Source organism: Rhinolophus sinicus, chromosome 7 (genome assembly GCF_057876585.1).
Source record: "Rhinolophus sinicus isolate RSI-liver-muscle chromosome 7, RSI-T2T, whole genome shotgun sequence".
Lineage (NCBI taxonomy): Eukaryota > Metazoa > Chordata > Mammalia > Chiroptera > Rhinolophidae > Rhinolophus > Rhinolophus sinicus.
The window spans coordinates 18991718-19545076 of NC_142507.1; the positions used below are offsets into that span (position 1 = coordinate 18991718).

General features: G+C 37.5%; 3 protein-coding genes and 2 pseudogenes across 7 annotated transcripts; 3 read left to right on the forward strand and 2 right to left on the reverse strand.

Moving 5' to 3' along the window:
- The first annotated feature begins 7457 nt into the window (after nt 1-7457).
- On the forward strand, nt 7458-302540 carry TOX (thymocyte selection associated high mobility group box). Of its 3 annotated transcripts, XM_074318657.2 has the most exons (10): nt 7458-7806; nt 116256-116297; nt 155625-155690; nt 174064-174306; nt 251656-251937; nt 268946-269176; nt 280588-280668; nt 293027-293413; nt 299902-300053; nt 300416-302540. In XM_074318657.2, the coding sequence occupies exons 1-10, from the start codon at nt 7705-7707 to the stop codon at nt 300450-300452; spliced, it is 1623 nt and encodes a 540-aa protein (XP_074174758.1). In that variant the 5' UTR covers nt 7458-7704; the 3' UTR covers nt 300453-302540. The 3 variants fall into 3 exon arrangements, with proteins under 3 accessions (XP_074174758.1, XP_019612515.1, XP_074174759.1); XM_019756956.3 differs by lacking the exon at nt 116256-116297; XM_074318658.2 differs by lacking the exons at nt 116256-116297; nt 155625-155690.
- Nucleotides 302541-303733: 1193 nt separating this feature from the next.
- On the reverse strand, nt 303734-303814 carry LOC148757641 (U4 spliceosomal RNA; annotated as a pseudogene).
- Nucleotides 303815-374386: 70572 nt separating this feature from the next.
- LOC141568488 (small ribosomal subunit protein eS6 pseudogene) lies at nt 374387-375135 on the forward strand (annotated as a pseudogene).
- A 53834-nt stretch (nt 375136-428969) lies between these two features.
- On the forward strand, nt 428970-483838 carry NSMAF (neutral sphingomyelinase activation associated factor). 2 transcript variants are annotated; one of them, XM_019756949.3, is made up of 31 exons: nt 428970-429521; nt 443954-444043; nt 448778-448856; nt 448950-449017; nt 449097-449133; nt 451595-451645; nt 454662-454733; nt 455035-455082; nt 455186-455238; nt 459946-460075; nt 461719-461790; nt 463414-463522; nt 465541-465717; nt 467075-467154; nt 467689-467779; nt 467878-467941; nt 468763-468814; nt 469014-469134; nt 469528-469659; nt 470387-470429; nt 470726-470889; nt 472362-472470; nt 474231-474289; nt 477360-477427; nt 478454-478521; nt 478951-479074; nt 479994-480077; nt 481038-481188; nt 481623-481725; nt 481853-481962; nt 483168-483838. In XM_019756949.3, the coding sequence occupies exons 1-31, from the start codon at nt 429463-429465 to the stop codon at nt 483260-483262; spliced, it is 2763 nt and encodes a 920-aa protein (XP_019612508.1). In that variant the 5' UTR covers nt 428970-429462; the 3' UTR covers nt 483263-483838. The 2 variants fall into 2 exon arrangements, with proteins under 2 accessions (XP_019612508.1, XP_074175075.1); XM_074318974.2 differs by lacking the exon at nt 451595-451645 and having other exon boundaries at nt 429243-429521; nt 454699-454733.
- Nucleotides 483839-484444: 606 nt separating this feature from the next.
- Nucleotides 484445-517792, reverse strand: SDCBP (syndecan binding protein). Of its 2 annotated transcripts, none has more exons than XM_019756951.3 (9): nt 517651-517792; nt 503467-503532; nt 498421-498499; nt 496604-496713; nt 491207-491365; nt 489150-489325; nt 487557-487728; nt 486680-486771; nt 484445-485614 (listed from the first exon to the last, which is right to left on the reverse strand). In XM_019756951.3, exons 2-9 carry the CDS (start codon nt 503515-503517, stop codon nt 485560-485562), a joined length of 894 nt encoding a protein of 297 aa, XP_019612510.1. In that variant the 5' UTR covers nt 503518-503532; nt 517651-517792; the 3' UTR covers nt 484445-485559. The 2 variants fall into 2 exon arrangements, with proteins under 2 accessions (XP_019612510.1, XP_019612509.1); XM_019756950.3 differs by having other exon boundaries at nt 491207-491368.
- Between the last annotated feature and the right edge of the window lie 35567 nt (nt 517793-553359).

A 553359-nucleotide genomic window follows, 5' to 3' on the forward strand; every position in this document is an offset into this window, starting at 1 on the left:
TGAGGGGAGGAGGCACAACAACAACTCACATGTACCGTATTGGGTCCTTAATACATGGTTTCCTTAATTAAAAGTGATATTCAGCTATAATAATAGCAGCACAGAGAATATAATACTATTGTAACTCTTTCCCAGCCTGTCTTAATGAAATGGAAGCATTTACATATTATGACATCTTGAATCTCCACCAGTAGCTGCCTAAATTAACTCTTTCTGAAACCAAGGAAAAACATACTAAGTTGTCTTCTTTCAATGCACACTTTTTAAAGAATTGATATATAGGGGCCATCAGTTCCATTTCAAGAGATTCTGTCCCCTTCTCTCTAGGAGCTTATAACCAGTATCAAACACAGACGGAGGTATTGGACTGCCATCAGGAACAAAATGAAAACATTAAAGCAATACATGGATAGACAGGTAATTGCATTATGTAAAGGTCAAGCATAAGTGCATTTATACTGGAAGGAAGAAGTGAGTATCTACCTAATCAGGGCAGAGAGCAGGAACTACGTGTGGAACCTGGGCAGATTGAGAGGGAAGAGTCGCTTTACCTAATCAATGCTGGGAGATTTCCTGGGAGTAGGAATTTACAGCGACTGTCAGCCTGAATGGGAGCTGAAGAGTCTGTTTTAAGAAGGTGTGGAATTAGTGACGTAAAGGCTACACATTAGAATATGCTAAAGCAGGAGGATGCTTTTTCTTTCCTGTTTGGCTCTGTGATCATCCTAAAAGCCTATCCCCATCATGTGAGAGTATTCTTTTACAAAGTAACATTAATGTATTAAATATTTTAATTCTTATTTTGTACCATATCTTAAATTTTGCCTGCAAAATCAGCTGTGTGCTATTGTTTTTTTTTGTTTTTTTTGTAACCAAATTCCTTGACATGGTCAGGAATAATAAGATCTAATATATACCAGGGATGCCAAAAAAATGTATACACATAACTTGTATTCATCTTTTGTTATCAGTATATATTGAGTATTACAATTTTAATTACAGTTTTTCCTTTTTTAAAATGTGTATACATTTTTTTTGACCTCCTCCTTATATAAAAAAAGCATTTTTAGACTTCAAAGAACTACAAGATACATCTTGGTTCATTATCATCTTAGGCTATCCAAAATTTATGGGCCTGTAAACCCTTTAGATAACTAGAGCTAAGTTCAAACCCTTCACCTACTAAATCTTTTTTATATATAAAGAAGGCATATGTCAAGAACAGGAGGGGTATCAATGGGTGCTTGGGTAACCTGACAAATGTGCATTGGGTGCAGAGATTTTAAAATCAGTCCTATGGAGAGCCCACACTCTCCTTCGGCACTACATTCAAAATCACTGGGGGAAATTCTTTCCATGTGTGACTAAATCTCAGTGCTCTAGTATTACATCCAATTCCTCATGTCCCAACTTCAGTGGAGGTGCTCTCTCCTTGTTTATGAAAGAACTCTTGAAATACACAATTTGAAGATATTACATTGCCTCTCAGTATTGTCCTCTCTAGACAAGTCCTTTCATCTTTCTGAAAGTTCTTATTTTCCAATCCTTTAATCATCTCTGTGGTAAAAAATGAAGCTCTGGACGTAGGCGCTGACTTGTGTAAGTCCTATGAGTTATGTTTTTGCCACCCAAGTGTTACCTTTCCTGTTTCAATTGAAGTGTTGCTGTTGACTCATCCTATCTTTTTGAAAAACAACAATAATAAAACATAGCTATGAACACAGTTCAAAATAAGACATGAAGTGTACAAGTAAACCAGAATTATCTTTTCTTTGTATTACTCTGGTTCCCTTTTGGGCCCCATTTATCGGGAAAGTATGAGCCTTGATTATCCCTTTTCTCCAAAATAGCATTTACCAAGGCAGGAATATTAACTCTGGTAAGCAAAATGATTGTTCCTTTCATCTCATCATTTCCACACCTTCTCACCTTCCAATTGACTTTTTATAGAATATTAGTTTGCATTAAAAAATCCATTTAATTGCATTGGAAAAACACTTCACTGCCACACTCCAGGCCGATACCATGTTGCAGCTGCTCCTATTTAAGGGATAATTGTAGCCTCACTCTCCTACAAGGAACTAATTCCGATTTTGAAAGGATTTGTCCTCACAGTTTATCCTGATGAGAGAGGACTGGATTATTGCCGTGTAAAATAGCTGAATAGTCCTATTATAGCTATTATGGCACAAATGTTGTATATTGTTGAAGATCAAAGTACTGTACCACACTCAATGGTGAGATGAACAAGCATGGCACACTTCCCATATTATGTAAAAAATACTGCATTTTATGAGTCATTTAGTGCCATGTGAGGTATCTGTGGACCCTATATCATTTTCTTCAAACTTTCTTCATCATTCTGAAATCCTTTATTTTCTGGTTGAAAGACTTACAATCTAGTCATTTCTCACTAGTCTCCCCAGGAAATAAACTTCAGTACTCTGTGTTCTCCCATCACATTATGTATTGCATATCATTCTGTTTTCCATTTAAATTACTTCAGAAAATATTAAATAACTTTGGACAACAGTACATTCCAAGTGGTAAATTGAGAAAATGTAAACGTTTCTCATCAAGACCATTAATGATGTTTTCCGAACCTTTCAAATGTGTAGGCATCAGTGTTCGTTAGGTTCTAAGGAAACAAACATAGTTATTTCACCCCCATGACCTTGTCAGGAAGGTAAACCTGTAAACACATGCATAAAAAGATGCCTTATAATATAAGGTGGTCCATATGAGGCGTCAAATGAATGGAATTTTAAAAGAATGACGCCTTCTTTTATAGGAGAAATTGAGGCATCAGCTATTACTCGAAAGCATATACCTAAGAGGAGGGCAGTGAAGGACCGAATGTGAACTTAGTTATAAAATACGGCTGCTTTGATTTTAGTTTTAATATTTGGCATTTCAAAATAAATCCCTCTATAAGATATTTCATTCTCATAGTCAGTATATGGAGGACTTCTACCTTTAAAGGAAAACTAGCTCCAAAATCTAACCAAAAACGCCCCTTAAGAAGTGCCTTTTTTTAAAAAATGATTTTTATAAGACTTTCATCAATCATGGATAGGATTAACTGTCTAGGGGATATTTTCCCTAAAGTAATGCACTCTGTATGTAATTTGGAGGCATTATTACAAGATATAGGACTAACCTACATAGTACAAAGAATCAGTAAACACAAAATGTGGTCAATGAAAACAACTGCAAATTTGAAAACACAACAATTATGAATCTATAATTAAAATGAAGATGGGTAATGTTGAGGGAACAAAATCAAAAGCTAAGTGTGGTTTGTAATTATTGGTTAGGGTTTCCAATGTAATTTGTAGAACTAAATGAGACAGTGAAATTAAATGTAAAGACATTAGGAACGGGTCTAGGATATAGTAGGTATTTCATAAATCGTAGCTATCGCTATTATTACATCAATACCGGTCAGGAGGTGTTTTGTTCATGATACACTTTTTCTGGTAATCAGAGTTTATAAAGTTCCTGGTGGAGGTGACCAAATTGTAATCTGGACCTATACAACAATTATTTCATGTTTAGTTAGGGGAACTGAGTAAATTGTGACATTCAGTGTCTCACGGGCCATGCAGACGACAGAATCTGGGAGTGGTAGCCTCAAAGTCCCCTCATGCGAGCCAACACAAAATATCAGTCCAGCCAGTAAATTTTATTTACTAAAATTTCCTGCTTTTAACATTCCCTTTGTGCCCAGCTTATCTTTCCTTCTAAACCAGTGGTTCTCAATTTTTCCTGAAAGTTAAAACCACTGGAGAGCTTTAAAAAAATTCCTGTGCCCTGACCCTAACCCTGGATGAATTGAATCAAAATCTGTGGGGGCCGAGGCCAGATATGAGTATTTTTCAGAGCTTTTAGGGTGAGTCCACCCACCAGACAAGGTTGGAAATACTGCTCTGGAAAACTAGAAACTCATCTAAAGCAGAAACTGTTTTAAGTCTTGTTTTTATATATCAATCTATACACAACACATAGCATAATGCTTTGCCCTGCTAATCTGTCTTTGTTGAATAATGCAAATGAATAAATGAACAAATAAATGAATAACCTTAGCCCTGATGTAGTTGAATGTCCTAGAAATTGAAAAGTAATATAACGCCACTCTACTATTTTATCTTCCAAATTAATAAGCTTTACTCAGAGGTGTTGCTAATCAACCTCCCCCAAGTTTTCTTGGTAGTACACCCATTCAATATATGCTAGGCCTTGGGTAGAGCATTATAAATAGAGTATTTTTTCAGATTACACTGAAATGGCCTTTATGGTCTATTTTCTACATATGAGTGATTGGACTTAGAGCTTTATTATATATATATATATATATATATATATATATATATATATATATATATATATATATATATATATATATTTATGTATCAACAGCTCACATTCTCATCTAAGTTGGGAAAACTCAATCCTCCTCCTGTGTGTTTCCTTTGCACTCACACTATTATACACTCACAACACTTCTGATACCAGACAGACATGTAGGGCTTTTCTCCACATCAAGCAATTCTGTGACACCAGCTGTGTGTCCTGCAATTTAACTCAATTCTGACACAGTCTACCTGGAAAGAGCATCAGATCCCACAGGTTAAGGGCTCAGAAACACAAGATTGTCCCCACCCCTATGCCCACTTCAGACCCCAATCACAAATCCATGTTGTTACCTGTGCTTCCCACCAACTGGCTTTAAATCAGTTCCCCATGACTTCTTCCTCAGGTTTGATTAATTGGCCAGAGAAGCTCACAGAACTCAGGAAAACAGTTTACTTTTTACTAATTTATTATAAAAGGATACAGATAAGTATCCAGAAAAAAACAGATGTGTAGGGCAAGGTACATAGGAAGGGGCACTGAGCGTCCATGCCCTCTCCAGGACCATCATTCTCCCAGCAACTGGACACCAACCCAGAAGCTCTCTGAACCCTGTACTTTTGGGACTTCTATGGAGACTTCATCAAGTAGGCATGGTCAATCATTAACTCCATTTTCATCCCTACCCCTCATTGCCCTTCATGGTCTACTCTCCATGTAAGAGTGATTGGAGTTAACAGCTTTTTAAATCAACAGCTCACATCCCCACCCATCACACCATGCCATACACAAACATGTCACTTTAATTCTAAGCACTGTACATGGAAGAAACCAGGCCCTTGATTAGGTAGAGGAATACCTAGCTCCCAGGCGTTTGGATTTTCCTTCAAGACAGAGGAAAGCGGTAAGTCTGTGGAGCTAAGTGGAGACATCATTATCTTCCCCCAGGTGTCAAGGTGTTGATAATGATATTGTATCTGCCCTGAATCATTTCATCTTTCTCTTGTTCACAGGGCCATCAATTTGAAAGCAACGATGAATCCTAAGGACGTTTTTTAAAAATCATATTCTGATGTAAAATGTTAGTAATAAATGCTAGATCGATGACAGAAATTTAAGCTTAGAAATATTTAATTTAAACCTAAGAGTTTTAATCGTGGAAGGAAATATGTGTATAGGCACATTGTAGCATCTACACTTGAAATTTTGAACATTGATGTTACAAACCACAAAACATTTAAATTTTATTATAAAGACCTTTATTCAGAGGGAGAATGTGTTTTGTTTCTTATTTTTATTTTGTGCCTTGAAATATCTGTAAAAATGGAGGTTCTTCTGAATCCAGTGGAGAGGATTTTTTTTTTCTTACTGCTCTCTCTCCCTACACTAGTCTCCACCATGTCAATCTTGAGATAGGAAGAAAGCTAGATTTTTGCTACTTACAGAAAAGTGAAGAAAGAAAACAATGGCTGAAGAGAAAAATGATGTAAGGAGTACAAAGCAATGCTTAACAAAAGATTCCTAAGGGAGCCATGTTTAGATGCCCAATCATGTTAACTTGATTATTAATTATACTATTTTTATAGATTTTCCTCCATATCTCCCTGCTTGTAAGTGACTGATGCTCTCAATTGCAGAGGAAGCAACACAGCTGTGGGAAAGTTGCAGAGCAGTTGGTAATTAATGTGAACTAGAAGGTTGTGCAGGGTGGCAAAATGTTATTAGTATCCTCATAGCGCCAGAAACAAGTGCAACAGGTGAAGTGCTTCCGGCTCCTTTGTAGGGTCTTGGGCCCTAGTGCGCGGGGCTGCTCGCTCCTGGGAAAGTAAATATTACCCACTCCGGCTTCGACTTTCCACCAAGGACAGAGCCACGGAAATAAATCTGTTGGACAGCGTCCAAGATGTTCCAAACTTTTCCAACCACTAGGAGACATGAAGTTCCAAGTTTCCGGGTTTGAGAGGTAAGACGGGAAAATACGATGGACGATTTCCTCATCCCACTTACCAACCTGAGAAATGGGGAGACTGATTCAGGTCTTCGGTAGACCTCCAGGAACATTACTGGGCTTCCAACTATTAAGACAAGAATCCCATAAGGGGCAACTAGCAAGCCCACGTGTTTGCCCTCTAGCCCGATCCTGTGTGCCGATCACTGTTCCTTATTACCCTTTGAATAAACCCTGTGTGGTCTTTTGCGAGTTCTTAAGGCAGCTTTCGCCTCTGCAGCGCTTCAGTTGGGGACAGATCGCCGGAAAGTGAGGGCAGGAGGTGGGAGCAAGCAACAGAAGTGGGGCAACTCTTACAGCCCATCCACACCCTGAGGTCTGTTCGGGTCCCTGGGACAGTAGCCCACTCACAGCGCACAGAGAATTCGCGCTCCCTGCGGGCTACGGGCCCCCAGGAGCAGCGCTGCGCGGAGCAGTCACCTCCCCAGGGACTGGGAGTAGGAATGGGGGCGCAGAGACCCGGTGCGGACAGCCGCTGAGAGGGCGGTGGGAGAGGGGTGGGGTAAAGGAGGGCCCGGGGGCGGGTCTGAGGGGCGGGGTGCGCCACAGCGCCCCCTTGCTGTGCGCTCCCCACCCTGCCCCGCAGCCGCCGGTGATTCAGGTTCCCCAGCCCCTTTGTGTGCGACGCGCCGGCCCGGAGGAACGCGGCTAGGGCACAGCGGAGGCTCCCCGGGGTCCTGCCTCCTTGTCCCGGCCCGGCCGCCCTTTTCTCCTGCCTCTCTGCTCCTCCCTCCTCCAGCCCCCAGCCGGAGCAGCAGCCATTGGGCCGCAAACAGCCCGCGTCCTGCGGCGCACCGTACCCCGCCCGGCCCGGGGCTCTCACCCCTCCTCCCGCCCTGTGCCCCTCTTTATTCCTCCCCCCATCCCAGGCCTCCAAGGTGGAGAAAATAAACTAAAAGCAGAGCAACTCAGAGACTCCAATAAAACGCCCAGTACCTAGAGCCCGAGCGCGAGCGCGAGTGCCGGGCGGCGAGGGGCGCGGGAGGCGGGGATGGGGAGGGCGGGCGGGGGGACAATGAGCGCATGAAGTTACCTGCCCGGCGGCGGCGGCGGCGGCGGCGGCGGTGGAGGGGCCGGGAGGCGGCGGCGGAGCAGGCTGCGCGCTCGGCGCCGACGGGTGCGCGCCGCGGCTTGGGGGAGAGTTGAGCGCTTTTCCCCCCTCTTTTTTTTTCTTATTTTTTTTTTCTCCTCTTCTTAAACAAACCACAAACGGATGTGAGGGAAGGAAGGTGTTTCTTTTACTCCTGAGTCCAGACACCTCTCTCTGTTCCGTCTAAGCTTGTTTTGCTGAACACTTTTTTTAAAAAAGGAAAAGAAAAGGAGTTGCTTGATGTGAGAGTGAAATGGACGTAAGATTTTATCCACCTCCAGCCCAGCCCGCCGCTGCGCCCGACGCTCCCTGTCTGGGACCTTCTCCCTGCCTGGACCCCTACTATTGCAACAAGGTGAACGCTCTGCTTTTGTTTCCACGGTGTTCTCCCTGCTTGATCCCGGGAGGGGGGCGGCGGCGGCCCGGTCAGCTCGGCAGCCGGGCCGGTCGGCTAGGGCCGGTCCCGGACGCGCTCGGCTCGCAGCCTGCTGCAGCCCTGCGTGCGCTTGGGTAGCAAATATTGTGGAGAGGTTCCCGGGGTTTGCCAAACACCGCGATTGTGCGGAAAGTGACACGATTTGCTCGGGTTCTTTCCTTCCTGCTGTTCGCGACTAAGGATCCCTGCCTAGGCTTGCCGGGGGGCGTTTAAAAAAAAAAAGGAGAAAACCACGGAATACTTTGGGGGTGTGTCTGGGGTCCGAGAACGGAGGCAGAGAGTGAGAGGATTCAGTTTATTTTCCAGTTTCCCCTTCTCCCTTCCTCCCTCCCTCTCGCGGGCAGCGGGGGCTCGTGGCACCGCTTTCCTGAGCGGGATTAGTTGCCAGGGGAGCAGCAGGGAGTCGGGGTGCAGGGACCCGGGAGACGCCTCCGACCCCTGCCGGGAAAAATTGCTCCACCAGTGTTTTGTTTTACCAAACCCGTTTGGACAGCGGAGCCGGGTGTTCGGATGCCGGTCTGCCGGCCGAGGCGCAGCGGGGAAGCCGGGTCTGGGGGACAGCTCCCGCTAAGGGGTTGCGCGCGGAAATTGCAAGTTTGTTGGAAGCCGGGCGAGCGAGTCGCGTTCACGTCCAAAGCTCCCGCACTCGGCTCGGGGCTGGAGCAGAGTCCCAGGCTGAGTTGTACCCACAGCCCCATGACCCCAGGTGGCAAGGCCGCAGGGGACCGTGGGTGGGGGCGCTTGCCGGAGCTACTGCATAGCTCCACTTGTCCCAAGGATAGGGCAGTCAAGGGCTGCTTAAGGAGGGGTTTACTCTCGGGGCTTCTGGAACTCTCAGCACCGAAAGGGAGGACGCGCGGGGACCGGCCTTCTTAGAGCAGCTGTAGGGCCACGGCCATTCCCGCTTTGGGGTGATGGGACGAGTCTAAGCTGTTCAGCCGGGTGGCCGTCGGCGGGGAGAATTGAGTTCTCTGAAACGCCGGGCGAGCGGTTTTGACGCCCAGCTCCCTCTTGGTGGTAAACCTGCCTGATACAGCCCCTGCAAGTAGTTCCATGTCGGCCCCTCAGTGAGTTCCTCTGGATAAATCTTTGGGACACCTAACATTTGCCGGTGGCGAGTCATCATCAAGCAGCTTTTTACATGATACAGAGGTATTTAGTGCGCTGCGTCCCAAGCCCCGGGGCTCTCCACCACGCTACCCACGCGCGCCCCGAGACTTGGTCAGTCGGGACACACACACACACACACACACACACACACACACACAGCAGTTAGTTAAGCGAACCACAGATATCACTCCTTGGAGAAGCTCCTCGATGCTGCGCACAGTGAGACTCAGTGGCAGGGATGTGTGTGCCGATGCTGTTTAGGCAAGTTCGAAAAGAGGGAAATCTAATCTTGGGCAAGGCAGAAAGGCTTTTCATCATACAAGGGAGACCTTCAGCTGGGGCAAGTTGGAAGGCGCGGGTAACTTTGGCAAGAGAAGTTTGTGTGCTTAAGTTTCATTCTTAGTTGGTAACATAGTCCTTTTTCCCCCCTAAAATCTGTTTTGCCTTTATAAGCAAGTATTTTGTGTTTGTAACATTTTATTTTGCTTATAACACTATTACTGATAGTAATAAAGTAGCAGATCTATCTTGGATAGTAAAGACATACATATTCTGTGGTAGTAACAGAACCAAAAGGTCAGAATCATTTTGGCAGTAAATCTGGACACATCTCATTAAATTTATCAGTGATTTTAGGCTCCCAAAAGAAGGTAATGACTTGGATACAGGTTTCACTTGTCATTCTTGTGATAGTAGGGTCAGATTTAATTTCAAAGTTAAATGCTTTGGAAAATCAAGAATTACTTCAATATATTAAATCATGTTCCAATTAAGTGCTTAAATAATTTTAGTGGGTTGTGCTGTGAATTGAATAAATTAATTGAGAAAGTCTTCAGAATTTATTTACCAGCAGCTCACTGAAGTTCCTTTTAAGTCACCCGGTGTATGAAGAGCAAACTGTTCTTTTTAAATGCAAATTAGCTAACCCTTTCTATAGACTAGTTGCAAGTCTTCTATTTAACTTATCCAGGGAATAATGGATTTTTAAAGATGTAAAGTCATAAGATGTAATTCTCATAGTAGGAAGAGATTTCATGGAAATGTTTCTCCCAGGATGGCTTCTCCTGCTCTTTTCTGTGTACCAATCCATCAAGAACATTTGTCACTGAGCCCTGATTATATTAAATGTCCTGAGTAAGTTTTCTAGGCCCCAGAAAGCCCAAGCACTAGAATTTCCAACTCCGTCATGATTACCATTGGTACAAAATTTCTGTCCAGCTCCATATTTTTAATTGTTTCAAATGTAGTCAACTACCATTCATTTTTGCAATGACTCAAGAGGATTTGCAGGGATATGAGATATGAGCAGAAGTTTGGGAAAGGTGGAATAAGAAATCTGTATGTACATTTAGTAAAAACAAGTTGTAGCAGACTTCCTTAAAAGAGACAAGATTGCAATGTAAACCTTGACTCTTTCAGAGGTGCAATGAATGTATAGTTTATTGCAAGAAACAGTCACTTTGTCAGGTTATTTGTTTTTAATAGGGTGATAAGATCATAAATTACTAATTATCTTTATTTTAAAACTGTCAACACGTTGCTAGTTAAAGTTGGTGTGCTAAATCCCAGAGGACCCAGTATCATGCAGTTGTACCTCGAGTTTTCCCAATGCCATTTTTTCAATGTCAGAGGAGACCCTAATGGAAAAAATGAATATCCTCTTCCTTAAGCTTTTCTAAACTCAAATGTGGTGGTTTCACTCTGCTGACACTTTCTAGCATTGGTCCTCTATAGATTGCCAAAACACCACTTACATTTGTCAGTTAATAGTCTCCGTAAGAAGAATTTGGGGGCAGCAGTTTAATCTAGAATGCTGTATTGTAAAAGCACATTACATTAGGAACACATTACTGTGCATACTGGCCTCCATTTTCAAATAGCCCATTGCGGGAGAAAAGTAAGAACAATGCAAATGATGTTAGTTGTGGCAACTGTGTGAGGCATCTCTTATACAAACAGCCACAACCCATGGCATGTTTCTGTATATAGGTCAGCCTGTGAAATGCAGTATAGCTCATAGACTGGACACGAGCATGTAGGCTGGACGATACAGTCTTCACCTCTTGCAACTTAAAGCGTGGTTATATTTCACACATTGAGAGATGGGTACCACTGTCAAGTTTCATCTAATTAAGACTATTTTAAGTAACATTGTATCCCTTAATTGAACTGAATGTTACCAAAAGAAATTGGATTACAGGAGCTCACAATTGGACTTCAGTAGTAAAATATAGTCACATTTTTGTTCTAGTTTAGGATGTCAGAACATCAGTTTAAATATATGCCTACAGGGTAATAACAGTTCCTTTCAGTTTCTTAGTGCACTGTCATTTCTGAAGATTGTTTTCACTGTTTTTATGCTAAATTGGGACAAAGGAATGGCACTTTTTCATTTTTACAATGATGTGATGTGTTCAGTTATTGCTCAGTATCTGCCCACGTAGTAATACAATTATGTTATGACATGGCTAATGACAGGGAAGCTGACCTCTGCCAGCAGTGGGAGAGGAAATAATGGTCTTCACTGTTCTCGGTGGTTGCTTTTGTGGAATATCAGGTCCTGAATCTTTCTTTGGTTGATTTAGACACAGGGAAGTCCAAAACACAACCCATGCTTAAGACTGGATGTATACAGAGTAAAGAATAATGGGCATTTGGAATATTGATTGGGCTTTTGTCATTGAAATGAGGTAGGACAGTGTATCATCTTTTCATGTAAACATCTGAGGAAGGACTTACTTGTGATGACCTCTGCACTAAAATGTCAGGGCTAACATTAGACATCTGATAACTTTTGAGAAAAACAAGATTGATTAATCATCTCTGCAAAATCTCTTTGGAGTGTATGTCCTATTTAGAGCATTGTGTAGTGTACTTTCATGTGGCAAAACTCATCACATCTAAAATACAGGATTTGCAAGTACATTTGGATGGAGTCATTATTTTTACTTTAATTAATAAATGTAGGGAAAAAGGAGGAGGTGGGGGAGGAAGGGGAGGGTTATAAGCAATTTAGAGCATCGTGCTTGATAGGTTCCCTATCTACCTCCATAACTTCTAGGACTTTGGGAAATTCATAGTTGATAAGTTGGACATCATTAGTATAATCAAAACTCCCCTGGGATCTTTCATAAGTGTTCAGGTCTTTAAATATGTTTTAACTAAATGTATAGGTAAGAAAGAGCATAAACCAAGCAATCGTAGTTTTGGCCACTAAATCAGATATCATACAAAAACCTCAAATATAGCTATCTTGACTTTGTGGTATATTTCAGCATCGCAAATTCCAATTTTAAATGTCTATGCCAAAATTATAGTAATGAACTTTGGAGAGATCTAATGTTCTTCACAGCATGGTTTAATATTCTCAGAGTTTTAGCGTATATTGTAAAAGTTACTGAATGATGCTGTTAAGGAACACTTTGATATTTTGCTTAGAAAAATTAAACTGATATCTAAATATTATCTAATTGACTGCTTATTACAGAGTTATTTTTAAATTTAATTTTATTTCGTTTTTTAATGATGTGCTTGCAAGGGGCTTAAGAACAGAGGAAAGCAGGAAGGCTCTTGAACCAGGGAGAAGCAGGGAAAGTCCCAAATCTAACAGTGGCTTTTTTGGTACCTGAACTTGGTATCAAATGTTGGTTTTTGTGTGGGGTACTATTTCTTGTAGTCATACTTTTGTGTCATGGGCTCAATTCAAGAGAGGGATACCTTAGGGAACTGGAGAAAAATCTTATTTAGCTATGAAGGATAATTTATTCTAGTGCTTTCCAATATTTGGTTAGGATACTAGAAAGTTGCAAAGACCCTGGGGCTATTTCTCAAGGACTGGTGATCTTCCCTGTCTTGATGGAAGCCTGCCCTCAACTGTAGGCTTATCTGTGCCTGGTGCGTCTTCCTTCCCTCCTCAAACACCCGCAATGGAACAAGCCTTCCCCTTGCTTTTCCCCTTTCCAATCTTAATCTGAACTGGGAAGTCTGTACTTTCTAATCTGAACTCCCCTCCCTCTCCTTAGGTACTTGACTCACCATTGTGTTTATCTTGGCTGGCACGCTCCCTTTTCTGCTCACCATCAATTGTTATCATAATCGTGTTAACATATCTGTTCTTCTTCCTGTACCTGACCTTATATCTGGTTGAGGACGTTGGGATCTGGTAGTCCTCAGGCCCAGACCCACTTTGGAAAAATCCTGAATTAGGCTGTTCTCCTTTCCCCCACTCCCCCATCTGAAGGAATGACGTAGGGTCGTACAATAACAGATCAAGAAAACATAGATATGCTGCGGAGAGGAAAAATAACTATGGCAGATATTTAAGCTCTCATAATTTCCTCCCCTCCCACCACATTTTACATACAATGTATTTAGAGCTTGGAAACAGCTCCCCTTTATCAATGGGAAATCTTTATTTAGGTACTAAAATCGTGTGAAAGCGGGACTGTGATCTCCTGATCTTTAGTTGACATACAGTAAGTTAGGTGCGTTGCACTTACAGTAAGTAAATGGGTTGGCATGCCTCTGTGTTTTCATCAGAATGTGCATAGATGACTAAAATGGGAATAGTGGAGATGCAGAACTTATTTCATTAATCAAATTTGGATAAGTTGTTATCTTACATTTTAGCTATCTGAATGAATTTCAAGGGTTCTGGGAAGTCATAACGTAGAATACTTATATCTCAATAAAGATAAAGTGTAATTATCATGACTTGATTAAATGCTATTAATTACATTTTTAAAATATTATCAATTGTTTAAAATAAAACTTATATTGCATACAATCAGATTCAAGAATCCAAAATTTATGACTTGAGGAGAAAACAAGATTGTAGTAAACCATAGTTAACAAATACTGTGGCCCCAAGAGTTGTAACTGTAATTCTTCCTTGTAAGAAGCTTCTGTGTTCTTCCATGTAGAACTATAGTTCTGGACTGCGAGAAGTATTCCATCTAAATGTCTGAATACTGCCTTGTTTGTTTCAATTGGATTTAAACAAAATTTAAATATGGGAATGTTTACTTTTACCAATTTTAAAGATACTTTCTTTCCTTTACTGCCACTTTGGTATTAAAGGTATATTTTTAATGGATCCTTTTCTTTGAAGGTGCACTGTTCAGAGTCAGGTATCTGTGGTCTCCATTGGTTGATAGGACCAGCAGGAGATAGTGAACTGTGTTAAGTGAACTGTTGGTTAGGAACTACAACTCCAAGATGTTACAGCTAACATCTGCCCTAATGAATTCGAGACTTTTTTATTTTAAGCCATATATGCTAAGTTTCATCCCGAAGAACAAATTGCTCATTAAAAACAGTTGAGTTATAAACCGCTTAGAAATGTGGTTTATAATGGAAGTGCCAACAGACTGTTAATTATAGCAGTTCTTCCATAATACTTTGAGATATGGAATTCACATTAACCTGAATGAGCTTTTCCTGGTTATAACATGTTTCTCCCTAAAACATTCACTTGAAAATGGGGACATGATACTACATTGTGCTTGGATGTTGATGTTGAAAAGACCAGAGGGAGGACAATGCCAGAAAGAAACCCTCTCCTCTTTTCCTGACAGGACGTACCATGTTTCCCCAGACCTCTTTAGCTTGAGCTATGGCAAGTTTGTCTTACTTGGTTAATGATTTTAAAGTTAACTGTCAAAAAACTATCTTTAGATTCCTATTTTACTCATGAAAAACCATTATTGATAAGTATTTATGGTACCAAACGTCATGAAATGAGTGTCACTATCAGTACTTTTTCTGTTTGTCCATTTTTCCCTTTGGGGTTTTAAATGGTTCTGCTTTATACAGGTATTTATTGTTTTTTATTCCTGAGTTATGTGCTTTTATGAAACTTTCTTGAAAAGACTCCTAATTAAACTAAGGCCGTGGTTGGTTGATAAGAAGCGTTCCTGGTGGCCAAGAAAATATAAAGTGTTTGAGTTGCTATGTAGACTTACAAATTATACATGTCTGACCCACAATAATGACAATGTCAGCTTCTGCATAAAATACCTTTCAATTAAATCTTTGAGCCCCTATCTAGGGGTGACTTAGTCAGAAAAATGTGTGTGTGTGTGTGTGTGTGTGTGTGTGTGTGTAGACGGCGCAGTTCTGTTTATGTATTTCTCATGGTCCTGGATATATTTCTGGATATATTCTCATAAATGCATGAGAATTTATTATTATAAATGGCAGAATCTGTCAATGTGTACAACAACAGCGAAAGAAATCATACTGACTAGTAGGAATACCTCATTACCACTTTTTTGAAAGAAACTTAGCTATATTTCACAAGAGAAGATGCTTTTCACAATACTAGGGCTTGAATTGGGCATATTATAACCTAATAAGACCAAAGAACTAGATATTTCTGAGGAAAACCATAGGACTCTGAAGAAAAGACTCTGTTTTGTTAAAGATTTGAGATAAAAACTGAGGGCCCTTAAACCTGTGTTGACTTACTCGCTAGGCAAAATAAATATAACTGAAAGGATAGGATTCCCTCCTCATTCTTTTGAGAAGCCTGACTTCCTTCTATGTCTGATAAAAGTTCCGACACTAAAACCTTAATCCACCTGTGTCCCAATATTCTATGTATCCACTAGAGAAAATAATTTCTATTTGTATCAAGGAAGCCTTATGAGAATTAAGGAGTCAACAGAGGTAGATTATTTTGAAATCCTGTGGTGAAAGATGTTCAAAAATTCAAACAATGGTAGACCTTAGAAAAATACTGTATTTTCAGCCCATTTCTTCTATTTCTGCTACCCGAGTGGAATAAATGTGTTTTCCAAAGAGGTAGACTTGTGATTCTTTCAGCAAGGGAGTGAAAGGGATAACCTTTCTAGAAGGTCAAAGGTGAGCTTGGGAAAATGGGGTATGTGTAGGTACAGTCTGTAATCTCCCTCCCTCAGATATTGATAAGCCCCCCCAGGGGGCCTCTTTTTCCCTCTCCACATTGAGAGCCAGTGCACCTAATGAGAGAGGCTACTGATGGGAGCTGTTGCCTGTTTTGCAGTGGAAGAAGATAAAATAAAAGTTGAGAATATCTGCTCCAGAGGGAAATGCCTTCTTGGTCCTGACTTTGGGGAAGCAAGCTTGCCCCTCTGTACTTCCCTCTGATATATGGGTCAGAGATGCGAAGCACAACGTGCAAGATTAATTAAGGAACGAACCAACTGGGGCTAAAACATAGTCCAGTTACATTGAAAGTGTATCTGTGCACCACCTGATTTCCTTAAGTCTGTTAACAATTAAATGGTTAATTTAAAAAATGATGGGTAAAGTGTTATACGCATTGGCATCTTTATACCATTGTAAAACCCAGTTCTTCTTTTCGATGCCAATATTCCTCAGCCTAAAATGCCAGTAACAATTGTATAAAGAGAAATGTTAATAATAAAGAAGCAGGATAACCTTTCAACAAAAAGTATATTTTATTATTTGGCAGATGCAGTCATGAACATTAATCATAGGAACTTGCAGATAGTAGAAGCTTAATATCAAAGCTAATGATTTATTTTATGTTAATGACTTTCTGCCAGGGCATAAAAGACTGTTCATAATGGACTCTGCGCTATGTTCAGTTACTAAGGCTAATGGGATAATCTTTTCTCTCCCCAAATTAAGCTTTTTTGAAATAAATTATGCTGTTATTTTTCAAGGTAACTCTCAAAAATTTACTGCAAAACTAATCTTTTAAGAACTGCTTAGGAAATCAAGAGGAAAAAAAATTCCAAAGCAGCTTTTCTAGTTCATGAACAGTTTTACTTAATTAGAGAGAGAAAGTTTGCATGTATGCTAATATCCCTGAACTTGGAATGCCAATTCATTTTAACGTCAGCCTTTAGTGACCGCTCAGTCTGCCTTTTAAGATGCAGCTTCTGTACCTACGTCCCACAATACAACATGTTTTCGTCAATTACTAGACAATAATGAGCTGAATGGTAGTAAAACATTGAGTTGTTCACTGGGAAGTTTTAAGAATCATGTTTACAATTAGTTTTAAGCAACATTATATTTCAATAAGAGATAATTTGCCTACTAAAGTTCACATAATGTGCTAATCTTGTCTAGTGGTTAATAAAGGCCTCCTACCTCACTCCCCTGATGGCTATAAAAGGCTATTATATTCATGGCAGCAGTTCAGGTACAGCTGCTGTGTGTTAATAATGTATCATTGTCCCACTAATCAACACACCAAAGGTCAGCACCCTTCCGCACCTAAACCACGTATTCTCTTTCCAAAATATTTATTAACACCTTAAAAGCATATCTGTTCATTTTCCTTAGCCTCAGAGTCAGTTAATGCCACTCCAAGCTACTCGTGTGATATTTTGTAATCTAAGTCACGGAGGAGATGAATGTATATCCCAACTAATTTTCTCCCCTACACATGTTTCCATTTCCACAGTCGTTGACTGAATTAGTGTAGGGCTGTTATAGCCATGAACCCCTTTGTAATTAAGTAGGTGCGTTCCAAAGTGAAAATGTTTTCAGATTTTGCATGTTACTGAAGGAGACATTTGGAAGAAACACAACTTTTCAATAACCAGAATCATTTAAAGTAAACAGAGCGGATCGGGAAATGGGAAGTGATATTTAAAATCCAAACAGACAGCAATTGGTGTTAGTTTATAAACCTGATACAGTAGTGAAATATTATTTGCTTAATTGTTCTTTTGGCATAGAAAAGCAGTAATAGTAAAAGCTTCTTGTACCATATTTTCTGCACACAAAGAACATATTCACGTGGGATTTCTATTTTGCTAGAAAATCGTGCAAATCAATAAGCCAGCACTTATCTGCATTAAAATTAGGTGGACAATTTATAGGCATAGTGATAGTGTAGTTCTCTTGACACCCTTGGTCAGTGTTTAAGATAATCCTTGTTTTTGTGTCCTCAGAGAGAAGGCAAAGTGTTAAGTGAACAAGATCTCATTTTCTCATCTTGTGTTATTCTCTTCTGTTTTCTGTTACTCATTTTGATAACCTTGTCTGCGTGTGTGTCTTCTTCCTTTATGATCTGAGAACCTTAAATGTTTGAAGAGAAGAAAAAGAAATGAAACTCAACTGTGTTTCCATCATCAAGAGAAATGCAAAAGGCAAACTAGTGGGAGGAGCTTCTATTTGTGCAGCAAATAACGTACAATGGTACATTTGTCATGCTTTAAATATATAATGCCTACAATAAAATATGTACAGGCGCTGTTGTGATCTACGAAGTCCCTGGCTCCAGTGCCATTGTTTGTAGTCTCTATGGTTGTCATACATTGTTCTTTGCACATCATACTCTCACAGCAGAATTTGACACAATTTCTAGCTTTCAGCCCTGTACCGTTTTCACTGCACAATATACATGAGTTTGACAGGGTGTGTTGAGGAAAACTCTGGCAAGCAATTGATATTTTGAAGTGGCAAGCGTTTCAGCAGCTGCCTGCTTGTGAAAAAGGAATGATAAGATATACTGTATTGTTAGTTTCAGGGAAAGCATTCAGGTTTAAGCTCTGTAAAAATGTACACATTATTCGTCAGTGGTGAAGCAAATCTTTTATGTTTTTTAGAGCTTAGCTCTCTGGCTGATGTGAACTAGAATGACATTGGTCAGTAAATGAATAGGAGTGCTTTGAATTTGAACTGCTGCCAATTTTGCACCAACAAAGGAACTGACAAAAGAAAGATTTTATGTGAAATGCAAAGCACACGCAATGTTTTGGGGGCGGGGAAAGGGAAGAAGAGAGAGTGAGAGAGAGAAGAGAGAGAGAAACCCACAGAGAGCATATTCTGCAACACACACTTGCAAGGATACCACATAGTTAAAACACATCCATTTTTCATGGCTCATCAGCTACAACCTAAGCTGTTTTATCTAATGTTCTTTAAAAACCTGTTGTATACACATAGGCTTTTAGAAGATGTTCATATGGAATTTAGAGTGTTTTTCTAAATATCACACTGTGCCCTGAAGGCCTGTTGGCAGAATGTCAGAGTTGCCCACTGCTGGAGTCCCCAGCTCTCTCTCTCTCTGGTAGTGGGAAATTGTAGTTTAATCAGTTATGGCACTTTCAGTGTGTAACGTTCATTAGCAAGGCAATTTGTCATGACTGCTAATGGTCAGAATGCATCTGCTCTCTCAGTTACAGAGCATGATAAGGAAGAAGACAAATATTTCAATATCTGATAGTATTAACTTGTTTCAAATTTGTAATCCAAGGTTAGTTGCTCAAAACAGACACAGCAGCAGATTAACAAGCCTCCTATATTCAATTTTACTGGGCCTTGCTTTTAAGGATTTATGGCTTTAAAGCACACTAATGTGCTATTATGAAGGGCACAGTCTTTGATTAGATGTTCAACAGAAACTAAGTTATGAGCAGAGTACCTTCTTGGTTCATGTGGAAAGAATTTATGTGCATAATATTTTCTGTGGAGCTCCATAAATTGAAAGGTTTGATGCATGCAAGATTTCTGACATGCTAAGTATTCTTTCTACGATTAAAAAGTCACTTTCCCATTGGTTTATAAACTGGTCAGTCACTTTTCAAGTGAGATTAGAGCCCCGATTTATTTTACAAGTTTTAAAATCCTAGTGAAAAACTTCAGAATTAATTAGAGATGTCACGTTTCCTCCCAGTAAACTGCTTTATAAGATCATTGTTCATTGTTCTAAAGGGGAAAAGTTATAAAGATTCGCTCAGATGAAAAGGCTAGAATTTTTTATATATCTCATATTTTCTAGATATTACATCACATAGCTTGCCATACAAAATCTTTCTGACACATTTTCATTTTTAATGAAAGGCCCCCAAATTCAGAGCATAATGATTTCTTAGAAACTGAACCCAACCTTGGTAAAAAATACGTTCTTGCTAGTAACAAAAGCTGTTACTGTTTAAGTTCCTGTTGAGCGGTTAGTTGGTACGCTTCGCTGAATGTTGTCAAAAAGGCTTTCCTCATGATTGACAACCCGGCAGGAATGTGAATGGAGATTTTAATTGCGTATCATGTGTGCATATCAGAGTGAGTGAATTCATGACTCCGCTTAGCTCCATATCTCTGCAGGTCAGCCGTGCCAAAAAAATGCTCTTTTATGTGCAATTTTTCCAAAAAGAGAAAGGTGTATGTGTACTGAAGTCATTCGTTATTCATTTCTGAAGTGAAACACTTGTGTTCCCTTAGCCTTGGAGTTTGAAAGTGGAACAAAAATCCATTTTGAGATTTCTTTCTTTTACTCTTTGCACTTATACTTGGATGATGTAAATTCTTTTCAGTTACAAGTTAGGAAAAGTCTGCCAGAACATATATTTCTTATGGCACTTGTTATATGAAGTGTGTTTATCTTTCTTTTTCTTTTTTTCCCTAAAGAGTACTTTGAAAAGAAAGAAAAAAAATATAAGCCAGCGGAAAAAACTGACTGAGGTCAATTGCCTTTCTATAACCTGCAATGTTTAGGAAAGGTCTGGGGGTGGGAATGTAGAAAAGAAAGGACATATTTCTGAGATGTGGAAGGTTCATAAAATTCTATCTGAATTTTGGTTAAAATTTTTACCTGAATTTTGGTTAAAAATACAGTGCTTATTGTAAAATGACGTTAATAAATATATGAGTGTACATTTCTTGGAAAAATGACTCCTCTGCTGAAAACTTAAAGGTCACAGATTAATTTCTGCTACCACTTCTTGGCCAAGATGCAACGATGGTGATATACTATTTATCTTATTCAGATGTCTAAACCCAGTACATGTCAAATTTTCAAAGTAAGGTAAAACTTACTTTGTAAGGTAACTTTGGCTACAATAACCCCAGACTGGTTGAGAACTTTTTAATGTAAAAAAAAAAAAATTGTAATGAGTATGCTATGTATAGTTTTTCATTTGATGTGATGTGAAAATTTGGCACTTGGGTTGTAAATTTAGCATATAGCTACTTTTCTATGTCATTTTGAATAGGTGAGAAAAAGATTAGTGCCAAGGTCATTTAAAACATAACGAGAGTAATAAGTAGGGTGATGCTGAAACGATGGTGACTTTATAGCTTTTAGGATATCCCACCAGACCTAACTTTGTTCTGGGCTCTAATATGTTATCTCAACACGTTTTAGAACATAACCAATTGTGGGCTGATGCTTCAGCCCTTAATTTGGTACGCAGTTCAGAGTGATTTCTATATGAAGGCACTACTGTACCTTTAAAATGCTAAAGAAGAAAAATCTATTTTATTCCAAAAATTTAGCTTTATGTATGAGGTGACATTTTTCTAATGTTATGGAAGACTATTTTGTACTTTATACTGAGAGCTCAAGCAAGGAAAAATCTATTTACAAAATGAAAAAAAGTGCTCAGCTGAATGCATTTCACTTTTAAAGATGATATTCTGGTAATGAACTTTATCAAGCAGAGAACATTTCAGTAAAAGTATTAAAGTAGTTCCTATTTCAGTTGACTCACTTAAGGCTGTGTCACTGTTTCCATTATAACTTCTTATTTTCAGGTAGCTCTAATGCAGTCCCCATATAAATATTTGCACAGGGATGAAATGAAAATATTTTAGCTTAAGAAGTAGAGTTTTTTATTTGGAATGCACTTCTAAAGAAGCTTTGGGCTTTGTTAGTTAATAAGGCACATTTAATTCATTTTTAGAAATTGAAAGCATTTACTGAACACCAATTTACTGAACACTGCATGCAAAGCCCTATGTTGAGTGTTATGGGCTGGATGGGGGTTGGGGTGTGTGAGAGAAACAGAGATGAGTGAACTGTGGACCCTGCCTCCACATGGCTAATCAAGAGAGGAATACAAATAACCATAACACAGCTGTGGTATAATTGATGTGATATTAAGACTGTGATCAAAGTACTATGGGAAATAGAAGGAGAAGTAATGAATTGAAGTGGGAGAATCCAGGTTGCTTCCTGGAGGAAATGGCATTTCAGTTGGCCTTAAAAATCGGGTAACAGGGAGGGGGGAAGTTAGTCCTGTTTTTTGAGTTATTTTTCAGACTTCCTACCTTTTTTCAGAATCACTTGGGGCAACTTAAAAAAAGAAGCAATACATACAGTAAGACTAATGATAGTTGTAGTAACGCAGGATGTTATAGCCAGGAAACTGAGACACGTGTGTCTTAGTGTATTATCACCCTAATTAAACATTAGGTTTGACTCTAGTTTTCTCACAGTCAAAGCCAAAATGGAAACAGATAGAGTGACGGAATTATGATATCTGAGAGACATATGATGACTAATTATTCATGAGTAAAACATTTTTTTTCTAGTAAAAGACTGCAAAAGTCATAAAATGAGGAAATAATGTGGTGGTGAGATATCGTGGGCTATCTGAGAAATAATCTGAGGTGGTGCCTGAAGTATCTGTAGTGAGAAACACGACATAATAAAGAAGGAGGGGCTCACTGGAAGGGAAGAAAAACTCAAGAGAGAACCAGGAACAGCTTAGGAACAAAGAGAATGCAAACATCAGGCCTGTGTTTTAGGAAGGTAACCTTGCCATTGCAGAGCACAGGTTTGGGGGAGTTGGGGTGGGATTCAAATTGCTTATTGTAAGGATCAGCCCTAATAAGAATGTACCAGAGAAGACTACCTGGGGGAATTCCGTGATAAAGTGAATGGTTGGGTATTTGTTTTTCAAGAACTTCTCAAATGATAAACTTTTAGAGGTTTTACGCTTCAGCCAGAAGGTTGCACTATATTAAAATCTAACTTCTTAAAGCACACTAGAGTGTTGTTGTCTACCTGAAAATTTTGTTTTTAATTGATAAGCCCAGTCATTAGCAATGAATATTAATGTTTTGTGTATAGTCTTAGAAGTACACCTGCTGAGTTAACGTCCAAAATTATTAGTAATTGTTTTCCTGAAATTTCTTACTCAGTGATAAATACACATAGATTATTAGTAAATTAGGGGAATATATTAAAGTGTCCAAACACATTTACAAATGTTTATCAGCAGTTTGGGAGGTATTTCACAATCTTTAGATATCCTCATAGCAACAGTCCTCAAATTTTTCTACGAAAGTGCCTTAATGAATTTACCCCCCAGGGGCTGCAGGAGAAGCCCAGAAGTGCCTCTGCAATTTACATAGGTCCCAGAAGTCTGATGTTTCATCTTTAAGAAATATGTGGATTTTATATAATATTTTATAACACATCCATGTCTGTTTTAATAAAATTTGATACTTTAAATCACTGACAATTGAGGCAACTCTATGTTCTAGGAAGATAGTTGACGAATTCTAGAGTTCTACTGCCTTGGCATATTATTTTGCTTTTACGGGTATGAGTTTGACAGACATGAACACACATAATGGTCTTTTGTCTTTATTGTTAAGAAATAGATTGGAGACCTTGCAGAAATTTAGTTAGGTCATCTCTTCCACAGAGAATGGAACATTTTGTTCATTCTTATTCTTTCCCTGACTTTCACAAATTCCGTATTTTTGATCAGAAAGAATTTCATGGTATGTAAATTATATCTCAATAAAGATGCTATAAAAAGAAAAACAAAACCTCATGGACTCTTAGATGCATTAACAAAAGTACAGAGTCCATAATAAATATGGTGAAAAGGACACACATTTGGAGTCAGAAGGCCTGGGTTCAAGCTGTGACTCTCGCACTTACTGGTATGATTTTGGTCAACAAAATGTAACAATTGTGAGGCCTTTTTCCCCCTATATTTTTCTATATTAAGATCAAAGTACTTGATCTTAGTCTAAAATGGGAGACTAAGTAGCTAGGGCTCAATAATTACTGATGCCGTGCATGTAGTGACATTATGCTTAAAGAAAGAGAGTGGCGAAGAGGGAGGAAGTCAACCATCCAATGTGAAGATGGAAGAGAAAAATCTCATAGTTACTGACAAAATCTGAAGATGCTCTGTCATAGAAGAAGGTAGCCAAGAGTAGAACGATTTTGGTAAGCGTCAGCCTATAACCTAACCTGAAAAGAATTTGGAAAATCCAAGAAAAGGAAAGGATCATGAAGAAACTGAGTAATTACGGTGATGGTTTGAAGATGAGGTAGGAGCAGGTACAGGACAGAACAAAATGTTCCAGTTAGATTACGCCCTCCCTCTGACCTTCCTTCTATAACTTCCTCCCTTCTTTCCACCACAGCGGACATAATTTGTAAGATGATTGACATTATTTTCTAGATATCTTTAAACTTATTTTCTTAGATGACCTTTTACTAGTGCTTTCCTACCTACGTACTCACCTGCCTACAATGGGCTTCTGTTTCTGGGCAGCCATTTTCACCTACTTCTCCATCATCATTAGCACACACTTCAGTGGACTGAACTCTCTTGGAAAAGTAGTTCTAGGTATGCAGGACGGGATGGATAGATTTTAGGTGTGGGTATGCAAGGTTTCCTAACAAATGGCAATCTACTCGATGTCTATAGCACACCATTAAATAAGGGTTGGTTTGTTTTTCCTCTATCTCATTTAAGACTTAACCCCTTTTTTGAAATGAATTCTTTGTAAACAGACAGTCTTGAGTAAATAATGGATGTTCCCTTCAATGGCAAAAACGTGTTTTGTTCTAGAAATGCCATTAAGGCAGATGAGCATTTTAGATTTTTCCTTTACCAAATCAAGGAGCTTTTCCCATATATAACAACTTTTGAAGTTTCATCTGAAATAGCAGGCCAGGATGAACTACATATATATCTGAAGTTTACATATATTTATTCACAAGGTCCCATAAAAATGGAACACAAATTAATGGAAGAGATAGCAGATTCCTTATATTTGATTCCATAGAAGATTTCTCCTTGGGTTTTGGAGTCCATGTCACAGGGTTGTTATAGATCCCACTTCCAGCAGCGTGACATTTGCAAATATTTGTTAATTTATTCATGAAATATTTTCTGAGCAGTTAACTATGCACCAGAAACTGTGTTAAGTGGTAGGGATAGAAAAAGGAAAAAAAAAAAAAAATGTGCACACTTACAGAGGTAATAATCTTAGATGTGATATAAATAATCTTATTAATAGAAGATGGGTGAACTGAGACTCAAACGGACAACTTTAATATTTTACCTAAATGCTATTAATAATAAGCTTTGAATATCCCTGTGTTCTTTCATGCGTTTACCTTCTCTGCTCGTTTTCCTTTTTTTTTAGTCTAGATGATATGGCTGAGAATAGAAGCAGCATTCCTTGCGCTTTCTCAAGTCTTGCTGTAAGAGCAACTGATAGCCTATGGGATACGGTAACTTGGTAACTTAAGCCAATAGTGATTGTTTATAAAGTAGCCAAAGGAATGAATTTTTAAAAATTGAAACTCTAATCGTGCAAATATTTAAATCTTTGGAAATTTGAACTAAATTTCATTTAAAAATAAAGAATGAGGATTATGTTCAAATTTTTAAAATGTTTTAATGGGCTGAAATCAGTTGCTTAATATTCATTCAATGCCATTTTTATATTTGAAGTTGTTCATAAGTTCAGAATATTTTTAAATGACAAAATGATCAATGTTCATTTTGTTCAGGTTCACCATGATGGATTTTAAAAGGTAAACATCACTGTGCATTTAAAAATTATTTTTCTGACAAATACTGCATGTTCTGGGACACAGTCGTTGTGGAAATTGCTTACAAAATAATTCCGTGAATCTCATATTTTCTTACCATCTCATTCCCTACCCTAATATGGTATGGAACCAGACTGCAATTACATTTTCACAATTACTTTATTATATGGGTTGAAATATACTCCTGAATCTCTTATTACCTTTTCCATACACCATTTGCACAGACCTGCTGATGGCTGTCAGCGGTGCTTCCTCGGGACAATCAGCCATTCTTAGCGGGTTGTGTTTAAATTCAGAACACCACAAATAGAAAGTACCTCTCTCTCCTTGCTGATGAATTTTTAATGTTCAAGCATTTATAATAATTCAAAGGACTTTATTGTAACAGCTTGTGGAATTAGGCGTGTGTGTTCTAGGATGTTGGATATTTATTTGTGATCTTTGTCAAAGAGAAAGAAAATGAAAACAACACAATATTAATAATGTGTATTTGTGTCTGTAGCAACCTGAGCATTATGTTACCCAATGTTAGAGCTCCTTTTCCCTGAAAGAGGTTGTTTAAGATTTTCTACTTCAAATAATTCACTCAAAAGCTCTTTTCTCCATAATTGCATTTTGTGGGGTGGGGGGAGAGACAACTTCACTCCATATCTTTAAATGGAAACTGGAATGCCGTATATTCAAATATGGAATACATTTACATTTAACAACAAAATCAAGAAACCTTTCTTTTACGTTATATAGAGAAATATTCTCCTTTTTAAAAAAGCCAGTTCTTAGGGTCTTTGAGAGTCTTCCAAAAAGAGATTTGGTTGACTCTGAGAACCATCTGGTACAGTCTGTTACCCTCTTTAATGATTTTTTTTTCTTTACCATTTTATTTCACTCCCAAACCTACTTACATCAGCATAACTACATATTAGGCCATCTCATAACGTTTTGACATTTAAAATATATATGATAGAAACTAGTTAAAATATAATCACCTTATGTGTTTCCTGCTGTCAAATGCCAACATAGATGATTTCTTCCCCCATTTGAAAAATTAGACAAATTTGAGCCAAAAGCTAATACCCTACAGGTATGTGTATCCATATAAATCTGTAATGTCAAATGTTCAGGAATATTCAGATGATTGCTTAAATTTTATCAATACACTTTTTGAAACAAAATAATTGTTAATTTATTTAGCACTAAACAATTTGGTGTCTGTATTCCAGGTAACCTCTGACAATATTTTTGACTATCAGTAATGACAATGAAATCAACTAATTAAATGGTCATTTTTGCAGCACACTGTGTTAGAAAGAAGACGGAAATGGAATCCCAAGATTTAAATGCTAATTGTAGAACTAACAACAAGATGTGGGACAAGAAGTTACATGCTTCTCCTCTTTTCCCTAAAACAAGGCGCTCGATCACCTCTAAAATTTTTCTCTGCCCAAAGATTCAGGGGTATCCATTGATTTGTTAAATGGTAAATTCTATAATTCAAAGAGGTCCTGAGGGTAAAAGCCACCGGAGTTATTACAGACATCAAATTTAAAAATCTAATAGTGTCGATTTATGACACACCTCCAGGATCCACAATAACTCTATTAGTTTAATGACAAAAAGGCACCGCAAAGTAGGTTTCCAAAGTACAAAACTAGAGCAGATGGTGAACACGATTTTAACCAGTTCCATCTTAGCATCTTAATAGAAAATGTCACTTTTCAAAACTGAGCTATACCTGAACCATTTTAGCTGGATGGCAACTTGAGTTTATTAAAGTGTCAAGTGATAAAATGTTTGTTTTCTCCACTATTTCAATGTTCCGTTGACCCCTGAACATGTTGGTTAGGGGCGCTGACCCCCGCCCAGTCGAAAATCCACATGTAACTTTTGACTCCCCCAAAGCTTAACTACTAGTAGCCTACTGTTGACCAGAAATCTTACCAATAACATAAACAGTCAATTAACACGTATTTTGTATATAATAATTCTTACAATAAAGTAAGATAGAGAAAATAAATGTTATTAAGAAAACCATAAGGAAGAAAAGATATGTTTAGAGTACTGTCCGTATTTATTGGGGAAAAAGAACATCCACGTGTAAGTGGACCAGCATAGTTCAAACCAATGGTATTCAAGAGTTAGCTGTACTAGTAGGGCAAGTCATGACTCATAAGTTAGGAAAGGAGTTGCCAAATCAGAAGTCATTAAGGATGGGCAACCGAGGTCTCAGGGCGTTGGACAGAACCCAGGGGGTTTAGCTCAGCCTGAAAGAGTGAGCCAAACATCCACATTCAAACGTTTCGATGAACTAAAGCAGTTTCCTGCCCCACTCAGGTTTATTATCATCAGTATTAAGATTCTTATATTGTAACAAATTCTAGTGTTGCTGTTTCACAGAACTTGAAAAGCTCTATTTTAGGTGGAGAGTGTGCAGGCTTTCTAAACGGGCCAGCCTTCTATCAGTCTATCTCACAAATATGACATCAGCAGGGTACAAGGAGGCAGAGTTCCTGGCTTCATGAAGTTTGGGGTTTGGGAAAAAAGAGTTTATACTTGAAAAATAAAACATTTAGAGAGAATAGCATGAAAGAGAAAATATATTCTTCACACCAGATTTTCAGTCAGTCGCTCTTGACCTTTCTGGCTCACATGGTTACAAGCAAATATTCTAGAATTTCTGACACTGTACTTCAAGGAATTAATAGGTCAATGCCTTAAAAACCAAGTTTCAGAAAATTGAAAAAGGAATTTTCCACATCCTCTGTGCCATTGAACCTGGCTGTGGGCACTCTCTCAGGTACCCCTAAAGTCACGTATTGTGATATTCCAGTCGCTGCTCTTTTTCTTTGACTTTGGCTCACTTCTTGCTCCTACACCCTCTAATTTAGCTGCATTTGTGCTTGCTGCGTCACGTGACCTGTTCTCATCAGTGTTCTCCCTGACCAAGTAGAGCTATAAGTAATTTATCTCAGTTAAGGCAAAGCTAAATTTTCCACTTTGACCAAAATCTAGATACCCACCATGAAGAAACCGACAAACTGGTTTAACAACCACTAGTTGAAGTGGTACCAAAGATAAGCTTTACAAGACACGTGGAAGCAAATTATTAAAATCATATGTTCATGAAACATAATGTTTACATATTTGAAAACTTTTAATTAGTTTATTTTCAATTCTTCAAGAAAGCACCAGAGGCTTTCTATGCCAACCCATGCGGCTATCCTGTCAAGGCCACAGCAGAAATTGAGTGCTGTCGAGTCATTTGAATTGTCTACATGGATTTTTCCAGCAGCTCTGGTGTAGAATGGGCTCAAATAAGAGAGCATCCCAGGCATGGAGTTCCTTAGAGGGATCAGAGAATAGGCAAGTTTCTTCTCTGTGCTTCAGTTTTCTCATGTGCGAAGTGGAAACAATTATACTGTTTCCTTTATAGGGTTCTAAATGATAGAAAGTGTGTAAAACACCAACCGGACTGCCTGCACCAGAGTGTTCGGTAAACATTAGCTGCTGTTGATGCTGCCTCTTCTGATACACTCACTCTGGCTGCGTACAGATGGCCAGAAGACCTCGTGCTATACATAAACTACAACACTTCTGAAACTCATTAACTAGGCATCTTTGGAGGCCCTTAGACTGAAGTTAAAGCAAGCCGGTGGCATTGTTATAAGATCATACCAGTGCAGTCACATACCTGTTAAGGTTATCATCTTGGTCCAATGGTCAGAACCGTCCCAGAGATGGTATAACATTAGGGACACCTAATCTGAAGGTGCCAACAGGCCTCTGGAGCCTCAGGTGCTCCCCCACATGTAGCTCTGGGCACCTTCAGTCTTGGTCGAGTCTCAAAACAAAAGCTGATGCATCGGCTACAGTTGGCCACAGTGAAAACGTGCATCTCACCTGGAATTGCTCTCTAGCCTCATTCCCTTACACACTTGCTAGATGAATTTTTCACATTAATAAACTGACACTTTAGGCCCCAAGAGAGGTCAGATAAAAAAGTTTCAACCCAGGATGCCTCTAGACTTATGCACAGCACACAGCATTGGAACACAGGATGGCGAGAACAGGCGGCCTTTCACTGGGAGAAATGATGGCAGGCTACCAGCAACGCACTTCACCTGGTTCTTAGCTATGCTTGCCCTGAGATTGCTCTTGGAGGTGGTTACAGTTCCGTAAGAGTCAACAGAAAGTCTTTCCTCCTGTGAATCTCTTTATTTTCTCTAGAATTACCAGAAATTAAATGATAACCATTGTCTGCGAAGCAGGAGCCAAATTATCTTTGCTATGGATTTTGGAGTTTTAGTCCTTTAACTGAAATAGACTCATCATTTGTGTGTGTGTGTGTGTGTGTGTGTGTGTGTGTGTGTGTGTGTGACAGAGTTTGAAGAAATCTGGGTAATCTAGGTTTTATAGAATGCAGTTTCACACCTATGTATTCCATAAAACATGAGAGGAGCTCACTTCCAAATTGAAGTTTCGCACCCTCTGTATTTGTTATGACTTTTAGCTCTGGCCTGAAGTTAGTAAAAAGTGAACTGACGAAGTGCAAAGAAGTTGAGATGGGTTAGTAATTACCTGCATATTAACGATTGAATGAAAGCTCTTCAAACCACTAATATTAGGCATGCTAAAGGGTGGTAGAAAATTAAACTAATTAGAGTCATTTTTAAAATCATGTTGGTCCATTTTACCAGGTGATAATATGACTGGAAAGAGACATTACTATTCAATTTGTACTTTTATAGTAATTGATAATGAGATTATCCTTTAATTGGCATTGCCCCTCATGATTTTCAAGACAATTATGCATACATTTGAAACATATAGCAACACTTTGGGGTGGGGAGTGTGATGTTTTGATCTCTATTTTATAGTAAATGGAACTGATTCAAAGCATTTAGGTGAATTATTTAAAATCCTGTGGCTATTAAATGACAGAATAGGGATGTGCTAAATGAGTGAGCTGATAGAAATACATCTCCACATATCTCTTCTACAATCCATCATTTCTGCTGAGTTCTTGAATCAAAGAGATAACCAGCATGCCTGCCTAAACATTCAAATCATTGGCTCAGTGAGACCGCCCAAAGATATGTTAATCTATTTCACCTTATAGGAGTCTTGTTTTCAAGGAATGTGTAAGAATCTGCTTCTCTTTTGTTATTTTTAATAGGACTTTTTTTGCAGGGTATTCTTTAGAGAATTAAATGCACATAATGTCAACACTGACAATGCAAGAAAGCTTCTTGAAGTGAATATTAGAAATCTTACGTGTAATTTTTTTAATGTGTTGGAATGTGGACAGTATCTATCTCTGAAATTTTTATGGAAAACCAAAAAATGACTTTTAAAGCAAATGTTTTCTTTACATTTTCTAATTGCAAGGTCAAATTCTGTCTTAAAATGGGTGACCGCAATTAATTCAACCAAAATTAACAAAACTACAGAAAAGACGATAATGATTAGGTATAATTCCTGCCCTCAGGCACTTAGAACATTATGGGCTGTATAAGACATTTGTATCATGACAATATAAGTTGGTAGTGTTAAAAAATGCAGAGATTAGTAATATTTGAATAGTATCGATTAGGAAAATAAATCATTATCTAGTCTTCCCGTGTACCATTATACTGGGATACAGTGTAGCAGTGGGCTTTTCTTTTTTTCTACTACCAAATATAGTGACATCAGTAAGACAAAGTCTTTTTGAATGTCCTTTCTGTAGAAACCAGGAGGAAAGGTGACTAAAAAATATGTCTCCCTTATAGAGTTGTCGGTGAAAATGTATATCTCCTTCGGGACTTAGATAACTTTAAAGAATACTGCTCATTCTTCAGAAATGTCGAGGTACAGTCTGTGTATTTACTTCCCTGTTTTACACTGCTTCAGAAATCTTTCTTCACTGTGACACATGCAAATTATTGGTTCGTCTTTTTTTAAAAATTCGAATTACAAAGTCTTTCAAACCCAATTATTATCACTTATCATAATAATTAAAAATCCCATTATTATTGTAAGTGTTTCAAACCCGATAATTATGTAATAATTGCAATACTTATTATTGTATTTATTATATTTCAAATTCTATGAAAGTAAATAAAAAGCCAAAACATTCCCACTTTACCCTGCAATTCTACCTCCAGAAATAACCATTGCTAATAGTTTAGTGTGTATCTTCCCATTGTTTTTATTTTTATTGAAGTATAAATATTTACATTATTAGAGATACATTTAATACGATGAGTATTACAGAATCTGTAAAACATGTAATTTTTTGCCAAATTGGAATCATGCTCTGTTGTATTACGTTTTGTTTTGCTAATCATAATTTTTAGTAAATAATTTATCATCACTGTTTTGATATTTTGATGTTATAAGTGAAGATTTGTCTTCCTTATTGTGACAGGCTGAGAGGTAAATGTAAATGATGTGACATTCTCTGTAGGAAGCTTTGTTATTGGCACGTACCAACAGACCAATAAAAGTTGACCAAGTCTGTAATTGATTCCTCTGGAGTTACTTTAAAAAGGTTGAATTATTAAGGAAAAAAATTAGGATATGTAGCTTAGACACTCATGTTACCAAATAACTTTACTATTTAATTAAAACCGTATGCAGAAGCAAGAATGTATTTTTAAACAAACAGGTCCTAGTTGCAAGTGAAAGCAAGAGGAAAAGTTTATCTTACAAGAGAAAGAAAAGACTTCATGTACATTTTCTAAATAGGTATTTCCCCATTACGAAGTTGTAGAGATAGCTATCAATATTTAATTATTTTACCAGGCTTAACGGATATATTTACTGAAGTAACAACATTGACAAGTATTAGCTCAAAAGCTTTTCTAGCAACTGAATATTTCAAAAAAAGTAATGCCCTCAGCACTTAAGGTATGTCTAGTTATAACAAAGTACATAGTAATAATCTTTCAATGGGTGTTAATTGAGACTTACCACCTTTGCTTGATTCTATTGGGAATTAAAATAAGAATAAGACACAGTTCGTTCAAGGACTTTAAGTTCTATAAATGCTTTCACCTACATTATTTCTTAGCAACTATGATGAGAAGGGAAACTATTACAGAGAGATAACTAGCAGCCAGTTAGTGATCAAGCCAGAATCAGAGGGAGGCTGTTACCTCAGAGCCTACAGAGGAAGGACGGAAGTTTCAACTGTAGAAGTTCTCCCATGATCCCAGCCTATGCCTTTGGAGAAAGTACTCATAGATCTTCTGACTTTTCTTGCTCAGCTCAGATGTAACCTCAGATTCCACTTCTAGATGCAGTGCCTGCTCACTGGTGTTTGTATCCAGCTGGTTACCTGTTTGTCAGTCCTGTCCAATACTCTTTCCACTACGCCTTGTTGCTTCTCAAGAACACAAAGTTTATGTCAGAGTAACAAACATTTCTAACGCACTTATTCTGTTCTAGGCATGGAGAATTAAAGGTACATAGGATGTGGTCACTGTATAGAAAAGCTCGTAGGGCAGGGAGACAGACAAATACGTAATTAAACAAGATACTGTAGACTGTGCTAAAGTAGAACAATGCACAGGGAGGACAAAGGGAGGCCCTAATCCAGTTTCTTCAAAGAAGTCTTCCTGGAGGAGCTGCTAGAAATAAAATAATCAACAAGAATTAGCCAAGTGAAAGGGGGAAAGGACAAGCATAAGCCAACGTGTGGGTGTGAATCTTCCTGAGCCTTTGGGGAGCTGCTTGCAGATTGATTTTGCTAGAACAAAAGTGATGGGAGCTGGGGTTGGGCTCTGCCCCTCCACTTCCACCTCCTGTGGGTTATATGAAAGAGCTTGGCATTTATTTGTTGATGTTTATATGAAGCAATTTAAAGGTTTTATTGAGGTAGTGACCTATCAGGTACACATTTTAGAGAGATTACTCTGGCTTCAGTGTAGTGAATGGATTTTTAGGAACAGGGTGGAGAGCAGGCATACCAATTAGGAATCCATTAGACTGAGAGTTTTCCAACTTTTTTTTTTTTTTTTTTTTTAGCAGCAAAAATGCAAATCTTACACTGAAAGTAAGTACAGGAGATAGAAAAAGAGGAATCCTAGGGCTTGTTGGAACAAATTTTGAAAACCATTGATCTAGATGAAGGTGAAGGGGGAAGAATTAAGTGGCAGCATTGATCTATCATGGCAGAGATCAATGGAAAGATTTGTGATGTATACAGGAGGGAGAATCAGATGTGGATGAATGGTTGGATGCCAGTAACTGAGAAAGAAAATCATTTCCAACATGATAACCTATTGATTGATACCATGTACTTGGCATGTACAAAAATCCGTGCTGAGTACTCTACACGAATGGTGTAGTTCTTATAACAGCCCTCTAAGAGAGATGCTATCATTAACCCCAATTTACAGATGAGGAAACTAAAATCGAGATCTGTCTGTTTGTATTACCCAACACGAGCATATTGGGAATGAAGAATAATAGACCAAGAATGGAGTCGTAGGGCAGCCCAAGTTTTAAGTGATGAATGGAGGAAGAGATAGCCAAAAAGAAAGAACTATCAGAACCAGGATAGAGTAATGTCATAGAAGCCAAGAGAATACACAGTTCTAGGGAGTGTGTCATCAATAGTGAATATGAAATAAGATAAAGACTGAGAAATGGCCGCAGAATTTGCCAATATGAACATCATCAGTGACTTGATGAATATAGTTTTAATGGAGTGCTGAGTTTCGAAGTCAAATAACGATGGACTGAGGAATGAGAGGAATTGAGTCTATCCAAACCTGCTGTATGGATGGCTCATCAATACGTTAACCTGAGAAAGTAAGGAAAGAGAGCAGTAGTTGGGGGAGACAGAGAGCCAGAGTGGTTATTTTTGGATAGGAGAGACTTGAGCACATAGTCATGCACCACTTAGTGATGGGGACACATTCTGAGAAATGTGTCGTTAGGCGATTTCATTGTTGTGGGATGATGATACTATCAAAAAGCTCTTAGATCTAGGCAAAACTTAAAAAATTACAGAGTAATTAGTATGCTGAAAATAATTTCACTTCGGTTACCTACGGCAGGATTTTCCAAATTATTGACTGGGAATAGGAGTATTTTGTGAAATGTTCAATAGGTCCTCCAGAGAGCAAAGTTTTCCTAGGTCAAAAAAATTATTTAAAACATTGCATACATTCTCCTTTTTGAGACTCTATATTTTAGCTTAAGAAAGCCTCCAAGAAGTCCAGCTGGATTGTCATTTGTTTAACTTTGTATAACACAATAGAACACACTTGGGAAAAGATGATTTTGTATTTGGCCATAGTGCAGTGCACCCGACCACGTTAGTGGCCAGCAGGTTGAGACTGGTGGGACTCCTGTCTGATGAGCCATCACTAGAGAATGCTGGTGATAAAGGCTTCCATTCCCAGAGTTGATGGCAGTATTTGCCCACAGAATTTATGGTCAGTGCTTTTTATTAAGGAAGGCTGGTCTTGTTTCCCTGAGGCTCTTACATGCCACCAAAGAGTGAGTGAGTCCCATGGTAGTCACTGAATCTGAGAAGTCACTTCCAGCAGGCATTGCTGTTATACAGGGGCTACTTGAGGGACTTGCAGTAACTCTAACTGACTCACACCCAGATTGTTGTAGAGTTGAAAGAGGTCACTATGATGGTCCCACATTCAAATGAGCTCAAGACGTGACCCAAATGTGAGAAAGCACACAAGACGTGACAGAAAGAGAATGGCAGTATCATACACCCTAGCCCTGTATGCTATTTCCTGTGTGTTTGCTGTGTCTACGGTTAGCATTTAGGCTCGCTTAGAATTAGAAGGCTTTTTGCAAAGTGAGTTCAAAGAAGGTAAGCTTTATTAAGATCTCAATTCCCAATTGGCTACGAAATAAGTCCTTTTATCTTAAATAAACTTGGATGCTGACACATTCTGCCGTCCATTTAGGTTTAAGTATTTCATTTCACTAACTGTAAATATTAAAACCAGTATTACTTTTAGTTAATAGGAGGCTATTGGTGCGATCTATAACTCATGGCTAATAGGCACCTGCTAAAAACTGTAGTCATGTCACTGTGCAGGGTACCCAAATGTCATTAGTTTGTTGTGATTTGTAAGCAGTGATGCATTGTCTGTGAATGCTCCAGCTTTTCTTACACCACAGCTACCTCATTTGCCAAATATGGGAGTGATCCTTTGTTCATGTTAATTGAAAATGACATCCTTATTCATCATACGCAATTTTTTTAGTCATTAAAATTCTGTCCAAAGCCTATCCAACTGAGGGGAACGGCTGAGTAATACCCAGGGCTTGTTAAGCTATTGTTTTCGGCCTTCTCTTTTATCCTTCTGACATGAACAGAAACAGGAACTCTGATGTCCAAACTTTGCCTTTGATTCTGCACCCAAACTGTAATGCAAGAGCAATTATACTCATGATCTAGAAACATTTTTGGCCCAATTTATCCAGAAAATGTCTAGAGTCTTTTATTTCTCTTGAAGATTCAAAGACTGATTATATTCCCATTGGAACTATAAATTTTATGATAAATTTTCCTTTACCTGGTTACCTACATCTCATAAGTGTACCATGGAGCTCCTTACTCTCTAGTGCACTTGATTAAGATAGTGAGCTGAAATGGACTTTTGAAAGTAACAAAGTACCTTTAGAAATAAGTCTGGGTCTAAATTATACCGCTAATCATCACCTGAATTAAGAGACAGCCATAGGCTGTATCTGTTTAATGTCTTATTCTTTCTTTGTGACCTTCTGAAAGTAGTAAAAATCACATTAAAACAATTTATATTACATGTCAAAAATGTGTTTTATTTTTTTATATAATAAAGGTTTTCATCCCGTTGATTAAATTTATGTTTATATTTGACACTTTCTTGAGGTACATAAATTCACATGACAGTGAAAGTCCACATACCCACAGTACCCAGGGCCAGGTTGAGTTGAATTTGGACACATGACATAAATAAAAGTGGTTTTATGTTTCACCTTCATCTGGTAGGTGAGCACTCCACCTTTTCTTGTGAAACATAATCGGTTGTGACATGGCAAAATTAGATCCTGGCTATTTATTATCTTCTGAAATCAAACCCCATAACTGGGAAAGCATGTGGTAGGTCTGCTGGGGCAGCTTGCATGCAGAGAGGAAAGGGGGAGCTTTTCAGTTTTATAAGCTCAAGGTGATTTTCTCCAACATCTCAAGCATTTTAATTAATTACCCTGAAAGATTGAGTAAATTATTATTTGAATACTTTATGGCATTACATGTTAACATTTCAAGGACAAAGTGCTGTACTTTGCTTTTCAACAATACCTCATCTGTCAGAATATATCTCTGAAATTTATGTATTGCTGCAGAGTAAAGGGGGGACAGACCTGGCGTCCTATGAGTTATTAGGAGACACCAGAATCAAATGTGATCTATCCTACAACAAAAGAAATACTTATCGATATCTCATTTCCAGTTAGAAATTAACAATGAAATAGATTAGCTGCATTTTCTCACAACATGTTAAATAAAATTGGCTTTCTTTGATGAAGTTCTTCTGATTTAAAAAAAAATTTTTAACCCTTGGCAAAGATGAAAGGCTAAGCAAATACCATCAAAACAAAACAAATTTCACGAAAATTTTGGGTTTTGGGTATGACAGCTTCACCCTGGATACCATGCTTCATAAAGTTTGTTGTAAGAGCTGTGCTCTTATGTTTATGCTTATAGATAAAAGGTATTTCAGCTTGGATATAAAAGTCTTTATATATATATGCATATATATATATATATATATATATATATATATATATATATATATATATATATGGCATTCTTCAGCTTGCAGAAAGCCTTCATGCTGAGTTTGACAAAGTCTGCTAAATGTAAAAAGTGCATAATATGTCATAGGCTCTTTAGTTGATTTTTGTAACCAATAACAAGCTTCTCTCTGCAGATATAATCTTTCTTTTCTCCGTAAGGGCACTCAACCTTTTACTAACTTCATCCACCATCAGTAGATTAGATTAAGTCCCCATTTACTGCATCATATTAATATTTTCAGTGGCACACTAATCCAAGAAATAAATGTGTCAGTTTCTATGGCTACATTGTAATGGGCATAGCCATCAGTGAGTGCCGTAAGGCCACATAAAAGACTTAATGTACAGATTGAACAGAAGCACATTATTTATTATGAATCTATCAAGCCGAGAAATTTAGCAATATCATTTTTTAGATTTGCTCATTTGACCTGGGCCAATTTGCCTGACTGATAATATTGAATATTTAGTATAACAATGTTTTTGCAGTTTTAAGGATAAAGTATTTCAGACTAATTTGATCCAGAGCAGTTTGTTGAACTGAATGATTTTATGTCCCTGAAATGTAATTGATACTTCTTTTTTCAGTTTTAGTGACTTAAAATTTAAGTGGGACTAATGCATAGGGCCCTTTATAATTCCAAGGAGGGAAGTCTAGTATTTAGCAAAACAGTAACAGAGAGAGAGATGGAAACAAACCTATTTGGCCTGATTCTGTCATCTGGGATGAACAGGTGGGGAGAGGTAAGAACAGGGATGGAGTTGGGGAGTGGAAGGATGTGCTTCCTACAGCCCCCCCATACCCCAAGAAGCAAGCAAGCTTTTATTCTCTATGAGCTTTGGTGGGATGGTTTGATTCACTCTGAAAATTTGTAACAAGAGACTCAGAGGAAGGAAGGTTTGTAGAGAAAAAAAAGCCTCTCTGATTCTTTCTCCCAAACTTCACACCCTCTCCTTCCTTTTTTACAATGAGAAAAATGGGATCATTTGGTTAAAGACAAGAGACCCTCTCCCAACACAAAGCCTGCTACCCACTTCAGTATATTTACATTTAAACCAAAAGTGAAATTGAAAATGACAATTTCAAATTGGTTATTTGGCATCCTACAATTTTTAAGAAATCAAACATGTTTGACTGGATTCAATTTTTCTTAAAAGTGAATGTAAACAAACTAATTTAGAGGTCGAATGCGGACTCTCACTGGTGGCTAAAATTACTGGAATATGACTATTTTTGATTGATTGATTCATTCATTGAATTGTGCACATAAAAATCGAGGGGATGACTTTCCTTAAAGTTTGGTAGCAGAATATCTCTCATGACAAAGGCTGTCTTGGTCCATGCTATATAGTGCAGTATCTGGAGGAGTCTGAAATTTTTTAGGCAGGTGTGTGGGGCCCACTTGTGATCATCCATTTTTGTAATTTTTTGATTGCTTTGTTTTCTTATTACTTGGCACCGATTTATCATTTAAACAGATGTAAAATCTGGAGTTACTTCTAGAGTATTCATTGCATATCTGATTACATTTATACTTGGCATCACATTTGAAAAGTATATTTCAGTATGGGGTTTGAGTAGAGAATATTTAAAATTTGTGTATACTTTACGGTGTACGAAAAATCTGTTAAATGACAAAATTATTTTTTCTAATATTACTTTATACTTCCTAAAAAAGCTAATAACACTGTAGATTGTAACACTGACAAGAACTGACATTCTTAGGGTTTCACATGTCAATAAAACAGCGTAAGGAGTCAGTGGGAAGGAAAAAGAGACTTTGCAGAGCATATTAGTGCCTTTAACCGAACCCTCCCAATCGATCGAAGTCTTAAACTTTATGTTCTGGAAAAGTCCATTTCCAGTAAGTCAAAATAACTCTCATGACAACATTTCATTGGCATCAATACCAAGGGGAAGTAAAAGATTTTAATAGTAGGCAGCTTAAAGCTGAGAACAGATAGAAAGTTGTTACCTAAGAATCAGTTTAAAATAAAATGTCTGCATGAATTGGTATCCTATAAGAGAACATTACCTGTCCCTCCATTAAAATGTGGCTATTTTCCAGCCCAACATTAACACAATCATCCTCTCATTTTTCTAAGAAGTGAATAAGGGCTTTGTTCTTAAAGAAACACATATCTCTATCTTTCCTTTGTCTTTATACTATTTGGTTTATATTTTGAGAATACAAACGTAATACTTTAAGACTTTCAGAATTCAAGTACAAGATACCTGAAAGTTCTACTTTAAAATAAATATATACTTTTATAAACCTAATGAATACAATAAATATTTTAGTAAGAGCATTCTGTGGGCTAGTCATATTGAAAGTTATTTAAGTCTGTGAGTATAAGAAATGTTTCCTACCACAAAATTTCTTTATGGCATGAGCTTTTAAAAGGTTACATGTACTGTATACCCAAAACATTATAGTATTGTTTTCATAAAAGCCTTCATATAGCAACAAGTGTCTTCTGTATTAACAAATTTCAATTTTCAATTGAAGTTAGAAATAGCAGTTTGTTTTCTATTCTGCTACTGGGGATTGTTTGTGAATTTAGACAGAATAAATGCAAATATATTCTTGCAGCAGAAAATGCAAAAGGAAATTGCTATAGCGTGTTGCCCTCTTGGTTTCTAAAAGAGAGAGTTATCGTTTCTCTCTCCCATGGTCATTAATAATGACAGATGTACATGGTGCAGAGTTCACCTGCATTATTGTCAGTAACGGGGCTGGCAAGAGAATATTTATTACAAGAGGAGGAGGGACAAAGAGACATGATGTTGAAACAGAAGACAAGAGCAGAGTTCAACTGTTTTTTTTTTCCTATTGAAATAAAATATCATCATTCCCTAAGCTTTCTTAATAGCATTTATTTCAAAGCACTCATATTGCAAATATATTTCATCTCCATAAACGTTCCTTGTAGTGTTGACTTAAAAACAGAAATGATCAGGCACTCATTTTAATTTTATTTTTCCAGTAAACCTGTCTAATAACCAAATATATTGGAATGACTCTTAAAATATTACTTGAATTATTGAGAGTTGGACTGTTTGATTGTTAAGGTCCACCCCCCGCACCCCCCTGTGATATACGAAACTGAAGAGGATTTAAAAATAGAGACAGAGAACATTTAAATAGTGATTTGAAATTTTGCTTATATAGATGTTATAATAAGATGTAAGTTCTATGAGGAAGAGTTTACAACGTATATTCATGTAGCCTCTGCTTGCTTCTCTCCCTTTCAATTCCTTCTTTCCTCTGTCCCTCCCCCACCCCCATCCCTTTCAAATTTTAGCCTATTAAGACAACTATACTTGGAATTCCTTTCCTAAGTTAGTCTGTTGATTGTCCATTGAGGTACAAAGGAAAGCCTGTCCTTGGAGTCAGGTTTTCTCTGCCTACCCACACTCCCCCACCCCCGTCTGCAGCAGTGGAAGTCCAGAAATAGCCTCTTCAGTGGAAATCTCTGACTGACTGAATTCTTTACAAAAATGTTGAAGGGGGTTGGGTAGGGAGAAATGAAATTAGATGAATGTGAGGTTCTTTTCCTCCCTAATTTCAGAATAAAGGAAGGGAACGGATGAGGGACACATTAATTTATAGAGAAATAACACAAATCCACAAGTGTGGAGGCACACAAATGAAGATATACTGAGAGAAAACTTCAAAGCCATTTTATCCCTTAGCTGACAAAAGTCTCAACATTATTCTTAAGGACAATTATATTTGTAATGAAGATACAGTCTAGGTCTAGGGTATGGCATATGGTAGGTGTACCATAAATTTTAGCTTCCTTTTTCCTTTAAGGAAAAATCCGTATCTTGTTCATTTTCCTATCCCTTTAACAATGAGCATCGTGCTCACACCCAGAGGGCATTAAATAAACGTGTTTAATGTATGTGGGACATAGGCATTAATTAATTAATTTTAATTGAAATTCATGTCCATGAATATATTTTAAGACACTAATAGCTGGGTAAGCATACTGTTTGCCAGCAAACCACCAGTGTTGATTGTAAGTAGATTTCACAGTGCTAGGTGACTGAGGAAACCTCTCATCTCATGGCTTCAAGGACCTCGTACATAGGGTTTGGATAAGCTGACCCACTGAAAAATGATGCTTTCAATTCACTGATTCTCTGTGGAAGACACTCTTCTAAAGCAGACTTTTAAGGCATTAATGGTTCTCCTCCAGTTAAAAAAAAAAATGAATACAAACCTTTTCCAAATTAAAACCAGACCAAACAAATAACAAGTGTTACAAAGTAAAATTACTGATATACAAAAATCAGTAGTTACGGGCCTATCAAATGGTATTAACAAAAGTAAGGCAAGATTAGAACTCTACTAAAATGATGCTGCAGTTTTAAAAAACTCTTCTCAGATAAGTCAGAATGAATTAAATCACTGCTTTAGTTGACTGGAAACATTCAGATCAGAGAACCAAATTAAAACAGATCTCATTGATTATTATGGCTCAAGATAAAATAATTTTATTTTTTCTCCCCTTTATAAATACTTAATGATCCAATTTAAATTATGGGAAAATGGAACGGCATACATACACATTTTTTTTTGGTTGAAGGTATAGTATTACAATAGCCGTGGAAAGTCTGCCATGCAGTATTCGCTTTTTTCAAATAACTCCCATTGTCAGTTATCTATGGCTTTTTAAAACAGGATGGAGTTACCTGCTATCCCTTTGCCTTAATTTTATCCACTCCTTCACCGTTGCTTTGAACATGATGCCAAAGGAAGCTAGTGCTTCATTCTGCCTGACAAGTCACAGTTATTAGAGCTTTCCCAAGTAACATGATCAATACCTTCAGAGGTGTTTTATTCTACTTTTCTTAGACGTCACGTAAAGACACTTTTTCAAGTGCTGCTTCTCAGAGGTCCTGAATGATGCTCTGAACATACAATCAGAATGTGAAACTTAAAGCCACCATAGACGCATTGAGTGCCTCTTCTGTTGCACAGTAACCGAAATATAGGAAGCCTTAAGCAAATGAGTGGGTATTGCTTAGGGAATTGCAGGAATCTTGCGTAGGAGCCATACCTAAATTTTTGCTCTCTCTCAACGCGTTTGTGCTGTGATCCTGAATTAATATGAAAACTCCGTTTCTATACAAAATCAAATTCCTCCCATTTGAAAACCTTCCACAGCATGTAAAGATGTATAATTTCCACCAACCCACAGGTGAACTCCGACCAATGGGTAGGGCTGCCATCCTAGACTCTGTGAGGAAGACTGATGCCTGGCAGAGGTTCCCCTAGGACTGCAGAGATGAGATGGTGGCTGCTTAAGGCCCTTGCTTGTCGTCCCTGTTCTGTCAGAGTTCATAAACTGGCCCATGAAACTCTACCTTTCCCCAAGCTTGGGATATAGCACAAGTAGAATTAGGCTTTATGATTCTTCTTATGTTTAACATTTGTCTTACCATGAATTAGGGGGCCTAAATGATTGTTCCATATAAAGAGTTGACAGACTTTCAACTGCCTCTGTTCTTTATAGTTCAATAAATAAATTTCCTTTTTTAACAGCACATTTTCTACATCATAGCCTTTAGCAAACAAGCAAGAATCAATAAGTATTGAACTTCATTCAGTATCAACTATGTAAATAAAATGTCAATTGTTCAGGCTCTTAGTCTGGAAAAGTCTTAGTGTTTCATCAAGGCGATCTTGAAATTTCGACTCCCACCAAAAGGGACTATGTGCAGTAGCAGTTTTCTGTGCCAGAATAACAGCAAGTCCATGCTTACATATATCCTGCATGTTTTGGGGAGCCCTATAAGAGGGATGTCAGAGACCCGGGACCAGAGCAGCGAGACACCCATTCTTGGGTCCCAAGCACTGTGCTTCCGGTCATATCCCGTTTTTAGAAATAAATAGCCGTGTTCCTACAGACTTTATGGTGAAGAATTGAAGGAGGCACTTTAAACTTTCATGAGTTCTAAACAACAGGTGAAATAGTTCTGTAGAAGCTTACAATGGAAATGGGGAGCTAGACTCACAGCACAGACACTGGGCATCTGAAACCATGTCAGGAAATAGTGTGTTCGTTGGCAGAACAGAGATATTCAAAGCAAAGATTCAGATCTGTTACTCCCATGGTTATGGGCTTTGAAATACTACAGGGGGACATTTACAATGTCAGGGAAAGTGGTCATCCTTAGGCTGTTCACTCCAGACCACAGCTGCCTTCTGCAGTCAGCGGGGTTCTGATGTCATGGGCCTGAATTCTGCCAGGAACACAGGCCCTGCGGGACCTCTGTGAGCCCAGCCCATTCTAACTCTTTCTGCCTCCTATTAATATTTGCTAGGTAAAATGAGACAATACTTAACTGGCTTTTGGATTGCTGTGCGGATTAAATTACAAGATAATATATGTGAAATTACTTCGTAAAGTGCAACACAAATGCTATCCTCGTATTGTGACTTACAGTGTCATAGTTGTTGTTTTTTTATTAGACTGTGTTTTCCCTAACTTTAAGTATTTGGAGAGACCATATAAGACAAAACTAAAGAAGAGTATAGGGCAGAATATAATTAAATGGGGAGCTGGCATATGGGATGCTAAAAAGATTTGACCTATGATACCTAAGGGAAAGAGTATCTTTCTGAATAGCAATATTGTTTTCACTTAAAACCTACATGAGAGATTATTTATTTATAACAATTAACTACCCTAATAGCAAAAAATTACCAGCATGAAAAATAACCATTATAGTGATCACACTGTGTATTTTTACCCCTCTGAGGAATAGAGATTTCCAAGTAGGAAGAGGCCAAAAGCATATATGTTTAGTTTAATATGATATCAAAGTTATCTATTTTACATTATTAAGAATTCTTGTTTAGAAAGTAAGTAGTTATGTTTGATTTGACTCCAGTTTCCCTAGTGTGAAAATTCTTGTTCAGCATTATAGGCAAAGCCAGAGTTAAGAAGCACCGTTCAGACAAAGACCCTCCCACATTCTCTTCCTTGTCTCTGATATTTCCCTGTAGTGAGAAGCTCCTCTATCATTGGCTAGTTTGTCTTAGTTCACTTTGCTGAATGACTGTGATTTTCACTTCTTTAGTAGCGTTTCCTAATTAACCCCTTGCAGTGTGACTTTCTCTTCAACCCTCTTACTAGTATGCTTGCTCAGAGACAAACATTGAATTCTTCCAGCTAAGTCGGTTTTATCCTTACTGGCTTCTCTTGGATATGTGTTGTACAGTGGAGGCCTCTCTCCTTGAAAGATTCTTCTCACTTGGTTACAGTACCTCACTCTCTCTGCCTTCCTGAGCTCTTCAACCTACTTCTCTCTCCCCTTTACATGGACCCTTCGTGACCCCTTCATAATGGGTAAGCCATTTAACTTGACTCTTGTTGAAGAAAAAATTATTCGGCAATTTATCAAAATTATAAGGAAGACTGTATTCAAGGATATTGCAGTAGGTGTTGTCAAGACTGTTGCAGTAGGGGAGAAAGATCAGGCTCAACTCTGAATATAAGAATAAGTAGGGATTTATAGTCAAGGAGCTAGTTTGGAGGAGAGATTGGTGGATGGAAAATTATTAAGGGTAATTACTAACGGTAGGGAAAATTCTTTCTAAACTGACCTAACAGGATTCTTGCTGGAGGCACGCCATGGGGATCAGATATTAAGGGTGGGATGGTGGGGAAGGAGGAATTTGATCAGATATTGAGGGTGGGGGGATTCTGTCTAAACTGGCTTGGCAGCATTCTTGCTAAAAGTGAGCAGTGCAAGGATAGACACGGAAGCCTGAGATTGAGGCATAGTTGAGAATAGGGCTTGGAGGACTGACTCAGGGTTGGCTGAGGAAAGTCTGTCAAATGCTGCCTTCTCTCTTTGCCCTTACCACTCTAGTGGGCACATCTCTTGTCATGATTTTAGCTCTGACCCTGCTGACTAAAAGACTAACATCACTAGACTGCAACTCCTGTGATTATTTGGTTTCATATTTACAGATGTTTTCAGGCCAGCATTTCTAGTCAAACTTATCAACTGTCTCCCTTTCACCATTTTTGCCGTTATCATCTTTGTTCTTCTGGTCCTTCAAGGTGGAAATCTGGAACTCTTCTTTGACTGCAACATTTGCTTCCTCATATCAATAAATATTGTCAGTTTGTCTTCTGGGATTATGCTTGAATTCCTATTTTCACCAGTGCCATCTCACGGCTGTGTCACCATGAGAGCCTTTATCTGCTGTCTCTGTTTTCAGTTCTGCTTTCTCGTAATAGACCAATGGAGAGTGTGATCTTCCTTTGCCACAATTTAGTTTTCTCAGTCCTCTAGTGGCTGCTTACTTTCTCTTACATGAAACCTTAAACCTTAAGTGGACTTCTCGTGACGTTAGCCCTCTGTTTCCAAGGGCCTGGAACTCGTGCTCTCCGTGCATTGGACTTTGTTGTGTCTCAGTCTTTTCCATGCCACTCTCTCACCTCAAATGCTCAAGCTTAAGCCACGTTCTTTGTTTCCTACGAAGCACAGTCAAGGGCCACCTCTTCCTTCTAAACTCTTCCTGCTCCCAGTTCACCTTGATTTTTCTCTAATTTCAATCTCTAGAACATTCAGAAGCAGTCAACTATATTTTAGTCCTTAATCTTACACAATTTTAAAACTATATTTCATTATCACTTTATCATTTTTGTGAATAAATAATGTCTCAACAATGAGGTTCAGCTCTTAGGGGCCAGGCATTTTTCATCTAGATCTATCTGGATATCTTGCAGGATACATGGTAGATAAACGTTAATTCAATATTTATTGCTTGACTGATGACCAGTTTTCTTACTAGGAAGGTGTTTCACTCTTCACCTGCTGCTTTTTCTCTGTTTGACAAATATTTAATAATTTGTTAAGAAATGCAAATGTAGGAAGTACAGCTTCTAGTTATCAATATATGAGGTGTGATCATAAAATATGGTGAATGTTTAATTTTTAAAAAAAATTATTACAGTAAAATACACATTGCCATTACTCCCTCTCAAAATACTCCCCTTCACTTCGAATACACTTATCCCATCATTCTTGCCACTTTCTGAAGCAGTTCTGGAAGTCTTCTTTTGTGAGTATCTTTATTTGTGCTGTCGTGGCTGCCTAGATGTCCTGAACTGATTCAAAGCATTTACCTTTCATGGTCATTTTGATTTTGGGGAAGAGCCAGAAGTCATACAATGCCAGATCTGGTGAATAAGGTGGATGAGGACACACTGTAATGTCTTTATTTGACAGAAATCGCTGTACCAGAAGTGATGTGTGACATGGAGCTGTTTTCGTATTTCTTATACACCCACTCTATGAGCACTTAGATAGCAATATTGGCAGAGAACACAAGTTCTTTGCCTCTCTTCAATTGAAATTTCATAGATATTTGTTCAGAGAACTGATATATATGGCATGTTTGCAGAAGGATTTATTGTGAGAGAAATTAGGAATTGAGAGGTGAAATAACTTGCCCCAAATTACCTATTTCTATGGCGGTGATTATTTTCATGGATTGAAGTGGAGAATTAAAATTATTATCCAGACAACTCAAGCTTTAAAAGAAAAACAAAATATATAAATATCAAAAAGAAAAGAAAAGAAAAACAAAACATAAATATCAAAAAGAAATATTAAAAAGAAAAGCGAGAACAGTGGCAAAATAGGAGAATGTTTTATGAACTTTGAAAATTAATGCTTTATCTTTGCATAATAACATCTACAAGCCACTTTGGACCCATGTTATCTAGGTCAGGGGTCTGGAAGGAAGTGCCAGGTCACAACTCGGGGGTATATCTTGGGGCCTTCTGGAGGGCAGAGGGCAAACAGTGTATATTATACTATGTCATTTCTGGATGGAACACTTAATATTGTTTAAGTCAGGTCTTCCAAATCTGTCCATGGGAAGACTCTTCTTGATTTTCATTAAATAGATTTATAGAGACCATGCACATTCTTCTCTAGCTCAGAGATCTGTGTTTAGTTTTTTGGGATACTTTCCAGGGATAATGTCTTAAGGACTCAAATTTTATGATAGAAAAACTAAAATAAAAAATATTCTATCTGTGCTGACTACAAAATAAATTGCTCCCTGAATACTATAGCTAAGATCCCCACACCCCTTCCAACCCCAATAGCTATTTGGTTTCAAACAATATATTTAGTGTGGTTTTGCTCAATAAACTTTTGGATATCTGCTGTTGCTGTTGTTGTTTTTATTCATTTTTTGAGGTTTTCCTGATGGTTTCTAGAGCCTGTAAAGGGATATTTAATAATATGCAGAGGTTATAATTCACAGCATCTAACAAAGTTCATGTAATGCTGATCTGAGATTTTTCTAATCTAGTCTAAGACCATAAGAAAAGCATGCATAGAGGTTTGCATGTTCCCAGGTAGGATCAGTTAAGTGGGATTTTTGTTAGTTTTTGAATCTTTAGTTTAGACATTCAACTCCATTTTATCATTGCATAGGTATAAGAAACCCATAAAAAAAGTGCATGCAGTGGGCCTTAACTTTTCATTTAACTTAAACTTTTTAACTGTTTGGAAGAGAACCAAAATGTGGGAGAATCATGTATTTGTGATATTATTTGTAAATAGCTTCCCTGTCATATATTTGGTGTAAATTAGATTAATTACTTTTAGTCAAAATTACAAATACAAATATTGGGGTATGAAAACAATTTTTAATACTGCCGAGCAATATAAAAAATATTTTTTTGAAATTTCAGTGAAAATATAAATAAAAAATGAAATTATTACCATCTCATATGTATTGTAAATAATAGATTTTGCGCTATTAAAAGTATGATTAGACTTATGGCACTTGAAATAGGTGTAATATAATAAATGGAAGAATTAGAAATACTATAACTGATAAATGACATGCATTCTTGGTCATGCTTCCCAATATAAGGCATTACAACTGCAAAAGATAGTCTCATGATCTAAAAAGATTCTCTGTAGTTTCAAATTTTCTATGATACGCTATGTGGCTGTGTTCAGAGCAGATGCAAACGAATTCTTTAATTAATTACAATGGAACTTGCTGATTATTAGCATAATTTGCTTATTTCCCTAAAAATATTAATTAAAAAAATGTCCTCTACATAAGGCAGTTTATTCAGCTCTTATTCTTGAATAGGAACATTTCCCACATCATTGGGATATGATGACACCACCGATCTACTGCAATCCAGCAGTGGCAAAACACCAGTGATAAAAAAAAGAAATTCAGCCGTGTTTCTACATACTGGGCAATATACATGTAGACACGATTGCAAAAATATCTTTTTTTTTTCTTTTTCTGCCTGTGCCTATGTCAGAATGTCTTGGTGATCAGGAAGGATACAGTAAAAACTAGCATGCTTACATTGGTTAAAAATGTAGAAGTGTTATTTGTTTTTTGGTTAGCATGTTCATGTATTTGTTTATATAGTCACAAATTAAAAAAACAAACAACCATATACAATGGGTTTTAACTCATACAGCATTTGCCTAAACACCTATAATGTGTAATCTGCTGGTCCCTGGGGAGGTTGAGGGAAAAGGAGGGAGAAGACAAGAAAATCAGAAGAGGCTCAGGACTTTAAAGAACTGAAAAGGCTCTCCTTGATCTAATTTTAAGTTTATATTTATTTCTTTATTTTACTTTTGATCGGTTGGTAAAATTATAGCAGTATTCTATAATACTCTTTCCAAAGGGAAAACATGAAGACTTAAGAAAATAGAACAGAAAATTTAGAACAATTTAGAATTTCTTTAAATTCCTGATTTATTTAGTTTTAACTTCTTTGGCCATAGCTCTAAGTGGCTGGATCACAGAATGACGGAGCCCGTATTTGGACTGCTCAATGAGCGGATATAGGTCAATATCCAAAAGAATGTCTATGCCATAAATCCTCATAGCCGCCTCTGGTCAAAACCAGCTTACCTAGATGAAGTGCACAGGCAATTGTTCCGGTTTCTTTTCAATTTCACTTTTCTGGACACAACCGTGATTTAACACTTCAAGGCACTGTAACCAAAAAAAGTATATGGAAGTTTGGCTATCTCATAATTCTAAAATTAGTGTGTTTTAATTTTTCTGCAATTCTTTCTCCAGAAATTCTTTTATTTTTAAATGTAATACTCCTTGAAATTAAAACATAGCTATGACCAGAATTTGATAATTGAGCTGTTAATTAATACAGGAGCATTTTCTTTTCTGGGGATTAATATCTAAGGGGGGAAACTATCCTGAGTGAAAAGCATTCCATACGAAGCTTTGTAAACTTGTTCAGTTTCTAAGACGTAAGTAGTTGGCTAGTGCTTTCTGGCATGTAAAAAACATGGCAAGTGTGTCAACACAAGTGTGAACTGAATTTTGGCATTCTGAGACTTTCCTTCTACTCCAACTCCTCTCCCCACCCCCAGTTCCCCTCCAATCCCCACTCTTCCTCATTCCCTCCTGCTTTTTAAATGGAATCTCAGTGAGCCAGACACTAAACTTGCCTTACACATGATACCCTCCCTGTGTCTGTGGACTTTTCATGATTATTGTAGATGTAAGAACAAAAGCAAAAAATATTTCCACCAAACTGTAGTTTCTAATGTAGCCAGTAATCATTCTCTTCTGTAGATGCAACCCCTATCTGAAAAATCAGAAGCACTATGTTTTCTCATTTTGAAAGATATTTCTAGCTTTATCTGTGATTAATATTCTGTACCTTACAGGGATTTTTTTAAAAAAAATTACTTTTGTTTAGGATACAATCATGTGATAGTATTAGTCACCTCTCCCACCCCCTTAATGGACATTTTTACCTCTTTTTCAAACTTGCTATCCCATTTACCTCATCATTTTCAGAAGATGACCTTGAAATGTACTTCAGGAGAAAATAGAGATCTCTAAGTGAACAAATATTTCCTTTTAGTCATCCCCTCGAAAAACCTGTCCGTAGCCACTATTCATCCTTTCTTGATGCCCTTTCTTGATCCATCTTTGTCCTCTGTCTTCATCTTGAGTGTCCCTGTGTTCTGAACATGCTCATGTCTCTTCCATCTTGAAAATACACATGTTTGAACCCAAGCTGCTCTTAAGCTTTTGATTTTGTCTTCACCATGTTTCCTGGAAAATAAGACCTAGCCAGACCATCAGCTCTAATGCATCTTTTGAAGCAAAAATTAATATAAGACTTGGTATATTATATTATATTATATTATATTATATTATATTATATTATATTATATTATATTATATTATATTATATTATATTATATACCAGGTCTTATATTATATAAGACTGGATCTTATATTAATTTTTGCTCCAAAGACACATTATTGCTGATGGTCCAGCTAGGTCTTATTTTCGGGGAAACACGATATCTGCAACCAAGCTCGTTGAAAGGTCAGTCTACTTATGTTACACACTATCTTCACCTGTTCTGACTGCATCGCCCTGCACGTTTCTCAGGGCCTTATCAGTCTTAAAGGTCAATATGATCTCCACACTGCCAAATCCACTGGACACTTTAACAAATTTTTCTTTTCAGTATCTGACTCACTGTAAAATATATTCTATTTTTTCTTGTATTTTTTTGGCTTTCTTCCCATGTTCCTCCTCTTCTGTGGCTCTCTTAGATTAATAAGCTAGTGCTTCTTAATTCACTGAAAATTGTGGTCTGTTTTGGAGATGTCTCGGGTTGAAGTGTGCTGAGCTTGCGAATGGTGATTAAGAGCTGTGTTATAACTGCTAGCATTCCACAGGGCTCATCTTTGAACTTCCTTTCAATAAACATGATTTTCTAGGGTGATTGATCCCAAACAAATGGCTTCAATCACGATCCATAAACTGATGTCTTATATCTTCAATGGATTTCTCAACTCAGTTCTAAATCTTTATTTTCATTTGCCATTCAGGCATCTATAATTAAATATTCTACATCTTAAAATCAAAAGGTTCAAACATAGCACCTTTACTCCCAATCCTGCTTGTTTCTTTGCTCTGATCTCTAAGTGGAGAGTTGTACCAATGGCCAGGTCACCCAAGCCAATACCCTAGGAGGGACTGATTCTAGACTGTTCTCTTTATTATCCTCTACGTCCAATGGGTTGCTAATAACTTTCTGTTCTTAAACTCATTCTTTCTCCTATTCATCACCCCCATTTCCTTTGCTGTTTCCTCTCCCTGAGGTTAGCCCTCATCACTTCTCACTGGATCATTTAAATAGCTATACTTCTTCCCAGAAAAAAAATGTAGGACAAATGTTTATAGTGTCAGATATGCAAATTAAATAGGTAAAATAAAGTCTTCAGTTTTTAAAACTTGTGCCCACAATTTTAATCTGGGGTAGAGTTTTTAATAAAAGATAAGTGTTTCTGTGTTTTTTGTAAGGGAAGGAACCTGATCCTGGAAGAATTCCTAACTCCACCATTTACAAAGAACAGCTTTCAGCCATCCACACTGTAGAAACTTCAGTTTTTCACAATGAATTTGGAAGGAGGGAATATGTTTAGAAGTAATAATGTGCTGTGTTTATGATTGTTGAAGTTTTAAATTGGAACATTAGCTCAGCTACATCTGTAAGAGTGCTTTTTTTCTTTTCCACAGATGAAGAGGAATTCCAGATAATTTGGTTTTCTATGCTTAGGTTAGAAAATGATAGCATACCAAAAACCCTTTTTTATCTGCGTTTGCAGTGAAATTAAGAGGAACTAAGGGGGTCTGCAGAAAAGGCACAAGTTCAACTCAGTATTTCTTGAAACCTCTTCACCTCCACCCCAATGTCTATTAATATTTCCAGGCACATTAGTGATCTGTGGAGCAGAGTTTACATAATATTTGTGTGTTTGCCAATTTGGGTTCGATTCTATGAAATGTAGTGCATTATTTTTATTAACACTAATTTTTATTGCATTTTCGTCATAATGAGCTTTTGGCCATAATGAGTTTGACCTGAAAACTTGTAAGTTGAGAATAACGGACAGTGAGCAAGGAACTTAACTAGCAAATTAGACTCTTAGGGAGAATTTTTGTTTGTTTTTTCCTAATAGTAGCTGGAGCCTCTGAGTTGAAATGGCCTTCATACTATGTTCAATTCAACATTACACAGAGCAGAAAAGTAATAGATTGTTACTGAAAGAATTTGTTACCGAAAGAATTTGGGGGAACTTTTGCAATGCAAAGAATTTGTAAGATTTGTTTAATTGAGCTGCAAGACATATAATTTGAGAGGGAATGGCAGGCAATCCATAATTAGTAAAGAATAGGAGTTTTATTATGTAAGTCATCATGGCAAATATTCAGTATTATGAGATTTAACTTGTATTTGTTACTTTATTTTTGTACTGCAACTAGTTAAGATTGTAAGAATTTAATATGGTATTAATCTGTTCTCAAAAAGCAACTGTTGTATGATTGTTTCATTGGTTTGTGCTTTGATTTGACCTGATAATGGAGAAGGGTCACCTCACTGGTGTCCCTTTTGTACAAGCGTAGCAAACTTCCTACTTTAAGCATGACAAATTTGCTCATAAATTATCCATCAGCACATGCATGAAACTATTGTAAGTCCTTTTCTGAGTGGTAGAAACTTTATTTGGCACAGCTATGTCACATAATATTTTTCACTCTTTACAAGACCAGCATTCAGCAATATCCAAGAAGAAAGGGTGGGTCCATGTTCCCCATGGTTTGGTATACTTTCCCTCCTCATTTAAATGTTCCTTCTTTTTCCTGTGTAACTTCCATGACTAGAGTTGATCACTTGACTAAGTCTATTGCCTTTTGTCTATTTAGAGGACTTCAGCATTCAAAAAATTTTTTTTCATGGAAAATTTTTCTCTCACTCAAGCTGTCATTGGTAAATCATGGAAACATTTTATTCACTCATTGATTTTGTCAGTACGTGAGACTTAGCCTGAATATTTGACATTTTATATTTCTCTCCAGAACATGAACTTTGGTTCTCATGTAGACTTTTAGAAGGAAGTTAAATAGGAGTGAAAGAAACTGAAACTTAGATGGGAATGGAATTTTGTTTCTACATAACCATATAGAGGGTACACCATTTTCCTTCTGTCATCTATGACGGTATAAATGTTTGGCTCTGGGACAGAGTTGTGCAGTGGAAAGCCACTGAGTCCTAAAACTAGTCCTTCTAGCTAGCTAAATGGCTAAGAACAAGTCATTGAACTTTTCTGGACTCAGTGTCCTCATTTGTAAAAGAGGAGGTCTTATTATGATATCTTTAATTTGATTGAAACTAATATTCTAGGATTCTAATATGCAAGTGTGGGAGAGGAACACATTTACCTCTGCCCTTCTAAGCTCTTTTGGCTCATCTAATAATTAAATCAACATGAGACAGATTAACAAGAGAAAATAACCAAATGTAATTGGTTGTGTATGTATGGGAACCCCCACATACAGGAGAGAACCAGAGACCCCACATACAGGAGAAGTTCCAGGACAGAAAGGGAAAGTGAGGTCTACTTGGTTGGCATCCTGAACAAAGGATGAGGTGAGGTGCCTGGGGCTTCAGAGGGGAGGAAGGTCATTGCAGGATGATAAGAAGAGCAGATGTTCAGTAATTGGAAGTTTGCCTGCCCTATAGATAGGTCATAAAAATTTATTTCTGGTGATAACTCTTATGGTGATAACTCTTATTATGGGCAAGGCCCCAAATTTAGATTCTTCTAGGTAGTTAAAGGAGGAATAGAAGTTTCTCCTGTGCCCTCAGGGTTTCAATTGCCTTCAGCTCAAAATAATTCACATGCCAAAATGGCACATCTTAGGGAGGCCTGTTCTGAACCCCTTCACAAGTAATAAAAATATGATATGAAACTTGTACTAAGTTACTTCCTCTAAAAATCATAAAAAACAAAACTTGCTATCTACTATGTATTAACTTTATATGGCAACAGAGGATAATAATGGTTTCTGAATCACTGAAAACCAACAAACTAATGTGCAACTGTAATCCAAGTTAGTCATAACAATCACATTACTCCTTTGCCCATTTTAAGTTACTGTGATTATTTTTTGCTAGCTCTTTGGGAGAAATGGGTTGTTGTTGTTTTTTAATTATGAAAATGTTATTTCAGTAAATGTAATTTAATTAAAATAAGAATTTCTGCCAAATGTTTTAAATAAATACAGTATTCTTTTACTAGTATGAAAGGAGTTACTATTTGCTGTCTCATTTCCTCACTAATATGCTGGCCTGTTTCGCTTGAACCTGAGCTTGTGGAAGTTTATTCTTAACCAAAGCAGTTTTTTTTTCATGTAAGTAGGTTAAAAATGTGAATTAGGCTGCCTCAGGGTGCTTTTTTTTTCCTTCGCTTTTTAAAAGCCCCCTCAAGAGGGCCCCTTTTAGAAACCTAGAATCATATGTTTTGAAGATTGATCCAAATTAACATTAGAATGGTTCTTTTATTTTTAAAAATTATAGACTATTTAAAATATGCTGAATTGACATGGATTAAGCTAAAACTGAATAAGAGAAGTAACATTTCTTGTTTTATTCCACCTTTGCATTGAAAAAACTGAAATCAGAGAGAAAATGTAGAGTATGTTAAGGTACAATTTTTGTCCTCAAAATACAAGAGGAAATATATTTGTATAAAAGGTACACATTAATGTAGTTCATTTTCTTGTAACTTTACATACATTGGAATTGTGTAAGTAGACCATGAGTTTATATATGTTTTGACTTCTGAGAAGCTTTATTTTTAAAGAAATATTACATTAATAAATTCCTAGAATTACATTTTAAAATTATCTTGTTGATAGAACTGCCTGCACTTGATGAAAAATATTAATGTCTTTTGTAAATTGTATAGCATTTTTTTTCCATAGTTAAGACATGCAAACATTTTAATTTGTTGGAGAAGACTGAACCATTAAATATGAGTAAAATTGCTTAAACTGATTTTTTTAAACATGCTGGAAAACCAGAGGACTACAAATTATGCTCTGGCTATAATGCAGGACTATACAATAAACTAGGTCCCTAAAGTTCTCAAAAGAATGACAAAGAAGGCATGATTTCCAGACACGTGCATTATATATGCTAATAGCTTTGCAATGAAAAAGGTTTATATCCTTGTAATAGAGGAAACATTTATTTTTAGCATTTCAGGCCATTGGGAACATAGTAATTACAACAGGCACTAATGTCTGTCTCCTTTTTATTCTTGCTTTCAACCTCCTCCCGGTCCAAGCACTGGAAGAATCCCAGTGGAATTAGTCAAAGGAATTTAAACCTATGTCATTTCCAACGTCTTTTATTTTCTCTATAGTACATTTAACACAGCATTGATTCTCAAGGAATGTGTATAGCATAGCTGATGTACATATATCATCACAGCAAAAGGAATTAAGAATGTTTTTCTTTACTTACATATGTCTACAGACATTTCCATTTATTTGATTTACAGTGATGATTTTCAGAAACACAAAACTGGAATACTCTTTTATAGTTGAGATTAAGTCTAAAACTATACTGTCTGTAAAAATCTGTATCCGTAGTCACGTAATCCCATTATTAGCTAGAAGAGTTTGGCCAATGTTCAATTCTTTGAACAAAATAAATTTGCAAATTGTATTGCTAGATGAGAAACAAAACCAAGCAGTTACTAGCACTTAATATAAAGTGTTTATAATATTTACCTGTATAGATTCAGTTAGCAAGCAATACCCACCCCCAACCCCACACATCACATGTACAGGAATGGGTAGTTGCAATGTTGATTTGAGATCCAAATTCTTAATCCTTAATTTTTAAGTAGTTTTACTGAGAATGAATAGGATTTTAGTAGCTAGCACCCTATAATTAATATGAGCTAAAAAAAAAAAGTGCATTTTAAGGCCAAAAAAATGAATTTTCTGAAGAGTTTCTGCAAACTTATTTTTACTCAGGCAAAAATAAAAAAGTATAGAATAAATTCATAAATTTCTTTTCTTTATTATGAAGGATTCGTATGGTTATATTTTCCTGTTAAAGGTATCAAATCATTCAGAGAACTTAATCTACAGAGGGTGCCCAAAAAATGTATACATATTTTAAGAAATGGAAAAATTATTAAAATTGTAATACTCAATATATACCGATAACAAAAGATGAATACAAGTCAAATGTATAAATTTTTTTGCACCCCCAGTATATTATCAGGGGGGAAAAATAGCTGACTTTCAATAGCCTTAAAGCTTGATAATAGATCTGAGTTTATTTTACACTATAAATTCACCTCTCTCTCTCTCTCTCTCTCTCTCTGTCACTCTGTCTCACACACACACACACACACACACACACACACACACACGCACACGCACACATACTTTGCCTTTTGGAGATAATTTGTATAGATTGGGTAATTGTTAAGGCAGTAAGAATGTATATAGGTGGCCTTGATGTCACTAGTAAGGAGTAAAGGTCTGCTGAATTTTATGGTATTTCAACCACTGTCACTGGGGAGCAAGTATAAAGCAACACCTGTTCTTGGATTTCTTTTTTAAATGGAGAAGATGACCCATCTGCCATATCCCTTTAAAGCTGTCTGCTTAGAACAGGTAATGCTCATGATGCAAAAGAGCCATTCTGGTAAATACACTGCTATAAAAGCTTTAAGTAGAAACTGAATTCTCCCTGATTCTTTCTCATACTGCCTCCAAATTCAATTTTATTTAATTATCCAGTTAAATTTTCTCTATTTATAAAATTATTATGCTTTCTTGGGTAATCACCCTGCTCCCCTCATGTTGATATTTGCTCTGAGCTAATTTATTTGGGCGTGTTCTCCTATCTACCTGGCAGGATTGCATTCACTCTTCCAGTCTCCTTTAAGTATTTACTCTCAGGAAGGCTACCCCGTCCTCTGGAAAGTTAGGGCCTCCTTCTTTTCAACTCATGCCCCCCGTTGGCCATTACAGTACTTATCCCTCTGCTTTGCAGCTATTTGTCTTATCTTCTTGACTTGAATTCCTAAGGCTAGACATCTTGGTCCTATCCATCCTAAATTCCCCAGTTCTAGCAAGGGACTTGGTGAGTGGTAAGTACAAAATAAATAGTTACGGCAACCCAAAAGATCTGTGGTCATGTGAGTGAAGACAGAAGAAGACTGGCAGAGAGAGAGAGAGGAGAATAAATTGATCTGGAAGAAGAAAAGACACATTACTCTGAGGGTAATGTTTTCTGGGGTTGGTGACATAATGAAGATTCCACAAATGCTGTAGTGAGGGCCTCTTCTAGATGTGGTTAGTTTCTGAAAACTAAATATTCCTCAAAACAAGATTTTGAATTTGTAAAATCTGAATGAAAATAAATTAATAAAATTAAAAAAAAAAAAATACAAGTGGGAACAACTGAAGAGCCGAGAAGGATGATGGAGGCGTGATGCTAATTAGCTCTGCCCCTCTGGCTCTCCAGGCTTGGGCAGCAGACTAGCTTGTGCTTTTCTCTAGCTCCGCCTTCCTGCTGCATGGTATTGTCCAAGAGGTATAATTGCAGATCCTCTGGGTTTCTGATTATCTAGATCGCTTTATGTAGGAAAGTGTTAAATGGTGCAATGATCAAATGTTAAGGAACCAGCTTTATTCAAGGACTTGCTCTCCTCTTATCAGATCACTTGGCCACTAACTATGAAACTGGGTAAGAATCTTAACGGCCATGTGGGAGTTTTGCTGGTAGCGAGGGACTATGGGACAGGGGAAAAGAGGGGATTTTTACCAAATAAACATTTAAAAATTTTTATTTAAAAATTGTGGTAGAGGAAATTACAGATGATGGAGACCATCAAAGAGAGGAAATGCCAGGTAATTACTAAACCTTTACTGCACATTATCTTTAGAAATACTGGGCTGGATCTCTATGCACAGGGGGTGAACTGGTTCATGGCATTGCTAGTCATCATTTTTTTATTTAGATGCCTTTTCTCTAAACAATCAGTATCAATTGCTTTGGTTGTATTTGTTGTTGGTGTTCCACATTGATAATATAGAAGCTGAAGCATTGCCATTCATAATACCTTGATCCAGTCATCAAATGACACATTTTGATGTGTACACACACACACACACACACACACACACACAGTCAAATACAGATTTGATTTGCAATTTTGAAAAAACTTTTGTTTTCATCATCTGTCATCTATTTTGCCATTGTCATTTTTACCGTATAATCTTCTTGGTAATCTCCTGTAATCCTTGCTGACTCATTTTTTTCTCGGTAAATAGAAAAAGATGGAGCTTTACGGTAGATTTTGAGTGGGGAGTGACAAAAGGAAAGGACATTCAGCGCAAAAAATTCCATTACGTTTTTCAATTAATTTTTTCCCCCAACAGCAGAGTTGTTCTCCAGCTAATCTTGGTCGGTGAGGAGTGGTTTAATTTTAGATCCTTAGAATAAAATATGAAAGGCATTAAATAACAAGGTGCAGGTTGCCTTGGCAGAGGATTGGTCAGCATTCTGCATCAGAATTACATGTCCTTTACCTACCCATTAAAAGCTTTGTGATATTTACAAGTTATAGTCAATCTCTCTGAGTCCTGGTTTCCTCATTGTGGCATGGACAGTGGTATTACCTAATTTATGATGTTGCTGAGAATGGAATGAGGTAACATACAAAGATTGCTCCGAAAATATTACTGGCATCCAACAAATATTTTCTATTGCTATTATTATGTTATTATCATATAAATAGATAATACCAAGAATAGTAGTGAGATTGGGATTCAGAAGGATAAGAACAAAGGGAAGAGTTGGGATAAGTAAATCTATTGAGATAGATTTGATTAATCCACAGACAAAGACAGAGATACATGAGGATACAAATTTTTGCCTTGACAAAATTAAACACTCTATTGTAAATTGTATAAAAGGACTTGAAATGCTACTTGAAAACAAGCTGAATGAAAAGGTAGTAGCATCCTAAAGAAATGGGAAATAGTTACACAATTTTAGAATTTTATCAAAGAATGAATGCTTATTTTTATTTGTCTCTGATTATGGAAAAAAATGACTATTCTCGATCCAGGGAAAAAAGATAAACACACATTAAGCAGATACCTATTTACTACAAAAATCTAGATGATTTTCCTTCTAAAAGGTTTTTTACTACCTAACATAAAGGGTGGAAATAAGAATTCAATCACTTCCCAACACTGTAATGTGAACTATTTTCTCGATGTTCTCTACTCATTTCTGGCTACAATAATGAGAGTTCTTTTGAAACAGTGCCACAAAGCAGCACTAAATATGTGCTCTCCCACACACTGCATATAAAGGAAATAAAGTAGAGAACAATTTCACTGTTTGCCAAGGTCAACTTTTCTGTTTTTCAAAGAGTAATGTGCTTTCCTTGAAAAATAATGTAATCCTTTCTGCATTGAAATATGGGCCTCCTGATATGGAAATCTTTCTCGAATAATAAAATAAATCCATGTTATCTAATTTGACAGTAGACTACTGTATGGAGATTTAAGAAACAATATTAGTATTAATTTGTTTAAAGGAGATACATTTATTGCTAGGTTTTGTGTGTGTGTTTTTTTGTTTTTTTTTCCCCTTTTCCATTCTCTGTCTTTACTAACTAGGTAGTATTACTTCATAAAATATTTTTTAAAACAGTAAAATGCTTTCTTCTTGTTTTTACCTTTCAGTTAAATTTTCTCTCCATATCTGGAACCAGGAGTCTGTGGGGGCTCACCTGATCTTTAGTACAACATCAAAGATAGCCTCACTTTCTCAGTCTTTTAGAAAGGAAACCTGTATGTACACTTATTTAATTTTATTTTAATTTTGGTGACATGAGGGACGATGTGTACAAAGATACCATGCTTTTTAAGTTCTCTTCTTTTTACGCTCTAGAAAACAATTACTTAGAGCAAACTTGTTCTTACTTTCCTTTCACCCATATTCTTCTGTTTAAAACAGCTGTACCTCCTCCCCTCTACAAACAAACAGAAAAGCTGCCAGTGCACCAAAACCTATATAAGTTCAAATCCTCTTTGGCCAGATTCCTCTTGCTACTCCTAAAAGTACTTAACCTTCTTGCCTCTTATGTTCTAGAAAAACCCATTCTTGTCCTCACCTTGCTCGGAAGTTGGCTGTCGGGGTGTGCTTGTTGGACTGCAGAGCTGAGCTGGTTGTCTTCCTCCAGACCCTGAGCTCTCTGTTTAATTTCTGTATCAGGGGAAACGCTGACCCTTTTAAATGACATTTAAGGGAACAGCCTGTGTTTTGTTTGTTAATGTCCAACCAACAGAGAAAAGGCTGTGGATATAGGAGGCTCTTCCTAGTAGTAGCTATGAAGAGTTACACTTGGGGAATAGCAGCAGGGAGCTTTCTGACCTGCTTCCTGAGACTGGGGGTTCAGGCTCTCCGTCTTGGAGTGCACACACAGCACATCACCACCCACGAGGAGGTGGCCAACATGACATGTAAGGATTTATAGCTGTGGTCTCACAGTCAGGTGCTCCTATCGCTGCTTCATCGTTATCTGGGACTTGTCACGTGATTATAAAGCGTGACGCCATCTTTCTTTCTAAACCTTGTGTCTCCAAAAAGAACAAGGCGGAAAGGCAATTATCAAAGTGCCTCCCTCCAGCAGCGCTGCAGGTGGATCCTGCTCCTGCTGCCCAGTGGCGAAGTCTGACCTCAGCTCCCTGCTGCTCCCCTTGGGGCCCCACTGGCTCATTCTGGGCCACTTGAAGTAACCTCATACCATCTTCCCTCCTGGTCTATGTCATTTTGAATATGTAGTTCTGAAAAATATACTTCATTCTTTCCCCCTAGAGCCAACCTCTGTCCCAAATCCAGCTCTCCCAAAAAACCACCATCAGTCAATCTAGGGGAGGTGGGCGGCTCTGGCTTCAAAATGCTGGTGACACTTTCAGCAGCACAGGAGAATTCTTCTCCTTAGCAAACCTTTATGTAGGTAGAACTCCGTTGAAATGAGATGATATGCTTAGTTGCTTAATTCACTTTTCCCTCAGGTCTCTAAATAATATGTAAATCAGTGTCTGAAAGAACTTTTAAAACAGCCCAGTGAAATTTATCTCATATCTGCCGAAATGATTCTCACGAGCCCACCACCCCATCTGCCCAGACGAGGGACTCACCTGTCTGTGGTCCACATTCTATGGCACCCTCTGGATGTTTCCAAGTAATATTCGAAGCAATTGTTCTGCTGTTGACCCTTGAGGATTAGGAGCTTTTGGACGGCTGCAACTTGAACTCTTTGTGTCTACTAAAGGCACCTTTTAGTACTTAAAGGAATAATTTGCTGTAATAATCACTGTTACTAAAAAAGAATCTTTGCTGATATTGATGGCAAATAATGAGGTACTTTAAACTTCTTAAACTTTACATGATTTAAGGTTTTTGAAGATCTTTATAAAATAGCTGATTATTAAAATAATGCAGGATACCGAAAACTTGTGGAAAGCATGGAAAATTGAAGCTACAAAAATATTTCATTCTGCCACTCGGCATGCATTTTCTTGCCATTGATTTACAAATTGTTCTTTTTTGTGGACTGGAGAGAGAGAGAGAGAGAGAGAGAGAGAGAGAGAGAGAGGAGAAAGAGAAAGAGAAAGAGAAAGAGACAGAAAGGAGAGACTACACTGTTTAGTTCTATGCAGGAAGACTGCAGTTACAAGGATAGGCTCAGGAGTAAGACAATGTTATATTAGGTAAGTTATTTAATATCTTGAAGCCTCGGGTGTTTGTTGTGAGGGTTAAATGAAATACTAAGAACTAATGTTTATTGGATGTTTCTAGTGTCCCAGACATTGATCTAAAAATTTTTCACATAATAACTCCTTTCACTTTTCTCAACAAACCCATGAGATGTGTGTGACATTTTGCCTTTCATTGTATATAAATCCTTCTTATAAAGGGCTTAGTGTATAGTATTAGAGGTATAGTAAATGCTAGCTATTTGTGCATGATGTTTTTGTTTGCAAGATGTAGATAGGAATAGGAAGTTTTATAACATGCTTTTAATTTATGTTTAAACATTTTCCATAATGAAAATTTATTTAAATATAAACTTACTAGATAATGTCTTCAAATAAAAATTAAAGGACATCTTTCACACTCTTCTGCTAGGAATTAAATTTAGATTCTTACGTTAATAAAGGCTAGGGATGGCTTTTCATATATTATCTGTTGTTGAAAATCAGCTCACGGTTTTTTAGACGTGTCATGACCTTAGCAGCTCTTCTCAGGTAGTTAGTTAAAATGGAGAGATTTAACTTGTTGCAAATAAAGACTTGTTGATTCTCCTATTCCTAGAATTCCAGGTGGGATTCTAGAGTATGTACAGTTGGTTTCTGTATCAGACACTTCCTAAATAGGTGTAACATGACCTTCTAGTTAATCTAACATATGGGGTCGGACGATTAACTTCATGAACTCATCCTAGAAAAAGTGCCACATACTTCATTGCTGAATATCACTACGGTCACCTTCAAAGTACTCCCCTGGGGAAGCTATGCACTGACGCCAGTGCCTAGTCCACCCTTCAAAGCAATTTTGGAACTCTTTCTGGAATGGCCGTCAGATCTGTTGTCGTATTACCCTTGATGTCCTGAATGTCATCAAAATGTCTTCCTTTCAATATTTCCTTTATTTTGGGGTAAAGAAAGAAGTCACTGGGGGCCAGATCAGGTGAGTAGGGAGGGTGTTCCAACACAGTTATTTGTTTACTGGCTAAAAACTCCCTCACAGACGGGGCCATGAGAGCTGGTGTATTGTGGTGATGCAAGAGCAAAAGTTCAGGTCGTCTAACTTTTTCACGTAGCCTTTTCAGCACTTTCAAATAGTAAAGTTGGTTAACTGTTTGTCTAGGTGGTACAAATTCATAATGAAAAATCCCTCTGATATGAAAAATGTTTAGCAACATCACTGCAACAAGTTCATGAACTTAATTGTCAGTGGGAATTTCTGCATTAGTGGGCATATCTTTCATGTAATGAATGACAAATGACAGCAATTTTTTTCTTGGAGTTTTATAAGATATAATTCAGTCCTTTAATACGGAAAAGTTACCAGTGTTCACGGATTCTGTTTTTCACCTCAGAGGTTGGGGGGTTGGTGATTAACTACAGTCCTAGGGACATTGCAAAGAAAGCCCCTAACAATTCTCAAATATTTTACTAAGGGGCCATCTTATTAGTTTCATTGTAGTGCTATCAGTATAATTCTCGGGGCTCAGGATTTTGAAAAACTTTCAGTGAGAACTTTAAAAATTCTTTATTTTTACTAATTTTTATAGGATGTTAAGCAAAATGTTTTGGTCTCTTTGGCAAAAGAAATGCTTCTGAACAGTGTCCAATATCATAGTGTTACTTGGCAGTTACTTTAAGTAAAATTATTTTAGGACTTCTAAGGGGTAACAAACTTTTGCATAGTGTTGCCAAGTTCTTTCTAAGAGGGTGTCTAGAGAGCACTGCTCTCATATCCTGAGATGTCTTCCTGTTTCCCGTGTGGACTGGTTAGGGTTGCAGGATGGGACAGACGGGACTTGAAGATTAGACAGTCCTGATAAAGTCAGCAAGTGCTCAGAAGACAGACCCAGTTGCTGGTTTGGGAAAGAAACTCAGACCTTTAAAGAGATTCTTGTGTTATGCTTAGAAAGACCCTCCTCACTTGGAAATTAAAGTATTTTTCACTTTATGTTCACTCTAAAATATTTAATCCAGTAATGATTTGTTTTTGACTAAGGTATGAGGTAGGAACCCAACATTTTCCCCTAATGGCACCTTTGTCTTGTATTCAGTTTCCCATACAGAGTGGGATGGATTTCTAGACTTTGTCTTTGGTTCGGTCCATGTAGGCCCAAATGTGTGCTCATCACACTGTGTGGAGGCCGCACTTGATCCTCATTATCAGCCCTGGCCTCCTGGCTGCAGCCTTCCTTGTTCCCTGGAACCCTATAGTAGACTCATGCTAACAGGATAAACACAGGCACAGCGCACAGTTGGGCCCAGTTCTTTATTTACAAGCTCAGACATCAGAAAATGGCTTGGTTGATGGGAGCAGGTAGAGAACAGCCCTCCTCTGGTTTGCCTCAAGCAGAGTAATAAGCTCATCTGGTCCCTGCATGCTGCTATTGATCCAAGGGTGAGGCTCCCATTGGTTTACAGCAGTGCTTGTCCCCTGGGGCCTGTTTGCAGCTGATCGGAGCATGACTCCCCTTTGAGATCACAGCAAGTCTAGCCTTTGTATCAACTCTAGGAGTACACAAAGTCAGTCAGCAACTGGTAGTAATGTCAGCTCACTAGGGCTGGTGCAGTCGGAGAAAGGTCCCTGGAAAACCATACGTTACAATGAAGCAGGTTAGATTTTTCTTTTCTTCGTGCTTCTTCTTCTTCTCGTCCTCCTCCTCCTCCTTTCTTTTCACTCTCTGAGCTTGTGGTGGCGAGGGGTACATGGTAGAGAACATCTCTGTAATTTATGAAAGAATGTACATTTAGAGAAATGTATTTGGTTTGTGGCGAAGAAACTTCCTTTTTCAAAGTTATAACGGGCTAGTGTTTAATATAATTCTCAGAACTATGTTGGGGTTTTTTTGTTTAGTGTTGTTATTCCTGGAAAAGTTGCTAAACATATTTCCGAAACAATATATTTGTCTCTGTCAGTTTTAATACCAAACCCCAAAACTTTCTACCCTTTTAATTACTGATTCCTGACATTATTTAAATTACGTTATGCAAATCATAGAAACCATTTCCAGTGAACTTAACTACTGTAAGGATAGATGGGCAGGATAAAAGGAAACAGTTTCTGACCTGACATACGGGAACACTGGACAAGGTTTTAAAATTATCACATAGTTAAAAATGTTTTCTTGTTTTCTTTCTGCCAGAGGAAAGAGAGAGTATACAGAGATGGAGAGGATTCCTCTGTACTCAGGCCTATTTATAAACTGTTTATAACAGAATTAATTATAGTTTAAATTATGTATGGGTATTATAATGTAAGGACTTCATGAATAATTAAAATAGATTGCTAATACGCATATGTGCTTTAAAATGCTGCAGAGTTTTGTTAGATTATTTTGGTCATTCATTATCACATTTTGAGCCATGAATACTGACCAGATTAACTTTCAAGTTAGTTAAAGTGCTTCAACTAATGGCTCTTTCACCGTTCTCTAATATTTTTTTCTAATATGACAAAAATTAATCCGAGACTCCAGATGCAAAATTGGGAAACCATGTTTAATAAAAGTATGCATGATTTTTTTAAATACATATTACACATATATAATATATAATATACAGAGGGTGCCAAAAATTTGTATACACATTTTAAGAAAGGAAAACTGTATTAGAATTGTAATACTCAATATATACCAAAAGCAAAAGATGAATACAAGTCACATTTGACTTCTGCAATTATAAGAGGTGCTCAAAGTGGTTACCATCAGCATCCAGACACTTCTGATTACGGTGAAATATTGCTTGAGCAACGCTGACCAAAGTGTTCCACTTGTATACATTTTTTTGGCACCTCTGGTGTGTGTGTGTGTGTGTGTGTGTGTGTGTGTGTGTATTCCTTTAGACTTGAGAAAATTGTTTTCACTTTACTTAAAGTAGGCAAGAGTATTGCTTGGTCTTAAATAATTAAAATTGTAGGAAAAGTGACATTAAAACATTATGAGAGAATCCCCTTTTTATTTTACTTTTAAATTGAAATAGATGAGGTATTTGAATTATCTCCAGACCAATGATAAGGCCCCAGATCCTTAAACAGTGTCCATGTGTTTTCAGTACCGCTTACACATTGATCCATAAGGGAAGCAGTGCCCGTTGAGCAATAACTCTTACTCTAAAGCCATTTGAAATATATGACACTTAAAGAAAAATGGTATAAAAATGTCAGTACAGAACAGACCATGTTATAAAGACTGCATTTCTGGATATAAGACAACTGAATTATTAGTCTTATAAAAGGAATGAAACAACAGTCAAGATTATGTTTTATGTTTTTTCTAGTTGAGGCAGACCAATATATTTCCCAGACAAACCTGGGGGACACTAGAGGCAGTGCGGTGGAAAGAGGGTTGCTTTGCCGCAGAATGTGGGCAAACACAAACCATGTGTTCTGTTGATATTTTCACTAGGGATTTTAAGTCATTATTGTTTTATGGGAAATAACATTTTTTCTCATTGTAACATATTAAAAGATAGAAAGGGAGAGGGGATTTCTGTGATTTTTTTTTTTCCCGTCAAAAGAACAAGTGTTAGGGTGTTTTTATTTTAGTGCTTAATGGCTTAGTCAATGAGAATATATGTTTGCACATTAAAAAAAAAAAACACACTTTTGAACAAAATGTTTTATCACTGAACCAAACATGGTTTATTTGATGGTATATATGATTTCCCTTCATCCAAGAAATGTCAAGGACAGCCTCTGAAAGTATAATCATCATTAGTTTTATTGTCATGTGAATTGCAAAGAAGTATTTAGACTTACGTAAGTTTTGAGCTCTTTGTAACTATATTCTTCATCATTCAGGCTCAGATTTTGGTCCTGTATAAATGACATGGCAGTAGGGCACATTTGAAAATTTTTATTTTAGAGCTTCTAGATATCAGACCTTTTTCTAAGAACTTTGCAAATGTTAACTCATTTAAACCTCATGGCCCCTTTGTGATGTATATTACCAATCTTCTGAGGAATGTACTAATATGTCATGTCAACCCTATGAGGTACATACTGATATTATCAGAAAAAACTGAAGAACAGAGATGTGTGATTTGCCCAGCGTCACCCAGCTGGTGAGTGGCAGAACAGGGGTTCAAAAGTAGATGGACTAATTGGGATTGTAATAGCGACGTACAGTGTCAGATGGATAATAGACTTGTTGGGGCTATCACTTGGTGAGGGTTGTAAATATCTAATAACTATGTTTTTCTTGTACATACACCTGAAACTAATTTTTAAAAAAGTAGCTGGACTATGTTGTCTTTAGTAAAAACATAACAGCAGATATGAATATTCCAAATAAGACCGCTGCTGGTGGAGCACTGTATTCTGGTAAATGAGAAACTGGGATTTTTGTTGTTAAGAATAGTCAATTAAAATTCATGCTTGAATTAATTCTGAAAATTAAATCTCTGAATTATTGATGCTATACCATTTTAGCTGTAGGTTATTATAAAATTCAGTAGAGAAGGTAAATGCTTATTTATTCTTTAAAATAAATAAGCATGAATAATGTGATTTCTCACTACATTACATGTGACATTTGATTTCATTTAAATGATTTATTCCATAGTCTAGAATCTCACTGCATGCTTTGCAAATGCACTAAATATTCATTGAAAAATGACTTTAGTAAATTGCGAGTCAATATGTGTGGATACACACTTGGCATGATTATAAGTTTAATTGTAAGAAAACACTTATACATATAAAATAATGTTACAATGATATTTTCATGTGTTTCTGCTGCATATTTAAAAGATAACATCCTCTCATCTATATAAAAGTATGTAGTGTAAAATTGTTATGAAATGATTCATCAGACATTCAGATTTCACCACAGTTTTCTTTGTAGATTTAATATTATGTCAGATTAATATCCCTTAGTTTTATTTTTTATTCACATATAAATTATCAACAGGATTATGATTCTAAAGGAAATACAAAGTAGCAAAACACAAGTCTGGGCACACGCCAGCTCATAGGAAAACGGATTTAGGACTGTTCAGATACACTCATTATATTGATTCACTAAATAGAGCTAATCACCTTCTCCATGTAATTTTGCAATAGAGACAAACCTGAAGTCAGTGTAAAGTTGGGAGTTTAAATATCAATTTAACTTCTTTTATCATCTGTATTATTTTATGACTTCAACGAGAAATCTAAACATTCAGTTTCTTCCAACAAGAATTTTTAAAGCATCTACTAGAGATACGGATTGTTTACAACAGTTTTTAGAATGCAAAATAGATTTTCTTTATTTGTTTTCAAAGACTCAGGTTGACTAGAGACACTTAGATTTATCAGGAAGAGTTGTACAATTTTTAATGAATATGCAAATTGTATGTGTTTTAAAACTTATAGGTTCTATTTGTATCCTAATGATACTAAAACCTCTGTAGCTATCTGAGCTCTCTAATGTAACCACAAAGTTTTTATGGATTGTTTTAGAGTTATTCATTGTCCTCAATATTTTCTTAAACCCATCTACTGCTTTCTTACATATCAACTAAAGAAAACTACATCCTCATCAGACAGTAGAAAATCTGTTCCTTTACAAAAGGAACCAAATTGTCCCATTCTCTTCAGTATAATACCCCCAGTAAGTAGTACAAAGGGTTATTTTGTAGATTACAAATGCCATCTACATGTTGATGTCAAATATTAGAGATGTATCATCAGCAACCCTTCGTTTGTACTTGAAGTCATTTAAAAGCATCCTGACTGCTGATAATTTTATACCATAAACCAATAAGAATATATATATATATATATATATATATATATATATATATATATATATGTATACACACACACACACACACACACACATATATTCATTTTAATGTTTGTATGACCAGTTTCTAGTATGGCGTCTCTCATATAAGAGACTCCCATAAATATTTGATGATGAATGATTGATCTTTAAAGCAAAGAATGATTTAGTACCTTTATCAGGAATAATGTAAAGAAATATGGAAATATTGGTGATATATGGCAGAACACAACACACAGAAAGCAACTGAGCTTTTCCAGTTTTGTTCTTTTAGACATTCAACAGCAAAAACAAAAACAATTCAAGCTGTCAAATTGAAGGTATAAAGGATAAAAAATACTTATCATGCAACAAATGTTAGGTGACGCAAATGTAGAATCCAGAAGATCAACTTCAGCTTCTTGACTGAAACACAGATGTTTTAGAACGTACTCAGGCTTTTATATTAATACAAAGAATTAGGTTGAAATGACAGCATGGGCTTTTCCTCTTTATGTTAGTGCTTTAAAATGTACAGTGGAGTTAAATTATGGCAGGGAAAAAATCTTAACTGTAGATGATGTAATTCTTATTTTACTTCATTCATTAATCTGATGGTTCTTTAAGTACTGGATCAAGGAAATAAAGTGTTGAGCATTGAGAGGATGGCATTTGTAGGTGGTTCACTCTCTGATGTATAATTTCTAATATTTGGGTAGTCTTGTGTCATTCATGTGACACGTTCACAAACACTATCTATGCCAGTTCCAGAAGGGAGACTAAAGCCTAGCCTGACATTCTCACTCCAAGTCCAATTCTTCCATCAACTCAGAGTGTTGCTTCATTTTATCTCTTTCCTCGTACACTTGTGTTAATTGCATTATATACACTTTACAGGAGGACATAAGCTACAATAAATTGTCACAAAATATGAAATTCTAAACTCTCCTATATTTAGCACAAGCTTCGAAGAGTTCAGGGTGAGTAAATGCACAAGGGAACGGGCTACTGCAAAGCAACCTCACTTGAAAAGAATCTGGGGATCGATACCAGGCTTATGAAATCGTCCATTCAGTCACCCCCTGGATGTGTTTTATTGCTTTGATTACTGTGACTATATAATACAAGAACATATACTTCTTTGCTTTTACTTTTCAAAGCCTGCTTAGTATAGAAACCCCCGCCACTCTACTCTGCTGTCTTCTTTGACTACATTCCACAAGAGAGGCGAACTTTCTAAATACTCATATTTCAAACAGATTCACTTTCTTTTGGGAAACTATAAAACACTCTGTGATCCATAGAAGTGGTTTAACTCAGGAGTTCATAAAGATATCAGTAGCCAGCAGAAATGCTCCTCTACCTGCGTGTTTGAAAACCATTGTTTGAAATCCTATTGAAATCTTTTTACAAGGGATTTAAAATAATTTATAGAGCAGGAAAACAGAGCTGGGGATTTTCACCATATTGCTGTTTTCACTCAGCTGAATGATTGCTTAGCTATTGGTCTGCTTTGGTTATCTTGTTCCGTGAAGGAATTTCCTCCCCTCCCCCATATAGTTTCTAATACTTAATACTTTGTTATATTGTAGATATAATCATTAGCACATAGGATTTAATCAATATTAAAAGTTGAAAACAATTCGGAGTTTCAAGTCTTTTCAGCCTAATATGCTGATTTAAAAGTAGTATCGTTTTCTCTAGTTTATTTAGAATAATAGGAGATAAAACCTTAGAGTTTTTGTCGTCCATTGAGGAGGGGAGCTCATTGATCAGCTACTTAATTGCCTTTGATTTTCTGAGTGACCACATAATTGCCAAGAGAAGCCTGAGTAACATTTGTTAGCAGTTGATTTATTAATTAACTGTTCTATGGTCCCTAAGTTGAAACAGCAAATTGACTTATACTATGGACTTACACAGTTAAGATGCTTAGAGCATGTCTGTTCTCTTATATCACCTGCTGATTTGTTTTTCATTTTTTATTACCTGACCAAGTAATAATTAATAAGTTAATTTGCTTATAACTCATTGAAAATGAGTCAGTGGAATAGATTTCCAAATTAGCTAAAAAGAGCTTATGACTAATTTTGTTTAGGTCCTTGAACAAGATAAAATGTTTTAAAAATGTTTTTATTTCTTTGAAATAACTATATTCCATATATTAATGTCTATTATGCATATGCATACTTATATAAACATAAGTAGTAGTAAGTTACAAGACACAAATGCAAATTATTTTTAATGGAGGATGTTACTTAAATGTTTAAACGTCTTTGGGGAAAAATCAGTAATAAGTTCCATTTTTTTTTTTTTTTTTGGTTTGATTTATTCATGATAGTATAAAAAAATGAAGACACGTCTGTGAGAAAGCTCCTTTCTTTACCAGCTCTTTAGGGGAGGGTGTATTAACTTGATGTCAGAAAACCAGAAATTTTGCTCTATTATTTATAAATTCTGTGGGTTTTTTTGGTGCATTCCCTAACTTCCCGGTGTTTCAGTGTTTTAATCAGTAAAATGGGAAATATCTACAGTGTTCAGATGGTGAACTTGTATGAAACTGTCTGTGAGCTGTAGATTCAGGAGGGTCCCTGAAGAAACAGACAAGGAGTGTTTGCTAGAGACTATGGAACAGGTGGGTTAGTTCAACTATTTTCTGGCTATTGCTACTGATGATGGCGAAGAACAGAATTTGCCAGTTTCCGTTAGAACTGTAACCTGCAGTCTAAAGATACTTTCTTTGGGCCAAAAGAGAAGGTTTTAAAATGCAGGCTGGCTTTGAGAACACTTTCTTATTCTGAGATTTTGAGTAGCGCTGACTGCAGTCTTTGGGACAACATTCATTTGACCTTGTGGACAGAAGGTAATAGAACTCATTTACTCTGAGGAAAATTGTGATTTTTCTGTAAAGATTTACTTCAGATTTTATCGTGAAGTTACATTACTATAATAACCATGGCTGTTAACAATTATATACTATTGAATTCATTTCTATTCTGAGTATCAGGTCCAAATTCCGGCTGCATTTTTAAAATCCATGTGTCACTGAATTGCAAAAACTCTCTGTTATAGGCATAGTTCTCTTTTATTCATAACGCTAAGATGGAAATTCTGAATAAAACTTTGTCATTAAATTGCTACAATTACTTTTCTGATAACTTAATTAATATTGTTTATCATTTTAGTCTATGATATTTTGAAATTAGTTTGTGTAAATGGTTTTGTCTTTTTTGGGCTCTTTCTTTAAAATTCTCTGTACTGTCTGTCTCTAGGGGCTTCGTTTGCATCACAGTTCTGTTTTATTCTAGGTTAATTATGGAATTATTCAATATAAACTAACATGTTAAAAGACTGCATTTAATTAATTTGCACAGTGAGTGTATGGATGTATCGTTGCCAGCAGTGAGGAGAAATACAGGAAAGATGGATCCTCTTTCCTTCTCTCTCTTTCTCCATGAACACATTCGTCCTGTAGCCTGGCCTATGTCATGGGACAGGGGATTTTGCCAGGGAGGAGCCATGAAACACGTACTGTGCCGTGGGCAATTTTAGAAGCATGATACTGGGGTATGGAGGATGATCTGTTTACTTCAACTCAGGCTCAGAGGAGTCCTTTCCAATGGAAAGATGCTGTCTGTTCCTTCAGTGCCTCCATTGCTCCCTGTTTCTAAATTTTGAACCTTTGGCAATCTTGACTTTCATTCACATCGTGGTGATTACTTAGTTCTCTGAAATTGCAGCTCCCTTGTAAGACCCTCAGGACTGAAAGTGTTGATGCAGCTTGAGCACTGGGGGAATTTGCCTGTCTTGAAATAAATAATGAATAGCAGAGTTGTTTGTTGTTGTTTTTTTTTTAATCCCTGTTAAATATTTAATTTATAAAAGCTTCTGCAGTGCCATTATTAATTTTTAGTTGAATGTTTAAAATTTTTCATATTCCATGTATATTGAATGTAAACTGTCCTGGGATATAAATATGAGATATGTGTTATTGTTGTCAAATGAATGATTGAATGAAATCATGCAACATGAAGAGTAAAAATCATCAGATAGGGGCACGTTTCTGTAACTGTTATAGTTTCTTAAAACTTGGTACCCACAGATTGTAGACAGTGGCCCTTCAGCCCGGATAATAGCAGTCACCATTGGGTGCAAACATAGGCATGAGTTGTGCTTGCCAAGAAAGTGAGAGATGTGCCAGCTTCACCCAGGGTGTATTGAGTGACTTTGTTGGTAGTACAGCTGGAGCCCTGTTTTACTTCTAACTTTCTGTTAAAATCTCTCTGATACAAGGGCAAAAAAAGCCCTTCAAATATTTTGGTCTCATTCCATCATAGCCATAGGTTCTCTGCCAGCAATTTTTTTTTTTTTTTTTTAGTTCTATATTAGTCAGCTTCTACTAAATCATTATTTAATCCTTTCCTGATTTAGAAGAGATCGGTAGTTTTTTCCAGGCAAGAGAGAGGTAGAATGGAGCGCAAGACCCCAGGAATGGTGCTTATCTGATTTGGATGTTTTTTGAACACTCATTCTGTCTTGCCTCGCGTGAGAAAAACTGATCGGGACTCATTTTAACTTGAGTGACTGTGGAGGGACCAAAAGCTCTCTAGAATTCATAGTGACCTTGCTGTATCTTACAAACTTAACTACTATGCATCTAGACTGTGTCATTATTCAAATAGCAACCATGAGTAAGAAATGGAATCCTGGCTATTAAACATCAAACATGGATTCCTTTCCATCTGAACAGCAGAATTATTTTTGCACCAGTTACAAGCCTTGCCTATGAATTATTTAAAAAATAAAATCTTGAGCTCCCAGGCATTTTTGAAAAATCTTTTATTACCACCATTACATAAACATAGAAAAGAACAGCTGTGTACTATCAAAGGTGAAGTTCTCTTTCATATTTTAAAAGAAACAGTGCATTTGTTTCTAAATATAGCTTATTGAAACAATAACTAAGAAAAAAGTAAGTGTCTGTAGGTAATTAAGAATTAAAAATTAAGAAAGGAATCATGTGAAAGTAGCAAAGAAAACATAAATAGTTGAAAAGGGAATGAAATTGTGTAGGAAAAAATAAGCCTGATTTTTACACACACACAAAAGGCTGGAAAATAACTTTTTAAAATCCCATCATTCTATAATTTTAAGACAATTCTGTATAATTTAAGATAAATCCAAAGGTAGATGTGGACCATTTTTGCTTAGAGGAATGATACATAGGGTTAAATGGACTGATGACCTAAGTTTCCTATGCCATTCCACAACTAATATTTAATTTAAAATGAATTTTTGAAAGCAGCAAGACATGTGGCTGGCCCGTTATTCATGCATACTATTAATCTGTTAGTTTCTCATTTTATGCTTTCTTGTGTTTGATGTTTGATAAGGAATCAATGTATAATATATTTTTCCCCATAAAGAGGACATTTAAGTGAGTAACACCACTCATTCTTAAAATACATACTCCAACTTTTGTCTCGTCTTTACACATATATGAGGAGGAAGTGTGTTTTGAAAGAATTCCCACGTAGAACTTTAAAACTCTATTATGACTCAATAAAAAGAGAAATTTAGATCTTTTTAATCATCTAAGTGAAAGAAAAATATATACCTAGAGAAATAAGCTAACTTACTTTAAATCATAAAAAAGTATTTTACAGAAAACTATCTAAAATGCTCTGAATATAAAATGTTACAAATATCCTGTTATCTCCACCATGGTTTCAGATGCACCATTATGGCCTGTGGAATATGGACAGAGGGAACTCACCCTCTGCAGTCAGTGAGGGACAGGTGGGAAATCATGTTTTTGAAGAAGGGTGCACTTGTAGTTGCAAGTTACCACAGTCAACTTTCACCTCTGCCAAATGTGTGATTGGCTTAAGCTACTTATATTTTCAAATCTGTTAATTATTCTGAGTTTTGGCAGAGCTGTTGCTTCACACAGTGCTGGTGGCTGTCGTCCACCTTTTTTTTTTTTTAAATGAGTTCCATGAAAGGGAAATTGGAATTATTTTTTTTCCTTCTGAAGCTTTTAATGATACCACCATAATTTTCTGAATTCAAAACAGTTTCACAGTTTTATTGTGGAATGGGTGCTAACCTCCCAGCATAATCTGTGGTTTTTAAATGCTATACCAAAACTGGCTCAGGGAAATAGCTACGGATGGAGGATTTGATAGGTTCCAAAGAAAAAAGGGAACAGAAAAAAGGAAGAGTAGATTTTGTGGTTGCAAGACTTATGGTTTAGGTGCCCCTTGGGATTGAATGCAGCCCGAAGACAGGAAGTGTCCATTCATAAGTCTTGGGCCCTTTCTACTGTATTTGGTATCAAAATTTAAATGAATTCAGGGCTGAATGCCAGCATCAATCAGTTCCACATGTTTGATCAAATCTCCATTCTTGCCGACATAGTCCTTTAAAAAAAAAGCATACTTAAGTGGGGGATGCTAGAACTATTTCAGGAAACACCTCAGTATGGCATTCCTGGTTAGTGGAGGAAAGTCATAAAGTTGGTTCCATTCTCTATCATGACTATAATTGCAGGAATTTATAGGTCCAAATAAGTTATATCTCCTTTAACACTACACAATTAATCCAAAAGTATTGCCATTATTTGAAACAAGTTAGGGACATCTCTTCTATAATTTTTTTAAAAAATTTTTAAAATTATTGGGGTGACAATTGTTAGTAAAATTACATAGATTTCAGGTGTACAATTCTGTATTATATCATCTATAAATCCCATTGTGTGTCACCACCCAGAGTCAGTTCTCCTTCCATCACCATATATTTAATCCCCCTTACCCTCATCTCCCACCCCCCACCCCCCTTACCCTCTGGTATAATTTTCTATAGAAAAAGAATTTATAAGCTAGGAAATTAATGTATGACGTATGATCAAAAAGTACAGTGAATGTTTAAATTTTAAAAAATTATCACAGTAAAAGACACATTGCCATTAACCCCCTCAGAATACTCCCCTTCGCTTCGAGTACACTTATCTCATCATTCTTCCCACTTTCTGAAGCAGTTCTGGAAGTCCTCTTTTGTGTCTTTAGTTGCACTGTCATGGCTGCCTCAATGTCCTGAATCATTTTGATTTTTGGGAAAGATCCAGAAGTCGCACGGTGTCAGATCCAGTGAATAAGGTGGATGGGGACACACTGTAATGTATTTATTTGACAGAAATCACTGTACCATAGATGTGTGACACAGACCATTTCCATTGTGATCACAAAATACAGTGAATGCTGTTGCCAAGTGTCATCCAATGGAAAGGCAGGGATCTTCAATACGGGAAGCAGTACATCGAACCTTAGTAACAGTCTATGACAAGTTTCAGATTGTTTGATATAGTCAGTGGGGTGTGAGCTATGGTTGAGAGGTGTGTTTTAAAGTGTGCTGTAAATCATCCTCCATCATGACAATGCAACGTGTCACACATCACTTCTGGTATGGCAATTTCTGCCCAATAAAAACTATGTGTGTCCTCATCCACGTTATTCACTGGATCTGGCACCATGTGATTTCTGGTTCTTCCCCAAAGTCAAAATGAGCATGAGAGGTAAACGTTTTGAATCAGTTCAGAACATCGAGCCAGCCACGACAGCACAACTGAAAATACTCATGAAAGAGGACTTCCAGAACTGCTTCAGAAAGTGTCAAGAATGGTGGGATAAGTGTGTTCAAAGTGAGGGGGAGTATTCTGAGGGAGATTAATGGCAATGTGTCTTTTACTGTAATAATTTTTTTTTAATTCAAACATTCACCATAGTGTTCGATCACACCGCATATATAAATTAATTTAGTTATTTAGTTAGATTTTATAGTCTGTTACCGAACAGATTAACTATTTTAGTCATTAAGTGTAGGTCTGATTTTTTTCTATAGCTCATTATGAAAATGTTCAAACATACAGCAAAGTTGAAAGGTTTTAAAATAAAACTAGATTCCACCATAACATTTTGCTATACTTGCTCTAATACATAGCTGATTGACTTTTTGCTAGTTTCTACAAATTTAATTTACCCTAAAAGTAAAGTGTTCCCACTAACACACACACACCCCACATAAGGGAAGGTAGGTAATTCCAAAACAGGAGTTTTGAAATAAAGATAGACCCTTTAGAATATTATCAGGATAACTTCAGTAATTCCAAAAGGACTAGTTAATATTTATGGTTAAGTTCTGGTATATTTGCTTAAAAATTAGTCATGATATTTTAGAGTCAAACCTCATTTATGGCTTTAGCTATATGATGACTTTACTCTAAGATTAGATCTAGGCCAGATCTAGACATCTATAAGCACATGGAAGTAAATTGAAAGCTACATAATAAAAAGTAGGTATGTGGACTTGAAAATCAGTAAAGATGAATTTATTCATATCTGTTATGTGATAATTTTGATTTCCCCATACTTTCCATAACAATAAAAATGCAACTAGTTCTTACAGGGAAGTAAATTGTTTTCAGTTGTTCCTCCCTTGTTAACATTATGGATTAATACCGGGGTGCCAAAAAAATGTACACATTTTAAGAGATGCTATCTATGTATTACTTACAGAATTGAATTGAATTGCGGTAGCGATGTGTCGTATGACGTTTGCTCAAAAGATAGAGTTAATCAAATAAATGATAGTGTCATTCGTTGTATTACAGTTTTAATGTATTTTTTCCTTTCTTAAAATGTGTATACATTTTTTTGGCACCCTCTGTATACGAAAGTGATATCTGACATAAGCAGAGAATATTTATCTTGAAAATGCTAGTTTCCTCTGGCTTTAAAATTCTTTGATTCAATAAGCTCTGAAATGTCTTTACGATTTTTGTATCAAGTGTTCATATTTGAAGGATGGATGTGGAGATGAATGATAGGAAATGATGTTTGGTTGACCAACTTCCAATCCTTGGCAGGTGCTACTTTGGGGTCCTTGACCTGTAATACAAACACCCATAAATATCAAATTCCTGAAATCTTGGATTTGTTGGGTTCCTTTACTCAACAAATTAGCGATCAGAACCCTTTAATACTTGGACGTGATTTGGATTTTACTGGAAATCCTTTTTACTCCAGTGCAAGTATTCCTGTCTGAAGGAAGCACTCTATGTAGAAATGAAAACTTGAAAGAATTTTCCTTACAGTGACATTTGATCTGGCAATGTGTTAAGGAATTCTACGGCCACATCAATGCAAGAAAAACATAAATGCCTCTGAAGGATTATAAATAAACAGATTAAGAGAAAATTTTAGAATTGTAAACATAAGAGAGACCTTAGAGAGACTATTCAGTTCAGTCCCCTCATTTTGCATGTAAGATGATGGTGGATTACTCAGTGAGGTCAGCAGTTAGTGTTCATTTCATTGACTTGCCAAAATTCATTCATGTAATAAAGAGCCAGAACTAAGACAAGAACACAAGACTCTTACCTTCCATACTTAACTGTTTTTCTACAAAATCTCAAATATTCCTAAGATAGGCTTTGGGGCTGTTATTTACGACTGAAGACACTGGACCACAGAGATTAAGTAATTTGCTCAAGTTTGGACAGTGAGTGAGTTGCCAAGGTGCGATTTGGTTCAGGCTGGTTGGTTCTAGAGAACACACTTCTAATCACAAAGTAGAATTGCTATGATATGCTTGGAGGCAGAAAGGAGCTTTGTGCCTCACTGGAGTTGAGGAAAGACATAAGAGGTTGATTAAATAATGAGTACACATGTTCAAGGGAAGAACAGATAAAGGGTATCCTAGGTATGCAACACAGACTCCTGGAAGTGCCTTGTGAGTCTGGGAACACTGATGTCTCTAAAGTGAGGGTGAGGTGGGGGAGTGAGAGAAGGTACTGAAGCCGCACAATTTGGCTCAGATGGTGAGGGCTAACTATGCCGTATTATAAAATTTGAGATCAACCCAGTGGTCAAGAAGAAAGGAAGGAAAACAATATGCATTTAATACTTACTTATATTAGGTGCTTTAAAGTTTCACACACACACACACACACACACTCACATTCACACTCACACTCGCTCTATCTGTCTTAGGAGGCACTCCAAGTGGATGGTCAAAGGTCTCATTGCCAGCAAGTGATCAGATGGAACTGGATTGTGACCAGTCCCATCTGATGCTAAAACTTGTTTTGATCTTACTAGGTTGCCAGGGGTCAATGGAAGTTTTGAAGCAAGGTGTGGACCGATCACATAAGTTTAGTTTTCAGCAATGCCAGCAGAATCGGGGAGGGTGGGCCACTGAGTGGGAAGGCAGGGGTCTGGGTGACCAGCAGTGGCTGTCCCAGACAGAGGCAGCAAAATCTTTTCCTCAGGCGGGCAGTGAGGCACCAAAGGCAGTTCTGATGTGAGATTCTTTCTAAACCACCTTCTGACTTTACAATCAAAGAATGCTCTGTTGTCTGATCATGCTGTGCTAATGTGGCCTATGTGACTTAGCAGCAGGGGACAATTAGGTCTAGAGCATTTCAGCGGTTTGCCAGGGCGTGATGTTGATCCCTAGGTGAACAATTTTCGGTCATGTTGACAGTTGTACACTCAAACGGTTTGTTTATTTAAATAACGATTAGTGCTTTTTGCACAGAATATCAGCACTCAGATTAATGTTTGTTGAGCTTGACAAATGGCCCATCACTAGTGGGTGGAGGTTCATGCTGCACCTACTATGAGAGGCTTCAATCTTCGGTTGCTGCTGCTGGTCTAAGATGGGACAGAACATCCAAATTGTTTGAGGTAGAAGGAAACTGATGCTTCTCAGTGTCTAGTTATGACTACATTATTTTTCACATATGAATTTCTGTTAAAGAATATTCTAATTATTATGTTATGTTCTTTTTCATAGTCCCTTTAATGGGTATAAAATAACGTGAGTAAATCAGAATAAAGTATTAATTATAAAGCGTTAATTCAATAAATAATGTGTTGTTTCTCTTTTGAGAATGTAAATTTTAAAAAATTTATTTGCATCAGCTGTCCTCTCTGTCCAAAATCTGAAGGTAAATACATAAAGGCATTATAAGTTTTTGCTGAATATATTTTTCTGAAGGGAAAAAACAAACCCTTTACAGCAATTTACAGAAATGTTTTAGATTCTTTAGTTTTTAGCCTAAAGGGAAAATTAGTGGGATGCCAGAATGAGGTAGTTAGGGTAATGATAAGAGAGAAATGAGAAAAAAATGGACAATGGAAGGACATTATCCCGTTAGAAAGATAATGAGAGGGAATAAGAAATAAAAGAGGGGAGCATTAATGAAAATGAGCAAGACAATGCATTGTGTATAGGGAAATAATGAGAATATGAACCAAAATCCTAAAATCCTTTCTCCTTTAGCTCTATGTTTATGCTTTACCATATAGGGAATATAGATAAACTGTTGAATAGTAAGCAACCCAAAGCAACTATGGTAAGCAAAAAAGAAAGAAAAAAAAGTATAAAAAAGTATAACAATAGTTTTTCTGACTACAGGAACAATCTTTTTGATGCATTAGAAGACAGTTTGGAAAATATTTGATAATTGTTGATTTCAGTCATGACAAGTATGTGAACAATACAATTTCCATTCATATCAAATCCATTTGATTGAGGTTGGTTGGGTTTGACATTCTTTGCTTAACCAAGCTTGCTCAGACTTTTTTAGATATGTCCTGCTAATGAATGATTGATGTGGATTGACATAATGTAGGATTACCATAGTGCAGTTCTTGAGTGATTTCAGTGTATTTGGGGAATATTGTTTTAATTTGAAAGCAGGAAAGGGAGGTCAGAGGTCAGTTAGCCCAACTGTCATTTCATAGATGAAGAAAATAAAATCCTAGAGAAACTAAGTGCCTTTGCCTAAGGCCCAAAGCTTGTTAGGAGCAGCCTAGGAATTATTCACATTCCCCCAGTCCAGTGAGATTTCATCACACCACCCCGCTCCAGGATCTCTGGGCAATGGAGAAATACATGAAAATTCAGAAACGACTCTTTCCGTTTGGCTGCCATTTTGCAAGTCAACTTACTGGCTTCAAAATAAAGCAAACCCAAGAGAAAAGGTGTAAATTTTTTTCAAATGAACAAATCAAAACTGCCCATGAAGGGAGAGGTGTGTGATGTGGGCAAAGTACACCAGCTTAAGAGCCAAGAGTCCTGTTTCAAAGGTCTCTGCTAATTAATGAGTTTGGGCAGATAGCAAATAGCTTCACTTTTGGGAGGAGCAGGTTCTTTTAGTGATAAGAGGCAGAGGCTATATCTGATGAATCACAAATTTCTTTCAGCTTTAAAATTCGAATGCAATACTGTGGGTGCCAATGATAATCTGAACTTTTTAAGGACGCTTGTGTTGTGGTTCACGTCATATCGCAATGAGGGAAAATAAGAGTGTAATCTCTCTGAAATAGCTACTGTTATTAAAAAAAAATGATACTATGGGCTGAAAATCTCAGATGAAATGTGAGAAAAATGTTGATAATTCAGTCCTGCAAAAGGGAGGTAATAGATAAGCAACAAACAAATTTTTGATTGTAAAAAACAAAACAAACCAAAAAAACTAACTAACCTTGTTGTTGCTGTTTAATTATCATCTACCTTCTTGGTCTTACATAGACATTTATCTGACTGACATGAAAGTTTAGAAAATTTCCACCTCAACTTTGTGTTCAGACAGCCATAGATTGTGAAAGGAACTTAAATTGTTCTTTGTTTGAGCAAAATATGTTAACCATTATGCCAGAATGAAATTTAATATTTTAAAGGCTTTTGTTAAAATAAATTGCCTGAATTTACTATTATAACTATGAAAGATGCTTAAAGCAGATACACATAAAAACAACACCAAGCAATTCGTTTTGGATATCTAATGTAGCAATTAATTGGTATCACTGTAAGGAAATTCTCTCTAAGTGAAGTCTTAAAACTCAAACGTCATAGACCACTAGGCACTCTCTAAAACTGTCCTGGAACCTTCATATTTTATGATTGTTTTATGTAATGTTACTATTTCATGATATTTATTTAACACTAAGGCAGAATAAATGAACACACAAATTTGCTGTGTCTTCGGAATCTTAAGAAAGGAAATAATAGCATGTTAGAATAAAACTCAAAGAAGAAAAAATTTAACAGAAAATTCTTAACAAAGAACATGAAGAAAGAGGGAGAAAGACAACATTACTTTATTTTTACTGTTATAAGCACAGAATTATGAGTACTATAACATAAGCTTATTTCCCCCAAAATAAGACGTAGCTGGACAGTCAGCTCTAATGTGTCTTTTGGGATAAAAATTAATATAAGACCCAGTCTTATTTTACTATAATATAAGACTGGGTATAATATAATATAAATAGTATAATATAATATAATATAATATAATATAATATAATATAATATAAAACTGGATCTTATATTAATTTTTGTTCCAAAAAATGCATTAGAGCTGATTGTCCAGCTAGGTCTTATTTTTGGGAAAACACGGTAATTCACAGGAAGAAAGTGAGAGTAAATAGATTGACAATCTGAGTCTAAGTGGAACTTTACCAAGACCTTTAAAAGGGCAAGAACTAGGAGGGGGCAGTTTTTTAGAAACAAAACTAAAAATACACAAAGTAAGAAATACTATGCATTCATGAAAAATAGAAAAAGGAATATGTGAACATTCACTAATGTGTGAAAAAGCATGTGCTTATGCAGTGAGAGAGAGGGCCAAGATATAGAAGGAAAAGTAAACAGAGTGTGAAAATGTTGGAACTCCTGGTAGTAGTAGTGCCTTCACTATTCTGTGATCACAAAACCACACTGTAGGATAGTTCTGGCGGGTGGGAGATGACTGGGTGAGAACTGCACTACCTAACCATTGGCACCTCTTGACAGGTATCACAGGTTACATAGAGATTGCCTGATATTGTTGTAAAAGGATTGTTGTTTTTGAGAACTCTTCATAAAGAGGAGAAACACGTGAAGACTCAGAAACAACACGCAAAGGGCCTATATTTTGTAAACTATAGAAAGATGACCCAGGCCAAAATAAAGCAGTCAATTTCATTTGGATCTTATCAGGACAAGTAACATTAAACATCTTCGCGTGTGCAGGCACGCACACACGCATACACACACACACACACACACACACACACACACACACACCAGATTTATGAAGAATATATCACTAATATACCAATTTTAATACCAGTAATGAAAGGGAATGTAGCAATTTCATCCTACTTGTATACATACTAATAGCCAGCATAGAAAAAGGAGAGTGAATGTACTTTAGCTTTATTCATGGAGTAATAATATTTTCATTAATACTTTAGGAAAGAGCTTCACTACTAAACATAGATAAACTGCTGGGTAGAGGGTTTAGACATAAGGTGTTTTTAGGATTTCCAAAAATTGTACTCTCCAGCAAGACCAACACGTCCCTGAAATTATTAAACATTCAAATAACAAATTTCTGTAAGGTGCAGGATGAGGTACAATGGGATAAAGTGTTACTGTCCTGGGCAGGATGAGGCCCTATGTACTGGGAGAGGCCTCACTCTCTAGGCTTCTCTCTGCTCCTTAAAATGTGGCCTCAGCCCTCCTCTGGCAAATGATGTAACTTCCAAGAGGGATGGGCTGTTTGTGGACTCAGTGCTTTTGGATAATGCATTCCTTTTCCCACACCCCACTCCTTTCATATAATTGTCTAATTCATAGTTAAAAATCCAACTCAAAGAGCACTTCCTCCTGAAAGCTTTCTTAATACCCTTCTCCTACCACCGAAGTGGTATTTCTTCTACACATTTCTTTTCCTGAGTTTCTGGAACACTCTGAACAGAACTGCTGTGAGCACAATGTCACGGGACAATGAGGGGCAAAGACTGGAGCTGGGGCTTGGGCCAGCAGGCCAGTCTGACCTCTCACTAGCTGTGTGACCAAGGGGAGTTGTGTGACTGAGTTCCTACCTCTGGGCCATTCATTCCTCTGTAAAATGAGGATCATAGTAATAGCCTCCTGGGGTGGTTATAATGCTGAAATGAGTTCACATGCTTAAAGCAGTTAGAGCAGTTTTGCTGGCTGCCACCCAGGAAACCCTATGAGTGTGAGCCATCGTCAGCATCCTGATTTGCATCGTCATTTTCCGTCGTCATTATTGTTATTATGATTACTTGTCACTCACACCGTGCTATATTGCTGATGTCAGGAAAGAGATCTCCTGTCATGCCATTTTATGCTTTGTATCTTCAGTATTGAGCACTCATGGCACATAATGTTTCCCATTGAATGTATTGTCAAGTAAGTGAGTAAATGATAGAAAAGAGACTGGCTGTGTATCAGCTCTGGGAGATTATATGCCAGCAATGGAATGCATGGCTTTTGTTTGTTTGTTTAAGTAAATAACGTATAGGAATGGAAGTTAAATATAATCCTGGAATTACCGTTTTACTGGAGACACCATAACTGTTATTAAGTTGTTGGTTCTCATTTTCAATTTTGCATACCTTGTTCAGCGATAAATATCTATTTTTTATTAAATTAAGGATGTGGGCTAATTTTAATGGACTGTGCTAACTTGTTAGTTTTCACAGAGTCTGACAGAAAAAGAAGAAATGGGCAACAAGTAGAGAATGTGTAATGAATGTTCAGAAGTGTGTGCTAGGATATACACAAAAATGCCCACAGTGGTTGTCTGTCCAGGAGGTTCGGGGTGGGAGGAATGTGTATTTTACTGTATATTTTTTAGTGCTGTTTGACAGGGTTAACGTAGTCATCTATTACTTTGTCAGTGAAAATCTAGTTAGACAAATATTTAATTATTCAGGGCTAAAGTAGGCTAATCAAGGATACTGCAGCCTTCTCTGAAATGATATTTATAAGCGTGGGTGATTGGGGAGGGAACAGTTGGTAGTGAGGATACAATCTTTCTTCTGTCTGCTGTCACCTCCCCATTGGACTTCCTCCTGGTTCCCCCGCGCACCTTGCTCTAGTCCCTCTTCTCTCTACTTACTAATTGTGACACTTTGAGCTGATTCTTAACTTTTTTGTCTCAAGTTGCTCATTTATAAAATGGAAAATATATAATGGTTCCTACCTCATAGATTTGTGTGGGGGGAAAAAATGAGTTCATGTTTGGAAGCCCACTGAATAATGTTTAGCACATAATGAGTGTATATATGGATTTGTTGTTATAACTATTATCACCTTTTCTTTCTCTAATTTGCTATTTTCTTCTCCTGCTCTAAAAATCCCAGTGTGAAATGGGTTGACAGTGAACTGGTGCAGTAAAGGTGGGATGCTGATTAGAAAGTCGTCTTTAGATTTGCTTGGGTTTGGGTGCGGGGAACTCTTTGGTCTTCACCTTCCACCCGCAGCAGTGGACCTGTCATCTTAGATGATGGTGTCAAACTGACCAACAGAACCAAGCCGTTCTGCTTTAGTTTTTCAGGGGATGGGAGGCTGTGGAAAGCGTCGGTTTCATGTTTAAGACATTTTAAGCGTTATGTGTTGCTCGTCACAGGGGTTGAGAAGGTGGGGCTGAGGAAGAGCAGACACACCTGCTGAAGTGGGACTGGACGCATAACCTCATTGCCTCGCTCCCGCGTCAGAGTTTGCATCTTGGCAGCAGTTTGTGTAGTAATTATAGTAGAGATTACTTTAAAATAGGATTGGCATAGATTTCAATCTTATCTGGTAACAGTTAACTTATTAATGATCGTTTTGGCCTGTTGGCAGCCGTTCTGTCTTTAAACTGTGAGACAGATACAATCTCTCAAGATGCAAGGTTAAGTAATTGGATGGGATACCATGAAGAACTCCTGGGCATTACGGAAAGTGTTTTCAAGAATTTGGCCTCTGTCAGTCAGACTGGAACCACAGTTCAAGCGGAGGGCTGGAAGGTCCCTTTGTAGATGGCACACATACTCCTATGTGCAAATCAAAATCTTAGCTACTTTGAGATTTTTGTTTGGATATATTTTCTTTCAGTGTGCTTCCCTGAGGGTTCTAATGACTTTCCATCTGAAAAGGCAGAGCAGCTAAGAAATTACTATATAGAAATCTATATTGACGTGGCCTAATCTGCTGAGATCATAGGGGCAACCTCACCCTGTTCTCCTAGCTACCAGAAAATACGTCCTGTACAATAGGTATTTCACGAGGCTAGCCAATCTGCTTTGAACACAAATGGTTTTCATCCACTGATATGGTGGAGGAACTGGACATATAATTATGACTTGCCCCAATTGTGTAATACCGTTTTTCTCTACAGTAGATTCTCCTTCTAATTCATAGCATAGAAGACTTTTACATGTCTGGGATACATTCCAGCTGATACCTCCGTTTTTGCAATAGTGGTAACGGGGCATAGATAGTTCGTGTTTTTAATTGTGGTAAAATACACATAACATAAAATTTATCATTTGAACCATTTTTAAGTGTACAGTTCAGTTGGCATAAGTACATTCACATTGTTGTGCAACTGTCACCACCATCCATCTCCAGAACTTTTTCACCATCCGTAACTGAAACTCTGTATCCATTAAATAGCTCCCCTTTGTTCCCTCCACCAGCCCCTTGTAACCATGATGGATAGTTCATTTTTAGCAAGTGTTTTTTACCAAGTACCTACAATGTGCTGGGAACACTAGCCTGGTGATAGAAATATGGCTCAGATGTGATCTATGCTCTCAAGGATCTCATAGGAGGAGAATCCAACAATTTCGGGGCCATGATTTCAATCCTATACAGACTCACTATAGGACATGCCCAGAAACTTAGAGCAAAAGGGGCTGGCGAAGACTTGGAGATCAGGAGTGCCTTCTTAGTAGAGACATCCAGACTGAATCTTTGGGATATTATTTACCTCATAGGATTTTTGTGAACTTTAAATGAAATAATGTTACCTAAGCACCTAACACAATGCCTGGCACTCATTGAGCAATCAAAAGTATTAGCTTTCATTATTATTAAAGTAAGTGTAGAAATTAGCTAGAGGGAAAGGCATAAGGAAGAGATGTAATCAGAGGTAAATGGCATAAGCAAAAAGGATTGGAGGTATTAGACTGCATGCTCTGCTACGGGAACTAAAAGGAAATAACCATTGCAAAAGCTAAAAGGAATATTCATAGTCAGTAATAATAGTAAATGATTTAAATAGTATTTTGGTGGGTTGATTTTACTATGTCACAACTCCACTTATAAAATTAATAGCAGTAAGAGCTATAGATTGTAAACTGTTCCTTCACTAGTATTTCTGTCTCAGAAGGAGACGCCCAATATCCTCAAAGTCATCTGTGATACCACGCTTTCTCTCCCTCACCCCCATATTTGCATCTATTTCTCTCCACTACCGATATCCCCATTCTAGCTAGACCATGAGGATAATTCACCTGGACTGCTGCAGAAGTTTCCTAGCTGGTCTCCTTGGTTTTCTTCTACCATCCCCTTTCCACATAGATGATAAGAGAGAAAACATAAATCAGGTTATGTCATGTTTGCATACAATCTTTCAGTTTATTCCCATTGCACTTAAGGGGAGAAAATCCAATTTCTTGTTATGAACTCAAGGCCATGCATTTTTCCAGCCCTTGTCCATCTCTGTAACCTCATTTTGGATTTTTCTTTATTTTGTTTATTTTTAATGTTTCTCACACTAGCTAAGCTTATTTCTGACTCATGGTTGCCACCGACCTGCTCTCTCAGGCTGGCAGTCTTCCTGGAAGCTGGCTTGTTGTCATTTAATTCTTTGCCTAAATGTCACCTGCTTAGAGTCCTTCCTTCACCACTCAATCCAAAATGTCCCCACCATTCCATATCTATCCTTAACACATAGCTTTGCACTTTTCATAGATCTGTCTGATTGGAAATTATTGCATTTGTTTACCTCTTGAATTGTCTCTCTCTCCCCACTAGAACTTAAACTCCTCGACAGGAGAGATACACAACATTTTTTGTTCACTAATTTGTACGCAATGATTAGAAAAGTGACTGGAACATGGTATGTGCTCAGTAGTTATTTGCCAAATGAGCCCATGAATCTTATTAAAATCAGTACGTGGTTGACGTGCCCAGTCTATGTAAAAAACACAGCCCTGGGATGAGAAATGTGCAGATCTTGTCCCAAAAGTTTTCAAATTCAACAAAGTCACAAACACATAAACTATTTCAACATGCAGTTAATTTAGACACATGAAATATCAGAACTCTAGCTATGTTTTTTTATTATCATTATTAATTTTCTATAGTGCCTCAATCTAACAGCCTTTCTCCAATCTAGTTACTCTCTTTATTGTACTTTTTTCATACCTATGGCCTCTCTTGCTCTTTCTGTCCAGCCTAATTGGAATGTGTTTCCCACCCTTGGGGTGGGGGTGGGGGTCCATAAATGGAGGATTGCCTGTACTTCTTTGCATTCCCAATGATTTCTTCTTTGCCTATGGTAAACACATCTTAGGCACTCAGTTGGTACCTTTATTGATTGACTGATACTTAATATGAATTTAATATTGTACATCAAATGTTTGATTGTGTCTCTACAATGAAATTCTGACCATGCTTTTGATATAGTGACCCAGCATATGGAGCTGCTTTATAACGAAAATGAGGGGGAGATTCTGATTCTTATTTAAAACATACACAGATAATGCCTACTTTTTCAAAAGTTAACAGAGGAAATCCTTGTGACCATAGTGTAAACATTGTAAATAAGCAATCTGTTATCAATCATGTTTTATTACCATTGGAACATGTTGAGTGCTTTGATAATGACCTTGGGAGCCAATAGCCTCCGTAGCCTAGACGTAACCAAGGAACACTAGACCAGCTCAAAGCCTAAAACATTGACCTTCAACCTGCCTGGAAGCAGATGGAACACTGTGGACACCTGGCCGTGTGTAAATGTTAACCTGTTTACTCTGTGACGTTAGAAGCAGCAAACCAACAGCGTCTGCTTATGTTTTTCCATTTCATAGAGCTTCGGTGGCTTTTGTTAAGAAAAGTTCTTCAAATATTAAACAAAAGGCTGGGAAACATTGGATTCATTAGAAATGTAAAACTTATTACCGTTGCTCTAGCAGCAACTGCGCAGCATGTTTAACAAAAGTAACATTGACAAACATGACTTATTTCTGTGGTTGTCAACATTTAATTAAACAGGGCCCCTACATCTTAAGATGTCACTGTTTTGTATATGTGCAATAAAAGGTTCAAATTAAAATACTGTACAATTAGTTTGCATAGAAAAATGACTTTTGCAGACCTCTACAATAGTCAGTTTAGAGAAATAAGCATTTTGTGTTTAAATTGTGCTCCTTAGTATTTTAAACAGATGGCAATGGCTTTCCTCTTGATTATAACTTTGAGGCATGCTTTACTAAATGGAATCAGCGGGGTTCATTAAGGTCCCATTTGATGTATCAGTATTATAAAAATACCATGTTAATTATCCTCAAACGTTGCAAGTTACCTCCATTTTCCTGCAATCAGAAGATGAGAGAAACCCTGTGAAGCAAATTAGTCCTAATTGAAAGAGGACTGATTAATATTTAAATAAGGCATTGTGTGAGGGATTCTGCCATGAGAAAAATAGGCTGAACATCTGAATTAATTGCATAGCAGGTTAAATTAAATTTCATATAATGGGTTGGAAGATGAGTTGGCACAGTGCTTTAGCAGTGAGCACAATGGCTGAAATACCAGTCTTTTCTTTCACTCTTGGCTGAATTCCATCGAGGTCCTTGTAGCCATTACCTCTTTGTTGTCTCTCTTTCAATGCAAACAAAGGTACTAACAGAAAATTGCTACCACATTTTAAAAAATGTTAATCCTTTTTGGGAGACAGCACCTGTCTACATTTTCTCCATTTCTCTTCCACCTTGGCTGTAAAATTGGGAAACATTAGTATCTTTTTCCTTGCCAGGTTTAATGAGGATTGATGTCATAAAATGCTAATGGCTAGAATATAGTTAGAATTGTGCTATTAGTGGGTTATCACTGTCTGACATTTTCACTGCACTGGAGCATGCATGTGGAGCCTGTTTAAAGTGATTGGGTTACTTAAGGGTCCCTGTTAGGGATATTTAATCCAACATAAATTACTTATGCACTTTGTTAGTGTTCAAAGAAAGAGTGTCACGTTGTACATGCTGGCAGTTTTCCAGTCAAGAGCTGTTAATTACTGTACAGCGAGTGAATATATTTTGCAGCAATGGAAGTCGTGGGGGTGGGGGGAACTATATCTATATTCCATCTACCTAAAAATGAATAGATAAGAGTGTATAGGAAAAGAAATAGACTCCAGTCATTTTGCCCTTAGGAATTATAGTGCCATTTGTTTTCATTTTGAAAATAAAAACAAATGACACTATGATTCCCTCGGGGAAAAGTACTTTAGTTATAAAGCATTCCTGCCCCCAAACAAGCAATTATCTATTAGTATGCTGTTAACAACTCAATAAATTTTCCAAATCCTTAATTCAGAATTTTACAACTTTGTGAAACTCAAGGTTTATGTAGATAATTATTTGCTAATCAAGCCAAAAACTGCAACAATGATAAAAACAATTTTAAAAAAATTTATGGTTATCATTTTACAAGCTTTGACACATCGGAAACTACCTTTTGAATGGAACTTCAAAGGATCCTGAAGACTTTGTTTATATTAATAGCATTTATGAAATCTGCTATTGTTTAAAAACCTAAGTGTAAAAAAGAAAAGTTCTTTCAAAAGATCTAATTTTTTCCCCTTGACTGCCATTGCAGCCAAATAAAGGAGACCACTGGTATTATTTAGTGAAGTGTTCATAGGTAATATACGTATTAGATGTCCTCAATACTATTCATTTGCTGAAATAGCCAGAAGCAAAAATCATGAAATGTTGGTAAACAATCCATTTTTGTGTCTAAGAAGATACAAAAATGTATAGTTTGCAAGCCTTTGTAAAATAACCCTTCTTCCTGAATTGTAGCTATGGACAAAGAATGCTTCATTTTTGTAGTTCTTATTATAGCCATCAGTTTTAAATTAAGAGTTAGAAATATGCCTAGCATATTTATAAACTCTTTTAAAAAGAAAGAAAAAAAAAACACCCTTCATTTTCTAAGTGAAGAATGATAAGTGATACCACTGGGTCAAACATATGCTGTTGTTTTAATAACAGAAATAAAAATATTTTGATTAGCAATATTAAAAGGAATTTCTTATTAAGGGGAGCCCATTGCTATTTCATTCAAACTTGAATAAATCTATACAGTTAATTCTAATGCTTAGTAGATCATCTATTAATGAAGTCATGCTTCGAAAGCTCTCAAAGATGTTGCTGCTTTGAGCAGAGTTGAAAGACCTGATGGTGGGGAGTTGATGTCTAATAATTCACATGGAATAGCAGTGAAATATGAAGCCTTCCTAAATTTAACTGGCGAACATGCACGTGAACAGAGAGCAGTAAGTCATAGTTATGCAAGGGATCTATTACCAAGTTCAAATATATAGAAGTCTCTATCCATCTCTTGATGAGGATCATATGTGTATGGGTAACTCCTCATAAGGCTAAGGGGAGTTCACCAGAAATCTCCTTTGTGTTCTTCTGGGCAATGGACCAATCTCCTGAGTGTATTGTGAGTGATGAGACATTTCAATGAAGTCCATAAAAAATCAGATTGAGCAAAGGTAATAATTCCTTCATAATTGGCTTAATGATGAGAGGGAACATGGAAAGATATAAATCTGTGCAAGAAATCAAGAATGTTTTAGAAAGGTACTTAGACTCAAAACAGTCGGTGCTGTCAAACAGAAAGGTGGTTTTAAAAAGAAACCATTTCCATACTATGCATTGTCTTTAAGTCATTGAAAAAGTAAAACAAACTTGTTCCTATTACATAAAGACACATTGCATGTGACTAACAGAAACAAAGGCAATAAACTGCAAAAATGTCTGCAAATCTCAAAGATCCCACTTTTGGATCTGAAGTAGAATTGAAGGATGATTCCATGGTCTGTGAGTCTAACATCTCTTAGATACATAGCTATATCTGCATACTGGAGTGAGACCAAAAATAAAGAGGTGCAAAGGTACAAAGAACTAGCCAGTGGAGTTGAGGTAATCATGAAAGCCTTCATAATTTTCCAGCCCCATTTTCCAACCCTCTTCTCAAGCCTCCTGGCCTAATCATAGGAACATTGTTTTTATATGTTTGTTTTGTTTTTACAGCAATTCTGTAGCTGTAGTAAATTGTCCCAGGTTCTCATGGATATTTTGCATTCAAATATTTGGTCCTTTTGCAACAAGGGAGGCAGACAACTTACATTTGTTCACTATTGGAACTTAAGTGAAGTATATTTCTTTCTGGCAACTTGAAACTTTCAGGAGTGAAATGATAGAATCATTCCATCCAGTACAGGGTATCTGAATGTCACTCAAATGGCAAGTGCTGTTAATCACATTTCTCAGTGTGCAAGGGTTACAGGCTTATAGGGCTGACAATAATAGTGGATTCTAGATCTTGTAAGCTTTCTCATCCAAACCCAGATTGCTAAAGGAAAATGGCTCATTTATCAGATTAAAGAAGACCTTGCAGGATCTATAGCCTGACGCTGTGCAGTACATATACATGTAGGCTAGAAAAGTGGTCAGTGGAATTTCCACCCCTTTCCTTTTTTTGTTGCTTTTGAAAAAAGTGAGGTACTTGCATTCATGGCTTGCTGCGGCTCAATCTTCTATTGCTTTTCTTACACATGCCTCTCAGGCTTTCCTGCTGGTCCATGACTTTGCTGAGCACTAAAACCAAGCTCTCTAACGTAACATACTCTGAAGTAAGCCATCACAATGACATAGAACCATGGACTATGCTAGAAAAAAGGACAAATTGAGAGTATATGCAGGTATCGTACAACTTCAATTAGTGATTCATGTGAGGTCATTTAGCATGTTGAAGAATGACGGAATGAATAAATAAATAAATACAATTAAGTGAAACAAATCTAAAATTCAGTGATAGCCTTGAATGAGTGAGGATCGTATGTATAACATTTTGTCTCATTTTTTTCACTCTTGAAACTTACACCATGATAGAGTTGTAATCTTGAATGCCTATACCACTCTTGTGCCACATCTATCATAACCAATTCTATTCTATTCAGTCAACATTTTTGAGCACCTGTTCCATGCCTGGAACTCTGCTACTCATAGAGGTAAAACTAGAGGCAGATCCCTGTCTTTGAAGAGATGGGTGGAAGGGTTGGGGGGTAGTCATATGAACACGAGATGCTACTACAGTGCAGGAATAATGGTGAATATGAAGCACGAGGAGAATGCAGATAGTCCTACCTGAGGGAGAGAGTGGGACTGCTGGTGAGAGATCACATCTGAGCTGGGCCTGGAAGAAGGAGATCACCAGGCGGATTGAGAGACATTCAGGGGAGGGCAGGAGAGCATGAGCAAGGGTGTGGGGAAGTGTATTGGATATTCACTGCAAGAGCAATTGAATTCGTGTGTTTAAAATGTACCAGCATTTATAAGATTAGAATAGCTGTAGAGTAGGCTAGAAGGTAGGCTGGGATTGTGTCATGAAGGTCTTGTGTGCCTAGCTAGGAAATGTAAACTGTGCTGCCTTATTTGTGTATGAGTGTTACGTCTCTGATTGGATCGTGGTGAGAGTTCAGGGGTGGGGATTGGGCCTCAGTCGTCTTAGGCTGGATATACAGTAGGTGATTAATGATGATCTAGTGAATTAAATTAAACACATAGCTGGTGATTTTATTGACTGGATAATATCACTATTCGTTTTTTGTTTTTGATAACCCCCCTACACACACACACACGCACACACACACACACACACACACACACACACACACAAATGAAATCTCACTTAAGCAATAGTATAAAGTAAATGGAATCAGGTAGTTTCATCCTGGGAGAGATCTTCACGATCATCTGGCCAAAATGCTAATCTTACAGATAGATACTGAGTGACTTGCCCAAAGCTGTAATACCAGGGACCGGCAGGGCTGGGTCCTGGGTCCTCCAAGTCCAAGCCAAGTGTATTTTCCCCTCTATCACGTATTGAATTTTTTTGAAATATCACTAGGAATTATATTGTTTAAAATTTTTTGAACTGTCACTAAAAATCATGTTGCTGAAACTTCTTGCCACTAGTAGTATCTTTTAATATCAAAGACTATGAAGATAAAATCCTATCTTTGTGTCTGTGCAATTTCAGAATGGTAGTAGTCTGCTGATAGAACTTAAAATATAACGGAATTTCAATGGCTACTATCATTTTCTGCTAATATAGTTCATATGAAAAAACACTTTAATATTATCTTTAGTAGTCCCATTAATTAAAACCTTGGTCAAATTTGACTTGTTTTGAAATATGTAGGCACTTCAATATTTTTATTTTGAAAACATAATGTGTCTTTGGACATGTTGTTGTTACTCTAGATTGCATGGAATAATAACACCCCCATTTTGCTAGAGCTTAAACATGGTTATTTTTGAGGGGAGTAATAACATTAAACACATACATAGAAGTTAGTTTTCAAACAGTAGCCGCCAGAAGAGATATAATCAAGATTAACTGAAACTCATATTCTATACACGATCGAGCTGGTTTGGTGATAAGATTTCCTAGACTACTGCATTTAGAAGCAGCAAATTATGAAAAGGGATGTTGGTTACTGGTGTCAGGCCTATAGCTGACAACAAAAATGTGACAACCTGCTAGGTATGTAGGATCCTGAAAAACTTTTAAAACTACCGTCTCCTAAGAACTTAAGAAGCATAAAGACTTATAGCCATTTATACAACACCAAGCACATATTTAGTAGCCCCTGAGAATATCATCTTTTTATGGCAGATTCTAGTAATTTATGTTCCAATAAGCATTCTGATTTATCAAGAAAAAACACCATGCTAAGTAAGCTTTTTAATACAGTGGTGATTACATACCATGTTTCCCCAAAAATAAGACCTAGCCGGAAAATCAGCTCTAATGCATCTTTTGGAGCAAAAATTAATATAAGACCTGGTCTTATATATATTATATTATATATATTATATTATATTATATTATATTATATTATATTATAGCCGGTATTATATTATATTATACCCAGTATTATATTATATTGTATTAATATATGTTATATTACATTATATTATATATTACATTATATTACATTATATTACATTACATTACATTACATTACATTACATTACATTATATTATATTATATTATATTATATTATACTGGGTCTTATAGTAAAATAAAGCCGGGTCTTATATTAATTTTTGCTCCAAAAGACACATCAGAGCTGATTGTCCGGCTAGGTCTTATTTTTGGGGAAACACAGTAGTTCGTTTTAGAAGTATTTACAACCAAAACTGTCAAAATGCTTTAAAACATAGGTTCTTTCTGAGTTAATAGTGAAAGACAGCTATCCAGACATCTTATCTCTTAATATCAATTAGCATTTACTCAATGGTTCTCGTACATCAGATGCTGTGTTAACTAAGAGGTATGGGTCTTCCGCTCAAGAGGTTTGTAACTCTGTGGAAGAGACCCTAAGGGGTACAGAAGAGCAAGGCAGACAAAGGCCACTCCCCAGCAGTTTCCGGACAGCTGTTCATCTTTTTCCTTTTTTCATTGTTATTGCTTATTCGTTTCATTATCTATTGTGATCTAAAATATTCTCTTGATGAGAGCAAAAACTATAAACTCTTTTCTTTCATATGCACGATGTGGGATTCGCTCCGATTTTCCCACAACTTAGCTGGAAGATAGTAGTTCCATGAGTTCAAACACGCTTCATTTATTTATTTGTTTTTCAAGCCCAAGCTCTTGTGATCAACAGAATGGCCATCATCACTTTACAGTGTGATGCTTTATTGCAAGGAGGATACCCCGTTTATTGAGTACAACACATTCCATATTATTCAATATTATTATTCCTGTTATATGGTTGAAGAAAGTAAGATGCAGAGAAGCTAATAAGTTGGGTTTGGTGTTTAGCAATAGTCTTTAAGCCAAGAAAATAAATCTTAGTGACCTTATGGACTGGTATTATGACAGTCAGAACTTCTCACCTGTGAAAATATAATAGGGTCCTTTATTTGGAATGTATTGGAAAGAGCCATGGACTGGATGAGGTCTGTGACTAAGTGGTGGTGGGACTTTGAGTAAATCCCTTAACTTCCTTGGGTGGATTTCTCCAACTATAAAATTAAAGGACTGACTAGATGAGACACTCAAGTATTTTTTAATCTGTTACTTGATTCTCAAATATTAAACACCAGAGTCACAGCGTCCCGTTAAAATGATTTATATTGGCAACATCTATTCAGGTAGTCTCATATGAAATATGAAGGATTCCCACCACACTGATAAGATTATGGATTATCACAGTATAGGTAAGGCATTAACTGTGTACTGAACAAGTTTCATAAATTATTCTCAAAATGGTATAAAATGCATTGGATACACAGAAGCTAATCTATGGGCTCAAAAGTTTTCTCAAAGGCCTTCCATTTCTCAGCCAGATGGGATCTCAAAGCACGTTTACCCAATATCATTAGGGTGAACTTCAAAAATGGCAGAGTGCAGTCTACACCACTGAGATTTTCATAATTTACACGTAATTGTCAGTGAAAAGAGTTTGAGCTCGTAATAGTAACCAGTTTCCCATCCTTTGGGAATGGTGTGCATGCTTTTCATAAATGCTTTTCACCGTCCCCCTCTGACTACTAGAGTAGCCAAGGTCTTAATTCCAAACCCCACCGCGAGCTGGGCTTTGCTGTCAGGCCTCAGGCAGTGTCCTTCTGGGCAAGTGAGGCAACAGTCAAGGCCACTGCAAGCAGTCCTCATGCTTGCTGACCCTTCACACCTAACCCTGATGGCTCACCTATTTACTTCTACTTTGTGAGTCATTAGTCATCCTTTTTAAATCCCATGCTAGTGATCTGCTTCCACGTAGACTCTTAGCTGATGCCTTCACTCACCATGTGTTTACCATTTGCTGTATTTCAAGAAGCAGAAATAGTTTGGGGAAAAGCAAATCAATCACCACGCACACTGAAACACAACCTTACACAATTTGGAAACCCATATGGAAGTGATGCAATGTAAAGAAAAAAGCAATGACTGAGGAGTTGGATGCAACAGTGACTTTGCTGTTACTGGCCATGTGAAATTAGGGAAGATATATAACTTCTCTCATTTCTGCGTTTGTGAATGGGGTCTAGAAAGCCAACTCCATATAGTTGTGTGGATTAAAGGACTGTATGTAAAGCCAAAGCATAGTACCTGTGGTGTAGAGTCTTTTGTTGGATTTTTTTATATTGATCTGCCCCCTCCATTAGTGAGATCACTGTGGGTGACAATTGAAAATGGCTAAGTTTCAGGACTGGGAACATACCAATGAAATTCACTAAACTTGCTAAACTTAAGTTTAACTCTGATTCACTGTATGATTAGAGTTTGTAAGTCATAGTTAAAATATTCAGTCTAATTTAGTTAGAGAATCTAAATTGATATAATGATGGCTCATAAACACCTTCTCCATTTAATCTGGGATGCAACTTAAATTTCCTAATTAATAATGGTGAAGCTTCAGAGGGTGGATAAGTGACACATAGCTTCTGTAATGATCCCTTAGAAGATGTGAATTACTTTGTAACAGAAAATAACATGTTACATATCCATTCCATACAGAGTGACTAGATGATGATTTTGGTGATTTTTCTCCTTCCTCTTCTACAATGGAGCCATAGGGAATGTTGTAGCACTTATCACCTAATAAAATTTAATGGAAAGTTTGAGGAAAAGTTAAGAAAAAGATAGTATTAACCCAAGTGTGATGGTTGGAATTTTAATCATGATTTTGACTCTCTGAATATATTTGAAAGAAAATGAAAATAACAGACCAGTATATGGTAATTATTAAGAGCTGCCTGGGACAGAGTCACCCTGTTTTAAATAACTATTTCATTATTTGAGAAAACCAATCTATTTTTGTACTTTGGACATCTTCCAAATTATAGTTCCCATAGAGACCTTTCTCTCTGGTAGGATGATCACCTACTCAGTTAAGAAACTGTCTCAGATACATTTTTCTTCACTGGTAGAAAACCTATTATTGCCTGGCAAGATTTCAGAAGTGACCTTTCTTTGCTGACAACAGATGGCAGTGTTTTCAGGGACAATAGCTGTGTATTAGCTACCAAGGAATCTTACACTCCATTTCTCTCTGGAACCACCCGCCCTCCATCAGGAGCTATTACGCACAGGACCACTTTGACTTCACAGTGTTTTTTTTTGTTGTTGTTGTTGTTTTGTTTTTGTTTTGTTTTTTTTAATTTATTTTTTAAGTTTATTGGGATGACAATTGTTAGTAAAATTACATAGATTTCAGGTGTACAATTCTGTATTACATCATCTATAAATCCCATTGTGTGTTCACCACCCAGAGTCAGTTCTCCTTCCATCACCATATATTTGATCCCCCTTACCCTCATCTCCCACCCCCCACCCCCCTTACTTCACAGTTTTTTAACAGACAGAAAAAAGAAAGAAAGAAATCTTCAGGATGAATCATTCCTGTTGCAAGACTTTAGATATATTTTCTGTTGTTACATTTGTTCAGAGAAATTAAAGTTAATAAATTTACTCTTTTCTTTTAATAAAAGGAAACTGCCTTTGTATAGAGGAATAATTAATGCCACCTAAACCATATCCTACAAATATGTCTTTAAAGTAGAGTGGATAATTATCAAAAGTATTATGAAGGATATGGTCACACTTTCAGATGAAACTTAAAGAGAAATTGTAAGACATTAGATGATGGAACTAGTCGATGCCTTTTCATGTGTTTGGCATTTTAGGGATTTTCAGGAACTATATCTTTAATACTCTGTCATATTAATTTAACACATATTTATGCATCTCAACTGGGGGCATGGCATGGAAGCCATGTAGAAACATTGACTCACAGCTGGGCCAAGAAAGTCGAGAGAGTTTACATAGGCAGAGAGGAAAAAGAAAGCAGGAAGGAACACACAAGTCTTATGAGGGAGGTGGAAGTCCTGGAATGACAAACAGTTCAGCTTGTCCCAGGTGAAATATAAGGAAAAAGGATTGGAAAATGGGGTGGTACCAAATTGTGAAGGTCCTTGAATGGGACACACAGCTTTTACATTAAGAGCAAAAATTGTGTGTCCTTTCCTATAAATGAAAATTTGAGCGGAAGCCCATAGTTTAGGAACGAAATAAGCCATTGCTCTTGAAAGCTAGTCCTTGAAGCGCCTTTGCAGAACTCTTAGCACTGTCTTGTGAGCTAAGGGTAAAAACTACCACTTAGAAATGACTCATAGGTAAGATATGCATTCATTCATTTATTCAATCACTTTACAAAGTGAGTGCCTACTATGTGCCATGCAGTTGTTTTGTAAGTGTATTTGTTTAATTTTGAAACTTGCAGAGAGAAATATGACACATTGCTGAGATACAGCCAAGGTTCATTAAAAGAATATTTTGCAAAGCAAGTCAACTTATAAGTATTAGATAACCAAATTGTAGGACATTAAATACACTGATTATTTAGTAAAATGATAATCTATAATGATTCCAGAGCAGAAAAACATATATTGTGCATACTCTCATTCTATTTTATGTAGTCAAACACACACACACACACACCATAAGAGTGTGTACATGCATCAGTTGATCTAAACAATTGTATGTATGTGAAAAGACAAGAGTAACCAAATTAAATTACAATCTTTTTTTACATAAAAACATTTTCTTAATATTTTTTCAATTGAGACACAAATGAAAATTTCATTTTTGGTTCGGCGATCATTTTTGTATTCTCTTCAACTTTCAACAGTAGTTCATGTCTGCTGTGTGAAAAGTAGAATGACTGTCCTATTTCTGTCTATTTCCATTATGCTACTGGTTCTCTGCTGCATTCTTTTCCCCTCTGTGCCTGGTGGGACATTAAAAGTTCTATAATTATTTTCAAAAGATCAGGGTTGTAGAGTTTTTTGTTCCACTTAGATGTTTGCTAATAACCTTGCTTTAGTGCTGAGACTAAAACAATCTTGTTTAACAATGCATGTTTAAAACATGATACCTTGAAGAATACTGTGGTTATTGATCTATTGTATATCCTTTTTCTAGATTATGTAATTATCTCACAGTTTTACAAACCATACTATAATGTTTAAATTTTGAGTATTAAAGAAAGCAAGTGAATTTTGAATGTTGGAGAAAGCAAGAAAGGCATTACCTATGACAAATAAGGGGGAAAACACAGAACTTTCTGGTCCACAGTTGCTGAGCTCACCCTGGGGAAACCACGGTAAGCCTCCATTCAGACTAGGTTCTGGACTCCCTTGGCAGGACTAAAGTCATTCAGGGCTACCTTTGAAGTGAAGAGTTGGGAAAAGCACCTGGAATATACGGATTTAGAATCCTTTTCATGACTCAGAACCCTTGGGAAATCTTGCAATAAGGTAGCTCATTGACCTTCCTTTAAACTGGCAGTTCCCAATTTATTAAACCTATTTAAGTGTAACCTACAATCGTACTGTGGAACCCACTTTAGGGAATGCTAGTCTAGAATTTTCCTGATTCTAAAATTAAACATGAGGTCCCTCTGAATCACTAAACCCAAAGGCCAGGGCACCAAGTAGGGGGACGGACAGGGGGAGCAATTCCTCAGCACTTTCCTAATTCCCTGATGCCAATCGCACACCCACTTTGGCCACAGGATAGTTCCTTTCTTACCTGGTCCCTTGTCCACAGAATGATCAAGCCTGCTTCCCTGAGAAGTTGCTGTGAAACTACCATAATATGCCATCAGATATAAAATAAAACTTAATTTCCTTCCATTTTTACCGTTTCAATGGTTGAAGATATTTTGTTGAACAGTGTGGCATTATGAATCCACTCAGTCTTTGCTTGACACTTATGGCCCTAAATTAAAATCAAAATTAGATTTTTCTTAAGATAAAAAAAAGACTTATGACAATAGGGAGTACAAAACAGTGCTTTGTATTTATCGTTTGCCATTGTGGTTGTTGGTACAGTGGAGAACATACACTCTCTCTTTCTCTTTTTGACTTGAACACATAAAGGTAAGCAGTTGAGAGAGACGGAAACCAACTGTTTTTCCATTCACCTTATTATTGAGCTGTGGTTTTAGAACTTCCGTTTTGTTATCAAAAGATCTGAGCTAAAGCTTCAGTTAAGCAGGGACAAAGAGTTAACATTTAAAAGTGTAGGAAAATAGCTCTAAACACCTGTTCTGAGATTGTAATGCAATATTCAGAATAATATTACCTGGTAAATTAGTTTAAAACTGGTGTGAAAGAAACATATCTTATTATATATATATATAGTGTATCGTGTACTTAATCTCAATGTTCTTATTTAGTCCTTTGACTTCCTTTTAAAGAACATGTTTCTTCTGAGATATCCAGCACCTAACAGGTGTCTAATAATGGAATGTCTATGGAAATTATCTCAAGTTGTCCTCAGCAAAGGACAAACGAGTCATTAACTACTAGTTTAAAACAGACCTCCAAGCTTTATAATTAACCAGCGAGATACACTTGTTAGTTACCCTGTCTCCCCTCGGGGGTGATGGGGTGCCTCAGGGAGCATTTTGAAAAATATCGGAGGGAGCGGAGAGTTAGTGAAAATCTCTGAGGCCTGATGCTATTTAAAGAAAGAGGAAGAAAAGGAAGGAAGGAAGGAAGGAAGGAAGGAAGGAAGGAAGGAAGGAAGGAAGGAAGGAAATCAAATCAAAGCACAATTTACATAGTCATGGCATCTTTCAAATTTCATGTAAACATGGAATATGAGAGATATTGGAGAAAGCTGAAGGCGTTAGTGAAAATTTCTCAGATGCATAATGCTACTTAAAGAAAAGAAGAAGGAAGGGAAGGGAGGAAGGAAGGAAGGAAGGAAGGAAGGAAGGAAGGAAGGAAGGAAGGAAGGAAGGAAATCAAATCAAAGCACAATTTACATAGTCATGGCATCTTTCAAATTTCATGTAAACATGGAATATGAGAGATATTGGAGAAAGCTGAAGGCGTTAGTGAAAATTTCTCAGATGCATAATGCTACTTAAAGAAAAGAAGAAGGAAGGGAAGGGAGGAAGGAAGGAAGGAAGGAAGGAAGGAAGGAAGGAAGGAAGGAAGGAAGGAAGGAAGGAAGAGAAGAAGGAGGAGGACAGGAGGAAGAGAGGGAGGGATGGAGGGAGGGAGAAAGGGAGGTAGGGAAAAAAGGAGAGAAAGACAGAGAGGAAAAAGAAAATCAAGGCATGATTTCCGTAGGATTGGCCTCTCCAAATTTCATTTAAACACGGAATTCCTAAGCAACAAGACAACGCCAAGCGGCATATGTTTATTACAGCCGACTAAAGGTTTCCTTGCAGAATGTAATAATCCCAGCCCTGTAATTGCTTGGTGAAAGCTGGGCTACTGTCAGTAGCAGCCTGGTGGAGGCATCATGCCTCCCAGAGGTGAAATGTGGACTCTTCAAGGAGGAAGGACGCCTCCCATGCCAGTGGAAGTGTCTATGGCTGTGAACAGTAAAGAAGCAATACAGACATCTTCAGCCAAGAGTTATTAACCTTCATGCTAGACGAGGTGATAGATAATATTTGGATTGGGAGCATGAACCGAAAGCTCTGCCAGACTCACACGCTACAAAGCTATAAAAGTCATAAGTAGAGATATTTTATTGAAAACTCAGAATCTTAGACAAGTAAAGCAAATGGGTAGGAATCATACAGTAAAAAATAATTTATTCATATACACATAGCTTATTTTGTCACATAAGCTTAAATGGCCTTTTCCTCTGCAGCTAGTTTGGATTCAGTTGAATACAATAAATGTCTTCTGACAGTGCCTGCGTTTTGCTTTGTGATTGTAAGCAAATGCTGAAAGCTAACCAGTGCATTCCTGGTATAGAAACGTGATCTCTGTTGCTTGAGTTGATGTGATAAATAGCAGTTTTACATGTTAATATTTATTTAAAGATGCAATTGCGACTATTATGAGCATAAGTGCATATAGGACCATCTATTGACATTCATTTTTCAGTTGAGCCACAGTTATCATCAGTGGTCTTTCTGGAAATAGGCATTTGATACTTGAATATGTTTAATGCAGTGTATACTAAGTATGCTTTACTGTATTTATGAGTTGCAATTTTAAATTGGAAAAATTAAATTGATATCTTTAAAAAATGGATTGCTCTAGTTTAGGGGGAAAGTGAGTTATGTAAGTGAAGTTACTGCATAAAATAAATGGTTTATTTTGCCCTGGTTATTACAAAAAAAAAACCACAAAACACAAAAAACCCTGACTTTGTTATTTATAACCTGCAATAATTGAACCCGTGATGTTTGTCTTTGAATTCTTGTGTATACCCTGGCATCCAGTAATTCTTTGCACATAGTAGGGGCTTAACTATTGATTATGAGAAGCAATATATTTCAAGAAGAGGAGACCAATTTAGTGATTGAATTCCACTAAAAATTGAAGTCTTATAAATATGGATTTCTTTAAACTAATTTGTTATTTAGGTCATCAATATTAAATAGTCTGAAAATGGGCTGTTAAGAGATTACCTTTTAAGAGCATAAAACTGAAAGCTGAAAAGAAAAAAAAAAAGAAGTTGTACCCAAGTATTTTCTGTATTATCTTTAATGCTAACATTTAAAGAATGGAAGCAATAGAACAATCTCAAATGACTAAACCATTAAAGCTTAGCTTCACCATGAAAAAATTTGCATGTCCTAGTACTTCTTTGAGCCACCTAACCACTGTATGTGTTACATTAAAAGAGTTGATTTTTTATTGTCTTCCTAGCTTTCATTTCACATTTTTGCAATCATTTTTATACTGTTTGTTTTTATTTCAGGGTTAGTCAGCTATTTATTTCATTAGTATTGAGCAAAGCAAACCAATAGATAAAGAACTGTCTTTTTTTATCTATGTCTTCTATAATCATTTCTTTTTTAAGTAATACATTTACATTTTATAATCGTAATCATGAAATTGCAAATGAAATCAGTTCTAGAAAGATTAATTCAGTCGTGCTCACAGCTGTGAAGATTGTGGAAATAAATATCATTTTGCAATAATGTATTCTTGACAAAGGGCATAACAAAAGAATGATTTCTATTCAGAGATAGTGGGTATATTTATTTTGCATGTTGGGGGAGGGGCATTCAGCTCTAGCTTTTCGACCCTGACCTAGTTTTGTAGCTGCTTATTATTCAGCTATATGTTTGAGAAATCTCTGTAATTTAATTTGGCATCCTCTTCTGCATGTCTGCACCTAGCAGTAGGGGCTCATGATATTAGCAGTGTCCTGTGCTGAATCGTATTTATTTTAAAATATCCTAATGCACTCATAACTCAGAAAGAAAGTGTTAATTGTTACCAGGGAACTGCCTGATTACAGGCTTGCTGTCCCGTCCAGGGCCCTGCCATAATTAGTAACCACTGTTGACATTTAGATTTAAATTGAATTTTCTTCTAATTAAACCCAGAGGGGGTTGATCCTCTCAGATGTACAGGTTAATAAAATTAGTCAGAAACTGTTAAACAGTAAGCTGAATTCTCCAAGAGAGCTGTCCCAACGTATTGTTAAGAATTCTGTAATTAATATTAAAGGCATTCATTAAACTTGAATTGTCTTTTTTGTGGTTGGACTTGCATATGGTTTTGTAGCAGTTATTTCTTTAATTAGACCTGTTTCCTTTGATAACTGCAGAATTACTAATTTCTCTGGTGTTTGTAAATTTAGACTTATAAACACCATTCCCCCATTCCATTCTGCTATGCATAATTCACACCACCATTATTCTAGGGGTACCCAATGAATAATAATCAATGCTAAAAATAAATACAGTAGTGGAATGAAATTTTGATACTCCAGATGACTCTTAACTGCTCTCAATTTGTCACTGTCCTTGCAATAAAGATGTTTAGGCTTTGAGCAGGTCATCAGCATTTCTCTCAGTATATTTTTCTATCTCCTCTTCACAAGTTTTAACAAAACAGTGGCTTGAATTTGGATTGCTTTGTCTGGTGATAGGAAGTGTTTCCAGTTCCAGCTACCATGTAGATACCACATATCAACATAGGCTTGATTCCTCCTCCCTTCCAGAGACTTGGGGAATTAAAAACAATCTCAACTCTCAGTATGAAAATAGATGACAGGAAATTTTCAAATGACCAGTGATGAAAGAGAAAATGAATTTGGCGATGTTACAAGGAGGCGTGCCATATTAACCTTTTGATAGCATCTAGATTTAAAGGAACTTTTGTGAAGCAAAGTTTTAGCTACTCTTATCATTTTTTTCTGAACTCATTTATTAATTTCTTATATACCCCACAGAATAATTACGTATTGTCAACTTCACCATTGTATAAAAGTCTTGTTTTCAATATACAATAATAATTTTATACATTAATAATAAATAGCACTCTCTAAGTATGCTGAATAACTACGGTTTCTTTTCTAAAACAATGACAATTTCCTTCCTCTCTCTACCACCCCTATCATAAAACCATGTAGCTCACGGCACGACTCACTTTGGGATAATGGGTTTTAGAAAAAGATTCCTACAGGACTTGGCAAGGTGTTTTAATATTATACTAACTCTCAGAAGAGAGGCACAGTTATTTTATAAAATGCTTCTTAACTTTCTAATGAAAAGTAAACAGAAGGAAAAAACATGACTTCATTTTTCTTGCTCAATCTGCTTAACTAAATTGAATTAAATAAAAAAGTGTGTCTAGTCACAGTTAAGTTCAGATGGGAAAAACTAAGGGCAGAATGTGCTCAGCACATGAATAGTTATGCCTCATGCAAGCCTATCTGAGAGTTAGAATTTAAGACTTACAGAATTTAAGATTATGGAATGATTTCTTGAACAAAATCTGAAACTTCCTAATTACGGCTTATGGCCGGAGTCCATTGTGTATTTGATAGTAGGCCCGCATGACAAAGTCCAACACTGGCTATTGCTAACAGTTCTGTTAGACTCTAAACTCCAGGAAGGGAACATCGTCCTGCGAGCAGGGGGTATACTATCCACATAAAGAAGAGCAAGTCTATGGTATGGGATAATCTCACCTCATGGCCGGCCAGATATCCTAGAATTGAGAAAATATTGCTCTACCCACAGTTGCATGAAGGAATATGTAACCATGAGCTGTTAGTTGTAAGCTTCAAGCACCAACAGGAATAGGTTGCCGGCATATTACAAAGGCCTGTATGTCATGGTATTAACCACAAGTTTAATTTATTCATCACCAGAGTATTTCCTGACTCAGTTTATTTTAGGGTATGTTTTAACCTGTGGGAACAGATGTGGGTACAGCAGGAGCACGCTGCCTGGGAAAGAGAGGTCTCTGCTGGTTTCTGCCTGCCAGCTGAGCGCACGGACTAGTCATTTCACTCTCTGTGTCTCCATTTCCTTCTGTATGATGCTGAGAGACAGTAAGCTCCCTTACGTCCCTATGATTCAATCGTTTTTGAGTTCAAATAGAAAGTGAGGTATTTGCAAAAAGATAATTCTTTAAAAAATGGGCTTTGACCATGATTGCTATTTTATTAATGAAAGATAAAATTAATATGAATTAATTTCCTAATTTTATTCCATTAGTCATACTTCCAGGACTCTTTTCCAGAATGAAAACAATATCCTGATTCTGGCTTTAGATGGGATATTAATTAGTTTTCCAAGAAAAAATGTTATTCCATGGGAGGTCTGTGCTTTGAGTTGGAAGCTTCTTGTCAGCCCAGGTCAAGTTCTCATGGGTGCCTGTCCGTTTGTGGGGGGGTGAAGGACAACATCTCTTAAATCACGTACCTTAAATATCCCACTACCTTGCCCAGTTCCTTCTCCCTAATGCCCCCTTCCAATATTTCCAGTATGCCCCAAATTTATTGCTGAAATGCTCATTCCATCAGTTACCCCCATCCCTTCCCCAAACATAGGATCCAACTCTGGTTCTAAACTACTAATAATCAAAGGTTCACCCATTGTCGTTAATCCAAATGTCAGATTGGTTATTGGTTTAATTCACCATTAAATTCCTAATCTTTAGAGTAGGATTGTAGGTCATTTATGCATTTATCCTGTAGCTACACTAAAGAAACAAAAGGCTGATTGCATTTTGTTGAGAAGAGGCCAGGGTCACAGGGAGGAGGAAGGTCCAGTGACACCAAGGTGGCTTTGCTTGATTCAGGAATGATTCAAACTTTTTATAATCAGGCCACATTGGAATTGAGTTCCTTCCCCCTTAAATTTGTGTGTCAAACCTCACCTTGACATTTAATGAATTCCTCTTGTAGCTTTTTTGTCCCCACCATATGCAGAGAATGTGTTTCTTTAAGGAGCAGTATTGGGTTGCATGTTGAATCTCTGTTTACAAGAGAAAGCAGGTACTGTAGGACCCAGAGCAGAGGTGGCAGGAGAGAAGGTAAGGTGTTTGAGTTATTATGTGCCAGGCAACAGGATAAGAGCTTTCACATGTAATCTCACATAATCTTCAAGTAAACCCAAAAGAGAGGTGGCATCATCATCGTCGTCCTCGTCGTAGCAATTAGGAAATTGATAAGAGATGAGGGGAGAGTTTAAATACCTTGATCAAAGTTTCAGAAAATGAGTGAAAGGGGTATTTACCCTGCAGCCCAAAGTTAGCCTAGTTTGAAAGAAAAATGTGATGAACAAATACAGAGATTTCAGGACACTTGAAAAAGATTTTACTGAGTTTTGCCAACGGAGACTGCCACATCTAGAAAGCTTAAGCTCTAAAAAAACAAAAAGCAAAATAATAACAACAAAAAAACATAAACAAAAATCCTTCTTTCTCCCTTCCTTAGAGCTTTTCAGTTAGAGAGAGAGCTCGTGCCTGGGGTGGTAGTTCCTGCTGGGTGACTCAAAGTTGTTTTCAGCAGACTTTCCTGGTTGAGGCTGCTTCTTGGGGAGTAGGGATTCCACAGGAAAAGCTGCTCATTGTGCTGAGGAGATAGAATAGAAATAAATAGGATTTCCTCCAAGAGAAAGAGTTTTTGATGGATTGAAATCACATTGGTGGCAGGCTAATCCTTGGTCTCTTTGTTATATTGGCTTTTGTTAAATAATGTCCACTTACTACCTGCATCTTTATGTTCTTTAGATAAATTATGTGTAATTGTCCATCCTGACATGTTCCATGAGCCAAGTGAAAAGAGATCTAAAATACAATATATCTGAAATTAGCTTCATGGTTTTCCATGAGTGCTTTCTTTATCCAGGCAACTTCTTTTCCTAGAGGTGCTGGCTTTATTTCATTTCAGAAAGCAGTAATGAGAACACCCTTTCTTACTATAACGACTGTTAAGATTATGATTCAGTTATGCAAATTGGCACACATTCCAGCCACCTGGACTTTACCAGGAGTCCAACGGAGATGACATGCACAATGATCCTTAGTCAAAACCCCTAATGATCCTTTCACTTAACTCCCATTTGTTTTTTAATAGGCGTTGTAACAGCGGATGGGGATGATAGCATAGGCTCATGATAAAGCATTGTTAAATACATTATTATGGTTGATCTTTACAGTAACGCTATGTGGTCGGCATTATTATCCCAGTTGTGTTGAAGAGGGCGGTGAGGACCCAGAGTCAGAAAAGTCAAATGGGTTTCATAGTCTCACACACTTGTCAGCTGGGATCACAGTCCTATCAAAACTCATTGCACTGTAGTGGAATCCAGTGTGACTATGGTGGGTTATTGTAAATAAAACCTTGGCAAATTTTGCATTTCAATTTTGGTTGACCTCTTCATTCTTAAAATTATATGCAATATTTTAATATCATCTTGTCAACAGCTCGTACTTCAACTGCCTTTTCCAATTTTTAAATTCTTCCTTGACAGTCTCTTTATAAAATGTAATAATAATGGTCATGATAATTGCTAACGTTCGTGATGTGCTTTTTATGTATAAGGCAACTTACTAAGTGTTGTATTTGTACTATGACATTTAATATTTGCAATAATATTTTGATTAATTACCATCTTATCTATGAGAAAACTTAGGCTTTCAGATTTTAAGTAACGAGCCCAAGTTTTCATGATTACTTAAGTGGAAGAACTCAAAAGTAAACCCAGGCCAAGCTCTAGAGCCAATACTCATAAATTCTACAGGATTTTGTAACTTAGCGATAAACTTAGAGATCATTTTTAAAGTCAAGAGTATAATTTTGATGGAAGTTCTGTACCTCCCCAATCTTCCAATTCAAACAAAACTCCAAATTTAAAGGAAACTTCCAATTCTTCTTCCATGTTTATTCCAAACTGGATTACAAATCACTGACAGCTGGTTGGATGTTCTAATAATATTTCATTTGCATATTTCTTGATTATTTCACATCTCACCTTGCTATTGCAATGTTGCAGGTGAGATTAAATGGCAGCAGAAGCTACAGCACTAGGAGTTGCTCACTTTTTATTTGATGACTCTGAAATAGTGACCCAAGCTTGTGGTGGAAAAGAGAGGGGTCTAAAAGAAAATCCTCTACCTTATGGAGGAGTGAAGAAAAAGAAACAAGTAGAGTGTGGAAGAGAGAAAGGGATGGAAAAGAAAAGAGATCGGAGAACCAGGAGAATACAAGATGGGACACGAGAATGGATGTTCCTGGGGGGTTGTACTCATTAAGAAAGAAAGAATAAGGAAAAGAAGGAAGGAAAGAATGAATGAAGAAAGGAAGGAGGAAGAGAAGGAGGAAGGAAGAAAGGAAAGAACTAAAGAACAGAGGAAGAGAGAGGGAGGGAGGGAACAAGGAGGGGGAGAAAGGAAGGAAGGAAAGAGAGAAGAGAGGAAGGAAGGAAGGGAGAAAGAAAGAGGAAGGGAGGGAGGGAAGAAAAACAAAACAAAATTTAAGCCAAAAGAAAGAACTGGAGTGTATTATCCCCTGAAATCTTCCTGATTCCATTCCTCCCTTTGTGCTCCCTAACAAAAAGCATTGTTTATAGCTTTAAACCAAGTTAACTGAATATTTGTAATGTATCAAATTCTGTTAAGATATTAACTTATTGATGGCCACATTTGAGGCCATTCTTATAGTTTGACAGGGTGATTTGTCCATGAGTTTTCCAGGGGAAAATGTCACCCAACAGCCACCATGAGAAATTTTCCTGCCTTGAGGAGGCCATCACACTGAGAGACTTCTCTTTGAATGTTTCGTTCCCATTGAACTCTGCAGGACTTATGACTGATCACTAAATCTCATGTGATTTCTAGTGCAATGACTCTTGGTCAGCAGAAATGTGTTTGTGTATAGAAGGACCTGCCTTCAGATGAAGGAGAGGTAACCTTGACGTGGTCTGCCATGGGGGCCACTCTCCTTTCAAGGCTCAGGGAAGGCTTAGCAGGTAATAACAAACGGGCAGCCCCACAGCCTCTCTGATGGGGCATGGTTTGAGTGAGCACAGATTTTTTTTTTCCCCTTATTAAAAGGTAGGTACATTCAGTGGAACTCCCACTGTTTCTTATTTATCCATTAATAATCTTGTCACACAAGCAGAAATTTACACCTGTACGGTTTCAAGATATTTCATTCTACCAATAAATTAGCCTCAAAATATGGGTAATTAAGATAACTTGTAAATCTGGATATAGCATAATCCTCTCATTCAAACAAATGCACAAATAATTTAACCAGTCTTTTACCAGTTGACCTGAGAAAATGAAAACCACTCCAATTAAAGCTGTTTTCATTTGGCAAAAGACACTGAGAAGAGTAAGAAGAAATAATTTAATCTATAAAAATGAAAAAAAAAGTGTAATATGCTTTCTTTATTTTGAATGTCCAAAGAATCATGAATTCAAATTTAAGTTCACTGGAAGTGAAGCAGGTAAAATATAAGCATGGAAAAAGTCATGCCAAATTTAAAGTAACTAGGGTCTTCTTAAAAAAGAAATCTTTTCTCACAGGATATCCGTGCTATAATGGAGAACGTTCCAATTTCTTAGACAAACTTCCCAAGAGGCTATTATCCCATATGTCAGCATTGTTATTACCCATATAGTTTAATATCTTTTGATAATATTTAAATAACATCAGTATATGATGCAATTTCATGGACAGAATGATTAATCAAGTTTGCCAAAAATTTTTTATTTATTATCTATTTTTTTATATTTGCACAGTATTCCAGAAAGAATTGGAGGAGATTCCATTGTTTATGCATCAATAGATTTCCTTCCTTCTGAAACTGTGTTTTAGTAGTAAATAAGTTACATTAATCAGATATCATTATTGAAATCGAGTTCATTGATTTCTATCCCCAACTGAACATTTCAGATCCCTGAAACATAGGTCCTTAGTTTATACACTTTCGGGTGTTCTGTTCTTAAGCTCTAGTAACCAGCATACAGCTGCCATGTGCTACATAAAAAGTTAGACATACTGCCTTCTCCTGAAAAGTTCATACACTGCTGTTTATTTGTACTACTTCTCTTTTTCTCTAGCAATTTTAGACACATTTCCAGTAGGTTAAATTAATTTTTCAAGAAAGTACTTCATTGAACTGTATCAAATGACAGCATATAATAAAAAAGGTTGAATAATTGAAAAAAAGATTAGGACAACTCCATACTTTCCAGCAGAGCAGTGGTGATTACAGCTCTGAGAACACTTGGGAAGTAGTGGTTTGTTCTGTGGGCACCGGGAGAATGCATGGGGCTGGCAAACGCACGACTGTCAGGCACAGGGTGGTTTTCTAAGGGCCTTTTCGCTTTTCTGAACCTTCTAGTCCAGGAGGTTGCGGCCCAGTTCCAATATAATTCAGTCCATCAGCAAATGTGTATTCAGCATTATGCCTAATGAAAGTGAACAAAAAGAAATCTGTGCATTCTGGATTTACTAGTAAGGAGACTTCATGGAGGAACTGGCACTTAAGCTTTGGAAGACCCAGCTAAAATACCTGCAATTATATGGAGTTTTCTTTTCTCCAAGAGTTATTTTTTTTTTTTATCTGGAGTTCTATACACAAAAGGATCATGTTCATTCTAAATTTTAGTTAACTTATTACAATTAATTATTTAAAATTAGTGTCTCAAGAAGTACGTAAAAGCCAGTGGAGTACCTGTGGCTTAAGTTAAATATTATGTTTAAAGAAGGTTGCTGGTATTAAGTCAATATTTAATGAATGTTACTAGAGGGTGACATACACATTAAGTCCTTTGGGAGAAATATAAAGAATAGGAAAGAAGTGACACCTGTACTTGATAAGTTTGCGATCTAGCAGTCCTTTACAATGGGGATCAAATTACAGGACTCAGATTAAAAAGATATGAGCATATACCTAATTACACCTTTTTCTCTTCCTCACCTCTCCTTTCCTTCAAAACGTCCATCACAATAACAAAGCAATTACTTTTCCAATGGAGGACGTACATCCATCAGGGCAGAGGATTGCAGGATTGCTTTATTAACAAAAGCCAGTATAGGACCTAGTGAGTTGTGTGAAACAACGTCCGATTTTTCTGAAACTATTTCTTTTCTTCTTTCTCAGGAATCTCGTAGTGTATATTCCCACATATGTGTGTAAAGCCTAGCAGCTTAGGAGTTATATGTGAAATGTTTTCTTTCATTAAATAAAAGCAGCCCAGACACCATCTAAAACATGAATGCTCAGAGACTGTTTGATTCCTGACAAATGAAAGTGGAATGCATTGCCTGCTTATTAGAACATTAGAAGGTCTGGAATCCATGCAAAATGTCTCTTAAGCAACAGCATATGACAGGGAGTGCTTTAGACAATAACTGTATGTACATTTGGCAAACTGAGGCATGGAGGGCAGCCAAAGGCTGTGCCTATAATGGTCTGACAAGCACACACCCTGGGGTGTGCTGCTTTCCTAATAAAAAGATTTGTGAAAGAAAATGCATCAGAACTGCTAAACTAATAGCTTTAAATCCACCCAGGACAGCAGTTTCCTTTCAACATTAGCCAAGGGGCTGGTGGATACCACGAGATTGGGCTTTGAGCTTCACTGCAGTACTGTGGAGAGAAATAAAAGACACTGTGTTTCAATTCCAGGAAGGTTGTCAGTGACCAATCTCTGTCATTCTAGAAACCAGCTTGATTAGCAGGTCTTTCCTCATTATTTTACGCTCATTATTTTAAAAATTCATTGAAATTTGGTGATGTATAACTGTTTTGCAGCAAATTCTACTGTAAAACTATTTAGCTATATTTTACTGTGATAATTCTTATTTTTCCAGTTTGTTAATGTTATTATTTAAGAAGTACAAAAATGTGATAAAATCCTAATTAACTTGTATAGGACCCCATTTGCCAGCAATTGTTATGAATTTATAGAAAGTATTATCTTCCTTTTAGCTCTATTCAATATGTTTAAACACATGGTACTTAGGTTGTAATACTTACTGTAATCATTTTCATTATAGAATTTTTAATAACCACTTACGCTATTTTCATGTTAAGATTACACAAAGTGCATTTCTAAAAGTATTTAAATATTAGCATTATTTAACAACTAAAATCAAAATATAATCACACATATTCCAGGTGTAGGCTACTATGTTGGTTTTCTTTCAATGCTGGAATAAGTGAACAAACATTGCTATTTAATATATCCACAAAAAGTGTTCTGTTTTATTATACCAACATTGACTGTAATAAAAAAAAAACCTAGCATTAATAATAATAGTTTTTACTATTTACTCTGTTGTCTAGCCTATATTTCAAGCACTGTATTAGGTATTTACATTGTCTCACTTAATCTTTAAAACTGCCCCTAAAAGATAGGAATCTATATCCCATTTTTTTTCAGGTGAATTACCTGATTCCCATAGAGGTTAAATAATTTGCTTGAATTTTCATAGTTAATAAGTGGTGGAACTAGGAATCTTATACAAAGACCATGCACTTTCCGGTCTTATTTTAAGCCTAATAAAAATTTCTTTTTTCCATTGAATTATAGGTCTTTATTATAATGCATACAAGTGTTAATGACTCTATTTTATTTAAAATATGTTTCATGTATGGATTAGTCCCATATGTTAGCCCTTAGAATGATGACTAGAAGCTTGACATACTTAACCAACCCCCGAAATTGAGATAGTGTGTTGTGGATATTACTAAAAGTCACCTCAATGGGGAAAAAGATAAAGCTATAGAAAATTGCAATTGACTGGAATCAAACTACACTAGTTGCTTACAATTGATTGTGTGTTATTCAACCACAAAGATAAATTAGAACACAGACTACTGCAATAGAAAAGTGGTTTAGATGTCACAGAGACAGTATGACTATTTTTATCTCTCAGTTATAAACCATAGCTTACAGTGGCTGAAATGACATTGAACTGTTTTTCTCTTTGATGATTTACAGCCTGTATAGTGCATTTGTAAGAGCAGATGTCACATTTTATGTATTTGAAAGTGTCAACTCTGCTGACTTATGTCTGAAGATTCTGTTCTTGAATCAATAGAATGTAGTGATTTCCATTTCTTAAAAGTGATTTCCCCAACATCATAAAAAACACATAGTGACGATTGGTCATTATAATGCTGCAGTTAAACTCTTATTTTTGGTCTTGTATTTTACATACATCATACTGTTGATCATTATTTTGTGAAATCTGATTTGAATGAACAAGGAAGCTTCTAGTGAGCCAACGATGTTTGTGCTTAAACAAATTAAAAAATGTTTGCATTTCATCCCAGACATGGCTGTCCAAAGTCTAAGATGGATTGAGCAAAGGAAAATGCATCAGGGTTTTCATAATAAAAAATTATTCCCGGAAAGTCCACATATCCTTTATTCATCCCATATTTCAAATTGATTTTCATTTTACCATTTAGGGTGCAGTTACTGGTAGTCCCATCTTTTAAAAAGTCAAATTTGCATTTAAATAGAAACTGTTTCAATCATTTAACATCCGAAAACCCGAACATTTTATTCATTCATTTTTTTAATCTTTTTTCTGCCTTTCACTGTTGAAAAAAATCTTGTGTTGTACTTTTCCATAATGGTCATGAATTCTGAACTAACGACTGTAAGCGCCCTCTTCCTCTTGCCACTCATTAAATCCCATTGCTAATAGATCTTTGGACATAGTTCAGGCTCAGGTAAGAAGAGAGTAAAAGTAGGATATAAAAAACTTCATAGCTGACAAGTCATGGTAGCACAATATTTTCTTCAATTAGATCTGGAAAAAAAACACATTACAATGAATATAACTTATAGATAAATATAGTGACCAAATAGAAAAAAAGGCATTGAAAATAATAACCATGCAAATTGTTATTTTTTTTAAATATTGAAATCATAGAATAATTTTTTGTTACCTAGTAACTCATAGTAACTAATAGTGTAATGTAACTACAGAGGGTGCCAAAAAAATGTATACACATTTTAAGAAATGAAAAAACTATTACAATTGTAAACTCAATATATACCAATAATGAAAGATGAATATAAGTCATGTGTATACATTTTTTTGGCACCCCGGTATTTTCATGAAAAAGTGTAAATGTGTAAAAATATTTTGAAGGTTAGTTTGATTTTTATTTAAAATGTATCAGAGCCATTTATTCTTTAGAGAAGATGAAAGCACAGGTCAGTTTTATGAAAATGTAATTAGCTCAGAAGCCTCAAATTAAAAATTCGAAAACACAATAAAACACAGGCTTACATGTGAGGAAATGGAAACTTTCTTGTCAGCATTTGTAGACATCTATGTAATTCTCCCCATTCATTTGAGACACCATTTCCAACAATTTAAGAACATCAAGAAATGGCTTTAGTTGACTTTAACTTATAGTGCATTCATTCTGCCACAAAACAACTTAATGTTCATGACTGATGCATTCCCGGTAAGAAAGACTATTTCATAATATTTATCTTACTGCTTATTTACTGTCTTTTTACTTATAAAACAAAAGAAAAGCACTATAATTTTCATTCAACTGGTAATATGTACATATTAAATGGTTAGAAGATATTTTAAAATATTGACAGTTCATTTTATTATATGCCTGCATTCTTAAATAAAATATTTTAGTATTTTAAATTGTACCATTGTCAAGGTCCTTGATAATGGAGAGATATTTTCACTGATAAAGGGAAAGTTGTCATAAGTAACTATTCATAAGACAGTAATTCCACTATGAGCATTTTATGACTTATTTTTCCTGGTCTCTTTTGATTAGGGGTGTGTGTGTGTGTGTGTGTGTGTGTGTGTGTGTGTGTGTGTCTATGTGTCTGTGTGTTTGCAACTAACAGTACAACATATACCATTTTGTCATCTGATTGACCTTACAACTATTTCAAAAAAAAGCAGACCAAAGTTACTGAAAAGAATAGTACTTTTTAATCTTTTGTTTTGTTTTGTTTTGTTCTATTAACAGATGCCTGTCTCTGGAGGTCCATATTTTTATCTTCAGACTCAGGTCTGTCATTAAAACTCACAACTGCAGTTTGTTTGCATCCTTGTATGATCACATAACTGAGTAAGGCACAAAATACCTTGTTCTCAATTTTGCTCACTCCTGTCAATTCAAGTCCCATCATAACTGACGAGTGATAGCAGTGAGTTGCTAGAGTCACTTTTCCCATCATTAGATGTTTGCCGGTTTCTGCATGCAGTTTTTTAGGGTCGGGGTGGGAGGTATGTGTTAGGAGAAGCGAGAGAAACTGAACCACAAATATCTAGCATTACTTAAATCAAGAAAACTATTAGTATAGAATTAGGACAGGGAAGACAAACAACTGTCAGGTGGTTCTTGCTATTTCTTTGATGTATGAGCAGCACAGTCTACATCTGAAAGGTTGTAATCTTGAAACTCAGTCTGAACTTAGGGAACCTGGGAGAGTCCTTTATGCCACATGGGAGGTGAATAATTGAGACAGATAAAGCATCATCTTAGTTCTCGCAGATGTTTAGCCAACTCATTTCTTGGAGACTATTACAGAGATTGCTATTGTGTCAGACTACAATAATTACCAATTGTACTAAGCTTGCTGTCATAATTCTATTACAAGCCCATATTCTCTTTCTAGGTTAGAGAGTCTAGATAGATTAGTGGGAAAAGAGAGAGAAAGACACACCCAAATGAGATAAGAAAGCATTTTTAAATTTCATAATTGAATTGCCTGGTTTAAATTTAATTTCTTGAATTATTTCAGTGTTTACCTCTGTGTGCCAAATTTTTACTATGAGAGTTGTGATATGTGACAAAAAGAAAATTTCCTTTGCAGTGGAGTTTTCATCTCTTTAATGTGTTTAAGTGTGTGTTTCTGATTACTGATATAATTTTGGTATACAAATGTCAAAACGTTACAAAAAGTTCTCTCTCTCACTTTCTATATATTGCTATACTAAAAGGATCAAGGCAACACTGATCTAGAGCAAGTTATCTACTAAGTAACGATGCTGAGTAATTTCAATTAAGTGAATTATACAGACCTCTAGAGGAATTGAAAGATTCTCCAGCTGAACTGAGTACTGCAGGTCCTCAAATAACATTGTTTTAGTTCAACGTTGTTTTGTTATAATGTCAACGAGGGAAAAACAATCTATTTCTGGCGGGACCACTGTCTGTGTGGAGTTCGCACGTTCTCCCCATGTCTGTGTGGCTTTTCTCTGGGTCCTCCCATTTCCTCTCACATCCCAAAGATGTGCAGGTGAGGTGAATGGGGTGTCTACATCATCCCAGTCTGAGTGAGTGTGGGTGGGTATGAGGCCCTGAGTTGGAACGGCGTCCTGTCCAGGGTGGGTCCCGCCTGGCACCCTGAGCTGCCCAGAGAAGTTCTGGCCACTATCACCCTGAACTAGAATAATCGGGGGAGAAAATAATGATGCTACTTGTTTTGGTTCATCTTTCTTAAATGTCGGTATAACTCACATTTATTTCAGTGTTTAATATTAAAAGTATTTTTGGTTTTTATTTAGAAGTTTGGCGATGTTTTTGTGATTAGAAATATGCTGTAGGAACTTAAGTCGTGTTTCTGTCAGTTGGCCTATGGTAACACTGGTTTCATTATATATCGTTTTGCTTCAAGTCAAAGTTTCCAAGAACCTGTTGATGACGTTAAGTGAGGACTTGCCATATGTCTAAACAAGAAATTCCGTTATTACAGGTTGATCTAAAAGGTACTTAGAATGTAAAACTTTGGCTCAGTTATAAATCCAGTGGATAAGACAATATCTAATTGCATTTTCTATAGCATTCAGCTCATTTTTCCCAATGAACTTTAAATAATATTCATGTAGCCTCTAGCTCCTCCTTTGTACACGCTGGGTATTCCCATAGTGTCTTCACTATAATTACTTTATTATTTCTACAGTGTATCACCATAGACGCAATTTTCCTTTCTTATCACTTTCTCTTTAATATCACTTCTCCCTTGCTGCCAATCAATTTGATTTAGCTTTATTTTATAACCCCCTCAGCTATTATCTGTAAGAACTGAATATACACATCCATTCTTTTCATTTCCTCCAAAGGATTTCCTACTCTTTTACCCTCTCTATCTTTTTAGATCAAATTCTTCCTCCTGTAAAGACATGACATATTTTTAAAGGGTACTCAATTGTGTGTGTGTGTGTGTGTGTGTGTACGCTATATATTTTAACTAAGTGTCCAGATTCCCAATTTCCCTTGGTCTTCCTGTCTTGATTTTCAGGCTTGCAGAATTACAAAGAAAAATACTTTTACATTATTTTAAGTTTTAAATCTGACTTTAAAAACCAAATCCAGCCCATCTTGTGTCTACTATGCAAGTTCCTATGTTGATCATACAAAATGGCTTGGCTGTCTCTTCTTTCACTCATGAAGTGAGAGAAACTCATTCAAGTTAATAAATCTAATTTTCGCTAGAAATCCCCCAGAGTCACATTGTGAGTCTGACTTGATAGCTCCCCGTACCTCTTTCTAAAAGAAAAAAGATATCACCACACCATTACCTCTCTGGTGCTCTCGCCTCCAGTGATGTGCTCTGCCTTTCTGTCCATGTCTTTCTCACACATGGACAAGGAGAGCCCTGCTGCAGACACTCATGAATCTCTCTCCTTCAGATGTGTCCTCTGTACTAGCAGTCTCATCTCGAAGTGATCAATTCTCAGCGTATTGATTTTATATTTTATATCAAGATATGTCCTAGGTAGTCACCAACCCTGCGATTCTACATCTTTGTTTCTTTCCCCTTCAGGGTCTACAGTATTTCCACAATAGTCTTGACAACAATTTCAATTCCTAACTTTTAGTTTCCAGAAACTTGGTCAACTTTACTTCTTAGTTTCTTTTCTTTTCTCTTTTGACTTGCCATACCACGCAGGGACTTAACTTCCTTTTTCTAGCCGTAATGCTATAATTTCTTATCACTTCCTGAAATTATATAATGATGTTCCCATAATTGAACATTCAACTTTTATTTGTTTTAGGACTTCTTTATCAGATTCATTTTTAATGAAGTAGCCACTGTCTTGTCTTTAAATCAGTTATTTTCAGTCATGTCACTAATCTCAAAAGCAAAAATATTTTGTTCTCCGTTTATGCTAGCCTGGTTATCAATGAGAGTTGCAGAAATTCTCCACAACAATATGAATTTAGCTTCTTTTCAGTTATTGGAAAGGCTCAGCTGCTCATGGAAACTCATGTCACCAAAACAAATGTTTTAATTTTAAAGCAAACATTTTTATTATAAACATGATGCCAAAGAAAACATTTGGTAGCAAAAGGAAGCAACAGATTGAACTGAATTAATAAAATAAATTAGTAACTGGTGATTTTGGAGTGTTCTCTGTTGGAAACATTCAGAGGATTTAGAAAATTCACCTAATTTCTTGTACTCAGGCTGTTTGAGATCAAGGTCAACCTTTGGACTTCCATATTCAAAATAGGAAAACTTTCTGAATTGATTATTCAGTTAACTAAATCTTTACAAAAGCAGTGAACTTTGATTATATGTTCCTAATTATTGTTTGGGGACCAGATATACCTTTTAGGATGCTACTTATTAATAACTAAAACATTTTTCAAATCTTACCATATATTTTTATTGAGTCAATGGTAATCCTCTTATATTAAATTATTTTGTATATGTTCACCATTGATTATCTGACATTAACATGACCATGATATTGTATCTGATAGTATAGTCTGAGCATTTATGTAATATGAATGGCCTAAGAATAAGCAATTTCCAAATTTGTAATTCCATTCTAAATTATACACACACACACACACACACACACACACACACACACAATGTAAACTTTATTCAAGGTCAAAAGTAAGAAATTATTACTAAAATTTTGATGATCTAATGTTGGCTATGACTCTGGACTTTTATTTTTAAGATACTCCACATGCTCAGTTTGATCTTGTCAAAAAATGATCTGCAAACACAGCACTTAAGTGGAACACAGCAATAACTAACTAACTCATTGACTCAGATGTCTTTCTGCACTTGGCAGGCTGATGAATGTAGTTGTTCCGGTTGGATGGGATGGGAATCTGTGACTCTGAAGCTTTAAGGCCTGTCTTCCAAAGTGAAAGACTCCTCAACCTCCTCAACAACCTCCTCGTTCCCAAACAGAAATGCACTTAAATTGGGTCCAAAGGTTGTTCAACCTGAACTGTTGGTTCATGTCTTACTCCACGGGTCTCCAGCCTGGCTTTAGTCTTGCTTCTTTCTTCTAAGTTTCTCGCCTCTCAACAATAACTTTGAAAGCAGCCCTCCATTTGTTACAATTCTCATCAAATCTGCTCGTGGATACCTACCTTATTTCATGGATTCCTGCAGCTTTCACATTTCTACCTGTGGATATTTGAGGGGAAAGGCTGTGACTCTTTCAGGCTTATTTTGCATTGGACATAGTCTTACCTTTGTATTTTTATAAGACCTCTTTCAGAGTATGCTACAGAGGGGTCAGTCAGTCTGGTTCTGGTTATTAGTCTGAAGATGTGTGTTTTATATAGTGGTACATTTCTAAAAATACTTAGGTAGGAAATCAACCACCACAGCTATGCGAGTTTGAAAGAGAGCTCTAGGTGTCCATGGCGGAGGCTGAAATGGGGACTGTCATTGCCTAACTAAACATTTAGCTTTCTGCTAATTCCACCCAATCACCTCCTCAACTCAAACTCAAATACTGTTGTCTTTTCCAAAGAAATTGGTATGACTATTTTATTGTTGTTTTTATTAAGCCAAGAACAGTTTTCTAAGGTAGTAAATATAGCTGTATATTTTGCGTATCACATTTTTCTCAAGTAGGGGCTCACTGTTATAATTCAGTACAAAAGTATCAAAAATATCAAGGTACAGAAAAAGGAAGGGGACTCTCTAGTATTAAAATGTCACTAAGAAGTAAATTAAAGTTATAGGAAAGGGGCTTGACCTAGTTAATTTTTTTCCTTCATTATTAAATTACCTTTACCTATTTACTTCTTTGTTACAACCTACCTTTATCCAGAAAGGACTTAAGAAAAGGCAAATGTTTATAATCTAATCTGTGTGCAGGATTGGAACCTTGATGATTCTGAGACGAGCACTGGATACTCCTCAGAAATAAAACTCTGGGAAGGAAGACCCTTGAAATTGAACTTAGAAATTAGACTTGGCTCCAGCCAGATCTGTCCCAGTCACACGCCACACTCTCAATCTCTGCTTAGCTTCCTAGTGTGGGAAAACATTGTGAGGCCTTGTTGTAAAAACTAATTAAACAATATATATAGAAAACTTGAACCCTGAAATATGTATTACACATGCAAAGCATTTTCAGGGAAGAGCACATTTCTTTACATTCTCCAGGACTGAACGGAAAGTGGAAATATGCTTGTCAGAAAGAGTAAAACTGCTATAAAAATTACAATGTTCAAACTGGACGAGGAATAGATTTCCATATTTATTGAGTAAGGGGAGAACAGGCCCAGTAACGGAGGGAATACCAACTAGATGAAATGTGGCATCTGGGACAAGTAAATTAAAATGATTCCCTGCCCCAGGAAAAACCCACTAAAAACAACTGCTTTTTACTCTATCTCATTACTGAGTGAATCACCTCGGTTTTGAAATGGCACAAAGTAATCGAAATGATATTTTACTTGTTGGTAAGGATTCATTCAAGCAAGTGCATCAGTCACTGAGTTACAAATGCTGAAGTATATTTTTCATGATGGAAAAGATGACCAGCATAGAAAGAGATGGGTCTAATTGCTCTCCTCCAATTCACCATATTTTTATAACATAAAATGAACACAATTTATTTTTCTATGTTGGAGGTAATCACTTTTGAGTGTATTTCTAGTTTGCTAGTTTAAATCATGCGTTCTCAGTCATATGCGTTATCTAGAGGAGTGGCGAGGACTTGATAAACAGTACCTATGTACACTATGTATTTTGATATAATTATATAAATTTTAAGTAATATATAATTTGATATAAAATGTAAGTAATATTCACTGTGTCATTAAAATGAAAGAAGATGACTATTTTTGCAATCTTTATTTTGATTTTTATGGCACTGTAGTTCATCAAATATTTGCAGTTAACTCTCTTAAGAGTAAAATCAAAAGAAATTTGTGATCCATAAACAGAAACTTGGAATACTCATTTTGTCTTTGGGAAATTGAAATTTTGTCTTTGGGAAACAAATCCCTAGCCTCTGTATTATAAAGAAGCTACTTTTTGGTATTTTGCTTATGAAATAAAAAAGAAAAATCACATTAGGAGATAAATTGGGATTTGTAATAAATGCTGTACTCTTAGATCTATACTTATTATCATAGCAATTTGAAATCCTCAAGTGAAGTTTAAATAAAGTTAGTGGTAGGTGCTATTGATGGTGATGATATTGATGACGAAAGATTTAAACATTTAAATAAGTTTTGTTTATTAAGTTGAATATACATTAAAAAGGACATGTTCTCTGCCACTGAAATGCTCATGGTCTGGTAGCACAGACAGTTATGCAAAGAGTGTATTGAATCTTACTGTGACGTACACAGAGATGTAAGGATGTACGACACATGGAGGGGATAGTGATATGTGAGGAAGAAGTTGATTGAAATGACCAGAAAGTAATAAAAGTCTATCAGCTCTTGCAGTCTTCAGGGCAGTGGGCCACCTTCTGATACCCAGGTCAGCTTGGTGGCTCTTCTAGAGTATTTTGTCACCTGTACGGAAATGAAAGTCAGATCAAAAGGGGAGAGAAGCCAGGTCATCTCTGAAAGATTAGGAAATATTTTAGAACTTTTGTTTGATTTAATATATGTTTTCAATTGTATGGTCTTACCGTACATGCATCCTCTTAGCTCTGTAACACAATTTTACCATAGACTTTCTGCCATTGGGTGTATTTAGAGCTTAGCAGTAGGGAATTATTATGGCAGTCATGCCAGGAGAAAAAAATTCAGCATTCTAGACAACAGCACTTTTCTAGGAGGGACTTCAAGTTCCCAAGAACCCTAGGGAATTTTGTCTTTTCTAAAATTAAAACAAACAAACAAAAAACCTTGTTATTTTTAAAGCTACAGTCTAAATAGAGATATATTAGACTGGTGCAAAAGTAATTGCGGTTTAAAAGGTTAAAAACAATAGTAAAAACCGCAATTACTTGTGCACCAACCTAATATAACTTTACTGATTTTTTTTTCCTTAATGGAAATGTGTGTGTGTGTGTTTGTTCTTTTCATTCCCTCTTTATGCAAATTTGAATGGCTTCATCTGTATTTCCTTCATCGCAACACAGAGCGATTATTTCTCTGAGTTCTCTCAGGCACTGCCATATCCCTCTATTGAGTCTCCACTGAAAATGCAGACTTTTCTATACTAAAGTCTATACATTACTGAAAAATTAGAAGTTCACATATGTCTTCAAAGAAGGCCATTTCCAGTTATCCACTCTCTTGCTTTCTGGTTATTCTAAATTTGGCTTAGGTCTCTAGAAACTCCTGATACTGACAAGAAATGTTGTGGATCTAGGTTACAATAGGCTGTGTTCTATTTTTTAAAAATTTCCATAGGTAAAACATTTCACAAAGTCTATACTTAGATCATATAGTACGCTACCATGGCAACTGGTCACCCAGCCAAGTGGGAGGCTGATCTAGGTATTCTAAAATGTGGTAAGAGACTTTTCCCCTTAGGTCATCAGAGAAGATTCTAGAATTTCCCAGAAGGACTATTACAAATAAATTGAGAATGCAAATTATACGAAAAGACAAAATCAATGACTCAAGAGTAAAGGTCTGTGATCGTAGATTTAGAGGAATATATTCAGGTTAGCCCTCCCTGCCTGCCCTTGACCCGGTCCAGCAGCTTGAACATTGAATGGCACGACTGAAATGAAATGCTCGGTCAGCCCAGAATCCCATCTTGGTCTTACCTCTGGGTCTTATTACTATTTTAATTTCCTCTCAGAAGAAACTCTGGCCTCACCGTGTCTTAAACGCATTCATTATCTTTCCTTGGAAAGTTTCGCTGTTTCTGCACCTGAGGATGAGAAAGACATTTTCCCATCTGGCCCAACAATTCCTAGCTTGGGCTTTAGAACATTCGGTGCTTACTTGACAGGTTCCTCCTTCCACTGTTCCTGGTGGAACTTCATTAATATTCATCAAAGTCAGTGGCCCTCTTAAAGAAGCTGTAACCATAAATATCCCTTGGCTACACACCTCCATCTCCCCTGAATGAAATCTATCCTTACATAAAACAGACTATTTGTTATGAAAGTGTAGCTTCAAGACAATGACCCTAGACTTCTCATATACAGATATTCTGGATTCCTCCTTGCTAGTAAGTCCTTCACTGTTCTGTCAACCCCTAGAGCCAAATTGGTGACTCTTCCTGGTTCAGGTTCCAGACTATCGTCTGAGTTCCTGCAGTCTGTGTTGGTTGCCCCCCTAATTCTCCGCCCACCTACAGAACAGAGGTGCCAGGCTTTCCCTGAGCCCAATGACCAGCTGAGCCTTTCCTGACGGTGACCCATGTTCTCCCACTCTCCCTGTTCTCTCACTTCTTTTTCTTAACTTGGGTGTCTGGGGACAGCCTAGTCTAACTTCCATTGTTGGAATCTTACATCATGAAAATTTCTTACATATGCAACAATAAAGTTAACAAATAAACACAGTCATGCATAGAGAAAGATAATCTCTTTACAGTTTTATCCCCCTCATCTCCAAACTTGAATTTGTAGGTAAAGGAGAATGGAGGTGAAAAACATTGAGCCAATTTAACAGTGATGAGAGTTCTATTTAGTTGGCTTCAAAAAAGCTGAGTAACAAAATAAATAAGTCATGGAGATGTAATATACCCTATAGGGAATACAGTCAATAATATTGTAATAACTTTGTACAGTGACAGATGGTTACTAGACTTATCGTGCCGATCACTTCATAAGATATATAGGTATCGAGTCACTGTGTCGTACACCTGAAACTAATGTGATGTTGTATGAAAACTAAACTTTAAAAAAAATAGAGAGGAAAACAGAAGTTGAGTAATGCCTACTTCTAAGAATACTGCTTTTGCTTAGCAAAGAGTCCTTTGCAGTTTCTATAAGATGATTGATTGGAATGTGGATGTTTTCTTTTATGCGAGCACGTGACCACTATTCTCTATAGGAGGCTGATACTAAAGATTCTTTCAGTAAGTTCAGAAGATGACAGAGTATTATCGACCATGAATCCATGCAGAAGAAATGAGGAGTCTGCTATCCAATGCAAAAAATAATGTCGGGCACCTAAAATGTGCACGTGCTTTTAAAAGTAGGAATTTATTCTGAAATATCTAGATATGAATATATTGTATACTGCTGAAACAGACAGACATCCTGTGCCAATAGAAGGAAGAGAAAAATCTGTACAGTATTATGGTATTTTCCTTTTTGAAAGCACTGATGTATTTCTACCTGCAGGGAACACTCGCGTGTACTGACCAAAACATAGAGAAAAAAATTATGTGGCTGCATCCTGGCTGTCAGTCAACCCCTAAGCAGCTCCGCCAACAGAATTCTTTTAGACTTGGGCCTCTGTGTTTGAACTTCTTTCTTGGTTGCCTATGCTTGCCACCCTTCGCCTTGCTTTCATTCCATTTCAGAAAATAACTATTTTTACATAAACTACAAAGTTACAGCCAGCAGCATGTGTAGCAGAGACAGATAGCCTGCAGTTGCCCAGGGACTTCTCATTTTATCTTCGCACAGACCCAGCATGGCCTGCCAGGTACAACTAGTGTAACGAGGACTCCAGCGTCTCCATCATGCCAGCAGCCCAGCCAATGCCAAGATCCGTGCGTTGATACGCTGGGGCTGCTTGACAGCCCAGGGAGGTTCTGTAAATCATGCTGCTCCCATTGATTACGGTCTGAGAAAGTATTAACCCTCCTTATGACCCCAAGATGTACTTTCTCCACAAGTGTGTGTTTGCAACATCAGTGCATTACCAGATGAATTCCTTGCTAGAGATAAAATGGTCTCACAAAATGAGGACATTTGGAGCAAATCTGAGTATTGCCTAGCATGTTTCTTTGGGACAATTTCTAAAGTCACAAATCTCATTTACGTTTTATATTACTAGTGCAGAGAGTAAAAGCCTGTTGCAGAAGATACACTTTTTAACTAGACATTGATAGCCCCCCAAAAATGGTAAGGACAGAAGTGAGCAGGTCTTAAAAAGTGATTGGGTTGATATCCTTAGTGACAATTGCCACACACACACACACACACACACACACACACACCAGAACTTATTGTCGTTTTTTCTTTTAATTTTTCTATTCTACCTTTGGGGTTTCTATAGATACTCTTGGGTTCTCCTAAATAGCACCATCACTTTGGAAAATCAGACTTCCTCTAATTCTTGAAGAAGCACATGATTCACTGTCTTTTCTAGCTTGAAGGCCAATGCTTAATTGTGTTGTTAGTCGTATCCTAAATGAGCAATTCTCTTCAGCTTCATTAAATAGGATAATTTGGATGGCACAATTATCAGCCATTTTTCTCAGAATCACAATTCATGTTTGTCAGCGTGTTGTCCTGGTTGTCTTTTCCCACCATGGGATGGGACCGCAGGGCATCACCTTCTCACACAATCTATAGTGTGACCAGGTCAGCTCTGCAACCCGCCGTCTACGCTTCATCCTCGCAGCACACTTCCTTTCTGCCTCAGTTTTCCTTATCTGTCAAATCTCACCTGATTCTTGTGGGGCTTATAAGAACTGTGAATACAGGTAAAGCACTCAGAAAAATGCTCCATTTTGTAAGTGTTCAATAAATGTTAGATTAAAAGCAAAATGAAAGTCGTGAATAAAGGAATTGTCTTTGAGGGCCTAAGGGGAAAAGCATTTTTTTACCCTATAGGATATTTCCAAGGGATACATTTAGGTTAACTGTGGTCCACACTTCAGAGGGTATGGGTGGAAGATGGGAGGGTGTCCCAAGTTCCCGGGCTGGTCAGTTCCAAGCCCGCTCTGCTGGGTTACAGGCTCACCTACTGACCAATACAGAAACGCTTTTGACAAGGCATTTGTGAAAAAGTGTAGCTTTAGCAATTGGCAGCAAGTACATACAAGCTTGCATTTGCTGGGATGTTCCGGAAGGCTCTTCTGGCCCAGCCCTCCCCCATGTCTGCTGGTCCACATTACTTTTGCATCGTAGAGCTGTGACATTGACAGTGGAAACTGATGGTGACTTCAGTGTCCTTCAAATAGGGTTTGTAGAAGCAATCTTAGTGTGAAAGGAGAGGAGTGCTTTCTCCTCTAAGTTGCTTTTTATTGCAGTTTACAGAAACCAACTCTAGCTAGCTGAAGCAACAACAAAAATTTAGGAGGATACTGGAGTGTTTCATGGAATCCAGGAAGTGAAAAACTGAGTCTGGGAAGGACAACAGAATGTTGAGCCCACCAAAACATGGTTAAAAGTATAGTCTCTGGAACCAAACCTCGTCGGAGTTCGTATCCCAGCCCTTCAGCTTGCTAACTGTGTGATCACAGACGAGTTATCTACCCACTCTTTGCCTCCGTTTCCCCTGTCTGAAAAACGGAGATAATAATAATTAAAAGAGGTAGTATCTGAAAGGACTCGGGATATTGGGACACAGTAAGTGTTGCATGAGGGCTGGTCAAGTTAAAACCATGGACATTCATCCCCCCCCCCCCCCACACACACACACCCCACCATGGAGCTCTGACATTGCTGGGACTCAGCTCTGAGAACTTTGTGTCTCTGGAGTGAATCTGATTGGCCCAGCCTATGTCTGACCTCAAATCTGGTTCATGAAATGTGGATAGGGCTCCTGTATGTTGACCCTTCTCCTTGGGCTGGGGTCAAAGAGGAGTCTGTCCAGAATGGGGACTTTGGTATGAGGCCTCTAGCCATGACATGCTTGCACCCTTCAGAGTTCAAAAGGAAGAGAGATCATAAAATATTTTATTTGAAAATAATTTACATTAATAACTAACACATTGTCAAATAGTGCTAATGGAAATACGCTTACTTTTTTCTGTAGAAATATCAAGTGTCCTACAACCCTAATATTTGAAGAGCTTAATGAGATGCAAGTGGAATAGCATATGTTCTTTTGTTAACACCAAAGGAGAAAACAATTACTCAAGCAGCCATTTAGCTCATAGTTGATGGGAATGAAACACTAGAGGCAAAATATGTAAAACTGCTGATACACACACACACACACACACACACACACAGTTGACCCTTGAATAACATGGGTTGAACTGTGTGGGTCCACTTATATTCAGATCTTTTTTAATAAATATTCAGTCAGCCCTCTATATCCCAGGGTTTTGCATCCTCAGAGTCAGTTGACCATGGATCAAAAACAGTATTTTCAATCCGTTGTTGGGAATCTATGGATACCGAGGGCTGACTGTATGCATTAATCTGCACCATTTTATATAAAGGACTTGAGCATCCACAGATGTTGGTATCCACGTGGATCCTGGAACCAATACCCCGCAGATACCAAGGGATGAATGTAGATAAGTTTTTGGGGAATCAAAAGTTATACACGGATTTTTGACTGTGTAGGTGGCCAGTGCCCCAACCTCTGCATTGTCCAAGTGTCAACTGTATACCAAATATTGGTGATGTCATTGCACAGAGGGATGCTCCCTTGTCTCATGGATACCCTGCACCTCAGTACCCATGTGATCCCTCTGGAGACACAGGCTTACGCTGAGAAGGGCAGTTTATTATACCATTCACTAAGCTTAGCTGAAATAGTTTATAGTCTAAGGTTTTACAAGAGTGCATTGACCTCTGCTAGGCTATCAGAGAAGAACAATATGATTATTTCTATCTTATGTATAAAAAAATCTGGTGAACCAGTGAAGACATAAATGACTCCCTCCCATCTTGGCAGTTTGACCCACCTTTACATCTTCCTCTAGGTTTCAGAGTTGTAGTGGAGGCCCACACAGCTGACCATTGGGAGGCCATTGGCACAGCTCCAGGCCTGTACACCACTGGTCCAAGGAGTTTGGAAGCAGCATATAATAACACCCCTCACCTCAGCTTGGAGATTCCCAGTGCATATAGGCATATTAAAGACTGAGAAGTCCTGTAGTAAGCTTTTCTCCTTTTTCATTTTTTTAAAAATCGTTTTCCCAGCCTTTTCCAAACTTGTTGGTCCACTGAACCTATTTTTACAGAATAACTCCTAACGTCCAAAAGACTTAGTTTTGTGAGACATAGTTTGAGAATTGCCCATGGGGATTAACAACTATGTTAATCCACACCTTTAAATCTGTCCTAGTTTCATCATGACAGCTCAGGGGTTGGCATACTTTTCTTATAAAGGGCTGGATAGTAAATATTTTTGGTTTTGCAGGTCAGACATTCTATGTCACAATCGACTATTGGAATATCCTACAAAAGCAACCACAGCAATACATAAATACATGAGTATGGCTGTGTGCGACAAAACTTTATTTATAAAAATAAGTGGCAGGCCAGATTTGGCCCATGAATGTAGTTTATGGAACCCTGACTTAGATGAATGAATCCATTATTCAAAACCTACTTCTATTCACAAAAACCTGCGTTTCTTTGGTAGCTTTCCACTCATGCTTTTGAGTTTTCATAGTTATCTCATTTCTTTATAGTTGCCTCATTTCAGGCTTTGCAATGATGAAATTGACACTTTAGTTCATCATTCAAAGTTCCAGATCACTGTTCATCCAACGTATACCTTTTAGATAGTGTCTCTTCATCTAGACTTTGCGTGTATCTGCTGTTATTAATCACACTGCATAGTGGTAATGAACCCATCTAAGACCTGGGGATTCAGAAGGCCTGAGTTGGGATTCCTGCATCACTTCTGACTTGTTCTGTGCTTTGTTTGGGCCAGGTTCTCTTCGATGAGCCTAAATTCCCATATCTTTAATAGGAAGAGCTTCAGTATAGAGCAGAGGTCTCCACTGACCCTTGGGGGTAAGGGAACTACCCAGAGTGTGCATGACTTCAGGAATGTAGATTTGCCTTCCTTTCTGCCAGCCTCACTTACGTTAACCTCACATCCACCATCCTCACTTCTGGTGTCTCTGGTAATGTGAACGTGGCGCTGAACTGACCGAGACCCTGCTGGTTAAAGATACTTGCCAGAGTTCCCCACAGTAGCTAAACACAAGCCACCTACTTCATCACTTCATCAGGCACAGACTTGGAGGCTTAGCTGTCAGGGATAATTCTGACTCTACATGTCATTTACCTTAAAACGAATTTAGAACCAAATACCAATGCCACACCCCCCACCTCAGATTTTGAAAAACCCTTCTAGAATAAGTACATCAATTAATTTTACTATTTTCCCTTGTTTTTGCATTTCAGTGGTTTACAATGCAACCTCACAATGAGTATTCTTCCTATCTGTAGTATAGAAAAGAGGCAAAATATGGGCATTTAACAAATACAAATTGAACTCTGAGTCTTGACTAAAAACCAAAAAGGTGAAAAGGGTTCACGTCCCAGGGCACCATTCCTCTGAGTACGACAGTGTCTGTCGTCCTGCATTTCCCCCTGTCCTTTGACCCCCTTCACGATGGTGAGACAAGTGGCGGGTGTGATGACATTCTGCTTCAGCGTTGGGCTTAGATGCAAGTGCCCCATTGGGCCTGGTTCTCAGATGATACGAGTGTCTGGAACACTGGGGAAAGTGTGACACAAACTTAATATTAGGGATTTTTCCAGGGTCAGTTGACTATCCCAACTTCAGAACCTAACTCCACAGAGAACGAAACTCTTCTGGACTTCTAGCCTGTCCACAATTTCTCCAAAACATGCGCAAACATATTGATGTCAGCTCTAGGCTGCTTAAAGAGGCAATGAAATTCAGAGTCAAGGCTCCTCAATTAAGCTCCATTTACCTTTACATTATAACAGCCAGGCCTTACTTCACAGCAGGATGACCTAGGAACAAAGCCTGAAGGCTATGGGCAAGTTAGGCGGTGTCACTACTTCTCTCTTTTTTATTCAGCTCTTTTTCTGTCTTAATATGTCTTTTCTTTTTGTACTCAAGGCAGTGAGTGAGTGTATCATTTACCGGCTAATAAGTCGTCTGACAAGATAGCCACTTTGTACCTAATTGTTCAGTTTATTTATGTATTATTGATGAGCCCAGACTTGAATTCTGCTTCCCTTGGAGTCTACTTGATAAATCTCTTGGCTAATCCTAAAACGTTGAATTACTTGCTGGAGCAGAATACATGACATTGCTTTTACTTTGTATTCCTAAAGTCCCTGGATATACATTTCAATATCTGTGTTTAACAGTAAGAAATAAAATAAGATACATAATTCAAATTGTTCTTTGAAATTTAAAAATAGAAGGTATAAAACGCATTCATCAAATCATTTTCTGACTCGAGGCGTATACGGTCTCCATTGCTTAAAGTTACATTGAACTGTAGGAACTAAATCCCAAACTATAATCTCACATGCTTTACTGTGGTTTCAGTTGCAACCAATGGAATTGCACACCAGCAAATGAGAGTGAGGATTGGGAATCTATATTCTATTTCTAAATCCTGTGGTGGTTTTCACTGGACACCATAGCTGAGACACCAGGGCCCAGCTCTGAACGCCATGAAGATTTTCCTGCTCTTTCCGATCCTCTGATTAGCAGAGCCACTTCCCTTAAGTGTCCTCTCTGTCCCGTGTTTCTCCATCAGTAACTTTAAGTGATGGCACTTAAGTACTATGTTTAAGCAGAGTAGTGAGGGTTTTTAAATGAGCTTATTGAAGTGCATTGAGATTAGACCATGCCATTTGATGTTATAAAGATTAGTATTTGACCAATAATCAGAGCACTGAAATTATAGATCAACATATGTGAGAATTTTTTTGTCCCTTACAAGATTTATAGCTATTGATGAATCATCAGATGTCCCTTTGTGCTCTCAGGTCCCTCTGTACTCACAAGCAGAAGAAATGGAGGTTTTAAAAATGGGAGGGCTTCTTGCAACCTTCAAACATGTTCGTTCCTCGTAAAACCCAAAGGGTTAGGGATCATTTCACAAGGCCCTAGGTAGGATGTATTCACCAATCTGCAGAAAAACAAGAGAGCATATGTTCATTTGATCTCTTAACTACAGAACCAAACAACTTCTCGAAAATGTATACCTATCCCGCCTTTATTATACATTTTGATGCTTTGTTCATCAAGGCGATTTTTTAGCTGTCTTTTAAAACTTGTGGTAATACACATATAACATGAAATTTGCCACCCTAATCACTTTTAGATGTACATTCACATTACTGTACAACTAAGCTCTAGAACTTTCTTGTCTTCCTAAACTGAAAATCTGTATCCATTAAACAACTACTTCCCATGTCCCCCTTACTGCAGCCCCTGGTAACCACCATTCTACTTTCTGTTTCTGTGAGCTTGATTGCTTTAGGCACCTCATATAAGTGGAATCATGCAGTATTTGTCCTTTTGTCATTAGTTTATTTCACTTAGCATAACGTCTTCAAGGTTCATCCATATTGTAGGTGGTATCAGAATTTCCTTCCTTTTCAAGGTTGAATAATATTCCATTGTATGTATATACCACATTTTGTTTATTCATTCATCTATAGGTGACACTTGGGTTGCTTCCACCTTTTGGCTATTGTGAATAACGCTTCTGTGAACTTGGGTACAAATATCTATTCCAGTCCTTGCTTTCAATCCTTTGGGTATGTACCCAGAAATGGAATTGCTAAATCATGTGGTAATTCATGTGTTTAATTTTCTGAGGAACTGTTAGATTGTTTTCTACGGTAGCTGTGCCATTTTCCATTTCCACCAGCAGTGCACAAGTTTTCTAATTTCTCCACATCCTTGCCAACACTTGTTATGTTCTGTTTTTCTTTGTTTTTAATACAATAGTCATCCAAATGGGTGTGAAGTGCTATCTAATTGTGGTTTTGATGTGCGTTTCTCTGATGATTCATAATGTTGAGCATCTTTTCATGTGCTTACTGGTCATTTGCATGATCTTTTTGAAGAACTGTCTATTCAAGTCCTTTGCCTAATTTGTTTTTAAACAGGGTTGTTTGTTTTTTGTTATTAAGTTGTAGGAGTTCTTTATATATTTTGGGATATTAACCCCTTATCAAATATATGACTTACAAATATTTTCTTCCATCCTGTGGGTTGCCTTTCACCCTGATTATGTCCTCTACTGCACAGAAGTTTTAAATTTTGATGTAGTCCAGCTTATCTATTTCTGTTGTTGCCTGTGCTTTTGCTGTTACACCCAAGACATCATTGCCAAATCTAATGTCATCATCATAGTTTTTGGGCATTCATATTTATTTTTTAAAACTATTATATTAAAAGATCACCTAACCTTGACTACTCAGTACTTTGGCCCTCCTTTAAGTTTTTTTTTTTTTTTTTTTTTCTTTCATGAGGCAGACTGGCCTCACCTTAGCACCAGCCCTACATTTCAGGGACACATATGCAATGAAGCAGTCATTCATCGCTAGTGAAGGGAATTTTTCCACTGACGGGCGAAATTACTTCCATGTGCACTTTGCAAACAGATCCAAGTGGAGAATTTCTGAAATGTATTCACTGCATGTGATCTGGAATGTAGCATTGGGCTTATTCAGTACTTTTTACAGATGAATCTCTATGGGAGAAATGGATGGTGATTATTTCACTGGAGAATAAACTCAAAAGCATACTTTGAAGAAAGAAGAAAGGGGCACTGAAAAAAAATATCACCAGAATGGATTTGGCTTTTCAAGGTGGAAGGCTTAACTATTTCTATTCATTTGACATTATTTTTATGACAGTCTACATCTTTTTAGTGACTGATTTTAACCACTATCCTTGATGTATATAGAACTAGTGATATAATGATTTCCCTTCTACAAATGCAGAAGTTGAGACTCAGAAACTTTGTCTACTTATTCAAAGTTTGTGACATTTAAGAGATAGAAAATAGATTGAAGCCTAGAACTTTTTATTCTCTTTGTGCCAATGGATCTCAAATAATGGTTCCTGGGTCAACAGTATCAGCATCATCCGAGAATTTGTTAGACACTCCAGTTCTCAGTCCCCTTTCCTGACCTACTGACTTGAAAACTAGGGGTGGGGGGTGGGGGGTGGTCCAGTAGCCTGTGTTTTAAAAAGCCCTGGAGGGAATTCTGTCACATGACATGTATAGGAACTGCTACTCTGCTGTGGTGTGTCCACAACCTCTGTTCTCAATGAGCTTACAAGCTGGTATTAGGTTGGTGCAAAAGTGCAGTTTAAAAAGTTAAAAATAATTGCAAAACCACAATTGGTTTTGCACCAACCTAATAGATAAAATAAGACGCATATATAGATGTTTCAGGTAGACTGTGATACCAGTGTAAGAAGAAAAGTAATGGAGAGTTTTCCAATTCACGGGATGAATAAATACCACTCAGGTTCGAAGATCAGGGAAGGCTATAAAAGAAGAATGGTGGAGTCTGGATATTTGGAAATGAAGGATGACATTCCAAACAGAGGAACTGCATGAGTAAATGCAGCTAGGAGGAGAATGGTGAACTCAGAGGGCATATGGAGCAGCTTAGTTTGGCAGTGGTTGCAGCTTCACTGAGCTGAGAGCAGATGGCAGAGAGCTTCGGATATCAAAATAAGAAGACTTCATTTTATTCAATTGGCGGTAAGAAGCCAGGGCATATTTTGAGCAGGGAAGAACTATGTTCAAAGCTGTAATTTATGAAATTATTCTCAGAATTCTATTGGCTGGATTGCGTTCAGAGAAACCTGGGGATAGAAGACCAGTTAGAAGAGTGTGACAAAAGTCTAGAAAACAGGTGATAAGGACATATGAGGTCAGACAATTAAGTTTGTGAACTCATCCTAGAAAAAGTGCTACATAACTCATTGCTGAATATCTCTACAATCACCTTCGAAGTGCTCCCCTTGGGAAGCTATGCACCGATGCCAGAGCCTAGCCCACCCTTCAGAGCAATTTTGGAACTCTTTCTGGAATGGCCATCAGAGCTGTCCTATTATGCTTGATATCCTGAATGTCATCAAAATGTCTTCCTTTCAATATTTCCTTTACCTTCGGGTAAAGAAAGAAGTCATTGGGGGCCAGATCAGGTGAGTAGGGAGGGTGTTCCAATACCGTTATTTGTTTACTGGCTAAAAACTCCCTCACAGACAGTGCCGTGTGAGCTGGTGCATTGTCGTGATGCAAGAGGCATGAATTGTTGGCCAAAAGTTCAGGTCGTCTAACTTTTTCATGCAGCCTTTTTAGCACTTCCAAATAGTAAACTTGGTTAACTGTTTGTCCACTTAGCACACATTCATAATGAATAATCCCCCGATATCAAAAAAGGTTAGCAACATCATTGCCACAAGTTCACGAGCCTAATTGTCAAACCTCATAGATTAGGATTGAAGCAGTGAGAGTGGGTATTTCAGATCTATAATCTGCAGAACTTAATACCATGTTTCCCCCAAAATAAGATCAGATCTTATATTAATTTTTGCTCCAAAAGACACATTAGGGCTTATGTTCAGGGAATGTCATCCTGAAAAATCATGCTGGGGCTTATTTTCCAGTTAGGTCTTATTTTCGAGGAAACACGGTATGTAGGAGAGAGAAGTATCCAAAAAAAATTATGAATTCAGTGACTCAGGAGCCTGAGACATGTCATTAATAAAAATAGAGGAACAGTTTTAGAAGGAAGAAGAATTGAGCCTTGAACATAGTCAATTTGGAATTCTGACAGGTTTCTTTGATGAAGATGGCCAGCAGGGAGTAAAAATGAAAAGATGGATGTAGGCAGAGGTATCATTCCTGAAAAAATATTTGAGAATCAATACATTTTCTGTAGAAATGAGCTCATTCCTGAGAAGAGGATTCAGGGAGCCATTTTGAGAGGTGGCACTCAGGGATCAGGAAAGGGAGTGGGGGCAGAGAAAAGGCTTTGGGGGAGACCAACATGAAAATTAAAGACTGAGAAATCCAAGAGAGAAGTACTGGTTGTCAGTTCTAGATGAGGAAAGAGAATGAGAAACAGTGTAAGGAGTGAAGATGCCAGCACAAAACTTCAAGGGGTCAAGAGACGAGAGTAGGTGGTTGGAAAAGGCATGCAGCAAATGTACCAAGTTATTTTGAGAAGTTTTGTGATAATGGGAAGGAGAGAGATAAATTAATAACTTAAGGGAGTAGTTGAGTATAGGGAAGAATCATTGGTTGGTTGTTGGGTTTTATTTTAAAAAATAAAAAAGAATGTGAGCCTTTTTGCAGGCAGAGGGATGATAAAAGATGAGAAATAGCTGATTGGACAAATTACCAGAGGAGGATATAGTTGAGAGTGTAAGGGGAAGCCTATTCTTGAGAAGGGAGAAAAAGAAACCAAAAAGAAAGAACAAAGAAAAAATGTGGTGCAAGCACAAGTTTGGAGATAAGAGGGGAATTGAGGCAGCGTATTCAGGTAGTTTTCCTGTACAGTAAGAGTCAAGGCCATTGTTGGAGAGAGGTCATCAGGAATTGAATATTTAAGGATAAAGAGAAAACTTGGGATAGGCACGGTGGGGAATGTGATGGAAACTCAATGAGAGTTCTCGCCTACATCCATCTTTTCATTTTTACTTCCTGCTCGTCATCTTTATCAAAGAAACCGGTCAGAATCCCAAATTGACTATGGTTAAGGTTCAACTCTTTTTGCCTTCTAAAACTGTTCCTCTATTTTTATTAATGGCACTTCTCAGACTCCTGAATCACTGAATCTCATAACTTAAATATCTTGAGAATACTTCTCTCTTTTACATACTAAGTCCTGCAGATGATAGATCTGAAATACCCATTCCCACTGCTTCAACTCTAATCTATCTCTGTATCATCTGCTGTCCAGACTATTGCCGTACGCTTCTACGTAACTGGTCTTCTATCCCCAGGTTTCTCTCAAAGCTATCCATCCAATGTAATTCTGAAAGTAATTCCTCAGTTGCAGCTTTGAATATGGTTCTCCCTTGGTCAAAAAAGGCTGAGCTGATTAGTGCCTTGTTCAGATTGGAAAACACAATTGCATACTGGAATTAATCAATACAACTCCATGACTATCTCTAACAATATCATGTGGCTTTGAAGCAGGGACTAAGAAAGCAAGACAGTGGGATTTCCTCAGAATTGGGGAAGTACAAGGCAGGCACCGGAAAAGAAAACAAAAGACAAAGATGTAAAACAGGGTAGTAGATAGAGCTTCTTTGAAATGATCAGTGATGAAATGTAGTCTGCATCTTCTTGGAGTCAAACAAAGACTAGAGTGAGGTGACATTATTAAAGGTCATGAAAGAACAGCTAGAAGATTCAGAAGTTAAAAAATGGCAGAAGTGAGTGCAGGGGGAAGAAGTTGTAGTCAGAGCGAGGAATTTTATAACTTGGTATCTATAGAGGGCAGTCCTGTATGATAAGTTCACATTACTCCGAGTACCTACAGAAAGTTGAAGTGCAGTCACTAATTGAAAGTGTAATAACAACAAAAAAAGTGAAGGAAATTTGTGAAAAGGTTAGCGACGGGATATTGAAATCAGGAAAGGTAATGAATAACAAGAAAAGGAAGATAGGACATTGTTCTCGAAAATGGTAGATGACGATTGGGACAGAGAAAATGTGGGGTAAGGAGATACTGTAGACTCCAAAAGAGGACAAGTTGAACATGGCAGTGGAGGGATGCTCTGGAAGGAACCTATTCTAACCTCTACTTCTTGCCCTGTGAGATGAGGGCGTGGAAAGGATTATCAGCATCGGGAAGTGGAAGACGCTTCAGAGCATGTTCAAGATTTTTTTTTTTTCTAAATTAGGAAACAGTGAGTAGATTTGAAGAGGGGCTCATCCAGATTGATTGAATCACATCAGCAACTGTGAGTCCTGAGGGCAGGGACCACCTTATCTTGGTCTTTTTTTCACTCTGCCTTCTAGGAATATGTCTGGAGTTTAGGGGTGGTAGCATAATAAATACTGGATTAATGAGTGAATCAGCGAATAAACTTTTTAAGTCAGTCAATGAGGTAAGGAGAGTGAGACAATAACAAGAATATTGTTAATTTGTACCCCCTTTTAAGAAAAAGTTTACAGGAAACAGAAGGTTTAAGAGTAAGCACAAGACACATTCTAAATAGAAGAGTAATTCTTAGGCTTTTTTCAAAGTTCAGCTCCTAATGTAATGCTGGACAAATTTCTAATAGTAACTTGTGGGTTCTTGGAGGACTGACTGAGAAGCAGCTCAAAGGAGACAACTGATGAGCTGCTCTACTCCTGTATTAAAGAGTTCATACAATAGGATCGAGAAGAGAGGAGACAGGCTCTAGCTCCATCATGTTTTCTTTTTTCCTTCCCCGTTACTTCTCATTTCTTACTCTGAGACTTTATAGCTGAGGAGCCTAACGCTATTGAGTTAATAAGGCCAGACAGTCTTTTTTTAAACAACAGCTTTATTGAGGTGTCATTTACTTTCCATGAAATTCCTCTGTGTTAACTGGACAAGGAAATAATTTTTATTATATTCACAGAATTGTACAACCATCTGCAAAATCCAGTTTGAGGATATTTCTTTATCATCCCTAAAAGGTCTTTCATGGGTTGGACTAATCTTAATGAGTTTAATGTAAGGGTAACAGCGACATTTATTCAGCGCTTACCAGGATCTGAGTTCTGTTTTAAGCAGTTTATATGCACTGACTCATTTAATTTTTATAATGACCCATGAGATAGGCACTTTTGTTTCCCCATTTCACAGACAGAAAAACTGAGACATTACCCACAGAGAGTAATAGTTAAAGCCAGCATTCGAACTCAAGCACGCTAGCTGCAAAGCTGTTAATCTTAGCTACCATGCCGTATTGCTTTTTAATGTATACTGGTCATTTGAGAAGCAGGACGGAAATAGCAACAACTATCTATGTTCTTTCTCTGTTTAACTTTATATCATCAGTATGGAGTGAGAAATCCAGCTTTAATGCAAAAATATCCATACATTTCCATACATTTCCCTTAAGTAGCTGATACTGGAACTACTGAAAAATTATGAATAATTTTATATGGAACACAATGAAGTTTGAGTTTTGGCAGTTATCTGGTTAACAAATTAGATCATTGGAGCAAAGAAATTGTATCTGGCGGTTTGAAATATCTGGAATGGCTATCCACGTTCATCAAATTAATAGGATAATTGCCAGTTCTCTACTCTACTTTGTCTGTGTCAACATAGCCTAAAACACAAATGGAAGTTTTTGCCCAGATGATATAAATTTAGTCACTTGCAAACATTCCTGGTCACTAACCTAGAAAGACTGGGGATAGTTGGAAATGTTCCCAGAAATTCAGTTTCAGTATGCAACAGCACAAGAAATACAATGGTAGTATTGCCTCTTTATGAAATCAACTACTGACATTTTAATCCATGTAAAATTCTGTATCTACTTACAGATATTTCTGGAAAGATATCATGTCAAATGAGCAGAGCATTAAATAGGCATATCATTTTCCATAACCCTTCCCTAATGTTAATTTAAGAAAAATCCAATTAATACTAAGTGTGGTGAAGACACCAGTAGGAGCTTAGACTAGGGGCTTTATTTTTAGCAACAGCACTTTTCTGAGTTAGAGAGAGGCAGTGCTGGCTGAACAGAATCCTCCTAAGTTTGTAGAGACAATTTTTTAAAAAGTCACCAATGTAGCTCTTTTTCTGTAGACTACCGTGGTGGGCACATGCCATTATTCATTTGTCAAAACCTTTAGAATGTCCAACACCAAGAGTGAATGCTAATGTAAACTATGGGCTTTGGGTGATAATGACATGTCACTGTAGGCTCATGGATTGTAACAAATGCACCGCTGCGATGTGCCTGGTCAGTAATGGGGGAGGTTGTGCCCATGTGGAGTCAGAGGAGATATGAGAACTCTCTGTACTTTGCACTCAATTTTTCTGTGAATATAAAACTGCCCTAAAAAAGTTTATTAATTTTTTAAAAGTCTCAGCAATATGCTATTTTAAAAAGCAAATCTGTACTTTTCTGTCTAGGAATGAATAGTGTCTAAACACTTATAAACATTAGGTAGTTTGTTTCCGCTAAGATTATCAGAGCCCTTTATATGCACATTCCTGCGTCATTCATTAAAATTACTTAGCTAGATTGAAAGGTGCGTCCCAGCAGTACAGAGTGTCCACCATTTCAAGGTGTGGAGGAGAGCCCAGACCAACTTCTCCCAGAGTTCTGCCTTATATAGATTTTTGTTTCTGAACACTTCTAATTTGCTATGTTTTCATTCCTTTCAGAGGAGTGTGGCCTTAGGCTCCCCTTTCCCACTTCCACTTCTCCACTGGGAATATCCAGGACTTTGTGAATTGCCTGGGGGTATCTTGAATCCCATGCAGACTTCCCTTAGCTGCTCTGTACATTCCTGAGAAATTTCCCTTGATGCTCAACTGCCACTTTCGATGTGAATGAAACACATAACATTATTAACCAATTAAGTCACGATTGAGAAGATAAGCTTGCTGCCTAAAAAATATGGAGTAATTCCAAATTCAGAGTATTTATTAGTTAGTTTTAAATTTGTTGCTTTTGCTCTTTTAGAAGATAACTCAGTCATAGACTCCCCTTCCTTAGAAAAATCAAAGAGATGACTTTATATTTTTATAAAATATAAAAATATTTTAGGAGATAGGGTTTGATAAATAGTGTCCACCCCTTCTCCCCAATATTATATATGCACATTACATATATCTATATCTATATCTATATTTATCTCAAAGAACAATATATATGTCTGCTTGATAGCCAGGAAGACTCCTTGAAAAATAATGGGTACTGTGAATTAGATATAACTGCCTTCTGTTGCTATAAAAAATTTTTCTTTTAAGATAGATAACATCATGTGGAAATATTTACTGCCCTAAGAACTGCGTGAAACACAGTGGTGCAATTCCAATTCCATTTATAAAATTAATACTGTCATCTACTCAGAATACTAATGGTTTTAATGAAGATGCAGCATCTTGCAAACAAATAATTAGTTTTGCGCATGAAAGGATAAATAGAATCCTAATTAACAAATCGCTAATTTTTCTTACAGCTTTTAGGTTTTAACCATGACAAGTGGCAGATTTTATGTGTAGTTTGAAGAATTTATTTTGTTGTTCTGTAATTAGCCAGAATAATTGTAACTTCAAAGTTTATGTAATACAGTGTGTGTTTATGATCTCATCTCTCATCCCATAGTTTGTCATGAAAATGACCGAAACCTCACACTGGACCCATAGGCCAGGCTTTCTCAACAGCAGCACTGTTGACAAGGGGGCTGGATAATTCTTTTCTATGGGAGCTGTCCTGGGCCTCATGGGATATACAGGAGCATCCCTGGCCTCCACCCACTAGATGCCAGTATCACTCCTCAGTCGTGATAATCAGAAGTGGAGGGGGGCAGATGGCCCCCGGTTGAAAACCACTTCTGTAGAAGATGTGGATTGTATTGTATAGCCATCATGATATTATTAAATAGAATGAGCAAAGCTATGACCAAGCAATTGAAAAACCAAAACCAAACTCAAATTTTGAATTCAAAAAAGTCCAAGAAAATGCTTATAACCATCTAAATAATGGAATTGCTTGAACTATGTGGTTAATGTAGTTGGCATTACAGAAATTCTCATTAAGTCAGCTTCACACCTTTAAGAATGTTTGACTAAAGAAGTCTTAAGTGACTGCTAATGAGTAAAATAGAAAGAGGAGTTCTGGAGAAAATAGCAAATGCATGAAGCCTCCTGCGCTTTCCTTTAAAAATGCATATCCACAAATACTTTGCTTTTCAACAATCTCACGGTGTGAAAATTCATTGTTTAAAAGGTACAGTTTACAATCTACATAAAGGTTACAAAGTACAGGTTTTGAAAAAATACATTAACTTTTGGAACCACTAATACAAATGGATTATTACAAATACAGTTTCATTGCCTGAAAATGGGATGCAGTGGGGGTATCGTAAAATATAGATTTTAAATATCAGATGCTGGATAGTTTCCTGTCATGTGTCTAAAGAGCTTTTTTGCCGAAATTATATGGACTGGTGAATAGGCACTATAATATAACTTTCAGAGGAAGTCATATTCGCTGTGAAGGAAAGGCAACATCGTTCTGCTTTTAAAATAAAAACCCATCTTAGATAATTTAGTCTTGCTCTAATGTTTAGTTTCTATCCTATTCTACTTCAATACATGTTTAAATTATTTGTTTCAAGTTTAATCTCTCATGTTACATTGAAGGATTTCTGAATTCAAAACTCATTAGATATATTTAAAACATGTACATTCTGCTCAGAACTATTCAGAAAGCATTTTAACCAAAAAGAAAAAAAAATCCTGAAACCACTTAATCTAACGTTAATATTAATTTATTTAATGGCTATAAAAACATATTATGCAAGAAATTTTATAGCAAATAGGAAATGTAGAAAAGATATTGATAATGTAATATTTGTTACAGCAAGTGAAATAACAGGTTACAGAGCAGTAGAGATTTCATAATTTCTTTGATGTGAGCATTATAAGGACCATTAAGTGATTACTGAAATAGTTTAAGTATCTATGGTTACCTAAGGTTATGCAATTGTTGAACTAGAATAATAATTGTTATATACTACCATAAAATACAATGAAGAGTTGTTATCTTAGGGATAATATAATGCATAAAGCTAATAAGCTATAGCAAATAAAATGCTATAGAAGACCTATATCATCCTATATTATACTCCTATATATTTCAGTATTGCATTGCATTTTTTATGCCCAAACTGTCGGAAATCTTCATTTTATGCCAATAAATTTGCTTGAAGCAATTTTAGTGAATGTGACATGGTGTAGTTTACTGTGGCTGGGTAATATTTTTCTCTATGAGGTAAGAGAAGAGTTCAATAGTGTTTTCCATTTTCAGACAACTTCCACTGTAGTTTTGTGTAGCAGTTTTTGATATTGTACCATAGCTACTCCCCTATATAATCTAAAATAACTTAAATATTAGCCAAATAAAAAACATTTCAGGAGAAAAATATTTTGTATACACTCTTAGTAAATGAATATATACATAGTTAAAGAACGTGTGTACACGCATATTTACATGCATATACATACACCTGGTGCTCTACAAACTGTCCATTTATTTGGTGATCACACTGTTATTTTCGTTTGCCCATTCCATTGCTTTTCGCTTATCGAATATTTAAGGTGGGATCCTGCATTTACATGTAGAGTAATAAAAAATAATGTCTACATAGCATTTTCCGTATAAAAGACTTTCTCACAGGCTAATTTAAGGCGCTTTGAGACTGATTCTTTCCACTACTTTCTGCCTATCATTTTTTCCAATTAATAATGGAAACAGTCAAATAAACTTACCATGAGGGGGAAGTACCATAGTTTCCAGAATGTAGCACAGGGTTTATACGTTTAGTGCTTCACAATTTACAAATGCTTTCCCATATCTCATGTGAATCTGAAATAATTGCATGAAGTAAGTACTTTCATTTCCAAGACCAGTCTGCTAGGAAGTGTCAGAATCAGGCCTCCTACCTGAGTCACTTTTTCAAACTCACTCCGTGATGGGCTCTCTCCTAAATTCTGCCCTATTCTGCCATGCCTACAAGGAAACAAGAGGCCTGAATTACTTACAAGCCCCATGGGAAGAAGAGGAATGAATTACGATGTTTGCCAATCCAGTTGGCTTTTCATTAGCATGCTGGTATAGATTTGGAGGTGATTCAGAGAGCAAATGTTCACTAGCAGCTTGACGTCAGCATGAAAAAATAAACCAGCTTGATCTGGAGCAGCACAGGTACAATCTGCTTACTGAACCTGGACTTGTCTACTTGGTACCATGAAGCTTTTAGCTGTTCTCTAAGTTCTCATAGAATGAACTTCTTTTCAAATTACTTAAACTAAAGTGACTGAAGAAAATTTGGTCCCTGTAAAATAGGAAGAAACGGAAAACTGGAGTGTGATCTGTTTTATGGAAGCTTTTGTCCAGTTCCCCTGGAGGATCAGTAGTTTTCATGGACGGAAATTGATGTGGAAATGAAAGCACGTGGAATAAATGTTACTGCAGAATAATGAAATGGTGCTATATCTGCAATGCATTTAGTTCTCATAGTATTGCATGGAATTTATTGAATCATTTATTTAATGTTATTTAGTAAATAATAAGTTCTAGGCATATGCTGAGTGCTGGCGATAGGAAAATAAACAGGAAAATCCCCACCTTAAAAGTGCTAATCGTCCAATGTAGGAGAGACGTAGTGAAACAATGACAGTACAAAGAGCTGTAGGCTGCAACAAACACCAGCTGCCAGAGAGAACTTGCAGAGGCACAGAGAAGGGACCCTAAATCATCAGTGATGTCAGGCAAGGCTTACCTTCTGGTGGGAAGAGTCTCCTTGGCTGGACAGTCCAAGTTTACGCCTGGTGTTCAACCATAATTAGCAATACCACCTCCTTCCCCTCTAAGAAGTGCTCCATTCCATGATCATCTTATTACTAGGAAATAGGGAAGGAAGTAACAGGGAGTAAGAGGTAGAAAGGTTTTCCAGTTAGAGGAGATAATGAGAAGGAATCAAGGCAGGGATTTGAGGGGCTATATGTAAACCATTAAGCAAGGATGAAATGCAGGGTGACGAGATGCAGACAGGAGTGATGTTAAAAATACTTAACATTGGCATGGCACTGGCCATTTAGAGTAGACACCAGCCATAAACAAGTGGTGCTGCTGTTCACATCATAAGGGCCTCGTGTTCTAAGGAAGTTGAAATTTACCTTGAAAACCTTAGGGAGCATTGAAGGATTTTAAGCAGTGGAGGATGAGAGGAAGATTAGTTTGATGTACTCAGGTTAACTTGGTCTAGGTCATCGAGCAGTAAAGAGAAAGGTAAGGGACTTGTTTGGAGTATCTACTAGACATGTGCATTGTGCTAGGCACTTCCCATGCAGGTCTGGCCCTCATGACAATCCTGTGATGGGGCCATGGAAGCTCACAGAGGCTGTATCTCCCCAAGGTCCACAACTATTGAGTGGCAGAGATGGTTCTCAAACCCTACTGTAGGTTATTCAACTCTGTTTTCCCTCTAACATACTTTCTGCATCCCTCAAGGACTGCTGTGGTCCAGTTGGAGTGGACTGTGGAAGTACCCATTATCATTAAGTGGGGATTGTCACTAAAATAGTAGAATGAAGTTGGTTGTCATGGTAGTCATTGAATTGGTCGTGATGTTCACTAATTCTACAGTTACTTTGGGATATCTAAGACTCGCTTGTTGATTGGTCCTCTTTTTTGCAAGGGTCTTGTTTCCCTCTAGCAGATCTTATTAGGTCCTTTCTTGCCACCAGGCAGACCTGGAATTAATGCTCTACTCTACCCCCTCCAAATGACTTAATTCTTTAAGACTCAGTCTCCATATTGGTAAAAGGACACGAATACTGTTTGCCTCACAATTTAAGGATTAAATTGAGTGAGCATATGTGTACCAAGCACACAGTAAATATTCAATAAATGTTAGTTGCCATCACTGAAAATGTGGCCTGGCACACAGTAGGTGCAAAGTAAGCATTTGTTGAATGAATGAATGAATGTTTACTACATTTTAATCTGTAAATGTGTTGTTTACCATTGAATTTTGATGTACCAGCAAGACCATGCTAGATGGTTCACCCCTGATAGTACCATGTGGTAGTGATATTTTCTTCTCTCAATTTTTCAGCAAAATAGCCCCCCATGGTGCCATTCCAGAAAGTAAAACAGAGGAAACTAATCACCCCTCACCATGCAGTATAAATAAGGCTTTGAGTAGAAGCAGGCATGTTGTTTCCAGCAACAAGACTTCCACTTTCAGCTCCAATGTGTTTCTGGCAACACATGCTGCTATGAAAAGGACATTGTCACAAAGAAGGGTAAAGTATTTGGGAGAATACTAACTCCACCCCATGAAAAGTCAAATGGAAGTGGGAGAATGATCTAGGGAGATTCGTTAGAATTTTTGCTCCATCTTTTGGAGCAAAAATTAATATAAGACCCAGTATTACATTACATTATATCATATCGTATCATATATCATTATATTATATTATATTATATTATATTATATTATATTATATTATATTATATTATATTATACCCGGTCTAATATTATAGTAAAATAAGACTGGGCATTATATTATATTATATTATATTATATTATATTATATTATATTATATTATATTATATTATATTATAGATCCGGTCTTATAGTAAAATAAGACTGGGTCTTATATCAATTTTTGCTCCAAAAGACACATTAGAGCTGATTGTCTGGCTAAGTCTTATTTTCAGGGAAACATGGTATAAACAAGGAGATAATAAAGAAGAAACTTTGGAATTGAAACTCTGTAAATATGTGTAATGACTATGCTTTAAGAAGGGGACATCTTATACATGAGGCCTTAAGCTAAAGCAAGGAAAATTATGCCATAATCATCATAAAAATGTGGATAAGTCAGGAGGGAAAACCACATGAAATCACAGTTAAATATCAATGGAGAGTAGGCAAAAATAGATACAACTATATAGTGTTTGAGGATGTTAAGAAAAGTAAAAAATTGTATACTTCTTTTGGTTTAACAAATGGATTGTGTGACTTTTCATGTTTCTTAAAACGAAAGGTACATGACCACAGAGCTTTGTTTCCTTTCACAATGGACAAACCCATACTCAGTGACTTGAAGGATTTTTTTCCCCCTGCTATTTAATCCAGTTCTTTAAAATGTCATTATGTTTTAATTTAGAAAACGAACTATCTGGAACCTGAAAAAAATTAATGTCAAAGAACCTTTGTATTTCTAAATGGTCAGGTTTATCCTGAATATACCAAAATATATTTCAACACCTGTCCTACCATTGGGAGGTTTTAATTACCGAAAGTCTATTCCTGTAACATTATTGTTATATTTAGTCACGATGTTATTTTCTGAGTAATAATAATAAGGAAGTGAGAATCTCCATCTTAATAACTCTGTACCTTCCTATTTGTATTTCCATTTGATACTACCACTTTTAATCTAAAAAACTATTCAAAATTGTCCTCAAATCTTTTTTTTTTTTTTTTAAAAAAAGGTTTTTATCCCCTTCAATTGTCATCTAACCAGTCTAACTTCTTTGTTAATCTTTTTTATACGTCTGTCATTCAAGTCTCATAACCTTTTCGGTGTTCTGAACTCTTGCTAGTCTCTTCCTTTTTCCTTGCTTTGAGGTTCCCAGAACAGAACATGCTCTTCCAAACGAGACATGTGTAGAAAAATATTGTCATCTTTTTCTCTACATGTCAGATACTAAAATATGTTCACTGTGCTTAAAAGGGAATACTAACAATAAAAAAGCCAGCCCCCAAAAAGTAATGACTTTCATACTTTTCATTCCACATCTAGGTAGGATTTAGGTACTGTAGTAAATGAGGTGAGGGCTGATCTGATGTGGAAATAAGTGAGCTTAGGTAAGGATTGCCAGCAAGTTTGAACGTTCTTCTCCAATTGTGCTCCTACTAGATGGATTCAGAAAAATCTGTCTTAAAACACGACAAGTCAGAGGAATGTTCTGAACTAATTATCTGAAACTACTCAGAGTTTCAACCATACAGTATAGTTTTACAGCTTTACAATTTATAGAAGCTCAAATTACTTGGGAATTCATTTCAAAAATAAGGCTCCAGTGTGGAATCAGAAATCATTGCTCCTGATTTTGCAATATCAGACACTTTGTGGAGGCCTTTTAGTAAAAACCACAGGTAGATGTCATGCATGTTTTGATTTGGTTAAACTTATTTCCATTAAATTCTCCAGAGTGAATTTGGAGTGATAGTTAAAACTTTCTCCACACATTCTTTTCTTTCTTGAATAATGCACACTGAAACTGAATTGCTTTGTGCTAAAATTTTAGGGTTAATGAAGTTTTCTAGAAACTTGCTTTTTTTTACTTGAGACTGCAGTGATGTTTTTGTGATATAGGGAAACCCTAGTTCTTCTATTTATTACTGTTTCATGAGTTTGTTTCCATGTTTGCACAGGAATTTAAAATAGATTAATGATTCTTAAAAATAATATAATGAAGGCAGGAAAAAAGACGGGGTGAGTTTAGTGTAGCAGTGCAGTTAAGAGCACGGTCACTTACTGTGTGCCTTGTGCACTGTCTTAGTCCCAGTTCCCCAGAAAGCGGTGCCTGAGGTGAAAGTTCACTGTCTACTCTGGGAGGGCAACCCCAAAAAAACAAGAGTGAGGGAAATAGAAAGTGAGACAGGGAGGCAGGGAGAGCAAAACGGAAGATGCACGTTTCCATGATGCCACAGCTTTGCAACCAATCATCACGGGTCGCTGTGAGGGACTTGCCTAAAGAGGCCACAGGGAACGCTGTGAGCCAGTCCTCTCCACTGGGCCATATTTCCTTAGCATCCTCAGGATATGTTATCCAGCCCTTCTGCACAGACTCTGAGGGAGGCAGAACCTCTTTGGCTCTGGACCAGGTGCAGAGCTTCTTGATGTAAGGCTTGGGGCACTGTAGCTGTGGCAGCAGACGGAGTGTGTCTGGGGCTTCATGACCATGGGCATGGTGTCAGCCATTCTGAGAGGCAAAGGCCAGTGGCCAAGGCCTGAGGATCAGGCAGGCTGAGCAGACCTGGGGAACATGTGATTGGATCCATCTCAGACAAGTTACCTAATTCCTTTGTGTCTCACTTTTGTCATTTGTAAAATGTGAGTAGTAACAGTCACTGTATTACAAATTGTAAAACAATTAAATGCCTTCATATAGTTAATGCAACTAGAATGTGCCTGCGAAAGCTGAAGCTGGTCTCAACCATGGTAGCAACATTATCTTAAGTGTGGAGCCTATAAGGGCACTACTTAAAAGAATACAGTGTTCATTTGAGTTAATAAGTTTGGTGTGTTTGTTTAAAAACAAACAAACATTGAATTGCAGCCATACGCTTAGCAGCAGGAGGAAAATGCCGCTATGACTCTCTTCGAGTCATGCCTTTGAGTCTGGGTGTAGGACAGCATTTACGCGTACAGATTCAAGTTATATACATAGCATTATTTTGAAAATTTCAGTTCTCAAAGTTAACAAAGGAAATGTGATATACAATTACAATTCTTCCGCAAATAAATACATCACTGGCACAAAAATGAGAACATAAATTCACTTCAAACGGAGTCCAGTTTCTAAAGTTGTGCGTACAATCTAATTGTGGGTACCGTAGTATTCTCTCTCTCCCCCTCCAGTGGCCAAGTCTTCCAAACAGCCGTGCTATGCCCAGGTCATATTTCCTCTCCATGCCATTCAGATCTGCAGCAGAGTGTTTACCACTCGAGTTCAAGTGACAGGAGCTCGAGTGAGAGGAGTTTCTCTTTCCTAATTCAGCTCTGTGTGCTCCCAGGTTGTAACACACATGCACTCAAAGCACTAATAAAGTAACTCTGCTTTCTGTTCCGTGGGTGTTGATAGCCTGTGCGTGGCTGGTCTCCTTTCCTTGCAGTGCTAGCTGCTCTTCTGGCCCACTGTGCTCAGCGCAGGTTTCATTCAGCCTGGCTCGGCGTGGAGGCAGACTGCCTCACATAGACTATCTTGCGTGAACACTTTCAGCCTTGAAACTGGAAGGCAAATAAGCACATATTCCCTCTCCAGTGCCTCCTGAACTTTCCTTTGTGAATGGGAGGTCGTGTAGTAAGTGTAGGAGTGTGCTTTGCTCAGTTTTTATTGGCTACATGTTACTATGTGAGTGAGCAGCCATGTAATAGCTATGTTCATGCACACGTTATCACCCTTCCCATTATGCTTAGAGCTTTCAAAATGCCTGACTGTACATGAAACAGCATAAGTCTTTGACTTCATTGACCAAACTTGTTCTTTCCTCCATTACACACACACACACACACACACACACACACACACACACGCACAAAGATGACTTGTAGTCTTATATTAGCCAAGGAATACAAAAACGAATATTTTATTTTGAGGATATTACCTCTCTTATGATGATTTATTATAAGGCATCTTCTAAGACATGTCAAATTAACTCCCTTTATAAACATTTCCATTTTTAACTCTTTAAAAAAAAAAAATCAAAGTATCAAATATTCCTTCAGAAAACACCCAGAAATGTAAGGTTTCCCTTTTATAGGCAGCACAATGTGGTACTGTTTCATGAGTTCCATGAGGTCTCCCCCTACCCCGCCCTCCTCCAGCAGCAGTTTTCTGGTTTTCTTCTAATGGTTTCCCTAAAAAGATCCCATTTCCTGTACCAGTGCTAATGATTGATTTACATTTCACATTCTATCTTTGATTTTTCTTGTGTTAGTGGTTTCGGTAGCCTAATATTGCCCGTTTTTGCGCATCATTCACTGTGTTCAGACAGTGTTGGATGTCTGCTTTCAGTTTTTAAATAGAAGAAATAATAACCACCTAGTTTGAAAAGCTCTTTGGGATTATGGGTTTGGTTAATATCCTCTAAAAACAATTTCAAAAAATTGTAGTAGAAGATTATAAATGACTTTTTATGTGATTGCATCCCCTGGTGCTTTGAAATAAAAACACAATAAAGAGTATAAAAGCACTTGGTCAGAAAGGCTAATCCTGAGCTGAGGCCATTTACATTTAGATTTAAATAAGTCAGACTATTTCTTCTTTCAAACTTTGTTTCACAGTTTTAAATGGGGACTGCTTGGAATTTAAAAGTCCCGGTATTTTGAATATATTTTGAAAAGTTAGAATGCCTAAATTCTTGTCTTTTAAGAATAATAACTGTGATAAACATAAGGAGTAAGGAATTGTCATTAGTAATTTTTAGTGAAACAATGTATTGCAACAGTGATTAATAAGGGTCATCTAATATGTGGTCCGAGTGAAGTGAGGTGGGGTCATTGGTGTAATAAGCAAGTGCTGTGCCTTCCGGAAGGTGGGGGTATGTAAACAAGCCATGTACAAACAGTCATAGAGTGTGATCCCCACTTTTTGTAAGTGATGGAGTATAAAACAGTCTGACAACTCTTCTAGAAATCCAGACCTTGATTCTATGCTCAGATGGGCCACGTGACCAATAAAAAGTCTTTTTCTTCAATCATAACGTGAAGGGTACAGATATGATGCCTTCAGGGACTTTTCCAAGACCTAAATTCTAGGTCTCTATTGCACTATGATTCAAAGGACAAGTAGACATACGCCCATGACACAGGATGTGTTCTAAGAATGTTGAGATCCCTGGAACCAGCTGCTGGACAGGGTGCGATGGGGTGGAGCTGTGACAAGCACAGTGATGACATTAACTTGACAGGGTCTGTGTGGGGGAGCAGTGGGGGCCCATGAGATCTTGGCTGATTTCTCTCCCTGAGTCCAAGGGTTTGTCCAACTGCAAGGGGAATGGCTGGGCCTGTCTGACACATGTACATGTTTTTGTTTGTTAACTCAAAATTCTTCATAAAAAGGGCATACACTCATTTATAGCCACGTTTCTTGATTCTTGGCCAATCTATATGTTTGTTAATTAAATAAAAACCTTGAGGAAGAAGTTGATCCAGTATTTGAGTAATGGTGTCCTGGCAATTTCTGTACATTTTTTTTTTTCTTTTTAAGGCTTCTGCTCTTACAGCAACCAGTTAAATATACTGTAAGACTTTCAGTTGACCCCTTTAAAAAGCCTTCAAACCTTTCTCTAAAAAGCTGATTATTCTTCTTTTTCTCAAGTCACTGCTCTCTCTAGGAAGGTAATCTATTTAGATAACAAATATCATTTAAGTTTTGTTAATTAGATATTCCTTGAGGACTGTGTATGTGCTGACCCTAAGCTACAGAAGCACTAAAGACACCTAAGATGTGTATTACGTCCTCTGGTAGCTCACAGCCCTTTGGAATTAGCCCCCTAACAGCAAAACCTGCCTGGAACCAGTGAGCTGTCTTCTACAGGAGCTCAGAGGCTGGAGACAGCCCAGCCCTGACTAAGAGAAGCTGAAGGGTGTAAGGAGAATTTCAACAAGTAAAAGGGAACGACACCTTCTGAACGAAGAGGTGTGACTGCATGTGGGATGCACTGGGGCACGGAGAGTGGGCTCTGTGAGGCCAGAGACTCTCAGAGCAAAATCAGCATGGCTTCTGCTCCCCTAGAAAGCAAGCAGTAGCATGAAATATATGTCATCTCTTCACGTGTTTCTACATCGTATGTCCTCCAGAAAGAAGATTTTGGAAGAGTCATGAATATCTTGATAGTAATCGAAGTAACCACCTGTATTAGCTAACGTTCACTAGAGAAACAGAACCAACAGGATGCATCTATGCATAGAAAGAGATTTATTGTAAGGAATTGTCTCATGCAATTATGGAGGCGGAGAAGTCCCAAGATGTGTAGTTGGGAAGTTGGAGACTCAGGAGAACTAATGGTATAGTTCTAGTACAAAAGCTGGCAGGCTTGCAACCTAATAAGAGCTGATGTTTCCATTTGAGTCTGAAGGCAGGAAAAGACTAATATCCCAGTTCAACAGTCAACTGGAGGTGTTCCCCTCTTACTCTCAGGAAGATCAGCCTTATTGTTCTAGTCAAACCTTCAACTGATTGGATGAGGCCCACCTATTTTAGGGAGGGCAATCTGCTTTACTCAGTCTACTAATTCAAATGTTAATTTTATCCAAAAAATATCCTCCCAGACACACCCAGAATAATATTTGACCAATATCTGGGCACCCTATGGCCCAGTCAAGTTGACAAATAAAATTAACTCTCACACCACCTCTCAGTCTTGTAAGGCTTAATTATAAAGCATTCGGGGACGTTTCACCAACCTGATTACTAACTTGACAGCTCACCAAGACTCATGATTTTTTGGAAGTGTTACAATATTGTAGACATTCTGGACAATATGTTCTGGTGGTTAAGTGCGTATGCTAGAAAGCCAGTATGCTTGGCTTTGAATCCCAGCCCTGCTTCTTAAGAGCTGTGTAACACTGAGTATCTAACTTAAATTCTCTGTGCCTTTTTATCTGTATTTGTAAAATGTAGGTAATAATAATACCTAACTCTTTGTTGTTCTGAAGATTAAATCAGTTCATACACACCAGTTAATGTACAGATACCAGTAGGTGATGGGGACATAAAATGTACTCAATAAAAATTCCTATAGCTATGTACTATCATTGTAAAATGCTGTTTCAGCCTTGGCTCAGTGTTATTTGAGCATTGGTACTTTCTGAGGAAAGAGTCCTTACCAAGAGCAGTTAAAACTGAATATGCCCAATTAGCATACACTTTGGATAGTTTAAAACCAAAACTCCAAAGCCTTCGCTGGCTTCAGAACGACACCAGATTTAGAAAATGAGTTAGAGAAGATGAAATAGAAAGTAGCACATTTATAGAATATGCACAGGCAGTGGAGTGTTTGATTCACTTCACTACTTCTGTTCAATTTAGTTTGTTACAGTCAGAGAAACTGTCCATATTTTAAATGGTTCTTTGGCATCTTAACATTAAAAACATTTGCAAACAAACCAACAGTGGGTGGGGGTGGAGAAATGCTAATTGATGCTCTTTGTTGGGTTTTGAGTTGTCAGGCATAACGGGCGGGCGGGCTGGCAGGCGAATTGATTGGGGCTGGGATTGTCTTGGGTTGAAGGTGTTCACCTGGCTGATGGAAAGGCAACCTTGGGTAAGTCACTTGGATTCAGGGCTCTTGAGCCAGATGACAAAGCAACCACCTGTGCAGCTAGTCTTTTGTAAGTGTGCTATTTCTGATTTGTCCTAAGAACCACACCATTCAATAAGTGATTCCATGTCTGTTTAGATAAGTTTGTTCACAAACTTATATGAAATATATTTGCAGGGTGATGTGTGAGGAAATTCTTCGGTTCTTTGAACCTAACCTCGTGAGTGCTTCAGTGTCCTTTGGGAGGTCTTGACTTGCAGATTCTGTATATGTGAATCTTCAGGGCACCCACTGTTGCTGACTACAGTTCAGAAGCTTTGGTGTGTTCCCTACTGTGTGTACAACCGTCTTATGCTAGCACCTCATAGGTGATGCAATGTGCTGTCAATAACACAATTTTTTTTCTCTGTTTTTTGATGGCATATAAAGTATATCCATATTACTGTGTACTTGCACCTCCCCCAATAATACTATTCTGTCTTGAGAAGGAATTTTTCAGATTTTCAAGTTCCCATGTCTGAAATTAGTCTGGCAACGAAATTATATTCCGACTCAGCTCTTTGAAGCCCGCTGTATTAGTCCATTTGATTATTTCCTTGGGAAAGTTCTCCCTCTAAGTAAAACAGGAATGCCTTACCCTTTTATCAAGTGACTAAAGATAGTTGAGGATTAAGTCTGAATGGAGTGATTACTGCTTTCAAAAACCCAAATAATGGAAAGTATGTTGTTATTGTTGTTATTGCTTGAACTATCCCATGGTTCCTTGGTTGTGAATTTCCTCCTCCCATCTTCTTCCTAACTTGTAAATCTGTGTATAAATTTCTATGCATTTGTAACACTTACATTAATTTCAGGTATTTGAAAAACTTCAGTGAGGAAAATTGAATCATCAAGTCCATATACTTTTATTATTATTCACTGTTATCACCATTCTTAGCCATGGATGTAGTGGCACGTGCTCTTTCAAATATTATTGTAAAGTTAAAAAATTTTAATCATAAGGCTGTTATGATGAAGCCAGTTTTAGTCTATTATGAAAACGCCGCACTTTTTCATTTTTGAGAGCTAACCTCAGAATGCATTGAGCTGTGCCTTAGTCTATTTTCCATTATCCTCCCCCCCCCCCAGAAATCATGCCATGCAGTTAATACTTCATTACAACCGAACTGCAATATGTATACATGGTATGCAAAATGAGCCATTTTGTTTTAAAACAGATTGCAGATGAAAGGAAACCATTCATTTCTTGCTTGCTTGCTGTAATTACGAGAGTACTAATTACTCCGAATCACTGACATCCAGGGTCAAGAAGGATGACAACAGAAACATCAAAGCTGTGGCTCACTTGCTGTGACAGATTTTCCGTATTCCCAACCACAGTATTTTTTTTTACGGCTACTCTTTTCCAATTTGATAGTGGAAAACAAAACAAAACACACACACACACACACACACACAAAAAAAAAAAAAAAAAAACAACAACAAAAAAAAAACACAGGAAAAAACAACACCAAACCTGCACACAGTCAAGATTGCTGAATGTTTACTATTATTTCATTCGCAGTTTGACGGTGAGAACATGTATATGAGCATGACAGAGCCGAGCCAGGACTATGTGCCAGCCAGCCAGGTGGGTTAATTAATCTTCTCTGCCTTGTTTCAAATTGTAATTAAACAAATTCAAAGAGTTGCATTGCAAATGAGTAGCACTATCAGTAACTGCTGCAATCAGGAATAATCATAATTTATAAACAAAGCATTTAAGCCTTGTTTCCAGTTAATGAGATAGAGCTGATAAAACACCAAAGTTGGCATTTGTTGAAAGATACTACCTTGTTTCCCCTCCAGAACAGCAAGCAGCTGTTTTGCCAGCATGATCTTTCCTAAACAGTTGTTTTACCTTTAGGAAATAAAGTCTTTACAGGTGCAGGTTATTTGTGCTTCTGACTATAGATAAGTTAATCATTTTAAGCTACACATGTCACAAATAGCTTTAATTATCAACTGTTGGGGCAGTTTTCAATAAAATGTTATATTTATAGCCAAAATCACTATGTGGCTGCTTTCAGAATCTACTGGGTGGGTAGCTTACAAGCCCAAATGCATGATATGATTGAAACCTTTCAAGGGCATGTTTGTATCCATTTCACTGGGAATGGTTGACAAGGTATTTAATCATGAGAGGTGACAACAGAAGTCCAATGAAAATGTAAATGGTTACATTTATAAAAGTAAATGCTTGGCTATTTATTTTTAGATACTTAAGACCAGGCCCTTTCATCCAGGGAGGGCATTTAAAGAAAAATTATATCTGCCCTAGGGTGCCAGTATAACATAATATGTAAGAACATTGTAAGTAAAAATAAATGAATGAATGAATGAAAGTGATGGTGAGTTCATAGGAGCATTTTGTGGACTTAAACATTTTTTTCTAGAAGAGTATAAAACCATGGTAGCTTGGAGTTTCATGTAACAGTAAGTATGGTGGAAATTCTAATGTAGTGCTGTAATGTTCAATGCCTACATAGTCTCCCAAATAGATTTGATAGCTGGGGGGGGGTGGGGGGTGGATAGGAGGATTAGAAAACCTCTATGTTTTTCATGGTGCTTGTCATTGAATTAAATCTAATGTATATGTTAGGGGTACACTTTCTAGGGCTTTGAAATTTCTCTAAGAACAAAATGTCTGGTGCTTAACTCAAAACAGAGGCAGGCCTGCCTCTCTATGAACTTTGCATTTACAAGTTATGATCACTGCCTTCTCTGGCAGACATTCTAGAAACCACACTATATTGTTCAGAGGAGAAGGTCATCGTGAAGTTCAAAGATCCGGACTACATTTCCTTCCATTCAAATTGAGTTGATCACAGACAGAATACCTTTGGAAGGCTGAGCTTTGCATTTAGGATTCTTACTGAACTCAATTCATTCAGCTAAGTAGCCTCCCAGATCCATAGGTGGTTCTGAATAGGACTGTTTGATTAAAAAATGAAAAATGTTACTATTAATTTTCTTCTAACCATCAATCCCAAAACTGTACTGACAAGTTTAGTATTACTATTAGATTAGAGCAACCCAGTATCATCTCTTTGGTGCCTTTAGGGTTTTGAAGTGTAAGGGCTAATTGAATTTGTTTGAAACAGTAGAAACACAAACTCAATAAATGATTGCTGTTATAAAGCAGCTGCTCCCTTTCAGAGAATCACTATGTCCGTCTTAAAGACCTTTGGATAAAGGGTTAGACATTCAAAGCATATATATATATATATATATATATATATATATATATATATATATATATATAATGATATATCATAACAGCTTGGCTTCTTAGATTTTCAAATTCAAGTACAACAGATAATATTAAGCCCTGACTAAAATCAAACAACTAACATTATTTTTCTTAATATTTCAGTCAGGAGTTACTAAAAATGTTTCAAATACCAGTGATAATTTGTGAAGAAGTAATGAGCTCCAAATACTTTGTCTTTGTAAAAATATGGCAGGTTTGTGTTCCAGAATCAAACTATTTTTTAATAATGTAGCATATATTAAAATGTGTTTAGAATGTTTAAGAATTAGACTAATGGAAGATAATGTATACTCTTGGGGGAAATAAACCACAAATTACATAAATTGAATGACCTTAGCTAAATTTCACATTTAACATTCCTTTTGTTTACTGTAATACAATGTGTTCAAGAACTCATTACCTGGTATTCTTTTAGGGAATTTTAATCAATTTACTCCTTTCAGCAACCATAAATAAGATTTTAGTCACCCTGCAGGGGGAAAAAAAAAGTGTTGTTCCTTTTCCGACATAACATCAAACATCTGCATAGTTTAGTAATCCAAGACAACTTGCCTCATAGCATCACTCAACAATTATAATTCCTGTTCAATTTTCAAATCAGTACATGCTTTGGGACTTATAGACTAAGTTGCTAAGTAGGAACATATGGTGCACTACTGCTCCTGTGATGTTGCTGCAAGCAAATAGCATAATTCTAAACTTGAAATGATTTTTATAGAAAGCCAATGCTGGAACGGCTCCAGAAATGGAAGTACACTGTAAAAATTAATGATATTCTTTTAGACAGTCCCACAGGGCTCTTTGGCGCTATCTACTGCATGCATTCTAGACCTCTTAAGTGGGTGTATACAAATCCTTAAAATTTTTTTGCATATAATTTTATAATTGATAGGCAGCTTTTAAATTGAATATACCACTTCATAATAAGCCTGACAACTATGTAATAAAAACCCATGACATTTCCACTTCTCTCTGGCTCCATTCTTGGAATATTGGCTATTTTCTCCTTTAATAACTAAAGTGTGCTGGTCACTCACTACTTTAAAAACCACTTAAATTTTTCTTACCCTGGATAGAATTTGAACCACGCAATGCAAGATTTCTTTGTGTGTTTCCAGACCCTGGCTAAGGGGACCGATGTTGCTTGATACGTCATGAAATCACAGGTTCGCTCCTGTATAGATTGTGGGACAGTCTGAGTGGGCTAATAAAAGGAAAGCCAGGCTGAGGAGTGGCCAACAGTCCGTCATAAACTCATTCCTTTCTCATTCTTAACCTATCATGTTTGATTGACCAGTGTGCCAGAGTACACAATGAGGCAGAGAAGAATGGCCTTTCCACCGGAGCTCAGACCCTTCTCCACAATCTCCCAGGCCCACTCACATTCACGTGCCGAAAGGGGTAAATTAATTAAAACTCAAGCCCCTTTCTCCAGGCCCTAGCATTATAGTACCTTCCACAGTTCATTATCTGTGATTGTACTCAAGACATAAATGTGTATTTGAATTACATATATCAAAGGAAACAGAAGAGGAGGCTGGTTGTCTTGATCAGAAATTTCTATGGCACTAAGGTTATTTATTTTTAGTTTTGAACATATACCATTACTTTTTCTCATTCTTTCTTCTATGGCATTTCCCAGAATATTGTTTTCCATGGCTGCTTGTTTGTTCCAAGCTTTCCACCCACATGGGCAACATTTTTCACAGGTTCTCTGACACAGAAACTCCTCTCATGCATGCCTCACTTGGAGTACTGTGTGAAAACTGTGTGAAAGGACTGGGTTTTATTTTTGTTTTTTGTTTTTTTTGTTTTTTATATATACTATAATCACATGGTATGGGGATCAGAAGATTTTTCTGTGTCAAGTAATGGAGAAGCTTTGGTTACTTGACAACCGTATTTTCAATAAGTCAGTTCCTCCTTGACCTTAGACTTTATTCCACTAGACCATTTCCTTCTGTTTGGTTCCCATCCCTACCCCCTTGCTTCCTTTATTTCTTCCTTCCTTCCCTTCCTCCATCCTTCTTACTTTTCTTTCTTCCTCCTCCTTTCCATGAACAGTTATCCTTTAAGCATGAGCTAATTTTTGTTGTTAATTCTGGACATCATAATAAACTCTAAATATTAAATGACCTGAGATCCTATTTTAAATTATTTTCATGCTGTGGTCAGGTTTCTTTCTCTGCTTCTTTTCTCTTCCCCCACTGAAATTGTCTCTTACGTGGGCCCTCAAATATCAAGATTGAAAAATAACCATGATAAAATAAAGCAATATTATTTTTTCCTAGAATCTTACAACTAAGCATTTGACATACATTTCACACCATACATTTTGAATAAAAAAATCTGAAGAGCATCTATATATCTAGGGCAGTTCTTTCATGTTAGTTTCAGATTTGATTTTTAACTTCACTGAACACCTGTCCCTGACAGCAGCTTAGACTCAACATATCAGTTCATCAAATCGAAATTCATCACCTTCAAACTACTCCCTCACCCCCTAAACATCTCTTTTTCCTATATTGCCTATAGTCATTTGAGTTAGCACCACCTACCCAGTCACCCAAGACAGAGCCGTGGAGGCTCCCTAATCACTCAGCCCTGAGTTAATCTCAGGGAGTGTAGATTCTATTATACTTTTTTGCATAAGTTTTGAATCCGTCTCCTCTACATAATTACTGCCTGGGCTTCATGGTTTCTCATTCTGGTGTCTCATCTCATTTCCATCTTTCCATTTCTCCTCTCACTGTTGCTGTTCCTTACTCACACACCTCCGTGACTCTCTAGCTTGTGCAGGTCTGAGTTATCGAGGCACATATTTGCCCCTCTGTGGCACATAGCATCTAGAATTGGTACCCATTTCACTGTCTTGCCCAACTGACTGTGAGCTCTTGTTTCTTTCTGGATCTCCTGTGCCTAGAATTATGTGTATGCAACATTTTTTGTTGAGAGATGAATAAGCGAATTAAAATATTTTGTGTATATTTCCTCGTCACATTAATTCTTTGAGTCTTCTAACTTGCAGTGATTTTTCAGCCCTGCATTGTAGACATTTAGTAGCGCCCCTCCATCTGGTGTTAGCATCTCAACACATTAACAAAAGGCACCAGCACTCCCACCTCCTCAGAGAATCAATCATTTCAAGTGCAGGACTCAAAGAATTAATGTGATAATAAACTAGATAATAATATATAATTATTCTTACAATAATACTGTAGTGCTGTTTGTCATCAGCACTACAGTGGCAGTGGAATCAAGAGGACTCTCCAAGTTCCTTTTTATACAATATTTTCTTAAATCTATTCGAATTATGATGTTTTGAGATTTGCAAACATAGCAATAATTTATATATATATATATACACATATATGTATATATGTGTATATATATATATATATCTGGAACCTAACTAGATTCCTTTAAATATATATATATACATACATATATATACATATATATATATACACATACATATATATACATATATATATACAGATAAACACTAATTCTCATCACCTCCTTTCACACTTGAGTGCTACTTTTTTATTTTTTGCTGAAGATTTTATTAGGCGCAGGAGAACAGTGTGTTTTTCCAGGACCCCTCAGCTCCAAGTCCAATCGCGTTTTCAATCTTAGTTGCAGGGGGTGCAGCCCACCATCCCATGCAGGAATTGAACAGGCAACCTTGTTGTTAAGAGCTTGCACTCTAACCAACTGAGCTATCCGGCCACTCTATATCTATATTTTTAATTATATATTTTCCTAATGAGAAAATTCTCTAAGCTAAATGTAAATGAGATATAACAACACGGCCTTGGAAGTAAAATTTAAAGAGCTTTTTTGAGAAAAAAAATTCTTCACTATGGGCCATAAAATTTCCATGATCATGACATAAATTTGAACTATAATTAGACCAATTACTTTCAGATTGGTTCCTTTTGGCAGAAATTTCAGGAGTAAAGTCAACTTGACTTTTTGACCATTGACCCAATAAAATGGCAAAGCTGCCGTGCTTTGAGTAATCTAGTTAGTCCAACAAAGTCTGGCATCTTAACAAGCTCAAACTAGTTACTCAAACCAGTCTTCAGTGTAGCATTCAAATGATTACTCTGCGCTGTCCCAGAGGTATTCATTACAGACAAAATTGCTCTTGTTTCCTTGCATACAAGCTGAGTTTTCAATGGGAAATGAAAGGATGCCTGGAAAAATAGGCCACCTAATTAAGTTAAACTACTCTAGCATTTGGCTTGACATCTTCATTACTCAAAATTAAAAAGATGCTTCACTTGAGCACACAAGTTACTATTGTTTATGTTGTTTTCCTCCTAAATTGGCTTCTTACATGGAAGTCTGTTTTTCAGAATTATATCTTGAAATAGCTCACATATTTCTTACAGTTTATAAGAATGTCTTAATAGCTGTATGGATACTGAATATGGGCTCCATACAAATATATATCTTAGGACTGTTGAGAGTCAAACATACATCAGTTTTTCTGTATATTTTCTTGATTATTTACATATTGGTGTGGTTGAACGTTAGATGATTCTTTACCCACCCAGTCTTTATGTATGATTATTATTACTATTATTGCTATTATTATTATTATTATTTTAGTTGGGCATTGACTGTTAACTATAAATGATCATTTACATGAGAAATATGAAATCCTCAAAAAAAAATTTAAGAGTAGATCGTGAAATTTAAACTGAAATTCATTTGTCCAGTAGAGTGTTTTACATCAACCTCTCTAACGGGGCTATTTCAGGGACATTTTAAAACATAAACATATGTAGAGCACACCATCTCCTGAATGCCAGTTCCCACTCATTGACACTAATGAGGCTGCTGACAGGTTAAATGTTGTGTATCATATACATTTCCAAGCTGTGGGATTTGTAAATATAACTAATTTTTTATTTCAGAGAATGAATGTTTGTTACTGAGTATGCTTGAGAATTTTATTATAATTGTCAAATAGTACGCTTTTCAAGCATTAGGGAAATGAATTTCAGTGATAAAAATTATGAAAATATCTGAATGGAATAGCGCTGGTGGTGAAAACAGAGTCTCAAAGCATCAAGCTCCATGTGGAGGATCCTTTGCTCGGTGGGCGACTGTCAAGTGACACCAAGACCCTTAGGCACTGGGAAGAGATGTCCTGACTCTAGTACACAGCCTGACCCATTATATTGTACAGTCACATTTCATGCATTTTCAAAACAGCCCTTTGGCTTGTTTAAAATGGTACTTTGAAGATAGTTTTACTTCAGCATGTGAATTTATGAAAAACTAAGTAATCCTTCCCGTTAAAATTTGCAATGTATATAACATGATAGATTTTTTTTTTCTGGTGCTTATTATAATCAACCTGTCACTAAAAAATTTTACAAAATGAATATGATGTTTAAGTTAAGAGTAGTAATATGTTGAATAATGTCATCTGTCTCTGACAGCTCCATTTCCAAGACACTTAAGGACTGTACGAAACACCCCCCAAAATTTTAGTGTGCCAATATATCAAGAAGAAGTGATTTTGCCCATTTTTAGTATAAGAACACTGAGGCCTCGAAAAGCTGAGGTTGTTTTCCACCCAGCCGTATCTCTTCTAAGACCTCCTTCATAGCCTCATCTGCCACCCCAAACACCTTTAAGACAGTGTCAAGTTTCCCTTTGCAGTTTCAGTTCCTCGCTTTTGGAGCCGATTTAGCTAGACTTCCCAGAAACACAAAGAGGGTTTCAGTTTAACCTTCATCTATATCCATATTATTTATTTCTTTCTCCTGTGTTTTTTCTGATCTATGTTATTTCACAATTTGGATATAAAGATTTATTACCATAACCCTAATGGTTTGAAAGTAATTGGCTGTCTTGGAAAATATCCTCCATATATTCCTTGTTGTTTATAAGTTACGATAATTGATCCTTTTGCTAGTGAAGTCAAACAAGTGACTTCTGAGTTCTAAAATCAAATTATACAAGTGGAATAGCCTGGTCTGAAACTCACAAGGGCTCTGATAGTCATGCTTTGAGGCCAATAAGAAGGCTTTCCTGTATGCGACGGGGCCTCCCAGCATTTCAGGAGAAGGCCCTCCCTCAAGAAGACCTAAGCCTATTGTGAGTTGTTATTTTCTGAACTCACAAAGTGCAATGGTCTTGAAGGGATGGGGGTTTGGTCAGGAAATAGGGTTGTGGGTGTAGGGCAGGGCCAGCAGCCTTATATAGAAGTTACCAGTAGGAGCAGCATGGACTTGGGTACTGTGAGTACCCAGCTGTTTATTTCTTATGATCTAACTTCAGTTAAACGTCTTGCTTGTCCACAGGGTGGTAAGTTTTAATAGGAAGGTTCTGCTTGGCTGGAAGTTTAGGTTAGCACTCCCCTACCCATAATGTAATCAATGAATTATATCCATAATAATAATAGTAACTGTCAGCTGGCAGCTACTTGTATCTGACAAGGAACTAAGCAAAGGCTTTGCATACATTATCTCACTTAATCCTTACAATAATTCAGCAAGGATGAGGGAGGTAGAGTGATGGGCCAAATATCAAAAATTGTAAATATCAGAGCTAGGATTCTGGCCAGGGAGGGCCTAACGCCCAAGTCTGACTCCATCCTTTGTCGGTGAGGCTTCATTTTATTTTAGAACTTTTAAGTCAAACGTTGATGTACTAACCTCCATTCTTGTTAATACTGAGATGACTGCAGTGTGTTATATGTGTAGGAATACTCTGAAAACAGTAGGTTAAACCAAATGAAATTGCAGACATTTGACTATCTTTTACCTACAAAAGCAATAATTTTGTATCTGTTCAAACACACCGAAAAGCTGTACAAGGTCAAGTGTTTATTTGCTATCCTTGGCTTCTTTTGTCCAGAGTGGTGAATCCTTCCTTCCCCTCTTTTCCAGCCTTTTCCATACCTTTACCACCACTGCTGTCCCATGTCCTCTGTATTCTCACTACTTTTCTTGCCCCAGAAGGTAACAAAATACAGGAGGTCTTTCCACAGAGGATGCCTCACCCTTCCCACCGCTCTTCCCCAGGGATCCCACTTCTGGGTAACTAACTGAAGGATGAGGGGTTTTATCTCCATCAAACTGAGGGAATTGTCTCCAATTGAGTTTTTCTTCCATGTCCCCATCGTTAGCCCTACATCAACGTAAGCTTTCTTTGTAGCAAAGACTAGGAAGTGAAATGATCCTCAAACATCTAGGGATCCGCTTGCAGTCGTTTCCTGGTAAATGATCCAAAGAGTAGGTATTGCATGTCAAAGTACAATGAGTAGAAACAGGAAGCTCTCTGTCCTTTTTCTGGCCCCCTTGATTGAGGGAGGAGCCAGTTCAAGAGCCCAAGCCATCTGCTTAGCTCTTCTCCTCGGCTAATCTGGCATTTTAGTGAATAATGTGTGTTTACATATCCAGCATTTATTTTACTGATTTCTACACAGCAGGCGAAAATGAAAAGAATGGCCATAAACACATCTAGCATGTAGTTTTAAGTTTACGTATCAAATATGTACATGTAAAAATAGGCCAACACTGAATGTTCAGCTCTGTGCTGGCTGCCTGCATATACTTTAGCAAATAAAACCTGACCATAAACAAAAATCAATTTAACTCAGGTTTTAAAAAATTCGTTAAAGCTGGAAGGCTGTACCTATTTTTAAATGTTATATTAAAACCCAAAACATTTTATTCAATTTTTAAATGAAAAAAATCATTGTAATGATGCTATGGGTTTCCCCTCTGCCCAGCTAGTTCTCTAAATACAGTCAAATCATTTAACCTCTTTGGGGCTCACTTTTCTCATCTGTAAAGTGGGAGCATAGTTTCTGAGTTCTCTTGAGTGAGTATTCTGTGATTCCAGTTCAGCAAAAATATAGAACTCTAGAATACTATCTTAAGGAAAAACACGCATAAGGTTATTTATTACGGTGTGCTTTGTAACAGAGAAAATTCAGAAACACCCTAAATGTTTGGTAATAGGAAACCAATGGAATAAATTATAGAACATACACACAACAATATAATATACAGCCATTTAGGCAATGATGTAGATGATATTAATTGGCATGGAAAATTATTCATGATCCATTTTAAGTGACCAGATTAAATTATATGATACTATAATAATACTGTAGCTAACATTTACTGATTCTCTTATGAGCCACTATATTACTCAAATTTATTTACATTGCCACATTTAATCCTGATGTGCCCTTAATGAATTGAATACTATTACCATCCCCATTTTACAGATTTGGAAACTGAGGCTTAGAGGAATTAAGTTACTACATATACTAAGAGATGAATTGAGATTTGCATGTAGCATTTCTAGCTCCAAAATCAGAACTCTATGATCTGAATTTTGTTATTAAAAACAAAAACAGAAGCCCAAAACAAAATAGCCAGTGGGGACTAAAAAAATCTTGGAGATACACGTTTTAATAGTGTGGTGTTTTGGGTTTGGTTTTGTTTCTGGATGGTTGGATTAAGGGTTTTTTTTAATGCGTATTTTGTTTTTTCTTCTGGTTAACGTGGATTATAAAATGAAGCAAAAAAATGTAGCACTAAATCTCAGAACGTATGAACTCAATGTGATAGTTGAAAACATCTGGAAAACTAAAAAAAGTATAAGCTGCACTTATACGAAAAATTGTGTACTAAGCAATTAAATTTAAACGTTTTAATTATCCGCTTTAAACAATGAATACGGAATGATGACCTATTACCGGAAGAACATCCTTGGGCCCCCACCAGGGTTTCAGAAGTAGCTGCTCCACTTCAGTCTGCTCTCCCTAATCATTCATGTGTGGGTTGTGGGTTGTGGGGGGAGTACATTATTTCTTTCCCAGAAGTGTTTGTTTGTTTGTTTGTTTGTTTGTTTTTTTGTTTGTTTTTAGCCAAAAGGGAGGCCCTTATGACAACTGCATACAACACTTGGTTTTAAAATGTCACCTAAAAATACAGCTCGGAGACTCACGTAGGTCCCCAAACAATAGTGAGAAAAAACAAATGTCTTCTCCATTTTAGTATCATTAATGGATTATGGCAGGAGAAATGCCTATATGTAAATGTAAGGACTTTTCTGGAAGTCCCTGGAGAGGTGGCCCTGGCACAGGCGTGATTCACAAAAAAGTGTTGGACTGCCCTGCCCTACCCACCTCTGATAAGAGAGTGCTTGGCTCGCCGTCCCAGGACCCCTGAATCCTCAGAGCTTCAGCCTGTTAACCCCACTTAAGCACTCCAAGATCACCCAACCTTGGCCCTAGGAAGAGCCAATGCAGCATTCTCGGGGGTGGCCTCAAGTTCACCCTGTCTTCTGGTGTCATTTGGGCTTTGCTCACAGGTTTTTCAGTTATGAAAAACCATCATCCAATAAAAACCAGACCCAGTTGAGGCTTGTGTTGGGTCCAGTACCTCAAAGTTTGTTTTGATTGGTGGACCCAATCTTGCCTTTTGAAGTTTTCTTAAAGATTGAAGACCTGACCTTGCTGTTGAACCTCCTTGCTGCGTTGTCTGGACTTGCTCATTTGTCAGTTTTGTGGTCCTCCCTTGAGCACTTATGGTATCTCAGCAGAAGTGTCTGATCTTCAGGCCCTGTTATCAGGGTAATTCTGCTTATAATGCTCCCTTCATCATCATAGCTTCAAATAATTTCTCTTTCATTTACACTCTGATATTACTAAGCCTGACACTTTAAACATGATCTTTATTGCAGCCTAAGTACTTATATCGCTTCTAATTCACTTTCGTTACAACAATCTGCTTCTTATAATTCTTTGTATCTCAAATCATACTTTGCAGGATGCCTTACACATAGTAGGTACACAAGAAATGCTCCTATGGCAAATGAAGCACTCATTGCCTTTTACTCAACACAGGTTACAAAAATTAATGAGCACAAATAAAATAAATGTGCTTTCTACCAAAAATTGCATTTTGATAACTGTTGCTTGAAAAATTAGTACATTGTGTGTTTTTAAATGAAGATGATTTATTGCTATTGTCTAACATGTGAAGAAAGACAAAAAAATTGTTTGCAGGATCATTGGCTTGAGCCATCAATGGCACTGTTGGACAATTCTTGCTGAGTGTTAAGATGATTTATGTAACAGACCGAAGCTTTCCACAGTAATACATTATAGTCTCAAGCTATCAGCCCTTGTTCACGCAGAGACAAAAGAATCTGAAAAATACCTACTTCTGAAGGTCTTCTCAAAAGAAATAAGAGATAATGTTGATGCTCTTTAAACTCTTGCGAGAGAAATCACCATTACATGCAGCATCTTCACTTCTGAAAACATACAGAGGAAGTTTATGATTTTTCTAGTGAACTCCTCAGTTTACTCTGATTTCCATTTCGTTAGTTGAATCATGCAGTGACAATTTTCAATAATAAAAGACGAAGCATGTTTAAACATTAGCGTATTTCTATCAAGAACTTTCAGGAATTATGTTACAGATTAAAAATTAAGGCATTCTGTATATGTTTGATGGCAGTGCTATTTATTTATCTCCCAAATAAAGAGCTCTATGAGAAACATATTTTACAATGTTATAACCATAGCCATATTTTTAGTATATGCATGATTTCATGAAGCCATCATATAATTTAAAGATATGTACAAGATGATATTTTTTGAATTCTTCTGAGTTATGAGACTTCTTGTCACCGAAGATTGAGTGCCCTGTGTAATGATTGCAATATGTGGACAGTGACCCACAAATGCAAGGCCCCTCTGGTGGAGAAACTAGATTTTAAAAAGAGAAGAAGAGGCAAAGGCCAGAAGAGATTTCCCATTGTTTGTTCCTGGTTAGCATATATTAACACTCTATCTAGACAGTATGAAAACATGAATTCTCCATAGTCCAAAGAAAAACCAGCCTAATTAACATCCCACTTCCAGATGTAATAATGTAGAAAAAGAATGAAAAATAAGGACAAGCTGGAGCAAAAGGAAATGTGGGTTGCAGAAGAAGGAAATAATGTAAACAGGATACCCAGGTCATGGAATATGCAAAACAATATGATTAAAAAGGAATGTGAGTATGTAATTAAATGGATAGGGAATGAGATCTTCCAGAAATCAGGTGAGGAATTTGCTTTCCTTTTGCACTGAAATGGAGAGGCTGGGGAAGGTTGGACATGCAGAAGGACAATGGCTGGGAAAGCTTGCAAACAGATCAAGTCAAAACAGATCAGGATGGATCCTCTGTTACTTTCCTAACCCTGTCTCTTGATTTTAGTCTGACAAACGATCCATCTGACTAGCAATGTGACCTCCTTGCCAAGAATCTCCCAGGGAAGACAGCTTTCTATGGACACAAGACAGTAGGTTAGAAAGTATAGCTTTTGTAGCAAACTTAGATACTGAAATCCCAGTTCACAAAGCCATTTGCCTTTTGCCTGGCTCAATAGGAGTGGAACTGTTGGAAACTGAACAGCCTGGGTTGCAGGTCTGGCAGCACCATTCCCTGAACAAGAAGAGTTGTGGTACTTTGCACATGAAGTCATTATCATCTGCTCTTCAGCGTCCTTTGCCTGTTTACAATTTTCTACTATTTTTTTAATTCTTTAATTTCAAAAATGCAATTCAATCCCTTTAAAATAAAGGAGAAATGTTAGCTATTTATGGGAAGTAATTATATGAATATATTATGTATGAATGGGGCTACACTGTGCTTCAACATGAGGTCTGATCAACAACAAGTATACTGACATTCCTTTGTAACAGTGCCTAAATTCTCTCCCATAATGTCCATGGTGGTTTGTTTTCTTTCATTTAACAATAACCGAAGCAATGTTAAAGCTGCCATTTATCAAGAACTTTCTTTGTGGCAGACATAGTATTAGGCTTTTTACCTCGCTTATGTTTTTGCTTTCAATGCTCATAAGAACCCCATGAAGCAGGTTTTGAAACTGAGGCCCACAGGACTAAGAAACTTGCCCCAGAATTCATTACGATACGTGCTGCGAAAACCTGGACGCAGTCCCTTTCTCCTGGACACCAGGGCCTCGATTCCTTCCAACATGCTCTGTGGCCATTCTCATCAATCACGGAAGAGTCCTCTCACCTGGACCAGAATCTGTCGTCTTCTCATCAGAGGAAGATGTAGCACTTTATCAGCTCAATGTGTAAATTCCAATGGTCAGATTTTAAGAACATGACTTGAAATAGTCACGGAGTCTTTTATTTAGAACTATAAAATTACCCTCTTGAGGATGATGAGAAGCTCACATATGTTTCAGAATTAGCCAAGTTTCACGATAGTACAGCCCACCTAATCCACATGACCCAGAGCTCCCACTCCTGGCCACACAGGTACGTGCAGTGTACGGCATATCCCAGCACCAGTACTGTGATGAGACCTCCTGTGTCTGGGACCAGTGATTACGTTCAGGTTAGGGAGAATCTGGTTATGTAGCAATAATATACTTTTAAGTTCTTTGAACCATTTGGCTCTGCAGCCTGGCTATGGTTTAGAGCGAATTACTTTGCATGCTTCTTTATTTCCAATTTACCTTTCTTTAACATGATAAAGATCCAAGATAAAATTTAAAGTATTGGCTAGAATGTCATACCTCTATCCCTAAATACTGTCTCTCTATTTGTATAGACGATGATCATTGTTAACTTTTATCATTCCTTTGGAAGGAGGAAAGCTGTAGGGCTCAGACTGCTGATAAAAGTCTGATCTCTAGGCTGGGATGGGTAAAAGGCACTAGAAAGTGTGATAAGGAAGATATCAGCTTGAAGGTCCCTGGCTATTCTCCTCCAGCATTCTACACCAGAACCCAGACCTATCGGTCTGCAGAGGGCATGGGATTGACTCCGTGGTGGTCACCAACTCAGGTTAAAAAGAAAGCATAGTCCCAAGTCTCGTGAGGCTCTGCAAGGGTGTTAGGAAGGATCAAATGATCTTTGGTCCCAAGACAGTTGGAGAATCAAAGAACCTTTAAACTCCTGGCCTCGCTGAGACTTGAAGAAAGAAAATAAGCCCAAGTCATAAAAGGACCCTGAGTCAGTTGACAAGTACAGCAGGTCCATGTGTCACCCAAGGATGGCCTCACTCAGCCCCTCATCTTCTGTGATCAGAGTTCTGTGATCAGAGTAACCCGCCCCCCCATGCCCTCTATGCCCACTTGTCTAATTAGGCCCTTGCTGATATCCGGGCATGGGACATCAGACCTGCTGTCCCCGAATGACCCTGACGTGGAACCCAGGCTTCCACCAGGTCCTTACTTGATGTGCTACCTTAAGTGGGGACTAGGTTCCAGCAACTTCTGAGTGTCGAGGGGCCCTGAAGCCACCCTTACAAATGCTCTGGGACCTCGGTATCACTATGAGATAGTAAATACAAGCCACTTTGGGATGGTAAATGCAAGCCACTTCAGAGGAACTGGTCAGCAGCCATCGAGGGACACCACACAGCCCTGCCCCAGCCTTTCTTAGGCTGCCTAAGCCTTTATATCTCTACCAGCGTATGTTTGGCTTCCCGACATGCTCAGAGATGAACGTTATGAAGCACATTGTCACCTGGCCAGTGCAGTCTTGGGAATACAGGATATGTATTCAAGCCCATGCAATAACAGTGGTGTATTCACAAACTTCATGCCTTGGAAGAGTTATTTTAGCATTCATTCATTCACGCCTGTAAGCATTTATTCCGTTATTCATTTGGTAATTCTTTAAACAAACTTGTACACTGATTCTAACCAGGCAGCTTCATGTGAAATAAGGGAAAATATTGAATCGTACCCTATTTCAATACATCCCCCCCAACTGTAAATTGTTTCTAATATATAACTTACGATTATTAAGTCAAATTTATTCTTATTAACTTTAAAAAAAATCAAAATAAAGGTGTCTATGTCATGTCACAGATATCAATGTTGAGGAATTAGTATTTAGTCTGGCACTGAAGTTTTTGTAAGTTCTGTGATATTTTGACATTTTATTCAATTGCCATGATACTTTTATATGACATCAATTACACTGTAATAGGCTCATGGTGAATAATGTAAAGAACAGAAACAACCAAGTAACCTTCCGTTGTTAAAATTCTTGATCCACATAACTACCCATTACCGGTTAAGTTGTGGAATCTGTGGTTTTGGTGTATAAGTGCATGGATCAAATAACGTTAATGTGTAATTACATGAAAATAAACCATGTAGCTTAGTTAAATTATAGTACAATTGTTATCAGTGAATGTAAAGTGATACCAATTAAACCTTCCTTAGAACACCACAAATTATGATTTAACTACTGAAGAAATTCTAGAATGTAAAGTTGTAGTATACCACAAGTAGAATATCCCTAGGTGTGTTCAGAGGCTTAATGGCATTTATAAAGTTAAAAACATCTTTTTCGTTTATCACTGGCATTAATTACACCTTATTCAGAAATAATTCAAACAGACACCAGTTAACTTCTTGAAAGGTACACATCAATGAGTTCAGACTTTGAAATGTTGACAAAAAAAGACAAAGTATGATTTCTTGTGCTGGATTAATAGAGTAAATATTTTATTTTAGTGGGGTGGGCATTGGGGTGGAATTTGGGACAAAGAAAGACCTGATATTAATGTTAATACTAATTCTTAAATTATGAAATTTTGTTCATCAGAAACAGTTGGGTATTGGCAACTTTGTATCATTCCACCTAATAAAATAGTAGCAATTGAAATACTTATGTAAATATCACAGCAATAAAATTGCCTTCCTCCTTCATATATTCATGACTCATATGTACTGAGCTGATTGTTTACCAGCTGAGTACAAGTTATTTAACTTCTGAGTCTCAATTTTCTCTTCAGGAAATCAGGGTAATAATAGCTACACAAAGGATTATTGTGAGGATTAAATGAAGACACGTAGTCAAAGAAGGCAATACAGTGCTTTACTTGAAATCAACATTAATAAACAGGCTTTCTCTCTCACCCAGTTCCCCACTTCACATCTTTTATGCTTCTTCCTATATGAATACTTACCAGAAACTGGTGGTTTAGGTCTGTAAGACTCAAGGTTTAAAATATATGAGACATGTGAGAATTTAATCAAACTTTAATTTTAACACAGAGCACTAATGTATTTTTCACACAAGAGATATATACTGTAAGCAGAAAGATTTGGTAACTGATGATTGAACTTTTAGAGCTGGTGTTATATTTTTTAGCCGAACTTTAGATATTTAAGAAAAATGATCTGACGATGAATCAAATATTTCCTTCATTTACCCCCAGTCTCTAACCTACACGTGCCTGTATGTGACCAGGTCTCGATTCCAGATGTTCCAAGTAGCTCTTCATTTCATCATGTCTTCTGACAGCACCTAAACAAATATATCAAAAGTTGTACAACATTTAGCAAGTGCAACTTGAAGATTTTCTTTCTGTTAGACAAACAGACGCCATCTGGAAAAAATAACCCCAGGCACTTGGACGCAGGAGCATGAAGCTTATTGGCTGAACACCCAATGAATACCTTACACTACTTTCTTTGGCTCTACCCTCTGCCTGCTCATTTCAAATCTTGCACACTTCAGCAGGCGCTGTGCTGTTAGACAAGTGAGGCCTTGTTCCCCGCGCACTCAAACACTACGAAGACTCGCTTAATTTGAAAGACAGGCTTTGCAAGAATTATCTGGACCAAAATTATTTCCTTTCACACTAGGATCCCTGCTCTATAAAGGACTTCTCAATATCACTGTGTCTTGATATTAATTGATAACAATATTTTATTAATACTATTCAATTCCTCTTTATACCTTTAATATTTACCATGTTCTGTTTTTAAACAGGAGTTTCCTCATATAATCTTTCCTTCCTTCTTTACTCCCACACTTCTTTTATCTAAAGCTACTTTCTGAAAAAAAAAGTTGCACATGTTACATATTTTACTGATTGACTTTTATTCCTAAATTAGTGTAATAAAAATATTACTGTTATTTTGCCTTTCAAAACTGACTTAACTGAGTTTAAATGACTGTGATATTATTTATCAAAACTAAATATTAATTTTAGGGAAAATTCAAATAAATATAAGTAATCAGAAGTCAAGGAAGCAATCTTTATTATTTCAATGATATAATCTTTGTGATAAAAATAGCTTTTAATGATTTTTTTTCATATATCAAACTTTCTATGCAACTGCACTTATGCAACATGCTTAAGTTATTTCTCTACTAATTACTTTCCTTTTGTCGGTTGTGAGCATATAGCTTTTCGAAACCCAAAAACAAATTGCCCTAGTACTTGTGGAATTCATTTTATTACATCTCATGATCTGAGCAGTAGGGAGTCCTATGAAACATGTTTGATCAAACATTAATTTTATACATTGCCTTCCTTCCCCACAATTCTTATGAAAAAAAAAAGTATTCAGCTAGATTAACTCTGGAAAATTTTAATGGGACTCTTGAAATCTGTTTGAGCTCAGCTTCTTGGAAAAATGAAACTGCCTAATGGAAGCACTCTTTGTATGAGAGATGGATATGCCTTAGAGAGGATTTCTTCCCTGCATAATAGTGAAATTGCCGCAGGATAATCTAAGTGTTTGAAACGTCTTTTACAAATCCATAATGCTGATTGTAATAATATCTGAAGGGGTCATGTGTGTTTGTTCATGAGAAGGAAGAAGGAGATAATAATTTGCAATCATATCACTATTGTTTTTGCAGTCCTACCCTGGTCCAAGCTTGGAAAGTGAAGACTTTAACATTCCACCAATCACTCCTCCTTCCCTTCCTGACCACTCGCTGGTGCATCTGAATGAAGTCGAAACTGGTTACCACTCTCTGTGTCACCCAATGAACCATAATGGCCTGCTACCATTTCATCCACAAAACATGGACCTACCTGAAATCACTGTCTCCAATATGCTGGGACAAGAGGGAGCATTGCTTACTAACTCCATTTCTGTGGTAAGAACCTGCTTACGTATTTGTAGTGGGGAATGAGAGATGGGACCTAGTGAGGGCAAGGTCTAATTTAATGGAAGAAGCTTTAAATTGTAGTAACACCGCATTCTGAAACTTGGAATAAGTTTTTAGCCATGGAAAATGTTTAGGGTCCTATAAAACCCTAAAGCAATTTTCCATGTTATATATTTAAGTCTAGGCAAAATCAATTAAGTACATGTTTGATCACTCATATTTGACTGTCCTCTCATGGAGTTAAACTGCCTTACTAGCTTTCAGATAAAAAGTTATCTTAAAAGGTGCCACTTCTCGCCTAGTTCAGGGTTCCTCACCACAAGCGAGACCCCCACATATTCTGAAGAGGAACCGCTGTGAAACTTGGTTTCTACCCTATTTTCCATTCTCAAATTCCACACATTTACATGATAGGCAAGCAAGGAAACAATTTTCATTTTTATTTTGAAGGTGTAATTCTGATGTTCAAAATTTATCCCCATTAACATATTTCAGTCTATTGGAACTGTCGTCGCTCAGAGTCTTCTAATATCCTACACTTCTCAAATTTAGTGGGAATGTGTATCACCAAGAAAACTAGCAAATATTAAATTCCCAGCCACAACCCAGGGAGTCCAGGGGTCTGTATTTTTAATGAGAACTCCATGCTTGAGAAACGCGGACTTATCATAAAATCTTTCCTTCTGATTTTCATGTCATCTAAAAACTTAATTTCTCCATCTATATCTAAAGTAGTGAAAAATATTTTCAGTAGCATATGGCTAAGGGCAGAGCTTTTTACCATGTCATAAAACTCTCTCCCAGGTTAACAGGGACTTTGAATTAGCACTCTTTGGTTTCCGTTGTTCAATCACTTAACACTCCAACTCCATTTTCATTTTCGTAAGTCACTAAACAGTGCCATCAAGTTCACAATGAACAAATTGGTTAACTTGTTCATAGTATGTTGTTTCTGATAGGAAAGCATTTCGTATTATCACTTATCTAACTCATTTGGGGATGTATCTCTAAAGTTAATGACTTCACAAGAAGTTTTTTCTGTCAATCATGAACATAAGTGGGGGGTAGAACTAGTGTCAGAAGAAACCCCGCAGTAGATTTTCTAGGGAATGAAGCCCAGAGACTAATGTCAGGATAATGTACAGATTCTCCTCAGAACTGCGGCTAGCTGGGTGACCAAGAGGAAAGCAGGTTCCTGGTACTAGCAGGGGGAGAACTGTCAGCACTGTTGCCCCAGTATTTTATATTATATTCCACCTGTATAAATTTATCCTAAGAGTATTAACTATGACTTCATAAAGTGGAACATGAATTTTTAAACACACATACTCAATGTGTAAATCTGAATAACGTATTACATGTCAAAGTAGTCACCTTGAAAATCACAGCCTATTCTTCTTTGGGCTAAGACTTTAGACCCAGTTCATGAAGCAATAAGACCTCCAAGGTCAGGCCTTATAGGCGCCCCCATTCACTAAAAAGGAGAGGAAGTGTGCATTTACACGGTGTGTAAAATACCAGTCTTGTCTGCTATGTTCCCTCCCCATAATGGGAATGGGTTGGACCATAGGAAGAATAACAAGATATTCAAGTATATAGTTTAGGTTCCCCAATTTTTTCCTTTATATAATTGCCTTTTTAGCATTCCTAGGACCCACTCAATACACCAGTTGCTCTTTAAGAGATGCTTGTGCAACTTCCGTAAATATGCATGTGGGATTTTCCCAGATTTCCTATCCATGGCTATCACTTCATTCCCAAATGGTGCTCAGGATAGAACCTAGCTGTGAAACATGCCATTTTCTAGCCCCTTCCTCCCTGTACTTTCTTCTAACCTCTCAGGAGCTATGGCTCATCCAAATTTCTTTATGCTTTCCCCACCCAACCGACTGTCAAAAACCAAACATGGATATTTTCCCTTTGCATTGGATTTCCCTTGGAACTTTTAAAGCTTTCCAAGGCAGAGGGGCCCCAAGTGGCCTACACTGAGGGAAAGAAGCTCTAATTTGCCATTCTGGTTCTTGGCAAGGTGAATCTAGCACAGTTTTTGACAGGTTGGCGAGCCTTCCCAATTCCTCTCAAACCACGTTCTGAGGTAGGCATCTATTTTATCTACTCACAGTGCTGGTCTTGTCATTTTACGCTGTAGATAAAAAGCTACTCCAACAAATAATGCCCATCCTGGTGAGGCTTTGAATAAGCTTCAGCGCTGTCCAATAGAACTTTCTGTGATGATGGCTTTTCTGTTACCCATAGTGTCCAGTAACAGTAGTCATTGGCTACTGTAAATGCCGCTGGTGTGAATGAGAGACTAAGTTGATTTTATTGCATTTTTATTATTTTATGTTTAAAGTAGCCACATGTATCTAGTGGCTACTGTATTGGACAGCATAAGTCTAGTTAATGGTGTTGATTCTAACATTAAATCTCTATTAACCCCATTTTTTAAGCCAGAATGGTCTTGGAGAAAGTAGATTTGGAGATTAAATTTATTGTGAAACAGGGTCCTGTTTCAAGACTTGGATCTCGGCTGGATTCCAAGCACCAGAGTTTGATACACTATAGAGTTGCAATAGAAATCTAACAAAGTTGGAAGGGTCAGCTATACGGGAGTCTCCTCATTCCTTTGACTTGTTATGTTTCTACAATGCCATTCATCAGTGTGTACATTTTAAACACTTGCCATGGTGTAAATGATACAAAGGGCTCAAATGATTGATAAGACATGGTCACTGTCCTTTAGGAGCTTATATATTACAGGGGGTAAAACAAAAACATGAATCAGTAGGAAAGAAACAATTAGAGTGAAACACAAAGCAATTAGACCAAGCGAAACGCTCAAGTCAGTATTACTGGCCATGAACCCAATAGGAATTTCAAGTTGTAAGAGATTATAGTAATCTGGTTTGGGTAGTTTATAAAATTTGGTGGAAAAGGTTGGACTGCAGTCAGGGCTCGGAAGATGGTTTTGATTTTGACAAACAATGAGGAAAGAAAAGGTATATTGGAGAGCAATTGAAAAGCAGTTTGAATATTTTAAATTAAGAGATTTGACCAAAGGCTTCAACAACCAACCAAAGGACTGTGGACTTGATATGATGGATTCTGAACAATCATTGGCTGTTTTTACTCAACGCAAAAACATTAAGACAGCAGTGTTGTAGGAAATTTCTTCTGGCACCTCCCTGGATGGATAGCAGTGGTAAGAAACTGGAGGTGTAGAAAGTCTGAGTAGTCTGTTGTCATAACTTGGGCAAAGGGTGTTGAGGAAATACACAAGGTGGTGACAGTGAGAATAGAAAGATGGGCTGCTAAGCTGTTTTCACATCATCCCCAATTATATGGATCGGAAGATGAACAACGCTTCACATCACCATGTTTTACATTTAAAAAGCACTAAGGGATTACTTTCTTTAAAAGGAAATTTACGACTCTAAAATAGTCTCTTCACGCTTCTTTGTAAAAACTGGCTAAAACTCTTTCCTTAGCAACTTGCTCATGTCTAATGCGATGACAAAATTTAACAAACTACTGATTGGCCTGCCAATTGTTGAAATATATATATGAATAGTACACAATGTAGGTCATCGATGCTGATATAGACAAGGAAATTATGGCTACAGAAATCAGCATGTAAAAGCTGCCCACCTAGAAATGACATTGCTCTTTCTGAGTTCTTTCAAAATCACCTATAATAGGGGAATAACTAACAAAAGCTAGCACTTGTAGATTCTAAATAATGAACTTGCTCTAAATTTTAAAATTCTGTGAGTATAAGCCACCGTAGGTAGATTTATATATAGGCTCAACTCTTTCCAATTTTATTTTCCAAAAGCTCTTCAATGTTATTAAAGCTATCTTTTGCTGTTAGGATGACACTTGCATTTTTGTGTTAGTGTTTTCACATGATGGAATTTTAGAATTTGAATGGATCAAAAAGGTGAAAGTATTTTAGTTTTCATTTAGGTGTTATATATATTTTAGAAGTTATTGTAATGCTTAATATATATGCATCATCATACACATATATTATATATGTTACTATTTTATACAATATAAATTATTAGGTTGGTGCAAAAGTAAATGTGATTTAAAAGGGTAAAAATAGGGGCCGGTCCGGTGGCTCAGGCAGTTAGAGCTCCGTGCTCCTAACTCCGAACGCTGCCGCTTCAATTCCCAAATGGGCCAGTGGGCTCTCAACCACAAGGTTGCCAGTTCAATTCCTCGAGTCCCACAAGGGATGGTGGGCTGTGCCCCTGCAACTAGAAAACGGCAACTGGACCTGGAGCTGAGCTGCGCCCTCCACAACTAAGATTGAAAGGACAACTTGACTTGGAAAAAAGTCCTGGAAGTACACACTGTTCCCCAATAAAGTCCTGTTCCCCTTCCCCAATAAAATCTTTAAAAAAAAAAAAAGGTGAAAATAATTGCAAAAACCACCATTACTTTTGTACCAACCTAATAATATAATATGCAATCTTTTTTGAGATTTTATTTTAAAGATAAATTTTCTTGTCTCTTATGTCCAATGAATGGCAATATGACTGATACAATTTCACTGATTCAGTATTTCCTACAAATGTCTAATATATTAGATATAAAAATTTAGTCCATTAGAAATCAATATCTGAATGAATATTATTCTCCCAATTTTAAAAATGGAAAATAGAGGGTCAGAATGGTTAAGTGACTTGCTCAGTGGCTCAGGCAGTAAATACCCCAGCTTCCTTATCTTAAAAACAAGGATAATAATAGTCTTTACCTTATAGGGTTAAATGAATATTTAAGAATTGTTTAGTGGTTGGCACATTGCAAGCATTATATAAGTTTGTTAAATAAAATAGGAAAAGCAAGCTTATATTACTGTTCTGGAGAAGTTAAAATGCATGAGAGAGAGATGGTTTTCCACAAGAGTTATTTATACTTTAATCCTTAATCTTCTTCACTTCTGTCAAAAAAAAAGAAAAAAAAAGACAGCAAAAAGCCTACCAAAGAAGTCTTTACTTTTTATTGAGTGTCCTTGTAAACCATTGTAATTAAAATCAACATCTTCGGCCCAGATGGCCTTAGTTCATATTCTGGAACTGCCACTATATAACCTTTCTGTTCCTCAGTTTCCTTATCTATAAAATGGGTATAATATGATATTTAATCCCATACTATTGTGATCCTTAAAGTAGTTAATATCTGTAAAGTAGTGTCGTTATGCAGTAGGTACTATATATATTCAGTAGGAATCCCTTTCTGATAAAAAATTCACCAGGGTAGAATATCTAGATTGCCTTCTAAAATTTGCCATCACAGGTTGAAAAACACAGGTTGAAATTTCTTCCTTCCCAAATTTCCCCCACTTCCTTTTTGTATATTTTTGCCTGTGTCATTTTATGTTACAGTAGTAGTCAGTCAGGATTCCTGCAACAAGTTAGATTTCTGGCACTTTAAAAAGATTCCATTTTCTTCATGTCCCTATTTTCCAAGACCAGGCTATAAAACAAGGTAGACTTTCTATTAGTATACACTGTCGAATAAGTGCCAATTAGCTCTGATACTCTAGGTCCAAGTTAAACAGCCATTCATGACCCAATGTGCAAAAGTTCCATTTTCTCAAAATTCTCCTGAGTTATTTTGATAGTGGGTAATTGATCAGAGAGTGGAATCTGATTAGAAGAACCCTGGAATGAGAGTCTATCGTGCTAGCCATGGGCAATTCATTGCACCCCGCCTGTCACCAGTGGTGGTGGGGGGTTAGGCTAGATGAGGGGCTCCAAATTGAACTTCTTGGAGTCCGAGCGAACCAGGAATCAGCCAGAGGGGCTGTGTTCTTACTGGTCTCACTTGTTCACATTTGTTATAAAAGTTCCCTTGGACAAAGGATTCTGATCCCCAAGAAGATGGAAAACCACAAGAGTAGTTGATCTCTGAGATCCTTCCCAGGGCTAGCATTTTGCTACGATTCATTCTCCATTGACCAAACAACTGTGATCCAGAGTCACAACTCACAACTGTGATCCAGAGTCACAACTCACTCAGCTTGTCACTTTAGTTATTTAGTAATTTTTTCCTACCGTCACTTTAGCTTTCTCAGTATTTTACCTGTACCTCCAACGCCCAATCAGTTATTAAGATATTTGAATCTATAGAACAGAACATTTTGGGGGGGTAGAAAATGTTATTCTGCCATTAAGAAGAAAATGACATCGCTTTGTGAGAATGGGCTGTGTTTTCAGGTTAAAAAGAAACTATAGAACCATTTTGGGAGAAAGGTGGAATAAGAAAATGTCCGTATTAAGTATTCATGGTTTCAGAAAAATCCTTTGATTCCTACAAACCCAAATCGAGAGCCTCTCCTTTTTCTCTGCACTATGGTACATTCACTGCTGGGTTAATCATGGATTGGTGGAAGGCAAAATACAACCTTGTATAAAGTCATCCAAGCCTCACTGCCTGGCGATCGCTTGTTCTTTGTGCAGTCAACAGAAGCTCTTTCATACAAAGAAAAACCGTGCAAAGTTTTAGAATGGCCTCGCAGAAAGGATGCATTTAGGACCTGGGCTTTTTGTAGAGTGTGGTTCCTAATGACACATTATAGAAAATTTACAATGAAAAAAGCAACAAAGGAGATTTCGATTTATTTGAATGCTTCAAATTTCCAGTTCTGGAGTTTAAAATGGAAAAAAGATGTTAAAAGCAATAAAATTGGGGGGTCTATTTCCCAAATGCCTTATTTTTCCAGGCAACAAAAGCAAGCTTAATGTATGTACTCAGATTTATTGTCATTTTTAGCATTCAGTCATGGCACACTTTGCATTCAAAGGCCACTGTACAACTGTTTTGACAACCAACCATCACTTCAGTAGGTAGAGTGCAAGAACACAACACTGAAGCTGGAGTGTTCCTTTGGGTCTATAGGGAGTGCTGTTCCATCAAGGAAGTCAAATGTATTAGAGCAGCATGAATTTCTAATATGTTACCATTATGGAAAGGACCACTGGCATATTGAATAATGTAGCTTTCAAAGCCAAGCAGAAAATGTGATTACAGACAATTTGATTGCTATTTTTAAAATAAATATTTTCAAAATCTTGAGATATTTTATTTCATGTAATGCACAAAGTATGTAGCAGTGGACTAGAGCTAAATATCTTTCAGGACATGGTGATGATGTCAGCCCCTTTTAGATATAGAATAATAGATGCTTTCGTTTAAACTGGAATGGATGTCACAGTGGTTTGTTTCTTTTAAAAAATGGGGGGGAAGCAATAAAAAGAAATGATTTTGCCCATTTTGACAGAAGAAGAAAGAGGGAGAATAATTATTTAGCATTATGCCACAATTCATCAAATGTTTAGCAATTGCAGCCTGTTTTGTGTGTGTTTTTTTCCCCCACAAATTATCCTTTTTTGAATATGGCAGCACATGAGAGCAATGTATTAAACCACTTTAGTACTGTGAAAACATTGGGCTGGTTTTTTTGTTCTTATTTTTGACCATATATAATAAAAGTGTGTGGTTTGGGTTGGGTTTTTTTAATGTCAAATTCCTAATAAGGCCAAAAATAAGCGTTGTTTGTGGTTAGTTATAAAGCTCTACTTAAGCCCTTTCTTTGCTCAAAACACACGACTTTGAATGTGGTATTGATAAGCAGTTCAATGGACTCAGTATGTTAATGATTTGGGACTATCTTTTAGTGCTGTAATAAAATATTTTTCCAAACCAGAGTTCTCCTTAATAGTGTTCAGGAAAGGAGCCAATTTAAAAATAACACTTTTCCTTTCTTATGCCAAGTAAGAAAACTCAAGATTCACTTTGTATATAGGGCTTGTTGTACTTTTGATTCAGCCCTGGAGTTCATATGGATGTGGGCCTCACCCATGCATGGAAGAAGTTAAAAAGCTATAAAACCAGTTATATAATATACTATAAGCAAACTCTGGGAGTTATTCATTCCAGTCTCTTAATTCCAGGCAGGAGTAAACTTAAACCATTTAAGATATGTGGTTTTCTATCTAAGAGCCAAGATTCCACAACTTTCCTTGGTAGCCTGTTTGTGTTTAATTAACCTTGTAACATTAAGTTAAATTGCAGTAAGAGATTTAGATTTCTTCCAGGAAGTTCCTTATTAAAGTTAAACTAAAATCTCTTACTGCAATTTCAGCCTACTTTGTCTGCTTCAGACGTCTGAATGCTTGGAGAACAGTTGATTCAAAATTTGACATTAAGTCAATCCTACAGTTGTGTTTTACCTGGCCCAAATAACCCCAATTCTTTTCATCTTTCCTCAAAGGTCATATTTTTCAACTTTTAAATCAAATTAACTTTTCTTTTTTTTTTTAAATTTGTGATCTTAAGGAATGAGGGCCACAATGAGAAGCCGAGCTCCAAGTAGAGCCTGAGGTTACAGATTAATTTCTGAATTTTTCAAATAATTCTCCATCCCCTCATGGACGTTTTATGATAGGTTCTTTTTAATAGCATCATTGATTGCTGACATATTTAATTTTTGACCCATCGATCATGCCCACAGTGTGTTCCTTGCTGTACCGGTATTTAGCCAGCAGTTTCCCATCTTGTTTCTGTGTAACTCATTTCACATCCTAAAGGCACACATCTGGGAAGGCCATCATGGGGTTATTCTTCAAGTCATCTTTTTTTCTGCTGGGGTGTCCATTATTTAAATAGTCCTTAGCAAACAAAGAGAGAGAAGAAAAATAGAGTTATGGACTCATAATTGTCCTTGGACAAACATTCTAACTAGGCCCATAACTCAGACTCCCCAGGCCCTGGCAGTGAGGTTTGTCACTAGCTATAACCTCCAAACTGTTAATAAAATGTTTCCTGAAGTGTTGAGGGGGAGTTTGGGAAACGCAGCACAGAACCTGTGTGAAAAGGAGTTGGGAGTGGGAAGAATAAACAGCAAGTTAGAACAGAAGCCTGTTCAGTAGAGAAATCGTGTTCCTGAGCGCTCCGTCTGACTGAACGCAGCCCTCGCCTGGCCCTTTCTCCAACTGCATGCTCATTGCTTGCTTCTCCTCCTCATTTCAGGTCCAGCAATTGTGCCATCCTCACCCCTCTACTATAAATAATAATGATAACACTTCGTGTATCAAGTCCTGACTATAAATCAGGCCTTGAGCCAAGCACTTCACACCTGTCATTCTTGCTTCCTCTTTCCTTCCGTGCCTTTTGGCATTAATTCAAGACACGCCCTTCCATGGAAATGAAACTTCCTTGTTCCCTGTCACTGCCTGGTAAGCTTTTTACAAAAAAAGAGGACCTAAGCACCCTGAGAGCTTATTTGGTTTCAGCGTTGATACTTTATATGGAAATGATTGACAACCATGTTAGAAGTAGTGCACGGCACATAGTAGGACCTCAATAACAATTTCCGATGGAATAGATGAACTCTTTTGTCCCCATTGAAACCCTTGTATTTTCCCCAGACAGTACAAGACCAATAATTGCTTTTAATGCTACACTTCTAGGCAGTTGTGCAGTCTTCTAAAATGATACAAATATTCCGGTTTCTAAAAACATATAATGTCATGTGTCACAGGGTCTAAATTAGCCTGCTATAATACTTTCAATAGAGCTAAATGAATTTGGATCCTAAGCTTACATCTAATATTGTAGCCATAATACTTAACTTCTAATTATTTCTAACCTATGCCACTATTAAATTGATATGTATGGCAATTAATTACAATGCATAGTGGATCTTTTTGCGATGCATACTTTTATTTTCTGAGTAGAGCTATTCTTATAGAGAAAAATTATAAGTAAAATTACTAGACTTCTAAAGAAACATATTTCTGTCCAGTCTCCTAAAACCTTGAGGGCAGAATGAGCAATGTGGAGAATTAATGTCTATTAAACACTGGCCCACATGACCAGTGTCGATTTTTTGTATTATTACAAAATGATTCAATCTTTGACTTGCTGTTTGTTTGATTTGTGCAAATAGATTATTAACATTAAAATGCTTCGTTATAAACCCATTTAGTTATGGAGTCATAGGAGAATTAGCCGAAAATGCTTTTCAGGAGAACAATGAGGCAGTCTCACTTCAAGATACCACTTCCTTCATTATTCATTAACTATTCTTATCTAGAGCATACGGGAACATTTTAAGAGCAGGGCTTTTTTTTCGTTTTTTTTTTCCATTTCAGTTTTTTCCAGTTTGAAAGTTCTGGGTTCTCTATATAGACAAGCATTACCTCCAGGAACATAATGTTTGTCTTTTTATATTAGCCATTTATATACTTTTCTCTGCCAAAAGCGACACACACTCCATTGGAGAAAAGGCATGAAGTACTTCAGGGTCTTTGACCATTTGGTACAGTTGTTAAAATATTCTATTCAACATTCTTGTTTTGGATCATTTAAAATATCACAAATGCCATAATCATCCAGAGAACAGGTCTTTTTTTTTTCCTTCACCTAATAAATATATTTAGCGTTTTGATAAATATGTAACAGAATTGATAGTTGAATTTCTCTGAATTTAATGGGATGTACAAATTCCTCAGGGAAATCTAAGCACTATCTGACAAAACAAGGATTAAACTCCTTTTTGCAACTCAGGATAGTAATTCTATTTTTGATAGGCAAGAAATTTCCTCAAAATGTGTTACATTTGAAAAGTATTATTAAAAGTATTATATTCTTTAACATGTAAGGAGTTTTTAAATTAAAATCTTGTTTGCCTTTAACAAAATATTATTCAACACCCCCCAAAATATTACACTATTAAAATTTTTCATATTTGTATGACTTGAATATTTAATCACATTCTCTGCTAACCAGCAGACATAAATAATGGTTTACCAAATTGCAATAAGACCATATTTCATATGTTGTGAAACTTGAAAATGCTCTGGAAGAAACATAAGCTCCTCTTCAATTTTTAAGATGGTAGGTTTATAAAGGTTATATTATGGCAACTATCAAAAGACAAGCAAAACTATCAGCATTTAAAAGCATTTCCTTTCTATTGTGAGGTACACATATAGCTTTTGAACAATTAACAGGAATAGGAAGCTAGTGTGACGGTTATTCACATAGAATAAAACTATGCTATTCACATCTATATTTATGTACCCCTCTGTCTGTCTTTCTACATGAACCTATGCAGCTACAGATTCATGCGTTGATGGTGTTTGTGTGTCTGGAACTCTTACCTCATTGTGAGAGTATCAGTGGCCAATACAGGCCATTCCCCCACCAAACAGATGCAAATTGGCACCTTTGGTTAACAGCTCCTGGGTTACCTGGGGTACTTTCTTGTTTCAGTGGTTGGTTGGTCTTTCCCCCAAAGCTGCCCCATTTCTAATTAGAGCAGCAGGTGAGGCTAGCCCGCCTTTCCCAGCAAATAGCAGACACTCTGCATTCTCTGAAGCTGAGCTTCACTGTACATTATACCCCACTCCTCACACATTTTTGGAGTGCCTTCACTGTGCCTCCGTTCTGCTGGGTGTTATGTGTAGTGAATGTTAGAATCCAGGAGCTGACAGTTCACTTGGGAAGATGAGGGTAACATATATGAAACATGTGGAAAATGTGAGACCACATGAGATCGAGTTTTCAAATATGGTACCGTCCTTCAGTTGTCCCAGGAGTGTGGTAGTCATCTACAGAAACCAACCAATGGCATCGGGGTCGTGAGAAGCAGTGTGAGTGGTCTGTACGCTGCCCGGTTCTGGGGTGAAGTAGCCTGGAGTTGGACCCTGCCCAGCCCCTCACTGGCTGCATGTGACTGTGGGCAAGTGACTTCACCTCTCTGTGCCTCACTTTCTCACCTCTCCCCTCTCTCTTTGATGATAAGGATTGAATAGGTCTGTGCATCTGAGGCCCTCAAGCAGAACCAGACATGTACTTCGTGTCAGCTGTATTGTTACCCACTGAAGCCCCACAGCTGCTTGTCTGGGTTTTCCTTACACTATCTGTCATTCCTTTTCTAGGTACTAGTGTTCATGTTCCATGGAACGTCCTAAGAACGACCATGCGGCATTTATCAGACACCTGCTCTTGCCAGGTCCCGGGCACACATAGCTTATACATAGTTCCCTCTTTAGTCCCCACAGTCATGCCAGGAGAGGATGATGTAATCCATATCTTACCCAATGGGGACAGAGTACTCAAAAGCAGGTTACACAGGTGGACAACTGGTAGGTGGCGAAGCAGGCAGACTGTGGTACTTGTCACCTTGCATTTCTGGTGAGTCAGGGGCTATGCCTCACACTCAGTGAGGGCTCTAAAACTTTTCGTAGAAAGCCTTAATTGAATCGATTGTCCCCTACTTCTCTCCTATGGAGTGTGTCTGAAGGGCTTGGTGCGATCACTGCTCACGCTGGCCATGCCAGCCCAGACAACATTTACAATTCTGCCTTTTTTTAAAAACAAAATAAACACACTTTACTTTTACATTGCTGAAATAATAATAACCAGATAGAGTGAGTAGAGGAAAAGACAGATCATATAGTTCAGTGAAAAAATCATGAGCTTGGAATTCTGCAGGGTGACTAACAAATTACTTGATCTCTCTGACTCAGTTTCCTTGACTGTAAGAGAAAAAATAATGATATGACAATGATAGTATTTGCATCACTCTGTGGTTGTGGAGGTTAAGTGAGATACCAGATTAATATTTCCAGTACTTAATAGTTTAAGTACGTTCTCTAGTTATTGTTTTGAATAAATTAGCATTCTAGCTAATAAAAAAATGTTAGCTATTTGCCAAAAAATCCAATAATTTAAATTATTAACTCTTCCGCATGAAAGATGGTGCTACCTCCTGAGGTAGCAACAGGCTGTACTAACAGACAAGGATTTGTGTGTCTCTGCCTTATGACCAGGAGGTGGGTTATCTGCCTTTGCCATGAATCAGCCAACCTCAAGATATTCTTACCTCTCCACCATTAATACACAAAATTTATTTTTAAAAGTCCAAAGATATTTAAATTACTTTATAAATAAAAGGAGGGAAAATTCTAGGCTGCTAGCCAAGGATAGCAGATCTGAAATGAGCTAGAAATGTTTCCTTCCTGAGGTAACCCAGGCAACTTCTCTTTACTAAGTTCCTGCTATTTTTCGTGATGTGTTCATATCAATTTTTCTCTAAGTAAAAATTTGAATATTCTGTGTGATGGGGAATTAACAGATGAAAACCAAAGAAATAGACAGTGAACTGTGAATACACTTCAACCAAGTTTTCTTCATTCCTGTCCAAAATGATAAATTAATGTGATCAGGGTCACAAAAGCAGCTTGACGGGCCAAGTCCCAAATGAGCGTGTGATCCTCTCAGGTTCTCTCTCTGATATACCCCAGAGTGCAAATTAGAGGGCTGCTCCATGAAGAGCAGTGGGGCCAGAGTGTGACTCTCAAAGCCGCCCATGTCAGTGACCTCCTTCTTCTCAGCCAGCCTATGGAATGTGCCAGCCCCTGAAAACAGGGCCATGGAGAGCCCCTCATGGAGCCAGATGCTGGCAGGAAAGTTATTCTACATATTTTACAGCAAAGGCTGTGCTTAGTTACCTTAGGGGAGGAGCTATAGGGTTTGAACATGTCAGCACTTAGTGAGATTTTCAAAGTGATTCACAACCTGAGGTAACCCAGGCACCTGACTGCCTGAGTGTGATCTCCCAAACAGGATCTGGGCTAGGAGGATCTACCAGGGCACTAAGTGGACCGAGGTGCGGGCATGGATAGTCCAGCCCGTCTCCATAGCTATAGGGGAGGGTCACCTCATCTCTGCCTATTTGGAAGATTCAATGCACAGTAAAATGACACCTCGTGTTAGGTGGCATAAACTATGGAAAAACAGTCCCTTAAACATGTTATAGCAAAGAGCTGCTTCTCAGAGTACAAGGTAATTTAAAAGATATAGTGAAAAATGCTGGTATATTTCATTGGCACGATGGAAGGATGTGCCAATATTGAAATTGCGGATGCCTGTGGGCAGAGAATGCCCAACTTTGAGTCCAAAGTTCCCATTATTACGCAGTGATTAGAAAGAGGGACCCTTCCTAGTGGCAGGACCTGACATGAACTACGTCAGCTGTTTCCCCATTTGTGAAATGGAGATAGTGGTTAGCACGTCGTGTTTCCTCTTGTCGTCATGAGGATTAAATGCGATAGTACAGGTAAGCCAGTCATCGTAGGGAGGTCCTCATACAAAGTAAGTTATAACCAGGTGATCAATGCTGGTTTCTCTTCAGTGTACCCTAATATTGCACTTTTATTATCTCGTGGGAGCTTTTATAAAAACAATCCACATTTTATATTGTTTGTTACTGATAAAATTTGCAACGTAGTGCTTTCTTATCTGTGTTCATTTAAAATTTTGACCTTTTTGAATTAAAAAGGTAATTGATTCTAATTGTCTGAGGCTTAAAAGCATGGTTACCAAATGGAGAGTTTGGGTGAATCTTAAATTCTTATCAAACTTGCCATTGAAAACTTTGGTGTGAAGGGTGAAAGATACAGCTGGTGCAAGTGGCAGGGGCTGTGGCTGTGGCTGAGGCACCGCCATGTGTAAAATCCGGAGGATGCTTCCTGCCAGTAAAGAGCTCAACAGCCAGGGAGGGGGCGAGCTCAACTGTGTCTCACATGTTCTCGCCTCATCTATAATGATCATACAAGATGAAATTTTAAAATGTGAAATTATCCCAAAAAACACAAAGTGAACAGAAAAGAAATGACTACAATAAACTTTCCAGCAGAGAGGCCAGAAAAAGAAGAAAGTAGGAATTAACTCTCCTGGGGCCATCTAACAAAATGTTGGAAAAAAAATATATTACTAATGAGAAAATATCAAATATCTGTTGGGAGATAAACTCCGAATCGTGGGTGACAAAAGGGTTTCCTCAGGCACCTCCATGACAACTTTATGATGCATAAAGTAGCGGATTCTCCTTATTACAGTTTATTGGATAAGCACGTCCATGAATACAGGCCTGCACTCTGCCCGGGAGGGAAGAATCTGGTCCAAGTTGTGAAGAAGATGCTACTCAGGCATAAAATGTCTAAGATGAGAAAGTGATTAGGGTTATGTCCACGAGAGAGCAAACAAATGTGTTGACAGGAATAAACTTGGTAATGGGTTCTTTGCCTTGAGAATGTTCAAATGAGTGTTCAAGACAGTTATCCTGTTGACAGTTATCAGGGAGTTTCATTTCATACACTGCCTGCTTCTGCTTAGTATAAAAATACAGAGGTGAGAACAACTCTAACACTGTAGACTTTGGAAATGCCTCCTTCTTACATCTTTTGCAACTTCATATGTCAGTGGAAAATCATAGAACTACAATACCAAAAATGCATATTTACCTAACAAAGCAAGACGTTTACGGTACTAAGGTCTTTAAAAGTCTGTAACTCATCATTCTGCATTCCATTTCCTATTTGCAGACAGAGCTCAAATTTCTGCAGTGCTAAGTGCCTTTCTCTTTTGATTGGATTCTGTTTCAGAAGATTCTTACCTTAGAGCTTCATGGCAGATTCCAAAATGGAACCTCAGTTGTCTTCCCTTTTTTACATTCATATACTAAGGCCTTGAATCTTAGAATAATTAGGGGTATCGGGCTCTACTATATGTAGGATTACCACATAATCTGTCATTCAAATCAGTACAGTTTGAGAGTGAAGCAGATAACTAACAATGATTAGGCCTAAAACTGGGACACTGTGAATATTGATGGAGAGGATGCAAACATTTTATGGGAATAGTTCCTGCCCTCAAGCGTCTAGTGACAAAAGTGAGGTATGTGTTTAAAAAGTCATGCAATGTTTCAAAACATGGTACTTACTATACCAGAGTTATAAAATGACATGAAGAATTGGGGAAAGCTACTTAATAGAGGTAGCATTTGAACAGGATCTCAAGAAATGATTGATTATTGACAGGCAGGATTGGAGACATTTTTGGAGTGAGGGAGTTTCACTGAGTCTGCGTTACATGAGTTGAATCATTGTCCAACCCAGATGCTCAACCCAAAAGCCTGGGGTTCATTCTTGGTTCATCTTTTGCCCTCACTCCAAATATCCTGTTTATGAGCAAGTCTTGACTGAATTGCCTCCAAAATATATTTGGAATCTACCTACATAGTTTTCTTATTCACTGCTCCCCCCATAGTCCAAAGTGCCGTCTTCTACTGGATGATAGTAACAGTATCCTAACTGGCCGCCTCGCCTAACTCGTAATACATTCTCCACACAAGAGTCAATGAATAGAATAGTCATACTATTCCGCCTCTAACTGAGCTGCAGTCACAATAGTGTTCTGTCACCCACCTCCCACCCAATGACCTTTGCACTGTTAAGGATACTCTTGCCCCTGATCTTCACATTCAGATCCCAGCTCAAATGTCACTGCTCTGAAATGATGGTCTAAACTGGCACTGCCCCCACCACTCACTCCCCATCACATCACCCTGTTTTATCAAATGAGTTAACACTGTAAAGTACACATGGGAAGAAATGAATAAAGATTAGCATTATAACTGTCTGAGAGATCTAGTTCATTTTGCTAGTTGATTATTTGCCTCCCCCTGCCTCTCACTTTGTAAGAGGTGGAAACCTTAGCTGTCTAATTCCTGCTCTATCCCACGCATCTAGAAGAGCTGCACGGTAGGCACTCATTTGGTAGTCGTCTAATAAATGCATATATATCCAGTATTGTGTCTGATAGATTAAAGAAATTGAAGACTCTAAGAGAGTTCAAACTTCCTATCTTAATATAACAGGGATTCCATACAAGCAGGTGGAAGAGTTTGGTATGTGTATGTGTGCACACATGCACACACACATACTATATAAATACATACACTTTAGTTGTGTAAACTTATGATTTAAATGTCTTTTATATCATATCTGTGCCTTCCTCTCTTGCCCTGCTCTCTTAAACTTCAATCCCGAGAACCTCAAGTTCGTAAAATCAGGACAGTCCCAAGAGAGCACACAGAAATGATTAGAACCCCAGGGAGATGATGTATATAAGCCATATGAATTATTCCATTGGTAATTTACATCGTTATAACTCCTCCATTTAGGAATATCCTAAACTAAGGGCAGCTATTGTTCCCTGCTCAAATGCCTTAGATGGTGTCAAGCCACAGCATTCTCTAATCCAACAGAAAAGGGAAATTAGGGATCAAGAGACTGACTCAGAATTCTTCTTCCTACACCAAGTTATCTGATTATAGTCCCCCAAAATGATAAAATCGGGGGGGCTAGATAATACAGCGTCATAATAATGAAAGTTGTGTGGTTGATTGGATTTACAACATCCTTTTGCAGGATGATCATTAAGACAAAAAGGTATCTAGTAAAATGGCTTTGAAAACTGAAAACGTAACTTCTTTCAGATTTAAAGAGTCCGAGAGGTATTTAGGAGATACTTTAATGACATAATTTTGAAAAATGGTTATAAAAATTTCAGGTTAAAAGGTTTTGAGGTGAAATCTGGTAGACTGGCAAATGATTTGCGTTAAGTATTTGCAAAATGTACAGAGAGGGTCAGAAAAGAGGTTGGAAACTTATCTTTTCCTTCCCAACTTCTGCCTCCAGCTATCTAGTATGGAAAAGAATGCTTATCACATTAATGCTTAGCTCTCATTTTGGAGTTATTAGAGATGTTGAGAGTATAACTGAGAGACTCGTAAGCCAATTTATCTGGGTCTTAACACCAAATGTATTGCTGCCTATAAGAGATTCACTTCAGATTGAAAGACACACACAGACTGAAAGTAAAGGGATGGAGAAAGATATTTCATGAAAATGAAAATGAAAAAAAAAGAGGCTATACTTATACTAGACAAAATAGACTTCAAAACAAAGCCTATAACAAGAGACAAGTAATCCAACTTCTAGGTAATTATCCAAAGAAGCCCAAAACTCTACTTCAAGGTGACGAATGAATCCATATGTTCATTGCAGTATTATTTACAATGGCCAAAATGTGGAGGCAACCTGGGTGTCCATCAACTAATGTTCTTTTTGATAATATTTTTAACTATAGGTAACAATTTTGGCTTTTGAAAACTGTCATATAGATTTATGTCTTAAAGAATTGTTTATGAAATTTAGACCTGTTCATTTCTACCTAGGTTGGACTATCAACTGGATATTGTTTGAAGTTGTTTATAGACACTTAGGTGATTTGATTCTTTTTTCATTCTTACTATTAATAGATTAGTAATTAAAGTTCAAAAATAACCATTTGTTGTATTACTAATAATCTATGAATAATTTTTTAAATGTTAAATATAGCTTGCACACCTTTAAGAGATGGTGGGAGATCTTCAGCCCCCAGGCCGAATTTCCTTTTGACATTTTGCTTGGTGTGACCCTCATGAATGGCACTACATGGGTCCTCTTTCCTTTCTTGACTCCTTGTCATATACAAGGCTGAATGTGCCCTAATAAATGACTGGACACTTAATGCGATGAATCAGTCCGTGTGTCACCCCTCATGAGTCACAGATGGATTTTTAGAGAAATTTCACAATCTTATCTCAAAGGAATGATTAATGGGCTGGGAGTATCAGATATTTTTAAAATATATAGCTTTTTTTTTTAGTCCTAACAAGCATATATTGAGCTCTCCCACTGTGCCCAGAACTATTATAAATGCCAAGGAAATAACTTCTCACAGAGAAGTTATTATCTAGCTTACTATCTAGATCAGGAATTCTGAACCTTGGCACCACTGACATTTCGGGCTGAATAATCCTTTGTTGGGGAGAGGGATGCTGTCCTTTGTATTGTAGAATGTTAGCAGTAGCCCTGACCTCTACTCACTAGATGCCTCTAGCACCCCAAACCCTCTAGTTGTGACAACTAAAAACTCCAGGCATTGCCAAATGACTTCTGAGGGGAAACTGCTACTGAAGTGAGAACCACGCCCTAACTAGATAATTTCTATAAATGTGGAATGGGCAAATGATGAGAGATTCACACAGGCCTTCTCTTAAAAAGACACTGCAAGAGCAAATGAAGATTCTATCTATTTGCCTTGTCAGTCTTACAGAAACAATCAAAGATTTGGAGAGTTGAGCTGGAAATTACATGAATCACTAGGCAAAGTCGTTCCTTTTCCAACTCAATCAGATTACTTGTTAGAGGTGTTCCGGCTTCCCTAGGTTTATACAGCTACCAAGGCAGGACAAGGCCAACCTCTCCCGACTGTCTTCAGGTTCTTCCCCTCATACTTCATTGCTTCTGGATAAAGGAGACATTGATATTGACAGCACAGAGCTTAGAACTATGACCTTCACCGTTTTCCTTGGGTAACCACTTTGACAAACACCATTTACCCCAGTTTCCATGACTTAGTCAACTGCAGACAGAGGCCAGGTGGACTGCCTGTCACGTATAATTCTCTCCACTCCATTGAGCACACTTTCAGCGTTCTCTCTCCATCTCTTGTCATTCCAGGAACCAGGACATGATTTATATTGTTCTCAAAAAAAAATGACAGTGAAATTTAACTTTGAGCAAAATTCAGTGATACTTAAATTCTAACAAAAAATTTTAATTGTTCTTTTGGGGAGAGCATCTAAAAATTTGGCAATTAATATTTTTCACTTTTAAGTAGATCTTTGTAAAACATCCTCATATTTTAAAATATCACTAATAAAAACAGTAACAGTCAACATTTGTGTTAAGCATCTACTAGCTTCAAGGCAGAATGCTACCCTTGTAAAAAAAATATGTAAATTAACAAGACACATACTAAGGAAGTGATGCATCGTAAGTCATACTAAAGCAATAGTTAGGAGAGGACTTTACCTTGACACTATAGTTAAAGCACTAAGAATGTGAAGAAAAGAAGAGAAAGTGGGAAACAAGCATTAGTCCAAAGTATATGATTTGATATGCCAGGCAACATGCTAGGCACTGTATAAACACTGTCATGTAGTCCTATAATTTGAAATGGGTATTATTTCCCAAATTTACAACAACAACAGCAACAAAATATAGTGGGAACAATACAAGCAGAGGCACATATGAAGGAAAGCCACAACAAACAAACAAAAATATTCAATGTCATTATATCATAAAATGGGCAAAGGAGAGAAATGGCACATAAAGTGAAAGTATCTCAGATAATTCCTAGCAAAGAACCACGTCCCACCAAACATCAATTGAATGGATGTCAATGAAAGAATGAATATTAGATTGAGGCCAGTTCAGAGACCCTTGAATGTGAAGCGATGCATTTGAACTTTGTTAGTCAGTGAGAACAGACTGAGGATTTGTAATCAAAGGAGCCCTGATTAGAGTCGCACAGTTTATCATTCTTTTCCTGAGTCACTCTGTGGGTTTCGTATATGGACAGAGACTTCTGCCATAACGTTAAGACATGACTGAAGTACATTGAGAAGGGCCAAGGTTATAATCATCATGGACGGAAAGGAGAGGGTATGTTCATTTGGTACAAATGGGATCATGGCGATAAAGAAAAAGAGAAATGTGTGTTCCTGTGTCATGTGCCCCACTGGGGCTAGACGGGTAAATTCATTCTTCAGCCTTGGGCTGTCTCAGAGTGCCTCTCACAGATGGGCAGCATCAGCGTCACCTGGGAATTTGTTAACAAGGTAAATTCTTGGTCCCTACCCCATACCTTCTGAAACTCTGGTTGTTGGGTTAGGCATCTGTCTTTTAATGAGACCTCCACGTCTTCTGTTGCATGCTGAAGTTTGAGAACCACTGTTCTAGAATAACTTAGTTTGAAACCAGGAAATGCAGTTGTTTCTTCCCAGAAAGAAAAACAAGAAAATCTAGCCATCCTAACTTAAAAAAAAGAGAGAGAAAGAAAGAAAAAGGTAATCATTGCCTTAAAAATACACAAAGAATCATAGGCAGAGTTTGAACTTTTTAGTTCAATATCTAAGCTAATAATAGCTAATAACAAGAATTAAATCCAGTCTTCTGTTTCCTTATGTCTGGAAGAGGGTAAAACCGTCTATTTGAAAACTTTATTAAAAAAAACACAACAGGATAAAGTTCTATAAACAGAAGGAATTATAACAAAACCAAGTCCATTTCAAAGATACTTTCTGGAAGACCAAAATTCCATTATAATTTTAGCTCAAGTCTGTGACTAGCTGCAGTGGTAGCAAGGGAGTTAAACTGAAAAGTAATTGAACTTGCGTATTATATATTCTTTTTTTCTGCTCAGAAATGACTTGATCATCTTCCACTGCAGTTCAAAATGATCACTTCAGTTCAGCCATGTCAGCATTTAATCAATGCTGAGCAATACATAACTTTCAATGGAGGCTTATCTGTGGTATAATACTGTACGTAATTGTGCATTTTATGAATTTAACTTTTAAATTATCAAAATAGAGTGAATTTTGTAAGAAAAAGTGCACATATTCTCAATATGTATGTACACATATATGTGTATAATAAATAAGAGAAGTAAGCATAAAATTCAAATAAAATTTAGAGTATAACTAAATATCTTTTATTTTATTTATATATTTCCATTCTGCTTCAAAGTATTGTTATTGAAATGTCTGGACATTTCTAATGATCTCTCTAGATACATGTCCAAGATATTAAATTGAATAACTACACTTGTCCTAAATTGAGAGTGACCCATTTAAAACAGTCTCTGTTTAACACTTTCAAAGGAAACTGCTTAAAATGGGTCATCCTGTATTAAACCATGAAATAAACTCCCAAGGGAATTTGGAAGACTACCAAGAGGTTGTGTAATTTGACAGTGAAAAGGAAAAAGACTACAAAACGCATTATAGGAAATAATGCTTCTTTGAAGAAAAAAATGAGAAAAAACTGGGAAATATTTTACCAACCAATTAAATATAGATCTATTTTTAGGAAAAAATGTGTCTTTTGTTGTCCGAGAGGCATGTGCTGCTGGTCCTAAGATCATTTGACCATGATTGTGTTTATTTGTAACTATTCTTTGGATCTCCTTGATAAACACCAGCAATAGCGTCAGACTAGAGCTAGGACCCAGGGTAGGGGACACAGATAGCTAAACGATAAGAATACAAATAAGTCTTCTTCAGGCCTATTTCTTCCCGATAGAATTTATAGGCCTCTGCTGTTAAGGAAACAGACCCTTTAAATGTGTTTGTAATACATTTTGATCAATCAAATCATGCTCATCAAAATTGTATTCCAGAAGAAAGAAGTAAGTTCCCAAATATCTGATTTGTATTGTCACAACATCCTCAAACAAAATGTGAGTGACCTATTAGATATACTCGTCAGAAAGTATCCACTGCATAAAGAGCCAGCTGGACATTGAAACCTCAGTTGTTGTTTTTTCTGTTTACACAGGATCCAGTAAACATCTCCCCCCTCTTGAACAGGCTACCCTTAAAATTTTAACTCTAGTAGTTCCCAAACTTTACATTCTAATTTCAAACATTTATCAAATTCCTCCAACCTTACAATAGTGGAACTTTCAAGATCCACTGATTTAAAATAATATATATCATCCAAAGGATTCAGTAATGCTATTAAATTAATTTGTATTTTATGACTCTCAAAAGCATCTGTTCAGACTTGGAAAATCTTGGTCAAATACATGTATACATTTATATGGGTTCCTTCACTGTTGCAATAACCCCAGAAAACCCTAATTTGAATTTGGGTATTACTGCATCAAAGTGTGGGACAATAAAGGGAATTTAACATGATGCTGAAATGGTCCCTAAGGCTGGGGTCAGTTCTCCCACCGCCTCTACCTCGTATTACCTGTCAGAAACAAGATCTGCTTTCTCATGAACACTGTGGAAACTTGAGATCTGAAAGAGATTAAGAGACATATTCAGTGCTTCTCAAATTTTAATGTGTATGGAAATCATTGAGAACTGTTAAAATGTAAATTCTGATTCTGCAGGTTTGGGGTGGGGCCTAAGCTTCTAGTCCAGCATCCACAGTTTGAATAGCAGGAAGAATTATGTTGTCAAGCTTAAGTATTCCTCAGTAGGCAAATGCTTGGGCCCCACCCCTAAGCCATTTGATCTCATTCTTCTGGGGTGGGGTCCAAAGATTAATCTTTTTTCAAAACATCCCAGGCGATTTCTGTGCAACCAGGGTTAAAAACTGCAAAGCTACAGTTGTTCTATGTTCTCTGAAATTCGTTAATCTCCAAACCTGCTAGTTCTTAAAAAGAGAACATAACCAATGTCATCCTATTAAAAAGAAACTCTAGAAGACAAAATGATGAAAAGGGAGAGAAAGCTGTAGACAATTTTCAACTGTGTATGAAAAAAAACAAAAAAACACCACTTTCTATAAAACAGAACTGCCGATGCCTTGAGCAGACTGCTTGAGGCTGAAGTAAGTCATTTTTGTCCTTAAGAGACAGGTTGAGGCAAAAGGACTCTCCATCAGGAAATGATAAACAAGATGCTTGGATTAATTCACTCGCAAATATATACTGAGTGTCTTCTGTGTTGCAGCCACTGTGCTAAGCGTAGGACTTGCAATGATGCTGTAGTTCTTGCCTCTAATGTCGGATAGCAAACCATACAGATACATAGCATATTCTGATCATTACTTTGGAGGCAGTATAAACAAACTGTATAAACAACATGGAAGTTGCTTATGCATCTGCTGGCAGTATTCAGGAATGGCTTTCAAGAGACTTTCCAAGCTGAAGTTTGTAGTATTTGGAGTAGTGAAACCCAGATGAACAAGGCAGGCTTTCGAGGCCGGGAAAACAGAATAATCAAAGGAAGGTGCAGAAGAGTCAGAGTGGCATGTATGGGAAACGGGAGGTCGGTGTCGGAGTGTAAGGTACATGGGGGACAGGAGGCCAGCCAGGTGGGCAGGGATCCCATCATAGAGGCCTTTGTGCCGTGTGTAGATTGTATGTGGGTTATGTGTAAAAGGTTGGAAATGATAACCTCCTGATTTCCCATTAATATGATTTCTGTACAGTTCTACCATGAGGGTTTTTAAAGATCATGTCATTGTCTCATGTTTAACAAATTACAGTTCCTCTTCCCAGTTCTGAAGTTCAGATCTTCCTCTATATTTGAAGATACTGAGTATGTTTGAGATTCGATGAATTGAATTTATATTACTTACCTCATATAAGCTTTCCCTATAAGAAACTGGGCATCTACTTGTGCCCTCCAGAAGTTGCCGTGGTTTTATTCTAAATTCTTACTGATTATACTAACTTGAACTAGACCAGTGGTCGTTAGAGAACATCATCAAAGCTGGACTAGAGGGTGGGATATGAGAAGGGTCCAATTCAGCCTCTTGTCCTAAACTATCCTATGTGCTGCCTCTGTGCTCTGTGCCTGCAAACCACATCCCTGGCACTCCTTTAAATGAATTCACTGTCTCTTGGATAAGATTTTAGTTGATGCTCATAATTATGAATCCCAGAATGGGCAGAATATTAAGCATTATCATTCATGAACACCATAAATATGAAATCAGCAAGTCTTTCACCTAAGTGAGCCCTAAAAGGACAAGAGCGAAAACATGTCTGATTTGATGGATATTCAGTGTTTGGGACATTTCTATGGGGTGCATGGCAAAGTGAATGACCCCAAAAAGAATGAAGCCACTGAGTGCCTGGGAAGTAGGTGGGCAGAGGAAACACTAAGAGGGTTGAGGAAAAGGGGGGGCGCAGATCTCAGAGGAAAGAGATCCCAGTTGACCAGTCTTTCCCTCATGGTTTCCATCAGCTTGTTCCTACTTGTATCTGTAGAGGAGCCCTAGGCCTTGAATGTCAGAATATAGTTATGAAAAGAGACTTAGATTTTCATTGCTGCACACTAAAGCAATTTCACGATATCCAAGACAGTCACAAACAGAGTTGCCAGAACAGCCAAAAACTGTTGGGTTTTTTCTTTTTCATAATCTCGTGCCAGGAGAGAGAGGGACATAAGCAAATATTTTTATATTTTGAAAAGGATGTTTTATTTTATAACATCTTGAAGGAAAGAAAGCAAACAAGCCTGGCTAATGCCTTTTAAAAAAAGAGAATATGTTTTTCCTAGTTAACGACAAAGATTTCACTGAGATGGAGAAAAAAATGGAGCGTTTATAAAAATGTTGATGCAGATATAATTAGATCCATTTAGGACCAAAAGTTTTATGCAGAAACTGACAGAAGGATACACAATAATTATAGTTTCCTGACAAGCTGAATAGAGTTTTCTTTTTTTATCTTATGGTTTTAGAAAACCAAACTGTAAATAAATATGCAGTTTGACAGATTGTAATTGCGATCAGCAAGGCGTCTTCTCATTTAATCAGATGGTGTTATTAAAATGGGGTTACAATTAACCATTTTATAATGTGACGTAGAATTCCATTAAAATTCTCAGCAAACAGCAATTTACATCTGATGTTTCAGCATCCTTTTCTATTTGCAGAAATGTTATTGGCTGTGACCTTCCACTGGATGGGTCTCTGTTTTTATTTTTTTTTATTTTTTCTTCTTACTTTGATAAATGATATTGAGCAGCCACTTTGTTTTCCTCCTTGCACAACTAAGATATTAGTTTTTCATGTTCTTGAATTATTGTGACCCTTACCAGACAAGTACTGGACCAAACAGAAGGTTTAAGAAAACATGTTTCCTTGATAGGAAATTCATTGTCTCTGTTTTTATTATAGTCATTCCCATCAACTTCAAATTAATATTGAACTTACAGTTAAATTTGTTTCAGCAAAAGATTAATAGGAAGCTTGTGCAAAGTGTAAATATCAGTTAATATTTTATATTCCCTGGAAAAGTACATCCTTAAACAAAGAATGAAAAGGTGTGAAATTGAATTTGACAGTAATTAAAAGGAAAATGGCCTCAAAATGCTGGCAGGGCGAAATTATGTGATGCTTAACTCTTCTTGTTCAGAGTCTTTGGCATGATTGTGACAAAACATCGCCTGAGCTTCATAAAGTACATTTGGAAATGTGACTAAACATTGCCATAGGATCAAAATCAGATGATTGGATAATGGGACATAATGGAAAAGGGAATCCAAAGTGTAACTCTATGCTTTCGACAGTCCAAAGAAATGATGCAGGTCGTGGTACACATTGTGAACTGTAACGGTGCAATCACTGACAGTCTATCTCCACACAAAGCATAAAACTTGGGTTGATTTATAGAACAAGAAGAAAATTCAGCAAAACCTGAGTAGGAAGCCTTCTCAGCCTAGTAGTGTTAACTGAAAAATGCCCACCTGTACATCTTATCCACCCAAGAAGACCGAGTTTACTAACAATGACCTTGGTCACCCTCTGACAGCATAAGTATTACAGGTATTTTCCATTTTCAAAACAAAGCAAAACGTCTCTAGTAAACTGTAATGAAATATTTTTACCCAAAGGACACCTTTCAAGTTAGAAAAGTTTCCAATGGGAAACTTTGCCTGTGTATAGAAGTGAGATTTTTCAAGGTGAAAATTTTTTAGAAAATGGATCATTTGACTAATAAATATAATTGTTCTCCTGTGATAGTGTAATAAAGTAATTTAAAATTATTCAGTGACCAATTATCTAATTTTACAAAGCAGAGACATTGTGTTTCTCACTCATGTGCTGCCTCACTTCTAGCCTCTTGATTAGCGTCATGTTGCTTATCACTGGGCCCCACTTTAACAGGATGAAAAGGGTTTGAAGGTCAAACCTGTCCATTCTGTTAGAGCTGTGAAGTGACTTGTTGATATTGAGTCAACTCCCTCCCCATTTTACAGTGGGGAAAGTCCCAGTTCTGGGAAGTTAAATGGTTATGCAGCGAATTCATGGAAAAACAAAAATGAGGGCAAAGTGCTGACCCTGGGCCTTGTCCCATTCCCCGTATAATGTGCTCTGTCCATCCAGTCAGGTTTGTGATTTTATTGGTATTTGTTCATCAATAAATACTTATCGAGCTCCTACCATGTACCAGGCAAGTTGAAGTCACAGCGAGCGTGTGGAAACTCTGAGCACAATGCATTACCAGCCAATGCAATGTGAGAAGAGAAAAAGACAGTGGGGTCGTCACCATGGTTAGACCTGTGCTACCACAGAGGGGGGGGGGGGGAGAGAGAGAGAGAGAGAGAGAGAGAGAGAGAGAGAGAGAGAGAGGTGATTGTTGGAGGATAGCTATGTCTGTGAGCCGGGGGGGGGGGGGGGGGGGGGGGGAGAGAGAGACGGGGGGGGGGGGGGGGGGAGAGGGAGGGAGAGAGAGAGAGAGAGAGAGGTGATTGTTGGAGGATGGCTATGTCTGTGAGCCTGCCAGGAATCTGGTGGTAGAACTTGTCATGTTGTTGCAATAAAATGCCAGCAAATGTTGTTTTCCAGGGGCTGCCAGAACTCAACCACAGGTGGAAATGGTTCTTCAATCCCCAATAAACTGTTAAAGTCGAGTGAAATAATAAATACAAAAGTGCTTCTTTGTAACCTGAAAAAAACCCTAAATAATCTAAAAGCGAATATTTATTGTACCCCTTCCTTGGGACTAGCACTAGACTCTGTTACTTAGCTGCACATTTAGCAGTAAACAGACACAGACATATGAAACACACGTACAAAAAATTCACACTTAGCAATGTGAAAGAATTTTGTAAATTGTTACTGTGTAGCATTTTGTCAATCCAGAATTTTAGTATTTGTCTCAGCAAAACCATTCAAATCAGTGTATTTAAGTATTTTTCTCATTGGAACACACCATACATATCTTTATAAAATATAATCTGAGTAAGTTCTGTTTCCTAAACAAATATTCTCACTTAATTGCTAAAATAAGATTTTGGTATTATTTGTATGGTTTGTTTTGATACTACTTGCTCATCTACCCTCTCTAACCAGGAATATGAGATTCCATTTTATTAGAAATATATATAAAACACAATAGCATAGTGAAATGAGCCCTGGGTGGTCAGGCCTAGGTCCAGGGTTAAGAGTTCTGGATCTGATATCATATATTTGTATAACTTTGAGCCATCCATTAATTAAATATCTCTAAGTCCACATAATAGGCCCTGGATATATGTTAACTCATTAGCAATTCAGTTTTCTCCCATAAAGGAAGGATGCAAAACTAGATGGCCCCTGAGGTTTCTTCCGTTTCAAAAATTCTATATTTACTGGGTACCCCAATGTAGTGAGACTTTTAGTAATGTAAATATTAGCCAATATTCAAAAAGATCCCTTATTAAACTTGGAAAGCAAAGATGAATAGTCACAGAATTGATTGAAAACCCACCTGAGCCCAATTCTAAATACCACTGGTGAGGGGTGCAGCAGCTGTTTAGCAGTGCAGAAAAAGCTGCATCTGAATTTTGGATTAGAAGTGAAAAATACCTTATCCATTGAAACTACACAGGGACTTTAGATAGGATGTAATTACGCAATTGGAATTTGTCCAGAAGCTTTTGACAAACCCGCCTCCTTCTACACGAAGTACATTTACCATGGGATTTTTAATGATCGTGTATGATCAAGACCCTCAATTTTAACACCCCATCTGAAACAAGAGTCCACTACACATTTGTAATATAGTAAATTCCCTTACCACCCATCTTGGAACATTTGTTTAATACAATTGGGGTTCCAAAAGCACCAGTTCTTAAAAAAGTGTGTCTTTCCCTAGGGTCTCTACTCTCACTCTGACTTAATTCTGCAATTCTTAATTTCTGTGATCAGTGCCTGGATGGACCATATGAATCCTACTTGCTCAGTTAGTGCTTTTCATAAAAGTTTAAGCTGCATTCAAAGGCATATATATTATAAGGTAAACAGTATTCTTTTTTTAAAATTTAGGACAGCTACTTTCATTTTCATGCTTCAGGCTGGGCCTCCAGCCAGCAGTTAGTAGGAGCAGAGGGTAGTACAAAGTCATTTTAAAGCTTTGTAACAGGGGTGACACTTACCAAAAACTAGTAGAGCTGGCATTATTCTACACAAGAGGATACTGAGTAGAGTTCATAGCTATGAAAAGATTGCTGGATGTTTCAAACACTAACAAAGGATATTCAGCATTTTTTTTTTTTTAGGTGTAAGGATGAAATGAGGAAGAAACAAAGAGCCACATTTTACTGTGAAGTGGTAGATGTAATTCATGCAGCTATCAAAAGGAAAATGAATTTGAATAATCCAAATGGCCAGAGGACAGAAAACGTTATATCCTATTTTTGACAAAATAATATGATCAACTAGCTCATCTTTCTAGACAATATGTAAGATGTATCTTTATAATAAAAGTTCACTGACGCAAAATGAAACCTGACACAATACCCACATTATAGATTTGGGGAAGCCTCCAGCTTTGACATTGTTTTCTCAGCCTTGGTTTGAGTCCCAAACTCGGTGCTTCTCTCCCACCAAGACCCATTTTCCAGAGATTCTGAGTCAGTGGGTTTGGGTGAGACAGATTCTTTTATAGGAACCCCTTACAACTGTCACCAATTAAGAACCGCTGGTTTGGATCGACATGTAGATGATGGATTGAATTGTTCATTTTTCATTTATTCATGAAGATAGAGGCATGCTTGGATTTTTTTTTTTTTCCAATCCAGAAATTGATGGTGACCAGTAAGGAAATGAAATAAGAGTGAAAAGTGACATCTATCAGAACAATGCTGTTATTTTTTCATTGAAAGAAATATATACCTCATGTTAAGGAAAAAAGAGGGGAAAAAAGTAGACTCATTCTAACAGTAATTGCCCTGGGTTGAAACCCTACATTTATTTTTTAATGCAGTAAGATGAATCTATATATAAAAATATTGAGATAAGTTACTAGTATTAGAAAAATTAAAATAATGCTTGGAATTAAACCAAAAATAGTATGCTGTACAATAAATATAACTACATTAATATATATTTTTCATTTGACAACGTGAAAAGTGTACAAAGTATACTCCCACTTCTATTCAATAAAACTTGGACACATGAATATCACTAGCATATGTATACCTGTTTATGAAGTTGGCCGGGATTGTCTTAAAGCTTGCAGTATACTCTATTGTTGTATTTTCACGTTTCAATTTGTATGTACCACATATTTATAAACCATCCTGATCAAGCTTGAACCAGCTTGATTACTTTTGATTTGTGCTGTAAGATTTCTTCATTCTTACTGGAAGTTTCAAGACATTTTACTCTAAACCTATTCTTTTTTTCTTTAGATTTATTTACTACCTTTAGAAGTAGAAAAGTCCAATTTCAATCATGTTTGAAATAACTCATTTTAGACAAGTACGTGCTGCTCTGCTTACAAAACATATATGAGTGGAATATGCAATTACTACAACTCAGTTTCCTGCCACAGAAACATTTCAGCATTATAGCATTACAGAAATAGAATGACATGCATAATGAAAGATTTCAAGATTCACCCAAGGCATTTATTCTCTTCACCTTAATGTTCTCAGCAGTAGCAGAGTATCCATTAAAAGGTACTATGAATTATGGTTGCCTAGCAACTGGAAGGAGCTTGTAACAGCACCAAAGAATGAAATGGCTGGTTGATAAAATGAATTTTCTCTGAGCATTAGCCTGTTGAAACTGCCTTTTCTTGTGGAACATAAAGTGCATTTATTTGTCTCATGCATTTTTTATTAGAAAATTATTTGAGTTCCAGGGACTTGAATCGTTTTGCTACAGGAGATATTTGATTTTAATGTGTTGTACTAAAATAAGTAATAAAAGACACTTTCTTCAAAGCAAAGTCACCAAACAATCCTATGAGGAGTTTTGAAGGAAGACATAAAATATTTGATAAGCTATTCCATTACGGGTTCTAATTAAGAATGGCCTTAGATAAAACTCAAAATTCTACTGGTCCCGTAAAGGTGTAAGGTTAAAATAGCGCATTATTCTTGGTTATATGAATTATAGAAACATTCTGTTGACAGTGAAATGCAAGAGAAGAATGGGTTTTTTAAATCTTACTCTTTGCTATTTCTTTCTAAAAACTCATTTCAACAAAGGTGTAAATATTTACCAAAAACTCTACCAATTATACATTATCTTTAGTTTAAATAATTTTATTGGTTTAAACATCCTCATCTTAGTATGCTGTTTCCACTTAGAGAAATATACATATTTCACTCTCAATCCTGGGCTTTCCTTATTTGCAATGATTAAATTATGGTCTATATAGTATTGCCTTGCAAGTCTCTTGCCCCAAGAAATACACTCAGATGACATGAATAGATGATGTCAGCAGCTTACTAAAAGTACATATTTGAAATTGTTATATTGTATGAGCATTTTTTCAATTTAAAGTAAATCAGATCTTCTGCTTAGTTTCATAGAAACTGTAAACAACCAAAAATTGAGGAAACAGTTAAAAACAGCTTAGAACAGAAACTATTAAAATGGGAGCTCATACACTCAGTTTATGATTTTCTTTTTTCTATTCATTTTCTATATTTCTAAATTAAGTATACATCTAGAATATTTCATATATTTATCTTGCTGTGCAAAATATATCACAAGTATTCATCTACTTATGTATGGATGGAAATTGTATTACTTAAATGCCAAGCATTACATTTTTAATAGCCATTTTGTGTAATATATCGCTTCTGACTGTTCAGTACATGGTTTATTTTTTTGATAACATAATCTCTAGTTGAAAAAAGAGTTACGTTGGGCCAGTGTTTATTCCACTGGCAAATAGTAGATACTTCTTTGTTCTTAAGTACCTATTCAATTCAAGCCCCAGAGCAAGATAGTTACAAGAGGGAGGGTCAAATGGAAATATGATCATTGTAAATGCAAAGAATTTTATACAGAATAATTAATTACCCATATACCTAGCAACATAAGGACCATCTCTTAAAATGACCATCTTGGCACAATCTTTATCCAACTGGAAAACAGCATTGAAAATATATTTGTTGAGACAGACTTGTGATTTCAGCCTTAACACTCATTTGATAGTGTTTTCTCTGGAGCCTGAATTTTCCAACTAATAGCCTCAAATCTTCATTTCAGTATGAGTATTTGGCTTATGTTATTCCTTTAACTAAAATTAGGGTAGTGGTAGTTCCCTCTTCATAAATTCCATAATTTCCAGTTTGCTCATTTTCAAAGTGAAGTTCACATTTGAGTGCTCTATCACAATTGTGTGTGAAACTCAGATATCGTTTTGTTTGAACAAGTCTCAAAGCACTTATCAAAAGAGAGAGAATTAATATCTTTTCAAAAGACTGGTGTCTAAAGCCCAGATTCTCACCAAAAATTGAAAAATGAGAGTGTCTCCCTATATTGAATATTAGTATTTTTCCTAAAATGATTGTCTGTGAGGTGTGGTTTTTTTTTTTCCCTGATAGAGAATAGAGGCTTATACTTGTTAACCAGTTAGTGGGAGGTAATGATTGTGTTAGCCTGTACCTTACAGCTCTTTATAGCTTACAAAGAACTTTCCGTTACTGATCTCATTAGATTTTTGCAACCACTTTCTGATATAAATAGGACAGGATCTGTCGTTAGAAAAGGCAGAGTTTACTGCAAAGAGCACAAGACTTGCAGTGATGGGACCAGTGTTCAGCTCAGGGCCACCCCTTGATTGTGTCTCCTTGGCCAAGTCACCAGGCCCCTCAGAGCCTCGCTTTGCTTTAAAGGGAATGATATTTCCTTCCTCAAAGAGTTAACTTCAAAATTAAATGTATGTAAGCACCAAGCATGTAATAAATGCTGAATAAATGAGAATAGAATCTGAATCTTAATAATCAATTTGCAACATTGAGCCTTAGAGGATGCAACTGGCTTCCCAAGGTCAGACAGCTATAAAGGCGTGGGTGGGTTTGAACACCTCTAACTCCTACTTGGTGTGCTAGCAGATTCCACCCCTACAGTTTCCATTGCAAAGGAATCATGTGAAAATCTAGGTTGGGAGGCAGAGGAATAACTTGGACTCAAGCAAAATGTGAGCACAGATGATTCTGTTATTCACTAGGTGAGCTCAAATGCTGTGTTTATCCCCCTGAACCAGAACAGAAACCTTTCTCTTGAGCCCACTGCTTGCATCTCTTGAAACTTTGGGCACAATACTCTGGTACTAGATCCCGTATACTTCATAACTTCACACTTAGAAACAATATGACTTGCTTTCCAAAATCTGAAGTTTTGTAGAATAAATTTCTCTTTAATTTTTAATGCATTAACAGTTACATTGCGAGAATTAATTATAACCTATTGAGACTAAAATATATGTTGTTCAGCATCACTAACAATAAAAGAATACAGCATTGTGAAGGGAGAGCCTTCTTTTTATAGATGTACATGAGTAATCAAACATATGAATAAATCAAACATTAGCCACTGCAATATTTTTCAAAGGTGTAAATTGAAATTCCAGAGAGAGCTTGACTGATTTGATTAACAATGAATTTAATACAGCGGAATCCCACTTGAACATAAAACTATTACACTCATAATAAGCCTATGTAGTTATTGAGAGAGCCAAAGAGAAACGCTTTCTGATATTTGCATAGAATTATGAGATACATTCTGTGTGTGTTTACTATGTGCTTACTAGCTGAAGGATTTTTAATGGAGAAAGGTGCCTGAAAATATTTGTATGTTTGTATCAGATTTATTCTCAAAATGTTATGATATTGGTATAGTTTAAGACCCTACTATTAGTTTATCTTGTGATTATGGGAAATCCATATTAAATTTAAAATAAATATTTACCACAAAAAAATCTTTAATTTAAAAATGTTTTCTCCATAGAATCAATCAGGAGCTAGCCACTTTTTTGACAGATTGCCAAGCCACTAGTAAAATTAAAAGAAAAAAAAAAAAATTGTAGAAATATTCAGGGTAAGAGGGCTAACGGGATTTATCATTCATGAAAATTATATTCATAGCTCAACCACAGTTGTTACTGACTCACGTATGTAGGATGTGTTAATAATAATAATAAAAAAAGAGACTTCTATTTAAATGAAATCCCACTTCTACCGCCATCTATGAAAAAGTGGCAGAATCTAACATTTTAGTCTTGGAATGACTATAGCCTCATGAATATTCCATCACTGACAGTTGCCAGGATCTTCAAATAAGCAACAACAGAAGGTCAAAAAGAAGCAGAGAACACATTACTGAGTTTTAGTTGACATTACAGTTCGATAAATAAATTTTGAGCAATAAATTTTTCCATACAATGGGTTCCTATCATGCCTGTGGTTGACATGCATTTATGATATATAGCTGATGCCCTTCTGGATGTGCCCTAAAGCCCCGTCTATACAGAATAGTGTTTTTCTGACATGTTAATTAATTCTGTAGTGTCCAGGAATTCTACCTCCAAATTCCTGAATTCGGCCATCCACATAGGAAAGTCATAGCAAGAGGAAGTTGAACATTAATTTAAAATAAAATAAACATATTTATAGTGTATGATATAAGGCGTAATTAGTAAAAATGGTGATCATAGTCTAGGAAGAGCAGGGGGCAATTTCATGTAGGTGAATTTTGCTTCTAGAACTTTATCTCTAGAAAGATATTTTATAACTTTGGATATAAATGACCTAATATTTCAATCCATCACTGGTGATACTAGAAGGCTGGTAACAATTATTAGGAATATGTTTTATAAATATCTCCAGGGTACAAGAATTACAGAATTTCAGAGCTCTAATCTAGGAAAAAAAATGTCACAGTCTGACAAAAGAAAGACCAAATGTTTTATTTGCTTTTCTGCTACTTGAGGCAGAATCCAAATCTCATCCCTAATTCGGGAATGTGTTGCAGCAATAAATCTCAGTATTTCTTCCTGTGTAATGCAGAAGTAAATAACGGGTTTCTTATAAAAGTTGTCATAGTTGTCATGTGGTCCATGCTGGGTAATCGTACTAAGCCCAGCCTCTGATACAGACAAAAATACTGAAATGGCAGTACTTACACTAAACAAGGATTTTAGAAAATGTTGGGATAAGATGGTATTCTGAAGGCCAGTTCAAGGAAAGTGACATCATCACCGGAAGCTCATCAGCCAAGCCATTTTCCCCATGGTTGGGTGTGACACCTCCTCTTACCATGTTGTTTGTGTCCTACTGCATCCAGGGCTCTGTCACTTGAGACTTTTGGTGAGCAGGCCTGGGCCTGACATAGCCAAACACAGGAAGCAGTGACATTTAGTGAATCAAAATTACGTAAACATTAGAATCTTACTAATACTGCCCCCCAAAAAAAATTAAAAAGAAGGAATAAAAAGTCTAACATTTTTTAGTGCTCCATCCAATTCCTTTTGAGGATAATCTGGATGTATAACAAATCACTCCTCAGTGACTCAGTGACTTATAAATCACCTACTATGGGTCAGGCTCTAGAAGCCTTATAGGTGCATCACAGTATTTAATTTTCCCAGGATCCCTCTGAGGTAGGTACTGAATCCCTGTTTTTGTGGAGAGAGAAACTAAGGCTCAGAGGAGTGAAATAAAGCAAAAATTGTCTCTCCAACAGTCTTAGAGCTATGCCAGCCGTAAGTATTTGCTATGTTACAAAGAAAAAGTGAAATGGTAACAGCTTCCTGTGTAGAATAATTGCGGAATAGAAGCCTATGGGTGTGACCCACAGAGTGAAGCAGATTCTCATAATTTCCAAATCAGGCAAAATTCATTTAAATAAGATTTTGGTTTAAAGTACACACACGAAGAACAAAACGCTCTAACTGCTAAGCTTCATACCCAGGATTATTAGGAGTTGAGGGGTAAGAACTAATTTACTGAATCACAAATGTGCCTTAGGACTTACTGCCTCTCCCACGTTCTTTCCTATTCTTTTGTACAGCTTTTTTGTGTGTTGACTTCTACATATTTACACAAAAATAGTATAATAAATGTTTCATATATTTATGTACAATCTTATACATTAAAAACTATAATATTTTTGTTTATGGAGATAGACTTTATCAAGTCCTTTTTTGTTTTTTAAGCTTCCCAAAGGCCAATCATATTTTAAAACTAGGAACAAGATTGCTCATCTGGAATCTAATAAGACTGAAAGTACTCTGAATCCTAAAATAACCAGAATTTTTTTTTTTTAATTGGGGAACAGTGTGTACTTCCAGGACTTTTTTCCAAGTCAAGTTGTTGTCCTTCAATCTCAGTTATAGAGGGTGCCATTCAGCTTCAAGTTGTTGTCCTTTCAGTCTTAGTTGTGGAGGGCACAGCTCAGCTCCAGGTCCAGCTGCCATTGCTAGTTGCATGGGGCGCAGTCCACCATCCCTTGTGGGAGTCGAGGAATTGAACCGGCAACCTTGTGGTTGAGAGGACGCGCTTCAACCAATTGAGCCATCCGGGAGCTCAGCGGCAGCTCAGCTCAAGGTGCTGTGTTCAGTCTTAGTTGCAGGGGGCACTACCCATCATCCCTTGTGGGACTCGAGGAATTGAACTGGCAACCTTGTGGTTGAGAGCCCACTGGCCCATGTGGGAATCGAACCGGCAGCCTTTGGAGTTAGGAGCATGGAGCGCTAACCACCTGAGCCACCGGGCCGTCCCCCAGAATTTTTTATACTGTACATATTAGGATAGATAAACTATTAGTAAACAAGCCAATATTAGTTATTCTTTTAAGAATGCATTATTATATCAACACTGACATTAATTTAGTTCATTCTTTTTTAAAATCAATATCAATAAAATTGGACAAGCCCCAGCCAGATGTGAAGCCAGAATACTTGTGTTTAAAGCTCAGCTTAACTTCTTATTCACCTTGGATGACACATAATTTCAAGGAGCCTTTATTAATTAATCTTCAAAGTGGGAATAATATAACTAAATCCCACAATATTTCTGAAGTACCTGCACAGATCACTGAAGCGACGTTGGAAATCGGTTAAGATTCACTGAGTCCCCTCTGACCAGTTAGCTTGTGGCATGGCAAGGTTTTCAGCTGTCAAAGAAACTTCGAATTATGTCTACCATACTATTATTTCAAAGCACACAATTGCATTTTAGTAATTGAGCCATTCTTGCAAATCAAGTTTTCAAAAAGCTAAAGAGCAACCTGTATTACTCTAATAAATACAATTTGTATTCAGTTAAAAAGTGACCCTTATCTTACATGAAAATAGTGCATTAGTTTGTAAAGGGAAAGTCAATGTCTTCCCATCTGCTAACTAAGATGGCTGTCATTTTTACCTGTTAACAAAGAAGCAGTGCATATTTTGAATTTGCAACTTCATACATTTATACTTAATTTTTTTTTCATTCCTATAGCTTGTACATTTGCACCTTAAACAATTTCAAGGTAGAGCCTAATGTTCAGTTGTCTCTTGAAGTAAAAAGTTTGAAAGCTTTTGTTACTTTCTGCCAGGTAAAACAGACTTAGTCGTATAATAATTGCACTGCACATGTGGAAGATTTAAGAAAGAATTTATATAAACATGCGTTGAAAATAGTTATGTGCTATATCACCTGTTTTAAAGAGACTTTGAAAATACTATTTCTAAGAAGTATGCTACATGTTACTTAGGGCCAATGCAATAGTGAATGTCGCCTGGAAATGGGCAATATGGAGAATTGGCATTAATTTCAGAAAATAGATAAAAATAGATCATGTCTTTGGGGGGAAAAGAGAAATATTTTCTTCTAGCCAGCCAAAGATGAAAATGAAATTGTTGAGAATTCAGTATTTATATTGAGAATCCCAGTATTTATAGCAGAGAGAGAGAGACAGAGAGAGACAGAGAGAGACAGAGAGAGAGACAGAGAGATTCAGGGCAATTTGAACCTTAAGTCATGATACCTGTGCAAAATTATAACTTTACAAAATTACTAAGACAGAAAGCAGTTAGATTTCTGACTGAAATGACAGTTGGAGCACTTATACTTTTATTTGACCTGAAGTATATAATGTTGGACCAACAAATTCATCTGCTTCTAGTTACTTCTATGACTAGGTAATTACATAGTTGTGTAACATTTTATGTTATGGTTGTTTACATCTTTACTATCCTTATGTTTAGTCCCCACAATTGCTCCAACTCTCCTGAGCAATAGGGAGCCCCAGCTTAAATTTCAATAAATTGGGGAGCTGGGACATTCAGGGACTTGCCCAAGGTCACAGAGAATTAATGCAGGAATGAGGCTGAAAACAATGAGAAGCTGATTCCCTATCTAGTGCTCCTCCAAAGACCACCCTAGGGGAGCAATACAATCTGTACATTTAGCTAAGAACTGACCTGTGCAGGCTGCATCTGAATCAAATTTCAAAGTTTTGTGTGATTTTGTGTATCTCTCCATTAACTCAGTAGTTTAAATACTGCAGAAGCAGAGTTCTTGTGGCCATGGGACACTTTTAAGGGAGCCCAAAACCATGTGCATTCCTTTTTCGTCTGTTTTAGCCACAGTATAGGTGACATCCTTCATGTAACTATAATCCAAATAGATTTCAATTATCAGGGCACTTCAAGTTCAGATTTGTTTATTTTAACCACTACAGTGCCCACTAGAAAAATGCAACAGACTACAAGTCACCAGCAAAAGCAGTTTTATTGTAAGTGAAGAAGATATCTTTTAATCTCTCTCTGTCTGTTTCTTTCTGCCTCTCTATCTCTTTCTCTCAGTCTCCTTACATCTGCCTCATTCAGAACTTTCTACATCTTGGAATTGAACCCATCATGTATGGATGCCTCACTTTGGCTAAGGCATGTCATAAAAATGAAGAAACAATAAGAACTCAAATGTTAGACTATGTAATGGCTTTCAGCAGAGTGTCTCATATAGAGAAAGTGGAGCAAAGCAATTATAGCAACAACAGTTAAATTATTGAGATTTCTGAAAAGCGTGATGAGTAAGCGCTTTAGAAATTGTTCCCACCCAGGCACGGAGCTTTTTTGTTTTTCCTTCTCACACATTATCAGTCTCACTGTCTAATTCCATCTATGGTACACTATGAATACAGATGCTTTGGAAAGTGTGCTGGGTGGCAGAAACTGATATCCTGAGACGACTAACATGTAAATAAAAACGATAGCTAGCCACAGCTCATTGTGGGATTCTATTTGCCAAAAACACGGGGCTTGGACACTTCCCAGGGCAAAGCCTGTTAGCGCAGAAAAGCAGCACTGCACATCTCACATGCAAAAAGTAGAGTTGCTCCTATGTTTAAAGTCATGTTCAAATGACCCACCATCTCTCTAAGCCCCCAGCGTCTCAGTTCAACAACAGAGCTTAACTTCCACTTTGTGAAGAAATCATATTCGTGTAACAAAAACATTTTCAACTTCTCTCTTTCCCATCCTAAGTGCACTGTCTCTGCCCATTTCCTTTTCCTACGCAAACTGCAGGATGCAGTGGTCAGGAGTGAGGGTGGCAGACTGCTTGGGTGGGAACCCCTCACCATTCACCACTGTTCTAGCCAGGGAGGTTTCCACAACTCTCCTTGCCTTCCTTGCTTTTCTCAAAATTACATATTACATAGGGCTGAGTATATAAAGCACACAGCACGGCATCTTCTTCCTCCTTCTTTATTTTTCTTCTTAGATTAACATGTCTGAATTGTTATATGTCAGTTATAGCTCAAGAAATCTGGAGAAAGAACCAATGTGTCTAAGTGTATGCTTGATCCTCCAATGTTCTTTATTTTTAAATATTGAGTCTTACATTGGGCAGTCCTCCTGCTACCTACAAATGTGTTTAGGTCTCTTCTTTTCTTAAAAGACAAATAACGACTGTTAAAGACTGCTATTTATTCAAGCATTGGCCCCATTTCTCCCCTCTTCCTCTTCACCACCCTAAATCTCAGAGGTGAACTATAGTTCCCCTTCTACAAGTTGTTTGAGACCATCAGGCTCACTTTTCTCCCATCATGGCCTCAGTTTGCTCGCCTGTGAAATGTGAGGAAGAGAAAAGAGGAAGAGAGGATCTTGGAGATCAGTGTGTTTAAGGGAACACACACATTCATCTCTCACATTCTGTCCTGCTTGGATGTGATTCTACGACTCCCTGCTTTGTCACCGACCCCATCTCTTCTGCTAGTCTTAAATGTGAACACCCTCCAAAGTTCTGCTTCTCTGTGTCTGCACTCCTGTGATCTCAACCAGCCCCACAGTTTCCACCACCACCCCATTCAGGGGATTGACACATCTATGTCTCCCACGCGACTCTCATTTTCAACCTTTAATTCCATGACTTCAGATGCCTGGTGAACACCCCTCCAGGGTTTTCTGCTAACACCTCAAATTTAACAATTTCCTCATTACACCTGGTTCCTCCTGCTAACTTCACCCATGCCACTACTGTTCTCCTGCTTACCAAGATCTGAAACCTTACAATCATCGTTTTCCACTCAGTGGTCTCCAAAGCCTATTTTTGTCTTTGCAGTATCTTTCACATTATTACTTCCTGTACATTCCCAGCACCAGCACTGAACATAAGAGGTTTATAACTATTCCGAGCAAGAGAAAGTGTGAGGTTACCTCTTGTTTGGACTAATGTTGTTAATGTTGTAAAGTGTTTGTTTTCCTTCCATTCCTACATGCACAAATTACCAGAATAATTCCTTTAAGATAGAGGTTGATTGTATTATTTTAGTGCTCAGAAATCTTTGATGAATCCCCCATTGCTCATTAAATAAAAGACATACTCCTTGGACAGAGATGCCCTTATGTGCTTTGTACGCACTAGAGACAGCTGTATGGTGGCCCTGTCCTCCTTGGTGTTATGACACGATGTCCCTCTCTTCCTTATGGTCTTATATCAACTATTGCCCACATCATATTACAGCCTTATTTCTCTTTATTTCTCAACGCGTTCCCTATATATCCAAAACAATTAAGCACTGGCATTTTATGAACGCCTCCTAAGCTTTCCTGCCCACCTGAAATTAATTCTTGGAAAGTTCTACTTTCCCAACCTCTGCTTACAAAAATTCTACCCATGCTTCACAATTCAGTCCTAAATGCTCTTGGGTCTATCTCCTCCCACTGTACTCTTGTCACATTGGGGACGCCTCCAGTGACTTTGTACCTCATTGTTGGTGTGTGCTTTAGGTCATCTTCTATACTGTAAGCTCTCTGAAGATGAGAGCTACAATAGATTCCTCTTTGAATTCTCCCCAATGTAGAGTGCCAACCATATTTTGTACAGAACAAATCATATTTATTGAATGAATTGATGCATTACCAAATGTATCTTATTTTTAATGAGTCCAAAAAAGATGATTATCAAAATGTGGACCTGAAATGTTTTATAAAATGTGCAAGATGATTATACCTCACTTCTCTGATTTTCTACCAATATAATTTTTAAAAAATATTTTTCTATTTTCACACCCACCCTTTGGTGGTGAATAATACATATCCATCTGGGAAAGTGTGAGTCATATGTCATAACATATACAGCCTCCAAGATTTTTAGGCTGGAAGCCTTGTTTTTATAATGTTGTTAAGAGATTACTTTAGTCATAGTTTGAATTCTGAACTCTTGGCAACTAATAATGTACCTTTAGTTGATTTTGAAATACACACTTAGCAATATTAATCGAAGTGAATGCAAGAAATCTGAGCATTGAAATTTTACTGTGACAGTTCTTTTGGAAACAGCACTTCACTTCTTAAACCATGACTTCCATTAGATAAGCTCCCTCTTAAGATGTAAAATCTTATTTCAAAAATATTGACAAGAGATCCATCTATTGCTGATGATTTCCTTTTCATAGTGTTATTGTCAATTCTTATTGTTGTTTTTTTAACCTTTGTTTTTAAATGTAATTGTTTGAATTAGAAATACATTCTCATGATTTAATACCAGGAAGTATCCCTTCTTATTTCTCCATCTTCCCATTTCCACCATCACCACCAAAATAGGTAACCACTATTTTTTCTGTCTCCTTCTAGAGTTTATAGATTCCTATTCTTCCCCTCACTTTTTCATTTTTACAATAGATGACATACAGCTCCACTCCTTTCTTTTTTCACTTGGAGATCTTCTACATGAGTGCATGGCAGCTTCATTCTTTTTTATCTTTGCATAGTGTTCGATTGCGTAGGTACTTCATAATTTGATTAACAAATCTCCTATTGCAAGGTATTTTGTTTTCAATTTTTTGCTATTGCAGATGATGCACGAATAAAGGGTTTTGTACAGATATTTTGTATAGCTGCAAGTGCAATGGAATTTCTGGATTAAAAAAATGTACATGCATTTGTAATTTTAATAAATATGCCAAATTGAATCTATATGTGTTGTACCAATTTAGATTGTCATTATCTAGATATGGGAGTGTCTGCTTCCCTTAGATTTATCAAAATTTTGGATTTCGGTCAATCTGATAACTGAAAAATATTAAGTATATTTTTCATATAATTAAAAGCCATTCATTTTTTTTTTTTTTTCTGTAACAGTCTTTTAGAACTTATCATGATTTGAGATAGGCGATATGGATACAATTTAATTCTTTTTAGTTGGCTCACCAGTTACCTCAGTATCGTGTATTAAATAAGCAATCTATCTTTAATTCACTGGTTTGAGATGTCCCTTTTATTATATAGTAAATTCAACTATGTAGTTGAGTCTATTTCCAGATTTTCTATTAGTCACTCTATTCCCATACTAATATTCTATTGTGATTTTTCCCAGTGTTTCAATATGTTTTAATATATTTTAGTATCTATTACTTCTAATTCACTTAATTGCTCTTTCTGGCTATTTCTTTAATTTTCGTATTTGTGCTTTAGGAAAACTTGCCCAACCCTATATATAAAAAAAAACCCTAATAGTTTTTATTAGTATCACACAATGTCTAGAAACTGACTTATAGAAAATCAATATCTGAATGATATTGAGTCCTTTTCTTTTGTGGCCTTCAGTAGTGTTCTAAAGTTTTCTTTTTACATATCTTGCACCTTTGTTAAACTAATAATTCATGCTGTTACTATAAAAGGGACATTTTCTCCTATTTTCTATCTGGTTGGACACTTTTTCAAACATTTTAAAAATGAAATATATCATATCAGAACCTATAAAGTATAACTGTGTTCATAGGAAAAATTTTAGCCTTAAATACTTATGTCAGTAGCATATAAAATGTATTCAAATGAAATGAATAAGTTATGCTTAAAAGATATGTAAGAAAAGAAACTATAAAATAAATTTAAGGAAAGCAAAAGAATATAAAGAGAATAAAATAGAGTGTGGACTTTTCAAGATGGTGGATTAGCAACAGTGTAATACACAAAAAGAGAAAGAAAGAAAATAGCAAATAGAATGCAGAAAAACAGTAGAACTGAGAAATAAAACTGAAATTCCAGTTTTTGAAAAAAAACAGTAAAATAGTTTGGTTGAAGAAAAGAGTAAAGCACAAAATATGTAACATAAACATAGAATTATGAGAATTAAGAGAATAAGAGATTACTTTGTTAAGTTCTTTGTAAATTAGCTTGAAACATTTGGAAAATGTAATTCATAAATAACTGATCACAGAAAAGATACAATATCAAAATATACTGATATGAAAAGAAGAAAATGAGAATATTACCCCCGTGCCCCACTTCCCAATGAAAATGGCAACATGTCTACATTGTGTAAATGGTTTTAGAGAGTAATTCTAACATATTTAAAGCTGGTAAATTCTGTTCCAAAGCCTAGCAGGAGGATGGAGGGGGTGGGAATTACAACTTTTTTTTTTTAATCTTGTGTACAATATTGATACCAAAACTTGACACTTGACAGGACTTGTGCGTGCGCGCGTGCGCGCGCGCGCGCGCACACACACACACACACACACACACACACACACACACACAGAGACCAACCTCATTAATGAATTTCAACACAAAAGCCTAACTGAAATATTAACGAACAGAAATCAGGAGAAAGAATACATCTTAACCAAATAAGGTTTATTCCAGGGATGCAAGAGTGGCTCAATATTAGGAAATGCATTCATTTCAATAAATTACATAATAATAGGGAATAGTCAGTGGAATTAATTGTAACAGTGATGTACGATGTATACGATGTTAGTGGGGTAGTAGACTTGGGGAGGTTATCGCTTTGTCAGGGGTGTAAATGTCTAATCATTATGTTGGTTTGTACACCTGAAACTAATATAAAAAATAAAGTGGAAAAAATAAATAAAATAATAAATTATATGATAAATCCACAGCAGTAATAGACAATATTCAACACCCATTCTTGATTTTTAAAACTTAATAAAATAGGACTCAGTGGATACTTCCTTCATGTGATGGAATACATTATCTCAGCATAAAAAGGTGGCTTATGTCTACAGGAAAATCAGTCTCATCAGAACCCAAGCCATTACTGTAAAAAATGAGACAAGGATGCCCCATAACAACTACCTTTAAAACCATGAAAGTGCTGGTGAATATAATTAAACAAAAGGAATAAATTAAAAATATAAATATTGGGGGAAAACAAGGTAAAACTCTTCTTACTTGCAGATGATTTTATCATGTACTTGGAAAACTCAAGAAAATCTATTGTAAACCTATTACAAACAATAAGGGAATTCAAATATAAAGTAATGTAACGAGATTAATACTTTTCACACATAATTATTACTCTTAACATTGTCTGAAGAATATTGACTTTTCATTGCCTTTTCAGCTGTTTATCAAGTCATTATTTTTAACTGCCAAATTTGTGGATTTTAATTTGACCACAGGTAGAATCTGTGCTCTCTCTGTCATTGATTTTGACTTCCTATTTTTCATTTATGAGGAAACCTACTTCACACACAGATATGCACAGTCCATAGGTAGCCCGGGTGGTAAGGCATCTGATTTCCCCTGATGTAGCAACACTTTCAATTATTGTCATTTACAAAAGAAAATAGTAGATTTAGGAAACAATTTGATAAAATAATAAGAGTTAGTTGTAATTTAAATGAAACTTTATGGCACTCTTGCCTACGATAGTTTTCCATAATATCTGGTGCTTTCATGAGTGAGAGTGTTAAGAATGAAGCTGTGTGGGGTGACAAGCTAGCGATGTCAGCATGATGCTCAGTGAAGACTGAGTCCATTCGAGAATAACTGGATAGAAACATAACCGTGTAAGAAACTTGCTCCCTCCTGAAACCTTTTGGGGCTGTACCTGTTTAGACTAGACAATAACACTCAATTGGTAGGATGTACTTTGGGACATCAGGAACAAATTGTACTGGTACACATGTGTACTAATGTGTGAAAACACTAAAACCTCAACATGCAATTATATTCCATGTCTCCATCTCAAGAGTATGTTACAGATGGAGTCAGATTTAATAGCCCAACAAAACCCATGCTGTTGCAAATGCCCTACTCTAGGTAATCACTTCGAATGTTTCAGAATATATTACATGTGCATTAATGGAGTGACAGCAACTTGTGCAGGGTCAATATTCTAAGGCCTCATTAAAATAACAGACTTTGGGGATTGAATATAATAATTAACTTCTGACAATCCACACAGCAAACACACCAGACTATCCAGCAGGACTCCAGAGCAGGATGGCTCTTATTAACCATGGGCTTGAGCAGTCTTTTTCATGAAGTGACAACAATAAGTCATGGAAACAGCCAAGAACAGGTGATAAGTGAATCTGAATTGAAACCATGTTGAGGTACTATTTGGCATTCGCAGGGCATACTGGCATTTTTTTGCACTAACATAGTAAAATTCTTTAGGTAGCCAAATACATTATTATTCCCATTTGAACAGCCTCATTTTGTGAAAACAACATTCAATAGCCAGTGTGACTAGAGAAAGATGATATAGCAAGAGGTGAGTTTCACACATAGTTTAAAGCTACCCCTAAAAGAGATCGTTTGGACAAAAACACACTTGTAGGTTTTCAGCCAGAAGTAGCAACAGGTAAGTTTCCATATGACTACTATAATCAAAGAAAATTATGTTAGGTGCTGTATTTAAAAAGGATAGTAGTAGCCATGAAATGACTCCTTTTGCTATGTTCCCCAACAAACACAGGAACAATGGAAGACACAATTATATTTTTCATTAAGTCTGCACCCAAACTAAACCAATAGATGCCAATCCATCTAGAACCCATTTCTCTCTTGTAATGTTGAGTGACCCTTACTATCAGAAAGCCCATGCTGTTTTCCAAAAAAGATTAATATGGTTTTAACTTGAGTTTATTCCTGTCCTTTCTCTGGAGGACAAATAGTACCTACCAATACATTAACACTTTTGAGAGCATTATAGGAATACTAAAGACACATTGTTACATCGGTTTGGAAATAAACATTTCAGCCCATGTTCAGCTTTGAATCACTCCATTACAGTTAGTTCAAAATGTTGAATGCTTGAGAATGTACTTACTGTACATATTATTATGCATGCAAATAATCTTAAGGGAATAATTGCAACCAGACATGCACTAAGCATTACTTGGTAAAGCTAAAAGAAATTTAATTAGCACAGGTCACAATGAACCTTTATAGAATAAACGAAGAAAAAGAAAATTTTTAAAGCCTTTGTAAGACAGTAATAGCTCACGGCAGGACTAAGGTTGTGCTGAATTAAAACTTGGTTTTTAAATAAACAAGAAACAACCTTGGGTTTTGTAGTACTGGTGTTGGTGTTACTGTCTAATTACTCGAAGCCATCACAATTTCAGTGGAAGCACCAGAGAGCCTTCTTGTGTCTGCGAAGGGTTTTGACAGTCTATTGTAATGCATTTCAACCAACGTATAAATCATTTTGCAGAGACTAATGATTTATTACCGCTGTAATGAACTTCACAGGCATCAATACATTAGTATCCACTTTGAAAAGAAACTTGTCAGGTCCCATTGCAACGATGATCAGTTTACTATTGTTATTAATGACCCTGATCAGCTCTCTGGATCTATGAATAACCTTTTTAGATGACAGAGGTCCTCCATTTGGGGGGAAATCAATGCATATGTAAAATAAAAGTATATGCTATTCTTTTTCCAATCCCTTTATCAATGCCAGAGATAGTTGTCAGCTGTCAAAACTTAAAGCTTCAAAATTATTTTAAAATCTACCCATTCAACCTTATTTAGAAAGCAGTGAATACATCCTAAAAGGATATTGTCATTATAATTGCTTGTCTCTATGTTACTAAATTATGGTGTTTTCTTTCTTTCTATGTGAAGCCTCAGCTGGACCCTGGTGGTTTGACTAAAATAGAAATTACCATGTTAGGACTTTTTTTTTTTCTTTTAATGTTCAGTGATGTCAGACATTTGACCTGTGAGGCTTTTAAAAGTGACCTTGTTGCTTCTTTCCATTCATTAAACTACAACCTTTGCTCTCTTGTCATAAAAGATAAATGAAGATTCACACAATCTTTGTTTAAAAGAAGATTTATTGTTTACATTAATGTAGATTAAGTGGAAAGATACCAATTATTTTTCAAGTCAATCTGATGTCTTCTTTGAGACTTCAATTTATGGCCTGTTTATTATTATTTCTGTATACTCAGTGGAAATTTTTCAAAAAGTCACATCCAAATGGACAATTTTCATGGAAACCCCACATTCCATACTTTTTCTACTTAACCAGATAAACAAGTTCTAAAATATGATGTTTTTCAATAAGTGATTAAAATTGGGTTTTAAAATGGAGTTTTTATTCTACAAGGTAGTCACAGTGACTAATTTCTATATGGGATTAAAACTTTGCAGAAAAATTTTGAAAGCGGAGTGATTATTTGTAAATTTAGAAAATAAATTTTAAGAAGGAAACCAAAATAAAGTTTCACTGTAGTAAAACTTTCTAAACACTTTAATCATTGGCCACACAAAAAACAAAATAAGTCATTTTCAATGCAAAATTTTTAGGGTTTTAATGGGCCACACAGAGAGAATAGAATGGAATAAAATAGAATTTTTTAAAATGTTGATTTAAAAGGAAACAAATAGGTCTTGTAATGAAAGTTCTTTATTTTCCTGGTGAGAAAACTGAGGCCAGATAAAGTCCAAGGTATGACTTTCTGTCACAGGATCAGGCCTACAGCTGGGTGTTCATGTGTTGACCAGCCTATGGGGACTTCAGACGGGAAACTTAATTTCTGCTCTTGTAACCCCGGAGCCTAGCAGTGTGCCTGTCTCAGCGTAGGTGCCCCGTGACTGCTGAGCAAGCCATTAGGACGCAGACTGTCGAGAAGATGGAATAAAAGAAAGAAAGACATAGAACAGGTGGTTCCAATGTGTGACTGTAGAGCCTCTTCTGCTTCTTGGTCTGCCATTTAAAGCTTTATCTAATGGTTTGCCTTTATACTGATTTTATTTAGAAATGGATATTTGCAAGAGAAACGTTGTTTTTGTGTACCTTCAAGAGTGGAATCTCCAAGTTGGGTGAATACTTCATGAATCTTAGATCCTGTCAATAATTGAAGCTTGCGTAGGACACTTAGAGTTGATAGTACCATCATCGGATTAACACTCTCCCTCTTGAAGGAACATATTCTGCATCTCCCTCCTCTATTTGACAAGCTTCTGCATTGAAACTTGAGGTGTTAGGAGCTGACTTCTTTGCATGGTAGCCCGTTCCAATACCATGCAGTCTGTTGTTAAAAGGTCATTTTAATGTTGAACTTAAACAAACCCTTTTTAAAAGTTTTTCAAAAATGTAGTGACGTTGGCTGACTGTTCTTAGAGGAAATGGGTCAGTTTCTAGTGAAACCAGCCTGACTGCATGGACACGGGTTCCTTCAAAGACCTAGAGGATTAAAGAGCAAAGCAGGGGCCAGCCTCAGTGAACCTAATTTTGTCAAGTTCTCTTAAGTAAACTAGAGCTACTATGAAATCAGAGTTACAGCTACAAAAGTTATAACCACCAGGAAATGACTCTCAAACACTATTTAAAATTGTTTCTTTTTCTACTGTCCAGTTTAACAGTAGTTGCATGTGCAATGAAAGGTAAAGGCCATACAAAGCAAGGCATAGAATGGGTGGCAAGTTCAGGAAACAAAGATTTCCAACAAGGGGTATGAGTTTTGACAGTCTTCTTATTCCATACTTATGCTATCTTAATGGCATTGTGTTAGAAAACAAGATGGTTATTTTCTCAACCAGTCATGGTCCGCCAGACATACATGCTCTGTGGCATCATGAAATGGCTACTGGACTGGGAAAGCTGGGTTCTAGTCACAGTTTCTCAATTACGTGACCCTCCAGCAAGTGACTGCACCTCTCTGAGTATTGATTTCTTCCTCTGAAAAAAGAATCATGCCTTCCCTATCTGCCTTTCAGGGTAAAGATGGAAATGATTCATAATCAAATTGGATAATAATGACCATGGGACCCTTAGCTTGTCCTGATATTGTGGCCTGGTGTACATGTTATTTTTCCCGAACTAGAGTATAAACTCTACGCCTCCGAGCCAGGGCTTCTCACAAGCCCATGTGAGGACGGGTGCTAGTTTATCCTGATGGTCTCACTGCTCCTCACAAAAATGAGAAAACATATGAATTGTTTCACAGATCAAAATTTATTTTCTTTACAGGGCAATTCTTTATTTAGGGAATGTCCTTCTAATTTCATTACTGTTAAAATGTCCTCTCTTTTATGAAATGGTGATAATGAGATCATAATCATATTTCATATTTGCCCCGTACTCATTTAACATTAAAAGTTGGTAGATCTTTGTCATTTCCTTCACTTTGAAAACACTTTGTTGGTGGTGAAATCCTAAAGTTGGGGTTTCTCAGTTCTACATCTTTATAGCTCAACTCTCCCTGCTCCCACCCCAACCCTGCCCCCAGGTCCAGCACAATGCTTCCTGTACAAGAGGCCCACAATAATTATTTGTTGACTAAATTAATCAGTTGGTGATGCATTTCCTTTAGAGGCTAGCTGGTATATTAGTCATGTTTTGAGGTAACTGCGCATGGATACCTTCAATATATGCAACCGAAGTGATAATAAAAAGTAAGGCTCTCACTGTAAATCCAGTTGCTTCTTCTTAAATAACACTACATGAAAGCATATATAACTTAGATGAATAGCATAGAAATTTTATTTGTAATAAGATCCAAAGATAATCTCAGGTACATGTAAGTACTTTTTCAGCTCATTGTTTTGCTATGAGCTCCCTAAATATCCCAGGCACATTTACAGCCCTATTCTGCTCATTCTGCTTTGACATGTTTAGCTTTTTGAGTCTTATTCTAGCAGAAAGCGAATGCCTGCATTTCCTAAATAATCCATCCAGTCTCCACTAAGAGGAAAGTCAGCTGTGGCCTTTCTGGTCTGTTCTCATGATTATTCGCAAAATAAAGGTACAAAAATAAAGTCTTAAATGTATGAAAACTGTCTCAAACTAATGGCTATAATAATAATAGTCATCCTTTGTTAAGATTTTAATATATGCCAAATCTTTTGCACATATTATTTAATTCTCACAGCTCTGAGAGGTTGGGTTTTATTATCCCCCATCTTACATTTTAAAAACTTTGAACTCCAGAGATATTAAATAACCTGCCCTTACTTTTATGCTTAGTCATTACCTCCCTCTGCAAGGCCATTGATCGTCCTTTTTCGTCCCTGGACTCTGACTTCCAGGCAGACAGAAGTAACTTGCACACAGCTCTCTTCCCCTGTTTTCAGGGATGCCTGTTTCTTCCTGTCCACACCTCCCAGGCCCCAGGAATAATTCTCATTCTAGACCAGTAGCTGTGTAAGCTGCTCTAGTTCTCTTCAGAAATGAATTTCCTGAAGGAACAGTCTTTCTTTTTCAATGTTACAAGATAGATTCAGTTTTAAAAAGACACTGAAGATATTAAAGCATAACCATTTATTTTATGCTGTTTCTTACAAGACAGAGAGTAAAAAAGAGAAGTGTCAGAAATAGGTTGCCTGGGTGTCTAGATGACATACAATGTGTGGGTGGTACTATCAGAAAAAAATTTATTAGGGATAAAATAACTATAATATGTGTCCTGAGATTTGTCATAGAAAGTTGATCCAACTGAGCCTAATTTGCTTTGCAGTTTTGGTCAACTACAAACCTAAAGTTTTGTTTCATTTTGTGTATCTGTACAATGGAATATTACTCGGGCATAAAAAATAATGAAATCTTACCATTTGCGACAACATGGATGGACCTAGAGGGTATTATGCTAAGTGAAATAAGTCAGACTGAGAAAGACAAATACCATATGACCTCACTTAAATGTGCAATCTAAAATAAATTTTAAAATGAACAACAGCAAAAAGACAGAAACAGACTCAGAAATATAGAGAGCAAACTGATGGTTGCCAGATGGGAGGGGGTTGGAAGTCTGGGTGAAAAAGGTGAAGGTATTAAGAAGTACAAATTGGTAGTTACAAAGTAGTCATGGGATGTAAAGTACAGCATAGTAAATATAGTCAATAATATTATGACAACTATGTATGGTACCAGGTGGGTACTGAACTTATTAGGGGGACCACTTCATAAGTTATATAAATGTCTAACCACTATGCTGTATACCTGAGACTAATATAATATTGAATGTCAATTGTAATTTAAAAAATAAAAATTAAAAATGAATGCTTTGTTACAAGCCAGTCCCTTGATTTTTTCAGGGAACATAAAAAATCCATTTCCCAAAGCACTGGTCAACCACAATGAAGAATTTATTAGACAGCTAGATTACATGGTTGATCACTCTTGGGGCATATATTTTTTTTTTTTTTATAATAAAATGTATTTGTTTTATGCAATAACAATGATTAAAACTATATTGCTTTATAGACTTTCATTTCACACAATTAGGTGATTCTTTTTGGTCTTTAAGAATTAGAGTTTTCTTGAAATGTGGTAATGTTCATTTGAAGAAAATTAATGTTTATTCTGTTAGGAGAACATTTGATTTTTACTTAAAATTCTGAAAACTTGAGTGTGATTTCTAAATTATATGCACTAGTTGACATTTCATTTTAACCAAAATGGCGAAACTATCTAAAATAAATTACCATAGAAACATAGAAGTTCTTAGCTATTGTGCCAATTGTCTAATATGATTTCTGTACCAAATATCAAAGCATCATCAATTCTATAGAATTCTAATTGGAGGCCTTTGCACATGAATGTAGCTCTTAATGAAAATGATATTGTATTCATTTTCCTTTTCTTGCATTTACCCAGACACAATTATTATGTGAGGATCTATCTACTGGCAAAAACTATAATATTTTCAACTAATGCCTTTACAAAAAGTCGATTTCCTTTCCAGCCATAAGAGAGCTAGAAGCTACAGAAAGACACTGGCAATGTTACAGGACCCAAAGAAGGGACAGAACAATAGAGTTCTTGTCAAAGACAAACCAAGCTATGTTAGATCAAGAACATGTGGCTGTCGTGTCGTTGCTGTGAAATAGAATTTGATTGATGATTTCTCTATTTTCAAATGACATGCTATATCCCAACATTCATCTGAGGATTAAGTGATTAATTATTTCAGAGCAAATTTAAAAAGAAAAATGAGTAAACGCTACTGATTTTAAAGATGATTAAAAAGAAAGATGGTAGACATAAGATTACAAAATTTCTCTGACTCTCAAAAGATTTCTTCAGGGATTTTACCAAAGGATGTTACAGAGTGTATTCTCTACAGAAAGTCGTTTGGCCATGGCCGTCCACCCTCCTCCCTGTTCTTTTGATGGTAGTAGGAGCCTAGGGAGGGCAAAGGAGATTCTAGATTTTTTTCTCTTCCCCCCAAGAACACTTCTCTGCTTCTACCTTCCTATAAAGAAGGGGGAAAAACTGTTAGTCAAGGTGGGATAAATTGAAAGTGGATTGCATTGCTAGTGGTGACTTTTAGATCTGAATTCTTCTGAAATCCAGGAGTGAATCTGCAGGCACCATGGTTGCTGGAATCTTTTGGTTACCTGGCCCATCAGCATTTGATTCTCCTGCTTCCTGCTTGGAAATAGAGTAGGGATAACTTAAACAGCACCTTTGTCATTCTCATTACCCTGAGAAAGCAGAACAAAATAGCCAGAGCAGGCAAAGCCAGCTGGAACATGCCTGCAACTTGGTTTTTTTCACCATGGAGGCTATCCCCAAATATCCATTTACTTCTGCAATGAAACAGAGGCTCTTGCTGGGATTTAAAAAAAAGTTTGATAGGCCTGCACGTTTTAGTACACTGCACGACTTTATATTTGCTTGGGGTGACAGACATGTATTTTCTTTCCGCCTGAAGAGACTGTTTTGTGAAGTACAAGTTAAAAGAGACTGACTCTAACCTAGAGGATGTCCTTTCAATACTTGATTACATGCACGTTGGGTGGTGTGAGCTTTATTGGATTATGTGCAGGGCTGTGATCCCACGTACCGTGTATGCAAAGAGCAGGCGAGCTTGGAGGGTTGTTGAAAAGCTCGTTGATTCTGTTTCACAAAACTGGAAAAGTGAACATGTTTACTATAACCAGGGTGTACCACTGTGACATTAATAAAGGTTAGGGAAGGTTGTGCTAGAGCACACCTTCCTTCTACACGACTACGAGGAACATTGATGCCTTGCTTTGCTTTTCTTATTTGATGCATTTATTATATTAAACTGCATGTCACTGTTCCGTTGCTGTTTTTTAATTTATAAAAGGCCACGTAATTGTTTACGTGGTTATAGAAGAATTATTTGAAAATAACATATAATGCTGCTATAGTCCATCTAGATACATCATTGCAATAATTAATAAAAAGGGAGACATGGAAAATCGTTTCGTAATGAAAAACACAATTGTGAAATTCGTTTCCAGCTTCGGCTTCTTTTGTAAACTGAGATCTCAGAAACTAGGACATAAATCATTCTTGATGCAATCCTTCAGCCAAAATACAGTCTTCATAAATATTTTAGCAGCATTTGTGATGCTTTTAATTCTACATCATTTCACGTTAGTTCACTTCTAAGTTAAATTATTAATGTGTCTCTTTCTAAAAGTTGAAAATATAATATACTGAAGAGACTTTAGTAACTGGGATTCAGAATATTCTCTGAGTGTCTGAAAGTATATTGTTTGTGTTTATTTGCATTTCTAGAAGAAAAATAGCGGGCAAAATTGTGACTGTCCCCTTTCACCCAACAGAGTGCTGGGCCTGAAACAGGAAATAAAATGTTCAAAACACATGTTTTTATTCCAGCCTTTGACGTGTCCCTCTTTTCTGCTCTTTAAATACCTAGAGCCTTCATGCTACGTGCTGGTTGTACTAGCTGGGCATCTCCTCAGGAAAGTGCCCCATGACCTCCTCTACTTCAGAATCACACTTGCTCAGTGCAACGGGGCACATAAACTCTAAGAGGGAAGTAATCAGATTAAAGTAATTCAAACAGTAACGCGAATGGTTGTAGTTGGCTACATATATGTATATTTACTGTTGCCCCCTTTTTCCACTATTTTAAAAGAGAAAAAATGTTCATTCAAATGAGTGGTTATCTAAAGATGCGTTTTACCTAAGGTACTTTGAGTCTGGGGACCATTTCTTGACTACCCCAAATCATAACACATTCTGTTCTGCACAACAATACCCAAGATTGGCCTGACTCAACAACCTGACTCTCAGGATGAAATTCAGGCTGATAGAAATATATAAGTGTACAATTTCTATCGTATATTGTTAAATAAATATCTGTATTTTCATTGTGTGGATACATCATCTAACAGAATCTTCTCTTTTTTAAAAAAAAAGTAAAAAAACAAACTGTATATTAATATATGTGTTTTGTAAAAATGTTTATGTTTATGAAAGATATATCTCTTCACCTAGTTTATTAATCAAATATTATCACCTGACAGATAAATGAGGCATTGTTGGAAGCTTTATTAAATATCTTGGGTTAAGTACACAAAGAAAAAAATAATCTAGAAGAATTTGAGATCCAGTTCTGTCTTAAGTATCAGACATTGTCTTAATTACAATCCATGATACTGACTTAAAGCTGTTCATTCATTATTTTGTAATTAATACAATATACATATGCTGAGCTACAATCCCAAAACAGGAAACCTCGGGAATCATCTGGTCACACTGTGTATTTTAGAGAACTAACACTGAACCCCAGAGACGATTCATGATTGCCAGTGTGGCTGACCTAGAGTTGAATCCAACTCTTCTGATCCTTCCAGAATGTCTGCCAGGACATAAGCCACACCTGCTGCCCACTCCTTTTTTTCTCATTGCATACAAAACCAAAGAATGTCGCCAAAAATATTAGGTTGGTGCAAAAGTAATCGCGGTTTTTGTAATTATTTTTAAGCTTTTAAACTGCGATTACTTTTGCACCAACCTAATATTAACCAGAAGAATTTGGGTTTTAGTTATTCTAATGCACCGCCATGAGACTGTAAGTCATAGTCTTTTTAATTTATTAATGTTCTGTTTTTTGTTGTCTTACTATTCTAAGAGAAAATCTCTTTCCTGGGTCTACGTTATCATGGAGGCTGGCCTGGAAAAAAAAAAATCTCTGAACTCAGGGATTCATCCTTGAGAAACTTAATGGCAAAAAGACGATGCAAAATGTTAATGAGCTACTCTATGCGAGTGCATTCCTCTCTTGGTGGACAATCCGTGTAATACCTTTATCCTTGAGAACTTTAAATGACATAAGAAGAGTTTCTAAGGAAGATAAATTCTTAACTCAGCAGAATCTACAAAATGCATGCTTGTTCACCATGTTAGGAAATACTATCTCTATTTTCACAAAAAGATAAATGTCCCAAAAAAGTAAAAGATCTCCTTAGTAAGCTTCCCACATGTGACATAGAAGCAGTGTCCGAAGTCACTGCCAAAAAGGTCTCGTACTTAGTCACAAACACTAAAAAGTACTATTGAAAGACACTGTGAACTGTGATTTTTACTCAAAGGCCTTCTGTGAGCTCACTGCCTCCTGGAACAAATGAATTAGGAATCCCCCTCTTGAGTATTTAGATAGAGCCTTCAGGATGAAAAAGACAGACACAATCAACGAAGTTCTCCGTGAAACAAAGATTTCAGCCTCCTCGTATTGGACACCCTACATGTTTTTGCATCCCTTTGCAACATTCTTTTCTACTCCTAAACATCCTTCATGGCATAATATCTGTGTTTTAAAGTGGATTAAGATTAATTTTGCCTTTAACATTTTTGCAATATTTATTGCAATTTTTAGGCGTCCTTTGGGAATTGAGTCTAATACAAATAGACTTTCTTCTCTCAATAAATAGCTCATGATTCTTATCCTTGGCTCTGATTTTCTAATCTTGGCTAAGAAATGCCTCAAGTAGACGAATGTAGAAGCCAGCATTACCTTACTGCTCGCAAAGTCTTAGGAAGCCAAAGTGTTCTTGGGAACACATATATTTCTACCACTGTCTACCCACACATGCTCAAAACACTGCTCACACTTTGCCTTCTCCAAAACAAAATAAAAATTCCAACATTTTGAAAAGGCACTTCTGTACTTCTATGGAAACTAAAAAATTTCCCTGAAGAAAAATTTAATCCCAAAGTTTTAAAAATCCACCAGGGGAAAACAAAATCACGGATGGACTTGTTAACACACACCCAGCACTTAGAAATGTGGTAGAATGGATGCCAGGCACAGACGGATGAAGTCCCTCACAGTAGACTCACTAGCCAGGTAAAGGGAACACCCGGAAGTTTGTTTGCCTTCAGTGTGATTAATGATGGGGCCCAGCTCCTATCACACCTGGCCAACAATAGGCCTTCATCTATCATGGTGAGAAAAGCTTCCTGGAATTCAGGTTGTGTTTCCCTTTCAGATGGGACAATTCACTGAGGAAATCTCTGGTCTCTGCCTTTCAACAGATTATAGAGGAGAACTATCCAATATTCGTGGAAGCTCTGGCAGCTAGACAGTTAAATAGTCTCCACTATGGGCAAAGACCAAAGGTAGTCAGATACTCTGCTGATATACTAGTATTTTCCACAGTTGTTCAGTAGAAGGTTAGCACGTTCCATTGGAATGATTCCTTCAGATGCCAGCCCGTGAGCCCTTAACGAGTGACAAAAATCCAGTGCTTACACTCTCAGCCTCACTCTGATTCATGCATGTGACAGTGTAGTTTGCAAAGAACTTTTTAAATACATAATTAAATTTTTTAGAATATAGTAAGGAAGATCAGGACACAGTAGTTACTTGGTTAAAAAAAATCAGTTAAGCCTGTAAGTGTCCAGTCATTTTGGGGTAGGACCAATGCTCTGTCATAATGTTGTGTCCATGACTGCAGCCCTGTGTGGTCTTTGTAGTATGAACAACAGCCATAAAACTCCATCTGTGAACATTTTCTCTTTAAACTTCTTTAAACTGGTGCAAGAAGTTAAAGATTCTTATGAGACAATCCAAAAGAATATTCTTTATAGATTTTTACAATATTTTTATAATCTTTTACAACATCATTATGTCATAATTATGCAAGTTTTTAAGTAGCATATCTTTATTGTCTCTCTAGAGCATTATATTTAATTTATATAGAAACTCTTCTTTTTGCATGCATGCAGTTTTAATCAATTTATAAGCTATATAAGTTGCAATCGCATTAATAAGTACTAATGGGTATAAACAGGTTTGGGAACTAATATAGCTGGTTCTTGGTTAGCTTATAGCTTAACTCGTGGGAATAAAACTGGGCGAGTGCCATTCTCATCAGATCATAACAAGGATTCATATTCAATATTACTTATCACTGTTGATGTTAACCTTGGTCACCTTTCTGAAGTACTGTTTGTCAAGTTTCTCCCCTGTAAAGTTGCTCTTTTTTTCTTCTCTCTTTCCATACTGTTCTCTGAAAGAAAGGCTAATGTGCAGCCCATATTTATGCAGTGGGGAGTTATGTTCCCATCCTTGAAGGTGGGTATTTACATAAATTATTTGAAATTCTTCTGCATTAGAGACTCGTCTATTCTCTCCCATTTATTTATTCATATACTTGTTCTCAATCATTTATTTTTTTAGTATGGACTCATGGGTTTTTATTTTTATACTTTGGGTGACAATCCAATACTATTTTATCTGTCTGTCTGTCTGTCTGTCTGTCTGTCTGTCTGTCTATCTATCTATCTATCATCTATCTATCATATATCTATCATCTACCTCAAATTGTTCCAGCTTTGGCCACTGGGATCTCTTTTGGTTGGCTCTTGTATCCCTCTGGCAAACATCCATTGTATGTATGTGTGTGTGTGTGTACATGTGTGTGTGTACGTGTGTATTTTGTATTTTGTTTGCTCTTGTATTTTGAACACTCTCTTACTTTCTGCCACTACAAGATACTCCAGGCTCATCTTGTATATTTTCTGCTCCTGTCCTAGAACCAGGAGCCCTGGTTCCTCTTACTGGAGAATGGTATCAGAAACTAAGACCTGGGTTCTACTTGTGCTCATTGCTACTAGGGTTTCATTGTTTCTAGAACCTGTCAGCTGACAAAGAAGTGGGATATATGAATGAATACTAACCCTATATATATACATGTCTGTAAAGACTTCTATTTATATGTAACCATCTGCATCATTAAGCTAAACATTAGTTCATACTGATGCCTTCATCTCTAATGCATTGCCACGTAGCCTTCTGCCCTTGCGTTATCTGTAACCTTCCACAGCAGTGGGAAACCTGGCCTCCACCATCCACTATCCATTTACTTCATTGTTCCATTCAAGGAAACATACATAGTGTTATCAAAATTGCTAACTCATACTCCTGTGGGAGTCAGCTTTATCAGGTAGGATACAGTGCTTATTCACAGTTCCTTTTACCTTCAGTTTTACAGACTCTACTCGTTTCCAGTCACTTAGGTCAGCTACTTATTACCCATCTCCTTAAATGAGATTATTCCATACATTTGCAATACATTAAGATTCTTTGGTCACATTCTGCATTCCATCTGGGGATTCCTCAACTTCCTAAATAATATTATTTTAATTTGCATACATCAAAGTTTACTTTTTGTGCAGTAAAGTTCTCTGGGTTTTGACAAATGCTTAATGTGTTTTATTCACCATTATAGTATCATACAGAATAGTTTCACGACCCTCAAACATTCCCTTTGTTTTATCTGTTTAACCACCTCTTCCCCCGAATACCTGGCAGTCAATGTTTACCTTCTCTCTGGTTTTGCCTTTTCCAGAATGTCATATAACTGGAATTATACATACTTGTAGATTTTCCTGACTGACTTCTTTCACTTAACAAAATGCATTTAAGATTCATCCATGCTTTCTCATGGCTTGATAGCTCATTTCATTTTATCACTAAATAATATTCCACTATACGGATGTACTAGAGTTTGTTTATCCATTCACCTATTGAAGGACTTTTTGGCAATTATGAATAAATCTGCTATAAACATTTGTGTGCAGGTTCTTGGTTGAACATAATTTTTTAAATCAGTTGGGTAAATACCTAGAAGTGTGATTGCTAAATTGTATGTTTGGTAAGAAACTGTCAAATTGACTTCCATAGTAGCTGTATCATTTTAATTCACAGCTATACTGAATGAAAGATCTTGTACATTTTTTCTTTGCATATGGATGTCCAATTGTTCCAGCATCATTTGTTGAAAAAACTATATTTCTCCACTGAATTGCCTTTGGTCTTTTCCCACAGAATAGTGACTATATTTGTGTGGGTGTATTTCTGGTCTCTCTCTTCTCTTCCATTGATCCATGTGTCTATTCTTTTGCCAATATCATGCTGTCTTTATTACTGTAGCTTTATAGTTAATCTTAAAATCAGGCAGTGTGAGTCCTCAAACATTGTGCTTCTTCTTAAGTACTGTGATAGCTATTCTAGGTCCTTTGCCTTTCCACATAAACTTCAGAACCACTTTGTCGATAGCTATGAAATAGCTTGCTGAGATTTGATTGGGATTATGTGAAATCTATAGATCAAGTTGAGAAGAACTGATAACTGAACAATATTGAATCTTCTAATCCAGGAACACAAATGTGTCTCCATTTTCTTAAATCATCAGGGTTTTGTAGTCTTCTGTGTTTAGGGCCTGTACGTGTGTTTTACATTAATGTCTAAATATTTCATTTTTAGACTGCTATTATAAATAACATTTTTAAAACTTCAAATTCTAATTTTTTACTGCTGGTATGTAGGAAAGCACTGTATCCTGTATACTTATTATACTTGCTTATTGTTGCCAATAGTTTGTTGTTGTTGTTATTGGTGATTCTTTGGGATTTTCTCCACAGACAATCATGTCACCTGCAAATTGAGACAGTTGTATTTCTTTCTTTCCAAGATGTACAATCTTTTATTTCCATTTATTGTCTTAATGCATTAGCTAGGGCTTCCAATACGATGTTGGATAGGAGTGGTGAGAGAGGACATCTTACCTGGTTTCTGATCTTAGGGGGAAAACACCCAGTTTCTCACTATTAAGTATGTTAGCTGTGAAATTTTGTAGATTTTTAAAAATGAAGTGGAGGATGTTTTCGACTACTATTAGTTTGCTACGGGTTTTTAGCATGAATGGGTTTGCATTTTGTCATGTTCTTTTTCTGCATCTATTGATATGATCTTCCTTCTTTAGCCTGTTGATGTGCTGGATTAGATGGATAAATTTTCTGATGTTGAACTAGCCTTGCATACCTAGAATAAATTCTATTTTTTGTGGTATATTTCTTTTTATACATTGTTAGATTCAATTTGTTAATACTTTATTGAGGATTTTTGTATTTGTGTTCATGAGAGCTATTGGTCTGTAGTTTTCTTGCAGTGTTTTCATTTGGTTTTGGTACTAAGGTAATTCTTGTCTTGTGGCATGAGTTAGGAAGTGTTTCCTCTGCTTCTAACTTCTGGAGCATTGTGGAGAATTGGTATGATTTCTTTCTTAAATGTTGGATAGAAATAATCTGAGTCTGGTGACTTTTTTGGGGAAGATTGTTAATTATTGATTAGTTATTTAATAGATATAGGATTATTTTGATTATTTTTTTATATGAGTTTTGGTAGTTTTTGAATTTTAAGGAATTGTTCCATTTCATCTAAATTGTCAAATTTGTGAACATAGCATTTTCTGTAGTTTTCCTTTGTTCTCCTTTTCATGTGCTTGGGCTCAGCAGTGATAACTACTCCTTCATTTATGACATTGGTCATTTGTGTCCTCTCTTTTTTTGTTGGTTAGCCTATCTAGCAGTTTATCAGGTTTCCTAATCCCTTGGAGAAACAGCTTTTGTCTTTGTTGATCTTTTCTATTATTTTTTGTTGTCAAGTTAATTGATTTTTTCCTTTAATTTTAATTATTTCTTTTCTTCTGCTATGTTTAAAATTAAATTCATCTTCCTTCTCTAATTTCCTAAGACAAAATCTTAGGTTATTGATTTCTTATTTTCTAATATATGCATTTAATGGTATAAATTTTCCTCTAAGCACTGCTTTTACTGCATCCCACAAACTTTATTAAGTTGTAATTTTATTTTCACTAAGTTCTTTCCTAAGTTATTAATATGTTAAGGAATTGTAAATAACTAATTTTAAGTACCTTAGAAAGAGGGTGCCCTAGATTCTGAAAAATTTTGAAGACCAAGAATCATGGTTTATTCCCACATTAGCCAATGAACTCTGTCATGTTGGCAGATAGGGGCCCCTCCATTCCTTAACACCTGTTAATTAATAATAACCTGTACCTACAAAACAGAATTTTCTCCTAGGTCCAGCCCATGGAAAAGCCAGATCAAAGTATCCCATTGTCAGTTGGTAATTCCGTACCATAAGCTTTTGCCATGAAAGTTAGCAAAAGAATCCACAATAGTAGACAGAACTCTCTTGGGAAAGTTGGTCTGCAAATGGGTCTGCGGTAGAGTCGCTACTGCACAATTCTCTTCCTTGAGCCTGGTTCTCAGGACCGAGTAATCTAGAAACACACTGATTAGTATCTGACCATTCAAACTTGGGTTCATGTACCAGCCACATTGGTACTATCTGGGAGCTTGTGAGAAATGCGGAATCTTAGGCTCCTCCCAGGACACCCTGAATCCTAACCACACTTTAGAAACAGCCCCATGGGACTCACATGCATGTTAAAGTTTGCAGAGCCCTGTCCTGGATAATTCTAGATGGTGACTGTGCTATGAAAAAGATGCCTGGGATGGGAAGGCTGGCTTTCCTCTTGTGGGTTTGTCAAGACAAGTCTCTCTGCGAAGGCTGCCCTTAAAAGACCAAAGCAGAGAGAGCCTTGTTCATGCTGACTCCTCCCCTTTAGTTCCTCCAACCCCCAACCCCCATTTCCTCCTCCCCCCACCACCACCAAATCCTAGGCAGCACGTGCTTGTGTATCACACCTAGTGAGCATCCAATACAAGTTCTGGGGGTGGGAGACGCAAGAGACACAAGCCCAAATATAGCTATCTCCCTGTTTTATTTTAAAAGGAAAACATTAATACATAAATATTTATAGTCTTCAACTAAAATAACCCTGGCCTGTGAAAGGGGAAATAAAATGTAATGCAGTTTTTCAAAAGATTCTGACTCCTGTCTTTTCCAAGAGCATTTTTTTCCTTCAGAAAATAAATTGTAACTGGAAAATTCTATTAGCTTTTATAAATGTATATGCAGAAAAATGATCAGATGGTTTTAAATTTAAAAACTGCAGGGTAGATATCTTTTTCTTGTTCCTTTATAATAGGCTCTAGACTTTAATGGTGTGAGTTTTTCTCTTTTCTTTCAGTTGATCAATGTAACCGAGACTTTGCCAATTTATTGGAGTTGTCATCTGGTGGTCATATAATTATGCTAGAGATATTAAATATGTTTTAGAGACAAAATTGTAAATACAATACAGAGGAACCGTGAAGTTATTTCCATATCATTAAACTACATTTTACCCATAAGCAAAGTGCATTTTTCATAACTTGCAAGAAATACCTTGCCTTGCAGTAGCACACATTTAACATTCTTTTAAAAGCCGTTCAATCTCACATTGCAGTTTGGATTATTTTATTATTAGGGAATAAGGGGACAGTAAGTTGCAAGTATCAATGTATATAACTGACCAATTAGTAAGATTCAAATTCTATTCTAAATGGCCATTCTTCCAATTAATATTTTTTGGGGGTCGCAGGCTATAATTTTGGGGGAAAAAATATACCCAAGTTAAGATTGCCCCATGGCATTTTTTAGGAAAAAAGTAGAAGACATAAATGTTTTTTTGTCCAAAAATAAATCCTACTCAACAGCTTTTCCTATCAGTTACATTGTTGCAATTACATTTTAGTAATAAATAATGCTCCCATTTTTCTTCTGGTGGCATTGAAATGTTTGGGGTTCATCAGCTTAGTAATTATGCAAATCCTAAAATAATTCATCATTTCCAATGTCCAGAACTTTGCTCTGTTAGGCTCTTTTTGAACCAATGCTTGATGAATATGTCAGTCAGCGTAACTCCTCATACAACAATCTCTGTAAACTCTTTTATAATACACGATTGTATTGTTTAAACAGTTCTGTTAGTATATGGATTTAGCCTTAAAATAGGCTTTTAGGGTTTATCTAAGATACAGCAGTTCTTATTGTCAAAAAAGTCAATGCTATTACTAAAATTTAGGGCATAAGGTAATAAAATAATAAATTAAGTATTCTAATTTAAAAATAAATTCCCCGGGCAGATGAAAATCTCTATTAACAAGAGTCCAACCAAGCCAATTTCTCAGCTGACTGGTACCTTATTTTATTTTACCTTTCTTTCCTTTTTGGCCCTTTGAAGATCAGAAATGCATTCACTAGCAAGGGCATGCCTACAGATCAGCTAATGGTTCATACTCCACAGTTACAATACTGCAGAATGATTACTGAGAAGAAAATTCATGCTCTTGAAATACTTCAAGATGTGCTATAAAAAGAATATATGTATTACATTTCATTTTGAATCAGGTATTTAACTGGAGCAGAAGGGTGGGCTAGGTATTCTAGAATGATCTTCAGCAAGAATTAAAATAAACAACAACAACAAATACCAAGACACTAAATTAAAGTCAAATTTAAAAGGACACCTGCTTTCCTGGGAATTTTTAGACATTTTACTGAAATCATGTTACCCAGATTACGGGCATGATTATTTACAGCTACTGCTAATTTCATTGAATTCTAATTAGAAGATATCACTCTGTCAGGACAGGGGCCACGTCAGAATCATTATAATCAACACATGTATTCATCACCCTCCTGTGGATGGACCCTTGGTAGACCATTTTTAAAGCTCACGATGGGACCTCCTTTACTTTGCTTCAAGGTCAACAGCTCCCCAGTGTCTGAGCCATCCACCACTTCTTCAGAGAGAACAGGTGGGAGAGATGCCAGTTCATGATTAAGCAGGTGGCAAAAGTTGTCCTCATCAAAAATTGAAAGTAATGTGTAGAAAGCTCTGCTTTTCTGTTAAAAGTTACTGATGCCAGCTCTCATAAACACATCAAACATCCATTTAGTCTTTTCCTGTAAAGGGAAACATTTTGTTAAGCAAATTATGTCCACTCAATGCTTAGTCCCTACAAAGTCTGTTTTTGAACTCCTCACGCTTTCTCTTTTTGTCTCAGAGGGTTACAAAGATTTCATATAATTAATCCAGGAACCCAACCCAGGACCACAGTAAGATTTATGTGTCTCCATCTCCTCTTGCAGAGTATTTTGTATTTCTTTTTTCCTTTGGATAACATGTTTCATTAACAAGTGAATGGCACTGATTGACAAGTGGAGCAATGCAAAGAAAGGTTTTGATCAAAATGTTTGAGTCAGTTGTTCCATGAAAGCGTAATTTATGTGGCAACATTCTTAGTGACTGAAATGAATGTTGTAAAGATACAGATAAAAATGACTACTGTTGGTATGCCCATAAACATTTTTTAGGACCCAATGAGAAAACAAAAGTTATTTTTGAAACATTAGGCCCATATTTGTGGACTGATAAAATGATCTTTCTGCTAATAGGACCTCAAATGTTAGTGTGTTTTATTGGTTTCTTTCAGTTAGAACAACTTGGTACTACAGAATATATTCTGACATATCGTCTTGAAACTACAGACTATGTCTCTAACCGTCTTAAGATTTAGAAGATGAAATACTTATCTTCTAAAATCAAATTGCTAATTCCCAAACGGAAGTCAAGTGATCAGATTGCACTTAGTCATATTTTGAAAGAATCTGATTTGATTGTATATTGAATTTTTAAGGTTTAAAATTATTCTTTACCTTAGTGGAAAAGCCACATAACTATTTTATTTTTGTTCAATTTTGTTTCACATTGTCTTAGGCAAATCATTATTTTTATGAAAACTTAGCCCGTATAGTGACCATCCAATTATCATGTAGTGTCCAGTGATAATCATATTGCCTTATTTCCATTGGTCAAATGTCTTGCTAAAAGAAAAATCATTCTTAATTCTCAGTGATGCTCACGGCAGTTTCAGTGCCATGCAGACAGATTCCTCGTTGCAGCATTATTTGCACATTTCAGTCCTATCTGTGAGCCGTTAGTCCCTTGCTCAGGAGTCACACTCCTTCCTCTGCAATTCTGTAGTGGTGTGTTTTCAGTTACAGGAATTAATCCTCTCTGACTTGTATATAAAATATCTTCCTACTCTGTGAACTCTTCAAGCACAGGGATAGTCTTTATCTGTCTTTTTTCCCTAAGACCTTTCAGAGTACCAAGCACAGAGTAAGTGTTCAATAAAATGTTTCTAATTGAATTTCCTACCCAAGGAATCAGTGCATTAAATTCAGTCATTCTAAGTTCTGGCCTCATCTTCCCAAGCAAGTTTTTCCAACCATCCTTTGTTAAAAGAACTTCTAAAAGCATCAAATCATACATGGGGTCGATAGCAGGGGCATTGTGATTACTATATAGGCTTTGAGGTTAGGCCGCCTGCAACAAATTCCAGCTGGTCCACTTGTTAAGTAACTGAAGCATTCTTTCTCTAGGCCTTTGGCTCTTCCTGGGTATGATGGTCTCAGTTGGTTATTGTGAGGGTTAAACTAGGCAATGCATATAAACTTCTTAGTACTGTGCTTGATATAAAAGGTGGGACCAATAAGTAGTAGAACTTTTAATAAGAAAACTTAAGATCACAAATACCAAAGGCTAGCTAGTACTGAGCTGTTGAGGAGACTGATCCATAGACAATTACCTGCTTGTTAAGTATAGACCAGTTCAAATGGACTGTGCTAAGTGTAGTTTCCTAGAGAAACAGATTTGAAATGTGAAAGGTATATGTGCTATTTGTAATAATCAATACCCGAATGTGTTTTAGGTCCTCATCAGACAGGGTTATAATCATGCAGAATTATGATTTTTCTTTTACTCTTTAGACAATTATTATCTAATTTCAACATATATTTGGTAGATGTTAAATTGTAAATGATAGATAATATAAATTCTTAACTTTAGTTCTTCAAAGTTAGCCATTATTAAAAACCAATTATTGATTAAGTGAATCTGTGTTAGTGGAAATTGAAAGATCAAAAAAATTGAAGATATTTGTCCAAATTAAAATTAGGACATGTAGCTTAAATATTCTAAATTAACATGTGTGCTTCTATAATAATAATCTTATTATCACCAAGTCACAGGATAGAGTTTTAATTATGACCTTTCTATCAGTAGAAGCCATGTATTTGGGATTAAAAACCTACTGCTTTAACTAGTCTAGTTAAAAACTATGGCTTGATACATTCTGGGCTTCAACTTTTATAAAAACCAGAGAACACTTCTAATAACACTTTTCTAATTTCATGGTTCAATGCACAGTCAGTAAAGATTTAAATAATTCAGAAAGAAAGCCTATTCTCTTTCTTTATTAGAAGTTTGAGTCAGGCAAATTCTTTGACATTTAATAGGTTTTTAACCCTTTTAATAACTTTTTATAATGAAATTTATTGGCCGTTGTTTTAAAGAAAGGGTTATTATATTAGCATGAGCAGCAGTCAGTAGTTTATACGATTGGTTTTGAGACCTTGACCTTATACGACTTGAAGTGTATAAGAGCATAAATGAGTGAACAATGTTAATAGTAACTAAATTAGTTATATCCAGAAATATAGAGAGTATATATAATTACATTCATCCCATTATCTAACATGCTATAAAATTTTTTCAGACAAATATTTGAGTCTTTTAATTGTTTTAAAGAAGCTTAAGGTCACTTACAGAGTCAGACACTTTAAAGGAACTGAAAGACATTGTAATTTTCCTAGACTGATTTTACCAAGCTATTAATATACTCAATAGAAGAAGATTCCCAGCCTTTTCCTATCTTAGTTTCATGCTATTTTAATGGTTTATAATATATTATTAAAAGGATTATTGGAAGATTTCCATAATGAAATACTAATTTAAAATTGTACTTTGCTTCAAGTCCCCAATAAGTTGGGTGCATACAAATATTCTGCACAGGGAAGCTATCTGGCCGAGGCAGAATATAAGGTTTTAATTTTGCTTCTTGAGATGTACTTTTAAGTGAATGTCATGTGTAGCTAATGATTTAAGAGCCTCTAAATGAACTCAAATATCATTTTTCTGAACTGATGTTAAGAAGTCAATATTCCACTTGACATCTCCACTTTAACTAGCATCCCATTAACATTCCAGTAGAAAGTACGCGATTCAGTTAAATTTTCAAGTTTAAATATAGTATAAAGAATCATTTTAGCTGACTTGTAGGATGCCAGAAATATACAGAGCTAGTTCATGTAGGTAAACCACAACTCCCATAGGGCATGTCTCATAGCATTTCCCAATTTTCTCATTACCTATCCTTCCAATCCATTCTTTTTGTTTCAATGCACACAATCCTTTGAAAATGTTCCGAAAATAAGGCACATTATTCAATCCCTTCCCTGGGCACATCAAAGCAGAAGAGATGTGAACAGACATTAGCATGTTTGAATACACTTTAATATAAGATTATAGCCCTGAACAAAGCACTGCCTACCCTTTGTAGTGCAGATGCAAAAGACGTGATCTATACGAAAAAAGGGCTTTGCTGACCCTAATCACAGTAAACCCAGAGCAGACTCTTAGACTCCTATTACCAGAGGTGTAGAGTCTTGTAAAAATGGCTAATGCAGATGTTTTGGGAACCAGAGGGTGTACCAGAGGGTCCACCAAACCTTTTTAAATAAGACAGGGCTCTTATTTCGCGAGCCTTCGCGTTCTGCCATTAATTGGAACTATGAGAGATGCTCCATGTCAGTTAACAGTTGAGTTTGCCTGTTGCACATTTTTGTGTTTCCTTCATTGGAGCTGGACAGAGGAGCCCTTTCAAGGCTACACTGAAGCACAGTGTCAAGCTTGGTAATATTGATGTTGATAGCTTAACAATAACAGCAGGAGACATACAGTGTTGGCATGAAGCCATCAGAAATGGGTGCCTCAGTGTGAGTAAAAGATGTCCTTCCAACTGTGTGACAAAAAGGCATAATTACAACCCCTAACCTCCTGGCCCTCATTGTGAACCAAAGGAGAGATTATATGTAGAGAGTTGATGGAAGAGAGTCAGTGCTATACGATGAACTGGAACACCTTTTTATGTATTACTTTTTTTTTTTCTTTTGAACTTTGTATATACCAGTTAGTCTATTAGCCTTGATCAGGGCGCTATTAAAATCCAGGTTATAAATTCAACCATTTTCTGGACTATACACTTTCTCACAGTGAAACCCGGTGCTCTGTGACAAGCTGCCCAGCTTATCCCAGGGAAGGTCTCCACAAATACAAGCTTTTGGCTACCAGAATGTTTGGTCACAATTACATCAGTGGCTCTCTATGAACTAGAACTAGTCAGGGAGAGAGGTGAACTACTCAGCACGATAACAAAGGAGACAGCATCTTCCACAAAAGGTAATGCATATGAGCAACAGCCACAAAAATAAGGTTACATTTGACAAAGCATCTTCTGCGTCTGGATCCTAGTCAATCTTTACGATAGAACTTTAAAGCAAGCATTTCAGGTCAGTACACGTCTCTCATATTTGTCTCCTTAAAACTTATCACTGTCAAACAAACTACCTCAAATACTCATTTATCATATGATCTATTTCCCCCACTAGAAAGTGAGCTGCATAAAGGTGGGGATTTTAGTGTGCTTGGTCGCAGTGTTTTGTCTGGGACCAGCAGCAGTGCCTGGAACAGAGTAGGCACTCAACAAATATTTATTGTTGAAAATTGTTATCATTGTTTGCAGAGGTTGGAGAGTACGACAACTCGTTAGAAACAGAGGCAGCCTGTTGATGTCATGAGCAGGATTCCCTCCACTATAACACACTACCTCCCATCTAGAAAAAGGAATCAAAGAAAATAGTGTAAAATTGCTTTTTCAGTTATATATGTAAAAATGAGTCCAGATGCATACATCAGGGCAACCAAGATGCCTCTTTCTAGGGGATGTTACAGAAATAGAAGTCGAGTCCTGTCAAGGAGGGCCAGCACCTGGCAAGGACACTGAGGACATTGGGAGTTTGGATTTCCTCCCTCCCTCTGTGGCTTTCTGATATTCAATGTCTGATCTTTGGTTCACCCCTGGGAGAGTATATAAAATTTTAATTAATTAAACTAAAATTGGCTAAATGATCTTTAGCCAGTGTAATTTTTAGAGGTGAGTTTTAGAACTATCAATGACATTTTCCTCTAACACATCCAATCGCTTGAGTAGTAAGGGCCTCATTCATGGGAAAGGCCACAACAAAAGGAGAGACCATGGTTTGAAGGAGGAAGATGGTCAGGAGTTAGGGAAGTTCCTGTGAGTATAAGCGTTTTTTGAGGTGGTTTTTTCTGAGTGAGTTTTTTGAGGTGGTTTTAATCTTCTCCAAGGATGGTGGTTCTAGAGAGTGCTACATCCTTCCATTTGGCAAACATCTAATGAATTGTGCTCCTGAGTTCTTGCGTTCCTGTAATAATTAATGTTACAGTGACTATTTACTCTAACTAAACTACAAATATTCCATTTTAGTGTATTGTAAAGAAATTTGAGCCCTATGTGTTCATATTGTCTTTTGGAAGAAAAGTAGTTTCCAAATGTTAAATCAAAAACAGTTTTTGCCTTGGGAACTTCACAGTTGAAACCAAGTTATCATGACCCAATGATAAAAATGCATGTTCATGAAAAGGTTTAGTCTTCCTTTGAGCCTTCTTTTTCCTAATCTTTAAAAAATATATCATGTGCTTTGCATATGTATTTTTTAGACTTCCCCTCTTTTGGCATCAATTATCAGACTTCAATATCAGAATTCTAATAGCAAAAATGTTGAAGTTTATTTAAAGTACACATTTTAAAATAATAAATAGATCACAGAAGGAGCTCACGTAGAAACAATTTATTTAATTTGTTTGGACAACAAATAATTTAGCTCCCTCTTGGAAATACATTTAGGAAAATAATAAATAAAATTTGATAATTAAATTTACCCATGCATTTGTGCTGGTATATACATTTACATATTAATTGAATTCCTGGCAAAAACTATGTAATCAAATTGGGGACTTAAGTAATATCAACATTTACATTCTTCTCATAGACTCTTAGAGTGCATTATTCCTAAGAAAAATGGGACTGCTTAGCCTTCCTGGCCTGCTTAATCACGCAAGCCTGGATGGACTACCAAAAGCAAGGCTCAGAAGTCTTTATTTAGATGCTAAGGACGGTGTGTGTTTGATAGTGTATATAAAAGGGACCAAGAGTATGCACGTGTCACAGCCTAAGCCAACAGTCTCCCCCTAGCCCTGGGGAAAGCACTCAAACAGCAAAGGGTGTCAAATACTGACAGACAGGGGTAAATGGAAGGGCTTCAGAGATTCCTCACGTTCTCTTGTTCCTGCTGAAACTGGCAAACTTCCAGGCCTCGCCTGCAAAGACCACAGAAGCAGCAGCTGGTGAGCCACATTAGCAAATAAGGCCTCAGGCCTCCCCATGTTCCAAGCTCTGTTCACCAACTGCCATTCACTCAAACAGCTGGATCAGAGCGAGCCAAGATGTCGTTAGGGTTTTATGTGTACAACTGTTTTGATATGGATTGTCTGCTAGAGGCAGAGATAATGATAGCTTTCAAGGCTCGCATGTCTGACTGGGAAGGATGCTGGTATTTGAAGAAAAGCAAACAGACTTGGGAAAGATTATGACACACACCGTAGAAAACACTGAAACACAAGCCTTCAGTTGCTCTGGTGCCATTCAAGTGAGCAATTTTAACACTGTCCGCTGATACAACGAATGTTGTTCCAAGGATTTTTATTTATTTATTTATTTATCTGGTATTACAGTTACACCAAAATGTTACTCATTTTTTAAAAATAATCCGTGATGAGCAAGCTGGGTACTTTTTTTTTTTTTTTTTTGCCTTTTCAAAGGAAAATAAAGGGCAAACACATGCTGAAACATGTATCAGATGGTGTGCCTGGAGTTTCCCACGTGAGGGCTATCCTCAACTTGGAATTCTTTTCGCTATAGATAATTGGGCAAAGGGGAGAATGGAACATGGCATTAGCATCGAGCCATGACCTGGATTACAAGGCAGGTCATGAAGGAGAATATATGATATCTGCTTTGGTTTCCTAATTGATTTTAACTGAACTTCTGATTTCCATTAACTGGAATAAATTTTGAAGGAACTCAAATGAAATCTTCTCTTCGTCATCATAATCCCCCTTCATTATTTTAATTGACATTTTTAGTTCCCATCATTATAGAACAATATCAGTCCTCAATTACAATCTGTAAAATTTAAGGAAACAGTTCTGATTTTCAAAAAAGAAAGAAAGAAAATAAAATCTAGTACCTATTTTCAATGGGTTGTGTTTCCCCAATGGGGAGATACATATACAGAGCCATTCAAAACTAAAATGCAAATGACATGCAGGACTTTTGACTGAGATAAAATGAAATTCACTGGGCTGGAAATCAACAAACTGAGAAATACACATGTGAGAATGTACCTTTGAGACATTTGAGTCCTGAGAATTTAGCAAATGTACTTCCCCCAAAAATCAAAGATATGTAATACGATATATGTGAAGCCAATGCCATCAATCCTAATAACACATGGCCTACACATCTATTCAGTATAACTCAAGAAATATGTGTTTAGTAACTACTATGTGCCAAGATCTGTGCTAGATAGTAGGGCTACGATGGTCAACAAAATAGTCTATCACTGCTTTTTTGAGTTTATGTCTGTTAGGGCATATCAGTTAAGATTAGATCCAGCTGCGTGTAATAGAAAAGTCATAATAACAATGACTCTAAGAAAGATAGGCATGTACTTCCCTTTCACATTAAAGATTCCCACAGTAAGTATATAGTCCAGGGCAATCAGACACTCAAGCACCTTCTTTCTTGTGCCGCCAATGTCCTAAGGATAATGCCTCTTGGCCCAGGGTGTTTTCCCGAGCTTTCATCATCACTCCTACATTTTTGCCAACAGAAAAGAACAAAGGGAGGTGAGCCCTTTCCTTTAGGGAGATTTCTTAGAAATACCACACAACACTTTCACTTACATTTCATTAGCCAAAACAGGGCCACGTGGCCATACAGAGCTGCAAAGCAAGCTAGGAAGTGCCCTCTGTTAACTAGTTTCTTGGCTAGACAGCTAAATTCCGGAGGTCTGTTCCTCAGGACAAAAGTATAATGAATGTTAGAGGGTCCAGCTTGAAGTTTCTGCCACAAAGGGAAACAGACATTATTCAAATTTTGTTTTTATCTTGTGACTAATGCTACACGAAGTTCACAAGAAAAAAGAAAAAAAACATCAAATTAGTTGCAGTTACTTTATACATGTAGCATTTTTTTTCTTCATTTTATGTACTGACACAGCAAATATTTTTTGAATACTTGAAATACCTAATTTAATTAGCTGTGTACTAATCAAGATGATTGTCTAGAACGTACGTACACATTAGACTGAGAAATTTATAAGTGGTGTCCCCAGTGTGAGGGATATAAATGATAAATGTCTAAGTATTACTTTGTTTTGTGCACCTGAAACTAATAAAAAGTAAAAAAAGAACACCAACAATGAAAAAAAGTGGTGTCCCACAAAGAAAGTATAAACAAAATGTTCTGGCAGTTCAGAATTAAAAGGTTCTTGAAGCTCTGTAGATGAGCTGACTTTTGAACTTAACTTTAAAATATATTTAAGGTTTGGGTATGTAAATATTGTAATGGCATCATGGAATTGTGAAAAGAACACAAATATGTAAAAGAAGCATGTTTCATTTCTGCTTTAATCTCTATTGACAGAGAGATAGGAGATCATTTAACCTCTCCTGTTCTCAATGAACGTGTACAGAACAGTCATTCCTATAGAGCTGCCGCAAATGGAAATTATAAGACTCAGTAGGTAAAAGCAGTATGGAAACCACAAATCACTGAGCAAAGTATAGTTTCTTTTAACTGATTTTTAAAATGTAATACAGCAAATGCTCAGAAAATGAATGCAAAAAAGAACAGCATAGACAAAGACACATGTTCAAGCGGGAGAGACACAGGCAAAGAACATAAATTAATTGGGTTTGGCTGAACAATAAAGTATGTGAAGAATAGTTATAGGGAATAAGGTTTATTTGGAACCTTTAATGGCATGCTGAAGAGATTGGATTCAATTTGGTAGACAGATATCCTTGGGAAGTTTTTGAGCCCGTAGCTCATGAAGATTAATTTTTCAGTACTCTTCAGGGTAGATGTGAAGAGATCCTTTTTAGTTAAGTAGCTATTGCAAGTGAAGAAGTAATGAAGGCCTGAAATACATGAGTGGGTGTGGGGATGAAAGAAAGGGCAGGAGGAAGGGGTATTTCAAAGTAGAATCAATGGGACTCACAAGAGTTTGACAAAAAAGAACAGAATCAAAAATTCTATAATATTTTGAGTAGAGATGACACAGGGAGGATCAAGGTGTCATCAACAGAAATAGGACACATAGCACAAAATACGTTTGAGAGTGAAAACTTGGTTCATGTTTCTAGCAGGCTTGATGTTTAAGTAGTGGTGACGTCTAATGGACCTTTGCAGAGTTTAGACCTGGAGTGTAGGTCAGAAATGTATGTTTTAATTTAGAACATTCCCCATTAACAAAACCATGATGACTTTTAGCTGGGTAGAAGAAATGTGACTCAGAGACAGAATGTTAGGGAATCTTTTGGGGTGGAGGTTATAGGAGAAAGAGACATTAATACAGGGGTCAAGAAGAATCAGAGAAAATAGCACTTGTCAGTAAGCATGACTTAAGTGAATTAGTCACGATAAGTTAAAATATTGGGGATATTTCTTAACTAGCGAAATAGGAAATAATAGTTTGTAAGTTGAGGTTTCGTTTTTGATAGCAATCAATATCTTACTAGAAGGAAGCCAATAATCAAAACATTTGCTTACCTTCATGAGCTAACTAATCATTCTTTTTTTGTCAGTAACCAGACTCCACCCAGTTTGATTTTCCCCATATTACCAGTTAGGCAGTGATTAATACTGCACGAACTCCTGTGAAAGCAAGACAAAATGGAGAATCTCCTTCAGAAATGTCACCACGGGTGTTAAGATTTGACTATTTTTAAGTGCATCTGGGAGCTAAGAGAGGCATATGCTCTCTAATTTGTTCTTGCACCCTCCAGATAGGAAAATTGTTCTTTGATTTAGTGTTAAAGCTGCTGTCTGTTTGGCCTAACACTACTGGTGACATGATATTTTGAACTAATGAATCTTGAAAAAGAGGTACCCTGTTGAGTACTTCATTGTCCCTACCCAAATTGATTTTTTAGCCCTCTTCAGCCGTGCCCACCTCTTCCTACTAATACTACAAAGGTGACAATACAAATTTTAGCACTCAGAGATCTACCCACAACTCTAATTAACATGAGAAAACAATAAAAAAGATTACAAAATGGTGAAAGAGATACGTTCTATAAAATGAGATTGCTTTAGACTTTTGAAGACTCTTGGTTGTAGTCATAAATCTGGAAATTGTATGTAAGTCAATTTAAAAATCATCCTCTGCAATAGCATGTTAAGACCATGATATTTCTGAAAAAGTGAGATAAAGAAGTGAGCTCCAAATGGATAAGTTACAAACTGCTCATACTTTGTGCCTGGGGATTTATGTGAAGGAGAAATAAAGATATCAATTAGCTAAGTACTTTTGGAAAGATAATTTAAAGTATGCCTTTGTTAGTAAACATTTTTAATTTACAGAACTATGTAAATGTGTCTTTCCACAAACATGTATGTTTAATCATGCATGTGAGTGCTTTATTTGGTGCATTTGGAGAGGGCACTGCCTCGTGTAAGACAGGACATCCATCACTCTGTGCCCACAATGAGAGAGCTGTTCTACATGCTAAGAGTCAGAAAAACACACTAGGACTTCAGGACATTAGAGAGTAGGCCTGAAAATTTTAGTACATACGGCCTCTTCTGTGTATTTTCAAAAGTCGGTCCTAATTTTTACGGTACCGTCTGTCAGTGACACAATTTTAAGAATATCTGCGAAAGCTAGTATAATTTCCTATGGAAGATCAGATTATAGAAGTTACGGGAACAGCAAAAAAGGAACAAAAACTGTTTTGGTGAATGTGACTGAAGGCAACATGAATGGACTAGATAAAACAATCCATTTGAGTAGATAACATTTGACAAGGTGTTTTGGATTAGGTTTAATTAACTATAAACTCTCTCTGGGATACATAAAATGTTGAATCACCTGCTTAATACAGTAGGAAGTATCAAAGAATTGAGAGATGTAGATTTTAACTCCTATTTTGTGGTTTGGGGATGTCATTTAACCTCTGTAGGCTTTATTCATTAATTTATTCATTTATATTTATTTATATACTACAGACATTCAACAAGCTAGTACTATGGCCTGCCCCTAAGTTTACTCTTCTATAGACTGAGAAAATGTCACTAAGGGTGGTTGAAGCCCTAACATGTATCATTGAATAGTAATAACTGCTTAATGAGGGACTTCATAAAAAAGGAGAACTGTGAGCTACTTTTGAAAGATTGGAGGAATGCAGTTTAAATTATGGACAAAAGTGTTGATTTGCACCAGGAAAGCAGCAGGTACAAAACTATGGGCCAGCATAAGCCCTCACCAAAAAGAGCCAGATTCTAGGATGCCTACAACTGAATTGGAAGATGAAGCAGCAGTAAGAGCTGGATGGAAGGGTCTGAAGGGGTGAGATTGACTAATAGGAGACCTTATTGTGGAGAAGGTAAACCTAACACACAGAGCATAGGCAGACACTTGCTCAGTCACAGCTTCAATTTCAGATGGAACTGACAAGGTTAGTAAAATGACTAGAGAACATTGGTAGAAAATGATTTTATTACCAAAAGAAAAAATAAAGCGTATGACTAAATTACTTAATTGACCTTTGCAGTCTTTCCATGTCATTATAACATTTGCAGGCAGATAATTACAAGGCATTCTGATAACCACGTGGATTTTTTTTTTTTAACAAAACCAAGAAAAGTAACATTATTACTTTTATTTTTTTAAGTTATAAGATGTAACTTTAACAGCATATCCCTTCACTGTCTTTTTTCTTTCCATTTTTTCTTTTCTCCCTCTCTTGTTTTATAAACCAAGAACTCCATGAAATCTCCAAGCCCCTTCAGAGTGAAAAAACTGAGCTGCTTCTATAAGCACCACCATATTCCCCATTATTTTAAGCTTGAAAATGCCAAAGAAACATTAAGTGAAATCCACCATACTCCTCTGTACAGCACATTTGACCTCTAGATATGTTAAGAGCTTCATCCTCCAATGCTTTTAATTCTAATCCTTGCAGAGATGAAATTCATTGCTTGAATTACAAGAGTGAGTCTCATTAAGGCTAAAAAGCGGTGACCCAGATAACATAATGGATTAATAGAGTGACCTTGCAACTTTAGAGCTACACTTTCAAATCTGACTGTGCAGTCAAATCATTTCAATAGTCAATTAATCAATTTGTTAATACCAGCCTGTAAGTTTTCTGAGGCTAGAAGTTAGTAGATCATTTTGGCCAACACTAGCCAGTTAAACTCAGAACCACAGCACACTTAAATCCTAGAACCTTTCTTAAAGAATCAGAATAAAAGAAATAGGGTTTCACGAACTGCTATGAATGCTGTAATCACTAATAATTATGTAATCTGACACTGTAATAAGCATCAATATTTTGAAACTTATACCATAAATATCTATTAATGATAAATGTTTACATTTCATTAGTGAAAGACTGTAAATATAATTAATCAGCTCTTGAGTAATGAAATGTGATATTGATTGAATTCTCAAATTCTATTCTTTTAGTAACAGCACCGTTATGTACTGTTAGAATTATTCTCCAAAGAGAAGGGTGAGGGAGGGGTGGAAATGTGTATAGTTCAGCAGGACATCCCACCGAATTTTTGAAGTCTAAGGAATATTTTTTAAAAACTTTTCCAGAGACATTTGTGAAAAATTATTCCAACCCAATTTTTTTTTTATACAGATGCAAGATATACGGAACCCAGATGGAACTCAGTATAGCTCCCATCCTCAGATGGCAGCCATGAGACCGAGGGGTCAGCCTGCAGACATCAGGCAGCAGCCAGGAATGATGCAGCATGGCCAGCTGACCACCATCAATCAGTCCCAGCTAAGTGCTCAGCTGGGCTTGAATATGGCAGGAAGCAGTGTCCCCCACAACTCACCGTCTCCACCGGGAAGCAAGTCTGCAACGCCTTCTCCATCTAGCTCAGTGCATGAAGATGAAGGTGATGATACCTCCAAGGTAGGACTATGCTGCTTTTAGGACATGTAGAAAGGCTTGTTGCCTAAAAAAAAGTGTGCTTTGGCACCTTCCTTGACCTGCGGTGGATGCAAATTTATATCATCCAAATTAAGAAACACCATTGGGGAGGATGTATTATTTTAATGAAGCCTGAGGTTATAAACTGAATGAATTGAATCACCTGCTTGTCCAATCACATTTTTAAGTCCCTAATAAATCCTTTAAATACAGATGTATTAACCATAAAAGTAAGTTGCACCCACAAAATATAGGGTCTGTGTAATGAGTAAGGGAGACGTCTCGTAGGACTTAATACCCAAAACCAAGCTGAATTCACCACTCATTCAAAAAGATCAATTTCAATTTAAACATTTTATTTTAAGAAGGCGACATCCCAGGGATACAACGATAGATGTCTTTGTGTGTGCGTGCACGCGTGTGTGCACGCACACGCTATGGTTAGATGAAACCTTTGAGATCAACTAACCCAACCATTTCGTATTGAGGATGAGAAAAATAAGGGGCAGGGATATTAGATGACTCCTTTCCAGAAGCAAAAGCCTGGCTGTTTCATTGCTTACATTTTGTTAACCCCATGCCAGTATGTTTTTCTGACTGCCTTTGTCACATTATCTATATAAGAAGATGGGTCTTAAATATCCTTAGATTGGAAAATCAGCTGCAGAGGGTAGTTAGTTCTGCAAAGTGTTCAAGGCAGCTTTTTTAGATGACTACACCAAAACAAAGGGCATTCTCACTCAAAAACCCAAAATTATCTCGTTATTGCCTTACTTATCAGCCAGGTATCTTCCATATTTGTTCCAGGGAGAAAGATTCTTAGTCTGAGTTACTATGAAAAACACTTACATTTACATGAGTACTTCTAATTCCCCCTCTTTTTGTAAAATATTACTAATGAATTGTCACTGTGACAGTCCTTTGATTCTTTTCACTTCTGTGAGCATTTTGTTTTGGGGAAATAAAACTTGTCAACATGCTACCGAAGGCAACACTGTGAGATTCTGATCTACTATACATGGTTATCCCATAGCTACACAAATTTTTTAAAGATCCAGATAAATAGTGATTCATAGATTTATTTAGCCTGTCAACAAAGACAAGGCTGCTGTATTGAATATATTTCATTATTTTTAGTATTCTTGATGCTCCGGCGCTTGGAGCCTTAATTTTGGAAAGCTGCCATTCCCAGCACTAACTAATTCCTACAGATATTGAATGACTGCCCTGTGAGCACCTTTGATAAATAACCAACCAATCCAGAGTCCACACTCCCGACCATCTCCTTTCCCAAACCCTTGTACACCGAGCCGATAATTCTCCTGCCCTAAATCACCCCAGGACCAGGTACAGAACTAGTAGGGATCACCTCTATAACCCACAGCCCACTGAAATTGTTCAAACTACCCAATCCTAAACTTACTCAGCATACCTACCTTGCCTCTCCCATTTCTTCCCCCAAAACCCCAGTAAAGACTGTGGTGCATGTTCTGCCTTCTTCCCACTATGCCTCCTGCAAGACCCTGCATGGCAGGCAGTGCACCCTGTTTTTAAATATCTGTGAGTATAAACTTCTTCTTTCATGACAGTCATTTCCATGTCTGTTGTCTTACCATCCCCAGTACATTTTAGAATAGCTACACAACTAAACATCATCGCCCATGCTGTCTCCCTCATGGTGTCTCCCTGTTGACGGTGAGCCAATCTCTCATGGGGTAAGGTAAAAAGACAGGATGAGACTAATTGATATTACATAAATAGTGTATTGGGCTAGTGTAAGCCTGACCTTTAGCTGATCATTTATAGGGCAAAATAATTTTCTTAAGAAAATGTGTATGATTCTAATGGTATCCAATAGCCAATGGGTACCTGGACCTAAATGTGCACATCAAGAATTCTTTGTGGCCAGTGATTTAGATATTGGATTATGCATGGATAATTTAAGTTAATTTCCTAAATATAGATGATATGTATTATATTGCAATGGGAAAGTTATATTCTACTCATAGTAAAGATTTTTCATGCATCTGGCTTGTATCTTTATAAGTATTCATTATTGGAATTTCAGGAAATTAATGCAAAATTAGTAGCATCTTCTGACAGTAAAGTTTATGCAGGATTATTCTTACTTACAATAGCATTTGCCACACTCTTCAATTTATACGAGTAGAAGACTGAGTAGAAACCAGAAATTCATAGAATTAACATTCACAGATTCTGTCATTTGTTATTGACCCATGAGATCCATATCTTATAATTTTGCTGAGGTATGGATTTGTATGTTATGAGCTTCCAGGCTGGTGTGAAAGTATGCCGGTGAATAACCTACCCAACCGCTCAACATCCACATCTCAAAATATTAATAATTTATAGCTCACTATTAATGACTGTGTAAGCATTGTATAGTAGAACTTATATTCTATAGTGGTATATTCTTGAATGAGTTCTATATGAAGGCTTAGGGATGAACTTTTCAAGAATGCCCTCATCCAAATGGCTTTTGTGTATACAAACATTCTCAAGTTCATGTTTAGTTTAAGTGTATTTTCCATCTCAAGAAAATCCACCCTCCCATTCCAACTCTATACACTTTTCTTCACCTTTTTGCTAATTCAAAATCCTCCTACCCATTTATTCAAGTTATATTTATTAAATGGCTAAAAAAAGTCCTCTGATAAAAATGCTCAAGCATTCTTCATCACAGTTAAAGATTAAGCTGCGATTTCTCTTTTATATGTGAGCAGGATTTATGTGGAGTGTTGTACTGCAACCTCTCCAGTTAAATGTGAAATAGCATTAAGTCAAAAGGATCATTTAAATCATTTCTAGCAAGTGAATTAAAAAAAGAATATTTAGTCTTGCACCAGAAAAAGAAGTCTTTAAAGCGTCCCTCTTAAAACACTTTGTGCTCTCTTAAGCAATTACATATTAATTCCAATTTATCTAATGGAACAATTAAATGAAATGTTTGTTTTAACAGAGAAATACTGTAAATACATCAGTAAACTAAATTATCACCTTATAAACACTATCCATGGTTCTGATTGCTATGGAGCTGTGTTGACAGCCTAAAGTCATAAACTAGACATACAGCAAAACATCAAAGAAATATACACTTGGGTAGCTTGTGGTTCTAAGCCTGTAATCCAGTACTTGTAATACAACAGACACTCTAACACACTTAAAGTATCTGGTATTACAACCATATTTTTAGCACAGTTTCCCTTTAAGGGAATTACAGGCTAAGAATCACAATTTATATTTTTCTATTCTTTTACTTTCAACTTTTCTGCTTAGAGCATCCTTAAGTTTCATAAGTGTCTCTTGTAAATGGCATATGGTTAGATAATCTCTTACTTTTAAATGAAACTGACTTCACTTACATTAACACAAGTACTAAAATATTTGGGTTTATTTCTCCATTTAAGTTTGTTGCTTTCTATTTCTCGAACATATGTTCTATGTTTCTCTTTCCCTTTCTTACTCTCTTTAAGATTGTTTTTATTTTTTTCATTCCATAATTTCCCATTTTAAGATTGGAAATTTTATACTCTTTCTGTTCATTTAGTAGCTACCCCTGACACACAAATGCATAGAAGTCTACCTCTGATCAATATCTTTACCCATCTTATATTAACTTTGATTCCAAACACCATCCTTCCAATTTATACTGGAGCAGTTATTGCTGTTGTTTATTTTAACTATAATGTAATTAGATTCAGTAATTTAATAAACAAACTTCATGAAACACTATTTTTATTATTTTTAGTCTTTTTTCCTTTAGATTTATTCATATTATTTTATCAATCCTTTAATTTTTTCTTTTTTGAGGATCTGTTGGGAACATAGTTACCCTGAAAAGTACTTTTCACTGGGTATAGAATTTTAGGGTGACAGTGATTCTATTCTATTATTATGAAGATATTATATTACTCCATTGAATCCTGATTTTTCATTATTGCTTTTTGATAATTCTCCTGCATCACTGTCTTTCCTTTGAAAGGACACTGCCTTTACTCTTTGACTAGTTTTAAGATGTCCCCTTGCCTTTGGTGTCCTTCAGCTTCAATGTAATGTGTGTGAGTTTCTTTAAATTTATCCTGAATTTAAATATTTCTATTTTTAATCGGTTCTGGGAAATTTTCAGCCATTATTGGATACTTCCTCTACCCCATTCTTGCTTCCTTCTCATTCTGTAATTCTGATAGGATATATGCTAGACTTTTTCCTACCTTCCCTGACTCTTTTCTTTCATATTTTCCATTTCCTTACTCCTCTGTATTACATTCTGATTAATATTTTATATCAACTTCACAATTCATAATTCATTTTTCAGCAATAGCTAATCTGAAACTAAAGCTCATCTATTGAAGCTTTAATTTCAGTTATTTTATATTTCTACATTTATTTGGTTCTTTCTCAACTCTGTTTGGACTTTTCTTTAGTTGTTTGCTCTTGATCCATGTACTCAGTCTCTTTTGTTCCTTTAAGCATTTGCTAATTCCAATATAGGAAGTTTTGGGGGGTATGATTTACTGTCTGTTTTTGCTGGGGTTCTTGGTTTTCATGCTTTGTTTCTTTTTGCTTTTGGAATTCTGATATGATGAGAAATTTATAAGAATTTCTTTTAGGTCTGATTTGAAAGTGGATTCCTCTAAAGATGATTTGTGTTTGCTTCTGCCAAACATCTTGGACCATTACAATCTAGAACAACTCTTGCCTTGCAGTTTTTCTAATGACCCAGGTAGTATGCATTCAGAGTATAAATCCTTTAAAATGCTGGCTTCTGTTTGTGAACTGTCACAAAATATTTTCTCCCTCTCCATTCAGTATCGTATTTGCAGGTGCTTGGAAGGCACATGTAAGAGAAGTCATTTTATTCCACCCTTTTTCTGCGAATCTAATTCTTCTCCATTCTGACTTTATTAGGAGCCCTCTTGCTAAACATCCCACTTTGGGTCAGCAATGGGCTTTGTCCTCCATATACGATGCCTTTGACTCAGCTTTACCAGGTTCAGCAACTATCTTCAAGATGAAAGTTGGTTTCAGTACTTTGCTTACTTCTCTGCATTCCTGCTTTCACCTAATTTTTGCCTTTAAGAGTTTCTTATTAATTTGCTATTTCCTCAATGCATGTGTTTTGCCATTCTGAAAAGAAAGAGACGGTTTGTTTTTGTTTGTGTATTTGCTTTTTCTTAAAGCAAATAGGACAAGTCACTAGAGCAATAATTATATAATCTTCTAGAAAAGTACTTTTTATTTACCACTGTTCTAAAAGCAAGAGGATTCCTGGAATCAAGTAAAAATGATAAGCAGACAGGTTTCTATAAACATTAAGTGAGATCAAGCAGTGTTAGAACCAAATGTCAAGTCACACTATCTAGCAGTAGGACAGAATATTTAAAATTGGGACTTCAAAGTCTGGCGTTTTCCACATTGAACTGTGTTTTTTACGCAATTGTTTCACACTCTGTGTACTATAATATGTATGGTACTTTTAAAGAATTCCTTATGCCCTAGCAATTGAAAAAATATATATATATATATATTCCTCATTTATCAAAAATAAAGCATCCCATTGGTTAAAGTTTAGCATAACAGAGTAGTTCTGGGGAAAATAATAAAATTTAGTCAAACAGCCAGTTAGTACTCGATTCCAAATACTTGTTTCTAAAACTTAATTAAGTAATTAAATTACACTCGGATAGTATTTTCAAAGTATATGTGTTCTTAGATGATTCATACCCTAGGTAATTTTACGTAGGTGATCATACCCACTGTATTTGATGAATTCATGAAATAAAAATAAAGTGAGGGTAAACATAGGCACCTGGCATTTTATCCAGTGGGACAGTATCTCAACAGCTGGTGCATTCTTTTAAGGCAGGAAAACCCTTCAATCCAAATATCAAGAAGTAAACATAAAAGCCCAGACAGGTAAATTTAGAAAAAACTAAGTGAATTCAAAATATATCATAAATATAACTAGTAGTAAATGTATATAATCACAGTCAACTGTTTTCCTCACTTTAAAGTGATTTTTTCCAGATAGTAGCCCAAATTTCTAATCTTACATAAGGCTACTGAGTGTCTTTGCTAAACTCATCCTAAAACAATACTCAGCTATGTTTGGCAGAATCAAGGACCTTTAACAATGAATTTGCTTTACAAACTATGAGAAAAACACAATGCCGCACACTTGTGAATCATTTCAAAAGTATAGCATTTCATATGTTATTTTTGTAATGATGTTTTGAGTCATTGAATGTACTGTTATTATCAATGATAATAATAAACCCGATAGTAAAAATGAAAGAAATATTACAACCTAGCCAATTTCATGGTAACTAGATGACTTACTTTCCATACTTATTTGAAATTATTCTCATAAGGGGAATTTAGATGGCATTGTTTAGAAAGAAAAGAGAGAATGAATTTAAGTAGCAAAATTTTTCACCCACAGAAACAGTACCATCACAGAAAGTGCTGTGGTATGTCCTGTTTCTATGGTGAAGATTTTATAATATTTGCTTTTTATGATAAGAGTTATAAGTGGGGTTCTATGTTGTTTGTTCAGCCTATTATGCAGATGGTGCTTGATTAAAATCTATTTTAAACTACAGCGATTACTGCAAGATAGTGTGCATTAAACAGCTCTCCCAGCTCCATTACAGGCTGTGGGACTACGGCAGTTTATTTTAAATGTGCTCACAGACATTTCTAAGTTCTCCAGGGACATTTCAATATCAGTGATTCTCTTTCCTTGAGAGTCTTAACTCCTGTACTCTGTATTCTTAAGAAGCATTACCTAAGCAACACCATTAACACATGCTTTTTTAAAGTGAAAAATTATTGTTTTCTTGTGATAAATAAGTTAAATACATCACTGTAATTAAGCAATAAGACAGGAGAGGAGGTGTATTACTAGAAGCCTAAGGACACCTCCAGGGGTTTTAGAAATAAATTTATGTTTATGAGTGAGTTACATAAAGCCCACGTACCTGTATAAAGCTTATGTGAGAGTAATATATTTTATGTATTTGTATATGTGTTTATATTCTCATTAATGCTTTAATTGAATGTGAAATAAGTCTGTGGGTGATCAGGATTACAGTTTGGGCCTCAACTCAGCAATGTTCTTAGTTGCTGTGATTTTCATACAACTTTTATATGTGTTCCAAATGTCCTTCACCTTGTAATTCTAAGCCTTTGCCCAGTGCTACAGAAAAAGAAAGGAGTGATGATCCACTGTGTGTAAGACACCCTAGTGATGCTGTGAGGATGGAAAGGTTCACGGGACCTGGTCCTTACTTTCAATGTGCTTGTCATCGTGGGGAATGGATATTTCTGCATTACATGGTTTCTTCTCTATTGTAAAGATTATGATGTTGGAATTAAATTTAACTCTCTAGTCTTAGAACCCTAGTAACTTTAAAAATATTGTGCTCTAGAACAATGCCCAGTACACAATGCCACACTGTCCAGTACAGTAGCCACCAGTCATGTATGATTATGTACATTTAAACCCAACTAATTAAAATTAAATAGATAAAAAATTCAGCGGCATTAGCCAAATGTGCTCTATAGCCACATGTGGCCAGTGGCTACTCTTTCAAACAGTGCAGAGAACATTTCCATCTTTCCAGAAAATTCTATGAGACAGTGATGCTCTAAACTGTGGGGAGCCATGGTTGCAGTTAACTTGAAAGCCTTAACAGAATGGCTCAGTTTATACTTAACCTATTTCCTCCCACTGAAGCAATTGTCTCTGCCTGCATCTGGAGAGAGCTTGCATGCTGCTCAGGAATGTGGTGGGAGTGGCCAGTTCCCAGAACAGAAGGCTGATGCCTATCAGGGCTATTGATAAGATAATTACATTTGGGAGTTTCAGTGAATTTTGTGTCTCCTGTGTTAAAGTTAAAGTTTTACTGTTAACTAGGTAATGCATTTTTGTACTTGTTAAACTGCACGTCCACAGAAGGTATAAATTCTGGGGACAGAATAAACTCAGCGTCTCCAGGAACACTGGGGTCCGCGATCGCCATCATCAAAGTGTGAGTGCCTTTTTTCATTCCCACTCCCCTTGTCAGGAACCGTTCGACTCGTGGCGGCTGGCCCGCTGCAAGTGGCGCCCGACGTGGGGCTGGATATAGGGGTAATAGTGAGGAACACCGTGTGGCAAGGGCCCAGCTCATTGGAGCTAATCAGTGGATGCACGGTGAGCAAGGCACTGTCCCCTCGGTCGAATGAGTGTGTGAGTGAGTGATAGCTCCACGACTTTGTGTTACGGAGCTTGATTGGGTCCTAACCTGCGGTTCCGGTTCTGTCATATGGCATAACGGCGACTGGGCTTTACAACCCACCTGGCCGGGGGATTTATACCGGCGCGCCTCTAGCTAAGACGGATTTGGCCCCGCAAGGGACACGGCCAGAAGGACACCTGAGTGTTTTTCTTTGTTTGAAAGAAGGGCCGAGTTAGGGAAAAAGGATGGGTCACGCCAGCAGCAAGGACCTGTATGTTAGAGGACTTAAAAAGTTGCTTACCGCCCGTGGCAGTCGGGTGAGCAGAGAACAGTTAGACAAGTTTTATAAAAATTGCAAAAAAAAGGTGAAAAAACAGTTACAAGATTATTATGCTGCCCATGGACTTAAACAAAAGGGCTGCAAGCTAGAGAAAGTAAAACAAGCTGAAAACGAAAAAATTCTCCCTTCTGCCGCTTCTGCCGCTTCTCCGGCAGAGAGAGAGAAGGAGGGAGGGGGCGCAAAGTTGTTAGAGGGAGTTCTTAAAGTTAACAAAGAGCCTGTTTATCAGAAAACTCCGGTCGAGCACCGGGAAGATTTAAACCCTCAGGATCAGGAAAAATTAGAAGATAAAGCAGCCAAATATGATAGGGACAAAAACTCTCCTTTAGTGGCTATGGCTCAAGGAGACAAGCAGCCTGCAGGCACTGCATTCTCTTTTGCAGATCAGCTAAAAAAGATTCAGGGACAGCTGATTGAGCTTAAAGTTGCTGTGGACAGAGAAAATTGTCCTCGGAGTCCCCAGATTCCTTTTAGAGATCAATAAAATCCTCGGGGTAAAGATCCCCCCACAGTTAATCCCTCTGCACCACCTCCTGAGGAGCCCCGTAGGTGGGAACCTCCGCTGCAGTCTTTGGTTTGGGAAATGCCTGCTGAGCCTTCGCCAGGTTATGTTAAGCCAGGATCGGACTCTGTTGTACGATCCCCTCTTCAAATGGCTTGTGAAGAAGCTCACAAGCAAGGGGAGTCCACAGAGCATTTTGGAATATATCCTATCTTTGAAAGGCTCGGCAGACAGGGCCTTTATTAAAATCTCAATCAAAATAAAAGCCTAGATTACAACTAAATTCTCCTCCAAGTGTAGTTGCAGGGCTGGATCCACAGCCTGAGGCTCCTGTTTTAGCACCTGTGACAATCAGACAATTATCAGGTGTAAAAGATCAAAGGTCCCCCCTACAAAAGATTTTACAAGCTGCTAGTACAGGAGCAACTTTAAAAGGGACACATTGCTTCCTCTAATTCCACTGAAATTCTCCCATTTTTGTTATTAAGAAAAAATCTGGTCAGTGGAGATTATTATAAGATTTACAAAAAGTTAATAAAACCATAAAATTAATGGGAGCTTTGTAGACAGGCTTGCCCTGTCCTACAGCCATACCAAAAAACACATATAAAATTGTTTTGGACTTAAAAAGATTGTTTTTATACTATACCTTTAAATCCTGATGACTGCCCTAGATTTGCTTTCAATGTTCCTTCTGTTAATTTACAAAAACCTTTTAAGAGATATCATTGGCTAGTGCTACCTCAGGGTATGGCTAATAGCCCTACATTATGTCAAAAATTTGTATCAGCTACAATAAAACCTACCCGAAGGGCATTTTCAGATATTTACATCATCCACTACATGGATGACATACTTCATGCCCACTCTTGTGAACCAAAGTTGCTTGCTGCTTTTGCTCATTTACAAAAAAAGCTCCACAATTATGGGCTAGTTCTAGCCCCAAAAAAAATTCAACAAGTGCCTCCTTACTCTTATCTGAGATATTGTTTAATGCCTCAAGCCATTGTGCCTCAAAAAATACAAATCTGGCGAGATTGTTTAAAAACATTAAATTATTTCCAAAAGCTACTGGGAGACATTAACTGGATTAGACCTCAGTTGCAGTTGACAACTGGTAAATTACAACCTTTGTTTAAAATATTACGTGGGAAAGCTGATCCTGCTTCTCCCTGCGAGATAACACGGGGAAGAGGCTTTGCTTGTATTTCTCCAGGTCTGGAAAAAAAAACCTTTGTAAATTCCTGGTCGGTGTTAAACCATACCATGAGCGACAGCCCACAGAAGAAAAGACATCTATAGATACCCATCCACGCCCCTAGGGTGTGAAAAAGCTCTCACTTTCCACAGCTGCAAAAGGACTTTCCACTTCAGACCCTGTTAAATGGATAAAGACTTTGGGTAGAGGGTTTGCTGGAGGTATTGCTATTCTGTTTATTGTTCTGTTTGTTTTACATAGTCCTCAGATGTGGACAAATAGCCCTCCGACAGGCTGTAAATAAAATAACTACACGTTCTGTGTTTCTCATGCTTCAAAAAAATAAAAAAGGGGGAGATGTAGTCACACAACAGCCTAGCCGACTGTCCCCCCCATGTCTTTCCTTAAGGAAAGAAGAGCCTGTAAGACTGGCTTTTTAGGACTTTGCTTATCTTTATGTTTTACACCTCATGTCTCTCTGTCTGGTCCCCAAAAGATGGTTTGCAGCCAAAGACGGGTAAGATATCTCAAGGGAGATACAACCTAAGCCAGGCAAAACCGAGTGGGGACCCCCAATGAGCTGCCTTAAAAAAATATGGGAAGAGGCCTTGCCTCCCCTTCCCCCTGCCTGGGAAAAGCCACTGCTGTCTCTGGCTTTCCTCAAAGGAGATCGGTAGCCAATGACGGGTAATGATCAGTAAGCGTTTTTACAACCTAAGACAGGAGTCGATCGCTTTGATGATCGATATCCAATGACGGGTAAGTGAAAATGTCTGTACTGACCACCTAAGCCAGACACGATCTCAAAAATATAAAATAAAAAAGGGGGAGATGTGGGGAGCCATGGTTGCAGTTAACTTGAAAGCCTTAACAGAATGGCTCAGTTTATACTTAACCTATTTCCTCCCACTGAAGCAATTGTCTCTGCCTGCATCTGGAGAGAGCTTGCATGCTGCTCAGGAATGTGGTGGGAGTGGCCAGTTCCCAGAACAGAAGGCTGATGCCTATCAGGGCTATTGATAAGATAATTACATTTGGGAGTTTCAGTGAATTTTGTGTCTCCTGTGTTAAAGTTAAAGTTTTACTGTTAACTAGGTAATGCATTTTTGTACTTGTTAAACTGCACGTCCACAGAAGGTATAAATTCTGGGGACAGAATAAACTCAGCGTCTCCAGGAACACTGGGGTCCGCGATCGCCATCATCAAAGTGTGAGTGCCTTTTTTCATTCCCACTCCCCTTGTCAGGAACCGTTCGACTCGTGGCGGCTGGCCCGTCTTTCAAACAGTGCAGAGAACATTTCCATCTTTCCAGAAAATTCTATGAGACAGTGATGCTCTAAACTTTATAAGTCAGGTCCTCTTAGAAAATTAGGTCATGAAATTATAAATTTTCATCCATCTAAGAAAGAATTCAGGATCCAGACAATACTCAAAATCAAGGTCCAGACATATTACAAATCCATTTAGCTAATTTTTCCACCACAATCATATGCATCATCACTGTGTTCATTCCAAATAGTCGGTGGTCAAAAAAGCCAGATATCTTTTATTATGCAATCTGTTACTGGCATGTAAGTGGATCCAAATTACAGCGACATTTCTTTCTTCAGGGAGGCTTTGCATATGAACAACAACCATGTATTTTTCAAATATGTAATGAGACTACCTCTAGAAAGCAGGCCTTACACAAATCCACTTTAAATAGGCCTTAAAAAATCTAAAAAGAGCAGCTTATTCCTATACCCTACCAAACACAAGAAAAATTTAAAATAAGACCCCCATAGATCAGGAGGGAATGCCCAGTGGTCAAGTGGCAGACAGCCCATGTATAGCACCGCCCATGCCCTTCAATACATCAGACACCAAACCACAACGGGAAGTTTTCCATGATAGTGTGTCCTAACATGGAAGCAAAGATATCGTACAAACCAAGAGGTCTTTATACAAGGAACATTGAGCAATATAATAAACGAGTCCCTTCAAAGCATATTTTATTTTTTAAAAAAAATAGAGATCTTTCATATGTAGTTTTCGCTTTTTCCTCCTACATCAGCCTTTCATGAAAGGCAGGGCATTATCTTAAATCATACTTCATTTCAATGAGGGCAATTCTAGAAGTGGTCAGAATATTATGATCCAAAAATATAGTTTTAGTAATCTTGTTTGATTACAGAAGGAAAGACTGTGAATCTTGAGAAATGAGTATTTTATGTGTATCCTTTAGATTGTTCCTCTCTGATAGGCCAGTTTTCTTGCATGACAGATAATTCAGAGATTCACATGAGTCCTTAAAAGGAAGGCATATCAATATGGTCTTGCTTTCAGACACAGCAAAGACAAAGCTGATGTAATATTATGAGACTGGCTGCTAGTCTGGCCGGAATGAGAGATAATACCAGCTTCACAGGGTAGTGCCTCTCAGGTACTCCATCAGAGACACACTTGAAACTCCAGAGCGATGCTCCATGACATATAAATGGTATCTCCTGAGCCTTGGGAATGTGGAGGCAGAAGTCATGAAATGCTTTGCTCTGCTAAATGAAACTGAGATTGAGCAAGACTGTGTCTGGCTAACCCTACAGGAGAAGCCAAGAATATCGGAAAAGCCTCCAAAAAATGAATTGAATCAACTGGTTGCACGGAATTATTTAGTTTCCTATAAGGTTGCTTACATTGCCTCTGAATGATCATTTGTGGTTTTCATACATTTGATACCTAGAGCTTCTTACTGGCAATTACATGTTCTCCTGCTCCCTCATGTCATCCCTAGAAAGTAGGGTCACGTTGTCTTCTACTACAAGACAGTAACTGCCCTCCTTTCTATTACTGCTGGGCATCACACATCCAATAGATGTACAACTTGCACCATACTGTCCAAATACCTACCTAAAAAAGAAAGAAGCATGAAGATCCACAGTTCAAACACGATTTTGGACAATGGAGGAGGGAAGTTTTAAATAATGTGGAGAAATCTTTTAATAATCACATTCACATTGCCTCATAGGAAACTTATCTCTATGAATGACATTTGATTATTTTCCAAAAAGATTGCTATAATCTGCAAGTACGGAGATTTCAATGTGTCAGATCATTATGTTTTTAATTAAAATTTAAAATGAGTCCAGGTAAATGTTCCATATGAATAAGCATTCATTTCCTTATACTTTTCTCTTTGTTTCTAAATATCTCCTATCCTTGATGAAATATGATCTCCAATATTATGATCACTGCATTTTTAGTTTTCTTCATTATAGACTTTCTTGACTCCTTTTTATTTTTCTTCTTAATATTTTATTATTGTGAATATAGGAATGACCGTGTTTACAAAACTTAGAACTTTCAAATATATAAAGAAGAAAATCCTAAAGACTCAGCCTTTAACCCAGAGAAATTACTATTAACATGTCAAATACTTGTAAAAAACCTATCCATGTTTTCTTCTTTCCACATATTTGCTTATTGTCCTAAAATACTCAGGTAAATTAGTGAGGCTTGAGATGCTATAACACAAACCAACTATGCTTTGATTCATTCATTCTTTGAATTGTATTATTATTTTGTTATTATTTTTATTACTATTAGAACAAATGATAAGCATTTACTGTGTGTTGGGAACCATGATAAGTGCTAGTCATCAAAACCAGATGTGGTCGTGCGTGCCCTCATGGTGCTTACACTATAGGACTGAAGATCTAACTACATAAATTATTATATAATTACAAATTTGAAGGGAAATGGAAGCCTTAGAAGAGAGGGCACTCACCGTGAAAAATCAAGTCAGAGGAGTCGAAGAAGTCCATTGGATTTAGCAACGTGGCCCTTGGTGACCTTATTGAGAGCTTAATGATAGAAGGCACACGGAAGTGAGTTGCAGAGGCTGCATACATTCAGCGGGGATAACCACTTGGAGGAGTTTGGTTGTGAAGAGAAGAAAGATATGGCTATAGGTAGCCTTGGGGCTCAGGGAAAGTTAGCTTGTTAGTTTTTTTTTTGTTTTTTTTAATTAAATTTATTGGGGTGACAATTGTTAGTAAAATTACATAGATTTCAGGTGTACAATTCTGTATTACATCATCTATAAATCCCATTGTGTGTTCATCACCCAGAGTCAGTTCTCTTTCCATCACCATATATTCGATCCCCCTTACCCTCATCTCCCACCCCCCACCCCCCACCCCCCTTACCCTCTGGCAACCGCCAAACCATTGTCTGTGTCTATGAGTTTCTGTTTCTCATTTGTTTGTCTTGTTCTTTTGTTGCTTGTTAGTTTTGTCTCTTAAGTATTTAAATGCCAGTTGGAGGAGTAGAGGTAAGGATGTGACTGAGGCCCTTATTTCCTAGGCGTTCTGATTTAACCCTTGTAAAGACAACCTGGATATCAGGATAGTCTTTAAAAGTTTCCCAGGTGATTCTAATTGCAGCCATATTGAGAATCACTGTTATAGGTCATAGTTGCCTACATGTTTTATTTAGAGCTATTATACTAGTTTGCCCACTATCAACTCAGTCCCAACATGCTTGTCCACTGACAGATTTACGTTGGGACCAACCATTTCACAGCCTCACCTCTCAGATCTATCTATCGGGGGGAGTCATCTTCTAGTGTTAATCTACGTTAGCTTGTCAGCTCAGTTCAGAGCATCCTGTCTCCATGGAGTTTGATCTGATTCAGTAGTCAGCTGTAAATGATAATCTTTCAAAAAAGACAAAGAATCCCCTTATCTTTTTTTCCTCTCTCTTTTTGGTTCTTGGGCATATCTTTTAAACTGTGACCATATGGCATCACAAACGTGTATTAAGGTCATTTCTTTCTATTCATTCAGTGAATTTTTTTGAAGTTTCTACCACATCATAGTTAACATTTGAATAGCATTTAAAGTTTTTAAAAATCATATAATATCACATATACCATCTCAGTAATCACAAAATGACACTGTAACTGGTTTGCAGAACAAATGAAGGAGGCCCAGAGAAGTTACGTAATTTGCCCAAGATTACACAACTAAAAATAGTAAAGGAGGGCATGAGTCTAGATCCTCTGACATCATATCCAATGGCCTCTCAGGATTTCATGCTTCCCCTCCAACAGTAGCTGTTATTTTACACAAATTACTCTGCCTAGCAATTTATCTGAATAAATTATACATTACATTATGTTTGCAGAGAAGAAAGAAGCAACAGCAACCACAACAATAGAAGGTGAGGGTGCAGAATTTCCCATGATAATGGTGGTTCTATCAGGAGATAATGTATGTGGGCCTTTATATTGGTGGGAGAGGCGTGTGGAAAGAGGATTTCTTCAGACAGCACTACTTGATATTCATGTGGAGACATATAATTTTAGAGCTAGAAAGAAATACTAGCAAAAATTTTATAGAGATAGATGAAGTCACCTCACGTATAATTAGTTAATATCAGTTATTATTCAAATGCATATGTCTTAAATACATTGTGTGTTTTTTCATTTGCATCAGAATAATAGTTAAAATTATCCAAATAGTCATACTCGAGAATAATGGGAGAAAATAGAATCTATTTTTAAATTGAATGTAAAGCTGTTCTAGAAATATCTAGATTTTAGGATCTAGTTTCCAGGAATTTTTTTGCCAATATGGGAGCCACTAGCTACATGTAGCTATTTAAATTTGAAGCAATTAAAATTAAATAAAATGTAAACTGTTGTTTTCATGTTAGCTGCATTTCACATGCTCACTGGTTACATGTGGCTCGTGGCTACCATCCTAGAACTGTACAGATTATTGAACTTCACCATCATGTATAGCGCTCCATTGGACAGCACGGATCCAGGGTCCAGATTATGCCATTCTCTATACCATGAGCATTGCTGGGTTTTCCCAGAAGCATTCTGTGGACCTAAGTGCAACATCAAAAGCCATTCAACTTTATTTATTGGACATGTTGCCCACCATGGTTTAAAAAACGCTAACTGAAATAAGTCACACAGAAAAAGTCCAAAACCATATGACCTCACTCATACGTGGGATATAAAAATGAAAGCAACAAAGAAACAAGGAAACAAATAAACAAACAAAAACTCATAGACACAGACACTAGTTTAGTGGTTACCAGAGTGTAAGAGGGGGGAGGGGGGAGAGGAGACGGTAGAAGAATATGGTGGTGGAGGGAAAATTGACTCTGTGTGATGAGCACAAAATGTGATATATAGATGATGTATTATAGAAATGTACACTTGAAACCTGTATAATTTTACTAACCACTGTCACCCCAATAAATTTCATTTTAAAATAATTGGGAAGAAAAGGATAAACTTCCCGGAAAAAAGCAAGTTAGATTGTTCATACAGTACGGTTACTGCTAAAGGAATTTGCAGCTGTCACAGTGACAATGCTGCTTGACATTCAGCTTCCCGAATGAGAAAACCAAAAAGTAAAGAGAGTTAAGGGATAATATTTAATAGTGTAATAATATTATAAGGAGTTAATGATATTATTTGAAAGCTATATAAGTTAGACAGAAGAGGGATGAATTTGACAACTATGTGAAATGTGAAGTTTTATCTGAAAACCAGCAACCACAGCAAAACCAAGTGTCCCGTTGGAATGTCTGTGTTTGTGTGATGTGTATGGATGAGTGTATCTGTGTAAGTCTCAAAGGAGAACAACAATATGATTTTTCCCCAAATTTTCTTAGTTCATATATAATTCCGATTTTATTTTTATTTCAGATCAATGGCGGAGAGAAGCGGCCTGCCTCTGACATGGGGAAAAAACCGAAAACCCCTAAAAAGAAGAAGAAGAAGGACCCCAATGAGCCCCAGAAGCCTGTGTCTGCCTATGCGTTGTTCTTTCGTGATACTCAGGCCGCCATCAAGGGCCAAAATCCAAATGCTACCTTCGGTGAAGTCTCTAAAATTGTGGCTTCAATGTGGGATGGTTTAGGAGAAGAACAAAAACAGGTAAGAAAAGATGCAAAATGGAGTTGGAATCACCATGATTTGATTGTTTACACTGTAAAGAAATGACTTGTGAGGACTTTGGGTGCATTCTTCAAATATTGGAACTAAAGCTGAGAATGAACCCCATCCGAACCAGGCTTCAAGAGACTGTCAGAGAATTGTATACCCCTTTATTGCTCCTCTATAAATAATAGGTAGTTCTTTTGTTTCAGAGATTGTATACGTAGTTACTTTTGGAAGGACTTTTACATATCCCAGCCAGGATTACATCATGCCTTAATGTTGGCAATGTAATCATAAAGGCTAAAAAAATACTAAAAGTATTTTGAAAACTGTCCACACCTCTCTTCAGCACTTACTATTTACTCTTTTGTCACCAAAACCCTCTTTGCTCTTCGCTAAATGAACCTCAAATTTAAGGATTTCTGCCCTTAGCCATTCCCTAAAGACTACCAGGCTGTTATTCAATCCCACACACACCATATTCTGCGCTGTGTTAAATGAGACCAGATGCCTGCTTATTTCCTTCTCTTGCCGATTACCGTGATGTGACAGGACCATTCTTAGGGACAGCCACACATGACACTTTTGCATCTCAGCCCAAATGGGCTTAAGGAGCCCAGAATGTCTTACGGAGGATGGAAATCATGGAGAGAGAGCAAGAATTCAGTACGAAGATCTTTCTAAACCAGGAACTAGATTGCCACTGTCACCATCTAGAATTTCATTGTCACAAAGAGCAAATTACATAAGTATTATCATTAATGTATCATTAAAATGATTATGTAGATGTAACTTTAGCTGCAGCAGAATACTGAATTATATTAATGATGTATTAGTTTCATATTTGAAACTTTTACCTCTCCTTATCAGGCCCAGGGCAGTATGTAAAGAACAGAAAATCTCAAATTATATACATCCAGAAGTACCTGTATGTTTGAATATAGATAAACATCTATAATGTATAGAGTGTTTTATACTTTTAAGAACACTTTCACTTGATTTATCTCATTTGTTCTGCTCAATACTTGTAGCTACTGCTATCCAAATTTTGCAGATTATGAAATGGGACCAGATAGTTAAATTCATTTGCTTATTCATTCAACAAATATTTGTTGAGCCTTTACTGTGTGCCTCAGGCACTGTTCTAGACACTGGGGATATAGCAGAAAACAAGACAAGAGTCCCCATTATGTTGAATGATCTGTCTAAGATTACATGGCTGGTACAGAGAATTACTATGATTAGAACTTACCATTCAACTTACATTTCATTTCTCACAGAACTCTACAAAATCAATTATAGTTGTAATGATAAAAACCAGTTGCTAAAGAAACATGGAACCTGCCCACCCCCTTCTTTCCAACCCCCTTTTTCTGTAAGCCAAAGCTGTCTTTGACAATTAGAAATCTCTATGTGTCTTTATTTCGCCCTTTTCAAGATTGCCAGCCCCAGGAAATGGCTTCCTAGGAAAGCACAAGCCCACCACGTGGAGCACTATGTCACAAGAGTCATCTTCATGGATGCAAAACCTGTCCCTGAAACCTTCTCTGAGCACTCAATTAAATAGCCACCTCACCATTAAGAGAGGAGTTGATACTGTGTTTTGTGATTCTGTTGAAAACCTAACATACCATAGTTGTTTCAGGATTTTTGAACGGGTTTCAATCCTAACTCAGATCAATTTGCTCTCATAGACCCAAACCTGAGGTGTGGTTCCCAACTGAGGTTGGCCATTCAGAGTGCAACTGGACAGTGACATCATTCCTCCACCCAGTAGAGCATTGCTGAATGCAAAACTCAGGGCACACCAGGAATCCCAACCCCACCCCTCTTCTCTGGATTTTGTGACCGTGATGCCTCCCTGCTTGACCCATGGTGTCATACTCCAGGGCATACCTCTCTGCCTGGATAATCGCTGTGTGTATTCTTAGATAGGCACCAGGCTTCGATGCTATCAACTCTCTTGCTCTGTGAGATGCGATTTCCCAGAGATGTCCAGAAAGTGACTGCATCCTTCGGGCTTGTGTGCAGCAACTCCTGCTCATCAGAGGACATACACAGTTCCCGTCTGCATCTCAGCCTCTCTCCCCCAACCCATACTGAGCAGCTGAGCTGGGAGCGTTGTTCCAAGCCTCACCTGTGCTCCCTTAGCTTCTATGTCAAAAGTTTTATTGCAAGAAGCATCACTTGCCTGTACTACTAGCCATCTGACTTTTCCTTACTTATCTTCCTGACCCCAGGTACCTTTTCCTAATTATTTCCCACATTCACTAGAGGAACTCACGTGGTTTGAAGAACAGTGGTTTTAAAGGGTGGAGGTCTACAAAGGCCTTCCCTAGCCCATGGTTGGTCCTCTACAATATCAACATAAAAAGTCAGTACTTGAACCCATGTTTATGGTGGAAAAGTATGATGTTCTTATGATGAATTTAGGTAGTTCCTCAAGGCAGCAAATATAAATCTGCAGGCTCTTCCTACTAATTCTATTATAATAAGGCCTTTTATTTTTATGATAGCCAGAGGGGAACATAAAGATAATATTCCACATTCTTTCTTTTTATTTTGCCATATAAGGTATTTACAGACCTAAAGAATATGAGATTCACTATTCTCAATTGTCTTGTTAAAAAGGGTATTATTCCCATTTTCCCACTCTGTCTTTCAGAGTTGGGGCTGAGTCTTTCTCATGGAGATATGATCACAACTGTGATGTAATATTTAAGATTTTTTTAATTGCATATACGCGATGACAAAATGTTTTCCTCTTTGTCTTCTGAATTATATCCCCAGTTTAATAAGTAACTTGTAATGAGTCTACCTATGGGCTCTCTCTTAATGAAAATAGTTGGGGGTTTTCTAGAGAATTTGCTTCATAAAGGATGAAGTTCTATAGCAGTTGACCCTCCAGAACTCATTGGGTATTATAAAGCAATTTCATAATCAAAATCTATTTGTTAAAAAAAAAAAAAAGTATGGTTTATGACACACATAGGACGCAGCTCCATCCCAGGGACAAGCAGACAGCAGGTCCGACGTATGACATCAGATGCTGTGCTTACCCAAGGGAGCGCATTGCATGAGAGGAGCTCCGCTCTGCGGCTACGCGGCAGTCCTCGAACTGCCCGCAAGAACTGCCCGCAAAGGGAGCATGCCCGCCTGGAGTGCACATTTGGGCACCAAGAGAATTTCAGCAAAATATCCCAAAGTGTTATTATGGAGTCTTACCACCTGTTCTTTCCCTTTATGTTGACTCATTGTGCCAACATAAGGAATTATCTGTCTCAAACTTAAATTAATTGTATTTTATTCTCATTTAATATTCAAATTGGGGTACACACATACTGCTATGTATTTTTAAAGGAATGGTGCTAGAGCAGATTAGAGGCAGACCATGAAACTTCAAAATTTAGGGCAAATGTGCGTGTTACAGAACAGCCGCACGTGATACAATTGGCACTGTGGGCGCAGCTGGTTTGAGTCGAAGGCTAGGGTTTCATGCATCACAATTGTTCAAAACTCCTGTTGTCATAAGAGCCCACAATTACGAACAGCTACAAAGATAAACACAAACTGGGAAACATGGACAAAATTATTGATGACTTATTGAGGGCTCCAAAAATTACAATATTATTTAAGGAAAAGCAGCTATTAGTGAGATTACAATCGGATGTTTTCTTACCAGCCAGAGGTAACATGACTAATACAGCTGCTGTACGTTTATATCACGTGGTTCCTCATTGTGGAGTATAGGTGAGAATAAGAAGTCACTGCAGAAGGGCAGATCTTTATTTTCAGAATCTATGGTGTGTGAGAAACTATATGTACTTTGGTTTCTGTGAAGACTCTCTCAAAGAAGAAAAATCAAAAGGAAGCTGCAGGAAGCGATAAAAATCCTCCAGGAACACAAAGCCTCCCTTATGCATCATTCCTATCAAAGCCACTGAACAAGCTTCACATATCAGAGATCTCTCCATTTTAATACTTTGGGAAATGGTGCTGAATCTGGAATTGTGTTTGGGATTCCAACCGGAGGTTTTAACTGCTAATGAATCGTAAGACAATGGAGAGCCCATTTCAGAAGCATACTAAGTTGTTTAAAAGGCACCAGATGGAGAAAAGGAAATAAAACATAAGTATCGTTGTCATGTTGGTCTTTTCTACTTATCTTTCACTGACTAGAACCTACAGAGAGAGAAAAATAACGTAACAATATCACGCCCTTTATATTAGTACTCCTCGGAGGTTCAGTAATCCTCAACACCTTTTTTATGAGGTTCCAGCTAAATTTCCTGTCTATCCCCAGTATTTCTGAATTCTCTGATTCTGGTCATCGAAGCTAGGATCTGGGTCCACAGTGACAATAGAGAACAAATCCAGCCCTACTGAATTACAGACTGTGTCCAGCTTTAAAGCAGAAGGGATTGATCCAAATAGCTATCAAGGGTCTTGGGTCCTTTCTAGCCACGGAAAGTCAGCTCTTAAGTGGAAAAGGAAAGTCACCTTAAATCAGAACCAGATGTAAATTACTAAATGAACCTTAAGTTTCTAATTGGAGACACAGTTGGGCTGTAATACGTTTAGCAAATTACAAACAAAATGTTCTTGTTTACATTTCATTAAATGGCTTTAAAGCTCCAGCCAAAGAACTAAATAAACATGCTGTTAGGCTAAAAATGGAGTGGAAGGCCTGTTCAGAATTTGGTGTAGTCAGGAGAAACCACAGCCCACGGGGGCCCACAGAGTGTATTTTTGTAAATGCTAGCCATGTTGTGGAGGGAAGAGGAGAGTAGATTTACCTCGAGATCCAAGCCTAATGAGCAGATATCACTTGCAGGGAAAGTGTTTGAATACAGTAACATACGCCTTCTTTCAGGATGCATAATTCATATCCAAGGGTATTAGCCATAGCAGTTGAGCTCAATAGCAACACCTCATTATTTTATCCCTCAGTATTTATTCCTATGTTTGACGCCTCATGAAATTACTGTTAATGTGTTTATATAAGGGGAGATCTGACACAAGTGGGAAGAATGTAATTTCCTACTCATTCTTTCCCGCTGCTGTGTCCTCTTCCCCTGGTAGAAGTGGCAAGTGTAAATAGTTAATTTGCTTCAATTATGAGCCTGTCCTGCTAAATTAGAAGCAGCAGGGATATGAAGAGCCAGAATTATACTTATGAGGCAGCTGACAAATCCTCTGAGCCCACGGAATCAAATCATTTACTCCTCATTGGTGCTCAAACACCCACTACATAAATGCTGCTAGGGTTTTTCTTTTCCTCCGTTAGCTTATGATAAAATTTGGATTTTATGTCAATAATACTTAAGGTTAACTAAGATCCTGTTGCACTATAACATTCACACATATGTTTATCTTGGCTATTTCCTTATAAACAGCATGCATTTTCTGAGTTTTTTTAAAACTAGGAAAAAAGGGTATGTAAAACAGTTGTTCATTTTATAAACTGTAAAATGAAAGAAAAGTTTATATTCATAAAAATTTGAAACTGAGCAATTAGAATGATGTAGGGACAGAGTCCCAAAGAGTAGTTTCCAGGCTCTCGGCCTCACATGGAAAGGTGCTGGCTCGAATAGTAGATGGCCATCAGCTGTAACTAGTTAGCCATCAGCTGCAACCGGTTAGCCATTAGCCACTAATATAACTGCCGTGGCTACGCTGGCAAGAGAGTTGGTTGGTTGATTGGCACAGAAGCGGAGGGCGGATTGCGCATCGTGTGGAGCCTGCTTCCTGTGTCTCCAATCCAGCCACCAGTGAGAATATAGTGGTATGAGCTCCCTATTTGTGGTTCTGTTGGTGTTCCTTTTTGGCCTCACTATATCCTGCGTTCTTGAGCAGAGAGCAGGACCAGAGACCCTGCATGACAAATGATAACATAGAATGTTGATCATATTTATTTCTAAAATGCAGGTGTGTATACACATATAATGGTTGGTACATAATAGAGATTACTGCATGCAGAGATAAACACATGTAGTACACATATAGAAATATCCTATGCTCATAAACAGTGGGAGCAGACATTTCACTTGAAAGTTTCCATGATAAAAAAAAAATTATAAATTAAAAAAATAAAATTAGAATAAAAAAAAAAAGTTTTCCATGACATTGGTAGGGAGACAATTAAACAAAATATTCATTCAAGTCAGTTGTGCTTTATGTATCATTGGTAAAAAATGTTTGAGGTGGTTGTCTTGTATATCTGTGTATCAAATCCTCTATTTCTATTGATGTTTATTTTAATGTAGAAAATGCAATTTAGTACTTTCTCATGAGCATTTATGCTTATACTGACTCACAGAAGGAAAAATCTGAGACTAGGGACCATATCCTCAATCACTAATATTTCCTGAGCACCTACTATGTACCATGCACTGCCCTGTATGCGAGGGCTTCAGCTACAAACAAAAGAGAGCAGGCCCCTGCATTGTATGTCTGAGAGAGGCACCTAGGAAGTTCTCGGCTAGGAGGAGCCATTGGGTAAACAAAAGTGGAACTTTGATCAATTTGATTCACACCATGGTCTGCCATGCTTGCTGTAAGATACTGTGTAAAAAACTACCCAGTCTAGTTTGTGTTTTCTTATCTGTAAAGTGGGACAATCAGTACCATTGCAACATTCTTGTTGGAAGAATTACACAATATATATAAAGTGCTGAACATAAAAAAAATACACCTAACAGAGGCATATTTTTAATGCCTTTTTTAATTCTATATCTTTAGGGCCTCACACCACAGAGGGCACCTATTAGACACTCATTATTTGTAACTGTAATTGGATAACATCACACTTGCCCCAGTCATCCTCATTTAATAAATGAACAAATATATTTTGTACCCATTTTTCAGACAAGGAGCTTCCTTCTGATACCTACCATTCCAGAAAAAATACACACCATTATTGTATAGGCCTTTTAGATGGATTCAGATTGTCCCTGAAAAAAATCAATAAGATTTTTCTCACATTCTATAATATTTTCAGTCCTCTGAATACTACTTTTTATAGTCCTTTGAGTTCTGGAATGTTTAAGAAAATGCTGAGCAAGTTACACAAGATGGAAATTTAACTGCATTTCAGGAACAAGTTCTATATAAAATATAGATGCACTTTCTCTCACAGTTCTAAATAATAACAGCATTGAAAGAAGTTGCAAACATTAATTTCTAAATGATATGTCAGGGAATTGTTAAATTGTTATTCCTTATACCTAACTGTATTTCTAAGCATTTTCTATAAATATGAACTTGTAGTGGGAAAAGAAAACTACATTTGAAGTCAGCCCCCTCCCCCCCCACCACCAAAATGTCTTTTCGCTTTTTTTAAATAGTGTTTGAATAGCATCTAGAATTGGAAGACTTATATATTTTTTCTTATTATTACTGTAAAGGCTTGGTTGAAATAAACTATGACTAGAGACTAACTAAGGGCCTGAGCAGAAAAGAAGGAAGGAAGAAGGAATTAAATGGTATTTATAAAAGTTTGCTTTTTTGTATGAATTGAATGGTTTGTTTGGGGAAAGAGCAGAAAGTGAAAGAGTAAAATGACAGATTGTATTAGAATTTTTTTATTTGAGTTTATTATATTCATAGATATTGAACTGCTGATTTCAATTAGGGATTATTAGCTTATAAAAAACATGTGTACATGCTGGTATTTAGAGCATTTCAAAAATGATTCAGTAAATCACTAGATTACACGAACAGGATATGGATTCTGTAGAATTGCTATTTGATGTCTCTCTACGTATGTTTTAGTTTAGCCATTATATATGTTTTAGTTTAACCACTGAGATGCAATCCTTAGATAGGATATGGTAGCTTTCTTAGAATAACAAACCACAGCATATAAGTAAGTTAGGACAGGATAAATTCAAAAGTGTTTGGATGAGCTGGGGAAAATGATAAATGATGTATTATGATTTTTAAATCCCCATCTGGCCAACTTTGCACTTTATTTCAAACAGCTGTAGACCATTTGGAAGCCATTTTGTAGCTCAACTGAGTACTAATATTTACTGTATGAATCACATATCTTTAAAATATTTGTCTTTCCCTGAGAGAGAGACTGTTTCTTTCCCAAACTTAACTTTGACATAAATCAGACCCATCCTCCTTGATCATTGCCATGGGATGCTCATTGCCAAAAGCAGTCAGCATCATCTTTGGTTTCTGCAAGTAGAAGACTTTCTCCATCCATGAATAGAAGCTTTGAAACATTTTTGAGGAACTTTTTACTGGTGATTTTTAAATATCTGTTGTAAAGTAAGAATTTCCTCTATTTCATTTATATGTGGAATTCTTACATATTTTTACCATTCTCTCATGCATTTGAGGTCTCTCTTTAGGCATTTCCAACAAACATAGAGTTTTTAAAAAAGCATCCTTGTAAAATTTAAGAAGGTAACATCAGATAGACATACAGGGTGTATAATATTGGAACCATTAGGTAGTTCTCAAAGGTGGAGGTCCCAAATTACTGTTGGAGAAACTGCCTCAGATTTTAATTCCAATCTGGGCTACCCCTTTAAACACAAAGACAGAAATAGACCTCCTGAAATTACTGCCCTTTGAATCCTCCCTCTGAAAATCTGCAGCTATTAAGGAAAGAGTGGATCCATCAATCCACATAATGTAACGTGATGAGTTTATCCTTTTTTAAAGTGGTATTTAGGCACTTGTAGAATGATCCCACGTAGCCAATCATCGATAGCCAATAGGGAGCCATTTATAGAAAACAGGGCATTCTGAATGCTAGTCAGGCATTCCGTAACAGCATCGATCCCCGAGTAAAACCAGGGGGCACATATTCAGCCTGAAATACATTGTTAGCTACCTTTCTTTTGTGGTTGTTAGTCAACAAATTTGAGGAAAGTTAACACTTAGTGCGATATTAACTCCCGGGAGCTCAACAAAGTGATAGCCCCGTAGTGACACTTGCTGTTCCAGTGGAAACCAAATGCAAGAAAGATGGTAGATACTACAATCAGGCCATCTGGTAACACTGTCTTATCTGCTGCTACTTAGAAAGTGATGCTTTGGGCAATGCTGTGGACCAAAGAGCGTTATATTTACCTTTGGAAGGTAAGCGAACTCCACCGAGTTAACTGCCTGGGGGATCACTTGGAGTAGCATGTTAATAAAAACACAATAGAAGTGCTTGGAGCATACAAATACATACTACCATCAAAGATATACAGTATTTACTAAATATTTGCTTCAGAGTCCTGAATAGGATTACTGTGTGGGAGAAAAATCCTCTTGAAATATTTTTAAGGTATTAAAAGTAAATGTAAACATTGCCAGTTTATAATGTCATTAATTATAAATTATGTCTTAGAGAAGCGGTTGAAGGGAAAGCTAGAAACAGAAATCTCTCAAGAAAAAAAACAAATCAATAAAAAGCAGGAGAGCTCGATGTTTCTGACAGTGGCAGAACCAAGGCATATAATATACATGAATCATATTATTCAAAGGCATTTGCTGTATGCTAGCATTTATTTGTTTTCACGGGCGAATTTCCAAAAAAGAATCTGAATTTGACTTTCAATAAAAGGGTCAGTAAATTTAGAATACTCTTGTACTTAAAGCAAAGGATGTATGGGCTTTTACAAAAACATAAACAAAAACCTTTAAGTTTCTTTAGTTTCATATTTAGTAAAGGTGGTGCAATGATTATATGATAATATTGTGTGACTTCTTAATTGCCTTATTATAATTGCCTTTCATTATATCAAAATGCTAAATATAAAAGTCTAGACTGAAGCCCTCCCTAAAAGGGGAGAACAATTAGCACACTCATTTCATAGGGTCTTTTATAATTCGGTTGACAAGGTTAGTCATTTGTTTACCTTAAGTAAAATGTTCTGCTGTAATTAAAATATTCATGAGTAAATAATACTTCTCTCATCTTGAATTTCACAGCTGGGGACAGGGCTCAGCAAGCTACCTTCAGCAGTAGAAACCATAAATTGACCTCTGCTGCCGACGTTGGCAGATAGTTGGTCTTTAGACATAATTTATATTGAACTATTCTGACTAATTCCAAAGCCACTTTTCAGTACTGATCTGTGTCTGTTTTTGAGCTCAGTATTATACAATATTAGCCAAGCCTCATTCCCTGCTGTAAAATTCAAGATGTGGGAAATTTAAAATAGTGGTGTTGATGAAAACACACTTGCATTACACAGTAAATGGTGAAAAAATATTTTATTCTTTAAGACTGATTTTGAAAGATTATCAAAAAAAGACTCTAAAGGCTTGAAAGAATCAACATAATGGTAGCAGACAAACATGTGTGTTCACTTTGCTAATCTTTCATTTTCAACTCTAATGACTCCTTTCTGTTTAACTTATTGATGTGACCTTTAGCATAGCAGCAAGTCATTTTTCAGTACTTTTGCTCAATTTAGAATGATTTTACTTTTATTTTCAAGATGATTCCCTCTGAAAAATGAAAACTTCTGTAAACTGAAATTCATTTTAGAACATTTTTACCTTTTCACAATGAGGTGTCCACAGATCCATGTCATCCAGTGTTTTCGTTGGAAAGGACATGACCAGAGCAGGCTGCAAGGCTTGGCATGCATGCAGCCTTCAGCCATTCAGGGGCCCCATCCCGCTCCCAAATGTATCTTTTACTGCCATTGCCAATTCCTGAGACTTTGAAGAAAGAACTTCAAGGCGGAAAATTTTAAAATAGTGATGAACCTGCCAACTGCATGACCACTCCTTTGATTTACTTATTGAACATAATTGTTTATCTTTGAGTTTCATCTTTGTTTTGATATTTAGCATGGAACATATATACCAGAATTTGAATGTACTGTAGTATCATCTGCCCTTTATATAAATGTGAATGGTTTCTTTACTCCTGTGTGTTTTCCCTGGGAGCCTCCGTCAATACTATCTTTCCAAGCCAACTATGTCCATTCTCAAAGTAAACAGATAAATCCTTTCATATGTTTTATGTAGAATGGGAATCTTACTATTGTTAATCTTCTTCTCATCTAGCCTATTCCCATACTTCTTTTAAAAAATTCTGTTTCAGGGCTGGCCGTTCAGGGGTGGCTGGTTGCCTCTGTTGGTTAGAGCGTCGCGCTGGTAGCACCACGGTTGCCTGTTCGATCCCTGCTTGGGCCACTGTGAGCTGCGCCCCCCTAAAAAAAAAGAAAGAAAGAAAAAAAAAAAAACCACTCCAAAAAATCTGTTTCAGTAAGAGTCGATCTTCAGGAAGATATTATATTTGTGTGTGTAAGTGTGTGTGTGTGTGTGTGCGTGTGTGTGTGTGTGCGCACAACAAGAATACTTACATGCAACTATCATTCTGCATTATACCTCTCTGGAAACAAAAGTAGATGTACTTTCTAATTTAAGATTCTTTGTTGTTACAGGTCTATAAAAAGAAAACGGAGGCTGCAAAAAAGGAGTACCTGAAGCAACTAGCTGCATACAGAGCCAGCCTTGTATCCAAGGTAACATGCAATTGTGTGGTATTGTGACAGATTGTGGCCGTCTTATTGCAGACTATGATGGTCATTTGAAAGCATAAAAGATCACTTTAGCATTTCAGCACAATCTCCTTTGTTGAAAAAAGAAAAAGTAAATCCTAAACAATGTTCTATGTTATGGAAATATTTGCTCATACCTAAAAGACTGAAGCAGTGTCCTCTGGGCCTTATGTGAAATATTATATACCTGTGGATTATTGGTTTTGTGGATTCATCACAGCTCATTCTTAATCCTGAGCCAACTTTCTATTTCTCCATATCCCACTCTTCAATTGCCTCCTCCCCCACACCCTGTCCCATTCACCTTGGCTAAGGAGATGCCAACTAGCAAATTCTAGCCTCATTAGAGCATCATTAGGATATAAACCTGCCTCCTTACCTCCCTCCAAAAATTGCATTATGCAGTTGAAAATGAAAACACAATTTTAAAATATGTAATGCTTTAGAGTATCTTAAACACTAGTCCTTTCTGTTGTAAATATTCAAGAGGTGACTGGTCTCAAGTTGTTAAAGATATATTTATCTTTACAGATTTCTCAGGGAGGTAACCTCAGAGAGACAGAGCTGAATGTATAAGCTCTTGACACTATGTCATCTCAAGTCCAAATCTGGCTGTTACTTGGCTCAGTGTGACTTGGAGCTCTGGACTTCATTCCATCCACCCACTAAGAATACTCTCTCTTTTATCCACAAATATCCATTGCCCTTCTAACAACTCCAAAGTAATTATATACACTAGTTTCATAGTGGAAAATATATACTGAATATACTGATGCACAAAAAGAATACAAAAATGCAACTGCATAGGAAATTTCAGTATGCTCGTGGTCTAATGCAACTTTATGTTCCACTGCTAAGGTATGACATGGTGGGAATACTTAATATTTATTATTCAACCTTAAAATTTCTAGCTCTCCTATACTAGCTCATTATGGATCTCCCACTTTCTAATTTATCTAACTCCTTTTAAAGCTATTTATATTTTCTGTAGATACCATCTCACATTTCTGTACATTTATAGAATCCATAGAATGTGTGTAAAATTATAGCAAAAAAAAAAAAAGCTACAAAATATTAGACCCATCCAGCTATTGGGCAATAGTCACATTGCTATTATTCAGATTAATATGCCCAAAATGTGAGGGGGAATTTAAAAAAAAATGAATAAGATTTCATCCAAGATAAATTTCTTTTTGAGCATTTTAAATAGAGTTTTAGTCAAAGCATTTTACATATGAGAAAATCAGTACATAAAGGTTCAATCCCAATACAAAGAGTTCTGGTTAATGCTATGCAGATTGCCAGAATGCCATAATACTGACTAAGCCTTTACTTTCAAACCAAGTGTCTTCAGATTTGCTCTTAGCTGCAACTTTTCTTACTATTCACTCTCAGAGTTGCAACCCTCAGTATACAGCAATTTGTATAAATGCCGCGGATTGCCATTTCTACATTTAAAAAACCAAGCACTTTTTTTATAGCTTACTCTGACGGTTTTCTTCTCTTTGGCAGTAGGAATTTTGCTGGAACTGTTGAATGTCTATTTTTGTACAACTATCTATTGTGTATATACAAACTGAAGAAAAGTTACAAACACCCTCCCCAGGTTAGAAAGATACAATATCCCTCTGATGTTGTACGTGAGTGGATATTTGCAGTATAGCCCTGCATGCACATACAGAAAACTTACCAGCCTACCCTCCCATTATACGTGGAAATGTGTAAAAATCCATTTCTTTTCCTTTTTTTTTTTCTTGTGTGTCTGTTCTGACATGTACAGTACTTGGTTTTTCTTTCCTTCCTTCCTTCTTTCTTTCCTTCCTTCCTTCCTTCCTTCCTTTCTTTTCTTTCTTTTTTTCTTTCTCTTTCTCTTTTTCACCCACCCCTCATTCCCTTCCCCTTTGGCAACCATCAACTTGTTCTCTTTATCTATGGATCTGTTTCTGTTTTATTTTGTTTTGTTTATGCAATTGTTTTTTTAATCCCACATATAAATGAAATCAAAGAAACCATTTGTTTTCCATTTTAAATTATAACAACAAAAGTAATAACCATTCATATTTACACATACAGTTTTTCTGTTATACTTTTTTTAGTATGTTGTAAACTATTTCCCTATACTCAGAGATCTAAAGGTGCAATCCTAAAATACTGCATGGTGATAATAAGAGTTACAATTTCAGGTAACCACAGTGCACCAGCCAAACTCCAATGTTTCCCATTCACTTGCTCACGTATTCATTCGGTAGACATCCCTAGGTGTTTGTTCTGTGCCAAGCACTGTGTCGGGCTCAGAGGACACAGTGAAGAACAGACAGGCGCATCCCCTGCACTTAGAGCGCTTTCCCTTTCATCCAGGAGACCAATAGTGAAAACAGAAACTAATAAATGACCGAGACCTTCGAGAATCTAAGCATTCTGAAGGACACAAAGCGAGGGATCTGATAGGGTGGACTGCACTGTCCTCTTTGAAGAGGTAACACTGGAGTTGAGCACCAAAGAAGGATGGGAATTTGCAGGACACAGAGCCAATCAGGCAATACCGAAGCAAGTGCAATGACCTGGGGGACAAAAATGTCTCCTTAACTGAGAAGAGGGCAATGTGGCTGGAGCTGAGTGAACCGAGGAAGCATGGTTTGAAATAAAGCTGGGAAGACGGGCAGGGGTCAAATCATGAAGGACTTGCACGACATTGAAAGGAGCTGGGGTTTATTCCCAGTACAAAGGGAAGCCACTGATTGCGTTTCAGGAGGGGATGGCGTGATCGGATGTAGGTTTTTAAAAGATCACTTTATGTGAATGAGTTCCTTCAGTCCCCACACCTTCTCCGTCTAAGTTGGCTTGATTATCAACATTTCACTACAGAGGAAATGTATCACATAGGTTACCAGTGCCCCGGGCCGAAGCTGACCTGTGCCACTCTCAGTCCCTCTGCTGGGATGCACCTGCCACTCAGGGACTGTAGAGTGTGCGAGCCCCGCTTCTTTAAAACAACCTCTGCCCCACAAGTCATGGCAGAGCATTGACACTCTCTTCTAAGGTCGCTTAGAAGGTCAATGAAATACTCTCTTGGCCAAAGCACCATGTCCATTTCCCTAAGTTCTTGCTGGCAACATTGATTTACTCCTCCAACGTGACATATTTTGGTACTTATTTTCTATCTATGCAAAGGCATTCGTTTCACAAAATAAGGCTGTGCATTCCTAGGCCAATAGCTCTGCCCTCGCTAATCTACAGACACGTCGAGTCTGCTGCTTCTCGCTGCTTCTACTCCAGGCCGTACTTTGCATCCTGCTCAGGGCTGTAGGACACCTGTTGCGTGTCGGGCACAGGGCTAGGTGCTGAGAGCAGAACAGATGAATACAGCAGATCAAAGGAAAATGTTTCATGACACTTGAAAGGTCTGCAACTATAGTCTAAAATTAGCTGCTTCTTACGGAACATAATCAAAAATAGAAACAGCCAGTGAACACGGGCTCCACCTATGAAACTAAGTCGCAGGATTAACAATGTTCCTCTCCTTTCAGTATTTTATATTATGTTTTAGTTTAAATTGACTATATTCCAGCTAATCCAGCAAATTCATTAACATGACTACAAGCCTGAATAAAATAGAAATCTACCACAAATTAAAAAGCTCACTTGTGGCAAATGAATATTCTAACCGTCATACTTCAAAGTGACAATACAGACACATTCTTAGCAGGACCCTAAATTTTTACCAATAAGAACACAAATACAAATAGTATCTTGGTATGGAGTAGTTCCCACATGTCACACAACAGTGCTAGGCATTTTACATATATTCCTACTCAGCATCCTACAAAGTAAGATTTAGCTCCATTTTCTAGACAGTCTCTAGACAGAGAGAGTAAATGACTTGTCCGCAGTCAGGAGAGACTGGCAGTGGCAGTGAGGACCCAGACTCCTCATTGTCTTGTTCCAGAGCTTATAGGTTGGTTTTTTCTATCCTGAGTGGTTGTCAAATATTTACATCTTTAGAACTACAACCTCTTATTCTCCCCAATAAAATTCTATGCCAGCTCTTACACATTAGACAGCTAAAAGTAAAGCTGCCCTGGCTTAAATGAGACTGGTGGTAGAAGGCTGCCCACTCTCACCTTCCCAGCCCCCCACCACCAGAGGCCGGTGAGAGACCATCAGAGGAATCCAGGGCCTACAGAATGTTTAGAAAGCAGGGCTCTGTACCATGTGCTTCCAGCTGCGCAGGTGCTTCACTTGGTCACATGGAGCCAGTGACAGACCCAGCCAGTGTTAGACCTGCTCCATGACAGACCCACCCAGCCACCTGCCACCCTCTGCTGCACAAACACATGGGAATTGAAGGATGCATGAAAGGGAGCACAGAGTGCTGCAAACACAACACTGGTCAGATCCTGGAATAATTTATTTAGTTGTGGGCTCTATGAGTATGATTCAAAGAGGGAAGTTGGAGAGATTTCAGAGGGAAAAGTCATGAAAGCAACTGAAATTATGATGAGTGAAATAAGTCAGACAGAGAAAAACAAATACCATATGATCTCACTTATACATGGAATCTAAAGAACAAAATATACGAACAAACAAAACAGAGACAAACTCATAGATACAGAGAACATTTTGATGGTTGCCAGATGGAAGGAGGTTGGGGGAATAGGTGAAAAAGCTGAAGAGATTAAGAAGTATGAATTTGGGGCCGGCCCGGTGGCTCAGGCAGTTGGAGGCTCCATGCTCCTAACTCCGAAGGCTGCCGGCTGGATTCCCACATGGGCCAGTGGGCTCTCAACCACAGGGTTGCCGGTTCAACTCCTCGAGTCCCGCAAGGGATGGTGGGCTGTGCCCCCTGCAACTAGCAACAGTAACTGGACCTGGAGCTGAGCTGTGCCCTCCACAATTAAAACTGAAAGGACAACAACTTGACTTGGGAAAAAAAAAATCCTGGAAGTACACACTGTTCCCCAATAAAGTCCTGTTCCCCTTCCCCAATAAAATAAAAACAACAACAACAACAAAAAACTACTAGTCACTTTAAAAGAAAAACACATGGTGCATTTAAATTAAAAAAAAGAAGTATGAATTTCCAGTTATAAAGTAGTCATGGAGATGTAAAGTACAGCATAGGGAATATAGTCAATAATATGGTAATAACTATGTATGGTGTCAGATGGGTACTAGAGTTACCAGGGTGATCACTTTGTAGTTATATAAATGTCTAATCATTACACTATATACCTGAAAATAATATTTTATGTCAACTGTAATTAAAAATTAAAAAAAGAATTTAAACAAGTGACTGAAAGATGAAGGGTAGAGGGTAGTAGCTGAGAGGAGAGAATTTGAAATTACTAAGCCTGAAAAACACAGACTTAGGCACGCTCGAGCCTATGATGATGGGTGTAGACGTGGGACCGTGATTACTTGTGCTCCTTTTCTCTGACTTTAGACCAAAAAAGAGATGCCATTTCAAACTAGAGAAATTTAATCTGAACAGTGGGCATTACTAAACTCTTGAATTGTTTGGGTAAACAATTTCTTTCCATAGAGAATTTTAAAAGCGGGTAGCAAAAGTTTATAAATAAGGTCTGGAGAAGATTGCTAGGGTGTCTCCAACCTCTGTGCTTCCATAGGGACATGTCACGAGACCTCTAAAGTACCCCCAGTATCCACCGAGAGAGTCTCAGAGGGCGGCAAAGTCTACAGGCACTGGGGGCAAGTGGGTCTGGGTTCAAATTCCAGGTTTCCCACTTACTGGCTGCGTGTCTTCGTGCAAGTTAGTCAACTGTTTTCAGTCTCAATTTATTCATGTGTTAAACAGAGAAGATAATAGGACCTACTTCGTTGGGTTTCCATGAGCATAAAATAAGAAACTCTTTATAAGCTGCATGATTGGGTATCCTGAACACAGGAAGCACTTCATAAATACCAGCTATTTATTATTATAATTAATTTATGTTTAATATTATTGGTAGTTGTGCAAAGAACTAGGAAAAGTTTGTGCATGATTGAAAAATTTAGCTGGCTCATATTTTCAATTTGTCTGCAAGGGTGCTTTGATACAAAGAAATTTTTAAAGTGACATTCAAGTGAGAAAAATTTGCTTCAGGATACATTCTTTCATAAGAAATGATCTAGATATTTTTAAAAATCATCTACACGGGTTTCTTAATTGAAATGGTCTTTATGAGTCTTCAGTCAGAAGAGACTAAGAATAGTCTGAGGGCCCAGAATATATGCTATTATGAAGGGTAGGGCTTCCTGGCTGGAACAATTTTACATGCTATTTAAGACCACTTTGGGTTGGGCTATTAGGTAAAGCTTAAGGTTATATAGTTTTTCCATAGACTCAGGAATTCCTAGACATGGGTCTCAATTATTATGTTGAGAACAATGTATAACTTTAAAGCAATTGGAACTAGTTTCATTTTACCACATAGACCAGAATTTATATTCCCAAAATGAGTGTTGCATTCAAAGTAGTCACCTTGGGAAGCTACAAACTTATTTTATTATTGCTCCCAGATTCAAAAGATTCTTGAAACTCCTCTTTTAGAATTGTAGTCAGGAAAAGTTTATGAGCCACTTTAGAAAATCAATCTTGTTACATTGTTTTCACACCTCATTCTTCTCCCCAAACATCACCCAGATATAACCCAAGACTTGGCTTCAAGTGACTATTAGCTGTTTCCAAAAATCAAAATCACCATCAAAAGACAAAGGGTTGTCTGAGGATATATAAAACAGTGTCCCACAGGCTCTGAAGAGAATTCCAGTAGGGAACGTTCCAACTATTCCAAGTAAAAGCAGCATTCTTGAGAGAAGTGTACAGCTTCCCAGAAGTACCAGCCTGGAGGGAGACAACCTGTGGGTGAATCTGTTCTGGTATGTTAAACAACGCTAATCAGATTCATGACTTAAAGGTCACACATCAGATATGAGATTTTGTTTCTACCTTGAGCTGACGTGCCAAAATTTACAGAAGACAATGGAAGCTGTGCTTTTAATGTGCAGTATAGGGCAATATTGAATTAAATTGGAAAAGTTCTCTGTTGCCATGACCAATAGTAAAGAATCACAATGCTCAGTTCAATTAATGTACAGTAAATTCAAAACAAAAGAAATGATTTCTTCTTACAGGATGGAGTACTTTATAGAATTCATGCCATGGAAGGCTATTGAGACAAATACTGAGTCTGAATTTGAAAATGGGATGGACCATTTTATGACTGTTAACATAAAATTTGCAGCTCTATAAGCCCAGATTGTGATTTAAAGATAATAAAATCTCATGCTTCAGGGTGTAAGTTAATCACCTGCAAAGACCAGAAAGGATTTTCCTTTCAGAAGTAAACGCACAATTGAGTCAGAGCATAAATTTTGTTTAATTTCCAATGCATCGAGTATTGGTCAGTGCTGAAAACAAGAGTCAAATTAGATGGGCGATTAATCTGATTTGGTTCAGTAACCCCTATATTGTTGCTTCCACTGAATTTTATGTCTTGTGTTTATACTTTGCTATTTCAAATAACAATTGCTTTGTGAATCTTTCATTTTTATAGCACTTATCATCCCAGAATGGGGGCATTTATACACTCTGCAATACTACCTTCATTATACAAAGTAAATGGGATCGAAACTATCTTGGATAATCGACAACTTAGTTAATAAGAAGTATCTTACGGTTTATACAGTTGTAACCCTTGTGGAAGAGTCTACTGAGAAGACCCAAAAGTCTCTCTTACCACATACACACACCCATTTTCTTATAGAAAACATCTTTCGGAATCAGGGGTCTGAAATCAAACAGGAAGTAGAACTTATTCAGAAACCAATAGTAAGAACACATTTCTCACATGAAAATGTCTGATTCCAGGGTTGATTTTCAGTGGTGTGTATTCAGTGCTAAGTCATATTTGTCAGGTGACCAACACAAAGCACACACTACTAAAGAGAAGTGGTCGATGTGTTTAAAAATAGACACAAATTTATTTAGGATGTATGAGAAAATAATTCTAATTTATGGATGGAAGGTATAGAAATCTTCGTATACAACAGTTGTTTGCAAAATTGTAGCCTTGCTTTCATAGTTTAATTGGACAAAAATGACAGTAAATTAAATTTATGATTTATTCATATTCCCATTCAATCAGATTTTGAATTCATGGCACTTTGCTATGGAAAATGAACTTATTCTCCCTAGCCTCCAAAATGATAAAATAGCTCTATAATTAATAGACGGCCTGTTGTCTTAGTCTGATTAAGAATTAATCAGAAATGGAGGTAGAAGCAGGATTTTTTCCCTGTGTAAATGAGTGGACCTTTACATAAGGATACAAATTCTCAAAATATGGGTAGCATATAGGAATCTTCCCTGTACCCACCCAAGATCCAGGAAGGAAGGAAGGGCTCAGTACCAAATCAAAGGATAGAGCTGATGGTTATAATTTCTCATCACTTCTGGAAGGGTGTGGCTCATGCTGAGAGCAGAGCAGAGAGCGGAGAAGATCAGTCTCACATTCTGTGGGTTTTCAGAGACTTCAGATCTTTCTTCACCCCCTGGGAAGAGGAATGGTATGTTTTGTCAGGAGTCCCAGCACAGGCAACTGTGGCTGCATGGAGTGTTATTGTTCAGGAACAGTCACTCAGCCATTCAGCAAACATGTTTTTGTTCTCTATGTACTTGGCGCCGTGCCAGATGCAGGGAACAGAGATTCAAGTCACTGTCACAATAAAAGATTATTTATTTGATGATGCAGGACATGACTGTGAAGAGAGAATACAGGGAGAAAATCTCTCTTGCAGTACCTGCCATGGACATTCACATGGCTAGACACGTTATTTATCTTGTCATATTCAACATTTTGGAAAGTAAAGAAGAAACCAGTAACGTCCCAAAATTCTATGTCCCTCAATGTTAAAAATTATATCTCAAGTGTTGTCTAAATCATTATTTTTAGAAATCTATTCAATTCATTTACCTATAGTCCTTCTAGAGACTAAAAGTTTCTGCTATTTCAAAGTAGGTTTAGCATTCCTGACCATTACATGCTTTAGTCTGGAGATAATAAATAACAAATAAATGGCTGAATAGATAAAATGTTTTGAGGTTAATTAGCAGGAGAAAAGAGAGTTTTTACAAGGTTGACACTAAAGTATCTCAAATTAGGTTGTAATCTCTTTCCATGTATCTATAAGTCTATATTTCTATCTCTACATCTGTCTATATAATGGACCACAGGGTGTTGTTTAAAAAGTGGAATTCAGGAGAATTTGGTTCATTATTTATTTTAAATTCATCATTGAGGAAAACATATCCGTACCTTAGCCTTTCTATGCTGTAACTGGGAAGCTACCAACTTCCTAATTCCTTCAGGAAATTGTGTCACCATCCTGCGCCTGAAATATGGAATTCACTATGTGGATAGTATTCCAGAAAACATGAAACAATGGATTATTTTAATATTACACCTTGATGTATGTAATTGAAATATGTATTTTGAAACAAAAATTAGTTTATTTCAGGAAAGAAATATGACTATTTAAGTAGAAATGTATGTTCTATTTGCCATTTTAAATGTGTATGTGTGCATGTGTGTGTGATTTATTAATTCTTCTGCACCAGTGTTTTCCATCGAAGACTGTTGCCCTGAACTGGTTCATTGAGAAAAAGATATTTGTGGTTCTCACTTGTAGATTCATAATACACATTAGCACACTGAAGATTCTGGGAACTCCTGCTGCTAAGGCACCCTCGTAATGTTATGTGGCCCAGTGCTGTTTCTACACATATTTTATCATGGAACCTGGGTGGTTGTTTTTTTTAAGGCATTTATTTTTCCACAAACTCCATTTAATATAAACAATTTTGAAACTGTGTATGTCAGGGGGCGAAGCAGGTGTTGTACCTGGAACTTCCTGCCAGGACTGGCTCCCGACCCATGTCGCCAGCCCTGCTGCTTGCTAAGCATCTGTACTCACTAGGATTAGTCCTTTCTATTCTAGGTGTAGCATAAGTGTACTTCTTTAAGTTTGTTTAATTTCAATAGATATATTTATTTAATTACATTGTTGTAATTCCTGGGATGATTATATGATCATGTATGAACATGTCATATGTACCTCTGTGCAGTTGTTTACATACACACAGGTGCATATACAAGTTCAGGCTACATATCTACTGCTCTCTATCATATCACTGGATAATGAGGCAATTATTGACTACAGAAATTAAAAAATGAAAACATTTTATAATTACATGTATTTCATAGTTTTAATAGTATGGGAAATGTGAGTGATTTTTCTTCTATGTGGATTAAAAACAGCTATAAAGCAAAAACTAAAGCTGTACTAACATATATTAGATTTTATAGCTATCTGGTCATTGTGTAATTGTTTCTTTCCTGTATGACAGTGACACAGTCTGTGACTAAATATGAATTTCGCCCTTCTGCAGTAGACTAAAAGGGAATGCAAACACAGTGAAAAAACACTTTCCCAGATGACTTAAACACACAGACACACAATAAACACATAATCTTCTTGGCATATATGGAATGACTTGAGGCATATCACTACAGAACATGTTATTCTGCTGTAGAACTAGTCACTGTTTACACAGACTGAATTAACCTGTTTGACCTTTTCCTTGAATTGTTCGCTATCCTGCACACCAACAATAAGAATTTTTAAATAGAAGGAAAAAAAATTGGGCTTAATTTTTTTCAATTGAAAGCAGCTTTTGAGTACTACATTTAATGAAGCTCTTTTGGTCTAAAGCCTCCTCTTAAAAATTTTTGTGAACAATTTTTCACATTTTTAATGATAATACAGACGACAGAGTCAGAATGTCCATTCCTCTTTTGGATGGCTATATCAGCACTGACACAGAGAAAAATTAGGTTGAGAGGATTCCTTGGAGGGGCCTGAATTCTTTGGGTACGCCTGACTATATACTCTGCGTGGGGTACTCAGTCTCATAGTAACCCAGATTTCCATGGTTTGACATAGTTTTACAGATTGCAGTTCCATCCTATCTATAGAGAACGTGGGATAGTGTCCATGTAACCAGCTTACCCTCCTCGAATCAACACATACCTCCAGCATCATTCCTATTGTGGTTTTCATTTAATTTTCCTACATTGTTGGGAAAAAATGAGTTGCATGGCTAGCAATGTTGTAGGCTGACTTGTGACATGATGTTCCTACGTTGAGTTTCATGTCGTCATGTGTGATGAACCAGTTTTCCTGACGTGCCTGTCAGTTGCTGACAGAGAAGGAGGAACTCAGGAAGACCTTGCAGTGCTGAGAGGAACAGGAAACTCATTCTGACTTATAAACTGAATAAGCATGACATCGAGGTCACAGAATAAGGGCATATATGCATCCTCAGGACCTTGTTTTGACAAAGTGACTTTTTTCTCCAGAGGGACATTTTAGCATTTTCTTTCTCTAGCTGGTTTCACTTTTCACCATTTGTTTTATCAGCCTCTTCCTCTCAAGAAAAGTAGGAGGTAGGTTCATGCCCCAAAAGAAATGTGTCAGGGTTAATTCTTCATTCTTTTCAGCTTTCACTGATGTGCCTCGTTTGTAAGTCAATTAAAAGATTATTAGGAAATGGCCACATGAAGGTATGAAAAAATTAGGGCAAAATTATATTCATTTATGATGGAATTTAAAATTTCTGAGAGAGATTATTTTTATCCAGTTCATTATGGCGGACAATTCATCACCAACTTTTTTAAAAATCAAGATGAGTTCAATGGTTACTTTGAAGATATAGTAATATGGTTTTATATGACTTCAGAAAGGTATTTTAGAACTCTTTGCTTCCATATCCATTTCCATCAACCAGCTTTGATTTCTTTGTGCAAATATCTAGGCCAAAGCTCTTTGAGAAGACAAAAAGGAAAAATATTTAAAAATTAAAAAAAAGACTAAACATATAATCAATAGAACTCCAACACTGAATTACTTTCAAAGTGAGCTACACATGTATTTCCTGTTAGGGCAGCGGTGGCATCCATCCCACCTGGATCTTTTCTTCTTTATTTGGATGATGAGAAAAGTCGCCAAGTTATTTAGGCAAAGAAAAAAAATGTCATCATAGATTGTTTTAGATTCCCTAAAAGAGATAGAGTAAGCTCAGTCTTGCATCAGTCACCTTACAAATAATAGTGGCAGAGTTCTTAGATAAGAGAGCAGAAAATAGGAATGGGTGTTGATTCACAAGGAAGTTCATGAGTAAACTCACCGAGCATCTTGCTAATAGAAGGCAACACTACGTGTGTCAGTCTCTTAACTCTGCTCTTGTTTGTTTCCTCAACAGAGCTACAGTGAACCTGTTGATGTTAAAACATCTCAGCCTCCTCAGCTGATCACTTCAAAGCCGTCAGTGTTCCATGGGCCCAGCCAGGCCCACTCAGCTCTGTACCTAAGTTCCCACTATCACCAACAACCAGGAATGAATCCTCACCTAACTGCCATGCACCCCAGTCTCCCCAGGAGCATAGCCCCCAAGCCGAATAACCAAATGCCAGTGACTGTCTCTATAGCAAACATGGCCGTGTCCCCCCCTCCTCCCCTCCAGATCAGTCCACCTCTTCACCAGCATCTCAACATGCAGCAACACCAGCCACTCACCATGCAGCAGCCCCTTGGGAACCAGCTCCCCATGCAGGTCCAGTCTGCCTTACACTCACCCACCATGCAACAGGTATGTGCTCGCGTTCTGGACTCCTCTTCAGAAGTGCTGGTGGTCTGTTCATCCAGCAAAGGAGTGGGAGATGTACTTTCTGCTCTTCTATTTAAATGGAGGGTATATTAAAGATACTCAACAAGTATCTGCTCTCTGAAAAATATAATTTACAAGTGGAGAGTTTGAGAAGCATTATATGATCACAGCAATTGATAGCTGCTGCTTTCATAACCGTTGGTTTCCTTCCCATGATATCGCTTTTGCTTCACCTTTCTAATCACCCTTGATTTCTACTTGCATAAAAAGTACATTTGTTATTTTGAGATGCCAACTGCTACTGAAGATCTCTTTGGGATTGCAAACTCTGTATAATTTTTTTTTTAAATATTGTTCAGATAGGAGAAAGTCCTCATCGGTGTGCCTGTTGAGTGCAAGAATTGCTGCAAAATGAAATCAGCTCACTGTTTCTGGTTAGAAGTATCAATGGATACAACCTTAAAAGTCCTAAGAAATGAAAAATTTAACCAGAGTTTTATTTTTAAATGGGTACCTAGCTTCTGCGTAGATTAGAAAACACAGAGGTTTGGAAGGCTCCCCTGACTACTCCTCAAGTATTGAAACCATTTGTGTGCAATCTCAGCTTAACTTTTCTTTGAAATCAAGATTTCCTTTTAGATTTTAGTTTTATTTTAAAATTTGAAAATGAGAAGCAAATGGTATAAACGAAATGCAAAACAAAAATCCTTAAAAACTTGTTTTAAAAAATAGATTAAGATAAAACCTACAAATAATATCAAATTTATTTTTCACTGTTATATTCCAACTACTCTGCTGTTTCCAGAGCTATAATTAAATATGCAAACATAGCCTTCCTATAGAATTGATTTCTAGGCCCTTGTGGAATTTGAGTCTATAGTTGAACTAGGGTGGGGTAGAGAGGAGGCAGAAAGAGGAATTAAATACAGGTAGTCCCAAATCTGTTTTTATTATTTAATTATAGACAGGATTTCTAGGACCTGACCATAGCAAACCTTAATGTATTTTCTTACCTTATCCTTAATTTCAGAAAATTGATAATGCAGGTGCTAGCACTATCTTTGTTTTACAAGTGAGGTAACTGGATTAGCAGAGTTGAGTAATGTGCCCATAAGGTCAGAGCTGGAATTCAAACCCAGGTCTATTCAGAAATCAGAGCCTGGATTCTTAAGTGCTAGGCCTGTGGCCTCTCACTCTTAATCATTGTTGTCGACGATTACCAATTTCACATTAAAAACCTGTCTCTCATGAGAATTTGGAGGGTCCTAAGTCCTAGTTAGTTCTAAGATTAACATGGTTATGGAGAGCATAACTGGAGTCTTCCTTGGTCCCAAAGCCAAGGATATTCATAAAGCTCTGACAACTTCCTTAGTTATGTTCAACAAACTATTGTTGACTCACTAGGGAAGAAGACTCAGGGAAAGCCACCTTCCACCCCTTGCGTCATCCGCAGCAGTTTGCAGTGACCACCAAGTGATATTCATAGGGTCCAGTTTCCACTGACACCCATCAGACATCATTCACAATAAAAGGGACAGTCGTAGGTGTTTAATGAACAATTAGTGTTTGCATGAAGAATCAATAGTTTGAGGGGTCATATGTATGGGTTGACTCCTGCCTAAGGGGGCTGCCTGGCCAAGCACCCATGTTTTGCTCACAATGCTGTAGAGCGAGGCTGTTGCTTTTTGGAGGAAAGCATATGGAAGGCACAGTCCCTTCAACAAGTTCAAGACTAGAGCTGTGTCCAAAGAAGACACCTTTTTTCTATTTTATCCACTCAGGGACAGTTCCTTTTTCTATTTATACGAACACCTTAGATGAGTTGGTTGTAACCCTGAAAAGTTTTCAACATTTCAGAATTACATAAGGCCACGTGTGAAAACTCAAGAGGTCTGTCTTTCCATATAGAATCTGGACTGGATAGGAAAAAAATAGAACAGATTACATTGGACAAGTTATTCATCAATTTTTAAGTCAGTTCTATTAGTGTGTCTCAAAAAGTGTTCTTACCAAGATAGTAGGGCCTGATTTCAAGTTACATTAATAATAGAAGACAAAATGGCATGGACCCAAAGTGGAGAGTAAATAACTGAAAGACCACAGCGACTAAAATCACTTTTAACCATGCCAACAAAACAATTGTTGAATGGACAAATGAACAAATTAGCGAGGTTTTCAAAATGAGTAGTAAAAGTGTTTAAATATGAGAAGAAATTAGAGGGTAGTTTGTAGAATCTCAATTCCCTAGCAGTTTGTTTGTTTTATATTTTATGCTTTATCCTTGGAAGTTTTTAAAAATTTTATTTATCCTGAAAAGATTAATAGAACCCCTAACATGTGCCAGACTTTGTCTAGGCTCTGGAAATGGAACAATAAATGAGAACAGGTAATGAGAGAGCTCATATCAGTGTTGGAGGGGTAGCAGATGGTAATAAGGTAAACAGATAAATTATTAAGTTGCCATGGAAAAAATAAGACAAGAGACAAACTGCAGGGCGCGTGAAGGGATGGCCAAGTCTTTAGCTGGAATGAGTCAGGAAGGCCCTTTCAAGGGCAGGCACAGACACCTGGAGGGTAAGACAAGTAGTCAGCCTTTAAAACTGGAAGGTGGGAAGGGTCTGTGGGGAATATCAGGAGAGCAGCAGCAAGGAAAAGAGGCTCCTGGCTGGAAGGACACGTTGAAGAGGAGTGGGACTGGCCCAGGACGTGGAAAGGAGGCCAGTGAGGAGCCTGGTGAATAAAAGGAGAGTGATGGAGGGTGAGGTCAGATTCACAGGCAGGTAACTGGAGTAAGATCCTCCAGGTAGAAGGACTGGCAGCCCCAACAAGTTGAAAATCTGAAAATGAGAATCAAAGAGTCAATCATCCCTTGATGACACTCAGCTTATTACACTCACAACAGTGTGTCAAGGCCAATATTCAAGTTATCGAAGTTGGCTTTCAGCCTGTGGTAGCAGAGATAAAATTACACCTGCCTGATTCCTCACCAAACACCTTTATCCTGAGGATGTCTGCTTCCTAGGTATAGGGGCCATGTTCACATATTCAAACACCCAAAAAAGAAAAAGAGAGAAAGAGAAAGTTAATGGCTACCATATTTTTCAAATAATGTCTCATATGTCAGTATTACTTTAGCTATTTTCTTATCCTTTTGAAAATGAATGTATCCTACAAAAATGTGTAGAGCACCAAGAATAATAGTTTCATTTTTTTTCTTGAATAATATTTTATATACTAAACCCATGGACACTTTTTGGTCCAGTTTTCTTCCTTTTTTTCTGTTCACTATATTGTCGAATGAGGTCAAGAGAGAAAAAAATCATTAATATCTGTCAACTTCCTTTATAACCTTAAGAAAATAATCTTTGTATGATATCACACAGACAGATTTTCAATTTCCTTGTGTAATAAACAGCTGCTTTAGGATTTGGGTGTAATTTAAAGGTTTAAAAAAATCACATTGAGATTGATGAATAAATCAGTTGTGAAGACAAAACATTGATGCCTGTTGAAAATACCTCTCCAGACAGACAGGAAATGAAATTAGTTCCCAGGAAAGTGTGGATATGAGGATCACTGTTTGGTTGTGCTACAGGCTTTTAAGGACTTGCTATGGTGGCACAACAAAACTGCTAGGGCTACAGAAATCTAATTAAAGAGCAAATGTCCCTTCTGACATCAAATTAATCTTTATCATGTTTCCTATTTTTATTTCAATCTGGCACCAGAAAAATGAAATGTTAAATTCCAGGCATGCTACAAAACAGTTGGTGATTTTTCTCCTGAGCATTAAAATGCGAAATATTCAGTCTTGTTTAATTACACTACTAAGCAAACATTTTTAAAAAATTTATATCATCATTATTTTTTCATATTTACATCAATAACAAAAATGTGCTTAGTTCTAGGTTCACCTCAGCATCGTTTTATATAGTGTTGAGAAGATTGTTTCTTTTCTTAAAATGGAAGCAAGTGAAATAAATTTAGTTCAGGTTTTGCGTGTATTTTTCTTGGTCTTTGGTTGTTTTAATATTAGTGATCTTCTTAAATTTAGGCATTGCAGTTCTCTGAGTTTTTAATCTTTGAACTTTTTAGATAGCACATGATTTTGGTTTTATAAACTGAAGTTACCCATTTAATCTTAAACGAGTAACTTAAAAATGAATGTCCTCCTGGTATTCTCTCACATAACCTTGAGGAACCATTTTAACTGGATGGAAAAAAAAAAAAGCAGTGGTGGTTTCGGTTGTTGATTGTGTGGGGTTGGGTAGAAGTGGGCTGGGTTTTTTTAATTTATTTTTTACTTTTTCATGTTTCTATATTTTTAAGTAACTCAGGATATTTTTCAACTACTGTATTTCTAAGACTTGTTTACTTTTAGGTTACATGTTATTGATTGTGCAAAAATCCAGTATGGAGAACTTTACATGAAAAAGATAGGAAAGCCCTGGCATTTACACATTTATACTCCCTGTGCCTTTCCAACAGGAACTTCAAATAGTCTGTGTTAAACTGTATTTATTGGAAAACATGATTTATTGAGCCAGTACTATGGGCGAGGCCCTGAGACTATCCAATAAGCAAGGCAAATACTCTCTGAATCTCAAGGCCCTATGGCCAGCCCTTATGACAGGGGCTAGCACAGAAGTCAACACAAGACTCCTCACTCTAGGAGCTTTTACCTGCTGCTGTTTGCCCAGCATCACACTAGACACCAGGGAAAGAAGTCAAGAAAACTGGACAATAAGTTCCATAAAGACAATATTATCGGGCCCTAGTGAAATGAATACATTTCATGGAAGTCAGTGGGAGGAACTCCTTGCATGACAGATAGAGGATGGCCTGGAGAAAGAAAGGAAATCGGTCTGAAAAGGACTGGAGAACCAAACATTCAGTTATACCTCCTATTTTTCACCTTCCTATCTTGGAAAATGTTTATAGCTTGAGCTGCAAGTGGTATCTACATAAACAAACTTATTTCCCATGAACCAGCTGTTAGTTTAGGAAACATGCTCTTCCTTTTAGTCTGTGTGAGGTCAAATAACCAGGCTGGCTGAATTCTCTACTTTTCAGTGATTTGTTTCTAACCATTCAAGGTTTTGTCCTTCATCCATAGCTTTGGTGGGAGTTAGTGTGAATGTTGTCCTGAAGTCTTTATCATTTGAACAGAAAATAAATGAGTATCTTCAAGACAATATTGAGACTTGAGGACATTTGATAATAGGTGTCTGAGTAAAAAGGAACACTGAATGTCCCAAGGGACATATATACATGAATAAAAATGAGTAAAAGCCTAAGGAAATATCCTTAGTTAAAAATCAATCCTCTAATCATTCTGCTGAGTTAAAAAAAAAAAAAAAAAAAAAGGAAGAAGAAGAAGAAAGGTAAAAACTCAACAATATTTTTCTTTCAAAAGCTTCCTGCAAGCAAGTAAATGGAGAATGGTTCATTTTTAAATATCTTGATTTTTCAGTGGTTAAAAACCATGTATGCAATCTGCTGCAGAAAGAGACAACCACAAGATTAATTAAGTTGCTTTTTTGGTCATTTCCAGCAAAGCTTGCTTATGCTGCTCTTGAATTCACCAGATAAGCTAAAAATAAATCACAGTATATAATGCTTTTTGTTTACCAGATACAACTATATACTTCAGAGAGTCTGTCCTTGAATTTTTAATAGCTTTGTAAGGATTAAAAGTCAACACTTCACCATACAAGTGTATTAAAAGAATCTTCCTGAAGCCTGATTATTATTTGCCAGTTAATAGATTTTTCAATTAAAAAGTATTTGCTTTACCTTATACTTTTCCTTCTCTGTGTTTTCCAATGGCAAGTTGTCTGGAATCCTTTTCCTTATATGAATCCAACAACTGTTAAAAAAAAGGTTTGGTTGAAATTTTTTAGCTGAGAAAAAAAGTACAAATAAAAGAAGAAGCAGATGGTCCCTTTGTGACTGAGTGAAGAAAAAGGGTTTTGAGAACAATATGTGAATAGGTGTAGGCTAATAAAACACTCAGCCACCTGCTGTCTAAATGCTTCAAAAAAGATTCTGTTGCATATTCTGCGGAATTAACTATTAATGTATCCCTAGGTTTGATTTAAAAGAAAAAAAAAACATAAATTTTGAGGGGTTTAGGTCCTTTTCCCTTTGTTTTGATTGAGTTGGTTTCTCTATATTTTAATTGTTTCTCAATTTATCTGCTCAAGAGTGTAACTAAAGGTTTTCTATTCTAACACATGGTTAATTTAAGTGAAGGAAAGGTAAGAAGAATGGGTTTGTAGGCACTTCTTTTCTGCCTTTGTTTTTTGTTTGTTTGTTTGTTTTCGGTTTTCTGGGTTCTTCCGATAAGCTTGCCCTTACAGAGACACAAGCAAGAAGGCAGTAGTGTGTTTGCAAACAATGGCTATTTAGGTGCTTTTCTTCTTAAAAGGGCACTTTGATCCTTATTTGTCGACTGCTTTCCTTTTCAGGGATTTACTCTTCCACCCGACTATCAGACTATAATCAACCCCACATCTACAGCTGCACAAGTGGTCACCCAAGCGATGGAGTATGTGCGTTCTGGGTGCAGAAACCCTCCCACCCAGCCCGTGGACTGGAATAGCGACTACTGCAGTACTGGGTAAGCGGCCGCTCAGCGCCACCTGGTGGTAGGCAGCTCTTACAGCATGCCTGTCGTGCCCTGGTCCCCAGTGGTTGGAAAGATCAGTCTTTTCTTCCTGCTTTCTAAAAGATGATCTGGAATGGTTCCACCTTCGTGAAAGCAGAAGACACCGCTCTAGACAGTTTTAAGCAGTCTTCTAGCCGTTCCAAGAATAAATGCCTTCAGATCCCTGTTTGCTTAGATGTGGGTTAACTCATTGGGCACTTGCCCCGTGCACACCTTCATCCCTCAGCTATAACAAACAGACTTACAGGTCCCGGGGTCACCTGTAGCGCACATCTTGTAACAAGACGTTCTTTGTCTATATTCTGTCCATACAGGGGCATGCAGAGGGACAAAGCACTGTACCTGACCTGAAAATCTGAACACCTCTTCTTTCCACTGAGGAATTCAGGGAAGTCTTTTCACCATGGATGGCTTTGTACAGTCAAGGCAGTTCTCCATTTTCTTAGAAAATGCAAGTTGCTAAGCACTTAGAACCGTTTGAGCTTGTGGGTCGCCCACTCTGGAAGAAATAGTGATGCTTCTTTATTATTTTTTAAAGTTCTTTATGGACATTGTTTTCTTCTTCCCTGAAGGAAATTTGGACCATTCAGATTTTATGTTTTTCTTTTTTTCTCTCCTTTTTTTTTTTTTTTTTTTTTTTTTGCTGTGAAGTGCTGCGCTATAGTAACTGCCTTAGCAACTGTAGATGTCTCGGATAAAAGTCCTGGATTTTCCATTGGTTTTCATAATGGGTGTTTATATGAAACTACTAAAGACTTTTTAAATGGCTTGATGTAGCAGTCATAGCAAGTTTGTAAATAGCATCTATGTTACACTCTCCTAGAGTATAAAATGTGAATGTTTTTGTAGCTAAATTGTAATTTGAAACTGGCTCATTCCAGTTTATTGATTTCTCAATAGGGGTTAAATTGGCAAACATTCATATTTTTACTTCATTTTTAAAACAACTGACTAATAGTTCTATATTTTCAAAATATTTGAAAAAAAACATATTCCCAAATGATTTTAATTTAAAAACAAATTGGCTTTGTCTCATTGATCAGACAAAAAGAAACTAGTGTTGAGGAAAGCGCAAACACATTTATTTTGTACTGCAGAAAAATTGCTTTTTGTATCACTTTTTGTGTAATGGTTAGTAAATGTCATTTAAGTCCTTTTATGTATAAAACTGCCAAATGCTTACCTGGTATTTTATTAGATGCAGAAACAGATTGGAAACAGCTAAATTATAACCTTTACATACGGCTCTGTATTATTGTTTCTTCATACTGTGTCTGTATTTAATCTTTTTTTATGAAACCAGTTGCGCCTATTTATGAAATAATAAATATAGGTGTTTGTAAGTAAATTTGTTAGTATTTGAAAGAGGTTTCTTTGATGTTTTAACTTTTGCTGGCAAAAAAAAAAAAAATTCACGCTTGGTGTGAATACTTTATTATTTAGTTTTACAGTAACATGAATAAAGCCAAAACTACTTTTCATTTAGCAGCAAATTAAAGTAACTAATCCTTATTTCTACATTACTTTGGTTGATGCACATGAAAAACTATGATATTTAAGAACTTTCTTTCTTCATCAAATATAACAAAGAATTGCCCTAAACGTCACACAAGCTCCAAAACTAAACTGATGGGTTCTCATTCTGAAAAGGGTTGCTCCTTGGTTCTCAGCTGGTTTTAGTCAATTCTGTACACTCTCTTCCTCAAAAAAAAGTCAAATCAACAAATATTCCTCAAGCTGAATGCTGTTCACAAAATCCAGAAAACATTTAGGAATTAAACCTGGAGTGGGAGGAAGGAAAGAGGAAGCATACTATCAAGAATATATCTAAAAATGAAAAGTGAATAACCAGACAGCAGGGAAAGCATCCAAATTTGAAAGCTGTTGACAGAAATTGAGATTCTTGCTGTCTTTTGTGCCTCCACAAGCTACTTCTCTTTCCAGAATTCCTGGGTCTTCCAGGAGAATTCTGAGGGTATTAGAGATTTGCTAGGGAACCAAAAGCATTGAGAATCTGGCTAAATGTTTGTATAGCTTTTATATCAAAAAGAGCTAACAAATGACTCCCTTACAGGGGTTGGTATTAAGAAATATCGTCTGGTTGGAAATCAAGAGAATGGCTGATGTCTCTTTCATGGAATGTGTGAAATAAACTTAACAATTTAACTAAATACAAATATATGCATTGTATAATCCACTCAGAATTAAAAAGACAAAAGGTATGCTTGCTTTGGAATGATTTTAGGCATTGTACAACCTTGAATCACTTGAGCATGTAATAACTAATAAATAATGCAGATCCAATGTGATCATTAAAATGACTGTAGCTGAGAGCTCTAATTTTCCTGTCTTGAAACTGTATAAGAACTCATGTGATTAAGTTCACAGTTTATTGTTTGTCTGTTTAGTATTTCAGAAATATACCAGCACTAATAATTACCTAATGTCTTTTATTTATTATATTATGATAAAATAGAATTTTCACTTGCATTAAGTCTAAACTGAGAAGATAATTACCGGGATGAGAACAGCCAACTTTGACTTTGACAGGCAGTTTGTACAGGAAAGTACAATGTTGTTTACAGCTTCTCTAGAGCAGGTGTGCAACCAGGGTAGAGAGAGTGTTGAAACTCGATACCAAAAACAATACAAAACAAATGTAAATAAAAGAAAATACATCATAAATAAAAATTTGTGCCATGCGTGACCGTATTCTATTTGGATATCCACCAGTGTCTAAAGGACAGACTCAGTCAGATGAGAAATCCCAAATAAATTTGATGGCAGAAGTGATCAGGTACAGTAGGGATTAATGGCTGCCATGGCCACAGATGTTCTTTGCTGAAACACCAAGAATGCCCACTCATCAACCTGATCTACTTCTAGTACAGTGAGGTGTTGCCTGAAAAATCCTCCATCTTTAAAAGGGAAGCCAGAATCCGGCCTGGGCACAGTGGAGCGTAGCTTGTAATTCAAAGGAATAGTGATGGTATACTCTGCAATAGCCCTCCATGGGATTCATGCACCTCAAATTAAATCATTCAGCAATAATATTGAACATAAAATATCTTTACCAGCTCACCAAAATCAAAACTGTAACTAATTCAAAAAGGAGAAAGAATAATATATATGACAGTGGATAGGAGAGAGTTGACTTGTGTCTCTAACATACACGAGAAGGAATAATCCAGAATCCCAATTCCCATCAAGTATGAATGAGTTCCCAATGGAAAATTAGTCAATAATGACTGCCAGTTAATCAAGTTAGTGAGCATAGCTAAGGATAAAAGCTGGTCTCTGTGACTGTTTTCACCTTGTTGCCTTAAAGGGAAAGAGCCCCATCTGAATGGAATACAAGCGATCCATCGAGAGATGTGAGTACAAAGAACAGTGTGTCCTGGCTCGGATTCATTACTAAGAAATATTTTTAATTCATTAATACAAAATTTAAAATAAGCACATTGACAGACAACTTTCTTTTTGCCTTTTGCAAGAGTTGTCCACTCGTCTGAAAGATAATTAGATTGCACCATGTGAAATTGCCAATATTTGACTTGTACGTACAAAACTGGCAGTTTCATTTGGTTCCACCTAATATGTTTGGGAATCAGAGTCGATTGGGTTTTGGCTACAACTTTAGATATAATTCCAATTAGCAATAATCGCGCCTCAGATAAACCTCATTGGCTACGATACTGCCACTGCGCAAAGCTAGATATAATTCCAAATGGAGTTAGAAGTTTCTTACAAAGTCCTAAGAGAAAATACTCAAGTATTAAATTATGTTTGCTTACGGGGTACCCCACTTCAGATCAGTGCCAGACAGCTACATTAAATTAAACAAACAATATTTTAAATTACCAGATTCCAGTAAATTCTGGTATACATCCCATTTCTTTGTTATAGCAAAAATTTTTACGTGGAGATTTATAATAAATATGTTATCTGCTGAGACATGAGAGTTTGTTACACACAGGTATTCTCTTAATGTTCATTTGTTGAAGGGGGATTTGATCTGAGTTTTCTCATTCTATTCATAACTCTCATTTTAAGGTGATCATAGAAACACAGAGAAATTCGTCTCTTGTTGATGATTGAACACTGAAATAGTGGCAAGGCAAGGTGTAAAATTCACATCCTAAGTTTAACCCCAAATATTAATTACACTGGGTTACCCAATAGGTGAATTCATGTGAGTCACCCAACAGTGCAAACTCTCTATTTCCCTCAAATAGAATAATTTCTTTGCCTCCAAAGCAACTTGAAATGTCATAGCACATAGTAGGTGCACAATAAATGCAATGGTATCCAGAAAGATCAATGAAACATCACAAATGATCCTCAGCAGGAATTGCGTAATGTTTCCTTGATGATTTAAAAGCTCTTTCAATATGTAAGGGAATTAAATGTTGCAGACAAGCGTTAGGAGGTGAAGAACAATGAAAATGTATCATTAAGAAATGTAAGGGTACAAAAAGGTTAAAAAAAGAATTTCAAAATGAATTGTGCCATATTTTTTTGGTCTACATAATTGAACAAGAGTTTCGAGTTACAAAAGTAAAAGAGAAAATACACACTAGTCACATCAAGAAAATAAGCGAAGGAGGGAAAAGGTGCTAGACAAGTAGGAGTGTTGAGAGCAGGAGAGAAATTTCAGAAGACAAGTTTATGGAATGTTAAATTAAGACTCTGATGAGCAGGATGCTGATTTTTAAAAATCTAATTACCAAGTGTTAGTATGACTTGTTGAAATAAATAAAAGACCATATTTCCTGGACTCTATTTAAATTACACCAGGATAAGAAGAAATGGTCCTATTTTTTAAGATTCTCAAAGGAGATTGCCCCAGGTTTGTTTGGAACCACATCCCAGCCTGGAGGAGCTTTCCCTAATAGAAAAGGTTCTAAATCCTTACGCCAGATTACTGCTTGTGGGAGGAGGGTAACTTCTGACCCAACATACACACATTCCCCAGTCGCTGTGTACACAGACATTAGACTTTGCCTTCTTGTGTCTTACTTGTCATTTGTATCCAGAACCAGGTTACATTGTAGTAGGAAAGAAGGGAAGACGAAGTTCTGGTTCCAGACTAGGAGGCAACTGAGAACAACGACGTGTCATATTTCAGCCCTGGTCAGATTCGTGCCTTATTAAGGGAACCACCAGCGCTCTCATCATGTCACATTTTATTAACAGCTTGCTGGCAAAGACATTTGGAAATGAAATTTCATCCACACTGACATGAGGCCTGAAAAAAAATAATGATAATGACTGCAAAATAAAATGGAAAGACTGACAATTCTACAGGGGAAAAAAAAAATCTAAAGAAAGACTATGAACCAAACTATAGCATTTTAAAGACTGCATCGCCCCTGTTTGACAATTGAGTGTTTACAATAAGCCTAAACATAATTGCTCTGATGGGCTGTCAGGGAAAAGATTAATTTGGCAAAGATTAGTATTGACTTGCTGTTTATTAAGGCTTTTAAACAGCTGTATCTGGCAGCATTCCTGTAAGTGCCTGTCATATCTGAAAATCAGCCTTACACCCTGGTGCTCGCCAGCTGTTACTAAACAATCTTCTACCACTTTGAATGTCTTTCTCCAGGCCAAACAGCAAGAGCAAACTATTGCCAAATGAGCCTTTTTCTCCTCCTGTCACTTTTTTTTTTTTGAAGTGGGGGTGGGGAGCTTCTGAATGCTGAAATGTGAGCTCTTGGCTGATGGCTTAGCTGATAAGAAGTGCCGGAAGTCAGTAGGTGGTTTGGGTGCTAGATGAATACATTCCCCACACAGAGAGTGGTAACGCTGTTAGTCACCTCACACAGACACAAAACCACAGCTTGCAACTGTTGTAAGACAAAAGGTTTTAAAGACAGTTAGAAAGCAGCGATCAAAGGTTTAGAGCCAGCAGATTTCCAAAATAAATGTTTTGTTTCCTCAGCCTGGCACATGCCCTACCAGCCATAACGCGGGGAAAAGACCACACAGTGGGACACTGCAGAAAAGTTCAGTGTTAGCCATTAATCTTGATCACATGAACTGAGATTTCTCCCTAGAACGCTGAAAGAGAACAAGCCACTTGATAAAACATGCACCTTGTATTTTGATTCAGTGGAAACCTGTAGAATAAGACAGGTCTGGATGTTGTGAAGTCTGTAAGAGAAAAGTCAAGTTGAGTTTTGTACTGGAGTAAGACCCAGTAGTTTCAAATCTAAGTACAGATATAAAGGCAATGGAAAGAATAACATTCCAGTGCAGTTAAACATCAAGCCATAAAGGGCCCCAGGTTACAGTGAAAGTCACAAGAGTCTTTCCAATATGACTGCTTTTTCAAGGATTAATCTCAGCCTTTTCTAGTTGCATCAGGCTGGAATAAATGTCAGAGCAGATGCAAAAGGACATTGTCATCTCTTAACCCTTTCACTGTTGGCACTTTCCATTAGACTGGAGGGGGTGGGGGTGTGGAATTGGCCTAGGATCTAAGTTTTCTGGATAGACATTTAAGGCAAGTGTTTGTCAATGTTTAACCTTCAAATAACTGTTTTGAAGTCTTTGGAATTGATGCAGTCTGATGCTTGACATTTGTATTGCGATAAATCCTGCTGAATTCTAAGACCTATTCGTAGACAAATGAACCATACTGCTCAATCCTGAGAGTGTGCCACTCCTCCCTGGACATCCAAGAACTCCATCCCTAGTCCTTTCCACATACCATGATGGTGGGTGAAAGGTAGATGAGAAATAATATTAATTCAGCACCTACAATTAAAGAAATAAAGTGACTCACTATTGAGAACAGAAGGCAAGATGTGTGTTTCACAGAGTTCCATTGAACCCCCTCAGCTGGGCTTACTGCTCAGGGTTTTAATTCCTGGCACTGCTGCTGCCCAGACAAAGGAAAATCTAGAGTGCAGAATGCACTTGAAAAGTAATCTGTGATGGTAAGTCACAGTGTTCTGAGTCCTAAAATATCCTAGGCTTATGGGTATTATGGTCATTTTCTGGGCAAGAGCTACTGCTGTAGGGGTCTGCCCATCCTGAGAAACTTGGCCAAGAGCTGGACTGTAAAGAAATGCACTCTCTCTGTTTGATCCGATGGTACCTTAACCTTACTCAAAAGGGCAGCTCCATCACTAGAGACAAAGAACACCTGTTACTAATTAAATTAAATTCAGAGAATACAGCATCAACCTTTTGCTCCAAAAAAAGTAATATTATTTTTCACAGAACCAAAGAAAGGCCAGAATGGGTCAAGGGGATCACTTCAATCTATTCTTTGTAGAACAACATTTGGCAAAAGCTTGTCCTTCATAGCTTTATACAGTTTGGTTGCCTCCCATTGGCCTACAATCCTTCAATTATTCAGATGAGTAAACTGACTGTGGGAGGTGACGCAGTAAACTAATTCACAGATGAAATTTGATAAAGCCAATAAGCTAAGTGAAGGGTCCCAATGATTTGTTGAGGAATCTGCTGTGGTTACATAATAACCCATGAGAACAATGAATAAGAGGGAGCCACCCCCATGACATGTGCTCTGGGAAGTCCTTCCAGAAACTTAACATGTTGGTATAATGTTCAAACATGTAAAAATGTACCACATGAAAGTAGCTTTCCCTTTTTCTGTCCAATTTATTTCGCTTCGCATGATAATCTCAAGAACCATCGTTGTTGTCACAAATGGCAGTAGTTCATCTTTTCTCATGGCCGAGTAATATTCCATTGTATATGTGTACCCCATCCTCTTTACCAATCATCTATCAAAGGACACTTTGGTTGTTTCCATGTCTTGGCAGTTGAGAACCATATGATTTCCACTCATAAATGGGATATAAAACTGAAAGCAACAAACGAGCAAGACAAAGAAACAAGCAAAAACTCATAGACACAGACAACAGTTTAGTTACCAGAGGGTAATGGGGGTGGGGGAGGAGATAGTAGAGGGTAAAGGGGGTCATATACTCGTATATGATGATGGAAGGAGATTTGATTTTGGGTGGTGAACATACAATGCAATACATAAATGATGTATTATAGAATTGTACACTTGAAACCTATATAATTTTATTAACCAATGTCACCCCAATAAATTTAATCAAAAAAGAAAAAAGAAAGCTTGTATCATTAATCATTGCTAGATTTATCTTTGATCTAGTTTTATCCAGTTTCCCAAGCCTGAAGAAATCCCTTAGAATTCATCTTTCTGTAAATTGCAAACAACTCTGTGCAGTACTTTGTTTTCTGTTTTGTTTTTGGTTTTTTTTTTATCAAGGTAGACCCACAGAAACCTAAATCTGGTCTTGGCAAGAGTTTCATACAAGAAGAAAAAAGATCGGTATATCTAAATGAAACTGCAATTTCCGGGGAATATTACAAAATATACATATCTACAAAGCCATACTAGCTGTTAAGTTGGGTCATTTTTAACACCTGGTTTCAAGATGTGGTTTCAGCAGACCAACATAACAGAAGTGACAGTCCTTTCCAATGCTAAGTCCCTTGGGGTTGTTTTAGATCTCTCTCTCTCTCTCTCTCTCTCTCTCTCTCTCTCTCTCTCTCTCTCCCTCTCTCTCTCTCTCTCTCCCCCTGGCCTTTCTCTTCTTGAATGGGAATAAATCTGCTACTTTAATCTATTGATTTCTTGAAATAATTCTGGTCTGGCATTCCCAGAACATTTCACTTTCAACACATGGACAGTTGGGGAGCCAGATTGCCTGCAGCCAGCACAGGTTGGCCTTCATCGTCACTTTACTGATCACTTTGTTAATTCTCAGATAAAGGGAGAGGAACTCCATTTTCTCTCCTGCCCCTCTCCTTCCTAATGTAGAGCAATCAGAAGTCTCTAAGGACTTTTCTATATGACTTCCCATTTCACACCACAGATGGTTTCGATAAAAACTATTAGTTCCATTTATTCAAACAGCTTCATTTCACCAAAATGAGCCTATTTTTAGCATTTTGCCTAAAGGTTTGTTTTCCCATCTTTGTCGATAAAGGAGTTTTGCTGATGTTTCAGGTTAGTCATCATTATTCCTGTCACCCAAAAATCTTTTGGACTCCAGTGAAGTTGATGAGTCCCTTAAGAGAGAGTTTATTTTTTTTTAAGTAGCATTAGAATTGCTTTACAAATTTGATTTATGTATCTTTTCTTACAACCTTTGAGTGTTTGCATTTTTCCATGAAGTTAGTTTCAATCATTTCCATTTCAGCATGAGCACTGTATATGCCTGCCAAACACAATGATGACAGCTCTTTATCTTGGTTTTATCTTGAGGTCACTACTTTGGAGAATATTTTCATTTGGACAACACACCATACTGAAAAAAGAACTCTTCAGAATACATATTCAAAGAGATAAACTGTGAATAAACAAGTTCAAAACTGTACCCACTTGGGTTGCTACGCAGAGGCACTGTAAACTCGTTGCTAGATGTTACCTTATGTTCAGTTCCCAAGTTAAGACAAGAATTTGTTTTAATTATCTGCTGTTATTTAAGAATTAAAATGGCAGATGGAACCACATAATAATCTACTTTAGTAACTCACAACAAGAACTATACAGTGGTGTGAAAACTTAACTGATTTTTCAAAAGTATAGCTGGTGTAAACTAATAAGTTTGTCTTCCAACTCCAATTTCCCTCCCCCCATCTCCCTTACCACAATGGGGCTATTTCTTACTTTGGTTTCCCCAGAGGTGTCATGTGTGCCTGTGGGCTCAATGGCCAGGGAGATTAAAAGATTCACTCCTTTCATTATTTCCCCTTCAGTTATTCATGGGGCCTTTAAGACCTCCCATTCCTTCAGAGATGTTAAAGTTACTAATATTGATGTTTTACATGACAAGCTAGAACATGTCAGCCAGCATCCAGGCCTGACTTTTCTGACTACTTAGTTTTCAATTAGCTCTTTAATTATTTCCTTAACCTATCCAGATATAGGCATAACCATACGCCCCCAATGCAATGGACCCAATCACGTTCATAGGCTGCCCATGGTTGTAGGTTTCATGCCTACATGCATGAATCTGAGAATGGTATAGAGGAATCATAAATTAAAGCTGTATTTCTCAAGCCTTGGTACATTAAACATAGATTCCCAGGCTCCATTCCCAGATAATCTGATTTAGTTGGTCTAGAGTGATGCCCTAGTATCTGCATTTTTATAGCTATCCCAAAGAATTTCAATGCAGGTACCCATAGACTAATAACATAACAGGAGGTCAAGTCCATCTTATCATCAACTTTGAAGACTGAGATTCTCTGTTGTCAATGCAAAGGATTAATACCAACTTAAGCAATCGGCTTTTGAGAATGAAAACACACCCAGCTAGTATACCTCTAAATTATCTATAATTAAATGTCGGGAACAGTCTTACACAACAATTTTAGGGGCAGATAAACTAGGACTGTCCTGTGCTCACCAATGCCATCTTTCCCATCATACAGAACGTGTAAACATTCATTCTCATCCTTGTCGCCTCGTTTAATATTCTAGGAAGAAATAAGGAGAAAACTAAGAGGAAAGATGAAAAAGAACAATGGCTGTCAGGAAACCAAAAACTTCCCCAGAAATCTGCAACAGATTTCCACTTGTTTCTCATTGGCCAGAACCATCTCACATGGTGATCCTAGATGCTCGTTGCCCCTTAAGTGAAACACCAGACTTCTAAAGGAAGACAGAGAGAAGAGATAATTGCAATAAAATTAGCACTGTCCACCACACCAACTTCCGTTCATTCAACTGAAGTTTTTTCTGCTGTACCACTACTGACTTTGCTCTTAAAAAAATATCCACAATGGTGCGGATTGCCAATTCCATATGCCTCATACTCCACATTCATCTTCTTTGATTTATTTCTGTCCATTCTTCCCCAACTTAGTTCAGTCCCTCTATATTCTACCCCTGGAACACCACCACAGTGACCTGCGTGGTCTTTAAGTTTACAGATAGCTGTTGGTTTCTTTATAACCAGATTTAGTATTATAGAGCCTTCATTTTTTAAAACTCCCACAGCTATCCTATTGATTACAGATTAAAATTTAAACAGCTGAGCGTGATGCCTACAACCATACAAAATCTGACACCCATCTATTAACACTTTACTTGCTACTGTTTCTCAATTTCCCTTCTAAGATTCTAAAATCTACCCACAAAATTCCTTGCCAATCCCAACCACACTAGACTACTGGGCTCTGGACCTTGCAATTATTCTTTCTGCTGCTCTTTTTTCTGAAAACTTCCCAGTAAAATTAATATTCCTTTCTCAATATTTCCACAGTACTCTGTTCTACACTTACAGAAAACTTTTTAAAGATATTTTAAGTACTTTTTTTTTTAGTGTTTATTTCTCTGAATAGAACGAGTTCCTTAGATCCTATTCATCTTGTGATCATCCCAACACCTAGTACAGTGTCAGGCAAACCTATGCAATAAATGATTGTTGAATGGATGAATGCATAATTCATTTTATTGTTCAAGACAAGATTTCAGAAGCACATGTTGATTCCTTGGACCAAGAAATGTAGCAAATTATCACCCTTGGGAGTCTTTTCCCAAAAGCAACAGGGAAATCAAATTCCTTTTATAATCACAATCACCTCCTAAGGAGGTTGCGTCCTATGAAAAGAGGAATTTGTTTGGTTTTGTCCTGCAGAAAGCCATAATTGAATTGCATATGCAAAGATGAACCAGGAACAGAATTTAGGTGCAAGGGCTGGAAAAAGTTGAATTGCTCAACCAAAAACAGAATACAGATGATTTTAAGTGACTTAGGATATTTTACACAAAAAAAAAAAGAGTGAGAAAGAGGAATTTAAAAGGAATAAATATTGGAATCAGTAAGTAACATGAAACTAGACTCTGGGAGAGGTAAAGTGGCTGGTGGCTTTTAAGTATATCCCCTAAGGAAATTCTCACATGTGTTTCCAAGGAAAAATAAAAAGAATGTTCATTGCAGCATTGTGTGTGATAACTAATACTGAAAACAAACTAAGTGTTCATTAGCAGGAAAATGGATATATTGTGAAATATTCATACAATGGAATACTATACAGCTGCTAAGGAATGAGCTATGGCTACATGCATCAATGTTCAAAGAAACAAAAGCAAGTTAATGAATGTTATATACAATCTGATATCAGTTATGTAAAGTTAAAAACATGAAACACAATAACCTATACTGATTCTAGCTATGTATACAGGCATACCTCACTTAATTGCACTTTGCAGACACTACTTTTTTTTTTTTTTTTTTTTTTTCAAATTGAAGGTTTGTGGCAACCATGCATCAAGCAATTCTACTGGCACCATTTTTCCAACAGCATGTGATCATTTCCTGTCCCTGTGTCACATTTGGTAATGCTCACAATATTTCAAACTTTTTTCATTATTATTATGTTATGGTGATCTGTGAGCAGTGATTTGTAATGTTACTATTGTAATTGTGTTGGGGCATTATGATTCATGCCCATACAAAGCAACAAACTTAATCGATAAATGTATGTATTCTAACTGCTCCACTGACCAGCCGTTACCCCACCTCTTTTCATCTCTTCAGGACTCCTTGTTCTGTGAAACACAACAATACTGAAATTAGGCCAACTAATAACCCTACACTGGCCCCTAAGTGTTCAAGTGAAAGGAAGAGTCACACATCTCTCACTTTAAACCAAAAGCTAGAAATGATTAAGCTTAGTGAAGAAGGCATGTCGAAAGATGAGATGGGCTGAAAGGTAGGCCTCTTGCGCCAAATAGCTAGCCAACTCGTTATTGCAAAGGAAAAGTTCTTGAAGGAAATTAAAAGTGCTACTCCAGTCAGCACACAAATGATAAGAAAGTGAAACAGCCTTATTGCTGATATGGAGAAAGTTTTAGTGGTCTGGATAGAAGACCAAACGAGCCACGGCATTCCTTTAAACCAAAGCCTAATGCAGAGCAAGCCCCTAACTCTTTTTAATTCTATGAAGGCTGAGAGAAACTTGCAGAATAAAAGTTTAAATGTAGCAGAGGTTGTTTCATGAGGTTTAAGGAAAGAAACCATAGTATACAAGTGCAGGATGAAGCAACAAGTGCTGATGTAGAATCTGCAGCAAATTATCCAGAAGATCTAGCTAAGATAATTAATGAAGGTGACTAGAAGTCAATGCCTGGCTTCAAAGTTTCAAAGGACAGGCTGACTCTCTTATTCGGCACTAATGCAGCTGGTGACTTTAAGTTAAAGCCAATGCTCAGTTACCATTCAGAACATACCAGGGCTCTTAAGAATTATGCCTGTGCCCTATAAATAAAACAATAACACCTAGATGAGAGCACACCTGTTTACAACATGGTTTACTGAATATTTTAATCCCACTGCTCAGAAAAAAAAGATTCTTTTCAAAATATTACTGCTTATTGACAATGCACGTGGTCACCCTACAGTTCTGAAAGAGATGTACAATGAAATTAATGGTGTTTTCATACCTGCTAATACAACATCTATTTTGCAGCCTATGGATCAAGGAGTAATTTCAACTTTTAAGTCTCATTATTTAAGAAACACATTTTGAAAAGCTATTAGAGAGTGATTCCTCTGATGGATCTTGGCAAAATCAATTGAAAACCTTCTGGAAAGGATTCACCATTCTAAATGCCATTAAGATTCATGGGAAGAAATCAAAATATCAACATTAACAGTTTGAAAGAAGTTGATTCTACTTTGAGGGGTTCAAGACTTCAGTGGAAGAAGTGACTGCCGATCTGGTAGAATTAGCAAGAGAACTAGAATTAGAAATGGAACCTGAAGATCTGACTAAATTATTGCAATCTCATGATAAAACTAAAAGAGGAGGAGCAGCTTCCAATGGTTGAGCAAAGAAAGTGGTTTCTTGAGATGGAATGTACTCCTGGTGATGTTGTGAAAACAGTTGCAATTACAAAAAAAATAAAATAAAATAGACTATTACATAAACTTAAATGATACAGTGGCACCAGAGTTTGAGAGGAAATTGATTCCAATTTTGAAAGAAGTTCTACTGTGGGTAAAATGCTATCAAACAGCATAACATACTACAGAGGAATTGTTTGTGAAAGGAAGAATCAATCAATGCAACAAACTTCATTGTTATTTTAAGAAATTGCCACAGCCACCCCAACCTTCAGCAACCACCACCCTGATTAGTCAGCAGCCTTCAACACTGAGGCAAGAGACAGCAAAAAGTCATGACTCACTGAAGGCTCAGATGACGGTTAATATTTTTTATCAATAAAATATTTTTTAGTTAAGGTATGTACATTGTTAGACACAATGCTATTGCAGATTATAGTATAATGTAAACATAACTTTTATATGCATGGGGAAACCACAAAATTTGTGTGACTTACTTTATTGTGATACCCACTTCATTGAGGTTGTCTGGAACTGAACCTGCAGTATCTCCGAGGTATTCCTGTATAAGTAAAAGAACTATAGACACAGACATGAGAATAATAAACACTCAGTTTATGAGAGCAGCTGTCTACTGAAGAGGAAAAGGAACAAGATCAGGGAGGTTGCACAGAGACCTTAACTATTAGGTTGGTGCAAACATAATTGCTGTTTAAAAGGTTAAAAATAATTGCAAAAACTGTAATTACTTTTGCACCAATCTGATATATCTATAATGATTTGTTTCTTTAAAAAGATATATCAAAAAAAATATGGCATAATGTTAAGAGTCACTAAGTCTGGGGGTGGGTACATTGATCTTCATTAAATTATTAGCTTTCTGTGACTGCATATTTTAAATATTTCAAATTTTGAATTTTGTCAATTTTAATACAAAAAAATTAAGGACATTTAAGTCCGGGAACATTAAGTCTGAAATCGTTTGTTTAATTTTGAAATTAAACACTTTGTTGTCCACTAATTTCTACAGCCATTAATGTTCCCCCATAATTTCACAAAAATCCTCTATACATACAAGAATTTACATGTATTAATTTTGTGGATATCATAAAAAGCAGCTGAGTTCCACATCTGAGTCAGAGCAATGGAAAGAGTGACGATTTGCATACAGTGAAAAGTAATTAATACCCCTTGTAGGGACAAGAGGCCCAGAGAGCAGTTTCCAGGCTCTCAGCCTCGCGTGGGGAGATGCTGGCTCATGTGGTGAATGACCATCGACTGTAATTGGTTGGCCATCAGCTGTAACCGGTCAGCCAATTGGCTATTGATGTAACTGTCAGGACTGCGTTGATTGGTTGGTTGGATGTCAGGTGGAAAAGTGAATGGCAGACTGTGGATCGTGTGGATACTACTACATGTGTCTCGCCTGGCGGCCAGCGAGAATATAGTGGTATGACTCCCCTATCTATGGCTCCAGGGGTGTTGCTTTTTGGCCTCACTATATCCTGCATTCTTATGTGGGGAGCAGGACCAGAGACCCCGCATGACACCCTGCATGACACTGCTCCCCCCAAAAAAATTTCTATAGATGTAGGAGCTTGTAGTCTGAGATGCCCTTGAGGTATGAGAAACATCCACCCTCCCAGAATCCACAAGACATAAGAAGAGGGCTTTGAGCAGATCTTACCAGGTCTTCGAAACCATCAAGTTTTAGACGATATATACAGAGAGTGCCAAAAACAATGTATACACATTTTAAGAAAGGAAAAAAATGTATTAAAATTGTAATACTCAGACGTCATCAAAATGGCGGCATGAGGTGAGCCTCTGTAAAGCTCCCCTGGAATTTATAACTAATCGAAAAACAATAACTCCACAAAGGACTCCCTGCACAGCAGACAGGCAAGACGAAGAGGCCCACTACTGAATTCACCTACAGGTGGGCAAATCACACAAGCGGGGGAGGAAGGAAGGGAGAAGTGCAGAGACGGAGCCGCGCGGGCGCAGGACGCAGACCTAGCTCAGTGCTCCGAGCTCGCTGCTTCCCGGAACTACCACAGTTGTGGGAGAGGGAAGAACTCGGACTGCTAGGGCTCCGCTTATGGCCCACAGGGCTGAGGGGACAGCATATAACTCAGCTGAACCCAACGCTCACAGCAGAGACCTCGGAGAAAAGACTGAGGAAAGAAGGCTGAAAACGGTGGTTTAAGCCCTCACTGCCGAGCAGAGAACGGAGCCCTAGGCACTGAGACTAGCTGTCCCCTCCTTACCCTCCCAGAGCTCACCCCGTCCCGTCCTGCCCAATGCTAGAAGTGGAACAGTAGCAGTGTCAGATCAAAAGAACAGAATATTTGCTGTTCTGAGAACTGTGGACCGCAGACACAGATTCACAGCCCAACTAGTTCCGGCAAAGGGGAGGGAGCTGGGGAAGTAGGACCGGCTGTGGTTGTGGTCACTGCCATTGCTCTGGGCCACCTCTCACAACTCACCCCGCCCCTGACCCCACCTATCTGGGCGGATCCCTGCAGGAGTAAACAGAATGCTGAAACATATGGGCTCTGAATCTGGTGCAGGAAGAGCTTTGGAACTTCAAAAGCTCTCCCCATACCCACAAGGACACTGCACCCTGTGACCTAGGTGAACTATTGACAGACGAGAAGCCCATCTCCCAGGGAATCCCCCCATTATGTGAGAAGCTGGAATAGTGCAGAGAAAACATAGCACTACCATGTGAGAGAGAGAGAGAGAAAAAAAGAGGCTGCAGTTGGAGAAAAAATAAAACAGTCTACCAACAATTACTGGAAAACAAAATAAAGACCTCTTCCTATCAACCTGTTGCAGAAGCCACTCCTGTAGATGTCTAGGAAGAGAAATACTAAATCAGTAATTGCCATGAATAACCAAGGCAAGAAGACAGCTCAGAAAGAAACTGAAAAGTCTCCAGAAAAGGAACTTAAAGATATGGAAATATGTGACTTAAATAACAGAGAATTCGAGATTGCAGTTCTGAAAAAAACTCAACGAGATGCAAGAAAACACAGAAAGGCAGTTTAATGAACTCAGAAACACAATCAAAGAAAAACATGAGCATTTTACGAAAGAGATTGAAATTTTTAAAAAGAACCACATAGAATTTATAGAGATTAAGAACTCAATAGAAGAAATTAAGAATGAAATAACCAGCTTAGGTAGTAGAGTTGACCAGATGGAGGAAAGAATCAGTGACATTGAAGATAGAAATCTGGAAATTGCACAGATGGAAGAAGAAAGAGACTTGAGACTTAAAAGAAATGAAAGAACTCTACAAGAACTTTCTGACTCCATCAGAAAAAGCAATATAAGAATAATGGGCATACCAGAAGGAGAAGAAAGAGAGAAGGGAACAGAGAATATATTAAAACAAATTGTCGACGAGAACTTCCCAAACTTGTGGACAGAACTGGATCCTTGAATCCAAGAAGCAAATAGAACACCTAATTACCTCAATCCCAACAGGCCTTCTCCAAGGCACATTGTATTGAAGCTGTCTAAAATCAATGACAAAGAAAGAATCTTCAAGGCAGCCAGGGAAAAGAAGACGGTAGCCTACAAAGGAAAGCCCATTAGATTATCATCAGATTTTTCAGCAGAAACTCTACAAGCTAGGAGGGGTGGAACCAAATATTCAAACTATTGAAAGAGAGAAATTATGAGCCAAGAATAATATATCCAGCAAAGATATCCTTTAGATACGAAGGAGGAATAAAGACCTTTCCAGACATACAGAAGCTGAGGGAATTTCCTAATACACGACCTGCACTACAAGAAATACTAAAGGAGCCTATTCGACTACCATCAACAGGGACAATTTGTGGCAACTAAAACATAAAAAGGGGGAGAGTAAAGGCCTGAACCGGAGTATGGGAATGGAGAAAGTAGGCGTGCTGAAGAAAATGGAATACTCTAAATATCAAACTTTCTTTTACATAAACTTAAGGGTAACCACTCAAAAAAAAAAAAAAAAAAATCCAGAACTGAAATATATACTGTAATAAAAGAAGAAACAGAGGCAAACATCATAGAATAACACCACACAGAAATAATAGACAACAACAAAAAGGCAAAGAAACAATGGAGACACAGCCTTACCAGAAAACTAAAGATAGAATGACAGGAAATCCTCACATATCAATAATCACCCTAAATGTAAATGGACTGAACTCACCAATAAAAAGGCACAGAATAGCAGATTGGATCAAAAAACTAAACCCAACCATATGCTGTCTCCAAGAGACACATCTCAGCTACAAGGACAAGCATAGACTCAAAGTGAAACGGTGGAAATTGACACTCCAAGCAAATGGTACCCAGAGAAAATCAGGTGTAGCCATAATGATATCAGATGAAACAGACTTCAGGGTGAAAAATATAACAAGAGACAAAATGGATATTTCATAATGGTAAAGAGGACTATACAACAAGAAGATGTAACAGTCATAAATATTTAAGCCCCCAATCAGGGAGCACCGAAATATACCAAGCAACTACTAACAAAACTAAAGGGAGAAATTGACCAAAACACAATTAAACTAGGGGACTTAAATACATCATTGACAGATATGGATAGATCATCCAAACAGAAAATAAATAACGAAATAGCAGCTCTAAATGACACATTAGATGAAATGGACATAATTGACATATATAGAGCACTTCATCCTAAAACATCAGACTATACATTCTTTTCTAGTGTACATGGAACATTCTCAAGGATAGACCACATATTGGGACATAAAATCAGCCTCAACAACCTTAAGAAGATTGAAATTTACCAAGCATATTCTCTGATCACAAGGCTTTGAAATTGGATATCAACTGCAAAAAGAAAGCAGGAAAAAACACAAATACATGGAGATTAAACAACATACTTTTAAAGATCGACTGGGTCAAAGAAGAAATTAGAGGAGAGATCAAAAGATACATACAAACAAATGACAATGAAAATACATCCTACCAAAATTTTCAGGATGCAGCGAAAGCAGTTTTAAGAGGGAAATTTATCTCATTACAGGCCTATCTCAAGAAACAAGAAAAATCCCAAATAAATAACCTCATGTTACACCTTAAAGAACTAGAAAAAGAGGAACAAGTGAAACCCAAGGTTAGCAGAAGAAAGGAAATAACAAAAATCAGAGCAGAACTAAATGAAACAGAGAACAAAAAGACAATAGAAAAAATTAATGTGACAAAGAGCTGGTTCTTTGAAAAGATTAACAAAATTGACAAACCCTTGGCTAGGCTCACTAAGATAAAAAGAGAGAAGACACTAATTAACAAAATCAGAAACGAAAAAGGGGAAGTTATCATGGACACCACCGAATACAAAGTATCATCCAAGAATACTATGAAGGACTATATGACACAAAATTCAATAACCTAGAAGAAATGGACAAGTTCTTAGAAACATATAGCCTTCCTAGGCTGAACCATGAAGAACTGGAAAATCTAAACAGACTGATCACCAGTAACGAAATTGAATCAGTCATCCAAAACCTTCCCAAAAGCAAAAGTCTGGGACCAGATGGCTTCACTAGTGAATTCTACCAAACCTTCAAAGAGGATCTAATACCAATCCTGCTCAAACTCTTCCAAAAACGTGAAGAAGAGACAGTACTCCCTAACTCATTTTATGAGGCCAACATTACCCTGATACCAAAACCTGGTAAGGACAACACAAAAAAAGAAAACTACAGACCAATATCTCTGATGAATACAGATGCAAAAACCCTAAACAAAATTCTAGCAAATCGAATACAACAATGCATTATAAAGATTATTCATCATGACCAAGTGGGGTTCATCCCCGGGGCACAAGGATGGTTCAACATCCACAAACCCATCAATGTGATACATCACATAAACAAAATAAAGGACAAAAATCATATGAAATCATATGATTATATCAATTGATGCAGAAAAAGCATTTGGCAAGATACAACATCCATTTATGATTAAAACACTTAATAAAATAGGTAAAGAAGGAAAATACCTTAACATAATAAAGGCCATATATGACAAGTCCTCTGCTAATCTCATAATTAACGGTGAAAAACTGAAGCCCTTTGCTCTATGTTAAGGAACACGACAGGGCTGTTCCCTATCACCTCTGCTTTTCAACATAGTGTTGGAAGTCCTTGCCAGAGCAATCAGGCTAGAGAAAGAAATAAAAGGCATCCGAATTGGGAATGAAGAAGTTAAATTATCACTCTTTGCAGATGACATGATGCTATATATAGAAAACCCTAAAGACTCCACCAAAAAGCTATTAGAAGCAATCAACGAATACAGTAAACTTGCTGGCTACAAAATCAACATACAAAAGTCCATTGCATTCCTATATACTAACAATGAAATCTCAGAAAAAATACAAAAAACAATTCCTTTTGCAATTGCAGAAAAAGAATAAAATACCTAGGAATAAACTTAACCAAGGATGTGAAAGACCTATATGCTGAAAACTATAAGACATTTTTAAAAGAAATTGAAGAAGATACAAAGAGATGGAATGACATTCCGTGCTCATGGATTGGAAGAATCAACACAGTTAAAATGGCCATATTACCCAAAGCAATATGCAGATTTAATGCTATCCCCATCAAAATCCCAATGGCATTTTTTAAAGAAATAGAACAAAAAATCATCAGATTTGTTTGGAACCACAAAAGACCCCGAATAGCCAAAGCAATCTTAAGAAAAAAGAACAATGCTGGAGGTATCACACTCCTTGACTTTAGCTTGTACTATAAGGCTATAATAATCAAAACAGCATGGTATTGGCAGAAAAACAGACACATAGACCAATGGAATAGAATTGAGAACCCAGAAATAAAACCACATAAATATGGACAGATAATTTTTGACAAAGAAGCTAAAACCATACAATGGAGGAAAGACAGCCTCTTCAATAAATGGTGCTGGGAGAATTGGAAAGCCACGTGCAAAAGAATGAAACTGGACTGCTATCTGTCACCATGTACCAAAATTAATTCAAAATGGATCAAAGACTTAAGCATAAGACCTGACACAATAAACTGCATAGAAGAAAACATAGGTACTAAACTTATGGACCTTGGGTTCAAAGAGCATTTTATGAATTTGACTCCAAAGGCAATGGAAGTAATAGCTAAAATAAACGAATGGGACTATATGAAACTTAAAAGCTTCTGCACAGCAAAAGAAACCATCGACAAAATAAAGAGGCAACCAACTGAATGGGAGAAGATTTTTGCAAACAGTGCCTCTGATAAGGGGCTAATATCCAAAATATACAAGGAACTCATGCAGCTCAACAACAAAAAAACAAACAACCCAATTGAAAAATGGGCAGAGGACCTGAAGAGACATTTCTCCAAAGAGGACATACAAATGGCAAATAGACATATGAAAAAATGCTCAACATCACTAATCATCAGAGAAATGCAAATGAAAACCACAATGAGATATCACTTCACCCCAGTCAGAATGGCTATCATCAACAAGACAAATAGTAACAAGTGTTGGAGAGGCTGTGGAGAAAAAGGAACCCTCATACACTGTTGGTGGGAATGCAGACTGGTGCAGCCGTTATGGAAGGCAGTGTGGAGGTTCCTCAAAAAATTACGAATAGAATTACCATATGACCCAGCAATCCCTCTCCTGGGTATCTACCCAAAAAATCTGAAAACATTTATACATAAAGACACGTGTGCTCCAATGTTCATTGCAGCTTTGTTTACATTGGCCAAGACATGGAAACAACCAAAATGCCCTTCGATAGATGAATGGATAAAGAAGTTGTGGTATATATACACAATGGAATACTATTTGGCGGTAAGAAAAGATGAAATAGGACCATTTGTGACAACATGGATGGATCTTGAGAGTGTAATGCTAAGTGAAATAAGTCAGACAGAAAAAGCAGAGAACCATATGATTTCACTGACATTTGGTATATAAACCAAAAACAACAAAAGAACAAGACAAACAAATGAGAAACGAAAACTCATAGACACAGACAATAGTTTAGTGGTTACCAGGGGGTAAGGGGGGTGGGGGTGGGAGATGAGGGTAAAGGGGATCAAATATATGGTGATGGAAGGAGAACTGACTCTGGGTGGTGAACACACAATGGGATTTATAGATGATGTAATACAGAATTGTACACCTGAAATCTATGTAATTTTACTAACAATTGTCACCCCAATAAATTTTTAAAAATTGTAATACTCAATATATATCAATAACAAAAGATGAATGTAAGTCATGTGTATACATTTTTCTGGCATCCCCAGTATGTATCGTCTGGGATGGGAGATGGTGACTGAAATATTTCAGATTGTCAAGCTTAATGTGCTACTTCTCCCCCTTCTTCTAAAGCTGCCAGGTAAGTAATTCAAGAGAAGAATAGCAACAGTTAATTGAGACTTTTTTTCTTTCTTTCTTTCTTTCCTTTTTTTTCCTATCTCAATGCTTTTATTCCTAGCTGAATCGTTTATTTAATTGAGAATTCTATCTTCTGCAGCTGTACAGGAAAATGATACTTGGAAACCAAAATAATATCAATAGTTTTGATTAAAGAGTAGCATTTTCTGTTCATTTCTCAACCTCAGGAGTAAGGTTGCTAGCCGGCATTTTGGGAAGGTCCTCTTGCCTTTGGCTTTTAATTTTGGTGTATTTGTTAGTTTTTAAATTGGTAACTTTCTAATTATCTTATTTAGCTGTGTATTTTAATAAAAAATGAAATCTCAAAAGAGACTGTTATTTTTACACACGTAAAAGAGACCCCAGTTTGCCTCCCCGGCCCCCACTGCCTCTCTCACCCCAATAAGTAAAAAAGTCACTTAGAAAAATACATAAATCTTTTCTTCTTCAACCACGTGATGAAGAAACTATTAAAAAGTATGATTTTAAGGTGGTGGTTTTTTTTTTGAAATTAATGTTGCTTTAAGAATACTCAAATTCCTCCAAATTTAACAGAAATTCTAACCAGAAAGCTTTTTTATTTATACCATTAATCAGAGGTAGGGGGAATGTCATTTTTAATAAAAATTTTTTAAAATGATGCTGACTTCTCAGATAAGCCTGATCTCTTTCAAGTGACATCTAAGGGAGGGTGTCATAATTCCCACTATGAATAGATTCCTCAGTATTGAGAGAATCAATTAGCTGCTTTGAGGTATGAGTCATATTAAGCTAATAATATGAAATATTTTTTTCTGAAGTCATATCTCATCATTGCCCTTATAACTATCAAATCGAAGAGGTTTGATAACACTTGGGTTTACTTGAGGGTGGGGAATTTTTGCGATGTTAATCTATGGCTTTTAGTGTTATGATCTTGCCAAGGGACAGCCCGTGCAGATACATCTGATGATAATGCATTTCTCACTATTCAGACACTGTCCAAATGCCAGCCTCACACCTAAAGCCGCCATCAAGAGAGTGCCAAGAGCCTCATACCGGAAGAGCAAAATGGGTTGTTCTCACAGGGAACTTATTCACAGTGTCATTTCCTGGGAAAATACCACGTATGTCACTAGGCAGAGGGTTGAAGATGACTTTCAGAATCTAAACTACTAATCCACTCACCAGACAGTGTAGCTCAGCTATACAAATCAGCACAGATCCATGTCCCCTGAGTCTATAAAAGCATGTGGAGGGCCCCGTGATCCTAATAAAAACTTACATTTCTCTGCCTTACATCAATGTTTCTTTTGGGCCAGATTTTTGTGATCCTGTGTGTTTGAGAAAAAACCCTTAGTGAAACGTGGTAATGCCGGTTGCTTCTGGTCTGGGTTGTGGGGAAGGATAGAAGACTGTGGGCAGAGCCAAGTACACTGCTTGGTGTGGAAGGGATCATTCCAGATTGTATAGACCACGTGCATTTGGCAAGCTGTGATTTTCAAAGACAATTTGCAAGACATTAGAGGAAGCTTGTGAGATTTAGTATCAAGAGGCCTGGACTCGAAGGCCAGATCAGTTTTATAAAATTGGAAGCAACACAGTTGGCTAGAGACGGTGTTCTTAACAACAAGGTTGCCAGTTCGATCCCCACATGGGCCACTGTGACCTGCGCCCTCCATCACTAGATTGAAACAACTACTTGACTTGGAGCTGATGGGTCCTGGAAAAACACAGTTAAAATAAATAAAAGTTTTTTTAAAAATTGAAAGCAACAAACAAGACAAACACACAAAAACTCATAGACATAGACAACAGTATGATGGTTAGCAGAAGGGAAAGGAACAGGGGAGGGGGAGGTAGAAAAAGGTAAAAAGGGTCAAATATACTCGTATGGTGACAGAAGGAGATTTGACTTTGGGTGGTGAACACAGAATACAATGTACAGATGACGTTATAGAATTGTAACTATATAATTTTATTAACCAATATCACCAGAGTAAATTTAACAAAATTTTAAAAAGACACATCTGAATCAATAAATATGTGAATGAAAAGAGGGTACAGCTAACAATTACACCAGAACAGCACAGTAAACAGGGATTATGTTGAACAACACAACACGCATGTGCACCTTACTTACTTCTAAGCCATACAGACCATGGGCAAGTTGGTTCCATTTCTTCATCAATAAAATCAGAGTGAAAGAATTCCAACATCTCAGGAGTTAACAGCAAGTGCTATACAGACTTAAGGCACCGCGTATGTGAATTACACTTGGAAGCGTGTCGTTCAATAGTAGGATCCAGCCAACCCTGAGACAGTTTGCAGACCTCCAGTTTTTACCTCACAGAACAACCTCACAGCTCTCTAGAACTCGACAGTGCTCTGCAGCCAAGGTCTCAGAGCCAAGACTGCTCAGTGAGGTACGTGTTTCTCCGGTTTAAGAACACATTTCACTGTCCAAATTCCACAGAGTGATCACAAACTACTCTGAGAGGGAAAATGCTTTCTTTGTCATCATATGGCTACAAACTCTCAGGTAGCCAGACACTGAGAACTCGGTGGTCCTTAAGGTCACACCCAGACCTGAAAGAAGATTGAAAAATCAGACATGTTTTTTAAAAACTCATTTCAAAAGCACGTCCCCTCTCCAGCCTTTTGTCTGCCTATGCACACCGGGAAAGACCCACAAATCCTGAGCGTGTGAATAGAGCACACCTGGGTAGATACAGATACAGACATGTAGATGTAGTGATAGACACAGATATGATTTAGGATGCGAATATACATACACACTCACTACATGGAGGAACTCGAACCCCCAAACTAAGCAAGTACATTGGTAGGAAACAGAGTCCCATGGGAAAGAGATGCATGAGGCTTTGCAAAACATTAAGAGCTAAGCCACATAAGGAGCACGCAGTGGCTGCCGTAGTGGGCCACCCAGATCCATCCTTTCACTAAGGGCACTCACTCTCTAGCTTCTGAGAGCATTAGCTACTGGGCTGTTGGCTGAGTCCCTCTTTGGGAATTGCTCTCAGCACAAGAAAGCTGCCTTGCCCAAGTTCATGCCCCCTCCTTAGGGGCAACAAATATCCAAGGGCTGGTCCCCATGGTTGCCTCAGGCAGAGACAACTCGGAAGGACCATCCCAGCCCCAGAGCTCCCAAGGAATCAGGATCAGTCTATGGCCACACCACCCTGCAAGTTTCCGGTCTCATGTGATCTCAGAAGCTAAGCAGGGTCGGGCCGGTTAGTACTTGGATGAAAATCAGGACCAGCTGCAGCCTTTAGGGTGACTCTGTCTTCGGCCTCCCTCTGTCCACTTACCCTTCTTTCTTCCCCATCAGGTGCTGCTCCCCAGAGCACTCTTGCACGCAAAGCTCTATTCCAGGGTCTGTTTCCTAGGAAACACAGCCTAAAACAATGCATCATTTCTTTCTTTCTTTCTTTTTTCCTCCCCCTTAGAGGAAAGAAGAAGTACTAATAAATAAAAAGAAACTCTGTTAAAGATGTTCCCTGAGATGAACAAGGCAGGTCTCTCTCAGGAGTGAGCTGGTGAGAGAGACACACTGCAGACAATATTCAGCCATGCAAGACTCAAAGAAGACACAGGTACAACCAGTCCACAAGAGAAGGGCTTGTATCGGAAGGACATTATCCTACCAACAAGCACTGAGTCATTTAACTGTTATTTCAAAAAAAAAAAATTCTTTAGAACTTCTTTTATAATATAAAGCCCATTTTAGTTGCCTATTATTTTAATCATCTGACGTTGCATTAATCGTGTTTGAGAAAAACCTGTCCAGTTATTATCATCCACATGCTTATTTGAGGAAGCCCACGTGAACTGCAGATAGTTTCAAGGAGAAAGGGCCCTCTATGGAAGCTTAGCCGGCAAACAGGAAGAGTCCTTTGTATTTTGATAATGCAAACATCAAAGGAATAGTTCTGGATTCCTGGACTCTGATTCCTGATGCATCTCTTCACTGAAGAGTTTTCTCCTAGCTCATTTCTTTGCCTGAGTACCACTAGGCAAGAAAATTCATCTCATAATTGTTTTTTATTGGGCAATATTGAGGAACAGTGTGTTTCTCCAGGGCCCATCAGCTCCAAGTCGTTCTCCTTCAATCTAGTTGTGGAGGGTGCAGCTCAGCTCCAAGTCCAGTCGCCATTTTCAATCTTAGTTGAACCAGCAACCCTGTTGTTATGAACTCACACTCTAACTAACCAAGCCATCCGGCAGCCCTGAAAATTCCTCTCATATTTGACCTTTCATCTTTTTACACAGATCTATATAAAGAATCTTGCTGGAGGGTTTTCCCTCAGTCTTCTGATTGTAGGAAAGTTTTACAGTTTGACAATAAGAATTCTCTAAAGTTGATTAGTCAGAATGGTAGCCCTCTGGATAAGTCAAAAACTACCCCTCAAGATGTAGTTTCTTATCATCAACAACGCCTGTGAGCTCAAGGGCAGAAAGACTCTAGAATCACAGAGCCTGAATTCATCTTTGACATTCCTATGTGCACATAAATCCTTCCTTTTAAATTATGAACCATAATACATTAGTAGTGAAACTGAAACTAGATGAATGAAATTCAAGGAACCAGAAATTACAGAATTTCCCACACAGGATCCTGGTCTCTCTTGAATATCTAACGGGACTGTCAACAAGATCTAAATAGGTGGGGAGTTAGCACTGACCCACAGATCTTGAGGCTGACAGATGTAATATCCTCCCTCACACACAGGATTATACCATAAAACTCAACTAGGAGCTGCAAAACCATGCCCTCCCATCTCCCTAACTCAAGTGGTGCAGGATTTTATCTAGCTACCCTCCAAGAGTACTTTAAGAATTGAAATTATTTGTTCCTGTGGTATTTAATCTTTAATTTGATTAGTGGCATAAGTACAAGCTAACCTCTAAGAGAAGCAAAATGGAGGCTTCTTACCTGCATGGCACCGCATATACCCCAATCCATAGCTTTTATATACCTAATTTATCATTTATAGATGTGCTCAGGAACAACTCTCAGAAGCAATATGCCAAAGCAATCTGAAATTCTAGAAATGGAAAATCAAATTGTTCACTCGCAGCAAGCCTTCTATTTTGTGTCTGGCCTTCTCTATATATACACGAGATGTGACAATTAAGTTCACGAACTTGTTGTTAATCTTTCTTGATATCAGAGGGATTATTCATTGTGAATTTGTACCAACTTGACAAACAGTTAACCAAGTTTACTATTTGGAAGTGCTGAAAAGGCTGAGTGAAAAAGCTAGATGAAAATGACCTGAACTTTTCACCAACAATTCATAGTTCTTGCATCACAACAATGTACCAGCTCACATGGCACTGTCTGTGAGGGAGTTTTTAGCCAGTAAACAAGTAACTGTATTGGAACATCCTCCCTACTCACCTGATCTGGCCCCCAATGACTTCTTTCTTTACCCAAAGATAAAGGAAATATTGAAAGGAAGACATTTTGATGACATTCAGGACATCAAGGGTAATACGACGACAGCTCTGATGACCATCACAGAAAAACAGTTCCAAAATTGCTTTGAAGGGTGGACTAGGGACTGGCGTTGGTGCACAGCTTCCCAAGGGAAGTACTTCGAAGGTGACCTTAGTGATATTCAGCAATGAGATATGTAGCACTTTTTCTAGGATGAGTTCGTGAACTTAATTGTTTGGCCTTATACATGTATTTCTTCCTAAATATGCCCACATTGCAAATGGAGATCTTGAGCCCTAAACTATCAGAAAGACTGCTGAAGCAACTGATGCTTTTTGAGAAGCAGATGCAACAAAATGGCCCAGCAGCTGCTGAGTAGCCTCCGTCAGCGCTAGAGCTGCTGGAATTTGCCTCCTCATCACCCCAAACAGGTGTCTGTTGTCAGAAATCAGGTGGATTCTTGGGGTGCCCGTCAAGTATAGAAGGCTATGAGCAGGTTCTGCCTGGCAAGCCAATAGAAACAGGAAGAATGTTCTCTACCAAGAGGTCAATCCGAAAAGAATCAGGCGTACCACTCGGTCTGTTATGGGACAATAAGAATTCCTAAAATACCAACCAACAGAAATTGGGAGTTCCATTTTTATCTGCCTTTGGTTATATTAAAACTTTCTATTTCCATAACAGTTTGAACTTTAATAGAGTATTCCCATCTATGATTTCATTTCACTATAAGACAAACAGCACCAAAACTGCAACATGACAATGGACATAAATCAAAATATCCATATGTGCATATTCTGAGAAAAGACCTCTGGTGATCACAGGATAGTCAGACATCACAGACACTAAACAAGCAGATCACAGTGCCTGACCATGATTTCACCTAACAGATCAAAACTACTCCATCTCTCAGCAATGCTTAGGTCCAAGCAGCTCATTCTCAGGTATCTTTTTTTTTTTTTTTAAGGTTTATTGTTACTTTTTTAATAATTTTTTAAAAAATTTTCAATTATAGTTGACATACAATATTATATTAGTTTTGGGTGTACAACATAGTGACTAGGCATTTATATAACTTATGAAGTGATCATCCTGATAAATCTCGTACCCATCCAACACCATGCATAGTTATTACAATATTATTGACTATATTCCTTATGCTACACTTTACAGCCCCATGACTATTTTGTATCTACTAATGTGTACTTCTTAATCTCTTCATCTATTTCACATATCCCCCTTGCCCTCCTCCCATCTGGCAACCATTAAAATGTTCTCCATATTTATGAGTCTGTTTCTATTTTGTTTATTCATTTATTTTGTTCTTTAGATTCCACATATAAGTGAAATCATATGAAATTTGTCTTTCTCTGTCTGACTTATTCCACTCAGCACAACACCTCTCCGTTCATCCATGTTATTGCAGAAGGAAAGATTTCATTCTTTTTTTTATGGCTCAGTAATATCCCATTGTATACGTGTACCAGCTCTTCTTTATCCACTCACCCACTGATGGACACCCAGGTTACCTAAACATTTTGGCTATTGAAAATAACACTGCAATGAACATATGGATGTACATTTCCCTTTGAAGTAGTGCTTTTGGGTTTCTTTGAATAAATACCCTGAAGTGGAATTACTGGGTCTTTCATTATCTCTTGTTATAGCCTTTATTTAAAGTCTATTTTGTCTGGTATAAGTGTTACTACTCACTTATTTTTTTTCATGAAACACTTTTTTCCATTACTTTACTTTCAGTGTGTGTGTGTCTTTCTATCTGAAGTCTCTTGTAGGCAGTATATGTAAGAGTCTTGTTTTCTTACCCATTCAGCCACCCTATGTTGTTTGGGACATTTAATCCATTTACATTTAAAGTAATTGTTGATAGATATGTAGTTATTGCCATTTTATTATTCATATTTTTTTCTTTTCTCTTCTGTTTTTCTTAAGAAAGTTCCCTAAACATTTCTTGTAATACTAGTTTGATGGTTATGAACTCCTTTAGCTTTTTCTTGCCTCTGAAGTTCTTTATCTCTCCTTCAATTTTAAATGATAGACTTGCTGAGTAGAGTAATCTTGGTGGTAGGTTCTAGCTTTTCATCACTTTGAATATTTCATGCCAATCCCTCTGGCCTGCAAAGTTTCTGTTGAGAAATCAGCTAACAGTCAGATGGGAGCTCCCTTGTAGGTAACTAACTGCTTTTTTCTTGCTGCTTTTAAGATTTTCTCTTTGTCTTTAACCTTTGACATTTTAATTATGATGTGTCCTAGTGTGGACCTCTTTGGGTTCATCTTGTTTGGGATTCTCTGTGCTTCCTGGGCTTGCATGTCTATTTCCTTTGACAGATTAGGGAAGTTTTTATTCATTATTTCTTCAAACAGGTTTTCAATTCTTTGCTCTCTCACTTCCCCCTTTGGTACCCTTATGATGCAAGTGTTGTTATGCTTGATGTTATCCCAGAGGCCCCTTAAATTATCCTCACATTTTGGAATTCCTTTTTTTTCCCTGCTGTTTTGATTGGGTGTTTTTTGATACCTTATCTTCCAAATTGCTGATTTGAACCACTACTTCATTTAATCTACTGTTGATTACCTCTAATGTATTCTTTATTTCAGTTATTGTATTTTTCAATTCTGACTGGTTCTTTTTATGTTTTGTACCTCCATGTTTATGTTTCCTATCTCCTTATTGAAGTTCCCCTTGAGATCATTGAGCATCCTTATAACCAGTGCTTTGAGTTCTGCATCTGGTAGATTGCTTATCTCCATTTTGCTTAGTTCTTTATCTGGAGCTTTTTTCTGGGAGTTTTTATTTGGGACATGTTTATTTTTCTTCCCATTTTTGTTGCCTCCCTGTTTGTTTCTATGTATATATAGGGCTGCTGTGTCTCCCAGTCTTAGTAGAGTGGCCTTATGTAGTAGGTGTCCTGTGGTGCCCAGTTCCACAGTCTCCCTTGTCACCTGTGCTGAATACTCCTAGTGTGTCCCTTGTGTGGGTTGTGTGTGCCCTCCTGTTGTAGTTGAGCCTTGGTTGCTATTTGCACATCAGTGGGAGAGATTGTCTCTCAGACTGACTGGTTGTGAGGACTGACCGTGAATACAGTGGAGAAGCTATTCTGCAGGAGCTGACCTTACAGAGTAGGATTCACTTTAGCAGGGCTCTAGTGCCTGCCAAGTCTACCCTTTGGATGTGTTACCTGTGGAGATAGACTGGTAGTTCTCCAGTGTTTTCCAAAGCCAGCCTGGGGCCTCCAGGGAGAGGTGCCACCACAAGCCAATTTCATCCTCTGCCTGTGCCCAGCCTAAGGCCACTTGGTATTAGCAACAAAGCAATCCTTAGTGGGTTTCCACCTGTGCTGGGCTTAGAGTTGCCTGGGAGAGGCTAAGTTATAAACCAAGGGCAGTTGCAGCTAGTGCTGAGCTTTGTGCTCCTTCACAAGAGGTATGGGGTGTGCTACAGCCAAATGCTGCTTGTTTGGGGTCTGTGAACCTTTGAGAGATTTTAGGAAAGTCCAAAGTATGAGCCAAGGTAGGCCATTTGTACAGAAAAACCACCGAAAGTGACTTTCAAGTTGGGTGGTGCAGGATCTCAGGGAATCACCAGAGTAGGGCTAATGGTGTTAATCAGGTTGATGGAGACCCAGATATGGTGGCTGCCTACAGCTGCAGGTTGGGTAGGAGGAGAGCTCAACAAAGGAACAATGATTTCTGCCAGCGCTTCTGTCTGGGAGAAAGCTGTCCCTCCACTACTTGATCTGAAGCCAGACAATTCAGTTGCTCCCCATATGTCCCTGGTGCCTTTTGAGCTGCTGCCCCAGCACTGGAGCTCCAAGTGAGTGAATTCATCTGCAAGTAACTCCGTGCACAGGACTCCAGCCACCCTTCGTCTCACTCAGATACAATATCCACTGGTTTTCACAGGCAAATTTCTTTGTGTGGCACTGGAACCCTTGGCTGGGGAACCTGGTGTGGGGCTGGGACCCCTTGCTCCTCTGAGGTAACCTCTGAAGCTGCAATATCCCTACCAATTTTTAATCACCACATGTTGGTGTGGGACCAGCTTGTTCCCCATCTCTGCCCTTCCTACAAGTCTTGAACTAGCTTCTTCCGTATGTTCTTGTTATAGGATTTCTATTCAAGTAGATTTCAGGTGATTCTCATTGTGGTTGTTCTGTAGTTTTGTTGTAATTCTGATGTGGTTGTGATAGGGTGCAAGCACAGCATTTACCTACTCTACCAACTTGACTGGAAATTGAACTTCTTCTACAGTCTTTAGTGTTGTGAGTTCAGATTTTTCTCCTACTTTTGAAGGATTGTAAGGTTCTGGTTTAAAGTCTCTAGAGTTTTGTTGGACATACCTTTCACTTTTTTAGTGTTTAACTTTCACTTGAACACTAGTTTCAAAGATAAACCCAAACTAGGAAAGGTAGAGGGAGTTATGAAACAAGAATTTTAAAAAGCATCACGTGAATTTCTCCTGGTTTCTTTCCTGATGTTCTGTGGAGTCCAGTAGCATCCCACTGTAAACATAACTGATATTTTTTCAATCACTTGACTGGTAGACACCATTTTACAAATTGCAAAAAGGAAATTCCTAAAAGTTTGTTCACATTGCTTTACATTCTAGTCAGAGATTTTCAATCCATTGTGCCATACAGCCAAGATGGCAATGGCCAATAAAAGATTGGCTATAGTTTTGTATTATAACTGGTGCTCATCGCACTGAGATTAAGTAAAAATATTAGATGCCATCCAGGAAAACAAAGCTGATGGAGCAGTGATTTGAAAGGCAATCGCAGCTCTGTTTTGGAGAGTTGTCTTTGCACAATATTGTTACCTTCAGCAGCAGGACTTTCAACTATGCTGAGTTACCACATTATCAGGACTCCATCCCATGTTCTAAAAAGGACTGTTTTTTTACAATCTCTGATCAACATAAATTATGTGGCTCACAAGTAATTTCTAATTTATCTTTTATTTTATCTATGGCTTAGAGTTAAGGTGACATCTTGATCCCCATACTCTTACAAGTTTAGGTTTGCAAATAGAAAGAGAAAGAGAAAAAAAAGAAATGAGAACAAGGGGAGATGGTTTCTTTATGAGTAGTAAATTTACTACACCAGACAGGAGCTCTGAGCCTCAGGACCCTGATTCACATTACAGAAGCCACGGTGGGTAATGACGGCATGTGGGAAGAAGCCTCATGCTAAGTCATAATCCTGTCATCACAAAGGGAGCCAGCATAGATTTTATAGTCCTTGGGGAACCTGAGCATGTCATTTCAGGAACAAGGAAAACCTAGATCTTCTCTTTCTTTCTCCTTCATAAACCAAAGAAAATTATAGGTTTCTGAAGCTGATGGGAATCAGTCTGTACTGATTGAGGTTGAGTGCAACAAGATTCTGGTTGCCCTGGGGATCACCACTGTCTCAGAGCTGCCTAAAATACATGATGGGAAATTAGAGGTGGAATGTGGAAAATTCCAGCAGAAAGTAGTTTCGTCTTCTAATGATGAAAGCTCAAATGCCATTCAGCTGTATTTGCTCACACAAAATTCATATCTCCTAAAATGTGCCAGGGCAACAAAAGGCCAACATATCCCTTGACTAGCCATGGAACAGAACCCCAGGAATCACAGGAGAAAAATGATAATATAGTAAGACTGCAAATAACAAAGAATCTGTTGCCTCAGCCATTTTTAACCATCATGAATTTTAAAAAGGTGAGTGATTTCAACAGCTGTTAAGAGTAAATATACCTGATTTGGGAATAAAAAACAAAAATGATTGGTAAGAGTGTTAGAAGGAAGAGGAGTGTGTGGCATTTTCTCCAAGGCTTTCAGCAAGTGTTCATAACGTGGTTTATTTTGAATCGCTCAGCAACAAAAACAAGGACAGAGACAGCAACAAGCTGAGCCACCAAAAGAAAGACTAGAAGGTGCCAGATAGTATTTCTGTCAGTGCAGGTAGGTCATATGTAGCCATTTACTACAAAGTGCTGCCAAGGTGACAGCAAACTGTGACTGGGTATTGTCAAACCCAAGCATCATTCTGGGAAAAGCAGCTGCCTAAGGGAAACATCTGTTCACCATCACTCATGGGTTTAATGTGAGGTTCTTATCACCCAGAAGTGTTTGCCTACATATCACATGCTTCTCCTTGTGTCCAACATCAAAGAAATACCTGAACCAATACAGAAGCCACCCTGATTGGTTATTTGACTCATAAACTGGTGCTTTCAACAAACTTAATTAGTTTCCTTCATAAGGAGGACAAACACAGAAAGATGGACTTTGGGATTTGAAAGAATCATTTTGAATTGTTTTAAAGGAAGTCTGAACCTGGCAAGAGTTTGAGAAAAGAAAATTGAACCAAAAAAAAAAAAAAAAAAGGAAAGATATTAAGCCTACTTTCTTGTTCCTGTTCCCTACTGTGAGTTTCTCCCTAGACAAATCTGCAAGTCCCCAATACAGAGTAATCAATAGGTACATCTACTCAGACATCCCGATAATATCAAAGTGCTTTACCAAAAACTAGGCTGAGTCGAGATAAAGCTGTAAACCCTTTATCCCTTCCAGAAACTTCTCTTCCCCTTAGTATTTTGTTCCCTCTTCCTTGCTTGGGTATTCAAATGGAAGGCATAATTCCTGCCCTCACTGGTCTTATATTCTAACTAGAGACACACAGAAGTAACAGTACAGGCTGCTCTTTAGTTTTTTTTTCTGTTATCCTGTCAATTCAGTAGGAATCCATTGCCCAAAAGATGCACAGTACAAATCCAAAAAAACAAACAACCCAATTAAAAAGCGGGCAGAGGACTTGAAGAGACATTTTCCTAAAAAGGACATACAGATGGCAAACAGACATATGGAAAAATGCTCAACCTCACTAATCATTAGAGAAATGCAAATAAAAACCACAATGAGATACCACCTCACCCCAGTCAAAATGGCTATCATCAATAAATCAAGACACAACAAGTGCTGGGGAGGATGTGGAGAAAAGCGAACCCTCATGCTCTGTTGGTGGGATTGCAAATTGGAGCAGCCACTATGGAAAACAGTATGGAGGTTCCTCAAAAAACTGAAAATGGAACTACCTTTGTGGAGTACAGCATTAGGAATAGAGACAGTGGAAATGTAATGGCTGTATGCGATATCAGAAGGGTAGTAGATGGGGGAGGGGGGTTATCACTGTGTGAGGGATATAAATGATAAACGTCGATTACATTGTTTTGAACACCTGAAACTAATTTTTTTAAAAAAGAAATCTATGTGGAGAAATTAAAATGGTGTGTGTACTTAAAAAAAAAAAAAAAGATGCACAGTAAATCACTAAGGACAGAAGAGAGAGAAAGGCTTGCAATTCCTGCTTTCTGTTATCCTTTGCTATTTGTATCCAGAAAACTTTTGTCCTGCCCTCGAATGCCTGTCCCTACCACCTACAAGCTGTGCACCACATTGCAAATATCTATGTGGAAATTCTTTGGTTACCCAACATAATAAAAATAATAACTAAATTTACTTATTTTCTCATGAAAAAAATTAAGTAGTCACAACGGTCTGAGGTAGTATCTGGTGAAATTAATGGGAATAAAATAATCCCAGGATGCCAAAAGAAACTTCCATCAAAAAAAAAAAAAAAGAGTCTGTTAACTCCACTATGGCAGATAAAGTTTTATATGCCTACCTTCTCTATTATGTAAGTGTAACTCAGTTGATATGGATACTTCCAGGTTTCTTGGCCTGATTTTCAAATCATTCTGCATTCATATTCTCCCTTAGATAAAACCCATGCTATGGAGGATAAGAGGTATTTTATAGGAATACAAAAATCTTTCATTAGAACATCTGCTCCTCATGCAGGATTTTCTTCAATCCTAGAAATTATTCCAGGAACAATTACAAATATGACTGAGTCTAGAGAATTGAGTTATTTCTATGTTAAAATGAAGGCCAACTTCTGAGCATGGATCTGTTCAAAGACAAAGTCATTCACAAGTGGCCTACTGTGGGATGTCAAACAATGAATCTATCAACCCTTCACTTATTAAACAACAACAACAAAACTATTCACTGTGTCTTTTAATACTAGCACTGGGCTAAAATAATGACCAGATGTTCATTGTTTTAAATCTCCAAATTCCATTTATATGATCTTATTTCCTTAGAGGAACGCTTAAAAGATTATACCATAGTAACTGTGGATTTTTTTTAAGCTGTATAAAATTCCTGGCAAGTATTTCTGGTAGGATTGAGCCCACATCCTAATTGAGTTTTAACCCTTCTCCTTTCTCAATTCAATTCAAGATTTATTAGATGCATACAATGAGGAAGAAACTATTTTAAGTGCCAGAAATACGTAACAAACTACAGAAAGATAGTTCTTTCCCTCCCAGAGATTCCTGTTCATTCTCTTTTTCGCTTCTACGCCTCTCTGCTTTTCTCAGACTCTTACTATCGCTACATTTTTGTCTCTTTCTCGTCACCAACAGACTTTCCCAATCAACAAAACCAATGGAATGTTTTTGTTAAATATACAACATTGAAATTATATCCACCCTTCTTAAATCTACTAGTTTTCTGATAACCCTCAAGTCAATTAATGACACGGCCATCATCCTTCACATTCTTCTCATTGATCCCAAACCAAAACATGGAAGTTCCCCTCAATTCCTTTTATCTCTTTTATCTCCTGTAATGAAATCGTCACTAACATCTGTTGTAACCTTCTAAAGGTTTTCTTGATTTATACTTTTCTCTCCATCCCGCTCTCACTGCCTTAGCTCTAGTTCTCATTCTATCTCACTTAGACCGTTGCCGTAGGCAAATGGTTTTCATGCTAGTTATCCCTTCACTCTGATCCACCCTTTTGTGTCACTTAACAGAGCTTTCTGAAACAGAAAATTAACCATTCAAATTCCTGCTTAAAAACCTTTCAATGTCTCTGCCCCTCCTACCAATCTCAATGTGGCCTCTTCTTTATATCCTTAGTTGTAGTGGTTCAGCCAGTCTTCAGATGGTTCTTGAGGTTGAGTGTTCTGTAATTTAGTTGTAATTTTAATGTGGTCATGTGAGGTAGCAGGCACTGCATTTACCCATTCCACTATCTTTGGAGACTCTCTCTTGAGCCATACTTAACTGTCCTTCCCCAAGCACCATGATTTCATGACTCCTCTTCCTTACTTATGTAACATCTATACCTGCCTTTTCCACAAGAAAGCTCCTCATCAAGACTTAGTTCAATATTACCTTTTCCAAGAAACCCTTCATTGATGCCTGCTTTCCCTGGCCCCTTCCTCTCTTCTCCCACAGCACATCATTTTAATGTGCCATTTAACTTATTGTATTGAAAACATTTTCATATTTTTCTCCCACACCATATTTTAAGTTATGTGAAGGTAATTTTTTTTCTTTGTATTCCTAGTGTCTAGCACCATGTGCCATAAAACAATAGGTAAATGGATGCTGATCTTCCTCTTCCTCTCAGTTCTACACTATTCAGCACAATTGACTGCTACCCTCCCAATTTTCTAAACATTTGTTTTGCAAAGCACTTTTCTTATCTCCTCTAGCTCTCTGGACCATCCTTTATTCTGACACTCTGATGATTCCTATTCCTCCCCTTATCCTGTAATACTTGACATTGTAGTGATTTATACTTCTGTTCTTTCCTTTTCTTCCCTGCACCCTATGCCTGGACGGTATATTGAGACCTTCACCTATAAACATAGTCTGACACATAACCAGCATTAACATCAGCCAGAGGCTACCACCCCTGAAATGCTCCTTTTCTGATGTTTTCTTCTATTCTCAGAGGTGATTCTCCCGCAATGTGGTATGTTTTCAGTCTTTCATGGCACAATGAATATCTATGTTTTTATATGGATTCTAGATTTAGTCAAATGATTATTTTTGTAATTTATAAGGACTCAGTAAATCAGAGACCTGAAGAGATTTCAAGACCACAATAACCATGAAAATAAATAAAGCCAATGTAAATCAGAACCAAAAATATTATTGTGGACCTAAGAGAATTCAGATAGAAACTAAATATAGGTCACCTCTATTTTCTATTTCTATTCAGGAGGCCATTTGTGGCAATTCGTTGTGATTGCACAACTCTTAGAATGATGATTCCATTCTAAAATGTAAATCCCACCACCTTGGTGTCACCTAACTGATAAGGTGGAAGGGATTTTATTGGAGTCCAGAGTCCAAATGTGAGAATAATGCTTAACTCTGGTGACAATAAGGCCTACACAGTGCTGCCCTTTGCAGACACCCTACTTGGAATGCTGAAGCAAGTGGATATTCTCCTTCTCCTGGGAAGACAGGCTTGACTGTCTCAGTGGCTGAGTTTTTTTTTTTTTTTTACAGCTGATCTTTCACCCGCTTCCCTATTTGTCTTTGGGATTAGAGAGAGCAAGAATCATGTTCTCTCATCACTCAGTTCACAGCCTTATCATTGGCAGTTTGTTTAGCTTTGAGGTTGTGTTCAGGCCTTGGCCTTAACAGGGAAAACTTTAGGATCTGAAATTATAGGGGTTATCTGACAATTCACTTCATGTCTCCTGATGGCGAGAACACACTTTACTAAAAGTTCTAATATTTGTGTGTGTGTGTGTGTGTGTGTGTGTGCACATGAATATTGTAAAGAAGCTGCTTCACTGTAACGACACAGCTTGAAGATTAAAGAAAATTATTGATCCCCTCTTTGACTCACTATAAACTGTACCTGTCCCTGGCCATGTAGCTCTCAGCAGGACTGATTTAGTGCAATGATGAGGTCCCTGAATGTTCACTTCAAATGACCAATCTTCTCTTCCTGGATGTCCAGTGTCCTCAACTTTACTTCAGAGCATTATACTTGAATTCTGATATTATAACTCATGCTCTACAGAGTGGTGGGAAAAAAATTCCCTATAATAACTTCTTAGCACTCATATCCTAACTCTGTTTCTCTTAAACTGTCCAATCAAAGGTATAACAGGCCACCTACTGAGCATTCATTCTCCCAACAGCCTCTTTTTCATCAAAACCCCAATTTGTGAGAAATCCCGCCCCTCCTCCACATGGCCATGCATCTCTCCTCCCCTTTCTGGTGATTGAGTTAGAAACATGTAACACAATCCTGGTCAAGAACAATCTGCTGGAGGCAGCAGTGGCTTCTCAGAAAGGTTTCTTTAATAATAAAAAGACACATACACAGATACCCTCTTATTTCTCTGGGTCCTTCATGTGACATGACATTTGTTTTGTGATGTATTAACAAAGAGAAGAGACATCAATAGATATGAGTGTTATAACCTTCTGAAGAGACAAGAATTCGTGTGAAATACTCGTATACATATCTACTTAATAGACATTATTAAGGTCTTTGATTAGGATTAGCCATTATGAAGTTTAGAAATTAATACAAATGGAAGATTCAATTTAAATTTATAGAATAATAATCAGCCTAACTGTGTCCCCAGGATTAAGGGAAGTAGCTCTGAAAAGAAGCACTAAAAGGTCCTCCAATCCTAATTTCTTAAATTATAGTGCTGGGTGTGGTCCAGTCTCCCAAACACAGAACAGATCCCCTTCTCTGGCTCTACTATGTGGGTAGAAATCACCCCACAGCATAGAGAGAACACTGGCTTGTAACGAGGAGGTCGACACTCGAGGCCAGCACTGTGGTGGACCAGCTATGAGCTCAGAGTCATTACTTTCTCTCCCTGTTCGACAAAGTGATGAACTCATTGATCCAGAAGCCCCTTTAGTGATAGAACATTTCACCTTGATGGTGTTGGCTGGTGGCCCACATCCCAGAGAGGAGTCTCAGGCCTAAGAGCGTCAGAAGTACAGGAAATATAGGGAAGAAACTTCTCAATTACTGGAACAACTCTAGGGCATCTCATTCTTTTATTTCTGAATGGTTAAAAACTTAATGAAATGTGCTCCTCTTCATGTCCTCTTGTTCCCTTCCCTTCTCTCCTGTTTCCATGCCCTGCTGCTACTTGGCCAGCTTTATTCTCTCTGCTCTCTAACCAGTACTCAACAAGGAGAGAGAGCTCATACCTGTGCCCAGGCTCAGGACAGACAGCAGCCTGGACATTCCCACGGCCCAAATCCTCCTCAAAGCCACTGACTTTTCCCCCACCCCAACAGAGAGGTGGGTGCTGCATTCCCCTGAAGGCCTGAAAGGAGCACCTTTCCCCTTTAGCTCAGTTCCAGTCCTGCTTGAAGGAGAATTACACCCCTTGTGATATTTAATTTCATGTGCCAATTTGGCTAGGCTATGACACCCAGTTTTGGGTCAAACACCAATCTGCATATTGCTGTGAAAATATTTGTTAAATTGTGATTAACATTTAAATCAGTAGATGAGTTAAGCAGATGTGGGTGGGCCTCATTCAATCAGTTGAAGGCCTTAAGAGAAAAAGACTGTAGCTCCCTGAGGAAGAGGGAATTCTGCCTCTAGACTGCCTCTGGACTCAAGTTACAACATCAGCTGTCCCCTGGGTCTCAGCTTTCTGGCCTACCCTGCAGGTATTGGACTTGCCAACCTCTACAATTGTGTGAGCCAATTCCTTGAAGTAAATCTCTGTCTCTCTGTCTCTGTCTCTATGTCTCACTCAGTCTGTCTGTCTCTGTCTCTCTCCATGTGTATCTACACACACACACACACACACACACACACACACACACACACACACACATCCTTTGGTTCTGTTTCATGGGAGAACCCTGACTAATATACCCTTAAAAGCACAAATCCAAGTCCTCCAGAAACCAAAGGGGAGAATCTGTAGACCCAACACATTTCTGGCTCATAGTCTTTCACCTGGCTCGTATGCTCCATCAATTACACAGAACACTTTGTCAATCATTGCCCACAGGGATTTAAGATCTCCCTGGAGTCACCACACGATGGCAATGAGACTGATAGGCAATTTGAGTTTATGTCTAAATTAATTTTTCAGATATATTTGTTTACTAATCTGCTTCCCCTTTCTGGATTGTCTCTTTGTGGTTTGTCTAAAACTTGCATTCTGTTTCTCTGTTCTGTTGTAAGGAACAAATTATCTTTATTATCTATAAAATCTTCCTAGTTGGTCTTAGTACTTTGCCTAGTGTCTGGCACTTTTTTATTTTTAAACTTGGTGTAATGTCTGGCACATAATAGGTTCTCAATATATATATTGAGACTTGGGAACGTTTAAGATAGATACATAAATCTTCTTACAGCTAAAACACCTAGGATTTTATAGGAGAAAGACGCCTGGCATTTTTTCTTCCATTTTAAGATTTATTCTAACACTCAAGTAAATTATTGAAAAGGGGAAAAGTCATCTGTGGTTGCTCTCTATTAATATATTGTTTTAATTCTTCTGTGATGTCTGGGGACTTTTAGGAACTGAAACATCAACTAAAAGTCAATATTAGGAACTGATTTCATTTCTTGCTCCATGCTTACTAGGGTTTAGAATATTTTCATTGCTACAAACTCAGACTCACTCTCCAAATCATGGCCTAGGGACACCTGCCCTTCCCCGAAGCAGACTTAGGTATGCTTTTCCTGTCTGCTCGCCTTGGGCCCACCCTACTCCCTGTCATTAAGGCCTTTGCTCGCTTCCTTCTGGGGCACAGACTTAGATATGCAGTTCTTTCCCTGCTTCAGCTCCTCCAAAAAGCTACAGTTGGATACTTCGGTAAGAAGCTACCTCTGTAGGAGATCCTCTCCTCAGAAATTGACTGAAAGTTACACATGGATGGAATTTTTGTTTTATATTTCTGTGCCTTCTCAGAATGCCAGACTCAGGGTGCTAAGTCATACTCTGAAGAAGTAAAGCGCAGGAAAAGGGGGACAAAAGAAGGCCACCCTCGATCAGTCAGTGCCACCTGCCCAGGATTAAGCCTCTGGCACTGGCCCCTGGAGCTTTTGAGACTGTTGGCAGTCTATTTTGAAAGTCTTGTGGTTAAGACCCTTAAACATCCCTACATTGCTTAAAATTTTCTGAGTAACATTGACATATTTTCCCTAAAATTATCTAAATCTTTCTTGAACCTATTTATTTTCTTTCCTACCTTCACAGGCCGGTGGGGGTGGCGGGTGACGGAGTGGGGGGGAGGGGTATTCCAACCTTATCCTATGACTTACTTTGTAAAGGCATGTATCCTTTTATTGGATCTGAAGCACTGCTTTTCAAGTTTCACATACTGGCATTCTAGGGTTTAATTAAATAGTCACTATTAACCACATCCATTCCCCTCAGGATGTTGAAGGCTGCCATCTTTATCTTAAGGCATTAGAAGACACATGGGATGGGAACAAAACTCCTGCTTCAGTGAAGCTTACTTCCGGTGGAAGGAGATAGATAATAGACAAACAATCAAATAAATTTATAATATAGTGGGGACAGGACTAGGCAGAATCGCAGTCAGGCACAGCCAGCTGCACAGGTGTGCAACCTGGGCAGCTGTACGGGGGCCCGCAGTCAGAAGGGCCCACAATTGGGGTTTAATGCCCTGCGGTCACTATCTTGAAATTCTTAATAATTTTATCTCTGATTTGGGATTTTATAATTGAAATCTGATGGGACCAACGAGGCGTGCAAAGGGGGAATAGAGGTTCAGCCTGAGTCTGTGGCCTCCCCAAAACAAATTCTCAACCTTCTCTCCCCACCTTCTGGCACCTGGGCCCCAGCCTGCCTTCCCATCTATGCCCCCACCTCATGACCACTGCCAACCTGGGGCCCCAATAGGGACCTGGACATGGGCATGGGAAAGGTCAGGGGTAGGCGCACATGTCCTGTGGCATCTTAGGGTAGGGGCAGGACAATAGTTGTCCTCATCCCAGGGCTTGTAGCACCGTGGTGCATTGGGTGGGTGATTTGGTGAGGGTGAACCTCTCTCCTACCCCTGACCCAGGTACCTAGTGTGTCACGGAGCTGAGCTGGTAATAGCTACCCCATGACTTGGTGCCTGCATGCAGCTGGCTGACTGCCAGGTTCCCCTACCCACTGGCTGCCAGGTTGATGTGCTGTGCCCATATGGGGGCGGGGAAGTTGAGCAGACATCTCCCCTTCCTACAGGCCCACCAGCACAACCCACAGTGGACGGCGACCCCAAGTGCTTCTGAGGTTTGGTCCTAGGCTATAAGTCTCCCTGTGTTTTAGGGAGTATCACATTAAATAGCAAATAAACAACACAAGAGGTTGAGAGAGAGGTCATGGACAAAAGGAAAAAGCTTCCTATAGTAGTACATTTAACTTCACCTTTTTGCTATGTGTTTTGAACCAGACATCCCACATTTTCATTCTGCACTGAAGCCCACAAAGTATGTAGCTTGCCCTTGGATTGGGGAGAGAAAGTGATGGATGAATAAACTCTGGTTCATTTGGTGTAATCGATGAGGGCTTCTTTGATAAGATGACATTTGAGCAGAGACCAGAAGAAGGTGAGAGGGAGCCATGTGGATACCCGGGGTAAGAGAGTTAGGCAGTGGGAAGAGCAAGTGCAAAGGCCCTGTGGCAGATGCACGTTAGGCATGTGTCAGGAACTGCTGGGAGACCACTGTGAGAGCAAAGTGAATGTGAGTGGAGTGGTAAAGATGAAGGCACAGTAGTAATAGGGGTGGGGGGTCAATTATACAGGACATGGTATGCTATTATAAGCACTCTCGATTTTACTCTGAGTGAAATTGGAAGCCACTAAGAGTATTTTAACATTTTAAGCCACTGAGAGTCACACAGTGAAATGACTTGATATGATTTCTGCTTAAAGAGAATTACCTATGAGTTCTTACTGACCAATTATATAAAATATTTGTTTCCTTCTCTCTTTCCCAACATTACTCTCCATCACTTTACCCTGCTCCCTCCTTCTTCATGGTATGTTATCACCATGGTGTGTCATCACCTAGTATGTTAGATATAGATTTCATTTGTTTTTTTTCCCCAGACTAGAATATAAACTCCATGTCAGCAGAAACTTGTTCCCTGTGTCCCTGGAGCCTAGGTCAGTATCTAACGCATAGTGGGTTCTCAATGGTTATGTTCTGCATGAAGGAATGAATGGGTCTTTTAAGGCAAATTAGCATCTTGACGGGCTAGGTAATCTAATGCTCTCCTCCTTCTCAATTGCCTCTACACATCATCATCCAGACTGTCAAGGCAGTGCAATCCACTCCACTCAGGGAAATACATCACTGTTAGTTGGCCTTCCAGATACTGACCGAAATCTAACTGCTTTAAACTTCATTCATTATCCTCACTCTGCCCCTGTCCTTCTGCTTGCTGGTTTCCTTTTTAAAAGATGTTTTCCTTACATATCCAAGTAATGTTTTTGTTTACTAGAGAACATTTTGAGAGAAAAGGAGGGCAATAAAGTATAATGACCAAGAATGTGGTCTCTAAAATCTCATAGAGCTGGGTTCAAACCTTTGTCCCTCCACCTACTAGCTGTGTGAACTTGGAAAAGCCACTGACCATCTGCGGCCCTCAGTTTCCCCATCAATAATATGGGATAAAAACTGTTTTCTCACCAGATTTTTCTAAGGAATAAAACAAGTTACATTTTTCACTTGCTTGATAGTGTTCCTGGTGGCATTATAAGCACTCTAAATAAGGTACATGGTTTTAAATTAAATAAAAAGAAGAAAGAAGAAAATAATATTATAATATAATCCCACCACTCAGGTGCAACCATTTTATGACAACTTTTAATGTAGTTGAAGAGTTTCTTATTCTCCCCCAAATCTTCATATTTCTAAGTTAACTCCCCCCAGGTCCCTGAACCCACATCGCATAGAACAATAAGAATTAAATTGAAATAAGTACTGAGTTATCCTGGTCATCTTCCTAGGTCCTTTTCAGTTTATCAGTGATCCTCCTCCTAAAAGATGTCTCCCAGAACAGGACACAACATGGTCTGATCAGCACAAATTGTCCTGGGACAATCACCTTGACCTGACCACTAGACCTCCAGGAGCACAGCCTAGGTTGCAGTGACTTATTTTCCTGGGACTCTTCCCCAACCCAATTATTTCTTAATAACGTCTTTATCTTCAGAAAAGTATTGTACATTCATCCAGCTTGGTGACATTTCATGGGTTGAACCCATAAATCTAGCTCCTGGAGATCATTTTAAATCTTCATTTTTTTTCATTCAGTATATAATTTGCACACTCAACAAGCATATTTTCTATGCGTATAACTACGTTCTTAATAAAAATGATAACCTCTAGAAAATTAAATCATGCCACCAATGACTTCTCTCAAGCTTGACAATTATTCATGAATCTATACATTTGGACTTCAAAAAAAGCTGCATCCATCTAAATTCACCATTTTCTTGAATATGTCTTCAATTATTCTATACAGATATCATAAAAATATTTTTGTCAGATGTTTTTTTAATCAACATTTACCATTGCTAGAGACTGAGTTTTGCTGCCTCCCCCTCCCCCAACACCTATTCATATGTTGAAACCCTAACCCTCAATATGACTATATTTGGAGCTAGGGATTTTAGGAGATAATTAAGGTTAAATGAAGTCATAAGAATAGGGTCCTAATCCAATAGAATTGGTTGCCTTATAAGAAGAAGAAGAGAAAGATATTTCTCTTTCCATGTGAATACACCAAAGAAAGGCCATGTGAGGACACTGTCAGGAGGTGGTCATCTGCAAGCCAAAGAGAGTCCTCACCAGGAACTGAATTCATTGGCACCTTGATCTTGTACTTCTAGCCTCCAGAACTATGAGAAAATAAATTTCTGGTTTTTAAGCCACTCCATATATGGTATTTGGTTATGGCCTCCTGAGCAGACTAAGACAGCCATCTTTGTAACATTCTCCATAGCTCACAGATTGATAAACCCTATCCAAAAGAAGGATAAATTGGTTCAGCAAAATTTTGCCTTAGTGCACTGATTCTGACTTCCAGGATGATTGTCCTCTTTCTTAGTAGTGACAAAATTTTGGTTAAATAATGATTTCTAGACTTGTTCATGGCGTCAACATTAAATATACTGGTTTGCAATTTCAAGAAGCCACTTTATTTTTCTTTTGACTATCCAAACTTTTGTTTATATCTTATTTGCTGGTGTTATTCCAGATCACCACACTTTCTCAAACATTGTTTTTAGTAGTTCCTTACTCTCATTTCCCATTTCTTTTAGTAGACTGTGACTTGGAAAATGTTTGAATATATACGTAAATGCTTTCTAAGTTTCAGATTCCTCATGGCTCCTCTTTGTATCCTCTGGGCCCAGTACAGTGCCTGATTTGTGGTAATCACTCAACAGTTGTTTGTTCAAATAAAATTGATCTTAATGAAGAATGAATGATGCCATCTAGTTTGCCAACAACTCACAGATAATGAATGTGGGTGTGCCTATTAAACCATAAAGCACCATATACAAGTCTAAAATTGTAATGCCTAAGGGATCCTAGCAGGAAACATATGGATAACACATTAGGGCTGTAAGAGGTAGCAGGGAGTAGTAGATCATGCCATCCTATCAGTCTCATGACTTTTATTACAAAGCATGTTAGCGACAGTCAGTAACTGTTGTATCATATGGACCTCAACATACCTAATGGCTTACACATACCTGAAGCTGATTTCTTGCTCACGTAATCTTCTTCCAGGTTGGCGCAGGGTCATGGTGAGGGTGAAGGGTGGGTCAGGCAGCTCTGCCCCACACTGTCTTTCAGGGAAACAGACAACTAAGTCTCTTTCATTTTTAACAGGTTGCTCTGGATATTTACATATAGCCAAGTAAGAGAAAAAAGCTGGGAGAGTCATTCATGTTTGGATTTTACAGGTCAGACCTGAAAGAGGTGTCCATAATTTTATTCACAGTTCATTGGTTAAATCTTGGTCACATGGCTATATACCACTGCAATGGCGGCTGGGAAATGAGTCAAGCTACTGCCCAGGAAGAAGCAGTAGTTTGATGAATAGCCAGCCATTTGTGATTTTAAATCTGGTAACCACTAAAAATTTTTACAAACATTATCTGGCTAAAACTATATGGGCCAAATAAAACATATTTGAAGGCCAAATGTAGCCCATAGGCCTCCAGTTTGCAACTCTGCATTGTATAAATGTTAAATACCATTATTATTAGCTAAGATGTACTTCTTTGGAATATTGAGATCTGAACTCATTTAAAGTTACATATGATTACTTCAGAATGCAGTCGTTGTGTGTGTGTGTGTGTGTGTGTGTGTGTGTGTGTGTGTGTGTTTTAACTTTTCATTCTTCTCATATGGAAAGCTCTCCAATTCTTTTATTATCTTCTACAACACTTTCTGGACCACTGTCATTTAAAGGGCAACATGTAAGAAAATGTTAATATTTATGCCTGCACCTCGTCTCTCTCATGTGACCCTCCAAACCTTTCCATAGTAATCACCAGCCACGTTTCCTCACTTTTGCCCCGAATGATTTGCTTCTTGGAACCACGCTTGCAGAAGTCTCTTATAAAACATTGACTGGGTAGAGGGTTTCTATGTCTTGCTGGTGGGAGACAGTGAGCTGAACTGGGAAAAGGTCTAGTGGGACAGCAAGCTGGACGTCACCTCTGGGCTTGCCTGGCAGTCTCTCAGGCTCTCCCTCCTCATCCCATCTCCATCCTTCTCTTGAGCTCTGGGTGCAGTGCCCAGCTACTCGAAATCTATTGTACTCTGGAAATACCAACAGGAAAATAAGGGAATTACAGTTGAAGGAAAGGAAATTCTACATGTAAATTTTAATTTCTAATCCTTTGAAACCATCTCCTTCCCCAACCACTCTTAAATAAATAGGCAACTTTGTTGAAGTCCTGCCTCTGCTTTAAAGCAGCAAAGAATTGCTGAGGGAAGAGAAGTGTTTGCTCTAGATCCCAATGAAACGGACCACTGATTAATGGACACAACCGAAAGGAACAAAGGTGGTTGCCCACAGTCTAGAGGAAATAAAAACATAAAATAAAGAGAAGACTGTGTTATAAGGGAATAGGAGTATATTGATGAGTTTAAAAGGAAAGCTGAAAAAATAAATCTTGACAAAGATATAAAGGCTTGATCAAATCTAATGTTGGCCAAGATGTCTAAAGCAGGGATGGTCCCCATTGGTGACAATAGTGATAAATACAATCAGCCAGGAAAGCAATCTGTTAGTGTGTACAAAACCATAAGTACATTTTCTTTCTTTTTTTATTAGTTTCAGATGTACAAAACAATGCAGTAGTTAGACATTTATACCCCTTGTGTAAGTACATTTTCTTTAGCCAAGCAACTTCACTTCTAATCATTTATCTAAAAGAAACAATAGGATAGAATGGACATGTGTGTATGTAATTCATTTGATTATAGTGTGGGGTATAAAGGAGAACATTGGAAACACTTGAATATTAATTTATAAGGGACTGACTTAATAAATTATGGTTCCCATATAAAGAAACACTATATAATCGTTTTAAAAGATGAAGCAAATCTATATGGGTTGAAATTTTAGAACACCTACTCTTTACAGTAAATGATAAATTAATTAAACATAGTATAATCCTAATTAAAGAAAGTGGTGTTTATAAAGGCATTAGAATATCCAAAAGGATACTTAGTAAATTATGTACCATAATAAGTAGAAGAGGTCGTAGGAATTGTCAGAGCTGTAATTGTATCATCATTACCATCGTCATCACCATTCGGAAGGCACATTCTCTGTATCAGACACTAAGCTAGACAATTTACAAAGATTACTTCATTAAATGCCTATGATAACTCTGTGTGTTAAGTATTATTATTTATAATTTAAATATGAAAAATGTAAGGCACAAAAGAGGTAACTAGTCCAAGGTCTTACAGTTAATGAGATGTAGAGCTGGATTTGACCATCTCTGCCTGACTTAAAAGCATCCACGAGTATATAAAGAAACACTATATAATCATTTAAAAAGATGAAGCAAATCTATATGGGTTGAAATTTTAAAACATCTACTCTTTACAGTAAATGATAGATTAATTAAACATAGCATAATCCTAATTAGAGAAAGTGATGTTTATAAAAGCATTAGAATGCCCAAAATGATAATTACTAAATTATGTACCACAGTAAGTAGAGGAGATTCTAGGAATTGTCGGAGTTATAATTGTATCATCATTATCATCATCGCCATTTGGGAGGCACTTTCTATGTATCAGACACTAAGCTAGACAATTTACAAATATTACCTCATTAAATCTCTATGACAACTCTGTGTGTTAGGTGTTATTATTCAGAATTTAAATATGAAAAATGTAAGGTACAAAAAAGGTAACTTGTCCAAGGTCTTACAGTTAATGAAGTGTAGAGCTGAATTTGAACATATCTGCCTGACTTTAAAGCACATACTCTTTCCAAAAGACCATAAATACATAATATATATTACTCAGTTCCAATAAAGTAAGTTTATATCCTAATAGGGGATAGGAAAGGAGGAAAAAAACGCATACAGCTATGAATGATGGTGGTGATAACGATGATAATAATTACTAAATCTGTGTTTACTGTTTACCAAGCTCTATTCTCAGTTTTCTATGATAACATGTTTGAACTTTACAATGACTATATGATATGTACTATGTTATCCCCATTTTACAGAAAAGAGAACTGAGGCCCAAGGAAAATCAGAAACTTTCTCAAGGTCACATAGTTTCAGGGCCTTAGTATTTAGTTACTTCACTGACACAACCTCTAAAAGTAGCATGAGAAAGAAACCAGTGAATTTGTATGAGACATCAAGGAACAAGATGACTTCCTAATACGGGTTTTTAAGCTCCCTGAGGATGAGGACCTTGTCTGCCTGTCACCCCGGTTCTTCCAGGGTCTAGAACAGAGACTGACAAATAAGCCCTGCCATAAATGTTTGTTGAATGAACAAATGAACATCCCGGAGGAAGCATTTCGTCAGAACCTTACAGAACTGCCATATTGGGGCAGAGTAGGGGGGAAGAAGGAAGTGGAAAATCACTGAGGAGATACATTTCAAAGAGAAGAAACTCAGAGTTCACACACTGAGGATGTAAAGGATGGGTGCTAGAGGGGGACCGTAAACAGGTATTTGGCTGAACGTTAAAGTACACTAAAAGGGCCATGGAAGATAAGTTTGGAAAATTAGGTTAGCCTCAGGTTATAAAGGGCTTTGAATGGCAGGCAAAGGAGTTTAGATTTTAGTTAGTAAATAAAGAGGGATTTGTTATGATTTTACTTATTTATTTTACGAAAAGCTTGACAGATACAGAACGGGGCATTAGTTAGAGAGTAAGATAAAATGGAGAGAGAAACTAGAACAAATCAATTAAGAGTTTTATCAAACAGTACAGATGAGAGATTGTGAGAATCCAAACAAATGAAGTCACAATAAAGATGGATAGGAGAAGAACACAAAAGATATTGAGAACATAGAATTGGTCAAAGTCTCATTAGATCTAGTCTATATAAGTAGCGCACTGTGGTTTTTTAAAAAATGGCTGAAAATTCTGTGAAATTCCTCCCACTGGAGATGGGGTCTACGTCCCTGCCTCTTGAACATGAGCAGAGTGAGACAAAAGGGACACAATGTGACTTCCGAGGCAAGGTCGTAAAAGTACATGTGACTTCCACCTGCCCAGCCATCACCTTAGAGGTCTGACTGACTGAGACCACCATCTAGAGAAGCCACATGGAGGTAGTCCAGTCAACAGCCCCAGCTAACCCCAGTCTTCCAGCGATCCCCACCAAAGCATGAGATTCTGTGAGTAGAGCCACCTTGAGCCCTCCAGACCAGCCCATGGGCTGGTTAAATACCCTCCAAGTGGCTGTATGCAAGGTCAATAGAGGTAGAAGAATCACCCAGCTCAGCCCTAGATGAATTCCTCACCCATAATATTGTGAACCACGTTCAAATTATTGTTCTCTCAAGCCACTAAGCTTTGGGGGTGATTTGTTACATAGTAACAGCTAACTGGAACATAGGGCAACAGTGTAATTTATCACCAAAACAAAGACATTCAAGGGAATGCAAATAGATATTAATAATTATGGCAAAACAAGGATTAATTAGCATATAGTTATCCTACCTACAAGTTTCTCAAGATCTTGTTCATTATTGTGTTACCGGCACCTAGCACTCTATATTAGAAAAGCTCTATTGATTAAATAAATCAGTTTCTTTTTCTTTCTTATTAATGTATAACTTCAATAAAGTTTACAAGTCTCAACTGTACAGCTCAATGAAAGTTTCAATATAGGTAGACCCACGTAACAACTACCCAGATTAACATGTAGAACATTTCCATCTCTTCTGAGGTTTCCCTTAGTCTTCCTCCTAGACTGTGTCTCATCCAAAGGTAGGATTATCTTCATCTCTAACACTGTATATCAGTTTTGTCTGTTGATGAACTTCATTAAAATGAAATCCTAGAATGTGTACTTGTTAAAATTGTATCTGTAAAAGCCATCCACGTTGTTTGATGTGGTGATAATTTGTTCTTTTTCGTTGCTCTGTAGGATTCCACTGTATGACTATATCACAATTTATCCATTCTGCTGATGGAGATTTGGGCTAATTATTCTTTGGATTATTATAAATAATGCAGCTATAAACGGTTTTATACACCTTTTTTGATCTATCATCTGACAAGTCAGTAAGAGCCTCCTTTTTAAACAAACTGTTAGAAATCACTAGCTTATTACATTCAATCACTTTATCAATATCTGGGAAGAATACCTAAATAAACTTTAGCAACATTTAACATTTAATTTACCTGCTACTCTTTCATTAATTAGCAACTTTTTGAAAGCAGTATACTCAGAGGAGGGCAGGGGAATTGTAATAGTATTATCTTCAAAATACCTTTGTCAATATTATATTGTCCCAAGTTAATTATAGAGAGCCTACTTTCATTCAGGAATGCCCATTGCGATGATAGCTTTTATGGTCACCTGACTTTCTCCACTCCAGGCAACAGACCATAATAAAATCCATACTGAGTGAGAAACATGCCTTTCTTTTGTAAGGTAGAAGAAATGTGATAATACAGTGGAGGGGATTTGCATGTGTGTTCCAAGGAAAATTAACTTCAGGAAAGAGTGTATGTAGAAATTGAAGATCTGAAAACATTCCCTTAAAGTGTTTTTGTCAATGGGCCACCTGGAAAATCTTTTCCATCCTCGGAGGTACTGGAAGTCCAGTTTGAAGATAGATGCCTCAATTCATCTAAAATGGAACTCCCCTGGAAATCAGATAATTGAATTTAAGTAAAAAAATTAAACTAACCGTTTGTTCAGGAACTTACACTCATTAATTATGAGAAAAGATGTCCTAATATAAGAGTTTTTGTTCAATTGTTATTCTTTCCAAAAAGTTGTTTATCTATTCAACACATACTTCTTGAGCACCAAGTGTGGTCCGGGCATGGAACTAGACACCAGCAAGACACTGATGAACAGGGTCCCCAGGTGCGACAAGTGTACAGGCAATGGAAAATGCCAGAGACATAAATAAGGAGAATTGATGAAACCAGTCAGAGTCCTACAGAAAGAACTCTAGCAAGAGACCTTTGAGGAAATCTCAAAGGACATTTTCAATGCTTTGGTTTACAACTTAATGATGTGTCATATTCAAGTGTATGTGACTGTATGTTTAAATGTACTTTGCTATTTAAGCCATCGGCCCTATAAAAGATGAAACATAACTGACCAACGTGGACCCCAGCTCCCACAATATTAGTGTTTAGAGTCCTGTTTGCATTTCTAACAGCGTTTCTCATTGTGTATTGCCTGTCAGTGAACTTGATAAACACGTTCAAATTTTACACATTTTACTTTTAAAGTTAGAAAGAGAGTAATGATTCACATATTAACACTTAAAACCAAAGCCATGGTGTTTTATTTAAATTTACACATTATGATACTTCCCAGAGCTATAACCAGAACTCTGGTTCATTAAATTGGTAATGACTGTTCCCTGCTGAGAACATTTATTTCTATTTAGTTGTAAGCCACAGTTCATTCCTACTCATAAGTGAAGGGACCTCAGATGAGTTGTTATCTGAGGCTTGCCAAAAGTTTGTCTCAGAATAACTGTCCGCTTCAACCTGTTGAGCTCTATGAAGCAACCAGCATCGCAATTAGTGTGCTTGGAACAGCCAAGTAATTCTGAAATTACCTAACACATGTCTGGCACATATTTGTTTATGAAATCTGAATAGGGGAAAAGATCTTTTAATATTGCAAATTTATTAGCTAGAAGACCATATATTAAGCTCTTATAAACCTAAGTGAGGTGGAATTATCGTTTTAACTGTCCAGTTATCTAACAAGAACTCAAGAGAAGGAAGGAGGGCCGGCCCGGTGGCTCAGGCGGTTAGAGCTTCATGCTCCTAACTCCGAAGGCTGCCGGTTTGATTCCCACATGGGCCAGTGGGCTCTCAACCACAAGGTTGCCGGTTCGATTCCCACAAGGGATGGTGGGCTGCGCCCCCTACAACTAGCAACGGCAACTGGACCTGAAGCTGAACGGCACTCTCCACAACTAAGATTGAAAGGACAACAACTTGACTTGGAAAAAAGTCCTGGAAGTACACACTGTTCCCCAATAAAGTCCTGTTCTCCTTCCCCAATAAAATCTTTAAAAAAAAAAAAAAAAAAAAAAAGAGAGAGAGAGAGAGAGAAGGAAGGAGAATAGCTCTTGTCCTAAAACTTCTCTTCCTTAATGCCAGAACCCTGATTAGAAAATTTAAGAGGAAATTCGGACTGTTCAGAGGTGATGAAAAAAAAAAAATCACTGATTATACCTCGAACTCCCTTCCTCCCATCCCCAAGTGCTTGAAAACTGAAAAAAGGAGGGTTTTTTTGTTGTTGTTTTTTTCCTGTATAATTTGCTTTATTCCACCACTTATTTCATTTCCAGAATATTCTTTTCTTTTAATATATAGTGTTTGAATTGCTTTTTTTAAATACATTTTTACTGGGGAATATTGGGAAACAGTGTGTTTTTCTAGGACCCATCAGCTCCAAGTCAAGTCATTGTTTTCAATCTAGTTGTGGGAGGCACAGCTCACTGGCCTATGTGGGAATCAAACCAGTGAGTGACCTTGGTGTTATGAGCACTGTGCTCTAACCATTGGGCAAACTGGCCGCCACCATTTTCAGAATATTATTATTATTTAATTAGTTTCAGGTGTGGAAAACAATGTAATAGTCAGACATTTATAGCCCTCACAAAGTGATAACCCCCCCTACCCCAATCTGCTACCCCTATGACATCGGATATAGCTGTTACATTTCCACTGTCTCTAAAAACAGTTTTACTCTCACTAAGTTTCACTCCGGTCATTTGGAAATGGCTGCCGGTGGACTCTGCTGAAATGGATTCCTGACCACATCTGGGCTCCCTGGGTGCTGTGGTCTATTAGTACTGTCTGCCACAGACACTGATGGGAGGGCAGGCATGACAGATGGTATGTGTTTGCCACTGCTTTGCCCCACGATGATGTTTCAGGTGTTTCACGTGAGACTTGGCATTGGGTAAATTCCAAAGTTCAGAAAATTAGAACAATTATCTCCTTAGTAAATGAGATAAGACTATTGGTCAGTTGATGCCCCACCATTCTCTCCTTTAAGATGATTTGTCCAACAAAGTAGTCATTCGCCATCACTGGTCTGGATATTTTCCTCCTTAAATAAGGCTGCAAAATATCTATTTTAGTAGAAAAAAATCTTAAAAGCTAATTGAAATATCTTGTCATTTTCTCACTAAATTCTATCAGTCCAAAGTAATACAATTCTGTGATTCAGGACATTTAATTAAACCACCAGTTCATACAATGTAAACCATCAATCAAACAGTTAATTGATGAACTGGCTGGTTACATTCATATGTATGAGCTCCAGCTCTGGAGCCAGTCTCTTGAGTTCACTCCTGTTTCCTTCACTTCCTCCCCATATAACTTTAGGCAACTTGTTAAATCCTCTAAGCTGTGTATTTCCTTATTGTAAAATGTGTATTATAATAATAATTCCTCCTTTGAAGGCTATTTTGAGAAAATACTGAGATAATCCTCATAAAGAGCATATAGCACATTGCATATGTTCAATAAATATTAGCTATCATAATCACAAATTAGAAGAGTGTGGGAGATTTATTTTTTACCTCGTTCAACAGCCAAGTGGAAATTTAATTAATTTGGTGTTACAAATTATTTTACATTTCTACATCTCTTCCTCCTTACATGATCAAAAACAATTGAATTCTGACTGGTTTGAAGGCTTAAATACATTTATGTTTAAGAATGTTTTACATGTGCAAGCTTCTATAATATCCAAATAATTAAAACCAAAATGAGGTAGGAATTAAATTATATTGTTTCTTTAATTCTCTTTGAGTGTAAACATGGCTTCAAAATACATGAGCAACACACACATTACCAGGGACTGTAATATTTGGATAGATTCCTCAGATGTGTAAAATTTCTCATAGAACTTCTAAGATTCCAGGGGCTTTCACAAAGGAAGGCAGGAGAATCAGAGATATGGCTTTAATTACTCAAAATGGAATAACCAAATTTAAAAGGTTTTCAACTACCTGGTAGCTCTTGTTTGGCCTTTCAGCACATTTTGTCTTATTCTCCCCATAGTTATGAACTGGTCTGATGATGGGTTAACCTATTTATTGTCTTAGGATATTTATGCATAACAGGCCCACTGATCCCTGTCTACGTTTACAATGTGGGAAGATGCTCCTGGGAGAAGCCTACAAATATTAATGTCTGATCATACCTGCTTTATATAAAATATGTTTACCTGGTTTATAAATACCACAATTTCGACAGAGATAAAGTTTTTATTCATTTTGTGGCTTAATTGTTAATGCTAGTTTGGTTCTTGTGTGTTTGTTTCTTAACCAGAAAAGGCTCTAATTTGTCTACTCATAATTCTAACTTGTTTTAGTCTTCAAATACAATGGCTTTCATTGTTTCACTAGTTGACTTAAAACTTAGTTCACTCTTGTTTAGAAATTAAAGAATCTTATTACATTAATCTTGATAGTATCTTGATCTGCATTGCAAGTTCAGTTTTCCAGAATCAGACCCTGAGATGGAGTTTGGGTGCAAAATTTTTATTGGGAATCCACACTTGTGAAAGGAAGGAAGTGGAAGTAGATTTGGCAGAGAAAGAAATAAAACTGCAATGCAGGCAGACAAAACCTCAGCTATCCCTGTGGGAAAATCTGGAACGAGGGTTGACCATCTGAGGGTGCCACATCAGGCTGAAAGCCAGACTTTCATTTCTTGTTCAGTTCAATCACCGATGCAGGCTGCCCCAGGAAGGTGTCATTTCAGCAAGGTGACTCTCTGCAGCTAGGTGGGTCCAAGAGTGGCTGATAGCTGTACAGTCTAGTGAGTACACTCCTGCTGCTGGGGAGTGTGTTCCTCCTTGAAAGGAGAGCTGAGGGCTGTGGACTTGTGGCCATCACCAGCTCCTGTTGACACACTTTAATTAAAACTAATGGTCTTCAGGAAAAGGTAGGTGAAATTGATTCACTGGAGGCAGAAACAATATTAAGAACTCATATTTACCTTTTATTTAATCTTTTTAAATTATGTTAAAATACACATAACAAAAAAATGCCATCTTAACCATTTTTAAGTGTACAGTTCAGTAGTGTTACATATATTCAAATTATTGTGCAACCAATCTCCAGAATTATTTCATCTTAGAAAAACTAAAACTCCATACCTATTGAACAACAACTCCCCTTTCTCCCTTTCCTCCCAGCTCCTGGCAATCACCCTTTTATGTTTCTATGAATTTGACTGCTCCAGGTACCTCACATAAATGGAATCATACGAGGTCTGACAATTAAGTTTGCGAACTTCTTGCTAACATTTTTTGATAGCAGAGGGATTATTCATTATGAATCTGTACCAACTGGACTAACAATTTACCAAGTTTACTATTTGGAAGTGCTGAAAAGGCTACGTGAAAAAGTCAGACAACCTGAACTTTTCACTAACAATTCATGGCTCTTACATTACGACAATGCACTAGCTCACACGGCACTGTCTGTGAGGGAGTTTTTAGACAGTAAACAAATAACTGCATTGAAACACCCTCCCTACTCACCTGGTCTGGCCCCCAATGACTTCTTTCTTTACCCAAAAATAAAGGAAATATTGAAAGGAAGACATTTTGACAACATTCAGGACATCAAGGGTAATACAACGACAGCTCTGATGGCCATTCCAGAAAAGGAGTTCCAAAATTGCTTTGAAGGGTGAACTGGGCACTGGTGTCAGTGCATAGCTTCCCAAGGAGAGTAATTTGAAGGTGACCATAGTGATATTCAGCAATGAGGTATGTAGCACTTTTTCTAGGATGAGTTCACAAACTTAATTGTCTGATTTTGCATGGTGTTTGTCGTTTTATGACTGGCTTATTTCACTTAACATATTTTCCTCCAGGTTCATCCATGTCATAGCCTATGTCAGGACCTCCTCCCTTTTAAAGGCTGAATAATATTACGTTGTATGTGTATACTATATTTTATTCATCTATTCATCCATTAATGGACACTTGGGTTGGTTTCACCTCTTGGCTACTGTGATTAATGCTGCTATGGACACGGGTGTACAAATACCTGAGTCCCTGCTTTCAATTCTTTTGAATGCATGCCCAGAAGTGAAATTGCTGGATCATATGCTAATTCTATTTTCAGTTTTTGAGGAACCTCCATACTGTTTTCCAAAGAGGGTGTACCATTTTACATTTGTACCAATAGTACACAAATGTTCCAATCACTCTACATTCTCTCCAGTGCTTGTTGTTTTCTGGTATTTGTTAGTAGTCACCCTAATGGGTATGAGATGATATCTCATTGTGGATAATTCATCTTTTTAACTTTCATCTATGATTTATAATATAAACGCTGTAATATTACAGTGGCAGACACATGAATTCACTCACTCAACAAGGAGGTCAGGGCAGAGGCAGGCCTTGGGAAAAGAATTTCAGCCTTTCTAAGCCAACGCAGAAACAGATGACAGCTATGTAAACATATATTGGGGGTGTAAATAAACATTTCATCAATAAAGTTATAAGATCAAAAAGCTTCCAGACAGCTGTTTTATGGGAAATATTTTGAGGTTCTAGAAAATAGTCTAGAATTCTGAGACAATGTCTGTTCCCTAGTTTTTAGTTCAAACACACATAAAACTGCTACCATTTGGCTTATACAACAGACACACACACACACCACAAAGACCTAAATTAAAATATTCAAAACTCATTTTTTGGCAGAGGAGTAAAAATTGCATAAATAGTAATAAAACTAAATAGAACAAAAACATTTAAATTAATATTTAAGAATAAAATTCAATAAAACTTAAAGACTTTTAAATTATTGATTAGAAGAGAGGCACTGCTTCTTAACTTCCTGGCTGTTCTCAAAGGCAAAATCCCAAATTCGTGCATAGGAAATGTCAGTGTTTAGGTGTTCAGAGCAAAATTGAAATGGTCTGCACAGGATTGCCCGGCTTTTTGGAGACTGGTGATTTAATATAACTGCATGCCAAAAACAGCCCAGCAAGATGATAACAAGAAATAAATAGAATCAGACAGTCCTATTAGACACGGCTCTTCCATGTAAATTCACCTACTGAGTGAATGTCAAAAGATACAAGTGCACAAATGAACTTTCCAAAAGCTCTCTAGTGTCTTTTGTATTAAAAGCCAAGTCATCTTTTTCCATCCAATTCCTTTCAAACAATAGAGTGCCTGGGAAAGATTGAAAGCAGATAAGAGATTTCTAAGAGATACTTCGAAAACATAACTGTTAGATCATAATTATGAGCTACTTATAAAAATATGGAAGGTTGAGTTGGATTAATCAATTTATACATTAAGCTCTACAGAAGGGTTACATATATCCCACCAGAAATCAAGCAGGTGACTGGAGACCAACAGAAAATGAGCCAGTGATGTGTTCCAAAAGGAAGCCTTGGATTTCATGGCAGTCATCACAAGCTCCCAAGGTTTGACGCGCAGGCACTTGACTAGAGATCTGAGTCAGAACCCCCAGATTCCTGACCCACAGGAAACTAAAAGTAATAAAAGTGTATTGCTTTAAAAAGCTGCTAAGTTTTAGGGTCATTTGTTATGCAGAAACAGAAGATATACAGAAGTATTTAATTTATCTCATTTAGGTATATAAATAAATATTCAGACTTTAGGAGAAATTATAGAGTATCAGTGCTTAAAATGCCAAACTGTCAAACAGTCATTTCTATATTTCACATTTGAATAAAAAGAACAAATACCCAAAGACAATTATGAGAATCAGTTTTATGTTTATTCTTCAAATCAATTGTTACTTCTTATTTTTGATCCTTGCAGCTCAACTTTTAGCATTCATATAATTTAAAAGAGTAGCAACAGTGAAATAAAGCACTAACAAATGTGGTTTCTAAGACTTTACTTGCATTTATTTCCCATTTGCTTTTAGAAACAAAATTAGCTCAAATGAGCTCTAAATTTTGAAAGTCATGTAAGTAAAATGCTATCAGTGAAGTTTAAACCATTTATAAAAATCCGGGTGCCTGAAATGTGCTGAGAGTTATTGAAACTATAGTATTAATAAAGGAATCTGGATATCTCAAAGTTGCAGAGCTGGATATGTTATTGTCTACACACCAGATACAAAGTCAAATGTTCCATGTTCATTAAAAAAATGCATCTAGAGCTGCCCTATATTCATAAACAATATTTGCATGCATGAATTTTTCATGTCTTAAAATGTTAGAGCTATGATAAAGTAGCAAAACGACTCTCCTAGACCATGGTTAAAAGAAGAAAAACATTTATAATTAGCATCTGCCACTTCCCTGAGATAAGGGAGATTTTATTTTGTTTTTCATGATTAAGTTGACACTGTGAGAAAAGCAAATGTAAGCCCAAAATTTGAGGTCAGTTCTGTTTCCTAAGGGCGATCATGTCATGCGTAAAAAGATAGGCTATTTAAGATTGAAGGTTCCCTGATAATCAAATTGGTCCCATCTGTTCTGTAATAGTGGATAATGTTACTTAAAAGGAGAATAATAAAGTCAAAATAAAAGATTTCAAAACTAGCCTAAGAACATCCATATATGTATAAGAAAAAGAATGTCCTATACTTGTCATGTACAATTCAGCTAACTCTTGTGCTTTGGGCCCCAGCCAAGGGATGTCAGCTACCAGAAGAACCACAATAGACATACCCTCAAACTGCAGAGTTCCCGAGCCTGATCTCAAAGGCAAAGGAGACACCAGGGTACAGTTAGTCTAGATTCAGAGACCTGATCTCATTGACTAAAGAGGTCAAGATACATCTATTTTTCAACAGCCACAATATAATATAAATGATGACTTCATTTAGTACGTATTTTTTCCCTATGTGCTAAGCAATAAGACAATGTGCTAAGTACCTTTACAAATGGATTTTTAAAATTCTAACAAAGAAATATGAGGTAGGTACTATAATTGTTTCCATTTTTCGGATGAAGAAACTGACAGAAAAAGTAGGTAACTAGGAGGCAATATTAATTATTTGTTGATCTTTTTAAATGTCTAGAAAAGAAACACCAGGATATAAACCCCTGGTAGATTGACTATCAGAGCCCCAAGTTTCAAACTAACTGCCCTAAGGAAAGGTATGTGCACATAACACACACACACACACACACACACACACACACACACACACACACACTGAAATGTTTTATCTGAAGTAGAAGTTCCCTTTAGAAAGAACCACTAGAGCATCTCAAATTAATCTGGGTGATTCTTTCATTTTCAAGTCTTAATGACTATCCCAACTTACTCTTTCCTTTTGCCATCAAGCTCTCCAACTTATCATGTCTAAGATGTCCTAAAATCAATCTATCTATCTATCTATCTATCTATCTATCTATCTATCTATCTATCTACTTATCCTCTATCTATCGATCATCTTCTATCATATTTGAGAAAATAGAGGACTTAGAGGTGTTCTTTCAGTTTGTCCTGGTTATCTGCAGGCCACCTCTTGAAATGAGCTTTACTGAGATCTAGTGGGAAAGTCCAACAGATGAGAAGGCGGAGCTCTGGCTACAGAAAAAGTCCTGGGTTTTCTTCCTGAAACCTCGAGTAGGCTGTTGAATGTTCTGGTACGATAGCATAACTATGAGGAAATATTGAAAATCACAGACAATTTCTCAGCTATTTCATCCACACACCACCACAAGCTTTACTGCCCCCCAATACTCATATTTACGCAGCAGAAGGAGGTACTGGAGGGAATCTGAACCCAAGGGTCCCAGTGCTGACCTGGAGGGCAGCCATCATGTAATCATGAGTCACACCAGACTGCATCTGAAGACTAAGCCAAATGTGGTTGTTAAGAGCATGGGGGCAGTGAAGCAGAAAGCCTGGATTCAAATCTCTGCTCTCTCATTATTACGCATGTGATTTTGGAAAGAACCTTTCAAAACCTCACTTTTCTCATCCGTACAATAGGAATGTAAATATCTTTCTCACAGAATATTTGTAAATATTAAAGAAGACAGTACATGAAAAATTAATAGAAAGCCTGGCATGTGGGAAGCACTTTATAAACGTTACTTGTCCTTTTTTTTCTTAATGCTTTAACACTAGTTTGGACAATTTCCCCCCTCAGTGAATCAAACTGAACAAATGCTTTGGCACCATCGCAACACAGACTTTATCTTCCTTTCATACAACTGTGAAGCATCTCTTACTTATGTCTGAAATAAAGAAGAAATCAGGTTTGAACGTGTTTTCAATAAGTATATTCCCAGTGGCAGTAATTACTTTCATTCTGACTACTGAGTAATTTCATACAGATCAAGGAAGATAAAAAAAAAACATTGAGCACATTATGGACAGCAAATATATTTTTTAAAACCCAAATGTTTAAAAATTTTAATAGTCCACCAGTTTTTGAAAATTCTGCAGAAAAGATTTTCTTTTCTACAATTGAAAGACTTTATACGGTACTTTTAGCTTTTCAAAAATAGTACTGCGTGAATAAAAGATGTCAGTCTGAAACATGTTTGTCCTGGGGGCAAAAACGAGAAACCACATCCAGACTTGCCCTGCACCTTTCCCCACCAACCAATGCCTGGTACTGAGTACTGGCCAGTAGAGGGCGCTGGGCAGTGTTCCCCAAACACACCCGATCCATTGCCATTCCACCACATTACCTCTCCTCGCAGTTCTATCTCCCCAAATCCTATTCACTTTCCAAGATACACTTTGATAAGCTTTTCCCTACTACTGAACTGACCCCCCTTCAACCTATACAGTTTTTACAGTCTGCAACATACATTAAATGCTCTATCTCCCACTGTTATTCTCAGCAATCTAGCTTTATCATCACAAACAGATTATAAATTCTTCAGTGGTAGAGACATACCCTTCTTTCACCTGCCACTGGTAGGACATAGCTCTTGTACTTTGAAATGGGACTGTCCATGTTCAAACCCCAGCTTTCTAGTTTGTAACTGTGACCTTAAGTAAATTGCTTAAACACTGTAATAAAAGCACCTGCCTCATAGGGTAATAACATAAAATCTTAGGAAAGGGCCCAGCATATCATAAATGCTATGTAATTGTTAGAATTTATTATAGCAGTGGGACACATATTTAAGTCTTTTATGATTCTGCATCAATGAACATGGGACGTGGTAGATGAGGCAAGGTGTGGACCAATAGATCATTCAGTGTACACTGTGTGGGAATACAGAGGAAAAGATGGCCCCTAACCTCTAGGACCCTACTTACAGTCACCCTGTCATTTATGGAGTAAACAGAGGGCACCTCATCGGTGACAGCTATATAAGAATCATGTGTTTCTCCAGGGCATGGTACAGCCCTTGGCACATAGCAGGTATTCAACAGACACCTGTTGAATGAAACAAATCATTAGACTGCAGAAGGAAGTATATTCTGTAGACACCGGTAAAGACACATGGCTGCTACATGATGGTCCAAACACAAGTGTAAAATCAAAAATCTCATTGGAGTGAAAAACATGGTAGTATTTAAAAATAAACCATCAAATTCATCATCTCACCAGCTTTTGCTTGGTTCTATATGTGTTCTTGGGTTAGTTTCTACCCAGGCTGACCAGTATGAACTTCACCAAAGCAACAGTATCAGAATGTTCCCTGTAAAGGCAGCGGCAGAGATCACAGAGACCACACCGCTGGATCATAGTACTATCCTCTTCTCATTTCCCCACCATATATTTCTTTGTATCAGAGAGGTTATTCATTATGAATTTGTACCAACTGCGCAAACAGTTAACCAAGTTTACTATTTGGAAGTGCTCAAAAGGCTGCATGAAAAAGTCAGACAACCTGAACTTTTCACTAACAATTCATGGCTCTTATATCACGACAATGCACTAGCTTACAAGGCACTGTGAGAAAGCTTTTAGCCAGTAAACAAATAACTGTGTTGGAACACCGTCCCTACTCACCTGATCTGGCCCCCAATGACTTCTTTCTTTACCTGAAGATAAAGGAAATATTGAAAGGGAGACATTTTGATGACATTCAGGACATCAAGGGTAATACGACAACAGCTCTGATGGCCATTCCAGAGAGTTCCAAAATTGCTTTGAAGGATGGACTAGGTGCTGGTGTTGGAGCATAGCTTCACAAGGGGAGTACGTGGAAGGTAACTGTAGTGATATTCAGCAATGAGGTATGTAGCACTTTTTCTAGGATGAGTTCGTGAAGTCATTATAATTGTCAAACCTTTGTATTCATGGAAATGGAATTACAGAGTCAAAATATTTTATCATTTTTAGGGCTTTTGATGTATTTTCTATATATCGTCCTTCAGAAAGATTGTGGCAGATTGAATTCCATTGGCTTATGTATGAGTAATAGAATTCTAAGGCCAATAGGAACCTTCGGATTCACCTTTTACCCTGAAGGAGAGGATACTAAGAGTAGAGCTGTTAAGCAATTTACCTAAAGATGGAAGTCAAAGTGTAATTTTTGATCTGTGCATTTTTATGATACTTTTCTTATCTTTTAGCATATGGATATCAGTATAGATTAAGCAACCTGAATTATTAATTTAAAGATTTATATATGGACATTTGTGTTCCCACCATTGCTCTTATTTCTATATTTTAATTTTCCACATCACATCATAAACACATGAAATGGAGTTTTGATATTTAGGGAATGTCTCAAGCTTCAAATTGCCAAGAAGGAAGTTCTACTTGGAAAAATGCCTGTAGCTTAATCCATGATCATGCCTTCTGGTTTCTCTTTCAAAACCATCTGTTTTATTGATGGACAGGGCTGGGCTCAGAAACCAGATGTGTTTTCCAAAGAACTTGCTGTTATTTTAGAGGACAGAATGTCTGACACATGACAAAAGGCAGGAATTTTCTTGTTTATATTAGTCGTTAAATGTGGAACAAACCAACAATTTGTCTCTTCTTAAAAATACTTTGGCAACCTGTAGCTCTTTTCTATTTACAAATCTTTGCTAACATAATTACAGGATTGTTTTCCTTAAATATCTTACCCTGAAGTTAGCTAGCTTGTAGCTGCCAGAGCAGAGCCCAGAATCCTGTGTGCTCTTGTGGAAATTTTCACAAGTACAGCACAAATAGCAAATTAATGTGCATTCTCATTTTTGCTCTCAAATAATAGGGCTCAAGGATAGAATATATGGCTGGATGTAGCAAGGTTCTGAGGAGCACATACACATTTCACAGTGTAAGGCAATAGAGGGAAGCTGAGTAGGTTGATCGTTCCATACGTTAATTTAACAAACGTTTACCGAGTCCTAACTCTATATCAGGTACTGTGCCGTACAACAAGGTTATAATACAAAGATGAACAAAATAGACGTGAACAGAACTTACAGCGGTGGAGTTTCCTTTGGGGGCTTTCAATTGCTTTGCTTAAGTCTGATTTATAAAGAATTTTATCAACGTAGCTCTTGTGTCCTTGTAATGCCAAATATAATATCATAAACCTTTAATATATCCTCACTGAGGTCTTTGGTGAATGTCTCTCACTCTTGCAGCCTAAAAACTTGAAAATATCATGCGTATTCTACTCTATCAGGTAGAAAGCATACAGGGCTTTAGAAGTCTTCTCCAGGGCAGATGTGTCAATTCTATGTTCCTTCTAAATCTATTCCAGTAAGACCAGCCTGATCCCATTCATTGATGCTGACATGAATTTGCATAGAACAGAGAATGTGTCCTAAACTAAGACTTCTTTCTTGGTTTAAAGAATGATTTAGTATATACTGCCAGGAATCTGTAATTCCAAAACATATTCAGTAGGTCTTGGCCAATGCATGCTTTTTTAGTCCTAAAATTTCTTGTAGGTGATCTCTCTATGTATCACGGTAATAAGCTGTTTTGTTCCACATAATGTCCCTTTAGGGTTATTTACAGTCAGGAAAATCAGCAAATGACCTTCAGACTCAGGCTAAAGTATAATCAGTTCAAATCATTCCTTGACTTAAATTTAGACAATTTCATTTTTTCATTTTGGTATATGCTCAAAAAAACAACAACAACGACAAACAAAGAAAGAAAAACTAACAACACTCTTCCCCTCGACTCCTAAAAAAACAAACAAACAAAAAAATAAAAACCCATACAAGACCAACTCACAAATAGACATGGTTCTAGTTCTGATGAGCTCTTGGAGGCTTCTGATCCCCTTACACCCCTTTCAGCTAATCACAGTGCCTAGAAATTGACCATTTAAAGTCACCCTTCAGTGGTTTATATCTTTTTACTGTCTTCTTGTGAGTTTCAAGAGACATTAGGAAGAATAAGTCTCCATTCATTCATTTGTTCATTTACTTTCATTTGTTTATCCATTTATTCAACAACCATCTGGGGGGAACATTTTTATATATCGGGCACTGTATTTCCTTTGCAGCTTTCAGAGTGATTTAAGAATCAAAGTGTCCACAAAGCTCACCTTGCTACATGAGAGCACACCGGATCAGATTGTCAGTGAAGATGTCTGTTGAATCAGGGATTTCACCCAGCATCAGGCTTCACTAATTTCAAAGATACGGGTCACCATGCAGTGCAGGAAGAGAAAAGAGAGGTCTGTCACCCTCATGCAGCTCTCTGTGGCCTTTCCTGCCACAGTGGGCATGCTCTGGCCACATTAACAGGTAAGATCTCTCAGCAGTGTATGTGGTTTGCATCAGTAACACAGAAGAGCTGTCTCAGGCATGAAGTTATTCCGTCTTATGCTCAGGGAGTTGCGTAGGTATTCCAGGGGGCCATGCCCCATATATCCATAGATTCCAGATTTGTTCACCACAGCAATCCTATACAAATGATACATCCAAAAACCATTTAGCTTGTTTGCCAGGTCTGCTGTTAGTATGTTTACACAAGGAGGTCACATAGGAAGAGAATGGATTGCAAGCCTGCTGCTTTATCAATGAACTTCCTATTACCCAATGTGAGTCAGACTCTAAAAGGGAGATAGGAGGCCACCAGAGAACCATAGGATGGACTCGATGATTTTTGTCCAGCATTGACCTTGACAAATCAGGTAGACTCCAGAGTACATTTACATGGAAGTTGACAGAGAAGAAGCAGTGGACTGTTACACTTCATGGGTATTTTGCTAAACATTTTCCAAAATCAAACTCTCAAAATGTCAGGCATTCTTATAGCATACCTTCCATACGTCCGAATGCGCCCTGTTACCACAGATGCGGCGGTGCTACTACGTGCCAGTATTTATTGAGCATTTACTATGTGTCAGGCGTTGTGCTGAGCATTTACATGTGAAATCTCATTTAATTCTAAAAGCCCTGTGAGATGGGATTATTAATCTTATCCACTTCTAAGGAACTGAGGCTTAGAGAAGTTACATACACCAGTTACACGAGGACGCCATCCTTCCATGCAGCCAGACTGAATCAAAGTCTGAGATCTCAATCCCTACCCTGTCCCAGTCATGGTAGGAGACCTTTGAATGATGTGGCTCAGAAGCTTCAGGGGACATTTCCTCTCCTGAGAACCCAAGAGCTGTGGAAGAGAATTCTCCCCAAAGAACAAATTCCCCTTTTAGATTATTTTCTGGGTGGGGCAGCACCCCGCATACGAGTCTACTTTTCTAAGGAGAACTCAGGCTAAAAGCTCTATAGAGTATAGTTCTTAGGTGGGCTCAGATCAGAAACGGCAAATCAAGTCCTAGAGAAGCATAGTTTGGTCTTTGTCAATAAGGAACCTTTACTAACCTCCGAAAGGTCCCCAGGAATCTGTCATAACTTCCTTTATTCAGGTGCCTTCCAAAGTGTAAATTCATCAAAGGAATTCGATGTCTGAGAGAACGGACATCCTGCGGTGACACCTAGCAGTAGTGAGTATGTTCTGAAAGATATTTGGGGCACATTTTTGTCCTCTAGTAAATGTTCTGGTACCCTCACTGTACAAATGAGCAAAAAGAGAAGCCCCCCTGTATCTATTCTCATAGTTAGTGGTGTTTCAGATCATTTCCTTGAATTCAGAAATCTAGAATTGAATAATCTCATTACGCTGCAAAAGGCACTTTTTGGCACTGTGTTCAAATTTTAAAGAACAGCATAAGGATTTCTAAGACTAACTCTCAAAGGATTCTTTGAGGTAAATGATAATACTTTTCCAAGATGAATAATAAAAAGATATTTTAATCATATAAATTTTGAATTGATTTTGGGTGATTTTTTTTTTCCCTCCTGCTTTAATAGGATAATTTTTAGAAAGAAACTGGATGTATGCAACCAAGACAAAGACCATTTTGAGGCAACACACATCTGTGGCTACTGAGTGCCTGTTTTGAATTACATTTAAATTGCCTGAGGAACATTTGGCAAATGAAAAATTTTAAGTTGGTTTAAGCTTTTCCATGGACAATTTAGGTTTTGTACTGTTATTGTCATATCTGTGCTTTTGCATTCAAATCTTTTCAACCAGCGTGGAAAAGAGAAAACATTGTGTTAAAGGCTTTTTAATGACATAGTAACTCCTCTTGACAAACAGTGGATCTGTTCCATTATCTTATCTGCCAAAAAAGAAATATCTTCCAGGAGAATAATATGTGCTTAATCATGAAAGACTTCAGCTTTGAAAGCTTCAAATGATAGAATCAGCAACAGAAATAAGTACTCTACATCCCCAAATTAGATGTGTTCTTTTGATTATCTTGCAGTAACATCTGTGGTAACAATACTTTCTGGAAACCACTGCTGATATACTCAAACAGCTGTACTAAGTTGGCCTGGTTTGTCATGTAAAAGATCAGTGACTTAACGAAGCATGGGGTTGCCCCTCTTCTAGACACTGCCCTTTGGCTTTCCTGCCCCACCTGCAGCTCAGGGAGACTGCTGGGAGCTAGGACTGCAAAATACAGCAGTCCTCTAATTTCTGTATCTCTGTTTATCTCTCCGTGGAGGTGACCATCATCCCATGTGCAATGAAGCCAGTCAACTCCAGTGAAGCCATCATTACTTTGGTTGTTTTGAGGATTACATCATTATAATCAAAAGACAATTTATACATTTAGTAAATGCACTCACTCAAAATAGCTGTATTGTCAGATTCCTCAGTAAAATTATCTTTTTCCCCAAGGGCAGGCTACTTTGCAGGTGAGAACTCAGGTTAAAGAGTTCTACGGCCCATCCTACCTGTGCTGGCCCAGATCAGAGGTAGCACACACCATTTCACTCTGGCAACCTCTGATTGTGAACAGGAAATTCTATGATTTGACCTCTTTAAGAAATAGAGTCTATTCTTCCTCCGCATTTGTGGGTTTTTGTGCAACAGGTTTATAAAACAACATTTAAATTATGATGGCAGAAAATATAGAATCCATTTAGATCAGCATCAGGGTTGGTGTGTTTGCAGAAGACGGTTTCCTTATTTTGGGAGAGGGTGTATTGAGACTCTGCTGAGAGGAATATTAAAATAGCAAAGGTTTAGACACAAATGTGTTCTTGGTTGTCAGAATACTGACAGATGTTAAATTTGTGAGAGATGTTGAGCTTGTGGGATACTAAAGAAGAAAATGCTAAGAATTTTCCATTCTTCTAAACTTTTCATTCTTTCCCTTATCTCACCTCTCCACAAGGGAGACAACCTATGTTGTATAGCAGAACTAGAAAGAAGCACTTATCTTTCCAGAACCACTAAGTAGTTTATTATTCATGGTCCACATCAGCCCCAAGAGACAGAAAAGGCTGTCTTATATCTTAGATGAAATATTATCAGTGCTGAAACAGAATCAGGGAATTTGGTTCTCATAATGTTATACTTCATATGAAAAGTGCAGAAATAGAAATGGAAAACCCTGAACAAATGATATAATCTGAAAATGTAATTTTCTATACCTTCCCTTCACCTCCTCCAAAAAAAACAACTCAATCAAAATATAACCAAAAAATAATACACATAAGAAGGACCGCAATATTCTTGTATAGGCCTCATTGATAAGATTAGCTATGGGTAGTTTTGCAGAAAAGAATTTTTCACATAAAATCATTCTGATAGTATATTAGGTTTTTAAATAGCATATAAAATACAAGTTTTGAGTATGTTTATATGTCTTAAAAATAGGTTCACTTTACTCAGGAATTTTTTTGCTCATGTGTAATGTACGGTAAAGGGTTTGATGATCCTGATGGTGGTAATGATGTTTTGAACAGCTGTGGCAGTGTATTCATACACTGGTTTTATTTGGTTTATGTTACAATCCAGATGCAGAAAGATTCCATCAAAACTTGAGGGAAAATGTATGGCCTTTCAAAATGAACTGAAATACATTTTTTGAAAATGATATTAATAATGCAAATGCCTTTTATACCTGAAATTTTTAAAAAAGATTTTATTGGGAAAGGGGAACAGGACTTTATTGGGGAACAGTGTGTACTTCCAGGACTTTTTTCCAAGTCAAGTTGTTGACCTTCAATCTTAGTTGTGGAGGGTGCCGTTCAGCTCCAGGTCCAGTTGTCGTTGCTAGTTGCAGGGAGTGGAGCCCGCCATCCCTTGCAGGACTTGAGGAGTTGAACTGGCAACATTGTGGTTGAGAACCCACTGGCCCATGTGGGAATCGAACCGGCAGCCTTCGGAGTTAGGAGCACGGAGCTCCAACCGCCTGAGCCACTGAGTCGGCCCCTATATCTGAATTTTTAAAAGCAGAATAAAAATGAAGCTCATTAGAGAGTATGTGTGGGAAATTTAGATGTTAAAAACCAGATTTAATTGACTGAAAAACAAAGAAACACTGCCAAAGTGAATATGACTTGAGTAGGGTTTATCTTAATGAAGTATTTTGAAGCAATCTATGAACTTCTCTGCACTTGAGCAGGGCTAATATGGATAACTGCCAACATTTGTGCCTTTCTACAAATGGACATTTTTAGCAGTACTTCACCACAAAGCATAGAAGGATTGACCGAGTCTATCACAGTTTGGTTGTATCTTTCCTGGTTGCCATAGAAGCTGATCACAGAGTTCTCAAATCACAAATTAAAGGTCAATTTGATATGAATGCTAAAATTATCTAAGCTAACCATATTGTGGCCCAATTATTTTGATAATTGGAATTGGATGCATTATGTATTGATATAAACAACTGTGTTCCAATTACCCTGGTTGATCTCAGAAGCTGTAGAGACAGCTGCATTCTCATCCCATAAATCACTCTAAGGATACAGGAGCACTACTGAATTGTAGCTTATCAATTCCAAAGTTCTAACTGACACTAGTTGTCTTTGGCTCTAGATTCCCAACTTTCAGTAGTAAAAATCAATTAAACATATTTCTTAGAAAATTTTGCTGACGAAAGATAGTTGTTCTCAAAAGATGAAAACTGCCATTTACAACAACATGGATGGATCTTGAGATTATCATGCTAAGCGAAATAAGTCACAAAAACTCAAGAATCAAATGATTTCACTCATACGTGGGACATAAAACTGAAAGCAACAAACAAACAAGACAAAAACTCATAGACACAGACAACAGTTTAGTGGTTACCAGAGGGAGGGGGGTAAGGGGAAGTAGAAAAGGGTAAAGGGGGTCAAATCTATGATGATGGAAGGAGATTTGACTTTGGGTGGTGAACACACAATGCAATATACAGATGACGTATTATAGAAATGTACACTTGAAACCTATATAATTTTATTAACCAATGTCACCCTAATGCATTCAATAATAAAAAAACACCAAAAAAAATTTTTTTTATATAAAGATCGTTCTCAATGTAACTAGTTCCCTACTTATAGAACTGACCTAGAAAAATGCTTTGGGCTGAAAGTAACAGTGCTCCCTGTTTTTCTCATTCCTCAGTACTGAAAAATTAGATTGTTTTAAGGTTATATCAAAATGCCCCACCTGTGTTTAGTGCCACTGCTGGGCATGTGGCAGAGGAGAAAGAATGATTACTGCTACTGTTACCTTTTATTTCTTATTTGTACTGAAAGGCCAAGTACAAATAAGAAATAAAAGGTAACATCCCAGCAACTCTTCTTTCCTTGGCCCAGAGGATTTTTAGGCAACAATTCAATGAATTCTTCTTTTATTTCTATTTAATTTTGTTGTCCATGATAAACTAAACCAACTGTGGACACAGGGTAAGATCTGGTTTATCCTCTTTGTTACATTACACTCACACAGAGAAAGCATCAGTGTAGAAAGTGACATTCTACCATGGCTCCAGAAGTCATAGTAAAAAGTGAACCTAAGAAATTTGTGATAAAGGAGCATATCTTTAGAGGAGTGAAATCTAACAGCATCTTCCCTCGACAGGACAAGCAGTCAATCAAACAGTATCTAAATCCAGAGTGGAGGGAGAGTACGGAGGTGCACCGCACACTCACTCAGTGTGATTGAATTCCATGGCCTATCTTGTTTTGTTAGATAGGCTCTCGAGGAAAGAATGAGTTCAGCCTCTAGACAGGTGCTCCAAATTATTATCCTTTTCTTTTGTCATATATGTGTGTGTGTGTGTGTATATATATATATATATATATATATATATATATATATTCATCTTCTGTTTTATATTACCATTGTGAATATGTAGTTCAGATAAAATTAAACCTATAAATTGCATGAGTCAGCTATCTCTTATTCTCCCTTAATTATGTTATGCATAATCAATATGAAAGAAGATCAGGAAATTTCTCTTCAGTGTTGAATAACTACAAAATTAAACAGAGTGAGAGACGGCTGTCTAATCTGGTATAATAACCCTCCTAAGAACTGCCTTATTACAGAGAGGTTCTGTTATTGTTCTCAGGGAAAAGTCTGAAACAGTGAACAATTTAGGAGGGGAAAGGAGCACAGTAACGAGGGAAGGCTTTCTGCTGAGATTGTCCAGTTGCTGTCAATCTTTCTGCTGAGTTGGATGGTGACTAACATCAATTATCCCTAAGAGATGGAAAGTCAATCTGAATACTGAGATCAACTCAATACCCAGCCAAAAATTGAACATGCTCTGATGTCCTGATTTCAAATTCTTGTTACTTACCAACCATAGGGGGAAAGGGTTGGACAGGATGAAGAAACAGAAAAAGTGCTGTAAAGGGGTTTTACTCATCCTTGAGGGGATGGAGACAGAACGGGGTCAAGCCATGTGGTAGGTAAGTCCTGGCTGTTTGGCCCAAGGTATACATTGAGGAGAGGGGAAAAGAGTGTTTGAAATCAGAATTTACCTCTAAGAGAGAGAGGTAGTCCCAAAAATGAAATTCATCTGAAAGGAGGAATGTGGTACTTATCTCCCAAATGGTCAAACATCTAAGGGGATGTTTTTGTCTTGGCTCATATCTGATGTGGTCAAAGATATGAGAACATGAAAGAAACAACTCTACAACGATGCCCCAGGAAGAAATGTTTTCTGTGATCAAAGGAGACAGCTCCAAAATAGAAGTCTATTTACAGAAGGTGTCTGGTTATGGAAATCCAAAGCTAAATATCCTAAATAAGTGTTCAGAAACTAAACCAACCATTATCTACTTTGAGAACTAAGCAAAGACTCACCATGAACAAGTAGCCTCTACTGCTGCACAATTCTTACTAGATTGCGTCACAGAGAAAGTGACAACTGTGGACTGTTGTGCTCCTTTGCCTTCCAATGGACTCTGACAGTAGGAGACATCAGCAGCAGATCAGAGGGCAGGAAAAAGGGAAGTCAGGATATTTCTCTCCCTACTCTCTCTCTGTTTTGGTGCCTCAATACTGGCAGAGGGTGTTACCCTTATAACTACATCTCCTGCCAGACTGCCCCTCCTCCATGGCTCCAGCCCTGACAGGCTCTGGAAAAGCTGTTTCTTCCCTTTCAGGCCTAGCAGTATGAACAACTGTCTGTTCAACTTGGCTCCCTTAAACATTCCCACACCTTTGTAAATGATTAAAGTATCTTCAGTTCATTTGCTTCTTGCTATGACCCTGATACAAAAAGCTTCATTTGCCACCTACTTGCTGACTTTCAAAGCTTCATATCCACCTGAGGCCCTATTCTTGTGTTCAGGCCCATGTATTTATTTCACAAATAATAAATGAGTACCTATAATTTGTTAGATGCTTTAGTAGGTTTGACATTTACAGTCAACAAGACAGTCTGCCCCACAAAGAGCTTACAGTTTCGTTCACAATACGTATAAGTTAAGAGGCCATTAAAAATGGTGAGTGAATGGTACCTTAGGGATATCTAACTGGATGCTGGGTATTTCTTCCTGGATATCCCACTGGATCTTCACACCCACAGTTATAAACCTGAACTCATCCCCCACCCCAAGCCTACTTCCCATCCAATTTTACCTGTCTTTGTAGATGACATCAAACACAATGGAACCACTTATCAGAGTTAGAATCCTTCGAGTCATCCTAGATTCCTCCCATTCTCATTTGCTCACCAATTAAATACCCAGCCTTGGAAATTACAATCTAAATAGCTCGCAAATAAGTCATAATCCCCCATCCCCAAACTCCTCCCCTAGTCCAGATATCCACGGCATTTCTCTATCTCCAATCTTCCTCTAATTCACCCCCCCACTCTTCCACGGTTCCTGAGAATATATAAATATGATCAAAATTCTATTTTAGTCACAGTTGTTTATTTGACCCCTTCACAGATGAGGTTTAATTGTATACTCCTTATGCTTGTGAACTGTTGGGGGAATATAAATGGTACAGCTACTGTGGAAAACAGTATGGTGATTCCTCAAAAAAATTAAAAATAAAATTACCATATGATCCAGCAATTTCACATCTGGGTATATACCAAAAAATGTAAAAGAAGTAATATGAAGAGACATTTTTATAGCCATGTTCATAGCAGTGTTATTCATAATAGCTAAGATAAGGAAGTAACCCAAGCGTTCATCGACGGATGAATGGTTAAGCAAAATGTGATATAAACATACAATGGAATATTACTCAGCCTTAAAAATTAAGGAAATTTGCTCTTTTTCGTGGCACCTCACAGGTGATCATCTGCTTTAGGATGAAGCTGACTATCTCTTTCCCAGTCACTGGCTTCCAGCAACTCGTTAAAGTAGACAATAAATACAAACTTTATGCCTTTTATGAAAAGTATATGGCTACAGAAGTTGCTGCTGGCGCCCTGGGTAAAGAATGGAAGGGTTATGTGGCTTGAATCAGTGGTGGAGACGACAAATAAGGATTCCCCATGAAACAGGGTGTCTTGACCCATGGCCGTGTCTGCCCGCTCCTGAGTAAGGGGCATTCCTGTTATAGATCAAGAAGGACTGGAGAAAGAAAGCACAAATCTGTTTGGGGTTGCATTGTGGATGCCAGTCTGAGTGTTCTCAACTTTGTCATTGTAAAAAAGGGGGAGAAATATATTCCTGGTCTCACTGATACTACTTGCCTTGTCTCCTGGGGCCCAAAAGAGCTAGCAGAATCCGCAAACTTTTCAATTTCTCTAAAGAAGCGATGTCTGCCAATATGCTGTGAGAAAGCCCCCAAACAAAGAAGGTAAAAAACCTAGGACCGAAGAACCCGAGATTCAGCATCTTGTTACTCCATGTGTCCTGCAACACCAATGTTGCCATATTGCTCTGAAGAAAACAGCGAACTAAGAAAAATAAGGAAGAGGCTGCAGAATATGCTAAACTTTTGGCCAAGAGAATGAAGGAGGCCGAAGAAAGATTCCAGGAACAGATTGCCAACAGACACGGGCTGTCCTCTCTGACAGCTTCTACCTCTAAGTCTAAGTCTGGTCAAAACTGAGATATTTCTAAGAATAACAAATAAATAAAATCAGACATCAAAAAAGAAAAAAAAAGTGAAGGAAATTTTGACATATATGACTACATGGATGAATCTGAAGGACACCATGTGAAGTGAAATACGCAAGTCACAAGGGATCAAATACCATATGATTCCACTTACATTAAGTATTTAGAGTAGTCTAAATCATTAGAGACAAAAAGTAGAATGGTGATTGCCAGGGATGGGAGGAAGAGGGAATGGTGAGTGATTGTTTAACGGATATAGAGTTTCAGTTTTGCAAGATGGGAAGAGTTCTAGAGATCGGTGGCGGTGATGGTACCACAATACCACTGAACTTTACACTTAAAAATAGTTAAGATGGTAAATCTTGTGTTATGTGTATTTTACCATAATAAATAAACAAATATATACATTTTTTCAGATAGATGGTTTGCACACACACACACACACACACACACACACATTTCTTTGTACATCTTACAAGGCCTTTTACAATCTGGTCCCTACATACCTAACCAGTCTCATTTCACCCCAGACCCTTGCACAACTACTGCCTGACTCCAGCAATGCTAAATTGTGTTAGGTTGCTGCAAAAGTCATTGCGGTTTTTGCAATTATTTTCAACTTTTTAAACCGCAATGATTTTTGCACCAACCTAACAGTTTCCCAAACGTGAAAGCCATGCTCTCTCTTGTCATGTCCACTGACAACATTCTATTTTTCTTTCAAGTCTTGCTCAAATCCTGCCATCTCTGTGAAGTCTTTCCTGGCTGTATAGGCACCTGTAGTCTCCCATTATGCTTAATACACATCTCCCATAGCAATGCTTTTACTGTAGTGTTGATTTTCATGTCCATCTCCTTTTAAGGCTGATTCCTTACCGGCAGGAACTACGTCTTTTCTTCTGTGAATCTATGACATAGGCATTCAGTAAATAATATTTAAGAAAGAAAGAAAGAAACACATGCTTTACAATTTTCAAATCACTTTGGCATCCCGTGTGTCATTTACTGCTTCCCAAGAGTAGCAGTTATTACTGATTAATGAGGAGTTAACTGAAGCCAATTTGTTTTTGGGTTGTTTTTTTTTAACTTTGTTGAGGAATAATTGATAAATTCTATATATTTAAATTGTATAGCATGATGATTTGATATACATATAAATTGTGAAATTATTACCAAGATCAAGATAACTAACCCATCCATCACGTCACATAGTTAACTCGTGTGTGTGTGTATGTGTGTGTCTCTGTGTGTGTCTGTGTGTGTGTGTTTTGAGAACACTTAAGATTTATGTTCGGCAACTTTCAAGTATACAATGCTATGTTATTAATAATAGTCACTATGCTGTACATTAGGCCGTCAGAATTTATTCTTCTTACCACTAAAAGTTTGTACTCTTTGACCTACATTTGTTTATATGCCCTCTCCCTCCACCACCTGGAAATCACCATTCTATTCTTTGTTTCTATGAAATTGGCTTTTTAAAAAGATTCCCTATATATAAAAGATAACAAACAGTATTTGTCTTTCTTTCTTTGGTGTATTTCACTCACCATAATATCCTCAAAGCCCATCCATGTTGTTGCAAATGACAGGATTTCCTTCTTTTTTTATGGCTGAATAATATTCCATTGTGTATATATACCACTTTTCTTTACCCATTCATTCGCTGAAGGGTATTTAGGTTGTTTCCATATTTTAGCTATTGTGAATATTGCTGCAATGAATATGAGAGTACAGATAGCTCTTCAAGATACTGATTTCATTTCCTTCAGATATATACCCAGGAGTTCTATTTTTAATTTTTTGAGGAACCACCATACTGTTTTCCATAATGCCTGTACCAATTCACATTCCAAGAATAATATAAAAGGGTTCCTTTTCTTCACAGCCTCACCAACATTTGTTATCTCTTGTCTTTTTTATAATAGCCATTCTAACAGGTATGAGGTAATATCTCATTGATTTGCACTTATCTTATGATTACTGATGTCGAGTTCCTTTTCATGTACCTTTGGCCATTTGTACACTCCTTTGGAAAAATGTCAGCTCAGGTCCTTTAGTCATTTTTAAAATAGATCAATTTGCTTTTTTGAAGTTTTGCATTGAGTTGTCTGAGTTCTTTGTATGTTTTGGATATTAACACCTTATCAGATATATGGTTTGCAAATATTTTTTCCCATTCAGTAGGTTGACTTTTTAATTTACTGATTGTTTCCTTTGCTGTGCAGAAGTTCTTTAGTTTGATGTACTCCCACTAGTTTATTTTAGTTTTTGTTGCCTATGCTTTTGGTGTCTTACCCAAGAAATAATTGCCAAGACCAATGTTAAAGAGATTTTTTTTCTTATGTTTTCCTCTAGGAGTTTTGCATTTTCAGCTCTTACATTTTAGTCTTTATTTGACTTCAAGTTAATTTTTGTGAATGGTGTAAGATTGGGGTCCCGTTTTATTCTTTTGCATGTGGCTATGCAGTTTTCTCAACACTATTATTGAAGAGACTATCCTTTCCTCATTATGTGTTTTTGGTACCCTTGTCAAATATTAGTTGACAATATGTGTGTGGGTTTATTTCTGGGCTCTCTATTCTGTTCCACTTGTCTATATACCTGTTTTTAGACCAGTACCATACCATTTTGATTACTATAACTTTGTAATATAGTTTGAAATTAGTAGGAGAGATGCCACCAGCTTTGTTCTTTTTCTCAAGATTGTTTTGGCTATTTGGGGTCTTTTGTGGTTCCATATAAATTTTAGGATAGTTTTTTCTATTTCTGTGAAAAATGTCTTTGGAATTTTGATAGGGATTGCATTGAATCTGTAAGTTGCTTTGGGTAGTATGGACATTTACACAATATTAATTCTTCCAGTCCAAGAACATGGGAATATCTTTTCATTTATTTGTGTCTTTAATTTCTTTCATCAATATCTTTTATAGTTTTCAGTGTACAGGTCTGTCACCTCCTTGGTTAAATTTTTCCCTAAGTGTTTTGTTGTTTTTTATGCTACTGTAAGTGGGATTGCTTTCTTTATTTCTCTCTCAGGTAGTTTCTTATTCATGTTTAAAAAATGCAACTGACTTTTGTACATTGATTTTGTGTCCTGCAACTTTGCTGGATTCATTTGGAGCCAATTTGTTAGTAAGCCACAGCACAGTAAGTATAGTTTTGTGGCAAACAGCACAGATGCAGAGACTCCAGAACTTTAATTTTATGCTTTCAGTCAAATTACTAAATCTTTGAATCTATAGATTCTTCATATATAAAATAATAATGATAATGATAGTAACTGTCTCAAAAGCTATTGAGAAATTTTAGTGAGAAAATGAGTACTTACCATGGTGCCTGAACTATGGTGAGTCTCAATATATGTTAACTATTTCTACCCTTTCTTTCACAACCCCATCACCACTAAAAGGCTTCTTGTAGCAATGGTAAGAAAACACAGAGATGTGTAGTTAATTTATGCACCCATAAAGATATTGCTTGTCTTCTTATATCTTCATATATGTGTGACTATGAGAGTGTCAGCAGTGTTCTTTACCTGTCCTGAGAAAAGTCTTACTTTATTATACGTTGTGTATGAATCTCATACATGGAGAGGGGGAAAAAGTGGTAGGAAGTGGTAGAAAGTGGAAAAGCCAATAGCATAAAGGGAAAGGGGGAAGTCAAGTGTCAGTTCCTGACAATTCTCATTGTCAGAATAGGAAAATGTGGTTGGTTGGCAGAGTACCAGAATGGCCTCCTAAATTGGGATTGTGCAGGCTTGTGTGTTCTCTTTTTATATAGCTCACATCTTTTTCTTAATGTCAACATTTACTATAGCTATCTTTAGCACCTCGAGCAATGGTAGGAAAAGCATTTAATATCGCTTTGTTGAAGAAACAAAACACAATATGAAAAATGGAGCCATTTTTTTCCTTGAAAATTTGCATTAGGACAGTGTGCAATTAGAAACTTTATTACCACAGCTTTTGTATATATCCTCATCAAACATACATTAAGCATTTGTATGAACTTTTAGAGCAACTTTTCATTTTTCTTTGTCAATATAAATGTTTCCATTACACTTATGGAGCCACATAATGATCTCTAAGAAGGTAGTGGAGGAAGTGATAGTAACGCTTGATGTACTTCTCATTTAGTTGATGGGTTTCCACTAAACATACTATTAAAGTGAGATGCGATGGTTCAAAGGATGAGTAATGGGCTACAACGCTTTTTACCTATGTGTCAGTGGGTCCAGCATTTCCATTAGGAACATCAGACCATATGACAGTTTTTCAGTAAATCAAAGGTATAATTCCAGAAGGGTTCCCAGGAGAACAGCCCATTCTTTAAATGACCACTTAGAGGAAAGAGCACTAGACTAGGAGTTATAAAACCTGAATTCTAGTCTCAACAATCACTACTTTATTTATCTTATCTAACTTCCCAGGGGCCTCAATTTCCTCATCTGCCAAAAGAACACATAAATGTTACAGAAGACCTATAAATTTCACAAAAGTGAGGGGCTTTAAAAATGCTTTGGAGTGTATTAATTGCTATACAAACTGTAATCCTATAATCCCCGATCAAAATGAAGCTGATCTGCTGCACTAGGTCCCTAAGGTCTTTGAGCTCCAGAGCTGTGTCTCCTATGTTGTATCATCCTGGTTTCCTAAATGCAGACACGAAACCCACCTTTGCTAGCTGATACAAGGAGAACTGAATAAGGAATACACATAACTCAGAAGATTGTTGGGAGGGCTGAAGAAATGTACTACAGGCTGAGCTGCTGGGAATAACTTTCAACACAACGCTGCTGACGTGGGTCACCACGATGACCACTGACTATCTTACAATCTGGAGACACTAGAGCAGCCAGAGCTGTGAACACGTCATCTCTGTCACATTCACACACAACACTGATGCCTCGCATTTTCCTTCTCTCCTCACTGAGATGCCTTTTGAAGTCAAAGTCTTGAGTGACTGTATCTAATTGATGAGATGTCATTACACTCTCAAGAGAGTACAGAAATGTAGTTTTTAGCATTTTAGAAGAGAGTTGGGATGGGTATTGCCACAGACAAGAGTCAGATTCCGCCATATGTGTCTGTCAATAGGCCTTCTTGGACAAAATTTAATATAATTAGAGAAAACATTGTGAAAGCATCAGGCAACACATAGTGGCTGGATATCTACTAAGTGCAAAAGACATTCTACCCAAATGAGAAAGTCTGAATTACCAGCACAACAATTCAGTACAGAACTGCTTGCACATTCTCAAGCACGCTACATTACTTTGTGTTTCTAAGCTTTTATGTAGCTCTTCCTCTGCCTGTGGTGGCCTTCTCTCACTCTTCTCCATCCAGCTAACTCTTAAGGATGAATATCTTTGGTCCTTTAAAGCATTACCCAAGCTTCACTTCTTTGAGAATCCTTCTACATCAGTTAGCATGCTTTGGACTGTGTGTAATGGTATAACTGAAAGTGGCTTAAATAATAAGGATTTATTATTTCAAATAATAATAAAATGATAGCTAGAGATAGAAGATTCCAGGTTTGTAATTCAGCAACACTATGATGTCAAAAAGGACCCAACAACCTTCTGTGTCTGCTCTTCTATCCTCAGCATGTTAGCGCTCAGGCTCAAACTGTCTTTTCCTGATCACAATATGGATGTCACAGTGCAGATGTCACGTTATCGTACCACTGTGATCAAAGCTGGGAAAGAAGTTTCCCCCTACCTGTCTCCTATCACGAGCAAAGCCTGTCCAGAGTCCCATCTGTAGAATTACTTTTACATCGCTCTTCCCAGGGTTGTGTCACGTGCCCACACCTAAACCAGTCATTCAGAGTGAACATAGAAGGACAATGATTGGCTTAGACTTGTGAACGTTCACTTTATGGGAGGTACAGAGTGAATACCTCTAAATCAGAGCTCTTCCAGCGAGGAAGGAGAGAGGAACAGGTAATCAACCCCTGGCATCAGTTACACCTTCTCAACCAAAACCATCACGCCCTCCTGAGCTGTATGAGGTGCCCCACCTCAGTGTTCTCATAGCAACCCATAATTAGTGTAATTGCAGCACTTATCAGATTGTCAACTCACTTATCAGTTCTGCCTCCCTGTGAGCTCCTCTAGGGCAAAAGCTATTTATTAATCATCTGTATCTCTAGATTTAGCTTGGTGTCTGGCACATAGAATGTATACAGTAGATGCTGGTTGAATTCTAAGTCAAATAACATAGGTCATAATTTTATCCATGTAAATGGATATTAGCCTTTCAGAAGAGTTATTATCTTATTATCTAACTAGATCACATTTAGATCATCTAAAATGTTTTCTGCCCAATTTGTATTTTGTATTACAAAACTAAACAATATTTTTGTAGTTATTTCAAAATGCCAGTGAAGCAAATGGTAAAATGGATATAAATAAGCAAACTGAGAATGATCTTGATTCTGTTAAGTAGATAATCTTTGTAGTTACTCATTTCATTTCAGTCCTTTCATTTATATCATATCTACATACACAAAAACATTAGTTTGGTTACTTGACTAAATGAAAACAATTTTGAATTAAGTTCAGAAATATGTAAACAATCACACTAAATTTGTGTGCTAATATGTAGAGCAACATGAAAGGCAGAACAAATGTTTTATGATTACTCATTCAACACATTTTGGACTCACACTTACAGCCAAATGAAGGAGCAGAGACCAGACTTATCCTCCACCTGAAACAGGCAATAAACACATAAATATATATGAAATAATGGCTCATAAGACTGTAGACAGGCAACAAAGAACTATGACCCTTGAGAAACAAAGCAAATGAAGTCCGCCCTACAGTTGCCCCAGATTACTGCCTTGCAAGCATTTTCAGGCAGTGGTGCAGGATGGGGTCATCTAGGGGGAACCTGGAGGGCTTGCTGCACTGAAATGAAAGTCCAGGGGTACCAAGGCTGCTAGTGTTCACAGAAGAACACTGGAGAAGAGAAAACTACACAACAAGAGATCTATAGAGGGTCCCACTTAAATATTCAGCTGAGTACAGATCAGGGCAGCCAAAAATAAAAAGAAATTATAGGGGGCTGGGAAAAGAACCAACCAATAGATCAGAGGTAATGGTGTCCAGTAATAGTGCCTCTTCCCAGCAGCAAGACTGGAAAACTTCACAATTCATGGGACTTTGAATAGACTACCCAGAAGAGTAGTGGGAAAAAATTATCCCTAGACTGAGGACAGCTAAAATTATCCCTAGACTGAGGCAGGCCTGACAAACATTAAAATCAAGTCCTGAGAGGATCAAACTTGTTCTCAGTAACTTAATTGTGTCCCAGGGAAAATATCTCAAGAATATTTATAAGAATAGACACACACAAAGCCCAAGAAGGTAAAATTTATGTCATCCATCTAATCAAAAATTATGTACAGATTTAGTGCAATCCCTATACAAATTCTAAAGACCTTTTGTTTTACAGAAATACAAGAAACAGTCCTAAAATTTGTATGGAACCATAAAAGACCCCAAATAGCCAAAGCAATATTTAGAAAAAGACAAAGGTGGAGACATCACTCTCTGATTTCAAACTATATTACAAAATTATACTACTCAAAACAGTATAATATTGGCAGCAAAATAGACACATAGGTCAATGAAACAGAATAGAGAGCACAGAAATACACCTAGGCATATGTGGTCAATTAATTTACAACAAAGGAGCCAAGAACACACAATTGGAAAAGGATAGTCTCTTCAGTAAATGGTGTTGGGAAAACTGGACAGACACATGCAAAAGAAAGAAAATGGACCCCTATCTTATACCATACACAAAAATCAACTCAAAATGGGCTAAAGACTTGAACATAAGACCTGAAACCATAAAACCCCTAGAAGAAAACATAGGATATAAGTTCCTAGACATTGGTTGTGGCAATTATTTTTTTTTTATGTGAAATCAAAAGTAAAAATAAACAAGTGGGACTACATCAAACTAAAAAGCTTCTGTACAGAAAAGGAAACCATCAACAAAATGAAAAGACAAGCTATGGAATGGGAGAAAATATTTGCAAATCACATATCTAATAAGGGGTTAATATACAACATATATAAAGAATTCATACAACTCGGAAAAAAAACGCAAAACAACAACAACCTAATTCAATGTTTTCCAGAGAAGACATATAGAAGCCAACAGGTACTTTAAAAGGTGTTCAACATCACTAATCATCAGAGGAAGACAAATAAAAACCACAGTGCGATATCACCTCATACCTGTTACACCTGTTAGAATGGCTTTATCAAAAAGACAGGAAATAACAAGTGCTGTAGAGGATGTGGAGAAAAGTGAACCCTGTGCACTATTGGTGGGAATATAAATTGGTGCAATAAGTATGGAAAACAATATGGAGGTTTCTCCAAAAATTAAAAATAGAACTACCATATGATCCAGGAATTTCATTTCTGAGTACTCTGAAGGAGACAAAAACACTACCTGAAAAAGACATCTGCACCCCCATGTTCATTGCAGCATTGTTGACAACAGCCAAGATATGGAAACAACCTGAATGCCCATCAACAGATGAATGGATAAAGAAAGTGTGCTTAGGTAGGTAGATAGATAGGTAGGTAGATAGATAGATAGATAGATAGATAGATAGATAGATAGATAGATAGATGATAGATAGAAATACAGATATTTGAATATTATTCAGCCATAAAAGAGGAAATCTTACCATTTGCAACAACATGGATGGACTTCAAAGGCATTCTACAAAGTGAGAAAGTCAGACAGAGAAATACAAATACTGTATGATCTCACTACTTATATGTGGCATCTAAAAAATAAAAAAGAATTCATAGTTGCCAGAGGTAGCGGGGGAGTGGGGGATGAGTTAAATAAGTAAAGTTGGTCAAAAGGTACAAATTTCCAGTTATAAGATAAACAAGTTCTGGGGATGTAATGCACCGCATGGTGACAATAGTCAACAGGACTGTATTGTATATTTGAAAGTTGCTAAGACAGTATATGTTAAAGTTCTTATCACAAGAAATAAAAATTTTGAGTTGATTGATATTAACTAAATTTATTATGGTGATCATTTTGCTATATATACATATGTTAAATCATTATGTTGTACACCTTGGGCTAATACAATATTTTATGTCAATTATATCTCAATAAAACTGAAGAAAAACAAAAGTGATGCAAGCAAGAATTCTGTAGAGCAAATGCTTTAAAATATTGAAGGAAAAAAACTGTAATTTTTTAATTCTACTTAGTTCTATTCTGTTTTCTTTCAAAAATTAAATCAAAATAAAGGCACTTCAGATATACAAAAGCTGAAATAATCATCACTGTAAGAAATATTAAAAAGAAATCCTTTAGGCAGGATGAAAAGAATACCAGATGGAACTCTGGATATACACAAAGCATTTATGAACATAGAAAATAAACAATGTTTTTGTGTTATTTAAAGCTCTCTTAAGAATAATTGTTTAAAAAAATATATTAGCAATGCAGTATGGGGTTTCTAACACATGGAAAAGTCAAATGTTTGATAAAATAGCACCAAAATGAGGAGGGGAGAAATGACAATATACTATTGTAAAGTTCTTATACTACACGTAAGGTAACCGATTATCTCAGCTTACCTGGAACAGAGGGGTTTCCTGTAACACCTGACTTTCAGTGCTACACTGAGACAGTTCGAGGAAAACTGAGATCATGAGTCACCCTAACACATCAGATAGTGTGATATCACTTAACGATAGACTACATTAGCCAGACTGACTTTGGCCTATCCGCTTAAGCTCTATGTGCTTTGCTTTACTCATCTCTAAAATCAGGAACAATAATGCCTTCTTACGACTGTTACTGCAATAATTTTATTATATAAGGCATGTAAAGTGTTTGGCACATACAAGGGATTAATAAATGTTAGCTATTTTTATGATCTAATTTCACTTTGGAAAAAATCAAAGTTAGAATGCAGAAAATGAATAAGACAGTCACCAGAGAGACAAATTAGTAGACCAGAGGTTGTGAGGACCAGAACTAAGAAAGTGACGTTGGTATGAAGGAAAACCGAAGAACTCAAGAGAAAGTAGGATCCACAGTTTCAGTGGCCCCTTCTTTCAGTAGATGTTCATTGAGCACCTACTATGTTCCAGGGCTATGCTAAGGCACTGAGGACACACATCCAAATCAGGAGACTTCTATCTGCACCAGATCTGGTCTTTAGAGCGTAATCCATGTTTCGGTTTTCCCCAAAAAATGCAAATATTTGTTATTTTATAGACTTGGCCAATTAGTAACTTTTCTCCTCTCTGTATTAATATTTTTTTTAATGTAGAAAGAAGAAAACAACATTTAGAGTCAAAATATGCAAACATTTTTAGACCCAGTCAGAAAGACCCATATAAACCATTAAGTCTTAGCAAGTCTTCTCTTTTCTTATATAATAAAATTATTTTAGATTTTAGATATTCATCAAAGCACCTGATGACAATAGTTGATATTGTCTGTGAAGACTTTTTTTCTATATTTGGAGAGACTGTCATTAAAGATTGGACATTTTTGATTCATAACTTTTAAACTGCAGTTTGTTAAGTTTTAGCAAATATACACTGGGATGCTTTCCTTTTGTTCTAATATTTCAGAAACTTTGTGTGAGCTGCATGAAGTACAAATTTGGCTCACAGAACTCTTCTTAGCTGAATTAAGGTTAAAATTAATATCTCTTCTGTGTATAATATTGCTTTCGGCATTTTGACAAATGGTGGATGATTCAAGAAACATAAAGATGAGATGAATCATACATTATAAAAAGAGTCCGATTTTTTGTGAGTTTTTCTTAGCCTATGTGAGTTTTCTGGGTTTTTTTCTTTTTTATATTTTTTAAAAGTCCAAAAGATCTATCTACTTATTTTTTAATTTCTATGTTATAATATGTTCATTTTTTATTTCTAATAGGTAACATTTGAAAATTTAATAGACAACAAAAAATACTTAATATTGTCAAATAATGCTAAAGGAGTGATCACTTAAACTTTTTCCATTCTTGAGGGAACTAAACATTACCTGAAGTATTATGGACAAAACTGCTGGTCTTTTGCAGCAAAAGAGGAAGGAAGTGGTAAGGAAAGTACAGAGTGGGGCTTTATTTCAAAAAGTACATTTATATTTAAAACCATGCACACAATGTATTTCATTTGCTATCAACTTTTCTACCTTAAAGATGTGATGACCTTAATTCATATATGTGTATGAACATACCAAATAACCAAATCTTCACAGAAAGGAAGGAAATATAAGATCAGGTCTTAGATTGGACAGAATGACAATTCATTGTCATACTCATGTTTATTGAGTATCCAACTCTCTGAGGCACTGGGCTCTCTGCTGTAAGGAACAGAGATGAAAATAAGACAGTCCCTGCTCTCAAGAAGCATCCTGTAGCCCTGAGAAACAGTTCACCACCCGCAGTGGTTATTCACGGGCAAAAAGCACCCTGAAGTTTCCACACAGAAGGTGAAGCCCTTGCAGGACTTTTTAAAAGAATTTAAATGAAATATCTTACTTTATTACAAGTCAGGGAAAAGGCCTGTTAAGGTTAAGCTAAGAAGAGAGATTCTTGTAGCTTTATTTTATGAACATAGTACTGATAGGCTTGTCTACAGTTTTGCAATACCAATATTTTGATACCCGTGAAGCAAAATTATTTCACTCACAGAATGCCCAGGACATTTTTTTTATAGCCATATGTAACGTGAAACTAGAAGTCAAGACTTTAATTTACCCCATTTTCAGTAAATGCACCCAAAAAAACAGTAGCTTCTCACATTTCTTCTGTCTACCAATTCTCTTCACCAGCCAAGAATCCCTTTCCACTGCTTACAAATGAAGAGTCAGAGCAAAGAAGCCTGAGTCTGCTTTAAGATCCTTCCTCCTTCAGGAAGGAAAGCAGCATCTTTCTTAAATTGTGGAACCCAGGCCTATTTCAGTGCATCCTCGCTGCCAGTGTGCAAAGGCTCTGCCCCTTCCTGTCTCTGCTATGCAGTGTCTGAACCATGGTGTTATGGACTGAATGTTTATGTCCTCCCAAAATTCATATATTGAAATTTTAATCCTCTATGTGAAGGTAGTAGGAGGTGGGGTCTTTGGGAGGTGATTAGGTTACCAGGTTGGAGTGCTCATGAATTGGGATTAGTGCCCTTATAAGAAGAGACAGGAGAGCTTCCTGTTTCCTCTCTCCACTCCCCCATGGGAAGATACAAAAAGATGTGTTTATCTGCAAGCCAAGAAGTGGGCCCTTACCAGGCACGAGATCTGCCAGCATCTTCATCTCAGACATGTCAGGTTCCAGAACTGTAAGAAAAAATTGTTGGTTGTTAAAACCACCCAGTCTATGGAAATTAGCCCAAGCTGACTAGGACACGTGGGCAAAATCTTCTCTATTTCATTGTCCCCACAAAAGAATTCAGTTTAAAATCTCACAATGCACATACGCGTATGTCTATCAAGCCTGATCTTCTAAAATCCTCGAGCCATAATTGTTTATTTTTCTAGGGTTCATAATTTGGAGAAGTAGAAGAAGCAAGCGACAAGAAGACATGAAGAGCTCTATTTGTGCTAGACCGTTTTAATACATCTTTCTTTAATTCTCAAAACCAGCTTTAATTCTCTAAGAATTTTTAATCCTTTTTTCCTACTGAATATATGCAAAGCTCTAAGCCAAAAAAGAACTTTAGAATTCGCAAGGTCTAAGATTATGAAAACACATTGAAAACACATTAATGCATCAAATGTCTATAGAGGAATAGCAAACATTCTATGTTAGTTTAGTGCCATCAAGTGGACTAGTCTAAGAAGTATCGTTTCTGATTTTTTTCCCCCCCACAATCTGTCTTGGAGACATTTCAGCTCCCTTTTATGCCTGGAGGCACTTACTGAAAAGGGAGTAAATTAAGGAAAATCTTGACTTTTAGTATCGCATTACATATGGTTATAATAAAAGAAATTGGCCCACATTTTCTACAAAATTTGATAAAACAGATTGTCATTGTCAACAAATTTTGTTAAGAATCTTTCTGTCTACAACACTTATTATAAAAAGATACAAGTCTATCAAAGTTCAGAAAAGTGTAAATATTTATTATTGTAAAAATTAAGTACTTAAGTATACTACATTACTTATTAAATATTTTTGTGGCTGTAGGAAATTGTGATTTGCCAAATAAAGGCCGAATGGATATCCTTTCTTTTTCATAGAAATAAATTCATAATTTAACAAATTATTATAAAATAGTTATATAACCGCTACCTAAGTTATGAAATAGAACATTCTTAGGACCCAAAAAAGACCCCTTATTGTCCCTTATTTTTGTTGATAATTTGGCTTCAAAAAGAAAGTAACCCTAAAAAAGATTTTTTTTTAGTTTTGACTAAATAGAATCATAGAATATGGTGTGTGTGTGTGTGTGTGTGTGTGTGTGTGTGTGTGTGTAGGTGACTGGCTTCTTCCTCTTAACCATAGATTTTTAAGATTCATTTACATTGAAAGGTGTATAATGAACTCCTTTTTACTACTATGTAACATTCCATTGCATGAATTATTTATCCATTATGTTGTAGGTGGACATCTGGGTGCTTCCAATTTGGGAATATTATGAATAATGCTGCTATGAATGTGTTCATACGTGTTTTGGTGCCTGTTAGTGTACAGTTCTGAAAGTGTGTCTGAAGGGTATAAACATAAGAAAATTCTTTGGTCTTGAGGAATGCATATCTACAATTTTACCAGCTAATTCCAAAAGCTTTTCTAGAGCAGGTGTATAAGCTTACACCATCAGCAATATGAGAAGTCCTGGTGAGCCATATCCTGACCAAAGTTGTTATTGTTACATCTCTTTTTTATTTATTTAAAATAATCTGCTATGTAGTAGTGGTATTTCATTTTGGTTTTAGTTGGCATTTCCGTGATTATCAGTGTAGCTAAGAATAATTTCATATGCTTCATGGCCATTCGAATTTCTCTTTTTTGAGGAGCCTTTCAACCAGAAGTTATGGGAATTTCTCTTTTTTGTGCCTGTCAGTGTACAATTCTTTTACCTATTTTTTCCAAGTCTTCCTGTTTTTCAAGGTGGTGTCTTTTTTTCATATTGGTTTTCTGAGTGCTTTATATAGTCTGGATATAATATTTGTCATTTATATATAATACAAATATTTTCTCCTTCTTTGTGTCGTGCTTTTTCACTCTCTACGCATCTTGATGAATAAACATTCTTAGTTTTAATGTAGTCTTTTTTAATGATTTGTATTTTATATTTTGTTTTTAAAGTTCCAAAGTCATGCCTTATTACTGTTTATGTTTGCCTTGAACACTTGGTTAGGTTATGGTCTGCTATGTTTCTCCACTCTAGTTATTCTCTTTCTTGCTGAAATAGATAAATATCTTTGAGGGAGATAACTTAACACCAGTAAATTTCTGCTTCTCCTCAAACTTTTGCCCAGCAAATTTAGCATCCATCAATGGACCTTGTCTATAACATTTATTAATTACTATGGTGTTTGTCTAATATGATTCTGTATTTCCCACTTTTAAACTTATTAGTTAGAATTCTATTGTGAAGAAGAGTGTCTCTTCTCCTTGATTGATTGATTGATTGATTGATTGATTCAATTATTTATTTATATCAAAAATCAGTTTTGCTGTACTCTATTTGGTAGAAATGAAAGAACTCACCCTTAAGAGGAGGAGATTATAGATTTTCAGGCAAGATGGCAGAGTAGGTAAATGTTGTGCCTGCCTATGCTCATGACCACATCAAAACCGCAACTAAACTACAAAGCAACGATAATTGAGAATTGCCTGAAGTCTAGCTGAACTGAAGTCCTACCTCTAAAGACATACAGAAGAAGCCACCTTGAGACTGGTGGGAGGGGCTGGGGGCAGAACAGGCTGGCCCCACACCCATGTGTGACCATTAAAAATCAGGAGGCATATCTTTTCTGCGAGGTCCTCCCCTTCTCTGGAGGAACAAGGGATGCCAACCCCACACCAGGCTCCCTAACCCAGGGTTTCACTGCCGGGAAGAGAAGTTCCCATAACTTCCAGTTGTGAAAACCAGCGGAAATTGTGGCTCCCTGAGACAGAGGGCTGCTGGAGCCCCAGGGGATCCTCTTAAAGAGCCTTCACATGGACTTACTCACTGACGGACTCACTCACTCTGAGCTCCAGCACAGAGGAAGCAGCTCAAAAGACGCCAGGGACTACAGGGAAGAACTGAATGGTCTGGCTGCAGGTTGAAGGCTGAAGGGGCAGCTTTCCACCAAGAAGGAAGAGCTGGAAAAAGTCATTGTTCCTTTGTTGAGTCTCCCACCTCCCAATGTGCAGATGTAGGTGGCTGCCATATCAGAGTCTCCATCAACCTGGCTAACACCATTTGGCCACCACCTCCCCCAATGGTTCCCTGACACCCCACCCAAATTTCGGGCACACCCAAGTCACTTTCAGTGGCTTTCTGTACAAACAGCCTGTCTTGGTTCATGTGCAGACTTTCCTAAAGTCTATCAAAGGTTCACGAAACCCAAACAAGCAGCATCTGGCTTCAATGTGTCCCATACCTCTTGCTGAACAACCCTAAGCCTGGCACTAGCCACAGCCAGCCTCAGCTTGCAACTTGGCCTCTTAAGGCACCTACAAGCCCAGTGCAGGTGACAACCAACTTCAGATAGCTTTGTGGCTCATCCAGGTGGCCCTAGGCAGGGCATAGTCTGCAGCTGAACTTGACCTGTGACGGGGTCCCTCTCATGACGCCCAGAGCTGGCACACTGGTGGGCAGCTTTAGACCAAGCCACAGGATCACGCAGCCACCTCCAAGGAAGACATGCCCCCAGGGCAGACTGGGCAGGCACCAGAGCCCTGCTAAAGCAAATCCTGCTTTGTAGGTTTATCCCTTGCACCACACCTCCTCCACTGTAGTCATAGCCAGTACTCACAACCAATTAGTCTGAGGGTCAATCTCTCCAATTGAAGTGCAAACAGCAACCAAGGCTCAACTACAACAGGAGGGCACACACAACCCACACAAGGGATATACCCAGAGCACACAGCTCAGGTAACCAGGGAGACTGTGCCACTGGACCCCATAGGACAGCTACTACATAAGGCCACTCTATTAAGACCAGGAGACATAGCAGCCCTACCTAATACATAGAAACAAACACAGTAGGCAGCCAAAATGGGGAGAAAAAGAAACATGTCTCAAATGAAAGAAGAGAACAAAGCTTCAGAAAAAGAACAAACAAACGGAGACAAGCAATTTACCAGAAAACTTCCCTACCCTGGTGAAGGAAATAGATATACAAACCCAGGAAGCTCAGCGAGTCCCAGAGAAGATGAACCCAAAGAGGCCCACACTAGGACACATCATAATTAAAATGCCAAAGGTTAAAGACAAAGAAAGAATCTTAAAATCAGCAAGAGAAAAGCAGTTAGTTACCTACAAGGGAGCTCCCATAGACTGTCAGCTGATTTCTCAACAGAGACTTTGCAGGCCAGAAGGGATTGGCACAAAATATTCAAAGTGATGAAAAGTAAGGTCCTACAACCAAGACTATGCTACCCAGCAAGGCTATCATTTAAAATCAAAGGACAGATAAAGAGCTTCCCAGACAAGAAAAAGCTAAAGAAGTTCATCAATACCAAACCAGTATTACAAGAAATCATAGAAGGACTTGTTTAAGATGAAAAAAAAAAAAAAGATAAAAAATATGAATAATAAAATGGCAATAATTACATATTTATCAACAATTATTTTAAATGTAAATGGATTAAATGCTCCAATCAAAAGATAGGGTGGCTGAATGGATAAGAAAACTAGACCCATTCATAGGCTGCCTACCAGAGACCCACTTCAGATTGAAAGACACACACAGACTGAAAGAAAAGGGATGGAAAAAGATATTTTATGAAAATGGAAATGAACAAAGAAACAAACAAACAAGAAAATATGGGGAAGCAATACTGATGCCAGACAAAGTAGACTTTAAAATAAAGGCTATAACAAGAGACAAAGATGGACCCAGTAATTCCACTTCCATGTATTTATCTGGAGAAACCCAAGACATTACTTCAAGGGGATGTATGCATTCATATGTTCCTTGCAGCATTGTTTACAATGGTAAAGATACGAAGATAGTCTGGGTGTCCATTAATGGCTGAATGGATAAAGAGGAGGTAGTACATGTATACAATGGAATATTGCTTGGCCAGGGAAGGGAATGGTTTTTGCCATCTGCAGTGGCATGGACAGACCTGGAGTGTATTGTGCTGAGTGGAGTATATCAGACAGAGAAAGACAGATGAAATGTGATTTCACTTATATGTAGAATTGAAAGAACAAAATAAACAAACAAACAAAAAAGAAAAAAAACCATAGATTCAGAGTACATTTTGATAGTTGCCAGATGGGAGAGGGTTGCCAGATGGGAGAGGGCCTGGGGAGATGGGTGAAAAAGGGGACGGGATTAAGAAATACAAATTGGTGTTACATAGTAGTAATGGGGATATAGAGAATACATAAGGAATATAGTCAATAATTTTATAATAACTATGTATGGTGTCAGATGGCTACCAGATTTATCAGGGTGATAGATAGGAGGGGGCTGGGGCAGGGTGAAAAATGTGGAAGCATGAAGAAGTATGTAAGGAAGATGTTAAAGAAAATTTGCCTTCATTGGTTGATGTGAGCTTTTGTCTATTAGTTTTATCTGTTCCTGTATGTGAGGTGATTTCTGTGCTATGATCAGGGGTTGAGCAAATTCCCCCTTTGGTCGCATTCTCCCGAGCAGGGGAGACATGAGATGAGGTTTGCTGTTCTGTCTGTGCTGAGAGGTGATGATTAGCTTAGGGTTAAAGAAACTGTTGATCAGGGGTTGAGAGAGTTCCTTCTGTTCTTTCTGTTTCCCCCACATCAGCAGATGAAGTGAAGAAGTAGCTAAGCTATATCAGGATGACGTGACAGGCATGTTGCCAGGCTTTGGAAGACCTTGGGCTGAAGGTCCCAAGCAAGAACAGTAGATATTGCTTATCTGGATGAATTGGCCCTTTGGATGGATGGGCAGCATGCATATCAGTAATTGCCGGACCCTCCCAGAACTGGCCATTCCGGGAGGGGGAAGCAGGAACAAGAAACTTGGCTCTGGGGTATATCTAAAAAGATATATAAGACAGACCTCAGGTGGATTGATGTGGATCAATTGTTATTTCAAGAGATTGCTATTCAGAAGATTTGCTGTTTCAGGACTGCTTTTCAGGATTGGATTGTTTCAGAACTTGCCTCAATGGATAGTAAAGGCTTCTTTTTTTGGTGAATTGTCATCATTCTAGCATCTTTGGGAATTTGTATGTAACTTGCAGCTTGCAGTATCAGAAGACTTCCTAACTTCCAACAACAACAACAACAACAACAACAACAGCAGCATTCTTGGGAACTAGCAAGCAGCCGTGTGGGAGACACCTGAGTTTCTCTCAGCTACAGACCTGGCAAGGTTTTGATTTATGACTTTTTCAGTGCTGTTCTCCCCCAGTTTGGTGAGCTTTTGGCATCTACTGTAATAGTTACTATCCTATAGAGCTTATTACTGCTTTTGGATACTCCTTAGTGATGTTATTTGTGTATTTAGATCAATGCATATAAGTTAGTCTTAACCACCTTTACTTTCTGTCATTAACACTTTCTATTAATTGCCTTTGTTTTTTGCAATTGCATATTGCTAAATAAATTAATTAGACAATGCTAAATAATTTCATTAGCCCCACTCTAGCATGTGTCCCTCCTCCTTCTTTTCCCTGCTCATCATTACAAAGTACAAAGTGGTAATTACAAAATAGTCAAGGGGATGTAAAGTAAAGCATAGGGAATATAATCAATAACATGGTAATAACTATGTATAGTGCCAGGTGGATACTAAGCTGGTCAGGGGGATTACTTCTTAAGTCATATAAATGTCTAACCACTATGCTGTACCCCTAAATTAATATAAAATAATATTGAATGTCAACTCTAACTGAAAATAATTTAAAGGGGGGGGAATGGTGAAGGAGAATAAGAGGTTCAAATTTCCAGGTATGAAACAAATAAGCCATGGGGATGTAACAGACAGCATAGGGAATATATCGTATTTCCCTAAAAATAAGACTAGGTCTTATATTAATTTTTGCTCCAAAAGACACATTAGGGCTTATTTTCTGGGGATGTCTTATTTTTTCATGTACAACAATCTACATTTATTCATGTACAACAATCTATATTTATTCATTTATTCATGTACAAAAATCTACATTTATTCAAATACAGTCATGTCATCTTCTTCTGGAACATCGTCATAACTCTCCAAACCCTGACTTTCGGCTTGAATTTCTTGTGACTCCATTTCCTGTAGAACCATTGGCCCCAATCTCTCATGTCCAGCAATAGAGCTCTCCTTAAATGAGCATTTCTTGTCCATGTAGCCTGCTCGTAATGCATTGGCAACACAGCTGTCAGTGATTTTATCCCATGAATTCTTCACCCAAGTCACGACCTCTTGCAGGCTAGGCTTCACAAAGTTTCCACACTGATTTTTCTCCATTCTATTTTCAATGTAGTCATTGCTTTCCATGTGCAAATGGTCCTTGAATGGCTTGTTTCTTGCAATATCAAGAGTCTGGAGATAGGCAGTCATTCCTGCGGGAATCATTATTTGATCTATTCTTCTTTCTGCAAGGAAGTTCTTCATGTCTTTAGAGCGGTGAGTACTGGCTGAATCCCAGACTAGCAGACCTCTTTGGCCACCTCGCAAAACAAATGGCAGCATTAAATCGACCCACTTTCTTATAACTGCTTGTGTGCACCAGGCTTTTTCGGTTTCAAGGACATAAATGCCTGAAACATATTCAACTTTATCTTTCTTGCCCTTGGTGATGATTAGAGGTGGGGTTTTCTTTCCATCCAGATGAATTGCCAAAATACAGGTAACACGTGCACTTTCTATCTATCTATCTATATAGATAGTGGAGGGAATGTAGATTGACGAGGTGCCCCTCTGATCAATTGTCATTTGAGATCCTTGGCCCATAAACACTGCAGTTTCATCCATAGCAATCATGTTGGAGAGTTGGTATTTAGAAAAGTCGATGCCATCAACAAAGGACTTGAATGCAAGTGCACGTTTAATAACTTCAGTATCTTCCAGCTTGAACAGTGTTGCCGATCTTAGAGACAGTTCATATCGCTGAAGGAAGCCATCCAGCCAGTGTTGTGATGCTTTGAATTCTTCTGGGGATATTTCTAACTGTGGTGCCATTGGGTGCCATTGCAAGGGCAAATGCTTGTGTATCATCCTTGTGCACCAAAGCCTTTGCTCTCCTGTCAGCAATTCATTCACAGATGATGTCTTCCAGCTCAGGAAATAATGGTTGCTGACCTGATCCACACTTTCGCTTCTTAACATTTCCCTCATTCACCTGTTGACTGAGGTTATCGTACTTTGCTCGCCATTTTCGGACTCTTCAGAGATCCAACTTCTCTTTGCAGAAAGGCGTAAGATTCTTGCCCCGGGAGTCCTCCACGATTCATTTCTTGTACTCAACAGAATAGCTCTTTCTTTTTGCACTCATCTTGTCTGGGGGTCAAAATATTATTCCCTTTAAATCTACCATTAAATCAAGTGTTAGTTGAAGACTTACGAGACAGGAGTGGCAACAAAAATCATGACAGTTAAGAATAATATATCCGTTGGCTGTTTGTATGTCTTCTTGGGAGAAATTTCTGTTCATGTCCTCTGCCCATTTTTAAATGGGACTATTTACCTTTTTGTTGTTAAGTTGTATGAGTTCCTTTTATATTTTGGATATTAGCCCTTTATTGGAGGTGCTGTTTGCAAATATCTTCCATTCAGTTGGTTGCCTCTTTATTTTGTTGATGGTTTCTTTTGCTGTGCAGAAGATTTTTAGTTTGATATAGTCCCATTCATTTATTTTTGCTTTTACTTCCCTTGACTTTGAGGTCAAATTCATAAAATCCTCCTTGAACCCAAGGTCCACAAGTTTAGCGCCTTCACTTTCATCTAGGCAGTTTATTGTTATGGTTCTTTTTTTTTTTTTTTTTTTTTTTAACAGGACTTTATTGGGGAACCGTGTGTACTTCCAGGACTTTTTTTCCAAGTCAAGTTGTTGTCCTTTCAATCTTAGTTGTGGAGGGCGCAGCTCAGCTCCAGGTCCAGTTGCGGTTGCTAGTTGCAGGGGGCACAGCCCACCATTCCTTGCGGGAGTCGAACCCGCAACCTTGTGGTTGAGAGAACGCACTCATCCAGGAGCTCGACAGCAGCTCAGCTCAAGGTGCCGTGTTCAATTTTAGTTGCAGGGGGCAGAGCCCATCATCCCTTGTGGGACTCGAGGAATTGAACTGGCAGCCTTGTGGTTGAGAGCCCACTGGCCCATGTGGGAATGGAACCGGCAGCCTTCAGAGTTAGGAGCATGGAGCTCTAACCACCTGAGCCACCGGGCTGGCCCCTGTTTTGGTTCTTGTGCTTAGGTCTTGTGCGAGTTATTTTGGTGTATGGTGACAGATAGCCATCTAGTTTCATTCTTTTGCACGTGGCTTTCCATTTTTCCCAGCACCATTTACTGAAGATGCTTTCTTTTCTCCGTTGTATGTTTTTGGAGAGAGCAAGTTCTTAACTAAATGTCCAACATTAGTACAGGGGCTATCCACATAAATTAGCCAGGACTATGAGATTAAAATAAAGGTACCATTTCATTCTCCTGGAATATTATAGAAAAACCCTAAATTTTGGTTCAAACCTACCTCTGTCACTTACTGAATGTGTGGTTATGTTAAACAAGATGTGTTTAACATTTAGTTAAGTAGTTTCCTACTTCATTAGCTTACTGTGTGGATTAAAAAAGACAGTGCATGCAAAATACCTAGTAGCACATGGTACAACACAGGCAGTGTTTAATAAATGCTAACTCTAGTGTTATAACTGAATTTACTTCCTAACTCTTCTTCTCACTAGACCCATTTGCATTTCTACCCACTAGAAAAGTTCACACTTAATATACTTACAGAGAAATGATTAAAGTAATTTGAAATCCATAAAAGTGTGGTATTTCAAACAGTGACACTAAATAGTATTCTCATAGGTAGGGTGACCATAAAATGATTGTATGAACTGAGGCACCTGAGAGAAAAAGGAAGCACTATTACATGGATATGGTTTAAGAAAAGAAATTATTTTTTCTCTTAGAGTCTCTATTTCCTTACTCTACTAAAATATTAATATATCTGTATATTTTACATATATATATATAAATTTACAGTTATAAATATATCTATATTTTATAGTGATGAGTTTGGAAGTCATCACTTCCATTTTTTAAAAACAACTTTATTGAGATATAGCTCATGTACCACATAATCTATTTAAAGTGTACAATTCAATAATTTTTAGTATATTCACAGATATGTGCAAACATCACCACCACAGTCAATTTTAGAATATTTTCAATACTCAAAAAAGAAACCCTATAAGCTTTAGTTATCATACCCCCAGCTCCATAGACTCCCTCACTCCCAGCAGCCCTACATAACCATTAATCTACTTTCTCTCTCTACACATTTTCCTGTTCTGGACATTGGAATCATATAATATGTGATAATTTATTAGAGACTTCTTTCCGTTTTCAACATTTATTCATGTTGTAGCATGTATCAATACTTCATTCCTTTGTATAGCCAAATAATATTCCATTTCATGGATATACCATTTTTGTCTATCCATTCATCAGTTGATGAACATTTGGGTTGTTTCCAATTTGGGCTATTATAAATAATGCTACTTCAACATTCATGTACAAGTTTCAGTGTGGACCTGTTGTCATTTCTGTTGAGTATACATACACCTAGGAGTGCAATTGCTGAGATATATGGTAACTCTATGTTCTATCACTTAAGGAACTGTAAGACTGTTTTCCAAAGTGGCTGTACCACTTTACATTCCTACCAGCAATGTACGAGTGTTCTGATTCCTCCACATCCAATAACAAGTCAACACTTGTTATTATCTGACTTTTTGATTCTAGATATCCTGGTGGATACAAAGTGGTATCTTGTTGTGTTTGATTTGCATTTCAAATTATTGATGAATAATATCAAGCATCTTTTCATGTGCTTATTTGCCATTTGAGTATCTTCCTTGAAGAAATATCTACTAATCACCTTTGTCTTTTTATTTGGGTTATTTAACTTTTTATTATCTAGTTATAAGAATTATTTATATATTCTGGATAATAGACCCTTACTAGATATATAACTTACAAATATTTCCTCCCATTCTATGGATTGTCTTTTCACTTACTTGATGATGAAGTGTTTTTAATTTTGATGAAGTCCAATTTATCTAGTTTTTACTTTGCGGTTTGTCCTTTTGGTGTCATATCTAGGAATCCTTTGCTACATCCAAGATCATACAAGTTTACCCTTATGTTTTCTTCTAAAAGTTTTATAGTTGATATTCATTATTATTCAGCTTCAGGTTTACATTACAGTGGTCAGGCATCTACACAGTCCATGAACTGGTCTCCCTAATAAGACAAGTGCCCATCAAACACACTACAAAAATCTTTGCAACATTGTTGATTATATTCCCCAAACTGTCTTTCGTATCCCCATGGCAACCTTGTGGTTACCGATTGTGCTTTCTAATCCTCTCACCTTCTCCCTCATCCCCAGCCCCCTCCCATCTAGCAACCCTCAGTTTTTTTCTCTATATCTCTGAGACTGTTTCTGATTAGTTTGTTCATTTATTCTATTCTTTAGATTCCACATATAAGTGAGATCATATGGTATTTGTCTTTCTCCATCTGACTTACTTCACTTAGTAAAATGTTCTCTAGGTCCATCCATATTGTTGCAAATGGTAAGATTTCATTCTTCTTTATGGCCAAGTAATACTCAATTGTAAGAAAACAGTTCCATTTACAATTGCTTCAAAAACTATAAAACACTTAGGAATAAATTTAACCAAAGAAGTAAAAGACCTGTACTCAGAAAATTATAAGATACTGAAGAGAGAAGTTAAAGAAGATACAAATAAATGGAAACACATACCATGCTCATGGATAGGAAGAATTAATATAGTTAAAATGTCCATACTGCCTAAGGCAATATATAAATTCAACGCAATTCCTATCAAACTACCAAGGATATTTTTCACAGAAATAAAATATATAATCCTAAAATTTATGTGGAGCCATAAATGACCCTGGATAGCCTCGGCAATCTTGAGAAATAAGAACAAAGTGGGAGGTATCACGATACCTGACATCAAATCATACTACAAGGCTATAGTAATCAAAACAGCATGGTACTGGCATAAAAACAGACACATAGGTCAATGGAACAGATTAGAGGGCCCAGAAATAAATTCATGCCTATATAGTCATTTAACCTATGACAATGGAAGCAAGAATTTACATTGGGGTAAAGACAGTCTATTCAATAAATGGTGCTGGGAAACCTGGACAGACACATGCAAAAAAATGAAGCTGGAGCACCTCCTTACATCATTTACAAGAATAAATTCAAAATGGGTTAAAGACTTAAATGTAAGATGTGAAACCATAAAACTCCTAGAAGAAAATATAGGAAGAAAGTTTGCAGACATTTCCCTTAGTAATATTTTTACTGATATATCCCCTCAAGGGATATAAGAGAAAAAATAAACATGGGATTGCGTCAAATTAAAAGTTTTCACAGCAAAGGAAACCATCAATAAAACAAAAAGGGGGGCCAGGCCGGTGGCTCAGGCGGTTAGAGCTCCATGCTCCTAACTCCGAAAGCTGCCGGTTCGATTCCCACATGGGCCAGTGGGCTCTCAACCAAAAGGTTGCCAGTTCGATTCCTCGAGTCCCACAAGGGATGGTGGGCTGCGCCCCCTGCAACTAGCAACAGCAACTGGATCTGGAGCTGAGCTGCGCCCTCCACAACTAAGATTGAAAGGACAACTTGACTTGGAAAAAAGGCCTGGAAGTACACACTGTTCCCCAATAAAGTCCTGTTCCCCTTCCCCAATAAAAAATCTTTTAAAAAAGTAAATAAATAAAGTAAAATAAAACAAAAAGGGATACTACTGAATGGGATAAGATATTTGTCAATGATATATCTGATAAGGGGTTAATATCCAAAATTTATTTAAAAAGTCATCCAACTCAGCACGAAAAAAACAAGCAACCCAATTAAAAAATGGGCAGAGGACATGAGAGACATTTTTTTAAAGAGGACATACAAATGGTTAACAGACATGAAAAAATGCTCAACCTCACTAATCATTAGAGAAATGCAAATAAAAACCACAATGAGATAACACCTCACCCCAGTCAAAATAGCTATCATCAATAAATCAACAAACAAGTGCTAGCGCAGATGTGGAGAAAAGGGAACCCTTGTACACTCTTGGTGGGATTGCAGATTGGTGCAGCCACTATGGAAAACACTATGGAGGTATCTCAAAAAACTGGAAATGGAAATAACTATGACTCAGCAATTTCCTTCCTACATAGGTATTTATCCAGAGAAATCCAAAACACTAATTCGAAAAAATTTATGCATCCCTATGTTTATTGCAGCACTATACACAATAGCCAAGACATGGAAACAACCGAGATGCCCATCAGTAGATGACTGGATTAAGAAACTGTGGTACATTTATACAATGAAGTATTACTTGGCCATAAAGAAGAATGAAATCTTACCATTTGCAACAATATGGATGGACCTAGAGAACATTATGCTAAGTGAAATAAGTCAGACGGAGAAAGACAAATACCATATGATCTCACTTACATGTGGAATCTAGGGAATGGAATAGATGAACAAACTAATCAGAAACAGTCTCAGAGGTGTAGGGGAAACACTGAGGGTTGCTAGATGGGAGGAGGGTGGGGATGAGGGAGAAGGTGGGGGTTTGGAAAGTACAATCCACGGGATTGCCACGGGGTTGCAAAGGACAGTTTGGGGAATGTAGTCAATAGTGTTGTAAAAATTTTGTAGGGTATCCGATGGACACTTGTCTTGTTAGGGAGACCACCTCAGGGATGGTGTAGATGCCTGATCACTGCAGGGTACACCTGAAGCTGAAGCTGAATAATGATGAATGTCAACTGCAAGTTTATATATATATATATATGTATATATATATATATATATATATATATATATATATATATATATACATAAATGTCAAGTATAATTTTGTATATATATATATATATATATATATATATATATATATACACACACACACACACAATATATGGAGTACAGCATAAGGAATAGAGACAATGGAAAAATGTAACAGCTGTATACGATGTCAGAGGTGTAGTAGATTGGTTATCACTTTGTGAGGGGTGTACATGCCCAACTGTTACATTGTTTTTTATACCTGAAACTAATAATTTTTTTAAAAATGTATTCATCAAGTCATTAAGAAAAGCTATCTCTGTGGAAGACTGCCAAAAACAGGCAATCTGACCCTTTAATATATATTCTTGGACTACAGCCAAAGTGTCCTATTGTTGGGTACATGGGCCATACTGCTTAGACTCCCCACCCAGAAAGTTGCTTTTATTGAACTGGTTAAGCATTACAGTATGTATCTCTATTGAGATTTTCATCTTTATAAGAAGCCCCAACTAACTTGTTGTGTTTACTATATGGATACTTTTTAAAAAATTATATATATATTTTTTTTTTTGGGGGGGTATATTGAGGAAGAGTGTGTTTCTCCAGGGCCAATCAGCTCTAAGTCGTTGTCCTTTAATTTAGTTGTGAGGGGTGCAGCTCAGCTCCAAGTCCAGTTGCTGTTTTCAATCTTTAGTTGCAGGGGGTGCAGCCCACCATCCCACAGCAGGAATTGAACCAGCAACCTGGTTGTTGAGAGCTCGTGCTCTAACCAACTGAGCCATCTGGCCGCCCTGTGTGGATACTTTTAAGTTCAGTCCATTGTTCCTGCCCTCCTCATGAGAAGCCCCAGAGAAGCATTTTCTCTGGACTTAGTGCCGTATATAAACGTCCCTCTCTGAAGCACTGATGAGCTCTTATGATCACTGACTGGGATAATTCTTTCTCTGTGTCGTCTCAAAATCCAATACGTGATCCACTCCTAGACCCTTAAAGCAGGCATTATTTTAACTCACTTAATTATCTTTACGTCTGTTGTGTTTTATCTAATGCATGTCTATAGACTGCCTTAAATTCTTTCTGGAAAGATATGGAGGGAATGGGGGCAGGGAGGGGGGAAAAAACAGAAATTTAGTACATAGATTGAAGAAGGTTCTTAAGAAGACCTTAACACATTCAGGACATTATTTAAGAAGAGATGATAAAAATAATCTCTTTATGCTTATACAGAAATATTTTCTCTATTCTTAGAGAAGCCTTACTTACTCCACCAATTAAGATGTTGTCATAATTCTAATAAATAAAAAAATAAACTTTTGCAGTTGAAAAAAAGTCTCTGGGGGTAAAAAAAAAAAAAAAAAAAAAGACAGGAATAAGTAATGTATGGCTTATGAATGGTGTTTAGATAGCCCACAAACTCTCTGAAACAATAGGCAAATGTTGAGATCACATACAGTTTCCTGGGGAGAGAGTTCACAATTTTCGTTAGGATTTCAAACATGTTTTAAGAAATGGATTAAAGATCACAGAAAAAGTCCAACCTTACCATATATACAGTAAGGAGTTTAAAATAACTTTTCCCTATATACATTTTCAAGAACTTTTCCAGAACTAAGAAACTTCCTTTCTAGCTCCTCAATCAAAGCTCAATTCTAATATTCTAAAAATGTCTCTACAGAAACTAAAAATGCAGGCAAATGAAAATTAAAAGAACAATGAAAGACCTCTATCCACCTATAAGAATAGCCAACATCTGGAACATTGACAACACCAAATACTAATGAGGATTTGGAACAACAGAAACTCTCATTCATTGCTGGTGGGAGTATAAAATGGTACAACCACTTTGGAAGACAGTTTGGCTGTTTCTCATAAAACTAAATTAAACATACTCTTACCATATGATCCAGAAATTACACGTCTTGGTATCTACCCAAAGAAGTTGAAAACTCAGGTCCACACAAATATCCTGCACAGAGATGTTTATAGCATCTTTATTCATAGTTGCCAAAATTTACAAGTAACCAAGATGCCTTTCAGTAGGTGAATGGACAAATAAACTGGTACATCCACAGAAAGAAGTAGTATTCAGCACTGAAAAGAAATGAGCTATCAAGCTATGAAAAGGCATGGAGGAAACTTAAATGCATATTACTAACTGAAAGAAGCCAATTGGAAAAGACTACATACTGTATGATTCCAATTATATGACATTCTGGAAAGGGCAAAATTATAGAGACAAAAAAAAAAAAGATCAGTAGTTTCCAGGGGTGGGGGAGATGAACAGGCAGAGCACAGAGTGTTTGGGGGGCAGTAAAAATACTCTGCACAATCCCCTAATAATGGATACATGGCATTATACATTTGTCCAAACCCACAGAATGTACAACTCCAGGAGTAAACCATAATGTTTACTGGATAATGATGACATGTCAAGATCATCAACTATAATAAATGTACCACTCTGGTGTGAGATATTTATTATGGGGGAGGCTGTGTGTGTGTGGTCAGGGGGTATAGGAGAAATCTCTGTACCTTCCCCGCAATTTTGCTGTGAACTTTAAACTGCTATAAAAAATACAATCTTAATAAAAAGAAAAGAAACTACAAATTGTGAACTCAGCAATTAGTTATTTTAAAAATCAATTTTACAAATAACACCTTTTCCTGATTATTAATACATACATGTTCATTGTTTCAAGAAGAAAATAAAATCATGTTACTCTTTTAACTGTTAACAATTTTGGAGAAATACTCTTTCAGTTTTTCTTCTCATCCATCAGATAGTTTTTGAATGGTACAAGATTTATAGGTTTCTGATAAGAGGTATCTGATTTTTTTTTTTAATAAAACTAAAATAACATAAGCTATAGGCCAAAGAATGTCCCCCAAACAGCTGGTCTCCAAAGAATTGTGGTGGAGCAGAAAGACTGTGGGATTTGCTGTTCTACGTCCGGATTTATTACTCCCACATTGGCCAGCTACAGCACCTTGAAGGAGACGCAAGTCTCTAGTTTCTCATCTGCATGTTGGGGACAACAATAATTAATATTAATATCTCTTTCATCTGCTTTTCTGCTGTGTTATGATCAGATGAGAAAGTATAAGTCGAAATGTTTCATGACCTTTAAATAGTTATGTACATTTTGCTCTTTATTTCAAAACTGCTGTTATTTTCCAAAATATTTTTAAATTTCCTCTTTTGTAATTGCCCAGAAAATCCATTTGCAAGTTATATAGAAAGAGACATCTCATTAATTAACAGTTCAGTTTCATTTTTGTCCTAAAATAAAACTTGAGTATCTATATTATTAGCCATATCTCCTCTCAGTCTCCAAAAATCAAACCTACTTGTGAAGGTGGAGTATTTTGCAACAATAAGAATATAACTAACATCCTATATTCTCTGAAGTAAAAACCACAATTTTAGGTAAAATCTTTCTAACACATGTTTAACTTTCCAATGTTGTGACTTTGAAAAGGAAAACACTCATTTTGATATACATCTAATTTTGTTTTTTGCTTTTTATTTATTAAACTTTTTCACATGGTTTTCTGGTCACGTCGTGACGCAGGCCAATTTATCACTGTAATCCTTATATGTTTTATGTCTTTTCTATATCAACATTTAAGTTTTACTTTATAATTTGTATGAAGTGACAATGAGAAGGGCATGATAGAATAGATAGAAAAAGATGCAAAGTCAGAAAGGCACAGAAAGTGCACACTTAAAAATGATTAAGATGGTAATATTATATTATGTGTTTTTACCACAATAAAAGACAAACAAATACATAAAAAGAAAGGTCATAAAGTGAATGAGTAATTGTGAACGCAAGTCACTAGGTTCTTTGTACTAATGTTTCATCACCAAGTACGGTAATAAAAAAGTCTTGAAAGGAGTTAATAATTAGTCATACTGCCTCTCTTTAATAAACCTGTTCTCAAAAATAACATTAATATGAGCAAAAATATAATGCAAAACCGAAGCCCTTTCTCCACTTTCACACTATACCAAAAATTTAGCCAAATGCACCAAACAATAGGAATATAAAATGCATCCTTTAAAATATGTTTTAAAGCTACAGGAGGAAGAATGGCCATTTGTTAGAGTGGTTATAACCTGCCTCCAAAAACTCTTCTGTCCTTTTTCTGGCAGTCATAAGTTGAGTAATTATTCTTAATTTGTAAAGCTGAACATCATTCTGTTGCATTCGTAACTTCTATTACTTTGTTTTGATGATCAGGTCTTAGCAATCACCATAAGATGGAATGGATGCAGATGCTACAGATAGATGTGTCATAATAGCTTTAAACCACCAGAAGGAGCTCTAAAACAGACTACTGGGAAATATTAGACCTGCTGGCAAAGAGGGGGAAATATAATATTGTCTACAGATGGAGAGTTTAAACCACATTAAAACTTAATAAAGAACTACAAAGTGGCTGAGGGAATTATAACACTAAAAAGTCTTCAGAAGACAAAATACAAGTGCCTAAAGGCGTTAGGTTAGTACTGTATTTTTGTGTGTGTCTGTGTTTTTTAAAGAGGAAAAAATACACAAGAAATATTGATTCAATTAGTGAAGCCAAACAAGCCAAGGAGATTGTAAATGAGAGTAAATTTACACAGAGCTTCTCAACCTCTCCATCTGCCAAATATTCCTTTCAGTGGAGTCAGCCTTATGCGTGAGCTTCAGAGGATAATTTGAAAGATGCCAAAAGTGTCCCTTAATCAGAAATCTCTCTGCTGATTAACCCTTAGTACCTGAAATGCTTAAGATTTACATCCAAACTTTAGCGCTTTAATTATGTCTTAACATTCTTAATGCCTTTAAATGAATTAAGGCTTTACCTCAATTTGGATGGCTAATATTGATTATTGGCAGGATTTAGCTTAAATGGCATAATTCTTTACTATACATCATCATGTGATACGAAGGCAAGGATTTGAGGATTAACTTGATGATGGTTTTTAATTATGAGGAGAAGGCCAGGTGTACAAAGGACTGTCTGTAGCCAAAGGAATATTGTATTGGGAAAACTGCCAGGACCATGGGCATCTGTGAAAACAGCAATATCAACTACAAAGTAATGGCAAAAAAGCACAAACACAGTAACAAATTCCAGTGTTTGCACTTGCTCGGGGTGCCATAACAAAGCACCACAGACTGGGTGGCTTACCCAACAGAAATTTATTCTCTCACAATTCTGAGGGCTCAAAATTCAAGATCAAGGTGTCAGCAGGGTCAGTGTCTTCTGAGGCCTCTCTCCTATGTTTGTGGATGGCCATGTTTTCCCTGTGTTCTCACATGTATGTGTCTATGTTCAAATTTTCTCTCCTTGTAAGGACAGCAGTCATATTTGATTAAGGCCCACCCTAATGCCTAATTTTAACTTAATTAGCTCTGTAAAGACCTCATGTCCAAATGGTCGCATTCTGAAGTATCATAGAATTTCAACATATGAATTCGAGGGAAACAAAATTCAGCCTTTAACACGCCCCCTTCTTCCCAGCATTGCCCACACTTCTTAAATTCTGCCGTGCAGTGGGAAAGCCATGAGACAGTAACGAGAGCCTGAGTTTTGGAGTTGGGCCTATATAAAATGCCAACTTAACCATTTCCTAGCAGTGTGACCTGGGAAAATTATTTAGCCTCTTAGCCCAGGTTTCCCCATTTGTAAAATAAGACTAGAAATACCTTCTTCACCAGGCAGTGGTAAAAGTGAAGAGATGATGAATGTGAAATATGGGCAGTGTTTCTCAAGCATGGACTGAAGCTCTTCTAAGGTTTCCATTGTCCTGGAGAAACAAATCCAAACTGTTCACACAGCCAACAATACCCTGTGTGACCTGACTCCCATCTCTCAACAGCAGAGCCTTTCTGAGGTGAAAGGGGTCTGAGCCATGTAGAATTTCCAATGCCTCTGACAGAAGAGAGCCCCCCCCCAAAAAAAAAAAAAAAAAAAAAAAAAAAGATAAAACAGGGAATCAAAAACAAAAACTATGGTAAGTCTTTAAATGTGAATTTAATATACCAATGCTTTAAACATTCACATATACTATGACTGTATATACAACCGCAATTAGACATACAATCAAGAGTTAAATTTGAGGCTCCTATGAACTTGAGGCCAGAGCCTTTTGCTGCCCATGTAAGCACCTCACAGAATCTGCACTGCTGTGACTTTCTCTTCATTTTGCCAGGCAACTTCCTGCCCCAGCCTCTTCCTTCACCACATTAGATAATTAATCTTTCAGGTCGAGACTCCAACAGCAGTTCCTTAGGGAAGGACTCCTCCACCCTTCAGCTGCGACTACGTGAGTGTGTCATGGCAACAATTTCTGTCAGGCCACATGATCTCAGAAGACTCTGCACTTAATCTTTTTAACAGTGACCACAATTGTAACAAGATAATTCACTACGTAATTGTTTGTTTAATCTCTGCTGCTCCTCCTAGAATGTAGGCAAACAGGAACCTCGTCTATTTTACCAACCCTCTATCCTGAGTCCCGCAGAGGACCTGCCCATGCATGCTGCTGGCTACCCACACCGAGTTCACTGATAAGAGAATTTAAAGTGAATGTGGCTGTTCAGGATTCAGTGCTCCATATGTAAACTTTTGATGCTCTCATCTATGAATTCCCACATACATCTACTTCCATTTACTCAACAATAATCCCTGCAAAACTCTAAAGGTTGAAATATCCTTATTATACATATTTATCCACATGCATCATTTACGGTAAGAAGAGGTGGTTATGATGAATGGAAGGAAGGACAGAATATCACCAACAATACAGATGGTGTGACTTTTTAGTCACTAATGAGAAAACCTTCTGGAAATTATATCATTCAACGAATGTCATCTTCTAGCATCTGTTAGATGATGAAATCTGTTGATGAAAACAAAAACAGAAAAACATTTTCCGGATACTGTACTCTTTTGATGGCTTAATTTTCACAGTGGTCAGCTTGAGCAGCAGGAAGATGTGTATCTATTTGTCCATTTTTTCATGAAAAAAAAATGTATTTATGAATAAAGAAACAAAGACTAAGCTGCTACAGACACAACTGCACAAAACAGTGTTTTACTCTGGTTCCCAGAACCTACCATTCAGTCTTTTTTTTTACGCAGATAACTCGCACAGGGAGCCCAGTAACGTCCAAATAACTGCCCACCCGTATTCTGCACCAGTTGTTGTATTAATGAGTATCAATTAATAACCATAACGGAAGCAAAATACAGGTAACTACATAATTTTCAACTGCTCAAATTTAACTCTACTAAAATTTAAAATCAAGAAACTGGTATATTACCAACATTGAAAACTAAATACAGTCTGGCTTCTGTGGCCCACATGAATTAGAATTATCTGCAGGTAGTCTAAGGAAAGGGGGAAAGAGGGACAGATTCACGGCCTGGGCAATTTATTCACTCAACAAATGTTGACTCTATCCCCACTACACACTGGTCAGCATCCTAGGAATGGCGGAGAAAATGTGGCCTTACTGCCATAGGCCACATACCACACACTACACTGGAGACGGGCAAAAGTGTCGGGAGCTATCTCAGGGCTCACTGTTTCCTAGCTGCCACCAGGAGACTCGGGTCACTCTAATTCGCTCCTTTCTTCTGCTTGCATTCCAAACAGCTCAGAAGTTTGTTGTGACTGGTAATGTTTTCCTGTCCTAAACAGAATCATTATCTCCCTCCCTTAAACTTGTCCATCATCCGGTGTTTTTTTATCTTATTTAGTGATATCATCATCTATCTATTCCAGTATATTCTGCAGTGATTTTGTCTCCTTTCTTTCTAGCCTCCATTTTCCATGAGTTATCTTTTTAAAATATAGGATTGACCATTCACTTGACCTTCTTTTCCAACCCAAAACTGTGTCCAGGCTCTCCATAGCCAATGGCGTCAAACCTAAACTCAACCTCACTCCTGCATCCATGTTCACAAGCTTGCATGTGCCTCCAGCTCTCACCTTCACACCCTCCTGCCTCCTGCACTCTCACTGCAGCAAACTTCTCGCTGACCCCAAACAGGCCATGGTCTTTCATGATCTGTCTTTTGAGTCTCCCTCTGTGTTCCCTCTGTCTGAGATGCCTTCCTTTCCCTCTCTAGCTGGAAAATTTATTTTAAAATCTAACTCTTTCTTGAACTACTTGGCAGAAGGAAATTGCTGCTCCTTCTGGGTGCCCACAGTCCTTTGTTCATAACTCAATTCTATTACCACTTATCATTTTGGTTCTACGTAATTGTGTACATGTCTATTTACTCTGCTAATTATAAATTCTTTGAAGACAAGCAACCATTTTATTCTTATCTCTATATTTCCAATGTCTGGTCTAGAGTTTAGCACAATGCATGACACAGAGTAAGCACTCTATAGTGATTCTTGAATTAAGTCCTTTGTTCTCTTGGACACTTGAGGCATTTGATGGAAGTTTGGGACATTTATACCATCTGTCTTGCAGATTCTAAGGCTAATGCTCTCTAGATAGAATGAAATTACAAATCCTTTAAGCAAGTTTAAATGTAATAACTCATGTATGGACACTTGTTTATACTGGGATCTTTGATTGCAAGCCAAAAACTGGATGTTTAGGTTCCAGTTACCTTAAGCAAAAAGAAAGTTTTCTGGAAAAATACCAAGAGTACAGTAAATCACTGCACAGGCTGGAGAAGCAGGGTTTTCATGAGCTGGAACCCAGGTAATTCCGGGGACCTGTGAACAAGAGCAGCAGGAATGAAGTGGCAGCAACAAGAGCTTTCCCTAGTTAGTGACACTAGAATAAATCAATTCAGCCAGCCTCAGTTTCTGACACTCTGCTCAATATTTAAATATCATGGAGGGTGCATCAAACTTGGGTTATGCACCCAGCCACTAGCTTGGTGAGGCAAGGACAATTGACTAACAAATGATTCCACCGGATTAAACTCAATGGGAAATAAAATAGTTTCCAAAAGAAAATTTCTATGAGAAAGAGATGAGGGATGCCAGTTGCCAAAAAGCCACAATCATCTTCTATAGTTGTGCCCTCAAATGAATTTTAACTCAATACTATAACAATTGTTGCAACGCAATCATTGTTAGATTATAGTATTTCATCTATGGCCTCTCACTCAGAGAGAATAGACCCTTAACCCAATTTAAAAAAAAAAAAAAAAGCTTTTATATATTTTTTCAAAGTAGAAATTTATGAGACATAGATGTGCTGAGACAGAACTTAAGTGAATGAGTAGTAAAACCAATGGCCCCTGGTACAGCGACATCAGTAAATTCTCGCCATCATCATCCACCTGGATCACCATCAAATCATTATAGTCATGGCAGAACGGTGTGTAGCAATGGCGTAGTTCAACAGCCCTTCTGGGCCAGTGCTGTTACAGCCCATTTAGCGCCTGCATGCAGCTAGTGGGGCCTGAGTGTTGAGGGAATCATTGGCTCAATTAACTAGCATTAAAATACCGTACCTCTGGAATCATAATCAGGGGAATATGATCATTTACTCTGGAAAATATCTGAGGCCTTTTGCCTGCTGGGTAGAGAGGGAAAATTAAATTACATGAAATAAAGTCCCTGATATACGAACTATGCACATTACAGATTGTCAGTTCAAGAGCTGTTATTTGTCACCAAGGCCATGCAATGACCCAGCTGGTCTGCAACGTGGCAGCTGAGAAATTATATGGATAAAAAATATGTTTTGTCTGGTTATTTACATTGACCACATACTTTATAAAATCTACAGGAATAAAGAATGTTTCTTAAAGTTGAAATTTTATTTTAGCTGACATATTACTCTTCTTGTGTCAAATATCCCTTCAGCCAAGTTAGAAATTCCCATCTTTTCATGGTCTATAAACCTGTTTATCACCAAGTTTCTTAGTGGCTAGTTTCTCTAGAATGGCTCCAAAACTCTTACCTTCTTGTATCAATTTCCATTCATTTTTCTTCTCCTTTCTTTTATAAAGTACCGTTTTCTCTTGTAGCAAGGGACCAAAATGTCTTTCATATTTCAAAATGTCTTTTGTATTTTTTATTACTTATAGGATAAAAAAATTTCTTTTATATTCAAGTAATTTATTTACAATCCAGCTTATCACAACAACCAGAAATCTTAGCAGTCATGTGGATAATTGAAACTGTTCTTAGAATCGTGATATTTTTAACCCTTCCTGAAATCACAGTTGTGTCAAACAAACAAGACATTTCTGGTTGACAATTTCTGCATTCTCTTTGTCAGAAGCTGCTAGATTCAACAACTTCCTAATAGTTTGTTTATTTAGCAGTTCTCAAACTTTTTGGTCTCTCAAATCCATTACACTCTCAAAAATCATTGAGAACTTTCGTTTATGTGGGTTATACCTATTGATATTTACAGCATTGGAAATCAATAGTGAGAAGTTGTTAAGGTATTTTAAAATGACAATAACAAACCTATTGCCTGTTAAGTAAATAATGTGCATACAAAAAATGTTTTTAAAATAAAACTAATTAGAAGAATGGCATTGTTTTATATAGTGGCTATTTCTTTAATGTCTGGCTAATAAAACAAAGCTGGATTCCTGTAATCTGCTCATGCATACAATCCATTGTGATGTGTCATTTGGCTGGAGTATATGAAGAAAATATGATTTCACAGGGAGGGACATGTAGTCAGAAAGGCGAGGAGCATAGAATAGCCTTCTCATGTAACTGAGTATTCTTCTTTGGTACTACGCTGGAGCTCAACGGTGGTAACTTCTTAAAGAACGGTTGAATGGGGAAGCTGAAACCATATAACCTTATCAGTTAACTTTTTCTTCCTCTGTTACATGAAAACCCATCAGTCTATCTCCCACTCTGCATATATCTTTTACCCATGCGTGATTTTGTAACTTCCAAATGTTGCCAAACTTCATTATTACAATATCCAAAAAAAGTCACACTTGCTAATATCTCCACTGATTTCCTCAAGAATATCCGTTTCTATATTAGGCAACTGTCAGGCTCATGGTGGTATACGAAGGTTTTAAAAAATTTTAAGTTTTGCTTCAAGTGTGTGTGTGTGTGTGTGTGTGTGTGTGTGTGTGTGTGTGTGTGTGTCGCTACCTCAGAGTACTTAGACAGAGAATTTCTTACTGACTGGAAAACTTCCTCATGGGTCATGATTCCTGGTTTGAATGACCTTTGAACCAGATTTTTCTGCAGGTAAATCATTTCTTCTTTCACCCACTTCCAATTTTTGCCAAATATTTTGTTAATATACAAAGTGATATATATCCATTGTAAGAAAATTAAAAAGTTAAGCAAATAGATAAATAGGGAGAGAGGGAGAGAGAAAGAGAGAGAGAGAGAGAGAGAGAGAGAAGAATCCATAATCCCACTAACAAAGATGACACTAGTGTATAGGATCTTTTCTTTTTCTCTATTTTGTTTTAAGTAGTCATTAGACCTACCGAAAAAAAAAATGTCAGAGATAACTCATTCTCTAAGGTTATTTTTCCCATTTCAATCTAAATTAAACACTACTTTTAGCCAGATTTTCTTTTTTCTTTCTGGAAAGCAATTCCGTTACCTTTTCAATACTGTCATGTATTAGTTTCCTATGGCTGCTATATCAAATTACCATAAACTTAGTGGGGCTTAAAACAACACATTGTATTATCTTACCATTGTGTAGGGTCTCACTGGGCTAAAATCAAGGTGTCAGCAGGGCTGTGTTCCTTTCTAGAGGCTCTCGCGGAGAATCTGTTTCTTTGCCTTTTCCAGTTTATCGAGGCCACCTCCATTCCATGGCTCCTGGCCTCCTTCCTCTGTCTTCAAAGCCAGCAGGGGTGTCTTCAAAGCCAGCAGGGGTCTTTCCAACATGGCCATCTCTCTGGTTCTCTCTGGCACAGTCTCCTTCTGACCATAGCCAGGAAAGGACCCATGTGATGAGAGTGGGCACATCCAGATACTCCAGAGTAATCTTGCTCCTTAATTTAATCAAATCTTCCAAGTTCCTTTTTTTCCATGTAAAGTAAATATTCACAGGATTTGAAAATTAAGGTATGAATATCTTTGGGGAGCTATTACTTTGCCCTCCACAATTATTGGCAGCATTCTGAGGAGGATTCATTATTTTCAAAAACAATTTATATAATTTTAAAAGTAATATGCTGTATCTGCATAGTGTTTACTGACTATCTTATATCAATCTGTGCTAGATTTGTATATCTTGTTTTGTCCCAGCGATGACTATTTTAAGGCTTATGTTCCAATTTTCACATTCTTTATGTGTCTAGAAATGGGTAATTCATCATCTTGAACTTTCACCTGTCACTTATTACTACCCTTTAAATAACTGAAGCAAGTACAGGTATCCCCTGCTTTTTGAAAGTTCGCTTTATGCCATTTCACTTTTGTAAAAGATATATTAATATACCTATGAGGTTGGTGCAATAATAATTGTATTTTTTGCAATTAACTTTTAACATTTCAAACCACAATTACTGTTGCACCAACCTAATATTTTTGCTAACTGAAAGAAATCTGAAATTTTTCACTTTTCAAAAACAAAAAGCGAAAATTCCATTTGGCATGTTTTGAGCAAGTTATTATAGAGGTAACACCTTTGAACTGTGTCTGTGAATATCTCTGCTTCATCTCGATTTATTCTGTGCATCCATTAGCAAGGTAATTACTTCTTTCATAAGCCATTTTGGCTTATGAATGTTTTCATAGGAAACTACTTTGGAGAGGAGTTATTGTACCCCTTTTTAAACAATGAAACAGTCTTTATCTAATTATATGGAGAAGAGCAACTGAAATGACAGAAACAATGCAAGAGAGAAACTGCATTGAAACAAGCCACAAAGGGTGGACCCTTCAGTTTGTCAAGATACAGACTAGAAAGCTAACTCTCACCGCACAAACAATCCTAAACCCTGTGAACAAGATAATAAGGATTTGTTAGCTAAGCTCAAAATGCTAGTGTAAGGAGCACTTTCTGAAACTTAACAGTAAGTACTATAAATAAGAGAAATAAAACCTCACAAAGCAGGTAATAGACTAATGGAGTTGAATCCCTTATTCTTTGATGACACTCAACTAGTAACTGCTAGGAATCGGGAATGAGTAACATAATCTCTGCCCTTAAGGAGCGGTTATTAGAATAAGATAAACAGGCATGAAAACAAACAGTTATATTATAGTGTGATCTAAAATTGGACAATGACCATGAAGCTATGAGAAAGCTGGGGATTGTCTAACTCTTCTGCTTCATTAAGGTGTGGCTAGGTAGAAATGCTGATGGGGGATGGCTCAAGGAGGAAGTGAAATTTTACTTGAATCGTGAATGAGAAGTTGAAAGACAGGGAACTTACGGAGCCCAAAGCAGCTTTGCAAAGGCCTGGGTGCATGAACAGCATGCTCATGCTCCCAGTACAGATATTCCCTTCCAGCCTTCTGAATCTTGGAGAGACGCAGAAGTGAGCAGTAGCCAGAAGCCATTGAGTCGTATATTCAGGACCAAAGACTATAGTTCTTTCCACCCATCCTCCCATTCATCTATTTACTTCTGTTGTCATTAGAAGCACAAACTTCCCAAGCCATTGACTGACACAGAACACTCATTCTAACTCTCATCCCATCTCCCATTCTCTCCTTTTCTTCCAAACTCTTTGTCCTTTGCCCTAAGTAATCCTGGGTTCTTAAATCCCAAATACTTTAGGACCAAGTGATAAGCGTCTTCCTTGCTCCATTTTGCTGCATCCAAATGATTTGTTTTTCTTCCTTCTTCAAAAACCAGAATTCCTTAGAAGTTAACGACATCAGGCTTTATTACCTAATATACACGTTGGTTGTTATCATCTACTGACATCTTGGGAACTCCACCTGATTCAGGAAAGGCTTTGGCTCTGGGCTCACTGAGTTCCTCTTTCCTATCCCATCATTCTTCTTCTTCTTCTTCTTTTTTTAAGATTTTATTGGAGAAGGGGAACAGGACTTTATTGGGGACTTTATCGGGGAACAGTGTGTACTTCCAGGACTTTTTTCCAAGTCAAGTTGTTGTCCTTTCAGTCTTAGTTGTGGAGGGTGTCGTTCAGCTTCAAGTTGTTGTCCTTTCAATCTTAGTCGTGGAGGGCGCAGCTCAGCTCCAGGTCCAGGTCCAGTTGCCATTGCTAGTTACAGGGGGCACAGCCCACCATTCCTTGCAGGAGTCGAACCGGCAAGCTTGTGGTTGAGAGGACGGCGCTCCAACCAACTGAGCCATCCAGGAGCTCAGCGGCAGCTCAGCTCAAGGTGCCGTGTTCAATCTTAGTTGCAGGGGGCACTGCCCACCATCCCTTGCAGGAATCGAGGAATCGAACTGGCAACCTTGTGGTTGAGAGCCCACTGGCCCATGTGGGAATCGAACCGGCAGCCTTCAGAGTTAGGAGCATGGAGCTCTAACCACCTGAGCCACCGGGCCGGCCCCCCCATCATTATTCTTGATGTCATCCACACTCATATGGCTGACCCTGGCAACCTCCTAGCTTATTGGTTCTTTGATCCTCTCACCTCCAACCATGTTTTCCTCTACCCTGTGTTAAATACCTAGAGTCATCTTATCTCTTGTTTTCTTTGTAGCATTCACGATCTTCAATCATTTTATGTTTTTGTGTATAGTCAATTTTACCCTCTAGCTGCTCTGTAAGAAATGGGACATTATCTGCTTTGCTCATCCTTTTCCCCAGCCCTTAGCATTGTCTGGGTGCACAGATGTTGGATTTATGAATGAATGGACAACAAACACTGTGTAGGAAATATTCAGAGATACAGTGCTAAAGATAGGCAGAAGAAAGCTCTTAAAAATACATCATGTGCCATGTAGAGTGGGCACATATGGGAGCCTCCAGGAGATATCCCCCCAGGAAATGGGAGAAAATATGTTTTCCAACAAAGACTTGTACTCTACTGTTAATAGCAGCTTTATTCCTAATAGCCAAAAGCACTGAACATATCCCAAATATCCATCAACTGTTGAAAAGGTAAATGCATTGTGGTGTATCTGTAAAATGAATTACTGCTCAGCTATAAAAATCAATTAACTAGTGCTCCATGTAACAACATGGATGAATTTCAAAAGCGCTATGCTAAGTGAAAGAAGTCAGACCCAAATTATTACGTACTGTATAATTCCATTTCCATGAAATTCTAGAAAAGGGAAATCTATAGTGACAGCAATCAGATCAGTGGTTGCCAGATACCAGGGAAGAAGGGCGGAATTCCTTATAACAGGGCACCAGGAAACATTTTAGGGTAATGGAAATATCTGTATCATAATTACGGTGGCAATCACATGACTATATTCATTTGTCAAAACTCACCCAATGTACACTTAAAATTAATCAATGTTATTGTATGTAAATTATACCTTAATAAACCTGATTGAAGACAGATTTACAAATTTACAAATATTATAAATGGCTACTAAAAGAAACTAAGGAAATGCAGATTTTAAGATGGACGTCAGAAACACTGAGCTTGTCCTTCCCCCTTTCCCTCCTCCCCTTGAGGCCACTGCTTTCAAGGAAGACTTGAGATTGTTCAGGGGAGATCCTGCACATACATATGTTGGGATTTCCCTTGGGTATATGGATAGGAGTGGAAAATTTTGTTTTCTTCCCTTGAGGTCCTTTAGAGATTCACTATGTGTAATGAGGACTTCTGATTCTTATCAGTTTTTTTGTTTTTTCAGGCCTCAGAAGTGCCACTGGCTATGTACAATTGCAAAGAAAGCCTGGGTCAGTCAACCATGGAATCAAATCCTATCTCTGTCACTTGCTAATTGAGTGGTATTGGACATATTATTAAACTGCATAGAGTCTCAATTGTTCTCTTCCAAAGAATGGGAATAAGGAAACAATCTTAGAGATTTGCCAAGAAGTCGAGCAATTCCTAAAGAGTGATAGATGACAGCTGCTAGATTGGCTTGCATGTCCCTAGATTTGGCTGGAGACAATGAGCCCAAATGGATTGAGAAAGTTCATTACTTACGGCAGAGCAGGCAATATGAACTTCATATTTGCATCAGTTTCCATTGCCTTTCAAGTCCCATGGGAGCGATGAGATGGGCCGGGGTGGATGTGGCACACACAGTGGTTCTGTGTCACAGCAGAGAAATACGGAACTCAGGAAACCCCCAACCTTAGTAAGGGCTGCACTCTGTTCTCTGCAGAGAAATATATATATATTAACTTTTATTTATTTGTGTTTTTCCAGGACCTATCAGCTTCTAGTCAAGTAGTTGTTTCAATCTAGTTGTGGAGGGCGCAGCTCACAGTGGCCCATGCAGGGATCAAACCGGCAACCTTGTTGTTAAGAGCACCGCGCTCTAACCAACTGAGCTAACTAGCCCAGCCTGCCCCGAGAAATATTATACTTAAGGTACTGAGATGTTAGCAAACCTTCTCTGGGAGGGGAGGATGAGGTCTTTATTGTTACTATCCTGGAATGTCTCCAGGGGGAGAGTTGCTCTCTATCTTTACTGTCCTGGAATGGAAATACATCTGAACAAATTGACTGCTGATGACTAGACATGGAGAAATGTGAGATTCATGGAGAATTCTCTCCCAATAGGATTGAAGAATAAAATAATGCAAAGTACTGAGCTTAGTGTTTACTACAGAGTAATCACATAATTCAGATAGCAATAATGTTGACAATTATGATGATGAGGTAACACAGTGAAAAGAAACAGCACATTTTCTTTAAACCTGGCACCATCATTCCTTTTAGAAAGGGAATTGTATTTGTTGGGGAAATGTGCTGAGAAGTGCTTGCAATAAAATGTGAGCCCACAAAGGTGTGTGTTTTTGCTGATACCAGGCTGAAGAGAAGGGGATGGAATTGCCCTCTTTGCAACTAGGAAAGGAATATTTTTGTTCCAAAGCATTATTTCTCAAAGCATGGTCTCAAGGCCAGCATTGGTATTACCTGGGAGCTTAATAGAAATGCAGATTCTCAGATCCCACCTCAGACCTACTAAGTCAGAAACTCAGTGGGTGGGAACAAGCAATCTGTGTGTTTAACAAGCCCTCCAGGGGATTTTGATGGCCACCAAAGTGTGAGAACTACTGCCCTAGAGAAGCAAAGTTGGAGGGTGGAGGGTAAAGAGGAAGGAGGGGAGAGAGAGAAAATGGGAAGGAAGATGTGAGACTGGACTCTTAGACTCTTACGTGAAGAATCCTCAGTGGTAGACCTAAAATGACTGACAAAATATTAATATGCATTTTTACAAAGCAGTTTGCACTGATGGTACTCTGCTCAGGACTCCTGGCTCCCCTGTAAAGACTGCAACACTGAGGGATGGGGGCAGCACTGGGGAGGTGGACAGGCAAAAGCCCCTCACATGGTGAAAACAAAGACATGTAAAGAAGCAGATGTCAGGCAGCAGAGGAAGCCATGGGACCAGAAAAATAAAGGACATTTTGGAAAGGGCTTTGAATTCCAAGAGCTTAGAGCCAATTTTATCTACAAGTCAGTGGGTTGCAGCAGAGAGAGTCAGGTTACATGTGGACCATAATAATATTACAATAATAAGATGACTCCAACAGAGGTCTTCAGTGATTGCAAGGAAGTACCAGGAAACAATAAGGATCATTCTTCTGTAAGACCGAAGCCTAATGAATGTGGTGTCACCCTGTTTAAAAGTTCTGAGATACAAATTTTCCATTTGACCTACAGGGGTCTCCTTGTTCTCCTTTGCTCAGCTTATTGTTGTCTTAGGTTGTGAGGAAGGACTGACTATAAGGAATGAAAGCATCTATCTGGGCTTTACTAAAGGTGGAATCAGAGGAAGGATGGGGACAGGGTTTTGTAATTCTGACCCTCAAGAAGATGAAAAGTCCACTTGGCTTCATTTTCTGTTTTTAGGCGGCGGTAAGACTGGGCTTTGGACCCAAACTGGCAGATCCAGTCCCAACTCCTCCATTTATAAGATGTGATCTTGTGCTTCAGTTTCCTCATCTCTAAAATGGGGATAATAGTATCTGCCTCATATAATTGTTATGAGGACCACATGAGTTCATACACACAAAGAACTCAAAATAGCACTTAAACAAGGACAGTGGTAGTAGTGGCATTAGCAGGAGTGTCCCAGAACCAGGACTATAAGAAAGCCCTTTGAGGGGGGAGGGAGGAAGACACATGTTAATGTGTTTGGGGAAAATAAGTAAAGAGGAGAGATGAAAGCTCTGTGTGTGTGTGTGTGTGTGTGTGTGTGTGTGTGTGTGTGTGTGTGTTTGGTGTGGCCAAACTTAAGGAAAAATAAACCTGAAGAAATAAAATGTGTGCTGGGCATCACAAAACAAAGGAAACCAATCTGAATTCTCCAGGCCATAGAAAAGAGACACTGGAGAACCAGGATGCAGACCTGGGCTGCGGAGATGATCTCGGGTCAGTAGTGGTTCACCTGGGGTATTAAAGAGAAGTAAAAAAATTAAAGAAACACTTTCAGTGTTTTCCTAGTCCAGAAACTGATCAGAAAAAAAAAAAAAGGAAAAATAGTATTTATTAGGCTATACCCCCAAAATACTGTTTATATACTCTTTCTTTTTAAAAAATGAGTAATAAGTGCTATTTGCTTTTCATTTGCAATAATAATATATATTTTTTGGAAAACATGTAGAAGTATAAAGAAAACAAAAATCATCCATAATCTCTTCACTCAGAGATAACTGCTATGAATATTTGCTAGATTTTTTTCTTGTACACTTGTAATATATTGGGATTATAGAAAAGATATTACTTCCTGATTTTTCACTAACATACTGCAGTCCTTTTCTTAGGTAATTAAATCTTCCTTAGAAATAGGATTTTAAATGGCCACATGATATTCTATTGAACAGATACTCAACAATTTACTTAACTGCTGACCTCTTAATAGATGTTTATATTATTGTTAGTTTTTCACCAATTAAAAATAAAACTGTCATGAATATTCTTTTTTTTGTTTTATGAATATTCTTATGTATAGCTCTTTCTGCAGCTGAATATTTCCTTAGGAATAAATTCCTAGACATGACTTCAGTGGCTTTGCCCTCTATTTAAATTGCCGTTCAGAAGAGCTGCCTCCCATGTGAGCGTGTCTTCCCAGCTCTGCATTCAGTAACATTATGTAGGTACCTTGACACTGGCCACAGGAGAATTTATCCCAAAGAAATCAACACACACTCTAAATCTGCCTGTTTCCTCCCAGCTTGCTAGTTGCTAACCGTTTACCGGCACACACTGGGAAAATGTACCAAATTTTACTTCTCTCAGTAGTGTTTAAGAATGCCTTCGCACATGAGCACTAGACACTACCATTAACAGCACTGATTATTTGCTAATTTGACATCTGAAAATGGCATCCCATTTTGTTTTAATTTTTATTAATTTATTAACGAAGTTGACAGTTCTGTTCTAAAGGATCTGATATATGTTTTAAAATCATTGTTTTATTTATCATTTCCTGCTTACCTTCTAATCTATACTAATCTCTGATGGGCAGTGTGCCTGCTAAATAGTACCTAAATAGGATTTATAAAGTACAAGAGAGAAGATCCTAAATGAGGAACGACGCTAGTAATTACGGTCATCTTTACTCATGTAGGGAAGATAAACTGTGCAGATGACAGATAACAGGTGCCCTCTGACAACTGTATATTACCTGAGGAGGGGAAAATTCATGCAAACATAGGCATAGCCAGTTCCTGAGCACACTGTGATTTTGCAAATGGTTATAAAAATCAGAATTCCAGAAACATTATTAACTATTAACTATTTTTAAAATCTAGTTGTCATGCAGGGTGTCATGCGGGGTCTCTGGTCCTGCTCCCCACATAAGAACGTAGGACATGGTGAGGCCAAAAAAGGAACACCCACGGAGCCACAGACGGGAAGTCATACCACTATATTCTTGCTGGTGGCTGGGTTGGAGACACAGGAAACAGGAACCACTCTGTCCGCAACTTGCCATCCACTTCTCTCTGCCTACCAACCTTACTTGCTAGCTGCAATCCACTGTGCTAACTGCAATCCGTTCTGCTAGCTCAGCCACTATCTTCTTGCTAATCCCCATTTTTGCTGCTAGTATAGCCACAGCAGTTATATTAGTGGCCAATGGCTCACTGGTTACAGCTGACGGCCGACTAGCCACAGCTGATGGCCATCCAATCACAGTTGATGGCCATTTACTACCCGAGCGAGCACCTTTCCACGTGAGGCCGAGAGCCTGGAAACTGCACTCCTGGCTCTGTCCGCACGCTAGTTTAAAAGAATTGCCTGAAAACATGTGAGGCCTTATTCCTCCCCTAATCTCCACACTAACTCAAAAGCCTGTAAAAGCATGAAAGGAAGAAGAGGCACACACTTATATTGCCAACCTGAGAAAACTCAAGTGGTTACATGTGGTGTCTACTGTGAGTGGCCCTACCTAGCATCTCATTAATGTCCCAGGACCTACTCATTCTCACACACCTAGTTTTCACTTGTTTTTCCTCCCTTTCTTCACTTGGCCCATGTGCTTAAGAAAAATCTGAGTCCCGCTTTCTATTTTAGAGGTGTTCCTGGTCTAAATCCCACAGAACATTTCATTTCCCTCAACAAAGTCTTTGATTCAGGGTAGTTGTGTGACCTAAGAGGTCCCAGCAAAGTGAATCTCTGTATTCTTGCTAGGCATGCTGGGATAGATGTGGTCTCTCACCCTGAAGGAGAAAACACAGCTGGTTTCCTACCAGCAACTGTCAGCCCTGGAGGGGAGGGGAACCATACTTACGATGCAGCTAGTGATGCTGAAGACCTAACAGAGATGGAGGGAAACTGTGTCTTTGATGAAATTGTGGAGCCACTGGCTCAGGGAACTCTGAAGGCCATCAGACCTCTGATTTCCAGGTACCTAAGTGGAACAGTCTCTTGGTTATGTGAGCAAGAAAGGGAAAAGAGCCGCTAACTGTTGCTACCGAACTTTCAAAGCTGTCGGTGTAAGTTCTGAGCACTACTATCAGGCTAGTGACACAAGAGTCAAATTTAAAAATTTAAATCAGATCATGTCACCCACCTGCTCTTAATCCTCCAGTGGCTTCCGTCACACATGGTTAACACTAACACTAATAGTACTAATAATCGGTAGTCCAGCGCCCTCCCTGGCTCCACGTGTCCTTACCCTCGGCGCCCAGTACTCCCTCCCCTAGCTGCTCTAGCTACTGCAGCTCTTGACTCAGTGCCGTTGCACTTACTATTTCTTTGTCTGGCATGCCTTCTCCCAAGATCTTTACAATCAAGTCTCCAAATCATTCATTTACCAGCTCAAACATTAACCATCATAGGGAGGCTTCAATGACCCCCTGATCTACAGCAGTACCTACTCCTTTGCTCCATTTTTCTTCATGGTACTTATTCCTGCCTGGATTTATATTATTTGCTTTTTAAATCTCTCAGTCTCACCAGAAGCTAGTTCCATAAGGGCAAGGGCTTTATTTTATTCACAACTGTGAATCTGACACCTAGAACATTTCCTGACATGGAATAAACAGTCAATAAATATTTATTGAAGAAAAAATAAAGAAGGTAATAATCTCAAAAAGTGATCTTCCTTAAGAAGAATGATCAATGTAGAGTATTTGGCTATTTTTTTATTTTCGTAATGGGATACACACTGCTGGTTTGGTGACCCAACAACCACTTCCTACCCCTTTGCTAGGCTGCTTTCCATTCTCCTGTCTGCAAGATTTAGATACTTGTCTTCTAAACGTGCATTGCTGCTATGGGCTTGCCTGTGTTAACAGTTCTGGCCAATGAGATGTAAGTGGGAGTCTGGAGTGTGCTTCTGGGAGTGCTTTTGGTTGCCTGGTAAAAGAGACAAAGCTGACTCTGTCTTTCCTTATTTCTGCTCAGAAGACAGGTATGATCAGGGTGATGAAGCAATGATCTTCTGACCACTGGCCAAAAGCCTAAGAGAAATGTCATATCATACTACTGAGCTGTTCAAACAATGCCAATGATGAGTGTCATACAGCAGACCCTGCTCGCTGTGCCATTTGTCATGCGGGGTGGCTTGTGGGGTCTCTGCTCCCACTTCCCACATAAGAACGCAGGATATGGTGAGGCCGAAAAGGAACACCCACGGAGCCATAGGTGGGGGAGTCATCTCACTACAGTCTCGTTGGCGGCTGGGTTGGAGACACAGGAAGCAGGGTCCACACAATTCTCAACCCTCATTGCGCCGCTTGAAGGTTCAGCCACCATCTTCTTGCTAGCCCCCATTTTCTGCTAGCATAGCCACAGCAGTTATATTAGTGGCCAATGGCTCACTGGTTACAGCCACAGCTGATGGCCATCCAATCACAGTTGATGGCCATTTACTACCTGAGCCAGCACCTTTCTATGTGAGGCCAAGAGCCTGGAAACTGCACTTTTGGGCTCTGTCCCCACAATGAGAAAATGAACTCAACTGAGTTTTCTATTACTTACAGTGCAACAAATCATAACAGACAGTGGTGACAAAAGGAAGTGCAATATTCAACGCATATTTATTTGTGCAAGTGCAAGACACTGTGGTGAATGGTAATGCGGATATTAAGTCCAACAAGTCACTGTTCCTGTTCCCAAGGAGTTTCCAACGTAAATGGGGAGACAGACTCTAATATAAGGTACAATGGGATCACTGTTTAAAAATCACCATCTGACTGTGAACTTTGTGAAGTCACTACCCAGTGCCCCAATGGTGTCTGATATATATTGGTGTGAAATAAACACGTACTGAGCAAATGAATGTGGGATGAATTCCACCTGGGTATCAGGAAAGACTTCAAAGTCTTTAGTGGCCACTTAAAATATAGGTAGGACTTCAACAGGGAGAAATGGTGGGAGAAAGGTAAAAAGGCATTTTAGGCAGAGAGAAGAGGAAGTTTAAGGGCACAATGGAAGGAAGTTATAACATACAAGAGGAGAATGGTCCTTGACCATTTTCTCTAGGTAAAAAAGCATGCATCTACTTCTAACTTAAGAAGGGATGATAACTGAATGTTTATGTCTTCATAAGATTAAAAAAATAACCTAAGCAGACATTCTTCAGAAATATGTGGTAGTGAAAAATATTTATTTTACAAACAGGATAGAGCCAACGTTCTTGTTTACTCTGGTGATTGATTACTTGCAAGTGGGAGGTACATCTGTAACCAAATGCAGTTTTTAAAAACTGAGTACACTTAATATGATACTCTCAAGATCCATCCATGTTGTGGCAAATGGCAACAGTTAATCATTTTTTATGGCTGAGTAGTATTCCATTATATATATATATATATATATATATATATATATATATATATATATATATATATATCTCTCACATAAAATCAGACAGAAAAGGACAAGAACCATATGATTTCACTCATATGTGGGATATAAAAGAGAAAGCAACAAATGAACCAAACCAACCAAATAAATAAAGACAACAGCATGGTGGTTATGAGAGGAGAAGAGAGTAAAGGGGGTCAAATATATGCAGATGGAAAGAGACTAGACTTTGGGTGGTGAGCACACAATGCAATATACAGAAGATGTATTATAGAATTGCATACCTGAAACATATACAATGTTATTAACCAATGGTACCCCAATAAATTTAATTTTTAAAAAACCTGAGTACAAAGCTTTTGAAGTTTTTAGAGCTTAGTCTGTGAAGTAAAAATAAAAACATTACTGAGAACTCAAAGATGTGTTTTGTAATTACAAAATAGTTCTGAATGAAAATTGTTTCTAGAGAACAAGCTCTCTGAGTTTTATGATGATGAGAACTGGGGATGAGGGAGTGAGGGGATGAGGTCTGTCACAGAGCTTGTCTTATCTCCTGGGATGCGCAATCACCTTCATTTAAGGTAAGTAACAGTACCTAAAACTATAGTTGCTAGCAACTAAAGATAAAGGTAAGATTAGTTTAAATGAGGCTTTATTCACTCTTAGTAAAGTCCAGTGTTCTGTCCCAAACTTTCTATTTCCTGAGGGACATACATTTCAAAGTAATCTCTTACTCAGCTTCCACTGAAATCTTTTACTTTGCTGTATGTCCTGAGATTTTTCTTCATGTTTTCCTTGGTAGGTATTCACATGGTAAAACCCTGGAAATGTGCTACTCAGTTTAATTCACACACAACTAAATGGAAGATTTGACCCCCTTTTGTCCCCTGCCACCTAATCATACTGGTTGCAATGAGTTATACAACAAGGGCAGTGAATCAACATTAAGAAGTTAGGCAGGAGAAAAACCAACCAAGGAGATTGAGAAAGGGGAAGAAGCAAGGTAAGAGAAAAGCAAGAAAACTATGGGAACTTGGAAGCAATTGGGGAAAGGGGGTGTGCTCCAACAAGGAGCTATGTTGAATGTTTTGTTCACCTATGCTGAATTCTGCTGAGAGTTCAGGAAATTTGAAGCTAGAAAAGTGACCCATGACTATTGGTGATTTGACAAGAGTCATTACAGTGGATTGGTGGACACAGAAGTCCAGTAGGAATGAATTGAAAAGAACTCAAGGTGAGAAAATGGACACAGCATGTGTAGGCTGATGTTTCAAGACGTTTTGCTAAAAATGGGGAGCTGCAGGAAGATGTGGGATAAAGGGAATGTTTTTTGAAAACTATATTTATATTCAGATGGCAATGATTCGATGGTAAGGGAGAAATAAACAAAGCAAGAGAGAAAGAGAGAAGAGAGAAAGGATCAAAGGCTAAGTTGTTGAAAAGGAAGAAGTTGGCCTTTGATAGGAACAAATACCGTATTTTGCCATGTATAATGTGCACTTTTTTGCCCAAATTTGTGAGGGAAAAAAAAGGAGGTGCATTATACATGGGAAGTATTAATTCCGTATCTATATATTTTTAATTCTTTTATTTATGCTTATGAATTAAAAATGTAACTCTAGAAATCAATAACGATATCCATATGCAAAATAATACCCTGGAATATGATAAATCGGTTTTGTTGAACTTATGATGGACTTGCAACAACAAAGAGTTCTTGGCCTTCTATGATGTGTAAATATAATAAATTTGTTACCCGTACATACAATTTCTTGTACCTTGTATCTATTTTGTGTTTTGTAATTATTTGTTACATAAAATTTATTGTACCATAATGTTAAAAAATAAATGCTAAAATCCCTTTATAATACAAAAAACAAGTACCTAAATGTAAACAAATAAAAATTTGAATTTAAAAATTAAAATGAAATATGTTTTCCCTGAAAGCTTGGGACAAAAACGTGGGTGCGCATTATACATGGGAGTGCATTATACACGGCAAAGTATGGTATACCTCAAAATAGCAGGAATGAAGACAAAGGAAAAGATGCCTATAGGCTGGATGATTTGGTGGTGGGAGGATGAGGAAATTCCCACTTCGGATGTCTCTTAATTCTCCACAAACACAAACTCTGAGACAGCAGAAGCATCTATCTTCTGAGCTATTGCTCAAGAAAATCCTTTTGAGTGAGTTTCTTCCCCTCTTCTGTCAAAGATAAAGCTGGGAAGTGAAAAATTACAAAGGGTTAATCACAGCAAATACTGTATCTGTATCTGCCACTTGGCAATTATCTTCCCACAGGGCTGAAAGACTGAAGCCCCATCCTGCCTGATGATTACATTTCAAAGGAATGACTTTCAAGTCCTTGAGAAAGACACTCCTGAGTGGTAGGAGGTACACATACACCTCAGAGGTACAGAGAAAGAATTCAGAATTGTAAGCCCTTTTTAGTAAATTCTCTAAGAAACAGCAATCAGGGGCTTCAGTTGGGTGTTGGTTAGAACAAACAGTGCATTCTTTTGGCAGCTTTGAGCTTTCTCAGGCAGGGACTTTAAGGTGGGAGGAAGGGGTGTGTGTGGCTAAGGTCATCCAAGGGATGAGGTCTTGAGCTGTGAGAAACTGTGTTTGTTTAGGTCTTTTCATGTGGAGGGAAGGTGGTGGTCAAAATCATTTGTGCTGAGAGTCTGCAGTTTTTATAGGCCAAGGTTGAAGCCTCGTTGAGAAGAGGGCTCAAGGGTCTGGCTAGAGTTTGGTCAAGGAGGGAATCTTTATCAGTCTCCACCTACCAGGATCACGTCATTCTTTAACGTTTAATTAAACGAAAAAAACTTGCATGCTGTTTTCTCACCTTAGTCCAGGTAAAGTGAGTTCTCTCTTCTGAACTCATAGCATCTATTATGGTACTTCTCATATAGAAAGTTATCCACTAGACTTATCGAGGTGATCACTTCATAAGTTATATAAATGTCTAATCACTATGTAGTACACCTGAAACTAATATAATGCTGTATGTCAACTGTAATTGAAAAACTGAAAAAAAAAATGTTTTCAAGTTACCGTGTCATACCTCTTAGCAAATTTTATTATCTTATTTCATCACATACCTGCTCATGTATTTGTCTCGGTTACCTGACTAGATCAGTTTCCTATAGAGACACTGGGCTAATGTCTCTGACACCTTTTTACAATTATAGGTTCTGTGCGGCACTTGGTCACATGGAAAAGACACAATCAAAGTCACAGGGTAACCCATGCACCTTCATTCATTCCAAAAAATTGTAATGGGTTCCCACCATATGCATGACAGTTTTCCAATGCTGTTGGGGATCAAGCTCAATAAGACCCAGCCCCAGCTTTTAGTCTTGGCTCCCTCATCTTTCCATCATAGTCCTACCATCTGCTAGAAATGCACATTCACCTTGAAGCTTTTAAAAATCTAACCCTGCAGAACAAGGCCTATAAGACAACATTAGATATGTGTCAGCTATTACACAATTTAGAAGTTTGTTATTAAAGAAGTCCTCAAAGGTAAACAATCACAGGCTCACCATCAGGATATCTCAAGGAGTCCATAGTGAGATACCACTTACACCTACTACGATAGCTATAATCAAAAAGTCAGGTAACAACCAGTGTTGGTAAGGATGTGAAGAAACTGGAACGCTTAAACACTGCTGGTGGAAATGTAAAAAGGTGCAGCCACTTTGGAAAACAGTTTGGAAGTTTCTCAAACGTTTAGCCGTAGAGTTACTATATGACCCAGCAATTCCACCCCTAGGTACGCCATCAATAGAAATGCAAGCATATGTCAATACAAACCTGGTACGTGAATGTTTATAGCAGCGTTATTCATAATAGCCAAGTGGCTTAAACAACTGAAATGTCCGTCAATTATGTGGCATATCTATACAGTGGAATACTCTACAGCAATCAAAAGGAATGAAGTACTGCTACATGAATCTAGAACACATTATGCTGAACGATAGCAGCCAGATATAAAAGGCTACATATTGTATGTTTGCATTGATATGAAATGGCCAGAACAGGCAAATTCATAGACAGAAAGCTGATAAGTGTCTTTCTAGGGTTGGTGTTGGGATGTGTGTGTGATAACTGAACGGTATTGGTTGGGAGATGATAACTAAAGTGCATGGGTTTCTTTATGACGTGATAAAAATGTTCCAAAATTGTAGTGACAGTTGTATATATCTGTTAATATACTAAAAACCGTTGAATGGTACACTTTAAATGGGTGAATTGCTTGGTGCGTGAGGTATATCTCAATAAAGTTGTTAGAAAAAAAAGTCATGCGACCAGTTCTTTCAACTACCAAGAGACTGAGGGCCCAAAAGTTATTCCGAGTCCCTGTGGTGAACAAAGTCGTATAGTTTATGGGCGAGCATCCGTTTTCAGGTGTAAAATATTAAACATGGAGCCGTGCAGTGGTTGGTGCAGTGGCGGACATTTAGTGTGAAAGGAGAGATCCTAGGCCGACCTCTGAGTCTTTCGCGAGCACCTGGGACGCCTAGGGACGCCTTGGGTCACCGCGCGCCCCTCCTCCGGGCCTGAGTCACCGCGCCGCCGGAGTCCCCACGCGAAGATGCTGCGGTGAGCGCGGCTCGGACGCCGCGGGCCCTGGGGCGCTGCGTCGGGCTCTTGGCCGCCGAGCGGCGCCGCACGGGAAGCCGGCAGCCGCGTTCTCCTCCCGGCCGGGACTTCAGGCCGGCTCCTCCGGACCTCGTCAGCGGGCGGCCGCGGGGCCTGAGCCGCTCGTCCCCCGCCCGCCTGCGCCTGCCGTCCTTCCATGGCGTTTATCCGGAAGAAGCAGCAGGAGCAGCTGCTGCAGCTCTATTCCAAGGAGAGGTGAGCGCCCGGCCTCGGGACAGCCGGCGGCGGCGGCGGGGAGAGCGGGAGCGGGGGTCGGAGGCCGGGCCCGGTCGGGCAGGAGCGGGGTTGCCGGCCGGAGAGCTGAGGGACGGACCCTGCGTGGAGCCCGACACTGCGGCCGCGGCCGCGGGCACGTTCGGCGCCCGGGCCCCAGGCTCGGGGTGGAGGCCGGCGGCCTGGTCGGGGTAGGAGGCAGCCGGGAGCAGGGGCCGCAGCCTGCACCCCACGCTGTGCCGGCGCCGAGCGCACTCGGCCAGCCACTCAGGACCCGGCGGCTGCGGCCGGGCTCACCCGGAAGAGGCCCTGCGGCTCGGGGGCAGAGTCCTCTCGCCCGCGCCATGTCACCGAGCGCGGGGCCGCCCCCCGGCGCGCGAGCCGGGGCGTTCTCTGGGTGAGGGTAGCAGGTGGCGTGTAAGCGCTCGGCGGACCCCCCTCCCAGCCTCACCCCCACCCTCGCCGCCCCCCCCCCCCCAGGTGCGCGCGTTGGGTCGGAGCACTTGGTTTCGCGCCACCGGGTTGTCCCACCCAGGCCGCCCGCTGGCCGGCGACCACCCCGCCTGCATGGGGGACAGGGGTGGACATCGCTGCCTCACATCACCGCGCCCTTTTCCTGCCAACTTCCTCACACATAAAGCCGATGCCCTGGGCCGAGACGAGGGCCACAAAAATGGCCTTTCTCTGAGAAAAGCCAAGGAAGGTCCAATCCCCCCGAAACGTCTTCTGCCAAGCGGTGGACCTTATTGTAAGGCTTTGCGTCCCGAAACGCGGTGAGGCACCACGCTCATCACCGGCATCCTGGTGAGGACTTAGGGTCCTAGGAGGGGAAGCCAACTGGTTTCAGGGCAGTGCCCTTTCAGAGTTTCTAATCCGTAGTCTCCAAGGGAAGTCTCTTGTAAGAAAGCTCACTTCTGCTCTAAGTATACTCCCCACTGCATTTCGGTGACCGAAACAACTGGCAGACACGCGGGCCCCGGGCCCCAGGTGCCAGAAGGAACTGTAAATGACTTGTTTTTACTAATACTATTTTGGGTGAGGGAGCTAGTCATGTCGGCGGGCTGCTAACCTGTCACGTTGTGTGAGCAGTGGATACCAACCAAAGCAGATTGTACATGGAGATGCAAGTGTAGACTTTAAGGTGTGATCTTGTAGCTTCCACACCGTTTTATAGGTGTTGTCTCTACCCGTTTAGTCCAAACGTTCGTGTCCCTTTCTAATCTCTAATGTTGGCCTGGCCAGGATATCCATAGTCTGAAATTTTGTTTCCCTACTGTAGTGGAGATAAGACGTACCAAAAAACTATCTTGGATATGGCTTCCAAGAACGTTTTAGGCAGTGTGATTAGGTTTCATCCACCAAAAGATTTGTTTGTTAAATAATAACTGGACCATAAATAAAGTAACTCACACTTGCAGAGGCTCATCTAACTTCATTTATAATTCTCATTTCATGTGGAAAGAGCTGAGTAGTTTCTTTGTTCTGTACCAAAAACGTTAAACAGACAAATGTTAAAATTTACATCCTAAGAACTTTGAAACACTTGAATTGCCATCGTGTTCTATGATCCAAGAGTCATTTGTAACAATTCCATTGCCTCGTTGATATACAGGAAAACCTGTTTTCTTTAGATCTGTCACTTATTTTGATGGCAGTAATTTGTGCTGAATTTGGTTAGCTTAGACAGCTCTGCAATGTCACACAAGTCTGCAGTTACGTTTTTATGTGTAATCTGCTTTGTCGGTATCCATTGATCAGATATGTGACAGGCTAGCAGCACTCCCAGATAACTAGCTCTCACAACCAAAACATTTATCCACCAGTCAGGAGGCAGCAACTGTTCCTGAGGATCAGTCATCTGAAAAAGTTGGTGCCACATATTTTATATTTATTTGAATCTACTTGCTGACTGCCCAAATTCTTTAAAGATGTCTGCCCCATGGCTTTGCAATTTGGGGCTCATGGGCAGACTCAAACTAGGATGGTGTCCACAGAATATCAGTTTGAACCATAGGAATCTGTCTCATAATCAAATGTGGGTTAGAAGCAAGCAGTCTCTTTATAAAGCTTAGAATTCATTCTGAAAGACAGGAATATTTCAAACCAACTTTATTGAGCCCTAAATTTACCATTTTTGCACAGATTTTTTCCTGGCTCAGTCTCTTTGTGGCAATAAACACCAGTTAGCAAAATGATTAATAATATAGGTCACTGGCTCCCACTTACCTAAGAGAACTGTTACTTTATTTGGGACTGTTTCAGAGGTTACTCACTAAAGGCCTCACCTCTTCAGAGCTGTGAGTTCATTGGTCCCTCTCAGGCTGCTTTAGAAGGGCCAATTTCTAGTGCTACCAAATAATGACCCCAGAAAAGGAGATACTTGAGGTTAGCATTTATTTCTCTTAGTTAAGTTCATGCTACTGCGTTTAGAGTAAGTGATATTTCTACAAGTGTCAAAGCAGAGAGACTGGTTGGGAGATTTTTGGATTGGTGCTTAGATCAAGATGGTGGCAGAAGAAATGGAGAAAAGTGGGTGAATTTTAGATGTTTTTTGGAGACGGTATTGACAGGTCTTGGTATGGTGGCTTGCTTGTAGGAGATAATAGAGAAAGAATTCCAGCTAGAGTTATCCGATAAAATATAGGAAGCCCAGCTAAATTTGAATTTCAGATGAACAGTGAATAAGCTTTTAGTGTAAGTATGTCCCATGCAATATTTGGTACATACTTATGCTGAAAATTTTTGTACTGATCAGAAATTCAAATTTAACTTGGCATCCTCTATTTTTATTTGCTAAACATGACAGTTATACTCTCAATTTTCTGGTTTGAACATCTGTACAGCAGTGCCATTTATTGATGTTTCTAAAGAAATGCTTTGGTAATTTTCAGTATTAGAGAGCAGAGATACTTGAGCATTCAAATTACACTAATATCCTGGTTAGAATTTAAATGGCAGGAACCATATTAATTTTACTGTTTTTTTAAAAATGTCTTATGCAGGTGTTAATGAAGATAAGTGGAAAAAAATTTTAAAAGACAATTCACATATCTTCGTTTGGAATTGTTGGAAATGGCAGATGCGTATAGTTGGAAATAGCAGATAAGGATAGTCTACAAACTGCTGCTATTTATTATATTTCCATTTTAAGGTTTAAGAATAAGATAATTGTTAAGTGATTTTGTTTTTCACACCTAGGAGTGGGATGGTAGCTATTTTTTTCTTGGGTGATGTAGAAATTTAGATAGTTGAGGCACGTTCCTACTGGGGAAGAGTCACATTTTTTTCTCTAGAGAGAAACTATCATTCCAGGATAAAATCTTGGTGATTCTGTCACTTTGTAAGTTATATAAATGTCTAATCACTATGTTGTACCCCTGAAACTAATATATGTTGTATGTCAACTGTAATTGAAAAAGAAATTAATGATCATGAATTCTATATTGGGTACACATATTACATTAATAGCTTTACAGTCATTTCTTAGACTTAGCGTTGCTTCAAACATTCCATGTGTATAATTCCCTTGGTTATGCTGATATTAAATTTCTTGGCTAATATGAAGTATCTTTTACTTAATATGTTTATTTTATCAATTGGTTCTGTATTCATTATACTAATACTTGTTTAGAGGGCAAAGTGATTTGTTATACTCCTGTTTCATCTTTCATTTCCAAGTCTGATCATCCTATTTTTTTAATATCTTTATGGGATATGCCAAGTGCTGAAAATGGAGATAAACTGTAGAATCAGCACTTACATAATCAGGAATGCTGATGGGTTGGAAGGAATTACATTAGCTTGTTAATTGTGTTTACACCTTCTATTTCCTTAATGAATTTTTTTCTGGTTGACTTATCAATTACTGAGAGATACTTTATGATGCAAACTTTGCCTTGTATTTCTATTTGTTTTTGCTATATATGTTTTCAGGGTATGTTACTAAGTCAGTATAAATTTAGAATTGATATCTTCTTAGCAAATTGAATCTTTCGTCAATATATGACCTCTTTTGGTAATGATTTTTTTCTATTTTGGCTGATATTTATATAACTATATCAGTTTCTTTTGATTATTTGCATTATATAGAATTTTTCATTCTTTTGCTTTCAACTTTTCTGTGTCCTTAGGTTTTAGGCATATTTTTCTAAATAGCTTATAGTTGGACTTCTGAATAATTCATTCAGATAATTTTTGTCTTGACAGATTAGTTTAGTCCATTTACCATTATGATAGGTATACTTGGATCCATTTTTACTTTTTCATTTTGTTCTTTAATTGTATCTTAATTTTTTCCTTTGTTTGAGTTAATTAAGACTTCTTTGCTCCCTTTAATTTTTCCTGAAGAGTATGGAAGTTACATATTCTGCTTCTGTTTTTCTAGTGTTTACCCTTGAAATTTCAACATTTATATTTAACTTGAGGTCTGAAGCTAATCATTCTCTTTACCCTTCTTCCTAATAATATATGTACCTTGGAATAGTTAATTCATGTCCCATCCTAAATTATAGTTTGTTATTGTCCAGAATTTTCTATGCATTTTTTAAAACCTACAAATTAGACATTACAGTGGTCCCGCCTTATCCATGGGGGATATGTTGCAAGACTCCCACTGAATGCCTAAAACCGCAGCTACCGTGTTTCCACAAAAATAAGACCTAGCCGGACAGTCAGCTCTAATGCGTCTTTTGGAGCAAAAATTAATATAAGACCCGGTCTTATTTTCCTATAATATAATATAATACCGGGTCTTATATTAATTTTTGCTCCAAAAGACGCATAAGAGCTGATTGTCCGGCTAGGCCTTATTTTCAGGGAAACAGGGTAGTACTGAACTCTATATATACTTTGTTTTTTCCTATACATACATACACTTTCCAGCTTCTCATTGGCGTATTGAATTGCCAGCATTACTATTCTTGTACTTTGGGGCCATTATTAAGTAAAATAAGGGTGACTGGAGCACAAGCACTGCAACACCAAAACAGTTGATGTGATGACCAAGCCGGCTACTGAGTACTGAAGGGGGGAGGGGAGGGCGCCTCTACAGCGTGTAGATTTTGGACCAAGGGATGATTTTTTATGTCTTGAGTGGGATGGAATGGGAAAGCAAGAGATTTCATCACGCTACTCAGAACAGTGCCACCATTTAAAACTCATGAATTGTTTATTTCTGGAGTTTTCCATTTAATATTTTTGGACCACAGTTTACCACGGGTAGCTGAAACTGCAGAAAGCGAAATCACCAGGAAGTGGGGACTATGTACAATTGTCTAGTTAATGCTTGTATAGTTTTACATTCATATTTAGTTCAATATTGCTTCTTGCATATCATATCTGCCCTTTGGAATTATTTTCTTTCCTGAAGAACATCCTTTAGAAGCTCCCCTGATGAGAGTCTGATGGTAGTAAAACTATGTTTTTGTCTGTCTAAACATGTCCTTATGTTGTCCTTGTTTTGAAAATCAGTTTTGTTAGATGTGTAATTCTCTCAACATTTTGAAGATTGTTCAAAGGAAGGCAAATGGCCAGGGAATGTGATTTACTGGAGCAGCATTCCATGGGGGAAACGCAACAGAGAAAAGGTTAGTAGTAGGTGTGCCATGCCCCCCTGCGGCGGCACTTAGCTACCTGGCAGGGTCGGGCTCCAGCCTCCAGGAGAGACCTGATTCCTATGGAGTGACCAGTTGAACTGCATTTTCATACAATGTTGGCTCATCCTGTCCAGCTCCGCGTTTGTGGCCGTGGGTTGGCCTTGCCCCTTCCCCATCTAAGCCTTGTACTTGAGTCTATATGATGTAGCAGGATTTGTTGTCTGTATTCATGGTTAGGGAACCATCAGCACTCTCTGTGGAGTGATGAAGGCACTGGGGTCCTAGCCTTGTGGTTGACCAGGACTGTTTCCTTTAACACAAGACCATAGCAGGTTTCCATGTAGCTTTGTAGGAGGCCACCTTCTGTTCTGGGGCACCAGCCTGCAGTAACCACATGTCATTTAAGTCTAATTGTTCTTTATAAGTAATCTCTCTCTTCTCTGGCTGCTTTTAGATTTTGTCTTTGTAGTGTTTTGCTATTGTCTGTGTAGAGATTTCTTTCTGTTTACCTATCCTGATTGGGGTTTCTGAAGCTGAAACAGTTTTGGAAAATTTGGAGCTAAGCCTTTAGCTCTTCAAATATTGCTTTTCCCCATTGTTTTGTGTCTCAGAATGACTCTTTAATATTTATCTTTATTTTTTTGCTGTGTTGTAGGTTATTTAAATCTCTCTTATAATTTACAAATTTTCTCTCTTGTTGCCTAATTTGCTGTCTATCCCACTAGTTTAGTTTTAACCTCAATTATTATATGTTTAAATTTCTAGTTCTATTTTTGGGTCATTTATAACTGCCTGGTCATTTTTTATAAAAGTCTGTTCCTTTGTTGTACTCTTGATATACTTACATATCTTTAAACTTATCCATTGGAATATTCAGATACAGAAAATAAATTATCTGTAACCTTTCCATGTTTGATTGAGTAGTTTGTTGCTGACCTTCATTCAGTAATTTTACTTCCTCACTTTTTTAACGATTTTTGATTATAGTCTCTTGTGTTTCTTGGACGTTTATCCTTGGGAATTCTTTGAGTATAAGAATATTTAAAGTATATTTTTATTAAAGTATATTTTTCCAGAAAGTATTTGCGTTTATTGCTGGGTAGGTTGGGAGAGGGGCCACATTGGTTTGGCTTGAGTTTTATTGGGCTAAACAGGTAGTGTGAATTCTAGCTGCAAATGTGTGTCAAGGCTGGCTTATGGTTTCAAATTCTCAAGGTAGACTTATTTTGTCCACAGCCCAGAACCAAGGTCCTTCCATCTTCCTTTGGGGAAGTTGGGATGGCTGGTTTTTATTTATACTCTCAAAGGTTGTTAGCTTTAGGGATCCTAGTAGCTTCTTCTACTATACCCTTCCCCCCACTCCCACCCCAGGACTGTCCCTTTAAGGCACAGGGCCCTAATCAACTCAGGCTTTCTACTGCTGGAGAGTTGGGCAAAGCCCCCAGGCAAAGTCTGCTACAATTCCAGCTAAGTTCTTTGTTTCTCTGTTCCAGGATTTTCCCTTACTTTTTCATCACTTCAACCAAGCATTAAAAAAAAAATTTTAGTATTTTATCGAGCAATTTTAGAGGATTTGTACTGAGATTGTTTTTCTAAACGTCTAATCTTGCCAAAATGCCTGAAAAGGAATTCCTGCTGATTCTTTAAGCCCACGTTTATTTAGTACATCTGTAAACCTACTGGTTTAAGAAGGGACTTTTGAGGTAATCTAGTCTATATTTCTCTCCCCTCAATTTTATAGTTGAGACTAAGTAAGTAAAAGGACTTGACTAAAAGTCCAACAGCTAAGCCATAGCTGAATTAAGGCTAAAACAAATGTTTTCCTGATCCAAGCCTAGCCCCTTTTCCACCAAAACATGCTGCTTCCGTTTTGAATACTAGGCCAATGCTTATGGTATGTCTGAAATTTAGAAGGATTCAGTAATGATCGACTGCTGGTTTATGTCGCTATTAGAACCTTGTAACTCTAAGTGTGATCAGTGGGCCGGCAGCATCAGCATGGCCTGAGAGACCGTGCTAGAAAAGGCAGAATTTCAGGCTCCACCCCAGATCTAATGCCAGAATCTGCATTTTAGCAAGATCCCCTGATGATTGTACACTATAGTTTGAGAAGCACTGTTCTAGATAACAGTAATTAAACATCTTGATTGCTTTGTTTGTTTGTTTTGGTTCCTTCAAACTATACTTCGGTCTTTATCTTGATAGAACCTTATATGACCCTTGATGAGGAAATTAAGACTTTGAGAGTATAGGTGATATTTTTGCCATTCATTCTCATAAATAGTTGAGGCTTAAAAACAGAAACACTGGCTTTATGGATGATGTCAGTGAAAGGGATTTTTCTATCTGAACCATCTTGGCCAGGAAGTAACTGCATCTCACATAAGTCAAAGGTGAATGTAATTTCATCGAGTCAGGCCCAGTGATAGAGCTTTAAACTTACTCCCAAGGGAAGTGATCAAAAGGCCAGATGAAACAGGGAAATTGGTTGCATTGGAGGACAGCAGGCAAGGATGAAATGCTACTCTAGGGGAGGAGGGGCCAGTAATTTACATCAAAAAACAATTGGTTCGGGGACTAGAAATAACATTTAATCACTCAGATGTCTCTATGCAAATGTGTAGAACATGGATAATAAAATGACTGGAATTTTATTACAAAAGAGGATTAATGTGTGTTTTAGGTGTCACTGAATCTTATTAGGATGGGACTCAAGATTGGAATCTAGTGCTGAAAGCTATAGACCTATTCAAAAGGAGACCTGTTAGGAGGTGAGGCAGTGGGTTCTGAATGTCAAGAAGATACACATTGGCAGAGGAATCCATGAATAAGAGGAGGAAAAAACTGGAGAATTTACTGGAAAGAGGAACAGAGATAACATAATTGCATTCATTTGTTAGAGGCCACCTAAGTGAGTAGGAAAAATGGCAGATGTGTACCTATGTAGATTGGAAACAAGAAGTGACAATAGAGAAAATGACAGGGACCTCACTTATGAGATATCTATAGTTCCTTGACTTCCCTTTTGAAGTTTTAATTTATCTTAAGGCAGAGGATTTGAGACTTCACAAGATTCTGAATATTAAAGAGAAATTAACCAAGTAGCAAGGATAGAAACCTTCAGAAAAAGCAGTTATATCAAGTTATTTCTTGTTGAAGCCCAGGGGGATTAAGAAAGATTCTGTCATACATAGAATCCAGCTTTTTCAGATATTGAAAGGCAGATATTGAAAGTTTCAAGGAGAAAAAGTAGGTATTATTACTGGGCAATTCTGGAAAGGATATTGACCCAGGAAGTTTGTGAAACTGTCAAAAATATAATTCAGAACATCCAATCCAAATGGTCTTTTGTGAAGAGTTAGAGAAAATCAGACATGCAATTAAACATAAGAATAGTTGTACAGGTAATGTTCCTCTGAACTTATAATTTTTTAAAAAAATATATAAAAGAAGAAGGGCAAAACCAAGGACAGATTAAGAGGATGTCACGGACCTGCGCAATTAGCATAAAAAATTAAAGCCCCAAATAAGAGTTTTAAAAAATGTTATAAATTGAAAAAAAATTTTTAAGTCTCCTGAAGTTGTATTAATATTTAAAACTAGGCTGCTGCCTAGGGCCCAGCCTGGGAGTTGGTGTAAAGTTGATTTATGACAGAGAACGTGGCTTTTATTTTGTACTCTGTTAATGAGACTATTAGACTGAAAGTGACAGATAAATTTTCATTAAATGGGTGAAGATGCAAAGGTCACTCCTGTGCTTGTGTCTCCTGCCATAAACTCCTGGGAGAGTTTGAGTTTGGAACCACAGAATCATTTTGGAAATCATGATCCAGGAACTTGGAACTGTGCAGAAAGAACGTGTGTTGTATATTTAATGCTAGTTCCAGATCAGACAGATTATTTATAAACCACTAAAACAGGAAGTTGTTATCAGTCTCCAGCTCAAATTCACTATGAAGTCATGTCATGCTAATCTAATCTCTTTTGACAGAGTTCTGACTTGTAGGTCAGGAAAATACAGTAGATGTAGTTCATCTGAACTTTGGCAAAGAATAAGATTTGGTTTTGTGATAATTGTACATTGAGAAAGGAGAAATTAATGTTAGTGTAGTAAGATAGAATAATATTTGTTTGAATGAGTATTCAGAGGTTGCTGTCACATGTATGACTGGGAACATTTCAAATGGTGGGTCACAAGACTGTGTTCTTACCCTTTTCTGTCCCACATTTTTCTTAATTTCCTCCTTGTTTTAGAGGCCATTTTAAGAAGCTTACAAAAAAATGCCCAATTTAGTTAAACCGACTTTCTAGGTGGTGGGGGGCACAACAGTTTAGCTTAATCCAAGGATGGTGTTGGGGTATTCAGAGTAGAGATGGCAGATACACGGCACTTGTGCCCTTTCCTACACCGGGGCACACATCACTAAGGCGTCACGGCACTTTCTCCCACGGAGTACATATCACAATCTCCTCAACACCATGAAGCCTGTGTTACATCTGCAATCTAGAGAAATGATTGACTAGCAAAATCTTCTGGGTCCATTATAAATACTGCCCATCAACAGAGTGTTGAATAACGTTGAGTCGCCGTGGAATGCAGGCTGACTCTGAGTGCTGTCTGGAGTGACCTTATTTTATGTTGTTGGTTAAGAGTTGAACAGTATGCATTAAAATTTAGGCAACATGAGGATGATACAGCATCTTTTTAGGGAAGTTAAGTTGTTAAATGAGTCAATTTATCTAAAGAGAGTGCCACTACACCTGTGTAAAGATGGAATAAACTGAGGTCATAAAATTATAAAAGAGATTTAAAAAAATTTTAAAGCATGGAACCTTTTACCCCATAGAAATACAGTTTGAAAATCATTGTTTAAAACAGCATGAATCCTTATCCTAATAACTTTTACATACAAAAATTTTAAAACAGGTATACCTGAACATTTCAGTAAACAGAAAAAGGAAACTCAGAATAGTTCCTTAGTCCTTTAATTTTGAATAATATGATTTGGTTTTATCCCTTCACCATGTGCTTTACATGTCTTACAAAATATGCATATTGATAAATTAAGGAGGATATAATTCATTTACCAAAATAATGATTTTAGTTGTATTATATAATAGTTTGTTATTTTTGTGTGTGTGGTAAGAAACATAAAACATGAGATTTACCATCTTAACCATTTTGAAGTGTATAGTACAGTGGTGTTGAGTGTGTTCATATTGTTGTACACAGATCTCTAGAACTTTTTCATCTGTACACTGAACAACAACTTCCCTTTTTCTCTTACCCACAGCTCCTGGCAACCACCATTCTATTTTCTCTTAGTAAGAGTGTAACTACTTTAGGTACTTCATATAAGTGGAATCCTGTAGTATTTGTCTTTGAGACGGGCTTATTTCACCTAGCATGATACCCTCAAGATTCATCCACGTTGTAGCATATGACAGCATTTCCTTCTTTTTAGGTTTGAATGATATGTATATACCACATTTTCTTTATCCACTCATCTGTCGCTAGACATTTTGAGTGCTTCCACATCTTGGCTATTGTGAATGATGATGCAGTGAACATGGATATGCAAATACCTCTTTGAGATCCTGTTTTCATTTCCACTGGGTGTATACCCAGATTTGGGAATGGTGGATCACATGGTAGTTCTATTTTTAATTTTTTGAGGAACTTCTATAGTGTTTTCCTAGCAGCTGTACCAATTTACAATCCCAGTAGTGTGCAAGGGTTCCAATTTCTCCACATCCTTGCCAACATTTGTTATTTTCTGTAGTTTATTTTTTTTAATAGTGTGTGAAGTGATATCTCATTGTGGTTTTTATTTGCATTTTACTGATGATTAGTGATGTTGAGTATTTTTTCATACACTTTTGGCCATTTGTGTATCTTCTTTGGTGAAGTGTCTACTCAAATTCTTTGCCCATTTTTTAATTGGGTTAATTATTGTTTTGCTGAGTTGTAGGAGTTCTGTATATATTCTGGGTTTTAACTTCTTATCAAATATATGGTTTGCATACCTTTTCTCCAGTTCTGTAGGTTGCCTTCTCACTCTGGTGATTGTTTTTTGTTTTTATTTGTTTGCTACACCGAAGTTTTTTAGTTTGATATAGTTGCATTTGTCATTTTTTGCTTTTGATGTCATATTCAAGAAGTCATTGCAAAATCCAATGTTATGAAGCTTTACCCCCTATGTTTTCTTCTAGGAGTTTTATAGTTTCAGGTCTTATATTTAGGTCTGTACTCCATTTGAGTTAATTTTGGTATCTGGTATAAAGTAGTAAGGATGCAACTTCATTCTCTTGCATGTGGATATCCAGTTTTCCCAACACCATTTGTTGAAGAGACTATCCTTTCCCCGTTGTGTGGTCTTGGAACCCTTGTAGAAGGTCATTTGAGCATATATGTGAGGGTTTACTTCTGAGCTCTCTATTCTGTTCCATTGGTGTGTATGTCTGTCTTTATGCCAATATCGTACTTGTTTCAAAACTGACTTTTTAGTTACATGTTTTGAAATCAGGAACTGTGAGGCTTCCAGCCTTGTTTTTCTTTCTTGATTGTTTTGGCTACTAGGTTCCATATGAATTTTAGGATTTTTTTCTTTTTCTTTTTCTGCAATAAATGCATTGAATCTATAGATTTCTTTGGTAGTATAAACATTTTAAAAATATTAAGGATAGGATTATATTTTAATAATTAAATGGAAGAGCTGGTTGTCTTTGAAGGCTACTTGGGCTTCCTAGCAATAACATTATGCCATTGTCTTACTGAAGTATACTCATTTTACTCTCTCTTTAAGGGGAGAAGTGGGGAGATCAAGAGGGAGAAGCAAAGGTTGCATAGCTCCAGCCCAAGCAAAGTATTTGGAGTTATTAAGATACAAATTGAAAATAAGGGTCAAGCTGATTAGTAAGTGTCTCTCCGATTTATATATCTTCCTGAAAATTATCTGGTGTATGAAAAGACTGTTCCTAGCAATCCTAACTCTTGGGATTGTACTGAAATTCAGAATAAGTATTAATAGTGAGCATTTTACATTGAGCTCTGACAGTTTAGCCTGTGATCAATCCTTGTTCATGGATTTTAAAATGTAGAACAAGACAATAAAAGTTACATGTTAGAATGGTAAAGCTGGTTCCTGTTCTCCTTTTTAATTTATGAGTTATTTTTCTTTTGGTTCAGATTTTTTTAATGATCAATATCTTCTATTTTCATGGATGTAATTTCTTCTTTGTAAGGATACTAATTATAGTCTTTTAACCTGTTCTTGTGTTCTCGTCATTGTCTCTAGTCCTTCAGGTGGTATTCTGCTTGTTTTGGTCTAGTTCTTTCATGTTAGAGGCTGGTGATCTTGGGTTGTCTATTCATATTTAAGTGTGAAGTGTGCAATTTGTGTCACTGTGGGCAGGCCATTTCTGTTGGGCTTCTCTATGGGATGATATTGGAGAGACCTGGCTCTTTCAAATACTAGTATCCATAGGTTTTTTTCTTTAGGGCTATTTAGTTTTTTCCAAAAATAATCCACCAGCCTGCTGCTGGGAGTGGTACATGTCTTCCTGCTTTGTGCTTAATCACCCTCTTTTCATTCCAAAGCCCTGCTTTCCCTTGTGTGTGATGTCTATTTTAGAGCCTCTTGTTCAGCTTTGGCATAGAAAAACCGTGTGCCAGAGTGAGGTAGGGATAATTAATCATCCGGGGAAGAGTCTAAGCCACTGACCTGCTGCAGGCTTTCAACCATCCCCTCCAGCTTCATCCTGCAGTCTTAGGCCCTAATACCGCAATTACAGACTTTTGACAAGTCCTGAGACTTGAGTTGGTTTTCTCTTCATTGGTACCTTCTCTGGAGGCAGCTGCTATTCTGGTTTCAAATCTCTGTGGTTTTAAATCCCATCTGCTCTCCATTTCTTACAGATTAGTTGATATCGCTCATGTGCTTTTATGTCTCTCCAATTTTCTTTGGTGTGTGGGTTTTACCATTTAAAAAATATTTTTGTTCACATTTTAGTGGTGTTTCCAAAGGGAGCAGAAATAAACACATATATTTAATCTGCCATATTTAATCCAAATATCTTCCTCCAACACACCAGAACTTCAAGAACCATCTTAAGTCCCACACTTTTCATGAAAGCTTTTCCCCGAAAGTCTAAATGCCTTTGTTACCTGGTCCTTGCCACAAAATAAACAAAACACTGTTTGCAGTTCCTTGCCATATATGTATTTGTTTCTGTGGCCATACAACTAAATTAATATTTTTTTATTTCCTTATTTTGTTTTTAAAAGTATAAAAGCATCTAAAACTCTAAAAAGAACTATATTTCAATCCCAGTCAGTTCAGTTTACTTATTTATAACACCCATTGTGTACAAAGCATTAGATTGATTATTACAGGGCATATTGTGGGAGTAGAAAGATAAACTCAGCTAATCTTAAGACTTGTCACTGGACGGGTTGTGTGTGGTGGGGAAGGCAGTGTGTCAGTCAGTAAACAAAGGATCAAAACTCCATAGGTGGGAAAGCTCCATGCTTATTCAGTCAAGAATAAGTTTTATTTCATGAAATTTGGGGTTCTGAAAAGAAATCTGCCTGGTAAACATGTTGTTTATTTTATTTTTGGCATAGCCAGCTGGTCTGTCTGTTGTCTCCTCCCCATTGGATAAAGAGGAGTGACTGGCATATAATATACACTTCATAAATATTTGTTGATTTAATTAGTGGAAAAGCACTTTGGGAACAGATACTTTAAATATTCTGTTTTCTTGTACTGAAAAAAATAAGCATGAGGTTTTGCTGTTTTTGTTTTTTTCCATATTTAGATTTTCCTTGCTCCTGCTTAACTTGGAAGAATACTACTTTGAACAGCATACAGCTCATCATATTCAGCGTAAGGGCGTTCAGAATGAAAGGTAAGGAAGATTTGTGAATTTCTGTGGACCAGCAAACCTTCTTTTGTCTGATATTTAAAAAATTAAATGTATGGTCATATAGGTTTTTCCCCCCTCCTTTTGTATCGGGAAAGTAATGAGAAGTAGGGGATTTATAAGTTGCTGTCACAGCTTCTGATATTTTCCAAAGCTAAGAAGCAGCATGTGCTACTAATTCCTCTAAGATAGTGGGTATCTTCAATCAGCTGGCTAGGGCTCTCATTCATTCCATCACTGTTTTCTTATGTCCCTTTGGTACTTGCACTTTCAGTTATTTGGGTTATGATATTATAAAGTAATGATCACAAAACACCAGAGTGGTATAACCATCAGTACTTCAAAATGAGTAATTCAGTTTGAACTGAAGCAAAGTCAGTTTTCTCTATATTTTAGTAACTACTTATTACTATAAAAAACATTCTTTGGTTATACCTTTCGAAAGCTATGTACAAAAGTATATAATGAAGTTTTTGTTTAAAATGCCAAGTTGGAATTAACTACAATGAAAATTGTTCCAGCAAAAATGTTTCTGCTAATGATTTCCTTTGGGAACATTACTAAACAAGCATAGGCCACAATTAGAACATGCTTTGGTGTTAGATAAACACTTTAATTTTTAGTAGTCTTCAGGATTTATCCTGAGAGGATCAAAACCATGTAGTATTTGTTTAAATACAAGCCAAAATAAAACTAATTTAGTTTTTTGTTTGGTAGCTTAGGATGTATATGTTTCGTTAGCATTTAATCAAATTAGACAATTATTATTCCTTGAAAGTAGCACCTTGCTTTCTTACCTGTAGAATTTTGTTCATATTCTTTTCTCTAATTCTTTACCATTTTTCTTCCCAACACTCCTGTGTCCTATATCATAGTGTCTTGATTAAAATGAAATACATTTATTTGGTATTAAAACACAAATATAAAGTAACAAACTGAAACCTGTTTTTGTGATTTTGAAGTTATCATTAGGGTTAAATGGTACAACCCCATGGAAGTGAATTTGGTAATATCTAGCATGGTTGCACATGCATTAACCTATTGATTTAGCAATGCTACTTCTAGGAAACAATTTCAAATATACACTGGAAAATCTATAAATGGACATATTGTCAAGGTTATTTATTATAGCACTAGCTGTAATAGCAAAATACTGGAAACAGTCCAATAGGGGACTGAGTGAATGGAATGTTCATATAATGGAGTACTATGCAGCTGTAACAAAGGAACGAGGAGTCCCATGTATTGTTGAGGGGTGATCTTCAGCATATCTTAAATGTGAAAAGCAAGAGGCACAATACTGTGTATTGTATGCTATGTTTCATATAAAAAAAGAGGGAGTGAGTTTTTTGGTTATGGTTTTTTTTAATTAAAAAAATTTGTAATTATATATTTCAAAAAGTGTAAACTAAAAGCTAATAGAAATGGTTGTCTACACAGAAGAGGGAAGGATCAAGGTGACACTATAGACATGACAACTAGACTTCTCCAAATATATCATATTTTATAACTTTGGTTTTGGAACCATGGAATACTTTTAATATATTTTAATGTATAATTAAATTTCAAGAGAAATAGTAAATCCTAAAAATCAAAAAGAAAATGAAACAAATGAACTCAACTATATATAAATTTGGAGGGTTAACCACAGAAAAATTATTTTAATCAACTTCAATTTTAATTTACCAGAGACACATAATTTATCCTAAGTTGAAAATGAATTACAAAAAGTTGTATACTGTTTTAGTAAAAATATTATTGTTAATAATTTTGGTATTATTATTTTGAAACTTTTATGCACATAGATTTATATTGTTAAATAAAGCAAATAAGTATATGTTAATGTCAAGAGCAAGATTTTCAGTACAAAATAGATATGGATCCACATAATATTAAAGGAGTTAAATAAAAAGCCTTGTAGTCTTACATTTGAATTGGAAATGCTATTTGGATTCATATACTTTTTTTAAAGAAGTGTTTTCTAGCTCTACATTCTGAAAAGGCCTGGAAACAATTCTGTAGCAATGAGCATGGAGATTATGGTCTCTGAATACCACTCCCCACTAAAAGGAATGAGGGCTCTTTGGAGAAGTGGCTGTCTGTCTGGGGTAGGAAAGGTGCGAGATCAGCCTGGAAGTGAGGAAGGTATCAAAAACGACTATACATTGAATGAAAAGGTCACAAGGGCCAACTTGAAGAGTTGGGCAAAAATGGGACAGATTGAGCATCATGAAAAATAATAACTGTCATGGACTTAAAGTATCAGAATTGTTAGAATCCATGAGTTCATAATGAGATATACACACACACACACACACACACAGACACCAGTTACCTTGAAAGAATACTACTAGACCAACTCGTTTTTTGAAACTTGATACATAAAGGTAAAGAATCAAGCAACTTTCCTGTGCTAATTGTACTTCAGGGTAAACAAATCATAGATAAGTAAAGTTGTTCTTGGTTAAGGAATTCTAGATAACAAACACAGAAGGAATGATAGAAATTTCAATCCCTAATGAATAATACAGCTACATCCATTATGTAGATGCAAACTACAGCCCTTGGGTCCAATCTAGCCTACCATTTGTTTTGTAAGTAAAGTTTTATTGGAACACAGCCACACACATTTGTTTATACCGTGGTTCCCTGAAAATAAGACCTAGCCGGACATTCAGCTCTATTACGTCTTTTGGAGCAAAAATTAATGTAAGACCCGGTCTTATTTTACTATAAGACCAGGTATAATATAATATAATATAATATAATATAATATAATATAATATAATATAATATAATATAATATAATATAATATAATAATATAATATAATATAATATAATAATATAATATAATGTGAAATATATCGGGTCTTATATTAATTTTTGCTCCAAAAGATGCATTAGAGCTGATTGTCCGTTAGGTCTTATTTTCAGGGAAACGGGGTATATTGTGTGTGGTTGCTTTCCTGCTACAACAGCAGAGTTGAATAGTTGTGACAGAGACCACATGGCTTGCAAAGTGGAAATATTTACTGTCTGCTCTTCATAGACAAAGTTTGCCAACCCCTGATCTAGGCAGAATCTTCAATGACTGCTAAAACCAGCAGGTGAAAAGCTGCTGAGAAATTTTGTAATAGATATATCAGGACTGACTTCGCTTGAACTCACCAGAGCCTCCTGATAGGAAGTACGTGTGTGCTGCCTCTGAAGCACTATTGTCAGAAAATCAAACCAGAATCTGGTCAAGGCTTTTAATCGTACCATTTATTTAAAGGAAATGGGATAGAAGAAAACCACAAAGGTGCATTCAGCAAAATTTATAAAGTGGGAAAATGAAAATTGTTTAAGAGATATAAGAGACATATCAACTAAATGTAATATGGACTTTGGGTTTTGGTTTGAACAAACCAACTATAAAAACACATTTATGGAATAGAAAAAATTGAATATTAACTATATACTTGATGACATTAAGGAATTATTCATTTTTTAGATGTGATAATGATTTTTCATTTATTAAATGAGTCTGTCTGTAGAGATTCATACTGAAGTATTTATGGATGAAATGTATGATGTCTAGAATTTTCTCTATAATCCAGCATTTGGGGCGGCGGGGGGAGGGGGGAGCATTATATACAAAACAAGAATGACCACATGTTAACAATTGCAGAAGCCAGGTAATTGATGCTTGGCTGTTTTCTATTCTATTTGCATGTTTAGAAAAGTCCACGAAAGTACTTTTCTTACATTATTATTAGGGAATTTAGGGTGTTAGCAAAGTAATGCAGTTAACAGCATGGAAAAAATGATATAAAAATCAACAATTTAAAAAGTCCTGTGAGGAGGAAGAATTGCAAACTAAATCATGACCCTCACATAATGAGCCTTCTCATCCATTCAGAACATGTGTGTTGAGCATTGAAGGTCGAAAGCTGAAGTAAAAGCGAAAGAAGAGAGTGTTACTCTGGAGATGGTGGGAGCGAGGGGGATGAAAGCTCTTAGACTGTAGGACTGTATTTCTCAGTGTGACTTTTTTAGATACTGTAAGTTTCCAACCATTAGATTATTTAAACTATATAGAGATGTAGATACAAATCCAAGAAGTGAAATTAAAACCCCTGGATCTAACATTTGAATTGAAAGTCTTTAAAAATGTTTATTATTATGGACAGATTTTTTTTCCCTGAATTCCCATATACCCCCAAATCACCATTAAAAGCATTATAGGTGCTAAATTCAAACTTTTGTTATTTTTTTATTATTATAAATAAGAAAAAAAAATCCCTTACATAGTCCATTTTAGATATTTAGTACATATTACCTTTGGAATAGTTCATTCAGATATGGGGAATTAGAAGTCAAAAGGATTTACTGGAGATAGGGTAGATAGAATCAGTGATTCTTAAGGATCAGTTTTCCAATCCTTAGTTTCTCTTTCAGAGTAGTTATGAATACCAAATGAGATAATACAAATAAAATGCATGGGAAGTGCTCAACAAATAAAACGTATTACAATAGATGCAGATTTTGTTAATCCCTAGGAGATGAGGAAAATTATTTTGCTATATTTTCCAACCTTTTATGCCCTTCTGTTTAATTTTGTTGTTGATCTTTTATTAGTTGATGCTGTAGTCATCTGCTTGCTAGTTAAAATGTATTATGATTCTTTTGTGACTTTTATGTTCATTAATAGTAATCATTTGTACTTTGATCCCTAGGAAAATCAGAGGCTCCTTAAAAATATGTTCAAAATCAGTTATTTTTGAACCAGATGCAATATCCCAGCCCATCATTAAGGTAAATACATTGTAAAAATAAAGACATTCCTATTTTTTGTGTATATTTTACCTTTGCTTATTCATATGATATTTTTCTCTCAATTTTATTCAGATTCCTTTGAGAGATTGTATAAAAATAGGAAAACATGGAGAAAATGGAGCCCATAGACACTTTGCAAAGTATGTCATCGTCGCTAACTGTTTAATTTTACTTCTACCAAAAAATTATATGTGTTTAATGATTTTTCTCTGCTTTTAGTGCAAAATCCGGGGGGATTTCACTCATTTTCAGTCAGGTAAGAAGCACATAGTAAATATATTTTCTTAATGTGAATGAACGTGTGTGTAATAATAGTTTTAATTAATGCATTCAATACGTATTATATTCGAGCTTTGAGAGAGATAGGGAAGAACAAAATGTCTGAAGGCCCTTTCCCCATGGACCTTACTTTTCAATGGGGGCAACACACAATAAGGAAATATCTTCTCCACTGTCAGGCAGTAATAAATATGATGAAGAAAATGAAAACAGAACAAAACGATAGAAAATAAGGAATGTGTGTGCTGCTTTCAATAGAATGGTCGGGGATGTGTCGCTGAGAAGATGCCACTTGGAAGTGTACACTTCAAAAGTGTGAGGGCATGAGCCATGTGGTTACCATAGCAGTGGTGTTCCAGGTGGGCACAGAGAGGCAGGGGAGAGGCCCTGAGACGTGTGTGTCCTCAGCAGGTGGAAGGCACAGTGAGGGTGAGTGCACCTGGGGCCTGAGATTAGGACAGTGCTGGAAAGCAGTGGCAGAAACCATGTCGTGGAGGGCCTGTGGGCCACTAAGGAGCTAGAATGAAACACAAAAAAGAAAAACCACAGGAGAGCTGAAAGAGAAGGGGCACGATCTGATTTATATGTGTTTGTAAACCTCTTTGCAGTCTGGGTAGAGAATGTGCTATAAGGCGGCAAGAGTGGAAGCAAGGAGACCCTTTAGGGGTGTTCAGAACCCTGGCGTTTTGGACCAGGATGACAGCGATGGGAGGGTGAGAGGTGGTCAGTGTCCGGATTTATTCTGAAGAAAACCCAACAGATGTGCTGATGAATTAGTTGCAAAGCATAAAGGAAAACAGTCAAGAATGACTCCAGCCAGGTGGATAGTAGTGCCCTTTATTGCGATAAAGAAGCAGGCTTTGTTTAAAATGTGACCTCCGAGAGGAGAGGCCAGGCAGGCACTGAGAAGCATTCGCCTGGGCCGCAGAGAAGAGGCTGAGGCTAGAAAGATAAACTGGAGTCTGCAGCTTCCAGATACGTTTTTAAGACCTGGAGTTGGATGGGTTTCCCAGAAACTGAGGGTGCGCACAGAGGCTAAGGACTAGGCCTGTAGCTCTCTGTTGCTAGAGGGTGGGAAGAGAGCCGTGTCTGAAGGAAGACAGAGGAGCTAGTGAGGTTGGGGAGATCCTGGAGCACGTGGCTGGAGAGCCAAGTGGAAAACTGCTTCAGGAAGAGCTGTCAGCTCTGTCACCTGCTCTAAGAAATAGTCAAGGAAGTCCTGAGAATGGACTCCTGGATGTGGTGGCACAGAGGTCTTGGGCATCTTCTATGACCTTCTCAGGAGTGGCTTCAATAATGTAGTACAGATGAAAGTCTGTCCTAGGCCCAAGAGAAAGCCACGTCAGCTCTTGCAAAGAGTTTTGCCACAAAAACACAGAGAAATGGCAAAAGGAGGATGTCAGACCATGGAGAGTTTTTGTCTGTGGTTTATTGCAAATGGACAAGAGTGCAGCATATACTCATCGGAGCAAAGTTTTTGAATAGCTGACGGACGGGTAGGGGAAGGTCCCCATTCTGTACCCTAGCAGAGTGACTGGTCTTCCAGAGCCCAAGCATACCCTCCATCATAACAGGAGAGAAGGCAGGGAAAAAGGTACAGGTGTGAGCAGCCTGTTGGCTCTGGCGGACGGTGTTGCTTGTTTGACATAGTTACTAATACACAACGTAAGGACAGGTGGCCTGGTGCATGTGGAAACACTGAGGGCCCAGATCACCTCTAGGGAAGATAAATTTCTTTATGTTAGTGAATGTATTTCATGCCATAGTGATTTGTTTTACCGATATCTTAGAAAAGTGGCACTTAGATTAGCTTCCGTCACCTGTCTACTTGATTACTTGGTACAAATGATGACATTCATAAAACATCTTACCGTATTTCCTGAAAATATGACCTAGCCGGACAATCAGCTCTAATGCGTCTTTTGGAGCAAAAATTTATACAAGACCCGGTCTTATTTTACTATAATATAAGACCGGGTCTTACATAATATTAATATAAGACTGGTTATAGTATATAATATAATATAATATAATATAATATAATATAATATAATATAATATAATATAATATAATATAATATAATATAATACCAGATCTTATATAATATAATATAAGGCTGGGTCTTATATTAATTTTTGCTCCAAAAGACGTATTAGAGCTGATTGTCTGGCTAGGTCTTACTTTCGGGGAAACACGGTAGGTATTTTGTTTATCCAGTAATGGTTGCTACTTTGTTACCTTGATGAATCTCTTTTTAATAGAATATTTGTTATTTTAACATCAAAACCTTAAAGCCATACTAATATTAATGCAAGTGCTTTGGAAATAGAGATTATATAACAATGATTTAAATTCAATTCATAATTTCCTACTTTATAGCTACTCATTACTATGAAAATTTTAAATTATTTTACAAGTATTGATTTGTCCTTCTTAGGTATATTTCATTAAAGAACACAACATTGTTGCGCCATATAAAATAGAAAGGGTAAGTAAAGCTTTTCATTTATTCTCAGCAATTAATATAGTGATTTAAAGAGTAAGATTTTGTGACTCTATTAACATCTTTAATCAAATATATTAATAATAGGTATTTAAAAGCTTGTTACCTAGCAGTTACAACAAAATTACCAAGGGAGCCACACACTTTAAGCCCAAGAGATTTCAATGAACTTTTTGATTAAAAAAAAATGTGTTTAATAGGGAAATAAGGCCTAAATTACTAGACTGAAATTTTAAATCAGAATGTACATCATTTATAGATTATTTACTGGATATTATTGAGAATTTACTTTTAAAAATGTTTGAGAAATACTTATAGGTTATAAAATACCCTTATTTAAGAGCTCAATAATAATTTATAAATTCTCTTAATTGGGTAGAAGCTATGACTAGATTTGAATACAATATCTGGTTATCCAGGACTTGTCAGGTAAACGTAGACCACATTTAACCATTCTGCATTTTATTTCATTCTTTATGCATCAGCTTAATGCATAGTGAAGGGGTAACTCCTACCAAGAGAGTTTTTGCAGGACCTAGAGACAGGGCCAGTCCTCCTTATAACGACACCTCTGTGAGTAGGAAAAGTCACCCTTTTCTGGGCAAACACAGTCCCATAGCTGAATCTCAGTTCGAGTTTCAGGCCAGCATGTAGTTTCTCAGCCAGCAGCTTAGGGACGCACAGACTACATGCAGGGGCCTTTGGGTTTTATGTACAAGAAACATTTGCATGTGCCGGTTAGTCAGAAACTAAATACTGATATTTCATGACTCTCGGGTGCTGTTGGCATTTTGGGAAGGGTAGTTCATTGTGTGCTGCTTTCCCTTATATTACAGCCTGCTCCCACCCACTAAATGCCCCTGCTACACTGTTCCCCTCTTTGTTGTGTAGTACCTCCTCACATTGGCGAAAGGCCCATGGGTTTAGTGGGACAGCCCCCCCACACACACCAAGTCAAGAACCACTGCCTGGGGTTCTCTCCCTCTAAAGGCTCTCCCGATAACCACCTGAAGTGCAAAGCTGCACTTGGTCCATTGAAAAATGTTGTAAAAGAAAATGACTGAGGTGGTCTGAAGCAAAGAAAGCTCTTTTGTTTCTATGTGAATAATGCTGAGCGAAACAAGTCAGACAGAAAAAGCAGAGAACCATGTGATTTCACTGATATGTGGTATATAAACCAAAAACAACAAAAGAACAAGACAAACAAATGAGAAACAGAAACTCATAGACACAGACAATAGTTTAGTGGTTGCCAGAGGGTAACGGGGGCGGGGGGTGGGGGGTGGGAGATGAGGGTAAGGGGGATCGAATATATGGTGATGGAAGGAGAACTGACTCTGGGTGGTGAACACACAATGGGATTTATAGATGATGTAATACAGAATTGTACACCTGAAATCTATGTAATTTTACTAACAATTGTCACCCCAATAAATTTAATTAAAAAAAAAAAAAAAAAAAGAAAAAGAAAACTAAAGGACTCTCAGATTTTAAAAAAAGGGGGGAATAGTGACATCAATGACGACAGTAAGAGATGGCAGATTAGGAATCCCCCGACCCTCATTCCTCTCACGGAGACACTGATTCAACAAAACATGGACCAATGCCCTTTGTGAGAAATTCAGAAACAAGAGCCCGTGCACCGCAGATTACCATAAAATCAGCCTCGTTGAAGCTAGTAGGAAAATTCATAGCATTCTTTTACCGCACTCCCCCCTCAGCATAGTGCCATGAGACTGGGAGGATACTCCCAGCTTGCAACTTCTCCCTGGGCAGGGAAAGACAAGACTGGACCATATGTCCAATGTTCTGACTTTCGGGGTGGCTTCCTGAGGCACTGGCTTCTGTCTTGCCTGTCTTGGAGTACTGACAGGACCCGGCATAGTCTGGATGCCAGGGGGCCACTGAAAACAAGAAGGAGCTGGGCGTCATGCTGCTGCTCTGAGGTCCTGTGCTATAGCAGACAGAGTCCAATACAGCTCAGCAGAGAAGAGTGGAGCACGTGACCCATAAAAATAACCATCACAATATATATGCACCCAGCCTCAGAGCACATTAGTATATGAAGCAAATATCAACAGAATTGGAGGGAGAAATTGACAGCAACACAATAAGGTAGACTTCATGCCCCTGTTCCTTCCTCCCTCCCACCTTCCCTCCCTCCATGTCTCTCTCCCTTCCTTCTTTCCTCCCTCCCTTCCTTCCTTCTTTCTTTCCTTCCTTCCTTCCGACCTTCCTTCCTTCCTTCCTTCCTTCCTTCCTTCCTTCCTTCCTTCCTTCCTTCCTTCCTTCCTTTTTTTGATGGTACTATCATTACCCATGTCTCACTTTCAAGAATGGATAGAACATCCAGACAGAAGATTAGTTAGGAAACAGAGTATTTAAACAACACTACAGACCAAGCGAACCTACCTGTCACATAGAGAACGTTGTACCCAAAGCAGCAGAATACACATTCTTCTTAAGTACACATGGAGCATGCTCCAGGATAGATCACATGTTAGGGCACAAAACAAGGCTTAACAGATAGCAGAGGACAGATTCACAAGTATGTGGAAATTAAACAACACTCTTGAACAACCAATGGGCCAGAAAAGAAATCTAAAGGGAAATTTAAAAATATCTCAAGAAAAACAAAACACAACATACCAAAACTTACAGGATGCAGCAAAAGTAGTACTAAGAGGGAAGTGATAAATACCTATGTTAAAAAGAAGAAAAATCTCAAATTTTAAAACCTAAATATACACCTCAAGGAACTAAAAAAAGAACAGCAAACTAAGCCCAAAGTTAGCAGAAGGTGGGGCATAATAAATCTGGCTTAAATCCCGTAGACTCTGATCCCCTGAGGCTCTCATTCCAGGGTGGGGTGAGGGAGGACATGCCAGGCAGAGGCCCTCGGAATGCAGCTAGGGATTGGCAAATGCTCTGTAAGCAACGTGTTTTAACATAATGCTTCTCTCTCTCTCTCTCTCTCTCTCTCTCTCTCTCTCTCTCTCAGGGAAAAATGGAATATGTCTTTGAATTGGATGTTTCAGGGAAAGTGGAAGATGTTGTGGAGACGTTGCTTCAGGTAAGCTAGTGCCTCACTCAGGCATTTACTGGGCAGAGAATCCAAAGCAAACTTAGGCAGAAACTTTAATTTTCATATTTATACATCTTACTGAAATCATAATGTCTTATAAATATGAAACAGATGTTACTTGATTATGTTGAATTTGAAAACTATATATTAGGAAGAAGCAGCAGATGTATCAGAAGCGATCTTAACTGTTACTAAGTAACAGAATGATTGCTGTTTTCCATTGCTTCTAAGGAAATACTTCATATCATCTGAGAGAAATATAAATTCATGTATATTTATAATATTGTAGCTTCACAGAGCGTCCTGCCTTGACAAACTAGGGGACCAAACTGCTATGGTAAGAGTTTCTAAAAATCTGTCTTTATTATGAATTAAATTGTATTGATATTTTACTTATAAATACTTATATCCATACTTTTTAAATGGTTCTGTTTTAATAGATAACAGCAATTTTGCAGTCACGTTTGGCTAGAACATCATTTGACAAAAACAGGTATGTTTTTAATGATTTTGTTATTTGGTTTCCTGATTATAAGAGCAGTGGACATCATCTGTTTGCCTCGTTCAGCATGTCCAAAACTGATGCTGTCCTCCTCACACCAAACTTGCTTGTCTTAGGGAACGGCCCCACCTCAGTGCAGGGGCAACGCCAGACGCTTCCTCGCCTTCTCCATCCTGACCTCTGTCAGTCAGAAAGGCCTGTTGACTAATGTTCCCTAAGAGCTCGTCTGTCAGCTTCTGTCTTTTCACACTCTTTGCCTCATTCATTCGAGCCACCATCACCTCCCATTCAGAACACTGACAGATTTTTGCTCTCTCCCTGACGCCAGTCTTTCCTTCTCTAGTCTCTTTTCCCCACTGCACCTAGTGTACTTTTACAATATGTTCTTTCTACAGAACTTACTTAATTGTATCACTTGTCTGTTAAACACTCCAAGACTTCCCGTTGCCTTCAGGGTAAAAGTCTCAGGTGGCACACAGTCCGCTTCTGTTCTAGCGCTGGTTCACTACTGTAGTCGCCCATTGCCCTTGAGTTCTGTGCTCCAGCTCTCTGTAGTATATGCAGTTCCCGAGGGTGCCATGTGGTCTCTGGGCTCTGAGCCTTTACATGTCCCGTCTGCTGAGGATACCCAGCCTCCTTCCTCTTCTGTACCTGACTAATTCTTCCTTCTTCTGATTTCAGCTTAACTGTCAGTTCTGGAAAGTCTATCCTGACCATTCAAGCTGTGATAGGTACCTTCCTCGTGTCCCATACGGACCAAGAGACTATATTCTTACTGATCTCATGTTTTCTTTCATTGATTTTCTTGGCTTTCTAAGTATACATTGCATTTTCTTCAAATAATTATACTTTAATGTTAACCTGTTCTCATGATGTATATGTATTATTCTTTTCATGTATTACTGGAATTGCTTTGCTAATATTTTGTAAAGGATTTTTACATCTATATTCATGAGAGATATTGCTCTAAATCTTTCTGTATTTGTCAAGTTTTGCTATTGCCAGGGGTTTGCCAATTTTATTAACCTGTTCAAAGAACGAACTTTTGACTTTATTAATATTTCTCTATTTTTCTAGTTTCTATAAAATTGATTTCCACTGTTATGATTTCCATCCTTCAACTTGCTTTGGGTTTAACTTGTTCTTTTTTTAGCTTCCTATGAACAAAGTTTAGATCACCTATTTTAGACCTTTATTTATAGTATAAGTAGTAAGCATAAATTTATATCTAAGCACTGCTTCAGCTGCATCCCACAAATTTTGGTGTTATGTTTTCATTATCATTCATGTAAAAATATTTTGTGATTTCCTTTGTCATTTCTTGTTTAACCCATGAGCTATTTAGAAATATGTTTTTAACTTCCACAGATTTGAGGAATTTATTTTATTACTTATTTCTAATGTAATATTACCTTGGTTCAGAGAATATACCCTATATGATTTCAATCTTTAGATTTTTTTTAAGATTTTTTTTTATGGCCTAACATATGGTCTGTCTTGGTGGATGTTTCATATGCCTTTGAAAGGAATGTGTGCTCTACTATTGTTGAATATAATGTTCTATAAATGGTCCAGTTGGTTGAAGATGGTTCAGATCATCTATACTTTATTGATTTTTTTTGTTGACTTGTTCTATCAGTTACTGAGAGATGGGTGTTAAAATTGACAGTGACGATTGTATAATTATTTTTTCCCTATTTCTGTCAATTTATGCCTCATGTATTGTAAAGCTCTGTTATAAGGTATACATACATTTAGATATGTAATGTCTTCTTAATGAAATGATCCCTTCATCATTATGAAATGTCCCTCCTTATCCTTAATATTCTTTGTCTTGAAGTCTATTTTGTCTTCTCTTAATGAAATCACACCAGTTTTCTTATGTGTTGTGATTGTGTGATTTTTTACTTTTACCTGTCAGTGTCTTTCTTCTGTTTCCAAAAAAAACACCCACTTTATATAGTAGTTGAGTCCTGCTTTTTATATAGTCTGACAATGATTGGTTTTTAATAGCAATATTTAATTCATTTATAATTACATAACTATTGACATAGTTTAAACCCACTATCTTAGTAGTTGTTCTTAGCATCTCGTTTGTTCTTTGTTTCTCTGATCCTCTTTTCTTGCCTTCTTTTGTGTAAATCTAGTATTCTTAAGTGTTCCATTTTATCTACTCTGTTGACTTTGTAGCTGTACCACTTTGTGTCATTTTTAGTGATCACTCTAGAGATTACAATATACACCTTGTACCATAGTGTACCTTCACATTATATTGTGCTACTTTACAACAATACAAGAACCTTACACAGTTTCCATTTAGCTTTTCCTGCTCATTGTGATCTTGTGGTCTTTTATTAAATTTCTGCATATACCATAAAACCCATATACATAGTGTTTTTATTTTTGCTTCAAAAAGTTATTAGGTTTTCTTTTTTTCCCCCTTCTTCCACCTCCCCCTCTCACCCCGGTTCAAGCTGTTTTTTCTCAGTCTAATTGTGTAGGACCAGCTCCCTGGCGGATGCTGGTGTTAGGAGCCTTGCATTCCCCCTGGCTGAGGCAGTCGGTCACCGGTGGTAGGTTCTGCCACTCACAGCAGCTCACGGCAACTCTTGTCGGCTGCTGGCCACTCACGATGACTGCGGGCCACTCATGCTGGCCACTGGCCGCTCATGGCAGCACACAGCAGCCCACAGCAGCCCATGGCAGCTCACCCAACCTCCAGCTGCTCATGGCAGCTCAGCTCCAGGGAGAGCTGTTGTTCACAATCTTAGCTGTAGAGGGCGCAGCTCACTGGCTCATGTGGGAATCCAACAGGTGACCTCCGTGTTAGGAGCAGGACTCTCCAACTACCTGAGCCACTGGGCTGGCCCAAGTTATTAGGTTTTTAAAGAATTTAGATACATACATATGTGTGTATGTAAATTAAAAATACTAAAAAACAATTGTTTCTGTTTACTCAGATATTTAAGTATTTACGCTTTCTGGTGACTTCTTTCCTTTCTGTGGACCTAGTGTTTCTTCTGATATTGTTTCTCTTCACCCTGAAGAAGTTTCTATAGCATTTCTTATAGTGCAGTTCTGTTGAAGTTGAATTCTCTTAGTTTTGTCTGTCTGAAAGTATCTTTATTTCACCTTCATTTTTGAAGGGTATTTTTTGTTGGCTATAGAATTCTAAATTGACAGGTTTTTCTTTCACTACTTTAAAAGATTTTTGTTCCATCGTATATTGGTGTTCATTGTTTCTTGTGAAAAGTCGTACCATTTGTATTGTTACCTATGTGTAAGGTATAGTTTTCTTTGTGCTTCTCCTGCTTAAAGATTTCAGAGTTTCAATGTGACATGAGTTTTTTCAGAACTGCAGTCTTGAATTCTCTGTCATTTAAGTCACATATTTCCATATCTTTAAGTTCCTTTTCTGGAGACTTTCCACTTTCTTTCTGAGCTGTCTTGTTGCCTTGGTTATTCATGGCAATTACTTGATTTATGATTTGTGATTTATGATTTCTCTTCCTAGACATCTACAGGAGTGGCTTCTGGAACAGTTTGATAGGAAGAGGTCTTTCTTTGTTTTGTTTACTTGTTGGTAGAATGTTTTATTTTCTCTCCAACTGCAGCCTTTTTTCTCTCTCACACGGTAGTGCTATGTTTTCTCTGCACTATTCCAGCTTCTCACACACTGGGGGGATTCCCTGGCAGACGGGCTTCTCCTCTGTTAATAGTTCATCTAGGTCACAGGGCGCAGTGTCCCAGTGGGTATGCGGAGAGCTTTTGATGTTCCAAAGCTCTTCCAGCTCCTGATTCAGAGCCCGTATGTTTCAGCAGTTCTGTTTACTCCTGCAGGGATCCGCCCAGATAGGTGGGGCCAGGGGCCGGGTGGGTTGTGAGGTGGCCCAGAGCAATGGCGGCAACCACCACCACAGCCGGTCCTGCTTCCACAGCTCCCTCCCCTATGCTGGAAGTAGTTGGGCTGCGAATCTGTCTGCGGTCCACAGTTCTCAGAACAGCAAATAATCTGTTCTTTTGATCTGACACTGCTACTGTTCCACTTCTAGCACCGGGCAGGTGGGGGCGGGGCGAGCTCTGGGAGGGGAGGGAGGGGGCTGCTAGTCTCTGTGCCTAAGGCTTCCATTCTCTGCTCGGCAGTGCGGGCTTAAACCACCGTTTTCAGCCTTTTTTCCTCAGTCTCTGCCGTGAGCGTTGGGTTCAGCCGTGTTATATGCTGCCCCCTCAGCCCTGTGGGCCATAAGCAAAGCCCTAGCAGTCCAAATTCTTCCCTCTCCTGCAGCTGCGGTAGTTCTGGGATGCAGCGAGCTCGGAGCACTGAGCTAGGTCTGCGTCCTGCTCCCGCGGAGCTCCGTCTCCACACTTCTCCCTTTCCTCCTCCCCCGCTCGCGCAATTCACCCACCTTTAGGTGAATTCAGTAATGGGCCTCTTTGTCTTGCCTGTCTGCTGTGCAGGGAGTCCTTTGTGGAGTTTTTGTTGTTCGATTAGTTGTAAATTCCAGGGGAGCTTTACAGAGGCTCACCTCACGCGGGTTTTATTTAAGCAATCAATTTATATTACCATTTATCTTATATTAAACCAGTGTTTATACAAATTTTATGCAAAGTCACACTGTAGCTCCTTTAGATAAAGTTAAACCTAGAGAGTAGATTGATTTCTGATTTTTTTTTTTTGCTGAAAAATCATATTCTCAGATTTCAAAGTGTTTCTGAAAAACTGCACATGGAATGCAAAGCAGAAATGGTGACACCTCTGGTGACAAATCCTGGACACGTGTGCATCACTGACACCAACCTGTATTTTCAACCTCTCAATGGGTACCCGGTAAGTGAAGACTGCAGGGTCAGATGGAGAGCTCCCTTAGCGTTGGAGCATTCACCTTGTGTTCTCCTTCCTATGAACTTGACTTCACCATCACAGTGTTCTCACATTTTGGTGAAGATCAAAATTACTGCCCCAACTCCCTCCAGCATCTGTGTATTTAACAAGCTCCCTATGTAATCCTTTGTAATCTGAGTTTGAGCTCTTCTGATCTATTTTCAGTCATTTTCGGGTTACTTGCTCTCAGTGCTGAGAAAAGAAACCCTGCCCCTCCCGGTTTTAGTAAAGGGTCATTGGAGTTTATACCTTTCTGCTCGGAGGCACTTCTGGAAGAGACCCATAATATGTACGATGATTAAGAAGAAATGGATGTCTTCTGTATATCTGCTTATATGTACACATATGTTGGTATTTCTTGTTTTTCCTTAATTACAAACGAAATCAGTAGGTCCTAATCTTTCCCAACAAAGCAGTATGAAGTGGTGCTCTTCTAGCTGGTTCAGAGATGCAGGCAGAGACTGGGCAGCTGTAATGTTCTTACTATGATGGTAGAAACAGTTTTCTCTTTCACAATGACTTCAGATTCACCAGGCCAGAAAGTAAAGATGAACTCAGATAGCTACACCAAAACTTGTGAAGATCTGTTGCTTTATCTAGATCTGGCCCCTTTCTGGAGTGGTTCATTAAAAGACCTGGACTCCTAATACACTCTGATAGTGCTGTTGGGCCATTTGGCAGGGCAGTTTAAACAACAGGAGTGTTTTCTGCTGTAGAAGGCTGTATCCTGGAAGCTCTCCGGGCTGGTCAGTCGTTGCAGGTCCCTAAAACATCCGATACTTCTCTAATGAAAGATGGTGCTATAATAATTCTGCCCACCAGGTGGCGGTGCACACTGGCCAAGCCCTCCGCTAGACACAATACCCATTGCCGAGGCATTCTCCAGTGGCATAAGAAACTGGCGTGGCCACTACTGTTACTGTAGCTTTGAGGTCAAAAACTTCTGGAAAAATATCTGAGTATGTGCCGTAGTCTCAGCCTCCATTTATCCCTCCCACTCAGGAGGAGGAAGGTAAACTTGTCGCCTTTTAGCCAGTCTCAGTGCCTTTTCTAACCTCATTTCTCTCTTACTAGCATTTTAAGGCTCTAGAGAAGCAAAAAAGTTGCCCTTCTCATAAAGAAAGAAAAAGTTTAGAGGCCCTGTTGTATACTTGTTTATGAGCCTTAATACACTATAATTTTTAAAGAGATAAAAAGATAGGAATCTAAAAAAAAGATGGATCAGTACTAAGCAAACTTGTTCTATAAAAAGACAGCAAAATTCCTGAGAGGTTATCTATACCAATCCTTTAATATTCCATATCGCTCAACAGCCTTGCAATAACCTGAAAGACAGATGAGTGCATTACCATATTTTTTGGTACCAGATGGCAGTAGGGGGATTTGTTCAGGGTCATAAAACAAGTGAAAAAGGGCAAACAAGAATGTAAAACCAGATATGCCTTGTTCTAAGATCTCCCTTTTCAATCATGTACTTGTAACACATCGGGAAGGCAAGATTAGGTCATTTTTCCCCCCCTTTCTAATACTAAAGGACAACTGATTGTGTCAGAATGATGACTTTTAAGATTGTCTTTTTACTTTTAAAGAAACCCGTGGTCCGCATAACACTCCAAGATGTCCGCCGCATTTACAAAAGGAGGCACGGCCTCATGCCTTTGGTGAGTTCAAATGGAATGTCAGTTCTAGGTGAATGATTGTCATACCTTCAGTTTAGCTAATGTTTTATTGACTTATAAACACCTACGACATGACTGAAAAGTACAAGTATGTTGTATTGTAAGCAAATGGACTCTGCATCTTGCTGTTCTTTCTTTTGGATGAGCTAGAAATTTATAAAGTAATAACTCCTTTCTCCACATAAGAGGGCTATTGCAAAATGTTTTTGGCTAGAGCTTCTCATTCCAGTGTTCTCAGAGTTTCTGGGTTTATACAGGGGTAATGTAGTGCTACTTGCCACCCCCTGTTGATAGCTATGTCTCAAAGTAAAACCTGGAAGCTAGTACAAAATTAATTCTTCAGTGGAGCTGCAGTATCTTCAGTTATCTTACATTCAACCTTCGAGCTTGGTAACAGAGAGAAATAAATAAAATAACCAGTTAAATCATGTGGGCAATTCTTCCAACCATTCCTCTCAATAAGCATATGTTCATACTTATTTTAGTCTTACATGCTTACCTTAGAAACCAATTCTCACATAAGCTGTGATTCCAAGGTGTTTTAATTTGACATCAATATAAATTCATTTTTTTTCCTTCGAAGATTAACCCATAACCTTGTGGCATTACAAAAGCATTGTGGAATTTTAAGCACATCATTTTAATTTTATATTTATGAAATTTATCTGTCTGCCTGTCTGTTTTACTTAAAAAGCTACTCCCTATTTCGAATGCTAATAGAGGATTATGGAAACATTCTATTAAAAATCTCTTCCTTTGGATATAGAAATACAGTTAGACAAAGAAAAGAAATTGACATTGATAAGTGTCTTCTGTGTACCAGGAAACTTATATATAATATTTTATTTATCATGACAATCCCTGTGAGGCAGATGGTATCCTGTTTTATAAAGAAATTGAGATTCCAAGAGTTAATTTCCTCTGTTCCTTGACTAGTAAATGGTGAAAGCCTGTGTTTGAACCAAGGACAACTCTGCTTTCATCATTTGTCTGTTCCTGTCCTATCTCTTCCTCACCAACAACATTCACAACACTCATAGTTTTCTTAAGTATAACTGCAAGTTATTAGTTGAATGGGTTATTCAATTATCAGTTTGTTGGGTTGAGATAATCATTTAATTTATAAAAGAAAGCTAAACATTTATGTTTGAAGGAGATACGTGAAGAAATGGATCAGCCAATTTTGCATTTCAAAATACTAAATTCACAAAAGCTATTATCAATAAAAGTATTCAACACCAAAAGGGATTTTGCAAAGTTAAAAGATACAAGTCTTGTTTTCAGGAGATATATATATATATATATATATAATTATATATGTATTATATATTATTATATATATATCTCCTGAAAACAAGTCTTGTTTTCAGGATATATATATATATTATATATAATATTATATATAATATATATATATTAAACATCTATATTTGTCTTGTATTCATATTCTCCAGCTATAAATTTGATTCAGAATATATATATTCTGAGAGAATATGAATACAAGACAAATATAGATGTTTATTTGAAAGGCTTTTATGTAGCTTATTGCAATTGCAAGATGAATAAAATGCTGTTTGTTTTATTTTTATCTTTCTGAATTTATAGGGCTTGGAAGTATTTTGCACAGAAGATGATCTGTGTTCTGACATCTACCTGAAGTTCTATGACCCTCAAGACAGAGATGACCTCTATTTTTATATAGCCACATATCTAGGTTTGGTGCTCACACTTAATTGTATATGTTCATATGAAGGTAGTCAACTCCTAAGTAACTGGGATAGGAAATAAGAGAAGAAACATGCTTTTTCTGTGTTATTCTAGTTAGTTGAATGGGTTATTCAATTATGAATTTGAATGAATTAAATTGTTCTTGTGTACAAAGTTTCCAGGTGACTAGAATTGCCTCCCTATGGTTCTACTTATTTCTTCTAGTTGGTAAACTCCAATTATGTGTTTTAAAAACTTTTGATAAATATATTTAAATGTTTTATTTTGTATTTTAACAACACCCAAGTTCACTGGATTATAAAGAATTCCCCTGATTATTTTTATGTCTAGTCATGTTTTATGTTAGTTTATGAAAACAATGTTAATTTATGAAAATCAAGACTCAGTTTTTCAATGTGAGATAGTGAGTTATCCAGTCATATGTTTGTGATCATTAACTGTGGTCTTAATTACGTGAACCTTCTGGGATCAGTATGGTAGCATGCGACTTAATGTGCTTTTAATTAATATTTCCTCAGTCTTCCATGGAAAATTGAACATTCCCACCTTTATCAGGAAAAAACACCTATATTTTTCTTTTCAAGCATAAGCATTTAAGTTCAATGGCTGAATTAAATTATTCTTATTTATCCAGTTGCCAGATGACTAGAATGGAATGACTTTTAAAAATAGATGTTAGGGTTTTATTAATACCATCTTAAATTGTTTGCTGTTCTAGTGTACAGTGAAACCATTTATGAGATATATAATGAAGTCCTCCCTTAGGAATGAAATTTCCTCTCAAGGAGGAATAGTTTATTTTCAATAAGGAGCACATTTTATTTTACAGAAGGTTTAGAATTTTTTTTTTCTTCTCACTAGTATTAAGCTATTCATTTTAACTTAATGCGTAAGTATAGCTTTGGTACAAGGTTACTGTTATCTCCTGTCTCCTGATTTAACTGTTTTCATTTTATTTTTCTAACTATAACAAGATTACAACAAAAAACTCAACTTTCATGGTGAGTCCTAAAATCTCAAGTCAAAACACTTGCCATGACCTAAAAAGTCTGCCGTCTATAAAGCTGTCCATTCTCTCTGAGCTTATTTCTAAGATTGTTCAGACTTTCTCTGAGGTATTCTGAGAATGGAAAATGAGGAGGATGGTGCTTTTATATTTAAAGCCCTTTCCTAGTATCTGATTAGACAAGAAACTTAGTAAAAGTAAATAGGAATAAATATTGAATCAACAAATGAGTTAGATAAGTTGCTTGATGCAGCCAATAAAAAGTTGAAAGCAGAATTTTTTGAACAAAATAGAACAGTTGACTCATTTTGTACTCTTTGAAAGGAAAGTTATCCTTGGTGCCATGTAATTTGTGATTCCATTTTTTCTGAGGTTATTTCTGGGGGTCGTCTTTCTGGTTCTTCTAGTTTGAGAAATCATGTCCTCCTGCCAAATATCTTTTTTCTCCTTTAACAGTTTCCTTGTTCCTCACATGCATAAATAATACAATCATTGACAGATTAGCAGTAGTGTATCTCTTCCAGGTCTGAAAGAAAACTAAAAGATTGCTTTGTTTTGATTTCATAACAAATGGAGGAAATAAGCTTTTACAAATGGCCATGGCTTCTAAAAGGCATTAAAACTCAAGCACAGTTGGAAAAATTCTTTGTTAGTTACATATTATCGATTATATATAATACAGTAAATATTATGTTACCATGTAATATTTGTATATTTGTTTCATACTTTTATATTTGTTCAATGCTATATATTTAATATACTCGTATATGATATGCATTCTAGCATATGTTGAGTAATTTTCCTTCCTGGATCCTCAAGATAGTTATACTTAATGGAACGACTGTTTAGTGAAAACAAACTGTAACCTACTTTTATTTTTCTTAAAATGTATTTTTCAAAAATGCACCAAAGGGCCCACATTTAAAGCATCCAGTTTTTACATGCTAAGTAAAAGTTAGCCAAGTTCAGTGGTGACCTTGAGGGCCCTTCCTCCTTAGAGCACCACGTCGCAGAGCGCACAGCAGAGAGCTACACGCTGCAGTGGCAGCGGGGGCACCTGTCCAACTACCAGTACCTCCTGCACCTCAACAACCTGGCCGACCGCAGCTGCAATGACCTGTCCCAGTACCCCGTATTTCCATGGATAATCAGTGATTATTGCAGTTCGGAACTGGGTAAATGCCACAAAGCGTAGTTTTTAAAGGAGAGTAAATTGTGTTGCAGAGTTATAATGTGATATTTGAACAACTTAGAACCCATTTTGATTTTATTACTGAAGATTGCCAGTTTTTATTTGAAGATCCTGGATAAGTGTTATATAAATTATATGTGGTTTATGTTTTCTCCACTGTCTCTTAATTTTTTTAATCCTAAAAAAAAAGTACTCACATACTTCTTAAAGGACATGACTAGAAAATATGTGTATGATTTTAAGCCAATGTTACCATTATTACCCATAAATACCAAGTTTTGAAATACTTTAGTTTTTCACTGTGAAAATTATCTCAGGTTATTATGTTATTTTTAAATTCACATTTAAAAATGTTCTATCATGATAGAACATTTAGTAAGTACTTAAGTATTCAAAAAAGAAATAAAAGTCATCAATAATTACATTACTGAGAGGTAGCCTTTTAAAAATTTTTTAATTATGGTTTAGAAAGAGCCATTTTAATTTTGTGGTATATATACTTCTCTCTCTCGTTATTTTAACAAAAATTGTGATTATATTGTAATTTTATTTTGTAATATTTTAAAATTGTATTGTGGACAATAAGTTCCTTTTCTCAGTTCACTTATTGAACCCTTGTACTTGAAAGAGATAACAGATTTTCTAGGAATATGATAATTTATTTATCTGATAATAGTCAGGTCCCTACCGTGTTTCCCCGAAAATAAGACCTGGCCAGACAGTCAGCTCTAATGTGTCTTTTGGAGCAAAAATTAATATAAGACCCAGTCTTATTTTAGTATAAGACTGGGTATAATATAATATAATATAATATAATATAATATAATATAATATAATATAATATAATAATACCGGTCTTATATTAATTTTTGCTCCAAAAGACACATTAGAGTTGATTGTCTGGCCAGGTCTTATTTTCGGGGAAACATGGTAGTTCTCAAATTATGCTGTTATCACAGAATAATAATATTCACTGTAATTCAAACTTACAAAGTAAATCTTAGTATATGAATAATAGCTTTTAAAATTTATTTTTGTTGTTTGGAATATAGAGTAGGTCTTTTTTTAAAAAGTCAATATTCAGGGCATTTTCAAATTAGAGATACTGCTCTTGAGTGGCTGTTGCTAACTTAAAACTCAAAAGTTCTCACCTTTACAGCTATATAAATAAACTATTAGAAATACTACCTATCTAATGGATGTGCCAATTTTCATAGAACTTTTTTGTGGAAATAAATGTGTGCATGTGAATCAGCTCAGGGGGATAATATTATTAAGCATAAGCTTGCTTGCTTCGTTTATTCTAATTAATTATTTTTTTTAAATGTGTTTAATTATAGATTTGTCAAATCCAGGAACCTTCCGGGATCTTAGTAAACCAGTAGGGGCCCTAAATAAAGAACGGCTGGAGAGATTATTGGTACGTGCATGTACTTAGGTATTCTGGGTTAACACGAAACTTAATGCACCATGACTTATGCTTTTATAGTGACTGAAATTCATTTCTCCACAACTTACGGGTGATATAGCCAGAGTGATCATACTTTGTCTTACTTCTCTCTCTGTCTCCTGCCTTCCCCCATGAATTTAGTTGCTCACCATTTGCATTTTCTGCCTGCAATTGAGGAAGTGTGAGGCTGACATGATTACAGGTTGATTGACTTATTTTCATGAAGTTGCTCTCTGGTAAATGGCACAAGAGGCACATGAAATCCATTCTGTTCAATCCAGCCCCAACATTGTTACCACTGAGCCAAGAAAAGCAAAATACTTGTCACAGGAATGCTGTGTTTATGCACAGATTTTCCCTCTTCATTTTATCTGTAATTTTCCTATTAAGAGAGAAATTAAGGAATTAAGGAATATAATATATCCATGCCATGATTTCTTTTCAGCTTTTTACTCCTTGAGTTATTATTTTCACTTAGCAATATTTTAATCCCATGTATTGTAGACGCGCTACCAGGAGATGCCAGAGCCAAAGTTCATGTATGGCAGTCACTACTCTTCCCCAGGTTATGTGCTGTTTTATCTTGTCAGGATTGGTAAGGTTCTTTATCATCACACTCGATTCAAAGGTATTTCACGTGGATGCTTCAGTATTTCTGTGATTTCACTTAACTCTGATTTTCTCCCCGTCTAGCACCAGAGTATATGCTGTGCCTGCAGAATGGAAGATTTGATAATGCAGATAGAATGTTCAACAGGTTTGCCATAAATGCCTCACTTACCATTTTTTAAACTTTATATATATACAGTATGTTTCAAAAAACTAGATATAACCAAAAATGTAAAGATATGTAAAAAAAAAATCACTAATTGTTATATCCATTCCTTTCAGGATTCTTTCGTGTGTGTGTGCACATAAATGTGAAAACATATTTAAATACTGTTTTTTTTCCCGCCTTTTGTAGCCTCGTATTAAATCTTGAAGTTTTCCCCATATTATTGTATCACATCCTAACACATGCCATACCATTTTCCCCCGAAAATAAGACCTAACCAGACAATCAACTCTAATGCGTATTTTGGGGCAAAAATTAATATAAAACCTGGTCTTATATTATATTATATAAGATCTGGTCTAATGTTATAGTAAAATAAGACCGGGTCCTATATTAATTTTTGCTCTAAAAGACGCATTAGAGCTGATTGTCCGGCTAGGTCTTATTTTGAGAGAAACATGGTAATATATTTTAAATATTTATTTCAGCTATTAACATTTCTCTATTGTTGGACATTTAGACTGTTTTCAGCATTTTATTATTCTAAATAATTCTGCAATGAATCAAATGCAATTCCCAGTGAGTGCGTAACTTTTTTTAATTGTAAAAGTATTTCCTTACTCTCCCCCGAAACATCAGAAATTATCAAAAGGAAAATAAAGTTCACTTGGCATCCCACCAAGCTGAGATAATATGTATTGTTAACCTTTTAGTCTCTGTCTTTCCAATCTCAGAGAAAGTGCTATGGTTGCTGTTTCCATATACTAGACTTAAAATCAGTTGAATTTTTTTTTCATTTTTAGTATTGCAGAAACTTGGAAAAACTGTTTGGATGGTGCAACAGATTTTAAAGAGGTAAGCAGTTTAAAAAAGCTAATGTATAAAAACGTCAAATCACTATATTGTACACCCGAAATTAATATAACCAGTATAAGACTGTACACCAACTCTACTTAAATAAAAATAAATATCTAAATAGTTCATGATTCACTGGGCTTGTGGTTTCTGCTTTAAAAATGTTTATTGCTGTTTTTCTACCCCCTGAAACTTTCAGTTGATTCCAGAATTCTATGGTGATGATGTCAACTTTTTAGTCAATAATCTGAAGCTGGATTTGGGGAAGAGACAAGGAGGGCAGATGGTTGATGATGTAGAGCTTCCCTCTTGGGCACAAAGTGAGTACCACCTTGGAGGTATTGCATTACAGAAATTGTTTACCTAGTAGTAAAGTTTCACTAGTATTAATTATTTAGTTGCCTACATTTTGAAATAACAGCATAATTCTCTATCTAAATGAGATAGTATCAGTCCTTTTCCAAATCGGAAGTATTCTATGAGTCTATGATGTAAAAACATTGATGTATGTATATTTGAGAAACCTGAATGCTGTGAAAATGATTTTACCACTTTCTCCCTCACAAAATTTATATTTTATATGATGGAGGAACTCATTAAGAGATATGTGCCCCTTGTCTGTCCTAGAAGCTTTATCTACATGTGGATAGACAAAAGAAATGAGAGAAAATAAAATGGAGGCTGTGATGTTTTGATCACGTCTAATCTAATAGGTCCCGAGGACTTTCTGCAGAAGAGCAAAGATGCACTGGAAAGTAATTACGTGTCAGAGCACCTTCACGAGTGGATTGATCTAATATTTGGCTACAAGCAAAAAGGAAGTGAGGCCGTTGGGGCTCATAATGGTATGTAATAGTGTAAGTTCATTTAGTGTTTGATGAAAACAAAACAACCACGCCTTCCCACCCCCAAAAAAATGAAGGCAGAGTGGTCAAGCTTATTTCTTTAACAGAAGCATCTTCAATCAGCAGACCATGCCTCCTGGCTCAGTGATCCTGGATTAGATAAATACTGAGCAACAGAGGAGGAAGTACTTTTGCCTAAGGAACGTCTGTTTCACCATGATCCTAATTTTAGCATGTACTCTCCATCCCGTTTGATAATTCCAATTAAAACTCAATCAAAACACGATAGAACAGCAGCCTCAGCTGCTATGAAGGACGCCAGAATTTCTTTGTAACTGAGCAGAAAGAAACCAGCACTAACACACCTCATCAGTCGCAGTTCTTACCTGCCTCCAGGTGCCGCAGTGTGATGACAAGGAAGTGGAGCTGGCAGCTGGGGCCTGATTCCTCACAGGTCCTTGCCCACGGCAGAGTGGCTGGGGCTATCCCTCAGGGGGAGATAATGCTGACTGGGAAAGACGCTGAGATAACCTGCCAATTAGATTTCTGCTCAGAAAAAGATGATTCAAACTGATATTTACTGAAGTTGGATATTAGTCTGTTTTGCAAAGTGAAAATCAGTTTATTTTAATAAAAGTGTAAAGTTATTGGGTTTTAAAATTCTGAACAGAGTATAACATAACTGAACAGTACATCTTTCAATAGTGTTTTCCATCTCTCTTTTCAGTATTTCACCCCCTGACCTATGAAGGCGGCGTAGACTTGAACAGGTACTAATGTCTATGAGTTATAAAATACCTCTAACTAAATGATTAAGGCAGTTATTTAATAATATGAAAGTATGGAAATTTTACAACAAATTGTATCTTGCTTTCACCATTATGTGAGTTACGGAGCCTCAGAAAATTATCAAAAAAATCTATGATGAGGTTGAGACCATCCCGGCACATAGTTGCTGTTAGTATTGGAAGGTTAATGTCTCCTGTTGATCTGCATTATTTGAAACGTGTGCTTGCAGGGAACCGAGCTTAGGGGTTCACTGCATTCTTTGTGTTCTGTTCTAAAGCATCGAGGATCCTGATGAGAAAGTAGCCATGCTAACCCAAATCCTGGAATTTGGGCAGACCCCAAAACAGCTCTTTGTGACACCACATCCTCGAAGGATCACCCCCAAGTCTAAAAGTTTGTCCCAAATCTCCAGTCATTGTGCTTCCATCGCAGATTCTCCAGGTAAATTTTTCAAAGAGATTAAGTGTGAACACCTTTTTCTCTTTTGTGACTAAGATGTTTCTGATGATTCTGCAGAGAACAAACATGAACTGTGCTGCTGCTTAGAGATGATTGTTTTACCATCTTATTGTGGTGCTGCGGAAAAAACAAACCCATTTTTGTTGTTTTGTTTGTTTTTAACTAGTGACTTTAAAGGAAATCAAATTACTTTTACTTTCTGGTAATTTGAGACTTGGCAATATTTTTGTTGTTGTTAACGGTTATGGTTCTGTTTCTTTTTTGTGCTTTTCCAAGCTGGTGTTTGCTTCTTAGCTATTTCCTTTTTCACATTGGCACATCCTGGCCATAGCTGCTTTAACAGTCACCATCCACCCTATGCTTTCCTACTCTGTCCCAGAAATGACTTCCTCTGTCTCTAATTCTCCTCTCCCATCCCCACATACATATCTTGATTTCAAGGTTCTGTGTTTTCTTTATTTGATTGCGTTTTTTTATTCAATCATTTGACAGATGTTTTCAGACTATTCTGTGCCAGACATATGGTAGGTGCTCAAATGAACTTGATCCTGTTTTCGCATCTAGTATTTGGAGAAGAAGGAAAGAGCCCTCACTTTCATCCAGTTACCCATGTTTCCTGTTCCACATAAGATAGCCTCAAACTTACAGGCTCTCAGGAGTTTGACACTATATGGAACTTCAAGAGCAAAATCACTTGATTTTTTAATTATTTCCAGTTCTACTGCCTGTTCCAGGCACATTCAGTCTCTTAGGCACACACAGCTGAGCATGCTCTGAAGCTTGGAGGAATAGCTGGCTAGAGTCACGTGACCCGGGGCTGGCTGGGAATGCTTCTCGAAGACATAACCCCACACGGTTAAGTCATAAAGACCATAGGAGTATCTTGTGATGCCTCTTAAACCCATGCCCTGCTTAGTCACCAGGTTCATAACTCTGTCTTGTGATTCTTTTATCCAGCCCTTCTTAGAACAGAAGTGACAGGATTATTTAGTCCCGTCTAGGAGCACTTGGAGGAATTGCTTTTATCTGCTTTCTCCTCCTCAAAACTGAAACAAAACTGCCGCATTCTTAGCGAACTGAATCATCCACCGTCAGATGTTTGCAAAGATTACTGACAAGGAAATGGTTATTCAGTGTTGTAGTTCCTGAAGTTCCCAAGTTACAAGCCAAGTGAAAACTTTGCAAACATTGATAAAAGTATAAAAAGACTCTAGTATTCAAAGATGCTTTTTAATCTTTCTCCAAATGACTTGTATTTAGATTGTCTACCTCATTGTTGTTCCTTGACTAACATAGAGCTATCTATCAAGTACATTCAAAGCTGTTATATTTTGGTGGGATATTTTGTATTCTTGGTTGTTTGATTTTAATAGAAAATATTGTGACTCTGATGCTTGTTGTCTGTGATGCTTGTTAGTAATTTAGTTGACTCACATAGCAATAATTCAATGTAGTCTCTCCAGCTGAAGAGTCTTTTGAAGACCTGACTGAAGAAAGCAAAACACTGGCCTGGAATAACATCGCCAAACTGCAGTTACACGAGCAACATAAAATTCACAAAGAGTAAGAATGTCTCTGTGCCGTCTTCGCAGAAGTTAGGGGTCTTGGCCTGGGGTGAAAATGTTTTAAGCTGAGTCAAGGGGGAAATTAATTCTCTTTCGGTATCATCTTAATTGTTTTTTATCCCCTCAAAATGTCTTTAGTGATCAGCCACATGAAGTCTATGTAGCAAGGGAGAGCTGGGCACAAAATGGATTTGTGCTGGCCCACCACACTGTGTCAGTTCTGTGTCAGTCATTCTAGAGCAAGAAATGGGGTCTGTAGACAGCAGGTGGCTTTGTCCCTCTCAAACTGGGATGTACAGCTCCCCGAGTCTGATTGTGTGAAGCTATGGGATAAACATGGGGTATCTTACTTAAATATTGAATTTGCTGATGTTGTAAGGGAAAAAATATTTTTAAAAAATGATAAGAAACGTGTGTGTGTGTGTGTATACAGAGGGTGCCAAAAATGTGTACAAGTGGACACTTTGGTCAACGTTGCTCAAGCAGTTCGCCATAATCAGAATTGTCTGGAAGCTGATGGTAACCACTTTGATCACCTCTTGTAATTGTAGAAGTCAAACGTGACTTGTATTCATCTTTTGTTATCGGTATATAGCATTACAATTTTAATAGTTTTTTCCTTTCTTAAAATGTGTATACATTTTTTGGCACACTCTGTATGTGTGTATATATATGTATATGTATATGTATGTGTGTATATATGTATATATGTGTGTGTATATATGTATATATATGTGTGTATATATATACACATATATGTTTATATATATACTTATATATATATAAACATATATATGTGTGTGTTTATATATATATATATATATATATATATATATATATATAGAGAGAGAGAGAGAGAGAGAGAGAGAGAGAGAGAGAGAGAGAGATAGAACATTGAGAAGTTCACAGGGATTTTAAAAAGAATACCTACACTACCAAGAAATTGTGCTTGCTGTTGGACCCAGAGAGCTGATGAGTGTTCCTCGTCTTCTGCCAAGGATATTTACAAAACACTTGGGTAGAAAGGAAGGTTTGAGCAGCACTGATGTTGCCTCATCCACCCTGTTGCCGATAAGAAAACCCAGGCCCAGAGACAAATGTTAGACATCCTGTCTAACATTTTGATACCACGTACACCGTTGGTCATGCGTGAAATGGAATGTGCCAGTCTAGTTCAGAACAGTGGTTTAAAACCAGAGCACAGCCTCTTGAAAAGAATACATAATTCCTCCTTATTCGTGATAACAATGGCTTTTCTTCTCTCAACTTCTCTAAATGGCATGTAGAAAGGGGCCTTGTCATCCAGGCAGTGAAGACATGAAGGAATCTTTACCAGGACCTGCTAGAACCAGACAGTCGTATCATTACTGCACAGATGCTGCGTAAATTCAATTCAGTAATGAAGCAAGTGAAGTGATTGTAAAGAAGAGTTTCAGTAATTTGAGTGATGGTCAAGTAAGGTGGAATTGAAGAAGAAGCATTAGTAGTTTCCCAGTTGTCAGAAATATTTTAAACTTCGAATGTGGCAGCTAGGGAAGGGAAGAATGGGAATGTTTTCTAGGCACAGGTATTGCCAAAACACAATTAGAAGTTGCCAAGCGATGGTTTGTTAATGGCTGGTCTCCTGTGGGATAGATCCAGCCAACGAGCTGTGGAGAAAAAAAAATTCCAGAAGCTCAGTAAAATTAAATCAAGGACTTGAAAGAGACTAGTGACCTAGTACATAGTTGATAATTTATAAAACTTTGTTTTCAACAGGACGATTACTGGAATAGCGGTGTCTTGCAATGGGTCGTCAGTCTTTACAACCTCACAAGGTATGTCTTCCTACCTGAAAAGTGGCTTACCTAGAATCCTAAAGTGCCCAAGTTCTTTAACTCTCAGTCCAGGACTGTAGTTGCATGTGCTGCCTGCACGTAAAATAGATTCTGAGCAATTGATTTGTAGTATACTGCATCCAATTTTATTGGCATTTGCCAAAAACAGTCATGAAAAATGCCTTTCTGTTTCTGGGAAGGTTTCCCAAACTGTAAGAGATCCGACAGGAATTGCTGCTTCCCATCTACTTGTTTGGAGAGCCGTTCCCACAAGCCTGGGAGGCAGGTATGCTCCTGGCGGGTCCAAGTGAGAACAGGAAGGAGGGCAGCAGCTGCCAGGTCAGACCTGGGGCCTGACAGGGCGAGGTGCGGTTCAGCACGCAGAAATGCAGATTTGCTGTTAAGGTTTTCATTTTTGTCACTCAGCATATACTCAGGGCGTTTATTGTAGAATTTAGCTCGAAATCTAATTCATACGTTGTTAATGTGTTTATACATTATCAAACTATGAAAAACCCTGCAGTGGCTGGTTGACATGACCTATATTTTAATGACACATTAGAATTTTACCGTTTTGATCTTCAAGAAGGACTATACGTCTCTTGCTATACACACCACTGCTTTTCCTGGCAGTCTACTCAGTATGTGATTAAAGCATGCCTTGTCCCCCTTATGTTCAGTGTACGGTGACAGGCACTCTGGAAGGTGTGAAGATGAGAGAGATACTATGTTAGCTATCCTGCTTAGGTCTAAAGATAACTGGTTGTACCCCAAATTTAGTAGTAGGCTGTTTTTGAGTCTACTTCCTCTTTAGTCTTTATCATAGGACATTGTATTTTTCATCCATTAAGTTAAGAAATGGTGCTATCCAATTAAACACTTCCAGGTAAATCAGTGACTACTCTTAGGTTCTGTAATCATGGTTTATTAACTGTCGCATGTCATTCCTGTGTCTTTCAAATACAATCTGAGATTTTATAAAACAGAATTTTCCGCACAGCACAGAAAATACTGTAGAGCAAAGGAAGTTAACGTACAGGATACACACTGGGCCATGTTGGGGTCACTGGGACGATGGCTGATAGAAGGAAGCAGTCCGTGTTTTGCCAGGATTCCTACCTGCTGAGTTTGCCAACACTGTAACACAAGACAAAATTGTTTACCTTTAAGCAGAGCTTGTGTTCTTACCTGGATTTGTCTGACATGGTTTGTTGAATCCTTCAGTTTATTGTAGGTCCTTGTAAACCATGAGTTTTAGGAGCATCAAGGCTTTAAACCTCGGCGACTTATTAAACATTACAGTGCTTCTTTGTGAGGTTGTTTTTAAGTCAAAAGCTTCTATTTTTTTCTGTTGGTTTCTTCTCACTCTTAATAATTCCTGTTACTGATTTATAGCTGTTTCCTGATTGCCACACCAAAGTTATGTTTCTTCCTCAAATATGCAGTGCATGTTTAGGTCCATGACATGACAGGGACCCACCCATCACCTATAAGACCAGTGCTTCCAGCCACTGCGACATGATTACTTCCTTCCTGTTCTCACTTGGTACCTTGAGGGAACCTTTGATTTCAAGGAAAGCATTGTCCATACCAGGCTGGCTCCTGGTTTTCTGCAGGATGCCTGAATGAGTGAGCTCAAGTAGACTTCGTGGTGAGAACACTCGGAATGGCCTGTAGAGAGGCCGTTCTTTAGAATCAAAGGCAAGGTTGGGAAGACTAGAATATCAGTGAGTTATCCCCTCAGGGTAAAGTTCACGGATATTGTGTTCGTTCTTCTGTTTTCATTTTCAAGCTAATGCTGGAGGATGTTTTACTTAGACTCATGTTTATACAGTCTCAGCTTTTCTGTATGTTGGTGTTGCAAAAACTAGGTTGAAATATTAAATTTTACTATACAGAATAAATTACTTAAAGCTTATTCTGACCTTTTATTTATCATGTTGTACAAGTGTAATCGTGACCCTGTATCTTCTATTTTTGAAATTTAAACTTCTGATGTAATTCGAGTTGACCGGTGGTTTGGCTTGGGACTTTTTGAGGGTTTTTTTTCTTTCCCTTTTTTGTTTCCCTCTCCCCAGCAAACGTTGATGACTGTTTACTGTGCACTTACTCTGCATACCAGTTCCAATGGTTCTGTTTAATCTGCTAACATGGGAGGGGTTCTTTGGGACTGTATGGGATTCACTCTGACCCTGGGGCAGAATAGCCTCTAGGAAGCCTTTCCCTACATCTCCCCTTCCCCCGCCCCTCCACACCCCCAAGTTGCCTGGCCAACTTCTTCCTTTGTTCCGCCCTCCTTGCTTGTCTATAAAACCTTTTGGCGATATTCAAAGGAAAGCAGTATTTGTGACACGGAGTCCACTACCTTCCCTTAATGCTGGCATTTGGAATAAACCTGCTTTTCTTTCCACCAACCTTGCCTCTCGAGTTTTGGCTTTCATGCGGCAAGCAGCCAGACCTTTTGCACAGTAACACAAGTATGTTTACAAATGAGGAAATATTGCATATTTCAAATATGGGATGTTTGGAGTACGTTGTAATTTCCCAGTCTTGGTTTTTAAGAGGTTGTTTTGATTCACTTCTAAAACTTCTGTTAGCGGGGGAAATTAAAAGCTTCGACAATTTAATCCCTACTTTATTACTTCAGAAAGCTAGTGATTCTCTTCCATAAATATTGATTCAGGACAAGGAATCACACGATAATTGGGCTAATTTGTTTTAAAAAACTTATGTTACCACAACCTTTTTGTTTTCTTTAATATTAAAATTGCTATTTTACTCCTGTTTAGCTTCTATCCATTGTTAGACTTAACTCTGCGTTCAGTCATGCGCAAATGTCAACAGTATGCTGTGGCTGTAGGGGGTTTAAGTTGATTTCCTTGTCATGGAGTTGCAGATCATAGATAGAATCTTAATGTTGGATGAAGCCTTAGGTCATCTAGCCCCATTTACCACCCAGGATATACCAGGAGTGTTCTGCTGGGGCTTCAGGAACAAGGGCAGCGTTCTTTGTCCTCTGTAAGAGTCTGGGAATTGTTCTTACATGTTTGCTTTCTCATTATTAAATTAGATTCCACCTTGAAGATGTTTTCTAAGCAATCCAAAATGTTGCAAAGAAGTATATCATTTTCGAATATGGTGAGTTCATTTTAATTTTAAATCACTATTATGATAGAAATTCATGTAGCACTTTGTTTTGTACACACACAGATAAAGACATTTCATTTCTCCCAGAACAATTAGGTTTATTTCTGTGTAGTACCTACAGAATACCTTAGATTACTTCTACGTTAAATTTAACTTTTTTTCAAGTTGCCTCTTTCTCATAATAATGTGATTTCATTTGTAGCCTAAAAAACTTGAATCCAGTAGAATTCTCCTTAATAAATTTTTCTTGGGTTGGCCGGTTGGTTCAGCGGTTGGAGCACAGTGTTCATAAAATCAACATCACCGGTTCGATTCCCACATGGGCCAGTGAGCTGTGCCCCCCCACAACTAGATTGAGAAAAAACACACGAAAACAATGATTTGACATCCTGATAAAACACACTATTCCCCAATATCCCCCAATTTAAAAAAAAAAAGGTTAGAAAAAATGTTTTTTTCCTTTTTCGGAATTGTCAGACTAAATGTGTATGTGCTACTTAAAGAACTTATGCATTTCTGAACTGGTGGGATACATAATACTAGAAAACCAATTCTCCTAAATAATATATTTCTTATTGATGTAATTCATCTGAAAGATTTTGAAATTCCCTAGAGAATTTTGGAAGTTTTCCTTACCCACATAAATCTGTAATCCTGAGAGGGTATTTGCATTCTTGAGGATAATTCCCGCTCCCCCTCCCCCATGATTTACCTGCTGTCTTAGGAGTCCCTCTAGCCCCGCAATGAGGGCCTTCCCCAGCCCTGAGCATCATCAGGCAGAGCCTCCTGCACTTGACACACTTTGACTTTCTTTCCTACGTTTGGGAGGAAATAAGGCATCTTGAATTAGCCCATTGAAAAAAGTTTTGTAAATATGAGGAGGGCCAACAAAAACAGAATTTGAACATTAATTGGGCGGAAGGGCCGTGGAGGGGGGGGTATCATATAAGAGTTTTAACATGTTTTGGGATTTCATTATTATTGTAGGTTATGAATGTTGAATCATTTGTATTTCAGGCTTTATCATCGTGTTTACTTTTACCAGGAGATGCCACTGTCATAAGTTCTTCATGGGATAATAACGTGTATGTATCTGTGCGTGCGTCTTGGTAATTCCACACGCACGTAGCTACCTTTGTGGATGTGAAACAGGGGAGGACAAAATCTTCTGCTGGCAGCACACTGGTTTTAAAAAAAAAAACAAAAAAATATTAGATGAGGATAATACTGTTGGATTTGAATATGATTATTTGAATCTAATAAATTTCTCCAATTGAACTCTATTTTTCTTTAAGTTTTAAATTGAAGTAAAAACAGATGAGCCAGACGTGGAAATTTCTAGTTTTAAATTAAGATTTTCAGTATTTTGGTTTGATAACATGAGAACAAGTAGTTTGTTATTCTGTTGGGCCTTAGTAAGTGCAGAATTAAACAATGTTTCTTGAATATGTGTTTAAGAGTCTTAAAATTAAGCTGAATATTGTTTTAATAGTTCTCATTATCTTTTATGTTAGCTATTTTTATTCCATAGCATTTGGAAGACGCCAGGACACATTAATGGGACATGATGATGCTGTTAGTAAGATCTGTTGGCATGACAACAGGCTATATTCTGCATCATGGGACTCTACAGTGAAGGTTTATATATAATTTCTAACTTACAATGTTTGGATGATTCAAATATTATAAAGAATTCAATTACCTGTTAATGTGTTCAATCACTTCACTATTTTTCACAAAGTATGTAAGTGATACATAAGGAAGTTGAATATTATTGCCTGTTTCTTTATGTGTGCACATCTCAATATGATAGGAAGTCTTCCTAATTTTTGTACTGTGTGTTTAACTGGGGGTTGAATGATCTATTATTTGTTACACAGCAGAGTTATAGAGAAATGTGCAGTCGCAGCCCCTCTTATCTAATACAGTTTGAACTAGCAGTTGATCAGTTAATCAGAAGATGTCAAGTGAAAGTGGGGAATCATTAAAAGATAATGCATTTTACTGAAAGTTAGAGCATACAAATGCACATTCATTCCCCATTCTATTGATGTAGGACCATCCATAAACCACACCACTATTCATTGTCTTCCATTTCCAATCTTCAGTTATATAAAAAGAAAGCAAGAACCTAAAACCATTAAAATTCCTTCGAAAGATTTGTAAGAATTATTTCCACGAGTTTTGTAGATAAGTTTTCTTACCTATACCTAATTTTAGTAATTTTCTTGGTGACTCGCCTTTTTGAGTCTTCTCAAAGTGTTAATAGACACTACAACACTTCTGTACTCATTTCCTTAGTTTACACATTACTTAAGTCACATTATTACAACAGCAAGTGCAAGGGATGGAAACAGACAGTTGACTCTTGGTCGGCACATGGTGGTGGGAATACAGGCAGGGGCCCTGTGGGACAGGAACCAGAGCATTAACGCAGCTTCCTGTTGTTGGCAAGTATATTCAGTGGAAGTTGGTCAGTGAAGAGAGTTCTTCCTGAATGTGTTAGAAATGCTTTCCTATTAAATGTTTTCAAATACCTTCTGCACTTTTATTCTAGGTGTGGTCTGCTGTTCCTGCAGAAATGACAGGCACCAAAAGACACCAGTTTGACATGCTGGCCGAGCTGGAACATGATGTCAGTGTGAGTACCAGCCACCAAAGTGCATGAAAGCTGAGCTTCAAAGTCAGGGGTGAGGGGGAGATTCTTGGTTTTACTTAAGTGTTTATGACCTTTTGCTTTGTTTTGCTTATTGGCGATCATAGGCTCACTCTGTTCTTTGATTTGACTCTTTGGGTTTCTAAGTCTACTTTGTCCTTTTTTCTCCAGTTTACTATTTCCCTGAGAATTAGCCACCATCTAACTAGATTTCCAAAATACCAATCTCTCAGCATGACATTGAATATTTGGGTACCCTCAAACTATTTGTGGCAACAAGCTGTGACCCATCTCTCATGTTTTCTGAAATAGAAAGTGGAAGGGACCGTCTGTCTAGGACGATGCACATGCAACAGCTGAGGACAGCGACCTGATATCTGGATGGCCCAAGTGCACTCAGCCTGGGGCAGAACCAGGCTGGCACTTTGTTCTTTTTACTTGCTCTGTTTCTACTGGGTCACACTGCTGCATCTTAGGCTGTAGCTTACAGTACTGCCTTTTCTCTGAGGTGGGGAATTGATGCCTAATTTACATGGTTGACAGATCAACTAGACAATAAGTAATTCACGATGGGTATGCAAGGAGAACCTTGAGAGATCCCCCCCGTTCTCCCAAACCCCTCAAATAAACACCCATCGCCTGTGCTTCAGGAAGTTTGGCTCCAACTTATTATTCATGGAGTTAGACTGTCAGTTTTAGGCTATTTTAAAACAGCATTACATTTCCCCTAGCAATACTTCATTTTATTCACTAGCATATGAAGAATTTCATTTTTAAATAAATTATCATTCAATAGGTGATGATGAAATACATCTGCATTAGTTACACCGTTACACTGTACCATAGCGTTTAATTTATATCATTATGTCCGCATATTTGAATTGGCCTAGGGAAACATAGCTTATGATAATTCTAAATGAAATATGTATGTGTTTTCTTCCTTAGGTGGATACAATCAGTCTAAATGCTGCAAGCACACTCTTGGTTTCAGGCACCAAAGAAGGCACCGTGAATATTTGGGATCTCACTACGGCCACCTTATTGCAGCAGGTTCCATGCCATTCGGGAACTGTATGTGATACTGCTTTTAGCCCAGGTAGTATTATCCTTTTTAATACAGATGAAACCGGGGGAATTGGAATTATTATTTTGAAATAAATACAAATGTAAAAAGAAAAACACTTTTCTGGTAAAAGGCATTTTGCCTGTAGCTAAGGCTGCTTCGTGGCAGAATCCCGTATACTTGGCATTTGTGCTAGTAGAAAAGCTGTGTTGGATATTCTTCTTAATTCCTCAACTCACTAGACAAATTAGTTTGTAAGATATAAATGAACTCACACCAAAGTGTCATCAGCTCTCAGAAACAGAAGCATTTCAAGGACAGGATAGTCATTGGTTAAATAAAACAAGTAGCTTAAGGGAAGTTAAAGTGAACACTAGGCCACCAGATTCAGAAATAAAATGAGAATATTCTATGTAAAAGCCACTCTGAAGCTATAACTTGTAGCTGTGTTTTGCCTCGCATTACAGACAGTCGCCATGTCCTCAGCACAGGAGAAGATGGCTGTGTGAATGTCATCGATGTGCAGACAGGAATGCTTATCTCCTCTATGACTTCAGATGAGCCCCAGAGGTATGTTTTCTTGGGAAACTCGTGAAGACATTTACGTACACACAAGTTCATGGTCACGTCATTTGGCTTGCAATATAGCCCTTCCTTCACGATGAATGAAATGCTTAGTTCTAAATCGTTCTTGCAGGTGCTTTCTCTGGGATGGAAACACTGTTTTATCTGGAAGCCAGTCTGGTGAACTGCTTGTTTGGGACCTCCTCGGAGGAAAAGTCACAGAGAGAATACCGGGCCATACAGGTAAAGAGTTACACAGTTGACTTGACCTTTTTTCCTAAAATATTGAACTCAAACTTGCTTTCCTAGAAGTCCTAGCCACAGCCGTCAGACAAGAAAAAGGAATAAAAGGTATCCAAATTGGGAAGGAAGCAGAAAAACTCAGTTGCAGATGACATGATATTACATATAGAGAACCTCAAAAAACGATTAGAACTGATAAATGAATTCAGTAAAGTCGGATACAAAATTAATATTCAAACCTGCTTTCCTATCAGGAAACATGCTACTCTCAGGCAGAAAACATCCCCGGTGCCCTGCGTGCTGTAAACACCCCCCTCCAGCACCCTGGTTGGCTAGGTGATCTGTATCTCTTGGGTCCTTCGGGATTTAGATTTATGTTCACAGATGTTTGACTCCAAAAAGGAAGTTTTTACATTAACTTTCATATGAAAAATTAAAAACCATAGTAACAGCTCTAAGTTTATTTTTAAATAGAGTTTAAAAAAACAATACAAAAGTAATGAATCACAGTGAAGCTAAGTATCCTTCCCACCAGTGACTCCTACCTCCCAGTTCTTAGAGGACGTTTCCCAGTTTGTCCTGGATGTGTGTCCTTATTATTGAGCAGGTGTTTTTGCATGTGTATGTAATTGGTCTGTCCATTGTTCTTTTCACTTAATAGTGTCTCTTGGAGATTCCCTCTGCTTACATTTGCATGTTTCCTCCTGTTTATTTGGAGGATTTATGGCTTTTAAGTTTTCTAGGATCTATGGTTATACGTTTGTTGACTTCCCACAATGAGCAGTAACGTCTAACCTTCATTCTCTTCCGTCACTCAGTTTTGTACGGTTATTTCTTCTTAGTATTGCACATTAAAGTGATGCGTCTATGCCTTTATCCCCCCAACTCACTAACTTTAAATAGCATGACTCCTTCCAGTAGAAATGGAAGTAAATCAACACACTTAACACCAATTCACCACCTTCTCCCTCATCTGCTTCCTTTTGTAAGAGGAACATGTATTTGCATTCTGTTCTGTACCCATAATTGCCAGTTTTAGCTTTACTTTTAAATGGTTTCTTATTCCTCACAAGTTCCCTGTACCAAGCAGTTTTTAATTTCTACAAAGACTTTAGGATGAGGCAAGACAACATAGTACGTATTAGTTTATCTTTGGGAGCCTCCTGGTCAACTTACGCCCTAACCACAATGTCTCTTTCTCTTAGGTGCTGTGACATGTATATGGATGAATGAACAGTGTAGCAGTATCATCACAGGAGGGGAAGACAGACAAATTATGTTCTGGAAATTACAGTATTAAGTGCCTTTTCCTCTCCTGAGTATTAAATTGAACTCTATTTAATGTTAACTGTTAAATGAACTGGTGAATGTGCAATGATAGTAATTAGAAGTTTTACCACATGAGAAATGTGTGGTTTTAAACTTTCTAAATCATGGTGACTTCATTGAAAGCCATTAGTTGCCACCTTTTAAGGCAGATAAAGATATGACAGTGTTAGGGAGAAAACATTACATTTATAAGGCAGATGGTTGGTCAGAAGACAGGTGTGAGTGGCAAAGTAGCTAAGAGATACTAAGCTGGGCTGGGTAAACTTCCAGAAAGCATTGAACAATTTAGAATTTTCCAAGAAAATGTGCAGTATTCTCTCCTTCCGAGTCACTCTATTTTGTCTTACTGATCTACACAAAACCTGCCTAGTGGGTTTTTTGGGTATGTGTTTTCATGGAGTGGTTACTTTCTATAACCTACTGTCCTCAGATTCTGAGAACCTGGGGAAGGATTAGCAGTTGTTTACTGTGTATAGGAACCATTTATTTCATTACAGCTATTAAATGCTCATCTTTTCTACATTAAAAATATTTTTCTGTAATGAAAGCCATTTTCATTTTCTTATTTAAATGATTTATTACAAAGACAAATACATTTTAAGAACTTTCAGTATCAATCCTTCTAGAAACCTACACTTAGTGAGGTGAATGTTGTTCTTACACTTTTGGAACTACCTTCAGACCCAAGTCCAGATAGCAAAGTAACTGTAAGGCAGTAGCACTGAGTTTCTTTTTTGAACCACAGTAATTACGTGATTTAAAAAATTTTCCTACTCTTTAAAAATATTGTTGTATCTTGTAGACAGTATGGCTGGGGGGCAAACTCGAATCAGACCAGGGTGATAGAATTTTCAGTCAGTTTTAAGTGTCTTTAAACATCACTTGGTCTGAGGTATTGCTAGGGAGAGTCTACAGCCTGAGGTCCTGCTGCTCGGACCTGAGGGGTGCAGACCTGTCAATCTGGGGTTCACAGCTAGAATCACTTTTCCTGACACTCCTAACTCTCCGTACAGAGGGCTTTTCTCAGGGCCCCTGGGTGTCACCTGCGGTGGAGACGCTCTCCCACAGGCCCAAGGTGATTTCCATGCCTACTTTCTAGGTCATGCACAAGTTTGGAGAAAGCCATGGACAGTTTCCAAATGATGCAATAATAGGCAGACTAAAATCTAACTTTATTTATACATATTTCATTAGAGTAGGCATAAACCACAAAGAAAAAAAGGCAGGATAAAGTGTCAATGCCATTTGTTTGCAGGGAGGAGTCAGGAAACAGAACTGATTACCAGGACAGCATTCTAAGACCATCCCAAAGTAGCCAGGTTACATAATGGTAAGAGCGAAGTATCAAAATTAGGTATTATTCCACTTCATCTACAAATGAAAAAAGGGAGTCAAAAGTTTATCCCACTTATAAGAATTTTTACATTAAATATAGTAGTTCACTTTTCAGAAAACGATACCAGTAACTTTTAGAAGAAAGAAGTTTCTGTTACACAATGACTAGAAAATCTCAAATGCAACTAAGCAGCGATGCTATAGCTCAGTATCTATCATTAAATTATTCTGGGCTAGTGTACATTTCAGTTTAATATAGAACTGCATTTTGGGTTTCAGAAGGCAGCAAAAGTTATATTTTGGCTTTTATTCTAGATGCTTAACATAGTTAAGGCGACAGTTCAAGCATATTAATTGAAGGTAGTTAAATTTTAATAATCAACACAATGTCTTGCAACCTACATACACTGTGTAATGCTTACGTGGAATGAAACCAGTGTTATTTAATTGGTGTTTTACAGATGCACTATACACACACACACACATACACACACACGCTAAAAAAAAACTGTCAAAAGCAATCATTCTAAATATACTATGGTTAACAGTAAAAATGCAAATGAACTAAAGTAATATGAACAGCATTACTTGATACCTAGGATAAAAGTTCTAACAAAGCTAAGCCTGCATCAGTCATTCTAATGATAATGGCTTATAAAAGCATCAGGTTGCCAGTAGAGAAACTATTCTATGAAAGTCAGTAAATCTTTTCAAAGTTTCACATCTGTAAAACCAGGATAAGGCTACAACTATCGTGAAGTCTGAACAAGGTACCAGATCAAACAGAGATCCCCAGCCGTAATGTGAGCTAGAAGGTCCTCATGCAGCATATGCTCTCTGGCTCCTAGAAAGCTTCATGTGCATAATATAAAGTTAAGTTGCCAAAGAAGTAAACTGGAGAAGTTCAGCGCAGTTTCCATTGTGCCATGACTTTTAAACCTCAGGAATGGTGTGGTCCATCAGGCTTTTTATAATGCTCGGTGCCATCCTACGAGAGAATCACACTTTTATTAAATGCTGAAGCTTGGGTTTCTTTTTTCAAAAATGCTACGTTGAGCCAAGAACAACCGGAGTCAATTCAAAAACTTAGCACAAGAAAGCATCAGTCGGGTGCTGGGGAGAGGATGAGGAGGGGCAGGTCTTCCTAATGAGTTCTGATCTAAGGGTCTCATGTAATCTAGTCGTTTGCAAATATCCTGTGTGAAAGGCTATCTGGACCTTGACTAGAAAAGTTAGATAAGATACTCCTACAAGGAGGTGCTTGTATATTAAGGCTGATGATTTAAAAAAGAAAGAAAATCACAATGCTGTTATAAATTGGGAGGGAAACTGGGGGTGGGATGGGGGCGACTATCACTAGTTTAAAAGAGAGCACTCTAGAATGATCAGTGATGACAATAACGCTTTTTACCCCAAAAGTAGCTAGCTACCTTCTACCCAGAAGTTGAAACAAACAAAACTTTCATTACAGGAGTTGTATTTTTGAATTTTTAAATTCTATTTCTACATACAAGATAGATTCTGAAAGGATTCTAAGATCGCTTGGCAAAAATAGGATTTTAAAAGCACTAGGGACGATAACCCTTGCTTCCCCTTTTGCAGTCTTCCTACTGAGTTTTCCAGCCCTCACCCTCCACACACCTCTGTAAGCTTCTTGAGATGCTCGAGAATGAAAACTGGGACTCCTAAAACCCTATAGGCAAGAATTCGCCATCATGAACCACCATGAGTAGATTTGTAGGCAGAGTGCAACCACAGCCCATTTTACTGAAAATTGGAGCTGGAATGAAAGCCTGCCCATGTCTGATCATGCACCCTTTTCTTACAGGAAATGTCAAAATTTAGGAAGTGTTTGGTGAATGTTATTCCATACTTGGGAAGTTGTGAGGAGTCATCCTTACAAACCAATTCCTCTGATTTAAACAATTTACTTCAAACTTTTAGATAAATACCCATGCCTTTTAGGTAAAGAACCAAAGGTTTGGGAATTAAAAGAAAGCACAGTGCTTATACTAAGTCACATGATCATAAACAACAAGAACTGTCTACTTACCGCTTAATAACATGCTCAAAGATAAAAGCAGGCATGATTGTAATAGTAATTACAGTCCCAGATGTTGACAATATGTCTGCAATTTGAGAGTCCTGTTGAAACGTAATGAAAATTCCAGATGTTTTATTTAATAAATATAAAACTATGTCATTCTTGATAAATACGTATGTCCTCTTACGTTTTGCTAATCTCTCTAAAATCCTAACCCTTGGTATTTACAATTTTTTCTTATTTTCCTTACCAAGTTTAATTCTATAGAATCACAATGTTATATGCAGTAGCAAAATTGCTAAGTAATCTGAGTTGCATATATTAGCCAAAAAAATCTATTACTTAAGATTAAATAATTTCCCCATATACAATATTATCATATCCCCTCAGTTAACTGTATTCTTAGCCACCGTTTATGAAATGAGCAGGTCTTAATGAAAACCTTTAGATGTTAAAATAGCCCTATTCAGGAATTTGTGGAAGGAAAAAAACTATAAAAACAAAGTACTAATATGAACAGAAACTATTACTCATTTCCTACAATCGATTGCAAACGTTGGGCAATCATTCACTCAGAATGCCATCTAATCTTCAATGCCCACGTCTCCACAGAATTCTAGTGTAAGGGACTTCAGAGATCGTCTAGTCCAGGCCCCTTGTTACAGGAACAATTCCAGATAATAGCTCAGGTAATTCCTTAGACTGGCTTAAGAATACAGCTAGCTCACAGCCTAGCCAGAGCCCCAGGCCCCACGTTGCCCATCTCCCCACTGAGTTTCTATGTTTTGGAGGTCAATATGAAAACAGCACCAACTAGACAGACAAATGAAAAAGACACTTGCTACAAATACAGCCAGCAGAGCAAGACACAAGTTCTGTTCCTTACCTTCAACCCAATGACATTCTGTCCATTAATTTCACAGATGTTATGTTCTGTGAGAAGACCGTTTCTGGCTGCAGAACTATCTTTCACTATGGATGTTATTTTTCCATTTTTAAAGATAAAACCAACATGTCCAGTACTATCCTTATGCATAGTAATTGTTCGTTCAAAGGGCCTGCAAATATAATGGGTTCGATTAAAAATGTAATTCCATGGTAAACATTTTAATGGATGTCTTCTATTGTGCCATACTGGATGCTTTGTTATAATAATCTCAGTGTTTCCAATAAAAGCAACTAAGTATGGCTCCGACATTGCACATTCACAGAACACCTTAGCACAAAAGATTACAGTTGACCCTTCAGCAATGCAGGGGGTAGGGTTAGGAGCACTGACCCCTGTGCAGCTAAAAATTCGCACAGAACTTCTGACTCTGCAGAAACTGAACTACAGTCAGCCCGCCACATCTGCAGATTCCCAACATCATAGCAAAGAATTTGACCCTTAAACAACATGGGTTTGAACTGCACGGGTCCACTTATTAATTAAACCCGTGTATAAGCAGACCCGTGTGGTTCAAAACCCTGTGTTGTTCAAGGGTCAACTGTAATTTAAAACAAATTTCTCCATGATAGTTTGCGTAACTTATTAATCAAGCTGTCCTTTCTTGAAGTATCAAAGACAACTGGATTTTAGAAACTTCCTTAGAGAAAGGCAGGTGTGCAGCTGGGCTATCTGCTCTCACAAGCTGTCCTGCAGGTTAGGATTGCTCACCTCCCTACAACTCTGCCATCAGGTTATTATATGAGTTTTCTGATAAACCTGTGCTTTCATAAAATTAGAACAGTTACATCCTTCTGTTAGTCCAAGTTACTCTTTTCCTTAGATAGAAAGCAAAAATGGCATTCACCTACAACTAAATACCTACCATGTGTGAGAAACTGGAAACACAAAAGCAGATAAACAGAAGTTTATCTGAGAACAAAAACCCAAAAGCTAACTGTGAAAATGGGATATAGGTCCACCTTTAACATGTGTGAGGGCTGGGGCAAGAAATACATGGAGGCCCATGCTTCATGTGCTAAATGTTACAAATGAACTAACTGCTAAATAAAATGTTCCAACCCCCACCTTGAAAACTAGAGCTTCATAACCACCCCAACAGGCCAGCTTTGGTTTTCAAAACTGCACAGAACACTTGTGAGTTCTGCGGGAATCTTGGCCCTTACACCCTCGGCGGGATGTCTAAGCAGTAAATGACAAAGTGAGGCCAGGGACACCATTCTGCTTAGTTCCTTTTCCAATGGACATTTTCTATTTTTTTTAGAGAAACAGATTAAGACAAGAAAGTAACTTAGAGGACAAATTTCTGTAAGCTCTGAAATGAGGTGTATACAAAACCAGAATGCTAAAAAAAAAAAAAAAAAAAAAACAAACTATGTGAGAAAAATCTGCATCACAATTTTAAGACACTAAGGCTCATCAAAAACATTTGATTATTTTCTGCAACAAAATACTACATTCACAGAATCTTAAAAGCGTAAGAAAATGGAAAACTAGTCTTGAATTTCTATTTGAGCTGTTTAGTCAGCTTACCTGTCCCGAATAGTCATAGTAATCTTCTCTCCGAAAGCCTGTTTGAGCACCCTGTGTGCTTTATCAGAGCTCCAGCCTGCACAGTTCTCCCCATTGATCTGGAGCACTTGGTCCCCGAATCTCAGACCAACCAACGAGGCTGGAGAATTTGCCTGGACGAGCTGGACAAATATACCCTACAGGAGAAGACAATAACTGGTCATTTACCACTGTTATGGTATAGTTTTAAAATGCTAGAAAATTAGGAACCAACTGTTTGGGTTAGGAATCTACCCTAGTGAAAAAACAAACAAAAATTACATGAGTATATGCATCACTACCCCCCAAAAATAAACCAAAAATTTTATCAAGGCAATAACCCCCAGAAATAAAGCAAAAAAGAGAGACCTCAAGTGGTGATTTCTACCTCAAATCAGGACCCATCTGGCTAGTCTCAGTCAGCCCTTCAACTTGGAATAAAAAGACTTAGGAAAATGAAGTAGGGTTATTGTAATAAATGTGAGCTTCTATGAGTCTGACAGAAAATCAAATAGGTGTTCGCCACATGATCATTATTTAGGGGAAAGCGAGTCAAGTGTTAGGAATTTCGTGATTTCTTTTACAGTTTAAAAAATGATACTTTAATGATACCTTTTATGATAGTTTAATGATACCTTTCAAGCTAAAGGATTCCTTTATCCATTTGCTAAATTATTCATAATCAAGTAAGATTTTATGATTTATTAAACAGCCTAAAAAGGTGGGCACATTCAATACCACTATAGTTCTTACAAAGAATCCACTAGGAAGTAACTCAAGCATTTTAACTAAGAACTAAACCCATATGGATAGTTTTACTTATATAAATTCTAAATCTCACATGTTGAACAAAATATAAACAAATAAGTATAAAAGAAGAGCAAACCTGGTAAAATGTGAAAGGATCTACAAGGCTAGACCCTATCAACCATCTTAAGCTGGGTCAGACATGACTTCTGTCTGTGTCCTCCACGTCAGTTTAGGGTGGTACATGGAAACTAGGCACCATTCTGTAAAGCGGCCTGACCAATGAGCTTTGACCAACTGGACAAATCCACTGGAAGGATAACTGCAGTGGGGGGCAAGGGCCTATGAAAAGCATCTAATTTCTTTAGGATGGACAGAGGAAGGAGCGCAGAAGAAACCCTGGCAGAAGGGGCAGCAAATACTCTATTCACTGAAGAGGAAGGGAGAGCAGCAAAGTCAGAGCTGCTCAAAGAAGCATGCTGTCTTGAGTAAACTACAAGTGTGCAAAGACATCAATGCCCTCAGCCCTCTGGGGAGGCAGGCAAGATTGGGGCTTCCTGCCAATATCAGCCTCAGCCATTTCCCACAATGCGCCATGCTCATTTCCTATGCGAAAGATTGGACACAATGAGCTGAGACTTCGAGACTAAAAAGGAATCCAAACAGGCAATGCCTACAACCACACTGGGGTAAACACTGGGTATATCCTCAACCTGAACGCTTCCTCAGAGTAACCCTGTTTGATTTCTCCACTAAAGTAAGAGGAGAGGTAGTGTCATTATAAAGTAAGGCTGCCCTAATTAGAAAGCCACCTTTGCTCAGAAATGACCTATTAAATTCAAATTGAAGGATGGAAATAACAAAACTGCAAAATCTCTTCCCAAGTTAAATGATCATCATTTGGCATAAAAATACTCATCGTAAGACACTGATTCTCACTGGTCAGTCTTCTCTTAACTTCTATGTATGTTGCCCTATTTCAATGCCAGAATTCTATTCATATAAATTATGTTGTAATATGTACAGACCAGTGAACTTTATTCCAGGGAGAAGACTCAAAAAAGAAAAAAATATATGCACGCATAGTAACGCTGGAAGTCCCAACTCTGCCTTTTCAAAACAGGGCATCTCTCCAAGTGGAAAAATTTAAGTTAGCAGATTTAAAATATTCTCAATTATAAATACACCATTATAGCTAATTAAAGCATTTCATTTTAAATTATTCTAACATTGATCACTTAATATCCAATAAGCTATTTAGACAAATTCAAATAGACATTAAAAATACTTACATTATCTACAGATTTCAGCCTGAGCCCAATTTTTCCATCTTGATCCTTACACAAAATGACTTCACGAATTCCTTGCTTAATTTCCGCTCTACGAATTCCAACATCATTACCAGTTACAGGAGCCACCATATAGTTCATACTGGAAGGTCTTGCTACCAACTGCTGCCAAAAACATACAATGTGTCAATATTTACAAACATTTTCCATGAAAAAAATCTAAAATGATAAATAACTTGAATATACTCAGTTGTGGTTTCCCAAAAAGTAATCTGGAAATTTTCTTCAGATAAGGTTTGATTTATGCAAAAATGACGCTGGTTTTTACTTACTAATTCTCCAGGTAACGTATTCCCACATTTATCATCTCCGGTAGATTCAATGACTTACTCTCTGTCGGCAGCCTTCTGAATTCACTGCCATTTATTTCATGTGTATTTTGGTTTGTCTTCAACTCAAATGTATTATCCTTGAACTTAAAGGCCTTGAACTTTTATATGGTCTGGTTCTTAGCATCTAGTCACCCTTTCAGAGTTTTTATAAAAGAGCAACCTTCTCACCTGCCAGTACCACTGTGAGGATTAAAAGAAGTGCATGTTACGTGAGTGCTGGCACATAGGACTAATATTATTTCTCGTCCCCTTTAGTAAATACCTGTGGATTACCCAATTGTAGGCACAAACGAGAATATCTAACTTAGGGACTCATGGCAGGTACCATATATATTTCAAGTTTCTTGTATTTTCAAGTTTTCTTGACTAAACCTGGTTTCTTATTTTTTCAACTAAAAAGACAGTGAAGGAAGAGCTCGCCAAGACCTCTTAATTGGAATCTGTCATAAAGAGCTCTGATCAACCTCCATTCCTCAGAGTGGCAATGACAAGGAAAGAGGAACCTTAGCTACATATACACCATGGATTGCAAACTTTTTTTTTTTCAGAACTCAAAGCTGATAGTCTACCAGGAGTAACACACACACACCACATACAACTATACTAGAAATCAGAACACAGCGCCAGAAACTATTATTTATGAAGGATTACAAAGATTCAAAAGAAATAGCTATGAGACAAAGGAAAATTAGTAATAGCATAGAAAAAGAAAAACTTCAGATGCAAATTTATTATTTAGTTTAGCTGGAGTACAGAACAAACGGAAGGCCTTTACAGTAGGTTTAATTCTTGGAAAAGAAATCTTTATTTTTTCCAGCAAGTATTTTAAAGTACCTATATGAGTTCTTACTTACTATTACCATTCTCAAGACCACATTACCTCTGCCCCCTCTGCCATCCTAAGCAAGCAACCATCTCTGGAAGGGCCACTACAATGACCTTCTAGACAGTCTCTCTGCTTAGACTCTTGCCCTTCTACTATCCAATCTCCACAGAGCAAGCACAGAAATCTTTTATTTAAAAAAATCAGATTATGCCACTCCCACAACTCAGCTCCCAACCCCTTACGGTGGTCTCCAAGGCCACAGACCCCTGGCCCTGACCACCCGCCTCCAATGCAATCTGCTCTCACGTTCTACCTTGTTTCCTCTGCCCATCACTGAGAGGCCCTGTCTCTCAGGTCTACCAAGTTCATTTCTGCCTGAAGTCCTTTGAGTTGTCTATACTGTACGGAATGTTCTCCCACCAGATATTCACGCCTCACTCCCTCATTTCATTCAGCTCTCTGCTCAAATGTCAGCCTTTCAGAGAGAATGTACACTCTCGCCACAGTGAAATATAGCCCTGGCAGACTATTCACTTACTCTTCTTCCACATGTCGTAAGTATTGGTTTAGTTGTTTAGAATTCTGAGTTTCGCTAGCGTGGGGAGGGGCAGGGCATGGTGGTTCGCTATCCTAACTATTCTACCACACGTAGCACAGTGCCTGGTGTGGGCGACTTCTTACGCTATTGGCTCTCCTCTCCACTCAGTTAAGGTGCCTGGGGAAGAACAGCATGTTGAGCAGCTGGGCTTCTACCTTACAGGATACAATATAAGCTTTGAATGAGCAACCAAACACATAATGTACTGTCTTCCAAGGCCCAAATATAGGGTGTAGAAACCAAGGCGTGGCCATTGGAATGTTCCCTCTCACTGTTACCTCTAAACACCCATGCATGACACCTTTGCATCTCATCCCCCATCTTTGAGCTTTGCAGTTTGGAGGTCTTACTTACAAGGGAGGAATGCCTCCAGCAGGGGACCCAACAGTGTTTCCCTTGTATAAGAAGACTGCCACCTAATTGCTTTTGACTTCACAGGCCACTGAAACAAAGGCAAGAAGAAGTCACTGACCAGACTAGGGTGGTTAATTCTGGTTACCGAGAGGAAACTGGGTTACTGCTAGGTAATGAGTTCCAGACTATATTTGGAACCCAGGAGATGCCTTTTAGGTCTTCCATGTCCATCAGGAAAATCAACAGAAAAGCAGACTTCTGCTTGCAGTCATGATGGAGCCAGACTGACCTCCTGCCATAAACTAGAAAACTAGAAACATAGGAGGCAAGCATTTTTGGACAGTGGACAACAGGCAGCGTAGGACAGTGATCCCCGAGAGAGGAGAAGCACACAAGGGGAGCCCTAGCATCACCGGCTTTCTGCCCCGAGCACAGAGATCCGAACCCCATGCAGCACACCATGCTCTTGATGAGCTGAGGAGACCAAGACCAGAGGTCAGGAGGCTGAAGCAGCTTGTAAGGCAGCTAGAATTTTCAGGGCTGAGCTCCAGACAGCCCGAGTCTGCTGCTGAATACTAGCCTAAGTACATGTGGTGAAGCTCCACAAGCCAGGCAGGAAGCTGCAGCAGAACATTTCCTGAAGCTCACGCAGGTTGGGAGACATTCATGCTCCCACCAGCCAGAGCAGACTCCTCAGGGCATTCAGTGGAGAACCTAGAGGGGACACACTTCTTTAGTAGGGGGCTCCACTAGCCCTCCGGTAGAGGATGCTTCCGACCTACCCCAGGAAAGTGTATAAACAAGCCCTAGAAGGATCAAGCTGATGCACGTGTAACTTAATTGCCTGCCAGAAACCCGCTGACAAAGTGCCGACACTCTTGAAAGAAATACAACATAATCCAGCTCCTGACAACAAAAAATTCACAATGTCCAAATTCAATTAAAAAAATAGGTGGTGTGCGAACAAGCAGGAAAATGTAACCCATAATCAGGAGAAACATCAATAGAAGGATCTGGAAATTACAGCTCATGAAATTAGCACGCAAATTTTTAAAACAGCTACTATAATAATATGCTCAATATGCTCAAGGATTTAAAGGAAACAATGAATGAGGAGAGAAATAGAAGACATAAAAACCAGATAGAACATCTAGAGAAGAAAAACATAACATGTGAAATGAAAAATTCACTAGATGGAAAGAGTTAATAAAAATCTCCAGCAACAAATTAAAAGAAAAAATTAAAAAAAGGTAGGGCACTACAGAGCCCTGGTGATTCAGACACTTCAGAGATGAAGGTTCAGGTTACCCCACTAGGTATTAGAAAAGAAAGGACCAGAAGAATGTGAAGTAGACACAGGGAGTCTCCATACTGACTCGGGCCTCCCAACCAGTTACCACAATAAGAATCACAGCAGCTGTGATCCCCTTCTCTGCTGTATCTATACATTTTCTGTACACATAGCAATTAACTTTTTTGTTTTTCCCTACTTCCTTTTACATTAATACAAGAATTAGTGTTTAACTTTATACTTTTATCTTTGGTTAAAAAAATACTCATCTGGGAGTGTGAATACTTAGGGGATAATAAATATTGCGCAGTAATCAATCCCATGGACCACCGCCCAGAAATGGCCACAATAACTGGTACTGTCCCATGTGGGGGAAAGGGGAAGAGTAACTTCGAGGTATCAGAGGTAATTGGCTTGATTTTATGCACCCCGACTTAAGAATGACTTCTGTATTTCTACAAATTTGTAAAGTAATACAGAAAACAAGAATATGCGACAGAGACCATGTGTGCCCAGCAAAACCTAAAATACTATGGGTCCCTTAATAGAAAATGTTTGCTCAACCTCAATTTTATGAAGACTTGCATCTTTTAAGGGGAAAGTATAAAGTTGTTATTGCTGTCTTGTGAACTCAGAGTATTTGTTGAAGTGTGTGGACATACTGAGTTCAAAGGAGTAGGCAGTGCTAGGTAAAAAGCTACAAACCCGTCAGCTCCAAACCCACCCTTCTAGACGCTAGCTAGTGATGCTGGGGGTTAAAATGTGCAAATTACATTTTCCTTTGTCGGCGGGTTTCTGGTTAGCATCCACCACGTGAGGCACTAGAGGGAGACCGGAAGGCTGGAAGAGGGATAAGTGTCTTGTTCCTTCCTGTTCCTGTCACCACTGCCTGGTGGCAGCAGTTAACTCCATTGTCCAACTCTTACTGACATTCCCAAAACCAGCCTCAGTGCAACCCCTCTGAGGTACCAGCGCTGTCAACGGTGTGCCCTCCGCCAAGGTCTGAGGCCCAGCTCCATGGAGCTGGTCCCCCACACTTCTGGTTCTCACAACTCCGATCTCTGCCCTGTGTTACTCCAGTGCTAAGAGGAACAGCTACTTTCTGCAATTACGGATGTATTCCATTATTGCTTTTTTCAATTCTTAATCCTCTTTGTCTAATTTCTTAAATTGTCTCTGTTGAAATACCTACTGTGATTTCTGTTTTCCCAAGTGACCTCTAACTGATGCAAGTTTTCAAAACTATTTGGCAAATAAACAAACACCAGGTACTGGGGTTACAGCAACAAGACAGACATGCACTCTGTTTTCATGAAGTGTTTAACTGTAATTGTAAGTGCTAAGTACTACGGCCTTATAGCAACGACCTTAATAAAAGGCTACAAGATACAGCATATTTAAGCCTAGAACTTGGGGTTTAATTATAAGGAACTTTAGACCTTGAAATGTTAAAAGATTATGAGCAAAATAAAGATATGATAGACCTGTACTTCAGGATGATGACTCTAACAGCAGCTAGTAAGCACTGTTTGTTGGAAGAAGTTAAAAGAGGAGTGTGAGAGACTACTGGAACAAGCTAGGTTAGAAGTATAGAAACCCTGCAGAGGGTTACAGTGGGACTGGACTGGATAAAATGAATACAGGAAACGTGGCGGAGACAGCATCACTAGGTCTTAGTAACGGACTATATGCAGAAGACAAAGGAGAATGGACTAGTCAAGGCGTGCTAAGAATTTTTAACTCCTAATAAATTGGAAAAGTGGTAACAGCACAAAAGAAAGTAGACTACTTAGAAGTAATATTCAGAAGGCAGTCTAAAATTTCCGACAAGAGAAATCAACGGTAAAGTTACGCATCTGTAAATTAGCCACAAAAAGAACTTATATCTATGTATAAAGCATGATTTTCTGTAATTCAAAATTAATTACACAATACATACCCCCTGAGATGGTGCTCCAGGGACCATGGCCATATTTGCATGTATCTCCTCTTCATTTAAACTCAAGCCCATGTACTGAGAGAGCTCCGGATATAGTTTAGGATAGAGATCTAATATAAATAAATCAATGAATAAAGAAAAACACATTCAAATGAAATATTTTTCAATAGAATATTACAAATAAAAACTTTTTTATAATGGACTTCTACTTATGTTTAAAAAGTTACATTAATTTATAACTTTAGGATGAATTTCAATTAGCAAATTGGAAAAGCACCTCCCTGTCTCTGTAATGACAATCAGAAATGGAAACTACAGAAACAGTTTAATGTGGGGCCAGCCCAGTGGCCCAGGTGGTTGGAGCGCCATGCTCCTGACGCCAAGGTCACTGGTTCGATTCCCACATGGGCCAGTGACTGCGCCCTCTACAGCTAAGATTGTGAACAACCGCTCTCCCAGGAGCTGGGCTGCGGTGAGCAGCCAGAGGTTGGCGTGAGCGACCGTGGGCTACTGTGTGCTGCCCAGGCAATCAGTATGAGTGGCCGGCAACCATCGTGAGCTGCCGTTGGCTGCTGTGTGCTGCCATGGGCTACCATGTGGTGCCATGAGTGGCCGGTGGCCAACGTGAGAGGCCGGCAGCCAGCGTGAGTGGCTGGCCAGCAGCTGGTAAGAGCTGCTGTGAGCAGCCGACCGGCGACCAACTGTCTCAGCCAGGTCTCAGCCAGGGGGAGCCAAGGTTCATAGTATCAGCATGGACCAGGAAGCTGTGTCCTACACAGCTAGTCTGAGAAACAATGGTTTGAACTGCAGTGGGGGAGCGGAAGAAAGGGCGGGGGGAAGAAACAGTTTAATATGAAAGTTGTAAAATATGAAGACACTTGAGCTAAAATAACCTCAGACTTCTAAAGACTCAGAAGAGTAGAAATAATTTTTCCAAGTAAATTGTCTTTCCTTTTTCTTAAAATAAACCAATCTGGTTAGCAATTTTGTAAACATACCACTGATTCTCCAATATAGAACAACTGACAAAAATGTCAAGGCAGCTATTTTATAATCCAGTCCGTAAAAATGGCTAGGAAACGATTCTTCTGCATTAACTACAATTCTTTTAAAAATTAAGGCTTGTAAACTTATTTAGTGTCATATCATTTTAAGAATGTTAACCACATTCCAAAGAATGTTAACCACATTCCAAAGAAATCTTAACAGTATTTAACTTAGTGGTAGAGTCAGGTACTATTTCACGTGATTTTTACCAAAAAAAAAAATGACTTAAAATGGATTTTCTACAACAAACAACGTTATAGTTATAAGACGAGAGGCCACGAAAACCTACTTAACACTCTTTTTGTATCTTAAGTCATATTATTTATGGTCTCTCTCCTGAATCCCTATGAACTCAAAAGGAAAAGAGACTGAAGAGAAAGACATGGAGAGATTCCAGGATTTGGGAAGGTTCCCCCAAAAGAAGGTGGTTGGAAATTCTCCCACCCCAACATAGAAGACAGTTCAGGAAGTTGAAGAGCAGTCGTATGGGCACAGTTCACATAAATGAATCAGTCATAAGTTAGGAACTCATGAGGACTAAAATTTCATTTAATTAACGTAATTTTCATTAAGCCATAAAACACATCTTCATAGTTCACTTTCTGATTAAAGGTTTATTTTTTTAAATAAACATTTTTTTCTTCTTACTACTAGAGCTTTAACCACCAATTTTATGCTGCATAATTTTTTAAAAAAAATCTCGGATTCCCTATTTCAGCAAAAGAAAGACATTTCTATTCAAGGAGAATGAACCCAAAGTATAAACCTACTTCCATCTTGAAAGACGGGAGCAGAAGCTTCAGACAAAATTGCTGGGTTGGCAGGGTTTGCAGAAAAGGCACTTTGAGCCTGAAAAAGAAAAGAAGAAAATTCTAACAACAATATTATATATACATATTTAAAATTCTTATATCATTTTTATAAGTTAAATTCAGTGCTTCCAAAAAGAAAAACATTGAAGTTGTATTCAAGAAAGTTTAATTTCAAATGCTTCAGCAATATACAGAGGGTGCCAAAATAAATGTATACACATTTTAAGAGAGGAAAAAACTATTAAAATTGCAATACTCAATATATACCAATAACAAAAGACGAATACAAGTCACATTTGACTTCTACAATTACAAGAGGTGCTCAAAGTGGTTACCATCAGCATAAATTTAATAGTTTTTTTTTTTTTTTTTCTTAAAATGTGTATACGTTTTTTGGCACCCTCAGTATTTTTCAAAGAAAATCTGCAAATCAAAAATATATTTCATATTCTAAATATTTTAACACCATGCACAAAAAACTTGACTAAGCACCATTCTTTATATCTTATAACCAATATTTCATAGGGGTGCTGCAGATTAATAAATTAATATTTTCAAAATGTATTACAAAATGCATAGCTACCCATTTTCCATGATCTTTTACTAGTCTAAGTAAAAACATTTTATTTTCATAAGAAAAAGAGTTCAATTGTAATCACATAAAAAGTCATCTGTTAGAAACCGCCTATACATTTAAATACCTATTAAGTTGCTAATATTTAGTTTGCCATTTTAGCATATCCTATTGAAATAACCTATCTTCACTTTAGCAAGTATAAGAAGGTGTTACACTATACTAAATTAAAAAACATTACAATGTATGAAAAACACATACTTTATCACTGAATAAAAGAATGATGATAAAAGAATATAATTTATAACTGTTAAGCAAACTTGCCGAAATTACTTTAACAACGTATACATGCGCAAGTATGCCAGGAACTCCTCTCTGGGCTGCCTGTGTAGCCCATGTCATCTTCAGTATTCCACTGACAGAAATCCTTTCTCCTTTACAGACAGATCTGAGTTTCTGAACTAGCCATATGTCAGTTAGAAATAAGGTTGGGAATAAGTTGTATGCCCATCTCTAATATCACGTTTTATAAAAGCAGAAATATGTCGATTAAGTAATTTTATACTTTTATCTCAACCTAGCCCTAAAATTAACACCAAGAGTAGTCCAAAAGATCCTTGGAGGGGGGGCGGCCGGATGGCTCAGCAGAGCGTGAGCTCTTAACAACAAGGTTGCTGGTTCAAATCCTGCATGGGACAGTGGGCTGCACCCCCTGCAACTAAAGACTGAAAATAACGACTGGACTTAGAGCTGAGCTGCACCCTCCACAACTAGACTGAAGGACAATGACTTGACTTGGCGCAGATGGGTCCTGGAAAAATACACTGTTCCCCAATATTCTCCAATAAAAAATTTAAGGAAAAAAAGCCATTAGATCACTTCACTTTAAAAAAAAAAAAAAAGACCCTTGGAGAGATCAGATCTTAATTTAAGTAAGTACAGCCGATAAAAGCATTGAATGGTACTTCACTCATAAGGAAGTGTTCTGATATGTGTGTTGAGCCATTTTTATTTTTTATAACTTGTCACATTCTAAGTTGAAATAAAAAGCAGCATGGAAATCTTTATAATTTTAAGTAACAGTTCACAAACTCAAAATGTGTTGAATTTTTAAAGTTCTTTGACCAGGTATCAGCTGAAAGAAAACTAGCGCCCCGTGGATTACTTCTTGGATAACAGCTAAGAAAAAAAAAATACTGTTCTAAACTAAAAATGAGCTATCAAGTTAGGAAAACACAAAACACATGGAGGAAACTTAAATTCACGTTACTAAGTGAAAGAAACCAGTCTAAAAAGGCTGACTACTGTAGAAGTCCAACTAAATGACATTCTGGAAAAGGTAAAACTATGGAGAGGCCAAAAGATCAGCAGTTGTCAGGGACTGGTGAGGGGAGCGGGAGGAAAAGACAGCAGAGAAGTTTTTAGGACAGTGGAAGTATCTGATATACTACAATTGATGGCCACATGTCATCATACATTTGTCAAAACCAAGAGTGTACGCACCAAGTGAACCCTGATGTAAACCACGCACTCTGGGTGGTAACAACGTGTCAGTGTCAGTAAGCGACTGTGACAAATGTACCGCTCTGGTGAGGATGCCCATCGTGGGGCAGATGTGCATTGTATAGGGAGGGGAAGTAAAATGGAAACTCTTTCGTACTTTCCATTCTGTTTTGCTGTGACCCTTAAACTGCTCTAAAAGGCACAATTTATTAATTTAAAAAAATTGGTCCTTTTTAGATTGGTTATTATTTTCTATTCTTTCATTCATTGTTATTACTCTTATCCAAGGAATACTGAAGAATATATATAAAAAGCTCTTTGCAAAGTTATATATTGAATTATTACGTAATCTGGAGGAATTATGGTACATTATTGGAGGAATAATGGTACAACAAGGGCTTAAGGACTATGAGTCATTAAATGTAGCAAATTGTTTCACACTTACTTGAACTTTCAAACTATTTAAAAACTAACTGTGAAGGAGCACAGTTACTGCCAGGGCATGTTGTCTCTGCCGTTACTGACAGAGTGTGGAGGGACCACACTCATGGAGTCACCGTTGCCAGCCTCTGCTCACTGGGTTAGGAAACTGATGAGTACTGAATCTCTTTATCATTGTTTCTTAAAAGCTTTTTTTATATAGGTATAGCAATCACAGACTCCTGTTAAGGATTCATAATAGAGAGGTTCACAGATCACGTGATGCTGAAAGCCACAGCCTAATGGGTATTGTAAAACAGTTTACAAAATATGAACTGCCAGTTCACTGGCAGCAATTTAGCTTTGCTATGATATAAAAGGTCAGAAGATGAGAAAATAAATACCACCTCTGCAGAGGCATCTCAAGAACAAAAATAAACCTAAGTATCAACTACCATGAAAAATGAACAAAGAAAGAAAACAGTTCAAGACTTTGGTAACTAGGTTAGGAATATTTGTAATCCAGTGAGAATAAAAACAAACAAAACAGAAAACAAAATGTTTCCCCCTCTTTACTCATTGTTATATCTCCAAGCCACTAGACTTCTGCTCAAAACATAAAAGGTCTTCCACTGGAAATATCCATATAATTTGCTTCTCCTTAAAGAGGTCAGCCTGATGTAGGCTGTAGCCCTCTTTTATTTTCCAATCCACTATTTGTCAATATCAACTCTTTTCTTCTTTTTCTGCTGTTTTAAAAATCAAAAACCTCTGCTTGAAGTGATCTATGGTTAATTTAGAGTTTGATTCCATAAAAATGAACAAAAAAGAATGAAAGATTAGTGATTCGTTCCATCCATCTGCAAATCCTTATCAGTTAATGCTCTGATGTCATATTAATGGCTACATTCATGGTTAATTGTCTTTTTTTTTTCTTTCCCTTTTTCCCCTTCCCCCTTTCCCTCCAACTTCGAGTCAAGCCGTTGTTCTGTCTAGTTGTAGGGGACGCAGCTCACTGGCCCATGTGGGAATCAAACAAGCTACCTTGGTGTTATGAGCACAGAGCTTTAACTACCTGAGCTGCCTGGCAGCACCATTAATTGTTATTCTTGAAGGCTAAATATTTCAGATAAAGGCTTTTTAAAAAGGAAATGTGCTTGTTTAGATGAACTTTGTGGAAATAAAAACCACATGAGAAAAATACTGACAAAATACTGAAGAAGGAAGTGAGAGCATTTAAGATGACTGAATAGGCCACTTGAAATTGTGAGGCATCAAAGCCTTGGCAGCTGAACAGTAGATTTCAGAGATTTTACAAACCACATTTTAATATCCACAGTGGATCTGTGATGGAAAATATGTGTTTACTGGTCTACCCCCATATTCATCCAATCATTACTACAAAGTTAATCATTCCAGCTACATATTTGTTAGTACTGCTAGAATTTTTTTCACCCTAAAAAGGTGCTTTAAAAACACTTACATTCTTGAGATAGCTTAAGACTTCTCACAAGTTTGAAATAAACACTTTATGCTCATTTAATAATTATTAAGAAGTAAATCTCACTTAAAAGTAAACTGAGGTCAAGGTCTCAAGTAAAATGATCTTTAAGGTAAGAAACTTGGAAGTAAAAACAACTCAAAAAATTCCATCACACTTATATTAAAAAGATTTTAGGAATAAAAAAGTATAAGACATTTATCTTGTCAAATTAAAAGAATAAACAACTGCTGAAAAAACTGAGTTTATAAGAGATCAAGGTGAAAGTAAACTGGAAACAAGATGGGTTCATTAAATACTACAAATTATCTCTGGTTAAAAAGAATAAAAATGTACAAAATAGCAAGACTTGACCCCAGTCTCAAACCTTCTTCAGCAGAAGCACATCTCCAAAGCTAATACATGAAAGGACTACAAAAAGCTTTGATTTCATGCAATTAGAAGTACTGTAATCTCTAACATGGTTATTTAAAGCATGGACACATGAAATGTGTGCTGCTTATATCTAAAAGGAAATAAATCACTATGCTTTCAGTGTGCTTTCCCACTACTACTCTCTATAAGCAACATGTACACTTCATTATTTCTATAATTTTTAACTTCAAAGACAAGGCAAATAATTATTTTAAAGATTGGTCATACCTGAAGATCCAAAAGAACAATGTACTAATTTTAAACAAAACTAGAACACGTAAAAAGTTGGAGTGTATTTCACCAATTCATATGTTGTATTGAATTTAAATTTTAGTCATAAAATCAAGTTATCTTTGAATAGTTTAAGTCCAGTTTTAAAGAAATAATATCCTATATCCATTCATTCACAGCGAAACGAAAAAGAATTGCTAGCTTTTCTGTAACTTTTTAGTCTGCAATTAATTGAGAAATAAAAGTGCATGAAGTGTAAAAGTGAACAAATACATCTATTTAAGCTTCATGCTTCACTTTAACTGACACTAAAATGTATGCCCTAGTGCACGGGAGAAAGAAGCACTTAAACAAAACATACCTGAATTACTTTGTCTACCTTCAGGTCTTCAAGAGATGGGTACAGAGACATTTTGGCAAGATTTTTCTAAAGAAAAAACAAAAAAATTTCTGATTCAAATTTCATTGAAATTTAAATAGTATGATAACCAGCAACATAGACATAAACGTGTAAATGTTTAACACAATAAGAAACATTTAATTGCAAAACACATGGAAAAATGAACATTTAGGTTGTACTAAAAATTAACTGATTAATAGTTACCAAACTACCTCACCCACCCTTACCACTACTATCAAAATATACCCGTTACAGATCTTAAACTTCCCTTTAAGTACAATTCCCTTCATTTCAAAAGTTTAGAATAGCAGAGAACTGTTATATGATCTACCTCACGTACACAAGTGCTTGGCAACTGAGTGAGGATTACATCCTTCTGTCAAAAAAACTAAGAACAGCTCATATGCAATCTCTATCTATAAAACCTCTATCACTAGGAAAAATATATATCCATGTACACACATATGTACATATATATATGTACAGTTGACCCTTGTCGATTATATTTCCACCTGCAGTTGGGAATACGTGTACACAGATGGCTGATGTGAGTTACACTCGGATTTTCGATTTTGAGGACAGTCTGGTCCTCTAAACCCGTTATTCAAGGTCAACTGTATATAGAAAAAACAACATACTGTATACCACCTGTTAGTAGTTTTATCTTCAGGAGACATGAACAAAATAGATGGTAAGGGAATGAGGGATAAGAGGGAAATTTTCACATTTTAAACATGTCAATATTGTTCAATGCTGTTTAGTGACCATGATTACTTTTTGTAGTGATTTAAAACAAAATTTTTTAAAAGTATTCCAATGCCATGTATTTTGAAATTTTGTCTAGCTATATTGAGATGAATACCTGGTACTTTCTTTACACCCAGCATAAAAGAATATACCTAAATTGGTAGAGGGATTGACATAGATTCTTGAGCCGGTTATCAATTTATTACCTCCCATCTCCAAATCCACCATTATTGACTTCTCTGTAAAACTGAAAGGCCTTTTAAATGTTGCTCTTTTGCCAGAGGGCATGATGTTAAGCTTTGTCAATAAACGGAGCTAGAGGTACCCTGGAGGAGGTTTGCTCCAGCCAGGCTCCTGCAGTACCTGCCCTCTCTAGCATTAGCATCTGGCTCCCACAGGGACCAGCTTAAGGACCAGCCCCCTGCAGTGCACAGCTCACCCCCCTCCACCCACTCAGCCGAGCAGCTTCCCAGCAGCCGCCAGCAAGGCATCTGCCCCTGAGTAGCTCTCTCTGGCTCTCACCGGGCTTGCAGCCAGTTCCAAAGTGCAGCACCTCCCTGTGAATGGCCTCCCCCAACACCCCAAAGGGAGGATTTCCAGTGAGTCTGGTATCTCAGCAACTTTACCATCCACTGAATGATGGCTGCACTCTTTCCAACAAGGCCTGGATCTTCCTGTGGTACTCTATCTCAAGCCCTAGGGTTAGCAGATGCTTATTAAACCTGCTCTTCCTGTATTCATTATGACCACTGCACTGTGCACCTGAAGCTGAAGCTGAACGATAATGAATGTCAACTGTAATTTTATATATATATATATATATATATATATATATATATATATATATATAGTTACAAGAAGTGGAGTACAGCATTGGGACTAGAGACAGTGGAAATGTAATGGCTGTATGTGATGTCAGAGGGGTAGTAGATGGGGGGAGGGGGGTTATCACTGTGTGAGGGATATAAATGATAAAAGTCTAACTATTACATTGTTTTATGCACTGGAAACTAATAAAAATTAAATTAAATTAAATTAAAAAGTCCTCTTTACTTCTTACTAGCCAATCCGTTTCTTCAATCATGGTAAACTTTGTAATTCTGTACATTAAACTTTCACTGTTCAAATTACTATATGGCTTCTGTCTCTTGGTTGAATGTTGGCTGAATGCTGAACAATAAGTTTTTTTTTTAATTGATACACTTCACACATCATAAAATCCACTAAAGTATACAATTAAATAGTTCTTCGTATATTCAGAGTTGTGCAACCATCCCTACCATCTAATATTAGAACATTTCATCAACCCGAAAAGAGACCCCCATGCCTACCCATTCTCCCCTTCCTCCAGCTCCAGGCAGCTACGAATCTACTTTCTGCCTCTTGATTTGTCTATTCTGGACATTTAATTTAGAATCACACAGTACGAGGTGTGATCAAAAATACGGTGAATGTTTAAATAAAAAAATTTATTATATTAAAAGACACATTGCCATTAACCCCCCTCAAAATACTCCTCCTCATTTTGAACACAGTTATCCCATCATCCTTCCCACTTTCTGAAGCAGTTCTGGAAGTCCTCTTTCTTGAGTGTCTTTAGTTGTGCTGTCATGGCTGCCTCGATGTCCTGAATCATTTTGATTTGGGGAAGAGCCAGAAGTCACATGGTGCCAGATCTGGTGAATAAGGTGGGTGAGGACACACTGTAATGTTTTTGACAGAAATTGCCACTCCAGAAGCGATGTGTGACACAGAGCATTGTCATGATGGAGGATGATTTTCGGCACACTTTAAAACCCACCTTTTCTCAACCGTAGCTCACACCCAACTGCACCCAACAAGCTGAAACTTGTCACACACTGCTACTAAGGTTCAACGCACCACTTGAAGATCCCTGCCTTTCCATTGGATGGCACTCAGCAGCAGTATTCACTGTATTTGAGGATCACAATGGAAAGGGTCTGTGTCACACATCGCTTCTGGAGTGGCAACTTCTGTCAAATAAAAACATTACAGTGTGTCTTCATCCACCTTATTCACCGGATCTGGCACCGTGCAACTTCTGGCTCTTCCCAAAAGTCAAAATAACCATGAAACGTAAATGTTTTGAATTGATTCAGGACATCGAGGCAGCCACGACAGCTCAACTTTTGATACGAAAAAGGACTTCCAGAACTGCTTCAGAAAGTGGCAAGAATGATGGGATAAGTGTGTTCGAAGTGAGGGGGAGTATTTTGAGTATCTTTTACTGTACTTTTTTAAAATTTAAAGTCACCTTATTATTTGATCACACCTCATATTGTAGCTTTTTGTGTCTGGTTCCTTTCACTTACTCTAATGCTTTCAGGCTCATCCATGTTGCAGCAAGTATTAGTGCTCCATTCTCTTTTGTGGCTGAGAAACAACATTCCATTGTATGGATGTGTCTCATTTTGGGTATCCATTCAACATCAATCAATAACACTGAGTTGGTTTTCACTTTTTGACTATTATGAATAATGCTGCTAATAATAGAAACAAACATTTACATCCAAGTTTTGTGTAAACATATACGTTTAATTCACTTGGTATTCAGCTAATAGTATATCTCTTGGTCCATATAGTAACTCTATGTTTAACTTTTTAAGGAACTACAAACTGGTTTCCAAAGTTCTTTACATGTTTACATTTTACATTCCCACCAGCAACATACAAGGGAGGGTTCCAATTTCTCCATATCCTCACTCCAGAAGCGATGGAATTCCAGAAGTAATTTCAGTTTAAAAGTTAAACATAATTGCAAAAACCGCAATTACTTTTGCACCAACCTAATACTATGTCTTTTTTATTACAGCCATCCTAGTGGATGTAAACTGGCATCTCACCATAGTTCTGATTTATTTTCCTAATGACTAATGATACTGAACATCTTTTCATGTGTTTATTGGCATTTGTCTATCTTCTTTGGAGAAACGTCTATTCAAATCCTTTGCCCGTTTTATTCTTTTTCTTGCCTAATTGCCCCGGGCTAGAACCTCCAATAAAATGTTGAACAGAAGTGGACTGACACAGTTTTTAAAGGGAAAATGGGAAACGGTATTCCCCATTTAGTGAATGAAATGCAAATTCTTGAGAAAGCACAATCAAATATGGCTTAATTCTATTAATCCAGGAAAACAAAATGGAGTACCATTTGTCTCCTAATGGATTGGTTCCCTAGCAGCTTTTCCTTTAAATACATTTTATTTAAATGTTCAACCGTTTTATCAATATCATAGACAAAATCATTTTAAATTCCCTGGAACAAATGTTGACTGGCAATCGAGCACTATTTCTATTTTTAGTTCTGCCACTAGCTACCTACAAGATCCCATTTTCCTCATGAAAATGAACCGGATGAGTGGTTCATTTCAAAACTCAATGAATAGTTACCCAATTTTTTCCTCCATAAAAGCTTTTCTTTAAACAAATATTAACTGAAGTTGTCTGAACAACTCTGAGGTCACTTATATGCCCACACACTCAGGCCAGGAAGAGAAATGGGCTTTTCAGATTTTTTAATAACAAGTATCACCCCAACTACCACTCTCTTAAAAATTTAGTTTCAGGTTTGCTCTAAGTACCTTGACCTTAATTAACTTTCACCATTCTTCTAAAATGTAAATAATTCCTCAATGATTTTACCTCAAATTATTTTCTTAGCCTCGTTTCATTCAAGTTCTTTCCAAGGGTTACAGTGTTCTAGCCACAAACTACTTGTTCTTTCCCACCCAGGTCAAGGGCTTCTGTGCCTCCATAACTTTAGAAAAACTGCTTCCTCTTTCTGGAATATGTCCTTTCAGGACTTCTCTATCAAAATCCTAGTCAAGAGCCACTTCTCTTTGATGATCTCAGTCTGATGTTATTTGTTTTTCTCAGTTCAGCAGTTTCACTCTGCCTTACATTAGCCAGTTTATGCTTATCTGTTACTTGAGGTCCAGGACCACATTTAATTTCTTATTTATCTTCCCTGATGCCTTATCCTGAAAGGAATCAAATGTTTATTAAATATTTTGACCAACATTATCAAAATAATAGCAAACAAGGTATTTTTAAAACATTGAAAAATTCATATTATCTTGCAGGTCTACAATTCTGAACACTGTTAAAAGCATTCCAGGAAAACAATACATTTTTATACTATTTTTCTGAAGAGTTCCATTAACTCATTTGTATATTATATTTAAATCTTTGAGCTAATGCTAAGTGTCAGAAATACTTAGCCCTTTTGAAGAACCACAAAGCTCCTCTTGAAAAATCCTTTCAATTATGGCTGGAATTTCAGAATGACCCATAATGAGATTTACGGGGATCCTGAAAATAATTCTATTAAGTCAGTGTGAGAATTCTCATTTTACCCTCATTTAAAACTCCTATCAAACACTATTGACGTACAAACTACAGTATAGAATTTGGTTTCTGGCCCTCCCTTCAGCTGACTGAGTAAGCAATAATAAGATACAGTTCCCACTGCTCCTGAGATCAGTAGGCAAAACATCTTGCCGTCTACCACAGTTGGAGTGCAACATTCCTGACTGTAACAGCTTCGTTTCATTGGTCTAATTCCTGGGGAAAAACTAGAGCTCTCCAATTACCGCTAAACCAGGTTTGGCCCCTCTAAGCTCCCTGCAACCTCCTGGACTCTTCTCAGACCTCATGAAAGGCCTCTAAACCTAATGCGTCCTTAGGCTTTAGAAAATAACCCTGGAATTCGTTTCTACTAAGAAGTTTCTCAGTGTAGTAGTTTCAGAGTTTCTTTAGAACATCTAAAGATAAAAAATACCTGACTATTCTGCCTCACTATCAAGTTTCCCATTTGACCCTTCACCCCCTCGGGGCAACGTCCCAGAAACCTCCTTGGAGTCTTTGAATATGCGCACCGACCAAAGGCCTCCATATGCAAATACTGCATGTGACATTTTGGAACATTTCATTTGCTTTCTGGATGCCACACTCTGATTAATGAAGTAGCAAACATACTAGTAAAGTTGTCCAGATAGCATCACCTAGAACAGCAATACTCACCATTTTCTGAGTTGCTCACTACTTTTCTCAAACGACCCACTACAACTGGCCTCCCTTTTTAAAAATGATGTATGATTGTTTAAGTAAAATAATGTGTGTTTGCTTGATCTAAACTGTTAAAAAGAAATCCTGGAATGATGAAAATTTAGTATTGCTCCAGTTTTTGTAGCTGCCACCCATGGGATACCTCTTGATTGCCTGGTTCCAAGTGGCCAGCAGGGCTTACATTCAAGGGTCCCATAGGACTCAAACATATCAGTCTATGAAAGAGATCTAGTAGCTTATCTTAACAGCTGTGGCCTAAGGGACTGTTTCCTAATTAAACACACATTTATGGGCGGACTACAATTCTCTCCAGCGACAGGGAGGCCAGTGGGCGCCATCTTTGTGCTCTCCCTCTGCCCTATCCCAGGTTGCCAGTGACTCCTAGAAAGGAGCTGGTGCACACGTCTGGTACACTGGCCTTTGTGGCTGCCACCCATAGGGCACATCCCTGGTAGCCAGTAGGGCTTGTGTTCACAGGTGCAACAGGACAGTACCAAATAAAGAAACAATTAACTGGGTATCATCCTAGGGCTCAGTACAAAGAGAGCAAACAGAAAAGCACATCATCTACCGTCTTCCTCTAAAAAGGTATATTTGCATACTTTAAAAGCTGCAGCCTGAGCCTCTGGCTTACATTCAAATTGAGTGTAGGTGCTGACTAAGATTATCTCCTTTGGGACACTGAGAGACCTTGGTCCACCTTCAACTACTGGGAGCCACTATGAATAAAATAGTCTGCTGGGACAATTAAAAAGCTATGAGACAATGAAGAGGGAGGGCAGGGTTGAAAGGTAAGATTTATCTCCTACATGAAGCCAGTCATTCAAGACTAGGAGAGGTGGCTGTTTTATCTAATCATTGAATTCAACACAGAGTCAAAGGAAAATGAGAAAATACAGGAATATGTTCCAACATAAAACCTCAGTAAAAGGTCTTAATGAAACCAAGAAAAGTGATTTACCTGATAAAGAGTTCAAAATAACTGTCATGAAGAGTCTCACCAAGCTCAGTAGAACAATGGATGAACAAAGTGAGAATTTCAAAAGATGCAGAAAATATTAAAAAGTACCAAATAGAAGTCAAAGAGCCAAAGAATACCATAACTTAACAGAAAAATACAATAGAGGGGTTCCACAGCAGACTAGATAAAGCAGAAGAAAGGATCAGTTAACTCAAAGACAGGGCAGTGGAATTCATCCAGTCAGAAGAGCAAAATAAAAAAGAGTGAAGATAGTTTAATGGGCTCATGAGCCAACATCAAGCAGACCGACATTCGCATTGTAAGGGTCCCAGAAGGAGAAGGGACAGAAAACTTATTTGAAAAAATAATGGCTGAAAACTTCCCTAACCTGGAGAAGGAAACAGACATCCTGATCCAGGAAACCCAGGGAGTTCCAAAAATGATGAACTCAAAGAGAACCACACAAAGAAATATTATAATTAAAATGCCAAAGGTTAAAAACTGCCACCAAAAATACTTTACAGCTTGATGGCAAAGCTGTCCAGACTAAAACATTTTTCAGACCGGCAAAAGTTAATGGACTTCATCACCACTAGACGAGCCTTACCAGAAATGTTAAGGGACTTGTTTAAGCTAAAACAAAAGGGCACTAATTAGTAACAGGAAAACATAAATATAAATATCACTGGTAAAAGAAAGTGTATAGTAAAATTCATAATAATCTAATGTAAAGGAGGTAGATTAATCATTTATAAAGATAGTATGAACGATAAAAGACAAAAGTAAAAACAACTATAACTACAATTTGTTAAGGAGTACACAAGACAAAAAAATGTAAATTGTGACATCAAAGACAAAACGTGTGGGGCGGTATTAAAATGTAGAGACAAGGATGCTCACTCCGGCACTTTTATTCAACATAGAATTAGAAGTTATAGCCAGGGCAATTAGGCAAGAAAAAGAAATCAAAGGCATCCAAGTCAGAAAGGAAAACTATCTCCATTTGCAGGTGACATGATGTCATCTATAGAAAACCCTAGAGACTCCACCAAAAAACTGTTAGAATAAATGAATTCAGTGAAGTTGATGGATGTTAACAACACTTACTGTTGTAATCATTTCTCATTACATGCAAATACTGAATCACGTTGTACACCTAAAACTAATTTATGTCAATTATACCTGAATTTTTAAAATAAAGAAAAAATATAGTGCAAAAATTTCAAAACCCCAAGTCCTAGCACCAGCCTTGCCACCAACTTTCCAGGGTCTCAACTTAACATATGATATAGTAAATCAACAAATCTTTTCTGCAAAGCAAAAAAGACTAAGGACACATTTGTTCTTTAAATATCTGCTACTATAAGCTATATTCCTCTAACTCTTCAACAGAAAAGGGCTTGAACAGTCTAGCTCCATAAATCACTTTCACAGGAATCCAGCATATCAAACTACTGTTTAAATATAGGAGTAACCTAATTAGCTTCAATTAGTGTGAAAGAAAAATGGTACAAAACCTTTTTAATTTACACAGGAAATAACTGAAATGCACACCAGGGCAATAACCTAAAGTTCTACCATACAATAGCAAAGTAAAAACAACCTTAAGACCCTAAAACAGAGTTTCTTCAACTTTAAAGTCCATAATGATAATCTCGAAATCTTGTTAACAACACAGATTCCTGAGTCTTAGCACAAGAAACCGAAACAGTAAGTCTGGAGTAGGGTCCATAAAACAGTATCATCGGTATCCAATGGACCCAATTTTAATGTTTTAGTTTCTTTTATCAGCAGTTTTATTTCATGACTTTTATTCTTAGAGATCTTACAAAAAAAAAGAGAACAAAGAATCTTTAAATGAAGTAAAGTCATTCTATTTTACAAATATCACAAAGGTTCAACCGGACCCTTTTATAATTCTAAGATCCATATGGGATTTTAGTGAACTTACTTTTCCCATATCTTGAAACATTTTGCTATTTTATCAATCTAGGAATTATTTCATCATTAGTCATCAGTTATTCCCACCTAGGCTAAAAAGACTAAAATGAAAAGAGGAACAAAAAGTAGGATCACCTAGAATGATGATGCAATAGCGAAATAAATCATGACATTATGTCATCCTTCAGTTTGTATTGTCCAAAGTATTACATCCTTTCAAGAATGTATATAGCCTGGAGACACCATCTTTGTAGCCTTTTTTCTAAAAAGTAATCACTGAACATGGTACAAAATTTGGAGTTTTAAAATCTTTTACCCATAATGGCAGAGAGAAGAAAACTAAAAGAGGAAGACATGTATTAGACAAATTAGATGACAAGTAGCTACATTCTAGAGTCTTACGACAATTAAAAAAAAAAAAAATTGATCATATAAGCAAAAAAGAAAACTGAGTTTTCACATAGTAATATCTTAATTGAAGTTCCTCAAACTAAAGAATCAGTAGCTAAACAATACAGCAGTAATAAAAGAAATATGATTTTTCACTCAGTCATTCAGAAGGACTTTATCATGCAATATTTTGAAACAAGTTCTTGGATTCTATTTTATTTAAAGGATAGCAGCATCTTCTTTGATCTTTTATATTTGTACACCAAAATTTACTTGGCGTGGTACATGGCCAAATGAAGCAGGTGTTTAAACAAGATGATTAGCAGGAAACAGTAGAAGTACTTTTAAAAACTCATTGCACTGATTATTCTATTTGATGTTTATAAGAGTATGAATAAAAATTACTTGCAAATATATAATGTAGAAGATGGTCATCGTCCGAATAATATAATGAGCCATTAAAGTTTTCAAAAGCACTGCATTTTGACAATGCAAGTACAAAAATTGCTAGGTAGTAATGATAGGTTCTACTATTAGCAATTTATTTGAATTTAGACTCAGAACCGTACTTTGACAACCAAGTGCATAAAGAACCAAAAGTAATAAAAAGCTACAATACATTAGAGATGTATTTGAAATCTGGAACAATATTTATAAGATAAGTATGTTCCAAATTAATGCATGACAGTTGAGCAATTAGTTGAACTCAAAGATGTTGCCCATTTCAGCTATATATACTTCAAAACCAGGAAAATTTAGAACAAAAATCTGGGTTTCTTATGGTCCAGTCATTATCAAATGTTTTCATTATCCCTTTATTTCCACTCATGCAAATTATTCATAAAGTGGCCCAAAATAAAAAAATAAAAAAATGTCCATTGGATTCCAATGGTAAATAGTGGTGATCATGTTTTTTTATCGTGTACTAAGGATTAATAAGCATTCCAGATGGTTCATACATAGGGTCAAGGAACACGTACACTTCGATAAAGTCCTAAATAGTCTTTCAGAGCGATGTTTCTCAAACTTGGCTAATGATCAGATCAGAATTACCTGGGCACTGGTTAAAAATAGTTCCCAGTCTGACACACATTTCATGGAAGAACTTAGAGACTCTTCTTTTTAACAATATCCATGGAGATTCTGATGATAGCCTCTATGAAATATGGTCATATAAAGTCTATTCTAAGTAGAATAATTTCTTCTTAGCTAAAAGATTCCACTTCATATCTACTCGACTGGCAAAAACCCAACACCCTCTGAGAGTAAGGCTTTCAGAAACACTCATACATTACTACTGAAGTATTAAACTAGTACAATTTCTATAAAGCAATTACATGCCGATACCCTCCAACCCAGCAACACCACTTCAGATCTTTAGTCTACAAATATATTTGTACATAAAAAGTGATATATGCAAAAGTTCATTCACTGAAGCACCAACTATAACAGCAAAACACCTGAAACAAAGAAGAAAATTCTATATACACTAATATTGAAAGAGGTTCAAAATATTATCATTAACTATAAAAACAAAGCATGATTTAGAACAGTACAAGTATGCTAACATTTGTGTTAAAAGGAGGGGAATTTAAGGAAATAGAAAAGGAAGTACAAAAAAAACAAAAAAAACCCAAAGGTAGCAGAAGGAAATAACAAAGATTAGAACAAAGATAAATAAACCACAGAATAGAAAAAATAGAGAAAATCAATGAAACTAAAGTAAATTCTTTTAAGGATCAACAAAATGGCAAAGCTTTATTTCAGCTACATGAACTAAGAAATAAAAAGAGAAAACTAGAAATACTAAAACCAGAAATGAAAGTGGAAAATTTACCACGGATTCTACGGAAATAAAAAGGATTATAAGAGTACTAGGAACTATATTACCAAAAAGTAACCTAGATGAAATGGACAAATTCCTACAAACACAAAATCTACCAAAACTAAATCACAAAGAAATAGAAAATCTGAATAGATCTATAACTTGTAAAAAGAATGAATCAGTTTCAATCTCTTAACAAAGATACAAAAGATACTATAACAGAGTAAAAAGGCAAACCACAGAATAAGAAAAAATATTTGCAAATCATATATCTGATAAGTAATTAATATCCAGAATATTTAGAGAACTCTCAAAATTCAGCAACGACAACGAAAACAAAATTGCCAAAGAACATGAATAAACATTTCTACAAAAATATACTAATGGCCAATAATAAGCACATGAAAAGATGCTCAACATCGCCAATCACTATGGAAATGCAAATCAAAACTAAGAGATACCTTATCTTATATCCACAGGGACAGTTACTGTAAAAAAAAAAAAAAAAAAAAAGAAAGAAAATAGGTACTGGTGAGGAACTAGAACCCTTGTGCACTCTTGGTGGGAATGTAAAAAGCTATAGCCACCACAGAAAACAGTATGGCAGTTCCTCAAAAAATTAAAAATAGAATTACCATATGATCTAGCAATTCCACTTCTGGGAATATACCTAAAACAATCGAAAACTGGGTCTGAAGAGATTATTTGTACACCTACGTTCATAGCAGCATTATTCACGATTGCTCAAACGTGGAAGCAACCCAAGTGTCCATGGACAGATGAATGGATAAGCAAAATGCGGTATATACCAGGGATGACAAAAAAATGTATACAAGTGGACACTTTGGTCAACGTTGCTCAAGCAGCAGTTCGCCGTAATCAGAAGGGTCTGGACGCTGATGGTAACCACTTTGAGCACCTCTTGTAACTGGAGAAATCAAACGTGACTTGTATTCATCTTTTGTTACCGGTATATATTGAGTGTTACAATTTTAATAGTTTTCCTTTCTTAAGATGTGTATACGTTTTTTGGCACCCTTTGTATATACAATGGAATATTATTCAGCCTTAAAATGGAAGAAAATTCTGCAATATACTACAACATAGATGAACCTTGAGGACATCATAGTCAGTGAAAGAAACCAATCACAGAAAGACAAATAATGTATGATTCCATTTATATGAGGTACTTAGTCAGTATCATAAAGACACAAAGTAGAATGGTGATTGCCAAGGGGAGGAAAGAATGGGGAGTTACTGTTTAATGGGTATAGTTCCAATTTTAAAGATGAAAAGAGTTCTGGGGATGGATGGTAGTGGTGATGGTTGCACAACATCTAGGTACTTAATACCACTGAACTGTACAGTTAAAATGGTTAAAATGGGAAACTTTACATTATGTGTATTTTACCTCAACAAAAAGAGTGGAAAACAGGATGGAAATATATTTATATGTATGTTTGTTTGTATAGGTATAAAATACCCCCAGATGGATACCTAAGAAATGTAAAACAGTTGGCTCCTATTATAAGAAGGGAATATAGTTGGCTGGAGAACCTAGAAAGAAGAAGACTATACCATATACCTTTTTTACTGCTTAAATTTTGAACCATGTTACTGGTTACTTCCTCAAAATCTACATAAATATACAAAAAAAGTGTTTGCAGTACTTAGAAAGAAATTAGTAAGTGCTAATATAACTATCACTAGATGTAGTAATTATTTTTAAAAGTTGTTTAAGGGATCTTTCTTTTTATAAAGATCTGGCAAAACAGGAAAAAAATAGTTGAGTCATGCTCAATTTAAGGAAGTGTTTACTGACTACATCATTCGAATGCCACTATTAGTAAATTCTTCCTCTTTGGGTCATGATTTTTATATCCGTTCTTATAATGCACAAACATAACTAAAAATTAATGTTGCCAAAGTTATATTTAGATTAATGTATTATAGTAACTACTTCCTGAACCTTTTAGAAGACATTTCACTTCTTTATTTTTATTCTGTGGCACAAACCATTGGATCTATCATTTGTATCAATGTACCATTTAAAACATAAAAGTTTGTAGAACAAACTTTTGGTAAATTGGTAACAGAAAATACTTTTTTTTATTTTTTATTTTTTTTACCGTTTGCCCTCAACCGCAAATAGAAAAACTAAAGACTGGACAAATTTGAGTTTAATCACTTAATACATATTTGAGATAAAGCTAACAGCATGCAGCTGTTTTTCAGTGTAATTTTCCTTTTTAATCGATTGTTTTCTTCTTTGAAGCAAATTCATGTTAAGAGTTTAGTAAACCGAGTGTACTCTCTGAGTAATGGACTTACATAATGGAAAAAATAACAGTAAATGTGCATGCAGACAACACATACAGACTAGAGAAACCTAGAAATTCCTTTCAAAAAATGGCACATTAGAAAACTCCATGATTAAATAATTCCACTTTAGTGAAAAGGAAAACTTTACGTCCATATGCCTTCACTTTTCCCATTATTACCAGGAAATCCTGAAATGAAAGCTCTGAGTCGTGAGATCTCAAGGGATATTTCCTTCTGAACACACCCTACTGGAAACGTTTTTCCCTCCCCTTCAACTTCTCCAGAAACAGGCACGGAGAACAATCCCCTCCCCCCCCCACGCCCCCTTCCAGAAAATCAAGGCTTCGCCCACTCAACAAACAACTCCCTCTTCCTACCAAATCCCGGACGTTCCGATTGTGCCACCAAGGAAGGTGACTAAGTACAACCCCAAGGAATGCGGAGGGACGATGAACCATAGCCAGCGGGCCCGTTCTTCACGGGTCTCAGGATCGCACGCAAGAGGAACAAAAAGGGTTGACAAGGACCGGAATGAGAGAGTCCGCGAGCTGAGGCGGGGGCTGACGGCGGCGCCCCGGGCCCGGCCTCGGGGCTCTGTCCCCAGCCCCGGCCCGGGAGGGACCACGAGAGCCGCAGGGTCGCCGGCAGGCACAGCGCGCCGCTCAGGCAAACTTTCACCCCGGGCCCGGCGGGGCGCACGGAGGGGGCGCGGAACCCACTGAGGAGAGGACGTCGCCGCCGGCACCTCCCGAAACCCGTGGAAACCGAGACGTTCTCCGCTCAGTGATCCAGGGTCCCCCCCGTCCCCGCGCCCCGTCCCCGCGCCCCGGACGCACCCTGAGCGTCCCTCTTCCTCCTCAGGGATGCTCACCTAGGCCGCAGAAACCAGCTCGCTGCCACCGCCGCCTCCGGTCACTGGCACGGACTTCCGAGACCCGAAGGGAGGAAAGCGGCGGGCGCCCGAAGACCGCCCTCGAGTCGCGTCACGGAACCGCCCCCGCCGTCCACCCGCGCAGGCGCGCGATGCCCAGTCAGGTGACCCGTCCCTATGGTAACAGGGCAGCGGTGTGGTAACGGTGACGGGGCCGGTGCGGGATTGAAGAATGCAGAGCCGCCCACGCTGACACCGGTTGTGCTCACCACCTTCTCCACCCTCTCGGCAGTTCCTGCCCAAGCCCCGGGGCCACCTGCTCACCGCTGTGTTCGTGGCGCTTGGTCACGTGATACCCATCCCTTCCGACACAAAGGGAGTCCAGAGAACCTATCTTTTGGAGATTTCCTACCCCAGCTTTGGACTTCACCACTGTGGTCACTAACCTCTTCACCCACAGGCTCAGAAACATTCCTCCCACTAACCTTTTTCAGCTCCTGCCCTCTTTGTGTTACAAGTTATTTCTTTGACTTTTATTACTCTTTGTCCATCTGAACTAAAGTTCATTGGCTGTTGAAGGTTGTGTAGTCCTGCACAAAATTTCTGTATCCTAATATAAAAACTGAAAAACTGTATTTCTTCAGTGCTAACTATGTTCCAGGCACTGTCCTAAGAACTTGATGTATATAGTCTTATTTGGTCCTTACATCAATCTATAAAATAGATAACATCTGCATTAGCATACAAAGAAACTGAAGCACACTTTTCCTAAGTTACCTAAGTTTACCATAGTTACCATGGAGTAACATAGAATACGAAATAGCATTAACTTAGAAGCATTTTATGTCTAGCTGTTATTTAGTGCCACAATAAACTGGTAAAACTAATAAAAGTCTGAGCAGAAAAGAGATGACAAGTAAATGACATGAACACTTTGCCCTCAGAGAATTTATGGACTGGTGGATAAAATTGACATTTAAAAATAATTACGCACTAGATTGGGAAGGAAGAAATAAAACCGTTTTTGTTCGCAGGTGGTGTGATTATGTACACAATCGCAAAGAATTGGGCCCTCCCCCCCAAAAAAAAAAAGAAAAAACCTAAAAGTAATATACATGTACAGCAAGTTTGCATGGTACAAGTTTAATATACATAAAACTATTATTGCTTTTTGTATACTAGCAGTGAATGATTAGAATTTGGAATTAAAGAAACAATATAATTTATATTAATGTAAAAAAGTGAAATACTTAGGTATAAATCTAACAAAATGTGTACAAGATCTATATGAGTAAAACTATAAAATTCTGATGAAATAAAAGTTCCAAGTAAATGGAAATATATTCCATGTTCATAGATAGTAAGATTCAATGTTGTCAAGATGTCAATTCTTCTCTACTTGATAGATTTGACACAGCCTCAATCAAAATCCTAATAAGTTATTTTTTTATATCAACAAAAATCTCAGAACAGCCAACATAATATCGAAGAAGAGAACCAAGTCACAGGCCTAATAGTGCCCTACATCATTAAGCTATGGTAATCAAGACAATGTGGTATTAGCAAAAGATTAGACAAATAGATGAATAAAACAAAATACAGAGACAAGAAGTAGAATACAGAGCCCAGGAATAGACTCACACAAATACTCACCCAATGGATCTTTGGATCAAAGGAGCAAAGATGGACAAAGGATAGTCTTTTCAACAAATGTTGCTGGAACACCTGGGCTTCTACCAAAAAACAGAGAAAAAAATCTGTGGGAATGAATAAATTTGTAGTTCAGTTGGACTGAAGTGCAGATACATGAGGACCCCACTTGAGGATCCTGTCTAAAACGGAAGCTGTCTTGTTAGACATCTTGTCTATAACTTGTGGCATCTGACGCTAACTCTGGGTTGTTAGTACCAGAATTAAATTGAATTATAGAATACCCTGTTGGTGTCAAATAATTGTTGATGGGATTGAACACACCTTATAACACCAAGAGTGAACCCTGATGTAAACTATGGACTTCAGTTAATAATAGTGTATCAATATTGGTTCATCGATTGCAACAAATGTACATTAATTCAAGATGTTAAGAGTAGGGTAAACTGTGTTTGTTTAGGGAAATGGAAGTACAAGAGAACTCACTGCACTATTTGCTCAATTTTTCCATAAACCTAAAACTTCTTAAAAAACAAAGTCTATTAATTAAAACTATAATAATTACACAGAGTTGTGATGGGTGTTTGAAGAAAAAGATCAGGGGACTATGGAAAGATATCACAGGGGAACCAAAATTAGTCCAGGAGTTCAAGGAAGACATCCTTGAAGATAGACTTTTAAGTTGAAGAGTACGCATTAGCTAAGTAACAAAGGGAGGAAATGTTTCAGGCAGAGAATAGCAAATACAAGAGCATTGTGGTTGAGTTGAAGCTTAAAGCGTTTCAAGAATTGAAAGGCCATTTTGGCCAGAACACAATAGTAAGGAGAAGGAATGGCTTAAGACAAAGCTACAGAAATAGGTGGGGCTCTACAGAAGTTACTGAAGTTACTGAAAAGAATAACATGATTAGATTTACATTTTAAATGTTCACCCTAGTTACTGCTTGGAGGATGAATTGAATGTGTGGCTCAGTCTAGGAGACTACTACAGTGAAAATGGAGAAAATCAGAAAACTCCAAACAACTGTAGGGTCAAGAATCAGGAAGGCTTTCTGGTTGGTGTGATGTGGATTAAATACAGGGAGGTTCCTAAGGTAAGTACCAGGTGTCTGGCATGAGCAGGTAGGTGGACGTTGGCACACTTGTTAATGTGGGGTACACTAAGATGTGCAGATGTAGGAGATGGAAGATTAGAAGATCGGTTTTGGATTTGTTAAATTTGAAGTGCCGTGTGAGTTAGGTGTAGTAGGCTGAATAATGGCCCTGCAAATATGCCCATGTCCTAATCCCCAAAACCTGTAAATATGTCACTTTACATGATACAAGGGACTTTCCAGATGTGATTAGGTTAAGTATTTTGTGACTGGACAATTGCTCTGGATTATCCAGTTGGGCACAAGAGAAAAGGAGAGGGGTTAGGGGTGGGGACGGGGGGAAGTAGAAGCTATTAATAGAAGATCGAAGTTAGTAGCAGAAGCTGTAAGGAAGAAAGCAGAGATTGAAATTATGTGGCCATGAGCCAAAGGATGTGTCACAGGCTCTTTCAGTGGCTGAGCCTTACAGGCAGCCAGCAGGGTGCAGCAGGCCTTGGGGTACCCTGTGCCTTTTGCTGAATGGCCCCAGGCCTGGTACTGATGGTAGCTGGCCTCGGTTTGCAGCGTGGCCTCTCCCATGCACCTCCAGGTCCAGCACAGGCAGCTACCAATTGTGGATCACTCTGTAGCCCCGGTCTGGTCACAGGCAGCAGTGGACTTTGGCCTGCATGGGAACCCCTCCCAAGAGGCCGCAGAACAAACACAACAGAACCATTCACTGCTAGTTGGAAAAGATGAGGAGTAGATTCTCCTCCGGAAACTCCAAAAGAAACCAGCCCTGTCCACATCTTGATCTGCAGAATCACCGTGATGTGTCCATCACCTATGGCTGTAGCAAACTAAACCCACACCCTAGTTAATAAAGGGAGTGTCAGTGGAAATCTATACACTGAATACCCCTGGTCCCTCTTCTCTGTCTGTCCATTGACTACAGGATGCTCACAGTCAGGCTTGTAGACTGAAAGGCAGGAGATTGAAAGACACATCTCTAGAGAAACTCAAGAGAAAAGATCTGAAGATAATGACAGTTGATCTAATCACCCTATAACAAAACCCCCTTAGTAACATGCCCGTCTTTGTTTTTATTTTTATTTTTGTTATTTTTTGTTTTTCAATTACAGTTGACATTCAATATATTTTTATATTAGGTTCGGGTATACAGCATAGTGGTTAGACATTTATATAATTTATGAAGTGATCCCCCTAATGAGTCTAGTATCCACTTGGCGCCATACATAGTTATTATGTATTATAATTGACTATAGTATTATAATGTATTATTATTGACTATATTTCCTGTGTTGTACTTTATATACCCATGACTATTTTGTAGCTACTTAATCCTTTGTATTTCTTAATCCCGTCACCTTTTTCATCCAGCCCCCCAACTCCCCTCCCATCTGTCAACTATCAATTTGTTCTCTGTATCTATGAATCTGTTTTTGTTTTGTTTGTTCGTTTACTTTGTTCTTTTAGATTCCACATATAAGTGAAATCATATGGTATTTATTTTTCTCTGATTTATTTTACTTAGCATGTAGTTCTTTTTCTGGAGTTTTCTCCTGTACTTTCATTTGGGACATGTTTATTTGTCTCCTCATTTTGGCTGCCTCTCTGTATTAGATAGATCTGATACATCTCCCAGTCTTGGTAAGGTGGCCTTATGTAGCAGCGGCCCAGTGGTGCAGTTTCCCTGATCACCTGAGCTGGTGCTCCAGGTGTGTCCCTTGTTTGGGTGGGTCTTGGTTGCAATTGGCATGTCAGTGGGTGGGGATGACCCTCAGGCTGACAAGCTGGACATGAGGATTGGCCATGACTACAGCATATGAGCTGCTGTGTGGGAGAGCTGACCCCATGGAGTGGGGTTCACTCCAGCAGGCTCTGGTGCCTGCCTAGACCACCTTATGGGCTTGCTGCTTGTGGAGCTAGTCGGGTAGTGCTGTGGTCTGAAGCCAGCCACCAGGTGTGTTGGTTCTGGAGCCTCTTGGGAGGGGTTCCCATGCAGGCCAAAGTCCACTGCTGCCTGTGACCAGACCGGGGCTACAGAGTGATCCACAATTGGTAGCTGCCTGTGCTGGACCTGGAGGTGCATGGGAGAGGCCACGCTGCAAACTGAGGCCAGCTACCATCAGTACCGGGCCTGGGGCCACTCAGCAAAAGGCACAGGGTACCCCAAGGTCTGCATCCTGCTGGCTACCTGTGAGGCTCAGCCACTGAAAGAGCCTGTGATACAAAAATAGATCCACACATATGAATATGAATACACTCTAATAATTACTATGGTAGGGTACGACTAACCGTAAAATTATATTAATTTTCTTTTTATTAGAAAATTAAATATTAAAATCTCTTTAATATTCCAATGAATGCCTAAAGTACAGTAATTCTATTTAAAAGGATACCTCCATGGCTAGTCTCCTAGTTTATAATGTTGCTTATGGTAGGAGTAAAGATGAGAATAAGTACATTTTTATTCCATTTTTCAGAACTGAGAATTTTGTCTTTTTAAGCTTACTGAAATGTTACCAGTGAATGGTACTATTGTAATTAGCATTGTTGTTATTTCTAAAGATTTAATTTTACCATAAAGACAAAAAAAGTCTGTCACTTGTAAGTCACTTGCTCTATTCAATTATGTAACTTCCTCTTCATTTGTCAAATCTCAGCCACATGACAAACCAGACTTCCCTAAAATAAACTTCTTATAGTGTTAGCTTGTATTCCAAAACACAATTATCTCCTCAGGGTTTTATATCAGCAAGATTATGAACAATATGTTTTGTTGAACAATGAAATTACTATTTAAAATAACCCACAGCTGACTTTCCTGGAACCAGTGTGTTTACGTGCATTCTAGGGATCAATTCAATAATTTTTTATAAAGATTTTATTGGGGAAGGGAAACAGGACTTTATTGGGGAACAGGGTGTATTTTTCCAAGTTGTTGTCCTTTCAATCTTAGTTGTGGAGGGTGCCATTCAGCTTCAAGTTGTTGTCCTTTCAGTCCCAGCTGTGGATGGCGCAGGTCAGCTCCAAATCCAGTTACCGTTGTTAGTTGCAGGAGGCATAGCCCACCATCCCTTGCGGGAGTCGAACCAGCAACCTTGTGGTTGAGAGGACGCTCCCCAACCAACTGAGCCATCCGGGAGCTCAGTGGCAGCTCAGCTCAAGGTGCTGTGTTCAATCATTAGTTGCAGGGGGCGCTGCCCACCATCCTTTGCGGGAAATCGAACCTGGCAACCTTGTGGTTGAGAGCCCACTGGCCCATGTGGGAATCGAACCAGCAGCCTTCGGGGTTCGGAGCATGGAGCTCCAACCACCAGCCCAATAATTTTTTAAATACATAAGGTGTGCTCCTTATTTAAAAAGACAATTAAAATAAATCATTTTGTAAAGCCTAGACACTTGTGAAAAATTAATAATAATTGTTTAATAAATATCACTTTTTCTGTTTGGGTATGTATGGCTGATTATTTTATAATAGAACATTCTTGTGTAAATAATAATAGTCTGTTGCTAAATTACCATTTTCCCAGGTATTTACAATGTTTACAAAGATACTTTTAAAGTTCTTCCATCATAGATGCCTCTGACAGGTGGTAAAAATATGGTTGGTTGACATATCAATAAATTAAACGTAGCTTGTGAATATAAATTTAATTAATTTATAGTATGGTGTTTGACTCCCCTTTCATAGGTGTGTGTTGAATTCTGTTTTTCTAAAAAATTTAAATGAATTTTACCATATTTAGAAATTCCTTCCTTCCACAAAATAGAAATATTTTGTGGGCTTGCAGAAAAATATTGTAGCAAAGGTAAAGTGACGAATACCTTTAAAAAAAATAAAATGAAAGGTGTTTCAATTGTCAATTGAGTTATTTGTATTGTTTCAAGGCTCTATTTTCTCCCTTCTTGCATTGGCCATGACGAATAATACGTAACAAGGAGAGACATTTAAATATGTTAGCCCACTTGATGCAGAATTCCTCTAACAAAAAATATAAAGATGTGATAATACAAGAATTTACTATAGTAGAATTGAACTAACCATGTTTGTAAATGGATACAACTCTTTCTACATCAGTGTTCAAAACAATTGCTATAGTTAGCATTCGCTAGCTGCAATAGTTTGTGGCCATTTTATTTAATTTTTAATAATATCTGTAATATTTAAAAGCATCTGGGTTCTATTAAGAAAGTAAAATTATTGAAGTCTTTGAATACACCCACATTCCACAGGAGATGTACCATTGACATTTGGGTTGCCCTGGGTTCCATCATTTATTAACTGGTGTTTCTCTACCACACAGGACAGTACTCTTTCAGTATGGTGAAAATTATATTTGCTTTTTAACTGTGGAATTCTATTTGGGATTCCTCCCTAAGTTATGAATACACACACCATTAAGAAGGATGCTAAATGGTCTGTTCCATGTTACACGTGGCCAAAAATGTTCCAGATGTTCAGAATCAACCATATTAGTTTTATTTACAGAGCCAGGAAAATGCATAATTTCTGAACTGTATTCAAATAGAAAACTATTATAGCTACTTTCATTCATTTAGCTTCTTGTGTGTGGATAATGGGGTGATTATATTAATTTGACCTTTGGATCCCACCCTTATCCTTCAGCTCTTGTTATCATTCTTACCATATAATTTTACATGTAAGGAGAAGTGGTCTTTTCTTTGCTTTTCTTCCCCGCTGTTTCTTCTGTATTAATCATTACTTCATTTTATAGAAACTTCCTGATGGCTGGGGCTATGCTTTAAATGGTCTTTGATGCCTGACACGATGCCTGAGGAACAGAAAAGATTTCTAGAATTCTAGATATATTGTATTTTCCTGTTTCGAGGATCCATGTTTTCTAAATTTTAACAACTCAGAACTTAAGATTTCTGTAATAATCAATGTCAATAGAGTATGTCAACTACCAGGCCAAAGAGTAAGTTGAGAAAGTTTTCTTTGCCTGCTCACCTGTCCTCTGTAGCCATGCTCAAAATGTACCCCTTGAACAGATTGCCACTTAGTTGCATTATTTGCATTCATAGCACTCTAACTGTTAAATTTTTAACTTAAGTTTGGGTTCCTTGTTGTCACTGAAAATGTCTTCCAAAAGATTATACAGTGAAGTAGGTAAGAAGCAGATTGCCCGTACAGTTAAAGACAACAAAACAAGGCCAGAAGGAGATGGGATTTCCTTATTTCACCCTGCGCGTATGTTGGGAGGTCTACTTTCTCTCTAAGGATTAGCCTCTTCTCCAGTGACTGACTTTGTGACGGCCCACCCTCTGCAAAGGAGGCCTACATCACAATCAACCTACTGTCTGCTAAAGACATGTATAAAAGGATCTTTCAGGTGCAAGATCTGGGCTGGACATACAGAATTGGCTGCAATAGTTGTATCATTGTTATTTGAAGCCTAAGGTCTGGATAAGGAGACTCAGGAAGAACAACAAGGACAATCAGAATTTTACGCCTGTGGGAGAGGTGTAGAGATGGGACATCCTGACCAAGATTTTGGGAGGCAGAGCAGCCCTCTGAGCTATGCCACCAGCACAAAAGCAGGAAGGATTCCATGTGTTTAGTAGAAGTGAATATCCTATTAAAAGTTATTCCTGGAAATCTTGAAAAGTAACGGGATGACATCCATTTTTTCAGTCTTAAATCCTAAGAGCCAATGTAGAATGTCTGATCCATTCTACAAAGTGGGAGTTGCAGGCGCTGTCATATCTCTTGTTTCTCAAGTCAAGTTAGAGCTGGCTCTCTATGGTTATACCTAATTCTTCCTGGGGTCCCCAAAAGATGTGTAAAATACTTCTGTGTGTTTCTTTTCAGTACTCTCAAGCATATCCCCTCAGTTCCATTTCCCCAGAACTTCCCTCCCAGTGCTCCATCGAGCAATTTGTTCTTCTGGCTGCCGCAGAGCTATTTTCTGGGACTTTCTGTCGTCATCATCATGCTGATTCCCTGACTCCTACATCCCCTCATTCACGCTTTCATTTTGGAAAAGCACATCCTCTATTAGCTCCCGAGAAAAGGAGCATGAAACGTAAAGTGTCTAAGGCTTCACATTTTTTAAGATTTTCATTTGAGGTGATAAAAGAAAATTATGGAAGAAAGGAGGTTGAAAAACCAACTTGAACTGAAAATTGGTGTTAAGATGTGAAAGAGAAATATTTTATCAGTTATAGTTTGTTCCAAAGCTATTATTGTTTTCTTAGTACAGCCAGTTCTTTATAAAACCACATATGTATTCATTTAAAGCTTTGCATTCTACAAAAGCATACATTAAAAATAACAGGGCATATGGAATAAATAAGATTAGGGGCTCACTGCACTGCCCAAGTTCATAACAAGAACACCAACAAAAACAATAAACATCTATTAAAAAAAAAAAAAAAAGTAGTTCAGTTACTGTCTACTAGCAGTCTTTGACCTTGGGCTTCCACTTTCTTCTTTGAGATACCACAGCGTTTGCTTCCAAGAGAATGGATTTATCAAAATTAAAAATCTGATTTAGGAGCTTTCATCACATTTTTTTAAGCAGAGAAGGGAATATTTTTGCAACTTCCTTATCTGTCTTAACAGCTTCACCAGATGGCTTATGTCAGGGAAACGCACGGCTTGAAACCACTAGCCCAGCCCTTCCTTTTACTAAAGGATCTCTTTCTTAAGATGTTCATATGTTGTGAAATCTTGTTTAATTGTGGAGAAAGTTTGTTCCTGATTTCTTGGAAATCACATGCTGGGAAAAATTGTGTATGATGCAAAGCAACTTCAGCATTATTACTCTGGTATCGTCTGCTATCTGCCAGTTGTGTATGAGCTAATTCACATTGCCGAAACACATGTCATTGCAAAACAGACCATACATTTTTGTTCTTTGAGAGATGTTAAGGAATACACCACCCTTAGAATCCTACCACTGCTTTGGTTTGCGTTTTCCCCACTTTTCCTCAACCTTCTCTCCATATTTCTTTTCTTTTCTTTTTTCTCCACAAGCAAGAAAAAAAAAATGCTTGATTTAGTTAAGATTATGTTCAACTGCACACAGAAACCTAAAATCAAGTTGTTTAAACATGATAGACATTGATTCTTCTCACATAAAAGAAATCCAGAAGGAAGATCATCTCGTGATGTAAAATTCCTGCTCTGCCCCACCCATCACATTCCAGACAGCAGGAAGGAGGAAGAGCAGATGGGACAAAAGGTACAAGCCCACCTCCTTTCATGAAGCTTTCCAAGAAGCTTCAGAGAACACATGAATTATATCTCATTGGCCATATCTAGTTGCAGAAGGGTCTAAGAAATATTGTCTTTGGCCAGGCACATTTCCCATGGTTCTGTTATTAAAGAAGGGAGCATCGATATTGTGAAGCAATGAGTATTCTTTGCCACAATATTATTTCAAAATATTTAATATGTATTGAGCATTTTTAATATGCTATAAATTGTCAGAGAGAGTTGTTAGGATATTTGGCAGAATTATTCATGGGGACCTGGATACAGAGCAGGTACACGTACTCTTCTTCCTCTTTCCTCCCATGTGGACAGAGGGCACTCACTACCACCTCACAGGTAGAACAGTGAGTGTGGAACTGATTTAGGATAAGCCAGAAATTGCTTCAGCTGACTGATTTCTGGACAAACTGAAAGGCAGTCAAAGAAAAGCAAGCTAAGGGTATATCATTGCATCAGTCTTGAAAAAATTGTTTGAAGATATGAATATTCAAGCAAATTCAACAATGACTCTAAAAATGAGGGATACATATGTAGGATATAAAAAATAGTGGTGATAACAACTACTTTTCAAGGCTGGGCTTCCATGTATACTTATTTAGGATAAGAGACTCCTGCCTCTACGGATAAGTGGTATGACTTATAACTACCTGATTAAACCCTTATATTTAGGAAAGACTGAATGTGTACTGGCCTCCCCTTATATGGTGGCCTCTATGTGGAGAATCAGCCAAGGATTCTAATTATTTAAAATGCCCAGGAATATGTCTGGGAGGTATCTGTGGGAAGAGTGAGATTTATGGGAGCAAACCCAACTATAGGGAAGTGATCGAATCCTTCTTTGACAAAATTGATAAGAGTATTCAATGTCTTCAAACAAATAACATTGATAATTGGTGTCTACCTATTAGACATAATTGGTGTCTACCTATTAAAATAATGTCTAGACAACTGGTGTATGGACAAAATGGGAAGTATACCAGAATACATCCAACAGTATTCAAGTACAATTAAATATTTCTATCAGCAAGGCGTAATATCCACTAAACACTCACTGATGCGACTCCAAGTGATAGAATCTGTAAAGAAATTATTCTTTCTCAACTTTTTTTGGTGCTATGTAATAGGAATACCACGTGGAGACATTTCATTACAGCCAATCATTAAAAATTCGATGGACTAGAGAAACATGCAAAACAGGAATGAGAAAGCTTAGAAAACAATAAAGTCTGACCTGGCTGTAGGTGGGGGCTGAAAAAAATCTTTGTGCAGGGTTGCAGCTGTGCATAGCTCACAGTGCAATGTGTTGGAGGGTCAACATTTAACTATCTCTATGGGTTAAGAGATAGTTAATACCTGTGCATAATCAATAGCTGTTGTGGACCAGGTATAGACAATCAGTGGCATGACGAAGCATGTTCAAATAAATTGGAAAGTAAGGTTTCATAATGAATCAGGGCATGCTAAATATATATGTCACATATGAAGCAGAATTGATAAAAACTTAAAATTTAGATAATTGTTATCAGTTTAAAGCCAAAATAAAACAATGTTATTGTTGTGTGGGGGACCCTGCTCACTGCGCCATTTGTCGTGCGAGGCAGCTTGTGGGGTCTCAGCTCCCGCTCCCCGCATAAGAACGCAGGATATGGCTAGGCCAAAAAGGAACACCCATGGAGCCATAGATAGGGGAGTCATACCACTAGTCTCACTGCAGGCTGGATCCACACGACCTGCAACCTGCTGTCTACTTTTCTGCCTGCCAACCAACCAACTAACCAACCAATGCAGCCTCGGCAGTTATATCAGTGGCTAATTGGCTAACTGGTTACAGATGATGGTCAATTAGCCACAACTGACGGCCATCTACTACCCGAGCCAGCACCTTTCCACGTGAGGCCAAGAGACTGGAAACTGCTCTCTGGGACTCTGTCCCCACAGTTATATAATGCTATATAGAAAGTCAGTACATAGAGAGAGGCCATAAAGTTATTCACTAAACAAACCTAATAACAGGGCAGACACATTGCCAAATTAGTCACCTGTTTAGAACTCATAAATGATGATCTCTAAGCAGCTGGGTAAAGCCACCCATGTAAGAGCTCTGTCTTTGTATGCCATCATTTTACTAATTTTATGTTGCAGGTGAGCTGGACAACAGCTATTTCCTTTTGCTTTGTCTTGAATAATGGAAAATATAAGGACTTATTATGCCTTAAATATGCATCCATCAATTTCCAATTAATAAGAAGTGCTGAAAGATAGAATACGTAAAGGAATCTTTAGAAATTATATCTTGTAAGCTAAGGCTTCTTGGCAATTTGACATGTCACAATACTTCTTTCACTTGGGGGGAAAAAGGTAGATGACATTGTCACTTAGGAGAGCATAGTTCCACAAAATTTGAGGCCATCCCCTTCCCAAGAGGAAATGTATATAAAGTTGTGGGGACAGAGCCGGGAGCACAGTTTCCAGGCTCTCACCCTGACGTGGAAAGGTGCTCACTCATGTAGTAAATGGCCATCAACTGTGATTGATGGCCATCAGCTGTGGCTAGTTGGCCGTCAGCTGTAACCAGTGAGCCATTGACCACTAACTAATACCGTGTTACCCCGAAAATAAGACCTAGCCGGACAATCAGCTCTAATGTGTCTTTTGGAGCAAAAATTAATATAAGACCCTGTTTTATTTTACTATAATATAAGACTGGGTCTTATATAATATAATGTAATATAAGATTGGGTTTTATATTAAGTTTTGCTCCAAAAGATGTATTAGAGCTGATTGTCCGGCTAAGTCGTATTTTCAGGGAAACACGGTATAACAGCTGTGGCTACACTAGCAGCAAATGTGGGCTAGCAAGAAGATGGTGGCTGAGCTAGCAAGAGCAGATTGTGGATTGTGGATTGCAGAGAGGAGGACTGTAGTTAGCAAGTGAGGTGGGTTGGCAGAGAAGCGGAAGGCATGTTGCGGATCGTGTGGCTCCTGCTTCCTGTGTCTCCAACCCAGCCGCCAGTGAGAATATAGTGGTATGACTCCCCTATCTATGGCTCCATGGGTGTTTCTTTTTGGCCTCATCATGCCCTGCGTTCTTATGTGGGGAGCGAGAGCAGAGACCCCGCGTGCCACCCCACACAACAAAAGTATAGCGGAAGAATAAAAGAAAATATGAGATGTGTTGCCAAATCATGATAGCTCACTCCAGGTTGTGGAAATTGACTAATGCTTGCTCTTTTGGAACATATCTTTTAGAAAACCAAGGAAATCTGTCTTTCAGTGCTCCTAGAGAAAAAACGAGAAATTATGCAATTAAACATTATCACTGCTAATAGTCTCCAGATGTAGTGACCAGACTGTGTCTAAAGAACATGTCTATGAAGCTACCTCTTATGTTTGTGTCCCTCTTAAGATATAAAAAGGGGAGTTTCTTCACTGTACAGAAAGCTCTGAAACATTAATATTAGTGAAGTCTAAATATAAGATGGTTGAGAAATCAGAGCAGAGAATGCCCAAGTACTTAAATGATCTTAAATAGAAGATAAATGTAACTATCTTGAAAAACTACTTCCCTTAAGATCTGTCTTGGCATTCTGAATCTCATTGTCTTATGAAAAAAAATTAATTTGGGTACTGAGAAAAAGAGTGTTTCCTCAACTTTTGGTCAAAAATAATTTTAAAAACGGCTAAAATAGTATTCCAGTGAAAATATAGCTTCAAAGATAAATATAAAAACTAAAAAGACTGAAACTAGGCATATAATTCAGGAAGACAGGCAAAGTATATGAAATAATCCCAAGGAAAAGAGAAGAAAGAATCAATAAATATAAAAGCAGCACTTAATGAAACAGGCAACAAACAAAAAACATAGACTTGACCAACATAATAAAAGCTTATTCATTAAAAACTCACTAAAATAGATAAGTCTGATCAACAAGAAAGAGAAGATACATACAAACAACAGCAGAAACAATAAAGGAATATAACTACAGGCACCGAGATTTTCATGTTACAAGAAAATACTGCGGCGGCCAGTTAGCTCAGTTGGTTAGAGCACGGTGCTCTTAACAAGGTTGCCGGTTCGATTCCACATGGGCCACTGTGAGCTGCGCCCTCCACAACTAGATTGAAACAACTACTTGACTTGGAGTTGATGGGTCCTGCAAAATCACACTTAAATAAATAAAAGTTAAAAAAAAATTTTTAGAAAGAAGAAAAAAGAAAATACTATGTACATCTCTGTCAACATACTGAGAAATTTAGATAATATCCAGAAAAATGTATTACCCAGAAAAATTTATTGAATAGGCTCTACTTATTAGAAATGACAGTTTAAAATAGTTCATTTTTTCTGAATAGCCAAGATTTGCCTGCAGATCCTGTCTTACTTGTAGACGTACCTATTTTCAAAGTTTGACTTTTTGTGTGCAGTTTAAGGTTCTCCCCTCCAGCTGATAATATCTGATTTGAGCTTGAAAACCTGCAGTAAGAAAGGGAGGCAGGCATCTACATCATCCCTGAGGTGGTCTCCCTAATGAGACAAGTGTCCATTGGATATTCTATAAAATCTTTACAACATTATTGATTACATTCCCCAAATTGATGTAGATGCCTGATCACTGCACTGTACACCTGAAGCTGAGGCTGAACAATAATGAATGTCAACTACAATTTATATATATATAGTTACAAGAAGTGGAGTACAGCATTAGGAATAGAGACAGTGAAAATGTAATGGCTGTGTGCGATGTCAGAGGGGTAGTAGAGGAGGGGTGGGGGGTTGTCACTGTGTGAGGGATATAAATGATGAATGTCTAACTATTACATTGTTTTGTGCACCTGAAACTAATTAAAAAAAAAGTTAAAAAAAAAAAAAAAAAGGAGGCAGGGAGGAATTTCCTGTCTCCTCATTCCAACTCCTTTCTCCCTCCTTACCCCCACCTCCCCAAGTCAGGCTGGGAGAGTTGTGGATGGATCTTATAAGCTAGAGCAGTTGTCATCTGGCCTCAGGTCATCTCTTTTCAGACGTCCATTTTGGTGCTTTCTCTGATGCTGTGTCTGCTGTAGTCTTAGAGCTCTTGTCCCGAGGGAAGGCATCTCCTACTAGCGAGCCCCTATTTATAACCCATCCTTAGCTCCTGCTTTCTGAAGTTTCATCTCACATAGATCCTTCCTATGGGACCCATTTCCCTCCTCCAGACCATCCTTTTGGGCATGTCCTTTTCAAAATGACTCAACACCAGAGGTTTTCTCTGAGGATATACTGAGCCCTACCCAATTCTGGAGGTGTAGGCTGCTTCTTATGAAGATCTCTCTCTTCTCTGTCACCCTGGTGGCTCTAGCAAGTCATCCAAATGCCAGGGGCCACAGGACAAGCTTCTGGAGTCCAAAGTGTTGATGAGGCTGTGGAGTACTGGGAACATTCTTATACCACTTTGGAGAACAGTTGGCTATTCTGGTAAAGTTGAAAGTGTAATATCTATAAATCAGCAATTCCACCTCTGGCTATAGACTCTCCAACTGTGTTTCTTAAACTATAGGACTTGGCACACGAGTATGTGTTGAAATTAATTTAGTGGTACAAAGATGTTCTTTTTAATGGAATAAAAAAGAATAGAATAGAATTCAATAGAAAATGAGTGATTAGAGTAGGTATCAATAAGGGTAATTATTATTTTTGGAAACTTTAACTTGTTACTTTGTGTCTATGAGTGTGTGTTGGGTCGTTTTACACAACATTTCTTACTATGTTCTCTAAATGAAACTCTTGTAGAGTTGCAATATTTTGGACATATACTAAAACTTATTTCATTGTTTATCTGAAATTCAAATTTAATTAGGCATTCCGTGTTTTTATTTGATAAATCTGACAACCCTAATTGCATGTGTGCACAGTCTATAACTGGCTTATTATCTACAATACTGTCAAGCTCATGAAAGTCAAGGGAAGGCCTTTTCAGCTTCTTCTAGACTGAAGGAGACTAAACAGACATGATGACCCGATGCAGTGTGAGATTCTGAACTTACTCCTTTGATTATAGAAGACAGTTTTTGAGGCAATTGGCAAAATTTGAATGGAATCTGAGAATTAATATTTATTTCCTGATTTTGAAGATTTTTCTGTAGTTCCGCTAAAAATGTCTTTGTTATAGGTAACATACACTTAAATATTTGTGTGTGATGGGGCAAGAGGTCAGCAACTTACTCTCAGATGGTACAGGACAGAAAACTTCTTTATACTGTACTTCTTAGTTTTCTGTAAATTTTCGATTATTTTAAAATTAAGTAAAATTAAAATTTTAAAAAGAGCTACATTATCAAGTAAGAAGCATGCAGATCAATACAGCCAAGAGTGTCTGGTGGAGCTTTGGGGTGAGGTACAGGGAATGAGAGATGGGAACAATATCAACAATTTTTTTACCTGTTAGTTTCTGAATTATTGTCCACTTGATCATAACATCTGAAAAATATCTTGTCACAAAAAGAATGCCAGACATAACATTTATAAAGAGTATAAACGAGGAAGAGGGGAAGGTTTGGGGACAATCAGATGCATTGAGTTTTCATGTATAATTGTGTCTGTCTCCAGGATTTAACAAACCAAAGTGAGCATGTGGTATTTGTATAGGTACCAATCATACATTTGATTTTGTGTTCCAATGTCTAGCATTGTATCAAATTTTTCAGAGCTCCTAAGAAGCTGTTCCTAAGATTATAATGGATAAAGTATGGAATTTAGAACCAGATGTGAATTCAAATTCTGGCTTTAGCACTTATTGGATTAGTCAATTTTCTTCATCAACGTTTTCATTTTATAGAAATTAGGTAAAATGAGGTTCCTAGTTTTTTCTGGGAAAAGTTATGGTGATGATAAATCTCCACCATCAGATTATTTGTTACATATTTTATAATTCCATGAGTTTTCACCTTCAACATTTCAAAAAATAGAATTTTAAAAGTTTATGATTGGGACCGGCCCAGTGGCTCAGGCAGTTGGAGAGCCCTGCTCCTAACACCGAGGTCACCGGTTCAATTCCCACATGAGCCAGTGAGCTGTGCCCTCTACAGCTAAGATTGTGAACAACAGCTCTCCCTGGAGCTGGGCTGCCGTGAGCAGCCAGAGGTTGGCATGGGCTGCTGTGGGCTGCTGTGTGCTGCTGGGGGCTACCGTGTGCTACCATGAGTGGTCAGTGGCCAGCGTGAGCGGCCAGCAGGCATTGTGAGCGGCTGGCAGCCGGCGAGAGCTGCTGTGAGCGGCCAACTGACGACAGGTGACCGACTGCCTCAGCTGGGGGGGCGGTGGAGCACAAGGCTCATAATACCAGCATGTGCCAGAGAGCTGTGTCCGACACAACTAGACTGAGAAACAATGCTTTGAACTGGAGTGGGGAAAGGGGGAGGCGGAAGAAGGGTGGGAAAGTTTATGATTAAAATTAGACATATTTATTAAAGAAAATTTGGAAATTGAAAGCAATTGTGGCCCTAGCAAGGAAGTCCAATTGAACCAGTACACCCAAAGGATTCACACATGTAGGAGTTACTACGTTTTTTATTTTATTTAATAAAACAAAACAAAAAATCAAATTAGATTAGGCAAAATAGGGTGTGCATTGGCTTTTTTACCCAAAAAAGGCCAAGGTAGGTCTGGCTTTAATGATGTTATGTGACCCAGTCTTACTCTATCTCTGAAGTCTGTTTTAAGCATACTTTTAGTTCATTTTAAGTACAATTTAGTGTTCCACTGAATAAACACACTAAATTTATTTGTTCATCCTGCTGAGAATGGTCATCTACACTGTTTACACTTTTCTGTTTTGCTATTTCAATGTTATTATGTCTCTCCTTGTGCACATATGTAAATTAGCATTGTCAGATTTTTAATAAGTTCTCTCCTCCATTCTTAGTTCAACTGGTGGAGGTACAATGACTTTCTATTTTTTGGTCCTTACATTTTTACACTCTCAGAAACATTACCAAAAAAGAGATTCTTGTCCCACTTTGTATGAACAAATTTCAAGTATTGCGTGTCATTGAACCACCTTGGATCACACACTCATCTCCTAACTAACCACTGTGGCTGAGGGGATGAAAATAATGATTGGCAAGACCTGGGTCATGTGCTCAGTCCCAAACCCAATTCTATTGTTTACTGTTCTAATAGTCTGCATGTGAATTAAAGAGCTACCTCTGTTGCTGTTCAGTTATCTGTGTAACACACTACCCAAAAGTTGAATGGTGTCAAACTTCATTATACTCATGATTTTGTTGGTCAAGAATATAGACAGGGCACAGAAAGCATGGCTCATCTTTGCTTCACAATGTCTGAGGCCCAATCTGACAGCCCAAATGGCTGGAGCAAATAGGGACATTTCGACGAGGACCATATGTCTAGGACCTTGGTGTTGGCTCCTAGCTGGGTTTCTGGTTCCTCTCCTTATTGCATCTACTGGGGCTTAAAATATACCAGATGGATTCTTCACTCATATGTTAATACATAAGTATTCTCCCCAGTATAGAAATCTCAAAGCAGACAGACTTCTTATGTTGGCCAGTGTTCCTCAGAATGAGTCTTCCAAGAGCACTAGGTAGAAACTGTACGGCTTCTGAAGACGTAAATTCCCAGAACCTCACTTCTACCACATTCTATTAGCCAAGCAAGTCAGTAAGGCAGCCCAGACTAACTTTGAGGGGAATTAGCCTTCATGCCTCTCAACTGGAAGAACAACAAATTGTAGCCATTTTTAATTTTCTCCAGAAACCATTGATGGAGTCAACCCACCTGAACTATACAGGTTGAATGGAAAGGGATAACTCCCAAGGGAAAAAAGGTGAATTCTATCATCAGAAGAAAGTGCAATAGAAAATGTATGTTATCCGTAGGGCCATGTCAATAGAGTTAGGGAAAACTGACAGATCAATTTTAATGTAGGACTGACAAACCTCTTGGGAAATATTGATATGAGAGAGTAGAGGATGACACACTCAATCAACAACCAAACAGTCATTTAACCCTATATTAGAGGATCTTACACTAAATTCTTAGAAGGGGAGAGCCTACTGTTTAGCCAGATAAGAAGATTGTCTATTAGATATTAAAAGCACAAGGTGGGGCAGCATTCTATCTTGTGAATAATGTTTGATAAAAATGTGGGAGGAAGTTAACTAACCTTGCAGCCCAGATCAAACACTGACAAGAAGCTACAGCTAGAGGACAAAGCAGCCCAGACACAGAGCCAGACTAACCTACACTCCTTCATATAGGGCAACTTGGGAACCAAATATTCACGTGATGGGAGCTGGGAAAGAACTAATGGCAAATGACACGATAACTTTTTTATTTCCAGATACTTAATCAATGTTTGTTCTAATGGTCCAGCTCAGTGCCCAGAACACACAGTTGGTAGAGTTGGGAGGTATCTGAGGGTGTGTGGAGTGGAAGGGATGCTGTTGGAGAATGGCACAGGAAAACATAATTCACAGGGTAGAATATGAACCAGGGAAACACTGTTTTATTATTGTTACTGTTTGTCTGCTGAATTACTAGGCAAGTGTAGCCCGGAGAAATTGATTATATGTAGGAAAAAAAACAAGAAACACTGTATCCCCATCATCCTACTACCCCAAGTTACTATTCTTAGCTTGAAATGTAAATATCATCATTAATTTATTTAATTTTTTGGACATGTTATTTATATTAACCTATCTGAAAGTAATGAACATTACTAAGGTATTTTTTTCTCCTTTTTTTTTTGTAAATAAGTGGGAAAAGGGAGAGTTTTGAATCCCAGTTTAAAATTATCTTAAAACCTTAAGCTAAAAAGCCATAGTCTATGGTGAGTCAGTATTTATAAATAGTCATAAACAGCTAAGAATTGGAGTTATTATAAGACATTTATTATCCCTTCTTTCTGTTTCATAGTGGTAAAGGAAGTGGAGGGCCATAAGGCAAACGAAAGGTAATCATGGTTTTACCCACAGTCAGCTGACTAAACCTTCAGGTTTTAGTTAGGCTCTTAAAAGAGAGAATTTAAAGTAGCTTGTATAAAATATCTTTCCAAGTAAGTGTCAATGTTTTATGACACATTATCCCTTTTACTGTTTGAAGTACGGCTATGCTAATATCATTTTTATATCCCCAATTAGCTGCTTAACTACCCACCTATCTAAATTATTAATAGAAGGAAATCCAGTACCCTGTTGTAAGTTCTTCTCATCAACAAGATATAAAGACCCAAAGGATCCACTTAATCCAAAGGGGCCAGTCTCATTCCCAAACATGATACAGAGAGATAAGTACAAAATCCCATTTGTTCATGAGTGAATTCTAGTTTTAAAACATTGTATCTGTACATAATGGCACTATTGAAAACTGGTTCCAACTGACAACACCAAAGACTGACAGAAACGTGGAACTCTCATTCATTGTTGGTGAGAATGAAAAATGGTACAGCCACTTTGGAAGACCATTTGGCCATTTATTACAAAGCTAAACATAGTCTACCATACAATCTAATAATCATGCTTCTATGTATTTTCCCAGATGAGTTGAAACTTATGTTCACACAAAAATCTGTACACAAATGTTTGTAGCAGCTTTATTCATAATTGAAAACAACCAAGATATCCTTAAATAAGTGAATGAATAAACAAATTGTGGTACATCTGTATTAGGCAGGGTTCTCCAGAGAAATATAGGAAACACAACCAATAGGAGATATATATATATATATATATATATATATATATATATATATATATATGCAATATATACATATTTAAGAAAGGAAAACTGTACTAAAATTGTAATACTCAATATATACTGATAATAAAAGATGAATACAAGTCACATTTGACTTCTGCAATTACAAGAGGTGCTCAAAGTGGTTACCATCAGCGTCTAGACACTTCTGATTATGGCGAACTACTGCTTGAGCAATGTTGAACAAAGTGTCCACTTGTATACATTTTTTTGGCATACATATTGTCACGAGTGACTGCAGTCCATGCTGCAGTCTCTTCCTGCAAGACAGGGGACTAACCCCTGAGAGACTCTCAGACCCCCAGGATCTACCTGGCACTGACTGAGGCCTCCATGGTAGCCATCGTACGAGCGAAGCACAGAGCACGCACGATCTTACATGCCTTTCAACATGCTCTTTACTCAAACATCAACCATCAAGACATCAAACAGTAAAGCACACAGAGTAACACAATAACTGGGTCAAATAGAGTAACAAGCCAGTCCCAAAGTCAATCAGAGTCCTGGTGGAGCGAGGAAGGGGGCTGGTCCAGGAGGTCAGTCCAGCATAGGTTCTGTCCCAGCGGAGCGGAGCAGAGTAGAGGGTTCTCGGAGCAGAGTGGCAGCGTGGTCACCTCCCAGTCAAGACCCGCTCTCTGGGCTGCAAAAGTCCTCAGTTCTTAGGCAGTTCTGAGTGCCTTCCTGACTTCACTTATCGGGGCAGCTGGCTAGCGATCCTGACGTCCTCATTTCTTCAGTAGCAGACCTTCTGGGTGTAGCTGGTCACACCCAACTACCAGGGCAACTGGGCAACTTCCTGGGCTTGTCTGCTAAGTTCTCTGTGCAAGTCCAAAAGGCAGTTACTCTTGCTCATTCAATATGGAGTCACTCTTGCTCACCCAAAACTAATTCTAACAGCTTCCAGGGGCTCTCTCTACACACACACACACCCATACACATTTGTTATAAGGAATTGACTCATTCAGTTATGGAGGTTGAGAAGTCCTAAGATCTGCAGTCCAGAGGCCTGAGGACCAGGGGAGCTGATGGGGTAAGTTCCAGTCTGAGTCCTAAGAGAAGAGAAGATTGATGTTCTAGCTTGAAGACTCTGAGGCAAAAAGAGCAAATTCTCTTTTGCTCAGCCCTTTGTTTTATTCTGGTGTTTAATGCACTGCCTGACGTTTGCCCACAGTGGGGAAGGTTACCTGCTTTATTCAATATATTGATTCAACTATTAATTTCATCCAGAAACATCCTCATGGACACACCCAGAACCATGTTTAACCAAGTATCTGGCACCCTGTTGCCCAGTCAAGTTGATGCATAAAATTAGCCATCACAACATCCATACAATGAAATATCATTCAGCAATAAAAAGAAATGAGCTAGTAAGCCATGCAAAGACATGGAGGAACCATAAATACATATTGTAAGTGAAGGAAGCCAATCTTAAAAGGCTAAATATATGTCATTCTGGAAAAGGAAAAACTAGAGGCAATAAAAAGATCAGTGGTTGCCAGGAGTTTGTTGGAGAGATAGTGTAATGCTGACCCTAAATCTTCTGTTTCTAAAATTTAAACCTCTGATGTAATTCGATTTGACAGTGGCTTGACTTGGGACTTCTTGAAAGGTTTTTTTTTTTCTTTCTTTGCTTTGCTCTCCTCCCCCTAAACCTTGATAACTCTGTTTAGTGTGCATTTATTATGCATACCAGTCCAGAATGTGAGTTCTGTTTACTTTGGACCAGTGTGCACACCTGGCCCTGTAACTTGGAGGGGTTTTTTTTTGTTTTGTTTTTTTTTTTCATCTGTATGGGGGCAGAATAGCCTCTAGGAAGCGCCTTTTCCTGTTGTTGCCTGGCCAACTTCTCCTTCCTTTGTTCTGCCTCTCTTTGCGTGTCTATAAAACCTTTGGCGGTATTAATGTTGTAGGAATATTTCTCTGTGAGTCCCCAAATAATGTAGGGGACTTTTGAGTGAGTGAATGCCAGGATCGTGTCTCTTGAGACCAAAGAAAGGAAACACGGACCCAAGGGAGGCAAAGAGTTTTAAAAAGAGGATAGTTTATTGACAGCAAAGGGTCAGAGCTCCCTAGTGAGAGGGGGTTCCGAATGGGGGTGCCCCATGACTGAGGCAAACGTTCTTACTTTCATACCTTCCATTGCCTGCTTGGGGAAGGGAGCTGGAGGCTTCTAATGGTTTGTCCTCTTTGTCCATCCTGAAGAGATTAATGAAATAACCCATTCCTATCTATCAGATCTGCTCCTTTGTCCGGCCAAAAAGGATTTGAGATAATTTATTAACCTCAAGGGGCGTTCTCATATTTTTGTCCTGGAGTGAAGGAGACATTCCAGAACCTGGAGTTTCAGGATATGGCTGCTTTTTGTTTATTTCACCAGCGATCTTTCCTGTTTGTCTAACAACATGTTAACTAACGTGTCTCATTAAGAGTGGGAAGGCAGTCTGTGTGATGCGGAGTCCACTGTCTTCCCTTAAGGCTGGCATTTGGAATAAACCCTGCTTTTGTTTTTCGCCTCTTGAGATTTGGCTTTCGTGTGGAGAGCAGCCGGGCCTTTTGCCCAGTAACAGTAGTGACGAGTAGGTGGAGCAGGTGCATGGGGATTTTTAGGGCGGTGAAACTACTCCATATGCTTCTGTCATGGTGGATACATGACATTACGCATGCATCAAAACTCATAGAACTGTGCAAACAAAGGGTGAATACCAATGTAAGCCATTGACTTTAGTTAACAACGTTAGCCAAAAAATAAAAGGACAAAGTGAGAGGCAACAGCGTTCATTTGAGATTCAAAAGAATTTGGAAAACACTCATTCGTTGAAGCAGAAATCCAAATGGTGTTCAGCTTAGGAGATGAAGGCAGGGGGTATTTATGAGAAAGGGAAGGGGAATAATTACATGAATAAAAGGAAGGAGTTTCTATAGGTGCAGGTAAGCTCATGTAGTGATGCTAATTCTAAAGAATGGTTTTAATTTTCAGTGTAGTAGTCATATCTGCTTTCCTGTTAGCTTTGCAAATAGATGTTTGGAATACAATGCCGCCTTAGGCCCAGTCCAAAGGTTACTTTGCCCAGTTTTAATATTCCAAAGGTTAGAAGAGTAAGACATGCATGGCAGTTCCTCTGGGATTTTGCTGGGTTAAGTTCCGGCTGCTTGCCACCTCGTTAGCCAAAGAACGAAAGACACGGTTGGTGGAAAGCAAAGCAGGTTTATTCCAAAATGCCAGCATTCAGGGACAGGTAGTGGTCCTGTCACAAAGACTACCTTTCCCATCTCCCCAACAAAGGGACGGGGGAGGTGATCGGGCAACTTTTGGGCGCCAAGATCTGAAAAGAGGAAAAGCCTGGTTTGTCTCAGAGATAAAATTATCTCAGTCTCTTTCGAAGGAGGGAAATCTCCAGTTGTTAACAAAGCAGATGGTGGAAGTCTAACCTCTTCTAAATCAGTGCTCTCGAGATTAGGCAGATTTGGAAGTATGCCTGCAGTCTTGAGAAAGCAGGGCCATTAAGTCCGTTTGTTCTGCAATTAGGAGGTATGTATTCTGCCTTGTGTAAACAAGACTATTCAACCTGGTAACAAGGAATGCCTGCAGTCTTGAGAAAACAGAATTATTAAAGCCAGTTGTCCTGTAAATTAACGAGAAAGGTTTTGGCCTTGTGCAAATGGAGTCATTTAAACCAGCAGGAGGGGAGGAAGGCAAAGGTAAGAAAAAAAATTTTTAAGTCCTAAATTAAATCCTAAACTAATTACATTGTTAAATTGAACTAAACTAGAATGTTAAAATAGAGTATCACTTTTACAGGATGTTAGCTCCAACTCCATTTTAAAGTGGCTTTATTTATATTATTTTTTACAACTGTGTATCAATATTGTTTCATCAATTATAGCAACATACCACATCAACACAAAATGTCAATAATAGGAGAAACTGTGGGGCAAGGAATATATGTGAACTCCCTGCTTTCTACTCAATTTTTTGATAAACCTAAATCTGTCCTAAAAAATGATATCTATTACTTAACAAATAAACACACAAACACACACACACACAAACAAACAACAAACACCGGTTCTATATAGCCAGATGTATCCTTGTTTGATGTTGCTAATTGCCTGAATCCCTCTGCAGGCTGCTGGGTATCTTGGACTTGATATTTTATTTTGTGGCTTTTAAAACTTTTGTATTCACACATTTAGTTATTTTTCCAAAGTCTGGCTATCTTATATGGGGGCCTGGGTTTCAGAGGCCCTTTTTGCTTCAGTTATACATTTGATCAGATGTAGCTCTGGACTGTAAACATCCAAGCCTTCCTATTGAATAAGAAAGAGTCCCCAGTACAGATCCTCACTTCTCTCTTGGTGAGTTTTTAGTCACTGCTAGTTAACTTAGATGAATCTAAATTGCATCATAGATTTACAGGGTTCTACAAAAATAAAGAAACAAAACATTTAACAAATCCAGATTCAGAGAGGATAAAGATGTTAGAATTCACAGACGGGGAATTTAAGAACCATGATTAAAACATTAAAAGATCTAGAGGAATAAATGGACAATGAGCATTAACAGAAGGGGGATTTCATTAGAAAGACAGAAACTATAAAACAATCAAGTGGAAATGCTAGAAGTAAAAAACATGAGGCCTGAGATGGAAAATGTTTTCAATAAGCTTACAAGCAGCCTGGAAACTACACAAGAAAGAATCAGTGGACTTGAAAATAAGTTGATAGGAATCATCCAAACTGAAACACAAAGAGGAAAACAAACAACTGTGGGATAATAACAAACTAACACACATGTAATTGGAATCATAGAAGAATGAGAAAAGTGCAGAAGAATTTGAAGAGATGATGGCCTAGAATTTTCCAAAATTAATGAAAGAGTACAAGCCAGAGATTCAAGAGAGTGGGGGGAAACCCTAAGAACACCATTGTCAAATTGCTGAGAACCAAAGTTAAAGGAAAAATTTTGAAGACAATTAGAGGGGGAATATCATTACATATAGATCCAGCACCACAACCTGGCAGAACAACCGTATGGTCAATATAAGTCAAGCAGCAACTATGATGCAATCTGACCCACTGCTGGGTTTCTCATCATTGTCCACATTCCATGTGGACTTATCCTGATATCTCTAGGTTTGGAGCTTCTCCGGGCTCTGACCCCTTAACATTTTCACATCTTATTTTGTAAATACCAAGACCTTGGCTTACAACAACAACAAAATGGAGGCTTCTCTGAGCCCAGGTTTTGCTGGTTCCAAAATATGGAGTGGGAGAATGAGCTCTGTTTCTTTAAGTTGGGTTTATACAGTGCTTTATAGGATTCTAGTTCATGGTTCTGTGGACCCTGAGAGGAAAGATTCATTTGATGTGAACCCCAAGAATGAATTTGTCTGCTGAGATGGACTCCCGATGATCCACTGGGGGCCCAAATTTTATGAATAATAAGAGTTTAGTGGCCATTTGCTGACGGGGTCTCCTCATGTACTCTGTATGCTGGGAAGAACCCCAAATTGATGTTCCCATACTATACAACCCTGTTTGTTTATGCTGTCTGAGTCAACCAATGCAGGAAGACCCTGGTTTTGGCTTTCTACCAGTGGACTGAGTGAGACCTGCCCTGTCCAATTAGAACTATGAAAATTGTATCATTGTTTGAATGTATACTGAGCAATCAAAACTACGTGACTCGGACTGCACAATATGTTAAATCTTATTTGCATAAAATTGGGAAGTTGGGTGGGAGCTTTCTCTATAAAAGATGGCCTACCTTTTGTCTCGGTAGAACATAATTTAGGTTGCTGCCTGAATCTGTGTCTCCAAGGCTGTAGCTCCTGTTGCTCAAATAAATGCTTTTTTATTCTTTATTACCATCTAAAATTAATTTTGGTTTCCAATTTCACCCGTGAGAGTTAATTGCTTCCTCCAATTTCCTTAACTACAGAGGAAGTGTCAGTGTACCTGGTTGTCCACTAGAGGGTGATATGAGCTTTAACTTTAAACATGAGACGGAACCAGATTCTAACACAAATATATATTAGTACATCCGGGGGAAAAGTAATGAATGAACTCTAAAACAACCAAAATTTAACGTATTTTCATATTACCTTTGGTCTGTGCTATGGTTGGAATATATTTAATATTTTCTAAAACTACACATTAATAGGAGAAAAATCAAGCAAATGTAAGACAAAATTATTCCTAGAGACATTCTAGAATGACAAAAGGATCAATTCATCAAGAAATTATAACAGTTATAAACATATAGGCAACTAACAAAAGAGTCCCAAAAATACATGAAGCAAAACAGAATTTAAGGGAGAAATAAATAATTCAACAATAATGATTAGAGAATTCAATGCCTAACTTTCAGTAATAGATAGAACAATGAGATAGGAAGCCAACAGGGAACTAGAAGACTTGAACAATAATATAAACGAACTATGAACAATAATATAAGCAAACTATGAACAATAATATAAGCAAACTATGAACAATAATATAAGCAAACTATGAACAATAATATAAACAAACTAGACTTAATAGACATATATAGAACACTCTGTACAACAAGAGCAAAATATAGTCTCAAGAATACGTGGAACATTCTCTAGGACAGATATATGTTAGAACATAAAACAAGTTTTAATAAACTTTAAAAGATTGCAATCATACAAAATATGTTCTCTAATCATGATGAAATAAAATTAGAATACAATAACAGAAAAAAATTGGGAAATTCACAAATATATGTAAATTAAATAACACACTCCTAAATAACCAATGGATCAAAGAAGAAAACACAAAGGAAAGTAGAAATACTTTGAGATGAATGAAACAAATAGCACAACATATCAAAAATTAATACAGTAGAAACAATGCTTAGGAGGAAATTTATAACTGCTTATATTAAAAAAGAGAAAGATCTCAAATTAATAGCCTAATTTTCCACCTTAAGAGCCTAGAAAGGTATAAGAGCAAGATAAACTCAAAGCAGGCAGCAAGAAGGAAATAATAAAAATCAGAGGAGAAATAAATGAAATAGAGAATAGAAAAACTATAGATATATTCAATAAAACCAAATGTTGGTTCTTTCAAAAGAGCAAGAAAATTGACCAACCTTCAGCTAGACTGATCAGAAAAAGACAAATACAAAGAGAGGAAATTTAATTACTAAAATGAAGAGTGAAAGAGAGGATTTTCCTACCAACATTACAGAAATAAAAAGGGAAAAATAAATAAGGGAATGCTAAGAGCAATTGTATTCAAACAAATCAGATAACCCAGATGAAATGACACATTTCAGGAAGACACAAACTATTGTACTTGACTTTAGAAGAAATAAAATATTTGAATAGACCATTAACAAGAAAAATATTGAAGTTGAAGTGTTAAATTAATCCTACAAAGAAAAGCCTAGAACCAAATAGCTTCACTGTGAGTTCTACCAACCATTTAAACAAGAAATAACACCAATCCTTCACAATTTCTCCAAATATCAGAAAAGGAGGGATCACCTTCCAACTCATTCTATGGACCCAGTATTATCTGATACCAAAATCAGATAAAGACATTACAAGTAAAATAAACTATAAACCAATATTCTTATGAATATAGGTTCAGAAATCCTCAACAAATACTAACAACATATAAAAAAGACTGCATACTATTACCAAATGTGATTTATCCAAGGAATGCAAAGGTGATTCAACATACAAAAATCAATCAATGAAATACAACATATTAATATAATAAGGACAAAAACCACATGATTATCTCAGTACATGCAGAAAAATGATTTGACAAAGCTCAACACCCTTTCATGATAAAAACACTAGAAAAACACAAAAGAACAACAACAACAAAAACACCTAGAAATAGAAAGGCACTACCTCAACATGATAAAGGGTATCTAAGAAAAGTCCACAGCTAACATTATACTTAATGATTAAAGACTAAAACTTTTCCCCTAAGAGCAGGAACAAAACAAGGACATCTGCTCTTGCCACTTCCTTTCAATATAGTACTGGTACTGGAGTTATAGCCAGGGCAGTTGGGCAAGAAACATAAATAAAAGACATACATATTTAAAAGGAAAATTACCTCTATTTTCAGGAGACATGATCTTTTATATTGAAAATCTTAAAGAATTCACAAAAAAACCTCTTAGATCTAATAAAAAGTTTTAGCAAAGTTGCAGAATGCAAAAATCAACATCCAAAATTAGTTTATTTCAGTATACCAGCAATGAGCAACATGTAAATGAAATTAAGAAAACAATTCTCTATAAATACTATCAATAAAAATAAAACAACTTAGAAATAAATTTAACAAAAAAGTGCAAGTCATGTATACTGAAAACTACAAAACATCATTGAAAGAAATTACAGAAGACCTAAATAAATGGAAACACAAGACTTAATATTGTTAAGATGAGACCATCCTCCAAATTGACCTACAGAATGAATGTAATCCCTATCAAAATCCCAGCTTCCTTTTTGTTTTTCACAGACATTTACAACCTGATTTTAAAATTTATCTGGAAATGTGACAGATCCAAAATGTCCAAAACAATCTTGAAAAAGAACAAAGTAGAAGTATTCATGCTTCCTGATTTCAAAACTTACTACAGGCCTACAGTAATCAAGACTTTGTGGTGCTGCCATAAAAATAGACATGTAGATCAATGGAAAATGGAACTGAGAGTTCAAAAATAAACCCTTACATGTATGGTCAGTTGGTGTTCAACAAAGGTGCCAAGATACTTCAATGTGAATGAGCATTCTTTTCCACAAATGGTGCAGGGACACTGGATATCCTTATACAAAAGAGTAAAGTTGGACCTCATACTTCACACCATATACAAAAAGTAACACAAAAGGGATCAAAGACCTAAATATAAGAGCTAAAACTATAAGACGTGTAGGAGAAAACATAGGTGTTAAGTCTTCATGACCTGAGGTTAGACAATGTTTCTTAGACGTATCACCAAAAGTATAAGTAACCACTTAAAAAAAGTAGATAAATTGGACTTCCATAAAAATTAGAAACCTTTTTGTATCCAAAGACATTATCAAGAAAGTGAAAAGACAACCCACAGAATGTGAGGCAATATTTGAAAGTCATATCTGATAAGGGTACAGTATCCATAATATGGAAAGAACTCTTCAACTGAACAATAGAAAGACAAATAACCCAGTTAAAAAATGAGCAAAGTATTTAAATAGATTCTCCAAAGATTTACAGATGGCCAGTAATCACATAAAAAGATGTTCAACATCATTAGTCATTAGGGAAATGCAAATCAAAACCATAATATGACATACCCACTAGAATGGCTACAATAAGAAAGACCGACCATAATAAGTGATAACAAAGACATGGAGAAATTGGAACCCTTATACGTTCCTGGTGGGAATGTAAAATGGTGCAACCACTTCGGAAATCAGTTTGACAGTTCTTCAAAAAGTTAAATATAGTTACCGTATGACCCAGGAAATCCATTCTCAGCAATATACTCAGAAAATTTAAAACATACGTTCACACTAAAACTTGAACATGAATGGTTATTAACAGCACTATTCATGGTAAGCAATGAATGGAAAAAGGGTCGGCTCTCTTTCTCTCCTCTATCTCCTCTCTCCTTTCTTTCTCTTCCTGAGTTCTCTTAACCTTCTGGTGAGGTTGGTTGGGCCCAAAATGAATCCAATAAACCATTCATCTAGCTTCTTTTTCTGTCCAGTTGAGCTTCCTGGCCTAATATCCAGAAGGTTCAGATTAAAGTCAGACTTATCATAAAAAGCAAGGCAGCCTTCTTTGATTCTACCGTGTTTCCCCAAAAATAAGCCCTAGCCGGACCATCAACTCTGCTGTGTTTTTTGGAGCAAAAATTAATATAAGACCCGGTCTTATTTTACTATAATGTAAGACCGAGTAATATAATATAATATAATATAATATAATATAATATAATATAATATAATATAATATAATATAATATAATATAATATAATATATAATTTAATACTGGGTCTTATATTAATTTTTGCTCCAAAAGACACAGTAGAGCTGATGGTCCGGCTAGGTCTTTTTTGGGGGGAACACAGTAGGTCCTCAGGCCTGCCTTTAACTTGGGCAAAAGGAGTTCTCCCTGTACAGCATAGCAGGGACTAAACTGGAGCGTAGGGCCAGAGCTTCTCAGCATTGAGTCATCTACAAATGGAGGCAAGAGTGTCCATTTCATAGTGCTACCATGTGGAGTAAATGAGGCAAGTATGTGAAGATCTTGGCACAAAACACCGGTGCATTGCTTGATGTTTCCTGTTAACAGAAACTACACTCTCAGAAATCAAAGAGTGGATTTGTTCTGTTGATTCGCTGTGTCAGCCTGAGGCCAGAAACTTTGCTTGTCTTATCTACCTCTGCATCTCCAGCACCTACTTTGTGCTGGAGATACAGAGGTAGATAAGTTAATCATAAGCATATAAACATAAGTTAATATGAATGAAATGCATGAAAAACATTTGCTGAATGATCTACTCATCTCTACCTCATGACCTAACATCACCTTCCATGTACTTGTTTTTCAGAACATGTTTGATGAATCAACTTTATATTTGAACATGTAGGCGGTATGCTTACCCTTTCCTAAATCTATAACCAGATGAGATGTTCTTTGGTTCCATTGAACTGCTTGTGAGGTTCTGAGCTGTGCAGGAGAAATCCTGGGCTTTAATTCAGAAAATTATGGGGTTGTTTCCTAGATTTGCCACTTAATAATTACAAAAAACATTTTTAAGCATAGATTGTGCCAAGCCCTATACTAAACATTTTACACACATTGTCCTAGTTCATTATTATTATCTTAGTTCTCTATTATTATCCCCATTTTACAGATAATAAGAAAGAGAAGACTTGGAGAGGATAGCATCTTGTTCAAAAATATACCCATAGTCAGTGGCAGAGCCAAGATGTAAACTCAGTTTTAATTCCAGCTTCCATTCCATTGACCATTTGAACTATTTCAAGCTTTGCGACATTAGCCACTAAACCGTCATGCCCCTATTTCCTCATCTTTAAAGTAGCTAAAATACCTGCTCTGCCTAACTGAGTTGATTATTTCATTCAAGTTGGAAAATATATATATAAATGTTTTAAAAAGTGAACACCTCAAAATTAATGTAGACATTATTATGATTCTCTGAAATACAACTTATTGACACCTTTTTTCAGTCCTATGAAATCGTATTTGTTCAATGGACACATATAGATATACCAGGCATTTACAACCACAACACCATGTTTTTAAGATTCAAAACTATGTTTGAGAATCAGATATTTCATATCTATCATAACATAACTGTTTTTTCCTAAAAAAAAAAATGTTGAAGGCATAGCTCAAATGTGAATAGACACATTTCCTAAGAGCTTATTATGAAAGTCCCAAATTAATCATAATAAGACCTTACCAGCCTGTTACACATTGGTCTCCCACTAACTTGCCCTGAATTAGGACCCTGATGTGCTTTCTTGACCCAGGCAGCTCTGGGATGCTCTTGGAAAATGGTGAGCCTTGCATTAATTGAGGCAATCTATAGTTCTACCATAGAGATTGAGTTTGACTTGAAAATTCAGGAAAACAACTGGTTTGACTCAGTTGTTTGACTATGTTCACAGTTCATTTTATTTAAAGCAAACATATTGATATGGGAGCTCTTTGTAAACTATGCTTATTGCATTTCTTATTAGAAATCATCTAAATAGGCCATCAGTTTACATAACCTAACAGCTTTAGTTGTTCTTTCTACTTTGTGCCTGTAGTTTGAGTTTCCATGTTTTGTATATGTCTATTCATGGGGAAGTGGTATTGCACTCGGGCCCTATATTCTCCGAGACTCAGAACAATTTCTTCCTCTACACGTCAGTAAGTGTGTACTCTACACTACTCTCTACAAATAAAGAAGAAATTGACAAGCTATGGAGGGATTCGAGAATTTAGGTAAGCTTAGTTTATCATGGCAGGCCTTGATAAACTACACACTCCTTGATAAAACACACTCCTTTCTGCGTTAGGGCCCTTAGGCTTTCCCCCGCTGCACTGGAACCCCCCAGGATCAGGGCTCATGACTTCCTTGATAACCGCTATGTCCCTAGTCTTGATGCAGTGCCTGACACACATAGTAAGTGTTCAGTGTGTGAGTGTGTGTGTGTGTGTGTGTGTGTGTGTGTGTGTGTGTGTAGAGAGAAAGAGAGAAAGTGGGAGGGAGAAAATAAAACTTTACAATTTGAAACAGAGGAGAGTAAAAAAGCAAGCAAAGAACTTTTCAACTTTGTTAGCATTTACTTACTACCTGATACTCCGAGTGCTACACTAAACACATTGAGATGTCATAAAATCCATGCACGATGCTTTAAGCACTTGACTCAGGAAACCTTTTAGGTGTTTCCTTGCAGCCTGTTAACAATTTTGACAAGCATAACAAGCATCTGCATTCCTACTCACCAGGTTAGAAACAGCCTATTAAGGGTGTGATAGATGCCAAGAAATGACTTCCTCAGAAGGAAGACATTCACCACATATAACAAGAAAAAATGAGTATGATAATTCACGCTGCTGCTTTTCCTTAGCCCACTAAAGAAAATTGTGTGTATTTCGGCTTTTGTTGTGTAGAAAAAGGAAAGTAAGGGAACGAGTAAAAAGAATAAATTAGGGTAGGGAAATTGAGGTAAATATTAGCCAAGCTATATTTTCAAAGAATCTGTGGTGTTCTGAGAGGTGGTGAGAAAGACAAGACTTAAGGAAGTTTTCCTGGGTTGTGAATGTATTTCCCCTTTACCATTTTGAAATACTTTTAATTCACAGGCATTGCAGAGATAGTGTTTAGAGTTCCCATGTACCCTTTCCTTTACATGGTAGTTTGTTTTCATTTTTTTATTTGAGAAGTGTCTCTAAAGGGCTAAATTGTTTGGATATTAGATTTGTCATTTCTCTAAGTGTGATATCCTGCTGTGATAGGCCATGCAAATGTTTAGCTATTAATGAGTCATATAGAAAAAAAAACCAGATGTGGTAATTTTAAAAACCACTTCAGACTCAATATCTTTAATGTGCACAAAGCCCTAAAAAACCAAAATAGATTCAGAAATTTATGTACTACCATGCAATGATTGATATTAATAATTATGATCATGAATCACACTCACAAAAAACACTTGTGTTCTCTGTTTAAGACGGTAAAAAAGCATGAACTAAACCTATGGATTCTATAGCCAAAAATTGAAAACAAACCAATGTTCACTGGTAGGAAATCAGTAAACTAAATTAAAGTACATTTAGTCAATGGAAGACTATACACACATTAAAAATGAAGATATATAAACATATATACAATACATATGTCTTGTCCCAGGAAATGTCCGCAATATGTATTCATTGCTTTACAGGCTCTGAAAATGGTCTTTAGTGTAACCCCATCTTTGTGTGAGTGTGTTGATGTGTGACTCACCATCTGTCCCCATGTTGTCAAATTCAGTGGTCATTTCTTAGTTATCTTACTTGACCTAAAAGTAGCATGTGATATAGTTAATCACTCATCTTTTTTCAAATGCATTCTCCTCTTGCTTTCTGCGACACCGTATTTTCTTGGTTTTCCTCCTGGTTCTTTCTTACCCATTTCTTCTCCTACTCTCTGCCTGACCTCAATAAATGGAATGTTCTATAGCTTGGTCGTGGACTCTATTTATTCCTCAGTCTTTATTGTTTCCCTAGGTGATCTTATAAGGTCTTATGGCTTTAAAAACCATCCAAACGCTGATGACTTGAGATTTCTATTTCCAAGCCTGGCTTTTCTCCCTCGCTTTGGACTCTTAAGCTCAACTGTCAATTTGACATTGATCCTTGGATATCTAATAGGTCTCTCAAATTTCAAATGTCCAAAACAGTATTTTGACCTGTTGGCCTCCAAAAACTCTCTCTCCCTACTCTATTGAGTCCCTATATATGAATTAGCTCTTGACTACATTTTATCTTTATATCTTAACCAAGTTTCCACTCATTCATCCTGCTCTGATTTATCTTAATTTCTTTCTGGTTCTTGGTATATCTTTCTGGTTCTTGGTATATCTTTCAAGGATATACCGAGTTTATCCTTGACTCAAGACCTTTGCATTTGCTGCTCCTTTTTCCTAAAATTCTTTTCCTTCTGATTTTCACTTGGCTCATCTCTTCTTATCATTCAGATCTCAACCATCACCTCCTCAAAGAGCCCTTTTATGATCACCATCCCTAAAGTTGTTCTCGTCCCCCAACAACTCTCTACACCTTGTTTTATTTTTTTCATAACACTTGTATTTTATTATCTGTCTCTCTACTCCATAGAGTAGAAAATATGTCCATCTTATTAATGCCTGCTACCAGAATACCTTTGAAGAGTTCTTGGCACAGACTAGGTGCTCAATTAATATATATGTGTACATGGAAATAAAGTTTGGAAGGATATATGTATACCAAACAACAGTGGTTACATTTGAGTGGTGAGTTGAAAAACAAGTAAATTATGACTTGACTTTCACTTTCTACTGAAATATATTTCAGTTGTTAGTTATTTGAAATGAAATTGTATTACTTTAACAATTAGAAAAATTAATAAACATATTTTCAATTAGAAAAAATAGTTGATAAAGTTTTGATGCTTCCATAAAACTGTTTAATTGGAAGATGCATTTATGTGGGATACTTTCTTGAGGATGTCAGGTGAGTAATATGGTATATCTATGATTTTGTAAAAGCACATGAAACATGAAGCTCCAGAAACATTTCACCCAGTTCTCTTTCTTTTGACCTTGACCATTGTTTCTCTCATAAACCATTTAAGTTGATTTCTTCTTAAAAAGGTAACAAGATCAAATCATTAGCTTGATGATAACTTACGCTTATTTTTCTTTAAATTATTATATTTTACATCTCTATT

Bases quoted from the DNA above. Each gene is read 5' to 3' on its own strand.
- TOX (XM_074318657.2), top strand. From the start codon at position 7,705: ATGGACGTAAGATTTTATCCACCTCCAGCCCAGCCCGCCGCTGCGCCC. The intron at 116,298-155,624 runs GTCTGTCATTAA...TTTCATTCGCAG, and splicing joins ATTTTTATCTTCAGACTCAG to TTTGACGGTGAGAACATGTA. The intron at 300,054-300,415 runs GTAAGCGGCCGC...CTGTCCATACAG, and splicing joins AGCGACTACTGCAGTACTGG to GGGCATGCAGAGGGACAAAG.
- NSMAF (XM_019756949.3), top strand. From the start codon at position 429,463: ATGGCGTTTATCCGGAAGAAGCAGCAGGAGCAGCTGCTGCAGCTCTAT. The intron at 467,942-468,762 runs GTTTGCCATAAA...TTTCATTTTTAG, and splicing joins GCAGATAGAATGTTCAACAG to TATTGCAGAAACTTGGAAAA. The intron at 479,075-479,993 runs GTTTATATATAA...CTTTTATTCTAG, and splicing joins CATGGGACTCTACAGTGAAG to GTGTGGTCTGCTGTTCCTGC.
- SDCBP (XM_019756950.3), bottom strand. From the start codon at position 503,517: ATGTCTCTGTACCCATCTCTTGAAGACCTGAAGGTAGACAAAGTAATT. The intron at 489,326-491,206 runs GTAAGTATTTTT...CTTCTCCTGTAG, and splicing joins GGCTGAAATCTGTAGATAAT to GGTATATTTGTCCAGCTCGT. The intron at 485,615-486,679 runs GTAAGTAGACAG...ATTCTCTCGTAG, and splicing joins TTTGAGCATGTTATTAAGCG to GATGGCACCGAGCATTATAA.